Source organism: Takifugu rubripes, chromosome 8 (assembly GCF_901000725.2).
Source record: "Takifugu rubripes chromosome 8, fTakRub1.2, whole genome shotgun sequence".
In the NCBI taxonomy this organism is placed as follows: Eukaryota; Metazoa; Chordata; class Actinopteri; order Tetraodontiformes; family Tetraodontidae; genus Takifugu; species Takifugu rubripes.
In genome coordinates this window covers 1,976,779-2,487,067 of record NC_042292.1, presented here as the reverse complement: position 1 = coordinate 2,487,067, position 510,289 = coordinate 1,976,779, and the positions used below count along the sequence as shown (strand labels likewise).

The 510,289-nt window shown below is 42.2% G+C and overlaps 28 protein-coding genes and 2 long non-coding RNA genes across 90 annotated transcripts in view; 20 read left to right on the top strand and 10 right to left on the bottom strand.

Annotated features, from left to right (window-relative positions):
* Positions 1-22,978: 22,978 nt before the first annotated feature.
* Positions 22,979-78,491, top strand: nrp2a (neuropilin 2a). 2 transcript variants are annotated; one of them, XM_011606099.2, is made up of 18 exons: positions 22,981-23,746; positions 30,224-30,401; positions 40,252-40,433; positions 46,859-47,089; positions 48,842-48,997; positions 49,507-49,676; positions 50,592-50,747; positions 56,826-56,970; positions 58,587-58,762; positions 58,960-59,139; positions 59,227-59,371; positions 64,266-64,340; positions 64,554-64,667; positions 67,859-68,124; positions 68,838-68,934; positions 70,882-70,914; positions 75,929-75,991; positions 76,517-78,491. In XM_011606099.2, exons 1-18 carry the CDS (start codon positions 23,674-23,676, stop codon positions 76,810-76,812), a joined length of 2,736 nt encoding a protein of 911 aa, XP_011604401.1. In that variant the 5' UTR covers positions 22,981-23,673; the 3' UTR covers positions 76,813-78,491. The 2 variants fall into 2 exon arrangements, with proteins under 2 accessions (XP_029695827.1, XP_011604401.1); XM_029839967.1 differs by lacking the exons at positions 75,929-75,991; positions 76,517-78,491 and adding an exon at positions 72,906-74,416 and having other exon boundaries at positions 22,979-23,746.
* Positions 32,358-33,276, top strand: LOC115250650 (uncharacterized). Of its 2 annotated transcripts, XR_003889222.1 has the most exons (3): positions 32,358-32,551; positions 32,623-32,771; positions 32,897-33,276. It is a non-coding gene; the product is annotated as an uncharacterized lncRNA (long non-coding RNA). The 2 variants fall into 2 exon arrangements; XR_003889221.1 differs by having other exon boundaries at positions 32,358-32,771.
* Positions 78,492-90,868: 12,377 nt separating the features above from the next.
* Positions 90,869-97,120, top strand: abcb6a (ATP binding cassette subfamily B member 6 (LAN blood group) a). The gene is made up of 20 exons (XM_011606097.2): positions 90,869-91,106; positions 91,419-91,942; positions 92,553-92,693; positions 92,911-93,100; positions 93,466-93,558; positions 93,643-93,835; positions 94,249-94,370; positions 94,448-94,557; positions 94,628-94,693; positions 94,825-94,950; positions 95,042-95,118; positions 95,210-95,273; positions 95,345-95,430; positions 95,500-95,557; positions 95,643-95,747; positions 95,943-96,117; positions 96,189-96,301; positions 96,443-96,537; positions 96,625-96,693; positions 96,762-97,120. The coding sequence occupies exons 2-20, from the start codon at positions 91,427-91,429 to the stop codon at positions 96,889-96,891; spliced, it is 2,529 nt and encodes an 842-aa protein (XP_011604399.2). The 5' UTR covers positions 90,869-91,106; positions 91,419-91,426; the 3' UTR covers positions 96,892-97,120.
* Positions 97,121-98,150: 1,030 nt separating this feature from the next.
* cnppd1 (cyclin Pas1/PHO80 domain containing 1) lies at positions 98,151-101,536 on the top strand. The gene is made up of 8 exons (XM_011606096.2): positions 98,151-98,344; positions 98,822-98,924; positions 99,053-99,134; positions 99,234-99,354; positions 99,438-99,566; positions 99,639-99,700; positions 99,831-99,948; positions 100,048-101,536. The coding sequence occupies exons 1-8, from the start codon at positions 98,282-98,284 to the stop codon at positions 100,651-100,653; spliced, it is 1,284 nt and encodes a 427-aa protein (XP_011604398.2). The 5' UTR covers positions 98,151-98,281; the 3' UTR covers positions 100,654-101,536.
* A 145-nt stretch (positions 101,537-101,681) lies between these two features.
* On the top strand, positions 101,682-106,051 carry prkag3a (protein kinase, AMP-activated, gamma 3a non-catalytic subunit). 11 transcript variants are annotated; one of them, XM_029839664.1, is made up of 14 exons: positions 101,682-102,471; positions 102,597-102,636; positions 102,732-102,832; positions 102,925-103,006; positions 103,092-103,150; positions 103,612-103,672; positions 103,769-103,823; positions 103,901-104,027; positions 104,118-104,283; positions 104,633-104,670; positions 104,739-104,885; positions 104,965-105,000; positions 105,085-105,156; positions 105,261-106,048. In XM_029839664.1, the coding sequence occupies exons 1-14, from the start codon at positions 102,454-102,456 to the stop codon at positions 105,288-105,290; spliced, it is 1,032 nt and encodes a 343-aa protein (XP_029695524.1). In that variant the 5' UTR covers positions 101,682-102,453; the 3' UTR covers positions 105,291-106,048. The 11 variants fall into 11 exon arrangements, 9 of the variants coding, with proteins under 9 accessions (XP_029695524.1, XP_029695525.1, XP_029695521.1 ...); XM_029839665.1 differs by having other exon boundaries at positions 103,627-103,672; positions 105,261-106,047; XM_029839661.1 differs by having other exon boundaries at positions 103,612-103,687; positions 105,261-106,047.
* A 17-nt stretch (positions 106,052-106,068) lies between these two features.
* retreg2 (reticulophagy regulator family member 2) lies at positions 106,069-112,720 on the top strand. 2 transcript variants are annotated; one of them, XM_011606095.2, is made up of 10 exons: positions 106,069-106,080; positions 106,441-106,703; positions 107,111-107,214; positions 107,607-107,637; positions 108,020-108,149; positions 108,251-108,335; positions 108,550-108,687; positions 108,831-108,919; positions 109,250-109,385; positions 110,102-112,720. In XM_011606095.2, exons 2-10 carry the CDS (start codon positions 106,450-106,452, stop codon positions 110,857-110,859), a joined length of 1,725 nt encoding a protein of 574 aa, XP_011604397.1. In that variant the 5' UTR covers positions 106,069-106,080; positions 106,441-106,449; the 3' UTR covers positions 110,860-112,720. The 2 variants fall into 2 exon arrangements, with proteins under 2 accessions (XP_011604397.1, XP_029695517.1); XM_029839657.1 differs by lacking the exon at positions 106,069-106,080 and having other exon boundaries at positions 106,206-106,703; positions 110,108-112,720.
* An 853-nt stretch (positions 112,721-113,573) lies between these two features.
* Positions 113,574-114,700, top strand: LOC115250805 (uncharacterized). The gene is made up of 2 exons (XM_029840974.1): positions 113,574-114,179; positions 114,443-114,700. The coding sequence occupies exons 1-2, from the start codon at positions 113,574-113,576 to the stop codon at positions 114,698-114,700; spliced, it is 864 nt and encodes a 287-aa protein (XP_029696834.1).
* A 2,812-nt stretch (positions 114,701-117,512) lies between these two features.
* Positions 117,513-119,978, bottom strand: LOC105416765 (protein fantom-like). The gene is made up of 2 exons (XM_011606131.2): positions 119,926-119,978; positions 117,513-119,840 (listed from the first exon to the last, which is right to left on the bottom strand). Exons 1-2 carry the CDS (start codon positions 119,976-119,978, stop codon positions 117,797-117,799), a joined length of 2,097 nt encoding a protein of 698 aa, XP_011604433.2. The 3' UTR covers positions 117,513-117,796.
* A 1,054-nt stretch (positions 119,979-121,032) lies between these two features.
* mdh1b (malate dehydrogenase 1B, NAD (soluble)) lies at positions 121,033-124,018 on the bottom strand. Its single transcript, XM_011606130.2, has 9 exons — positions 123,608-124,018; positions 123,423-123,535; positions 123,198-123,332; positions 122,711-122,847; positions 122,435-122,603; positions 121,999-122,347; positions 121,764-121,905; positions 121,514-121,689; positions 121,033-121,425 (listed from the first exon to the last, which is right to left on the bottom strand). Exons 1-9 carry the CDS (start codon positions 123,627-123,629, stop codon positions 121,247-121,249), a joined length of 1,422 nt encoding a protein of 473 aa, XP_011604432.2. The 5' UTR covers positions 123,630-124,018; the 3' UTR covers positions 121,033-121,246.
* A 454-nt stretch (positions 124,019-124,472) lies between these two features.
* On the top strand, positions 124,473-129,499 carry fastkd2 (FAST kinase domains 2). 2 transcript variants are annotated; one of them, XM_029839753.1, is made up of 12 exons: positions 124,473-125,133; positions 125,238-125,370; positions 125,451-125,554; positions 125,892-126,000; positions 126,110-126,233; positions 126,345-126,484; positions 126,615-126,787; positions 127,149-127,312; positions 127,492-127,731; positions 128,090-128,180; positions 128,499-128,610; positions 128,688-129,499. In XM_029839753.1, the coding sequence occupies exons 1-12, from the start codon at positions 125,090-125,092 to the stop codon at positions 128,793-128,795; spliced, it is 1,542 nt and encodes a 513-aa protein (XP_029695613.1). In that variant the 5' UTR covers positions 124,473-125,089; the 3' UTR covers positions 128,796-129,499. The 2 variants fall into 2 exon arrangements, with proteins under 2 accessions (XP_029695613.1, XP_011604392.2); XM_011606090.2 differs by having other exon boundaries at positions 124,473-125,370.
* Positions 129,500-129,788: 289 nt separating this feature from the next.
* Positions 129,789-135,982, bottom strand: si:dkey-1h24.6 (CD28 molecule). 2 transcript variants are annotated; one of them, XM_011606051.2, is made up of 4 exons: positions 131,548-131,809; positions 130,492-130,818; positions 130,277-130,413; positions 129,789-130,019 (listed from the first exon to the last, which is right to left on the bottom strand). In XM_011606051.2, the coding sequence occupies exons 1-4, from the start codon at positions 131,630-131,632 to the stop codon at positions 129,900-129,902; spliced, it is 669 nt and encodes a 222-aa protein (XP_011604353.1). In that variant the 5' UTR covers positions 131,633-131,809; the 3' UTR covers positions 129,789-129,899.
* On the top strand, positions 132,952-166,286 carry raph1b (Ras association (RalGDS/AF-6) and pleckstrin homology domains 1b). 3 transcript variants are annotated; one of them, XM_011606091.2, is made up of 18 exons: positions 132,952-133,226; positions 143,335-143,417; positions 151,640-151,759; positions 152,074-152,179; positions 152,308-152,502; positions 153,025-153,461; positions 154,355-154,426; positions 154,873-154,947; positions 157,373-157,450; positions 159,033-159,192; positions 159,422-159,543; positions 159,823-159,888; positions 160,070-160,213; positions 160,903-161,013; positions 161,162-161,260; positions 161,353-161,473; positions 161,563-161,699; positions 161,781-166,286. In XM_011606091.2, the coding sequence occupies exons 3-18, from the start codon at positions 151,640-151,642 to the stop codon at positions 164,358-164,360; spliced, it is 4,623 nt and encodes a 1,540-aa protein (XP_011604393.2). In that variant the 5' UTR covers positions 132,952-133,226; positions 143,335-143,417; the 3' UTR covers positions 164,361-166,286. The 3 variants fall into 3 exon arrangements, with proteins under 3 accessions (XP_011604393.2, XP_011604396.2, XP_011604394.2); XM_011606092.2 differs by lacking the exon at positions 154,355-154,426 and having other exon boundaries at positions 132,954-133,226; XM_011606094.2 differs by lacking the exons at positions 154,355-154,426; positions 154,873-154,947 and having other exon boundaries at positions 132,953-133,226.
* Positions 166,287-166,786: 500 nt separating this feature from the next.
* alg11 (ALG11 alpha-1,2-mannosyltransferase) lies at positions 166,787-169,898 on the bottom strand. Its single transcript, XM_003966416.3, has 6 exons — positions 169,880-169,898; positions 169,526-169,642; positions 168,769-168,990; positions 168,274-168,645; positions 167,614-168,179; positions 166,787-167,513 (listed from the first exon to the last, which is right to left on the bottom strand). Exons 1-6 carry the CDS (start codon positions 169,894-169,896, stop codon positions 167,230-167,232), a joined length of 1,578 nt encoding a protein of 525 aa, XP_003966465.2. The 5' UTR covers positions 169,897-169,898; the 3' UTR covers positions 166,787-167,229.
* An 82-nt stretch (positions 169,899-169,980) lies between these two features.
* cpb2 (carboxypeptidase B2 (plasma)) lies at positions 169,981-174,241 on the top strand. Its single transcript, XM_011606089.2, has 11 exons — positions 169,981-170,140; positions 170,392-170,467; positions 170,554-170,678; positions 170,763-170,871; positions 171,239-171,340; positions 171,482-171,586; positions 171,794-171,904; positions 171,982-172,072; positions 172,993-173,195; positions 173,299-173,383; positions 173,447-174,241. The coding sequence occupies exons 1-11, from the start codon at positions 170,064-170,066 to the stop codon at positions 173,659-173,661; spliced, it is 1,299 nt and encodes a 432-aa protein (XP_011604391.2). The 5' UTR covers positions 169,981-170,063; the 3' UTR covers positions 173,662-174,241.
* Positions 174,242-174,369: 128 nt separating this feature from the next.
* On the top strand, positions 174,370-185,189 carry zc3h13 (zinc finger CCCH-type containing 13). Of its 2 annotated transcripts, none has more exons than XM_029839752.1 (20): positions 174,370-174,533; positions 175,147-175,317; positions 175,487-175,590; positions 175,741-175,855; positions 176,038-176,146; positions 176,286-176,452; positions 176,872-177,020; positions 177,285-177,485; positions 177,619-177,783; positions 177,935-178,269; positions 178,627-179,058; positions 179,435-179,683; positions 179,897-180,368; positions 180,475-180,587; positions 180,967-182,166; positions 182,350-182,979; positions 183,096-183,239; positions 183,626-183,826; positions 184,123-184,271; positions 184,366-185,039. In XM_029839752.1, the coding sequence occupies exons 2-20, from the start codon at positions 175,156-175,158 to the stop codon at positions 184,561-184,563; spliced, it is 5,295 nt and encodes a 1,764-aa protein (XP_029695612.1). In that variant the 5' UTR covers positions 174,370-174,533; positions 175,147-175,155; the 3' UTR covers positions 184,564-185,039. The 2 variants fall into 2 exon arrangements, with proteins under 2 accessions (XP_029695612.1, XP_029695610.1); XM_029839750.1 differs by lacking the exon at positions 174,370-174,533 and adding an exon at positions 174,572-174,753 and having other exon boundaries at positions 184,366-185,189.
* Positions 185,190-185,899: 710 nt separating this feature from the next.
* rpl31 (ribosomal protein L31) lies at positions 185,900-187,831 on the top strand. 2 transcript variants are annotated; one of them, XM_003966413.3, is made up of 5 exons: positions 185,900-186,016; positions 186,533-186,636; positions 186,874-186,999; positions 187,560-187,672; positions 187,756-187,831. In XM_003966413.3, exons 2-5 carry the CDS (start codon positions 186,533-186,535, stop codon positions 187,785-187,787), a joined length of 375 nt encoding a protein of 124 aa, XP_003966462.1. In that variant the 5' UTR covers positions 185,900-186,016; the 3' UTR covers positions 187,788-187,831. The 2 variants fall into 2 exon arrangements, with proteins under 2 accessions (XP_003966462.1, XP_003966463.1); XM_003966414.3 differs by having other exon boundaries at positions 185,976-186,032.
* A 1,193-nt stretch (positions 187,832-189,024) lies between these two features.
* chst10 (carbohydrate sulfotransferase 10) lies at positions 189,025-192,602 on the top strand. Of its 3 annotated transcripts, none has more exons than XM_029839749.1 (6): positions 189,025-189,202; positions 189,426-189,638; positions 189,713-189,828; positions 189,910-190,024; positions 190,856-190,961; positions 191,029-192,602. In XM_029839749.1, exons 2-6 carry the CDS (start codon positions 189,533-189,535, stop codon positions 191,579-191,581), a joined length of 996 nt encoding a protein of 331 aa, XP_029695609.1. In that variant the 5' UTR covers positions 189,025-189,202; positions 189,426-189,532; the 3' UTR covers positions 191,582-192,602. The 3 variants fall into 3 exon arrangements, with proteins under 3 accessions (XP_029695609.1, XP_003966477.1, XP_011604388.1); XM_003966428.3 differs by having other exon boundaries at positions 189,027-189,202; positions 189,511-189,638; positions 189,910-190,135; XM_011606086.2 differs by having other exon boundaries at positions 189,027-189,202; positions 189,910-190,135.
* Positions 192,603-196,132: 3,530 nt separating this feature from the next.
* Positions 196,133-227,698, top strand: LOC101063202 (mitogen-activated protein kinase kinase kinase kinase 4-like). Of its 15 annotated transcripts, none has more exons than XM_029839737.1 (33): positions 196,133-196,429; positions 196,756-196,821; positions 206,480-206,536; positions 209,425-209,550; positions 209,649-209,759; positions 209,968-210,058; positions 210,322-210,452; positions 210,561-210,615; positions 210,699-210,777; positions 211,193-211,368; positions 211,603-211,675; positions 211,782-211,992; positions 212,111-212,272; positions 212,420-212,506; positions 213,108-213,536; positions 215,964-216,110; positions 216,873-217,151; positions 217,521-217,621; positions 217,806-217,945; positions 218,313-218,407; positions 218,534-218,542; positions 219,202-219,380; positions 219,527-219,632; positions 219,912-220,157; positions 221,552-221,669; positions 221,799-221,969; positions 222,065-222,208; positions 222,339-222,473; positions 222,557-222,657; positions 223,186-223,335; positions 223,493-223,652; positions 223,757-223,896; positions 225,618-227,698. In XM_029839737.1, exons 1-33 carry the CDS (start codon positions 196,373-196,375, stop codon positions 225,699-225,701), a joined length of 4,416 nt encoding a protein of 1,471 aa, XP_029695597.1. In that variant the 5' UTR covers positions 196,133-196,372; the 3' UTR covers positions 225,702-227,698. The 15 variants fall into 15 exon arrangements, with proteins under 15 accessions (XP_029695597.1, XP_029695605.1, XP_029695598.1 ...); XM_029839738.1 differs by having other exon boundaries at positions 196,136-196,429; positions 221,802-221,969; XM_029839739.1 differs by having other exon boundaries at positions 196,137-196,429; positions 217,806-217,933.
* Positions 227,699-229,079: 1,381 nt separating this feature from the next.
* On the top strand, positions 229,080-242,740 carry LOC101062976 (probable ribonuclease ZC3H12C). 2 transcript variants are annotated; one of them, XM_003966427.3, is made up of 6 exons: positions 229,080-229,360; positions 236,789-237,631; positions 237,833-237,972; positions 238,057-238,291; positions 238,396-238,502; positions 238,751-242,740. In XM_003966427.3, exons 2-6 carry the CDS (start codon positions 236,850-236,852, stop codon positions 240,337-240,339), a joined length of 2,853 nt encoding a protein of 950 aa, XP_003966476.2. In that variant the 5' UTR covers positions 229,080-229,360; positions 236,789-236,849; the 3' UTR covers positions 240,340-242,740. The 2 variants fall into 2 exon arrangements, with proteins under 2 accessions (XP_003966476.2, XP_029696023.1); XM_029840163.1 differs by lacking the exon at positions 229,080-229,360 and adding an exon at positions 232,571-233,152.
* A 779-nt stretch (positions 242,741-243,519) lies between these two features.
* Positions 243,520-254,428, bottom strand: LOC101062757 (radixin-like). The gene is made up of 15 exons (XM_011606076.2): positions 254,265-254,428; positions 253,376-253,452; positions 249,883-249,966; positions 249,562-249,657; positions 249,310-249,432; positions 249,054-249,205; positions 248,839-248,922; positions 248,569-248,715; positions 247,882-247,978; positions 247,626-247,789; positions 247,045-247,175; positions 246,716-246,876; positions 246,546-246,638; positions 245,775-246,002; positions 243,520-245,521 (listed from the first exon to the last, which is right to left on the bottom strand). The coding sequence occupies exons 2-15, from the start codon at positions 253,385-253,387 to the stop codon at positions 245,357-245,359; spliced, it is 1,737 nt and encodes a 578-aa protein (XP_011604378.1). The 5' UTR covers positions 253,388-253,452; positions 254,265-254,428; the 3' UTR covers positions 243,520-245,356.
* Positions 254,429-261,159: 6,731 nt separating this feature from the next.
* Positions 261,160-295,490, top strand: LOC101062538 (guanine nucleotide exchange factor DBS-like). 8 transcript variants are annotated; one of them, XM_029840084.1, is made up of 32 exons: positions 261,162-261,612; positions 273,921-274,004; positions 274,996-275,110; positions 277,580-277,670; positions 282,715-282,828; positions 283,106-283,222; positions 283,375-283,524; positions 284,128-284,252; positions 284,334-284,448; positions 284,519-284,638; positions 285,456-285,647; positions 285,740-285,931; positions 286,046-286,199; positions 286,281-286,333; positions 286,440-286,519; positions 286,629-286,695; positions 286,804-286,919; positions 287,480-287,549; positions 287,658-287,750; positions 287,834-287,926; positions 288,256-288,381; positions 288,547-288,768; positions 288,854-288,946; positions 289,091-289,169; positions 289,304-289,376; positions 289,461-289,567; positions 289,803-289,895; positions 290,486-290,560; positions 292,036-292,145; positions 292,229-292,341; positions 292,552-292,655; positions 292,737-295,490. In XM_029840084.1, exons 1-32 carry the CDS (start codon positions 261,435-261,437, stop codon positions 292,814-292,816), a joined length of 3,594 nt encoding a protein of 1,197 aa, XP_029695944.1. In that variant the 5' UTR covers positions 261,162-261,434; the 3' UTR covers positions 292,817-295,490. The 8 variants fall into 8 exon arrangements, 7 of the variants coding, with proteins under 7 accessions (XP_029695944.1, XP_029695946.1, XP_029695945.1 ...); XM_029840087.1 differs by lacking the exon at positions 261,162-261,612 and adding an exon at positions 265,350-265,607; XM_029840086.1 differs by lacking the exons at positions 289,803-289,895; positions 290,486-290,560 and adding an exon at positions 291,284-291,358.
* Positions 295,491-296,191: 701 nt separating this feature from the next.
* On the top strand, positions 296,192-306,210 carry cab39l (calcium binding protein 39-like). The gene is made up of 9 exons (XM_003966412.3): positions 296,192-296,432; positions 302,486-302,609; positions 303,226-303,390; positions 303,499-303,617; positions 303,695-303,863; positions 304,045-304,104; positions 304,951-305,016; positions 305,270-305,413; positions 305,524-306,210. Exons 2-9 carry the CDS (start codon positions 302,508-302,510, stop codon positions 305,701-305,703), a joined length of 1,005 nt encoding a protein of 334 aa, XP_003966461.1. The 5' UTR covers positions 296,192-296,432; positions 302,486-302,507; the 3' UTR covers positions 305,704-306,210.
* A 1,380-nt stretch (positions 306,211-307,590) lies between these two features.
* Positions 307,591-311,780, bottom strand: cdadc1 (cytidine and dCMP deaminase domain containing 1). 2 transcript variants are annotated; one of them, XM_003966424.3, is made up of 11 exons: positions 311,553-311,780; positions 311,142-311,242; positions 310,874-311,057; positions 310,532-310,790; positions 310,186-310,392; positions 309,923-310,032; positions 309,567-309,616; positions 308,983-309,155; positions 308,713-308,902; positions 308,142-308,190; positions 307,591-308,061 (listed from the first exon to the last, which is right to left on the bottom strand). In XM_003966424.3, exons 1-11 carry the CDS (start codon positions 311,650-311,652, stop codon positions 307,958-307,960), a joined length of 1,527 nt encoding a protein of 508 aa, XP_003966473.2. In that variant the 5' UTR covers positions 311,653-311,780; the 3' UTR covers positions 307,591-307,957. The 2 variants fall into 2 exon arrangements, with proteins under 2 accessions (XP_003966473.2, XP_011604376.2); XM_011606074.2 differs by having other exon boundaries at positions 310,874-311,058; positions 311,152-311,242.
* A 2,929-nt stretch (positions 311,781-314,709) lies between these two features.
* LOC101062090 (dTDP-D-glucose 4,6-dehydratase) lies at positions 314,710-317,874 on the top strand. The gene is made up of 12 exons (XM_003966423.3): positions 314,710-314,911; positions 315,090-315,156; positions 315,457-315,525; positions 315,602-315,692; positions 315,773-315,921; positions 315,996-316,094; positions 316,201-316,260; positions 316,351-316,394; positions 316,516-316,681; positions 316,747-316,802; positions 317,032-317,129; positions 317,213-317,874. Exons 1-12 carry the CDS (start codon positions 314,865-314,867, stop codon positions 317,332-317,334), a joined length of 1,068 nt encoding a protein of 355 aa, XP_003966472.2. The 5' UTR covers positions 314,710-314,864; the 3' UTR covers positions 317,335-317,874.
* A 661-nt stretch (positions 317,875-318,535) lies between these two features.
* LOC101078603 (ATP-dependent RNA helicase DDX3X-like) lies at positions 318,536-336,730 on the bottom strand. 12 transcript variants are annotated; one of them, XM_011606065.2, is made up of 20 exons: positions 336,393-336,730; positions 335,133-335,181; positions 334,486-334,533; positions 334,192-334,278; positions 333,741-333,944; positions 332,711-332,813; positions 332,497-332,607; positions 332,217-332,316; positions 332,005-332,140; positions 331,824-331,921; positions 329,778-329,876; positions 329,544-329,704; positions 329,321-329,465; positions 328,898-329,042; positions 328,285-328,335; positions 326,792-326,973; positions 326,538-326,655; positions 326,294-326,447; positions 326,086-326,207; positions 318,536-324,545 (listed from the first exon to the last, which is right to left on the bottom strand). In XM_011606065.2, the coding sequence occupies exons 1-20, from the start codon at positions 336,435-336,437 to the stop codon at positions 324,466-324,468; spliced, it is 2,238 nt and encodes a 745-aa protein (XP_011604367.1). In that variant the 5' UTR covers positions 336,438-336,730; the 3' UTR covers positions 318,536-324,465. The 12 variants fall into 12 exon arrangements, with proteins under 12 accessions (XP_011604367.1, XP_011604370.1, XP_029696899.1 ...); XM_011606068.2 differs by having other exon boundaries at positions 334,192-334,251; XM_029841039.1 differs by having other exon boundaries at positions 334,192-334,248.
* A 69,932-nt stretch (positions 336,731-406,662) lies between these two features.
* LOC105416754 (prostaglandin F2 receptor negative regulator) lies at positions 406,663-451,721 on the bottom strand. Of its 2 annotated transcripts, XM_011606064.2 has the most exons (15): positions 451,372-451,721; positions 445,157-445,269; positions 444,653-444,911; positions 440,169-440,576; positions 436,361-436,783; positions 427,206-427,352; positions 426,946-427,106; positions 426,106-426,226; positions 425,626-425,845; positions 425,346-425,533; positions 421,705-421,812; positions 409,579-409,765; positions 409,368-409,486; positions 409,234-409,284; positions 406,663-409,142 (listed from the first exon to the last, which is right to left on the bottom strand). In XM_011606064.2, the coding sequence occupies exons 1-15, from the start codon at positions 451,415-451,417 to the stop codon at positions 409,030-409,032; spliced, it is 2,664 nt and encodes an 887-aa protein (XP_011604366.1). In that variant the 5' UTR covers positions 451,418-451,721; the 3' UTR covers positions 406,663-409,029. The 2 variants fall into 2 exon arrangements, with proteins under 2 accessions (XP_011604366.1, XP_029696103.1); XM_029840243.1 differs by lacking the exon at positions 451,372-451,721 and having other exon boundaries at positions 445,138-445,255.
* A 2,228-nt stretch (positions 451,722-453,949) lies between these two features.
* On the bottom strand, positions 453,950-476,247 carry LOC105419610 (T-cell surface antigen CD2-like). 4 transcript variants are annotated; one of them, XM_029840689.1, is made up of 13 exons: positions 476,086-476,247; positions 472,584-472,868; positions 472,130-472,203; positions 471,749-471,926; positions 470,409-470,482; positions 470,012-470,189; positions 457,393-457,466; positions 456,803-456,980; positions 456,595-456,663; positions 456,415-456,492; positions 455,869-456,107; positions 454,537-454,630; positions 453,950-454,440 (listed from the first exon to the last, which is right to left on the bottom strand). In XM_029840689.1, the coding sequence occupies exons 1-12, from the start codon at positions 476,165-476,167 to the stop codon at positions 454,556-454,558; spliced, it is 1,584 nt and encodes a 527-aa protein (XP_029696549.1). In that variant the 5' UTR covers positions 476,168-476,247; the 3' UTR covers positions 453,950-454,440; positions 454,537-454,555. The 4 variants fall into 4 exon arrangements, with proteins under 4 accessions (XP_029696549.1, XP_029696548.1, XP_029696550.1 ...); XM_029840688.1 differs by having other exon boundaries at positions 456,595-456,669; positions 476,086-476,246; XM_029840690.1 differs by lacking the exon at positions 476,086-476,247 and adding an exon at positions 472,954-473,225 and having other exon boundaries at positions 456,595-456,669.
* LOC115250759 (uncharacterized) lies at positions 461,885-464,774 on the top strand. The gene is made up of 3 exons (XR_003889340.1): positions 461,885-461,987; positions 464,291-464,409; positions 464,492-464,774. It is a non-coding gene; the product is annotated as an uncharacterized lncRNA (long non-coding RNA).
* Positions 476,248-486,300: 10,053 nt separating the features above from the next.
* Positions 486,301-490,888, top strand: pln2 (phospholamban 2). The gene is made up of 2 exons (XM_003977907.3): positions 486,301-486,437; positions 489,665-490,888. Exon 2 carries the CDS (start codon positions 489,799-489,801, stop codon positions 489,958-489,960), a length of 162 nt encoding a protein of 53 aa, XP_003977956.1. The 5' UTR covers positions 486,301-486,437; positions 489,665-489,798; the 3' UTR covers positions 489,961-490,888.
* A 103-nt stretch (positions 490,889-490,991) lies between these two features.
* The window catches only part of LOC101068431 (protein FAM184A), a 28,455-nt gene continuing 9,157 nt past the window's right edge, over positions 490,992-510,289 (bottom strand). For both annotated transcript variants that reach the window (XM_011619160.2, XM_029840692.1), the window contains 18 exons: positions 510,012-510,185; positions 509,681-509,842; positions 508,680-508,815; positions 507,557-507,738; positions 507,288-507,473; positions 503,615-503,737; positions 503,388-503,549; positions 500,550-500,671; positions 500,173-500,323; positions 497,486-497,600; positions 497,305-497,402; positions 496,948-497,101; positions 496,642-496,769; positions 496,369-496,553; positions 495,810-495,956; positions 495,570-495,687; positions 495,370-495,474; positions 490,992-494,186 (listed from right to left, as the gene is read on the bottom strand). In XM_011619160.2, the coding sequence (XP_011617462.1) occupies positions 494,178-494,186; positions 495,370-495,474; positions 495,570-495,687; positions 495,810-495,956; positions 496,369-496,553; positions 496,642-496,769; positions 496,948-497,101; positions 497,305-497,402; positions 497,486-497,600; positions 500,173-500,323; positions 500,550-500,671; positions 503,388-503,549; positions 503,615-503,737; positions 507,288-507,473; positions 507,557-507,738; positions 508,680-508,815; positions 509,681-509,842; positions 510,012-510,185 (2,457 nt within the window). In that variant the 3' untranslated portion in view covers positions 490,992-494,177. The remainder of the gene's footprint in view (positions 494,187-495,369; positions 495,475-495,569; positions 495,688-495,809; positions 495,957-496,368; positions 496,554-496,641; positions 496,770-496,947; positions 497,102-497,304; positions 497,403-497,485; positions 497,601-500,172; positions 500,324-500,549; positions 500,672-503,387; positions 503,550-503,614; positions 503,738-507,287; positions 507,474-507,556; positions 507,739-508,679; positions 508,816-509,680; positions 509,843-510,011; positions 510,186-510,289) is intronic.

Below are 510,289 nucleotides of genomic sequence, written 5' to 3'. Positions count from 1 at the left end.
GGAGAAATCAGACAAACATACTTACCGGTACATTTAACCCCCGAAACTCCGGTGTGTTATTGCATATGAAGACAATGAAATGACTTGTTTTGCTCTATTTAGACCGCAACAGGGTGTAGCCTATTTTGAGTTAGCTTTTAGCTCCCACGTGAGAACGGCTAATGCTAGGACTGTTGACCTGGCCACGTTTAAAGGGTACGATGAAATATCAAGAAGTCTGATTGTTACTTTAAAACAAAGAAATCCCATACATGGATTCAAACATGTAAACCAGGATTATTAAAATGATCCATTTAAATGTACAAACCCTTATTTTTGGATGCAGAAGTACATAGCCTGATACAGTTTTGTCCATTTGTATTAATCGCTTTCGAGCCTGTTCATTTACAATCGCTGATCAATTGTCTCGCGTCTGGAAAACAGCAGACTTTGGATTCCCGAGGCTCTTCTTGGGGATCCAGAGTGTCAGCTCATATTAGTGGAACAGAGCGGCGCTAAAGTTCCAGCAGAGGTCTCGGTTACTCTGGAAATTTCACTGCTCATGCTGCAAGCACGCAGGTCTGCCTTTGGCTGGGTTTCAGCTGTCAACTCCTGTACATGTACGTCCACACACACACACACACACACACACACACACACTCATAGGGACCATATGTTCGACCTCCCTTGTGACTGGACCCCGGTACAGAAACATTATCTATTTAAGGCCACTAAGTCTCAGGATTAGATCAAGATTCAGGCCCATAATGGCCATCCTGGCACAGCACCCTGCTTCAATTAAAACCTGCTCTAAAATTGTACTTTTACAGGTTTCACCCTTTCAAACCAACGTTTACATCATTTGGAAAAATCACCACCTATCCGTAACAATCGACTGTTGGCAGGAACATACAGTGGAACTGCTGCTCCTCGTTAGCATTATTAACGCTTTTTCCTTTTAAGGAGGAATGTTTGGGAGAAAAAGAGCTCTGTGGGCTATTAGTCCAGCTCTAAAGACCAAAGTTACTGTACATGTGAAGACTTCTTTTCCTCCCTGTTTTGGGTCACAGCCCAGGTTCTTCTGGCAGACAGAAACAACTCTTTGCAAAACAGTTTGTATAGAAGGAAACGTAGCCTTAGTGTTGTCGTCTCTATGTAATGATGTTCATTTTGTCAAATGGCTTTACCAGATCTACTGTCAGGTTTGTTCTGTCACACAGGGAAACGGTGAATGTATTAATTCCATCTGTGATGTTCCCAGGAGCCTTTGAGAGGGTTATATACCATCAGACACATTAGCTGTGCAGAAAACCAACTTGTTCTTCCAGCTCTACAAACGTGCATGTTCACGCATCAGAGCGCATTTATAGAACTTTATGGGTGCCAACCACGTTCTTAGCGCACTGTCACACTTGTAAAATTCGACCTCGCTTTCCTCACGCAGGCGACCACAAACATTCAAAGCTGCCTTTTGCTATTCTTGGCTGCTGCTTTTATTTGTTTCAGGGAAGCAGCTCTGCGCAATGCTGAGATGGAAACGGCAGAATAATTAGGCAGACCGGTAAATAATGAAATAAAAGCTGTAGCGCATCAATTAAAAAACATTTAGACACACTGCTGCTCGCGTGTGTGTGTGTGTGAGAGACAGAGAGTGTGAGTGAGTTTAGTTTTGTGTTTATTTCAGATACACGCCTGCATGCGGCACGTGTCCCTCCCATCGTGGAACATCGTGGCCCCCCGCGTTATGAAAATGAGCTGTGCAGAACATCGAGGACGCCGTTGCCGTAATTGCTCTTTGACAGCCCCCCCTGAACATGCGCGCAAGCGTGCGCACTTGCACATATAATCTTTAATTGCTTCAAAACTGTGGATGTCAAGATGGCGCTGTTCAGATAATGGCTGGAGAGTGACGGGCCCACGCTAATGGCATCTCTGCATTTAGCTCTGAAATCACCGGAGCCCATCTGATATTTAGCAGCCATTGTTGGGCTAATATTGTGCTGCTGGATGCTGGCCAAATTCGTTAAAATACTTATCACAACGCTGGTAAATCTGGAAGACGGTGAGGCACAGAAGAAGTATTTTAATACATATCACCAATGTGTCATTTTCAAGAGCCTCATTGACTGGAATTTTCTTCTCGTTTTTGTTTCCGCTTCTCTTTATCTGTTTGTTACAATAGAATTTTTCTTATTTTATTCAATAAAAATTTAAAATGCACATCCCTTTTATGCAATTTACCCCATCAAATAAAGTCCCCCATATCAAAATTAGTTGTGTGCAGCAAGATTAAATGTCCTGATAATTCATGTGAATTTGAGTGCCCAGTTATCAGATTATCATCACGTGTAACAGAATTTCCTGCTTTTCTTTTAGCAATCTTTAGTAATCAAAAATGTAGAGATTTACTCTACTGTAGAGCCTCTAAAAATTTGGATAGAGATTCCTGCTTTTAGCTTCACCGCTAAATGTAGCAGGTTTCAACCAACAGGTTATGCTGATTTTAGCCATTAAAGACTGATACATTTTGGAAATTACTGAGAAGAGCTGGTGGAAAATATGTTTTAAATGCTAAATATTAATATGTTAATAGATGGATAAAGGTCGGACATTCACCAAAAATGCAGCTCCAATTTAAGTAATTGTTGCTACTTAATAAGCATTTTATTCTGCATTATCTTTAAAAGCCCCCCATCAGGGGGAGGGTCCCCCTACATGAGCCTGGTCCTGCTCAAGGTTTCTTCCTGTTAAAGGGGAGTTTTTCCTTGCCACTGTTGCTTGTCAGGGGTCAGGCCCTGGGATTCTGGAAAGTGCCTTGAAACAATTTTGATTGTAACAGACGCTATATAAATAAAGATTGATTGTAAAGTCACCTTTAAAACCTTTCCTTTGTTGGAACAAATGCATGAAAAAAATAACAAGACCCACCCCTGAAACATGAATTCCACAAAGATCGCAGACAGATGTTGTGGTTGTGCCTGTTTGTTTGTTTGTTTGTTGCAGCACAAATCATTAAATCCTCCAAAGGGTTTTTTTTTCTCTCCACTCCGCTGACACAAAACTCTGCAGCGAGGCTGAAAACTCCAAGTGTGATGTCAGAACCTCTAATCAGCTCCACATGTGGCGGATAGATTTAGTGGATATAATTACGCTACAGTGAAAGTGTTCTCTGCTTTCAAACACGGCCCTGGAACCTGCAGTGGATTTCCAGAATTTCAGAGGATCCCGGAGGGGCGCGCTCAATCACCGGACTTCCATGGACGCCATCTCTGATGCGGCTCCTTGGTGGGTGCTGTTTTAGTCAGGACGTTTTTCGACTCAGAACACATAATTGCATCCATATTTGGACCCGGGTATCGTTAGCAAGAGCACCTGCGTCCGCGCGAGGCCTTGAAGTCGGTCATCCGCCACGAATGCTGCGGGCCGGCGGCCTCGGTGCGCCTGCATTTCTTGTTGAGCAAACAGGAAATGGCGGATTTATGAGGATTTGTGAAAGGTCACAGTCTTTGCTGCTATCTGTCAGAACTGTCGGCTCACAGGTACAGGCTGTTCATCTGTTCGGGCGCTGGCGTCGTCTCTGTTTCACACCGTGCTCACGTCTTTCTTTCCTTCGTTTAGAGTAGCGATTCTACTTGTCATCTTGGAACATTGAGGAGAAGGAGAAGCTGGAAAAAAAAGGGAAGAAAACAAGTTCATGCCAGCCTGTTTTTTTTGTTGTTTTTTGTTTCTCTCCTGGAAGGTTTTTATTAGCAGAACAATTAAATGAAACAGATTTTTTTACCCACAATATTCTCTAAAGAGACTACAAGCAACATAAATCAGACAGATTAATCCTTGTGCCTTTTTTTAACTTCTTTTCCTCACGCTAGCCGCCTTTAGCCGATGCCATCAGTGCGATCATTTCAATGGGACGTTCCGCTCCTTTGTAGAAGCTTTCCCAAAGTTGTAGAACGTTAAGTTTTCCAGAGTCACTGCAGAAGCAATGACCTTGATCCCAGCTCCAGCAGCCCCATTTTAGTACGGATCAGCTGAGTTAGCCACCGTGAACCAGACACACACGCAGACAAATGGCACCCAGTCTTCTCCTGCCGCTCCGACCTCTGTCTAATTATCACGGTGCTGGAGCTGTCATGAAAGCTCTATTATGCCTGCACAGAGGCAAGGCCCTTCACAAACCGCTGAGAGATTTGACATCCGCTAAGTCGGGAACTTGCGTTGGGATTTTCTCTGGCGGCTGAGGGCAGAGAGGATGGCTATAATGTGGGATAGCGGGGCTTCGAGCTGCACTGCAATGGTTTCCTCTGTATCTGGGTTGCAGAATAAGTGAATGATTTATGAGCAGCAGCGGTGCTCCCACCGAGGATGTGAAATGGAAGCAAAATGACAACAGGCTCGGGCGGATTGCGTTTGCTCGGGCGGGAGCGGCCTGCTGTGATGGCAGGTTTGCGGCGGCCATTAGCATGGATATTAAAAACCTTGTAATCACGATCAGTCGTGAAGCAGATGACTGTGCATGGATTTGTCTCAGGGCGGCGACAGGGAATGGGCTCAGCGGACAACTCGGTAGAACAGCGAGCTCTAACCAATGAAGCCCCATTTATGATCCCGAACAGCCTGAGAACTGAGCTGACATTTGACCTGGACCGAACCTGATAATAACGTTATGAAGAAAACAAACAAAAGACACTTAATTTAGGCTTCAGGTGTCTTTAGTATTGTCTGTTTTACCTCTGTGGCTTTGATAATTGATAATTATTCATTAATTATTAATACTCCGAGGCGTTTATGCAGCAGAGCTGAAGAATCCGTCACCAAGACGTGGAATAGATGCTTCCCACAGCTGTTCTGGCTGCAGCAGCAAGACTCTGTTCACTTGTCAGTGACATGAAAATGCTTGTGAATCACAGTTTTACGTGCACATTCGTGTGTCTTTTGACTTTAAAGCAGAGAGGCTGTCTACCTTCTCAAGTGGATGGTGGGATATGTCTTACTTATGAACCATTGGTTGTGCGCTACTTTTGGTAGCATTATGGGATGAATTGAGTCATTTACATCAGGGTGTAGGGATCCTCATTTGACCTTTGAACTCCTCTAACATTAGTTCACTCTGAGGGAATAAGAAGAGCCATCAGAAACAGCCTAGGATATTATCAGCCCAAACCCTCCTCATAACTACTAAAAATGATCAGTATCTTACAAAAACTGATCACACAGCACCATCATTGTTACCGTTGGTGCAAAGATAAAGAATCCAATGACTTTTTTTCTACATGCGTGTTTGGTGTGAAGCTCTACGATGAGCTCTGATGCTGATGAAACACTGCCAGCAGGTCACCATCAGCCACGAAGCCTTCAAACCATCTCCTGGTCCGGCAGCGTCGTTGATGCTGCGATCATTATTTACAATGAGCGTGGTGCTGAAACAAACAGGCGCGTGACCCCGAAGACAATTAGAAACTATTGTCGTGACCTTTATAGCCTGCGAGCTGGGATTGAAAATAATGATGCCGGCTGCGGTCGTTACCCTCGTGAGCGCGTGGGCTGTGCGTGCGGTGCTGCCACGGAGCAACTGCGCCACAAACGCGCCCACTTTGGTTGTGTGTAGGTGCGTTTCTGACAGGAAGTTGCTGGTGTCATTTCCAGAGCGACGCGGACGCCTGTGCGCCGGCCGATTTCTTCGTCTGAGGAGCGCTCCTTTCCTTCCAACGTGTGTCAACTGGAGATTTCTGGGCAAACATTTATTCAGCCATGGCAGCGCCGCAGCCCCATTTTCGCTGTCTGTTTCCCGTTTTAGATTTAGTCAGAACGCTGTGCTCATTGGCAGTGTGAACATTTACATCACTCATCCCCAACACACACACACACACAGAGTCCTGATTGTGTGTGTTTGTCGTCTCTGGAGCTGCCGGATGCTGTGTTTTGTTGCTCCTCTATGGTCCCCTTCCTCATTTGCCTTTGACAACACTGATAATCCCCCAACAAGATCCCTCATTCAGTCCCCCACCTACACACACACACACATGCACACACACACACACACGTGCAAGCATGCACGCACACACACACACGCACACACACAAAACATTTCCAGATGCTCAGAAGCTCATACACAACACCTAGAACACGCAAACACACATGTACTCACATCGTCTAGGTGCCAACCATTGCCATGGCAACTCCAATCAGTGAGGACTCCTTTTCCCCTATTACAGCAGAGATATGACAGTTTCTCTCTCCTTGCACTGATTTTTTTCTCCTCTTCCTCAGCCTCTTCCTCCTTATTTTTTTCTCATCTTTCTGCTTGCTTTTTCCTCCAGGTGCTCTTTGTTCATATCCAGGTGAAATAAACCATATTGTTTGCAAGATTCAGTGAAATACCTGGGTTAAGAATGTTCCTTAAAAAGGGTGATACACTGATGTTGATCATATCATGTCCTATTTTTGACACATCTACACATGTTGATAAGAGTATTTAAAGTCCACCCACCCACCCATCTATCTACCCATCTATCTATCTATTAATCCACCCACCCACCCACACACCCAAAATGGATTCTCATCTTCCAATGATGTCGCTTTTGATTTCCTGGGAAAACCGTCCTCGACACAACAGTACCAAACCAAACATTTTGTTAGGTGTTTGAAATTCTTTTTCTATTTGAAAAAAGAATAAATATATAATATTTCTTTTTCTATCCAGTGGACAAAAAGGCTCATTTCAGCTCAGTCAGTACCGGGAGTTAGTGACCAGTAACAGCCAGAGACCCCAGTGTTTGAAGCATGACAACATACAATATGTACAACTCAGACGATGTGGCTGCACACTCGTGGAAATCAGTTCCCACAACAACCGTCTGGACATCGCAGGTTTAAAGTCCTCGGTTTTGTGTGGCCCAGTACACCCTCGGAACGGTATACTGATCTGGATTTGTATCGCCATGGATGTATAATTTAGTTTGATTCAACTTTCTTTTTTTGCATTTGTTCCCATCAAAAATGTCAGCAGGCAAAGAAAAGAAAGACTAGAAAGCAACCAAAAAGCATCACTCGGAGAGTGCAGGACTCTGCCAAGCTACTCACTTCCCCACCTATTGTCACCGTTTCGATCCGCTACAGTGAGATAGGGGGAATTAAATAATACATTTCATTTGTAAGCGCCATTCTCGACACTCAAGGACACTTTACAAAGACGGAATACATCAGATAAAACCCCCACAAGATAGCAGATACTAAGAAAATGGAAAGGAAGACAACATAATTAGAGGGTAAGCTGCTTTAAAGAGGTGAATTTTGAGTGGGAATTTGAACGGGGGGAGCCGACGTTACTCATCTTTGGAAGATCAAAAGGTCAAAAAGGAAGGTCAAAGTCCCTCGAAGTCTATTTGCTGTTTTTTCTGCGTGACCCTGGAAATTCTGGGAATCAAATGTCTCCACGAATGAATCACCTGTCCCTTGTCCCATTATCAACAGTTCCTGAAAATTTCATTAAAATCCATTCCTATTTATTTATTTTTATTTTGGGAGAAAACAAAGTGATGACTGCCGCCTATCATATAACCTCAGCCCACCAGCAGTGTGTAGTTTTAACCAGGACAGCCATCATCACCAGGTCCAGCAGCTCAATATCTATCAGCTATTATCTTTCGCTGACGTTTGATGGGACACGCAGCCAAATGATTGACAGCTTATTCACTTCCTATTGAGAGCTGTTTCTCTGTTGCTATGTGACAGAGCTCATTTTGACAGATCTCCCCCCAAAACTGGACTGGTATAACTTGGGTAATGATCTTTAATGAGGAGACAAGAGCAGAGGGAGTGATGTTAGATCAGGCCAAATGATTGTCAGGGCTAATGGAGTCACAAGAAAGCACCAGACATTGTTTGCTTTATTTATCCTAATGAGTAGCCCATTGATACAGAATCTACTGGAAATGGTTTGATGCAATAGCTGATTTTAATTCATGCTAAACCATTATTTAAAAATGTTTCACATTGGACACAGGAAGTAAATAGTTCACAGTTCAAAACTGATTTTTTTTTTTTAGTAACATTCAACGATGCAAAGATGCCACAAACACGGGCAAAAAGAATCAGCCAGAATCAGCCTTATTCCTCCACCACCCCTAGACTGGCTCCTAAAAGGACAATTTAGGGCTGATTCACAACAAAGACCCCCCGCGGACACTAAATGACTCCATTGTTGTTTCATCCTCAAAAGGAACAGAAGTGAGAGGCAGAGGAGGAGAAAGAGGGAGGAAGTTATGTTCTCACAATCACCTCTCATAAAATCTCCCCCTCCCTGTTATACACACACACACACACACACATATATATATGAATGTATATATCAGTGACAGAGAGAAAAAATCATTACTTTACTCTTAAAATACTCGTGACATTTGCTATGTCCTTGAATTTAGTCAACATTTCCTGCCCTCTGATGGCTTTAGCTGCAGCAGAGTTGGCTGCTGTGTGAGTGATCTACAAACGCGCGCATGGTGAAGCGCCAGGAAAAGCCAGCCAAACCGACGGCACGGCCTCCAACTCATCTGAATTAATCTCAAAAGATTCCCGAATGAAGACTGGCACACATCAGACTCGCCTCACAGGATTTCAAGTGTATACTTAGCAGCTTTTCATTAATGAGCGTGCTAATAAGAAACCGTCTGTAGCTAATGGAGGGCATCTAAGTACATTTCCTTGGGATCTGTTTTGACTTCCATTTCCTCTACAGCTTTTCTACCCAAGGCAGGATTTTTGCCTTGTGTCCTCCTTAAACCAGGGCCAGAGTCATTACCAGTGCTCACACTGTAAGAGGATATTTTTCCCTCTTAGATGTTCCATTCTTCTGCTCCCACACTGAACTCTGCAATATTCAGACACTAAACTGCTAAAAGTAGGATCTGACTAGATACGTTTTGTGACAAATTCAGTCCAAACATTGTTCCTTTACCGTCCAACTGTGACATATGGTATGGACCCAAGTGCAGTACACAACAGGCAAAGAACTGATGATCAGTTAACAGGTTTATTAACTGCAATCTGGCAAACAAAGAACAGTTCGAGGGCGGGGCAGTGGACTTGGTCGAGGCAGGCAAAAGGTCAGTAACCGGGAGGCAGGCAGAATCAGGCAAACAATCCAGAGGGAGACAGGCTGAGCTCCTGATCAAAACAGAAGACAGGGTTAATTTACCAGGGGTCAGGCAGAACAGGCAGGGTCGATTCCGGGAAGACAGGCAGGTAAACACTGGAAGGTCATGCATAGCAGAGACAATCTGGCACCGAGTGAGTGTGAGGCTGGAGAATATATACTGGTAGGTGAGCTGATTGATGAGTGAGGGCAGGTGTGTGATCAGTGACTGAGGGCAGGTGTGTGATCAGTGACTGAGAGCAGGTGTGTGATCAGAGGGTGTGGCGTGAGCAGGGCAGTGGAAAAGAACTGAGTCCATGGGCTGGAGCAGGGTTTGACACCAACGTGTGCCATATCTGGTGTCACAGCTTTGGCTTTGCTAGAGACCACACATGGAAACCTCAGAAATGTGGCTTTGTCTTGCGGCAGCACAGCTGTGACGGGCCCACATCTTCTTCTTCGCCTATTTCCTTTTCACAATCATACCATTATAAACGCTCACTAAAACATATGGTGGTGTCAGGACTCCCCTAGGACCTCAGTAATATCACAAAACCAGTTTTAAAGTGGCCTCCGTGACCAGTTTTAGTGGAAACAGAAAATAAAAACCACATAAATTTTGCTTTACACATCATCTTTTGCCGTAAGTTGAATTCCCATATGCCATTTATTTAGTGATCAAGTCACTAAATAAGACTGAGTGAAGGAGATGGCAGTAAATCTATTCTCTTGTTGTTGAAACGTTATCTTCAGCGTTAACAAAGACATTTATCTTGTCATACACCATCTATACATCATGGTTATGTGGCCGTATTGTTTTCACGACATCGTGGCTGCTCAGAAAGAATTGTGTCACTGATGGATTGCAGCTTTATTAAATCCATTTCCTGTAAACAGCTATCCTGTTCAAGCATTTTCCCGAGCTAAGTGAGCTTGTTTCTGATCAAATGGGAATGCTTCATGTCTCTCAAAATGAAAGAATGCTGAGGATGACGGGCAAAACGCACCTTTTAGAGCTTCAGCAGGGATGGGAATTAAGGCAGGTGGTGCAGTCAGCCTTGAATAACAAAAAATCAGTCACTATTTCTCATCCATCGGGACGCTTAAGCTTCATTCAGTCAACCTGTAAAGATCAACAAAAAACTAGCATAGCCAGTGGTTGAAGGCTGCCGGGGGAGACTGGATAATTAGTTTATCATTTATTATGACATAACTGTTATCACCTGACTAGACCTTTCCCACCACAATAGTTTTATTTTATCATCCCCCCCCACCCAGATTGAAGGCAGCTTAGTGTTTAGTGATGAGATATGGTGGGTTACAAAGTAGAGCGCTTAGATTTGTTGGAAAATGGAACATTCCACGCAGGCCATCTGACAAAACAAGATCAAACCGGGCCCTCTTTCTTCTGACTAGCCATCATTGAGCTCTATTTGGAGCAAACCCTAAAGCAGTTTTTCACTCAACACTGTTAAATCCTCATATTTTCACCAAAAATAGTTCATAAAAGAGATAGGTTGGTGTTTAAGAAATACATGATAACCTTTAACACGCTGCTTCTTACACGTTTATTAATAGTGTCATCAGTCTTAATGGTCACTTTCCTCAGCTATCGATTCTTTACATAGTTAGCATAATAAATCCAGCTACATTATTAACTACTCGATCAAAATTAGCTTGACTGTTAAATATTTAATGTACTGATGTCTGTATCACATAAAGTATTTATTGTTTCTACTCTTGCCAACTGTTGCTGTTTCCAGCAGCATTAGCGGGATCAGGGTAGACTTTCACATGGAGTTTACCTTCACTTAATGGCATCCACAGCTAACTGGTTCATATACTGTTCATGCATAAAAATACATTTTAAGTTTCAGCCATTCATCTAAAAAAGAGAGCAACTGGAGAAAACTTTAATCGTAATAAGCACCCAGGTGTGCTGTTGAGGCACCATTTTGACATAATCTTCAGGATTATTCAATTAGTTATAGTTAAGGTTTAGTAAACCTGTATTATAAATCTGTATTAATTACTGGTTGTTTCCAGGTGATATTTTTGCACCCTGGCAGTACCATGATGGTTCTGGTTTCAATTTCCACTCTGGCTACAAAACATGCACATTGTCACTGCAAGTTGTTCCTTAGACTGATGCAACAACAACACATTATTTAAAGTATTAATAAGTAAAAAATAAATTGGAAAAGTGTTTAGTTAGTGATTGGAGCCATAGATTATACTGTGCTATAAGATGGGATGGTAACAATGTTAAGACAAGACTGTTTGTTAGTGTTTGAAAATAACACAATGGGACAATATTGGGACTGTAGTGTCAAATCTATCATTATAATCAGTGGTTCTTGTGCTAAGTTCAGCAGTTCAGTCAGGAAAACAGCCAAAGATAGACTGGCTTCCCAGCACTGGGCTGAAAATTAATATGGCATGTACAGACAGAAATTTTAAATACACAACGTGTAATGTAGGTCAGCGTGAGACACAAGTAAGGCTGGTTTGGCAGTGGCAGCGTCACATGTTTCATTCATGGTGGAAAGCGCTTGACATTTTTGTATCAGTCGGAGTAATAAAACATTACCATGTAGCGGCGGTGAAAGCATTGGACGGGCCTGCTTGGTGTGTCCTTTTTTTATTTAAGTTTGGCCAGATGTTGCACGAATGGTGCTGTAACAATGAAACCTGATATGGAGGTGAAGCTTCCTTTTACCAACGGCAAGTTTAAATTCAAACTCTCCTCATCTATTTTTATTTGTCTTCTTGTTCCATTAAAGCTCCACAAAGTCACTTTAACATCATGATGGTTCCTTAGTATATAAAATAGGAGAGGGAGAGCCCAGACCTGGACTCTGGGGGTGATTCTCCCACAGCCATTAACTTTAAAGACAAAGAACACTTCACAACCTTTGCAGACACAGTTGGATTTAATCGGGCTCTCAAAAAGCATCGTTTTCTTTCAAATCTGGTCTCACTTAAGGCCAGACCATGAAAACTGAATCAGCTCCATATTTTGGTTTGGATCCATATTGACAACATGTTCTTATTTACAGCCTGTAGCCAGTAAAGCCTTCTTCCATGATTGTGATGGTCCTTTAGGAAGACAACTCATTCTCATGGCTTATTAGCAAAAATGCTCAATGGATGCTGTTGTTTGGCACCTGGTTAGCAGTTAGCAGAGCAACATGCTAACGCTACAAATTTCCAGATGTGTGGGACTGCTTTCAAGACTAATACATGATATCAGTAAAACTGAGAGGAAGGCAAAATTCCAATCCCCAGCCTAACACGTTCCAAAGAAAAGTGGTTGGAACATTTTGAGGTTAATAGTTCTGAACAGGAATTGTTGATGTCCAGAACATTAGTCCCTTGTAGTTTTGTGGTTTCTAACAGAGAGAAATATCTGAAGCACTTGGATGTAACACTGCAAATAGTCTCTGCTTGATAGAAAAAAATGGTCTCTCTGAAATTATCCAAAAATGGTCTGAAGCTCGTGTTGATCCTAACCATTACCACAGATGACGATTGTGAAATCTTTACTGAAAAACAGCCGGTGGCACCAGACAAGTTTGTCCAGTCCAAACAGACAAACAAGTCGACAGTCTGTGCGTGTGTCTATATATGAGCGTGTGATGATAGGCTTACTGATGACACATTTGCATCCACTCTTTTGGTACTGGATGCAGAAAAGAGAGGACGAAAACACTGATGCTGAATGTTGTTGGAGTAGGTCGAGCTGTCATGATAAAGTTTGTGTTGCTGTTGTTTGCCTTGTCACCCATAAATCACTGTCTATCTTTGCTTTGGGCCAGCTCGGCTTCCCGTAAGGTCAGGGTTCATTGAGATGAGATATCTCCAAGCGCTCCTAAAAAAGACAAATCCGAGCCACCTGAGAGGGCTGCAAGGGTGCGAACACCAAACACTCCCGCGTCACCCTTGTCCACCCCACTGAGACAGGGGTTGGAGTGCTGTCGAGCTTGATGAACAGTGACACTTGCGGCGAGGTATTTCCATGACTGACGGTTATTGACTCTGCGATACAGTGATTTGTGTCTGCACTGTGGCACAATTGATTAGCCATAAGGAAACTCGGGAGACGTTATTGGATTACTATTCAGAAAGATTGAGTGTCAGTCTCCACTGGATTCCATATCTCGCTCATCTGTCTTTCTACCTGTCTTTATCTCTTTGGAATATATTAGTCATTTTCAATAATATAGGCGGCTGATATGGACGCGTCTCCGGTCCTCATTCAATATTCCATATCCAGTTCTAAATAATGATGGATTTTTGGGCCTTTTCCTTTCCCGACCTGTCCTGTCTTTCTCCATCTCTGTCACAGTGTCGTCCCGTCTGTCTTCCTGTCTGTGTGCCACCGACGGGTCTCTCATCACTGAAATGAACACAATTCACACTCGAGGTTCAGTTTTGTTTAAGGAGCTTGAACTTTGCTTGTAAGTTGTAAAATGTCCTCTTGTGCATTGGAAAAAGACTCTTTGATCAAAGGAAATACGTCAGACATGATGAATGCTGAATTCCCAGTATCACTGCAGCAAATATTTCACAGTGCGTTAACATAATTCTTGGTTGAAAAATTTTGACATTCATGTGACCTTGACACTTTGACCATGATTAAAAAAATAATACTGCGATTTTTAGCAAACTGTTACTGGCCTTAGATGTGTTTACTCTTTTTGATCACTCCTATCTTGCTGTAGAATCTTTAAAAACCTTAAATAGATATGGTGCTGCAGCCCAAAGTGCATGCTGGGTATTATTCCTATCAGTGCAAAGTGTGTTTAGACCATTAAAAGAGTGCTGGTGAAGCAGCCAAGATGTTCATATTGCTGTTCAGAGATTCAAAGAATGACCTTGTTCATTACACAGTGTCGATGTCGTACCATCACGGTGTGCGATGACATCTTCAACTTGTGTTTTTGCATTTTCTATGAGCGGCTAAAGGAGCTGAAAGTTGCATTTTATGCAGTTCTTTGTCTTTTCCCCACATTACCCCACTAAATCTCTTCTCAAGGAGACACGGATACGGTCCATATTGCATCCACTGATGCATGTCAAGGTCAATGAGTGGCAAAGGGATGCACAATGAAGAAAGCAGTTTAAAATGATGCGTGTGTGCACGTGCGCCTTCGTGCATTTAGGGTGACAGGGGGTACTCACTTACAGGAGTGACACAGATGTAACCTTTGTGGTCAGAAGGCTGTAAGTCAATTAAGTATCGCTAATGGGACCTCGTGCTTAGCTGCCTCGAACATGCACACGCTCGCACATGACATTGATAAGATTACCATGGTAATGTGGATGCATCAGGGTTAAACCACGTTAAGGAAGTCACCTTTTTCGAACATCCTTCCTTTTTTTTTATTATAATTGTCAGCCATCTCCTCTTAAGTGCCCTCTTCAGTGCCACTTTGCCTGCTGCCTCTGGTACCTCTGCAAATTCACCTCTTTTTTTTGTGTGTCCACATCATTTTCCTTTTTCCATAAGTAGATGCACGATAAACCATAAAGCCCCTCAACCGACATATTTCCCTTCTATGTTTAATGAAATTACACGGTGGTGCCCCCTCAAATGGAAATTACATTTTTGACATCATGGTGAGGACACGCAGTCAAATCTTCTTTGTGACCCTGGGTCAAACCACGCCTGACTTTTAAGGCAACGGGATTAAACCCAATGAAGAATAAAAGACGTCAAGGTAAGATCCAGCATAGATGCTTACCGCAGTGTTCTTTTCTTGTTTCGTTTTCAAGAATTTCTGGCTTGAAATTGCTCTTTCTCTATTTGGATCTTTTGGATGTTTGTTATTAAAGCGGCGAGAGGAAAGTTGTCCAGGAAAAAATCAAGACTGTTGATCCTAAACAGCAACCAGAATTAAGAAAAATTGTGTTTTCCTACATTCACAGCTCCTGCGATAGGCCACTAAATGTTATTTTGTCTAATTCAAGTCTTGTTTCCTAGAAAACAGAGTAGAGACCCCCTAAAGTAGCTCCACAAAGAGTACCGCATTTTAATAGATTAAAGCGCATGATTCATCTTGAAAGGTTACACGTCTATCGTATGCGCACATCTGTCGTTGAATCTGCATATAAATGAGCCATGGATGATGCAATTCCTCCTCATATTTACACCCAGTTACATTATGCAGCCATTATGTTTAAGTCCATCACTTCAAATAATTCAGTGTCGACTCCAAATATCTCACAGTAAATGGTGGCAGCCAGCAGCAACGGAGCTCCTAGTCTAGCTATGCGGGGCTTTCACCCCCTGCAAAAAAGAAAGCCTCTCTCATTAGCATGCACTTGTCCTCTAGTGTTTCCCTTCCAAAGTCTGTCAACTGCTGATCTTTCCTTCAGAGGCCAAGTGATAAAGGCCCTGCAGAGTAAACAAGGCGTGGAGAATGGTCCTCTTGTCTTTTATTATGGCCTCATAATGCAGCGCTTGTTACTGCTGTGATGGAGCAAATTCAAGGTCTCCAAAATGGGACTGTATTTCAACCAACAGAGATTAGACCAAAAAAATTCACCTTTTTTGTGAATAATGTTTTTCTTATCAGCAGTACATTGAATTTTAGATGGTTTAAAACCTCCTGTAAAGTATTTATTCAGATATACACTGCGATAGCTTTCAAGATGCTTATAGATGCTTTAACATTGCTGGTTTTTTGTTTGTCCATCTTCTTTCGGGGTCACAGGGAAGGTGCACATAGGCGGAAAGGCAGGGTCCAGCCTTGGATGAGTCGTTACTTCTTTACAGGGCACTATGTGAGCATTTGTGGGTTTCATACCTTGCTCAAGGATACCTCGGCAGTGCTCCATACTACCAGGACACCTTCCATGTTTTGTACGCACTGAGGCTCAAACAGTACAATAAGCTCCCACTCTAAGACTAAAGGGAGGATGTGGGTTTGGGGCAAGGGGGTGGCGAAGGTCACTTTGATGTGACTGTAAAGACAGAGCAGGCCAGTGGAAGAGACAAAAGAGGCAAAAGGAAACTAAACCACAGTAGAAGAGGGCAAAAGAAGGCAATATTTTCTCTCTCTGCTTCTCTGAAACCCAGAGGATGATGTTGCTGCTACATAAACAGTAGGTGACTTGGCAATTAGAGGGGGCACTTTGCAATTTCAGCCAGCAAAAACAATTTCAAATCAAGATACGGTACAGATAAGCTGCACTGCTGCTCCGTTTGTAACATGAAAACGCTCGTATCTGGATGAGGTTAATAATTTAATATTCATCAAAACCGGCTATTTGGCACATGTTGATCATCCACTGTGACTTATTTACTGAATGATTAAAAAATATCTGAATTTGAAATGGTTGGAAACTAATTAGATGATGACTGTCATCATTCCTTGCATCCGGACCTTAGTGTAGAAACATTTCTAATTTGAAAAAAAAAAATCAAATATCAAAATTGTTTACATGGAAAACGTGTCTTTTAAGGTCGTCCGGAGGCTGCTTGGCTCACTGATGCAGCAGCCTGCCCCCATTAGGCCCACGCGGGTACTGCATGTGACTCATGCTGCAATGAAACGACGCGACAGTCACTGTTTGTCCTCTTTCCTGATTCGGTGATAAATCAGCACCTTAGAGATAAAAGCACTGCTGGTGGATGGCTGAAATCGCCTGATTGTGGGTGTTTCTGCACAATTCCAAAATTTCCAGGTGGAGGTTTTCTCTGGGTGTCGCACTGTGTTTTTACCTACATCTGAAAGTGTTTTGACGATTGAGCTCCTTTTGGTGGAGAAGGTGGGTACGCACAGAAGCACACACAAAGGCAGGAGGAAGAGGAGGGGGTGGTGAGAGAACAGACAGATACCAGACAGATACCAGATGTTTCCATACCTTCCAAACAGCCAGCACAGCAGCAGTACAGTATTTGGAAGCGTGTTTGTGTAGAAAGGCTGCTGTGGTCCAGGCATCCCCGGCAACCTGGGCACCATGTGAAGAAAATGAAGTGTGACAAGGAGCGGTGAAATTACACAAGATGTAAGATTAAAGAAGAAATGAAATGATTCTCACTAGAAGGCTCGGAATGTGTGTGTGTGTGTGTGTGTGTGTGTGTGTGTGTGTGTGTGTGTGTGTGTGTGTGTGTGTGTCACAAATAGGCAACAGATAAAAATCAGATGAATCTTTAATGGTTCCTATGGGAAATTGGGTCAGTGCAGAAAATGTAAAGAAGGAAATGCAACAAAGAGAGCTCGTTGGAGACTGTAACTCATACCAAACAGAGTTTATAACATTTATTTTGCAGTTCTAAATAAATTTCCTAATCCTAAACGCTGTGATTTGATTCAGAGCTCTCTCTCTCTCTCATTTTAGCAATGGAGGACCATCTCACATTTACACTAAACCCTATTTACAACCACGTCTGGCTGCTCCGAGCACATGTCTGAGGTGGTGTCCTCACACCGACACCTCCCTCATTGATTGCATGTTCATGTGTTCTTTGCATGTTTGTGTACACTTATGTGTGTACGAAACAATAACAGTAATTTACCCTCTCTGGGATCTAATGATTCTTCTTCTCCTGAATAGCTTCAGGGTTGAACACATGCAGCCTAAAGAGGTAAAGCTCCAGTTGCAGCTCAGGACCAGAGTGGGGGTTGGGTTAAAAAACAACAATCAAATGACATTGAAGGGTGCAGAATGACATCTACACACAAGTTGATTATTTTAGCGATTTTATCGCTAACTTTAAAAACAAATTGGTCTGTTATTTCAAAAGCTGTGTCCTTGTCCTAATGAATGAGTGGAGCTCTTCCTGAAGTTCGACTCTCCAAGTCTTAATTATCTCTGTACCTCAATAATTGAAAGCTGCTGCTGCCTGTAATTTTTAAATGTGAATAAAGAAGCTAATGTCCGAATGAGCACGTTGCAGTCCACAGTGAAATACAAAGCTTTATCGGTTTTGTCATTTCAAGTCATAAAATTTGAGTCAAGTCATGTGACCCCACCACTGGCTCTTATCATGACATTATATACATTATATGCACACATTTCTCCATCAATGTCTGGAAACGTCTCAGATATTGCACCAAGGTGTCAATCCCATGAATACCAAAGAAGCTCCCCGGTTGACCTTTCATTCTTGATGGTCTTACAATGGCCGTGGCCCCTTCCCTTCCTCCGTTCCCTCTCACACACACTCATGCACGTTGGAGATGCTGAAAGGGTCGTGTCAAGGCTATCTCCTGCTTATCTCTCTGCCAATAGATCTAACGCCGTGTCTGTGACGAGGAGAAGAAATCTAAAGGTCTCCATAGGGATCACAGACGGACTACCATCCTCTCCTTGAACCTACGGGGGAGAGAGGGAGGGTATGACCGAGGTAAGAGAGAGCGGGAGAGTTATCAGTCATGCTGTCAGTCTCCTGGGCAGGTTGTGATAAGAGAAGCAGTTTGGCAGCGGTTGGTATCTATCTCCCCCACTCTGTCTCTCTCTCTTTCAGTCTCCCTCACAGAACACAAACACACATAAAGAGGGAGAAAGACCCTGTTGTGTTCCTCTCTGCCACCCATGAGTGAACACAGTGCAGGTGTGCTACCCCGCACGGCAGCCATTTGTCGACTGTATTCCGGGGCAGAGGGATGACAGAAGGAATACAGATGGTGAGACCTGAGGAAAAATACGTCAAGAAGGGGGAGTTCACATTCTGCAGCTGCAGGTTAAGTGTTTGAATTCACCGCTGTTGCGCTTAAACGGAGTGAGACGCCTAAGCCGCCCAGTGACTTCTTTAAAGATGTTGAGTAAATAGAGTTTTAACAGACCCGAATGTCCCGTGTCTTTGTGAGGAATGTTTCCTTTGGTCGCGACTACAGCTTTACTGTTTAAAAAATTACCCCCGGTGGAGGATTCCAGGGAAAAAAAACGTCTGATTTGTGGTCAATACAATACTCGTGACACTTTAATATTTTTTTTAAATGCATGAGGTTTGTTGCATCATCCGTCACAGTGTGGCAGGTAGCTCTAAGAGCAAAGGAAGGCAAAGAACTAAAATCAACTCCTTAGGATCAATCAAGACAGATGCCAGATCAAAGGATATGAAAGCAATGAAGGAATTTCAAACCATAGCATCCATGGAAGGAGACCCACATGAATATGAATTATAAATTGTCAGGGGCCTAATACTGTACAGTAAATTAGATCCAATACTATAGAGAAATGTATCTAATTAATGGTTATAAAGAGGTTAATTCCTGGATTAAGACAAATCAACTGGACTTTTGTTTCACCTCTTATCCAAAATAAGATCTTCGAAAAAAGTAAAGGATGTCCAGTTGACCTTCTTTAAGCTTTTCCTAAGCATTCTCTTCTTGATGACGAACAACCTTCATCAACATTATGAAGAGGCAGTTGGCAGAACCCCTAATTTGTTTCCTATGAGGACGAGCCAATGCATCCTTATTTCTACGACCACGTTTAAACGATAACGTTGACACCAGAAACAGAAAAGTTTCTTCTTTTGCTTTTTAAGAAAAAAAGCACACGAAGACGGCGTGAGACCGATGCACGTTCGCACGGATCCATGATAATGAGTGAAAACGCTGTAGCGAGCATTCCAAGCCAGTAGTAGGCGATGTCCAATGGAAGGTGAGCGACTGATTCAGCCCTCAGCAAATATAACAAAGGCGTCTCCACTGGTCAGAGCAGCAAATCCACATTTTGTTGGACATGTCGATGTCAATCATCGAAAACGGCGCTCTCTACACGGAGAAGAAAACATAATGTTTTCAAAAGTTTTAACTCTGTAACCCGCTTTCAAAAGTTTGCAGATTCAGGCATTCCGGGCACCAGTCTCGTGTAAAAGTCCGTTTCTGCTGTCAGGTAAATGGGAATCTGACCCTAGACAGTCCCGAAAAACACACTTCATTAACATTAAACCATGCAGAAAGGGCAATACAGTATTTTATATACTCTGAAAACACACACATGCCAACACACATCGAGCCAAGAAGTAAATACAGGAGGGCTGCAGCCTGTAATCCCCCCATGGGATGAATGCAAACATGTTCCACCCACAACATTCCCCCTCCGGCTCTATCTTTCTCAGGTTCTCCTGTGGACCGTTGCCCTCTATTAGCCATGCACTGACCCAATATTTTGGGGGTTGGAAGCTGACGTGGGGGCAGTGATGTTGACAAATGGGATAGAGGAGTATCAAATGACCCCAGGGGACCGGGAGAAGGGGGGAGTAACAGTGCAGAGACTGACCTGGTGTTTGAAGGTTTTGTACTGGCCATGCTTTCTCCCCCCCTCCTCTCTTTATCTTGCTTTATCTCTGTGAAAAGGTCATTGTGGGGGTTAAGTGAAGACCCCCACCTCACTCACCCAACTTGTCGACAAGAGTTTGCTCCCGCCCACATTATATATGCTGCATGCGAGGAGTGGCAGGGACATGAATGTGTCTTTCAAGCATAAACAACTCCTCAGCACATGGCAAACCAGTCCAGCCGCCCATAGGCCCCGATTAACCAATCATGGTGGCGTCTGTCAGCCACAGTGCCCTCTGGGCAGAGGTGGGCTTCAAAACAATGACTGACAGGCTGTGAGAAAGCTGTGAATTGATGGAAGCTTGTCAACCTGAGGGGTGAAGAGCAGCAGGGGATGACAATTTACTGAGGTGACAGACAGACAGTGAAACTCAGACTTGTCTTGTTTCACCTCTGTCAAGGTTAGTTTGTTGTTTACAATTCATGACAGTGTTAAGGCAGGGAAGACAAAGAAAGGTGAATTAAAAACATTATTTCTGCCAACAGTAGGGACGTCAACTCTGGCATCTGTGTCATAATTGTGTAAAAACCAGATTGGCCTTTTGGAAAAAATCTATTCAGAACAAGTACGAACTGTTTTTGCTCCTTACTATTGTAAAATGGTGCTCTATCTCTCAAATAAATGCAATTCTATCTGTGTTTACAGCACCACCATTAACATTAGGACTAGCTGCTTAGCCATCGAAAATGTTACAAGTGGACTGTGACTAACTCGGCAACAAGACGGGACAAATGAACCAATCAAGCGCTCGTTAAATCAGAAGGGAACTTTCCTGGAGTGCCAGCCCTGGTGTTTAAATTAGGCCGTAAGTAAAGAGCTACTGTAATGACCTCAAGGCCAGGAAGCTATTACCAGGCTAATGTTAGGAGCACGTATGCATGAGACAGTGGAAGATATGTCGCAACTACGCAGCAGCAAGCGCTCAGTTAGCTTTAGCTTTGTGAGACAAATGCAGAGGAAATGACATGGAAATACTCAAAATACTGCACATGGACTTTGGAGCGCACCATTTCATAAGACTCCGATTTATTACAGTAGAACAGAGATTACATCGCAAATCCAGCTGTGTTGAGACTTTTGAGTAAAACATAGGGGAAGGGGGCATTTTTCTCAGAGCATTTAAGGGGCCCCAGATTTAAAAAAACCCCACGTGTCCTGACCTTAAGGAATGCACCTTGCTGTTCCAAATAAAGATTCCAACGAGGCTACATACTGTACCTCGTTACACAGCCAAACCTCAGCCTATCCATTACATTACACGGTAACACAAGCCATAGGCAGGGCACATGGGCTGGAGGTTGCATGGAGAGGCCTTTCTCAGCAGATTATTTTAGGTTCCCTCCACTGTGTCATTACACAGCCTTGCCACTCTGTATTTAGGCCTGTTGATTGTAGGGCTAAGATTGGGCAGGACCGAGGTGGGCTCTCTCTCCAGTGAGTTGAGGGCTTTGACATTGACCCGGCCCGTTTGAAGTGTTTTTGTGGTGAAAGGCAGCTTTGCGTCTGTTAGCCTTGCAGCACCGTCCACTCCCTGGTTTACTGGCCCAAATCCAATTTCCACCTTAGCCCTGATTCTTGGCCCCACCTCCTCATTTTGAGCAAAGCTATGTATGAAACTTCTTCCTTGGATCTAGTGGGGGGGGGGGGGGGGGGGGGGGTCCTTCTATCCATCTGGAGTGGTTTCAAATTGAAACTCCAAACCGAGTGTTCTCAGATTTTAAATGTTTCTCATTTTCTTACACTGAGCTAGCATTCAGCATAGCTCCCAGCATGCTCAGTAAATGTCTTTATTCACAATAACGCTCATTATTTAAAGGACATTTCAGTTTGTTTTATCTGGATTATTGTTTAATGATCTTGATCATGTTCATTTTTTTTGGATTAAAATATAAAACTGGCATTTCTCTCTGGTTTGAAAGCTGACTGAGCCACTATTATTGCTCTGGTGATTGTTATTCCGCATGCACTTGGACCTGAGCAGGACACAGATCATTATTTTACTGAATATCAAGAATCATTTTGCATTAAGATAATTGGCAAATCTTTTACACTTCCAGCCGTTCAGCAGCTGTTTCTCCTGTCAGCATTCCCAGGTTATTAAAAAAGGAGAAAGATAACGCTTGCTCATCATTTCCTAACAATTGTGTTCTATTTCTTGTAAAAAAGCACAGGGATACGCTGACATGTAAGGGTGAGAGTGCTGGTTCCAAGGTGAACTTTTCCGATCGGTCATTGCACTTGTGTTCTGAGGGGTCACGCCTTGTTGGGCTTCTCACAGCAGGGCTCTAGCTGTGTGTGTCGGATTGGGACGGAGCCACTTTTTCTGGCATTTGTTCATCTAAATCTTCATTACTGCTTTGTGTTTCTTTGAAGACGGTCCGGGAGAAGTTCTGCTTACTAGTTTATCATTACAATATGTCTGGCTGAAGAGGAGCTCGCACATCTGTGTCTTCTCTGAGGGAGCGAATGAAAGAGAGAGCGATCTCTCTCTCTCTCTCTCTCTCTCCCCTTTCCTATAATCAGCGAACTACTTGAGGGGGCGGAGTCGAGGCGACGTGACTGTAACGCGATATCTGACCGGCTGTAAAGCGCGATCACTCGCAGACACGCTGCACACACACCTTCTAGACGCGCACAGTAGCACACGCCGATGTCGGAGGAGAGCGCAGCCTATAACGGAGTACAGAAAACGGGAGAAAGTAGCGGTGCCCTGGGAGGTGCCGTGAGACAGGGTTTTCCAGAGCGCATGAACGCAACACATTTGGTCATTTGCTGCTGTGACACTTTTGCCTTTTAAACCCAGTCGGTCTCAGAGTTTGAACTTGCCAAGACAGAAGATCCAGCCCCTGTGCGCGCAGGCAACGCAGAGACGCCGAGAGGGAGCCTGATACGGGGGATGGGAGCCTGACGCGCCCTGGAGCCACTGTCGGGAGCCTCTGGAGCGCAGACGTTTGCCCGAAGCTCACAGCCTCGGAACACCGTAGTTGATGCTGTTCAGAGACTTCTCAAATGGACACAGAGACAAGGCAGAAGAGCCGCGCACGTAAAAATATTGCCCATTTTTATCCATGAATCACAGCTGACGCGCATTTTCCCGGCACATGGTTTTACAAACGCCGTGGGATTCTTAGCAAAGCGGTTGCATTTCCACTGGCGTTTTGGTCCGTTTGGGATCTTTTTTGGAAGAAGTGAGTAATTTGTATTCAGACGAGGTGGAGACTTTCGAAAGTTAAATCTTTCCAAGAGTTTCTGCGCCAACCAAGATGGATTTTGTATCGCTGGCTGGATTTTTAGTGACGATATGTCAACTGGCCCTGCAAATCAGAGGAGAGGAGGGTGAGTTTAATTTTTTTTTTACGCTTCCCCGGTTCGTCTCTGCCCGGACACATGAAATATGCCATGAAGTTTAGTCTGAGAGGCTCGATTTCGGCTTGTTTGACACAGTGTGAAAAAGAGAACTTTGAAGCTCTCAGCACTATTTCAAAGAAAAGCATTGCCATGTTTTCCAGCTTCAGAACAAAATGCAATCCTTTTTCTTCTGTGCGTTGAAACGCGTTGTTTACCGCGAGTTGTCTGCCGTTTTCCGCTCAGTTAATTATTCATCATGGGAAATAACAAACCAGGCGCCGTAATTAAAACTCTCTTGATGAAAGCCAAGCTTTCAACACGTTGCTTTACCCACACACAGGTGTCTCACGCACCGTGCGTAAAAGGCTGTCAGACCAATATGACTGCAATCACCGCCGCGAATAATCATTATCTTCATATCCACTATGAATCCCCGTCTCTCTCCCCTCCCGGCGCGCATGTGAATGCAGAGCTACTGGGCTCTGCGCGCTGATCTTGGGGATCTCCAGGCGGCCGCGCACAGTCACCCCTCAGTGCACAGCTTTTCAGCAGTCTTATAAACGGAGACTAGATTTATGCGTGCGCGTTAGGGTTTTTGTGGCAAATCTGTTGGGAAAAAAATGTAATTTTTCTTTTATTGCGCGCGGTAAGGAGAGCGCGTAATAAAAGCTAAATTAGACAAACACTATAGGATATGAATGGAATAATACTTCTATATTGCGATTACTAATGCTGATGATAATAATGTCATTATGTGTTTTGTTTTGATTTGTTTTACTTCAGAGAGCGTTTTTTGGGGTCGTGAGTAAGGCTTAGCATGTGAGAAATGACGCCACTGGTGGATGACACATGGCCTATTGCTCCCCCATCTTTAAGACCGTTCTCAACATTTCAGTATTATTGTTTCTTTATGGCGATTTAGTCCCGAGGAACAGCGTTTGACTGCGCCTTTGTGTAGAATTTTTACGCAGCAGATAAAGGGTTTAGATCCTTTCTGCGCGATTTCTGTCTGCAATTATTCGAATATTTTGTAGCTATTATAGTGATAGGGGAAGTGGGGGGGGGGGATCCAACGACCAAGCCTTAAGTTTTGATGCTCTGAGCGTGCATGTGGCTACCATAAGTGGGTGGCTGACAATATGTTCTTGACTGTGAAACCCACCCACTAATTTGCCTCTGCAAGACTTCATATGGCTCTTCCTTGTTTAGGCTACTTGTTTGAAACTGATTTTCTGTGCATGTGCTGCTCCAGCTGCCTGTACCCATTGATCAGAGACAGATGTGGGTCTCTTGGCAATCACCAGGAGAGCAAGAAGCTACCCTTGGGACTTTTTCTGCCTTGCTCTCTCGCTCTCTTTTCCCTGCCCAAATGTGGCAACGCGTGGCCCTGTTTCCATGCGTGTTGCCCGTAAGATCCACATTACACAGTTGCCAAAGAACAGAAGGGGAACGGAAGCACAGAAAAGCAAGGGTAGCATCCGACCGCATGGGGAAACAAGAGACGGCAGGGACGAGGGGGTGTATTCCATCAAAGTGAGGGTGAGAGGCAGGGGGGGCATTAAAGCACGCTGGGGGTCACTGAGTTAAAGTTAAGCAGGACTTACCAGGACCAGAACACATCAGAGATTTACAAAGTGACACCGCAGTCTGGAGGTGTTGAGGATGTGGGGGTGAACCCGGCCCTGCAGACAGCAGAAATGCAGAGGAGGAGTGAAGTGTGTTGACCACAGAGAGAAAAGTTGCGCTCAAAGATGCTCCTGTGAGGGTTAAACACATCGGAGTCACATCAAAGGTTTCCAAACGACCGCGCTTTTGATGATAGAAAAGCATCTTCCATTCACAGCAGATTCTGCAGCAGGTTTCCTTCATGATATAAAGCCCTGGTGTGAAACGATGCGTGCAGAGCCAACCTGTGGTGAAGTGTTTAAGTCTTACATGTTTTAGAGATAAATGCCGGGACTATTGCTGCAGCCGTTCATTCTGAGGCTGGTAGGCTTCCACTTCACTTGTACTGTAATCACAATAGTTTGACTTCGTGACATCTACATCAATTACTGCTTACCACAGCATTAATATTCAAACCATTAAGCAGCTCATTTGCATGTTTATTGAGTGGGCGGCTGTGCATGCTCTCCACCTATGGTATCGACTGCCTCCAGAGTTGCATTTCTTCTCGTCTAATTACTACTTTTCCAAATGTTGATTCCTGTGCGCGTGGCCTTTTTTTTATTCCCTCTTGTTTGTTTTTTTTATCTTTCTCTTCTTTTTTCTCGCCCTTTAAATCCTTGCATTTCTCTGAGTTTTAATCGGCAGCCTCAGAGGTATCGCGGTGGGAAAAAAACAAGGTCATCTATTAGCATTCATAGCCAAAGACAATGTGGAGCATTCGATATCAGTCAGGTATGAGAATCGCAGGCTCGTGCTAAGCCCTGGTGCAGCCCACTGCACTCGAGGTGAAATTAAAAACAAGACCCCTATAAATAAAACAGAGCTGGGCGTTTGGCTGTGGCACATTAGCTACGCGGGGGGGGGGGGGTCTTAACTGGTGCTCTGGGACGAGTTTAGATGGGATCTGCGGAGGGATAGGATAGTTAAGACACAAAACATTTTTAATTTTCCTGACGCCCAAGCAGGTTTGAAGCGAGCAAACGGTGATTGTTTTAACAACTGTTTCATTAAAAGAGCTGAAAACGTGTGAAATGAAGGGTAGTTGGTTTTGTGACCAGATTACAGAAGACCCCCCCCACTGCTGTCTTCACTTTCTGACAACCTGGGAAAAGTGCTTTACCCGTGCAGGGTTGATGTAAGAGGGTGGCGGGGGAGAAAAGAGATATGATACTGTAGTCAGGTGTTATTCCTCCCAACACACACAGGCACACACATACATACACACACCTCCGCAGCCACAAGTAACCATCTGTTTACTTGACTGATCCATTGAACCATTGATCACATTGGCCCAGGCTGTGCTTTTAGCTGATTAGCATGGGGGCACTTATCCTTTTAGGGTGGGGAGGAGTGGAGAGAGGAAAAGAAAAGAACCCAGGGAGGAAAAGAGGATTTGGGGGATATTATCTGTCTTTGATGCGGCTTTTGTTAGCTCCTAAAGGGAAAAGTAATCCCCATTAAACACAGTTAACACATTTAAACAAAAAGCTTTTGTTACATTTCAGCATTGATTGTTGCTTGTTGGTATTTTTTAGTCTTTGTCATATAAACTAAGTATTTTGCACTCAACATATCCATTTTAGAAAATCCATTATAGCAAATTCAGTTACTAATGACCTCATGCAAACACGGGTCCGCAGAGGCGCTTTCCCAAAACACCCCGAATCAGCATATATATATATGCATATAGCTAAATCAGTAAACACATTAGTAAACACGCTTTGCAGTAATTCCAAATCAATATACCTATAAAAAAGTTCAGTACTTGCAAATGGAATAATGGAGATTTAAGGAAGTGGGAAGAGGAAAGTGTGCGCGCTGTGATTACACTATTACATGCAAGTGCTTCACCTTTACATCCCCTCTCCCAGTCAAAAGTATTCCACATCTGCCCGACAGCGTTACAGCACCGGGTGATGAAACGGAACCCTTTTCCCCTCCTCCTCCTCCCCCTCTCCCTGCGTCCAGTCTAGTGTGGAATGGGTGAGATTAAAAGCAGTCGGGAAGACAACCCCGGCTCTTGGCTGAATGGATGAGTGCTGCCCACTCTCCCCTCTCATTCCCTCACTCTGGGCGATAGCACTTTTTAATTAAGGTGGGGGGAGAGACACTAGGAATGATGGAGGGATTTATCAGTGCTTCTCCTTAAAGTCGCAGCTTATCCCAGAGCATGACGCTATACTTCCCTGATAAGGTGCATAATAGAAATGATGAGAGTGCGCGCGCACACACACACACACACACACACACACACAAGCACAAAACATGAGCTAAGACTTGCAGACATATGCACAATTTCCCAGATAATGAAGATAAAGGCGCTCGCAGCGGGCACAAAGACGTCCGTAGGCACAATGATGCAGAGACGATTTCATTTAACATTCATTTATTTGACACAGTCTGAGCTCCTGCAAGTTCATTTTTAGTATTTCAGCTGCATTTTATTCACACAGAATACTGATGCTCACATTACTCACAATGTAAACGCACATGTTGTGAAAAGGCTCACAGGGTTTCAGGTGGCGAGAGCGTGTGTGTGTGTGCGTGTGTGTGTGTTAGAGACAGACAGATTGGATTCTCCATTAGAACAGACAGTGTAATTCATGGAGCTCGCTGGGAGCTCCTGAGTGCTTCCCGCTGTGATGCTCATCCAACACCATAGGTTCTGTACTCACCAAAACATTGTGCTTGACAGGAATACACACACACACACGACACACACACTTTTGGGGTTTTGCACAGTCTTCTTCTATGATAGTAGTCACACCGGTTAACCTGCTGATTATTTTCTTGATCATTACATTTGTTCTGTAAAATATTAAAGGAACTTGTGGTGTTGATTTGTCTAGTCCACTGCCCTCAGAGATCCCCTCCCCTCAATATTGTGCAGAAAATAATAAAGATGTTTCTCAAGGCTCGACTCCACCCATCCACCATCAACCGTGGCCTTCACACTCCCCGTCCAATAAATCTTCCTCCTTGCATCCTCGTCTCTTCCTTTTCTCTCCCTTTTCTTCCGCTCTGTTCCTCACCTCATGGCTCTTCTCCACCCCTTCCACTCCATCCTCCTCAGAAACCGATAAATGAGCGGCTCAGGGGAAAAGTGTCGAGACTGCGGGATTCTCCCCTAAACAGCTTAATCTGCAGGAGCTCTGCGTGCAGATAGCCTCCTGCACACCATCCCCAACAATGGATGTCTGTCTGTAGATAAAGATGTGTCTGTGTGTGCATGTGTGTGTTCCCTCCCTGTAATCTGCTCTGAAATTCTTCACTTAGCTGGTTTCCCCGCCTCTCTCCTGGCTACGTGATTGACAGGAACGCCGTATGTATTTAGGTGTGTGTGTGGGAAGGGAGGGCTCTTTGAAGCAGCAGCCACGCGTGCATGTGCATAAACATGTGGGAGAGCGTTAAAGCGCGCACCACTTCTGCTTCTGCCTGTTCATATTGTGCACATCGCTGTGCATGTGGGCGACTCCTGGGTGAAATCACCGGCAGCTGCGTGTGAGCGTGGGCACGCTCCTCTCCAGTAACAGAGTACAGAAGCCAGTGAAGCTCTATCAAATGTCAGAGAATCTTAAGTGTGCCTTTTAAGCACAATAGGTAGCGGAAATGTCATCACTTGAAGGGTCTATTACACTTCAAGCCCTTGCTGGCGTTTTTTTTCTTAGACTCTGCTCTCTTTATTGATGCCTCCACATAAACTTGTTGGTATTTCAACCCGTAATGTCAAGATGAGCGCGAGCGGTGAAGCCCACCGTTTGGCGGCTCATTATTAATATAACCAGCGTTAGTTTGACGCCTCATGCAGCCATTTTCCTCCTGCCTTTTTGGCATCTGTTGTCATTCAGCCAACATGAAAAAGCTGCAATATTGTTATACTTCATTATATTGCACATAGAGATATCCCCCAGACACTCCGGCTGCAGCTAGTCCATCCCTAATTGTCATATGAACAACATATTTTTCTCTTTAAAGTGTTAACTCCTAGAAACCGAGGTCCATAATGCAAAGGTAACAAAAGAGCCGTTATGAATTTTGATGTGTGTGTTCACGTGGAATACCCAGATATATGTTCTGTCTGTGTGTACGTGTTTATGGGAGATAACGCAAAATGTAATAGCTGCTTTAGCTTAGCAAAGAATAGCGCCTTTGTTGCAGCGCAAGCTTCTCATTACAGAGCCGGGGTGACCCCCAAGAACCCCCCGCTAGACAGGCTGTCTGCGTGTCACTTCCTGCCTCCGCCTGCTGAGCAACGCCATTGGCAGGCTATTGTTCCTGGGAGAGTGTGATAGGATCGGGGAATGTGTCCTAATGTTTGCAGATTGGCCTGCCGGAGCAACAATTACACTTGGAGAATGCTCCCAAAGGGGGAACTAGAGAGATAAGAGCCTGGGTGTGGAAGAGGGCAGGAGGCTGACTGTGTGTCTGCGGGTGTGTGCATGTGGCCGACACAGCAGTGATGATCCTTTATTATTTTAATGGCTTGCTGGTGTGGTCGTGCACGCATTGAGACTCCACAATGGTGAAGTTTTTCCAATTTCCCCCTAAATGACGCTCTAAATTGCTTTCTTTGTTTTGCGGTGCGCGTTGCTCATCACATCTTCATTGACAGGAAGGTGAATGAAGATGCAGCCTTCCAACGTACGGGGACTCACGTAGTTTGACGGCACAAATTACAAATGTAGAAACATGAAAAAAAAAACATCTCGAATTTTTTGTCCTGTCTTTTTTATCCTATACTTAATCTGATTAACTGAGTAACCATCACCTTCCCCTGCCCCTCCCTCTCTATTGTAGTGGCAGAGTGTGGCGGTGTCCTGGATGCAAGCAAGGCCGGTTACATCACTTCCCCTGGGTATCCTCTGGAGTACCCGCCTCACCAGAACTGTCACTGGGTCATCACGGCACCAGAGCCCTCGCAGCGCATCGTCCTCAACTTCAACCCCCACTTCGAAATCGAGAGGCTGGACTGCAAGTAAGATGGGGAGAAGGGGAATATGGGGGGGTAGGAGCTTGGTGGTGCATTAGCCGGTGGAATTCTGATTTGGGTTGACGTTTTCATTAGTATGCTGCACAAACATTTATATCTTAAATAAGCAATTTCCTGTTGAGGCGCCCAGGTTCATTTTTACATACTTTTATAACTCACTGCCGGCGATTTGGCCACATTCCAGGAACCATTTTCCACATTTTGACCACAATGGGTCAATGACCATCGGAAGCTTTAATTGTAGATACCAACATGCCGCAGTCCATTAGGCAAGCTGCAGTTTTCTTTTCGTGCAATAATTACTTTCAGAGAGCACGAGGACACATGAGTTCTTTCCATTTTGCCTCACATTTTGTTCTGCAGTCTCGATATTACACACAGCAGCTCGGGTGCTGCACATTCTCGGCTGGGTTTTTTACTCACGGGCACTTCATAAGGTCAGCGGTTCAGAGAGTGCAAAATGTTGCTTTTGGCTGTTTTCACACTGGTGAACGCATATTCATGCTTTTGTTTGCTAGTTCAACTCATGATAGAAAGTGCAGACACCAGGTTAGAAAGTTTAGACGCATTTCCACTGCACTTTGGGCTAATTCTACGGGGCTGGGGCAGCTAATACTTGAGCCAGAAATGCAGCAACCGCCTGTCTTGTTTGTATTTTCTAAGTATCACAGCACAACACACGCTGCTTACCTAATATTTATTAACACACTAATGTGTATACAGTGGCGGCTCGCCCGGGCCGGGGGGGTCCTACCCGGCATGACCATCGACCAACTGAACAGAACGATTTCTGCAAAATCCCACAGAACTTTCCAGGAGCTCCCGAAGTGGAAATGTGCATTTTGTTATCTAATCTTATTTTGTTTAATTCTGGAACCATTTTGTTCAAGTCAAGAAACAGAAACGACACACAGAGCCCCCGACGCTTGTGCAAAACCACATAAAATGAAGCTGACCTATAAACTCAAGTGCAATTAAATCACTTTTATTTTTATTATACATAAAACTGCCTCGACTTGTATAAACTGCGGTGAGGAGCGCACTTTGTCTGCCACCATCAGAAAGTTTGCGCAAACCTTGACAGTCTGTGCACGCACCAGAGTTTAACGTTCTAAACGCCGCCTGGCCGTAATCCCTCCCCATCTGATAATCAAATGTCAAGCAGCATTTGAAAGTCCGCCTGCATCTGTCGGCGTTTAAACGCAGAGGGCTGAGACGATGAGCAAACGGAATCTGGATGTAGCCATAAAGAGGCGGCGAGTGTAAACAGCCAAGGGAAGGAGAAGGAGGAGAAGAAAAAAGAATGAGGCCCAGCTGTTTGCGTATGGCCGCTGTGGTCAGTTTCCTTTCACAGAGACATGAATAATCCAAATCATGCGGCCAGCTATTGTTTCAGACCTGAGAGGAAGAGGGGAGAAGTTTCCACCGTTTAATCTACTTTTAAACAACAGAGTCAATTGTTATGCACTCCGCCAATTTTTAGGCTTTGTTCTTCTCCATTTAGCCCGTTTAAAGTGGACAAAGAAGTGCTTTACTGTAGCCACAATTACACGCGTTTCTTTTTTTCAGTGTCCTGCTGCGAGCCTCTTCTGGTTGCAAATTGAAGAATTTATAACCCACAAATTATTATTTTTTTGAAGAACGAAATTGTCACTTTCCTAAGCACATCATTGGCGGTTTTGGTGGAAATGGGACGTGATTGTCAGCTCCTCTCGTGCCGCTGCGTCGCCGCCGGAGCTCCGAGGCTGCAGGTACCGGCTCCTCACGCCGGCGAACCGCATGATTACTGTAACTTTCACAACATGCGGCCTTTGCACCTGAGTCGTGGCGTCGAAGCTGCAGCCCCCCCCCCCGCTGTGGCGGCGGAGAGAGGAGTGATAAGCAGTGTGTCAGGCAGTTCCTCACAGCCTGAGGCCTGCAGGGAGGTGAAGGGAGAGAAAAGTGAAATGCCTCCTGGTTTCTTCTCTCCCAGCTGAGGGTTTTATTGAGATGGGGGGGTTATTCTATATTTTTTATGATTGCCTGGAGGGACCAATGCCTTGGCCTGCCCTTCCACACTCCCACTCAATGTGCCTTCAGCCTATGAGTGTGTGTGTGAAAGAGTCACTGGGAGTAGGCGGCAGGGAGCCTCACATGTGAGTAACGCTCAGTCCCTCTGGGAGTTTGCATAGATTGTAGTGACTGAAAATGTCGTATTTTGCCGCAGCTTCTGATGTTTTTAAGCACCGTGTCGGAATGAAATTGCGCAAAAGTTGCGTCGCCGGGTCGTGGCTTCAGTAAGAGGAGGGGGGAGAAGGTTGCTCTGTCTGCGTTTATGCATTCTGAGCTCACCTAACAATCAGCTGAGTGGCGGAGGTGAGTAATGTAGTGAAAAGCACAGTAAGCGACTGTGTAATAAAAGCATTTATGATGGTGGACAACCCGTTTAACCATTTTAATCGCACCTGTCACCTATTATATCATCATTATTGTAACTGTAGCGGCCAGGAGCGCTGGACACCGGTGACCGTGATCTTGTCCTAAACAGCAGGCAATGCGGCAGTAATTGATGGATCAGAATCTGGACAACTCCCCCTGGTCGTGACCTCTGGCTGCTCATCTGTCTCTTTTTTTCGTCCTGAGCCATCACACCCCCTCTCATCAGCTGCTCGTTGCCGATCACATATGGATTTGCCATTACTGGAGGGATACTGGCATTGATTCCACACCTCTCTGCTGCCCCACTGGGTATTAGTGAGCGGGTGATATGATGCTGCTCTGTTGTGCTCCGCAGGAGAGATTTACACTTCTATTATCAAATCTTCCAAACACAGGCTGCAGCCTAATGACAAATAACCAAATAAAAGTGAGCAAATAAAAATCGCAAAGATGGAGGAAATGGATCATTTTTATTGCGTATATGAGAGAGAGAGAGAGAGAAACACTTCAGTGTTTGATGTGTGTAGAGAAAATAATCATCCTGGGGGTAAAGGAGTTGAGGAGAATGTGAGAACAAAGGGAGGAGCAACAGATAAAATAAAAGAGAAGGAGCATTGTGGAGACGCAGCCAAACGGGGGGATTTCTCCTTCCCCCCACCTCCTCAGCTGCTGGTAGGTAGCATCCTGGGGCTCGGTGATGGCAGATTGCATTAGAGATATGGGCCTGATATTTCATCTAGCTTTATTACATTTAGTTCACATCAATCGGCTGGCAGCCGTGAGGTAAGAGCTATTTGGCACATGGCCGGACTCCCTCTGAAATGAAATCCTGAATTAAAGTGCCACCTCAGACGTGGAGCGCCTCCATACAGCTGCCGATTTGATTGTGGTGGCAGGGCTGCGGCCGGACTACGCTGCTTCATTCCAGTTGCTGACTGTTTGAACCCATTGAGGGAAAATCAGCAGCTGGCCAAGGAATTTGAACCTGCTCATGCTGACTGAGCACTTTTCTCTGTTTTATAAGAGCCTAAGGGGGGACGTGAAGGCTGATGAGCAGCACTGAACTTTCAGAGATGCAGGATTCAGTGCACCTTTTCATGCTTTTTTGCGGTATCCATTCTTTTTGGGTTCCAGCTGGTCTCTACATAGAAGTGTATGGATACCCCCTGTAAAACTGTTTTTTCAATAAATACTTTTTTTTGTCTCTTTACCATTATGACATGTACGATATGTATTTTAAAAAAGACCAGTAAAGGTTAAGCATGTGCTGTCGGTGTGGTTGATATGAAGGTGTACTGTATTTCAAGCACTTTTATTCCAGAATTGTGTTTTAATCTGTTCTTCAGCAGCTTTCTGAGAAAGCAAATATTATTTGGAGCTCCCATTTTCTCTGCTTTTCTCCCTTTTGGCATCTGATTTCCGTGCATGAGCACTCGGGATGTTCATTTCCGCATTAGATTGTGCTTGATTTAGATAAGTTGCTTGTCAGGTCTTGGCTCAGCGCTCTTCTCAAAACTTTGGTTTTGGATCACAAACTGAAAACTTTATTTTAGCTATTCAGAGAGAGCTAATTAGACCAGAATGCTCATACCTCTAAACCCCTGAAAGCATCCGTATTTCCCCTCTTATGGGCAGCCCTGTCGCACTGTTGTGTTTTCTACAATCAGCATTTTGGGAAGCAAAGCCAGGCAAGGCACAGCTTTGGTTTTCTCTGGTGCCATTTGGGTAATTCCAGCTGTCACGGACATTTTCAGTGTTGAGCGGGATGGTGTGCTGAGCCCTCCACCTCTGCAGCCCTCCAGTCTTCTAGTCCCCCATGAAAACATGCAAAAACCCACTCTCTGCTTGCTCACATTACTGTGACTAATCATACAGACCAGGGAGGAAGAAAAAAAAAAGAGGAAGCTACTTGTAACTGCTACAGGGCTCGGATCAATCGGGCTAAAAAGCATGGCACAGGATGGAGAGTGCAGGAGTATTGAGCTGTATTTTGGCTCGCCCGTCTTATTTCTGAAGCCGTCTGTGGCCAAAAGGGAGAGACATCCTCTTTCTGAAGTGTGTGCGGAAATAAATGTTGCTGTGATCCTTGAATAGATGGAAGTGGCGCAGCACAAGAGTGGAGGTTTGCATTAGGACAAACAGATTTTTAGCTTACATCTGCAAACCTCATCAATGGAGTTATGAATGCCTGTATAAGTACATAAAAGATACATTCAGAACATCACAGTTAAATAAAAATCTGAGCTCTAATTTGCTGCTTTGACTTGCTGATTTATTTTGTTTATTTCCCTAAAAAAGAGAAGCAGCTGCTCCATAGTCAGCAAACCAAACTTGGCTGTGCTTCCGCAGAGTTCTTTTTGTCAGTTATCCAATTTTGGAGCACAGAAAGTCCTAATCAGGAAAACAACGAACAACTGCCTCCCCTCTCCGTCCTGGTACAACGTTGAATTTCGGTAAAGTGCGGGTGTGCAGCAGCCACAGACACACACTCCTCCCGCCCTCGATGGGGACGCTAATAAACTGTAAGTGCCTCTGAAATATTAACTAGCTTCTTCAAGCAAAATCCCTGCAGATCCTCGGGGCCCTGCCATCTTCAATCTAGCCCCCAAAACAAATATCACCCCTCCTTTCTTCATGCTTTCATGCCTCACCTCCCTATAATTCTGTCCATCACATATTCATACTTACAGATGACGGAGGCTAACCCACTGACCACAGTCTGGACTCTGTCCCAGACCTTCCAGTGCGCCATCGATCAGACTGTAACTGCTGTCTGAGCTGAAGCAGTGACCCCTCAGCCCCCGCCAGATCCATTTTAATCCATTTCAACTAATGCTTTTTTAAATGGATATTCATGACCACATTTATTTAGGGGATTATTTCCATATACACTGCTGGATGATGCTAAACTCATCAGTTGTCTGATGCTTTATGGTCACAATAAGTACCACTGTGACTCTCTGTAGCAAGAACATCCTGGTCAAATAGGTGGACAGTTGCATTTTGCACGTGTTGAAGAGGCTTTTGGGTGTTTTGTGGTGGAAATGTCATTGTGGTTTAATGTCTTCCATTTGTGTCACATTACAATGCTACCTGTGGTGTGTTTGCCCTACTCCTAACCATTTATGGCTGTAGATTACATTTCCATGTAAAGTGCATAATTTCTAAAGCTATAGTTCGAATACGTGCTAGTTTTTCTGATCGCAGCATATATTTGAATAACAGCAAGCTAATTCCTTAAAAGGAACCTTGCTTGTGTGTACACGAGAGGCTCAGTGACACACAGTCGTGCAATTATGGCCACAAAGGCAAGTGGAGGCAACTAATACACTCGACACACTGCACATGTGCTGCGGCTCAGTTTGTATGTGGTTAGATGCCATTGAATTTAGGAAGTGTCCCCGCTCCCTGGCAAAGGCGTCGAAGGCAATTAGCTGTTTTGGTCGAGGAGTGGAGTGATATATGGTAGCAGAGGAAGAGAGGACATGTCTGGACTGGTGCAGAGTTACTGCCCCTTAAGGGTTTTCAGTTTCCTTAACCTCTCTCCCTCTGCTGCATCTACTCTCTGTGGACTGAATGGGGAGGGGGCGGGGGTGAAACTGGTGTGCCATAATGGTTCCCTAAACACAGGGCCACTCATGGAGACCCAGACAGACTGTCAGACAGTCAGACACGCCGCTTGTAACGGGGATCCAACCAGACGTAGGTGGGGTTTTGGCCCATGAAAAACAGCATTTTAAGACAAACATTCGAAAAATGGTATATTCCACATGAGGTACCAGTTTTAATTGGATTTCTTAAACCTAGCAGAAATATCTAGCCTTCATTAACATAGAATTAGCCCCAAACCTCAATGATTATCCATTCTCTTTTTGGAAAACAATGCAGGCTCTTCTGAATGACTTACTAATACCTTTAATTTATGCGTGATTATAGGTACAGTTAGTTTTGTTTTTTAAAAAGAGCAAAAACTCGAAAGAATTTCTCCAAAAGAGCACGTGTTGGGCTAACAGTAGTCATTTCATCAAACGTAATGATCACAAAATATTTAAAATGGTAAATAATAAAATAAACGGTGGCTAAAAATAAACTCTGAAGCCATCTTTTTTGTCTTAGAATGTTTTGCAGTGTGTGCAGATATGTCTCGGGGTGTTGCTACGTGACTGTCTGGGTACATTTTCGAGTACCATGTGTTGCTAATGCATGTCTTCGTGGGTTAACGCTTGAGGGTGTGCGTGCAGGCAAATGCGCACGAGCGCGGCGCGTTTTTGCAATGTCGCGGAATGCGCGTGTTTGAGACAGACGTACAGACAGCGGCGCTTTCACACATCAGCCCTTCATGCATGTATTCATCAGAGCCTTGGGAGAGGCTGAGCGAACAGGTCAATAATCACATCTGAGGAACACTCACTCACTGACGCTAATCCACCATAGGAAAAAAGTGAGACAGACAGAGAGGGAGAGAGACCCACTCCAAAATCAATTAAAACCTAATTAGGCTCTCAGCTCCTTCACGGGCCTCTTATGCATTGGCGACACCACAGTGCGCGTGTGTGTATCCACTGGTGTGTGTACATGTCTGTCTATCGGTGTGTTTATTGGCACATGTAAGAGTGTGTGTTTTCCCCGAAGCGTATGTCAGTTGCACCTCTAAGTAGGCACATTCAGGGATAACCGTGACTCACCGTGGGAGCTCGCCTGGCTAAAACCTGTACGATCGCCCCTGTAATGCAGGATTACATCCAAGACACGTTTAAGAGAATTGGACGTTGGCTCGTTTTCCCACCAGCTCAGTTTTGTACGCTTTGTAATACGGCGCATTACAAGCGTGTCGCTGGGCACTGAAACTTGCTTATATGTCGCAGGAAAAAGAATTCTATACAAAATGTCACCAAACATATTGAAACTCATCGTCTCTTAGGTGTTAGAAAAATGTGACACTCGTGAACATCACATGAGAGGCGTTCTCAGTTCTGCTTTTGTCATGAATTAGCGTGGCTCCATTTGAAGGCACCAATCAGGTCAATTTGATTCTTAATTAAACAAAGCCGCTGCCTGGTTATCTGCTTCCAGGATGCCGGGAGTGTTGTGGCGACATTACAGGCTCATTTCACACTTTGATCCTCACCTGTACCTGCGCCATTCTGACCTCGATTAAAGCGCTCCGGATTATCCTTCTATCGGCAGCCTTGGTTCAAACCCCCTCTATAGGAAATAGTGCGCTGCATGGAGGAGATAACCAGAAAGAGGCTTTAGTGACTCTACTTAATCCCATTTTTTTCCTAAGAAGAACTACAAAAGCAGCCTTAATGCTTAGAAAACTGTTTATTTTTTTAGTTTGAGGAAGTCCCAAAAAATAGCCTCCTCATTACGGTGCTGCATATGGAAGCGGTTCAAAAGTCTTGTACCGGTAATGCTTTTTTTTTCTTTAGCAGCAAAGAGCCAATCATAGTAATTGGGGAGACAATCACAGCCCTGCAGGTTTAATTTATTATTTAATTCCATAGCTTTGTCATATGTACTAATTGCATGTATGCATTCGCGTGTGCGTCTGAACATAATCGTGCGGCTCCTGCTGCAATGCATTCAGGGACTTGGAATAATGACAAATAGAAGGCTTGTTAACACTAGAGTGAGACAGCAAGAGAGGGAGGGTGGGGACAGAGACTAAACATTAGACGGTAACTTAAACACACGACACCAAAATAGCAGCGAGACAGAAATTATGGAATTTATCGTGTTTATTGTCACAACCTAAAATGAATACTTTAATGCCAGGTGCTTCACTGGCAGTTGCAGCGACTTTGGGTGGTCTGCAAAGACATATAATTTTTTAGCTGTCTCCAAAGTTTGTTTATGAGTTAACAACGGCTTGGGTCTTTATATTTTGAGTAACAGATGATTTTCCGCACATGCACGTCAGTGGCAATAGTGCTGTTTTTGTCTTTAAAATCAAACATTCTTCAGAGGCGTGATGCTACACCTGCCATTTGTTTCCTTTATACAGTCTTTAATCGTGGTGAGTGTCTATAGAGTGGAAGTATCAGTTGAGTTAATGCAAGTTAATGACAACATTCTTGGATTTGGGCTTTTCACTGCATGCCTGCTAACAAGAGGCCTGGAAAAAAATTGTAAAGTGACTACCGTTGACATGTCAGAGTTGAACTATGAGAAAACACAGAAATATACAAAAGGAAACACAAATGTTCTATTTGCGAGTAAGTAGAGGTTGCGACTCTAAGTGTGTGTCACCTCTGCATGTGACTGTGTGGTTGCATGTGTCTATTAATGTCAGCAGAATGACACACAGAGCAAGGAGCTAATTCTGGATCAGCCAGGTGGGCCATCTCTTCTCTCACACACGCATATAAAAACACACTTGCGCTCATCCGAGCTGACAGTTAGGAATTCGCTTTATTCATTCGGGGTCAGTAGGACTGGGAAAGGGCACAACGAGCAGAGGGGATGTGCAACTGAAAAGGTGTTTTGGCATTTCCTTATCTGACTCGTCTGTTCTGCCGAGGGAGTGATTGTGCTTGTTCCATTCGCTTTGCTGGAATCTAGAATTGAATGATTTGGGTGATCGCTTACCCTCCAGCGTGCATAAAAAAGAATCTGAGCTTGTTGTTCCGCGCAAAACTAGGTCGTAAGAGCTAAATTTATTGAATGCAGCTGAGGGGAAAAGCAAGTAACATGGAGACTCACTCAGTACATTTACATAACATTTAATAAAACCAATGATTGTGTCAATCTGACTGTAACTAGACAACTGACGCACATGTAAATGTGTTAATCCGACTAATATCGGTGTCCTCTCTATATATCCCATCTGACCGAGACACACGATTTTCTCTGGCATGTACACGCCTCAATGGGAGTTAAACTAGACAACACGTGTGCGTGTTCCACCACCTCCTGTGCTTTCTTATGGGACGTAATAGATCAACCGGAAAGGCGGCCATCTTTACCCACTAAAAAGCTGCATACCACCACCTAGTGTTGGGAACCATTACTTAGTTTATTTTCTCCGTTGCGTGTAAAATGGGACAAAGAACCATTTCCAATGAGACGGCAAAGTAATTTTAAGCATGGATCGTTTAAGCTTTGCTGACTGACTGCCAAGTCTGTAGCTGATATATTTCCTCGTGTCTCGTGTTGTATCCTTAAATTGCTGGGAGGCTGTGCATTCTGGCAAACCTGAACCTTCAGTTGACACCTGTCTGGTTTTTATTAGCCAAGCTTCTTACATAAGCCCATAACTATCTTCCATGTTTATCTTCTCTGCACTTTTATCTCCTGCCTTCTCTTATTCCCCTCCTGCTGCTTCGTGCTCAATAAAAACCCCATTGTTTAGATCCTTGCCTGAAAACATTCTCAAGCCTTGGATAATAAAGTCTGTGCTTTTGTTGTGGCACAGGTATGACTTCATTGAGATCCGTGACGGGACCTCGGACACCGCTGATGTGCTGGGTCGACACTGCAGCAATATTGCCCCTGCGCCAATCATTTCATCTGGGTCCTCCCTGCAGATCCGATTTGTGTCAGACTATGCCCACCAGGGGGCGGGCTTCTCTCTACGTTATGAGATCTTCAAAACAGGTGAGGAGGTGGAGTAGAAGCGTATTTCTTACAGCACCAATTCGGAACAGAGTTAAATTATCACAGATAGATTAATCAAGTCAGAACTTCTCAATGCCCCCTAGTGGTGGATTGCAGAAACACCTCTGCTCGTGTGTGTAATGGATTTCATTCAGTGAACAGTGCATTTGGCCAACATGTGCTTTAGTTTTAGATGAAAAATGTTTTCATCCATATTTCCTTAAAGTTAGCTGAATTTTAAGTCAAGCAAAATACATCAGAAGAGACTGGAAATGCTGTAATGTTGCCCAGTTTTAGGGTGTGCCAGTATAAAGTTCTCTTCCAAAAATGGTTTGCCAATGGTCTTGCTGTTAAATTAAAAGATTCTTAAGCTGAAACATATGAGAGAAATGTTGAGCTTGTCCAGTGACCAGGAAGGGGGGGGTAGCTGTAGAGCTATCTTCACTAGACTTCTCAGCCCTTCACAGCCCCAATCCCATCATCAGTCACCTTCTTACTTCTGTTTGGCAAAGGTTACAAAAGGAAAAAACATTTACCTAAAAGTAATCCAAAAACATGCCAGGAATTTGTACTTAATTGGAGCAGGAGCCACTTCTTCTTGGGGGATGAGCAAGGTCCGGTGTGGGAGGCAACGCTGGGAGGATGAAAAAGCTCTGAGGCAACTTGCAGTCGAACCGGAGGTTAAAGGTTTATGGGTTGAGGCGGAGGCAAGGAGATTGATGGGGATGAGTGTGTGCCGAAATGGGATTTATTTGAGGTCATCGAGGTACACAAGGTGAAGTGCACATTGCAGGTGAAGTCGCAGTGGAAAGTATTTGCTTTGGTGGTGAGGTGTGAGGTGTGTCGATGTGCAAAGACTAAGAGGTGCAATGGGCAGGTGGCATCGAGGCAGCGAAAAGATTTATGTCCAAATGAGTTACCAGCTGATCGCAGGAAGTTCTGCAAACTCCACTGTTTTAAGGGTATTTTTTAACACCCTTAAAACAACAGAGGGCAACAACGGCCTCAAACCAACAGAAGAGACTGAATCTTATCTTCAGATATCCGACGATGAGGTGTTTTGCTAGACGAGCAGGATTTGACCATCTCAGGGCACCAACTCAGTTAAACAGAAATATTGTGTCCGGTAAACACACAGAAACACATACAGCTTGTACTGAGGGCTGAATGATAGGGTACACGGTTACCATGGTAAGATACTGGTGTAGATTCAGGGTGGTGCAAGGAATTGTGTCAGCATGAGACGATGTGTAGGTGTCTGCTAACTCCATCGGCTTGATGTAGAGAGATGGAATGATAGATGCTCACAGGCTCAGACAGACAGACAGACAGACAGACAGACAGACACGCTGGGGAAAGGATTGGGGTGATGAAGACATACTGACAAAGAGATGAGTGAGTCAGAGAGGAAATGTATTCATGATTCCTGATTGAGGCCATGAGTTAATTACTGCGTTTCCTCGCATGCACACTCTCCTCATAGACGTTTGTCCTACTGAGCCTGGGCCGCCAGTTTACAACAAGCACAATTCACAACAACTGACAGGAAAAACCGATTTCGTTTGTGGAACAACTGCACTGATTTTAAGATTATTAGTGGAATGTGTTGGCTCTTTCCTGCACTGTAAATTGGGAGCAGCATTGTTTGGCCAATAGCTGTGAGTTCAGCCTCGCAGTGGATATTTTTGGTACATTGCGTGTCCACTGTGCAGGTTTGTGTTTATGGGAGCACATGTGTTTTTAGAGGGTGTTCCCCAGCAGAGATTAAGATCTCTGCACACAGCTCGGAGCTGTGTGTGTGTGTGTGTGTGTGTGTGTGTGTGTGTATGTGTGGTTTCCTTCCCATCCCATCCCACACAGACAGTACAGTTCACAGTGCTGGCTGACCCCAACATGCTGGGTCTCAGAGTCAGAGAGAGTCTGTCTGGTGTATACGTGTGTGTGTGTGTAGTGAGAAGTGGGGGGGGCTTTGTTTATCATTCCAAACGTGATTACCCTACATACACTTAAATAAAATATAGATAAAAAGACAAAAACATTATAATCCCATAAGAAATACTTGTTTCAATCCTTATGAAACCAGACCACAGGATTATCAGCTAATGCTGCTCATTATATTTCCTTGCCAGCAACATCCTCTAAAGTGAAATTTGAATTAAAGACGGGGACACAGAGCCTCTTCTCGACCTGTTTTCCACTGCAAGAACCAATAATACCTTAGATTGTTTTTGTTTTGCTCATTCAACCCAATTACATAAGCAATGACTGTAACAACTCCGGGGGATTTTGGACCAAACAAGCAATCTGTCTGTGTTGGTATGTGTATGTCTGCATGTGTGTATCTGTGCACGCTCGTTTTTGTGCATTCGCGTGCGTCTGGTGTGTTAAATTGCAGTGACTGCTAATTATTTCAAGCAGCAAGGACCAAGAGTCGACCTCTGGCTCTGCATCTATCTAACCCTAACCCCCCTCCATCTTTCTCTAGACCTCCTAAGGGGAGGCAGAATCAGGCTTTGCCCCAAAACAACATCCTTCCTCATCTCCCCCCACCCTTGTAGCTGTATGTATGTCTTAACCCCCTTGTACAGTGAAAGTGCAAGACTCCCCTCCTCCCCATTATTATTGTGGCCTACTTTGCTCCCGATGGTGCGTGCTTAACCCTTTATCCAGCCCCCTTTAACCAGCCCCCACAACACTTTCACGTATGTCACGTGCTGCTGATGCTGTTACCACGGCTACAGGAGGAAGACTTACCAGTACAGCCCCCATTTTTCCCAGTCTCCTGAAAGCCCACCACTGGAGAGATAGCAGTCTAGCCAATCGGCGAGATGCGACGGGTCTGGAGCACCCAGGGGCCATTTGGGTCCCCTCCATGACCGCTGTTGTGGCATCTGTGGGCTGCAGCAGGAGAACAGCCTTAGGCGGAGACCCCCCACCCAAGTGCCAGTCACAACAGCGGCCCTGTTTTCTGATGCTATCGTCTTGATTGGAGACCAACCCCCGAGTCAGTGACGTCTGTTACTGTATGGCTGATTGCCATGTGTTGTTTATTCCGGAAACACAATTAACCGTCAGTGGAAAATTGAATTTTTGAATTAATGAATTGAATTTTTAAATTAATAAATTGGATCCGCTTAGACAAAACGAGCAACAACATTTGCAACTGCACAGCTTCTCAGCTAAAGTCAAACCACTATGAGTCTTTATTCATTGAAACTTCAATTAATAATCATAAATAATGTAGGTTATTGCGCGATGCTTTATAAACACTATAGTCAAATTCCGCAGAATTCAGGAGCGTAACCCAGCCTTCGGTTCTACATAATGTAAAATGTCCCTCCTGGCCTAATAACTGTTAGTGTGTGGCATGCAAAGAATGTTGTTTTCCTCTTCATGGGGCCTAATGTGTTGTTGTTGTTGTTATGGTCATAATTTTTCCACCCTCGCGCCCCTTGTGCAGTACACAGCTTCACGCACGCATACCCAGGCATTAGTTCAGATGCTGCAGGAGAGATTTCCTTCTATGGCATCCTGCACTCCAACTCCAGCACGCCAGAGCGTCTGCACATAAGGAGTAGATGCACGTGAGGTAGACAGAGAGGCGAGGAGGGTTTGATGCCCACCAGACAGTCGCAGAGAGGTGAGCTCTTAGCAAAAGTTTGTGGGCCGACGACTCCAGATGAGACGGAGCGTTTAAAGATACGAGAAGACGGAGAACAAATGAAAGGGAAGGAAAAAGGAGGGGCTGGCGGGGGATTGCCCTGACATGTGGAGCTGCCTCTACATCAGGCGACCATGTGCGAGAACAGAGTGGTTTCTACCCAGCAACTCACTCTCTCATCCCCCAGTTTGTCACACACACTCACACTATGATTTACCCTTCAATGCCAGTGAACAGCTCTTGCCAAATGGCAGCGCAGTGTGCGTCGCATGCACCAACCAGCGGCTCGCAAGGGTGTTTGAGAGACGTGCCAAAGGGAGATGGTAGGTGGTAGCGAAGGGACGTTGTTTTTGGTGTGTTCATATACTGTAAAGTAATGAGCACTGACGAAGAGAGAAAGTACTCATGCATACGCCACAAAACGTAACGTGTGTGCGTGTGTGCGCCGCCATTTAGTATCCGAGGCGACATGAAACGCACAGAGCATGTGTGTGTGTCTCGTGTGTACGATGGAGTCACGCTGTGCTCAGATTGAAGCTTTTCAACAGTAGGACTCCAGACAGCTGCACTGTGACCCAGTAAAAAAAACAAGGCCAGTGTGTTACTGGGACTCACACATGCTGAGAAGCCATCACACACCTACAGACACCTTCAAGGCTCGTGGAGAACGGCCGAAGCATGGCAGCAGCAAGGGATGCACAGGCTCAATGGAGGGGGGGAACAAGAAAAACGGATCAGATCTCTCTATCGTTGCTTCGTTTTACTGAATTGACTAGATTATTATTAATATATATATATTAATATTGTTAAATGGAAAGCAAAAACATACATTGGAAAATATATTCTAAGACTTGTGATTACTCAGATCATACACATGTAGACACACTCACACACGTGCACACAATAGCACAAGGTGGTGAGGTCAAAAGCTTGCTTGAAATAGAGTAGTGTAGGTATCTTGGTGGAAATTACCATCATCTTTCAACATGCGGACCTTTGTGTGCGTGCGCGTGTGTGTTTGAGCGAGCAGGCAGACAGGCTCCTAGCAGGAAGCGCGATGATTCGTGGGTGTTTTCATGTTGCGTATTCATGTTAAGTGGGAGAAGAATAAGAGGTTACTTTAGACATGTAGGGATGAAATTGTGTTTTTAATAGAGCATGCAGGCATGTCATAAACAGACATACACGATGGGCACCTATACAAGTAATCGGTACCAAAATAGCAGGGAAAGACAAATGGACAATTGGTGACTGATGGGATCCTCCCAAAAGAGCTGGAGGAAGTGTCCAGAGAGAGGAAAGTCTGGTTGACCCTGCTCAGAACACTGGCCCAGCGACCTGGGCACATAAGCAGATGGATGGCAAATGAAAATGGAAATAATTTGTGAGAAAATAACAGGGCTGTGAATGCCTCTTCAGTTTTTGTCTCTCTGCATTGATTGGGGTCAGTTCATCACCATTAACCAAGTGTAGACAGGGGAGGGTGGGAGCAGTTTGCTGGCCCCTGTGCTTTTATAGGGTTGCCTGATAATAAGGACTGGTGCCTTGGAGGAATGCCACAGAAGGAATGCGCTGCAAACGTGTCTGTGCTGTTCAACGTCTTGTATGAATATGCATCTCCTTATTAAAAGGACAGGCAGTTGTCTGAAACTGTGCAGTGCCCTAAGATGCGATCCACTGGGATCCTTCCCAACCTGACCTTGCGAGATGCTCTCCATTACACTCGCTGAATGGGAAAGTCCTGCAAGAATGGGACCGTTTCCTTTGTGGTGGTGCTAGCACCAGGCCGCGCTAAAATAGACTCAACTGGAGAAGAGATGTAAAAAAAGACTGTCGCCAACAAGTGTTGTCATAAATAGCCTAAAGAAAAGGATTATCAGATAGTTAAGAAAGCTCAAAGCTGCAGGCATTTCTGACATGCATGGCCAGTCACAGATCTAACGAGAGTCCGGCAGTCTCTTCACAGCATTATTGCATGTACAGTCTATTATGGCAAGTATAAAAATAGAGAAAGACATGCACCTCCACAGACTGGCTGTGGTGTGTAAAGATAGAAAGATTAAAGCCATGTGGTTGATGAGAAAATAGCCAGGGTTTATGAATGAGTGAGCTGGACTGTCAGCAGTATTTTTCTGCCAGCCTCATTGATGTGCCAGTCCATAAACACGGTTCCGTGACTCAGCCATCCCAGTGGTCGCTGAGCAGTGGCTGATGGGTAAATGATCTAACTGCCATCGCTCAAGGTGTGCTGCCCAGGGCGTATTAATCTGCATGGCTAATGAGAAGCAAAGGCAAAGGGTGCACTTACAACCATTATGTAATGTGTGTGCGTGACTGGGGACCAACAAGTACTGGTCAGTAGTTGGAAAAACAAATAGCCATAAAATGCAATATTGCTAGTTTTCTGAAATTACTGTCTACTGTGTTGAGAAGTGTATTGTTTTACAACAGAGTAATGGGAATTAAGCAAAATCACACATGCTTTCTTTCTTAAACACAGTTATTGGCCTGGGGTGTGCTATGGTGTAGCATTAGACACGCCCACTTGAGCATTTAATCATAAACTGAGTGTATGTTTGTGCATTCACCGCCGCAGCTGTTGAATATTCCGGCTTGCTGCCAGTGATGAACGACTCTCTGGAACAACCTCTGCAAGTCAGATGAGATATCCTCCTATGATCGATTGCGAGCGGCTGCATGGTCTCATAACGTGCCCAAACGCTTATTCCGTTCTAAATATCCACTTATCTTTGCATCCTCGCAGGGTCAGAATTCTGCTTCCGCAATTTCACCAGCCCCTCAGGCATGATCGAGTCACCGGGCTTCCCAGATAAATACCCTCACAATCTGGAGTGCTCCTATATGATCATCGCCCCGCCTCACATGGACATCATGCTCACGTTCCTGACCTTTGATCTGGAGAACGACCCCCTGCTGGTGGGAGAGGGTGACTGCAAGTATGACTGGCTGGACGTGTGGGACGGCCTGCCGCAAGGTGAGAACAGACGTTATCCATAAATCCACATGCTCAGTGATCTAATGAAGTACATTCACCCAAGTAGACCTCCTGTGAGTTAGCCGTATGCATTTAATTCAACGTGCAGTTTTCCTATTTAAAACCAAATTACACGTCTGCCACATTAGCATTTCTGAGGCCAATATTGTACTATTACTGGAGAATAATCATTGTATCCAGAAAAAAATCTGCAGGATATTCTTTTATTTTATTACTGTAATTATATTTATTGAAAATTATTGTAAATAAAACATTTATAATTACATATGATAATTTAATCACATTTATAATACATTTACATTGGTGTACACATATGGTAGTTTTTTTCATGTATATCAAAAGAAAACAAAATCGGTGTATCACAGGCTCAAATAAATTGATTTACTTAAAAAAGTGGTTTCAGGTAGCCTACTTTTTTAACAAGGCTGCATAGCCATAGCAAGGTAAGCATGAAAACACACATTCTGTATCAAATTGGCATTTTAGTGCATACATATTGCCACCAAACCCACATTTCCGAACCCACAAATTCACGCATCTCACCTCGTTTTCGCACAGGAATTTTCATACCGCATTTGAATTTCCCAAGTAGCCAACAGTTTCTTTGATGTAAGCAGCCTTTCCTTACATTCCTTAACGTTGCATACAGGAAATGTTATTTCACACAGTAAGTGCTTCAACACCCTGAGGACCAGTCCTTTCCCATGGCCCTCTTCCCTAGCATAATAACACCCTTCATCACCCCCTTTTCTTATGTTCCACATGTCCTCCTTCCTTATCACCTAGCGCTTCCTTCCTTCCCCCAGGGGAGCGAAAGCAACGATGAATATCTGTTTACATCCAATCGGAGGTGCCAAGTGTTACGAAAGTGGTCATTCAACCACAATGAGGAAGTGCAGAGGAAAACATTTGAGGATGTTATCAAAGGCACTGACAGTACCATAGTGTAATAAGAGCAGCGATGAAAGCCCCATTAGCGGTTGTGAGTGGATCTCTTCCCACCCCAGAAGTAAGGATTTGCTCTAATTATTCTGTTTCCAGTTGCTAAAAAAGGGGGGATCCAAAAGGATTTGAAATTCCAATTATAGCCCAGAATTCGGGAGCTTTGATAGCTGAAAACAATTTTTACCCTTTAAAAGTTTAGAATTAGCGGGAAATTAAAGCGTAACCCACTTCTAACTGGTAAGTCCCCGAGCAGAAAGAATGGGTTGGAGACTAGACAGGAGGATGTAGGCTTTGGCGTCTGGAGAGGGAGCTACTCTTGAGACTATGGCAATGCATCCTCTGGTGTGTGCGATGATCCCAGCGAAGCGAGCATTAAAACCCCCCTGCTGGCTGCTGGCTGAGACAAGCATGGCAGATGGAGGGATGGAGAGGAAAGGGAAAGAGAGAAAGAGAGATAAGACAAGGCATGCTGTGACACATTACACAGCGTGGCTACCAGAAACCTATTTTTGCTGTACTGGGTGCCCATTTAAAAACCTTTAACAAAGTTTATCATCGTTGTAGCTATTAGCAAATGTAGCAACATGCAGCAGGAGTTATCATCACCGCACACATTCAAAGCTTTTCATGATTTAAAATAACACAGAATGACTGCTTTAATCAGGCAGCTAGTTCAGCGTGATACAGTAGAACCTATAATTAGGTTCCGGCCACACCTTGAAAGCCAACATGGAATATGGTTATTACATGGGTAATTAGAGGAGTTTGATTTGTATGTATCCACAGTGGCTCCTCTGATCGGTCGTTACTGTGGGACCAAAATCCCTCCGGAGATCCAGTCCTCATCGGGCCTGCTTTCCCTGTCCTTTCACACCGACATGGCGGTGGCCAAAGACGGATTCTCTGCCCGATACAACCTGACCCGCAAAGAAGTCAGCGACTGTAAGTGTCAGACGGCTTCAAATGAAGGTGTATCTGCTCCCTCTGTGGGGTTGCGTGCTTCTTTTATTCTTTCCAAAATCCATTTCTAAACTTTAACCATCGCCATCTCTGCTGACGCTCTTCTTTCTTTCTTCATCTTTTGGCTCCTCTTACGCTCCTGATCTTTACCGCCCTGCCGCTATTAATGTTCTCTGTCTTTCGGTCGTCTTCCCCCCACGAGAGCCGCTTTGTCAGAACAGTGCTATTTTCTTTCGAATATAAATGAAGTTCACCTCAATTTACCTCTGCTCACCTGCTGGCCTGCTTCCTGTCTGCCGTCCCTCCTGCTTTGTCTTGATTTGACTTTCTTCTTTGCCGTCACATACTCGGTGGTAAACCGGATCGCCACTTTTATTGCTTTTCACACATTTGTCATCCATTTTCTTTATCTTTTACTTCTCTCTCCCAGCTGCTTTTTGCCACTTTACAGCTAAACACTGTTCAGTTACACACCTCTCTTTTCGCATCAGCATTCCACTGCAGTACGACGCTCGGCATGGAGTCTGGGAGGATAAGCGATGATCAGATCAGCGCTTCCACGACCTTTTATGACAACCGCTGGTTACCACGACAGGCACGCTTGAACAACAATGACAACGCCTGGACACCTTCTGAGGACAGCAACAAGGAGTACATACAGGTCAGACTATATCATATATTCAATTTTTCTGCACCTGGAGGAGGCAGAAGTCAGAGCTTTTAGATAGGAAGCAGATGTTTCGCTTTTAACAAACTATGAAGACAGAATTTCTGGGTGTGAAAGTGGCTCTTCCTGTTTTGGTATAATCCATCCATCCTTCATAGGCTGGGACCCAGTCCACCTACATCGGGGGCAAGACACACCCTGGACACACTATTCACAAAGACTAAAGTCTTGAACTAATTACTGCAAGTAAACAAAAGTATGATGTTAAAAGGACGTGCCATTTTCATTATTAAAAAGTTTCCAAAGTAAAGAGAAACTTAAACTTCAAGCACTTTAACCACTCAAGGACACTAAGTGAAGATGAGTTGTCTTGGTGAAAATAACGGAAACTATTTCCAGAGCAGCAGGATCTCATATGCGTTGACGACGCCATAAAACGCACCGCAGATGCGCGTTGAAAACAAATGCAGGAACTGTGAATTGATGATAAGGAAGTTCTTCTGTGCTCTCAATCTTTCCTGTGTCAAGCACACACAAGGGCCCTGGCGCGGCCACGCACACACACTTGAGAGGAGCAACACCATGTGATTGATGAAGGTGCTCTTCAGGAATGCATCCGAACACTATGCCATTGATCTTTGCCTCCAGTCGTCCTCCCCCCACACTCACACATGACAGTGCAAAGACACACACACGCTGAACACCTGAGCATCCTCAGCAGAGGACCAGAGTGGGTGTCCATCTCCTGCTGTCTCTGTGACAGATAGACTCGGCAGCTGCTCGCTCTGTTATCTACATCGTTCCTGATGATCATTAATCTCCTGCGGCAATCTGTATCGATGACTTTATTCTCGTCTGCTCTAAACCATTTTATTCGGTTATTTACTGTATTTCTGCTACTTCTTCAAGGTTGACCTCCAGTTCCTGAAGGTTTTGACAGGCATCGCCACACAAGGCGCCATTTCCAAGGAGACACAGAAGTCCTACTACGTCACAACCTTCAAACTGGAAGTCAGCACCAACGGGGAGGACTGGATGGTGTACCGGCACGGCAAGAATCACAAGGTAGCTTAACTTGACACTCCAGAGGCTGTTTTATGACACTACGGCTCCCTCCCTGGACCTGTTTGTTCACCTGAGTCATGAACCAAGTCATGAGATAGAAAAGAGGGGATGGAAGGAAGTGATAGAGAGCAGAGGGGAAGTTAACAAACAGGAACAATGCATTCCTCTGTGTGCCCTTATCTGGCCATGCTGTTCATCATCTTTCTCAACTCATGAGTGCAGCCACCCACGCACAGACACAGGACTGTGAAACCCAGGGAGTCCAATATATTTTTCTGTATTTATTATGAAAGAAATGATATATCCAGAGGTTTCTGAGGATCTATCAAACTATATGAAGTATATTCATATCCTATGTAATTATGCCTGCATATTGAATATTTGTGTAATTTATAAGATGCTTCATTAACTTAATATTATCAGAATATATATATATTTTTTATTACCATAGAGCTTATATCAGATACCACCAGGCTATATGAATCCACAGCAGATGTGCATGCAGCTGTTATGGTAGGCAGTATTTGCTGAGGCAATTCATATTGTGAGGCTGAACTTTACTGCTGGCCTCTGTGTGTTGGAGGGAGGGGTGGGAATTCATACATGGGTGCTTGGTGGTGCTGCTGTTGTGGCTATAAGCCCATCTCTAGGGGAAATGAACTCTGCATGTCAGTCATATCTGGGTTAAGGTCATTGTGCCTTCTAGTAGACAAGAAGTGTCTGTGTGGGGGTGCATGTGTGTGTGATGGTTAATCCACACATGCTCTGTTACCCACATGGATGTGGGCACCCCCTCTGAGTATGCCACTGATTGGTTTGGGTGGGGTCAGTGGGGGGTATTTGATGTGGAGATTATTGAGTGAAACGTGGATTTGGCTTCAAAAGTCAACATCTGTGTAATTCGTCTGAACCCCACTTACCCCCCACTTCAAACAAAGAATAGCCCCCACCCCACCCCCTTCTATATTTTTATGTAACCATTGGCTGGGCTCTGTAGCACGTGTGCACACATATGGACATTATGGCTGCCTGCATTGTGTAATTTACCTCAACTCATCTGTGTGTGCAGCATAAAACTATAAATAACAACTTTAAGAAATCAGCTCAGAAAGATGCATCAATATGCATTTTTTAGGGTGATTTACCTCTTGCAGTAGTGGCTTCTTGGGCAACTTTTGTAACCCATTAGAATGTGCCACATCCAGCTAGTGGTTAATGCCTGATTTTCTAATAGAATACAGGCAGTGCTGTATTTAAAAGTCTATGTTACTATGAGGTGACCCTTTGAGATTGTTTTAGCAGCACAAATATTCACGTTAAAAATTAAAACCTGAGGATTTGTAAAACCTGAAGATACCTCATCAAGTTGCTAAAAGTTACCATGAAAGAGTTCCTTATATATCTAAAAGCAAGCCTTCAACTAATTTAACTACTTCAGGTTAGACTGAAGACATTCAAGACATAAAACCTAGATGGAGCCTTTGCTCTCTGCATTGAAAACTCTGTAGTAACTCATTAAGGCTAAATACTATATAATGCTAAAGCTGCTTTCCTCTCCCTGTCAGCTGGCTGCTCCCCATCCCAGTGGGCCACAGTAGAATCGCCCATGAGTGCTAATCCACCAGTCATGTCTTACAAACTCTCAGCTAACCGTTCTTAAGCCTCCTCCCTGAAAAGTCCTTAAGAGTTTGAATGTGAATCCCCATCAGGGGGTTCTGTAATCATTTGGATTTGCTCCATTTAATTGTCATTTTACGCACAGCTTGGCATCACCCAGGAAGAAATTGTGCTCTGTTTGCAGAAAGTGGAACCCCAAGTTTTGATGCATTTGACACCATTCAGACTTAAATAAATAGTACAATCTGGCTATTCTTCCTCAGTTTGTTTGAGAAAGCACGCAGTTTCTGATTCATAGCTTTCAATTTTTTTCCCGCCATTGATAGAACGAATTAGTGCCAGTAAAGGGGATTTGACAGAAACAGGGCTAGAGAGTAGGGGAAGCTGAGAGCAGAAATGCATTGTGGGTGAGAAAGCTTTTTTGGGCAGTAGGAAGAGAAAACAACCTAGCATTGTAGCTCACAATCCATCGGTCACACCAGCAGTTGAGCTCTGTGTACGTGTATAACTGTGTGCACATGTCTTCAACATAAAGGACATATGCATATATAATAAACTGAATTGTTATTAAAGAGCTACAGTATCATCTGGGTGTGAGGAAAATCGCATTAGTCCCAGTGCTAACTAATCTGAGCTGAAATTATTGAAATTAAGTGTGAATTTTAGGAGATGGAGGGGACTATCCACACTACATTTCAACCCGCTTCATCACACTGTGTCACAGAAGCACAGGATTTGTCTCCCACCCACACATTCTTCAACCAAATGCATAATGCATACATAATTCACAAAGAAAAATACACACGCTCCCCCCACTGGCAAATGCATCTGATGATAATGGTAAACTGGGACATCTGATTTAGCACACCTAGAACTAACAGCAGCCAGCTTCAAACCAGTTCTTACAATTGACATCTTAAAGGGAAGGGAGGGGAAATGTTGCGTAAACTAGTGTGTGTGTGTGTGTGTGTGTGGGTGTGGGTGTGTGTGTGTGGGTGTGTGTGTGTGTGTCGCTAATGGCCAGAAAAAAAGAGACATAGACAGAAAATAACTAGAGCAGGGAGGCTGGAATGATCAGTGCAATGGACAGAGAAAGATCAGGGGACCAACGGGGATGAAAAACCGAACTGGAAACAAATAATGTCTTCCACAGAGCCCCTTCCCTGCGGTGTACTTAGACTTGAAGGAAAAACTCTACAGAGCGGTGGTAAATGAATCTGGCCATGCTGAAATATGGCCTTTAGAATCCCTATTTTTTTACATGTAGGGCCGTATTGGATTTTTTAATATACGTCATAAACATGTATGTAAACACACTTGCATTGGGAATATCTACTTTTTAAATCGGTGTGTTTATATATCTTCATTCTTTATATATCTTTTGTTTTATATGTTTAGGAAATGAATCCAATTACTTTTAGAGGTTTACTCTAATGCACACGTCGCGAAGAGTGACCTCTTTCTCTGGAGAGGTCATCAATAGTTAAATAGCCATGGTGCCTGCATCCCTCCAGTGTCCACACAGGCAAGTCTGACCATAGGATAGTGCCACTGTGTCTTTACATGTGTAAGTAAGGAGAGCTTCGTTATATTTTCATGACTCTGCTCACCAGGAGACACAACACGACAGTGTTAATTATTCACTATGGCTAGCCAGTGCATGTGGGTTGGGGCTCCTAGTCACCGTGTCGTCAGGCAGATTAAAAGAGATTGCTAGCTTTGTCCATGAGCTTTCAAAATACAGGTAACGTCGCCCTCTATAGGTCGGCAACAGTAACTGAATAAGCCTCGCCTCACGCCTTTTATTATTACCCCCCACTCTTAACCTCAACCATACCTTTAACTCAATGTTCTTCAAACTTATATCTTACAGAAGCCAGTGTAAAATTTAATAACTGCTATAATCCGCCATTAGAGAAGCGGCCATGTGAGAGCCTTCACCAGCTTCGTTAGCTTTCCATAGTTGAATTAAGTAATCATCTGATGCCTCACATTATTCTTGTTGTGACCCCGTGTAGATTTTCTAATAAAGCGACCAATTGTTCAGATGTATAATTCCACTGAGTAGATTCTTCTGAAGATTCAAACCTCCAGCGTGGAGTAGTAAAGAAATTCAGGCTGTGAAATCCAAGTCAGCATGTCCAGTTTGTCAAAAAGTAACAAGAAGCTGGTCAATGACCAACCATCTGCTTCCCAGGGCTATTAACCTTTAACCTTGGAATAAAGAATGGAGGGTCAAATGAATGACCCCTCAGGTACCGTGACAACAGAGTGAAGGAAGTGGAGCCCACTAACAACTTCTTTCCTTCTTTTTCCTGCCTCTTCTCTTTTCACACCCTCAGCTATTGAAATCGGAGATGGTTCTTGAATAAACTGAGCTTTTCATTTCTGTAATCTTGGCTGATATATTTGGTCCAAAGGTGTAACTTACCTAATGCACTCAGTCCATCTAAACAAGGTGCGAGTGGATATTGGCTAAATGTTTTTTGGGAGTGCTAGGAAATTCAAGTTAAACTCAGTATTGACATTTACAATAGCTGTAGTGTCCATGTGGCTGATTTGGCTTATTAGGTTTTTCCTGTTTGTGTGTTGAATCCCTCCATTGTTCTTCCTCCTCATGAACATTCCGGTATTCATAAGATTCTTAATCCATTATATTTCGTGTCCTCCTTTAAATCTTCTCTTTTCCGCTCATTCTCGGCCATTATTCCAGGGACTCTTTTTTCTGCCCAGGATTTCTGGCTTCCCTTCTGCTCTTTGTTTAAGACCAGATATCTGGTGGCCATAAAGATGTGCCGAACCTTCTTTTAGCGCGAGCAATCGTGGGTGTTTACACAACCCCCATAAGAGCCCACATCTACCGTTTGGCCTCTTAGGTAAACACAACGCCTGTCTATCCTCGGTTGATCCGCAGATACGGCGTAGATAGACCCGCTTATCTGTTCAAACACTCATGCTGCTTTGTATTACGAGTGTCAGCTCCATTTGATTAAATCAGGCCATACCCGAAATCAGATAAACCCCACAAGTCAGATTTTAAAGACATATCACTCATATTCCCATCGGTTATGGGATTTATGGAACATCATTATTTTTAGAGTTTGGAGCAAGATGGGGAATTTTGTAAATGGGTCACTTTCTGCAAGTATGGAAGAATAATATTCTTCGACTTTAACTGGAACCAGGCTGTTTATCACTTCCAAAGAAAAACAACATTATCAAAACATTAGGGAATCAAATTTTTAGGCATGCCGCTCCTTGATCATTCCATATTCAGATCAGAGTAAAAGAAAAATCATGTCAGAGTCTTTTTAAGAATTGATGCCTTTAATCTTTAATATGTCGTCTTGTAGAGGTTGGCTTCTTTTTTGGTGTGTGTGTGTGTGTGTGTGTGTGTGTGTGTGTGTGTGTGTGTGTCACTATTGGTCAAAGTATCCCAAACCGAAGTCGATATAATTTTGTTTGTTTGTGAGATTATGGTAAATTTTGGACTTGTGTGCCTGTCTCATGTTTGTTTTAATTTTTATCCACCTTAGTTTTTTATTCACTGACTTTGTTACATTCCATCACTGCGTTGTAATGATAAAAGTCAGGAGTCAACACAGATGGAGAGACAAATGACACTTAACAGTCCCTGAAGTTAAAAGACACTTCCTGCAGTTATCTGGGTATCGTGTGTGTAAGTGTGTGTCTGCGCTCTTGTGGTTTCCATTGTGTGGGTTTCAGTTGGTGGCCATAAAAAAGAGGAAGAAGGTGGTGAGGGTTACAGAGATAAAATAATTTAATGTGGGAAGAAAACGGTGGGTAAGGGATGCGGAAAATGTCTGTCAGGTGAAGGTAAAACCGTCATGGCGGGTCCCAATCCTTCTGAACACCCTCAAGCATCACGACTCTGCCCAGTAGGAAACCTGACCACAGAGGTTACATTTGCCCTCTGACCCCCTACTACTCCAAGCGGAGCAAAGGAAAAGAGTAACTGTGGAGAAGTGATTTTTTTTTTCTAGTTTTGACGCATCAGGAAGCTAATTTCACATACATCCTGCCCGCCTCGGCTGACTTCCTCTGTCTGATGGCCCATCATGTTTAGTGATCTCAGGTCAGGTCTCCTGCGGCGTTTCAGGGCCACCACCAGAGAGGTAGAAGGGAGATGTTGGATGATGGAGCTCTGTGCGTGTGTGTGTGAGAGAGAGATCCGTTACCAGGTTTTCCCAGCCTCCTGAAGCTGAACCTTTGACCTTAAAACACATCGACAGCTGGGATGTCGACATCTGATCCATGTTTGGGTTGTCTCTGCTTTGTCTGCCTGATAATGTGTGCGCACACTCGGGCATGTGTGAGTGGCGTACACCCGTATGACAATGTCATATCTGTATGTATGACATTCATGTTCCTGTGTGTTCGTAAATTCAATAAAGGAATATTATTCTATAACACAGTTTATCACATTTCTCTACCCCTCAGATTTTCCACGCTAACACTGACCCAGCCGAGGTGGTTCTGAACCGAGTCCCACAGCCGGTGCTGGCCCGCTTTGTTCGGATCCGCCCTCAAGCCTGGAAGAATGGCATTGCCCTTCGCTTTGAGCTCTATGGATGTCAGATTACAGGTGTGTGTGTGTGTGCGTGCATGTACATGTGTGTGTGTAACATCTGCTGCAAAGTCACAGATATTAATGGTACATTTTGTCTTCCTATCTGAGTCCAGCTAATCATATGTAATCCTACATGTCCTTGTATTTTCCTGAATAGAACAGCCTAATGTTCTTTGGCTCTTCTTCAAATGTAATCTGAGAAGCTCTGAGAGATATTGAGATCTCTTTTTGTCCTCCTTTGTGATTTAGTGACTCAAGCAGCCGATGCTGTGGTCAGATAAACGTCTGTTGAATGTGATTTAAACACGCTGAACTTTCAAACACCGGCCGTCCACATAACTTCCTAAACCTCACGTTCACCCCCATAACTGTGTGCGTCTGCGCTCCCTCCCACACTGGTATCCATTGTACATGGGAAGCCTCCAGCAAATTACAGGAAATTTCGACTCTAGTCTTTTTCCCAGAGATACCACAAAAACCGTATGACTCTCATTTCTTCCGCGTCCGACTCCCCCAACTCAGCCTCGCTCTCCCCTCACGACTGTACTCGGTTTTTGATGTGTAGTCTTCTCTGTATCTGGAAACGAGCAGCGATCCATCATTCATGGCTCCTCGTACGCTCTTACATCAGAAACTGGGATTCGCTCCTGCCTCGACAGCTGCTCTTGAAATACCTATTATCTCCTACAGCGCAGGTACATCTTTGCATTGGCATTTTCTAAAAATAGCAGTGACCTCAAAAGCCTTACACGTTCACTTCCTGTTCTTGTTTTATTCATTATTTACATCTCCTGCTTTTGCAGTGACATAACGCCATGAAACTTTGATCTGCATTCTCTTAAACCGTCATCACGACTAACATCCCCTCATCTCACTTCCTCCCGCTCTTTCTCAGACCCCAGCTGTTTTCCACCATCCAGCCATCCTCCCTTCGCCCACTGTTTCTCTTTATGGGACTCTTCCTCTCTTCCCAGTTTCCCCAAGCCCTCGCCGTCAGCTGTCTTTTGCTCATTTCCCCCCCTTGCCACTCTTCCTCTCTGCATACATACCTTTCTAATCCTCTCATATTCTCCCTCAGCAAGTTTCTCTTCGCTGCTGCTCACTCATCCGTATCAGGATGAGTTGCATTTCCAAGTGCTTTTACATGTGCAGAACTTCTCAGTAACACAGAAAAAAAAAAATCTCGTAGGGATTTAGAGTGTGTACAACACATTTAAGTGGATGGGATAAAAATAGATGTTTCTCCACCTGCACATCATATGCACATCAAAATGGGTACCGGTAATTAACATTACAAATGAAGTCATTAATATTTTACGTCTTCAGTATTTACACTATGGCAAAAGAAATGTTTCCCCATGTGAATTTTCTTAATTTCGGAATACCAGTTCATCTATTTGTCCAGACGTTCAAGCCCGGTTGCGTTTTTAATCATGAATGTCTCTTGTGTCCATCGGCTGTTTACTACAGTCGAACCCCTCATGCTCGGTTGCCGGAAATGCTCCGCTGTGGTGAGGATTAATCACTCCCAGCGTGAGCATATGTTAGGTCATCGTCTGAGGAATTTTTCCATCACTGCTCCCTGAAATGAAGGTTAAAGCCGTGTCTGCCCTCTCTGCCCTGCACTCCAGATGCCCCGTGTTCAGACCTGCAGGGAATGCTGTCCGGCCTGCTTCCTGATACCCAGATCTCGGCCTCCTCCAGCAGGGACATGGTGTGGAATCCTGGGACCGCCCGCCTGGTTGCAAGTCGCTCTGGCTGGTTTCCTGGTCCTGCGCAGCCACTGGCTGGAGAGGAGTGGCTTCAGGTACATTTCAATAGTCTTTTTTGGTCACTTTCTAAATGTGGCATTAGTGTTTAATTCCAAATGTTATTCTTACATTCACATTGTTGAAATGTGCAACACGTTCTATGTTTAAGAAATGGCTTTATTATTTATATAATCTATAAAAAATAGGTCCTCTGTTTTCTGTTCATTGGCCTAAACTTCATGCATTCCCACAGGTGGATCTGGGTGTGCCAAAGATGGTGCGAGGAGTGATCACTCAGGGAGCTCGTGGTGGAGACGCAGGGAGCGGAGCAACCACTGACAACCGGGCATTCGTCAGGAAGTATAAAGTGGCGCACAGCTTGAATGCAAAAGATTGGAATTTCATCATGGACAGCAAGTTTAGCCTGCCCAAGGTGTGAGAGCCAGAGCGTTGTGTTAGTGTGCTTGGAAATAATGCATCAGGTGATGACGTTTTCATTGTGTTTACACATTTTGACCAGATCTTCGAGGGAAACACTCACTATGACACCCCGGAGCTGCGCCATTTTGATGAGGTAGTGGCCCAGTACGTCAGGCTGTACCCAGAGAGGTGGTCTCCAGCAGGAATCGGGATGAGAGTGGAGATACTGGGTTGTGACCTTCCAGGTAGGACGGCTTGCCATTTCTCATAAGACAGGGAATCATATTCGGTATGATAATTTGCAGCTCGCACTATCCTAGACTGCATTTTTTGCCCTGCTGTTATGAACTCAAGTCATGTTGGATGAATGGACCTTGGGGAAGGGAGCTCACCAGACAAATGAGGTTCACATTAGATATGTATGAGAATTATTCGTCTGACAGGGATGAAAAGAGATGCCCAGAGTTGGCTGTAAACTGAAGGTGATCACCTAGCAAAGCTCCAACTAAGCTCGCCACTTCAATGCTTTGTTTAGTTTTCTTTCTTTGTTACAACAGAAATCTGAGCCGAGCAATCTGTGAATCTCTTTTAGAACAAGTGTTAGCATCAGCAGGGGGTGGACAGGGTTCGGCCTAAAGGAATGTGTCCCCAGAGATAGAAAGAAAGAAAAATTGAGAGAACGTGGTCTGGTACCCAGATGTGAGGAAGTGCTTGAATGACACAGGCATACATGCACCAGCACACATGGGATCAGAATTTATGACTCCCTCTGTCCTTGAACAGAAGACAGGGTTACATTATTAAAAATGCACTTGCATAAAAACAGACACAATTTCATGTAAATACAGACAATAAACCACATTTAAATGATGTAGTATATAATATATAGCATTCCCACACCCACACACTTCCACCCTGTCCTCAACGGATGTAAACCTTCATCTCATTGATTTATGCATCTCAGCGTATAACTGCTAATAAGAAAGAGGAGTAAATCCATGAGGCAGCTTTTACAACAGGGTGATACAGATATTAAAAGCTACATCTATATTTAAGACTTTTGGTTTTTTTTATTGAGACAAAAAGAACTAAAATCCCTCAAATCCATCCAACATATACTTGAAAATATTGCCAAAGTACACAAACATTATTTCTGAGTAAAAGAAGCATGGATATATTAACTGTGGTTTTAGCTAAAGCACGCTCTAGTACTGCAGTAAAAACTCATGGTGTCTGCTATTTATAATATATTTGACACTATTTCAGTCTGATAAAAAAAATCCCAAAAGTAATCAGAACATTTTAATCATAAAAGAAGTTTGGATGTCATACGTGAGAGCAGATACTCTGTTACTGTTCATCATCCAATTTTCACCCCACACAAACATCTCATTTTGCTGCTCTGGCAATCATCTTCAGGAATTCCTGAGGAAATTCTCAGGCCACATCGGAAACAATTTACTGTTTGATTGGTAAATGATCTCTGGGAAATGAAATCTGCTGATGTCCTGTAACCCACCCCCTCCCCTTCATAGTGAAAGTATTTCTTTTTGGTTTGTCTCACGTTTGACCTTTCATTCGAATTGTTAAAACCAAAGAAATATGTGTATTTTTACTCAAACTCTTACCTAGCTTAAACAGCTGTGGTTACCGCAGTCAGTCATTTCTACACATGGTTTCGGTTCTTTTGATTTGCACCCTGAGGCCCAGTGTGTGGGTCCATAAATGTTTTTCTATTTCTTTTTTATTACCCTGCCTCCACTCCTGTTCTTTCCTCTGTTGCTCATCACTCACACCTCTTTTCCACCATTGTTGCTGTTGGAGTTCTTCGGTTCCCCACTGCTGAGGCACAGCTGTCGCACACAGAATCTCTGTTTCTTTCCCCCAGAAATTAAAAGAAATGTATGAGCTCAGGAGGGAGGCATGTGTCGGGGGGGGGATGCAAAATATCACCTGTCCTGTATTTTTCCCAAGAGGATTTGTCTTTATTTTATGCGTTTGGAGCTCTTCCAAGCACCTGCACACCTGTGATGTATCCTTCAGGTGGAACTCTCTCAAAATCTCCATAAATTTGCCTGACTTCTCTAAAACTCAGGGCAGTTGGGCTCTTACTGTCAGTGTTCAAGGAGTTTTCCTTCATGCCTTTGAATCCCTAAAATATACTGAATGCACTACAGCTAGAAATAAGCCAAATGGTTAAGAGGGCACAGACGCAGATGTTTTATTAATGTGCACTGTCCTTGAACTCTAAAGTAAAGTACAACAAGTGTTTCTCGGATTGTGGCAGAATGCAAACTCTTATGGTGAAGTGGTGAGTTTAGTTGTGAGGTGTGTGTAGGGGTGGGGTGGATGGGGGGGTGGGGGTGTTCCCGTGCATATGTAAATAACCATTCAACAGGGGACGACCATGTCATTACACAAGTGTGAACAGGGGACAGTTTATAGGTCCTTGAGGTGCATTGCTGAGCAGATTTCCCTGATACTTTAATATTCATGCGTATGTGGGTGCATTTCTGCCTCCGCGAGAGAGCGCCCACACACATTTTGGACTGCCAAAGGGAGATTTACCGAAAAGCTTTCTGCATAATTGAAGTTTTTTTTTTTCCTCTCTGCTGACATATTGCTGAGTCAGATACTTTGTGAGTGAGCAGCATCTTTTATGCACCGGCGGTCAGTGTGTTTTTGTGTGTGTGTGTACACAAAAGGTATTTTGGTGTGTATTTCCAGGAGCCTGTGCAGATGCGGCATGAATTCCTATGCTGGCATCTCTATTATGTATGCCAACAGATCCCTAGTTTTAAGTGCTGGCGTCTCACTGTGCATGGTGATGACTTGCATCATCACCTGCAGCAGTACGCACATTATATAAGACTCTGACCTTTCCTGCATTGCAAGGCCTGGCTGGAGCACACATGGGCCTCAGCACAGAGCTCTATGACACGCTCCTCACATACATCAAGGACAGGGCTCAGGGCAAGGTAGACAGACCACATGCTGACTCGTATAAACACACATGCCCACACAAATGCAAGCTCCTGTCATACCCTAGAAAGGTCAACGCTTTTACACCGTGATAAGGTCTGACCTTTGAAAGCACAGTGCTCATGATCGGGTAGAATCTTAATGGACTTGTGTTTATGTGTGTTTAGTTGTAGCCACACAAGGGCAACATGTGTTTAAGCGTCCTGGTATCTATAAGAGCTCAGTTTGTTTTAACACCTGGTTCTGTGATTTAAGTCAAGAATCCAAATGTCCTCACTGGAAAAGAAAGTAAACAAGGACAAACTTGTGATGTATGTGGAAATTAGCAGAAAGGGGGGATTTAAGCAAAAGCGTTCCATGCAGTGCCTTCCTCATGGACTGCTGGTGATAAGAGTCTCATTAATTAGTTCATGACAGGCATAAAGGACATGACATTAAAGCTGGGTGAATGTCAGAGGATGTCGCCAACTGGGGCCAGCCAGTTTATTGCTGCCATTTCTCCAACTGGGCTGTCGTCTTGCTCATTTCCTCAAGGAAATTCCCAAAAGCAGTTCTGCATCGCACTGTGTTTGTTGCCGTTCTAGACGTTAATCTAGCAACCATGCAATAGTTATTGATCGTCAATAAACTATGAATGCAACAGCGGTGCCTCTTACAGGTATTTAACTGAGTGGAGAATGTAGAATATAGAGAGAAATAAGATTAAGGTTTAGTCCTCATAGCAATTTTCACTTAATACTGCGACAAACAGAGTTCAACAGTTCCCACATGCATTCACACTGAGGCAATATAGAGGAGTCAAGCTGTTTTTGTCTTTCGGACTAAGCTCGAATCAATCCCATAACCTTCTTCCTTCGAGACAACTGTGTTAACCGCTGTACCAGTAGGAAATCTCTTTTTTCTCTAAAAATGATGTTTTTGTGAGTTGTGAGAACAGCTGGCCTAGATTATTCACGTTGTTAATCACGATCTCAAGCTGAGATATGACCCAAAGTTCCCCACAGGATCCCACCATACACCACAGTTGACCTGTACTAAAGTGACGTTCGGGGCAGAGAGGAGAATCGTTTTATTTTACTTCGTGTTTGTTCTCCCTCCTCCTAGGTGCGCATGAGTTATGGGGTGAGCGTAACACACACAGCAGCTCCCACATGCATAAGAAAGCAGAGTCAGTATGTTCTGTGTATCCTCCCTGACAGCCTGTGAGAAGTCCCACACTGCAATCATCCCATCCAAGGTCGAGGGGAGTGTGTAAGACGCATCCATCCATCAGCCCTAGGCCAGGCATGAGTGTGTGTAGTAGCTGACGTGTGTGTGTAAGCCCGTGTAGGTGTCAAACAAACACAGACACCTGAACACCCAGACACAACATTAGCCGGGCCCCTCTGTGGGTGTCTTATCTGAGCCCGACTCTGCCTGTCTGTGTGTGGGATGGCCCAGTGAAATAGGAAGCAGGAGAGGAGTCAGTCTGGGACAAAGACCTGACACTCTGACACCTAGGACGTACATCTTAAGCCAGCCCTAATATTATATAACAGCTGGCTTAGCGCCGGGCAAATGACATAGAGAGGCGCATCCTTAAAGGTACAGATTGAAGAGCACTCAGACTCCTTCACACTCCCATTCATTCCGTGATGAATGACAAGATAGGAATCAGTAATAAGCATCCATACACATTAATATGCCTGAGATGAACCAGGACTCTGGGATTGAACTTACAACGTTTGCCTATAGTGCGACCCCCTCTTCTCGCTCTATATAGGTAGTACGGCTTGTGAATTGATCGTTCCATCAAGTTTCACTTTTAAGGGTCACTATTCTGGTAGGGTCAAATGTGTCAGAAAGTCTGATATTGGATACCACAAAAACATTATTATTATTATTGATACTACACAAACAATAATGTGTTATTATACGTTCAAGGACATTACACCTATATCTATACCTCTGTACATTGTGCTCCTTTATGCCTTTGTTGCTTATCAGTTCTCCCAACGTATGCGTTTCCTGGCCCTCCCTGGTGAAGGCGGAATTCCACGTATACTAATCTGCAAAATAAACAAAAGCTGATGAACATGCCCTTTACTGTAATCAAGTGGCTGGGAATGTTGTTTTTGGTCAGCACCTCTGACCTGGGTAATGTGTGTCTGTGTGCAGAAACCACCACCCCAGCTTTCTCCACCACCCCGACTGTTCCTGCTGAAAGCACCACAGTTCCCATTACGACAACAGGTGAGTCTGTGGAAGCCATTACAGATGAAAGCAAAAGAAATGCAGGATTAATGGCATTATTAGGAAGCTGTAATACCAAAGATGAAAGCCCTTGAATTCCATTAGCGCACATGGATGCCGCAGCTGCGAATGTTTCGTTATCTGAAATGGCTGTGGATTTCACATGCTTTCTGTTTTTTTTCTACCCTTTGGCTTCTTCCTCGCTGCTCCTAGCTGCCACAGTTTCCACCTCTCCTTCATCAGACGGTGTGTGTGACTTTGACCACGGTCTGTGTGGGTGGACACATGACCCCAACGCTCCTCTTTTCTGGTCCCTGTACAGTCACGGTGAGTCTTTTTCCTTAGTCGTGCAGAAAATTCTGCATGAGTCAGCGCTACTGTCTGGTCAGCTGAATCGCTCGGAGCTGCTTCAGGAAGCCGGAGGTCTTTCTTTGATGAACAGCCACTTACTGGCATTGTTTTTGGTCTGGATCCATTTAGAAAACAGTTCCACTCGGCTTTTCAAATTTTATTTTGGCATCAGTTGCTGGGCCATGACTGGCTCATCTGTTTGATCATATTTATTATTGTCAGAGCTGGTCCGATAAGAAGAAATAGAGACGATTCGCCAGACGTTTCAATGCACAGCCTGGCGGAAAACCGTTCCATTAAGCTGTAGAAAAGGAACAACAAAAGCATTAATGTTTATTTTGATAAGACCCTGCTTCCTCTAATTAAATTGGGCTTTCTCCTCTGCATTTTTATTGGGATCCTTTTTCAATTCCATTAAAGTGATTCCCTAAATTGAAACCCATCTAATTAGGCAGCATTGTCGTCCAGCAGGCGCCACACTTTCAGCCGGACTGAGAAGGGAAATAAATTTAAACCATTAGAGTGACAGAGACGTTGCCGAAATGTCACGCGACAGTTACTAACGCGCAGTCTCGCTCTCAAAGTTAGTTTCCAAAGAAGAGCAGCAACACATCTCTATTACTTCAGACTCCTCTCCAGTGACGTTGCATAAGACCCCAGCTACTTACATGCTCCAGGATGAAGTAATTATTAATTTTCCCTTCATACATAGCTGTGGAATTGGAAGTGAAGCTTTTGGCATGTTATTAAAAACTGCCAAGCCTGTATTCTCATGGGTTTAGAGACTTGGTGCTATTTATATTTTTCATAGGAAAACTAAGGCATTTCCAGTCCCTCTTTAGGAATGTGGAATCCACAAATTTGTTACACACTCAGCTGTTCATCTGCTCATTTGCTGTTCATCGATGTTTACCCCTAATTACGGTCCTGTGGTTGTCACAGCCTGTTCCAGGCGTCACTGGAACATCTTGTCAACGATGTTATGCTGTAAAGTTAGAGGTTTTCAGCCTTATCAATCTAAAACCCTGACTTTTCTCTGAACTGCTTTCCAAATCTTTTAAAAATTTGAGTAAGATTCCATGAAAGATTTAGCTTTGCACCAGCTGGGGAGAATTAAACCAAGGCTTTGTCATGCCCGCCCCCCTCTTCATGTCAAATTCTGATGTCACCGGGGTCATGTTGATCTGGGTCATGACAGAAATGTTTCTGTACCCTGACCTATCGCGGTCAAAACTGTCTTTGACAGGGGGGAGGCTTCAAAGCAGCTTCTTTCATCACAACCAGATTGGAAAGGTTCCGTAGATTAATCACGCTGTGACTTTCATGTATATAGGATATCATTTCCATTGGCTTTGACACGCCACATCAGCCTTTGATTTTTCTTGCGAAAGTCAAAGGTCAGCCAACACAAGGATCATTATTTCACTGGTATCAAGTCGCACTTTAATCCTCTCTGGACCAGGATTTCCTCACCTCTCGACCTTAGCCATGAAACTCGTAATTAGGTGCAGAGATGGAATTAGCCACATTTGCTGTATTACTTGGCTTAATACACCCCCACTGGTAAAGGAAGCTAACTAGGCATCATAGATTGAATCCTTGTTTGCTCCTCGCTGCAGGAAACCACTGTGAAAATGGATTAATAATGCTCTGTTGTGCTGTGCATGGCGAGGCAGGCTCGATTATTAGCTGTCTGGCGAACAAGAGGCACAACAATGGGGGGTTCGCCGCACGCCGCCACGCTCCAACTCCAGACAGAGCTGACGGTAGAGACTTTGGTGGGCGTGCATTAAAATGAGCGATAAAATGCCTCACAGAGTTGCAAATATGCTCTCCTCGCACACAGCACATAAACAAATACACACTTATTCCGAGGGCTGCAAAGGGCCAGGGGACACTCTGTCTCACACACACACACACAGTCGTAAGTGTCACGCAGGCGAGTCGGGGCGTATGGCGAGCAGAGGGGAGCTGTCAAGCCGGGGGAAGAGTTGTCCCTGCAGATAGCTATTGTCGAAACTGCTGGAAAAGAGCACACATGCACGCCTGCGTGTGACGAAAGGTTATCGACCCAGTCAGTCAATAACTTAAACAAGCATACACACTATTACACACCACACTCCACCAGGTTGTTTGAATAAAACATAATCGCTGTCTCATAACTGATGTCGTCAAATTATAAGTCCTCTCACATGTGTTTTGCAAAACTGGCTCTTTAAGTAAATCAAAATCCAATTCTTTGACCTCAGCACACACACATCTTAAATCTTAATACAATAGATCTCAGATCTGTTGAGGCAACACCAGGAGACCTCTGGAGCATCTCATGGGATGCATATTTTGTCAAGTCACGATCACAGACTAAGCAGCGTGAATTGAAAAATTAAACCAGACCTGCTCACGCTCACAGGCACGCACTGTTAAATATCCGAACGCTGCTTTATTCACCTGTGTACAAGGCAGACAGGCGCTCGCACACATTCACAATGAAGCATCTGATTTAATCTGCATATTGTTGATGCTGGACATTTTCCCACAGAGCCCACTTAAGAAATTCTTCACAAGACTGCTCTTTGAGTCACTCACTCGCGCACGCACACGCACACGCACACGCACACGCACACACACACACACACACACACACAAAGACACTCATACTCTCAGCTCAACAATCTCATTGTCACACAACGGAATAAATGCCAGCATCCAATTTGCTAGCTAAACATCCTCTGGCGTAAACCAATGAATTGTTGCTTTTTGTTGGTCTTTACCATTGTTTAGGTCATTTACCTGGAAGGGAATGATGAGAAATAGGCCCCCAGGGTCTTGGCTGGGGTTGTGGCTGTACTGCATGCTCAAATAAGGAGCTGTTGTTCAACGTGTTTATATTTGTCATATCCCTATTGTTTGGCGGGGCCATTGTGTATTAATGATTATGTTCCTGTTACCAAAGAGTAGTTTACGTCTCTATGAATCATGTTTGAGTGGTAATTGTACGAAAAGAACCAGTAATCCTAAATGCATGTGGATCTATACGCGTAAACAGTGATGATTTATGATTGTAATACACACAAGGACCGTCTATCAGTCGGAAAGGAGGAAGTTTAACCTTGTGTGACATTTGAGTAGTTGCTTATTAAATATCATGAACTCTCTGACTCTTCCAGAGCTAAACAGCTATCTCTACATGGACGCCAGCCTTAAAACGGAACAACAGCGAGCCCGCCTTGTAAGCCCCTTGGTTGCAGCGGACACTGGACCCCTCTGCCTCACTTTCTCCTATCAGTTATGGGGGGAGGCCCAGGGCCACCTTCGGGTCCTCTTGCGGGACAACCACAATGAGGAGACCGTCCTGTGGACACTGAAAGATGATCAGGGCCCTGTATGGAAAGAGGGTCGAACGATCCTCCCTCGCTCACCTAAAGACTTCCAGGTAGTGGTGGGTGGAATATCTGGAAATATGTACATGTAATCTATGTAAAGATACTAGTTACCTATGATATTATTATGTATTCAGTTTAATATCTGATCATTTAAGGCTTTTATTTAGGTAGTATCCATATAGACGCACCCTTTTTTAAATAAATGATTGAGGTATGAGATTTAACATGGTTTTTGACTGCATCATCAAGACAAAAGGTTGGGGGAAAATGATTCTGAAAGTTATAACAGCAGTCTAAAAGTCTCAGACTTCTGGCAAATATTAGAGAGCTATATTAAAGCATGTCTGGTAGATAAATTGGTATCTGGGTCAGACCTTTTATTATATGTCTCCCCAGAATGGGAAATGTGTCTGTAATATCTTTATCAGAGTTGGTTAGAGAAAGAGAAACATTCATCTCGGAGCATATGAAAGCATCATTTTTTTAACCCCTCTGTCACCTCGGGCGAGGTTTGACTTTGAAATGAGCTAAAGTAAGTCACTGTCTCTATAGGCATCGCTGTACACGTCAGGCACATCACAAGCAGTTAATGTTCTCATAAAAAAGTCATCCAAAGATGCTTGCAAAGGAGGGAAGGCAGCATTAAAATCAAAGGCACCATATAAACTTTTAATTGTCTTTCTTCTCCTCCTCACCGTTGTCGCCGCTTTTCCTCACCCCCCCCTCTTCCTTCTTCCTTCTCCTCCCCTTGTTGTATCGGTAGGTGGTGATGGAAGGTTTCTTTGCACACGGGACCAGAGGACACATTTGGATAGACAACATCCACATGAGCTTGAGCACCCCGCTGACAGAGTGCACACGTAAGTCACGCCGACAGACTAAAAAGAAAACACTGCAGCAGTAATGGAGAATATCTGAGTACATTTACTCACGCATTGTCCAATTTCGAGGTGGAGGAGGATCGTCTCTGCATGGAAACAACGTTTTGTTTTTGATGGGGGGGTTGGCTTGTTTGCTTTTTTTATGACATTTGAACTGATTTTCACGGTGTCATTTTGATATTCAAAACACATGTTGAAAATAGATGTGTTGCGCCTATTTTCATGAACCTTTCACACATTCCTGTTATTCAAACGTGTTTTCACAAGTGGTCCCAATTTTCCAAAAGGGCTTTCCCCTGAAAGTGAACAACGTGCAGCGTGATTTAGGGCTTTTAGAAAAGTCTTGTTGATATTGTTGACTTTGTCACTTGTCAATGTTGTATTTCAGCCTGATATTTTTACTTTTACTCATGCATGACACCGGCTTCCTCTCTTCATCAGTCTCTCCTCCCATCACCTCATCATCAGCTCACTCTTCACCACACTTTGTCACTCTCTTTATTTTCCTGCCACCTCCTCCACTTTTGCCTAGAGCAGTAAGAAGTGATAAATGCCCACCCCACCAGTAAACCTTCCACTTACCCATCCCAGTTTGGGAGACAGGCTCTCCAAAATACCCAAGATAAAAGGAGGATAGAGAGGGAGGGACATCGTTTATTTCTCCGTAACAAAAAGAAGAAAGGAGAATAAGAAGAGTAAAACTAGGCCATAAATGCCCCGTGGGCCCCTGTGATTTAATCTATGTTTCATTAGATTTCTCTCCATCTCTTTCTTTGCTTTCCCTCTATCTCTCCTGCACTCATTCCCTCCATCGTATTTGTAAACACGGCTTTTCCGGAGCCGTCAAAGGGAATTACTAGACAGGCTGATTCCCAAGCAAGTTTTTCTGCATTTGCCTGGTGTGAGCCGAGCCTCGGCGTGGCCTTGTTAATCTGGCCAGGCAGGGGGCTTTAGAGAGGGTCTTAAACAGATCAGAGAGGGAGCACAGAGTTCAAATCCAAAAACCTGTATCCATCCCTGCTAACTGATACCAGGTGCTTTAGAAGACTCACTATTGTAGATTACTGTATGATTCCCATCAAAAGCTGTGGCCATTGTTTTACAGTACTGGTTCGACAAAGGTGCAAACTACACGTTTGCACCATATTCTGCTCATTTTGATTTGAGATGTAAGCTCAAAAACCCCAAATAACTAATATTGTTAAGATTTATGACACAAATTTTCCTCAAAATATTGAATCTGACTATGAACCTGCTTCTTTATTACTACATTATTTTGAAGCTCCTAATATTTAAATGCATGCACTATACGTGCAGCTTCGTGTTGGCAGAGCCCTGTAAGGTTAAGACGACAGCGTCGCCCCCTTTCTTTCTCTAATGCACCTCCCAGAGCACTCTCGGCTGTTGCTTATCACCCGCTGCAGTTGAGGTCTTCACAGCGCGTTGGCGTTCCCGCCAAAAGGCGCCCGCTCCCTAGTCGTCTTCTGTCTTTCTTTCTTTCAGTCACACACTCTCCGGTGCACGCGAACACGCGCGCTAGTTTTCTCTGTTTACATTCCAGGCAATCAAAGTGGAGGTTCTGCTCTGTGCATTTGCAGCAAGCCAAACACCCCCCCGCTCGCTCTGGTTAAACTGGGGTCTGCCGATAAACAACTTGAAATGCATGAACTTTGCGAACACACACATGCATGTCATCTATATACACTCGTAGCCTCTTCAATTCCCACCTCACACAATGTGCTCTGTTTGAACGCGGGCTCCAGCGAACGAGCTGGGTAAATGCCATAAATTCCGAGTTATCTGAGGATTTAAGTTAAATTTTCTAACACGCGGTTTGATAGTCCTGTGACATTTGTGTGACATTTGGCTGACTTTTCTCTCAAATTTAAATCTCTGCCCCCCATCCTCTTCCTTTTCTCGTCACAGAACCCTTTGCTGCCTTCTCCCCTGAAAATCCAGGTGAGTTTTATGATGTCACTTCCTCTCTGCTCTTGCATCCGTGTCTCTTAGAAATAAAGGTGATAAGTAGAACCACATAGGGGTTTTTGACATAGTAGAACTATTTTAGAAGAGTTCCTCTGAAACCAAGCATTCGGGGTTACCCAAAGAACTAAATAATTTTCAACCAGAACGCTTCTACTGTTCTGGGGGGAAAAAATCCTGTTTTCAGTAACATTTCACCCTCATATACAGTAGAATCCCACCAGGAACTCTTTTTGTTTTATTGGTTCCATTTAGAAAAAGCATGTAATGACAAATGCTTCATTGGAATATTTTTTTGCAACCCTCAATTCTAATTACCCTTATTTCTAAGAGCGTACACTGGGCTCGACTTTGCTTGGTAGCACTGCTACTTTCGAACCCGCTCAATAATCAGCACGCAGCAGTCCTCCAGTGACACCACAGACTGCAGATGGCACCGCCGGAGCTGTGTGATGACCGATCCGTTTAAAAAGTGACTCACTCACGGCATGTAGAGATCACTAAACTATGAGATCTGCAAAAATTAATCTTAATGTCAATCTTGCCTGGGAAATACATCATAGAATGTCTGTGAATTGGTTCATGTCGTGAATTGGTTTATGCCCTCAGTGGAAATAAAGGATTAGTCTCCAACACATTAAGTCAAACAAACCGCATACTTGGAAAATTTGAAAAGAGCTGCTTCTACTCGATTCTCAGCTTCCTGATACAAGCAGAAGGGTTTTAAATGAAAGTGAGCCTCTTGAAAAATATTTACACCGTCCTGCGGGACCCAATGAAATTGATGTTAGTGTTTTGCCATCTCATAATGTCTTCCAGTAACACAAGACTGTAGCGGGTTTCATTCTGTGTGTGAGTGTGTATGTGCGTGTCTTCTTTTCACGTTTCACCCCCCTTCCCTCACACACACTCGTCCACAGAAACACACATTAATATCGCGGCGCGCGCACACACATCGGTGTCCCCAGCTTAAAGCAATCAGATAGAGTGACTGAGCAGCACCAAGCGTGGGCATCTCACTCCCCAGCTCGACTCTGTCTAATGAGTGTGCGCAGTGTGTAGTAAAGGACTCTGCACCATTTCCCTCTGTAATTATTTGACACAGTCCAAAAGCCAAGATGTATTCAGCCCCGTCTCAGTTTAGGTTGCGTTCCCTCTCCGAAGAACTCTCCAGATTGATTCTGGGTGTCGTGTGACTTTACTTTTTAGTTTTGTCAGCGTCGTCAGGGGTTTGTTTTTGCATATATTGCCAAGCGGAGGCTTCTTGGAAGGTTAGTTCCTAAGAATTTAAAAAAGGGGGTTCAAAACAGCGACAGGCAGCATAAAGGATCTGTGGAGATAGTCTCCAAGGAGACGGAGTTTGGCTTGTGGAGAAGAGGACCAGCCAGGAGTTTAATGCACAAGAAAAAAGGAAAAGAAAAAAAGAAAAGAGAACAGGATCAATTATGTACTCAAAAGAAATCTGCCAACTGGTGCCAGCTTGACAGCAAATCCCAGTCCAGCATCGGGTCTCATGCGGCATCTGACTGATTTTTGCATGGTTCTGAGACTTCAAACTATCAGAAGGTTGTTTACGACCAGGAAGTTAGCTTAACTCAGCGTGTGGGTGCTTTAAAAAACTAATTATTTTGGCCTCATTTTCACACTCACACAAGTCCCTTCATCAGAGCTACGGAGAAACCGAATCGCGCTGCATTCGACCTCTGACATTGATTTCAAACCAGAATGTCTTGTTGTGATGAGCTTGGTGTGAAAACTCGCAGTCCGAGAGAAATAGATGCATCTGGAATTTTATTTCATTTCTGGTCTTGGAAATTTCTTTACGTTTTTCTCCTTTCTTTTTTTTTTTTTTTGCAACCGGCATGTTTGTGCATGCTCATGCGAGGTGCACGCCTGACGACGAAATAAAACTGAACAAGTACCGCTCTCTTTCCCGCTGGCCAATTACTCTGTATTTCTCCTACCAGGGGGGGGCGTTCCTGTGCCTCCCTTGCCCATCCACTGGTATTACATTATGGCTGCCGGGGGTGCCCTGCTTCTCCTTGCGGTGGCCATCTTGGTCAGAGCCCTCTGTTGCTGCCGACAACACCTGGCCACCAAGAAGAGCCAGCTGTCAGTGGCCTATCACAGCTCCTCGCAGTGCTTCCAGTATTCTAACTGGTCTTCCAGTATGGCCACCCCTGGGGTGGAGCCAGTCCTGACAGTGAGGTTGGACAGCCGGGACCGACACCGCACCCTCTGCTGAAAAGAAGCGCTTTCTGTAGCCGCTCGACTCGATTTAGTTTACAGTCACAAGAGTGATGACGACGCAGGCACCGTCCTGAGAAGTGACAATTTGCAAAACTGTCTCTTTCTGCATCTCCCCTGCAATCGGTTGCTGTTTTTCATCTCGGTGCCATTAAAGGAGTTTGTTGTTGACATTTCACACTATGCTGCTCCTCAACAGAGGACTTGAAGTCTCAGTAAGCTATTTATTTGAACAGCTCGTTTTGGGCCATTGAGCGCCGTCTGGCTCCTCGTAATGCCGACGGTCCTCCCGAAATGACCCCGGCGTGGACAGAACACACAGGCATGTGTGGGCTGGAAGGAGCTGCCAGCCAGAGCTGCCAAACCGCAGACTAAAACAAGACCCTAGAGACGTGTGGAGCTCTGCAGCGCTCAGAGAGGAGAAAACTGTTAGGCTTCGAGGCATTCATGATCTGGCAAGCCCCGGAAAATAAAGCTCTTCTGTAATAACGACGCAAGATAGCTGTGATACGAGCTGCACCAGCAGCGAGGGCGCTGTAAAATCCTTCCATTGTCCTTTGCGACAAAGCATGTGCACATTTTAAAACAATGGAATGCAAATCCATCACACTTTAAGTCCTGCAAACACAAACGGAGATAACCAGCTCGTTTGATTGAGCATCTTGTCTCCTCCTGATAAAGGCATCAGCCAGTGATGGATGCAGCCGTCTGCAGCATTTAGCGTTTCATCTTGATTCTCTGGCGTAATAAAGCGCGTTGCTCCACTCCCATCTCTGCTTCACACCACCCACTCCCGTTGTTCGCCAAGTCTTTGAGCTGCCCTGATGAAAGCCAAGTTTTGTTGTGTTTTCAGTGGGAATGTGTGCTAGCTGTTTAGCTGTTTCCCATCACTCCTTTTTTTTTTTCTTGATTTATACTTGTACAAATCCCGCAATGACGCCCAACCAGCTGGAAGCCATAAGAGCAGGGTTTTCCTGTATGCGTGCAACCTTGACAAAGAGCCAACACATTATGAGAACCAGATCAGAAGATTCTGCCTGCTGTTCCATCCAGTGCCATGAGACAGAATCAGTGCACCTCCTACTAATATCTAACATAGCTTTTAACTTAAAGGCTTTTTTCTGTTATCCGTCCATATTGTGACCTAGCTTTGACCCATTAGTGAATCAGTTTATTAATCAGGAAAAACAGCTTTTTCGAGAGGTTTTCTTTAAAAAAAAAAAAAAAAAAACAACTCACCACAACATATTTGTTTCACCTTCTGATGTATAGATTAACCACTTAATTTATCAATCTAAATAAGTATCACCATATTAGAGCATTGTAAAAGGTAATGAGATTTATGTGTCCTTTAAAAATGCCAGTTTGAATTACTGGGACCATCTGGTTTCAGAGATAAATATAATTGTGGGTGATCTAAGAAGAGTAGCTAGGTGAGGAATTGGAAAACAGGTAAATGATAATAACAGTGTGGTCTGGACCTGCACCGCATGTTAAGATTCTTGGCATGATTTTACTGTGAAGTGACATTAAATAGGTAAAATCGACAACACGAATGAAATATTCATCTCGGTAATGAGTTGCGTCCCTAAAATCAATATTGTCTAATTTGCAGTTTCGATATTAATCATTTTGAGATGCTCAAATTGGCACCAGCGTCTTTGTCTTCACTCAGCACGTTAGCGTTGAATTCTGGTGTGTGCTTCGTTTAGCACCCAGGGCCGGATTAAATTGAGGTCTTCGCTCTGTGGCTTAACAGGCTACGCTTTCAAGATCTGACACACCAACAAATATCCATCACCGAATAGCCCAGTGCTCAGCAGAAAGCACCTCGATTTGTTGCTGCAATTTAGAAGCTGTCCAGAATAAAGGTGGGGGGTGTGGGGTGTGGTGTGTTTTGGCACGCTGTCGCCATGTGCTTTTAAATCAACTCAGAAAGGGGGAAGAGGACACTCTCGCTGCTCCATCTCAACAGTAGCACGCTCCAAATCTCTAATAGTTGTAATTAGTTAATGGACGGATAACATTTATTAAGGCTGCAGTAAGCACTTTCCCTCCCATCTATGGCACTTGCAACGCCGTGTCTGCTGCCAACTTTAGTTGCCCTGGAAACAGCATTAATTACACCATTGGCCGTCCAAGACCTCCACATCTAGATATGTGCCTTGCCAAGCTGTTACTTTCGCTTCTCCCTGCCTGTGCCAGGAGCAGCAGAGAACATATACGCTCCGTGAAAGGAAACTAATGTGAAGTACACTTAAGCTGTCGGCTACAGTGATGCAGCCAGCGCTAGTTTTTGGTGCATTATGGCTGAATTCAAACCACTCTCTCTAGTCCACAGTGGAAAGCAAGACTGACACTAGCACTGCTTCAATGTTATTAATATTATTTTGTTGTTACCATCTTTACACCACTCTTAAACTGGACTATAACAGTGTCAGTGATTTAAACGGTGATAATGATGAGTATCGTTAATGATTTGATGACGCCATGTCTGCATCGTCGTATCACTGGAATGAACAGTCTTATACCATCTTTATGTCATGTGATGACTGTGTTTAACAGGAATGTGTAATATTGATCTTTCTCTATTAATAAAATCGTATTTTTCTACTACTCTGAGACTCGCATTAGTGATTTAAAATGTAATTTTGCCAGATTTAGCAGTAGCGGAATGCTAATTGCTGTTGCAGATTCTAAACATTACAAAACATTTGTGTTTCCTGTGTTTTCCCCCTGACAGAGAAGATACCCACCGAGTTTGGCGACAGGCGTCTTTTCAGCGGCAGAGACCCTCTTGGTGGAGGTGAGCGACACGTTTTTATTATCTCCATGCAGATTCTCAAGTCAAAGGCTACTGGACATTTTCCCCAGCTAAAACTGAAATGAATTTATTCAATAATGGAATGACTAACCTTTTGCTAAAGATGAGTATCAACCAGGCGGTATTAGCTGAGTGCAGCTCATTAGCTGAGTGCAGCATCAGGGAGTGTTGATAAAAGACATTGATGTATGTAGTGATATTAATGTTGGAGAGGGGGGAAAATTTTGATTTCTCTTACTATGGGTGACACCCATTAAGGGAATATTCACTCTGGACCCTTTCAGGGACCCACTCGGAACAAAGTGATGTTTTTATTTGTATAAAGCGCGGGGGGGCTGGCTATGAGCTGCTGTCTTTTGCCCATTTTTTACTTGGGTGTGCGTAAACATTTTAAACTCTGTCACTCATTCATGTGCTTTAATGGAATGGAATGTTTGCAGTGGGGATTAAAAGCCTTTGTCTGGGTGCAGTTGTCTAAATTGATACACTCCCGATTTCCTGGCGCAGGGTTACAATGGAACACGGCATCCCCATCATCAGAACCTCCGGTGACCAGCGTCTCAGAGAAGGACAACTCCTGGCTCTACACCTTGGACCCCATCTTGGTCACGATCATCGTGATGAGCTCTTTGGGGGTCCTGCTCGGAGCCGTGTGCGCCGGCCTCCTCCTGTACTGCACCTGCTCCTACAGCGGCCTGTCGTCACGCTCATCCACGACCCTGGAGAACTACAACTTTGAACTGTACGACGGCCTCAAGCACAAGGTGAAACTGAACCAACAGCGCTGCTGCACGGAGGCGTGAGCTGGATCCACTGCACGTCATTTTGGGGAAAAAAAAACATCTTAGTAGTTCCTCCATTTCCTCCGTCCACTTAAGTGTCGAGTCGCTTCCCCGGTGGTGAAGACCCCTGGACAACCAAACCACTCAATGAGAACTTTCCAGTGTTGGAATCGGTAAAGTCCAGTGTTGATAAAAAAAAAAGAACCAATGAGAGAAAGACTGGGGTTACCCAGACGGCCTCAAAAAGTATCTACACATATCAGTTATGGACTCCACCAAAAGAGACATGTTAATAAATGCATCATATATTTGTAAGAGGTCTAGTTTTGAATCTGGATGCTGTAACCTACACGTACTGTGTCAGAAAGATGGTAGGCTAGGGACGTGTTTAGAACGTCTTTTCAGATCACACGTGAACACAGTGGCCTAGAACTTAGCTCCTTTAGGTTTTCATTCCGTTGTGGAACCCTATCAGCCTCAGTTATCCTCTCAGTTCCAGAAAGTCTGTGGTATTTTTAGTCACTGGCGTCCATCAAGCTTGTCTTTTGGTCACTCCTTTTCTGTTCAGTGTTTTGGTTCTGGCCGGTTGCCAGTCTGTAATGGCAGATAAGCGAAGAAGACGTGCGTATGGTGTATGTGTAATGCTGGGGGCAGGTGGTGGGCTGGGGGTATTAATACGTTCTATTATCAGCAGGAAGGTTTACTGTTAGTCTCTGTTAGATTTAGTTGTCAGAGATTGTTGTTGCTGGTCCCCGTCAAACAGGAGGACACGTTTACGTGGTTAATGTTGAAAGGTCACGGAGCCGTGGTCAGCGCAACCTATGGATTGCTGGGGAGGGCAGGAAATTCCAAAAAGAGAGGCAAAGTTGGAAAGAAAGCGAGAGCGAGACTGACACTGACGGAGGGTTTGGATACCCATGTGCTCCGTCGGCTCTTCTCAAAGCCTTAAAAGTTAAATGATATTTTAAAAGTTAAAATACGTGGATTTAAGAAGGAGCGCCGAAGCAACGCATGAGTAGCGTGGACGTCGAAAAAAAAGCCATGATTTCAAGGACCTACCCCTGCTCACACTTACATACCACTTACTACGATTTTTTTCAACCATTTTTGTTTATTTATGTGTTCTGGATGCTTTACAAATGTGGTCTTGTGCTCTCTTAATGGACATGGTGAAGAGAGGGCGGGAGAATCTGAGTCCGTCCGATGCACATACACCTTCCATCACATGTATATACATAAGTGTATACAGAACATGAAGCCACAAACGAAGGGGAACAATGTCTGCTGCTGAAAAGTCCAGGATCTATACTCAAGCCCTGGGTGGACATAAATGCCATGGATACACGCAACACATACATGCACGTGTGCACCTAGCGTCTTATTTCATTGAACATAGCGACACACAAGCCGTCCCTTTCTTCTGGACCCCACTGACTCTCTTCAAAGTGCCTTGGAGCCTCGGGGATCCAGCTTGCCTTTGGAGCCGGTCTAAGACATAAATGGACACTGACAAGTGGTAGTGACAGCGCCCCCTTCTGCCCAGGAGGATGAAAAACAAACATTAAAAGGACAGGATCGCCTCCTTTCGCACTGCTCAGAATGCCGTCGTTGTTTTAAAGGAGTCTTTGTACAGAAATGCTCTTTTTATGATTGTTATTATAATTATTGTTATGATTATTTAATAAAGGATTTATACCTGAGGAAATACGCTGCAAACTCCATTTCTGAAAAACCAAAATATTTGTGTTCCCTCTTTATAAAGACAACATGATGTTTTGAATAGGTGATTTTCATTTTTTTTAAATGTTTTTAATGTTCTAACAAATGATAGTTTTGTTATATTTAGCAGAATGAAAATTACAGCCTTTTTACACTAAATAATGCATTTTTACTAAGTCCAAAATAATAATCAGATCTAATTTACATCAAATATGACTAAATTGAGATTAATGTACACTGGTGACTCCTAAGTAAGGGTTCAACTATTCAAAAGTTACAAAGATCATTATTTCAAATGAATACCTTTCAATCAACTGCTGCTCTAGAAATCTATTCAGTTATGTGGACAAACTTTTATAATGTTGAGTTAAAAACCAAAACTTAGCTGCCCAATCCTTCACGGTACACATCATTTTGGCGGGTTGCATAACTGCCCTTAGTTGATAAAGATCTCATTTTGGAGCAGCTCTGCCAGCCAAGTGCTGCATAGCACACACATAATCCATTCAGACCTATTACCTTGTTTTTCTTTAAACTTTTAACAAATTTGATTTGCTATGATTTCAAGCACAATAATGTGTTTCCTGTTTCAGCCTGATGTAAAAAATAAATCACTTTTTAACACTCTTAACGCACCACAAAACCCACCTGGAACTTGCAGCCTAACTTTCCCTTTTTATTGCACAAGAAGTCACAAGAATGCACCCTGTCACATGTGCATCCATATGTAATGTGTTGTTGTGTGTTGTCAGTTGGCCTCTAATCTCACCATGATGTCCCATTAGTGTGGACCTCCGGTGGCCCTCATTTAGGAGCTTCAGCAGGAAAGCTTTGAAGTGCTCAGGCACACACACACACACACACACACAGACTCATACAGTACAGATGCAATCACTCTGTTTCTCTTTTATACAGCTTTCTGACTCTCCCACACACGGTTCCATTTATCAACGTAAGCTTTCCCCACCTCAGTGCAAACCTTGTTATTAAACACAGCACCACGTTTCAGAAAGTGATGTATGTAGGGTCTGAAGTTTCCCGGACGCTGGTAGGTGTTTTTCATGTCAACTTTGAAGAGGGATGAAAGTGTTGGAGTTAATGTTGTGTTCCCTTGCTTGGGTTTTATTGTCATCACGGCTTTTTAATTAATGTTGAACAGGACTCTGAGCAATGAAAGGGAGCCTACAGCCACATTATGAGCCATAAAAGCAGTACAACACAGTGGCTGTTAGCATGCTCTGCTCCATGACATAGCAGGCCAATTACCAGCTCTGGAGGAAGAAAGGAACTCAGGCAATTCCCAGTCTGCCAGAGGAATGCAATGCCATCTGCTTGCAGGTTTGATTGATCCCAGCAGAAGAGTCACAACCACATCACACAAATAAACGCCGACAGGAAATTACCGAAGGAGCAGGACCGCCATTGTTCAATCCTGCCTCTTGTTGTCACAACCAGATTATTCTTAATTTATTTTATCTGATGCCATTTGCTTGTGCCACTGAATCATTGTTTGGCTACTCTTTATCAGGGTGTAGCGGCACACCGCGGGGCCCCTTTCCTTTAGCCAGCAGATCAGAAAGTCTCTCTGCCTCTGAAGCCAAGGCAGCCTTCAAAGAAAGATTCTGGCACCCTGTAAGTCGATAGGCCAGACCAGGGAGGGGGCTGATTTGAAGGGTCACACTACAGGAAGTGGCTGAAACACACTGCTAATTAATTTGGAGATTATGTAATCAAGATGGAAAGGAGGCCAAGCACATTAGTCATCACAACTAGGAAGAAAACTTTGTTTCAGTACTTAGTATTTCATATTATCCACAGTAGTAGCTTCAGAAGTGTCAACAAGTTGAAATTATTTATAACTGTAATCAAGTAAATATTCTACCTCTGAAGTTCTGGAGTATAGTTGATTTCTGCTTCACCACAGCACTTACCCTTAAGAAACAAATATGGAATAAATGTATTTGTGGATCAGGGAAGATTTACAGATTAGACATTGGAGATCCATCGAATTTAGTGACAGTCTGAGAAACAGAACTACCTGGAGACTAAACCTTACATCTCTTTTAACAGGATCCAACCTGCTGTTACACATATGCACCCACATCCCCGCGGTCTTCCTGGGAAGGGGGCCCAGATAATCTTAGCATGGCCTGCCAGAGGTTCAAACAGCCTATATGGGTCAGTGTGTGTGTGTGTGTGTGTGTGTGTGTGTGTGTGTGAGAGAGAGAGAGAGAGAGAGAGTGGCAGTGACAATAGCCCCAACAAAGGCCAAGTCTTATATAAGCACCTAGGAGAATATCCCTTTTTTATTGTGATGAGGATGTGACTGCAGAAGAATAAAATGATGATGAAAATTTAGATCTTAAGCCACACCGGCTTTTAATGCGCCTTTAAATTTGATGAAAAGCACTGAAGGTGATTTCATCCTTTCAGACATATCTGAAGCTAAACTGTCAGCTGCAGCATCAGGGTGCACAAGTATCTCAGATTCAAAGCCAATATATGTGAGAATTTTTTTCAAATCAGCTGACTTATGTCGTGGCCACACAGCATGACCAGTGTTCCTTCACTGGAGGCCACCTGCTCACTCCACTAGGGGCTACTGTGTTTACAGGGCCCAGTTTCTCTACATAGTTCTTGAAACTTGTTATCAAGCGTGGTGGGAGGTCTCTCACAAGTGGCTCTGAACCATCTGTCTCAAGTGTTTGCTGTGAAGCCAGTGGAGCTTAAAGCTGTGATTTGTAGCATCAGTACCAAGCTGCAACAGTTCCTGATTAAGCTTAACCACTGGAGAAGCTAATGTCAAAGAATACAAGAAGCCAAAATGTTTTAGCGGATGCTCACAGTTATTAGCTGAAAATGATACATCATTACTATCCGGATGATTTAGTGAAACAAAACTAAATGAATTTCTTAATGTGAAACAGATGGTAAACTACCCACATAACAGGTTAAATAAACTAGCGGGAGTAAAACAGAGGTGATACATACTGATTGATATTCAACACGGATGCTAAATCGCTGGTGTAGAAGAACAAAGTAAGATTCTGTAAGAAACTGGATTTATTTTCCTATATTAAAGGTTTTATTTTCCTGATAAATATTACACAATTTTGACTTATCATCAGTATATTTGTATTGTTTCTGCTGCATTTAGTTTGAAACGCAGCTTGTGTAGCTTATGGGTCTCCTGTTGTTAGCTTTCTTCTCTCGTGCCTCGTCCTCAACACTTGCACCATTTTGATTGCCCGGACCCCCCGATGTGCTGCACCTGTGTTAATCCAACAGCCTTCATGGTCATTGTGTGTTTAAATCCCAATAATCCCTGCTGATTGTCATGGGTTTCCAGTGAGTCTGGCTTTGGATTTAGTTTTAAGAGTAATTGCCCTGTTTGACGTTGTTGTTACTGAATGGGCTGATTATTGGGTTTCAAATCATTTAAAGTGCTTTTCTTTGTAAAATCTGTGACAAGTGTTGGGGGGACAACAAAAGTTGCTTCATATATTTGGTAGACAGTGAATAAATTCTGCGATTAAAGTCTCATATTCAGTTTGGTTTAATTTTCATTGACCCTAAACGGACTGAGCCTTAAAAATCACAGGTCACAGCCAACTCTTCGGGTGTATGCTTTTCACTTTAACATTAGTATTAAAAGTTAAGCCATTTGACCTTGAGCCATGGTCCAAATCATAACCCATTTCCCAAAAAAAAGAAATATGACTTAATGTTTAAGTCAACAGTCGCTGCTACTAATGGACTCCTTATGCATTCAGTGCCAATTTAATACAGTATGAAAATTATACTTTTACTGCCAAATGGAATTTGTGTCCAATAAATTTCACCAACAGATAACTGCAAGAGTAAATTGTAAATGTTTTAATGTTATGCTTATGAAGAGCTTGAAAAAGGGTCCATAGATGAACCCATAGACAAAATAATAAACGCCAGTTCCAGTTTCTCAATACATGTCACCGAATCTGAGACAAAAAGTGAAATTAAGGTCAGAAAATTGATTTATGTGACTTTTGTTCCCATAAAATGCTATGTTTTGAGGTCATTCTCACTTTAAGAGATAATGCTGCTTACAGATTTCCATCAAGTGGTTTCAGAAACTGTACAGATTAGGATTAATGATTGACAAATGTCATCTGATGATCATTTCCCAGCACCCTGATTCTAATAACCGATTTTATGAAACATAAATAAATATAAGAAGGTGATAAACATCCACCTGTTAATTACACACAGAGGAACGAATATGAGTTTGTCAGGATTTGGAATAAACATCTGGAAGGTTCTGTAATATGTTCTATGATCTCAACACAATCAACATTGCTCCTTTTACTGGAGATGAGTGTTTGAGGACAAAAAACAGGTTGTATGCATGACTGGCAATAATCAATAATCACAAGGAAAAACATGGGGAAATGCAGCGGGAGCACTTTAACAAAGAGAGTCATGATTGGCTCTGGCTGTCCTTAAATGAAGAGAAAATATAAGATGGAATATCATGAGTGTGTCGTGCAGTGCAAGCAATTGAAACGGCCTTGTCATAAGTTTCTCAGCAAATTAGCACCCTCTCATTATGTATTCAATCGAGGCGATAATCAATTTCTCTTGCACATTGAGACCCATCTGTTCTAGAATAATTGTCAGTTGTAGACTTACAAAACAGTCTTCCCATGACCTCACAGCTCTAAGCATAAATCTCATGTCAGAATCAAATTAGTCTCACATGTATTCCCTGAAGCGGCTCTTGTAAAAGCTCCGCCACGTTTCCAGTACGTCCGGGTGGGGCAGCGTGGGGTGCCGAGTGTAAAAGTGTCACTTTCACATCCTCACATCCAGCTAAATGAGACAACTAATTTCGCTGGAGGGAAAGCTGAAGTGGAATAGACCAAACACTGCTGCCTTGTTGGATTTTGCTCTCGTATTTCGATAGCACAGAACCCCAAATTAGCACGTTCCAATACTTTTACTTAACTTACAGTGAACACAAGAGGCAGCTAAACCACAGAAGTTTTAAAGGGGAGTAAATGCTTTACCTAATGTGCGATATGGGCTGCATCATAAATAAAACATTATTTTCAGCTATTAGACCCATACTTCTTTTTATTTAATTTCAAATCAAGAACGAAATGGTAGATGTCAGTCAGTAACTGTTGTTTTCATAAACTGATCATAAGACATGAAGAAAATTGATGTTGCTAAAAGAGATTATGTTCCACTGAGGCCCCGTGAAGCCCAGAGAAAGGAGAGTTCTGTGCTCAGCTATTGTGGGATGGATCTCTGTGCTCTGTATATGTCCTCAATCCTCTGAGTGGGTTAATGTTGATGGTATGGGTTATATTTTATGCCATGTAGGAGGCAGAAACAGGATGTCTGTGTGTTTGTCTGTGCGCGTACGTGTGCACGCGGTGATAATGTGGCGACATCCTTCTTTTTTTGATACCACGGCTCTGAGTAAAGAAGGAGGATTTACAGCCTCATTCAACTGTGCTGAGCTTCAGCTAAATGTCATTTAAACGCCAACTTCGCAACACACACGCAATACTTTTTTCATGTACAAAATGTGTCCTCTATGTTTATTTAACAAAATTGGTTGTTAAATAAGCACAGACATTTCATTTCTGCAACCTAGTGGCCCTCAGCATCGACTTTGAATCCTCTTAACATCCATCCATCCATGTTCTACCACTTTATAAAGAGAATGCAAACAGACACCAGGAGAACCCACAAACTCTACACACAAAACCCCATGGCTCCAGGGGATTCGAACCCAGAACCTTGCAGTATTCATTCAAATAATTCCTCCTTTTACTGCTGTGTTGTCATCTGACACAAATTTATATTGTGGTTGTTGAAGGTTTTCTTTAAGTGTTTGCAGATTACTGACAAAGACCTCACTTCATTGGTGCTGTGATGCCAAAAGTTGCTTTAAGTTTTTTAAATAGCTCGAGTGGAATATGTTTTATCAGTGTATTAAGCAGAGCAGAGAGGAAAAGGCCCTGCTCATTTGGCTTATCAGCACCTCTCAAGCTCCAGTTGGAGCCCATGGAGACATAACAGCAGAAGGCCACTGGGGCACGAGTGGGGAGTCGAGTAAACACTTCATGGCGGTTTAAGCCAACCACACAAAAGGCCTTCCTCTCATGACCACACACAAAGATGGAGCACACACTCGCGTACACACAAACACACACAAGAACAAGAAACAGGCAACGCAAGTCTGCGGACATTTGCTGCGGCGAATGGCAAATCAATATCCCGTCCTCATTTTTGAAACTGTTCTGTCTTCGTCATCGTGGGATTATTTGTAGCGGTAATGATTCTCAGAGGACAGAGCTCAGATGAGGTGGCAAAACAACAAGCCAGGGTACACACCTACAAGTGTGTTTGTGTGTCTGTTCTGAGATTTCGATAAGAAGCTCTTATCAAAGCTCTGCTTTAATTTTTACAGTTTAACTGTCATGGCAACAGGAATATAGAGTACTGTATCAAAACATCTGGTTAATACATGACAGACTGTATATGTCATATCTATTAAACACACAATATTGTTGTAACATTGCATAAACAGCACATTTTAATGCGATTTAATGTTTGAATACGTCTCTTGTATTCAAATTAACCATTTTGTAATCTGACAAGGTGTTTCAGGTAACTCCATTATTATAGGGATTTAATGTACAGACATACTGTACTGTATAGACAACATGGCTGCACTGAAGAGTCCATCAGTTTTATTGCACCCCCCCCCCCCCCACACACACACACACACACACACACACACAAAAGCATATTCATTTAGCTGTTGTCGCTCTCGCTCTCTCTCTCTCTCTCTCTCTCTCTCTCTCGCTCTCTCTCTCTCTCTATCTATCTCTTTCTTTCTCTGGTTCACTTCTGACTTTTTTGCAGGAAATAAAAATCCAAATCATTTTTCAAATTATGCACATAAATTCCCTCATGTGCTGATTTTCAGCAGATTTGCATCCACGTGCGGCGCCTTTGTTTTTCTCTCTCCACTTGAATTTTCCCATGCAAACAACTTGAATTTGAGTCTTTGTGCTGGATTTTCATCCCCCGCCGAGCTTTGACTGGTGATGCTGTCAAATCTGCTGCCATCATAAACAGATGAATATGGATTATTCCGTGTGAGCCTGGCCCTCCTTCCACTACGGTGTCAAAACACGCAAACCTGCTTGTCGTTGCTGTGTGCCTGAGAGCAGCGGCTTTTCATCAGCAGGAAGATGCTTTCCAGTATTCCCATGACCCCCAGCTCAATAAATAACCCCCTCCCCCTGTTGACACCAGTGTGGGTCTTTGTCTCCCGATGCTCTGTCTGCATTGAGTATACCCACAAGGCCTTCTGTACCCCCCACCCCCCACCGTGCCCACACGTAAAGCCTTGAAGTGAGGAACACGACCTGCACGCAATAAGCGCGCAGGCTGCCGATGACATGTGATGGATGGCCTTTCCCTTTAGTTAATGCGCAGAAGCGTGATCTGTCACCCACCCAGAGGAAAGAGATGCTCTTTTAAAATCGACGTCCCACTCCATGGCGGCGTCCCCGGCACCATGGTCATTCACTTGAGCCGCTCATGCGAGAAGGTGCCTCCTCCTCTTAATCTGTCTTGGGTGGGAGATCAGTTCATTCAATGCTTTTTACTTCATTATTCAAAGCCATTATGGATAAATCAGGCTGAGAGTGAGTACCGCGTGTGTGTGTGTGTGTGTGTGTGTGTGTGTGTGTGTGTGGGAAGGAGGGGGGGGGGGGTCTAAGTACCACAGTATCTCACAACCACCAAGTTTCAAGATAATTTCCTATGTGTTTCCTAATAGCTATAAAGCAGTAATCCCACTTTAACGACCACGAGTGCGACATCCAGAATCACCTGAAGGGGGGGGGGGGGGGGGGGGGTTTCCAAGGATGGTGCCTATTCACTGGAGTGCTGCTGATTTGGTGCAATTTACAAATCATATTCTGAATTTCAAATGCAAAATAGGGGAAAATAGAGGAGCTTTTTGCTCAACCGTGCCTACATTACTGCTGAAGGTGTTGGCAACCACAACCGAAACCTGTGGTGATGAATGGACTGCATGTGACAAAGAGGTTAAATGGAGAAGAGGCTAAAAACTACAGGCTGTTTACTGTGAGACAGAAATGTAATGGTGAAGGCTTAATGTACGGAGTGTAGATGTAAGAAACTACTGTACATGGGCTGGTTATAGACAGGAAAGAAAGTTTAATGGAGGAAGATAGAGGCGCTAAATAGGCATTTTATAGTGGGGCGTGGAGGTAAAATAGGCTAGCTGCATTGTCACACAGAGGTTAAATGGACTGGGTATGGTAAGGCATGCTAATCTGGCAGCTAGATATTGTGCAATGGGAAGCACCTGTATCATATCTGTTTTCAAGCCAACCAGCCTGAAACAAAACCCAGTAAAAACCATAATTCATGGAAATAATACGTGCCTCTTTCAGAGTTTAGTCGATTGCGCCAGACAGTTTCTTTGGCCGTCTGTAGGGAGGAAAAAAGAATGCTTCACTCACAAAGGTTGCAATGAGTTACATCATTGTGGTTCTGGTTTAAATGGACCACCTACTGGTTCAGTGCTGGGTTAAAAACGCACTTCAGCAACACATTTTCCACATCACGCGTACGTTTTGGTACTTGAAGGAACTCGTAGCCTTGAAACGAGCTACGCGGCACATGCGTAGGATGACCTTGAGCTTGGGAGTGGTTTCAAAGAGCCTTTTCATCGGGAGAGATTTTCCACTTGGCCCAATGAACTTGACTGAATGTCTGAGTTTGAGCTTGACCCTGACTGACAGAGTATTTTAGATTGCCTTTTTCCTCTGGGTAGAATAAGCACAGATGCTGGTGAAGCTGAAAATGATGCTAGCATTTCTTTTCTTTAATCATTACCCACTACAACAACACAGTATTTATTCTCTCATGGTCCTCGTCCCTGTGTATGCTTTTTAAAAACTCACTCATGAACCTGTGACCTTTTAGCAACTTAGTGCAATCACATATTTACAGTGTTGGGTGTGTTGCTAACACATAATTCTCGGGATTTTAGCTCCCAGTCATGTAAGTAATTCTTCTTTCTCTGTCAGACTTTTAACAATAGATTGATGTGTTTGTTACTGGTTTCTTAATCCCAACCCATTCACAGTCATTACCAGCCCACACAATGTGGGACTGCACAGGATGTTTCAAATTGGGAAAATATGGACATTTGTGTTCCTCCTGAGATAAAGAAAAAGAACTGCAATATAATAGAATTTCTTAAAAACTCATCTACATCCTGGGCTAACAATTATGTCTAAAAAAACACACACATACACAAGGCATAGTCCTTGGATCGCCAGTAATGCAAACGTTAGCCCTGTTAACGGAGCGACTCTATCCAAACAGCCAAAGTTTGATTTTAAATCACCATCTGCTCCTCAGTCTGTAAACCAGCCACCACCAAAAAGGGAATGTGGTGGAAGATTGGCTCTCTCTGTCAACTGTTCAGTCTGTTAGCTTCCGATGACTATTTAAGAGTACAGCTGATGCCTCAAGGGAAATTCATTATTTTTAGATTGAAATAATTTAGTTGGCTATGTGAAGGTCTGAGGGTATAATTTCACCTGTGTGTTGCATGATTCAAGAAACGTTCACCTGATGACGTCCAGGATCCGATCTTACCTCTAAACAAACAACAGTCGGTGGTGAAGAAGTCGCCGGAAAAAGAAAGGTTCACATTCGCTTTTGCAGCTCTTCATTCGCAGATGAGGTGAAGGGGTGTGGTGGCGTGGTGGTGTGTGTGTGTGGGGAAAAACACACTTTGCTTTGGTCTACAGACAACCGTGCACCCAGTGGTGAAAATATGCCATATATTGCCCCTTTAACTTAGCATTGCAGGACTTGTGAAGACAAAACTGTGCTAATGCCTGTTTTATACTGCAGAGGCTACAAATGATCTGTTACAGAATATATCTGCTGTGTTTTAATGCATAATTTGACAATGGACACAGTAAACATCTTTTCTTTTCAGTCAAGAATTAAATTAGTAATAATGGTATTTACGTCCAAATCTTAATGGGGAAAAAGTGTTAATCCTGACTGAGAAATCAAACTTTGTCAGAAAATGCCAGAGTTCAGACATTTATGGAATTAGAGACATTTTTCTGAGACAAAATAATGAATTAAAATCACAATCAGTGAAATTTTTGCACGATTGACAAGGGTTTTATTTTACTCAGAATCCAGATTGCAATCTCCAAAACGTTGCCTCCATATTTTGATTTGAAAGAGCTTGAAATTGCTGTTTGCAAATAAAATGCAAAGATGATTTGAGCCCATATATTTTGTGGTTTCTGCCCCTGCTAATGAGACTGGGCATTCCTAACACCACGGCTCTTTGCTCTCTAAATCAAGGGATTACATTGGCAAACACTTCCATCGCTTCCCTCATCTGTTATCATCCATATATGTCAGTCAGCCTCAAGCCCACAAAGAGTCAGAATGAAAGAACAGGTGGGATTCAATAGAAAAAAAGGCCACCTAAAGGATTTAAAAGGCTCCAGCTGAGCCTGTATGTGCTGACGGCCACAAAAGGGGGGAAAGATGAGGGACGTGATGGGCAGGCCATCACATCCACTGGGAGACAAAAAAAAAGTGGGAATGGACAGAAGGTTCATTTCCACTCGCACAAAAGAGCCAAGAAGATGAAAAAGATTAGAAGCTCTTTATCCCCATTGTCAATGTTCTAAATGATAAGTTTTAGCCCTTTTTCTAGCTCTGCCTGTGGCCTATGTGGGTGTATGTGCGCACAAGACATCACGAGCTCTTATTTTCCCGTTTCTTAAACACACTCCACCAGGATATACTTCCCCTTTTTTCTTATTCCACAAGCAGGTATCCCACACCCCCGACTCCTTTATTTATCCTCATAGGAAGGACAGATGTGTCAGCTGCCTTTGAGTCACTTCCTTTCTTTGTGTCTTTGTAATAAACCCCAAAATTACAGTTTGGCGGGGAAATGGGCAAGCTCTCTATTCGAATCTTCTCAACATCAAAAAGCCTGTCCTCCTTCTTCTTTTTGGAAGAAGACACACCGGTTATGTTTCTGTATAGCCATAAATCACTCCTTCAGTGGTTTTATTGCAGAATTATATTATAAAATCGTATTACACCCCCCAATGACGACTTGGGTTGATAAGTATTGTCATTTCTTCAGTCGTCTGAGGGCTTGGTGTCTTTTAACTGTGACTGCCACCTTCTGGTGATCTTTTGTAATCACACACGCTCAGTACATTTCTTCACAGTTGTGATTTTTAAAAGTATTTGTTCAGCTTTGCAGTGTGCGGTTTTGAAGTGGTAGAAACGTTGAAGATTACATATTTTTACAGTTCAAACTTTTTTTTCATTTAAAAAAACGAACAGGATTACTTAGAGAACTAGAAAAGACGCGCACGTATAAGACTTTTGGGTTGTGGCAACGTTAAATTTAGCAGATTTATTTTGCTTGGAGTTGGTTTTATTTTTTAATGTTGCAAGTCTAATAAATAGATGTCCGCAATGCATTGTGATTTAAACTCTGGATCCTAAATAATAACATTAAATATGAGGTGACTACGGTTCTTAAAACTCATTAAGATAAGGCGAGCAGGGGCACCGGACAGTCGGACAGGGGCAGTTCATGATTTCTTTATATTTCCTGGCCGGATTTTTATATAGGTTTTCTATACAGTACAATTCAATCATATATGGTGTTCTACTGCCTCCACGTGCCCGTTTGTGGTATTATGGATTGGACGTCAGAAATGTTTCATACCTCCAAAAAGCAGTTGTAGTTTTTCCTGCATTCAGAATTCTCTCGAAAGAAAAATAACCCATTTTTAAAACAATAGTAGATAGCTTTATAGTACAGAGTAGTAGTTGAATTCTAATTGTGAATATGTCCAATTGTACCTTAGCTATATTTTTGTAAATTTCTATCGTTTTTTTTTCTTGTAAATACATTTACCACTAACTGTGTGCACCGTCTCTTCCGATCCTGCAATTTAAGGGCAAAGCATTTTCATCAGCTCTGTAGAAAATGAACAGGGCCAGGCTTGTTGAAGTCAGTAATCTTCTTATCCTTGAGTCACAATCCAAAACAAAATCTTGCGTGCATGTCACTTTAGGACCATTTGATACTTTATTAGATAGATAGCATATTTGACAAAGAAAGACTTCATTTTCGGTCATCTGTAACAGAACGAGCAGTCGCTTTTTGACTACATGTGTTTCCAGCCTCTAGGGGGCGGTGGCGTTCAGCCTATGTAATCGAGCCCCGGTTTTAGGAGCAGAGCGTCGATCACCGAGTCACCGATCAGTGTTTCTTAACCTGAGCCCGAGGAGGACACCAGTCGCAACATGCGTGAGCGTGTTTAAAGCCGCAATGTATACGTCGGAAAATGTGGCCTGTCATGCATTGATTTATCTATAGTTTAAACTGGGTGTGTCTGGGGTAGTTTACTTTTTCACTTTTAGCTTCTTTTGAGCAACGCCTGGTATTGACAGGTCGGTCGTCTGAAGCCCACCTGGTTGAAACGGTAACAAACTACAATATCTATAAATATATGTGCATCGTTTCTGAAATAGTGTAAGATTAGCTGGACGTATTTTGCGTGCTCAAGGTGTTCGTCACCTTCTGGTTTTGTCTTAACAAACGGTGAGCCGTGACCCAGCGTCTTAATATAGCAAATCCAAGGTTGTAAATTCATTGTTAAGGAGGGACCATTAGTTTTGATTAGAACGCATATTCTGTTTTTTAGTAGTATTTTTGATATTAATTGTGCAGGAGTGATGATGTTAAATCCTGTTAACCCTCCACTTTATCAGGTGTTTTGCTTGTTTTTCCTCAGGCGCAGCCATGTTATGCATAAAAAGCTATTGTGAAGCTAATTTCTCCATCTCTCAAACATGGGTGGATGAAGGCATATCCCCCTGCTTCTACTTCACCTTGGTGCCTACAACCCTGCTCACAGTCGCCTTCTTTCTCGGCACCATCCATTATATATTGTACCAGAAATATGGCACCACGATGGAGCCCAAGTTCATCCCTCGCTCACGCATCTATATCCTCCAGCAGGCCCTCTCCGCCCTTCTCCTGACTCAGTTTGTCGGGGGCATGGTGTGGCGGGCTGCTAGCGGAGGACTGCTTCCTGGTTATGTGGTTCTGTATGGTTGCTTCTCAACATTGGGATGGGCCTGGGCTATAGCCGTGCTCACAATGGAGAGGCGCAGAGCCCTGCTTATGGACCGGACCAGAGGCCACAGCACTGCCCTGCTCATGTTCTATGGTGTGGCTTTCTCAGCTGAGAACCTGGCCTTCATTTCCTGGTACAGTCCTCACTGGTGGTGGCGTCTAGATGACAGTCAACAACAGGTGAGGAAGAAAATGTGAGAATTAGAATTCAACTTTATTGTCATTCCACATGTCACAAGTACAGAGCAATGCAATGCAGTTTGCATCCATCCAGAGGTGCTTTAGCATAACTATATTACAAATGTACATATAGTATATGCAGGCTATAAGTGTAATGAATGTACAGGCGATGAACAAGAACATGTGCCTACATGCAGGTGTACGAGAACGCATATTTCAGTCCTTCCACTTTAAAATTGCAGTGTCACTCTTAACTTCCCCTTAAGAGATAAGCTCTCACGAAGAAAAAAAAACAACACGTCATAAGTGCTGAGTCATTGCTCAGCCTGACTTTCAGAGTCAACATTCAAAACAGAAAATTGTCCCCCCTCCCAGTCAACCGCATTTGTCATTATGACGATGACATTTTTTTCTCATTTTAAATTGCCTTTGTATTCATTATAGCTGTTTTTAATGCATTTTTATTTTGTGTGTCAGGAGATTTTCACCCATGTGACTGTGCTGCTGATGGGGTTGATAACTGGGACTTTAGTGTTTATATTGAGACAGGCCTGGTCAATATAATAATTAGGCATACCATGTTTGTCTGGTATCTGGTATTTTCCCCCAGGTTCAGTTTGCTTTGTGGCTGATTCGCTACATTGCCACTGGGCTGCTCTTCTTCATCGGACTCAAAGCTCCAGGGTTACCGCGGAAACCCTACATGTTACTGATAAATGAAGATGAGCGGGATATAGAGAATGATAGACAGGTAGTAAAATGAATGTGGTTCCACCATCTGCTTGCTGCAACATTGTAATAACTATATGCACACTTCAGATTACAGCATATAAATTTGTCTAGAATATTTAAAGGCTAAAATTCTTGGATTTTTCACAACATATACAATATTAAGCATTTATCATAAACAGAATTTTTCATTTGTTTTATTGATGTGATGTATATATGTTTGAATTTCCCTCCCTCAGAGCCTTTTAGGCAGAACGGAAGAGAACCAATCTACCTGGCAGGGTTTTAGGAAGAAAGTATTGCTCCTTGTTCCTTATATGTGGCCCCAGGGCAACATCTTACTGCAGCTATTGGTCATCTTCTGTTTGGGTCTGCTTGGAGCTGAGAGGGCAATTAATGTCTTTGTACCCATTTATTACAAGAACATTGGTGAGTGAGTGCTAATCATGAATACTGATTTATTTATTAGCCGCAAGCTAACGCTTTGTTAGGTTTGGAAGAAAGAAAGCCTTTATTTGACAAATACATATACATGGAATTTGTCCTATGCATTTAATCCATACTTCCAAGTGACACACAATAGTGCATCTATGATTAAAGCAAATGCAAGTAGCATGGGGCAGCCGTTCCACAGTACCCAGGGAGCAACATTGGGGAGCAGTGCCTTGCTTAAAGGCATCCCACCAGCTACCAATGCAGAGTGTGCATTCCATATCCATATGTTTATAGCTATTTACTTTAAACCACTGATTGTTAGTCTCAAAGTCTTACATTTATGTGTTGAACATTTTCAGTGAATGACCTGACTAATGGCAGCAGCTGGCAAACTCTGGCTAAGACAGTGTGTCTTTACGTCCTGCTCAAGTTCATGCAGGGGGGCGGAGCAGGTAATGACCTTTGATGATTCGGGGGGGGGGGGATTTCATTAGTATTGAAGTAGCATTGAAATGCTGCCTGCACAACATCCCCAGGTTCCTCTGGCTTTGTCAGCAACGTGCGCTCTTTCCTGTGGATACGTGTGCAGCAGTACACCAACCGTGTGGTCCAAGTGCGGCTTTTCTCCCACCTGCACTCCCTCTCCCTTCGCTGGCATCTGGGCCGCAAAACCGGTGAAGTGCTGAGGAGCATTGACCGCGGCACCGCTTCCATCAACAGCCTGCTCAGGTCAGAGGGAACAAATTGATTATGGACATTGCAAAAAATATACACACACACACACACACACATATATATATGCACACACAGAGTCTCTGGAATTTCAGCATATTGTCACACCAGGATTGGCCATGAAGTAGATAGAATAATAGTTTTTAGGCATAATTAAAACTGTCATTTCAGGTTACAGCAAACAAAAGGAAGCTAAATTATTGAAATAAAATTCCCGAATTCCCCCCAGTGTTGATTTGAAAGCACTTAATAGCTGACACATCAGCCCAGGCCACTATCACTTCTTTGTACCACCATTCTTTGATTCCACAGAATTCAAGTTTTGTCACCTGGGCAGTTTTTCTGAACTGATATTCCCATAATTGACGTTGAAAGGGAATTTGACTTGTTATCCCCTCTCTACCTTCCAGTTACATAGTTTTCAGCATCTTCCCGACCATCGCTGATATTGTCATTTCCATCATTTACTTCATCACCAACTTCAACGCCTGGTTTGGCTTAATAGTTTTTGTCTGCATGAGCCTGTATCTCAGTAAGTCCTACCGACCAGACAGATTTTTAAAATCCCACTAAACACCTTCATTTGTAACATCATATCCTTTCTTCCAGCACTAACCATCATCATCACTGAATGGAGAACCAAGTACAGGCGTGATATGAACCAGCAAGACAACAACGCCAAGTCTAAGGCGGTGGACTCCCTGTTGAACTTTGAGACGGTAGATACGTCAGATTCATGTTTTTTAAAGAAACCTAATCACGGAAATATGAATCAAATCTATCCCATAGGTAAAATACTACAATGCAGAGAGCTATGAGGTCAGCCGCTTTGAGGACGCCATCTTAAAATATCAGGTTGGTCTCCACTTTACTGAGCACACAGCCAATTGAAACTCCTGACATTATGATATTATATCAGGAGGTGTCATAACTGAGCCAAATAGATGCAGGCCTCCATCTTGAAGCTTTTTTTCCCCTGTTTTTAGGTGTCTGAGTGGAAGACCCAGGCATCCCTGGCCTTCCTCAACCAAACACAGAACCTGCTCATTGGATCAGGTCTGCTGGCCGGCTCGCTGCTCTGCGCCTACTTTGTGACTGAAAGGAAATTTCAGGTATCTATAACAGCATCTTCACTGCATATTACCGGTTTCTCAATTCAAATGGGCATGTTAACAAAATGAGTTTATAAAAACAATGTTCCAGGTTGGAGATTTTGTTCTTTTTGGCACTTACATCATCCAACTGTACACCCCCCTCAACTGGTTTGGAACCTATTACAGGTAAGAGAGTGATGCCGATTAATGCAAGGTTCAGTTATGCATAGTTTATCTGAAAGGTTTTGCTGTTAACATTATATTGTTAATTTTCCAGGATGATCCAAAATTCCTTCATTGACATGGAAAGCATGTTTAAACTTTTTGAGGAAGAGGAAGAGGTATCTGCTCAACATTTTTAGATTTAGATTTTTTCAGAATGCTATATAGATCTTTTTTTCTCCATGTGTAGGTGAAAGATGACATAAATGCTGGGAGTCTTTACTTCAAACAGGGAAAAGTGGAGTTCAAGAATGTTTTCTTTAGCTACACAAGCGGGTGAGGAGTCGTAGATATTTGCTAAACACTAAATTGAACTTGTATTAATACAATTTTACTGCTTCACAGCAAGGAGATTCTCCGGGACATTTCCTTTACTGTACTTCCTGGACAGACAGTTGCTCTGGTATGTCGAGAAAACCTTGTCGTCGGCTTCCTGAACTATTGGTTCAAACTTAATTTAATTTGTTTGGTTCCACACAACTGCACAGGTGGGACCGTCGGGCTCTGGAAAAAGCACCATCATGCGACTCCTCTTCCGGTTCTATGACGTTCAGGGAGGCTGCATTACCATCGATGGCCAGGATATCTCAAAAGTAAATGTTTGAGCACGTTATTGCACTGTATAGGTTCATACAGTTTATTGGATCAGGGTGTCAGAAATAGTCAAAAAGCTATCATGATGCTACAATGCAAGCTAACCAAATACAGTCGCACATACTGCATCAGTGTTCTGCTATCAAGGTTACATTGGAGTTCAGTCTGTACTTCTTTGTATCGTCTTTCCTCAGGTAAACCAGACGTCCCTGCGAGCCCACATCGGTGTAGTTCCTCAGGACACCGTCCTCTTTAATGATACTATTCAGAACAATATCCGCTATGGGCGCATCACCGCGACTGACCAAGAGGTGGAGGAGGCTGCGCTAGCTGCTGATATACATGATAAAATCATGGCGTTTCCTGAAGGTAGCATTTAAATTGTTCTCTGGTAAGTGTCTTCAAACTTCTTACCATTTCTTGGTGATTTGTCCCGACAGGATATGAAACGCAGGTGGGTGAAAGAGGTCTGAAGCTGAGTGGAGGAGAGAAGCAAAGGGTAGCTATCGCCAGGACCCTTCTCAAAGCCCCACAGATCATCTTACTGGATGAGGTCAGATTACAAACCCACAATGATCTTGCCGTTCTTTCATATTGCTGTAAATAAAGTTGATATCAGCTTTTCTGGCGAGCATTCCAGTCCAAACTCCCAACATTGCTGCTGTTCTCGGTCTAACGTTCAGTTTCTCTACAGGCCACATCTGCACTGGACACACAGACAGAACGCAACATCCAAGCCTCTCTGGCTAAAGTGTGTGCCAATCGCACAACAGTTGTAGTCGCTCACAGGTAAATTGTCTTTACACTGTATGTATGTTGTTGTTGTTGTTGTTGTTGTTTTAAATGACTCTTACATTAATGAGCTGTGTTAAAAAGGTTGTCCACGATCATCGGAGCAGACCAGATCCTGGTCATCAGTGAGGGCCAGATTGCCGAGCGTGGACGGTAAGTGTGCAACGCTCCGAACATCTGTCCCCCGGCAATTCACTGAATCACTTCTTTTTCCATAAAAGGCACGAGGAATTGCTGCTAAAACGAGGCCTTTACGCAGACATGTGGATGCAACAACAGCAAGCACAGGACTCCGATTCGGACAGAGGATCCAGAGTTGTGGTCTTACACAGCTCTCTGCTGCTTCCATAGGACCCTCATCCACCAACAATAAAATATAACTTCTGTTTGTAGTTGTATATCAGCCCCCTGCTGGGCCACATTCAGAGTTGCTGTCTGAGTTCTGATTTCTCATCTGACTTGGTCCTTAGAACGGACAAAGTCATTATCATCGGAGACTTTAATATCCATGTAAACATTATAAATGACAGCTTTAGAAATGGCTTCATTTCATTACTTGAGTCAGTTGGTTTCCTCCAGCAGATAAACCAACCAACTCATAGCTTCAACCACACCCTAGATCTAGTCCTGACTTATGGTGTTGAGGTAGAACATGTGTCAGTGTTCCCTCAGAACCCCCTCCTGTCAGACCATTCTTTGATCACTTTCAAATATATGATATATGATTTTATGATTAAGATACAAAGATACAATTTACTTTTTGCAAAAAGAAAAGACATTGACAAACAGGAAAAGATGATTAATCTACCAAGTAAAATCATTAAGGTGGTGTATACAATTGTAATAGTCAGTTTTAAACACTTTTAAACATGTAATGGCAAACATTTTTATCAATGTAAATACCAGAGCAGGGGAAATCAAGGTTTGCTTCTCATATGATCATAAATATGTGTTGTTGAACATGATTTTAATAGGTTATGGTGGAATTATTTCCTGAGTTTTCTGTATTTAAATGTCATTGGTGGTTTAAATGTTCTTGCTGTATACACCTTCATTTTTTGTTGTACTTTATAACTGTGTCCTGTCTACTATGTTCATTATGACGTTTTGTAAATTCATGTATTTATAAAGAATAAAGTGCATGTGTTTCAACCATCCAACTTCTAACTCCAGCTCACTTTTCCTTTTTGGGGTGTGGGCTGGAACCTATCCCACTTGCAGCTGGGATCGGCTCCAGAACGTCCCTGGATGAGCTACTAGCTCACCGCAGGGCCCAATCTGAGCAATCGGGGTTTGGTACCTTGCTAAAGGGTACCTTGGCAGCACTCTGCAGATGTCTTGGACCTTCTCCTGCTACCAGAACACCTTTCCAACTTTGGTCTGCAACTAGGGCTTGAACCAAGAACCCGCCATCTCCTAATCCTCTACTGACTACCACCCGTGTTTCAGATAATATGAAAACTTAACTATCTTACAACCAGGAAACGTTTTTAAACGGTTAAAGTTTATTTTTAACCCTCCCCGAGGGAAAATGGGCATTGACAATTGTTTAAGTGCTCTTTGGCGCAACCCTCCGATTCACTTCCGTCTGTAGCGGGCGGCTCTGACGTCATCGCCGGTCCCGCGAGAGTTGGTTGACTTGTTAGCTTTGCTGTGCTAGTAGCGAGCTAGTCGGGCGAGGTCCGGGCCAACCAGTCGCATTTTCAGTATTCGGCTAACTAATGTTTGAATTATAGTTGACATGGATTTCGACGCTTTATTTAACGAAAAGACATTCCAATTTTCGGACTTCCAGGAGTTCACGGTATGTTATTGTGTACTGCTGAGAACATATATCGGGTCAACCCACTATTGTGGCGCAATAGCTATTTTAGCTAGGCTAGTTTGTTTTGTGACTTTTCCGACCTCACTAAGGGCAATGTATACATGTGTTTCTCTACGCAACTAAACAATTAAACGACATTTTTAGAAATATTTTAGGTTTTGGGGCTATGGGATTTTACCAGATTTAAAGTTGCTGGTTATGGCTCAATCCTGATGGACCTGACCCGAAATAGCATGGTCTTTTGATCATTGCCTGTAGCGTCTTCATTTCTGCCTGAAATCAATAATCATACAATCATAAGTTTGAATTCTTTTCTACTTTACTACATATTCATATACGAGCAACAGTTGCTCTTAACAGTTAGCATCGTGTAATGTTGGCGCCACTAGTGAAGCAGCAAAAGTCGTGGTTAAATTTTATTTCTGCTAATAAATATATCTTATTTCTTCACGACAGTTTCTTCCTGGACACCGTAAATTAAGAGAACGCATGAGAAAGCGACTGTATTATGGCCTGGACACAGATGTGACTTTAGATTCCTTATCTTGCCCTGTTACAGGTGAGATCTTTCGTTATATTTCATGTCATAACCCAGCTTTGTTGACACTGCGAAGGAGTCATCTGTTAAACGAACATAATTCGATTTACACTGAACACGACCTTATTAGATTATGTGACTGCTTCTAGATATTGCAATTGAAATCTTCCAAAAGTCTGCACCAAGCCCAATCCGAAAGCTTCACAAGACATATGCTGCTCATGTCTCCAGGTTTGTCCATCCATCCATCCATCGTGATCATGTGTTATTAACAGAACGTATTCAAGCATGAAACGAAATGTTCTAAAACCCAGTTTATTTTGCCCTCAGGGAGGCCTGCATCTCTCCCTGTGCCATGATGCTGGCTCTGGTTTACATCGAAAGGCTCCGACACAGAAACCCTGAATACCTTCAAAAGATCTCCTCCTCAGACCTTTTCCTGATCTCCATGGTGAGAGTTCTTCCTGGTGTATTTTAACGGGCTTTAATGGTCTTAATTATTCATTAAAATGTTGTCTGCTGATTTTGGAGTAGATGGTTGCTAGCAAGTACTTGTATGATGAAGGGGAGGAAGAGGAGGTTTTCAATGACGAATGGGGAGCGGCCGGAAAGCTGGATGTCAAAACTGTCAATAACCTGGAGATGAGCTTCTTGAACGCCATTGTAAGTGCCTTTTGGATGTGGTATTTGCCTACCTGTGAGTTCTTTCCCTAACCGGTTTGTCCTGTCATCCAGGAATGGAGCCTCTTCACAGACCCTAATGACCTTCTTGATTTACTAAGTCAACTAGAGGCCAGGTTGGTGAAAATCCAAATCTCTCTTTTAGATATCACGTGTATTCTTTGCCAAACTGATACTTTACAGCGGTAGAACCGGTACAGAGACGGAAAAGAAAGGACCATATTGGTGACGTGTCTGTATCTCCAGCATTGCAGAGCGTCAGGGGATGAAACGGGGCTGGTTCACATACACGGATCTCTGCGTACTGCTGGAGCAGTCGGCATGGAGTCAAGCTCTTGCAGCCATCTACCAGCACTTTACTAAGGTGAGGAGATTGGAGTTACATTTCTTTTCATCGTTGCACATTTTAAACACCTGTGTTGTGCTAATGTCAAGATATCAAATGTCCCCCCTTCATTTTCAGATTTCTTGCATGCTCGGACTCCTCTACCTGACCAGCGTGGCGGGCCTCATCGCCACCTGTGCTGTGCTGCAGCAGCTCAGTATTTCCAGATACAGCCAGACCGAGCTGTCGCCTCCAGCTGACATCAGCCTGGCCAGCCCTCAGACCGCTGACCTCAGCCCAGAAGCTTCGTCAGCAGCCCAGCACCTCCCATGTTGCATAATGAAGAACAAAAGTTTGACCTGTCAGACCGGATCACCTGCAAGGGACAACGTTCAGAACCCAGCATCATCGTCTTCATTTACCTCGTATTTGTGCGTCTGGGGATCAGTCCTCGCTTCTCTGGGTCACATGCGTCCTGAGACAAATTCGGAGATGGAAGCAAAAGGGGCTACTACCTCAAAATGTTGTTCTGGCTCTCTCAAGTCACTTGCGCCGCTCCACTGTGGTCTTGGAAACAACTCAGCACTTCCTGTTCAAGGGTCCACTGGTAACCACCAACGTCATGCTCTGGAAATTAGTCTTAACTCTGCTCTCCATGTTTTCCCACCTGTCCATCTGGGAAGCTGCCATCCCAACTATTTGTTAGCCATTGACAAAAGCCATGCTTTGCTTTTACCCGGTTAGAGATCCCCACTTCACCTGCAGGCAGTCTGGACTCCAGAATATAAACCTGCATTGCTTTTAACACTTTGCACCTTTACGAGTGAGTTCCTGTTCCTTTTTTCAGGTATGAAGCACGGCTGCAGACGACCTTTACCATAACTGAAATGCTGTTGTGGTCACACATGACTGGGTTTTTTTCTGAATAGACAAGCTTTTGAGGGAGCTTAGGTGTTTTTATTCCCCTTTGCAACAACTAAAGGTTTTCTACTGCTTATGTAAAAGATGAAACTTGGAAAAGTGGGACTTGGGTTTCCCTGTGGGGAGTGTGCTTTAGGTTATGTGGTCACTAAGCTGCTGTGTGCGGAAGGTTCGGGACGTTTGGAGAGGTTTAATATCTTAAAGTTCTAGGAATGGGATAAAGAAAGTTACTGTTTTGGTTTGATTTTTCCAGTTTTTCACAGAACACTGGTCACGTATGCAGTACAATTTATTCAGCACTTTTAGGCTTTGCATCTGTTTCTGGATTATTTTCAGTTCTGTCTACCATGCACACGTCATGGTTGGATGTTGTGTAGCGTATTATCATTTATTTTAGGTGATTTGTGTGACAGCAACATTTAGCCACGTCTAATTTAGAAAGTTTAACCAAAAAGGAAGTGTGAGGGATCATCTATTGCTTGATGTTTGTTGAATACACTCACATTATTTGGACCACGGGTCATTTCACTCCATTATACCACGAAGTGTGAATGTATATCCTCATATGATCCCAGTTTATTTTCTAAATAAACAAATGACTGCGGCATCAGAGTTTGATACCCTTTCAAGCACAAATTGCTCACATTTTGTACATGGTGTAAAATGCCAAAATTGTACAATCTGTATAAATAAAAAGGAAATAACAGCATTTTTGTGATATCTGTTTCTAGCTTGAAACCTTGGAGTCGCATTAAAATGTCCGTTTTATGTTTAATATCATTAAATTGGGTTGAGGTTCAGTCCAGACGTCCTGATTATCATGGGTGATTTTAGCATAACATTTAGCTTAAGATTGGCTGAAGCAGGTCTGGCAGTTAACAGGAGAACACAGCGATAAAGAAATAAGTGATCTTGGTTTAAGAGCTTCCCTGCGACGAAAAGTAAAACATTTCTTTATCTTCTGACTCTAAAGACTGTTACTGACTCGACTGTGTCGATATACAGAAGCTAACGCCTGTTTAACAGCATGTGACAGCTGTCCGATATCTCAGTATGTCTAAAGAACTGATGGATTATATTCATTTATCTCTAATTGTAATTAATAACTACACATTTTTTAGAAATGGGCAAACCTGGACCAGTCAACAATGATCATACTTGTAAGTTTAAAGTGTACATTAGGTCATTCCTGTGTAAAATCTACCAACACGTTCACAGCTGGACACATTTTAGATGAAGCCCTCAGCTACAGTAGCCTTGACATTTAACGTGGGAAGGAAAAGTTCATGGCATTTTGTCTCCTGACACGACCCCGCCAGTGCGTCCGCTCTGTACATTAGCGTCACTACATCATTTTGACGTATCCTACTGTCAAAACTACACATTGGAGAGCATAATTGACCCTTTAAACGAACCTTTACACAGCCCGGGAACAGACATCCGGTTTGAAAAAGATCCCTTCCCACAAGCTTTCCTTGGCTCTTTTACAGGACACCCCTCCTTGTTGCATACCACTTTAGAGTTCCTAATATAGACACCAACTGGTTTTTAAGAAGGAACAAAGTGGGCACCAGCAGTCGTGAGTTGGCAGGAAAAAGTCTTTCATGGACACACAGGAAAACCATGGAGCCGCTTTCACAGGTGAAAGGTTATTGAATTATAAATACATCAACCAGTGCAAAGATTCACCAGAGTTTAATAGGTTAACTGAAACCTTTCAAACCCTGAAAACATCGAGCAGACTGTTTCGCTCCGCTGTCTTGCAGGTGTCATACCAGAGAAAGAAGCAGGAAATAGACAAAGAAGGTAAGTTAGTTGTGTTGTGCTCTGCCGTTTGGTCTGTGCATGCCTGCACGTGTGAGTATGGGGGTATTGAGATTATATAACCAATGTGCTCTCAGAGGCTGACGCCACAGTCTACATGAATTTCATGAAAAGCCACTGCTGTTACGATGCCATTCCAGGCAGCTGTAAACTGATCATTTTTGATACCCAACTTCAAGTAAGAGCTCATTCAATCCCGTCTTTTTTTGGGTTGTCTGTCTCTGCCTCCTGTTTATAAATCCTCAATCTGTGTGATTTATGCTTTCAAAGGTGAAAAAAGCCTTTTTCGCCCTGGTGGCAAATGGCCTGAGGGCTGCACTTTTATGGGATAACAAGTTACAGACATTTGTGGGTAAGAAAGGAGAATATTTAAACAACTGTCACATTTCTGTCTGGTCCGTATTTGCCAAAATGCAGTAAATCCCTTTCCCACACAGGGATGCTGACCATTACAGATTTTATCAACATCCTCCATTGCTATTACAAGTCCCCCATGGTGAGCATGCATGTGCAGCAGGTTTAACCAGGCATGCACCCCTGAGAAAAAAGGGATTTTATAAGAAAGTTTTCCATATTACAGCAGCAACGGAGGCAAATCAAATATACACATCACATAAATGTGTTTTCATAGGAGAACAATCACAATGACAATATGGTATCTGCCATTTTCAAATAAATGCTGTTGTTAATAAAAACTCTGTAGTGATTCCCAAATAACTTCTGAAGATTTCCGTGATGGAAATTCGCCGCGCTAATTCTTTCGCATGACCAAACACATCCCCTCCCTTGATCTGTAGCTCAGCACATGTTTCTTCTGCATAATACTGCTCACAACATGCTGCTTATTGACTTTCCAACAATCTTAACAATGACAACTAAAACAAATAAAGATGCTGTTTCAGATGTTGTTTTTAAACCCATCCTTAATCTGTCATAATTGTCACAATTTGACGTTAGAGTTTCCCTCCAAAGGTTCAGATGTTTGAGCTGGAGAGCCACAAGATTGAGACATGGAGAGGTGACTCATTTCAAAGTAAATGCACAAGGAATATCAGTCATCACACCACACAAACCTCCATGAATATCCATTGGAGCTCTTTCTTTTTCTGTCTAGATGTTTATTTACAATGTTCCAGACACTTCCTTATTAGCATTTCTCCACAGGCCAGGCAAGTATGGGCTCATTTCAATACTGCCCTGAGTCTGTTTGAGGCGCTTCAACCGATCTTTTCTGTTTACTCATCAGTCTATTTGATGCTATCTACTCCTTACTGAAATACAAGATTCATCGGCTGCCAGTCATCGATCCAGAGTCTGGGAATGTTTTGCATATACTGACCCACAAAAGAATCCTTAGGTTTCTCCACATATTTGTAAGTTTAACTCAGGTGGTTGATGTTCTATTTGGACTTCTTCTTCTATTGAATCGGCACTGTTATTCCGTGGTGTATGTGTTTATTCAGGGAAAGAAAATTCCCAAGCCTGCATTTGTGGGAAAGCAGATCCAGAAGCTTGGGATTGGAACCTTTACCAACATTGCCACCGTCCAGCAAACAGCAACCCTTTATGACGCCCTCTCCATTTTTGTAGATAGAAGAGTGTCTGCACTTCCTGTTGTGAATGAAAAAGGTGCAAAATGGGGAAGGCTACATTTATAATCTGTCAGATCTCTATCTCAAAAATGTGTACATTGAATATAATTTTTTAATTCTTTCAATAAGTCAGAAGTCTGCTGTATTAGCATATCATTCTGAAAAAAATCTAAATTTAACATAAATTCTGACTTGTTGCAAAAGAAAACACAAAAATTCTCAGAATGAAATCATCTTCCATACTTGTAAGTTATTACTATTATCATTATTATTTGACTGCAAATTCATATATAAAGTAGAATAGCATGAAAATAATTAGATGCACCATAGAAGCAAATACACCTGCATTCTGTCAATGATGTAAACATTTACGAAAAAAATTTCAGGAAAAGTGGTGGCTCTCTACTCAAGATTTGATGTGATTGTAAGTATGACAAACAAATATGGATTTATTCCACTCTTGAGATGTTCAAACAATGTCCTTATTCTCAGAATCTAGCAGCCCAGAGGACATATAACCACCTGGATATGACCATGCAGGAGGCCATTCGCAGACGCGTGGGATTTGTTGAGGGAGTAATCAAGTGCTATCCCGACGAAACCTTGGACACCATCATTGAGCGTATTGTCAATGCCAAGGTACAGGTGTTTGAAGAAGGACACAAGGCATTTGTTATTAACGTAACGTCTCTGCTTGTACTTAACCTGCTTGTTCCAGGTCCATCGCCTGGTCCTGGTGGACAGGGCTGATGTGGTGAGGGGCATCATCTCTCTTTCTGACCTGCTGCAGGCCATGGTTTTATCCCCTGCAGGTATTGACGTCCTTTGACTCTTACAGCCGGAGGAGCGTGGTCACCTCTCCTCCTTTGCTACTGGGGTAGATGGGATTCCTGGCCATGTATCCAATAAGGTATTTTTTTTACTGCAGCAACCCTGTTTTGTGTTTCTTCACAAATCGAAGAAAAATGCAGTGCTTGGATGGTTTGTTTAATTTTTTGATCATTTGTGTTGCAGGTGCCAAACAGATTTGTTTTTTGTCTTTGAGAAATCAACATGTAAGTGAAATGATTACCAGAGCAAGAACAAGAATTCCTTGGGTGGTATTATTTATTTTAAAACTCACAATAACATGTATATTCTTGTAACATAAAATGAACATTGAGCTAACTTTTTAGCCATGTAAGGAATCTACAAAAGCTACAAAATGTCTATCTTGGCTGTATTTGATCAAATTGGTCAATATATTTTTATTTGCTAGTGAATGTTGATGCATTAAACATTTGTATTACATGATTTTTCCCCAATTATTTTGCTTACAGTGATTTACAACTAACCTATATATCAAAATATAACACATTGTTATTATTGTTGTTATTGTTATTATTGTTGTTGTGGTAATGTTATCACCGTAAGATATTAAATGTGTGTTGATTAGTATATTAATATTTACTATTTTAAATCTATTATATGTTTTGTAATGCGCAGAAATTTCTACCAAATATAACACATAAACATTTCACATATACTATCTAGAATGAATTAAATAAATCTAAAAAGTACCAAAGTACCTGTTAACTTTAAAAAATAAAATAAAATAAGTATTTAAAACAGTTCTGTTACCAGTACCGTACCTGGGGAAACACGTGACAGATTTTCTTGTCCTCGTGATCCGCCTGTCCAAGATATTGCGCATCTCACTCTGGCGACGCCAAAACTCCGCCTCCTCTCTTTCCGACCCGCCTCCCTCTGGCCCTGATTGGCTACCACCTCAAAGCTGTCCTGCAGCCAAAGCGCGCGCGTAACCAGTTCTCTGAAGGCCCGCCCATCTGTACCAGTAGGACACAATATTGCAACATTTGGGCTTAAGAAGTTGCATCATATGTAATTTTTGAAACGGGGATTACCTTATATTTCCTATTAAAGTACAGGTAAAACGTGGAGTAAATTTGTGAAATTATGTTAGCTCGATTGTCGGCACCTTTCCAATGTGAAGACAGTCGTGAAAAACGCGTTTTCTTTAATATCAATGAAATATTGACATTTTAATGATGGGAGCATTATTGAATTTTTAAGTTGTTAGGTAGCGCTTGGCGTTGGCATTTTATTTTGAAAGTCTGACACGGAAACGCTATCATTTTTACGTCTTGACGTTTGTTTTTGCATAAACCCCGTGATCCAAAACAACACAACAAAGTGGAGAAACATGGCGAGCGGAGAGGAGGCCAGAAGACGCCCCTCGGTTACCTCGTCTTCAGTAGGCCTGGAGGCTCTGTTTCCCGCTGGGACATCGGAACAGCCTTGCGCGGACGTAAACCCGGAGCTTGTCCGCCTGCGTGAGCGGCTTCAGGTTTGGCTATCGCAGTATGAGCCCCTGCTGCTGTTGGGGCAGAGGCTGCTGGTCTGGGAGAGGCCGTTGTACAGCATCTCTGTCGCCCTGACTCTTCACACTTTGTTCTGGTAATTATCGATTCCACGTGTGATCATTCTTTATCCCCCTTTTTGACATTCCTGCACGGTTACATTCAGTGCTAACATCAGAGGGGCTATTGCGTACGTGTTGCATGATAGTTGGATTATCCTTAGCTTCATGCTAACGTAGCTTGCAAGCAACGCCAGTCCTAAATTTCTACCTTGACATCTTTGTCGACATGAATGGAAGTGTAAAACCAATGCAAAAACTGTTGCAAAAATAAAGGACCGAGTTGTTGCACTTGTTTTTCTTCAGCTTATTACCCTCCTGAGTGACCCAGGCCTTGTTCACCAGCTGTCAGAAACAGCCAGTGCGTGCTTGGAAATGAACATCGTAGTAAACAAGTTAGACATGTGTGTGAGCCTAAACTGGTTAGATGTCTTGTGTCCCCCAGGCTGATGTCTTCCACCTCCCTGCGACCTCTCTTCCTGTTGAGTGTGTCCCTGCTGGGGCTTATGCTGCTGGAGAGATGGAAACCGAATTTGCCCATAATTACAGGTAAGTCAGGGTGTTTAAAACAGGTTTGCATAAACCTAAATAACTCTATTATTCAGAGCCTTAACCTCTGAAACATGGTAATATATGTTTATTCTGTTATGACATTTGCCATATGACTAACCCATACATCATCTTTCAAAGTTTTAGGCTAGTTTCAATTACTTGACTTTTAAAATGGGAATTTTGCGGAAAAAAAAGATCGCAAATCATAAATCAGTAACACCGATTAAAACAGACAGGATTATTAAATGGCCTTTGTACCAAAATATTATGATATATACACTGAAGCTGAGGCACTGTGATGATTAAAGATCTATCATTTGAAAAATGTACATTTTTTACTTTACGATTACTGCTACTTTACTGCTAATTGAGTGTTTCTTTTACTGTAGTTCGACCCACAGAACCTCACCTGCTGCAAAGGTATGTAGTGAATGCACAAGCAGATTACCTGTATGGTCCCCTTTGGTTGGCACTCCTCGTGTTTTGTCATATACAAACATAATTCTAAAAAGAGTTTCAGGTGTAAAGTTTCATGGTAAACCATGCTGCCACAATGTTGTTCTCAAATCAAAATAAATTGGCATTGTTTTCATAGATTTATGGACCATTTTGATACAAAATTGCTTAATTAAATATATCCAAATTTATCCGTTTAGGATTAATATGAACAACTTACAGTATATGTTGGTGGTTACAGTAAATGGGAGGTCAAGAACGAGAGGTTGATTTACATGCAAAAAATCACCAGACGTACCTTTATTGCTATGTCGATGTTTGAGTTTGCATTCTCTTTTGGCTAAAGTGAAACAATGAGCATGGAGCAACGTCTGCTCAGTATTCCGGAGCTCAGCCACCATCTCGCTGAGAGCTACCTGACTTGCTGCCTCTACCTGCAGGAGATGCTGCAGTACAAACGACAGAACCAGGGCAAGGTGCGCAATTCTTACCAGTCTGTCACTTCAGAATGACATCATGAATAATTAAAAGCATGCACAACAAAGCATAATTGTCAGTTGTGTATTTTTTCCCCCAGTTCTGTGCAATGATGTGCAGTGGCTGCTTTGTACTTGCTGCGGTTGGACATTATGTACCAGGAATTATGATTTCCTATATCATAGGTAAGTCTCTCCCTTCTGAATCAATTAAAAAATGTAACTTTTATACTTTATAGCAAGTATAGATGTTAATACCAAAACATATGACTTAAGCCAATTTTTTGGTGTAATTTAGTTTTACAGTTTCTTTTTCCGTTTCTACATATTACATGAAACGTATGTTTTTATGAACCTAAAGACTTCAAGGATGACATCAAATGTTCTTTCATCTTTTCAGTTTTGAGTGTACTGTTGTGGCCACTGGTGGTTTACCATGAACTTATCCAGAGGATGTACACGGGCCTGGAGCCGATCCTGATGAAACTGGACTACAGCATGAAGGGAGATACTGCGCACCGCAAGCACGACAAGTGGAGTAAGTCTCCTGTGATCTAAGTCCCACCTAATGCTGTCAAGTATGGTGGTGAATCAAAATATTACAGCTCTTTTGTGGAAATGTCACCTTAAGGCAATAAAGCATTCATTATACCACGTATGAATCAATGTGTTATTTAATAGAGGTGAAGAGGGAATCGGAAGAGGGGGATGAACCAAGAGCTGAAACAGAGAGTGAGAGTGAAGAGGAGCTGTCCTGCTTTGCTCCAACCGTACGTATAGACTCTTACCACAACGTCCAGCCCTCATATATACAATAAACCGCTGAAGAATAGAATACTTGTTGTCGGCTGTAGTGTTGCACTTGCACTGGTGTGTACGGTGCCTGATATTGTGAGAGCGTGTCGAGTCATTATTTTCACAACATCGTGTTAGTGAATTAAAAGTGCAACTAAATCCAGACAAGCAGAATTGAAAGATAATGTGTTCACCCACTGCCCTCTGATTATTGATGCTATTGGCCTGAAGAGACTGAACAATAAAGTTTGACTGATTACATCCTGTTTGCTGCCACCTGTGTAATGAAGTGTTGTATTACGCAGGTGGATGTGAAGACCACAGCTCTGGCCATGGCCATCACAGACTCAGAGTTGTCGGATGAGGAGGCATCAATCTTGGAGAGCGGAGGATTTTCTGTCTCGAGAGCGACCACTCCTCAGCTCACCGACCTGTCTGAGGGTGAGAAAACACACGTCTTCTTTACACACGCACAAGTACTGGCTGCATAACCAACTGCTAATTACTTTTAAAGCCAGAATATATTATGTTATAGCAGTTCAGATGAATTATATTCAGAATTAAAATGCCAACTCAAAGGAGGTGAGAACACTGTTGTTTTTATGAACAAGTAACGATCCAAGACGTGTTTCCAGTAGTTTTTGGAGGTACTGCTTGGGAATTGGTGCTGCTGAATGAGTTATAATTTTTCTTAGTTGAGACAGAGAAAAGTAATTATTTTATTACTGTATAAAGTCATTCGGTGTTTTACTAGATTTGTACCACATTCTTTTTTCTCCAGTTAGTCTGCATGTAAGCAAATCAAACCGCTCTCAGTTTTTGCACTTGTGTTTGTTTTAATTGGTGTATTGAGTTAGCATTTTTCTCATAACAACAACACACAGCTTATTTGTGGCAGCTTTGTGGCAGCTCCATCTTTATCACAGTAGTAGATATCCATGAGAGCTATGCTCAAGAGTTTTCTCACTATATGGCGTTTTAACATCCTCGCCATTTGCCAAGGAGGCTCTTTTTGTGTATCCCTTTGAGATTTCCAATGATGTACTAATGTCTTTACGTGTTACATCAACCTGTATACTGGTATATTGGTTTTGCAGCATAAATGTTGAAGGGTTTTTTGTTTTGTTTTTTTCATTTCTACTGTCTCTTTGTCTAAGATCTAGACCAGCAGAGCTTACACAGTGAGCCAGAGGAATCCTACTTGCGGGATCTCCCCGAATTTCCTTCAGTTGAGGATTTCCCATCCATTGACCCCAACCTGCTCCACTTCCCGCTTCGAAGCTCCAGCCAGGGCATCGGACCACAAGCTGGTGCTCAGTCTGCCGAGGAGCCATTGAGCCCAGCCAGCCTGCTTATCCAGCACCTAGCATCACCCCTCCACTTTGTAAACACGCACTTCAATGGACACAGACGGCCAGCGAGCAGCGAGGAGGGCGCCGTGCCTGTGGGGGCAGGGCTGCTGGAGGAAAAGGAGAAGCAGTCCGTAATGGTGCAGGGTGCACAGCGATCCCTGGAGGCCCTGAGTGAAGAGATAGTCAGCACAGCAATCTCTACCGTGGTGCAGAATACCTTGTCAGCCTTGCTGCGCTCCAGTGAGGCCAGTGAGGATACACTAGCTGAGTTCCTGCCCACCGGAATCCCACCAAGCCCTCTCGAAACCTCCACCCAACCCACCGAGCCCGTTGCCAGCACTTCAGCTGGAGAGCTGGAGGATAATGAGGACCTGAATGAGACACGGGAGAAAGAATGTGGTGCCGGCGAGGTGATGCCCGATGACACTTTGGTTGCCACTGAGGAAGAGGACTTTGAGCTTCTGGACCAAAGCGAATTAGAGATGGTAGATGAGGCGCTGGACCTCAGTTCAGTCAGAGAGGGGGTGGAAGGAGCTCCGCATACATCTCAGCATCAATCGTAGCTTTCTTTTTTTGGCACCCTACATTTTGTTTTTATTTTTACATTAGAGCGACAATATATCCATATATATACAGCTATATACAAAACCTTTATTAAAAGTTTGGAGCTTAACCTTGCTGGTTGATGACTGGGATACTTGGTGTGTGTTGCTTCCATAGCAGCTCTTTCTGTTGTCGTCATTTCAGTCTTTCTGCCTGCTTGTTATGGTCATTGGCTGCCATTAAGTGGCATTGAGAGTAGCGTACTTGAACCCATAAAGGAACAGAAAATTAGGGCAGACCTTTAGGATCGATATTTTATTTCTAGAATTCTTGTGTCTGCTATCCCACTTTTCAGAATAGAACTGGTCGAGATAAATGATTTTAAGTGAATAAGTGTTGAACTAAGAGGCCGCTTTGTCACCAAGAAATGACAAATCGGCTGTGCGGCACAGTGGCGAAGCTTTTATTTCCCACCATGGTGAGAGACTTCCTCCTTGTGATCAGATGAGAAGCAATGTTTGAATAATATAGCTGTTAATAATATATGATGGAGATTATTTAAGTTGGAACTCAGTTGGTAAGATCCTCGTTTTGGGTGAAGGTTTAAAATAAATTATATTCTCAAATGATTGTATTATAATTGTTTTAATAAAAAATCCCATGAAGGCACAGTTTTGGAATGTTATCCCATATTTATGAATAGCACAATAGTTTTATCCATTAACGCGTCATTGTCTGCAAATTTTCCATTTCCATTTGAGACAAGAGAATCTTTTCACTTACAGATCATTATTGAATTTTGTCATTAGTGTGGCAAGATGATGACAAATGCTCCATCATTTCCAATCTAATAAATTCTTCTTTTGACACATATGAAGGAATAAACCTTAATTTCAAATGTCCACATTTAATTTATGATGTGTAAGTAACCAATGAAAAGATGTTCCTTTTGTGTAATTCCATTAAAATCTATAAATTTGAGTAGTGATCACTGGGATCTTGATGTTTATCCTCTCGTTCACCTTTTTTTCCCCCAGTGTTAATTTAACCATCATTTGGGTTTTTTTTGTTTGTTTTGAAGGCACAATATGATCATTAGTGGAGAAATTGATCAACTCTGCCATAAACTGTTCAATTGGTCATTCAATATGGTTTTGGTCAGTTTTACAAGTAAATATGTGTCTATTGGGTAACCTATTTGCTGCTTTTATTATTACTGGTTGGCATAATAAAAACATTTGCTTTGGCACTTGGCAACCAAATCTCAGGGGTGGGTTGTATAAAAATGATTATAGCATAAAGCTCCAGATCTGTCTTAGTGCTTCGTATTGTACTAATCTTTCTTTTTCAGCCAATGACTACTTGTGTATAGTGTAGAAATTCTAAGAAGTGTGTACTCTGCATGTGAACTCTGCACTCTGTTGAAGTTTTCCTTGTCTGCAAACAAAGTAAAGCACCGTTTGAGGGGAGGAAAAAAAGTTTCAGGTTACAGTAAATGCGGACATACACTTTGTTCAATACTGTAATTACCAGCCAGAGGTTTTGATAAGTTCACGTTTTAAAGAAGCTCTATTGGTACATTTAAAATGGGAGGCAAGTGATATTAACTGACTAGACTGTGTGTAGTGTTAAATTCCTAATATGTTGTTTTTGGAAATGTAGAGACATTTATTGAACTGTAAAATATTGGGGGAAAAAAGGAATATATTTTCTAATTTCTCTTTTTTTCCATAAAGTACTCAGTTTGAACTTTTACATCTGAAACTATAGTGTCAACAAATTTCACGGAGAAAGAAGCTTTTGTCATTAAACTGGTTTTAAAAAAAAAAGAAAGAATCTGTAATACCATATGTGAAAGTAAGAATAAAAGAACAAACTGAACCAACTTTGTTGGATTGACTTTTTAAAACTGAAACTGAAATAATAATGACCCCCTGTGCCATCTGGAGTTGGCTAAGCTGGGTGCTGCAGAGAATCGTGGGGTAGCTGAGCTAGCTGCGTTCGACTACAGTGTCCAGGACACAACAGCATGAATGCCTTTGCCCTCTCAAGGTCAGGGGTCGGCAACCCAAAATGTTGGAAGAGCCATATTGGACCAAAAAAACAAGAAACAAATCTGTCTGGAGCTGCAAAAAATTAAAGCCTTATACAGGGCTTATAATAAAGGCAACACATGCTGTGAGTGTCTATCTTAGCTGTATTAGCCTACTTTCCAAATGATCAGTAGGCTACAAATACATAATGAGCATCCTGGAGAGAATGACGCAGTACATGGCCACTTTAAGTTTAACTTCCATTATAATGAGATGTTGAAATTAAATATTTATTATACACATGTATACAGAATTGGAAAACTTTAAGAATGTTTGTCACATTTTTCCTCCTACAGAAATTATATTAAAACAATTTCCATTTTCATATTTTTTTTAAAAAGCTCCAGGGAGCCACTAGGGCGGCGCCAAAGAGCCACATGCGGCTCTACAGCCATGAGTTGCTGACCCGTTTCCCAAAAACGGAAGCCTGAGGAGTCCATTAAAGATTAAAGAATGTGTAAGATGCCTTTGATTCTTTGATGTTTCCTTGAAGTTAGATGAAAGAAACACTTGATCAAACAAATAACGTGCACCTAAGAGGTGAGAGAACACACCAAACAAGTCAAATCTTGCAGTTTAAATCTATACAGCATATGTTTCTTTTCTCTCATTGCAACATTTTATCTTTTTACACATCAAAAATGCAAACACTGGGAGTTTCACTGAATGAAAAATTCCCTACAAAGTTGTGGCGATTGATCAATGACAGCAAAATTAATACCATCATCTGGAACCACCAAGGAGACGGAATCATCATCAATGGGAATTTAATAGAAAATGACTTCTTGTCTTCAAATGGCTTCAAAACCTCCAAATTCTCAAGTTTTACACGACAGCTAAATTTGTATGGCTTCAGGAAATCCCAGCGTTTAAATAGAGACAACATTCATCATTATTTCCACCCCAACTTCCAAAGAAACCAACCGGAACTTCTTCCCCTTCTGAGGAGATCTGCTCCAAAATCGAGACCCGGTGTGACCCTTGACCTCAGAAAGAAAGATGTGAATGAGAGGTGGAGGGACCGTCGCAATCTGGATGATACGCGCGATAATGCCAAAGATGCAACTCCGCACAATGGTGCATCTGTGTTGTCATTACTACCTTCTGGAGTTGACTTTTTGTACCACACATTAAATGCAAACAGGGAATCTGCAGTGAACACAGTCCAGATTCCAGCTCAACAGTCCGGAGAAAGGGAAGAATTGCAGGTGTCGTTACCAAGGCAACTCCCAAACCTAATTCCAGAGGTAATTTGCAGATTTTCATGTTTTTATCCAGCAAAACATATTTCTTTACGACAAAAATTCAATATTTGTTTAGCTTGTATGTGATATTGTTCTTATTCATGAGCTATTGACTTTTTGTATTACATTTTGCGGTTTTAATTTATTAAAATATCATTGTTGTTGTAGTTGGAGAACTGTTGTACTGTTATGAATGCAAAAACAAAGACTCCTTTCCAGTTTGTGAAGATAAACATGATAAAAATTTGTCTTCTGACCTATCTCAGGCAGAGGTCCGATCGCCTGCATCCGAACCGCTGCATGACATTGTTCCAGGTGACTGGATCATGGTGAAGGTTCTGAGCACCAGGAAAAGGAATGGCTGGAAGGGTCCACACCAGGTGCTACAAGCTTCTCACACAAGTGTGATGATCGCTGAAGGAGCAACGTGGTTGGATACCAGCCAATTTAAGAGCTTGCTGAATAATAGTTCTTCAAGTACAGACAGTGAAGCACATTTTAACGGAGCCCATTGTTGTTATTAGAGTGCAGGATATGTTTGAATAAAAGGTTAAATTGTCATCTTTTTTATTAAAATGGCTGCAACTCCATGCATTTAAGAATGTTGACATGGTCAAGACAACGTGCTCATGTACTTTACTCATGTAAACTGATGTTTTAGACGCACAAGCATCCACGAAATCCGACGGTAGGTATACGTTTAAAAGCAACGTTACTGTTAGCAAAAACGTTGTCCTTTACCGACGACAGTGGTTCTCAAACCTTTCCCTGTCGGACCTTGTTTAGAGAAAATTCCCGCTGTTTTACATCATTTAAATGCTGTTATCAAAAAGCAAAATCCAATCATCAAAAACTAAAAGCCGACTTCGAGCTAGCAAACACTAACGCGAAGGAGCAGCAGGAAAACTGAAGAAATTCTAGATCAGGGGTCGGCAACCCAAAATGTTGGAAGAGCCATATTGGACCAAAAAAACAAGAAACAAATCTGTCTGGAGCCGCAAAAAATTTAAGCCTTATACAGGGCTTATAATAAAGGCAACACATGCTGTGAGTGTCTATCTTAGCTCTATTAGCCTACTTTCCAAATGATCAGTTAACGCGAAGGAGCATATCAGGGAATGGTGTCAACAGTGTGAGTGTTGTATCTTGGCAAAGCACACGCAGCCCCCATGCTCCAATGGGCTAACTAATACATGCAGACCCCAATCAGATCCTTGCCTGAGCTATTGCTGGAATTGACCCAGCATGGGTGAGAACGTCTGTCCCACATCTGTCATTACCATGACAGTGTGTCTTTTATTGGTGGGTTACCGAAAAAACAAAGAGTTGGGAGTGTCTCTAAATGGTGCTCACATTGTGTATCTATTTCATTCTCTTCTGCATCCCCATTTTATGTTATTTACCAGTTGGCATGGAATTCGGTGTGTGGCATCCCCTTTAACGACAGCCATAGTGCAACTGCGTCTGTAGCCGCTAATGAGGACCTGGTTATATACTTCCCCTGTTTGGTTAGTTGCCCTTTCTCCTCTGCCGAGCTGTGTACCAGCGTGGTATGTGCCCTGAGATCACTCTTCAGGTTGGCGTGCTGGGCTGAGTTGGTGATGTGTGTGTGTCTTCTAGTTAGCTGCTCCAGCTTCTAACAGCTGAGGTATTGATCTGCATAGGCTACAGATCAAGGCCTGGCCTGGCATGAGGTTCCTGTTTGCCCTCCTTGGTTTTCTTTCCTTTTCTCCTTGTTGCCTTGCTAATTTAGTAGTGAATTAGCCACTCTGCCTGCCTCATTTTGACATCCTTTGACATAGTGGACAGTGGTTCAGCTGTGTTTAGCCCAGACCGTGACCCCTTGGATTTGGAAGGATAGTACAGCAGTTAGAGTGGAAGCCCTGCCCAACTTATGCGTAGTTGCATGATTTATTTGTTTTTGGTATTTGGTACAGTGACAACAGCATATTTTGCCCCATATATGTTGCTCAGCTAAGCCTCTCCAAGCCGCATATTTGTTTGGATAAGAGGGAGAAATGAGAGTTTTGACCAGAGAAATAGGTTTATTTGTCCACTCAAATCTTTTACAGAGCTCAGGGTTCCAGATCTTTCAATGAGCAGAGTCATATTATGTCCTGTCACCTGCAGATTAGGATGAACCCCCGACAGTATGAGTGCACCTTACTAATAATAATGCTTAATAATAATGCAAGACATTCTTCATCACAAAGGGAAACTAAGTTTTCCAGTTTTCCTCTTCTTTCTGACTTTGTCACAAGGATTCCTTCACAAGCGTCCATGGTCAACTGTCAGTGAGTTTAATTACCTATACCATACTGCTAGTTTCAGCTTGTATAAAACATAACACTAAATGTTCACTGGATTAAAGTAATGGTAATTGCAATGAAAACAATAATATACAAGCTAATATTATATTAGTAGTAGTAAATAAAATTTGTTAAATGACGTCTGGTCATGCCTATATTCATTCTGTGTATTTACCTGGATTGTGTTCAGGAAACCCCCTCAGAGAAAGTCAGATAAAAGTAAAGTTCAAAGTAGAAAAGTAGAGCGCTGAAGTGGCATCGGGGCATCATATAGCTTTCTTTAGATCTGCCACATGCAGTTCTTTTCACCATATTAAACAGAAGATGGTGGAACAACAGAAAGGACGGAGAGATAGTCTCCAAATGTACAACCGTTGGTACATTTATATATTATTTGCAACACTAATATCATTATAAATAAAGAATAAACACAAAAGCATCCGTATAAATAGCCTATATCTTATCATTATAGTTTTCATATAAATATATAATTTACATATGTTCCCTCCTTAGAAATATCAAATATATAACAAAGTTTGAGAACTAGTTTGGGTGCTGCATTTTCTGCTTCCGCTTTGCTTGTGTGTTAAAGGAGGGAACAATGCATTGATTTGTGAGAAACCTGCTCCCAGATCTGTTTCTTCACTCATGCCGTGGTCCCGGGACTGAATTTTCCTTTTAAAACCCCTTTGTTTCCCCCAACTGTTCTCAGCGGGGGCACTGCTCTGCCCCTATCAGCTTTAAAGTTTTCTTTCCTTCTTTTCTTGTCATTCTGCTAAAATCAAACTGCTTTTACAAGGACAGTTATAATTGTTGCTGGCAGCTGAGTCTGCGTCCACATGTAATATCAAATAAATTGAGATGTAAAATCAGCATGGTGAGTAAACAGAACAATAAGTTACAATAATCAATCTAATCATCATGTGAGTGAGGCACATTCAAACATTTTGTAACAATGAATTTAATTTTGCCAAGTTTCATCGTCATGACAGTGTTTTTACAATTACACATTTAAGACTATTTAAAGGTCTTCAAATGATTTCAGTGCCCATGTATAGGAACATTTGTTGTAACAACCAATCAACACTTTAAGAAGACTGTTGTACCTAGCAACGGGGTCACCCTAAGGTTTAAGGTTTTGTCCTCTCCTTGCTCAGAAACTTCTGTTTTATATTGAAGTTTCAGCCTAATTTAGGATCTCCCTGAGAGGATTCTGAGAATATTTGTGAATGTGGACCCTGAGCTTGTTCCTGTGGTAGCAGAATTAGACTGGAGTTGGGAGTGTCCAACCCTGTATAAATGTCCACTCTACTATGCAGACACAGTCGAACTTTGCTCTGATGACTCCTCGGTCACAGGAAGCTTCAGTTTGATGCAGTAATCCAGGGAACCAAATGCAGGAGCTTCATCAGACACACCAACCAGGGGCACGCTTCCCTGAACTTTCCCATCATGCTCAAATAGCGGCTGCAGTGGAAGATGAGTCGTTGCCACTGTCCTCCAATCACAGCCCACAAGCCTCTGATGCAGCTCGACTAAGACAGAGCAACTACTGATGTACTCAAGAAAGTCATCATCCATCTTTACAATGTACTTGGATGTGAAGCTGTATTTAGGGTTTTGCCCCCTCACCACTGGTGTAATGTGATTGTCAAACCTGAAGAAACTGTATGTACAGAAGGTTGTGGGTTCACATTCATCCAGGAGCTTCAGCGCTGATGGAGATAGTCTGACACCAACTATCTGGAGTTCTGTGAGGTTCTCTCCACATTCCAGGTGAACAGATTCCTCACATGAGCTCCTTTCTCTGTTATCCTCTGACTGGACTGTGTGAGTTGTGGTGCCAAACTGTCTACTTTGAGTTTCCAGTTGGTTGATTTTGGCTTCTCTTGCATCCAGCAGTTTTTCCTGTTGTTTCAGTTTTTGTTCATACCTTGCATGGTCCTTGTTCCTCCTCCTAGTCACATCCTCCAGCTTCATCTTGTAGTCTTTGCAGTTGATCCTCTCCACACTGAGGATGTTCTTGGACTTCTGCAGCTCCTGCATTGTCTTATCATGAGCATCTTTCACTTCTTGCATGGCCTTTGCTCTGTCTTCCATCTCAACAATGCCAGCTGTTTGTAACTCCGTCGGATTCTTCCGTTTTTTGACAAGCTGCAGTGCCTCGTTAAGTTCATGTGCACTATATTCACCTTCCTCAGTGTAGCAGCTTAAATGACTGTTCAGCTCTTCCAGTTTCTGCTGCTTCTTCTGACATTCTATCTTTAGTTTTCTTATTTCTGCCGTCAGTTCCTCATTGGTCTCCTCCTCAGATTTAATCTTGTTGAGGATGGCTTTTTTGTCAACAAGTTCAGCCTTCAACGCCGTCTGTAGCTGGGTGACCTGCAACTGCTGCTCCTGTAGTTGTAATTTCTGTGCTTTACAGGCAGCACAGGTACTTTTTTGTAGATTGGATACCCTCTCTCTGAGCAGGTCCCGCTCCTCTTTGAGCTGAGTGAGCTGCTGCTGTAGCCCTTGTACCCTGTCATTGTCCATGATGGGAACCTGAAGTTGTTTCTCCAACTGTGAACTCCTTTTCTTTTCATCATTTAGCTGAGCTAATAGGTCATTCATTTGCCTGACTGCTGTTTGGTAACTTTCCTTTAATGTACTCTGACTCTCCTGCAGTTGCAACAATCTTTGTTGCAACTCAGCCACAGTGTTGGATTTGTCAGTCATCTGTTTTTGTAGTTTGGTCATTGTCACGTTGTTTTCAACATTTGACCAGATTTTAGAGGTTTCTTCTTGTTGAATCTGCATGACTTTCTTCTCATACTCTGCCTCCTTTTCCTTCAGTTTGTCCTGTAGTCGCTCCAAAGCACCTTCCATCTCTTTAATGTGGCTCTGCTGCAGCAGGTTCTTTTCTTTTAAGCTACAGATTTCTGCCCTTGCCTCCTCCAGCAGGCTAGGTGGATATTTTCCTCCCCCTCCCAGTCTCTTGACATTTTTTGGTGCTTTTGGATAGCAAGAGAAATTGTTATTTTGCAACTTCTTGTGTCCAGAATAAACCAAACTTCTCCCATTGTTCAGACAGTGTTGCTGTCTGGCTATATGTTCGCGTTGTTTAAGCTCCTCGTTCTGCCTCTGCAGTCTCTGCACTTTCTGCTGCAGATCCTCCACCGCTATGTTCATTTGCTTATCTACCAACCCAAGCTGGCCCCTGCCTGTTATAATTTGTGCCAAATGACTCTGGTCATTTGCCATCTTCCTTAACTTGGTGCCCAGCGTCTTCATCTCATCATCTTTTTTGTTAGCATTTTCTTTGAGGCGCAGGTTCTCTTCCTGCAGGCGCACAAAACAATCCTCCAACTCCTCCCTGAACACCCAAAAAAACCAAGTACTAAAATCAAAATAAACAGTGCTAACAGCGTTCTTAATTCAAGACAACGCCACATACTTACCTGCTATAAGCATGAAGATATCTGTAATGCTGCATTCCTCTTATTAGTGGCATCTTGGGAAGTATATTCACGTATTCACATTATCCTACAGAAGGCATAAAATGAAGCATGTATACACACACATGCACGTACATAGATACATATGCATGTGCATAAACACCCTCACGCATATCTACTACCACACTACTTTTCCAATAAGTGTCTATGACATCTTGGCAACATAAGACACCCCACAATGGTTTTGAGGACTCACCTGTATGAAATGGCTTTTCTTTTACTGTAGCTATTTGAGAAACTAAATCAAGAGTATCTAGTGGCTTTGATTGCAATATTAGTCTTTGATTAATAAATCTCCTTTGATCTTTGTATGCTCTGTATTTTTCCTGTTTGTATAAATGGCAGTTGATATTTATTTTTTTCTTTTTAAACTTTATTTGCAAAAATCAAGTTGTTTTTTTTAAATGGCCCCATTGTTTTATAATGGAAAGTTATTAAATCTAAAAATCTATCAAATCTACTCCAACTGCCTCATTCTGTCCTCTGATATGTTGTTTGCATTATGCTGACACTCATCCCATAAGAAGGGACAGGCCATTGTTAAAGGGCACTATACAAATCTATAAGTCTCTCTGTCATAAAAGTATTCACTCTGATGATTTTGTGTGTTTATATTGTTTTTTGATTTACTTAGCAGTTCATGTACAGTTGAAAAGTTGTTTAGAATGATAAATACTGGTTTAAAGGCTGTTTAACGACTGGCTTATAAGGATAAACAATTTAATATGCAGTAAAATACAGATGTTAAATGCTAATTCATGATGCTTCAATTTGTTTATACTAAAATACTGTGATTATCCCAAAATACTTCCAATACTAAGGTATACTAAGTCATTTTTCTATGATTTAAGTAATCGCCTTAGGACTCAACGGATGCTTGGTGTGGACAACTGTGGAATCTGACTTTGAAAACATTAGACTCTCAATTTCATAGATTCTGATGAGAACACCAACTATATAATTGCTCAGGTAGCCACGTAAACAGTACGCACACAAACAAAAATAACTAAACTCTGACTTTCCTTACTCCCAAAGAAGGAGCACTTTTGTGTTTGAAGTTGTTTATTGTTTTAAAGAGCTCTTTCTCCATATTGTGTACCCATGTGTTCTTGAATGTTTGATTTGAGTCAATGTGATTAATGCAAATGTGTCATTGGCATTGGTGCCGTAAGGGCACTATAGGTATTTTGTGTCACTTTTTCTATTAAAAGATGAATATGCAGATATGTTAGGTAGTGCTGCATGCCTAGGTGATGAAATTGTGTTATCTGCTGCAGTCTTTGTTGCTTTTTGCCGTTAAAAACTGCCCAATTTCATTTGCAGAATGTTGAAGCCTCTCCTTCAGGTCCACTCCAATGGTCACATCAGACAGTGCGGACCATTTCCCATCTGTGAAGGTAAGTGGAACTGAAAGCACAACGCCATCTGGGAGGTCATGGTAACCTACACAAGATGCCAAGAATAATCCCATGTCAGCTGTAGCAAATAGTCCAGTAATTTCAAATTGAGATACAGATCCAACTTTTATTACCTGAGCAAAGCACACCCAAGGAAAACACCTCATTTCCAGCACCAAGGCCGTTCCAAGCCTTCAGGACAGTGAGGATGCCATGGCTGCATGACATGGCAGTCGTTCGGTTCATCCTCGAAACTACAGCCGCACGCCGACTGCGTACCAACTCTTGAAAGTCTGTTTCTATCCATGTCCTAGTATAGAGAAGAGGAAGCACTTAAGCAGCTTTACCCTGGAGTCTCATAAACTGTTGTGTAATATTACAAACCTGTCATTTATAATATTTTGTGCTGGCAGGGAGAAGAATTCCGGTCCTTTAACTGGCCCATCATAGTTGAACACTTTAGTCTTCTGAAGGTCGACATAAAAACTACCGCTGATGTTTCCCCACACAATGACATCGCGTACATCTAAAACAGAAATGATAATATAATAATTATTCAATTCCAAAATGCAGCAAGAAGTGTATATTGCCAACCATTAAGAATCAACTGTATAGCTACCTGCCGGTCTCACATTAAGTTTCTTTGCAACAATGGCCCTGGCTTCATTCTCAAGCTGAGTCGCCAAAGCAACAATCTGGTGACTGTGAATCGAGTGTGTGTAGTCCAAAAGAAGCGAGCATCTGAGGTTGACAAATGACTCCCCAGAAACAATCACCTTCACCTCCTTCTTGGTTTGTGTGTCAATCAGCCGTCCATATTCTCTGTATCTCTCAGAGATTGCGTCTATTTTTTGCTTCTTCAATTCTCTCTCATCCACTGTAGCTATATCATCACACCACGGCTCATCCAACAAAATAATGACATCTGCTTTCTGGAAGGCCTGTTCCAGATCTGTGTGAATGGTCACCTGTAAATAACCACAAATAGGCTGTTTTACGACTTTTTAGAGTGGTAAAAAAAATAAAATTAAAATGAATTTCCCAAACTATTGTACTTGATGAAGCAGATGCAGTGCCTGGTGCTCCAACTCATTCTTCAGGTGATGCAATACCTCTTCATCACCATCAAGGTCCAATAGATGGACATCAATTGTGGAAATATTGGGGAACACGTCAGCAGAAATCAGACTACTCATAAGGAACTGGGAGGTTGAACTGAGAGCACTGGATATGTAAAGAAAGATATACAACATACATAATAGCCAAAACAGCCGAATCAGAAAATGGAAGGAGCAGGGTTTTTGAGTCAGTCTCTATCAGCACGAGCCTACCTGCTAATCCATATGTGTCTAACAAGATTGGCACGATGCTGCGCCTCTGCTAAGAGCTGTTTGTGGGCTTCTAAATTCTCCTCTGCAATTTGCACCATGATGTCTGCGGGCATGTCTGAAGTAACATTGTAGTATATCTACAAGAGAGAGTTTAAATAGGATTTTTTAACTAAACTGAATTGGCTTCTTTTATTATTTATATTATTTTTTAAGCACATTTTTTTACATCTTGATCTTTTTTCGAGAAATCTGAAAACCAACGTAAAATTTGCAGTCAATTTTAAAAGGATGACAACCTGTGAATTGTTTTCTCTTTTCCTGCGCCCCCTCGTAATTTTGATTCCATAAGTAAAACAAATATGTTCTTAATTCTAAAAATGTACAACCACAAAATAATTTTCCTATGAAAAAATATATGGAGGTAATACATAAATTATAATTTGAAACACACACACACACACACACACACACACACACACACACACACCTGACAATGTTCTAAAAAGTCACTGAAGCCTCCTAAAAGTAATCCTTTGCCTCCTTGGTGTACGATTTCCCTCCAAATTAAAGGGGACTCCTTGTGCTTCCAGCCATTTTTCCTGCAAATGTCCTCCAGCCATTCCTATAATATATCAACGATTTACTAATTAATTCAAATCGGTATATTGCTGGGAGCAATGGAGAAGCGGTGAGAGGATTGATGGGTTTATACCTTCCATTTCTCTGATGGGATTGAGATTTTTCGAATCCTGAAGTTTGGAAGATAATTTTGCAGTTTGTCTGCTAATAATTCCGCTTTGGCATAATATGGACAGTTTATTTTGCCTGAAAGGGTTAATGGTGTAGAAATTAGACATTTGAAAATACTAAAACGTAAAAAATGACGGTAGATCTTACCAGAAAGGACAAACATTGCCATTTCAGTCAGGTCGTTGTTGGTTGCCGGGATACCAACAGTGTTGCGGTTATTTTCTTCCTGTCGGAAAAAAGCAAACCAAATGATCACTTAATAACTCTTAACAGTAACACCGAGGATCATTTTTTTTATAGATAAACCTTTATCGGCATTGTGACTATAATTTCACATTTTTGCTTAAGGGCGAGTGCATTGTTTGTAATTTATAAATGTAATCACTGAAGCATCGAGCACACCAGAATACTCCAAGTTTGCTGCTAAGGTTCTATCGCAAATGGGTCGATTTGAGTATTTTGACAAACGTTTTGGGGAAAAAAAGGGTTACGTGACAAATGTGTTGATTCGCCGAAATCTGCTTTTAGTCCTTGTATGAAACAAATTGTCATACCAACACCGAGTGGCTTTCATTAATCTGATCAAAGAAATTTGTGACATAGCATTAACAATATAAGCAGTCTTTTGGAAAAATAAAATCTGTTGTGACGCCGTTGGATGTAAATACAACTCCTTGTTAATCTTTGATAAATGTTTTTTTTTAATACTGTTGGATCCTTTTGTCGTCGGAGTCTCAACAAAAAAGAAATAAATGATAATTGTTTATTACAGGTTTTACAGCGATGGATTTTCATGAAAGGTTTTGTGGCTTCAGTATGGATCCGCAAAGACAATCAATGATAGCTTGAACACGAACTTCTGACGGAAAATTAAATTAAAATAATATTCTGTTATCACATACAACAAAAACGACCAAACATATCGACTTCATCGTTTTGACACAACCCGCGGAAACTTTCTTCTCCGTTGGAGCAAATCTTAGAACATGTTTCCTACCGAACCAATTTGACAGTGGGACCAAACATGGCGGCGCACACAGCTTGAATGCGTGAGAATGTCAACGCGCATGTAAAGACTACTTTCTTTTAAGGCACCCGGGTTATCTAATGCTAGATATTTGCCGACAGTGTGACTATCAAATCAAGACAGGGCAGGTTTATTTTTACCTTGTAAAACTCAGGAAGAGCGCATATATTAGCTAATGTAAGCGAGCTTTGCACTTCCAAATGTGTTGGCCTTCCTTTTAGAAAAAATATAGGGATCATTATCTTATTACAGAACTATGTTTTACTTGGTGACACAGAGAGTTTTGAGTCGGGATCTGCGGTTGTTTATCCGCAGGTCTATTTCAAAACAGTGGGGTTTCACGGTAATAAATTGGAGTAAATACGCATCTTTCCGAAGTCAATGGCTCACACATAATTTCAACAAAAAGCTTCCTACTGTGGGAAGACTTGCGAGTTCTACGAGGTTTTTCTCAGAGGATAGGATTCCTAGCATTGATTTAGAAGAAGAAGACGAGGGACATCAACTGCCTTCTGTAGTCCAAACATATCAGACAGCATCAGTGCAAAGTCGGAGAATTTCCCCATTCTTGAAACAGCTGAAACACTGCGGCTCCCCATCAGATGTGTTGGACCTCACCTGTAAATATGCCCCTACACCACGACAGGTCAGCAACTGTCTGACCCAAATGTGGTTCACCACAAAGAAGATGTCAGAGGACCAGAGACGCTATGAGCTGCAGTTGATGTTTAATCATCCTGCATTTGACAGACTGTTGCAGAGCTCGATAAAGGCTGTGGGACACTTAAACACCGAGGCTATCGCTTATTCCCTTTTATCTATGGTCAATCTCGGAGTCCCACAAAGAAGTCGCGTGGTGCAAACTTTCCTTCGACATTGTCAGGTAGGCAGTAGAATAAAAGTGGAACTTGATATGATCTTTGATTTTTGCTCTTTTTTATGTAATGTGCATTATTTTAACAGGAGAAACTGAATGACTTTGATGAGAAGGGCCTGTCAATATTAGCCTCTTGCCTGGTACATATGGAGGAGAATGCCAATGTTGCTGCACTGAAAGAAGGCATGAGGTTGACACACGTCTTTGAGCAATATTCAAATCACAATATGATAGTAAATATCAATGTTTGAAACTTGTAGTTTGATGCCACCAAAAGAATTGGGGAAAAAAGAGCAGAATTAGGATTTTGAAAACATGACATTTGAAGACTGTTGATGATCCATTGTTTGAGAACTTTTTACTTGCACCACTGGATCTAAGTAAAACTATTTTTAGCCTAGATAAAAGAAAAAACAAAAAATGAAGCCTTTACTGGATTAAATTTAATAAGCTCTATTGTATTTGTCCCGATATCAAAGCATCATTGTACAGTTTTGTGTACTATTTTTGATTTTCTTGTTCTCTAGGATGATGGTTGAGATGCGTCTTCCTGAGATCAAAAGTGTCTTGGCCCTCCAGACCATGATGCGCGTGTTGGGAAAAGATACACCGTTAGACCTCAAACGCAAACTGGAGGTTTAATCCTGGTTTTAACACAATATTTGTTCATATCCTTCACAGTATTTTCATTGTATTTTCTTTTGGGCCGCGGCCAAAACTTATCTGTCCCCCATGTACTGTCCAGGTAAAGGTTTTATCAATGACTGACCAGTTCACCCTCCCCAATACTCAGTACATGATCTCTACTATGGCCACAATGGGCTTTTACTCCAAACCACTGTTGGATATTTGCAGTAAAAAAATGATAGGTAATTTATTTAATTGTTATACAAAAAAATCCTTTATGTACATATGTACACGATCACAATTTCTTGACTTTACAATCTTCTTTACAATCCTCACATTTGATTTGTTTTTAGAAAATCTTCATGGAATCCCCTTCAACAGATTGTTACCAGTTTTACTGTCCTGCAGGGAGCTGTACTATAGAGACTTGGACCTGCTGAATGGCATCTCAGATTATGTTGCCTCTTTAATAGATGTATGGACCAATAAACAGGTATAATAGCAGTTTTCAAGGTTTGCATAAGCTAGATACATGTCACATACAGGAAACGGCTGTGGGAAAGCAAGAATGGTGCCAGACTATGGGTGCATCATCTGACTGTTGGTATGTTCACTTCCTTTAGTTGCTCCTTCTTCTGTCTGCATTTGAAAGCCTCGCTTTCTGTCCCGACGCTTTAATGAAGGCATTGACTGAGAAGATCATTGGCAACCCAGGTGCACTGACCCTGAAAGACATTCTCTGTGTCCTCAAGGTGTACTCATCCCTCAACTATGATCTGAAACACCAAAGACAACTGTAAGTCCTCACTTGCAAATATTCTCATTAACTAAAGGTGCGGTCACTGCGCTTATTTGAATTTCACTTTCTGATATTTATTAAAGCTTTCTCTTTGAGATGGCTCCTCAAAGATCTTATTTAGTCTGTTGGTGCTGAGCTTTTAAAGCAAAATAATGTGTATTTGAACCTAATGTTGTTGTCTTCAGAGAAGTACTATAGTTATAGGATGGTAGGACAATGATTTTGTCAGATTTATATTTAAAATTCAGCATTTGGCGAGCAACAGATTGAAAAGAGCCAAATTTATCAGAGATATTGTTCAATTTCAATATATTATTTTATTTGAATATATCATTTTTGTTTTCCATCTGCATTGTAGTTTTTTAGATGGTGTTACACAGGCCCTTTGCTCTTATCTGCCCATGATACCCACATTTGAGCTACTGAGGTCAGTTTATTACCTGAGTGTTCTTGGATGCTTCCCTTCTGCTCCACTTCAGCAACTTATGAATGAAGATAGCATAAATCAGTTAAAGGCTACAGGTGAGTCACAGGTATTCACAATTTTCTCAAATGCTGTTCATAAGTGCTGACAACGACATTAATAATGATTTAAATTCACAACCCCATTTTGTTTAGTTGTATGTACAAGTGCTTGGACTTATACTTGTTTCCTTGTCAAGATTTATATGTGACGTATCTGAAATTCTTGTTTTTATTAGCTCCCCGAATTTTCCAAAATCAGGAAAACATGTTGCGGACAGTGGACTTGTGCCTCCGGCTGGACGCTCCTGCACTTCCTGTGCCCTTGATTCTTCCTTCATTTCTGCTGGGTGAAACAACCTCCAGATGTGAACCATCAGTCAAGCCATGGCTGTCCCACAGCCTGAAGAGCTTATTAGAAGAGCAGGAAAATGCAATTCTACAGGAAATGCTACTGGTGGAGAACTTTTACCTCATAGGTAAAGTAAGATTTCCAACAGTAAGCATGTATTAATATGAAGTTTCCAGCTGTTTTCACAATGACTGTGCACAGTGCAGCTGACAGAAGCCATTCATTGTGTATGTGGGTGCTCCTCCGCAGACATTCAAGAGTTGATTTTTGCACGCTCAAAATCACTCCTGCGGAAAATATTGTATAAATTTCTGCCCAAAGTGTTAGCTAAAACCAATTATAGCCTTCGCATGTGTCACATCAGGAGCATCGCAACATGACTATTTGACAATCTGACATCTAATTGGCCCGGCTTCACACACCATCCAGTGTGAAAACATCTCAAAGTTGAAACTGCATGAACTTATGTTTGCATCTATTTACAGATGCTGTGATAATCAAACCTTCACTGAGCCAAAGCTCTGCACATGATTCGAGTGCTGGAGATGAGCTTTCTCCAGCAGCAAGCAGTCAAAGGTAGCTTTCTAGTTGAACTACGGATGTAGCAAGATGGTAAATACGCTTGTGTCATATTTAGCCATGTATAAAAGGGGGAGCGGATGCCTCTGTATCGTCAGTGTATTTTGATGCTAACACAATTTCATATGTTAACGCAAACCATTTTTTTTCTGTTAATGCACAAAGCTCTAAATCCTTGAAAGCAACATATCAATTCTCTAATACCAGATCAGTTTAGCAAAGTCAATCTAAGTAAATATATTTTGGTTCATATTTTGGTTCCTCCAATGTAAAAAAAACAACAAAAATAATAATTATTTTCTTTCCATTTTCCAGAATTGCTCTAATTTCCTCCTCAAACGCCTGCTGTTACGGCACGTCCAGACCTCGAGGGCCCCTCGCTGTCATGATTCGCCATTTGAAAATTCTGGGCTATGATTGTGTCCTGGTGAGACTCACACAAATGTTCATCTTTTTTAAGAATACATAGTTCACTGAATCATCATCATGTCTCCTATATCGCAGATGATGGATCAGGAGTTAGAGTCGATGTCTGAGCAACACAGGCTGGACTTTCTGAGGACCTGCATTTTCCCAGAGTCCCGCAGGCCAGAAGAATCCCTCACAGAGTGACGGTGGGCAGTTGGATGGATACTGAATCTTGTGTCAGCGGTCTAAATTATTAACACACGCTCTTGCTAGCATGTAAATAGACCTGGTGTGTGCTGTAAATTAAACACTGAACATTTTTGGTTAAAAGTGTGCAAGCTTTTACGAGAAGGGTGTGAGGAAGATTTTTTGTTATGTTAAGCATTTTGAGGGTTATTTGTCAGTCTTAAAAAGGTAATGGCAACAATATGTCAGTTTTGCTGATGCATATGTTTGCTGGTGATTAATCCCATCCCGTCTCTGAATACACCAGTAAAACTACCGCATGCTTCACCGCAAGGTGAACTCAGACACTCATTGTGAAACAACCACAACTGCAGAAAGCACCAAAGAGAGAGAACAGGAAATACAGCAGAGCCTTGTTTTTTTTTTCCTTTAACCTCGGGGTTTATATCTTGAGTTCGTAGAAATGTGCACATGCAGTGGAATGACTAGATATTCATAATGTGACAACAACAAAAATTTGATGAGTAAAGGGGGAAAAAGAATGTTAGCATGTTGTTAGAATGTTGGAACATTTTACCCAGGTCTATAATTCACGTTTGTGCAGTCATTTCATGAGTCATTTCCTCACCTCACACCTGTGCGATTATCTGATTTTTCCTTTCAAAGTTCATTTTGTTTGACTACAGCAAAGAATTAAATGTTTAAAGACTTCTGTCACCAGGTTTAATATATTTATTTTACTTTTCTTCAAATGGCATAGTTTAAGGTTAAAGTACCACAAGCTTTCTTTTTTGCCTATATAACTTTATAGCTTTGGTCCGAGGTTGACAAATAATGGTTACCCTTTACAATTGTGGCTTTTGGAATGTTGATGCCTGTGTTTGTCAAATGTTCTAATATTGTGGTTACATTTCCTCAGGTAACCCCCATACTTTCAGCCACAGGGGGCTGTCTATGAGTGTGTGAGAGTGATAATAGTAGTGTGTAAAGCAATATGAACAAAGGCAAAACCACTGGGGTTGGACAAGCTGTATTATACATGCTGCTTTTGCTGCGTATACATTTAGTAGTAGGTAAAAATGCTGCTGTGCTGTGTTAAACTGAGGAATTGTTGGCCCAGAATCAATTTGGGGCATAGAAGTAATGCATTGTCGGTATGTGAAGCTTTCTTTTGTTGTAGCGGGTTGTTTTGGAAATGGTGTTGATGTAGTCAGACTGGGAATCTTCTCTCCTCCACTTGACCTGGAAGACATAAAGCCTGTGAGTAAAAGTTGGACGAGCTGAAGCCTTTATGCATGAAGGATAATTCATACACACGTAGACACAGCCCTTCTCAAATGAACTGTGAACAATTCACCTCCAATAAAATGCAACAAGGTGTCCCCTAGGGTGCGTTTCCAAAAGACCTCATACGGATACATATGTCAAAGGTGCAAAGCCCTCGTATTGTGCCTTAGATGGACTCTTACTGTAATATTTCAATGTTTCCAGTAACATACCCAGATGATGATTGCACCAATGGTGACAGTGACACTATAACTGCCTATCACCAGTGCAAAAATCCACATCCAGCCACAACCACAGGTTTGATTTTCCCTTATCGTTGGGTTCTTGTCCTTGGCACTGCATTGGTGTCCTACAACAGAAACATGGAGGAAGCATTAGATCAGCTTGAATATACAGTATATGCACAAAATTACTGAGGGATATTTACCTTCTATGAGCACCAGGATTCTTAAATCACTGTAAAGTGTCATCAGAGGTGGAGGAAACATTTCAGTGACCTCACATGTGTAGATGCCGTGACTGCTGGCGTTGACCCCTGTGATGGTGAAGTTGGGTGAGTTTGCACTGGGGTATTCCACACCCACTGGGTTGGTACTTGTGTTTTGGTTTGGGGTAGTAGCCCCACTGATCTGCGTGTGGTGATGAACACATTCTCCATCCTTGAAAAGGCTGAATTTGATGTCTTCGGCAGAAGAATTTGGACAGGGGACATTCACGTTGCCACCAACGGGCACACAGACAGTGTTCAACCTGTCTGCAGGGAAAAGAGTGATAATAAGTGGTTGTGAAACGAGGCTCTTAAAAATGGCACCGCTTGACATGATTGCTGGCAAAGGAAAAATGTTTTTGTGCCACCGGCTAACGGCTCAGATTTAGTCATTTCTCAGCAAAACCCACCCACTCCTATATGAAAATTACTCAATATCTGCACATCCAATCAGAATGACGTCTTTAAAAACATGCATTTGCCACCAAAGCAGCCACAGAATGACTCAATTTCACCACTGGAAATCACTCTGCTTACTGTAAAAACTTTAACATTTAGGTCATTTATTGACAAGCATGATTTGCAACAAGCAAGTTTTAAAGCAACTCCAGGTTCAATGACTGTGATAATGAACTGCTAGGGGATCAAATCTAATACTATTAAAGTTATAAAAAGTTCCCAAAACCACATGCATTAGTAAAAATAAAATTCTGTATGTTTTTTTTTACATTTACTGATTTCTGTAAAATCATGCTTTTCCACAGAGGACAGAGGAATAATTATAATTATAGTTATAATTATGATATTTGGGGATCATTCCTGTCAGTCTTAGTGTTTCTTCCAATCTTGCAGTTTTGCTAACAACTCAGAATTAATCTATCTCTTCCTGCTATAACCACATGCACACTTGATAAACTGTAGTTAACTAAATAATACACACTTTCTTTAACTAATAGCCAAATGTTATTAACAGAGCTTTTATTTTTCAGTACTCACCACTGCAGGTGTGCTGAGAGGTTTGAAGTATCTTGCAACCCACAAGGAACACAAACCCCCACCAAGCACTCATCTTGTGCACCATAAGCAGACAGAGGCTTTTTATAATTACTTACAGCTTCAGTCTCAATCTCAATCTTGCAACAACAGAAAGCATTCAATCAGAAATGTGAACTACCAAGCACAACACATCCTGTAATTATTGTCTATCGTCTATCTGAAGAACTCCCATGAACCTCCGCTTCACTTCAAGGAAAACATCCTGTGTCAGAAACCACTCCTCCGTTGTTTCACTCTGTCTTCCACTTGTTCTTGGGGTACCTAGTGTAGTCTGCTGTGCTGAAGATTAAACTGTAAATTTAGAATTGTCAGAATCCAAACACAAAAAAGGAGGCTTAATCCAATGGAGTGAGTCTAAAGTGCATTGAAATAATGTGAAAATGTTTACTGAATCAGAAAGAAAAAAAATAAGCGGATTACACAGAAAAACACTTACTGGAAATGACTTAAAATAAATGTGGCTTTCAGTTTCTTTTGAGTATAAGACAAAGTGCTATCCATCATTGAGAGATAACACTGCTTGTATTGCCTAAGGTTCACGTTAAATTTTGTACACTGCCACCGTTGTAATATTTATTCAGCTTTGAATTCAACGATAATATGTTGGTTAAAAGTTTTTCAGCTGAAGGTAAGGTGAAAAACACTTTATACACTAGGTGGCGACAAAACGTCGAAAATATTCCTAAATGTAATCAAGGCAGTTAAAAGTGAGAGAGAGAGTGTGTGTGTGTGTGTGTGTGTGTGTGTGTGTTATCGTAGCTCTTGAAAATGTATTGATATCCCTTCGTAACCTACTGGAATTTGTTTCTTGTTAGAGTAATGTGACCACATGCATCACAATAATGGGGTGTAATAATAGTTAATGTGGAACAAAGCACTATTTGGCGGTGGCTTTGGAGATACTACCAGCAAAAACCCATTATTATTATTAGTAGTATTATCATCATCATTATTGTTGTTGTTGCGGTTGGGGTTGGGGTTGGGGTTAGTGGTGGTGGTCTTATTTATAACACCACTAATAATAGTGGCAATCATAAAATACGGGTGTTTGTTTATATTTAATTGATCCCCGAATACTGACGATGCATTCACGTTTCACCGGGAGTCTGACGTTTGAGATCTACAACGAAGCAAATTCTCATGCTGCTGCTTCTATGGTTGCGCTCAAATTTTTCTAACCTTAAAAAAAGTTATATTCTATATGTTGTACGTGTGTTCTTGTCACTTTGTCACATTGTCACAAATCAATTAAAGACAGGCGACATATTCTCAATCAAGTACCTATATTCTGCTAATTTCGACGGCCGTGAAGGCATCGCCAGGATCAGGGCTGGACAGGAAACGACGGAGACGAGCGGCGTGTCTCCCCCAGTAGGTCCGGGAGAGGGAGGTAGACACAGCGACAGAGAAGAATGAGAAAGGGAAACATAAGGTATATGTAGACCGAGCAGCGTGTGAAAACATGACGAAAACGGGAGGTGTTTAGCAGTAATTTACTAAAAAAAAAACCTGAAGTTTCATCCCACCGGCAATTCCTCCCTCTTCTCCACGAGGCAGGCATATTTGCCTTTGTAGACCATAGGAGAGAAGAGGAGTCCCTTTGTGGATCCAATTTGTATGTGAGTAGGATTTTATTTACTATTCGTGTGTGTTTTTTCAATACACCATTCATTACATTTTCCTTGAATAATTGTGCATAACTAATTATGAACGTTCTAATGAGATGTCCATTCCCAAACGCCCAGCACTGGCAGATTGTCCTATGACGAGTAGTGTCCATAGGGTGCCTTTTTGGCAATACTTTTAAACCCGCATTGTGCATTCATATACATGTATATATTTTTTTTAAAAAGACTGCTCTCGATGAGTTATGCCTTCAACGTGTTTGTTGTGGCAGGCTGGTGTAATCTGGGTTTGTGTGCCTCCGATGCGGTCAATGATCAATCCCATTCTTTTGGGAGAAAGGGCGTGCTGCGTTTGCGCCTACTTGGAAAAGAGCCGCAGCTTCTCTGGGAGAAGCCACTGAACATGAGCCCATTGTTGTGTTGCATTTATTCGCCTTGCTGCCAAAGCAAAGCCGGCTGAAGGTGCTTAAAACACAATTCTCCTCCCTGGCTCCTAATTGAACGGAGAGCTGTAGTCTCCACCCTGTTTAGCCGGGGAAGGCTATCTGCTCTGAGTAATGGCCGATGGTTTGTTGCGTTGGTGTTCATTAATTTATTCCCTGACGGGTTACATTTTTTGATAGGAAATTCTATTTCACCGAGGCAGTTCAAGTTCAAGTCATAAAGTATACAAGCCTGATTGGGCTAAAGTCATTATAAGCTGCCCCCTGTAATGCGGCTGGTTTAAATACCCTTTGTTGGATGACGCCGCTGGGCAGGGGATTGTTTGACCGGTGGCTAATTAATGCTAGCTTTCTCTTTTACTTTTATAAACTACGTTATGAACGACAGACAGAGCAACGTGTGTCCGTCTATGTAGTTTCTACCTGGCGGAAAAGTTAATGATCGGAACCATTTTTGGCGATGTTTAGCCCGGTTAGGGTTCTAAATTACTGGCCGAAGCTATCACCAATCTATTGCTCGTTGTGTGTTTTACCATCCCAGTGTGGTTTTATTAAGACTAATGAGATAATGACCCCTGGGGTCTAAAATATAATTTTGCCACTGTGTGTGCCGCCACCATATGGTCTCATCCAGAACACGTCCCCTTTCTTTGTGTACCTGTCTTATTTACAGTACATTACCAAGTCCATGCAAGGTAACTGTCTCTGGGCTAAACACACAAAACAAAGTGCATTTGCCGTTAAATAAGCCACAAAGCTACTTGGCTTTATTCCACACAGTGTCAGTATAATAGGCTACGTCTGCCCTTAACACATGCTTGATTTGCATTCACATATTGCTAAACTTAAATCATACATTCTAGGTATACATACAAGTGCAACCTATATACTTGGGTTTCACCCCCTCAGGTCAATGTTTGAAATCCTGGTGATTCAAAAAATGATTAGATTCAGAATTCTTTACTGTTTATTCCTTTTGTAACTCGGAGCGGAGTGTCTTGTTGTAGAAAACACAGTATAATTTAGTCTTAATCTGACCTTTTCTGTTTTGGCTGTCCCTGGACTGTGACATTTCCTATCATGGATGAGTAAGAGTTTAATTATTATTTGGGTAGGAAAAGTGGATGGGTTGAAAATATTTGCTCATGTTTTTCAGGTTTGAGGTGTTCTTGCAGTCATATTCTCCCAAAACAACTTAAGTTCTCAGATTTCGTAATATAGTCATTAACACATGCCTGTACCCGTGTCATTGGATATTCTACTATGCTTTACTTTTCAACATTGAGCTTTATAAGTGTGCAACACATACAGGGGATTAAAATATCCTTACTCAAGGGCCCACAGTGCTATGTTAAACATATTACATTTTTACAAACCAAATTTCTATTGGTTTGTTAACAGTTACAATGTCGATGCGGGCAGACATTCCGGAAAAGGGTCAGACACTAAGAATATTGATGAGGACGTGTTATGTCAATGATTTGGTTTAAAAGTACTTTTAGCTCACTTTTTCTTAAGCATATTCCATGAGAGCATATACAATATGACCTTTAGGTGTACTCTAAAGGAAAAAAGCAGCAATTTGCTCTCCTCCCACCCTCTTTTTGTAAGTCTGATTATACACCGATAAGATAAGAAGACAGTTGTCAGAAATGATTTAGGCTTCTGGAATGATCCTCACAAGATCAGACTACGAATGTCAAATCTATTCTCGGTTTGTTTGAGCGTTAACATGTCCTGCATGCTGGTCTTTCCAACTGTCAGCACTTTACGGGCTCTGCCGTTTGAGTTGTGGGGGTCATGTCTGACCTCTACCCATCCATCTATCCAGCCATGTCCTTGGGCATAAAATGTCCCTGCACAAAGACTGTTGAGAGAAGTCTGGGGGTGTCACTTGGTGTAAGTTTCTCCAGGTTATGTTACAGCTGGCGGTGCAGTTGAGTAAAGGAGAACGGCTGGAGGATGGCGATTCAACAGAGCTTGCATCTGATGATCAAGAGCTGAAGGAGAAACTGCAATTGGCATCATAGTGAGAAATTGTCTGTTAATCCAGCTTGATGTAATACTTCCTTTTGTGAGCAACATGTGGTTTGTACTTAATAAAGAGCCTTGTTCTGTTAACATTTAGCTGACCTTTGGTGGCAGCTGCCCCTGCCATTTGGAGACAAAGACAAATGGGCTTACCAGTCTACCTGGAGCTTCCGTTCTTTATAGGGACTCACTTTTCCTGTTGGCATTTTCATACCCACCTATAGACTTCTTATCACGAAAACTGTATAACCAGATGGCTTCATTAGCTTCCAACATGTGAACCACTTGTTCTGTGAACAAACCTTATGGCATCATCTTTCAAATCATGATCATGCTGATCATGCTACCCTGTTCTCCATAATAGTGGTGATATGCTTTGCAATTACTCATTTTATTAAATTTGAGGACATGAATCTGGTAAAATCTGGAATAAACTCTTTTGTAATCTGTTTTTACCTGAATATTCAGTAAACTGCTGAACGAGATAAACTGTAGCATGCTGTGTGTTGTTTGAATTGTTTTTTGGACTTCATATACAGACTTATTTTGGGACAACTGATTTATTCACTGTGTACTGCCATTGGTGCATGGTAAGATTTGAACATGCATTAAAACTCTAACTCAGCTTTTACCCTCCAGTTCCACTGCTGATTGAACAAGGCAGAAGGAGGGCACCCACTCATGCACTAAGGGTGATACATTTAGGGGCCTTGTTCATGCAGGCAGTACTACACAGAGATTGACCCACAATTGGACATCTATTCCTTGTTAATCTTCATATCTGTGCCACTGGGTTTTCTCTTGCAGCATTGCAGATATGTGCATTTTTAGCTCAGGTTAGTGCTGGTGGGATTCATGATCTACAAGAAAAAGTCCACTTTTATCTATTGTTAACATAGATAATAATAATGCTAGACAATGTGCTCTTACAGAGACTGTACAACATTGCAATAACAATCCTTTTCTGCACCTACTTTATATTGACATAGAATAGTACCAACAGATGCAAATGTGTAAAATTTGCTATAACATTATATTTGTACATGACAGCACTTTGTTAATGGTGAAATAATGTGACAGTGCACAAAATTAGTCATTCTAGTGGGCTTGTTAATAGTATTGGGATGAGCAAACTCTGAAACTCTGTTTCAGTGGTGTAAGAACTGGGTCTTTGGATTACTTGGATATCTGCATAGCTTGGTCACTAAATGTTTTCCAATCTTCATTTAAGTCACACTACTAGACTTAGATGTTCAAGTGCATGGTGTAAAAAGAGCTAATTGGAGCATGGTTGAGATACTTTTACTTTACTTTTACTTTAGGCAGAGTACGGTCTTAATTCGAATAATACATAAGATAACTGCAGCTTTCATCTTCCAAAACAGACACATTGTGTTCTATCTAATAGTGCTTTAGCTGTTGCCGCTGACCAACCTACAGGTGCCTGCGATTTGTGGTGAGAGATGTGTATTCCCTCAGAAAATTGTTGCCAGAAATTATATCACATCAGTTCCAAAAAAAGCCCCATTTTGTATAGGTTTAGTTTTTTGGACATTGATAGACCATCGGTCCACATCTTGAACAACATAATCACATATTTGGTTAGTTTTTAGCCCCATACCACTCTCAGGTGACCTATTTTTTGGCCCATATCCAATCTGTTGTATTGTTCATTCATTCATTCATTCATTCACCGTCCCTTTTGTTTACTGGTTACTTTTGCTGTACATTTTTTCTAAGCAGCTTAGGCAGTTATTAATCGGTATGTCTTTGAAAAGGACAAGCGACCCCCTCCCTGATATATTCCAAATGGTCTTTCCCCTTCAGCCTTTAAAGTCCCCATAACCGATATCTGACATTTTATTTTTAACAGATGGGCATAAATGAATTCTATAAAATATCATTGAACGGATTACAGACTGAGGAGAGGAGGAACTTGGGTTGTACGGTCTTTCTCCACCCTACCTGTCTGGATCATAACCCAGAATATCCAGTTAACTGTCCACCGCAGCAGCCGTAGGACAGGTCGCCAGATGGAGTGACAGAATTTAAAACCAAACCATCGGCAAATGGCTCCACAGACATGCATTGATTTAAAAGTAAGCTTGAGTGCTTGTTTCAAGAGCGCACAAAAGTGCTTACTCGGATGAAAGCTAGTGCATGCTTACTGTCTGGCTTCTGTGGCTGCACAGACTCAGGTAAATGGAACATTATTGACTGGTTAATGTATGGGCTGCCACGTAAACCATGGAGCGAGAGTGCTGTTTCAGTTTTTTAATTTGTTAAAAGTTGCTAATTTAAATCTTCAAATGCATTTTATTATATATGTATTTATTTGCAGCACATGGTGCAATTATCCCAGGGAAACGCCAACACTGCCACTTCCTGCTTCCTCTCTGCAGTGACCAGAGTTCAGCTAGTTCTCATGAAGCCATCACAGCAGCCTGTGTTTCCTTGTTTATGTGTGTTTGTTTGCTTTTCTCGCAGTATCTGGTAGCACTTACACTCATGCAAAATGTGTGTGCACACACACACGCATACACTGACAGAGTAAATGTTTTCCTTGCTTCACTGTAAAATGCCTGAATGTTTAGATGGCCTCTATTGAGATTGATTTATGCTTCCCTACCCTCCATGATGCATTCCAATCCAATCCATTGAGGATTTGTAAAATACCTTCAAGCTGGGTGAAAAAGCCAGGGATGTCACACAAAAAAAATTATATATATATATATATATATATATATATATATATATATATATATATATATATATGACATCTAGTCAGCTTTAACTATACAGAATAGTTTCCACGGAAAACACAATAGTGACGGGTGATGATAAGCAAATAATAAACAAAGCACAGAGGCTGGGTTGGCAACAGATCCATCCACATCAGGCTAGCATCTGACATCAAAACATGAGAATAAAGACAGCCAAACCAACCGTCAAAATCTTCAGTGATAATTCTGTTCAACTGTCAATCTGCAGCATTGTTAATTGTTTGGTAGTTTTTGCTCTACATGTTGTCAAATTGATGTTTCTTTTGATGGAGGGTGGCATGCTTTAGTGTGAGTAGACCTCCTTGACATTGTAAAAGCTCTGGGGAAAAAGCTTGTTGCTTGCATAACATCACCTGGGTGAGAAAATAACTATTTTTGGCACGTGAATCTTCTGTCCATGTGAAGTGCATGCTCTATTTTGTAGTAACACACTGGATCCAGTGACCTACCTACAGGTTTGATTATTATTCCCGCAAGTGAATGTAGGCATTTTTAAAGAAGTACCGTACTTGGATTTTGTAAAATTTGTGTGCACAAAACATGAGTCTAAGCTTGAGATGTTGGGTCAAATACCCTGTCACGCGAGGAAAATTCCAGCTCAAAATATGCATCATGTCATCTTAATTTGTGGAAAAGTTTTGCTACGCTTCATACCCGTACCAAAAACAGGCTTAGTTGCTAATATTATTAAGTTTAATTAGTTTTAAGTCTTCTTTTAGTTGAAGCATCAGACTAGTACCGCAAAAGCTGTGGCAAGAATGGCTTGTTTTGCTATTAAATATGCACCGTGGTTCCTGCTTTCCCCTTGGTCTTTGAATTTTGTTTTTGGCCATGATGATTAAAGTACCCTCGTTCATGTCTGACAGAAAATAACATTCCAGTTCACAACATTTCCCTACCAGGAGCCGCAACATGCAAATTGGTGACTTCAAAATGAAGTTTAGCTACTGGGATGAGTGACGAGGACAAACGTCTGTGCAGAAGACAGCAAACGATAAAACAGAGGAAAGATTTAAGTGGGAATAGGGGAGCGATGTTTAGGGGAACCATTAAACGGTTGCTCTGTGCAGCTGATGTCATGTGAAAAACAACAGTTGGGAACACCAAGGTCATCATTCATTTTCCTCTCTGTCATCTCCCGAGGTCTCCATGTGTGAAGAAGCGAGTGCTCTGCAGTTTTGTGTAAGCACCACAAAATGGCCCTGGACCTTATTTTATGTAAAGAAGATACTTTGGTAAAGTGAATGTCATGCATGTATTATGGGCTTTTTGTAAATGTAAAAATGTACTCTGGAATTGTGGAAAACAAGCACTGTTTTTGTACTTTTAAGTGTACAGTCTCATGATGGTTGGAGGCTCATTTTTCATCTTTTTTTTTTACTGACAGGCCTTATGTAGGGCATGGAAGAATCCCAGAGAATATTCGTAAAACCAGGCACTGTGAGAGTCAGTTGACACTTTTTTTTTATGATGGAGGGAATCTCTTGACAGTCACTCAAACCTGCAGGCTTAATCTCAGAAAATAGCACTGCGTGTGTGCTTGTGGGACTGCCTCTTGCCAAATCTCATTGACTAATACTCTGGTAGCTCGGCGAGTGAGCGTAAGCCCCTATTCATTCAATCTCTGGGTAAAGTCAGTGGGTGAGTAGCTTGCTAATCTCTCTGCTCTGCTGATCTTAGGTTCTGATTGTTTTGGGCCCATATGTTCCACCGACAACTCCACAATACTCTTACTAAATACATTGAGATCCCCTTCTGCATGTGGCAACATGACCATCTAAGTATATTTGATTATCTATGTAAACATTTAGCTCATTAGCACGCTGTGATTCTTGAAATGACAATGTGCCGGTTACAAGAGCAATTCCTTTCCTCCGTGTATTGAGCTGCTCAAGTGCAAGATAAATGTGATCGTGTAACCCAGTATGTGTGTTAAATTACACACAATCCCCTTCAAGCCGCCACTGGGACCTCCATCAGATCCCACTGGGCGACGTGGGAACATTCCTGACACAGCATTATTCCATAATTCCCACCATGTGTGGTTTTTTTCCCCCTTCAGTGTTGAGTGTTCCCTGCCCGGACCGTGGAGAATCCTGCTGAGGACACACAGCTCCATATAATTTCAACCAGACTTCACTGACAGTTGGGTATAGTCCAGCGACCCGTCAAACCAGTAGCATTTTACTTGGTTTATAAATGTCCCATTGGGGGCGAAAAAGCATGATTATGCTTGGTCGTGGTTGCTATGTGATTTAGAAAGTCTGTAGTCTTTGATAAACTTGCATTCTGTATTATATGAAGTCCGCAGATGGGTGTTTTTGCTAATAATACTCTTACATGATTCACTTCAGCTGGACTTGTTGACCAAATGGATATTACATTTGTTTTGGTCATGTATTGATCAATATTCATCCTTTTAAGCTTTGAAACCAAAGTGAGCAATCAGTCTGCAGTGTTGACTTGTGGTTTACCTCAGTATCTATACAGGAACATTCAGGTCACCACTAAGACTTATGGCTCAGGAACCACATTAAAATGCTAACATTTCTGGTTAATCAGTCTGTTATCCATTGTTTTAGAGTCAAGTCATTTTGGAAACGCTTTGAATTGCTTTAATGCATTGTTTATGTCACTTGAGACCTGCCACTAGACAGTAGTTGGGTTTTGTTAGTACGTCTTCTAAACTCAAGTCAGCTAGTTTGATTGATACTTTTAAAATGGACACTTACAGTATTTACAGTATTTACACAAGAGCTGAACTAATTTTGAGGTAATCTCAGTAAAAGTGTGAGAATAGAGGCATTTGATAAGTTATATTGTCATGCAACAAAAGAACTAGTAGTATTATTAATAATCAGCTTTATCTGTTTTGTTGTATACCGTATATGTTCCTTATTTTTGCCAGTAGTGGGTTGCGTTGTATTATACAGGTGTTAATGTGAGTTGAAAATATTTGATAGATTACACAGAGTTGGCCCATTATTCACTAAGTAACATTACTCCGGTGTACTTGAATATACTCATATAATCTACCCCCTAACTGCCTAGTTGATGTGGCCTGCATGTCATTCATGCCCATTGGGATGCTTGTTGAGACCAGTCTATTGTGTAGCTATATGGAGCCCAACGATGATAAGCCTGGCGTGCAAAATTTCCACCACAAAAAGAACTTTTCACAGAGCAATTAATGCCGTCGTAGTCACCGCTTGGACATTCATTCACGCGTATCATTCCAGGCTAATGTCTGCTTACTCAAACACTGTGTTTTCCCCTCTACAACAATCCTGGCTTTCACGTCTTCCCGTGACATCATAGCCTTCCCCAGGATGCCCTCTTACCCACTTCCTGGCCTCACAGGAAATGAGCTCCAGCGATAGACTGCATTTAAGGAGGAAATGTGGGAGGACAAGGACACACCTGTGTCCACTGCACAGGGGCCTGTGCTTCTGTGTTGTAAAAGTGGGGCACCAAAATAGGCCGCATAAAAACGTCCGTTAAAAAACCGTGGCACAAAACGCACCTTTTCACACTTTTTAATCCTGCAAGACTCACTGAGTCTTGAACAAAAGTAGCTACACTGTTGTTTTAGATGGCGGGATTAAAATGATTACTATTTTATGACAGCTCAACATCCAGGTAAAAGGCATCTTTGCAGCCTTTTACCCTTTTGGTTGCCTTTTTAAATATTTATTCTGTTCTTTATTTTTATTTCAAGACTCATTTGAAAGGAGGAAGCTGTGAACATGTGTAATGCCTTCTGCTTTTCAGCCTCTGCCACTCAATCATAAGGAGGTTATTATGTTTTCCTGTGCGTGTGCTGTAGCCCTACCCTTGTTTTCAGCACCAGAGCAGCTGTCTGCTGGCCTCCACACTGTTATGACTGGAGCAACTGTGCTCACTGCAGCTGCACACATCCATGTGTCACTGCCACACCTGTTCAAAGACCTTGTGTTGACTGACTCTTATCACACGCTAGCTGTTTGCAAATTATACCACAGAGATGGGAAGGGGCGTGTCACGGAGCTCTGTAATCGGAGCAGGCAATTGTGTGTTTTTAACACATGCATACGAATGACAGAGTGTCACTCTCTCCTGACATGCTCTCCCTGTTACAAGAAGCCTATTAGTTGTGAAAACACATGCACGGGGAGAGCCTACATGCTTTGACTCAACAGTTGCTGTGCAGAAGTACAGCTGAGGTCAGCGGGAGCAGATTCCTCAGCATTAGCCATTGGGTGTCTGCCTCTCATAAAATAAATGGGACCAAGTCATTGATGTTTTCCTGCCAGCTCAGTTACAACCTGTGACTTGTGTGTATCACCAGACTATGACTCAGTATTCATACCGATACGAATTTGACTTTAATGACTCGGCACTAGTGAGTTAAAGATCCTTGCAATTTTGGGCTCGAACTGTGTTTTGAAGTGAGAAACCTGTGGTGGTTTTGCTCCTTATGAAGCGAGTTATCAGTGTTTAAGTGTGACATGCTTTGTAGTCAACTGGAGAAACCCTCAACTCAGCTGTCACCTCTTTAATCTTGTGGCAATGGTGAGGAGAATTAATAAAGATGGGAATGCAAAGCTTGATTGCTTTCCGAGGTTGGTGTAAGGGTCTTTCTGACTGTCTGTCACTTTTGGCTGTATATAAAAGTCTCTCCACACTCGTGCACAATATGGTTAATCCCCTGCATTCTTGTGATGAGCTGCCTGCAATACGCTGTACAATGCAGCAGGCATCCCGTTAGCTTTGTTGTTCCACTTAATGATGGTCTGCACTGATATAACATTGCATTCTTCAGCAATAATCGCAAGAACTAATTCTCTTTTTTTTAATAACTTCTAGGGGAGAATATTCCAGGCTGAAATTGGAGTTTTGGTTTATCTGATCTCTGACCTAATTGGGAAGAAAAGAAAACCACTTCAAAGGTAAGAAGTTCTATAAAACCAAGTGAGCTAAGCTAATTCCACCAGTGCTGCTCTGCATGGAAGAATATAAACATTGTTTGAATTTAACTACAAAAAGAACCTTTTTTAGCTTTAAAAACTTAAGGTTTTTTGATCTAACCCAATTATGACCTTCTGACATGCTTTATTCTTGAACCTGTTCTTAGCTGTCATTGCTGTACTCATTTTTTAATGACTGGAATCTGCACTTGACCTATGGATCTATGTGTTTGTTGTAAAAGGAGCGCGCGGTCAGAAAGGCCTTGTAAATCAAAGCCAAATGAAAGGAAAGTCAAGCCTCTGAGGATTTTGTCAGGGGAGACTCAACCTTGCCAATGGAGATAATTCCTGACTAAAGTGGAACCATGTGAGGGCGAACTGTGTTGTGGAGCAAAGGGATGCTCCTCACAGGCGGGTTTTATTTTGCACACGGCTGAATTTGCCCAGAGTCTCGGTATTTTATATGAATTTGAAAGTGATTCATGTTTGTTGTAGTTTATAGTCCTAATTTGAGACGGTCACTTATTTTGTAGAACTACTGTCTGCATCATCACAATGATGAAAGTGCTCTTCTGGAGTTGATTTGACACAGAACGTGAAACCAGCATGTAGCATAACAACCGTATTAGTGGATACATGCTAACAAATTGAATAGATCTACTGGGTACTGTTTCTGATTTATTTGAAGATGCATTTTTATCCACTGCAGCTGAATGAAATCAGAAGTCATCTGGTTATTAAAATGGTTTGATTGGGTTCTGATTCAGGTTAAGGTTTTTTAAGACCTGCATATTTAGTGATACTGCAATTAATACACATGGCAATTGGTGAATTACAGCTTGTGTTCTGTCCAAAATTTAGTTTTTATTCAGATGGGGAGGTTTGTTTTTTAGAAAAGCGTTGAAAGGCTGAGAGGAAGAAGTCTGCTGGCTTTAACTGTTCTGTGAATCTGATGTTCTTACATGTCATTTAACACGGATTATAACAGTTTATAGATGCCGTGTGCTTAATGTGTCACAGTGATTCCATAAGGAAGTGGCTGTTACATATTGGTTACTTTCTTGGCAGTCAGTATTAATATCAGATAGATGACAAATGTTGAGTCATGTAATTGGTTGTTATGGAAACCATTTCATACATAATAATCAGAAAAGTGTATGCTGGCATTAAGGAAGGTGACAGGATCGCCTGAAACCGTATAAACAAAACACCTCAAAAACAAGTTTGTGCAACTTTCTTTGTGCAAAACAAAGCAAATGATATTAAACTGAATTTTTTTCTTTCTTGAAGAGATAAGACGGTGACCGTTTGGGCTATTACTTGAACAGGTTTTGTGTATGCTGAAAATATTGGGTAATGTGTAAATATGTTCCAAATATTTAACTGAAACTTGGAATTTCCAGATGAGCGTACCTAGGTGTACATTTGGGATGTATTCCAAGTGCACGCCTTCATATTGGTTCAAACGAAGTTCTTAGTCTTGGAAAAGTACCAAACAGCAGTTTGCATTAGTCAAAACAACACAAATACCCAACGCTCTCCAAATAGCAACTATCAGTTAAGTATTCTTTTAACGCCTCCTTTTACTTTCTGATACCAGATCCTCTCATCTTTTTTAAGCAAAGTGCATGTTGGGCTACTTGTTCTCAGCAGTCAGTCTCCACTGCTGCAGTGCTTCATCATGTTCAAAACTGTCTTTCTGAAGGCACTGCAGTCAGCCACCTGAGCCTGTGTGTGTGTGTGTGTGTGTGTGTGTGTGTGTGTGTGTAGAGGACGTAACCCTATCTCTTGAAGGCAGGGACAAGGCTATTGATTTCACATTTGGACCACTGCCCTGCAGGGAAGTTGACACATCCTCAGAATATGTGTGAGGGTGTAAGATAGATAATGACAAAAATGAAGAGAGGACAGAATAGCAAAAGTATTTATTTTGGATGCAGTGACTTCGTACAATGGATACAAGCTCTGTTTTTTTTTTATTAAGCAGCAATTTTTGGGATTTACTAAAACAGAGTGATCTGTGTTTAAATGAAGAAACTGCTTTAGACCCTGTGGTCTGTAAAGGTGGATGAGAAGGGGCAGCCAATTTAACCATACTGTTATTCGAGGACACGCGTACATATATTTTAAAACTACAGATTGAGATAGCATGTGAAAATACCAAGGACAGTCCACTGATACTTCATCATAGCTGCTGGTTTAACATGACTTTGTGTTTCTATGGCACTACATCTGATGAGTTGTATATACTGTAAGTTTGCTCACTCTAGTACTGCTGAGCTTCTGAGTTTTTACACTTCCCACCCACCAGTTGTGGCTATGCCTTTTTTCCTCTTCCCTCAGCATTTGTCATCTCTCCATTTTCTTCTCACTCCACCCATCTCCCTCTCCATCTGGCGGTGTCTGACTGCCTCTCATGCTTCCCCTCTAGCTCTGTCCCCTGTCTGTTTCTGTGGCCCTCCTTCCTAATTGGCTGTGTAATCCAGAGTGAATCTCTGTGTCACACTGTTTTTGACTGGAGAACGGTGTGTGCGTGTGTCTGTGTGTGCACGCATTTGAGTGTGTGTGTGTCTGCCAGAATGGTTGCAGGCCACATGCAAGCTGTTGGTCATCCTTGACTGACACCGGAGCTGTTGATTTGGGCGTTCAGAAGCTCATAGCTACCCCCTCCCTGCATGATTGTGCATATCCGTCACCCATAACCCACCCTCCTGCCTCACTGCCCTGCTACTTACTTCCTCCTTGGATGGCCCTTCCTTTCTGGGCTTTGCTTTTAGTCATATTCTTTGTTTCTATGCCTCTGTACTGCTGTTCTTGTCAATTATTTTGTGTTGGTGTTGTTTAACACCATATCTTCAGAATACAGAATTATTATCTTCAGGTTCATCAGAAGTGCCCCCTCAATACTTACCTGTAAATCTCTGTTTTAAAACTATTTAAAAAAACTTTCGTAAGATACACATTATTAGTGCAGCAGATGCTTATTGGTTTCACAGTCTCATCTGAGGGACGTCATAAAGATTACACTGTATCGGCCACGACAAGCTCTGGTAATTAGTTTAGATGCAGCATTCTTAAAAACTGTAGTTGGGAGCATGAAACTGCCGCCAGTTTTGATGCAGGAATGAAGCTTGTTTGACTGCAGAACTCAACAGTCTTTTTACCTTGTGTTTTGCTGTAAAGCCTCTATATTTAACACTCCATTCCTGTTCCGAAGAGGCCATATACTCAGGGCATGATGTCATATTTGCATCAGCCATCAGTTATTTTGGCAGGTCAGTTGAACCAACCACACCCAGTTTGAAGCAGCTGACCAGCCACACTTTTGCTACACTAATATTCTCTTTACATTTCTACTCAATGTGTAAATGGGTCAAAGGCAGCAGTGAATGACAGCATACAGAAAGGTTTTCTTCACATCTGACAGACCCTCTTTTGACTGTTTAGCCTGTCTGGAGTGTGTATTGGTTGTGGACAGCTTCAGTGTGTCAAAGGACATTATCACACTATCCTGACAACCAGCCTTTGTGTGCATATGTGTTTTTAATGGTTGATGTTTGTACACCGTGGGCTGTCACATAGGTCTATAAGAATTGATTCGTTGCCTGTCGGGTAAGGAGCATATTTGTCTTTGACATAAAAAAAAAAAAGGTCATGATTTAGAATAAGTAAAGGGGCTTCATCAACATGGGAAACATTAGAAATAGGTTATTGACGCTACAGTGTGTATGCTAAATAAATGCTACACCATATTTACCCAAGTGTGTATTTTAATGTTTGTCCTCTTAACCACAAATACTGTTAAAATGTATGAATTTAGAGTGGATCTGCTTCGGTTTTACTGAATTGTACGGGTTGTTTGACATGCAAAATAGGCATTATTACTGTATTTAACTTCCTTTGCATTTAGAGTATTGGGACAGAGATCTGAAACACTTGTGAGCTCTCTGATTCACCATTAGGAGCATTTAGCCTGAACTCCCAAATTCTCACTCCAAATTAGGGCCACGGCACTGAACGCACACTTTAGAAAAAATCCCTGCCAAGTTGTTTTCTGCTCAATCCCACGCAAACACAAATTTGTGTCATTTTTATGATAATCTCATTATATGATGTATCGAAACCATTTCTAAAAGGGGGTGCCAGAACCTATTTTGTGAATAATGTTTGAGAGAAAAGAGAAATAGTGGGTGAACAGATGAGATTGTGGCTTTGGGTGTTTTTAGGAATTTAGGTTTCCAAGGTCGAATGAGAAAATGGAGAAATAGACAAAAAAAAAACACAGCTTGTTTCATTTGATCAATATTCTATGAAATATTCCAGCACGCGCACACATGCACACTCAAAGGTCATGGTGGAAAAAGCCATTCAGTCTTCCCAGCAAAATTATTTGGACCCACAATACTGTTTACACAGCAAAGGTCATGTATTTGACATTTCCACACACTCATTTCCTGCCAGTGATATAAAGGACTTTATTGTATCCATGTTTAATATGCAATTCATAATGTGCACGTTGACTGCAAATGGCCAGGTAGTGTTATGGTGTCATGATAGGGGTCTGTTGCATGATTCACCCATATAAAGCTTGGCACTGTTGCGTCCCAACAGGGACGAATAAAGTCACACAGGAAGTGATGCACTCTGGTCAAGTCACAGTCTCCCTACTGTGATGTTGACTGGAAAGCAACCGTTTGAAGTGTTTTGGTAATTAATCCAAAGCACAACAGCCATTCCTCAGCGTCCAACTCATGAGTTGGATGTGAACCATCTGAGTAATGGCGTTCTTTTTCCATCTTAGACTAAGTGGAGCAGACCTATAATGTCATGTTTAAGTCTTTTTGAACTTCTTGAATACACCCATATGTGGTGACTCTTTTCTGAAATACTTGTCTTTGTTGGTTTGTCAATGTTGGGTACAATATTTACCTAAGCCTTTTGTCCCTGACAGTAGCGCTGAACCGAGCCTCTTGGAGCAACAGCATTTGTCTTATTTAGTTTAAAATAGCATGAAGGCAGACATTCCAAGATGTGTGACCTATCATGTGACAAAAAGTCTGCAAGTTTAATAGGAGACCAATAAACTGGTGTTGGTGGGAGGAGTGTGCTCTTAATAGAAATAACAACAGCAATATAAACTTTTTGCCCTCATTTGTTATCTATGAACTTTATTCTGTACCACTTTAAAGGATTCTAAATGGAGAGAATTACTTTTATTACCAGATGTGTTGTAGATGAAATGTTTTTGTTGCGGCTTCAGAAGTTTAATTCTATATTCTTCTTGTTCCCTGTGAACTAATGTTGCGTTTAAGACGTTTATTATTTTTGTTTAGGTACACATACTCTAAATACTGTTAAATATCGATATTTTCTTTTTTGTTCAAGTGTATTGATATGTAAAAATTCAGTTTTACGATGTCTGTACTACGACAGCAATTATAGATGTCACAATTTAGCAAAATTAAAGATGAGCCTAAATTTTGATGTTACACAAACTACAGAAACAGGTTATAAACATAATTTTAAACAGGTTAGCAGCAAGTCTTCATTCTGCTCCCTTACCCAACAGTCTAAAGATAGAAATGCTCCCCGCCTCCTCTTTCAGACTCTTCATCTTCCTCAGCACAGACATTTGCTGAGCTTATCCTGAGACTTTGAGGAAAAAAAATCTCTAGTTTTCCAGAGATCACTTTTCATCTTTAGTCCCATCAGCAGGAAATGCAAGTATGGTTCATAGAGACCAGACAAAAGCCATCCAAGAGATGGTCCAATGGGAAGACTGTTATTGACCTGTTAACCTCTGACCCTAGCCCCAGAAGTCACTGCAGTCGGATGAGTGCTTGCCATGGTCAGACAAAAGAGAAAAACCTTGCAGTTCCTCAAGGGGAAAAGGGCAAAAGCTGCTGTTTGGTTTGTGATGATGCCTTTTGGAGTCCATTTGCACAACCATTACTTCCTCCCCCCGTTCCTCTCTGGGGTCAGGCACCGATCCTCGGGTGGTAATTCACTTAAATCTGCAGCAGTCTTTGCCTTTGAGGTTTTAATTCTTTTAGATGGACAGCAGTGACATTTTCATATGGTTTTGCATCTGGAGGCATCATTTGTGCTGTCTTTTCAATGTTAATATTTCATGTGTATTGTGTGCACACTTAACTCCATCTGTCTGTCTTTAACAGTTGTGCAGGACTGCAGGATAATAGCTGTTTAAACACAGCTGTCAAATTGTATCCTGCTGTTTGGTTTAGTCCTTATTGTATTAAATATGAAAGCACCTCAGAGAACAGTGGCTAACACAGAGTAACTTGATTTTATTTGTTGCTATATCCTTTTCCTGTCTACCCTGGTCAGCTACTGGGTGATGTCATTGGCTAAAGCTTTTCATGCTAGGAAACCCCCAAATAGCTATGTCTGTGACTAAAGGGACCTCATATAGAGACAGAAAACAAACGACTCTAATGTTTTGGAGTTTTAATGATGGAACCCATTATAATCACCTTTTACTTAGGATGAGCATTTGGAAGTTAAAGAGATCTCCTGTTTCCCTCTCTGAAGTGGTATGAACAAAAAGAGGGACAGCTGGATTTTCCTGTCAAGAAATATGACTCAAGGGAAATTAGGAAATGTGCACATCCTAGCCATTTCCTGTTCCAATCTCCCACACTTGTTCAAGAGTGCATGGATATAATTACAAGTACACACATGTTGGAAGCTCTATTCTTGTGACGACATTTATTGAATCAATATAATGAAGTATCTATGCCCTTATCCTAACCTACAGAATAAAAAAAACACCTCACAGAAAGACATATCTTGTACCAAAATTAGCCCCACTCAAAAATCCTCAGGCTTTTAACAGGTTTTTTTTTTTTTTTTTTGAACTATCTGAACCTTTCCTAATGGCTATTTTTTTTGCCACACAAGTGGATTTTGTCAGATTTTTATGGGAAGCTTTTAAAACAGAAATATTTCAGGATCGGGGAGTGCGTTTTGTCCCGCAGGGTGACTCTAAGGAGCAAGACATGTGTGCTATTTGGAATGTGGCCTCTTTTGATGTTAAACGGAAATTTGAAGCTCTGCTTGGTTTCTCTATTGCCTGTTTTTCAACCCTGTGATAAAATATGCATCACCATACTGGAAGAGATTAGATAAGGCTTGTGATAGAGACTGATTATGATTTACAGTATTTATTAAGTAAAGTTGCACATTTGCAAATAACAAAACAAACTTTTTGTTCAATTTGCACTGAAATCTCAGCTTCCTGTGAAAGAAGGCTCATAGGCCAGCCTTTAAACCTTTTTTGGAATTAAATATAGCTGTTACACATGAATGTGTATAACAAACTACACATTGCAAACAAGCCTTTTTTTATGGAACATATTTGTGCATTAAGACATAATTTCAGGTGTACTCAAGCATCCTCCATGGTTGTATAATATAGTTGAAAAGGCCTCCTCCTGTGGTATTGAGTAATATGCAATATTATATGTATTATGTCACCATATTGCAGCTGTATTATATCTTGAACTAAATCCTCCAAACCAGGTGTTGAAAAATGTTGAAAGTTTGATACATTAAAGATCTACAATCCTACATCTATAAATCATTTTATAGGGAACTAAACTCCTCAGTTTCTTCATTTTGACAGTAATACAAGGCAACTTTCAAAGTCAGTGTAAAATATCAGATATGATTCCCATTTCCTTTATGAAAATATGAAATCTGAGCAGCTTGGTAGATCAACCAGAATGCACACTTTTATTAACCAGTAGGGGGAGCTCTACTCTAACCTTACCACAGCTGGGCTCTCACAGCCTGCTCATTTTACCCTTACCCTATCTTTCTTTAACCTCATTAAGTTCAGAATGGGTTGATGTAGCTTTCTTCTCCATAGGAATGTCACTATCGTATTTGTTTACTGTACGTGTAATTTGTTTGATGTGATCAGAATGTAATTTTGTGAAATATTCTGCACCTCTGATGTGTCAGTGGCAAGTCAACAAATAGAATGCTGCAGGGTTCTCTACTGATTACATGGAATACAGTGCCCCCTAGGGTTTCTTTTAGTGAGCAGTTGTCATGGTAACAGGTAGTGAGGTTGGCGTGAGCTTAGCTGACGATTCTTTCCTCCTTTTAGATCATTTCTGAATGTGGGTGTGATCTTAAAAATAAGTGTTATCGTCCGCCGATCTCTATTCTGTATGTAGATGGAGCAGGTCTCAGATGAAGAGCTGGACCATGGAGCAGAAGAGGACAGTGACAAGGAGGACCAAGATTTGGACAAGATGTTTGGAGCCTGGCTGGGAGAGTTGGACAAGCTTACACAGGTTGATACACACATGCGTGGAGAGAGGGCAGCTGGTTAAAAAACGCAGATTCACACAGGTAGAAAAGCAGAGCGAATGAACGTCTGTTTCCATGGCAACCTTTACACTGCTAATCTTGTCTCCCTGTAATGTATCCTAGCAACGAACCCTCCCACCGTGTGTCTGTGTGTGTGTGTGTGTGTGTTTGTGTGTCTGTGTGTGTGTGTGTGTGTGTCAGATTAGGCAAGCCGACATGGGTGTTTAGATGCAAATCTTAGCTATAATATCGGCAAGTGTGGTTTTGTGCCCCTCACATGGTCTTTGTCTCCTCTTAGAGTCTGGATGATGGCAGGCCCCAGAAGGCACTGCAGAAGCCTCCTCTCAGACAGGAGACAAACATGGCCAACTTCTCTTACCGCTTCTCTATGTACAACATAAATGGTGAAACCTTAGACAATTCAGTTACGCCGTCAAGATCTGCATAACAGCACAGATTAAAAAAAAAAAGATTGAATTATTTATCTATCTGCCTGCTTGTTCCCCTGTTGCTTTATCTTGTCACTCTGCAGAGGCTTTGAACCAGGGTGACACAGTTGATCTGGATGCCCTCATGGCTGACCTGTGCTCCATTGAACAGGAGCTCAACACCATTTCCAAACCAAACTCTACTTCTCGCAGCCACAACAAAGGACAACAGCGAGCCCCTGGGGGCCACAGTGCCAGTACCAAGCACACAGGCGCCAGTGGAGGGGGGAGCAGTGGAGGTACAGAAAAATATGGAAATATGCTGTACAGCAAAAGTTGTGTGCAAAAGTCATCTAGCAAAGGCCCCATAATTATTTTAAATGAAGGCTACTCATTTGCACGTCTTAATTGACTTTCACTCCAAAATGTGAATTAATTTGTTAAGACTGACTCTGTTGTAGAACATTCTGCTCTACTTTTATTCAGTATTTTTATTCAATTTGGTCATGCCATTCAACAGAGAGAATGGGCGTAATAGAATCCAATGGGAAATGTCTATTTTTTTGTTGTAGTGGTGAAACCAGTACTAATGTAAAAATATCTTCTGTACAGTCTTATAAAGTGGGATAGTTAAGAGAGCAAGAAAGCCTAGTCTTTAACATACACCTGACCTAGTCACCAATGGTTATTGATTGGTGACTATTTGCAGCCAGATCCTTCTGTTTTAGCTGCGTGTTGAATGTAGCATAAAATTAAAGCCTAATCATCAGAAGCTCCAATATTTATTCTGCTGCAATTATTACCTTCATTCATTTGAACAGGAAGCACCAATAGCAGTACTCGCGCATCACCAGCCAACACGGTTCGAGGCACCAATAGTAGTGGTCATACCCGCCCCACGGCGTCTAACATCTCTCTGGCCGACATCACATCTCAGCTCGAGAAGGCCTCACTCAGCATGGACGAAGCGGCTCGACAGACCTCTTCCTCTTCCTCCACCACCTCCTCATCTTCTTCCTCCTCCACCGCTCAGCGGCGACCCTCATCTGGGTCATCCAGCAGCAGACAGCACCGCAGGACAGGCTCAGTGGGAGCGGTCAGTGAGCATGAAGCGCCCTCGCAGAGGTCCAGTGTAAACTCAGCATGCGCTTCGGCGTCCAGCATGGATTCACTGGATATCGATAAAGTCCCAACAGGAAGAGAGGTGCCGGGTCAGAGCAGCCCAAGCACACAAGGACAAAACCAGACAAGCACAGAGGTATGACGAAAAGTCTTTCCAACAACACACACACTCGGGCCACACAAGAGTAAGACAGCATTATGAGACAGCAATTGAGAAAGTGAGGCTTTGTTATGTGTTTCAGTCTGGCTCATGCATGTTTCAATTTACAGCATGTGTGTGTGTGTATTTATATACATATATATATATATATATACTGTATATATGCACACCTTAACTGCATGAATCATCAATACGCAAATGTCTGTCCATTGTGTATTGGTTGGTGTGAATGATCGCTTTGGAATCACCTGTGGTTGTGTTTTCTGTTTCTGGATGGATATGACCAAAATATGTCCAAATGTTTAAAATAAACGTCCGAAAACAAGAGCGTCTAAACGTAGTAAAATCACGCAAAGATTTACAATACATGTAAAGTTAAAATAGTGTTAATGTTATGTCTCCTTTGCATAATTGAGATTACTTTATCTGCTTTTGAGAAAATTCTTTGAAATTGAAGGGTGTTTGTGGTCACATTTACCCAGAAAAACACATCAAATACTTTGATGCACAAGTTTATTGTGGGGATTACAAGGATCATCTATAAAGTCTTTATTTCTATGTGGATTTCATTTACCATATATTTACTCACTAACAAAAGTAAAGTTTACTTTAAATTGCATTTGAGACCAGATTAGTTTGTTTAAGAGGAATAAAGTTTTTTCCACCCTACTGGTTGAAAAATGTTTGTCAGAGAAAACGTGACAACCACATCAGTGGGGTAGTGTTTCACCAGCAAGAGCGTCGCATTAACACGATGTCTTGCATGTACCCTGGCCCTCCGCATGTGATAAACTCTGTCTGCAACCTTTTTCTATAAACGTGGTCTCTGTCCACACACCCTTGTCTTCACCTCCTGAACACCCCGTCAGCATGTCACACTACGGCGAACCAGACGACAGCTTGACTTTACCCCACGGGAGGGTGAAACCGATCAGGCTACTGTAAGTGCAAGTGTGTCAGATTGCATGTCACCATTTGACACGGTCGCATCTAAAGGCTGTGGGTTTAAGTTTTCAATGTTGGCAATATTTCTTTTTATATATTTTTGCCAGTTAAATTCCACTAGATTTCTAAATAATTGTAAATGATGTGAACCAACATTGTAGCTTAAACTAGCAGCCTTTGGGTGTCATTATGGGGAGTGTAATTCAAGGTAGCTCTAGATGATAGTTGAGCCAGAAGGTATAAGAGGTTCAGTTGTGTTTATTCTGTTTCCATCACAATCATTGCTTCTTCACCCACAGCTGCAAATATTGACAACCGCAACTCCTGATCTGCCTCTTTTACATAATACGACACCTGCAAAAATCACCAGCAATCACTTGGCAGCGACTCTTCTACATTTTATTTCCTCCTCTGCTTTCTTTTTATTCTCTCTTCAACCAAGCACTCCTATCTGGACCGAGAAACCTCGCTCATTCTGAAAAGCATAGCTGGAAAGCCTACTCACCTCCTGACCAAGGTGACTTTCTCATACACTTATTTCCTATTTATTTTTCTATTGCATGTACACACTGCTTCTCTCTTCCGCTTTATGTGTGCAAGTGGGAAAATCCATGCTGCCGAAAACAGATGATAGGAGACTTGGAATTGAAAACAGTTCTCGGCTGGAGAATTGAAATAAAATAGTAAACAGTCAAAATAAGTTAAAAGAAAAACAAATGTTCAAATGGTGTCGGAAATTGTTCAACATTTACTATGGAGATATACAGTATATATGTATTGAAAATGCTCATAGGTTCTTTTTGCTTTTAGTGTCACATTGAATTTGAACTGGAACCAGGAAATTCGATTAAAACATTTTTATGATAAAGTGAATCATTTGTTTCAGCTTCAAGACACATACCTAATATGTGACTTTTCTGGAACTGTTTTCTGCTCACAGTCTTTCTTAGTAAATGTCTGGTCCTGTATTTATTTATAAAGACCTCGGGTTGATAATCTAAAATCCATATGTATCTGAAAGGGAAACATAAAATAGCACATCAATTTTGAGCCCACTCTGAGTAAAATGATCAGAATTCCAATTGGATAAATGTAATTTTGTGTCCCTTGATTAAGCTAAATTTTACACTTGTGATGTCTCGTTTTACTTTGAATCCAGCATTGAACGATCAAGAGGATAAAACATTTAAAAATGTGTCATTTTCAAGAATTTATGGTCTTGACTGTGAATAAATGAGTATTTATCTGTTTGGTGATGTATTCCTTTTAGATTTTTCTCACACTGAACTGAAAAGAGATTAACACAAAAAAAATGTTTATTTTAGTGATAGTGATTTTTCCCATCCTGCATACATTGAATTTTTATGTAATACAGCAGATTCTTAAAGGATAGAGAGCCTGATCAGTTAAATATATGTTGTGTGTGTATATGTGTGTACAGTATGTATGTGTACTTAGGAATGGAAATGGGCTATTGTTGATATGGATTTAGAAACTTTGTCTTTGTGAATGCTATTGTAAAGACATCAAAGAGAGAGGGCGCCAGGATTTCTTTTTTTTTTTGGTCCATGTGAGGCCAAAAGGTCTTTTGAAGTTGTAACAGTGGAAAATCTGATTAGAAATTAATGTCTTCTCAAAAATGTAGGTCACATGGAGAGGGCATACTGGGGTGGGAAGGGTGTACACAGGGTGTTTTATGGGGGCTACCCTGACAGTGTGAGTCAAACAGACTGGACTGCAATGTGCACAACTCACGTGACCTTTCCCCCGTCACTGTGTCACACACACTTGACTGACTAAAAGCCTGCCAGTATGTGTTGGCCAAACAGAGTGTTGGCTTTATTGCTTCGTTGTTCATGTGCCCTGAAGCTAGTCATGTGTAAGAGGTAGTCTGGGTCACAGAGAGGCGGGTTCTCAGGATAAGAGGCTTGGGGAACAGTTAAGTCCCCCTCACCCCCTTTTAGACGTAGGCAGATGTACAAACGGCTTCAAGTATTCTGAATTCTCTGTCACTGTCATTGTAGTTTATTTTGGACGTCTTGTCCCGGTTGTCTGGTTTGTCTTGGCAAAAGGTCTTGTAGCCAGTTTGGAAGCCTTTTGTGGAGGGATTATGCTCCATCGATTGGGCACGCTCACAAACCCCTGCATCTGATGTACGCTGAGAAGCTGGAAGAGAGTGATGGAGAGGAGGGGGCAGGAAGAAATGGTGGGAGGGTAAAAAGAAGGAGGGGCGTCCTCCCCACTGTCTCATTTGAGCTCCTTTAGTCAAGTTGTGCACATCTCGGGCACACATGTCACAAAGTCTCAGCTCATGTAGCTTTTTGGATATTAGTTGGGGTTCTTTTTTTTGTGGCATGATACATTATAGCGACAACTGAGGACAAAAACCCTTTTTCAATTAGTTATGGAGGAAGCTGGAAAATATTTCTAATTTTTGCTTTTAGATATGTTCTTTGATCAGAAGACATAGAGGCTGCAGCCCCGCGCCCTTCGGGGATCTTCTACTTTCGGTTCCTTTTTGCTGTGAGAGTAAGATCAAAGGAAGCAGTGCAGCTGCAACTCTATGAATCCAACATAGAACTGTAGATGGCAAAAGGAGCGCCATATTTGAGCAATGTCGCTATAGCTACATTTGATATCGCTGATCATTTGTCTGGGAGAAAACACACTTCCACTGTGTAAGGTGATCAAATAGTGCAGAATGGAGGTGATGGCATCTTGTTGGAGGGGGCAGGTAAGTGACACGGAACACAGGATTGGTTTCATACTTGATGCCAATGCGCCACCATGCCAGAAGCTTCGACATTTAAATGCTTTACGAGGCTGCTTACTTTAATGCCGTGTGTGCGACGCTTTTTCCAGAGACACAAGGCAAGACAATGCTTGTGATTGTCCTATTTTGTGAATGATGACTGGATCAACCATTCTGTGGTTTTGTCTAGGAGGAGCAAGCCGCCAAATTAAAGGCAGAAAGGATCCGGGTAGCCTTGGAGAAAATTAAGGAAGCGCAGGTCAAAAAGGTAGGACCTTTTTCTTTGTTCACTAACCATTCTGACTCCGTGAAATCCTCTTCTTACCCTTTTCAATTCTCCCGGCGTTTTCTTTGTGAACTTCATTCACAGCCAGGCAGCGAAGTGCCGAGAAAATAGGTCAATGCAGTGTTTGATTATATGGGCAACTGTCGGGGAGGGAGCATGCATTCAGATAGAGGCTCCGGTATGCTGGTACACTGCAAGACAATGCAGAAACATTCCATACAAAACATCTTATTTACATAAAAGTGTCCAATTGGCTTTTCTCCATTTTTTTTCGGTATTGCCCTCCACAGATAGTGCTTTGAATGAACAGTCTATTTGAATGAGTAACACACTGGTTGCCTTTTATATGCAATGAAAAGATGAGACCTATTAGTGTTCCCACAGATAGTATAGACTTCAGTCTGCCCAGTGAATACCATATTATAAGGTGGAGAGTGCTGATACAGCTGGCACATGCAGTAAACGGATACAGCAGAATGTTATGGTGTGGTTATCAACAGGCAGCTATGACTCACAAATTACTACACTTCTTGATGATGGGGCCAGTTCCACCTATGATGGCAAAAGTTTCTGGAAAATGACTTTTTGTAGCTGTGGGATTTTGTTCGGTTTGATTTAACTTTGTTATTTCTAACCAGATTAAAGGTCTGAGGGGGGTCTTTCCCATGAGGAATGTAGGTCAGACGTCCCATATTTGTGTTGGTCCATCCCAGCACGCACATTGGCTCACATTTTTGCTCAAACTACTGAACCCACAGTCTGATTGGATGTCCAATGGGAGCACAAACATGAGGTCAAGGAAAAGGGGGCTTTACTTGGTTTCACACCAGGACTAGTCTTACTGGGGCTGGATTTGGCACGTGTGCATTTGTCTCATCCAGCTTAAACTAAGCTTGCTTATTATTGGGAACTTTAAATTGCTTACAAATGCAAAACCCTGGCCAGATCATTGGATTTTAGTTTACTGTCTGTTTATCTGTCCCTATGACAGTCTAAGTATTTCAAAGTTTTGAAAATGGAATGTTGGTTTAGCGTTCATACAGATAGATCTGTTTAAATCTGTGTCCATAAAATCAACAATTTCTAGGTACCAGTTTAAATTATTTTTATGGAGGTTCGCTTGCGTATTTTTCATTGTAGTTAAAGCTAAACATATCTTAATCTTATGGGACAGGATAGTTCTAACCTTACAAATTCTGCTTGTCCATAAAATCATTTGAGAAATATGGATATTGCTAGAAAATCTCTTGGAAAGAATTTATTTTTACATGAAACCATGATTATGAATATCTGGAAAGTGCCACCTTTTTATCCCTGTAGGATTCCTTTAATTTGGATGCAACAGTTACCGTAAATAGTCGGCCAACTCTAACTAGGAGACTTAAGTTTGTAACAGTTATTTGTTTTGACGGAGATGGAGGATTATTGGGAGTGATTAAGCTCAGAGAAAACTATGAAGAAGTTTGCTTCATGTCATAGTGGTTGACTTTTATGGGTTCAAATGAAATATGAAACTCCTGAAATCCTCCCTTTTATAAAAAGTTGTTGTCTCATCCTTTCTCAGCTTGTGATTAGAGTTCACATGTCAGATGAGAGCTCCAAGACCATGATGGTGGACGAGCGGCAGACAGTTAGGCAAGTGCTGGACAGTCTTCTGGATAAGTCCCACTGTGGCTACAGCCCTGACTGGTCTTTGGTAGAAACCATCACCGAGCTACAGATGGGTAAGTTAGCTGTTTATTCCAGCCATACCTAAGTCAAATAAACACAGTTTTATGGTTGTTGTACGCAACACCAGTCACATGTTTGTGTTGGGAGCATTTATCAAAACACTGAAGTTTTACTAAAGTTTCTGCCCCATCCAAATTCCTGGTGAGACAATATTGAAGGACACATTTCCAGAAACATGTATATCTAATATCTACATGTTTTTCCTGGTTTTCATTGTCTCAGAACGTATTTTTGAGGATCATGAGAACCTAGTGGAGAACTTACTCAACTGGACCCGAGACAGCCACAACAAGCTCATGTTCACTGAGCGCATTGAAAAATATGCTCTTTTCAAGAACCCTCAGGTGACCACCTATTAAACTTGGGCTAGTGCACGTGACAATGGAGCGTATAAATGCAGGAAGCATATGCTGTATACAGAAACCCATTGTTTATGCATACTGATGGCTGTACAGCTCGGAGAGCACAGCAGTGTGTTTGTGTAGGAGGGATGGAAGTAGGTCAAAGCTTTAAAGCCAGTAAAGGTGAATAATTTATTTAACATAAGACAAACCGCTGACTGTACACTCCCCCCTTCCCTCCCTCCCTGCCTTCTATTTACTGGTTCTGTCAATCATCTCTAGAACTATTTGTTGGGGCGGAAGGAGACATCTGAAATGGCTGACAGGAATAAAGAGGCTTTATTAGAGGTGAGGTGTAAATTTTCTCATCCTGATTACACTCCTGCATTGTGATTTTAAATTTCAATTTATGATCTTTTATTTGTCAAGAACAGTAAAGGAAATATACTTTTATTTCCCCATGTTTCTGATTGTTTTCCGTAAGAGTTACACAGCATCCTTCAATTTTGCGTGTGTATCTTGTGCCCAGGAGTGTTTCTGTGGTGGATCAGTTTCTGTGCCAGAGATCGAAGGAATTCTTTGGCTGAAGGAGGATGGAAAAAAGTCATGGAAGAAGCGCTACTTCCTTCTCAGGGCCTCAGGAATCTACTATGTCCCCAAAGGCAAAGCCAAGGTAAGTGAGCTGACAGAACAAAATGAAGATGCAGAAAATGCGGCTGAGCGTTTCAATAACTGGATCTACACAGATTACTCTGGGTATTTCCTGTTTGAACATGTTGTGCAAAGCACATGGTTTTATTTAACCAGGGATTTGTTGTGCATATGTGCTCTATTTCAGCCCCATCATCTTCCACATTAATATTCAGTCTTTTATGACATTCATATGGATGACTTTTCACTTTGATTTTAACGCCAAGTGTTTGGTTGTTTTTTGTTTGGGGTTATTTTGTCAGCGCGAATACAATACAATCAATTAAATTCAATGTTAAGTAGCTGGTTTACTTTTGTGCCTTATTTAATCCTGAAGTCTTTTGCAAGGTAAAAGTAGGTTAAGTTCCACATTACAGTGCTAGTTCAAGCATAGCATCGAGCACCTTACAATTAATTTAGAAGCATATAAAACACATGCACTCAATGAGCCACATTATCATCATTTTTTAAAGCACATTTAGAATGACGGCACTCAGGCACAAAAGACATACTCTAAATATTATGTTTAGAACATAAATAGATAACAAAGATTTGAAAATGTGAATCACCAGAAATGTCTTAATTCCTTATTCTGGTATTGTGGACCACACACAATTTTTTAATCTTGCACTGATCTTCAACTTGAATTCATCATCGTGTGTGTGTGTGCAGGCATCCAGAGACCTGGTGTGCTTCCTGCAATTGGACCATGTTAACGTGTACTACGGCCAAGACTACCGCAGCAAATACAAGGCCCCCACAGACTACTGCCTGGCCCTCAAGGTGCAGTTTCTTTCCTGCCATATCCTGTTTTCAGGAGCATTTAAAGACTGAAAGGCTGCAGCTATTTTAGGAATGTGGCACATTTATTGAGCGTCATCGTTGTCTGCGGTTATCATAAATAAAATTAATTAAATTTTCTTTTTCGCAGCATCCTCAAATCCAGAAGAAGTCGCAGTATATCAAGTATTTGTGCTGTGATGATGTCAGAACTTTGCATCAATGGGTGAATGGAATACGTATTGCCAAGGTGTGTTACTTTCTGTTCTGTCTTAAAAAGGCCAAAAATATTTTTATTCATGCATATCAACATATGTGTATCTTTCTTATTTTATTCGGAAGTATGGAAAACAACTGTATGGGAACTATCATGAGGCTATGAAGAGAACAGAGGCAGCATATGATTGGTCCTCTCTCTCTACCTCAAGCATCAGATCAGGCTCCAGTTCTGTCAGCATACCTGGTAAATATAACATAACAAACATTTCCCCATCTTTTTACAGTGCAAACAATTCTTAATATTTGGCTTTCTGTCACGTGTGTGCACACCAGAGTCTCAGTCTAACCATTCGGGGCATTCAGACAGTGGGGTGGACACGACTTCCTCTCAAGGCCGGTCCCAGAGCGTGGTGAGCTCCATTTTTTCTGAAGCTTGGAAGAGGGGTACGCAGATTGAGGAAAACACTAAGGTATGGCTTTCTGGCAGAGCTGAAACCTTTTAAATTAGCAGATCATTTGAAGACTAAGATGTGCTCCTGTTTGTCTACCAGATGAGAATGGACACAGCAAAAGGGGGCACGCTGCCACATCACAGTCACAGGCATCACAGTCAGCATTCAGTCGATTATCCAGCTTCGACACCCCCTCCCCAGCAACAGCCCCCACCACAGCCTCAGTCCCAGCCTGTCCAAAAGCACCCACCCCAGCCTCAGCCTCAGACCCACCAGCAGCACTCACCACAGACTCAGATCATCCAGCAGCACCCATCGCAGCCTCCACCCCAGTTACAGCACCATCACCCACCTCAGCCAGTGCAGCCCCCAACACCCCCCCAGCCAGAACAATATCCGACGCCTCTTCATCTGGAAACCATTCAAGCTGCGCCCTCTAACTACCTACTGCAACAGCAACAAATGACCAACAGTATCTACAACCACGTTCCCCTACAGCAGCCTCAGACGAGTCCGCCACCGCCACCGCCTCCGCCACCACCTCCGCCTCCTCCCCCACCCGCAGTTCAAACGGTGTCGCACCACTCACTTGCTCCCACCATGTACAAATACAGTACCATCACCAGACTGCAGAACCAGAAAGCTAGTCACCACAAGCCCAATCACGTTCTCACAAAGCCTCAGCCAGTGCCAACGCCACCTGCAGCACAGGTCAAACCCAATGTCAACCATATTGCAGCAAGGACTAACGTCCCCCCTCCTCCACCTCCGCCACCTCCCCCATCCATGCCAACCCCTGGATCTGCCATGGCTGTGTTGAGGCTTGGGCCTCCTAGCCCGGCCGCCCCTCCTGCCTTCATCCCTCCACCACCAACATCTGCACATGCTGCGCAGATGAACGGGGGATCATTTCCACCCCCACCTCCTCCCCCTCCTCCTGCACCCGTGCCCTTAAGCCAGTCTGTTTACTGTGGTGGACTTAAGCAGGCCCTAAAGGAAAGGTTTCCCAGCCCTCCACGAGATCTCCTTTCTCTAAATGGAGGATTTGAAGAGTCCCCGCCACCTGCCCCAACCCCTACACCACCACCACCTCCACCACCGCCACCACCACCTCCTCCTCCTCCGCCACAACAGCAGCAATTCCACATTCCGTCTCAATTTCCCCCACCACCAGCACCTGCTAAAATGTTCACATCAGGTTTTGGACCTCATACAACGCCAAAACCTGTGTCCCCTGTCTCACCGTTTCCTCCTGCTCCACCTCCTGCTACACTTGGTGGCCTAACCCCACCGCCTCCACCACCCCCACCTCCACCTGCTCCCCTGAAGAAACAGTTCAGCCTCCAAGCTGGCCATACATCCATTCAGCCGCCACCAACGCTGCCTAAGCAGCACAGCCTTTCAAAGCAGATGACCCCCACAGGAGGTCCTCAGACCATGTCTTTGGTGAAGCAGCTAGCAAGCCAGTTTCCAGGTGCTCCACCCCAGGTCAATCAAACAGAGATCCCCAAAGCGCCACTTTCTCCACCTGCAGTAAAAACCAAACCAAAATGGCAGCCTGGTGGAGTCCAGCAGCTGCAGTCTCCAGAATTCCCACCACCTCCTACTGATAGCAATGCTGCTTTTGTAGCGGCAGCACCACCACCACCACCTCCTCCTCCTCCGCCCCCTCCACCTGCACCTGTCACAGGTCCTGCCCCACCTCCTCCTCCGCCCCCTCCACCTGCACCTGTCACAGGTCCTACCCCACCTCCTCCTCCGCTTCCTCCTGGAAACCTTGGTTCGCCCACAAAAAGGCCACCCTCCAGTTCTTTAAATATAGGCGGTAAAAAGGCCCCGCCCACCCCACAGAGAAATTCCAGTGTCAAGTCCAACTCCTCTGGCTTTTATGAAGAATCAAGGAAAAACCTGCTCAGCAAATTTGCACCACAGAACGCTGCTTCTTCTGCACCGTGTGTCTCTCCATCTTCCAAAGATCCCGCAAACGGACCCCCTGCACCACCAAAACCAGGCAAACTGAATCTGGCCAACCTGCCCATGGCACTGCAGGCCAAAGTAAGCCAGGCAAAGAAATCCAGTGGCGAGTTTCCCTCCCCACCACCTGAATGTGCCTACTTCCCCCCTCCTCCTCCAGCATCTGAGCTCTTTCCCCCTCCTCCTCCACCTCCTGGGGGTGAAGCTCACTGCGGAGGAGCACCTAAGGTAGCTGTCGTGAACCCCCAGCCCCAGGCTCCCCCTCCACCGCCACCTGTCTCCCTTGTCAGCAACTTATCTTGGGGTAAGAGCTCCTTGAAAAAGACCACGCTAGTTCAGCGTAGCAACAACACCCCAGAGCCCCCTCCCCTTTCCTCACCTCCTGCCACCTCTCCCAAAGGCAGCTCGGGCCAACCCAATTTCCTTGAGGATCTTAACCGGACACTAAAACGGAAGTCAGTAGGCCGCCAGGGTTCTCTTAACTCTTCAGCGCTCGCAGGAAAGTTGGATCCTGCAGGGACTATGGACGACATGGCGCTGCCTCCGCCGCCGCCGGAGCTGCTCTTGGATAATGGAAAGCAAAGCAATGGTGGAAATGGGGGTTACATGTCTGGTAACATCTCCGGCTATGCAACACTACGGCGTGGACCGCCACCTGCACCGCCTAAAAGGGGGGATGCCACCAAACTTACTGGAGAGTGTTGAACTGAGATATCAGGACTTAAAAATAGACAATGAAAGAATTTATGACGGCCAACATGGAAGAAAATCCTAATATCCCCTTCCTTAGGATCACAGTGATGATTGTGTATATATTTAATGCAAAGCAGACCATATTCAATTAATGCTTATTATTACATTTTTGATCATGCTAGGCCTTTTCGATTCGTATGGTTTACAATAGCAGGGCAATTGAGACTGGAGCAGGAAAGTTTGGCATTCTAGAAATGAATATTTTGTTTACGATTGCCTAAACTCTCTGGTAAACATTGTATTTCCTGGTATGGTAAACCTCACTCACCTGGTACACCAAGCAGATTTACCTTGATGTTAAAAGAAACTGTGCAAATAATCTTGGATCCGTGTTCAAGCCAAATCATCTGTCTGCTTCTTCGCCATGAGTTTGCACTGAAATATGCACACATCAGGATCTCTCTGCTTTGGTACTGCATGGACTCCATGTAATAATGAGCTGTAAAACATAAAGCTGTTCTCGTGAGTGTGCATGAGCAAGACTGAGAATCTGCATACATCCATGCATGTATGTATGATTGGACTGCAGTGGTGGTAGGTTAGGCTTTCGTGGGGCAGGTTGCTTTTATACAAAAAATATTTAATAACTGAGGAAAAGAAGGATTTGTTTTTGAGTATATGTTTTTCTTTTAAAATGGGATCAAAGTCTTCGGGGAACAACCTTCCGAGTACATCGGTCCGCAGACAAAAAGGTGCGTTTTAAAAGTAGGGATGCACCAATCAAACTGCCGTAGCTTTCAACAAAACATCGGAAATCGCTGTTGGAAACCTTTGGACCAGAACATGGCTTTTGAAAGCCAAGTGTAATAAATATATCATCCTTTTCATATCCCTTATCTAGAAAGATGCTTCAGCATCAATACTGAAGAGGTGCATCCCTAGAAATTCTCTCACAAATGTGTCATTTTAAACATTTCTAGACTGTTTTGCCACTACAAGGAAGCCTTATTCACAAGATATTGCACAGTGGTCAAAGCTGAAAGATTTTATTTCCTCCCCCAAAGGATTGGTAAAATCTGGTCAGTACAACTGGAATAAATGTTACGGTTTTTAAAAAATTATTTAATAATGTAGATGAAAAAGAAGCAGCAGGGCTAGTGATGGTGCGTCATCGTGGACTGTGTGACTTCCCTGTGTGTCGCCATGATTTCTGGACCTTCAGTTTGTGTGTACAGTTACAGTTGCTGCTCCGTTACCACTTCTTAAATATCAATAATAGGGAAGTAGAATGTAGTTTGGATTCATATCATGTGAAGTGTAATCATTCCCACCAGGTGATCCAGTTAAAATGTGTCTAGTGTACTGAGCATTGAGTCATGTAGTCAGTAACAGAAATCATGTGGCTGGCAATTGGACTGAATGTTGCTTTTAAGTTTTCTTTTTGTGGTGCCATTACAGCTTCAGCCCTTGGTGCACAGGGACCGTCTGGATTCTGTATCTACTGAGCAGATCATGAAGGATTAACATTTTTTAGCAGCAATGCCTTAATTTTTAAGGTGGTCGTGCTCCCTCAAGTACTTGGTCTCAATGCATCCTTGTGTGCCATCAGGACATCTCTGGTTTTAATTTGGCTCTTGTGTGGAAACCTCCTCACTGCACGTTTGAGGGGACCTTTATTTCTATCTGCATTTGTTAAGCTTGTCATAAAGAAGTTTGTTTTTTTTAATTTCCACACATGTATCTTGTTCAGTTTGATTTTCATCTGACGGCATTCATCCTACTGAATATCCTAACTATGGATGTTAATTACAGTACAGTATGTAACTTATTGATGTACTGATATGAACATGTGGGGCCAAGTGAAATCAAGAAAATGGAGACTAAATGTGTTTTCTGGCATTTAAGCTGAAAATTACAATATAAATGTCAAAATCGGTCTCCTCCGTGTCAGAGTCCCAATTTGTTGAACTCGTTTGCATCATTTTGTACCAGGTAACTCAGCATTTAAGATTTTTGCTGAGAAGCCCTGAGAGCGAAGATGCTAAATAATTTTGCTTGTGATCGTAGTGAACCCCCTGCTGGCCAAGTCCTATATTGCTCGTCTGGATAAAAGAAATCTGACCAACAACAAAGGAAAATTGTCTCAACATTACTCCATTTAAATAAAAAACACGTTTTGTTGTATTACAATTTACACACAAAGTATATACATATGTGCCAAACTGTCAATAACCTGAACATATCATATTCAATATATCCTGGAAATTTCACTTGTTAGACCCATACTAATCAAATGGTTTCATAAACAGGTGATTAGAGGTAAAATGAGGGGAAAAAGCTCACCATCCTTATAAAATGACATTTGAAGCAAAATTGAGAGACCGGGTTGAAAAGGAAAATCAGAAAATGCAAATCTAATGAATTACAAGCTCCTAAACTTAAAGTGAATTATTTTTTAATGGCTTAATCGACCTCAGAAATGTATATCTGTACAACAACAGATTGGTGTTTAAGTCCACCAAAAGATGATTCTTTTTTCTTTTTTTTTTTTACGTTCAACAATATCAAAAATACTTAACATTTTGACATGAAGAGAATTCTTGCTGTGGTTAAAGATAAATGCGCTTTGGTCATCCTCTTCAGTAATGTGGAGACCAAGTGAACCGTGTATTTTAAATAACCTGGAAAAGGAATGTGTCCAGTTAAGCTGAGCTTTTTACGGTAGAAAAAAAAAATCACAGCTCAGACTTGGAATGAGACTATCCTAAATGCAACTAATTTCTAACAGCATCATTGAAATTCTCTTACAAGTGTATTTGTTTTTATCCCATTTTACCAGTAAAGAGTTGAATACCCACAACCAACCACAGAATCAGTCCACTCATCGTTCAAGTGTTCCCATCAGAGGCTCCATAGCAGCAAGAAAGCAGATTTCAAACTCCTGATCTGAGAAGCGAGCGACAGACTGGCGGGCATTGCGTCGGATCTGCAACCGACTGGCAGGGGGCAGAGCCAGGATCTGGTCTATTGCTTCAGCATAACTGTCTTCGTCATCGGCCAGAAAGCCCGTCTGCCCTCCCTCAAAGGGCACCACAATGTCCAGCTTGGGACCGCCGGATTTGTGCGCCAGGATGACCTTTCCTGCTGCCATACATTCCACGATGCCTAAGTGAAAGGGAAGAGCAAAGCAGGGGAAAAAATCCAGAGTGAATATTGTGAGGAAAACACATTACAAGAAAATTCATCAATAATTCTTTTTTAATACCTATTCCAAAGTGTTCATTCCACATGGTGTGCAATCCAATGGTACTTTCTGCAAGCTCGCGCTTCAATTCCTCAAATGGTATGTTCAGTTTAAACTCCACTCTGTCGCCCACTCCCAGTTCCTGGCACAGGCCCCTCAACATCAGCACTCGGTCCTCATCTTGCTGGTTCCTGCATCCACCTATCAGTATGAGCTTGAGTGACTCTCTGCCCCCAGGACCCTCCCTCCTCCGGTCCAACACCTTCTTGAAAGCTCTGATCTGCAGCCGGTGATCCTTCTCTGGGCGGAACTGCCCGACAGAAACAATGGAGTGGCACTTCTTATCGACTTCCTCCTCCAGCGGCAAGTCCAAGAAGGCACTCACGTCGCACGGAGGGTAGACCACGCTGGTGCGATTCGGTGCACGCCACAGTGACAGGATGTGATCCAGGGTCCATGAGGAGTTGACCATGATAAGATCGCTGCAAGAACCGGCCATGCCATAGAGCAGAGCAAACAGGCAGTAGTACACCACCTTGAAGGCACTCAGGAAAAGACTGTTGGAGACGTAGTCTGGGTTGTTAAACCTAGAAGGTTAGCAGTACAGCTTTAGTACCTAGGAAAAGGTGGAAATGTTCATATAGATCTCAATACTGTATGTGTTGTGTATGTGAGAATTACCTGGGATTCCTCTCTCTCACTACAGACAACATATCTGTGCTGATGGTGGGATAGTGAACATAACTGCCCACGCTGCAGCCTCCAAAGTAGCGGAACAGCGGCAGAGTGAAGGCATAGCCCATCGAGTCGATATACAGGTCAGGAACGAACTCTGTCAGTGCCTCCCACCCGAGGAAGATGGACCCGATGCTCTGTCCCAGCAGAGTGAAGTGAGGGAACAAGTTGGGCTCCACAAGCATACGATGCCTCAGAAAGACAAACTGAGGAGGGCGAGGGAGCACAATGTTGAAACGACGCCGTGCACCTTCCAAGATCTGCTGGCCAGTCACACCCAGGTCTCCTGTGTACACCACAATGTTGATGTCTGTGTACCTGTACAGATAAGAGGATATGATTGGGTCATAGTTAGGAGCAGGTGGCACTTTGATGACGGACTTATTTCAAACACTAATCGTGTCTTATTTGTTTTTTCCCCCCAAGTTAAATTAAAATTACCTGTTCTGCAAAGCCCTGATGGCACACCATAGAACTCTCTCCCCGCCACCACCAGCATTACAATACGGGTGTAAGAAAGCCACCGTGGGGCGGCCATCCCTGGCCCGTCGAGCATTCCTGCTGCTCTGCAGCCAATAACGAACTGCAAGCACCAGCAGGACCAGGACTGTGAGCAACAGTGCACACAAAATCACCAGGGGTAGAAACAATTTCCATAGCAACCTATGGACAGATGTGACAAATGTCAAGGCAAAATCCACGTTTCTTTTACATTAAAGTTATTGAAAGTCCAGATTTTAAAAAGGAGGAAATGTACAACATGAAAGAAAGTCGTAAGAAATAGACTTGACGACCATTATGTGGATTTACTGTTGAAGGAAATTTTTTGTGAAACAATAATTTGTCCCCAGTCGAAACTTTTCCGGGTATTAATTTTAAAGGCATTAATGAATAGCACAACATATATGTTGTCAGATTCACAACAGCATACTAAGTCATGTAAAATTACTGTAAAATAAAATAAAAACACAAGATACTTTTCAAAATTTATTACCATAAACTAAGAATACGTAACGTAAAAATAGCGATATATAGTATCACGATACATGGTTATTTTAGATATCAACGTTACTATGAGGAGCAAGCTAATTTCATTAAATCAGCTAATACGAGCCGACTAGATACTACATTTAAGCGACACACACTTAAAATTAAGCTATTTTAACGTTTCTGTAATTGAAATAGTTGACAATTTTACCTTGTTAATTCACACAAACACAGGACCAGCTGATCGTGGCCCGACATCTTGCCAAATGATAGAAACACATCAACTTCCGCCGCGTTACAGGTGTTGCTCCTGATAATATGGCGCCACCTGTTGGTGAGGATGTATTACAGCATACACCGACTTCAACAATAAACGATGTTTTAAGTGTTTCAGCTGTATTTTTTGCAGCAAAAACAAGTGTGAAATAAGAATATACCACAAATTGAAATTACCTACATTAAATCAAATAAAGCTGAACATTGCTTTCCACTAAAGAACTGACATCAGTCATATACCTAAGAAAAGGTTAAAAGTAACTTTAAATAAAATAAAATACGAACTTACTGGTCCATTCTAATCATGCCAAGAATAAACTTATGAGCTTCTTCTCCACTGTGATAGCTGACCTATGCTCGCATCTTTCAGGAAAGTAATGTTTAACTTCTAAATAAACACTCTCCAAATCAATAATGTCTCCCTATTGACATGCTTTTGACAAAGTTCTTTTAAATGCTTTGATTCCAAAACCATGAAGACGCTTTTCGTTCTTTGTTTTGTTGTTTATTTCAACAAACTTCTCAGGACAGGGGAGTGTTCAGAAAACAGGTACGTTACATTGGGGACTTTATTAAAGGATTCTCTTCAAATGGAATAAAATATAGACACACATTTCTACTTCAAAGTATTATGAAGTTGAAAGTATTGATTTTTAAACACAGATAAAATAAGGATGGGGTGGAAATACTATGGTAAACCTCAGTCAGCCATAGATAGATAAATTTAGAGATTGTTATGTGAATTATAATCACATCCTAGAGATGTTAAATGAGTTATATTTTTTTGTTCTGTCTGATTAGTGACCAAGTTCTATCAATAACACCCAAAACACAGGAACACGTAGACATCCTAAAGAATGTGTCCACACAGTACGAGGTAGAAACTTTTTTTTTCTTTTTCTGTAACCGCCTCCGCCCCTCCAATTCTTTCTTCTAATTAGATTTTATGTCTTTTGTGATCAGACTTCCTTATGGCAGCCCGACTCCCCTCAGTACATCCAGGAGGAGATGGAGGTCCATCTATATGTCCCTGCACGCACCCTAAACACCGTCAAGGATCTGCTGAACAAACATACCATAACTCATGAGTACATTGTCTAAAAAGTCTAGCATCATGTTTTTATATAGTTTTTATAAAGATTATGTCAGTTCAGTGTACATGTGTGTTTTAGGGTTCTACTGGCCAATGCCAAGGAGCTGATTGAAATGCAGACCAAGAATGAGACAACAGATCCAAGGAGCAGTGCATCTTACTATGAAAAATATCACAGTTTGAATGACGTACGATTTTTGTAATATCATTTTCCATCATGATGTCAACTTTCGGAAATCTGGAAAAGATGTTAAATCATTTTTAACGCCCCCACATTTTTCATGTATTTTGCGAACTATGCATTTGCACATTGCCAGATGCCAGGTGCAAACAGCGATCTTTTACAAATATAAATCATGCACTCTCTTGGTGACCATGTAATATTCACAATTTCCATTAATTATGGTGAAACTGGAACAATAGTGGTGGATCCTCAGAGGTGATGAATCTCAAGAATCATAAAAAGGAAGCATAATCTAATATCAAAGAATTAGGCTGGAATTTAATTTAATTACATTTTTGTTCATTTTTTTCCCCACCTCCCTCTATACTTAGATCTATTTCTGGATAAACCAAACCCAGCAGGACAATCCAAATATAGTTAAAGTCATTCTCATTGGCTCCTCAAGTGAAAAGCGACCACTCTACGTTTTAAAGGTATTCAGCCTCAATAATGAAATGATACAAATGTTCCTAGTTTTGGGTGTTTTAGGTGATTGAGGGATTGTGTCTACATATAGTATGAAGTCTATTGTTGTGCCAACTGTTTTGTTTTGTTGTTTAATCTCTCTTTGTCAGCTCTCTCGAAATAAAGGGCCAGAGAAAAAAGCAATGTGGATTGACTGTGGAATCCATGCAAGGGAATGGATCTCACCTGCCTTTTGCCTGTGGTTTGTACGTCATGTGAGTACGTTAACATTGCTCACAAACTGACCCTGCTTTAGTAATAGATGGAATTAATTAAAGACCAGACAGACAGATATCAGCAGTGAATGACTGCAATGATATTGAAGTAAGAGTTTTAGTAACACTTCAGCACCTCCAGCTGCTTTTGTAATATAGATTTGTTTTAATAGTGTTCTTTCATTGAAATTTTTGTTCCACCCACAGTCTTTGTCCTTTTATGGCCAAAACCAAGACATCACTCACATCCTGGATAACTTGGACGTCTACATCCTGCCTGTTATGAACCCTGATGGATATGAATACACATGGACTACAGTAATAAATGCACAAAACACAACTAGTATTTAGACTGTGTTCACAGATATTTGTGTTTAACATTTCTTTTGCCTCAGAATAGAATGTGGAGGAAGAATCGTTCAGTTAGCAAAAGCGACAACTGTATCGGAGCCGACCTCAACAGAAACTTTGATGCTAACTGGTGCAGTGAGTCTTGCAATCACAACACTCCTTATCAAATAAAGCTTTATGTACTGCTGACATGTTAAATGTAGTTGTATCAAATGTACCTTTTCCTCGTAAAGAACCTTTTATTCTATGCTATCTCCACATGTATAGGAGCTGAGCTTTAAACAAAATGCTAGATCTCTTTTGATGTATTACATTCGTATCTAGAAAAGCAAGCCAAGCAGCTTGTTCTCCTACGTATTGTGGCTTACACTCAAAACTAATGCTACAATTATTTGGAATCGTTTAATAAGTTTGTCTGACAACCATATTTTGCTCATCTTGTATTTGACGGTTAGACTCACTGAAAGGATCTCTGACTGAGGCAGCAGATGATTAGCAAATCAGGGCACTATGAGTGAGATCTGAATTGCATTCCTTTAATGGAGGTTGTTCAACTTAAAATAACTGTTCAATTTAACCAGTATCAGTATTATTGTGTGTATACTGTATAGTAGTAGTAGTAAAAGGGTACACGTTGTAGCTCAATTTATGGCCTCAAGGCGGGGCATTGATCATCAGCATATGCTGAACATGGCCCCATTTCCCAATGATTCGCAAAGAATAACTCAAAATATTCCTGGATCCAGATGATAACCTGCAACATCACCTAAAGGTAATCATCTGTTTCCTAAAATCTGTAAAATTCAAATTTGCATTATGCTAGCAATCAGATAAATCCCTCCGATCACATAACCTCCTTGGCGAAGGTAATAATGTGAAAGGAAAGCTTGATCACCAGGGTTGTTTAACATTCAACGATAGGACCTGAGCTACAACTTAACCTCTCTAGAATATCTTTCTATCCACCTTTCATATATTTAGTCATGCATATTGCAGGTAAAACTCATACATTTAAAGATGTGCAGTATATATAAAATAGATCCATTTTTTCCAAGCGGAGGGAGCCTCTGATGACCCTTGCAGTGAGATCTACTGTGGTGCCTTCCCTGAATCGGAGCCAGAGTCTCAGAGTGTTGCTCACTTCTTGCGTTCCCACAAGGACTCAGTGAAGCTTTACTTCTCAATCCACTCCTACTCTCAGATGTTACTCTTCCCTTATTCCTGCACTTTAGATGAAGCAGAAAACCACAATGAATTGGTGAGTGTTTCACTCAGCACCAGAGCCATTACAGACATTAGTCTTTCTGTTTTCCAAAGTGCTTTTGTTGTAAGCATTTATGGATGGATGCACATTTTCAAAGCTCGACATGGCACAAGAAGCTGCCCAGAAAATAAGAAGATACTACAGAAACATATACAAATATGGTGCTGGAGGAAAGACAATATGTAAGTATGAAAATACTTCATTTGAGTATATTCATGATAAATAAGTATTGTTTTGTTCTTCAGACTTGGCTCCTGGTGGATCTGATGACTGGGTCTATAACCTTGGCATCAAATACTCCTTCACATTTGAGCTCCAGGACCGTGGGCGTTATGGCTTTCTCCTCCCACCATCTCACATTACGCAGGCTTGTAATGAAGCTCTGACAGCTCTGAAGACCATTGCTCGCAAGGTCATAGAGAAAATGGAAGCTTCAACTAGCAGCCCTCCAACTGTCTAGGTTACACATGTCACTGTGCCAATGAGGTCACTACCTTGCAATTAAAGTGACGTGTTTGAAAAATAATTTGCTGTGCAAATACGGAATGCCAGAATAGACTACAGGACATTGCGTGGATAAATTAACGCAATCCTTCTTATGGAGAGAAGCAAACTCATATCCATTTGTTCACATTATGTCATGTTTATAGTGCGGTCTTAATATTTGTTACTTAAGCAATACAAATCACTTTATAATGTCAAAGGAATGAACTGTAAATTAAAAAATAGTAGTGATGCATTGTCAGGGATTTTGAAAACAGTGAAATGCTCATAACTGGGACATCTTGTGAGATGGCAACACAAAATTTACTCAGTGAAATTAGACGCTTTTATAGTTTATTGATGTGAGACATCACACATGCAATTAGTTAAAATGAGTTCAACTAATATGATACGCTGGATGAAAATAACACATTTAATTGTCACTGTTGTTGTGGCTGTCAAAATTGTAATTGTCAAAAGATATGGGGGTTTTGTTATCTTATTTGTACATGAACATTGAACTTCATTAAGAAATGCAATTTCCTACTGAAAAAAAACGAGATTTTTTTAAATTTATTTATATAAACGCATCAAGACGTCGAATAATGTTACTTTTCGCCTCTATTGCGTGTGGTTCTGTTTTCGATCTGACCACGTGGCGGAGTAATGCGTCGAAATAATCGGAAATGTTTTAGATGACGAAGAAGAGAATGTTGTGCACCTCCGCCAGCATGAAGACACTCCGGGCAGTTTCTGCCTTTGATTTTAAAGAATAAACCTTGTTATTTCCACAAGGCCTTAGACAGGTAGCAGGATTTAAGTAAATGCGTCTCCAAGCTAATATCTTGGGTAAGAATTTTTGTTAAAAATATATATTAAGGAGGCATGATAATATAGTGCTAGGCCCAGTGCTGCTATAAAACATTAAGTCATTAGCTATTTAGTTCTGACATTAGCTTTAGCTTACGATCCTTTTCTTTTGCGTTTTTAGGATGTGTGCAAAAAACAGCTACGCCAGCCATGTTTCTTCCGAGTTCTGACTTTAATGAATGGAGTTGCAGAGGTTAAAGTACGCGTGGCAAGGGACATTAGCGTACTAAGCTAAGCTATACACTAGCATTTCAGCGGGCTGTTCCTGTTTCTTGTGATGATGTAGATTCACTAAACCATCTGTTTATTTCTTTAAAAAGCTGTCCCATTTCGCAGCAATCTTGCCGAATGAACGCAATCACCTGTATGGAGTGGCCGAAACTTTTAAGTCTTGGATTCAGGAATGAATGAACGCGGTGCTAGCAATGTCGTTGCACACCGCGGTTTTTGAACAAAATAGTGTAATTTTAACACTAACTTTAGTAAGAATCAATATATAGCCCCATTGTTTGTTATTCAAGCCACGGTGTGCAGTTTGCGTTTTTTTTGCGTTGGATATTTCTCGTTGGTGTTTTCTAATACTTATATGTAGTCCTACAGAATGTCCAAGATCAGGCGGAAAGTAACAGTGGAGAATTCTAAGACCATATCTGACAGTAGCAGCAACACCACAACCAGCAGCACCTGTAACCCCGCCGCCCCATCCCGCCGACCTAGTGTCTTTGAACGACTTGGTCCCAGTACTGGGAGTAATGCTGCTGATGTAAGTAGAACCTTTATTGCAAATTGTCATACCAATTCTTAGCACAGCCTAAAATATAGTGCTTTTACTTGCAACTTTGTGTGTCTGTTATAGCAATCCACTTCTATAGGTCAGCTCCCTATGTTGCTTATTGCTTACATCTTCTGTGTTTATTGATCCTTTCTTTCAGAGTCATTGTAGAAATTGGTTGAAGACCGGTAATTGCAGTTACGGTAACACGTGCCGATACACACATGGAACTCAGCCACGAGGCAAAGGTTTTAATTTCAGTCGGTAAGATGATTTGCTTTTTCAGTGTGTGTATGTGCTGGTCTTGTGTGTAGATATAAAGGCCACTTTTGCTTAAAATGCTGCTATTAATTTATAGTATAGGTATATATTTTTTTATTGTGGTTTATTGAATTTTCTTGTGTAATGGAGCAGATCAGCTGAGAGACCCACAGGAGATTTACGGGAGAGGATGAAGAATAAGAGACAGGATGTTGACCCAGAGAATTTAAAACGAGACGTAGACGAACCCACATCACCTACAGCTAGAGTAGGTTTTTCCTTATTGTGTTTTAAATATGTTTTAAATCAAGGCATTTTTTCCTTGATAAAGCAAAGCCAATGGCAGTGTTTTACCTCAGATTATAAAATAAAAACATGAACTGCATGGCATTACGAATTATTTAGACATACAGCGTATTTTTAACATTAGTTTGAATCCAATCACCTCAGAGAGATTCCTCCAGAGGCCGACGCAGGGAAAAGGAGGATATTAAAATCACGAAGGAGCGCACCCCTGCCAGTGAAGAAGAACCCACCGAGTGGGAAACTAATCGAGAAGGTTCTTACATTTTCTTATTTAAAATATAAATACCATACTAATATTTTTTTTCTTATTAACGCCCTCGAAATTATTTAGTCATTTGAAGTTAGGAATATTAATATGGAGCTGAAAAAGGTCCATTTTGTTTGGCTTTCAGACTCTGATATCGGAGATTACGACTACGAGCTATCCTTGGAAATGAAGCGACAAAAGATTCAGCGTGAGCTAATGAAGCTTGAGCAGGAAAACCTGGAAAAAAGGGAGGAAATTGTGGTAAAGAAAGATGAGACTCCGTCCAAAGCACGAGTCACTGCCGTGCCAAAGGTAAGTGACCAGTTTCTGTGTTGGCTCCTAAAGTAAATTAGCAAGTAAACTTGATATAACTGGTCCATACAATCACACTTTGAATCTTTTCATGTCACATTTGAACAGTTTTACATTTGGTCTGAATTTCCCCTCCGAGCACTGATTTCCTCTGCATAACACACTTTAATGCCCCATCGGGAGATTGTACAGAAGTACATCCTGTTAATTTTGCAGCTCATAGAATTTAGTCCTGTTTACTAGTTTTTCTATCTTATTTATATGTTAATGCTGTTTTTGCTTGAGCCCCAAGTCTGTAGTCAACTAGCACAAGCGATTTATAGTTTTATGCCTCAAGTCGGACCCAGAGCTATGTGGAAAACCCACTCATTTAAATGAGAACTTTAAAAGATGAGCTATGTTTCCTATGTTTTTTTTAGGCATCTCCAGATCAGTTAACAGTTAAAAACACACCGTCGCCCAGGAAGTCCAGCAGATCCCCAAAACACAAAAGTGGAACTAAAGGTCTGGGCTCTGGAAAGAAAGAGAAGAAGGGAACTGTGTCATCACCTGTTTCAGAACCCACCAAGTAGGCAATGTTGAAAGGATGATAAATTTACACGTTGTTTGATAACAAGCCGAAAATAAACCCGAGTTTGCCTCATGGCACCAACCTAGCAGTTTTTCTCCAGTACTGAACTGACTTACAATTAAGTCTAGTGTTTCCAGTACGTTATCCTCGTTCAGTTATGTGACTATTTCGTGTGGTTACTTTGTAGCCTCTGGAAATCCACAAGTTTAAGTATTCCAATCTTATTTGAAATGTAAAATCTTTGTACCTGCTTCCAATCAGATCTTCGAAAGGAAGCCACAGCAAGAAGAAGGGACCACGCACCCCTAGTCCCCCTCCACCAGTCCCTTTGGATATTCCTGTGGTTGGGAAGAAGCACAAAAACAAACACAAAAATAAGGAAAAGTCAGAGGAGAAGCAGAAAGAAGGAAAGGATCGGGGACGGGATACAGAAAAGCACAAAGAGAAGAAGGAAAAGCGAAGGTATCTACATTGTGTTTCTTTGGTATTTTCTGTAAGACAAATGTGGCGACTGGCAATCTGTTATCGTTTCATCTTACACATATTCTCTTAAGATATTTTCAATGTATGATTTTAAACATGTTTTTGATTGTAGAGACCGTTCAGATAGTTCCCACAAAGCCAAGTGGGCTGTGACTTCCGAAGAGCATTCCGGTAGTGTGTCCTCACCTTCTAGGGGGGCTTCACCTCCACCCAGGAAGAAATCTTCTTCTCCTAAGGCATCTCATAAGATATCTGTCCTATCCTCCCCTCCTAACAGGTGTGCACAGTACGCTAAATTCCTGTTTTTGCTGTTGACTACAAAGTTTTCTTTTAGTGTTTTGTAAGAAAAGACAAAGCAAATTTTCCTGTAACCCAAACCGTATGTTTAAATAAAGGTACTTAGTCACAGTCGTTCTCTAACTCCGCAGTTCTCCTTCACCGCCGCGGCACCGGCGCTCACCCACTCCTCGTCATCGCTCGCCATCCTCCCACTCGGGTTCCTCTGCCCAGCGGCATTCTTCGTCTCCGCGTCGGCGACGCTCTTCCTCCCCGACCTACCACCGGAGCATAGCGGGCTCAGCCGGTTCACCTCTAAGTTCCCGGCGTTCCCGATCGCCTTTCACCTCTCACGACGCTTCATCGCCCCACCGCCGGTCTGAGAGATCAAGCCCCAGCCAACGGCACTCACGTGGTCGGGAGAGGTTCCGAGGTGAAAGGGAACGAAGTTTGCCTGCACAGGAACGCAGGAATGAACGCAGAGATGGTAACTGCTATCCTTTTATTGTTCATTTGTCTTCAAGATTCAAGATGTCCTTTATTCATCCCCGTAGAGAAATTGGATGTCTTATAGTTAACAGTAAATTTAAACTTAACACAAAAACACATTTGCTGGTTTGAAATTTTCACTAACAATTAATATTAATTATTCACAGTATAAATAAGTTATTTGCCCCTTTGGTAAAAATGACCTCAAAACAACAATTAAAATTCTGCTGTTTTGTGTTTTAAATGTATGTAATTTGAACGACGACTAACTGCTAATTTACTATACAGAATGTATCTTCAGCAAAATAATTAATTCTTGCTTTCTGTCTCATTTTTTTCTCAATGGCCACATCAGAAAACCGCAACAAGAGAGAAAAAGATAGTGTCCGTGATGAAAGAGACTATGACTCGGAGTTGTCTTCGCGGGACACTCGCAGTGAACGGGATACCAGGGAGTCACGTGACCGCCGAGATGCCCGTGAAAGAGGACGAGAGACCACAAGAGACTCTCGTGACAATAGGGACACAAAAGACTCTAGAGAGAGTAGGACAGAGACCCGCTCCAGTCGAGAATCTCTCGGAAGTCGGGAACGGGACCGTGACAGGGAGAAAGATAAAGAGCGAGAGAAAGAAAGAGAGCGGGACAGGAGTGACACACAGAGGAAGGAAGACACAACACAGGAGGACAGGAGTTATGTCAGAGGGCACGGACGCGAAGATTCAAAGACTGACAGAGCTGAGAAGAATGGCAGAGTGCGAAGCCGTGCTAATGAATCATCTGACAAAGGCAAGAACTAATATGGCTGAGCTGAAGGATGGATTATAAGAAACAGTTGTCCAGAATGTGACTGAAAAAATGTAATTGAAAAAAGTAAATGGCTTAAAAGTATCTTACACACTATACTGATTTTGCCAACAAGCTAAATTGTTCATCTTTATTAATTCATCTTTACACAAAGCATTTACTCCATTTAACACGGAGGCTTTTATCTTAGAGGTTTAGTTGGTTGATATTGGATGGATGTAGACATAGAATAGATCCTTTTTGAACAATGGCAACATGACAAACACATTGGGATCGAGTGCACTGGCGTTATCATGACTTGATTTGTTGATGAGTTTATCCACACGTCACAACAATTTATTTTCTGTTCTTGATCCAGGCTCAAACCGGAACACCCGGGGCTCTCAGCTAGAAAGCAGCAATGATGTTTGGGAGTCACGGAGCAGTGCAGCGCGAGAACGAAGTGTAGAGAGGAGCAATGATCGCAGTGCTGCAGATAGAAGCTCAGAGAGGGGTTCAGACCGGGACCGTTACGAGAGCGACCGGAGAGGAGAACCCTCCCGGGACTCCTCCTATGACAGGAGAGGAGGTCATGGAGAACGAGACCGGAGAGACAACAGAGACAGAGGTGAGGAAAGAAGCTCTTGGGTGGAGGCTGCAAGAATTTACACCACTGTAGTGACACGAATTAACAATTAATTAAAGTTCACAAAGCAACCTTTTGAAATTTTTAGGATTCCAAAATAACATTTAAGTGAACTAAAAAGTATTTTTGATCACAATAAAGATTTTTACTGTGTTAATATTAATATTAATTGTTTTTTTTTTTGTTTTTTTTTAGCATCGCCTAGCAGATACCAGGGGAGATCAGAAGATTCTGAGAGGGAAGAGAGGAGAGAGGACCGCAGAACTGACCGAACAGAAGAGAGACGAGAAGACAGAACGAGAGACAGAGAGAGAGAACGAGACAGAGAGAGGGAAAAAGAGAAGGAGAGGGACAAAGAGCGAGAGAAGGAGAGGGAGGCTGAGAGGGAGCGGGCAAGGGAGAGGGAACGGGAGAGGGAGCGAGACAGAGAAAGAGAGAGGGAAGAGCGGGAGAGAGAGAGGGAGGAGCGGGAAAGAGAAAGAGAAGAACGGGACCGTGAGAGGAAAGAGCGGGAAAGAGAGAGGGAGAAAGAGAGGGAGCAGAGAGAGCGAGAGAGGCAGCGTGAGTGGGAAGAGCGGGAAAGGGGGAGAGAAGAAAGGAGAGACAGGAGAGAGGACTCCCGGGATGAGCGGTCCATCCGGGACAGTCGTGATGACCGTAAGATGAGGTCAGTATTGTGATTTAATATACCGCCTAATGGTTGCTAAAGAATTGGTGAAATTAGTTAAGATAAAAAGGTGTAATAATAACAGATTACTGTTGTCTACATTTAGTCGTAAGAGGCCCAGGGTGGAGAGCAGTCCTAGTCCCAGAACCACTCCTAAGAGAGGAGCCCGGGATCTCAGTCCAGCTGACAGTGATGGTTACAACAGTGGAGAAGAAAAAAGTGAGCGCCCGATTGGCCGAGGAAAGGCCAAGCTCCACCCACAGCCCCTTCTCCCCAGCCCAGTGTGTCCTCCTCCATCTGACAGTAGGGAAAACATTTTTAAATGGACACACTCCTGTTCACTGGGGAATAACCATTGGACTGCATAAGATAAACTTGGTCCGATGATGTTTCAATGTGCCGTAGAAAATTTTCACTTTCAGACACTAAAACCATAAATGAATCATTATAAAAGGATTATTTTAAAGGAATAATTTGTTTGCTGTGAAATTTTGGTTAATCATTTGTATCAAAGGAATTAATTTACAGAAACTTTACAGAAATCCATCTCTCTGATTGTTATACAGATGCATATGACTCTATTTTGTGCTGTGTGCAGGTAGTGACAAGCATCGTCTACTAAGCCAGGTTGTGCGACCCCAGGAGTCCTTGGTCAGAACCCCACCAAGGTCCACTTCATCTGATGACAAATCCGGGCACTGGAAAGATGAAGAGCGCAGAGGAACGTTGGACAAAAGGGACACACGCCACCTTGATGATTTGGAATCACGTGGTGAACGAAGCAGGGGAGACAGGCGGGGTGAGCTGCTTGTGGAAAGCCATAGTGACTCCCGTAGCAGGGGCAGAGACTCCACGCCACTTCCAGCTTCTTTTAGCCTTGCCACCGGTAGTGAGGAAAGAGACACTGCCAGCTCGCAGTCACATGAAGAGGGTAAAAAGAAAACAAAATCACAAAAGAAAGGCTTGAAGAAGCTTCGCAAAGAAGATGAGTCTGTAGGTAACACTAATTCAGGGGATCGTTTTAACCCTGAACCCCCAGCTGCAGCTACCTCGGATGGACCGCAACCCTTGTATTCACCCAGGAAAGGAGCCAAGAAGAAGGCCCTCGAGCGAAAGCGGAAACGGTCACGGGGAGCAGATTCTGACCTGTCAGATGAGGATTCATCAGCACAGCAGCCACAGAGCAAAAGAAAGAGGGGGCCACGGACACCACCACCCTCAATGAGGCCCGATCGACGTGGTAATGCAGAGCCATCTCCACTTTCCAAAATGGACAATTTCAGTGACTGGTCAGATGAGGAGGTCATTGAACGCGGGGGGGCACCGTTGGAAGCTCCTGCAGCTCCAGCTGAAAGGACACCTACTGAACCTTTTAGAAGGGGAGGCCCCAGGGTGGGCAGGGACCGGGAGCGGTGCAACCCTCCTGCCATCGCTCCTCTCATTCCCCAGGATCCGCCGATGCTGTTACAGACTCTGACCCCACAACCCCTCATGTCCCAAACCCTTTTACGAAAGCCCCCTCTAGAGCAGACGCGCAGCAGCAGCATGGGAAGCAACCAGAGCCGGGCATCATCCAAACGACTTCGCTCGCCATCCAACGAGTCTGCCCACAGAGACGACCCTCAGGGTCAACGCTCCCGCAGGGGCCGCCTGCAGGGGGCCAACTGTCGGGACCGGGATCGTGAGAGAGAGCGAGAAAGAGAGCGAGAGAGGCAGGTGAATGACCCACCAGGAGCAGAGAGGAAGTCTCGGATTGATCAGCTGAGGAGAGGAGAACCCAGTCGCAGCACTTCATCAGGTACCTGAACATCCTCATTTCACATAAACGTATACATATATTTACCACTACAGATACATTAAGTTAACTTGGGTTATGCTTTTTTTTTTTTTTTTAAGTAATATTGTTTATTGTCCAATATTGCATTAAACCAACAAACTTAAATATGACACTTTTATTTATGTGGTCCTGTTGACTGTACAGATCGACAAGACTCTCGCAGCCACAGTTCTAGGCGCAGCTCTCCAGACTCTGAGAGACAGGCCAGGTCCCGTGCTGGTTCCTACGACAGCCGAGAAAGGGAGCGAGACCGGGAGCCATTTGAACGAGAAAGAGAGCGTAAAGACCACAGGCCCCAACAACAGCCGCAGCAGCCACTGCTGCTTCAACAGCCTTTACAGCAGCAAAGAGACTGGGAGCCCGAGCCCAGGGACTGGCCGAGCCGGGGTCGAGAACCTCTTTTGATGCGGCCTGGTCGTGAACCGCTTTTGCGGGAGCGGGATATAAGGGACAGAGAACGGTTACTTCCTGAAGGACTCATACAACAGCATGAGCGGGATAGAGATGGCAGAGGGGACAGAGGCAGTGATCGAGAGAGGGAGAGAATGACAATGGACCAACCACCGCACACTGACCCCAGGGCTCCAGGACGAGGGGACCCGAGGGTTGAAATGAGAGGAGATCTGCGAGGGGACATGATGAGGCAGGACAGAAGCGATTATGAGCCGCTATTGCCAAGAGAAGCTTTCAGCCCTTCAGAGCAGGAGAAACCAAGCAATAGTCTCCATCTCACAGAGGACCAACGTGAGCTAGAGAAGGCCGACAGTATTGACGGTGAGGCAGGAAACATCTGCTGCTGTCCCCTTTTTGGCACCTCCTGTCTGTCTCTGACCTGGTGATTTATTGTTTGCTTTGAGGTAGATTGAAAGACTTCTGTTTGCTGTTCGCAGGAGATGACGAAAGGAAAGATAACGATGGAGAGTCTGTGGCATCTGTTGGTGAGGAGTACGAACCGATCAGCGACGATGAGTTGGATGAAATATTGGCTGACAGTCAGAAGAAAGAGGATCAGCAAGATGAAGAGAAAATTACGGGTACACCGCTAATCTATTTTTAAAGAGGAATTCTGGAAATGTTTTTATTGTTATTTATGGGTCCTATTGTAATTTTTTATGAGCATCAGCTCTGACTAGTAATTTTCATCTGGACCGACTAAAAAAAAATACAGTTTTGATTTTTGAGAATTGTTTATTCTCCTTTACTTCCACTGTATTCATTATTAAGAGGTACAGATGTACATCTTGGCTATAGAAACAAGGAAGCATGCTTTATCAGTGCTATCTGTTCTTAATCATTTATATTTTGATGTACATCTTTCAGTAAACTTGTTTTTTACCTATTCCTAAAAATGCTCAAATAATACATTTCAGGGGGGAAAAAAGTACAACTCTAATGTATTTGGTAAATGGATGTGCTATAGGTCCTCTGGATGTGATTGATGTGGACTGGTCCAGCCTCATGCCCAAACATAAGCAGGAACCCCGTGCAGCAGGGGCAGCATTGCTGCGGTTCACACCAGGGGCTGTCCTTCTTAGGGCAGGTATCTCCAAGCGGCTTGCTGGGCCAGACCTGCTTGAACAAGTGAGAGAGGTTTGCAAGCGTGAGCTGGAAGATCCCAAAGGTAAGCTGGTTTTCAGTTTATCACTGTTGTGAGCATAGTCAAAGAAGGCGATGAATTGCTTCCCATCATACAGTTACAGACTGATTCTTTTTTCTCTGTGATCCTTTAAAACTTGGTACCATTGTTTTTGTTTTTTGTTTTTTAAACTTGTTGCCGTGAAATAGAAAATAAGGATTTTGTGGGGGAAAGTTTGATAGTATTAGATAGTATCTTTGTATTGTGGGGGCCTAATTGTTGTGGTCTGTTTTGCTTTTATGACCCATGCTCACAAAAACCTGTCAATTCTGTCTTTGCAGATGCACAGAAGTTATTTGAGCAAGACCTTGGGGCCCTGAATAGGCGGACGGAGAAGACCAGCTTATTAAGCAACCTCGGTCCCTACTGCAAAGCCCTATGTGCTCGCAGAGACTTCGCAATTCGTCGACAGCTGCTAAAAAATGACAAGGTAGATGTCAGGATTATCATCAGTACTGCGGCTTAATTGGTTCATATTTTTGATATGATGTTTAATTGTGCAAACTGTACTGCTTCTTTTTAAGGGCCTCACTAAGCAGTACCCCACTACACCAGTTGTAGACAATGAGCTGCTGCAGATGAGCATGCGTCTCTTCAGGAGGACCATGGCTGCCCAGACATCTGGCTTAGAAAAGCCTGATAGTGGCGCAGCAGCTGCTGATGTGGCTGCACCTGCTGCTAGTAAAGTCAGCACAGCACAGCCAGAGGGCTGTGCGTCATGAAAGAGTCAGAAGAGATGAAAGTGAAAATGTCTGTGTTTTTCCTTTGTTTTATTATCTAACTTCACTTCATCTCTTTTTAGTAACATGTGGGCAAAGGAATTGTGATCCTAGTTCTGCTTTACATATTTTTGATTATTTGTGCCATAGACTAATGTGATAGTTTCTACTGTGTTCGACAAGAAAGGCTTAATGTTTTGGTGCTTTCCAATGTTTTAAAGTTTTTTATTATTCCATTTCACCCGCTTAATCCAGTTCAAATGTTTGTTTAATTTGCTTTTGATAAAAATATCAGAATGGTGAGATGTTGATTTTGTAATGTCTCTATTGTTCAAATGAACTTACTGTTCAACCATCACAAGTGACATTAAATATGGCTTTCTTGACATCTCATAACAAATAGTAGTTTTACAGTACTGGCTGCAGCATGTGACTTGAATAAAAATCAGTATAAATCTCTCCTCTATAAGCACTACGAAGCTATTTCTGTGATTGTGAGTACTCTTCTGAGCCACCACTGTTTTCTGCTTGATGGTTTTTGTTCTTATGGTTTGGAAATGTCCTAAGGTGAAATCAATGACTGCACTTTTGACAGTCCTATTGGGTGGAATAAACTCATTGCCCCCCCCCCCCCCCCAATTCATTGAAGGAGCCAAAATCTTCCCAAAAGGGGAACAAAAACAATGGTGTAATTTCAAAATAGGAACCTTAAGCATCACAGTAAAAAAATTCTTCAGTTTATCTTATGATCTCAAATCAACAGACAAAATCGAGTTCTGCAAGTAATGGCAATTTTAATGGACAACTGGGAGCAATCATATTGCAACTGTTATGAAATGAGAAGAAAGTGATTTTTAATTGACATCTAAATGTTTTTCCCCCCAGGTTCATTTTGAGATGATAAATGTGGTGTAAAGCTCTATTTTTTTTTAAATAAATGAAGATCTCAAAAATAATATTAAGTGATGATATCTGATACATGTAGACATTTAAATGCAATGCTATCTTTATTAAATTGCAAAACCTTTTCATTTAAATGTATAGCAGACAAGTTGTTTTTTCCCAAGAAGATAACTATAACAAAAGATCACCCTTATCCATCAGAATGTAAGTGATACCCTTATATAGAGTGTATATTTATTTATTAAAACGTCTCCGAAAGAAGGGGATAGTGCAAAATAGGATATTTTGTCTATACTATATAATCTTTTGTATTTGGGATTTTTTTCAAATAGACACTGTAAAAAATTGAATAAATTTATACTGATCCTTCATGAATAATTTCGTAAATCTATTCTATTTATTTTACTGTCCGACGTAAGCGTTTAGGACAAAAGGAACTATGTTCACCCACTTGTTTTCGACGAACGTCCTAAAAGCCGGACCGGCTTCCCTTTACCCACAATTCAGTGCATGAAGTCCGTCCTTCCGACTTCCGCCTCACCTACGAGCCGATGTGAGTAATTCTTTTGGTAATGAAATCTACTCAATCTAATACCATCTTGCGTTATTTAAGACCCATTTGACAATGCAGATCTTATGATTCGTCACTTTAGTGTTACATAGTCTGGAATTTGTTGTTTTTGATATGTCGTTATATGTTTAAAAGATTGTTTTAGCGATGAACGTTAGCAAAGCGACTGGATGGAAATGGCTTCATTCGCTTAGCATGTCCAGCGCTTACACCTTCTTATTAACCACAGGCTGGTAGATGCCCGAATAACTCGGAAGACAAAATTGGAGATTCAGACGGAAGACAATTTACTTTTATGCTTTTTCTCAAGTTTACCACATACCCCGTGTGGGACAAATAAAGAATCTGAATACTGTTAGCTTGCGCTCATATTGTGACGGAGAACTGCCTTTATGCAAAGTTTGGGTTGAATTGTGAGGAAATAAACATTGCGTTTTGTCTCTATTGTGGATACTGCTTAACTATAAAATGGTATAATTGTCACATTCATTTTTTTAGATGGCCCCAACTAAGAAAGGAGAGAAAAAGAAGGGGCGGTCAGCCATCAACGAAGTGGTGACCAGAGAGTACACCATCAATGTCCACAAACGTATCCATGGAGTGTGAGTGTTGCAGACACATAGAAGCTGACGTGTTTCTTAATTTTCTGACAAAATCATTTACTCTTTGTCTGACATCATGCACAGCTTCTTTTGACCATATCTGTCTTATAATTAAAAAAAAAAAAGCATTCCCTTTTCCATTCGACCCAAGCCGTGTTATTAAATGCTAGAACCTTTCAGAATTGCTATGGATATTGTTTGTAGATTGCTTGATTAAACCTTAATGTCTAATTGCAGGGGTTTTAAGAAAAGGGCCCCACGTGCCATCAAAGAAATCCGCAAGTTTGCTGTGAAGGAGATGGGAACTCCTGATGTCCGTATTGACACTCGCCTTAACAAGGCAGTGTGGAGCAAGGGTGTCAGGTGAGATGATGGGCCCTCTAAATGGACATATAGATGTTATCACTAGTATTAGTCCAGTTGTTCTACTGGAATTTAGTGGGAAATGGTTATGTAGACGTTATGAAGTACTAGCAGTCTAATGAAGTTAGTAGTGTCCATTATAGGTGGGCTGTGTTGAAGATTAGCCCAAAGACTATTTTGATTGAAAAATGCACATGGAACCACCATCAATAATGGTGTTTAGGTGTACTCAAACATTTTTCAGGCAGATATGTCTAAATTTTGCCACCTTAAATAGGCTTTTTATATTCCCCAGTAAAACAAAAATTTACATTTGGAACTAAATCAGAATTTAACATATTTCAAAGCAATTCCTTGTGTAGGCTTGTGTCAAGCCTTTCACCATGTCTTAAGTATAAAAGTGTTGATCTTCACACCCCTGTTGAGTTTCAGACTTTGTGATGTCAGTTTGAAGGCCTGTGTCACATCCACATGGATACTTATTATTAAAATGTGTGTTTTAACAACCCAAAGATTTTTTTTTTTGGAAAAGAGACCAATGGATCTTAATGTTTTGGCAGGAATGTGCCGTACAGGATACGCGTCCGTCTGTCCAGGAAGCGTAACGAGGATGAGGACTCCCCTAACAAACTGTACACTCTGGTCACATACGTTCCTGTCACCACATGCAAAGGTAAATGTATTGCTGGTGGCATTCTGCATTCAAATCTTCATTTGTTTCTTTAAACCAATTCTTTTTTTCCCTCCTCCAAACAGGTCTCCAGACGGTCAATGTTGATGAAAACTAAAGATTTATCCCTCTGCCTGTGGAATAAATCAGATGGACAGACTATGGCTTGTGTCTCTTTATTTCTGTTTTTGCATGTATCACTTTCAGGGATGTCTTCCATTTTGTCTTATACGTAAGCCTGTCTCGTGTCCTCAAATTTTCTTGTAATTGTACACCAATAACTGGTTTTGGCACTGAGACAATTTTTATTTCCACCCTTTTGAATGTGAATATCTGAATCTAGATCATTACACTGTTCAAGGATGATCACTTGAAAGTAAACTGAATATAAAACATACTGAAAAATCCTTATAAATTACTAATGAACTTAATGCAGGTGTGCAATCCCTCCCTTGCGGGGGACTCAGATCTACTTTTACTGCAAACCAAACTTCACTCTCCTCTGCAACTGTTTATCTGATAAGTTCACTTCAGCCTTACTAAAACTTGATGGTATGAAAGCTGATTTTTTTTCTTGTTTCCAAATCTACATTATCCAAAGTTAACAGTTTTTCACTCAATGTTGTTAGCTCCTACGTCTTCCATTCCTCCCAGGTTAAGTCTGTTTCATCCTCGATGAATCGCTACCATTCAAATCTCACGTCAATAACATAATCTGGTCTGCATATTTCTACCTATTCAACATTAATCATTCCCTCTCTGAAAGCACATCGATACTCATCCACAGCCTTGTCACCTGCCATACTGACTAACTCCCTCCTCTTTGGTCTCCCTCAAAAATCCCCCATAAGCTTCAACTTGTAAAAATTCTGCTTGTCTAATTACAGAACCAATATAAAATCCTGTGCATCCTATCAATAAGGCCATCCTGGCCACTCACATCCTCTTCCTCTAGCCACCTCCCCATGCCCCTCTCCTCAGCACCATGGGGAACATCTTAAAACCCACCTCTTTATAAGGTGGGTTTTAAAACTCTCTTTAATTACATTTTTTAATATTATGCTATGCTGTTGTTTTTATTTTTCTGCTGTCCAGTTCATTTTGACCCTCTGTATTCTCTATAAAGTGTCCAGGAGTGTTTAGAAGGGTGTTTATAAATGGAACGGTTTAATTATATTACTTAAAAAAATGAACAATGTCGGTTTTAGATATCATAAACCGATAGCCAGAGGATGCATTTGTGCTCCTCGCAGCTAGAATAGGCACCAGCACGGCGCGATCAGGGTCAAAATGAACAGAAATTGGGTCGGAATATGGACCGCCGTCATGGACCTGTGCTGATGCCATGCGGTCGCTAGGGGGAGCTACTGGTCTGGCGTCACTCGGATGTTGTGAGGAAAAGCGACGGGATGGCATCGTCAAACATTCCAAGAGTTTGTCCAGCACTGAACTGACTGCACATCGAGAATGTGATACCTCAAGCGACGTCGGCCCCCTGTCTACTTAGACCTTTGGAGTCACCTTGAAACACTGGTGGGTTTCCTGGGTTATCCGATTCGTGTTCTCTCCTGAGGGCAGGTCTGGCTAGCAGAGTGGCTAATTGCTAACCAGTCGAGCAGCTAGTTTCACCATAGTTATTGTAGCTTTGACTTAAGGTGATGCGCGCTAACATGACGCAGATATCGAGTAGAAAGTGTTCAGCCTCCAGCGTATTTTGGTTTTCATACAACCTACGTGTCTTGTCATTGTGGTGCAGACGACGCGACCGGTGTGTGAAAGCGAACGTATGTACTTCTGTTCCAAACCCGAGCTAATGGAGTGGGGTCATGTGTCTCGGGCAGGAGTTTCTATGGCCTCCGGCTGATGCGCACAGCGATGCGGCACCACTGGCTGCTCCTCGGGGCTTGTGGCTGGGTGTTGCTCATCCTGATGTTCGCCAGCAAGTTCATCAGCTTCAGAGCTATAGATGGTAGGTTGTCGGTTCAGAAATCTTGACTAGATTATACTGCTACGTGTGTGACTCCCTCAAACGTGTGTTTTAAGATTATGGAGATAAGCTTGGTGCCCATAGTTGGACCGTGCCAGGCCCAAACGGGGCTAAATCCGCACCTGTTTCAAGCCCCAAACATTTGAAATTAGGTCCAGGCCCATCTGATCAGGTAAGAGGCTCAATTTTTCTTCAACGTCATGTTCTAGCGTGTCTAGATACACTGTCATGATAAGAGATGTTTTTCTTACAGCTTCCAACGATACCCCCGGATTTAGACTGGCATTCGGTTGCAGAGGAGAGGATTAACTTGCTCTCTACGGCATGTAAAAACAGTACCCTTGGGAATCTGACGCACATCTCCATCAGTAAGTTTGTCCTGGACCGCATCTTTGTCTGTGACAAACACAAGATCTTGTTCTGCCAGACCCCTAAAGTGGGCAACACGCAGTGGAAGAAGGTCCTGATTGTGCTCAACGGTAAGTCAGTGGGGGATAATTATGTCCACAGTCAATATCAACTATAACACGCTTTTAAAACATCCACAGTTATGTACGTCACATATAAATGAATAAATATAAAAGTAGGATAAAAGACTCGTACCACGTTACAATCCGTGGTGAAATTTTTTTTTTTTTTTAAATGGAATTTAAAAATGTGTCTAACATGTAATGGCAGATTGTTCCATAGTTATTAGAATTTGAGAAGGTTCTGCCCCCTCTGAGCTATGGCTTAGATTTGGTACCTTCAGGACCAACTGTCCTGAGGGACCGGGCAGGAGAGTACAGGTGCAGCAGATCAGGGCGGATCAAAACCATTGAAGCATTTCAAAAGAAATAGTCTTAAAACAAACTCTACAATGCTCCGGCAGCCAGTGGAGAGAGGCCTTCAGAGATGGAGTTCACCTTCGCCAATTGTCATACTACTACCCCAATTTGGGGATTTATTTTAAAATCACCGTCCATCTTAAAGCCCAGGATTTGCTGTTGGCTTGACCTATAGTGCTGTGACGGGCCTATGTCATCTAAACATAAAAGAAATCCTCCTCCTATGATATATCTCATCAGCAAATATGTTCCAAACACATTGATTTATAGAGCTTCAATGCAACATACACATAGTTTTTAACTACAGTTTAATATCTCTAAAACTATTGAGTATGCTGTCTTAATTTAAATGAATAATGTTCATGCTGACAGGTGCGTTCTCCAGTGTAGAAGAGATCCCAGAAAACCTGGTGCACGACCATGAGAAGAACGGCCTGCCTCGCCTCTCATCGCTGCCACCCCGGGAAATCACCCACAGGTTGGTCGACAAACGATCCTGCCCTTTAGGCATGACTTTTCACCTTATTTTGTTTTTGTCTCAACAGATTGAGCACTTATTTTAAGTTCCTCATCGTCAGAGACCCTTTTGAGCGCCTGATTTCCGCATTCAAGGACAAGTTTGTGAAAAACCCTCGCTTCGAGCCGTGGTACAAGCACGACATCGCTCCCGCCATCATCCGCAAGTACCGCAAGAGCCACCGCTACAGTGACACAACCGCTTCCGGCCTTCACTTTGAGGACTTTGTCCGTTACCTGGGCGACGTGGACGGCCGTCGCAGAGTTGACCGGCAGTTCGGGGAGCACATCATCCATTGGGTGACGTACGCAGAACTGTGCGCGCCGTGTGAGATACACTACAGCGTGATAGGTCACCACGAGACTCTGGAACAGGACGCTCCGTACATCCTGAAAGCAGCAGGTATCGAGCAGGTGGTGTCCTATCCGGCCATTCCTCCTGGCATCACCCGCTACAACAGGACAAAGGTGGAAAGCTACTTCTCAGGCATCAGCAAGCGCGACATCAGGCGGCTCTACACTCGTTACCAGGGCGACTTTTACCTATTTGGTTACCCAAGCCCAGACTTCTTAATGAATTAAAGTCTTTACACTAATATCATGATATTTTTTTCTTTGTTTGTTTACAAAGACAGAGGTGTGCCACAGCCAACTACAAGGTCTGTATGCGGTATGTACACACGTTTACGGTGACTTAAACGTGCTGCCTTTTCTTGGGATGCATAGTCGTAGTTGGACATGTGCCAGCTTTTAAGTTTTTTGACTGCAGACAAGGTAAAAGCAGTTTCAGAAGAGACACGAAACTGCAGGAATTCTCTTTTTGTATGAAGATCATGCGGCATGAATTCCTGATGGAGTGCAGCTGGGGAGAAATCATTTATTCTTACATGCATCTATGGTCTGTGGCTTTATGAGCCCGATTTGTCAGGGATACAGGTCTGTTGACCCTGTAATGGAGCTATTTTACTGCACTGTTTAGTCCTGTCAAGGATGACACTTCACCTTTGACCTGTTGTGTCTTCTGTGTATCTTGCCGTCATTCTAGGTGAGATGGGCTTCATCAGGGATATTCTTGCACAAATGGAGCAAACAAAATAAAATCCTCACATATTGGACCACAACACCTTGTAATGATGCTTGAGCTACAGTTGGCTTGGCCGTTTGTTACTGTGAGACAGGAAATAACGATTTATTTTTTTTGTCATGTGGTTGCTTTACACCCACACTGTAGCTATGGTCTGTCTTTGAAACTGACAACACTTTTGATGTCTTTTATTAGGAGGCTGAAAGGGGGGTTTGAAAGAAACGGTCACTGGATTTTTACATTAATGTATGTCAATGTTCATAACCTGACTTGCTACTCAATTGAAGGACATGCTAATATTTATAAATGTATGAGGGATGATATTCCCTTGATTTGTTTTGGACATTGTATATTCGTGTATATAACACGAGAATTACCAGTGTAGTATGTTGTCTGATTGTTGGTGCCAAGTGTCTGTAACTACCTGGTAAACTGGTCACAAATCTGGTTATTAATACGTTTTGTTAGGATATAAAATATCTCATTAAATAATCGGTTGCTGTATATATTACAGAGAAAGCAGGATTTACATTAATCTTCAATTTCTTATTTTTGGTTTATTTGCATATTGTCACTTTGTCCTACAGTTACAGGAACTGACCACCAGGGGGCGGCACGTACTGTCTAAATTGCTTAGCTTTGATACAATGAACCCTGATCTACTTGACTCAGATCCACTTTTGACTCAACGTAGACGTTGTTGACGTTTGAGTTCTGGTAATAAGGGCAAAACACGGATATCATTTCCCAATAGCGAATATCTGAAACCAGTGAAGTGGAACAGGAAATCGGTATCACTCGCATAAGATCATCTTAAGGTAGAGGGATCTAATTTGATTTAGAGCGATTAAGATTTAGGATACTCAAGTACTGCATTGACAGACCAAAGATGAACTTTAAGCATGTGTAAGTGAGATTGTGTCCCCCATCCTGCCTGACTGGTTTGTCTTGTTCACTTTGTTTAACCAAAACATTAACTGTAGATAGTCAAAAGGCAGCGTAGCATTGTGGGTAAGGAAAGGAAAATTGAGCGGATTTAAATGCAGACTATATATTTGAACTTAAAGCAACTTAACTTAAACAATAGGAAAAGCAGCGGGGCCCTTGAGCTACACACTAAAACTATGAAGAATGGAACATCTCATTAAATATTTGAATCTTATAGAATTTATGAGGAAGAGGCAGAAGGGATACGTTTGACTTGGTTATAGGCTAACTTGAGGTTGGTATAGGATCTGGTGTGAGAGTTTTTCATTTTATACAATTAACTTATACTCATAAGGGTTTATACTCATTTTTAAAATAATTGTCGCACCCTATTTTACACAGATCTGCATAAAAATACAATGGGTTTCAAAGTGGGGGTTTTTTCCTTTCTATTTTTAGCGCATGTGCACATGTCCAAGAAAAGATTATGTAGGCCTGCTGTTGCCTGCAGTGTGCACATACAGGACCAGCACTTCTCTTTTTCATTAAGGTGAACAGCCACACACCAATCTGCCCCCTAGAATCAGTATATTTGAATCTATACAGAGGATTTGGACGAGTAAATTACCCAGAAAAGCACAACTGGATGTATTTTCCAGACTCCAATCACATGTATCCTGGTCTCTTTGGGCCCACTATGTAAAATGGGACAAAGATTCAGTAGGAAGGGCACTGTGTAATTTGAAAATTGTACTGTGAACTTACGGAGCATCACTCATGAGATGGCTCACTTGCCACACCCATGGTTACCAACACCGAGCCGCCATTGGATTGTGCGCATGCCCGTGAGAATCTGCGCGGAGAGGATGTATTCCTTCCACCTGCACCCTCGGCCAGTGTCACTGGTATATATACAAACATGCAGGCCAAGATATGGTGGTAGTGTTGCAGAAGATCTCGGTGAGCAGGGCTGATGTGTGGAGGCCCACCCTTTTTGCTCGGTATGATGCCGACCGGCTTCCTGTGTTTGTGCTGTTCTCGAGCAGCCTTCCGTCAAGTTAGAAAGAAACAAATGGAAGCAAAGCGGAAGTGGGATTGAACGACTTTCAGTATAAACGGTAGTTCAATGGATAATGGTTTACAGTAATCGACATTCCAACAATAAAAACTAAAAAAGAGACAGTTAATTCACGATCCTAGCAACATTGTCCACAAACCTCTGCACAGCAAAATTAGAAAATGTTATATGACATTTATATTTATATGATTTTATGTTTCATTCTCGTGCAGCATTATGATTAAAAATATAAACTTAATGTACTTTGCTCCTCTTCAGAGGAAACACATTTTGAGTTAATTGTGTTTAACATCTTTTTTTATTTTTTCAAATGTTCTCTTTTCTGCCTTATGGGTAGCCCTTCTTATGATTGAAACCATTTCAAACTGGCCAGGACCTTCAAGGACAGAATAGAAAACTTGAACCCCCTCACATTCCACATCAAGGATGTTGTGAGGGTCCCTCAAGAGGAGCAAGAAGAACAGGGAACCTGCAGCAGACACCATCAGTGCCTGGGTCCTTGAACACTGCGCTGACCAACTGATGCTTTTTCCAAATCCTAGGACGGGCCTTGGAGGACGGTCCTTGTCCCCAATCTGTGAAAGCAATCCACCTTCATCCCCATCCCCAAGAGGAGCCTCCTAAGACCCTGAACCCTCCAGTGGTCCTCACCTTCCGCATGATGAACGACACGGGGAGGGTCATTAAACATCAATACCTTGCAGGACCACATCCTGGCAGAGAGGCTCCCCCAGAACACCACTCTGGATGTCCAGTTTATCCTCAAGGTTCTCAGAACTTCACAACCAAGGTCAGTGTGTGACACCTCCAGGCTGGAGCTAAACCTCAGCAAGACCAAGGAGATGGTGGTGACCAGGGGTGACATAGGGTGCTGCAGCTGTCTCCACCTACTAGCCATGGGTTACTGATGGAGTCCAAATACCTGGGGATCACCTTTGATGACCAACTGAATGTTCTCCTCCAACATCGAGGTGCTGTTGAAGAAATGCCACCAGAGGATGCACCTGCTGAGGAAACTGAACTCTTTCTCCATCAGCAAGCTCCTTCTGACCTTCTTCCACTCATGCACTCATTAAAATCAGCCTTCTAATTTTCAGTGGTTTGCTGGTTCCACTCCCTCAACCTGCAACATCCAAGATTATTGGACTTCCCACTGGGTTCCTTACTGCTGTGTGCAAGCAACAGGTCTGTGGCTTGGCTGCCCAGATCTTTAATGAGCCCTCTCATGCTCTCCGAGAGGCTGCCATCTGGTCACAGGCTGCAGGACCCAGAGAAGGAGATTCAACTTTGTCCTCCAGGCTGTTATCCACCTAAACTCTCAGAACTCTGACTCCTAGGACCCCACAAGAACTGTTACTTGCCAGTAACACTTTTATTTTATTCTGTAATCATGTGTATTTATTCTGTATTGCTACAATACATGTAAGCATACATTTAAGTGCACTGTATATTTATTTATAATGTAGATATATTTGAAGCACCCCACAATACATATGAAACTATCTCACAGTGCAATAATTTAAAAAATCTGTGTATCCTACACACGAATTGTGCTTATATTGGGCCCCTTATAGAAACTGTATACATTGTTTCTACTGTACTTTCCTAATGTAAGGTACGGTGTGTGTAACTTATGTTGGCAAATTTGTGCTGCTCTCTGCTCCCTTAATTGCCTCCGGGGATAAATAAAGTTTCTCAATCTAAATTTGATGTTACAGCACACAAACCAGTTTTTTCTAGTTTTGTTCGGCCACCCTCTTCTGCTCAGTCAACAATGCATGAATGGGGTCACCGTTGATTTTAACAGATATAAGAATGGCGTTTGATGTATGTGTTCATCTCATTTTCCCAGGTCTATATTTAAACTGAATCTGCATAAAAACGCTTTATCCTGTGTGGACAGTACACGAGAAGGCCCTTACTCGACCACTTTTGATAGAGAGAAGAAAATAATAAAAGGAAAAAAGAATAAAAATGAAAAAAGGACATCGAAGCGCATTCGTCTGGTTACGGCTGATGCTTTTATGTTGAAAGGTTTGGCGGAAGTTGGCGTTTGCAGTCTCTCGAGGTCGGTGTGGTACAAGCTGGAAGAGAGCGGACAGGAGCCCGTTGCTGCCACCTCAACATGGAGTAGCGAGAGTCCGGCGTTTTCTGCTCAGCAGCAGGCACCCCCGAGAACCATAGGCGACAGCTTCTATCAGAATATCTGCCGAGGTGTCCGCAAATGATACAGCGGCGGTCATCTTTAGTAAACGCAGAGAAAAGCTCGGCTTTTATTTGAAAAATGGCGAACGACTCTCCGGCTAAAAGTCTAGTAGACATTGACTTGGCTTCATTGCGGGTGAGTGCTTCCGAACCGAGTCCTTTTATCTAATCATTTTTCCCCCGAACACTTTTGATGGCTTTTCTTTACACCACTCGACACGTCCATCAGTCTTGACCTTAATGGGAGAGTTTGAGCCAGTTATCCGGCGCTGAAGTGGAGAAAATGACCGCTGAGCCCCAGCGAGGTGTTGCCAGTGTCTGGTTTTCCTTTGTTCGAGATGCATTTGGCATGGGGCGCAACAGCTGGCTCACCCTGCACAATGTTGTCTATTATCAAATAATGGTATTAGCAGAGGCTTTTTCCTCCATACCAAACCGTCTTTCTGTGTTTTTCCTCCACAGGACCCAGCTGGGATATTCGAATTGGTGGAGGTGGTTGGAAATGGCACCTATGGACAAGTATACAAGGTTGGTTGGAGGCTAAGCCCTGGCCTGTCCTGTTTTTATAGTGAATACTCGGGATTATCACTGGGTTTGGTTTTTTTTTTTGTGTCCCCCCCCCCCCCCCCACTCTGCACCGTTCTTGGGAACAAAAGAAGGACATTATAATGACATATCTTCCAGATGTTGTCATCAGCAGGGATTGCTCAGCTAGCCACTGGTAATGTCAGCTTGTTATCTTTAAGGAGTGAATCAGACAGGATCCAGTCTGGTGCATCATGGTTCTTACATCACCTGCATCGCTGTTAAAAGAAGGCGTGGAGGCAGGCATCGATAAATGATCGTGACTATTCGGGCGTCTGCACTCGATTCTGCCAACAAAACCTCATTTCGGGTCCTGTTTAAATCAGGACTTTTCCAGTTCACTGGATGGGAATCCTACATCTCCGGGCCATCTGCTCTTTGGTGTCGCGTTTCTTTGTTGAAATTTTTACATCGTGGGCTGTTGAAAGATGGCAAGAGTTTGCGAGGAAGGTGTATATGTTGCCAGTTTGTGGAAAGATGGGATTATCTTGGATTGGAGGAGCAACCCCACCTTCCTCGTGTTGTTGCTGATTTTTCCTAGCACAAACCCATCCCACGCATTTAAGGCTACTTAAACAGTAGCTCTTAATGCATCCGTTGAACTCACTTCGGATGAATATTCACAGAGCTGCTCCAGTGACCTGCATTCAATCCCCCTCGTGCAGTGAACTCCCAGGATCCTTCCCGGATGGCGAACACCTACACATGCAGGGGTGTGAAACGAGCTCTGAGCTGTCTTCAGACGAGCAAATTGTCATCAGGAAATGTGGCATGCTATCTTTCCACCAGATGGTTTTGAGCCAGCCACATGGAATAGAGAATTACAGCTTCTCGCCATTTTTTTTTTACCCCCCCCCCTTTAATCCCTCTCCGAATTCACTGTCCAAGGTTAATTCTATTTGCAAGTGCTGCGAATGGAGTGTGTAGATGAGAGCAGGCCTGTCAGATTAGTTTGCTGTTGACACAAAGACACAGTCGCAAACTAGCACGAGTTAAGATCAACTGACTACACGGAGCAGATGAAGCTCAGCGCTGTGTTGTGATCACTGAATTAACTGTCATATTAGCTAGCTGAATGAGCATGTGGTCTGTGTGCATGTGCAGTTGGAGGGAGGGGGCGGCTGCAAATGGTAGAAGAGCAGCTGTCCAGACAGAACCTGACAAAGCCGAGTTTGTCCTCTCACTCTCTGGGTCTCTCAATTGGACCGAGACTTGGGTCCACAGCAAAGGAGGAGTTTGTCTGCAGGGATTCAAACGCCAACTGACAGAATAATCACAAGAACCCCCAACTGAAAGCTGGGTGGGGTTTCTTCTCCCTCGGAGGCCTTTTTTACTTGGTCAAAGGCTTAAAGAGCCTTTTAGAAAACACAATATGACCAAGCCCCTTTTTGCTCTCTATTTGTGGTGACTTTTGATTCCTAGAACTTTCCTTTAAGCTTGTTTTGTTCTTGAATTGTGACCGAGGATTAGATGTTCCATCACGTGTCGAAATCATTTTTCTCTCAGGATTGATCTCTTGACTTTATGTAAATGATATTGGGGTTGTGGAGTAAATCCTAGATCCAGAGGTTTTTCATTATTTCCAGCCCATTTTCAGATTCCCAGATGATTCTTGTTACAATTGTTAGAGATTTAATGGCCCTCTTGACATTTTGGGTTTTCTCGCAATGTGGTTTGATTCTAAAGGATTCAGGGTAAATATGCTGGATCAAATTCAACAGCAATATCTTTGTGACTGAAAAGACTCTTGTTTTATGGATGATACTTTGCACTATATTGCATACATAATGTCTTTAATATCAGTGCAAAAACATAATTTTTTCCCTCTGGGATTAGTAAAGTATGCATAGTCTTCACTAGTAAAGAATATTTATGACAAAACAAGGTTGCCTTGAGGTACTTTTACATTTTTAGTATTGGCATTACACCAGAATAACATTTAAAACCCATCAAATCCAACTGTCCTAATATTTGATAAGGGCTGCCTTCCATCGAGGATGCATGGTGCATTACTGTGTTGCAGAAGTATTGGCATGTGTTCTATTGTGCACCTTAAAGTCTTTCCGCATTTGCCGGCTGCAGTGTCAGCTGACAGTGAATTTCCCTAAAGTGGGTTGAGGGGAACTTACCTATCGACTGCTCTGACCTAGCGTAAATGTGTTTCCATAAACAACACTTCCTACTTAGCGAGGAGGCTGGCCAAGGAACGGGTTGAGCAAGCTCTGGACTCCATCCTGAATTCTGTGACATTTTATCTGTATCTAACTTGAGGAAAAGAAAAGAAACACTGGATTTGTGGGCTTCCCCAGCTGGAGTTTCCCTGCAGTTGGTGGTTGTCCTGGTGTTCACGCTCATGCTACCAAATATTGGTCACTTAATTGGCAATGGGGATCATTGTTCAAAACAGGACTGTTCTCTCTGGAGTGTGTGGCCACTAGGCTGCCCAGAAATGCACAAGGCTCTCTAACTAAATCTAATCCAGAATGAAGGACTATAAAAATATGTTTTAAATGTCAAATAAACCTGGCAAAAGGATGAACTGCAGTTCCACATGGGAAAACATAGTCTTGATATATAAAGTTGTTTATGGAATATCAAAATATCTTTCCTAAAACGTCTAAATATGTCAACCAATATGTAGATTTAGATGTGATGAAGAGCGTTTGCGGCTTGTCTATTTGCATATCTGGGCTGTGTTGCTGGTGCTTCCAAGATGTTCCAACAAAGGTCTGATAATATGGCGGCCTGCTGAGGTTCCTGTGTTCCTGCGGTGCTGCTGGATGTCTCAGTGGACCGCATGCCAAGAGGGCAGCCACGACCCTGGTCAGGTGCCAAATCCAGTCGGCACAGAAGATTCAGCTGTAACTCCCAATATGAGTTCTGCTTTGACCGGTTGGCTGATTCAAGTCCGACAAAGCAAATTTAAGTGTAATGTTCCCAAATTAAGATACATTAACCCCTTCATCACACTACTTGTACAGCATATTAAATAAAATGTACTAAGATTTGTAAACCATTTGAGAATTAGATGGAGCTTTGAGCCCCAAAAGCGCCATTTGATGGCAGAATTCTTCTAACTATACAAGTACATATATAAAATACTTGCGCAACACTGCTGAAATACCCGTGACACTACTGGCAAAAGATGTAACATGTGTATGTGTGCGTTTGTAAATGCAGAATTACCTCGCCATTAATTTTACAGTTGTTTATCTTGCCTCTTTATCAGCTGGCCCTGGACCAACATGCTCCGCTGCACCCTCGGGTGCTTTAGGAATTCACCCCCCCTCAAAAAAGGCTCATCTTAACACAGAAAAGATGCAATTCATCATACTATTGGAGGCAGCTTAGACTTCCAAAATGACCATATAAAGGCAACTTAAACCATCGGAGCCCCCGATAACCTGCTTCGCTGCTTGCTGTACATCTATGGGATGTGCCAGGGCTGCAGATTCATCATGTCATGTGTCTTTGTTTCATCATACATATGTGACTGTTAACATAGTAGTTAGGATCTACTGGGGAACGAACTGGAGGGCTGAAGTTATTGCCATTTAAGATCTATTTTTCTTAAATGTGGGGCCAGAATTTGTATTATTCTTTTTTAAATAGAGGTTAGAGTGTGTGTCACTTGCTCTGAGTGTATACTGATTGAAATAATTTGAAAGTTGGTGTATCTTATTGGATCTCAGCTTTGAATATAGTGACATCCGTGAGTTGGTTATGTTTCAATAGATAAATCATTAGTGTCTAGAAGGAATCAGAAGGAGGGATTGTACATTTTTCTTATGCTGTGCAAGTAGATATTAGACAAAAGTGTCTAAAACTGCACACAGTTTTCATATAGCAGCAGCTTTAAAATTGAAATGGTTTAATGGTTTCAAACAGCAATGGTGAGCTGTTAAGTAGAAGCCTTAATCAGTTACATAATTCAGTTGACACAAATTAAAAAAAATCACTTGTGATAATCAGTGTTTAATATGTTAAAAATGGCCCAATAGCTTAAGTGAGTGATCCTTGCAGAGGAGGATTTGCCTACTTAATGACTCCTGCCAAGGTCCTGGTGATAAAGGTCCTGGGAGCCAGGCTTCTGATTGGCTGTTGGGCTCAGGTCACATTCAGGGATTGTTGACTCTCATCCACATTTTAGTCGGGGCCAGGGTCATATGTCGCCCCGCTCGCTCTCTCTCTCTTTGCATCTATCCACAAAAGGCGGCAGACACTCATTCTCTGCTCTGTGGCCGACACACTCGGCTTGTCTTTTGTCCCTCGTCCCACACTCTGACCCTGTGCCTAATGGGTGTCACAAGACCTGCTAAAGGTCCTGACTGTCCACACTGCTCCAACAAAACTCTCTGTGTGTCTGCGTGTGTGTGTGTGTGAGCACACTTGGTGTGTGTGTGCGCGTTCATGACACTCTGTAGCTCATCGAGCCACCTCATTACCAAACTGGTGTTGAGACGAGACAAGAAGATGCTACTGATTTCCTTTAAAGCAAGTAAAATAACCACTCATGTGTAAAGTCCATGATTTGATTCCCCTAAAAACCTGCCAACAATTGTAGTAGACATGTTATAGCTATTGTGTTATTACCATCCATTAAAACTATAGGTCCCACAGTTAAAAACACCTCTAAACTCTTTTAAACAGTTCTTAAATATAATTTAGGTCAATGATTGTTTAAAAAAAAGAAAAAAACATCTCACAATCAACAATATCCATAGCTGGTCATATGTAGTAGGGGTGTCCTGAATTTTAAAAACTGATGAAATATTCAGTGCCTGGTTGTGCTAGTTTCCTTTTTTCTTTCATACTTGACTTTGAAGTTCACATTTTCCTCAACGTGACTGGTTTTCTGGTCACCAAAATTGGTTTTATTGGATTCCTTTAGTCTCAGATTATTTAGGTGATCCGATAGCTGTGAAAAAGTGTTGTAACTGAACAAGGCATCGGAGACACATTTGTGTACTGTTTCTTCTAGCAGCAGCAAACGAGGCTGTGAGAGCGAAGAAGGGAGGATCTGACGCAGGGTAGAATGAAAAACAGTTGAGTTCTGAACTAAGATTTTGATCTGACATTTCTACAATATCCTCTGGTCACAATTAGTGATTTATAGCATTCTATTGTCCAAAGCCATGTTTAACCCATTGGAACATTGAATACACATGCTTGTGTGCAGCCGCTAGCAATGATCCCATTCGGGCTTTGATTCTGTGATCAATACACAGCCCTTTGAGACCTCCAGGGGTTTCCCTCGTGTGCCTGCTCATCTTAGCGCCACTTGGTCTTGTTGCAGTGTTTTTAGGATTTTATTGACATTCCAGATTTTACACTTGTAGACATTCAACAATGATAATTACTTTTCTTGGGGCTGCTGGTAAAAGTGAGCACACCAAAGAGTTGCTTCAGGACACTCCAGCAGAAGACATTGTCTGGATATTTAACTAGAAAAGTAGCTATAAAAGGGATTATTCCCTTTAAAACTTTAACCATTCATTGTTTTCATAGATGTAAATATGGTCAATATAGTTGTACTTGAATTAGCTCTGTCCTCATTTCCTCAGTGTGGCTCTCTACTCCCTCTGTCCATTCTCATTGCTATGTCTTCTCTGCAACTTGTGTCCTCACTTTTATGTGAATTGCAGGAGCCGAGGCAACAGAGAAATAGGTCAGTGTGCTGGTATGCAGCAATTTATAAAGAGCTGACAGAGGAATGGGGCAAGGCGTAGGGCTGAATGTCATGTGTTGGTGCATACTGCCGCTCCACCATAAATCTGGTGTGTATGTTGCACTGTGCATGTTTAAATGTGTTAGAACTATTTGCACCTGAGATAATGCCACCTGACACAGTAACAAATTAGGAAGGAGAGTCAATTGTTCCAGTAAATACTGCAAAGCTAACATCCATTACAATGTTGCTTTTCTCCCTAAGATACTCCATCGTGTTCACTTCAGCTTTACTTACCTCTGCTCAGTTTTTGGCCATAAAAGGAGAATTTAGTGACACTGCAGGGACACATTTCTCACATACAGGTTTAAAAAAAGTCACAATTCAAAAGTAAACAAGAGTGTTGTGTTTTATACTCACATTTTCTCTGTCATAGCAGTGAGACAGATTTATTTAGAAAAGGCTAAAGACATTTAGGCTACATGAATCCATGAAAAGTTGTTTGTGTGGCCAGACGACGAGATTTAATTACATCAGAAGTACATACTTAAATTAGTAACTGTAGAAAGAAAAAAACAACTTGTTTCTGGTTGTGGTTTAGTGGTTGGCGGGAGAGAGAGAGAGAGCAATGGATTAGAAAGTGAAGCTTTCTACATTGTTGCCACACACAAAAAACATTTAATTACATTTTACATTGATTTTATAGAGTATATTCATTGATACGTTGTTGATAGCACTTTAGAATTACTTTCATTGGCCCCATCCCTAGTCAAAATGACTAATTTGTTACACTCGAGACCTTCCTGCTTGTAACAAACAGATACTGAGGTCACCAAAGATTTTAGTAGGACCCTGAGCCTATCTCTCATTAGCATTACTCTACCCGCTGAGGCCTAATTATTGAGCTAACCTTTGGAGCTAAATGCACTTTTAGCATGCAGTAATTACCAGGCCTGGGCAGGTCACTGAAAATAACTGTTGAAATGCTACTCTTCTGGCACCAATATAACGCTGCCTGATTATAATAAAAGTGTAATTGATGTTTTCTTACTCTTTTTCTTCTATTACACTTCAGCTTTGTGTTATGGCAGACTTCCTTGGTGCTGTACCTATTTTATGTTGATAGGAGTATGAATAAATAAAGTAAGTGGTTTATAGGTGTAAAAATATTGACTACAAATAATGCGACAGTGTGTTTACATACACGGCTAATTCGAGCTATGCTCAGAAATGTACTTTGGCGCCTAGTGAGAATTTGATGCTTGTCCCAGTTTACATGCAACAGAGAAAGTAATAAACGACTGGAGTCAGGCAGCAGAGCAGCATTTTGAGCAACAGGAAGATGGACACTGCTCATGCACGTTACCTCGTGGTCATGTTGATTTCGAGAGGCAGACAAGAACACCGCCTTTCTTGAATGTTTTTGTTGAAGGGTCATGCACCTGCGTGGAGGCCGTGATGCACACACATGCGTTGTCCTGTTCAACTCCGATTGAGGCGTACACAGGCTGGGCCATATTGATTTCCCATTAAATTATCTGTGTGCTTCATTTCGATACGTAGAGCGCCGATATCAGGTGGACTAATGTGTTTACGTGCACTTCAGTCGTCCAGTTACAGTTGGATTGAGGTAATAATTTATGTATTGGAGTGTTGTATTAATGTAATGAGTGTCTGACATAGTCTCTCATTCCCGTAGGGTTTATGTGGGTTTTGGTTTTTTTGGTGTGTGTTTTAATGCAGTTCAAATTCCACAAAAACTTGAAGGCAGCATACACTTTTGAGAGCAGTCTGAGGAAATGTCATTCACCCACTTTCTAGCATTGTTATTTGTTTCCCTTGTTTTGTTCTTAATGAGGTCATAACAGACTTGTGCTGTTATATTTTGTGGTTGATTTTGCATTTCACGTCTCCTCTCAAGGGTGGAGCAATAAGTCAATCGGTGGTTTAGTAAACATCTGGAGGGAAGCCGGCGTCACATCTGGTTAAGACTAAGAAGAGCTGCAGTGGGATGAGTGGCCATCAAACGCTGATGGATCATTCAGTGCCTCAGATAACCCCTCCGCCACGGAGACAACTTCTTCCTCCAACATTTGAATGACCTCGTCCCAAACTGAATGACCTCAAAAGGGTCTAAAGAAAGATTTGCTTTTTGGGCTACATTGGTACATTTCTAAAGCAAATGGAAAATTCATTGACTTGTGTAAAATAATGTTGCACAAATATTTGTTCTTGCAGCAATATAAAAAAATGTGGGAACATCACCAGCGAGGACTAAAAACCTGGGTGATATTTCTGTTATGAGGAGTGGGAGGACGGTCTGAAGAAGCATCCTCTAATAACATATACTAACATTCAGCTACAGATGGTGAAGCAGTAAACATCTGAAACGTTCTGGGACCTGTCTATTTCCACAACAAGATGTCAATTCCTCTAAAGCAGCAGCTCCTGCTGTTGATGAGGTTAAATGTACTTGTTTAAAACATGTCGGCTGTTCTCAGCAATACATTGATCAATGCTTGAAAACAATGTACACTACTAGCTTTTTTTCTTAGATTTCACTCCCTAAGTTGTCACGGTTTGTAGAAGCACGGCTGTTAGCCAGATGGCAAGGCAATCAAAAATTTTCACTCCAGTAGTTATTGCTTAAAGCCATGAAAGGGTCACTTTTTAAATCCTATCTAACCAAATTTGGATTCCAATCAAATGCAAAGTGTGAGTGAGTGTGTCCAACCGTCAGTTGGTTTCTCTTAGTGATCAGACTGTTTCATATCAGCCCAACAGTGGTTTTCTATGCACGGCAAACAGTTTGCCTGTGTTGGTCAATGTTGGCAGATAACCTCCTGTCAGTAGGATTTTTATTGGCTTTAATCTGAATTTGTACAACTCTAGAACTAATCAATTTAAAACAACTCCACTATACCAGATATGTGTAACTAGTAGGTTAGTGCTTCACGTGTCTTACGTACATAATTAAAGCATTATTAAGGGTCTTTGCTGTCATCATCCAGACAGTTTCATTTCACCAAAGTAGTAGCAAGACAGGGACCTTATTAATCCAGATGCAGCAAAGACATTCATGTGTTATCATCTCGGTCTGGTCCTGTGGGGTCGGAAGGGGAAGGCCCATTTACACAGTTGCGCCAGCTCTCAAATATGGCCCGTTTTTATCTCCTAGTAGGACAAGGGGTGGGTGGGAGTTCTGGTTGAGAGGCCTCTATTTCTGTTCTTTGTTTATGTAAGGAGTGGCAGTGGGGCATTAGGAGAGCAGAGGAGTCTGGGAATGTGCGGCTAGCTTGGGAAAAGCTTTGCTCATCCGTGGTATGGTTTGTATTTTGTGGATTTACACTAGATGAGAGTAAACTGTGATACTGATAAGAACCATTGAACAAGTGGTTTCAATTCATAGGATGAATAGAATGCTGTCAAAATGCTCAATAGTATTGCAGTTTTGTTGCAAAGTGCTGAAATTTGAAACTAATATAAAGCTTTATACCCAAACTGTTGCCGTACATGCCTTTGATTAAGGAGATCCTGCAAGGATTCAGGGTGAATTACATAAAAATAAAGGTTATTGGCAACAGATTTAATAGAAGTTTATGCTGATATATGGCAGTGCACCAAGTGCACACCACAGTCACACTATAGATAGTTTGTATGAAATCCTATCATAATCCTTGGTCACTAAAAATATGATCTTGTTAAACACAAAAGGAATAAATCCCTCAGTGCGAATTGTTAAAACAACAAATTTATATACAATAGATGTGATTTTTTTAATATAATGGTGATATTGATTTTAAGTGCTTTTTTTGGTAGGTGATCTTTATTTAAGTATTTTCTTGTGTGCTGTGCTTTAACCTGGCCTTCATTTCAAATTTGGAATAATGCTGCTGTAAAATACTCACTTTAGATTTGTTTGTGTCTTCACAGGGACGTCATGTCAAAACTGGACAGCTGGCTGCCATCAAGGTCATGGACGTCACGGAGGTGAGGTTACACGTCTCGTTGTTTCAGCTGGACATCAAATGTGACACATATTGTAAAGATGGTCAAATGATTCCCCACTGCTGCTAGACAAGACAACAACAGGGAAATAACTGTCCTTAGTCATTTAAATTTTATTCAACTTACTTCCTCAAGTGTGCACAGTTCATCTAAACAGCCTCACATTTTTGTGGTTTAAGAATCCCAACCTTATATTGTGAGGTACTTTCATGGACTTTTCTGTTCTGTCATGACAACATTTTATTCCTAAAAATAAATTAATAACAGCATTTGCACTGACATTAAATTTTAAAAAGCACCTTAGGTTACAAGTGCATTTTGGAATTTTCAAGCTATGTAAAACATCTATAATACATTTTAGTCAGTCGGTCAGTTAGTATGCTAGGACGGATGGACAGACGGACGTGTCCATCCGTCCTAGCATACTAGCGCGAGCATTATATTAATAACATACATATTTATTCTTCAGCTGCCTGCTTAATTCGAAGAGGGTCAAACATTTTCTTTGTATTTGATGTCCAAATGCTCTTGACCTTGCATAGAATATGTCATTGTCTGTATTGAGACCTCATACCTAATAACAATCATCAGTCGAAACAACGGGATAATTATTGAGCGAAGTACGTCATCTAGCAAAGATCAGGCCGGGCTCAGCCGTGGGAGTTGCTGGATGCAGATGAGAAGAGGCTCACACAAGCTGTGGCAGTAAAGGCCAGCAGTGCCACGCATTCACACAGCCATAATCACGATAGAGGAATATGGGTGTAGCTGCACTCCCCAATAACAGGCCTCAATGGGTGATTCTGGAGACTAACTGCCTGAATTATCTGCCAAGAGGGCAGTTTGATATTTGCATCAATATGTTAAACATTTCTGGATGCATTGTCAGGCAAAAGACCCTGCGCTAAAATTAGGAGCAATGATAATCGTTCTGTCCTGACGTTCCCGCTGCCACTCCTGAAATGCACATCTCTCACAGTGATTCAGACTGATGGAACAGACTATTGCCCAATGATAAAACACTGTCGTAGGTGCGCCTGTCCCTGCAAGTCTTTGCTCACAATGGGGTCACACACGGAGCAGGTGATAAACCAGTTTAACCATATGTTAGATAAATAAGTTCAGTTGTTTCTTATTGTTAACACCAAAGAGCAATATATGATTAAAAGGGTGAAGTTTTGGCCTGTACACACACATTGCTCTCCTTTAAGCACTGGTAGTAATATTAAACTGGGTTTCTCAAATGCAACTCTTGCTTTTATGGAAATAATACAAACTCAGGCTTTACTACTGCATGTACAGTTTTTATTTCCCCTCAAGTCAACAAATCATTTAGGTGGTGAAATTCTTTAAAACCATTTAATTGATCTATTGAGCCTTGGGCTTTTTTAATATTCCATATTCCAAATATTACTGATTGATCAAATCAAGAAAATAATATTTGTCCTCATTTTATACTTCTAGTAGCAAATGATTCATTCACATTTTGCAATTAATTGATTGATTCAACATCAGTGGAGATTTAGACTGCGTAATTTGAAAAAAATAAAACGGGAAATAATGATAGATTGCAATAGTAATAAATTATTATGTATTAGTTTTTCTACACATGCATTTCTCTCAATCTCTCGCTCTTTCTATGTGTCTCTGTCTCTCTAGAGGCAGTATACAGTCATCCCGTCTGACCCACATTTCCAAATCTAAACATACTCTGCTTCTCCACTCTGCTGTTGTATAGGCCTGAACCTCCGAATGGACGGTTTTCTGATACAGCTCTATTTTTGTGCATATTGTAGATAAAATAAATGCACTTGGTGTTGCTGTGGCTGTCCAATAACAGTTTATCTTTGAATTTTGCACAACAGAATTTGTTTTCTTTTCTATCTTCACACCTCTTTTCGTGTCTGTCGAACATATATCAGCATGTGAATGTTTCTCCGCTCCGCTCCCCTCATCTCACCATCGCCGTGTGATAATCCAACAGCTGCACAGCAAAAGGAGGGGGTGAGAAGGACGGGGTTCTGCCCACAACAGAAAGGCTTACGTCAACTCAAAGAAATAATGCAGCAGTATGGCTGCCTGCAAAGATGGCTAACAGCCATTTAGTCATTTGTGGTGACGCCTACAATGTTCGAGGACATGGATTAAAAAAAACACCTCTTTCTTTCAGGCTGTGCATCCTGGCCATGACTTTACTCATATTTATACATATTGTAGAAACACACACAAACACACACACCTCTATTTTCTCTCTCCGTGTTGTAATTTTTATGCAAAAGGTCATGTAACCATAAAGCAAACCACTCCGGACTCGTCCCTGCATGTGTGCAATTAGCGTGTCACTGTTTGTCATCATCAAGCTGCTGTTAGAGGCAAGCAGGGAGCTACGATGGTGGAAATAAACATGGGCACAAGGCCCACTGATTTCCCTGTAGCCTTCTTTATCTGTCTCTGTGGTCTTTACATGACTGTGATGTGTTTGATTTTTTTTTGATCAATCTATTTCTCAGTTAACAATCTATGTGTCGATGTAATTTAATGTGAGATGTTTTTCCTATTTAGTCAGTATTACGTATCTTCAGAAGATTAGCCAAATTCCCGTTTGATTGTCAGTGTTTAAAAATATATTGCTTGATTTGATTTTAGAAGGGCTCCCTTTTCTGAACAGCGTAATCGTTGGTTAAGAGACAAATAATGAATAAAGCTTGGCTACACTGAAATGAAACCACACCAGGCCGTGTTCACATAGCCTCATTCTTAAAATCAATATATTGATCCAGATCTGAAATGACATAAAGATTCATTCTTACTTTCAAATGGAAAAACAAATGTTGTTACCTTTGTGACAAATGTGTGCTTTTTTTGTGCAGGATGAAGAGGAGGAAATCAAACTGGAGATCAATATGCTGAAGAAGTACTCTCACCACAGAAATATCGCTACTTATTATGGTGCTTTCATTAAGAAAAGCCCCCCGGGGCATGATGACCAACTGTGGGTAAGATTACAGAAAAACTGAATGAAGATTAATATTTTTTAACTCTTCACCTCTTCATGTTCTAAAAATAAGACGATTCTTTGTGCTTACTTTTTTAGCTGGTAATGGAGTTTTGTGGAGCTGGTTCAATCACCGACCTGGTCAAGAACACCAAGGGGAACCAGCTGAAGGAAGACTGGATCGCCTACATTTCCAGAGAGATCCTGCGGGTACATTGACTGTCCTGTGCTGGGTTCTATACTCTACTTCCATTTATGTTGGTCATGGCTGCATTTGCGCAAATAATTTAAAAAAATGTTGAATTTAAATCCCGATTGGGTTTTGTCGCTCTTCCTTGATTGGTGCAGCTACTCTCCTACAGCCATAACTGGAAGAAAGTCAGCTTGTCTTTACTTCTGTCTGCGCTTGTGTTCACAGGGCCTGGCTCACCTACATGCCCATCATGTTATTCACCGAGACATTAAGGGTCAGAATGTTCTGTTGACTGAGAACGCTGAAGTCAAACTCGGTGAGCATTCAAAGCTTTGTGAAATGAATTCAAGGTTAAGAGTTTTTCACATGTTATGAGACTCTCCCCAGTACGACAAAATTGCTTCTGGGAATATAAAAAAAGGCAAACATTTAATTACATTTTGAAGCCTCAAGCAATGTTGTATTAAAATATTATTTATTAATTGAGTTTTGGTGTATTGGTTGTCATTTTGCTCAGAGTTAAAGAACATTGATGTACAACATAAAGATAACTAAATGTGATGACTCTAATCACTCTAGTTGACTTTGGTGTGAGTGCTCAGCTGGATCGGACTGTGGGGAGGAGAAACACCTTCATTGGTACCCCTTATTGGATGGCTCCAGAGGTCATTGCTTGTGATGAGAACCCAGATGCTACATATGATTACAGGGTAAAGGCCAAAAATGAAGAGTGGCAATTTATTTGGTCTCATTAAGTAAAACAGGTGAATTTCTGCTTGCATATGGTTTTTATTAATGAATGTTACTGTTTCTCTCAGAGTGATCTGTGGTCCTGCGGCATCACAGCTATTGAGATGGCCGAAGGAGCACCGCGTAAGTATTGGGTGTTATTATTTACATGCCTTTAAGGGCTAAATATTTTTTGTTGCGGTTTTGAAATGTGTGTTTTCTTCCAGCACTTTGTGACATGCATCCGATGCGTGCCCTCTTCCTCATCCCAAGAAATCCACCTCCCAGGCTCAAGTCTAAAAAATGGTGAGTGCTCTTAAAAACAAATAGTGCATTAACATTTATGATCATTTATATCTTCTAAAATAATTATTTCAATTAAAAAACCACACATCAGATGTCATAACTGTTTCATAACATTGGCAACTGGTTAGTATCTCATAGCAGGAAGGTTTCTAAGTTTACTTCTTTCCTTTCCATGTGTAGTTTGCAAGTTGTTCAGTGTTTTGAAACTGCTTGTCCACATTTTTGTCCAAATTACCAAATTCCAGATGCTAAGTGGCACTGAATGATTTTGAGATGCAGCATTTCTGAAACATGGTTTTGGAATGAGCTTTCGCTTATTTGTAATCCTTAAATGTTTCATCCAGGTTGAAATACTTCCAGGAAGACCCAAAAATGTTGACTTTAATTATCTGCTCTTCCTTTACCACCTGCATAGGTCCAAAAAGTTTTTCAGTTTTATTGAGGGCTGTCTGGTGAAGAATTACACACAACGTCCTCCAACAGAGCAGCTCCTGAAGCACCCATTTATCCGAGATCAGCCCAACGAGAGGCAAGTGCGCATTCAGCTCAAAGACCACATCGACCGCACCAAGAAGAAGAGGGGAGAGAAGGGTACGTACATTTTGTTGTCTTATCGTAAAGTTGTAAAAATCAATTGCCCTCTGTTAGATTAGATATTAAGGAAGCTGTTGGGGCCTGAGAGTTCATTTACCATGTGGACATTTTTATTTATTTTATTTATACACTATTCAGGTACTCAGAATTACTTTTCCATGTAGGGCAGCTGTCATTGACTCTGTTACTGATACAAAAGGTTCAGATTTAAGCATATTATTATTTGTGCAGATGAAACGGAGTATGAATACAGTGGCAGTGAAGAAGAGGAAGAAGATCCCCCAGAGCAGGAGGGAGAGCCCAGGTATTGTGTAGCCTACTGGCCCTACTTCAAAAGTGCCAGATAATTGGATGTCATGTTTTTTTTTTCTTAACACAACCACTTTTGCCTGCACCTTTCCACCATTCAGCTCCATCGTCAACGTGCCCGGTGAGTCGACGCTACGTCGCGACTTCATCCGTCTGCAGCAGGAAAACAAGGAGCGGTCGGAGGCGCTCCGACGCCAGCAGCTTCTCCAAGAGCAGCAGCTCCGGGAGCAGGAGGAGTACAAGCGTCAGCTGCTTGCAGAAAGGCAGAAGCGAATAGAGCAACAGAAGGAGCAGAGGAGGCGGCTGGAGGAGGTAGTGTACATATTTATCTCCATCTCAGAACTACGAAGGGCTAAAACTGATCCAATTGCTTAATATTATAATGTTACAAAATATTTTTGTTCTCTGACATTTTTCCTCTCCTCTGCAGCAACAAAGACGCGAACGGGAGATGAGAAGGCAGCAAGAGCGCGAACAGCGTCGCCGTGAACAGGAAGAGAAGCGACGCATCGAAGAGATGGATCGACGACGTAAAGAGGAAGAAGAACGCCGGCGTGCTGAAGATGAGAAAAGAAGGAATGATCGAGAACAGGTCAGCATTAAACTTTAGTAAGAATTACTCTGAAGGCCTTTAACATTTTAAATGAGGTCATGTTAAAGTTAAAAACAGTGAAAACTTGATGTGGAAATAAAATCTTTTGTGTTGTTTTGTTAAATTTTGCTTTGCTCAAATTGAAAGGAGTACATCAGACGCCAGCTAGAGGAGGAGCAGAGGCACCTGGAGATGTTACAAGAGCAGCTGCTCCGGGAACAGGCCATGCTGCTGGTCAGTCACTCGCTTTAAAACTACACACATTATATATCTCCGATAGACATTAGTGATTCTGGAGAGTAGACCCGGCTTGTTTTGAATCCACGGGAAGAATTTGCATTTTTAATGTCAAATTTCTATTAAATAATAAATAATAAAGTAAAGTTGACCCTAAAATAGTTCAATTAAACAGTTTGATGAACAAAAATGACATTAAACAAACTCTTAAATTGTACTTTTAGTAAACGTGTAAACTACAAATCATATCAGTTGAAATTTAAAACTGTTTCTCTTTTGCAGCATATTTTCTGTTTTTGCCACTACGACTATCATTTTGGCAAAGTTCATTTGGATTTAAAATTACATTTATATTACATATATTACATTTAGGTTGTAATGTGTCTTTAATAAGTATTTAAACAGCTTTACAGAAAACAGCAATACTTGTGTTTAACAAAATTCTATAAAAAGAGATTGACTGAAGTATAATAGACAAATGTAGTCACAAATACTGAGTCTACGTGTATTACATGGAAACGGTTTTAAAGTAGCTGCTAAATTTGTGAGGCCAAATCCTTTTTTCATCATCTCGAATCGATCCCGCACTCTGCAATAGGAGTTCAAGTGGCGGGAGCTGGAGGAGCAGCGCAAGGCTGAGCGACTGCACAAGCGCCTGCAGCAGGAGCAGGCCTACCTGCTGTCGCTCCAGCACAAATCCAAACAGCAAACTGGAGACAAAGTCCCCGACTATAGCAAACATCCTCAGACATCCACCCTCCCCCCTGACAGAATCCTGTGCACAACCCCTCAAGCTCAGGTCCTTGACAGTGTTTCTTATGAGTCCTCCAGTGCACCTCACACAGTCCCACCAAACACCAAATCCCAGACGGTAGCGCTAGAAAGGACTGACAGTGAGGAGACATGCCCGAGCCCCACCCGCGCTCAGACTGAACCCCCCATTGACACTGACCCTCCTCAGACTGAAAGTGTGGAGTCCGATAGGCCTGCAGAGGCTGTCGATCATCCTCCCCTGCCTGTCAGAGAGGTGAACCTCCTCCTCAGTTCTGCCTGCTCTTTCCAGCTTATGCTTGCTTGTCTTTGCACAGCCTCAGTCACTGTGAGGATCGTGCTCAAGCACATAGTTCTCTTCTCCATTCGGCGTTTTCTCTGCTCTCTTCTTCAGCTGTAACACATTTGTTAAACAGTAAACTTGTCTGCCAGACATTTTGAATGCCACTGGAGGGGGTGTCTGAGGGTATGAAAGGCTCCCAGGCTCGCTGCAACCAGCCTTGTCACGTCCTTTGTAAAAACCTAGCTGTTTTTCTCTCTTTTTTGGCACTTGTTCTTACTGGCTATGTTACTTGTATCCTTGAAAACTAAAACTACTCGCTGTTGTTGAGATCTTTTAGTCCTAAGTGTTGTCTAAATTAGGGTGAGCAAGAGGGAAAAAATGATCTGTTTTTATGTAATAATACCTTCTTGAGTAAATGGTTAGGCTAACAATAGTTAGTAAACATTAGGCTAACTTCATTTCACACATGGTTATGGAGTGGATGATAACTCACAAACATTGACTTATCAGCGCTGAGTGCATAAAGCATTGGAGTGTGACACAATTAGTATGTTCACCTTACACTTGGGAAAACAACTTATTCTCTCAATCCGACTATAACAACTTAAGTGCCTTAGTCTGATTAATATTGGAGTTCTCCTTATCTGACTAAGACATTCGGCTAATGCGAATAGAAATTGATTTTCTTGGGCACATTGTACGCTTCAATCGCAGTTAAACGAGACGACGCATGCTCCGCAAACGTCACACTGGCGTTTGACTCCAGAAAAAATATCCAAGAAAGCCGTTCACAGGAGGAGAAAATAAGGAGAGCTAGTGTGCATCTGATCTTCTTATCAGTGTATGTAAACTGGGACCAGGATCAAATTGTCATGTGATGCCAAATTTTGAGCATATCTCGACAAACCTGCGCATGTAAACGTACTGAATCATGCCAGTGCACAACTAACATCTTTGCTCCGTATATAAGATTTGTTGTAATTTCAAGATGTACACAAAAAAGAGATTTTCTTTGTGTAGAGTTGCAATGAATTCTAGATTTTTAGACTGATACAGCATACTTTAGGCTAGACAAAATAAAAAAGATTCCTTTTTAAACTAACAGTCCTCACAAACAAGGTAAATATTCATCAAATCATTTAAAATGGAACGCCTATTACTAGATTTAACTGTTTAACCGTTACATAACAGTTCTGCACATAATACAATACACCTAATAAACAAAATGCCACCTTTGTAATAGCGTTTAGTACCTCATATGAGATGCTAATGACGATGAGAAATCACTTTGAATAATTTTTGGATTATTAGCTAGCAGAGGTTTTTGTTGGATTTACCAACAACTTCAGATATTGCATATGCAGATGACGGCTGTTTTCAGTGCACCAATTAATGTATGATGCCTCCACATTTTAAGAAGTAGTTAATTTCTTAAAAAATTGGTTGCATATCTTGTTTTGTTGGAAATGACAGGGGCCTGATATAAAAGGGCCATTTTCCTCACTTCACCTCTAAAATCAAAATTGAAAAAAAAACCTAAAAATTTAGATGGAGAAATAGTTTATTTTCTCTCAAAAAAAATTTCTCTCAAAAAATAATAGAAAATTGTGCTTATTTATGAGCATTTTTGTTGGAGTAAATTGTAAAATCCCATAATTTTCAAATGTTTGTAATTTTTTTGGTTCTATAAGAAAAAGCAAAAAACACATTCTCTTCTGGACAACAGAGGGGATTTGGAATTTCTCTTGGGATTTGGAATTTGTCTCTTGAATGGTCGACGTGACTTTTCTTCAGTATGACGGTTCTGACAGTCTGTGGATGGAGCCATTGCATGTGTTACACAACTGACCCCCACACTAACCTCTAGGTTGGGAAGCCATTTCCCCATTCCCTAATAGGGCTGTCCTATATCGTTAATGCTGTCTCTGCATTTTTTTGGAATGATGCAACTGTTTGAAAGACGCCTGTATTCACCTTTGTCTCTGTAAATGTTTTATCTATATGGCTGCCTCAAACAGGCTTGGAGCATGTTTAATCTCATTGTTCCTTCATGTCTTTGATGTCAGTGTCTCTGAAATGTGAAATTGTAATTTTGAGCTTCCAAAGGCACAGTTATACTGTTTGTGTGGGTGTGTGTGTATAAAAACTATGCAAAAAAAATTATTGCAATTTTAATTTGAAAATCATCAATACAATATGCAGTTTCCCCTCCTGAATGATCAACTCACTTTCAGATGGCTTTAATTTAGTATCTAAGCAGCAAGAATGAAATTTTATATTGCATTTTAAGCATAGTTCCTCCTTTTCTTAGCTCCTTTTTATACATGAATTGTAATAATTAAAGCTTATGTCAGTTGACCTTCATTAAATGTTCATCTCGTTACAATTACATTACTTCAGGCTGACGAGCGGTACCGTAAGAACATTCAGGGTTCCCCCCAGACTGGTCCTGCTCCTAAGCAACCTCCTCTGCCTCCTCGCTCCTCTGAACCTTTCTCCAATGGTTCCTCCGAGGCCTCCGCCATGCACCGCCCTATGGAGCCTCAGGTAACCCCTCCATTCTTCCTGTCCCCCCCAAGTCTCTCTTCATGTTCTGCCTATTTGTCACTGTGTTTTTCCACAAAGTTATTTGCCCTTTTTGCCCTTTTTTATATATATATATACTATATATATGTCACAGCACATTTCTGGCTGTAAATTTGCATTATTTTTTTTTTTTCCCTTTTTAAATTAACCTAGAACTTGATCCATGAGGCTTTTTACAGTCAGTACTAACAAAAAGCTTTAGTGATATCCGCCACAGTTCTCCGTGAGGTTAACTTAGACCACAAATTCGTGACGCATATGACCACATTCTTTTAGTGATATGTAACTCAGCTTGTCATCGGCCGCAAAAATGCATCGACTAACTTTGGGTAAAGAGGACACCAGACGAAGCAGATTCCCTTACACGCAAAACTCCCGAAATTTCTTTTAGGCTCAAGAAAAAAAACATTTTTTTCCAATAAGCATTATGCTAGCATATTACTGCACATTCATCTTTTATTTTGGTTGCTTTTGGTTTTAAAAAAATGCAGATTTGTCTTGACTATTGAGAGGTGTTGCAGCAGAGTTGACCATTTCCTGAAAAGTTTTGATGTATTTTCCTCTGTCTAAATGCCAACTCTAAATCTTGCATGTCATTGTCTCGTGCATTTTCTGCTGTATGCATGCTGATAGACACATGTATGTGTAGAGTCACACATCAGTCCCTTGTGTCTCATGTGTTGTCTGCTTGTTTCACGATTCCTCCTCCTGCCTTCCTAAAAGGTCCAGTGGTCCCACCTGGCTGCTCTAAAAAGCAGTAACAGCGCTGCCCCCTCTCCTCCTCCTCCTCCTCCTCCGGTCGTTTCTCGCTCCCAGTCGTTCAGCGAGCCCGGTGGCGTCACCTCTAGTTTTGCACAGCTGCACCTGCGCTCCCAGGACCCCCACCATCACCACCATCCATCTCCTGCACGCACTGACCCCCAACCCCAACCTCCCCTTCACCACCCTCAGGCCCTCACCCGGGCTGATCACCAGGCCACGGATGAGGAGGTACCTCCTAAGGTAAGGTGCCTGTGAGGGTCCCCTCCCCCATACCTTTCCTAACTTGTCCCATGCTTGTTTATTCACTTTTTCTGCTCAGCACCAATCTGCATTTTCTTTTCTCTATTCTGTCTCATTTCTTTTCATCTAGATTTATAAAATATGAAACCCCTATATACCCATAATGTTTTTAAGAAAAATGGGAATTCCTGATATCCTGTCATACGGGCATTTCTTTTTTGTTTGTTCCTTTGCTCATTTACAGTATTTCATTTAATAAGTCATCATAAGAAACTTAATAGCAGTTAGTGACAAATGATCGATAATAGACAATTTGTACAGATAAAACTTCTTGCTGCGTTTTAACACGTTCGAATGTGTTCCATTTAGGTCCCTGTAAGGACAACATCTAGGTCTCCTGTGCTGTCACGCAGAGACTCCCCTCTGCCATCACAACCAGGCAACCAAGGTGGACAGAGGAATGTTGGCAGGTTAGAATGGAGACTTGTGATATTTCAGCGATCTTGATTTATGAATGTATAATAGGAGGTTTACATATATAAATTAATGAATGACCATTTGAATAATATTTTTTCTTCAATGCATGGTAACATGAAATTTGAAGAAGAAAAACAACCTTTGATGTACCACAAATCACAAAATGTTTTATGACAGCAATGTGGAGCAGCGCCCCCTGTGGGATCGAGTGGAGAAACTGCAGCCTCGGCCAGGCAGCGGCAGCTCCTCTGGCTCCTCCAACTCCAGCTCTCAGGCCAGTCCTGGGGACCGTTTCAGGCCACGCTGTGAGTCCCCTGGTACTGTACTTGAACACATTTCTCAAACTCTATAAAATAACTGCAGTAATAATGGTAAAAGACTACATGTTTCCATTAAGGTGTTTCACCTCATTTTGTCCCACATAAAGCACATCTATGATGTGTTTGCCTTTGAGAATAATTTTGACCTATACTGCATCCCATTGGTATATTTTGGAAATATTTTACCCCTTTTGTGTGGTACTTATTAGCTAGGCTATATAAAATTGTAATTTTTATTGATTTAATAATCCTGATTGGATTTAACTTGTTTTTTTCCCCCATTGTTTATGCTGTCCAAACAGAATTGTTCAGGTGCTCGACTTCTCTTCTTTAATAACATTTTGGTCTTTTCGTTTCCCTGAAGCCTCCTCTAAATCTGAAGGGTCTCCACTCCAGCGGCCAGAAAACATTCCTAAAAAACAAGATGAAAAGAACCTTGCCCGGCCTACCCGACCATCTGTAAGTACACTGTCACTCAACAGCCACTTCTTTGACGAGGACTGGGTGAAAATTGTTTTCTTTTTCTTTTCTTTATTTAACCATCTGCGCTATTCGACTTTTCATGAATCATTGGGAACCTCTTAGGGTGATTCGGTAAGACTAAATAAGATGGCATGATTATGCCTGCACTGTGCTTGCCCCATCGCCACGTTCATTGCATAAAGTGTGGTTCAAATCTGCTCCCATGTCAGGATTGATGCAGTAATGGCTTTAAGTTTTGTTTTTGTGATGTGATTGACTTCTACAGACATCTTACCTCACGCCTGTACTTTTTTTGCTGTCTCACTTGCTTTTCTAACCAAATTTGAATGCAAGCACTTCTGAATACACATTTCTACATTTCCTTTTACTTTGGATTGTTCCTTGTTGCACTTGGCTGTCTTCTGTGATAAATCTCACGTGATTCAGTGAACATGTCAGGGAATTAATCCTGATGCCTTTCTGCACAGACCTAGCAAGCCTGTTCATGGGGGTAGATTTATTTAGAAGCTATTGACATGAGAAAGTACAAGGTATTAATACCTAATTTTCCAATAAATAATTCCCTGGTTTTAAAATGTATTCAGAATGTACAAAACCAACACAGTCTGGGCTAGTATTTCCTTGCCTTAAAAACATTTTAATATACACTTTTTAACCCTATTTGGTGAGTGAATAGCTGAGTGAACTGAAGACAGATGCCTCCGAGGCTTCTCCCTGTTTTCTTCCTGGCTGTAAATGGAATAATCTTATTTCCCTATTGTTTCTGTTAGGACCTGACGGCTCTTGCCAAGGAGCTTCGTGCAGTAGATGATGTAAGGCCTCCCCACAAGGTCACTGACTACTCATCCTCGAGTGAGGAGTCAGGAACCACAGATGAGGAAGATGATGAGGAGGTGGATCAGGAGGCAGGAGAGGAGTCCACTTCTGGTGCTGAGGATTCCAGAGCTGGGTATGTACAGGTGGCTCAAGGTTTATGTGGTGCCTACTTCAGCTCTTAAATTAAGCTTTATCCTGCAAATTAACTGAGTGACATTCATTGGCGGTTATGCAAGACTGATAGTGCAGTTCTGATATTAACTATTGATGTTTTTGCAGGAGGCTGAGTAATGGTGAGACAGAGTCTGCCCGGACCAGAGTGGAGGACTCTGAGAGTGACCAAGCCACAACACCTTCCAAAGATGGAACTCTGGTGATTAGACAGGTAAGAGATTTTAATCTGACTGTCGGATTTATAATTAAATATACAGCCAAGTTGTTTTGTTCCAGACATATTTTGCAGAAATGTGTCTACTGTCCATTCACTCCTCCATCTGTTACACTTTATTTTTGTCTTTATAGACTTACAATTCTATTTAATACAAGATGCACAGTGGTGGTGGTCTCCCAAATGACACCCCCAGATGGGGGTAAATCATGATAGCAACAAAGCAAAACTGTCTCAAGCTTGCTCGAGCCCAAGTTTGCCTGTTCTTGATTCCAGAGCACCGTTGACATAAAGCGGTTGGTCAATCTCTCCCAGCCCCCTGGCCAGGGGCTTCTAGAGAAAAATGGCTTTCCTGGTCGCATACACCACCTGCCAGACCTTATCCAGCAGAGCCATCATTCCCCTTCCTCCTCCACAGCCATCCCTCCCTCCACCTCCTCCTCCTCCTTCCCCTCATCATCTAGCTATGCCAGTCCTGTCATGTCCCCACAGAACCCCCTGGAGACGTTCATTGCCATTGAGGTATGTTGTCCTCATGCCACCTGGACAGGTGAGGAATGGATGGTTGTGGAGTGTACAGGCGTAGACACATAGCAACTGCAGCTGTGAGTTTTAGCTAGTCTGTATCAAAGATGGCAAAATATTGACCTCCCAGTGGAGGATGAATTTGTATCCCTGTACTTTTGTAATAGGCTGAATATTTCTTGTGACTTCATTTTAATGAGTTTTCAGTCTGTGGTTAATAGAAAAAAAGGCATTATTATTATTGACAAATGAGAACACAGAGGTCTACTTTAGGCACACCATAGCAGTATACTCCTGCACATCAGGAAAAATGAGCAGCAACACCTATACAAAATACAAAATATCTTGGCTTCATCCTATATATATATATCCTAAAAATTTGCTCAACAACTGGCAGAGATATATAATATTCTCCGAAGTAGAAAACCATAGCATTATGGTCATTATGTCATCTTAAGCTAAAGTCTTTTAAAGTATTTACAGAATAATTCAATATTTATCTAGTGGATTTGTTGCTTATGAACATTTTTATGTCACCATCTTTTATGCAGTAATTTTTCAATGTTACTTCAGGTTTAGAGAAATCTATTTGTTAATTAGCAAACAGCTCTATCTATCAGCCTGTACAAACCCACTGTCCAGTCCTTGCTTGTTGGCTGCAGGCTCTCTGCACATGATCCTGCCCCGCTGTGCTCTCCTGGCTTCATTCTGGCTTTCTTCTGCCCCCTTTTGGCTTGGCTGAATGCTTGTCTGGGGCTGCAATCTGCTTTCCCGAGTGTAACGTGCATTATGCTTTGATGCTAACACTCACACCTCTTGGTAGAAAAGTTTGGGCCACCACACAACAAGAGTGATCATGTAGGTAAAATATTCTAATTAAACTACTTGGAGATAAGAATAAACTAATGTTTAACAGAAATGAATCCTCCTTTCTATCCTCTGCAGCCATTTCATCTAATATTTTACAGCAGCTGTTGTTTGGTTCTTGCATTTTTTCCTTCACATTTCCTCATGTTACACGTGTTTTTCCTCCCTGACACTTCTGTCCATAACAACTTAATACACACCATTGTTTTGTATTGATTTATTACAACAACGAATTCCACTGGCAGCCATGTATTTCCCAGTCCTGCGTTATAAAACTTAATGCAACTGAATAGAGTTGAGCTTTATGCTGTTTTATAAGGCCCTGGAGGTACAGCTGTAACTCAATACTGACAGGTCTATTGCTTTTGTACTTTAACAGCCACCCTGAGATTACAAATTAATGAAAACTTCTTTGTTGTACATTGGAACAAACAATGATTTCCTCCTGTAACATTAACCACTACTTTGTATGTAGATCAAGAAACAGTGGAATGTCTGACTTGTATATGTTTCCAATCTGTTAGTCTCAGTCAGAAGGAAACTCCATGTCCAAACACAAGTCTTCCTCCTCCTTCACCCCCTTCATTGACCCTCGTCTGCTCCAGATCTCTCCATCGAGTGGCACTTCCCTCAACAATATCGGTAGGTCACGAGATATTAACAGAATTTGGCTTATTAGTGCAGCTCAGTGATTTAAAACAACAATATCAAGCCAGCATCAATGCATGACAGTTTAAAGTAGATGTGTGGTTGCCTCTCTGCTATTTCCAGCAGGATTTGGGCAGGACGGCAGGCTGATGGACCCTCTGAGGTCTGACCCATCGCGTAAAGGCTCAGTGGTGAATGTGAACCCAGTCAACACGCGTCCGCCAAGCGACACACCAGAGATTCGCAAGTACAAGAAGAGGTTCAACTCGGAGATCCTGTGCGCTGCCCTCTGGGGTGTGTGTGAGACGCGTCTGCAGGAGTCAAGTATTTCAGTGTCTAATTGGCATTCTGGTGACTATGTGTTGACACGTGTGTCTGTTCCCCCCCAGGAGTAAACCTGCTGGTGGGAACAGAGAGCGGTCTGATGCTGCTAGATCGTAGTGGTCAAGGAAAGGTTTATCCTCTGATCAACAGACGGCGGATCCAGCAGATGGATGTTCTGGAGGGACTCAATGTCCTAGTCACCATATCGGGTATAGTATACCCACTATGTTTGGCTGCTGAAAGAAGAAATTTCCATTGTGCTATTTTAAATTGCCAATCTATTAAAAATATGCCCCATAAATAAAGCTCCTGTGTTCTCTCTTTCTCTCCCTCCTGCAGGGAAAAAGAACAAGCTGCGGGTTTATTACTTATCATGGCTGAGAAACAAGATTTTGCACAATGACCCTGAGGTGGAAAAGAAGCAGGGCTGGGTTAACGTGGGCGACCTGGAGGGTTGTGTCCACTATAAAGTTGGTATGTTTCATGTTGGTTCTGCACGCCATGAAAGGGTTGTAGGTGGCCCAGATTTGTTGTGATGGGTCAACTTCTCATTCCAGTGAAGTACGAGAGGATTAAGTTCTTGGTGCTAGCATTGAAGAATTCTGTGGAGGTGTACGCCTGGGCCCCCAAACCTTACCACAAATTCATGGCCTTTAAGGTACGCATAGGCCTTAAGCATTGAGTGGATCTTTGCTAGGCTAATGTGGCTAACTTGGTTGAGCTAGCTCCAATTGTTCAGTGAGCAAATTGATATTTGTGTCGGTACAGGCACCCACCCTTCCTCACCATCTTGTTGGTGATTGGCTGGAACGTGGTTTGTTATGTTTAGGTGCACGGCCTGTCCTCCTAGTGTTTTGACGTTTACGACCCCCCTGTTGTCTCTTTTTTTTACTGTCTATTCAGGGGACAGACAGTTAGTGGATCAAGGGGAAATCATAATTAAAACCATGCAAGATCTCAAAGTGCACCTTTTAAAATTAGTTATGTAACCAGTCATTTAACCATCTAAGTTATATTTAAACAGAAAGAAGATTAAAATACAAAGTAAATCCTCATTCAAAAGCTGTACCAATATCTAAAATTTTAATATTTACTTTTACAACAGTTGTAAAATGAGTCAGCCTTTAACTGGGTGATTTTAATCATGCTTTTTTTAATATTTAATTTGCATAACCTGTCTCATTAGTCTTTTGGTGACCTGGTGCACAAACCTTTGCTTGTTGACCTGACGGTGGAGGAAGGGCAGAGGTTAAAGGTCATCTATGGCTCCTGCTCGGGCTTCCACGCAGTGGATGTGGACTCTGGTGCCGTCTACGACATCTACCTGCCCACACATGTAAGCACAGGCATGAATATGGACCCAGCATCTTCCTTTCATAATAGTCTCCTTTGTTTCTATGGGTGATTTGTTGTAGAAAACCATTTGTGATCCACTAATGACAGTTAATATTCTACTGTAATCCAAACATCTGTTTCGGGTTTTTGTTCCTCAGATCCAGACCAGCATTCAGTGCCATGCCATCATCATCCTGCCCAACACCGATGGAATCGAGCTGTTGGTGTGTTACGAGGACGAGGGCGTTTACGTCAACACGTATGGACGCATCACCAAGGACGTGGTGCTTCAGTGGGGAGAAATGCCAACGTCAGTGGGTAAGTGGAGGAGTTTGCTCTCAGCTCTCAACCCATGAATGCCTGGCCTGTCTAACTCTGTTGCACTCTCTTCTGTGTTTGTGTGGGCACATGTGTGTGAGCAGCCTACATTAGGTCAAACCAGATCATGGGCTGGGGGGAGAAGGCCATAGAGATCCGTTCAGTAGAGACGGGGCACCTGGATGGTGTCTTTATGCACAAGAGAGCCCAGAGACTCAAGTTCCTGTGTGAAAGGAACGACAAGGTGACTTTTTGTTTTATTTATTTTTAAATAAGTTGAACATTTAATAAAATTTAGTTTTTTTATTACAGCATTTACAAACATACATTTCTCTAACTGGTACGATTTAAGTATGTTTCTTCAAAGATTTACACCCTCTTAAATTTTTCACTATTTTATACTGTATGTTGAAGCTTCATGTCAAAATAAAAAAAAAAATCATTTATTTTCTTATCAGTACCTCATGAGAAAAGTCCAAACCCAAAACGTTAGAAAAATTTGAAAATTTATCTTAAAATTAAAATTTGACATGAACCTAAATATTCAGACCCTTTATAGTCACACTTATGTAGGTCAGGTGTAGTCTATTTCTTTTTTTTAACTTTTACAATGGTTCTACATCCACACCAGAGTCGATCTGTGTTAAATTAAATGAATAGGACATATCAGAGCAAAAATGGGATCCTCACAGTCAAGAGAACTGCCTGAAGAGCTCAGATACCCCTTTCCCACCTAAAACACTGCGTCATCGGCTCTGGCCCCTGTTTAGCCCAGCTCAAAGTTGGTGCTTGCCTGGAACCAGTTTGAAACTGGTTTAACTGGTGCTCAGTCGGTGGGAAAAATAAAGAACCGGTGCTTTGTCGGGTACTGGCTTTGAACCAGCCCTGAATCCTGTTTGAATGAAAAGGGGCAAGACACAGATCTGGACAAGGCTAAAAATCTGCTTCATTTATTGTTTCTAAGAGCTCAGTGGTCTTTATCATTCTCATATGAAAGAAGATCGGGTCAACTAGGACTTCCTACAGCTGTATGTCCAGCCACGTTCAATCAACCAATCAATCAATCTTATTTATATAGCATCTGTTACAATCCAAATAGTCTCTAGGCACTTTCCAGAATCCCAGGGCCTAACCCCAGACAAGCAACAGTGGCAAGGAAAAACTCCCCTTTAACAGGAAGAAACCTTGAGCAGGACCAGGCTCATGTAGGGGGACCCTCCTGCTGATGGCCGGCTGGGTAAAGAGAGAGAGGAGAGGTAGAGGTAGAGAGGTAGGTAGGTAGGTAGGTAGGTAGAGAGGGAGGTAGGTAGGTAGGTAGGTAGAGAGGTAGGTAGGTAGAGAGGTAGAGAGAGAGAGAGAGAGGTAGGTAGGTAGGTAGAGAGGTAGGTAGGTAGAGAGGTAGGTAGAGAGGTAGGTAGAGAGGTAGGTAGGTAGAGAGGTAGAGAGAGAGAGAGGTAGGTAGGTAGGTAGAGAGGTAGGTAGAGAGGTACGTAGGTAGAGAGGTAGGTAGAGAGGTACGTAGGTAGAGAGGTAGGTAGAGAGGTACGTAGGTAGAGAGGTAGGTAGAGAGGTACGTAGGTAGAGAGGTAGGTAGGTAGAGAGAGACCCACCCAGTGGGGTGACAGAGGCCTGTCAGGTGATCATGTTTCTGGACCCCTGCAGCCTCGGCCTATAGTAGCACAACTAAGATGTGACATAATGATTAGACGACCCCCTAAAAATGATAATTATGTCTAGAATAATAACTGGAACTACAGATCTTGTGTGATTGAGAAAATGTCAGACAACCATTTGCTGCATTTTTGCCCCAAAACCTGCTCTCAGTGTGGACCAGTGGAAGATTCCTATCCTGTCTTTTAAGTGTCTTTCTCTCACAAGAATCTTCCAGTGGTCCGCTCTGCCATATCTGTACCTTCAGTCAGATTTTTACTGAAGTCTGGTGGGTGGGGGGTGTGTCTTCAACAGGTCTTCTTCGCCTCTGTGCGCCAAGGTGGTGCCAGCCAGGTCTACTTCATGACGCTGGGCCGCACGTCCCTCATGAGCTGGTAGTCGATATCTTGCCTCGCTGGCCAGTGAGACCGCACCGAAACTGCGACTATGACTCGATGACGATGAAGACAAAGAACTTGAGCTGGAGCATTGTCCCACGTTCTGGTTATATAAATAAATAAAACAACGGATTTGACTGTAAGCATAAAACGAGGTGAGGGGTGACTCCCGTGTTTGTCTCACCACTGCCTTTCCTGTCGCCTAACCTTCGAGCCGATCTCTGCGCAGGGATCTGTCGCCTGTCAATGGCTAAATCTTTCTGTGTCATAGTTAAACTTTGCATCTTGTATGTGCATCGAGTGGAGCTGTAAACACTGAGCATGTGACCAACGAGAGGCTTTGTACACACAGCCAGACTTGCTGTAGCGCCTCCATTGTAGCCATGTTTAGTCCCGTTCAGGTAAAATTAACTCCAACATGGTAGATTTCCATGTCAAGCATGTCATTTAACACTAATTCACAGCCACTTTTCTTCCGCAACTAATGCTTGACATGTTAATTTGCCTCTGTGGCTTCAGTTTCTGAAGACTTTAAGGGACCTTGTTGATATTTACATTAAATACAGGGTACTGGATATCAACGTGTACATAATTACATCAATCGTGTGATCTTTAGACTCTCCCAGACACTTTTACCACATTGCCTCACATTGTACTGTAGGCTATGTCGGACAGATGTAGCCCTGTTTATGACAGCAACACAGTTAGCCCCAGTTTTTCATACACTGTATATTTTGTATGTGACTTGCCGCACACAGATCAACGCTAAATCACCAACAAATTAGTTTTTAAGGCAGAGTCCATTCATCACGAATCTGTAATTTCCCGTCGGTTAGATCTATTTCCGTTGCTGATTTTCACAGAAATGGTGGAGTAATTTTCCTTTAACACTAGTCATAAGTAGGGCTAGGATAAACTGTGAATTAGACAATTAGGTGGCCATTAACGTAGCATGGAGGGGAGGGTGGAAGTGGCATTAAGGGAACAAAGTTTGAATAGAGAGCCGCAGGCCTGAGACAAAACCGATAAACACGCTACAAAAGGTGGAGGAATGGAGGATGTCTCAACATCTATCGCTCCATTTAACATTCAGCTCGATGTATAACGTTGCCCTGGTAAGGTCTCAGGTTTATTAAAGCTTCTCTAAATCATTTAAAAATGAAGAAGTTTGGGTTTTTGCATACTGGAAGAATCTAAACCACCTATGTGAATCGATATTGGACCTCTCAATGTTTCACTCGGAGCATTCACTCTGTTTACGCACTCTGGTCAAATATCTGACAAAACTGGATCATTAATCTGCTCCACTGAACTGTATGTCCACATTTCACTTCCTTACTCATCCTCTAGAACCTCTCAGTACAGGTCATGCCTTCACTTCCCTGTGTGGGACCTCCTAAGATCTGCTGAAAATGAGCTTGGGTTTTTCTGTGAGAAAGCAAAGAAGTCACACGCTCAAACGAACAGTGTTACAGAACCACTTCAGGAGGGCGTGAACTAATCAGCATATTTTTAACTTAGTTTTTAGTCTAATTTCTGCAATTTCTATTATGTAACCCAGATAATTATGCGACTGCAGTGGTTTTTAAATGCACACCTTATGTTGAAAATGTTTACAGAAGCAATTTTTTTAAACCAATGTGCATCAATATTGAATATTTATGGTTTATTTTAGGGCAGTTTTCTCCTCCCATTTTTGTATTTTGTATTATTCCCTTTTGTACTATCATTTAGACTTTTGTGTACAGGTTAACTGGCTCACACATTACGAATTACACAAGACTAGAGTGTGATTTCACTGATTCCTCTGGATCATCCTACAACATGCGCAGTATGGCAGTGTGGACTAAATCTTTTCTGGCACCAGGTGACATGTTTCCCTCTAAAAGGCCTCTCTGCAATGCCTCTTAATTTATGTTCTCTCTGTGTGTACTTTGGGAATTATTGTATTTTCCTGAAAGTCTTTCTTTTTCATTGAATAAAATCTGAAGTAATTTACAGTGGAGCAGCGTCTTTCTTTTAACGATTTGAACCACAAGTGTTATTTGATTTCCCATTTTGTTTTGATGCAGCTCCAAATAGACATTTAAGGTGTGTTTTATGAAAAACATGGTTTTAAATGGTCTTGGGATGTCCCATAAACTAAATTTAGGGTCTTGTTGAAAAAAGGAGCGCATGGGAGGTAAATTCATGGATAAATCATAATCACCTATGATAAAAGAGGCAGTACGTCACATTTGTAAACAAGTTTGGAAAAATTTGGTTTCTATCTTGGCAGTAAGACGACCGGTAAATGCAATTTGCCTGAGGGAACTTAAACTGATCTTCCTTTCAGTTTTTTTAAAGACGCTTCACCTGTTATTCGGGGAGCTTATTTCAGTTATAAATTTACTGTTGGGAACCCCAGAGTTATTTACATTGTGCTGTTTTACTGAATGGTATTGTTGGAGGTCGTTGGGGGTCATTTGCATTTTAAAGGGTGTGGATCATCCCGGTCATCACGTGATGTTGGCTGATTGTGGAGCGGGATCCCAGGACAGGTGCTGCAACTGGTGTCATAACCTGCCTCCTCTGGTCAGTAATGGTTTTTCTTTTACTCCTCTTTCTAATCATCTTTCTTCTCTGATCAAAACATGCAAATTGCTGTCTTCAAATGAGCGTCCCTTATCCTTGAGGTGTAATTAGACAGTTAATCCTGTCATGGGTTAAATAAACACAGAAGTTGACTCTAGTTTTGACATCCCTGCACCCCGGTGCCAACAATTTAGCAATTTTAACACATTTAAACCACCGATTGCGTTACTTAATCGACGAAATATCATAACTATGGCACGCATCGTCTTATTTACAAACACATCCAAGAACCACAATTGAAACACAAAACACCCACAAGTTAAAGCCAACATCTACTGAACATAACTGGACAGGTGGAAGCATCTCGCAGCAGGTGGTTGGTGGCTGCACCGAGCAAGCACGATTCGCCTTAAGAAGTCCAGTTTCCTGAACTCCATTTCAATAACTCAAGAATTCTCTTCGACTTGTAACACTGAGAACATTCGTCGACATAGATTAAACAGTAACAAACGAAAACTTACAATTCAACGTAGAGTTATCCACCATGAAACGTGTTACAATATTGTGGTCTATTAATTGCATGTGGAAATAAACCCCTGCATTTATATCAGGTCACTACTACCCTATGGACACAAGGTGGCGCCGTTTCACCTTTCTTCGCCCACCCCTCTTTATACTGGCGCTTCCACACGCACGAGGTGTTTCGTTGCTAACGTTGATGTGTCACAAAACTACTTCCGGTTTCAGAGCGCCATTTTAAGATTACCGTGTCGTCTCAACGATCCACAAATTTTAAAACGTTGCAACAACATGGAAGCTCTAAACATGTCACATTTATGTCAATGTTAGCCAGATTCATTAAACAGTTCAACCCTTGTGGATGCAATTCGTCTAAACTTTCCACGGGTTTTTATTTTTATTGCAATTCAGCGGAAGTCTTGCGCTAACCTCCTCCAGCCTTACAGAATTTGGCTGGGTCACGCTGCAAATGCAGCCGGATGTTTTGCGTCGCCACAATGTAACGGAAACATTTCCCCCAATCTGCTTTTATCACCCATCGCCAGGCTTCCCCCCCATCCTCACCCGGTAAGTATTCGCGAAATGCTGTAGTCGAGCGCCCTTCTTAAAACATGCAAAGCCGCAGGTTGCTGCGGGTGAAAGCTGCAGAGAGGTCGTGACGGTGTTGGTTTGCAGTGACCACGCACGCCCCTCCGTGCCAGGCAACATCTATAAAAGAGTTCATGCAGAATGTGGGATCCTAAATGGATGGCGCATAGCACTGTCGTGCTTTGGGGGCGTTAAGCGTGTCAAAATGTTGGAGTTTGGAGTTTGTGCGCTGTGGAGTGAAGCAGGCCTGAGCATACGTAGATGTCTGCTCATCAGTGGGTTTAGTCCCCTCCAGCTGTCGCTTCTCACCTGTTTGCTCTTCATCTGGATGTTGCCTCCCAGACAGCCGGGTCCCTGACCCACAATGGTGGACAGATGCTCCAACAGCATCCAGAGCTTCTGATGCGCAGGAGCAGCTGTCTTTAGTTAATGTTGTCCATCATCACCGATTCTCAACTGTGTGGGGGACCAGAAGCAACAATCTGCCATAAAGATTGTCAGATTTCGCTTCCTTTCCTGGTTTTACATGTAAAAAAATCCCATAAAATAAGACAGATGCATCTTGTTGCTTTACAGGTAAATGCAAACATCAAAGAAAGGAATGTGATGTGAGGATTTTCAATCTTTTTCGTTAGATTGTCCTGTTGCGTCCATATTTTTAATGGCTTTTTATTATTTCTGCAGTCTTCCCAGCGACCTCTAACGGTCTGGTTCTCCCCATGGTGTTCTGACAGTTTTAGGGACTTTACCATTCATCTCTCTTTTGACTCATATATTCCTGTGGAACATTTTACTTTGTGCAGCAACATTTTGACATTTGTCATGTATAGTTTGCCTGTTTCATCAATTCTGTGTAGGTTTTCAGATATCATCAGGTGCACAACTTAAAAGATCACATTAATAGATTGTTGATGTGGAACGGTTCTAAAGGCACACACCGGTTTTGTACCTGGCTCATTTTTTGATATCATTTCATTATGATGGTATTAATTTGAAATTTTACAATAAAAAGAAAAATCTGATTTGATTTTTATCGTTTACAGCACAAATCAGCAGAACTATGTAAAATGACTGCACTGTATATTAAGTGTGCATTCACACACCAGTTTTAACTCGCAGCTAATTTTTTTTGGGTTGTTATTTGACAAAACTAGTCAAAGGTGATCGTGGGGGGAAGGCTCTATATTTCTGAAGATATTTAAAAATAATAATCTGCAGATGATTATTGATAAAGACAAACGCAGCCTTTCTTATGGTGAAAGCGCGTCTGCGTGTACACGAGAGGAAGAAGACAGACCAGAAGGCTCACAAGGGCAGCTTTTCTTTATTTTTATTCAAGCTAATTATTTTTTGTTTGTTTTTAACAGATGAATCTTGCTTGAGTTTGCTCATTGTTGTTTAAGTGAAATCAAAAATAATTTAAAAAAAAAAGTTACTGGTCTCAAAATTCACACTTTTAAACAAAAGCAGTTGTACACTGTTGTTGCCTGTTGTACCGTGATGTCAGTGATGAATTTAATTTCATCTAATCTCATCTACATAACAATGTTAATTTGAGTTTCCCCTCTTTTTAAAATACACAGGAGATCTAAGATGTGCTCTATGTTGATTTATGAGATACATAGATCAAACTAAGCAACTGCTTTTTAATGTTTTATTAAAAACCCATTCATAGCTATGTCCCTTTTGTTTTAATCCACACTGACAAACCCCTAGTTTGCATCATGGGTTTAACAAATTTATGCAATAGCTTCTTGCTTTTCATCCGTAATAATGGTGTGTTAACAATTGCAAGAGGATGTGACTCAAACATTACGTTTTAGAGCCACCCTTCTTTGTTAAGTTTGTCACCGTCTTTGTTTGGTCTTCGGCTGCTGTAGTTATTAGTCATGTTTGTTCTGAGAGTCACATTGTAGGAAACTGGCGTCTGTAGCACACGCTTGTGTCTAGCTCATGCTGGCGTTTTTGGCCGCTTGTCTTTTCTGTATTTATTCCACACGCAACTGTGACGTTTAACAGTTTTTCGTTGACTGTCTGTCGTCTGAAAATCCTTCATGCCTGTTCGTCGAGTGTCATCTGCGTCCAAAGAGTTTATCTGGTTGTCATCGCAGTCGTGAGGAGCAACACACACCCGGGCACGCACCTGTCTTGTAGAACAGATGGTGTACAGAGCGCTCTTGTCTCCCTGTGTTTGGTTACTGTGCAGTTGGTCAGCTGTCGGTTCTCCTCTCATCACCCTTATCTGACTGGGAACACATTCTTATTTAATCAGGCAGTTGTTTTTCATGTCGGGTCACAAAGCTGAACGAACATTTAATCTGGCCGGTTCTACGGAGAATACGTGCTGGTATACACGGACGTCAGGCACCGCTTTTGATTATGTACCAACCCATGCCTGTTAAATTCAAACGTTGGCCTTATTCTGTTTGCTAAGACGTGACAATGTGTGTTTCTGGAAAAGCAAGCAGTGTTGACCTGCCGTCAATTATTTTATACACTGTTGAACTAGTTTTTAACTAATAATAATTTTTTTCGCATCACTGTTGATAAAAGCAATAGCAATAATTTATTTTGATCTCAGGCTTTAAAAAAATAGGAAGTGAGGATTGCACTTCTGCAATAAATTCTATCTACTTATGGTATAAAGCCAGGAAAATGGCTTTTATTGTGGATGGCCACGTTTATTAACTAAAGATTAAGGATGTGATGAGTGCTCTTGACAGTGAAATATAGTAACACTGCAGCTTTATTTTGCTTTTAATGCCGGACGTTGTTGAAAAACCTCAAATAAAGCGTGTTTGTCCAGATAAAACTGTAGTAAGTTTAGTGTATAGTGATACGATCAGGTGGCCCAAGTCAGCGTGGATGTAGATGTGTCGTTCTGTTTGCTCATTTTTTATTTTACAATCCCATAAAAGGCAGAGGGGGAAAGATTTGTGCTTCCAAGTCCTCTGCCCTAAGTGTGCTGCAACAATGTGGAACATGTCCCCCCTCTCAGTCTTTGGGGTGTAAAACTTTTTGATGTCCCTCACCCCCTGCACGCATACACACTTGTCCTCTCTGCCTTTGAGCCTGGCCACACTCTCTTCTTTCCTTCTGCGCTGCTTCAAAGGCCACACCAGTCTTTTAGCCAGCCCCGGCCCCTTTCTCTCTGGTTTGACCCCCAGACAAAGAGAAGAGAGTGACTGTGATGCTCTGCAGCCAGGTGTTCTCCATTGCTGCCCCAGGCCCTAATGGCAGCAGCCCTCAGAGTGCAGCTGCCCTCCCCAGCCTCCCATTGTGTAACTCAATTGTTCGGCCTTCCACCCCCTCGTTGATTCATCGGCCACACAGGGGAAACCCTTTTGGAGCACAGCGGAGGAGTGTGTGCATATGCGTGTGTGCGCGTTGAGTACGCGTGCCTTGGGGAAACTGGGTGTTGCAGGCATTCCCCTTGTCCCCTGGAGGCTCCTCCCCATGTCTGCACACCACATTGAAAGGCATCTGCGCTGATTGGTGCAGGAGCAGCCACTCCAAACGGGGGAATGGCACACATCGCCCATCCATCTGTTCTGCCACTCATTGTCCAAATTGACTGCTAGTGTGGAGGAAAAAAAAAAAAAAAGAGACAACGCTGGACGGCTCAGCAAGTACCGATCACCTGTATCCTCGGCTACAGATGTTCTGGCAACTTTGTGACCTTTGCTTTGCTGCTTTTTAAGGATTTACACCTGCAGAAAATGAGCCAAACTGTGTCCATTTCTTCATTGCTTATTCATCCTTAACAGTCTGGTAAGCTGACTCATTCTGCAATCAACTGTCTCTAAATGCACATTTTGACTGCATTTTTTTTGCATTGCTAGATTCAACACAGGTTAGCAGGAAACGGGCAACACGCATCACCTTAAATCAGATTTTCAGGAATAAAACAAATGAATTCTGGTGCTTAAACAGCCCTTCGTCACGTGAACCTCAGGCTGATAACTTTAGATTTGTGTGGTGTGTTAAATGCCCTCCACCATGGTAAACATCCTCCGGAAAGTCCTGGAAAAAACGTCCCTATGTTCTTGTACCACCTATTTCCATCTCATTTTTGTTCTTGTTTTTTAACCAACTGCACAACTGATTTAAAATAATAATAATTTGGGGATTGGAATGATGCTCAATAGTTCATATTAAAATATGTTAAAATTTACCCTGGCTTGTGTAAAGGGGGGTGGTGGGGGGTTATTATATGGGTCACATGACGCTTGAGGAAGCATATTTTGTGTGTGTGTCTGTCTGTGTCGTGGTGTGTGTCTGTAGCATCATTTATGAGCACCAGTCAGTTGACATCTGTTGCCCGCTGCTGGCAGGGGAAGCCCAACATGCCCCACTACCCGGTGTTTTTCCCCGGGCTGGGAAGCACAATGAGTTTTGCTCCGTGTTAGGTCCGCTGTGATACCCCATGACTCCCATCCCGCTTTTTAAACCGAACCCCCCTCCCCCCAAGCACCCTCGGACACACAAAGAGTTGTAAAAACGGTGTTACATATTCATTAGTGGCTCCTCCAAAGGCGGCAGAACAGTTTCACTGTTTGAAAAATGCATCCTGTAGTTATGATGATCTCAAGACAGGGGTGGATCCCCCCCCCCGGGATGGGCCGCCCGTACTCCCATTTGAACCTGCTCCTGGTTTCTGAACAGAGTTTCCTTTTGCCGCTGTTGCTTGATCGCAGGTTGGAATTGGAGTTTCCGTAACAGATGCTCTATAAATACAGTTGATTGTCATTAAATGGAATTAAGAGATGAGATGTTGGGATACGTTTGGTCAGATTTGTGCTGTTGTCAGTGCATCCCATCATAAATCGTTTCTGTGTGTTGTCATTGTTTAATAGGGACAGTGACCATGTCGATGTGACATTTGGTGATATCTTACCTGATACTGATCTATATAACCTTGAACATTATTTAATATATACAATATATATGTATATATATAATAATTTGATGACTAACTGGTTCATTTTGACTGACTAGTTAAAATGATGAAAAAAGGAGAAGGAAAAAGTTACTAAATTGACATTCTCCTCCATTTATACCTGTTTGTCCATATGCAAATTCCATTTTACTTATACAGATGAGTTGAAAAGAAGCATGATAATATATATCATGCTATTTATGCCTTCTCTGTGCCAATCGGGTGTTTCAAATGGAATTTTTGTTACTATCCTTCTCTTTATTAGAAAATTGTAATACACTTATCTGTATTAAACTTAACTGTTTGCTTTTGAAACTCTATTTATAGCAAATTTAGTCACACTTTAATTAGTTTCAGTCACCACTTCCTCGTGCCAAATGAAGCTAAAATATCAATGATTTTAAGGCCATCCTGTGCTGTGATGATGATATTTGCAACCAGTGTTTGAACATAAGCGCAACTGGAGCCATCTTTGTGCTTTTTTTATATTGTACTGATTGCAGTGACTTGTGTGTATCATGTTGTGTGTATGGGGAGCATGCGTTGGGATGATGTCACTCTGAAGGCCAGTGTGCAGCAGAGTTCCTCCGAGATGTTCTCTCTCCTCATCAGCAGCAGGATGAGTCATATTGTGAGGCAGATGCAGTGTGTGTGTATGTGTGTGTGTGTGTGTGTGTTTGTACATGGTTGGATCATCGCCCACACAGGTTGGTGCCAAAGTCCCCATCCTAACCCCGTGTGAATGTCTGTTGCTATCTCAGGTGGCAGGGTGGGTTTTCAGACGCCCTCGATCCCGTCCCTCCCTTCCCCGCACCAGGACATTTTGTGTGTGTGTGTGAGTGTGTGTGTGTGTGTGTGTGCATGTATTGAAGGTGGGACCCTGTTTGAATGTCGCAGCCCCCTTCTTGGCATTTGGGAGGGCTTAATGGCTTTCAACAGCTGTAGCCTGGCAACAGTAGCTTAGCCATGTTGCTAGGCAGCCCCTTTTTCATAAAATGCACACAGCCCACCCTGCCTCCAACTGCCCCCACCCCTATGGTTAAGTCACTTCCCCCGGCATCATCTGTCTGGTTCAGATAATAACCTTTATTCAAGTTTGAAGCCAGTCTGTTTTTGTTTTTTAATCAACGGCAGCGATTAAATGATCACCAGTCCTGTACAGAGTGTTGCAATACACATTGTTTTATGCGACTTAAACAAATAATCATTATTATTAATTAATTGACTCAGAATCACACACTATCTTTGCAAAGTTGTTTCTGGGATTTGTGATTTCTCAAACTAAACACCAAGCTGCTTGAAAAGAAGGTATTGATTGGTCTGGTCGCCTCAGAGACCTCAACTGTTTTAATGGCTTCACCAGCCCAGTGAAACCAGCATATGGACATTAATTGCCAGGTAGCATGTGAGGGGGGAGGGGGCACTAACAGTCTGCAGTTCAGCCGGGGCTCCCCCTTGGATTAATGTGGTGTGGCGCACAGTGCGGCCAGACATTTAAAAAAAGCGGGAGCCCATTAATTAGGATGAGAGGCCCCATCGGCTCTTTGTGTCAGCGGCTCTGCTGTCTCGGCCGTGCACCCAACGGCCTGCAGCAGCCAACCACCGCCAACGTAAACACTGGCAAAGAAGCTCGCGGTGTCAGGAAATAAAGAGACAACTTTTTCCTAGTAAAATAATGATGAGAATTTTCCCCTTAGCTTAACAGTTGTAATTCCAACGTTTGAGCGAAATGCAAATGTTATTTTTTTATAGACTGCTTGCTTTAGCGACTGACATCCTACCCGTGTTTGTCGTCAAATGTTAGTTTTTGTGCTCTGGGAATTTGTTTAGTGGCTCTTTCAGCAACAGAAATGTTGCTGTAATGAGGTGAGATCAGGTCACAGGTCTTTGTACTCCAAAACTCTCAGGTTGCGTTCGGTTCCTTTTACGGCTGCAGTGAGAAGTGCTGTGCTATCATCGCTACGTTGTTTTAATGGAAGCGTCGTACGATGGGTAGAGTCTTGAGGTTTTCCTGCTGCTTCTGTCAGCAGTCACATCATCAGTAGAACTGTGACCTAGTTTCCATGTCAGGTTTGATAGATTAAACCATTTGTTTTAGATTATGTCCTTTTTTTCTTATTTTCTTCCCCCTTTTTTAGGTAGAAGTTTGTCTTTAAAAATGAAAGACGGCAATAAAATTACCAGTTTATTATTTTCCAACACAAATTCTTCACTATAATTGTCTAAGGGCAGTTAATTTTTAAAATATGTATTTTTAAATATATTTTGCTGTTGACTAAAAATGCAAGACTTAAAAAACATTGTTAATTATCTGACTCAAATTAAATAATAACAAACCTACAGTGATCCAGATTTCCTCTGATGTGTTTTCTTGTGTTTTTGGAGAAGTATCAGTTGTCACAGCGTTGACGACCTGGCGGGACCAGTGGAGTCCAACTATTGACTCTATCCTGATTCTCATTTTCCAGACACCAATGAGCGGCGCTTTTGAGAGCAGGGCCCAGTGAGCTGGATGTCTGTGTACCCTCCATGGGCCAGAAGGACCATGTGGAGTCAGCAGCAGGCCACATCCTCCACCTGGGGCTTGACCTGGAGTATCTCCACGTAGCTAGGGCTGACCGGCACACTGGCGGCTCTGACGAGCCCCCTGCTATGGAGGAGCAGGGGGAGACCTCCGGCAGCAGCGATAAGGCTGCTTCCCCCCTGCCAGATGCCGTGGAAGAGAATATCAGGCCTGATGCAGATTCTGAACTAGCCCCGTCTTCCACCATCATCCTCCATGAGGACGGACACGAGGGGTCCACTCCTGGTAAAAACACACACCAGCCACTGTGTCGAACCCAGTGTGTGGACCTAGGTACCGAGGGTCCCCCTGAACTCTCTGCAGAGCTCAAACATGACAACCCCTTACCACCCGTCACCCCGCGCGAGGAGCCACCCGAGCCACCCGAGCCTCCTCCCCCAGAACCAGTGGGTAATGATGGTAGGAAGGGGTACCAGGCCAAACTGGATTTTGCTCTGAAGCTAGGCTACTCTGAAGAGACTGTGCGACAGGTGCTGTCCAAGCTCGGCCCTGAAACCCTAATCAATGACATACTGGGAGAGCTCGTCAAACTGGGGAACAAGTCGGACAACGAGCAGCCGGCACGGACATTGGCCTCCACTTCGTCTTCTTCGTCCTCCTCTTCCTCCTGTGGCTCTTCAGATGTGTTGGACGGACAGAGGTCAAACTCACCGTGCCCTTCAGACTCTCTGGGTGACCAGGACAACCTGCGGCCAATCGTGGTGGACGGCAGCAACGTAGCCATGAGGTGAAATGTTTATGGAAATGGGTTCACAAAAATAGTAGAATTCATTTAATAGTTTTAAATGGTACATTTTATATGATAATAAATGCACATGTTAATTTTACGCTCACTTTGGGATTCTTAGAATTCAAAGAAGAAATTAAAAAAGGTTTGTGTGTTCCTAACAAATGATATAATAATTGCTTCATTGTTTATGTCTGGTAGCCATGGCAATAAGGAAGTGTTTTCCTGCCAAGGGATCCAGCTGGCTGTAGACTGGTTCTTAGAGCGTGGCCACCATGACATCACGGTGTTCGTGCCTGCATGGAGGAAAGAGCAGTCGCGCCCTGACGCCCCAATAACAGGTCAATGTAACAAACCAGATGGGGGAGATGAATTGTTATACGACTGTAAAGTTCTTTGTAATCAACTCCCCTCCCGACACACAGATCAGGAGATCTTGCGTCGCCTGGAGAAGGAGAAGATTCTGGTGTTCACCCCATCTCGGCGTGTCCAAGGCCGTCGTGTGGTTTGCTATGACGACCGCTTCATTGTGAAGCTGGCGTACGAGTCCGACGGCATCATCGTCTCCAACGATAACTACCGAGATCTGGCAAATGAGAAACCAGAGTGGAAGAAGTTCATCGACGAGCGGCTGCTCATGTATTCCTTTGTCAATGACAAGTAAGGACAAATAGCTCTCGGTGTCGCCTCATTTTCAGATTGGACCTTTTAGTGTAAGTATGTGTGCAGGTTACAACATGTTATTCCTTCTTTCTTTATTCCAGATTCATGCCTCCGGATGATCCACTTGGTCGCCATGGCCCCAGCTTAGACAACTTTCTAAGGAAAAGACCTGTCATGCCCGAGCAGAAGAAACAGCCATGTCCATATGGTGAGACTGTAAAAACATATGCATGTATTATTATTATATATGATCAAGTATCTTAAACTCATGAACAACATTTGGGGCTGGACCCAAATGTAAAGGAGATGATTAGATTTAGCTGTCCTGCGCAGTTTCACATTCAATATTTCCAAAGTGTTTTGTTTGCAATGTTTACGTGCTGACTGATAAACATTGAATATAAATATTGCTTCTTTGAATCCGTGATAAACAAAAAGCGGCGTGTTTGTTTGCAGGGAAGAAGTGCACTTACGGCCACAAGTGTAAGTACTACCATCCTGAGAGAGGGGCACAGCCTCAGCGTGCCGTGGCAGATGAGCTGCGTGCCAGTGCCAAGACTTGTGTTATGGTTAAGAGCCAGGGAGACGCCGGGTTAGTGAAGAGTCATAGCGTACCAGCTGGCAGCATGGAGGCGAGAAAGGGCGCTCCCAAAAGGCAGTCGGACCCGAGCATTCGCGCCCTGTCCTACAGCGACGCAGAGGAGAAGCTGCTGACCAAAGGAAGGGCGGACATCCAGAAAAGCATGTGTGGCAGCGCTAGCGCTAGCTGCAGCGGGAGCGTGACCATGACCATGTCTCCTGCCATAGAAGGTGTCCCCCCAGCCAGTCTCAGCTTCCCACAGGACCAGCAGTCCAGAGCAGGGACGCCTCATGGGCTACCAACCTCCAACCATGACCTTTACCCTCACTGTGAATCTCCAGACTTGAACTACTATTCAGTGACCCGTGCCTACTCTGGCCTGAGCCTCTCGACCAGACGGAGCCCCGACTGCCGCTTCCCCAACGATACTGACCTGCGGTTGGGCTCAATGGGCTCAACGGGTTCGGAATGTGGCAGCGAAAGCAGCGTAAGTTGCAGTAGCAGCTGCGACTCCTATAGCGAGAGGCCTTGTCCCGGATGCCCCTCCGATTCCTTGTTGGAGGATGGCGTCCATTTTGTTAATCCCCATAGCCGGGTGTATCCGTCTGCAACCAATCAGGAGCTTTGCGGCCTTCACCTTGCAGACTACACCAATCTCCAGCACGGCCACTCATCTCATCCTGGGATACATGGGTACCACCTCAGCATAGCACACGGACAGAGCTGCGCTCACGAGCAACCTCCACCCGAAGCGCCCCCAAAGCGTCCTCTTTATCCGCTACCTCCTCACCTCCAACACCAGCCGCTGTCTGCACGGTCCAGCTGCCCGGGCGACTATCACTCGCTCCCTCAGCCCAATCCTCACCCGCCCGGGTCCCCTCTGGGACGCTGTCTTGCACCCACGCGAGCCGGGAGCGTGTCGGACTCGCATTTGTACGAACACCTCTCCGCACCACATCACCACCACCGGACGAAAGCTCCGCCCAGCTGGGATTCGTACTACAGACACAATCCGTTGCCACCGTCCCGGTACGAGCTGTCAGCCTATCTGCCGGACTCCCAACAGACATCCTGGCACGGGAGCGCTTGGGCTCAGGACGGCTACGGCCAGCACCATTCATCCCACGCAGGTCTCCACCCATCCCCAACGCATTACGTCAACCATCCGCCGCCTCCGTCCCACTCTCCTCACCCACCCAGTGCTTCCCACCAGCCGTATTCCCGCCACCTCCTGGTGCCCTCCCACACCCCGCCCCTGTCTTACATGCAGCAGCCCCCGGAATCACCGACACGCAGCCGCTACAGCGACGCCAGGGAGAAGGTTTACGTCAACCTGTGCAACATCTTCCCCACCGAGCTGGTGAGCCGAGTGATGGCCAGGAGCCCCCACGTCACAGACCCCCAGCAGCTGGCAGCTGCAATCCTTGCAGAGAAAGCCCTGGGAACTGGTTTATTAATTAACTAATTGATCCACTAATTGACCTTTTTTTTTTTCCTTCAAAGATTCTAAATTCCAAATTGTAATTAACCAAGAAATAATGATCGATTTTCTTAATTTAGTGGCTTTTTCCGTGTTTCTCTGAATTTGCGGCACACTTTTTTGTTGACTTACTGCCAGATATGATCAGCGTCTAAAAATAAGGACCAGCTCTCCCACATTCCCTTGACTCCAGTTCTGAGGAACTCGGCCCGTGGATCGTCTCCAGGGTATCCTCTCAGACCTGAGGGAAACCACGTACCAGATGGATTCGCCGTTTCAGTTCATCTGACTTGATGTGTGATGTAGCAAGCTCCCCCCTCAGTACTCCCTGCTCACAACCGTCCCAGGTTGAGGCCCGTGAATACTGGTTCCTTCGTGCGTTGTGTAGCCTACTGTGGTTTTCGGTGTTAAAAATGGGTGTCTGACAGATGATCATCCTTTTTGAGATGACGCTGGTAATTGTGGTGGTAGGAGGTCGGAGTTATAGCTGTAGAGAGGGGTGACCGTGTCGCGTGTACCTTAGTTTTAGTAAGGGACATCTCTCTCTCTCTCTCTCTTTATCTCTCTCTATCTCTCTGGCCCTTTATTGTGGGTCAGTTCTGGTATCTGCTACAGACAGAGAACATCTGGACACAGTACATCATGTAAACATGTATGTATTGTAAATGTATGTAACAGAGTTCCCCTGCAGTGTTGTTGACTTGCATTGTTGGCTGTATGGTCTGTAGCAGATCCCGGCTGAATCCTGCTAGATGGAGAAAAAACCTTGTTTGATACAAATTGTATCATGAACTAAATCACTGATGTTAAATACTGTATATGGACTTGTTAACCTGTATTTCTCAAACTTTCTTGATGTATTGCTACACGATGAAGTGCGTTAACAGTCACGTTCCAATCGAGGTGTTCTGATTTTGAATCTTATGGAAATTGCTTTGAGACAATTCTTTCATGTTAATCAGGAGTTGGAAACCTATTGTGTTTAGGTTGTCACTTCCTTAACTGTGCTTTTGCATTTGAAGCTGGCTTTTTCAACAGGAACTCCAGTTTAACTTATGAAAATGCTTTGTTTAACTTCCTCTTACAAGTATATATGTTTGTGTAAAATGATCTTTACTTAGGTACTATAAGTCCAAACGAATAATGAATATCTTAGGAATAATATTAGCCTTTATTTTTTTCCATTAACCCATTAATTAGCGCTAACATGATTGAAGCGATGGGGTTACTGACTGATGTTAGTGTAATAGGGTTATTATAGTATTTAACTAGTAGAATGAGGTGAAATGATCCCAACCAGCGCGATACAGTTACAAAGATTTGTAAGTGCCATGGTGGCCACTTTAAACGTCCCCAAAAGTGCTACGTAAACTAACTCGCTAATATAAAAGCTTTTGTTTTGTCTTTATTTGTTCACATTTCAAGAAACTTAAAATCATCTTTGTTTTGTTTCATTTTATTTATTGGACCTGCTTGTTAGCTGAGAATGAAATATGGCTTCAATTGAACTTTTCCATATAAGAAACAGCAGAACACCTAGGCACTTACTCCTGACTACTGTATTATGGGATGTACAATGTTAATGTTAAAAAATTAGTAACATTTGTCATCCTGTTTTTTTTATTTTTTTGCACTGCCTTGTACTTAAATCTATGCTTGTACTTGAAGCTGTAGCCATTTGAAATATTTGCATAGTTATTTAAATGCAGGACTGACTCACTGCTAAGGTAGAACCCGACACCAATTCTAAATGTCCTCCACAGAACTAAGTCCACAGTGAGCTCGGTACTAGCCAGCTATACAAAGCCCACTGGTCATCTCTCCTGACCAGCACGTCATATTGTACCAACAACAGCTTCCAGTGTACAATATCACGTGCTGCCGATTTGAGAACTTTTGTGTGTATCGAAGAAGTGCCTTCGCTCTGGCCTCCTGGCACCGTGTGTCAGTGGAGCACCTGAGCGTGGGCCCAAAGTAATGCCTCTTCATGGCATTGTGCTTATGACACATCTGATTTTCTGAACTATGTTCAGCTAACTGTTATGCATGTGTTGATTGTTTTGGATTCTGCATGTTTAATTTGTGTTTGGCTTGCAGTTTATTGTAACGGGTGTTTAGATACCACTAGGATGACTGAGAACAACCTGCTTTCTCCTAACCTGTAAAGTTAGTATTGATTTCAAGTGTTGGGTTTGTAATTTCTTTTGATATCAGGATGAGGAGGTTTTGAATGCATCGCAGGTTTCTCTTTTCTAACTTCAGTAAAGCACTTGGTCTTCAAGATATTGAAAACCATTGTGATTCCAGTATAATCAGACCCCCTCCTTTGTGTTTTACTGGTATTGTAATATGACCTGTAATTGTTCAATAAAGAGTATTGTTGTCACCTGTGTGAGTCTACCTCTCATACCTGATCTTTTTCTTAAAGATTATTAAATGGTGGAGTTTAAGCATGTCTAGGTCTGAGTGATGTTCTGGCTGATTCATTTTGTTTTGGGGGTGATGTTGGCATGGCTACCACCACCAACCCCCTCCATACATAGTATTTATCTTACAAGTTACACACTATTGGCATGCAAAATTGCCCCAGGGACCTTTGAAGCCACGTTGGAGCCATTTTGTGCCTGGTATGACCACACAAGGCACCGTTTCAAGGATCTGCCAGGGGAAGGGGTCACAGTGCTGCCCCTTCCTGCCTCAGATAAAAAAATAATACAGTCCTCCAAACCTTATTTTGAACAGAAATCTAAATTTTGTAAAACTACACACAAATGATGTAGAAGGCCTTTTTTAAATTGATACTCGGATCCTTGAAAGTGCTGATATAAAACGTTTGCTTTAATTACAACTGCTCTAAAATGTCAGTGGACAGGCATGGCCCAAGCACGTGTTTAAAATATGAACCTTTTATTTGAACAAAATGGAAGGGACTGTGCCTTCTTATCTTAAAGAATACAAACATCAAGATAAGAAAAAAAAACAAAGCATATGAAACAGCTGGTGCTAGGGCAGCACAAGCTTCAGTGGTGGAGGACAAAACAGTCATAACGGAAGCCCAACAGCTTGAATATAGAGAATTTAGGCATGGGGAGGGGGGCTGTCAAAAACCCTTTTCCCCACCACTGAATCAATCACGACACACGTGGGGCTTTTTCACACAATACGAAAACATGAGCTGAAAGCCCAAGATGATTTTTCCACCTGCTGTGGCAAACGAGCGACAGACAGAACTTAAAGAGCTCAAATGTCCGTTTCATGCAGGTGCCTTCAATTTAAAACTGTAAAAAATAAATCTCACCCTATACCCTCTGTCACATAAAGCTTTAATATCTTTTTAATCATACTATTAATAAAAAAAAAAGAATCACACATCTTCAGTCTTTAAAAAAAAAAAAAAGAAATTCACCCTGGAACATAATTTCCTAGCTCCCAAAAATGGGAGTCAACTTGTTTACGAAGCTACATTGCAATTATGTTGGAATATAAAATAATTAAATGAAATAAACTGATAGAGTGTAAATTCAACAACTACAGGCTCCAGAGGCTAAATGCCTCAAAGGTCGTGTTCTGTATTCAGTATACCTCCATTCTGATACTTTGCAGCACTACTTCCTCTTTATTCGGAATTTTCTATATGCCCAAAACAAGCGAGAAAGCACTAGTGTAAAATGCCAAAAGTAAAAGAAACAAACCGCAGAAACCAACGACTGGGAGGAGAAACACCCACCAAAGATTGAACAGCAAGCTAAATGTTAACCGTATTTATTAGTTTATTTTGGACGGGGGAAAGCACCCTGAGTGTTTGACCCTCAATCACCATGGCTAACATCACTGAGGTAGAAATTTGTCCTTTTAACTTCCTCTGATGTTTTCATAAGCCTTCCAGCCAGACAGGTGTCAGGCCTCCGTTTACACACGCACGTGTATTTATTGCATGCCCATATGGACCTGGTCACAAACAGACTGATAAACATAGTATAATCTGTTTGTCCATTCAGTCATGATGGATTCATTGAGACAGTCTAGCGTAATACTTTATGCCCACGAGTGATAACCCAGGCAATTGTAACGTGTTTAAAAAAGAAAAAAAAAATCCCTTCCCCTGGTTACCTTTGTTACATTCAGCCATTAAAACCCGTCACGTGTGGCTCTTGTCCTTATAGGTGACATTTCCCAGGGAGAGCTTCTGCCATGTCTCATATTCAGTCTCAAATCAAGTTTTGTAATACTGCAGTGACATATTCAACGAACGCAACCTTTTGGAATGATCCCAAGTTTACAATAACTCGCAGAGGGTAAAAGAATAAACACAATTTTGTTGTTATATTGTAATGATTGAATATATCCAAATAGGCCATAAAGATTAACAGAAAAGTTCCTCAAAATGAAAAAAGCATTTCTATCGCCCCCTAGTGCCATGCTGCTGTAAAGCAGTAGCTGACTTGTTATTTTAAGTTGGTCAAGCAGAAAGACTATTGACCTTTAGATCAAGTACTTAATTTACCTGCAAAAAGGATTGACAGCTTACATCAGTTGTGTCAGTGGTCTTTCTTTTTTTTTGGGGGGGGGCACATATATCCATACAAGCAAGATGTTCATATAAAGTCATGCATTAGGAGGAATGCTGCCCATCTTTATTTATGCCAAAAAGAACGGTAAGGAAAGGTAACTGATAAAAAAAGAAAATGGGGATAGCTTAAAAACAAGGAACTGAAAGCTGACATTATGTTCAAGACATACCAAAATCATACATCAAACCAAATCATCAAGCTATGCAACGTCAAAAAGTAGCTCCATATGGCCATGTTTGTTCAAAATGAACAAAAAGTATCACATTTTTGGTAGTTTAGTGTTACGAATCAGTGACGTTTCTCTATTAGGTTGTTTGTAATATGCAGAGGTGTGTTCTAGGCCTTTAGAGGAGGTGGAATTACTAAGGCAGCAGCTTGTGTTGTCCATGAAAACAACTGTCAGGAGCAAAGTTCTCTGGAGGAAAAAGGTTTCACATACTCTCAAACTCATCAATGCGCTGCTTTGTGTTGCCCTGTCGGATCTGCCGCAGTGTTTTGTATTTGTCTCGGCCCGCTTTCACATTCTCGGCATGGAGCACGTCGTTCTGCGTCTTCTTGGTTTCATCTCTGGCCTGGGCCAACTCTGAACTTAAAGCCTGAGACGTTAAAGGAAATATGAAGGTGTGAAGGAAGACAAAGTGCAATGTTCTTAAAGGAATCATTTAAACGTTTCTCATTCACAGCAGCTGTTGACATTCTTGGCGAGTATTTGATAACAGGTGTAAATTTTAAATACATTCTAACTGGATGCATTAGATGGTGTCTTTTATCCTTTTTTTATCCTCAGTTTAAGCAAAGGCAGAATCAAAGGTTTTGATGTAATCATCCCACCATTTAATGGACCCTTACCTGCAGTTGTTGCTTGACCCTCTGATTTTTCTGGGCTTCGGTGACCCGTTCCTCTTCGCTACGGAGGTCTAGATCGCATACGCCCTCGTTGGAGAGCTCAGCGCTGGCCTCCGCGTGGTTCTCGTCGTGCTCATCGTGCTCGTTCTCTGCAGGCCTGCCCAGCACTACAGTCACGGCGTTTTGGTGCTCCAGCTTGGCTTTTTCCAGGTCCTCCTGGGCTAAAAGGGCCTGTGGGTGAGGGCATATAGTTGGAGTAAAAAATACAGTTCCTTCAACACTGCTGATATAAAAAAAACCTTTTTCATGCCACATCTGCAACCTAACATTAGCGTAGCCAAAACCTGCCAGCACAAGCCCAGAAATGTCTGTCTGCTCAAAATATAGGAAAATAAAACGAAACTCCAGATCATAAATAGTTGCAGCACGGCCTGGCAGTGTGACAACAGTAGTTGTTAATAAAGTGCAACCTCTGCTTGGTTATGAATATTTCTTTATGACACTGATCAAACTCAACAGGTTGATTTCAAACTTAAAGTGCTTGAAGTTGTTCATAAACAGGATTTGAGTCCTAAAAGGTCAAAGTGGTAAAGTCACCCATGTGATTAACTATAAAAGCTTGGACCACATGATGTCTCAGCAGATACTTTATTATATTGAATAAACTCCTGCACTGCAACATTTACCATGCCGTCAAATGAAGCAAGTCTTTGTTTTGATTATAAAATTGTACAGTGATGCCAAAATATGTCTAAGCCTTAAAGAGTTCTGTACCTTTTGCTGCCATTCTGTTGCCTCATTATCTTTCTTCCGCTTGTCTTCTTCCAGAAGTGTGATCCTGGATGTAAACTCGGCAAGCTCAGTAGCCTGGGACAAAAAAATGCTTATGTCAATGTTACATTAAAAATGCAAATAAAAACTGATCAACTGAAGCAAAAACAAACCAGCTGTTCTTGTGTCTTTTGTTGATCTTCAGCCATTTGGGCCAATTTCATCCTGGCCTCCTCAGCAGCCTGCTTCTCTTTATCCAGCCTCTTGGTTTCCTCTCTTGCCTTCTTCCTCTCCTGCTCCAGCTCCATGGCAAGGCGAGTTTGTGCCTCCAGTTCTATAGAAACACACGCATTGCAGAAATTTATACAGCTAAATATTGACCATTCCTCTTAAATTTAGACTTTATTTCAAATTCAAAAGCGAGTAATATACTGTACTATAGAATCTGATAAAATCACAACTGAGTCTAGAAAAGCAGATGGATATAAAAAGAAACACCTACCTTTCTCTGCTCTTGTCCTCTGCGCCTCGATCTGTCTCATTTTCTCCATCAACTCATTGTTCTCACGCTGTATCCTCTCCTTCTCTTTCTCTGCACACTCACGTTTTTTCTTTTCATTCTCAAATTGAGCCCTGAGTAGGAAGCACATGTTGACTAATGCACAAATACTGGCATAAATAAACACTCCTAACTTGGCCGAGCAACACTGCTCAAGCATGTTTACGTGAAAGCAAGAAGCAACATTGCCCTCTAGCGGAGAGGTCCGCAACTGAACCATGATGTCCAAAAGCAGAATCCTACCTCTAATTTTTAATCTAGGGGCCATCTGGCAGTATTTGCTTAATGTTGAGTAAGTATTTGTTTATTTGTTTAATGACAACTCAAGACCACAGATGAGGAAACATGAACTATGAGTATATCAGTGACAGCTGGTGAAGTCCATGTCCAGTTGCTGCCCGAGCACAAACTGGTGACTACAAATGCCTGAGGGTGAAGAACCAGTTGCAACACTACAGAGAGATGGCCCAGGGTTTCTGATAAGATGGGCAAAGAAAAACAAGGATAAAATAAGATTGCCGTACCTCTCCATTTGTTTATGGTGTTTCTCCTCCCGAGCCTGGGCCTTCATCTGCTGCACCTCGATGGTGTCGGGCTTCCTCCTCCTCATGTACAGCTCATGATTGCCCATGCACAAAGCCAGTACGCGCTTGTTGATGCGCAAACGTGGGGCATAAAAGACAAAATCCTGAAAACAGAGGATGCTTTCAATTCCCCAAAAGAAATTCCAGTTTGTCGACTTTGAAATACATATTTAAAAAAAAAAAAAAAAAAACTTACAGGAGCTTTTTTGTCAATAGGTTTTATGACAAACTTCTTATCATTGAAAGAGATGTTTCGAATTTCGCTCCAAGGGAAGCCAATCTTTGGTGTCAGCCTTAAAATCAATATAGTAGAAAACACATTAAATTAAACTTTGAAAGCTTCCAATAGCCCATTTCCTGCTTGACTTTTACCAAGTAACAATTACAATAAAACTGCTCATTTGATGGTACAATCACATTGTTACTCAACAGCTGCACAAATGATTCAGCAGTAAAATGCTGTTCAAGTTAAATAGAGCATAAATAGTCTTCTCTGCAGTAATACAGTAGACCATAATTAAATACAGTGCATAATTGGAACTCCCTTTCCTTCCTGTCACCTGGACAAGGAGGATAGTTGTGATGACCCACGATAACACCCTGGAAAGGAAAAGCTGTGAGGAAACACGATTACATCAAGCCTTTCTTCCACAGAAAACAAACAAATCTGACCGCAGGACAGGAAAGGCTGCATCACCACCCATTTGTAAGTCTATAAATATTGCTACTTGGTTCAGATGTTGTAGATTAAATGTTGGCATGAATTATCTTACATTTACAGAGGGATTCAAAAAAAACGCCAGGTCGTCTTCAATGTGACACAGCAAAGTTTCAAAAACTGTGTCCTTAAATTCTGATTAAAATGCAAAGTGTTTTATTTTACTTGTCTTCGTGCTCGTAGATGTTGAGGCCCAGGGCGTCCACACCCAGCCACAGCTGTGTGCCTTTCTTGTTTTTGATCTCAAAATAGTTGACTCCATACATCTCCAGGTCCTGGGCAATTTTAAGATATTCCATCATAGAGTCCTCTCTGGCAGAGAGAAAAGGCGAGAGAGGTAGAAAGATCTTATACCGTAGATCACCTCTAAAGGCATTTAACCTCTACACAACAAAACAAAAAGAGCACAACTGTTGTTGCACAACTGAGACGTACCGGAGCATTCCTCTGTGTTCCTCATGCCAGGTCTGTATCCTGTCCTCCCACTGCTCCTTAGTGAGTTTGTGCTGCTCCAAAACTCTGAACACAAGCAAAGACACCATTCACTTTAATGGACGCACAAAATACATTACAAAAATCATTGGAAAGTCCAACAGGAAATAAACCCCATTGATTAGAGTTGAGTTGGAATCATGTTTTTGTCAGTTTACCTCTGAGGCAGCAGTCTCTCGTGGGTAAGGTACCCCGGCTTGTGTGTGTCTTTGCTGTAGTCACCATATTTGGCCTGAACAGAGTATGATGCCAGTAACACAGCCGTCTCTGGAGGACAATAGTTCTCATCATTCAAGATGGCCTCCTTCACCTGGCAAAAGGCAAGAGAGTAAAAGGGTGGACTCAAGAAAATGGACCAACATTTTTCACTGGAAATATATTTGGATAAGAGTCAAACATCATTAGCTTTGTTACCTGCAAAAAGAAAAGTCTCTGGGTAATTTCCTGAATTAGCTCCTCTGAAATATCCTCAGGAAAGAACTTGGCTCTGAATTTAAACTGCAGAGGGTTCTCTTTCTTCACATCCTGTTGGGTCACCTGCTCCAATCACCACATCAAAAAGACCAATACTGTAATACAGCATCTTTTCCACCCATTTAAAGCACATTACAAAGTGTGTGTGTGTGAATTTCACGTGGAAGATCACAAAACATGGAGAAGACTGACCTTCTTGTTAAGTTTGAGCCAGGTAATGTAGCCTTTACTGTCGGTATACTGCAGGCCAAAGAACCACACCTCTCGCAAGCCCACCGTCTTTATAACCTAAGAATAAATTTAAATGAAATCTGAAGTCTTAAAAAAAATAAACTTTTGTTAATTTACCCCTAATTTTACGCCTTCAAAACACAACTTACAAAGACACAAAGGCCACTATGCGGGCAGAAAGGGCCATTGTTGGCAACTACACCATTGCATATTTTCAACTTTATGCATAAATATTTAAATCAATCACTAGTCGTCATTTGTGCATATACAGTAGTTCCTCACCTGGTCGAAGAGCTGTTTTCCTATGGTATTAGGTTGGATGGCAAACTCCAGCTCTGCATCCATCGTGGTAACACGGACATTGATCTGCAGAAAAAAGTAGAAATGTGAATATTAAATTCAGATAATAGAACTTTTCAAAGGTCTCTAGATTATTTTTTCTGTACAACAGTTTCTCTCTCCCTCTAGACGTAAATGCCCATGCTTAATCCCCATTGCGCGAAATGTAAAATCCAATGTATTGTGCAGCATTTATACAAAAACACTGATAAAAGGCCACAGTGCAGTACAACTATTTGTCCATTTGTCAGTTTAAAATGGAGGCCTTTGCCATCTTAAAGTGAGTGCAAAGCACTTTACAAGGCAGACAGGCATTTGCTTGGAAATGGCAGTAGGCTCAGCACTAACTACGGCACGTGCAGTGCTGTTGGCCTCTCAGGTATCTGGCATCTTGCCTCTATACCGACACATGCTCTCAGATGTTTGCTGCAATGAAAAACATAGCAGGAATATAAAGCATATTGTGTACAGGAAGGTGGGAAGCAATATGTGCAGCAAAGAACAAATGTATTGAGTTTGGATCACAATGATAATGGCTCTGTCCCCTTTTCCTTCATTAGTCATGAAAGCTTTCGTTCCTCACATGGTCTCTCCTACAAATAGTGCTGCACAAACTGCACAATACTGCTCAACAGCCCATATAGCTTCAAAACAAACTCTGCTCCTTGGGTTCAGAAAGTAACCTCTCCTTAAGAGCATCATAATGTGAGTGTAAAATATGGACGAGTCGTGCGACGTGTCCATGAAATGAGCTGCACGTTATTAGAGCCACTCCTGGACAGGATACACTGAATTGTTTTACTTATGCCAAGTACAAATAATGTATAGTGATGAATAAAAAAAAAAAAGCTAATTAGCTGCTAATAGATGCTAAGACATGTTTTAATGGCAAATACTCATTCATCTGCTGTTTAATGTTATGTTCAGCACTGACTTCCTGCATAGATCTCATGAATGTAATGCTGACTGAGCTGGGGTTTCCTAGTGACCAGTCCTGAATGTCGCCCCTCCGCCCCCGCATTTGTGTGCATCTCCACAAAAATACAGGAAACCCGGAGAAGAGATGGAATCTGTATGGACCAGACAGTCAGTTAATCCTTTGTCTCCCACAGAGAGAGGGGGAGGAGGCGCAACAACAGGCCAGACTGTTAAATGTGGAAAACTGAAGATTCGCCAGCCTGTTCTTTTATGACAGACTGAAAACAGTTATGAGAAGAAGCGTAGACCGACAGAACAAAATTATTAGTAGATTAAAGCATATGATTAATGAGCCCAATTTGCCTTTTACAACCACACCAAATAAATCTACGGTAACTTAAGAGAATTAAATGTCAGGATGTCGGTGAATTTGAACTTTTATTGGGTTTTTCAACCCCCTTCTCCATCCCAAATGTGAAGAAAACACCTCACTCTGACAGACCCCTTGTTAAATAAATGTACAGTTGTTTAGTGAGTGTAAACTGATAAGAGGATCTTTGCTGAAAGATGGGCTTTAAGAGACACACACTCATCAGAGGAACTGTTAATCTGTCCTGCTGGGGTCTGAGCGGCTGTCTGTCCCTCTAATTAACTCCCTCCTGGAGGGTGACACAGGCTAGGAAGTGGGGTAAAGGCGTAAGGGGAGGGCCAATCCCTGCGACCTAAAATCCATTTTTAAATTCATTACAGAGGCTGAAAAATCTACTTACAGACTTTTAAGATTGTTGTGGGGATTTAGATGTAGAGCGGGAGTAATAAAGTGACTTTGCGGGGGCTTAAGCTTGACAAAGTCTGCTCAGGTCAGTGTAACTAAGTCCCCTTTGTGTATTTTACAGAAAATGGGGTGAGAGGAGAGGCGACAGGACAGAATAAAGATATATTTGTCTCAGCGTGAGAGAAACAGAGGATGTGGACACTGGAAGGGACCGACCCTCTCTAACAAATAGGAAAATAACAGCAAGCCAGGGGACCAGTTAGGGGCCCTCTTCTGTGCAGTTAAAAGGAATCACTAGTGAAAAACAAATGTGATGTCCTTTGAACTGGCTCAGCCAACACTTATTTTGCCTTGGTCATAGCTGAGCTCCCTCACCGAGACAAACTATTTATTCCAAACATTTTGGAAGGAGATGTATGTTTTGGCATTCTAAAAAGGACATGCGCAGCGCTCCCGTTGCTCATCGCCACTGTGGCATTACGTGCTTTCTGTCTATCGCAGAGACGTTGCGCTGAGGAGAGCAGCCAAATCTGTCCCTGGAGCTGATGTGGCCTAGCTTCAGGAACAGATGCTGCAGGGTTTCCTCTGTTGATTTGCAGGGCTTATATTGACTTTTTGGTTTGTTGTTTTAAGAAGCCTGTGCTTTGCCACCACACTCGGGATGGGAATTGCTCTGGATTAGCTCTAGTTGCCACGGCGCAGCCGTAATGTGCCACGAGCATGCCCGGTGGAAATCTGTGTGAAGCGGCGGCTAAAGCCAAAGGCTAAAAAGGGGTGAAATTACAGTTACAAGTGACAAATCTGTGTTCTTCAGTGAAGCTTTCATGAACTCAGCCATCCATCCACACTGAACATCAGTGCTGCTCAGTGGAAGCACAGCTCAAGGTTAGAAATTCTGAATCATCATCTATGGCGAAGTAGGGTTTAGTTTTCCACAAGGACAAATATTTGATTAGGTGATGACCTTTATTTAATCATGCACGGCCTTAGCGAACCTTCCGAGAAAGGTATCTGATTCATCTTGAGGAACGTGAACTTGAATTAACCTCTATAGAGATTTTACTGTAAAAAAAAAAGAAAGAAAAAGCACCATTCCTTTTTATCACAGTTAAAAGTTAGTTAAAAGTCAAATTAACTTAATAATCCCTTGATATGAAGTGAAAAATGGCTGAACTCTAACTGATCTTTACACAATAAAACAAAAAAGCTACACAACCATGGTTTTAGGGCCAGGAAGGCGCAGTATCAAATTGGTTTTGTCAGTTGCTCAGAGCGCAGGACTCGACGGCTCCTGCAACCTTTAAGCAACAAAGACAGCAGTGTTGGAGTTGCACAGTCTGTGGGCCAGGCACTTCATTTCACACTCTGCTTGTTGTTTACTTGGAAAAAGAAGTCAGAGGAGTGGTAGCAGCCCTGGGGATGAAACCACTACTTCTATGGCACTGCAAGCCCATTATTATGGCAAATAGGGAAGGGTTCTAAAGAGTCTGAATATAAATCAGACTGCATAGGAACAAACAACTTAATACATCTGGCACGGTCAGGTGTCCTGAGCTACGACGGCCAGTCTTTGAAGCATGTGTGCCGAAATTCAAACAATCTCAATCAGTTTGGGAAAGCGATCACCCCCAAGTGTTTTTCCCTCCTTCATCCACTTTGACGTTAGTTATTTATGGTATGAAAAGAGCTTCGGGCAGTCATAAGTTAAAACTCAACACTTTTTGTTAAAACTTTTGCTCTTACGGGTTTCGGCATCTTGAATTCCTCCCGACACCCAACAGCTGAGAGGATAAATCAGGATCGCACCTGTATCACACCACCTGGGTAAAAGAAACCATTTTCATAGCAGACACATTGTATACAGAGAATTTGATACATACCTAACATTAAATAGAATCTTTACAATACTATGAATTAGGTACTTAAAAGGTCATTTTAGGTCCGTCATTTAACAACCCAACCAAAAATTTTACTGCAAAGAAATATATATTTTTTAAAAAAAAAGAAAAAAAAGAAGTAAAATGCCCCAAACTAATATAGTTTAAAGAGAAGGCCATTTTATTTAATAGAAAGTGCTTACAGTCGAACTGTGGAGTGTAACATTAATTAAAGCAAACTTAATTGTAGCTTTAGTGAAATTAGCCAGTCGTGTTGCCTTAAATACAGTGAAATTTAAGCAAAATTCACTCCGTCGAACTCTCAAATCTTTGCCACTGCAGTTAACAAGCTGCCTCCATGAGAAACGCCCAACAAATACCCCCGCAATGACACTCTTAATGAAAAATGTGTTGTTATGAAGCAGCTTATATAGGGATAAAGGTGTATTTGGAAGCTAGTGGATGTCGTCACGCTAACGCTACTCCAAGTCGAGGTATCTTTCGCTTGTAAATGTGAAGTTTTAAAGCCTCAAATGACCAATTAACCACGTTATTTCACTCCCCCAAATAGGAACATCCCAAGAAAACGCTCTGTGACCACACAGGACAGACCAAAGTGCACTCGCAGCCCCCTGAAACTAGTTTTAATTCATTAGTGGTTCTACCATTAAAATAAGCAGTCGAACACGAGGATGTCCGCTATCGCATCAAACTTAAGCGAACGAAGCTCGTCTTTTTAGGGAGAGGCTACTCACCGGGGAGTCTGTCTTTAAACTCAATAGGAGCGTCTCTGCAAACGGAAGGAAACTGTCCAGGAGTAGATTTGCTCACTTCTATATCAACAACACAGCCGAAAGGAATTCCCACACACATACAAAACAGTGATCTTAACTACAAAACGATTTGGGGTGCTACCATCAAGTTAAGTGGAATAAAATACTGACACTTCCGGTTTTCTCTCAATAAAAGCATATAAGGGGCGTAGCAACTCTTTAAAGATGTCATAATTGTCATAATTTCTAGAATGCACAGCAAAGATAGTGTTTTTAAATAAATCAAAAGGAGGATTATTTTATCCTTTTTATTCGCGAAGCCTCCATTTTATTTATTCTAACGTATATGAAGTAAACATTTATTTCGGTTAAGGTTATCTTACTTTGAATGAATCATCGTTTTCTAAGTGTTTCCGGTTTAAATTACGGCCCCAAACCTGACACAGCAAATTACAGATTACGGAGACGTTCAATGCAAATGCAAAGGAAGTCTTTTCTCGGACCTGCGGGTTAATTTGTATTGTGTCATTGCAGCGTGAGTGTTTTAATCTGAATCGAAAGACCAAATATGTTGCCATTAACCGCGTGTCTCAGTTTAAATCAGACATCAGTAAAATTGGAATCAAACCAACAGCATTAAACACCAAATTGCTTGTACAGTGTACAAACAAATTTTAAATAAAATATATACGGGTATATATGGGTAAAATACATGTCGGGTAGTAATTATATTTACTTTGTCTAGTCACTTTCACTGTCCTTTGGTATGTTTCACATAAGCCTAAAGAAAATGATTAATAGAAGGGTAATTACTTTAAGGAAAAATCTAATGCTCAAGACTACAACCTGTTAGGCGGAATTCATGAACAGACATTTATAAGGACACTCTCAAATTTAAGTTTATGTGATTGAAAATGTAATTGACAAATATCGCTTGTATCGTGCTACCATTTTCTACCACTAGATGTCAGAATATGCCTCTGAAGGGAACTAAATTATTAGAGCTCCAAAATGCTGCAGTTAAATACAGTAAGAAAAAAATAAAAATAAAATAATGGTAGCTAGCTCCTTCATAGATTGATTTCAACATACTGCTAACCCCGTGTCTCCCGTGACAATAATATTAAACATAAATTAAACTGGAAATACAATTTATACCCTTTAAAAATGAGTTTCTGTAGAACACATTTATATGTGTGTAGATTCTAGACTACATCTATCTATCTATCTATCTATCTATCTATCTATCTATCTATCTATCTATCTATCTATCTATGTGCGCACGCGCGTGTTCCAAATAAAGAAGAATCAACCAGAATTTGACCCTGTGACGTAGTTAATTTAGAACCCTTTCAAGTACCCAGTTATTCAGATAACTCGATTAAAAGAGATCTTGTCAAATTCCCTAACCGAATTAGGCCTCTCCTTCGGTGGAATGAGGAGGAGAAAAGTGTTGTCTAACTAATTAGACAGGCGGGATTGTTTACTTGGAGATAACCTGCAGGTAAGAGGACGCTGTTGTCACAAAAGCTGCCAAAGCGACAGGCTGTACTCGTAAACGACATAAGATACACTTAGTGTTCCTTGTGACTCCACATTCTAATAGATAAATCATTGTAAAAGTGACGTCAGGTGAGCAGTCAACACTGGAGTGAGTGTATTTATACCGAATTCATCCGAGGATACGCTACAGAAAGGGGTGTAATTTTTGTTGGACACTTTCCCCAGAGAATTGCTTTGGTGACAAGTCATTATTAATTGAAATTTTGTGCGTTTGCCCTTGTTTTTGCCCATAATGTGGGAATATATTCTGTTTATGTCCACGTGCTCGTGGACACTTGGCTGTGAGAAGTCACATTGTCTCACATGTTCGATTTAAGTAGTTCCTATTTAACTTGGCAAGAAAAAAAAGCACATCACAAGATTTAGCGATGTTGTTTTGTTGTCAAGGTAATGAAATGAAAGCAAGCTTAAGGGTCTGGTCATGAAATGGGGACATACTGCTCATTGTTTCACTAGTTGTGTAACAATGATAGATATAATACTCAACAGTAGCTTACACTTATATTCGTAGTTGTAAAGTTCAGTAAAAACAACAACAGAGATTTTGAGGTTTGAAAGCTAAAATATTTTAGAACACTGTCACCACAAAACCTCAGTGTCACCTTAATTTGACCAGAATTTGAGCTGCATAGCTGGTTTTAATAAAAAGAAGAAATTAGTGTCACACTTAAACGGGTTTTAACCTTCACACATTTAAGGACATTAAGTGTTACACAATTAGAAAAGTCCCCTTGAATGCTGGCCTGTCTTCCTTCCTATCCTGTCTGCTGACCAACAATACGTGACCATGAGAATAAGACTGATTTGCTGTTCATTACAGCTGATGCCTGATTTTACCTGAGTCAGCTGATATTGGTTCAGTGGTTTCACTTTGGATCTGTGAGTTCTGTGTAAAGGCTGAGGTTTGTGCTCTTGTATGTGCAGCACAGAGGAAATCCAGCTGAGTTTTGGAGTTCAGAAGTGAAGATGGGACAGCAGTCTTCTGTCCCAGGAGATCTGGACCAAACACCCGAGGTGCTGTCTACTACCAGTGGTAGGGCTCTCTGTCTGTCTGGTTTTGTTGGAGCAATTTCAAAGTACTTATTCAAATATTTCAGTGTTGTAAGTTATTTTGGTGAACTGACCAAACTTTGCACTTTAACTTTATAATCTTTACTTGCTAGCTTTACTTAGCTTGAATTGAACCTTTGGCAACTAAGGGGCATTAATACATTTCAGGATCAAACAATTTTTATGGCAAACGCAGGGTATAGAAAAACCACTGGTATATTGCCAGGTATGATTTTTTTATTCAAAGTTTAATATCAAAACTTCTTTTTTCTTATTTGAAAGCTAAATATCAGAATTTCAGACTGTCCTTAAATGACCAGTAGGTCTCAATATAAGGCAAGGTATCGTTCCACAACAATAAGGAGAAAACCAACATCTAAAAATCCCATGTTCTCATCCTCGCTATGCACTTTTTAAAAAAAAACTTTTTTCCCCATTTGATTAGGCAGATGTATTTACATAGTTTAAAGAGAGCTGGGGAACCTCTCATGTCATATGGGTACATATTTTAGTGAATGCTCTTACATCATGTGTATGTTTGTAATATGTATATACTTAATGTTTCCACTAATAAGTCAGTGCCCCACCTCAGTTCGGAAGAAAATGAGTCAACATGCCACAGCCTGTTTGACCAACTACTATTAGTACTACTAATAGTAATGATAAACTTCATGGATCAACCCATTTCTTCAGATCTTCATGCTTCAATACTGAAGGGATGTGTTAAATTGAACATTTTAGTGTCACTGTTGTTCATACACAATTTCAGAATAATCTCAATTTTGGTGGTGGTTTTGGGGGGGGGGTGGATCTGAAACCCAGCACTAGTTTCAGATCTGCCCTCCTGTTCCGGTCTTTGTAGCGCTTTATATCCTCAAATAACAAATACAGCAATATTGTGCAGAAATGTAATATTTAATTTTGGAAAAACCCATGCCATGCAGACATCATCTTAGTGGGGAACAAATTCTTGATGGGGCAAAATGCCGGAGGCGTGTTTTTAACCTCATTATTTCTTTTCCAATATCATGGACCTCAGGCTCATTAAACATTTACCGGTATGTACATTTTGCATTCATATAGAAACATTTCTGCTTGTAACTCTTTATCTAGCATGGTCTGGAAGCAAATTCAGAAGCAAATAATTAAATAGTTGCACATACATTAAAGGAAAAAACATGCCACTGAATAAGGAGTAGGAACTCTTTATCTTGTTATCAACTCAAATTTGCCAAATTAACATAATGAGATGTAAGGTTTATGTCATAGCCCACCCCCGCCCCTCTTTTCCTGTGATAAACACAAAGCAAACATGAGGAAAGATAAACAAGGGTGACTTTCATCAAAAAGGAAGAGAAGCAGACAGATTGAAACAACTGAACACCATATTTTGGACACTATTCTCTTATGACTATGGCTGTTTCAGACGTAATTCAAGTGAGCCAAAAGGTTTTGAGCAAAAGGCTTCAGAAACTCTTTGTGTCCATCAGTGTGTTGACCCGAGACTCACACAGGAGACGACGGGTAACGACCTGGAGGGCAGGTTAGTGTTCTGTGCACTGATTCTTGAGGTTCAGGAGTGCATTTTTTTCATGGTATAAGCTGTTTTGTCTTTTGATTAAATCAGTCTAAATAGATGACAGCCAAGGATTTCCTCTCACCACAGGGAGATTCCCCCTTGACGTATTTTCCATTCATTATTGTAAACCACATTATTTACCATCACGTTGATGTATAGCATATAGTGTGTCGGTGGTCTATTTGGTAAAATTTCTTAATCACTTTTGGAAACAGCTACGACATAACACGCTGTAGTGTTTTTAATGAGGTTATGTTCAAGACCATCGTGTCTTTTCATGTTCCTGAACTACAAATCAAGTGTTGCTGTACCGGTATTTTGAGTAACAACTATGAGAGGACAGAATCCATTATTTTTTAAAAACCCTGCTATGTGTTAGCAAAGACCTTCCACAACGACTTCTGTACCACCAACCATTGTAATAGCAAATTCCATCACTTAGAGCACAACATGCCCATGTTGTGATTGGCACACAGCACGTGGATCTGTTGCAAAAGTTTGATGCAACAAGGGCTGTATAAATGATGACACTAACAGTGTTTTAAATGTGGGGTGGCAGTACCTTTTTGTAACAAGCAACAGTAATGTAACATCATCGTTAGCAGAAAGTTAGGTGTAACTGTAACCATAAACACTGTAACAGAACTGTAAATGGCATACAACTGATACATACATTTAGTGGCATAATGAAGAATCGTTGTCCCCTGAACTTCTCATGGCACCATGTTTTGTAACTACGGATTTAGTTTAAGAACATATACTCTGACATAATGTCCCTTTATTTTTACTTAATTCTTGCAATCACACCATTACCGATTGCACATAGTTACATTCCATGAAACACTGTCATGCCACGACCTTAACCCTATAAAGCCTGACACATCAAAAAATAGCCAGAAAATTCTAATTTTTTGGAAATGAGATGTTTATTGAACCTTTTAACAAAATCCCAATTTTTTTAAAATTTTGTTTATGACATTTTTTTTGTATCAAATATGATACATTAGGCGATTTCGGCAACTTTTAGCTCACGACTATGTTAACTTTAGACACAAAAACAAAGTTTGCCCATAACATTTTGACAATATAGAACATGAACAACAACATTTTTCTCTTTGGTTTTTTTGCATAGCACTTTTTAGCACAAGAGGCACACTGCAGCCTCTTTTACGGGGTGGTGTTGGAGTTGGTTCTGGAGAGGACAGTGGTCTGCCACACTTGATTTTGGTTTAGAAAAAAGAGACGTCTCAGAATCTCGCCTATCAAATATGATACAAACTGCTTTAAAGGGTTAAATGCTGCTTAAATGTGTAAATGCTGTTCAGTGATACATAAATAAATGGAAAACACAGCTAACTGACAATAGGGATCAGAGAGGAAGTCATAGCTTTTATGTACATAAACTGCTCTGCTCTTTTCAGTCCAGCAGGGGTGCCTCCTGTCTCCCTTTGTAGTGTAAATCCTTGAACATAGGCCTCTTTGGTATTTAACCTTGGTAACTGATTACATGATATAGCCTTTGCGGCCGGCTAATTGATAACTAAGCCTTATGTCTCAATACACCTGCAGTAAATCATGTCTGCGCCATAGCTGAGGGACAGACGACCAGTCAGTCTAAAAGTCACAGGTAGAGACACAGACACAGGAGCAAGACGGGTGGTTAGATCGATCATGTCGGCCAACCTTTTCTGTATTTATCAGCGAGCAGAAAAGAAGCTGAATCATAAATGCACACAAACGTACAGACGCGGTGAGTTGAGATGATTTTATTCCACGTTTAGCAGCGCTTCAACTTTGTGACGGGGTCATATTTGGGGAGCAGCTCAGGTCTGGTAAAGAAGCTGCATTGATTGCTGAAACGTCACATGTTAGTCACAGCATAATCAATATTTGTCCTGATGAATAAGTCTCTCACAGTGCTGGGAACCAGACGGGAAGGATGATTAGTTTCATAGCTGGAAGACATTAGATGGGAGGTTGGTTTTTGTTTTTCTTTGAGCTTTGCGATCCCCTCAGGTTCCTCATGATGCCAACACTACTGTAGTTAACTGCAACTTTTTAGCAAAGCAACACATAATCTTAAAGAAATAACAAAAGCAGCTTTAGTTTGAAAACCTTCCTTCATTGTTGGAAATAGCTCTTGAAAACTAGCACACAGCTTCAAGGGCTTCTGACGTGTCTGGAGGAATTTAAAGGAAACGCTTGCTAAAAAGAACATAACCCTCAAACTATAACAAGTCTCAAGTCTCTCATTCTTTAAATCAATACAATTAAATTTCTCTTTATAAATGAATGTATTTTGATAATTATTTTATATGTATATGTATATGAACTTGTAGAGTTTAGAGAAAGCATTCTAAATAACTTGAGGTAAATATAATGTCAACTTTTTTGTAAGAAAATACCTTTTTAAGCACAGAGAGACAGGTAACCAGTATAACTAATGTACCATATTTGTTATATAATAAAAGAAATATACAGACATCTGATATGATCTGGTGCTCAATAAGACCAGATGTACGGTATCTAATTAAAAATGCTTTTTAAAGTATTGGCATGGAAGTATATTTGTTGGCAACATGTAAAGTAGATATTCAATGTATATTGTTTAATTGCATTGTACTCGTGAACATGTGCTGGAGTGTGTTCAGGTGTCAATCTTATCATAAATTATATAATAGCTATATGCAGCCAACTTGATTTTTATCCAAATGGTGTCTTCCAAATAAGGTTGACGAAATTCCTGTGCCTGTTCAGCACCTGCCATAAAGATGAGAACAAACAACTTCTGCACATTTCAATCTTGAGACAAATGAAGAGTAGCAAGAGGGTGGCAGATAAAAGTATGCAGATTTCCACAGCAGGAGGGAGGGGCAGAGGGAGAAAAGAGGAGTGGCGTGATCACTCAAGGAACATGGGGAGGTGTGTGAACCTGAGAGAGGTAGACAGGCAGAGATGAGATGCTACTCTTGTCTCTACCTGTGGAGATGAAGAGGGTGCAGGGGGAAGAGAACGCATGCAGAGACAAGATGGAGAGATGTAGTGTGAAGCGGCAATATGAGGGGTTTGTCTGCATTCCACTGGAAGAGATGGAGAGCTACTACAGATACAACCAGTGCTGTCAACAGCTGCAGCAGAGTGAGTTATTGTGTGTGTTTGGTGTGCGAGGTGTGGCGGAGTGTCTGACAGGTCATGTTGAGTCCGTTTTGGGATGGAAATCATGGCTGTTATGACCCCAAAACACTGAGCTGCTACCAGCTCTAAGGATCATTTATCATCTCCCACTTTATGTAGATATAATTTATAACTGTCAAATGAAATGTGTGCTGCGCTGGATAATCATAGTACTCAAAGCAAAAATATACTATGAAAACATTTATATGCTGTTCTTGCCTTTAACATTCAAGCTCAGGAGCCATTTGTAAGCTTCGGGTTTATGCATGAGGTTATCCGTAACGCTATATGTGACAGCAAAGTCTTTCTGTTAAATCTTGTCAGATGTGATCGTTAATATCCTGATTATGTAGATTAATGATCACATCTGGCAAGATTTAACAGCTGGAAAACCTGTTTTTTCATAGGTCACCCAAGTAAACGTGGGAAAAGAGTATGTGGCATACTGCTACATCCTTATTTACTAAAGGTGGTTTAGAAAAAAATGGCATAAGTAACTGTCTCTGTGTGTACAGTAGTGAAAGAAGGTGTGTGTGAGTGTGCGTGCGCGTGTGTGAGTTTTTCTATATGCGGTATAAACGTGTGCATGACAAAAGATTTGTAGTGTGCAGCCTCTGCTTGATGATTTTCAGGTTTCTCTGCCTGTCATTGATGCTTTAGGTGTATTGTGGACTGTTTCCAGCAGGGTTTGGTCTGTATTTGGAGATGAAAAGTGTATTTTTAGTGAGGGTTATTTTAGAGTCGCTCTCATGAAGACAGCTGTAGCTGCTTTTGAGCTGCTTTTCATTTCCTTGATTGCTGTTTCATCTTTGTTGTAATATCGACTCTTGAATTGGTTGTTGGCTCACTCACTCACCCAAACACAGACAACTGGTCTTTTCAAATCCGGTACTTAAAAAATATATAGTTTTGCATTACAGACTTTGATGATCATTATAAAACCAAATAATGATATATTTTTTTTACTTCCTGTGGCATTTCCCTGACTGATGGATGTATTGGTGAAAACTTCCTCTTTTGTGAGTTTTCACATGTTTTCCTGCAACTCTGTGACTTAACTCCTTTTGCTTTTAAATTCAAGCATCATTGCTAGTTTAGCAATTTAGTGCCAATTTGTACAAGAGGGAGGCTACAGTGGTTCATCTGTTGTTGTTTGTGCTTAGACATTGTGTAACACAGTCGCAATTCTTAAACGCAACACTGCTGTGAAGCTGTTATATCATGTCATTCAGTAATTAGCAAAGGAATGGTGAGGATAGCAATTATAGGAGCTTTTATTGAGTAGTTAGAGTAGCTAATCCTCAGAACATATTTATCTAGGGGCATGTCTCTGATTGCACTTAGATAAAGAGGAACTGTAAAGTGACATAGACCAGCTGACACTGGTGTTATTTAAATGTGGTATAAAGAAACAGAGGTTTTGGTTCCTTTATCATCTTCTGTGTTGCAGTCATGCTAGCAAGGGAGTTTTTAGGGAACTGGTTTGAAGAACTGCAATATATTGTAATTTGTAAGTGACATGTATCATTAGTCTTAACTTTCTCCCCTTCTTTAAACTACTGTAACTTCTTATTGCTGCCAGTTTAAAAGTAACTTATTACATGTTGCTTCTCCACATATTCAGGATAAAAAAACCTGAAATCTTACTGGATCTGATGGATCGTCATACAACATCTGGTTTGATAAAGTGTTAGCGGATATGTGAAAGCCAGCTGCTGTTTATATACCATCAACTCATAAAACAATATTGGAATTGCCACAAAGGTTGTATAAATAGTTTTTTTAAAGCCCCTTGGTGACGTTCTGAGTATTTTATCTCCTAAGCAATAAGCTGTCTTATAGATATTGATGACAAGCTTGTATAAATGTATTAAATTTAATGTGAGTTTTTTTTTGGACCCATGGGTCAATTATGTAAGCTCCCTAGTCACTTTGATCCTTGAGTGGAAGGAGGAAATATTGTTTGCTGACACCAGCAGGGGGGCATACCAAATATGTGATTTAGATGGAAGTTATTATAGCTGCAGTCTGCACTGCACAGGCAAGTCTCCTCTGCATCCCGCAGTCTGCTCCGCATCCTACAGATGCTCATTTGATCATTCTTATTGAATCACAGATGAGCCATAACAGAGCACCTGTCATAAAACAGTCTCATTCATTTCGGCATCGATCCATAGCACAACTGTAAAACACTTTCTGTCTGAAGACAACTTTATGTTGAAATAAAGTAGAAACGAGTGCCTTAAAGTTGATATTAAAGTCTTGATGTAATAAAATGCCCTAATACCTGGAAACTGTGCAGGTGTCAGGCTAGTTTTCAGGATTCATTTTTTCAAATTTAATATAAATTTGAATTAATTCATACAAGTCATATAATAGCATTGAAACCAATTCCTGACATCCAGAATTTGCTCATACAAAAAATATTTTTTTCATCATTACTCTTTATTGCTATCATTACTGCTTTTTGCGAATGGCCACTAGGTGGGATTTTTAAATGGAATTAAAAAAAAACAGGTTATTAAATTAATTGCTATTTGCCAAGAACTAGTTAAATTAAAATTATTAGGACCAATACTAAGGTGCTGTCTTATGTATCATCATTTAAATGCTATATTAAATAGTGAAGTTGAGTGGGGAAAACCAGCTGCTTAATAGAAACAATAAAAAAAAATCTAGTTATGCTTTCAGTCTAACTCTATAATGGCTGATCTGTAAAATGAGCCATAAGTGAGTGAAACCGGGTGCTTCGACATCTTAAAACAGATTAAACCCTCTACCTTTTTACCTGTTTAATGGCCAGAACACTTTATCTAAAACTGTCTTTGTCTCTCTCGTCCTGACACACACACACACAGACAGACACACACACAATTTTACACAAATCTCAGAGAGGTTTGTCTTTCATTTAGATTGAATTCTTCATCTTAACAGCCCATCTCTGTAATTTTCAAGATGTGTGTCTGATCTTTTTTTCTCTTTAAATAAACAGACCAGTCTTCATTTTGACACATAACAGGAAGTATTTAATTGATTTACTTGTATCAGCAAACTTTCATCTTTTCAAACTGAGGATTTTAGAAGTGTCTTCACAGATGTGCTGACGTGTACTAACACATTCAGGTGCTGCAGCCTCAGCTTGAGACGTGTCCCAAATGGAAATGTGACTAAAAAGTCATAAAAATCTATATTTTTATCACATAGATGCTACAATAACATTTTGGCTGCATTAATTGTCATCTAACAAAAATCCTCTTCACTTTATGATTTATTTAATTACTTTAAGTACTGAATATTAAGGAAATAGTTACACACCTTTATTTTTAAACCTTTATTGATAAACTCGTGCATACTTTTTTAAAGACTTTTTGAGTCCGTGCAATGTAAACTGATTACCATTGATGAAAAGATTATTTTCCTTTCAGAAAATTCAGCACAGTTATTCATCTTTATTATTTCCCAGTAATAATTACATTCAGACAAACATAACTGAATAACAGTGCAGGTAAATGATACATATGAATAATGATCAGCAATAATCATGTCAACCTTGTTCCACATCGTTTTAGTCCTGGTTTCCTTTCATCAGTGAAAACTGAAATGTGAAACTGGGGGTGGGGCATGTGAAGCCCCGCCTACTGGCTGGTACAGATGAGGAGGGGGAGGTGTGCGTGTGTGTGTGTGTGTGTGTGTGTGTGTGTGTCCTGGCTGCACAGTGACAGCTCAGTAAGCTGCTAAAATGCTCAGCTGTGGCAGAATGGACTGCCTCAACTTCCACCGCGATGTGCTTTGACAGAATATGTGGCTGTGCGTGAAAGTGTTTTAACAAAGTGTGCGTTTCCTTGTGTGCATATGTATCAGGAGGCATACATGCACCGCCAGCACAATGGCTCTAAATCGAGTGTCTCAACTCTGCCACGATATCACCAGACTGTGGCTGCAACTAAAGATGATGACAGGTAGAGTGTTTATGTGACTATACTGTGTGTGCTCAGTAGCTTAACTTTGTTTGCTGTGTGTAAATATGTTTTCTAGATTGTGAGCCATGAGAATTTTGCAGGTGTGTGTGTGTGTGTGTGTGTCTGTGTGTGTGTGGTGTGGTTCAGCTATCATAAAATGTCAAAATGTATATTTTATATGCATGGTAAAGTAGAACATTTGATGGATCTGTTACCTGAGATAAACAATGAGTAACTGGACGAGTAAATAAGGGATTCATATTTTACTTTACTTTACTACCATGATCCATAAGATTTGTAAATCTTAACATAGTTTTATTGTAGTCTTGGTTTAAATTTGTTCATGTGATCATTTGGGCAGTAACAGAGATATGATTTTTGTAGCCGACCAATAATAATACATTGAAAAAATGAATAATGAATGGAAGAACGCAGAAGGTTGAGTATCTTTGGATGTTGAATTTAGCCAATGAAGCATCATCTTTGGTTATAGGGTTTGTTTTTTATGGTCACACTGTGCTCTGAACAAATGTTCATCAAGCTATTTTGGAATTGCTGAGAAGCAATTGTCACTTTAAGAACTTTTTAGAAGTATTTAATCTCGAAATAAGGTGAAGGGTTTCAGTCAAATGAACTAAGCTAACATTAGCAGTGCAGCTTCGCCCACTGTCTGGTTACCCTCCTGTCGAAGCGTAATAGTATCCATATCTCAGGCCTAGAAACCCAACCTTGAACAGAAGCTTTTTAACATCGCGAATCCGACAGAATACAGACTCAAATTATTTCTTTCTTGTTTGCGTTGTTGGCTCTTCACGTAAAATCACACTGAAATGGTAATGATGGAGTTTTATAAAGGGGTGAAATCAACGCCTTCAGAAAAGCATCTGTTAAAATTTGTTAGAGAGGTTCTACACAGGTTTAAAAGCCCCATGAATTAGTTAAACAGTGTTTTTATGTGTTTGCTCCAAGCTTTATTCTTTAACGCTGAAGGCAGTATTTTCCATCAGATAGTTACATAATCTATCTTTAATGGAAAGTGTATTTTGTCCTGAGGTCAGGTCAGCTGTGCATTAAGATCTTGGCTTGTCCATTGTTGGTACAGTACAGGCTGCACACTGGCAGCATATTAATCAAGTTTTCCCCCATTAACACGGTGCATTTCCTCTTGTCAGTTGGAAGCAATGGTGGGAAAAACTCCTTTTGAGGCTTTGAATGTAACATCTCCTCCCCCCTTAATTTCCATGCATGTGTGTGTGCATGCGTGTGTGTGGTCAGCTCCATCACATATATTGAATTCAGAAGGCTCTGAGCCACAGTCTGTACTATTCATAGAAATCTTTGTCTTTGTGGTTTCCTTTTGTGTTTGATGTCCCGCCTGCTGTACCAGCAGGTGGATTTAGGTCAAATCATTTGCCCGTCCAGCCTGCTTACACACATGCAGAACTCACAGAGATCCTGCTTTTAATAAAAGTCATTCAGAATAGAAGTTTAAACTCGGCTCTAATGATGCAAGTGGAGTCAGACGGGTGTATTTGCCTTAGATTTAGTAGATGAACTGTTTGCATTGGGATTTTTCTGTCAGTTTGCTTTTGTCCTGAAGACTTCAAAATAAAGTTTTTGTGTACTTGACAACTTGGCTGTTTTGTTTGTTTGTCAAATTTAGTCAAATTTACCACACACAAAAAAATCCTGTATGCTGATCAGAATCCCTTTAGTATCTCTAATAACATGGAGTAAAAGTAAGCTAACAGATATGTAATACAATTATAAGATCATTTAAAACTAGTTAGTTTCGTAAAGAATTTATCAAGCAAATCCAGTACAATTTACATTGACCATTAAAGCATCTATAGAGAGAGAATTCAGGGTTGTCAGGTCGTCAGGATTCTTTCAGGGCAAGTAAAAACACACTTCTGGATTCTTTGCTCATTGTATGTGTGTCTCTCCCCTTTACTTCCCCCTGCTGTCTTTCTCAGGTTCCAAGTTTCAGGTTTTTCTTTGTTCTCTGCAGTGTAATGACTGGTAACTATGGCCAGGGGCAACTAAACAAGACTGCTGTTTTATTTCCAAGAGCGCTTTTACAGTCAGGTTTTTAACCCTCTAATTGTGGACAGAAAGAGGAAGGGAGTAGGACCTGCTTTTGAAAGGCTAAAGATCGGCATGACTTCAGGGGGGACGTATTTGTGGGTTCATGAGTTGCACCACAGGTGCCACAACAGAGCAGATTTCCATAAATTTCCCTGAGACTCCCAGTCATTTGTGTGCACTTGAGTTGAGAGCTGCTTTGGCAGGAATGGCTATTTTTACTGCAGTGGAAAACTTTGGAGCAGGACTGTCACACTAATCTCAAGGTTATCAGCATTGCAGCTGAAGGGATCTCATTTTTTTAGTGTTGAAATTAAAATATTGACATTTTAACAATGTTTTGTAATGGTTTTTCCCCCCTTCCATATTTTATAATATATATTTTACCCACGTGATGAATTTTGTAAAGTAGAAACTTATTGAATGACTTAAAGTGAAGTGAACAATATATTTTATGGCCCATACTCTCTATTGTGTACATCTTGTCTCTTGTTAAAAAAGTTTTCCAGCAAACTTCATAAAATTGAATTTGTGGTTCTGATAAAAGATAAATGTGATTGCATGTTGTGTTCTGGCGGCAGTGCAGACAAGGAGACAGTGTCTTGTGAGGATGATGATGCCCCTGTTTCTTCAGCAGAATGGGGCTCAGTGCCAACAACTGAACCATTGTTCTGCGTTTCTACGTAACTCTTGTCAAATGGAGGCAGAGTACATCATCAGTCCAGCTCTATTGATGATAATGGTGCTTCAGTTTTTCATTTTGCTAGGTTAACGCACTAACCCTCACACTGACATGGGTTAATAGTGCATTTTCCTTTCTGATCACCACACTTACATGCACACATGCAGACATACACACGACACACATTCCAGCCAGGTCCCGTGACCCATTTCATTTTTGGCATAGTCATGCCAATGCCTGTGTGAGACAGATGGGACCCTGGTAAACCCTGACTGTAATGTCTCAAGACTATAATGCTCGATAATTGAGCTCGGAGTCTCAGGGACAAATGTATACAAATTCATACATTCATGAGCAAATCCCTGCTTCCCCGTGCACGAGCCCACTGAGCGATGTAACTGAGCGTCGCTCTGCTGGTGTTTGATCTTAAAGCCACCACACCCTCCCAACACTTTCACACAGACTGCATTGCCGATCACTTTTTTCCTGTTTGTACGTACCAGAGCAGCATTTGCAGAGCTGAAGGTCTCAATGACCCCCTAGTGCCCAGAGTCTCTCTGTGACATCACTGCTTTAAACTTGCCTGTATTCTTTGATTTTATGTTTTTATGCATCCTGTTCTTAAGATCATGAGATGTAGCCAGAATCATCACTTTGTTCCACATTATAGTGACGTAGACAAATGTACATAACCAACCTTTATTTTAACACAAAGGGCACAAGCATCTGGCATATTTTGACTTTAGGCAGTTTTAGGATTAACTGTTTCACTCATGCTGCAAAGTCACATGAATTGAGATTACATTCTTGCAGATATTCCATTTTTGTTGCTGCAACTTCTTTGTAGGTTATTGTAGTTCAGATACATGAGAAAGGTCAATTTAGAATCCAGTAAAAAAAAAAACACATATGTACACACTAATCAGTTGCTCTAGCATTGTCTGTGTTTGCTTCTTACAGAGATAATATTTGTTTTGGTGTGTGTGTGTGTGTGTCTGTGTATTTTGTAAACAGACATCTCTGCAGCTTCCTGCAGCTTTGAACTTTGACCAGCCAGCAGAAATGGAAGCCTTCAACCAAAACGGAACAGCTGGTTAGCATCTCTGAACTAAATGGTGTGTGTTTAGCAATGAAAACGTGTAGGGACATGACCACAGAACAAAGGACCAGGTGTGTGTGTGTGTGTGTGTGTGTGTGTGTGTGTGTGTGTGTGTGTGTGTGTGTGTGTGTGTGCGCACGTGCGTGCTTGTATTGCTGCCCGTGTTTCATTCGAGAGTGAGTAATATTTAGAGATTGCAGTAAAGTTTTTTATATTTAGGATTTTCTGCATGCTGTATGCTAATGCGTTGGTTTATTCCACTGATGTATGCTATCTTTTCAGCCCCCAAAACATCTTGTATTAGTCCCCTTTCCCTTTAAGCCATCTCATTGGGTCTTTCATTGACTGTATGAAGATGGATTTTGCCTTATATTATCTAAGGTGTAGGGTTAATTTAACATCGATAGAGAATTGCTTGCTTATTTTTTCTAGTTTTCAACCAATTGACGTAAAAAATTAAAGTTATTTATTTTAACCTCACGAATGACAGCCTTCTGATTGGTCATCATTGCACTTCCTGGTTATCACAACAGAAATGACAAAACCGTCCGAGCCAACGACGACTGCCAGTTTCTAGTTTCATTATAATGAGAATGAGAAAAAGAGTTACCCATCTTTAATAGTGGACACTCCTGTGTTTTGAAGGGCTTGGGGGAAGTTGCTGGTGAAGTTTCAGAGCGTTCTTGCTGTTGACCCCTGCTCGAGAACACAAATCCACAGTATCACCTAACACCAGGCCAACACATTAAATATGTAGGCGTGTGTAAAGAAACCTTGTCCCACACTTCATTCTATAGCGACAACAAGAGCACCTAACTCTTTTTATCCCAACTGCCTCATTCCCCCTCTTCTTCCCCCATTAACTATCTTAGCAGCTCTTTAAAACCCTGGCTTATTTTCTCTCTCTCTCTCTCTCTCTCTGTCGCTGTCACACAAACGCATGCAAAACACACGTGAATTCCACTGGCTGGTATTTGTCATTCAGTTTGTCTCAATTTTAGAGCCATAAAAATGCATGTACTTGATGGCATAATAATTTTTAAAAGGTGGGGTAAATAAAATATCATAAAACAGAAGAGAAACTGATTCTGATTCCATTAACACTAAATATTTAGTGTTAATGGGATGATTATTTTATGTATCAGTTTGCCCCATAGCTAAGCCTCTGAACAACAAAAAGGATGAATGAAATGGTGAAGGGGTGTGAGGACTTGGGGGAAGGGCACAAGAAGGCGGGGGTACATTCTTTCAAGGCCCCCATAATCACTATTTGTGTTTGGCTTGCATTGCCCCAGTTTCAGCGAGTCTGTGGGGGTGTTCTGGGGGTAAAGGGGGTTCACTGGCAGCCTGGCCACTATACTTAAATGTTATTCTTTGAACTGAGGACAAAGCAGTGTTGAAAGGAAAAAAGACCCTGACGCCTGAATGTCTGATACTGTATGTCTGCAACATTGAGCTTTACAGGCCTGCATTTCAGCTCAGTGGATATTTGTCAGCTTTTCTCAGATATGCTATACATTTAACCACTATTCATTTATTGGGCACGCCCTGCCACCAGTATTGATAACGGCTCAATATTAGTGGACCACTTTAGCATCCATGGTGCTGCCTTAGTCAATAATTACAGTCGCGTTTGTTCTTTAAACGGTAGGTAAGTAGTCGTGTTGTAAATGTCTTGATGGTGGGGCAAATTTGAGGCTGGATCATCTGGATGTCACAAGTGGAGGGAACTTTACTTTGTGTTTGTTACGTAAGCGAAGACCTGTAAAGGAAACCTCTCGATGTGCTCTTTGCTGAGTTCCTGCAGCCCTGTGCACAAACAGACGGAGGCAGACAGCATGAAGTGCACATGTCTGGCTGCTTTCCACAGTTTGGACGTAAGCCGAAGCTTAATGTCCGACGCATTTATGTGACAGCTGGCCAGCACACACATGCACACACACACGCACACACACTGACAGTTGATGACAATTGGTGTCATTCGGGCATGTCTTAAGTAGAAAATGTTTTCTTAATTCTGTTTCTAATGCATCATTTGTTGTCTGCACTTGACTTAAAAGCACCAAAAAGAATTGCTCCTGCCAAAACACATCCTTTTTTATGCAGTATAAGCTAACTGTAGCACATTTGCTGTTTTTGTTTAAGGCATTGTGCTGTTGCTCCAAGCTCTGGTTGGGCAACTGGTGGATCTGCATCTGTGCCATGTCTAGTCGCTCCAGGCTGTTCACTCATTCCTTCTTCTATTGCATGGTTTCGTTTCACAGGCTAATGAATTCCATCCCTAAACAATTACCCCTTCACCTCCATTAACAAGAGTAAACCAGAGTTCTTGTGCCTTGGAGCCTTGATATGAACCTCACCAACATCAATAATCTGAGTGTAAATGTATTTTTGCTGCACATCCTCGGTTTAATGGAATTCTCAGTGTTGTGAAGATCAGCCACATAGCTTGAGTCACATATGCTGATGATGCACTGGCGACTGAGCATGTGGTATGAAACAGTATGTAGTGTGACTCACTGTCTCGCCACTGGAATGCTTACACCGTGCCCTACAGAGGATCGACAGTAAGCTGTTAAGCTCCATCATGTTTGGGTTACAGTTATGTACTTCACGTGAATAAAAGATTAGCAGCATTCTTAAAAAAAATCTATCAGTGGTTTATGGTTTATGCTTTTATGTTACTGTTGTCCAACAGCAAGGAAGTTTGAATTTTTCCTAATGTTGTGTATGTTGTGTATTATGTATTAATCAGTTCTCTGTTGGTGATTGGCGGGTACTCCGTGGGTACTGAAGCCCACCAACCCCAAATCTGCTTGTTATGAGGGGAATGTTGTAACCTCTGCCACACACACGCATTATGACCATTATCATTATTATTATTGTCATTATGACAAAACACTTGATGTCAGATAGTATCTCTCTGGATTAGCATAAGATCAACATGCCAATTATGGTATCCAGCACTATTGTCATAACTATACAATTATTACCAATTGAAATACCACAGTATTACTGTATCTTTTCAATAAGATTTAGCACTATAATAACAAATTGAAGAGTAAACATTTGCTTTCTCATTCTTTTTATCACAGTATTTTCTTATTTAACTACCGGTACTTTTAAAAATGAAGCTCAGTCAGATGCCACCTTAGGTCTTACACAATACCTTTCCAAAGGTTCACTGTTTGACATCTAGAGGCTACTGAGGAAATATCAGTGCTATTCTGGACAGACAGTGATGTCTCCATATGTAGGCAGGTCTATATAAATGAATGAACTGGCAATGGGTTCAATTCCTCATTCATCAAATTCAGTTGACTAATGTTGCAGTGTCTTCAGGACACACCGTTATTTTGTTGTACTTTTATTTATAATTTGTGTGAAAGCTGCATCTTAAATGCATTCTTGTCTCATGTGATTTCACCAGGATTTGTTTATTGACCTAAAAGTGATGTACATTCAACTTTTAACTGGTGAAATTATGAACAAGAAGTAATGTAGTTGTTAGCTATTTTGTTTTTGATAAATTGTGTTAATTTGTTAATCATACAATAAAATATCCACAAACCAGTGAATAAACAAGGGAGCACTGCTTTAGCTGGTGCATTTGGATGTATGCTAAAGTGTAAACAGTTTGTTTGCACTGATGGTAATGCTTTGGCTCTTGAGGTGAACGCCACCATGCTGCTCTGGAACCTCCTTTTATTCCTCCTCACACCAGCCTCACTGCCAGCCTTTGTCTGTGTGCAAAAACGCAGTGATGCTCCTCAGAACAGACTCTAAAATTCACAGTTTTCCTTCACAGATGCATGCGTGACTGTACACAAGGAACAGTTTTTGCCCTTGCCTTTGGCACTCCTGGGTCACACTTGGCAGCAGCGTGTGGTGGGGCGTGCCTGTCATCTGTCGCTGCATTTCTCTGTCTGTCTGCGAGCTAAATGGGCTTACTGTAATCCATCTTGACCAGAGAGAAAGCTAAATCCAAATGCTGTTAGTTTATCTGCTCTTAGTCTGCAGCACTTTCTCCTGTAAATGAGTCTTGCCTTCCCATTTTATCCTTTTTTTGTACAAAGTAGACTTCGTTATATGAGGTTATGGTTATGAGTGAGATCTATGCTGTTAATATGGTTTTAATAAAAATTATTTTTGTTTAAAGATAATAAAACAAAAGTCACAATTTTGCTACATTGGATTCCATAAGAATACTGGAATGACATAAATGGACAGCACATAAGCCTATACTGACAAAAATGTTTTTAACTTGTGATCAGGTCCACAGGTAAAAAAAAAAAATCAGCTCAACCAATTATGATATTTAATGCACAAACTTTGCTCTGCTGCAGTATAGTGTTTGCAAAGTTATTAACAGTTTTATGGACATGTTAAAAATGTTTGCTGCCCTTGTGTTGACATTGGAACTAATTATTCTCTCTTTTTCCCTCAGATGACATTATGCAGCGGGACAACGGTCCCCTATGTGCAGCAGAGATTGGCTCAGAACTCCAAAAACAGTTTGCCATTCTGCCAGGTTGGTTATTGTAGCAGTATTGAACAACTGCATCAGCCAATGTCTTTGAATCCTACCAGCTGCCTCAAAGGGCCTGGTTTGCGTGTGAAAACACCTGCAGGGTTTACCAACTGGGTGTACCGAAGATTGCTATTGTCAAATGAACAAAATAGCATGCATTTAGTGTGTTTTCCCCTATAAATATGCGGAATATATTCCAATTATCAGAACACGTAATATATTTGGAGGCAGAGGTGCATGTGTAATGAGTTACCGCCCGCAATGTAATTGGTCAAACCTGAAACTGATTGTGGTCCATGTTTTTATGTCTATATTTAGCATGTTTGATAGGCAGTTCCAAACTGGCACAGTGTGACGCACAAGTGGCTGCGTTTGCTGTGGCGAGGAGGAGGGATAGCTGCAAGGACACTTTTGCACCTGTTAAAAACTGTACATGCAAACATAGTAGATCACTTGCACGTACATTTTTTGTAGTTTGCTCATGTAATTTAGCGCTCATCATTTGAGGTGTTAAAATAATGAGGGTGCTAATTGTGGCACGAATGTTAAGCATGCACACTGTAGCTGCAGTGTAGTATGTTGCTATGATTTGTTGTCCCGGGTAATCTGTCAGCCCACTCATTCGGTGGATATTTTTAGTGTGATCTCAGCTACAGTACAAACTTCATGTTTGACCCAGTTTCTCTTTTGACTGAGTAGATATATTTAAAGCTTCAACTCCTTTGAACAGAACAGAGTAACGTACTAGGGTATCATGGCAACTACTGTGGTCTGTGAATAAATCAATAACTGTCCATTATTGAAAGAGATGGGCCACGTGTGTTCATTTATTAGGTCTTAACAATTTTACACTCTTTCCATCATTGTATCAGTTTCAGGTGTTTCTATGGGAAATGAAATAACGGGATAAAAGTCTGACTCTTTAATACCACTCAGGTGATTTGATATCACTTGTGACCGATTTCTGTTTTCCTCTCCACTGTGTCTCCAGGGGGCCGCGGGATGAACGGCAATCCTGTCATCATCTTTCCAGAATTCCCAGCGTTTGGTGAGCTGGAAGAAGATGAGCTTCAGAATGTCCTTGGCTACCTCACCAGTGTCCCCAGGTGTCTATATCCATTCACCTAAAGAAATAAACAAAAACAAGTCTTAGTGATGTGATCAAAAAGGGAGTCTTCAAAAGATGAAAGTTAGAGCCGGCTGTTAGACAGTAGTGTCTGTTATCTGGCATGTTGTAGAGGAATCCATTAAGTCTTCTCTAAAACTGGTCATAATTGTTCCATATAATCAGGTACTGTTTAAGCCATATTATCCCCTGTTAAAAAAGGGTAAGCCACTGTTTTCAAATTATATAAGCAACTAGAAATAGATAATAACTAAGCCAGCTTCACAAAAGCAACACACATTTTACTAACTATAGAGACACGAGGTTATTTTACACAGTGAGCCAAGGATGATGATATTCACCGCATGACAAGAGTAGCAAATACTGCTCATGATACACAGGGCGTCCACACTGGACTCCAGACCTCTGCTGTCATTTTGGCCTCTACCTAAAAATGATATTAACACCTCTTTGGCACTAATAAGTTGGGGGAAAAGCTGTGGGGGTGTCTTTTTACAGCAATATTGTGTCTTGATGTTTGATATAGACAGTAAATGATGGCTTGTTTTATCAAGTGATTTTAAGTGTGAAGTCCTTGTATGGGGCATTGTGAGTTATTAAGATAACTGTGCCCTCCCCAGCCTCTAAAACGCTGACTCTATTTTTACTCAGTTCTTGTTTTGTTTCCCGTGAAGCAGCAAGAACAATTATCCTTAGTGTTGGTTGCTGCTGTAATGCCACAAGCTGTCAGTAGGTGGCGCGCCCGAACAACAGGATTGCCAGAAAGCGGAAAAGACGTTAAGAAATATTCTTGTATAAATAAAAGATGTCGAGAACAGAACGCTAAGAATAAATTATCAAAAAGAACCTCAAACCAGTGAAGTTAAATGAGTTATTTCACTGTACATCACATGTTTTCAATTCAATCACAATATAAATTGCCCATAAAATGGGTTGAATATACTACATTTTGTTTTGCTAATGAAATTCAAGTTGAACTATAACGTACAGCTCCTCCTCTTTATCATCTCCTCCTTTATTTTCTCCCCCTTCCTCCGCCTCACCTCCCCTCCCTTTCATTGTTTTCCCTTAAATGCTACAGATTCATCACACAAGTGACCTTGAATACAGACTTCAAATATGGCAAGAAATGGTTTTAATATACGGTGTGTTAATATAAATGCACTTGTTTGTGCGTCATGGCTGCCTCAGTATTATGTGGCTCATCACCTTTTAATATCAGCTCCCCACCCATCTCCTCCTCCTCCCCCCTTGCTCCCCACCAGATATATACACTCGGCTGCACTGTGAGCTCTGATTGGCTGTGGCTGAACAGCAAGACACAGGGCTTGGATTTGATTGGATGAAGGCTGGAAGCAGGTGGTGGCAGAGAAGAGGGAATTGAAGGGAAAAGGAGGAGGGAGATGCTTTTTTTTTTAAAGATGTGAACGGTCACCTCTCTCCATCTGCAATCACAAGATTGTGGGTGCCGGAATCAAGCTCTGAATCAGCGAGACGTGGATTATGACAGCAGGAGAACGTTTGGATATTAATGACTTGCATCTTTGATTTTTGATCTTTTTTGAATCGCTTGTGGATCATTTATGCGGTCGTCTCCCCCTAAAAGAAATGGATTGATGATTTTCTGTTGCAGCTTTCACTGGGTAGAGTCCATTTTCTAAATGGTTACGTGTGTGGGTATGAAAACTGGCTAGTTATGACATTCAGATGGTTCAGCTTAGCAGGTATCATATGTTGTCTCCACTGTGTGTGCGTGTATGTGTGTATTTTGCTTTTCTGTTTTGATCTCAGGAGGTAGAGACCCTTTCTGAAAGGCTGCATTCTTACACATGCATTTGCCTAATGAGGGTGTAAGACATGGCTCTGCCTGTTTAAGGAAGGCAAGTTTTTCCATATACAGCCACACATCGCTCTGACACAGAGCCAAGGTTGCCATGGTTATGCACTGGGGTATTTCTCTCCCATCATCTCACATTATTGCCGATGACAAACAATGCCTATAGCCTTTAATAGAATTACCATATGATACCTCTTAGTGTTATTAACTCTGCTAAAGATCAGTGAAGCCCTCTCCTATTTTGTTTGTTTATAGTGTGATGCATTAGTTCATTATTATATGTGATTGTCTCAAATAGTCAAAATTGTGTAATGTATTGATAATCCACATAAAGACAATTTGAAATTTAGTATTAAATGAATTCTTATTAAGGATAAGGATATTTTATAATTGGGTCAAACTAGATTTTTTTCTAGTACAGGTATGCCTCTAGTTATACAAAAATGTCCATATTTTATATATTTTGCTACATCCAGAAAATTGCTGACTGAATAATTGAGACAATGTCAAATAAATAATTAAGCAGTTCTACCCACATAGTCACAAATACACACACTGCATATACAGAAGTGGTTTCGCCACTAAAAACAGTGTTTTTTTTCTTCCTCGCAGCATTGCAGCTTCAGGAGTAGGTTTCATTCTGGTCATCGACAGACGACAGGACCGATGGGCTGCCGTCAGGGCCACACTGCACCGCATCGCTGTGAGTGGTGTTCTTGGCATGTTTGCGAGGGCGCTGAAGTCATTTTACTGATGGCAGTGTTGGTGTGTATGACTGCGCTCTATTTGCTGTCGTCAGCTCTGTGCGGCTATAATTTGGGAGTTTACAGCTTATACCAATGAATGTTTTGGTGTTTTTTGAGATTTTTCCAGCAGGGTCAAACTGCACATCATGTGCATTTGTTAATCATACTGCTATAATCATTTAGTGAGAATGTTTTTTTAGTAGTTGTAGCCAGGTGTGCTAAGCCTTAAAAGTAGAATATTACATTAGAGTGGGTACAGTGATCCAAAAATGGAAAGTCCAATGCAGTTACTAAACTAGGCTAATTCTGTAATCTCTTCCCTTTTTGTGTGCCTCTAAAACTCTTCTTTCTTCCATCATAACATTGTCAGATAGCGAAAGAGAGGGGAATAATTTGAGATGCATAAAAAGGAGAGTATCACCAAAAAATGCAGTCAGTTGCAGAACGGTTGAGAAGACATGAGAATCACTGATAGTTTATTTAAACCCTTTGTATAAAATGTGAAATCAAAAGTAGCAGAAAAGTCCTTGCATGGAGAGAAGTATGTTGTGTGAATGAGAGAATAGACCGATGTGGAGAGGAGAAAAATGTTTTTTTGTTTTTAAAGTAAAATTGCATGTATTACGGAAATTAGCTTTTTGTTCTGGAATGTATTTGAGATTGGAAACATTCATCAGTTTTACTTTGACCTTTTGTTATTCATTAAAGGTCTGATGATTAACCAGCTCTGCCATATGAGGAGGGGGCCTCGGTACACGATAACATATGCTATGAAGACGCCCACAGTGTTGTTCAATATGCAGATACATGCTAATTTATGCTAATCGGCCACTTATCATCAGCTCTGATGGTTTTTTCCATGTGGTTTTTAAGAAACTGTCCCTCCTGTAAAAGCAAAATAAAGATGAAGTTCTTTTGCAGTGATTGCACCAAAGCATCCCCCCCATCATAACAATGGATTAATCTAAATCTGATATCTCTCTCATCCATCGGCATGCTCCAAGTCTTGAACGAATCCTTGACCAACGGTCTCATACGTACGGTATGGTTGTACAATAACGATGAAATCATAATGAAAAAACATTAGTCATTCATAAAATATTTCCAAACTAAAAATTTAATTTTTTCTCCCCCTAAAAGTATTTTGTACTATATTTAACGCGGCATGTCAAAGTTTTTTATTTTTATCCCATGATCAACACACAAAAGACAAGCATTGGCAGTAATAACTTATAATGGACTTTATAGTAAGAACATTATCTTACAACTACCGGTATATGAATTTGTAGTCTTGGGTGTTTTCATTTTTCATTTAATGTTTTTATTCAGTATTTATTGGCTCATTGAAAAATATTCTAATACAGCTACCTGTTTGTGATCTGATATTCAACATGTGAAACCGTGTTTTAAAGCCCTACATTTTTTTTCCATGCATGTGCTTTAACACTCTTTTTCAGCCATTGTTCTCATAACAAATAATACTCCCCTCTATCCAAAGACTGTATGATGTAGAGAATGTGGGAACTTGACCAGCATTGTAGCAGAAGGTCCTCAGCAGGACCCTTTTGCCTCTTCTCTACCTTTTCTTCACTTGTTTGTTCTGTGTTTGTCTTGTCTGTTTTGATTCTCAGGTATTTATTTGTTACACATGCATGCTAATTCCACTATAATATAGGGGGACATTTGAAGTATACTATTTAGTTTCTTAAAATGGTCATTTAATTTCATTCCATTCTTGACTAATTTATCCATGGAGTCTATAGTGCATATGCTTACATCCCTGGATGAGTGGGCACCTCATCGCGGGGCCCTATGGGAGTACTTTGGCAGTTGGATCTGAAGGTGTCTTGCTGCCTTCCATGTTTTGTCCGCATCAGGACTTGAACCAAGCGCCCTCCGCTTCTCAGCCCCGTCCCCTACAGACTGAGCTCCTGCCACCCTAATATGTGTTTTCTTTAATGTAGTATTCTAGGAATTCTTTATATAAATAAAAGGCAAGTGATGATAATGATTTTAAAAAGAAATGTTGTCAAATCCCACTAAAGTCATGTGTGTGTGTGTGTGTGTGAGGACCGAGTGTACTTTCTAACTGACAGCATATTGAGGCAGAAATAGTTCTTGAAATGTTGACCTCTTAACAAAGTTTTTATTCTTAAAGATAGAGCAGACATGAGTCTTCAGTGTTGATGCAATAGAAGCGAATCAAATTATTGTCTGTATTGGAAATGGGCAGCATTTGTGCAGGAGCATCTCAAATGTCCTTCCAGGGCTCCCGTGCTTTGTCCGCAGCCAACGACACTAATGGCAGGAGTCTAATCAAAGAATGAAGGTCGTTCATCTCCCCATGAGACATCATGCTCATCAAGGCCATTTCAAGGTCAATCTCAGCCATTTGCTGATGTGTGGTGGAAGCACAAAGAGTGCGCAGATGTGAAATCAGAGATTAGTGTACAGCACTTGCACAGATGTTGTGTTAGCACTAGATTACATTTACACTTTATTAATTTAGTTTGTGACTTACAGTAATAAAAATGTCAGTTTGGGCATCTTTACTATTCTCATTTTGTCTTGTTGTGTAACGGCTCCAAAAGGATTATGTATTATTTATGTTATATCATAGTTATTAAGCTTTTTGTTTCTGGGGTGCTTTAACAGCAGGTTTCCTTTTAAAGTACCAGCTTACACAAAAGATAGAACTGAGTCATAAATTTCACACCCCCACGCCAGTTGAATACAGTGCTGGTCGATGAATTTGACTGGAACTTTGCAGTGACGTGCAGTGTTCTGCTTTTCTCATACCTCTCACAATCTACCTTGTCGCAAGAATATCTGTGAACAGATTTACTAGAGTTGGAGTTACTATATGTCATACTATTCATTTCAGATGCATTTATTGGGTGAATTATTCCAATAGAATGTAAGAGCTCAGTTAGGATGGGATACCTTTGTTCCTGTTGCAGCCTCCATCTGTGGCTTCAGTCATCTCTGGGGCTTCAGGCATTAGTCATTCAAGTCATTAACTCATGGACCTTTGTCAGGTGGTGTGTGGATGTGTCCGAACCAGGTTAAAAGCAGCATCTCTCACGGTTCTCTTTTAAAGGTCTTAGTCCTCGTTAGGACTCCTTTTGTGTCCCAAAGGCAGAGAGGCAGTACAAATGGAGAGGGGGTGTGAGACAGGTTTTTGGTGGTTGCCCAGCTCCCAGGAGGACAGTGTGGATGTCATTAAAGCACTTGACTGATCTGGCTCTCCGCATTGGAGGAATATAAATCATCCTGGTCTACAGAAAATAATTCTAATCCCTATCATTTATTTTGCTCTTTTGAGAGCAGTGCATGTGTGTGCATATGTGCCCGCGTGTCACTTCAATGTATAATTGTGTCCGAGGGTGTGTGTGCTTATTAGCATGTCTCTATTCATGTGTCTGGGGATGCACTGAGCAGATTGCACATTATTATGTTAATATGGGCGTACAAATTGAAACAGGACCTCTCAGGGTTTATTATATTTTAATATTTAATTGATTCCTGTTACAGTTCTAGCGGCAACTGCCTTTTGTATTATCTGCTATAGGAAAATGTTACTTTTGTTGACTGATTTACAGTATTTCCTCAATTGACCCCTTCATTTTTGTTCTAAAAAAATTGTGCATTTAGATGGTGAGTAGAAAGGAAGCATGTGGAACAATTGTGGATCCTTCACCAACATCACAGCAGGATCTGAGAGAGAGAGAGAGAGAGCAAAACGGATGAGTTAAAGAGGGGGTTCCTCTGAATGGACACCAGCTCTGAGAATCTTGTGATTTATTGCATTTCAAACCCAAACAGATTTTAAGAGGACACTCACTGAAGTGCGATGTACCTTTTCATGCATCCCGTTCAAGATTTAACAGTCCAAATCTGTACACTCCATTATTGTTACTGCTTTTTCCCTTTGCTTGTCTGTTATTTTATGATTGAGGCTGTACAAATATCATCATTTTAAACCCCTTTTGAACAACAATGTTAACGTAACATCCACCGCAACCTCTCACAACATTTACAGTTTTCTGCTGTAAAACAACCTACTATCCAAACAATTAGTGAAGAATGTTGATGTCATTGTGTCAATCATCCTGTTCTTGGTGATTATTAAATTATGACTGTGATCAGTGACATAAAAATGGCCACATCAGCATCTCTACTTAAATATAATGGATCCTTCCTTAGCCATGTATGATGATCTCACTAATTCCAGCTACAGGGTGAATGGTTGCCATAGCAATAGCACGCAGTCATTGCATGATTGTGATGTATCTGTGTGAATTCATCTAAAGGCAGTTCGATATATACAGCTAGACAACAGTCAAACAGAGAATTTTGATGCCTCTAATGTTGGGATGGAGGACATAAGAAGCATGTAAAAGTCAATAGAGAGCGAGAGAATCATCTTACATTGATTTATGATGCCCGAAAGGGTAATAATTTACCGAGAGGTTTTAGAGGAAGCATAACCAATACAGTTGAGTGCCCCCAGGTTGATTCACTGTAAATGCAGTTTGAGGCTTTTACCTTGTTACTGTGGAATGAATTGGAAGCATGAAAAACTGCTTACTCCAGAATAACATTGCAAATTCACCCTAAAATCACAGATTTGCTGAGTAAAGGTACAACAAGTGATAAAGCACAACAATATTATTATAAATTTGGTAGATGTGATGTTACTAAAATGGAATTATTATTTTAAAACAACATTGGGGGTTTGTGGTTGTTGTTTTTTTTTGTTTGTTTTTTTAAAAACATGGTGGTTAAATTAGAAATGTATGAAAATGGCCTTGATAGCCATTTTTGGTCTCCCGCAGGCTTTGCTAAGCTGCACTGAAAAAGATTTTTTTAAAGTGTTCTAAAAGACAAAGTGTGTGAGATGTGTAAGTGGGGTTGTCGATGATTTCTTTTTCATTTTGTCAGATACATGGGCGGACAGACTAAACAAGTACTAGAACCTTTTTCTCCTCCCTCTTTCAGGGTTCTTTTCCAGGGAACTTACATCTGGTTCTGGTGCTGCGTCCCAGTACTTTTCTTCCGCGGCCACTGTCAGACTTCTTCTTCAAGGTCAACAAGGATGAGTTCAAAATGAAGGTGTGCATCTGAGGATTTTTTTCTTTTCTTTTGGGGATTTTCAAAACCATCTTTCTGCTGTTGCCACTCTCCCCTCCCCTCAGCACAGGATTTCATATCTTTTCATGTCAATTCATGATGACTGGGCTATTTTGTTCATACACTCCAGGCTATTTTCTGGACTATAAGCCCAACCACATCCTGTCAGTTATTGAGAAGCTGTTAACAGATGAGGATTGAGCAAATCATTACATTAAACACCTTTTGTAATATTTTCATCGAATTGCATTTGTTTTAGGTGGTAATGCTGAGTTCAGTGACTGAGCTCCATGCCTACATTGATCCTGGACAACTGACAACAGAGCTGGGAGGAACGCAGGAGTACCACCATGACAGCTGGATCTCACACCGCACTGTAAGAACACACACCCACATGTGCAGTACACACTGTGCACCTTTAAACTGTGTTTTAATAAAATATATATCTTTAGATTTTCCTCATACTTGCTTTTTCTCAGGTTTCTGTTGTAAGATTCAGGTTTTAATGCAGCGCTACCTTCTCTGCAGGCAATCGAGGCATTCGCCCTGATGGTGAAGACGACAGCGCAGACCCTGCAGGCATTTGGCACCGAGCTTGCAGAGACAGAATTACCCAATGATGCTGAGGCCACCACCAACCTATTACAAGCACACACACTGAAGAAAGAGAAAATGAAGGTCGGCTGCTCCTCCATCACTTCCATACATATCAAGTGGCACATAAACATTCTATATTATGACTACATCATTTTTTTTCTTTTTTAATTAAACACTCCATTTGAGCGCATTTTGAGATAGATTTTAGTATTTCAATGTCTGCATTTGTGTATGTACATATCAGTAATGTGATAAAAATATAATCCAATAAGGGAAGTTGAATTCAGTAATTTCCCAGGCTAAAAATGATATAAATACCAAATGTAATATGTTGATACTGAAGCACAATACAGGGGTGTTTGACATTTTCTGGCAGTTTTTAAGATTCATTCAGTCATTTTGTTGACCTGGTCAGAATTTCGCATTAGTTGTAATGTTTTTCTGAAGTTGCCCTAATCTTATTCTGTAGTTGAGCATTGGACCTATGTAAGTACATTTTTTTTACTAGAAAACTCATTTGGACTTCGAAACTTAATTTGAGTTTCAAAAACGTGAACATTTGCTCAGTCTGTACTTGCATGGGTCATTTTACTGTTGCCAAAGTACATTTTGACATGATATCTGTACGTGATACCAAGCAACATTTTTGATTCAGCTTTTTTACAACGCTGATTTATTTTGCAGGAGGATCTGCAGGTGGCGCTGTCTCAAGGTGGCCGTCTGTTGGACTGCATCAAAGAGCCCCTTCGCACCGACCCTGAATACAACATGACTCATGATGACGTGGAAAACTTGGCTACTGTGCAGAGGTAGGGGACAGAATAAATGGATGTCATCAAGTGGAGGATGCCCATCAATGCATGCATAAATCATCCCTCGCTCCACATCAGACTACTGGGTCAGCTGGATGAGACGGAGACGGCATTTGACGATTTCTGGGAGCGCCATTGTACTAAGCTGGAGCAATGCTTGCAGCTTCGCCATTTTGAACTTCAGTTTCGAGAGGTGAGTTGAAATTTTGAAAGGATTTTGAAAGAATCCCATTCGCTGACATGTTGGATTCTCGTCCTTGTAGGTACGGGCCCAACTGGACGTGATATCGGAACGCTTGTCTGGTTTCTCTGAGGTTAGCGTGAGCCCGGCCCATGCTGACCATGTCCTGCGAGAACTCTCTAGCCATGAGGGCAAGGCCTGTGTAAGCCACACTCTCTAATTTTGTTTAAATACAACGCTGTCTATATTTTAATTTGTAAACTTTTGTTTAACTGTGAATTCAGTTCTTACTTCGGGCTCAGTAATATACAACAATCTATGCATTTTAGCAAGAACAAACAGATATAAGTTCAGAAGATAAATCATCATCATCAAAAGTGAAAATTTCAAAGAAAGTGCATTCTTATTTAAGCAATAGCCTGCTAGGAGGCATAGGGACCTCCTAAGGGGTGGGGAAGTGGAGGCATAAGTACATAGAGACAATAAAATACTAAAACAGTTTGTGATGTAGTGAGGACAGTAACAGAAATAAAAGTACAGAAACGGTAGTAGTACAGAAGGGAAAGTGGATAAGAACACTAGCATTTTTGTAAGTAGGGACAAATAATATGAACAGCCACAAAACACTTAAAGCATTACAGTTAAAACACTGTTAGATGGAGCTCTAGTCAGCAGAAATAAGTAATATGCAGAGCACCTGCAGGATGAAACTTGAGTTGCTGAAGATGAACATTGGGTGGAGCAGCTGCAAGTGTGTTTTAGTGAGTCTGAAGGAGCTGATGGAGGGAAAACGTCCTCGGGGAGATTTTTTTGCAGACGGTTCCAGCTATCATGGCTACTGGCATGGGCTACTGAAGCAGCAGCAGCCCATGCAGGACTATGCTTAATGGGTTAAAGGAATAAATGAACTGTACAATCTTTTTAAAAACACACTGATGGAGAGTAGTTGTGATATTGTAATCCACTGAAGAATCATCTTATACTGAAGATGACAACCAGCGATATCTCTGGTGCGACAGGACGTGCTGGACCGTGCACTCTCACTGGCAGGGAAAGGCGACAGGCTCATAGAAGATTCCCACTATGCCGAGGATTCTATCAGGCCCAAATGCAGTGAGCTGAGAGCGGTGTGTGAGGAGATCAGCTCCACTTTGAGGAGTAAGAAGAGCCTCCTGCTTCGGGCTATGGAGCTCCATCATGCACTGGAGAAGGTGGGAAAGACTGACCCCCCCCCCCATCTGCACAATTTCCAAAGTGGGTCAAAAAGGTTTTGGCTTTATTTCCAATATACTTTACCTGGCAGGCTTTGCATTGGTGCGAGGAAGGAATTTACCTGCTGGCCAGCCAGCCAGTGGACCGCTGTCAGTCTCAGGATGGAGCTGAAGCAGCCCTGCAAGAACTGGAGAGATATCTAGAGACGGCACCACTGCACACGCTTGCGGACCGCAGCACTTTTTGCTGCCAGTATGAGGCCACGCTCACTGCTCAGCTCCTGGTCCGTAAAATGTGGATTCATAAGCTATAAGCCTTCAATTCATTTATGTAAAATGGATATAGCGTGCAAGCTTTATTTTCTTATTGCTGCTGTTATCATTTTTTTTTAATAAAGGACCAGATAGAGCGAGTTTTCCAGAAGCAAGGCTCAGTGCAGGAAATGTTCGAGAAGAGACGCATCAGTCTGAAGAAACTGGCAGCCAAACAGACCAGACCAGTCCAGCCAGTGGCCCCAAGACCAGAAGTGAAATCTCCACTGTCCTCTCCCAGTGAGCATATTATCATGATCATCATATGGAAAGATCAATGTCTTTTAAAGATTATTTCACCCTTTCCTCCCTGACATTTAGATCTACAGAGAAACGAGAGAAGATACTCTGCAGATAGTGCAATCTGCAAAAAGGTGTGGCTACGCATCTGTTTTCACCACAATAGTCATCCCTTTTTAATATCACTCACCTGTTAGTGTTTGATAAATATACTCAACAAGAATATGTTTTTGAGTCCAGCTGGATTCCCCTATCCACAATGGCGGCACCCGACATGCTTCTCTCTCCGAAGAAGAGGAAAACCTGGCAGTACTTCGGCGGTGAGTCAGTCAGACGCGAAACCAGTGTCATCGCTGTGTGCAAGGACACTTCTCAGCCTGCAAAACCTAAAAACCCGATTGATGATCAACATTTATATATACCTTCCAGCCACGTTATGAATGAGCTGCTGGAGACGGAGCGGGCGTATGTAGAGGAGCTGCTGTGTGTTCTGGAGGTAAGTGGTCATTGTGTCAGTCGTAGCACATTTCTACACAGGGATTAGATTCATCCCTCCTTGAGTAGGATTCGAAGAATAAATGTTAAGTGGTTCTTCAAACTATAGGGCTATGCGGCAGAGATGGACAACCCTGCCATGGCTCACCTCATTCCCAGCAGCCTACAAAACAAGAAGGACATTCTGTTTGGCAATATGTCTGAAATCTACCAGTTTCATAAAAGGTAATGTGCACCAAAGTCCATCTCAACTTATTGCACGCCTGGTGTGCCTCAGATCACATTCTATCATTAGTGCATATTGCTTTTGTACCTTGATCCCATCAAGGTATTTTCTCAAGGTGCATGTTGGCACCTTTGTGCAGCATCTAATTTATGTTATGTTTAATCCCCATAATAATCCATTGATAAATCCTATTCTGTATCCTATTTTGGTAAATAGTTAAGTTAGCTTTTGCCTGGAGCCGTGTTAGTATTTTGTTTTTCTGACATTAAAAATCAGAAGTGTAAATCTCCTTTAATTAAGCCACAAAAATAATTGAAAGTTTTTATATTTTTGTTTATACCTTTTTTATATAATACTTAATAGATTTCATCTAGATATCAGAGATAAATTTGTTCCTTTTTTTTTTATTCAGTTAGGTCATTTTGGTGAAAGAACTCAGTGTAAAAATATAATTCTCAGTGCAAATACTGTGCATCTGCTGTGTACATGACAGTTAATATAAACTTCAAAGCTTAAGGTTGAGATTTTTACTATCAGTTATCTAATGTTTGGTTTTTAGGACGTTTCTAAAGGAACTGGAAGCTTACACTGACTGCCCAGAACTGGTGGGCCGCTGCTTTTTAGAGAGGGTGAGAACTTTTTTCCTGGGATGTGGATCTGTAATGAACTAAGACTTTTTTTTTTTGTTATTGAAAGTGTTTGGGGTTTATTTTGCCTTCTGTTTTTGCTCTATGAAGATGAAGGACCTGCAGATCTATGAGGGTTACTGCCAGAACAAACCTCGCTCCGAGAGCCTGTGGAGACAGTGCTCTGACTGTGCCTTCTTCCAGGTCACCTCTCTGTTCCAAATGTCTTTTACACATGACAGGAAACAGCAGGAAATGTTAATTATCTCGGTTGCTTCTTTTTTCAGGAATGCCAGAAGAAACTGGAACATAAACTTGGTTTGGACTCCTACCTCCTTAAACCTGTCCAGAGAATCACCAAATACCAGCTTCTGCTTAAGGTCACCTTTCTCCTCAGATACCCACCTGTATTGTCAAATTAAATAAAATCCCATAATAAAAGACGTAGGAACTAAGTGTGTATGCAATGATACAAAAATCCACTAATCTTTTCGTGAGCCTGTCTTGAAAAGTCAGTAATGACTCATCAAATTCTAGCAATCTGCAGACATTATAATGTATATAATACACCAGATTTTAACTGGTTTATAAGGAAAAAGCATTATTTTTGACATTTAATAATGATCATGTGCTTTTCCTCTTAACCATTCTCATGTGCATATTAGGAACGTTAGTGTGTTTTATTTCTCACTTGGTGTTTGTGTTGCAGGAGTTGTTGAAGTACAGTAAGGGCTGTGATGGCTGTGATGACCTACAGGAAGCTCTCACCTCCATCTTGGGGATCTTGAAAGCCGTTAATGACTCAATGCACCTCATCGCCATCACAGGATATGAGGTCAGAACATTATCTTGCCCTCCCATGTAGTATGCAAATATGACTTGCATATTTCTGCACTTCTTTTGAAGGCATTGTGGGGTTCCGTGTGGTATTTCTTGGCTGTGGATTGTTAGACCTCAAGAAAGCACTTAAAATGACTGTAAAATGTCCTCACTTTTTCAGGGTAACCTGTCAGAGCTGGGCCGCCTGTTGATGCAGGGCTCTTTCAGCGTGTGGACAGAGCATAAAAAAGGCCATGCAAAGGTGAAGGACCTCGCCCGATTCAAGCCCATGCAGAGGCACTTATTCCTGCACGAGAAGGCCCTGCTCTTCTGCAAGCGGAGGGAGGAGAACGGCGAAGGTTACGAGAAAGCTCCGTCCTACAGCTTCAAGCACTCCCTCAGTGTACGTCTGCTTTGGTTGCAGTTAAAAAAAGGTTCATGTTCAGACAAGGTTAAGACGATTCGCTCCTGTGTTCCTCCTGCTACAGATGAGTGCGGTGGGCATCACAGAGAACGCTAAAGGAGACAATAAGAAATTTGAAATTTGGTGCAATTCAAGAGATGAAGTTTTTATAGTGCAGGTAAGGTGCAGATTTTAACATGGTTCTTGTACCTGCTGTGAAAGAATTATATCTAAAGTCAAATTGATTTAATTTTTATGCTGTGCCAGTACTTCATGTGATTTTTAATAATCTTCCATTGTTCTTTTCAACTATATCTGCTAGGCTCCGACAACAGAGATTAAATCAGCCTGGGTGAACGAAATCCGCAAAGTTCTGACCCAGCAGCTTCAAGCCTGCAGAGGTAACATGTCACACACGTTAAACAAGTCTGTTTTGTTCACATTGTGTCATTATATATATAATTCTTCAGTAAAGGTACCTATTATTTAAAATAACTGCAGGTTAACTATATAAAACTGTCGATTTGTTAACCAGATGCTAGTCAGCAGAAGAACTCTGACCCGGTTTCTCCGAGTCCCACCAGCAACAACACCTCAGGCACCCTCAGGTTTGGCATCTTTAGAATTGTGGCTGTTGCTCACTGTCAGCCTGTTTGTGTCTGTAATGTTGGCCGCTGCTTCTCCGTCTTTAGCCCTTTTCGTAGCAACGCTCAGAAAAACCAGAAGAAGCAGGAGGAGAAAAAGTTTGAGTCCAGCACCATCTCTGAGGTCAGCTGCTTGTCTTCACCCAAACACAAAGGTAAAAAGCAGCCCAAACTTTTTCAATAAATCTGCCACTTATATTGAAATAACAAAATCTGCTGTTAACTGAATGAAGGCTTAAGACGATTAGAGGTCTGAAAAAAAACAATTTTCTTTTTCACCCTTCACCCCCATGGTTCATCCTTCTGTCTCTCTCCTCCGCTGGCTTTCATTCATTTTCATCACAACACCCCTTTCCCACTGGCATTTCCATTTCACACTATGGTTTCCAGATGAACCAGTGACCAGTCCGCCCATTGACAGGTCTTCAGTGGCTAAAAAGCGTTTTACTTTGCAGGGCTTCAGCAATCTCAAGAGTCCTAAAGGTAACATCAGCAGATCTGATGTTCGCCGATGATGATCTATCATCTGTTGGCAACAATAGTTGCAAAAAAACGTATTCTTCACGTTATATAAGCTTCACATTTAACATTCACATGTTGCTAAACAGCTGTTATAAACACTAGCATAGCCATATCAATACATTCATATTAATTTTACCCCACATTTTATAGTTAAAATAAGAATTGTAAGGATTTAGACTTATTGGTGATTAATTTTTCACTGCCATCGTTGGTATTAATACACTAACAATTAATTAAGAACTATATTATTATAAATAAACCTTGTTAAAGTATTAACATAGTACTAATTGAATTTAACATATGGAATGGAACACATTTAATTTTTTTTGGAAACCACGATCATTGTGGAGCCGATCAAAGCTAGTTTTCCTATTGTGAGCAGAGCCACTTGCTGGCCTAATGTTACGTTCTTGTCTATTCAGCATTTGGGACAATACCGTTTGTGACCATCAAAGCTGTAACAGTTATTTTAGTCCTCTGAACCTCTTTTCTCACTTTCTTACCTTTCTCTTTTTCTTCTTTCTCTTAATCCGCCCTCTATGGTTGCTTAGGCTCAGCCCTGAGCCCTGAGCATAGTTCCAAACGTCACTTGGTCAAGAGTGACCCCACACCATTTGGGTTTAAAGGTATATCATTGTTGTGTGACAGCAGCCCATCGTTCATCTCTCCATGACTCGCTCCCACAGTGAAATCATCTGCTATCGAGACACTTATTCTATACTAGCAACAATTGTTGCATACACGGATTATCTGCAGGTTCTAATTTGAAATTGTTATCCATATTTAGATGAGAGGTCAAATTAAAAAGGCTCATATTTTATTCTGCTGTCAGAAACATGCAGATTCTCTGTAATCATGGATGCTGCTACATGCACGAGAAGGTCATAATCACTATTGTCACTGGACTTTTAGCTTTGTTGACATTGTGTGAAATATCCTAAAGTCAGTGGTTGGCTTGTTGGCAGCCTAATTTATGTTAAAACGGCTGGTTTTGTTCTGACCAAATACACAGTAGTTTTCTTTTGCCAGATGCAGGCCAGCTCTCCGCCTTCTATTTTAACGCTATGCTATGCTAATTGCCTTCTGGCTCTTCCTTCCATTGAACAAAACTGAAGCAATGTTTTGGAGCCAGGATGACGACGGAAACTGCCTGTGCCCTCGTTGTCCCCTGTGGTTATCAAACCTTTACACACGTGCGGTTAAATTAATCAAGAATGATCCTGGATGAGAACACAACGCGACTAACCTGCTTATTGCTTTCCTAAACTTTCTGTATGTACGGTAGCAGTGACTTGGTCTGGGCTCCTCACCAAGCTGCTTAATGTGTTGGCTCTTCCTTCTCCGTCTAGAGCCGACTCCCCACATCACTCTGAGCAGGGTCAAATGGATGAGTACCTCTAGTCTGTTACAGAGCAAGCGGCAAGGTAGAGAGCCGCTCCAGTGAGGACTGGCTACAGTTTGCTGTGGTTTTTGGTGGTCATGATTGATTTTGGGAGGTAATGTGGAACACGATACCCACTCTGTTGTCATTTAGCTCTTTGCTGGAGTGAGGTGGAAAAGTTGGAGTGATTAGAAGATGTTAACTTTCGTATTTGTGATCAATTTCGTTTACCTCAAAAATCAATCATTCTTTCTCCCGCTGGTGGCTGGTTTTGGGTTTGTGGTTGTTTTTAACAGTAAAGCTTAATGCAGATTTAGAATATCTGCTGAAAAATGCTTTTCCCAGCACATTTAGGTGATTGTCATCCACAATTGTTGTTTTTTTCTTTGGCTTGGACACTTGATGGGTTCCACTGGGTTCAGCCTCCTTTGGGCTTCTCTGTGAAATGGGAGGAATTCCCTTTGTTTCTTCTCCTTGTGTAAGATTTGATTCTTTTTTTAAGTGGCCTTTTTCCTTTTCTGCTGAATGAATGAGGTTGTTTTGTTCTCGTAAACATTTAATCGGGGGTTTTTTTTCAGTCATTACTTTTTGATTTCCATTTTGAATTCATCCCATTTTTTCATCTCAAATAAACAGTTTGATGCCCTATGCTGCGAAAAAGATGCTGTTCTAATTTTTACCTTCTTTTCCTCTAAACCTCCCCACCTGTGTGCACTTAAGGCTGGAACAAGCCATCTTTGTCTGTGGATGCTTTAGAAGAGAATAACGGGTACTCCAGCAGCGAGGACCCCATGAACTCTGATACAGAGGATGAAGCAGGGAAGAAGCTGGTGAGCCTGAGCCCAGGTTCCATCATCACCCTCCTTCTAGAGTTCTTTAGGGCCTCACTGTTCTGTGTTTTTAACCATTTTAGGCTCCAGGGAAGTACACGGTGATGGCAGACTACGAGAAGGCAGGACCTCAGGAGCTGTCGGTCAAGAGCGGAGACGTGGTCCAGCTGATTAGAGAAGGAGAGGACGGACAGTGGTGAGCCTCTTTGGTCCGAACGAATGCAAAAGAATTGACTTGAGGGAAATAACCACATTCTTAAAATATGGTTTACAAAAATGTAAATATGTATATAATTTGCATATTTATTCCAGGCTGGATTTCTGAAAACAGATCAGATGAAAAGACATATAATATTACACAAACCTGAAAAGGTGGCGTGATAAACTCCCGTTTCACCCTCTGCAGGTTTGTGAAGAACCTTCGCTGCAGCAAGGAGGGCTGGGTACCTGCAGCAAACCTCCTCAGCCTCATCTCGGAGTCCAAATCTTCCCAATCACTCAGCAGCTCAGGTATTTTCCCCGTTTCTCCCCCCTTTATATATCAAGAGCTATTGAGCCTCCAGCCTTAAACCTCATGTGTTTGTCCTGCAGATGGCAGCGTCTCTGGGAATGTCAGTACATCCTCCAGCTGTAGTGAGACATACACCAGCTACTCTGATATCAAACCCTGACCTACTGTCACTGCAGCTCTCCTCCTGGTACTATTTCAACAGACCTTGAAACTCCTCATCAGATTCCACCACAAACCAAAGCTCTTGTTAGCGTTCTTTTTCTGGTTGTTACAGTATTTCTACAATCAGCAGTATTATATTTAAAAGCGTCCCCAACGACCTTCACGCAGAAAGCTCCGATAATGGAGAAACCCAGGAACAGCCATGATAAAGGCACTTCATAACTTTACATAGGGGTGACTACTCTGTGTCACCATGCTTACTATGTAGCATTAACACATTTAAAGAATAGCTGCACTAAGTGTGAGCTGTCCGCTCCTTCCAGCATGGCGTCAGATTGCCGTGGGAAGCACCTGCGAGCAGCGATGCTGAAAGAACCGGTATTTCACATAATGGGCAAGCTTTAGCGTCGGATATTAATCGTACACTGTGAAAAGTGGCAGCTAGTTGCAATGAGAAAATGCCCTCTGTGTCACCAGCGAGCAGGTCAACGGTTGAGGGCGTGTTTTCTGGAAGTCTTGTAACATTTGCGTGTGTGTTCTAGAGCTCTGTAGCGTCATGGCTGGTCGCCTGTGACAAACATGCAGATTTCTTCCCAGATTATTTTTAAAAACATGAACCAATATCACGGTCAGAATGTCATACATCCTGCACCTTGATGCATGTAGAAATTATTTACTCTAATTTATTTTATCCTCAAGATTAAATGTCTAGCCTACATCTCTGTTTTGCTCTGAATTTGCCGCTCAGGACCTGGCAGAGGCGACCGCATACCTGCTTGTGTCAGATTGCATTCCTTTATGTGCACACTTTAGAACAAATGTGACAAACCCACAGGAAGAAAGACTGTGAGGACAATAGTGATATTGTCGTGCATATATGTGCTGGTGCGACTTTCTGAAGCTGCACAATGCTCTTAAACCTCAACAAAAACATTGGGATGTCTTTAATATACCAATTAAGTTGCTTTCATTCATTGTCATCAGGTCAGATCAAATTTAAACTGATTCTTTTTTATATTTAGGCCAATAGATACGTCCAGAATTGTCCACCAGGTGGCGTTTTTGTTCTAAATTAAAGTTTGATACATTCTTACTTCTATAACATTGAAAGGCCCAATTGTAATAAATAAATAAAAAATAAATTGATAGCTTGACAAATAGAACATCTTATTGGTGAAAAGTGAATGGATTACAGGTCCCACTCACAGAAACAGCACACATAGATTACACCAGGACCCAAAAGTCCCTCTGAATAAAAAAAATCTTTTTTTTAACCAGTCCATCAACATAATTTAATGAGTTCTTTCTTTACAAAAGTTTTTGCTGAAATATCATGCTTATTACTTTTGGTGCAAATTTTACAGCAAATCATGAGACACATCAGGCGACACTGTTACTGATATTAGCAGTGGGTTTTTTTCATGTTTAATCTTAAAATATGAAGTGTCACCAACAGCCATTCCTGAAGTCAGAAATTGGAAATCCTGCCTCAGAATACTATAATGTGCTAATAATGCTACGTCCCTATCCTGATGACGGGCAAGGCTACACGAAGCCTCAATTTTTTTTCCAACGTCTTAAAAGAACCTCGGTTCTATCAGAGGATGTCGTATGTAGAATGCTGCATTTCTCCAAGACCCATGGATATGATTTCAATAAGCATGTGTGTCACAGCATCTTGTGGTCCTCCCAGCCCTGTTCAGGCATGTGGACAGTCCGTACAAGCCTGAAAAAACCAGGGAGAGGTTCCTTCACTTGACGCCACAATAGACCTGGTCACAGCTGAGAATAGAAATACGACAGAAGCTGAGCTGCACAGTAGGCGGTGATAAATAAATGAAGCCCTGGATGTTGGTATTGCACACTCCTGACAGGTGCGATACACTTTTTAAAACTTGTTTTTCTATTCTACAGGTTTTCTATTCTACAGGTTCTACTGTATCTACACATTGTTAAACAATCACTTCCTCTTTCAATCTGTAATGTTGAATGTGTGATGTGACAGATTAATAAATGCAGCATGCTATTGTGCTAAGAACCACTTTTTTTAAAACTGCGCACAAGATCTGTCTTGGTTGCTAAAATCACGTAAACATGTCCTCTTAGGAAAATTAAGTTGATGGAGTTTTTAAGGAAAAAAAAAAGTTACAACACAGAGTAAAACCTTGACATAATTTTGATCCGTGTTTGTTCTGTGCATACAGTATGTGTCCTCTATACCTCACAATGTTGTCCTCAAGGCGTGTATAATATGAAGAGGGTAGTGGTTTCTGAACCTGTTCTTGTCACTCTACACTGGTCGGCATGTCATGACCCTGATTTTCTTTTTTTTCTTTTAGAAAAACTGTTTAATAATGTCTTGTGTGAGAGTAAATTTTCTGCCCTCTACTGTAAGCTTACACGGGCTCTAAACTTGTCAGAATTTTATCCCAATCACACAACGCAGCTCATTTCAAAGGAGTTCTTTCATATCAGAGGTTGAAGATATAAGGGTTATATTTTTTAAGTTTGTCTTTATGCAGCACATTGCAGCATCCACTGTCTTTATTTTCCTATTGTATCTACCGAGTATGGTGTTGATATGAAGATATTGTAATAATGTGTTTATATTTGTAAATATGTAATTCTGTATTGTAAGTAAAATAAAAATCTTCTTTAATAAAGTCTGAAATGTATTCATCTATGTGATTTTGCTCTGGAAATTTGAACAATTTCATTCCTTAATTTCCTATATTTAGTATATTTAGTAGTACCTTTTTTAAAAAACAAACAAATAAATAATAATTGTAAAAATTAAATAAATAAATTGTGACGTTATTTCTATATATTAAACATAAATGGGCATTTTAAAAAAATCCGGAAGTGTACTAATACGTAATATCATTCCTCCAATGATATTTATCAAGTAGAAACGCTTGGGGCCGCGTTCCAATATGTCGACGTAAAGCTTCGTGTTTCTTCCTTTCACCTCTCTTTTGGGAAATAAAATAGGTGCTTTGTAATTTCTTGTAATTACTGACCGTTTCGATATTTTTGGAATCATTCGAATCACGTATAATGTCGCGATTTACAAAACAAAACGTTTAAAAGGAATTAATTTAAGCGAATTGGGACGAGACCCTGGAAAGATACAGATGTGTCAAGTGACACATTTCAGCGAGGCTCGTACAGGAAGTCGCAAATTCTGCGCTCTAAAAGAATCATCCACTGTGACAACACAAGATGTTGGTTGAAATAATGACTTTAAGCAATTATTGAACTACTCCAAACCATTTCAGTTCAAATTTTGAATTCCTCTTTCAGAATTTAGTTTTAACAGTAAGCGAATGTAGGCGACCGAGGTTCTTAATGTGAAGATTCTCACCGGAAGTCCTCAAGTTCTGACACGCTATCGTGACAGACGACTGGAAAGCGACCAGATGGAATTCTGCTCTGCCTTCTTAACAGATTCCACACATTTTGAATTCTATCACAAACACTTTTAGCTGACGTTCCAGCTAACAAACAACCCTGGCGTGACCTATCCAGTCTACCCTGGAGGCTCGGCTGCGCTGTGAACCGGGACAGAGGCAGTGAAGACGCTTGAAGATACCCGAACATCTTCCTTACTGAAGGTATCATTTCCACTTCACACTGCGAACAGCAGTCGCTTGCACTTATCAAAATGGTGAAATATTGTTATAATCAACAGCCATCGTAACTCCATTTATGCTTTGCACATACTGGCATTTGCTTAGGGATTAGGTCCTGCCTGTGGCCACAATTTCTGAAATGATGCGGACAGCAGTGACTAGCTTAATAAATCTGTCAAACAATAAGGGAGTTGAGCGCACAGCGAGAGGGGTGTAGCCTCTTTAAATCACGTTGTCTGCGACTGTTTTTGCGGCCTGGTGCATTATTTACTTACTGCTTCGTAACAAGCTCTTAGTCATCCAAATGTCGTCATTTATTACATTCTTAAATCCTCCTAAACGGGAACAATGACTGCGTGACGATTGTTTTTATTTCCCCTTCTTTGCTACGCTACTTTAAACCTGAATGGTAAAGCTAGCCAGAATCAAAACAACCCAGCTTCCGGTTTATCTCTAACCTAAATTTGAGAACTAAAAGATTTTTCATTTCTAGATTTAGAAGATATAAAAAGCTTCACCTTCAAGTTTGTTATTTTAACCTTTTGGTTGACATATCTTTTAAAAAAAAATCCATTTCTTTTTTTTCCCCAAGCACATTTAGTTACAACACTTGAAGTTTTGATAATAAAAATGCTATTAACACTATGTTATATGGAAATTATTATATGATTGGCAATTAAATTCACTGACCAATACTGTTACATTAATATGCTGGGATTACACAAATATTCTCTGATTTATGCAATTTTCTTTTGCTGTAAATATTACCATATGAGGAGATGAATACAGTCAGCATATATTTTACATTTTATAAATTATATAAAATAAAGATAAGATTGTCACACATACATTATACAGATAGGATGAGGTTTCAAAATTGAGACTGATATAATTGATGGTGTTCTAGGTTATGCTAATTGTAATTAAAGCCTGGACTGTCCATTTTAGAAGCATGACACCATAAATGTCCATTAAACGTATTATTTCTGATTATTATTGTCACTGTAGCAGCAGATAGATGTCTTGTTACGTTTTTGTCTCCCTAGCTTCCATCAGCTAGACTTTTTGTCCTTGTGGATCTTTAAAAAGTCCTCAAAGCTTAAAATACGAAGTATGATAAACAAGCTTAACATTTTCCCTAAATCTGTTTCAATGCCAACAACATATTAAAGGTTTAATATAATTTAAATCTAAACAGTCAGTGTGATATGTATGGAGGAGAAATAGTGACATTTAAAAATATATTTTTCAGTTCTGACCATTTTTTTGCTTGTTCCACCATATTTTATGTAAAATGCTTTAAATATAGCACAACTGCTTCTCAGTTATTTTTAACAATCACAAGATTATAACGTGCATCTGCTGATGTGGCCTTTTTATACCAGTAGAGGTTTCTACATGTGTTTGCTGTGTATTGTAAATTATTGCTGATGGTTGTGATTGAAGGTGGCACGTGCCAGTCGTCATGGTGATGAGACGTGAAAGGAATCCTTGCCTTGCAGGCTAACTGACTTCAGAGTTCAGCTATTGTGTTGCTTGAAGCTCTTGTACGTACAGCAGTCTATGCTTACGTCATGAGTTTATGGTCATAAAGCAGCAAATAGGGATTTTTTTCATATAATGGGGATGTCTATCAATGCAGGCATCCAAAATGAAGCATATTAGTCAGAAGCCTTTCAACACAGTCATAATTTAAGACTATTATTGTCTGTTCTGTAGTTTTAAAACAACAGCACACATTAAGAATTTAGAGCAAAGCAAACCCTTTTTTTTATAATCACATAATTTATTATTTTTGATAATAAATGTGGCAGATCCACATGAATTATGAAGACTTAATGAACATATTTTTTAGCATGAATACACTTTTAATCCCAAGCATGAAATATTTCATCCTTTTTAACCTTCAAGTACATCAATGAATTAGTTTTTTTACTATATTATATTAAACGACAACCTTAATGTACACTGGCATGTTTTTAATCTGTGAGCATGATGCTGTTTTTATACCAAGGATGTCCTTAAAGCACCATAAACACAATGTAAACTATCACCTACCTCTCCATCCAAAACGATGGCATTTAGCATCAAACTCACATTAGCAATAAGGATTTGACCACCGAAACTCATTTTTGCACGAGTACTACAAACTCGCACTATCAACACCCCTAAAGGACTTGAAAGGACAACGTAGAAACTCAAGCTCCATAATTATAACCTGGTCTTGCTAGTGTGGCTCCTGTTGTGTGTTACCTAGTCCTGTCTGATTGAAGAGTCTTTTGTCTGTTTGTCTGTGTCTTTCTCTGTTGTCTTGTCTGTAAATTGTCAGATCAGAGACATACTGACTCATGTCGGACCTGTTGTTTTGACGCGACCCTTGAACATGCACTCACTACTGCTGTCAGTGCGGCAGGTGTGATGAAGCACTAGCTTTGCCACACCGTCACCATTAGTGATCAAAACCACCCTTTGTGAAGGTAACTGCTGTTTCCACTGCCGTCTCTGTAAACTGAGCTTGAAAACGGGGGCGGGACAAAGGCACAGAGGTTCCTTTATTTACAAACACAGATGCAACAATGGAAAAATCGGATATGGTCAGAAAGCAATAAATTCATTTCCAAAGCTGCCTTGAACAACATGAATTACATAAAGGTGCAGTACTTGTCTGGTCTTCGTTTAGCTGGGGCTAGGTTCAAAGCAGGGATGTGACTTCCCTCACCCCAGACATTTCCTCATCTGGGAGGATTTCGAGGTGCTCCCAGGCCCACTGAGACATATAGACTCTCCAACGTATCTTGGGTCTTCCTCGGGCCTCGTCCTGGTATCCGAAAGAGTTGCCAAAGCCGCCTCAGCTGCCTCCTCCTGACCTAAGGACAGTGGTTCTACTTTGAGTTCTCCCCAAGTGACTGAGCGTCTCACCCTTGTCCTTTTCAGTAACCACCCAAAGTTCATGACCATGAGTGAAAATAGGAGTGGAGACTGGTAAAGAGCTTTGGGTTTTGACTCAACTCTTCCTGCACCTCAAAGGTCCGGTACACCGACTGCCTAGCTGCGGAGGTTGCACCAATCTGCCTGTCAATATCTCACTCCATTTCACCATTTCACTTCACACTTGGCTGCAACCCACCCCAGTACTTGGGTGATGGTCGAGTCCACCTCCGAGTCCCCAGCCTCCTCAATGTAAGGCGTGTCGGGGGATTGAGGAGCTTCTCGAATTATTCCTTTCACCATCAGACAATGTCCCCAGTTGAGGTCAACGCCTCCTGGCCCACACTGTAAACAGTGTTGGCAGAGCACTGCTTCCCCTTCCTGAGGCGGTGGACAGCTTGACAAATAATTTTTCGAGGCCGACCGGTAGTCCTCCATGGCCTCATTGAATTCCTCCCAGACCCAAGTTTTTGCCTCTGGGACAGCCTGGGCTCTGACTAGCTTGTCCTGCCAATATGTCAACTGCTTCAGGAGTTCCACAGACCAACATGGACTGATAGGACTTCTTCAGCTTGACGACATCCCTCACTTCCTGTATTCAGCACCAGGTATCTGAATTGCCACCACGACTGGCACCTTGCACAGCTCCAAACTGCCTCAAATTCCCCAGCCTCCTTGGCAATCTGGGACAGGTTTTCCTGGAGGTGGGAGTTGAAGACTTCCCTGACTGTGGGCTCAGCCAGACAGACCCTCATAATGCGTGTGGACCTGCAAAGTCTATCCAACTTTCTCCCCTACAAACGGATCCAACTCACCACCAGGTGGTGATTGGTTGACAACTCAGCTCCTCTCTTTAATCGAGTGTCTAAGACATATGGATCAGATCAAATGATCAAATGTGCATGCGTGGCAAGGACGTCAAGCTATGACTAGCATAGAAGTCCAGTAACAGAACACCACTTGAGTTCAGATCAGGCAGGCTGTTCCTTCCAGTCACTCCCCTCCAGGTTTCACTGTCATTGCCCACATGAGTGTTGAAGTCCTCCAGTAGAACGATGGAGTCGGGGACTCCATGAATGCTGAGTGCACTGTTCAGCCCATAGACACAAACATCAAGAGGCCTATACCTGACCCCAAGAGGATAGGACCCAACACATGGCAGCTGAGCTGGGGAGGGTAAGCCCACACCAATTGGGCACTCCAGTCTAGTGTAGGGTCCAGCCCCTCTCAAGGAGCTGGGTGCCATAACCCATGCTGTTCATGGAGGTGAGCCCCACTATTTCTAGCTGGTACCTCTCGACCTACCGCACAAGCTCAATATCTAGCTTATGCTTAAACAGCCAGTTGTGTGTTAAAGGTCGGTGGGCACCAGTTGAATGCATTAGATAACATTTATCAAGTGAAATTTGGCAGTTTGTTTTCCACGAAACACCAGTAACTATAAATTCTTCAATAACGAAATGCTTGTTTTGGCTGCATGAGCTTGGTTTTTGAAAATAGGCTTAGGTTATGACATAGTTCTCTGCTTTCTGGTCGGTTTACAGGGCAGGAAATCTATCATGAGTTCTGCATTGATAAGTACTTCCTCTATGCCTGCTTATCTTTGTGTAAATATTGCAAGTGGGGCTTTATTAGACATGATAAAATGAGAAAAATGGGGCCTCTCACATTCTCTGTTATGTGTTTCTCATCCAATAAGAATGTTTTCAAGTTAAATCATGAATCTTTGCTGTTTAAACTGACCTTTTTAAAATCTGAAATATTCCCAGAATTGCAAAGCTGGCTCTGGACAGGAAGTTAGAGAGGTCATAAATATCTTCTTGCCACACAGTTTCACTTGTTCAATGTAAATCAGCACTATACCCTCTGACCAGGGCCACTGTGTGTGAATAAACCCATCAGTAAACATCATTATAACAACAAAACAGTAGCATCGTGGTTAAGAGCATTCAGACTACAATCAGATATGCTAAATGCTCACAAGCTAAACGTTTGACAAGCAGCCAGTGGTGGTGGTGGAGGAACATCTCAGTCAGGCTAAAACCTTGTGATTCTGCTCTCAGCTGTTCTATTTATGCAGTGGTGAAGGGCTCTTAGAAATGTGTGTTTTCTGAGTTAAAAGTTGCCAAATTGCCTTTTATATTTTCCATTTTTTGCCTTCTTTTTCCTTCCCTGCTCAGATTATTTCTTATGACAACTTTATCAACTCTTTCAACTCTGTCACATTTAACAGATTTATTGGTTTCTGTCTTTATATATGATCAATTATTAGGAATTGGTGGTAAGCACATTCTAATGGAGACGAGACTGTATTTAGATAAAAGGTTAAATCCCACTGTTCTGCTTTTCTTTCAAAATAAAAGTCTCTGGATGCAGTTGAGCCCAGCAGAGATGGATGGAGGGCCCAGCAGTGGGAGTTGTGGTGGAGTGGAATGAAATGAGGGAGTTAGTGTGTGGAGGAAGGGGGTGGGGGGGGGCATTAAATTCCTAGATGAGGATTAGCAGTCACAAGTTCTCAGTGTTGCTATCCTGCTCTGGAGTGTGAAAGCCACAGCTGCCTGCTGGACCTGGGAACGCTCACGTACCCACCCTCCACAGACATGGCAGCTAGTTGTGGTTTCTATCATTTACCATGTAACCTTAAATATTTGCCTCCTCACTCCTACCATGATCTTAAATCCTACGCTACCCTTTCTAAAGTATCTGCTTATTCCATAACGTTAATAATTTAGCTTGGTCATGTACAGGAGTCTACAGTCACAAGTGCGGCTGGTTGGTTGGCGCAGTAGCGTTTTGGTCATTTTTCGCCCAAGTTTCCACTTTTACCCTGGTGCAATGTTTAATCATGCTTCATCGCGACTGCTGTCATTCATCCCTTTATTTGTTTCTTCCTCCGTTCTGGGAGGCAGTCAACAGTCCTCACAGGACAGATGCAGATGTTTTGGTGGAGAAAAGTTCAGCTTCAGTAGCAACACCTTATGTGAAGGCCTCACACAGAAAAGCCTTACACACAAGAAACACTGTCCTTTCCAACTTATTCTACACAAACTGAAGTGATGAGAAGGTTCTTTTTGATGTTGCTTACGAGTGTGTCCTTGTGTTCCCAGGGTCCTGAAACCTGTACCCACCATGCCACTATTTGGTAAATCCCACAAGAGTCCGGCCGACATTGTTAGGACCTTGAAAGAAAATCTGGCCATCCTGGTCAAACATGACAAGAAGACAGACAAGGTAGAAAAGGCGCCTGCGTGTGTGTGTGTGTGTGTGTGTGTGTTCTGTAAATGGCCTTGACAGCAAAGTGTCAGGAGATGAGTGGGCCAGGCTGTTCCCTGTTCTAATTTCACAGAGGGATGTTAACCCTGGGTCCCTGGACACCAAAAGAGCACACACACACACACATGCACACACACACACACGCACACACAATTTTCCATTTTTCTCTTTTCAGCACGATGACACAATGACTGTAATGTGTGTCCAAGTCCATATTTTCATGTGTTCCTCCCCTTATGAAAATAAAATAACATCATTGCTCCACTTCTGATGAAAACAACATATTCAGAGGATCGGGGCCACCACAAAAAAATAGAAACCTTTGCTTTGAAATACATTTTAAAAACACAATTTAATGTGCTGAAAACGTCCCACTGAAATAAATTTGTCACGGTTTTAAAAAGCCAACATTTAATTGCTTCATGAATAATGAGCTAAAAGTTTAAAAGCGGCCATGTTTTAAGGTAAAGACATTTTGGCCACATAACCTGTCAGAGTAAAGGATGTCTGTGTTCCCTCTCTTTTCCTCCTCTCCTCTAGTCGTCTTTAAAGGCGTTCTCCCCTCTTTTTCCAGGCATCTGAGGAGGTGTCAAAGTGTTTGGTGTCCATGAAGGAGATTCTGTATGGCAGCAACGATAAGGAGCCTCACACGGAGACGGTGGCCCAGCTGGCCCAGGAGCTGTACAACAGTGGGCTCCTGATCACTCTGGTGGAAAACCTGCAGCTTATAGATTTTGAGGTAATAACAGAAGGCAGCCATGGCGACTTTGACCTTTTCACCTTGGCATTCAGCACAGCATTCATGTGTGTTTGTGTGTGTGTTCTTGATGGCCTGGTGTGTTTTTAGGGGAAGAAGGACGTGTGTCAGATCTTTAACAACATCCTGAGAAGGCAGATCGGGACAAGGAGCCCCACTGTTGAATATTTCTGTTCTCACCAAGAAGTCCTCTTTATACTACTGAAAGGGTGAGACCCACTCCGACACCGAGCGCTTAAAACTGGATGTGATCCGCGGCGAGGCTAAAACACACGTTTGTTTACAGGTACGAGACTCCCCAGGTAGCGCTGAACTGCGGCATCATGCTGAGGGAGTGCATCCGCCACGAGCCGCTCGCCAAGATAGTCCTCCAGTCCGATGATTTCCCAAATTTCTTCAACTACGTGGAGATGTCCACTTTTGACATTGCCTCTGACGCCTTCGCCACCTTCAAGGTCCCTCATGCGCGCCCGCTACCTTTAAATGCCTTTTTGTAAAGACTAAGCATCAGTAATTATTGTTTACCACTCACTAGCAGGGACTGTTGTTGTTTTGTTTTCATTTAATTATAGTTTGGATTTTAAAATCTTTGAATATAGTTTGGCGTTACTCATTAGACATTATTTTTATGCACAGGATCTTCTGACAAGACACAAAGTGCTGGTAGCTGAACATCTGGAGCAGAACTATGATGCGGTGAGTGATTTTTTCTTTTTAACCCTTCAAAATTTTATTGTGGACAAGTTTATATTATAAGTGAGATAACTTGTACATTTAGTAGAGTAATGTTTAAATTCTATTTTTCTTTTTTACCTCGTCCTGGGGAATTTTCCCAGGGTCTCTTTAAAATGGCGGTTGGGTCTCAGAGCTTCTAATGGCTGTTTGACGTGCAATTTTGAACCTGCGTCACATCCCCTCCCTTCGCACAGTCAACAATATTTAGGCCGCACAACATCTTCCACTGAACACTTGTTTGAAGCAAAAAATATGAAGCTCTCAGCGCTCGGTGACCGCGTCACTCAGAGGGCCCCCAAGAGAGAGCGAGCAGGCGGAGGCAGCACACAACCACATCAGGGGTCATTCACCTCCCTGCTCAATGGCGGACTCACATTCCTTTTTAAAAAAAAGTGTGTCCTTTTGAATGCACCGTGCTCAGGAAGCAACTCACTAAAGCAGGATTTAGTTCTAGGAAAAGTGAATAAGTGGAACCGGTCTGTCTGCCAAAGCTGTCAACCTGCGCAGGCAGAGGGGTCCTTTCGAGACCCTTGGGGCCTCAGGTGGTAGGAACCCCACACAAAGATGCCTTTTTAAATCTCAATCTTGAATGGATCCAAATTTGACTGTGAAACTGGCATGACTGATATTAAGGCATTGTTTTCCATCGCTGCGCTGTTGATCCGTGTAATTTTAAATCACTTTAAGTCAATTCTTTGACACTTTACACATAAGGATTAATTTAAGGCGTAAAAACAATAGTGCAGTTGTCATTACAATAAAAATCTGAAAGTCCATTGTGGTTTTTCCTTCTCTATACGCCTGCAGGTGTTTGCAGACTACGAGAAGCTTCTGAATTCTGAAAACTACGTAACCAAGAGGCAGTCTCTAAAGGTTTGGTCCGAGTCGTACAATAATTTTATTATAAAGTGCAATATGTCAGAAATTTTCTAAGCACCTGTGGTGATAAACACTAAGATAATTCTGTTAAAAAAGCAAAAAGTAGAATGCTTTTCATTAGCTAATTAGATCTGCGTCTACATGTTGGGGCAAAACTGATGGGAAACGCTTTTGTCGTCGCGTGCTGCCCCCTAGCGGACGCGCCGCTGTACGGCACAAGTCCAACACTAAGTTTCGTTTCTCACAGCTTCTTGGGGAGCTGCTGTTGGATAGACACAACTTCACAGTGATGACACGCTACATCAGCAAGCCCGAGAATCTGAAGCTCATGATGAATCTCCTACGAGACAAGAGTCCCAACATCCAGTTTGAGGCCTTCCATGTCTTCAAGGTAAAACTGAAACCTGTCAAATATGCTTAACCAGTGTGCTTTTTGGATTTCTTTTTCAAGAAACTATGCTGATAAAGTTTTAATTATAAAAATATATTATCTCATCACAGGTGTTTGTAGCAAACCCCAACAAAACACAGCCCATCGTCGACATCCTGCTAAAGAACCAGACTAAACTAATCGACTTCTTAAACAACTTCCAGAAGGATCGCACAGATGATGAGCAGTTTAACGATGAGAAGACCTATTTAATCAAACAGATCAGGGATCTGAAGAAACCAGCCTCATAGAGGAGCACTTATCCCTTTACCCCAACTTTTTATTGATAGGAAAACATTCAGTCGAAAAAAAAATGTTTATTCTATTTGAAGACATCTGTCTTTACTCTGTTGGTTCATTTAACTGGTGTAGCTGTCGTTCCTAATCACTGGTTTTCTTTTCTTTAGCTCACACAGGCCTCTTTCCCCCTCATCTGTAACACGTAGCGCCATAACATACGATGATGGAAGTAGCTGATTTGCTGTGTTGACTAATAGAAAAAAAAAAAGTTGGCCAAAATGATCAGTAATTGTTTTGTTCCTACGAATGAAAGTTTTCTGTAAATAAACCACTGAAGAGTGATTATAATTTTTGCTTCATCGCTGAAGGCAGGTGTTGTTGCTAACGTTAAGTCACTGCGTGACCATCACATGATGCTTTTTTCCAGTTTCAAACTCAAAAGCTGAGCCAAATACAGTGCAAAATCACCAACATTACGTTTCTTCTCATTTAAATTAAATGACTCTTTAAAAAAAAAACAGACTGGCTGGTGTGCTGGATTTGTTAAACCAGGAATAATATAAATTTATCTAAAACAAATTAGTGAGTCAGACAGAAAAATATCAACCCATCATCTTGTGCCATGCATAATGCAATAAGAAGGTCAAAGGTTATTAGTTTTGAGCGAAACATTGCTATGGCAGTCTCTAAAGAAAAAGAATCCAATTTATTATTAATGGGAATGAAATGAAGGGGCTTTTTGGGGAGATTGGGCTGCTACCAGTGCAGTAAGCTCCAATCATTTAATCACCAGTCCATTTTGCTGGTGACTGATTGCACTTTCTGGATAATAACAGAATGATTTCAATGTTTCTGTTCATCTTTCATTAACTATTGTTTGCAGTCTGATTTTTTGAATCTTGATTTTTATGACCTGATTTAGTTTCGCTATTCTATTAATGGTTTGCACACATGAAGTGAGTGGAAACACACACACACACACCGGAGGCACGCTGCCGTGTAGAGGCTCTTCTTTGTACTTTCCTTTGGTGTCGTCTTCCATGTCCCATTCGCAGCCGAGCAGAAAAGCTTCAAAGGTGCCTTTTCCAGTTTGGCGTGTTGGCTTTCTTTTGTATCATCGCTGCTTTTAAGGGGAGCTTAATTGATGTGATCAAGAAAATATGCTCGACAACATATTTGTGCCAATTAAGCTGTGAACCTGTTAACCCACTATATTTGAGCTATGTTGTTAGTTAACCCATCTGATCAGTTACCATCAAAATTGACTGATAAGCAGGTAAATGTACTGACTCAGTAAGGTTAATGTGATATGTTCAAAGCTGATTTACTTTTTCTACTCAATTTTCAAATTAGCTAAATATTCTTACTGGATATTTTGGATTAATTAAGTACCTGTTGAGGTGTAAACATGTGATTTGCTATTCAGCTGAAGAGAATCAAGAAAACACAAAGGAGTTCTAAAAAAAAAGAGCTTTTAAGATGTGACAAACACACACCAGTTTTACGCCTGACTTGAGCCAAAAACAACTTATTTGTTTGTACTTCTCCTGGTTTAAAGTCCAACATATGAGAGCGCTGTACATGATCTCTCCTGTGTCTTCTCATAAAACAGTCATCCAACCCCACACTGATGTTGTCAGACCACATTTAACACAAATAAAAAGACAGGAAAGTAAACATTGTGTATTTATGTGTGTTGATATCCTGTATTAAAGCACATAATACTATGAACCTACTTAAATATTCTACTTTTCTTGTATTGCTTTTGATTTAAACTTCCCTCTTTCAATCCGTTTTGTAGAGTGTTTGCCAGAGGATAGTTTCCTTTTTGTTTTGACCTTTTCTCCATCCCCAGAACTCCCAAAGAAAAGTAAATGACACTTGAAACATTAAAAGCATTTCAACATAACCGCTCAAGTCTTTAGCAGCCATGACTCCACACAGATTAAGGAAAAAACAGTACTTCAGCTTTTGTTTGTGCACTCCAGCCAAGCCAACAGTAAGAATACAGAACATTTCCAGGGAACTCGTATGACGCATGAGGTTCTGCAAGAACCAAACTATGTACTTGGGCTTTCAGCCTCGATTAATACAGCTTTTTTAGGTTTTTTGCAGTTTAAATACGGGAATAAAATGTAGCTTTAAAAAAAATCTCACAAATATATGAGGTAAATGATGCAGTGGCACATGATTTTTGTCATTCCTAAATGTTTTGAATGCAGCTATAAACCACAAAACCTGAGGGAAAAGCAGTTTTTCGAGGTTTCAGCTGACTGTGTGCAGGTTGTGAGATCTGGTGCCACACATCTTCTTGCTCCTGGGGCTCTCGTCCTCCTCAGCCTGTCTGCTGTGTTTGCCACCGACACCATCTGCAAACCGAAAACAGTGCTGATTACGATAGGAGATGCAGACGTTCAGAAGGAATCGACCTGAAGGTGGTGGAACTTACTGGATTGGTGAGAGGAAGCTGCTGTGCAAATAGAGGGACTCGTCTGCCACTGTGAGGACACACACAGAATCAGAGAGTCAGCACGTCCTCGTCTACTCACACTGCTTTAAATGAAACCATCCCTCTAAATCTCTGCCATTTCTTTAGAACTGACTGGACACTAACAGTGTCTGACAATCATAATGGTTCGACACATTTTTGCATGTTTGTGGTATATAAGGTGTATTTGAGCCTTTTACCATAGAAACACGTACAAAATATAAGAGCAGACAAAGCAAATCCCTTGCATAATTAATCTTATTATAATATTCAGTGCACAAGAGGAGCAGAGTAGGACCAAAGATGGAGCTCTGAGGTATCCCACATCACTGGAATTTAATACATGATGGGGTTTGCAAATACAATGGGCTGATTTATTTCCAGACAAATACAGACATCATGACGAGACCTTCAACACTGTTAATAATAATATGATGCCAAAGCAGGTGGGTGGAAGACTAAAGTCACTGAAACTTAAACATGAAGTAATGGCACCAAACTGAAATTATAAAGGAGGTTTTTCTGCACTCACTGTAAACTTGTTGATGTTGTTTAAGTTGCTGAACTTCAGGTAGGAAATGTCGCCCTTGTCCTTGTCCCGGTCCTGGTCTGTGGTGTAGATGTGTGTGATGCCGGCTCCTCTGATGAGGGGGACACACTCGTCACAGGGGCATTTGGTTACAAACAGCATGGACGCCTCTTCTGGGTTGGCGGCCTGATTCCTTAAAACGCGAGGCAGAAAACATCTCGTTAATGACTGTCCAGAATGAACTTTGCCCACACTTTCGCACTTTTTCCGCACATGGAAGTGAGGGCGTTCTGCTCCGCGTGGACGATGTATCTGTATTTGCGTCTTTGTCGGGCTCCTTCCTGTTTGCTGTCCAGCTGGGGATACTCGGCGTACTGGGAACCTGCTGGATACGCGTTGTAGCCACAGCCCAGCAAGTACAGATGACCAGTTCCATCACAGAAAGCCTGGAACAGAGTACAGACCTGAATATCTCATTTAGTTTGTGTGCATCACCAAGAACATGCAAACTACATGTGAGCTACCATTTACTGTTATTTTAGCAACTTGTGGCACTGCTTTGGGGAGGGTTTCATGTCATTTCATGGACATTTTGGACTTTATAATATGGAGAGAAATCCATTGTACCACTGTCCGGCCTATTAACATTATTTATTATCTTATGTTTTATTGTACGTAAATAAAGTGCCTCGTTTTTCCAGTAGGGGGCGCTGTTTGACAACTTGTCTTTTGGGCCAAGTGCCATTTTTGGACCTCGGTACTTGTTAGTGTCCGAAGATCATAGCAAATTCTAAAAAGCGCGTATCTTACTTAGATCTAAAGTATCAGCTGGTTTTGTAAACTATAGAAGAGCTCACCGACTGACACGTGGACCAGATAACAGCACCCACACCCACTTTAGGGTCCTCTGAAATTAGAACGGAAATATCATGGCAGTCACACATGTGGAAACCTGCTGTAACGCTGAAACATGTCTTTATTTCAATCCCCATATAGCCTCATATAGCTAATATGGTGCTGGAGCAGAATCTAACCTAAACAAAACTCAGTTTACCCCGATTGCGCAACCCAGTTTCCATAACCCCCTCTCCCAAAAAAAAAAAAAAATATATATATATATATTAGGCTACCCTTGGGGGGAAAACCATGCACTTGACTGACATTCCAACTCCGCCTCTGCAGGTACAGTAACATTTGGGGAATTCCACCTAACCTGTTCTATGAGACAGCAGCCTCGCTTGGATGATGCAATGACGAGCTACTTCTTGAGGAAGTCCTTCAGGATGAGGCAGAGATGAAGGCTGCGGAGTGCCACGCTGCTCGCTGAACCACAGAAAATAAAAAAAACAGTGAACGATTTGAAAAACAAACCAAAGAAACACTGGTAAATGGTCCGCAAAAATTGGAGACAAAAAGAAGACAATTTGTATGAATGTGTACTTATGGATAAAAATGTGTGAAAGAAGTGCTTCTAACCGGTAGAAGCCATAGTGTTGCTGGGGTAACCCGGCAGCTACTGCAGCTAACACTTCCACCAGTTCCCTCATGTTGTTTCTTAGGTTGGAGAAGCACGGGTCCAAGCCGAAGTTCTCCAGACCCATATGGGTTAAAATCTTCTGGTGCTGCTGAGGTGACTTCACCAGGAACTGTCCACTGAAGAGTTTCAGGTGTGTTCTCCACTCTCTTGAAATCAAAGAAAACAGAGAGGAAATTCTCCTGATTACAGATGTGTACAGACACAGACACACACATGCATGTGAACACACACGTACATGCAAGCACGCGCAGATTCTTTTAAACAAGACAATGAAAGCTGCAGTACTTGTTGTAGAGTTCATCCGTGTCCAATCCCTGCTGATCAGGAATCACCTCCATGAAGTCAGACTTTCTAGATGTCTCCGATATAAACTGAGCAAGGCCTGGAACAAGGGGCTCCAGCAACACGCAGATCTGAGGGCGACTGTTGGACTTCAGTATCTCTGTCGCCATGGCGTCAAGTGGGGCCTCCCCCAAGACATCATCGGACCTCAGGATGCTAACCTCAGGGTCTCCGGGCCAGAAAGAAATCAAGCTGACGCCAACTGGAGAGCGCGCAGCAGCAGACATATGAGCATGGTGATTGGCAGGTTTGATCACAAACGGCAGTGGCTTCCTCTGTTCTCACCATTGATGAGCATCTTGAAACAGGTAGCGCAGGGTCTCCTGGAGAAATAGAGCTGGCAGCCTGCCAGAGCGTTGCCGTGCTGGATTATGGCTGCTTGCCCTGCGTGGAGCTCAGGTGCTGAACAATGAAGACCCACCACCTTACCGTCTCGTACCACCACCAGACCCACCCTACGGACCTGTGACTGCACAGGCAATGAGGACAATTTGGATTTTTATCAAAGTACTGAAGGGATTGCTGGCACCCAAGACTGTCATATATCTATTACCTGATTGTGGACGATGTCTTCAGGTTGCGTCTGTGGGAAAATCTCCATCCATAAACTCAGCAAGGTGTGTAGGTTCACCTCTGATAACCTGGGGCCATGTCCTGGAGTACAAATGTGACTCATTATCCATGAAATGTCTTTTTATTTAAAGGCATGATCACACATAGTCATGCCATAAAGTAGGATATCCAGTATTTAAATACATTACTTCTATTTAAAGCCTAATGTTGTCTAAAGCGCTGGTTCAAAATGTTCGTTTGATATGTGACAATGGCTGACAGCTTATTTAAAGTCACAAATCTACGCAAATCTTTATTATTTCTGGCGTATCCTTAACAAATCCTTCCTACAAAGATGCGCGGTGTTTACTTCCTCAGCGATCAGCTGTTTTAAGTCCGCACTCCGACTCACCTTCTATCCTACAGTCAGTCTGGGTGCTGCTGTCTTTCGTGACCCTTTCTGGCTTCATTTGGCCTGGGCCGACTCGGTTCCATGTTTCAGTTGTTTCCATTCAATTTTATTCCCTCAATCAGCGAAGAATCGTATCGGTCCGTCTTCAGATACCACTGGAATCAAATGGAAAGTGTTAGTATTAGTATTAACCTGTGTGAAGCGACCGGCTTTACAGCAATACTGTTTCCGCTGGGCAGTTTCAAAATAAACACATTATCTGGCAATTATCGAAGTGTGTCGTTACTGATGATATGAGTTATTTACAAGTGAACGCCGACTAGTCAACTTCAGGCTACACCAATATGAATCCATTTTTTGTGTCACAATTTTGTTGTTAAGACAAAACGATTTTGTTATTCAAAATTACATAGTGTATATAATCTACACTTTAACTACAGTATGTCCATGGCGGCGTAAATTCTATCCGGTCGACGCATCATTAGTCTTATTTCGAAGGGAAAATATCCATTTCCGGGTTAGTTCAAGGCGGGGTGGTGAGTGACGTAGACAAGTAGAAGGTGGAACCTGTTCTTTTATTCCACAAAGTCCTGTTTCTCATGAAACGGATCATGATTCAGGAATGTTTCCTAATCATAATCTTCAGTATCACAATGATCATCATTTCCTTTATCTAGTAAATTCTCATTTTAAGAAAATGGGAAAATAAATGGAATGTTTTAAGAATATTTTAAAATAGAATATTACTTTAAAATCAAGGTTTTGTTGTTTGTCCCCATTTTTCACATTTTAGAGCTGGAATATTTGTGGTATTATAAGTAAGACAACCATTAGTAAAGCATCCTTATCAAGTTATAAGTGAAGAATAGACGTTCTGCAGCTTACAGTAGTTTCAAAATGTAAATGCATTTGGATCTAGAAATTGTTGATGATGGGAAAAGTCCTTACCTGATCTTAATTTTCTTAAAATGGACTTGTTAAAAATATCACCTTGTGTTGGATGGTGAATCTCTTACACAGGCCCTCTTAAATTTTCTTGTTTATGTTTATGAAAATGTTATGCTTCATGCAAAGCTCTTCATACAGGTGCTTGGAACAAATCAAATCAATCTTTATTTATATAGCGTCTTATACAATCAAAATTGTTTCAAAGCGCTTTCCAGAATCCCAGGGCCTGACCCCAGACAAGCAACAGTGGCAAGGAAAAACTCCCCTTTAACAGGAAGAAACCTTGAGGAGAAACAGAAACAGAAACAGAAACAGAAACAGAAACACACACAAAAATACACTATACAACGGGTCAGCGGGGCCTGAGGTCGTCATGCAGCTCCGGAGGCGGCGATAACTGTAAATAAATAGAGAGGAGGGGGGGGGGGGGGGAGCAGAAAAACTACACAAGAATCAGCATAACTAGTCTGCTTGATGAGGAGGAGGAGAGGAGAGGAGAGGAGAGGAGAGGAGAGGAGAGGAGAGGAGAGGAGAGGAGAGGAGAGGAGAGGAGAGGAGAGGAGAGGAGAGGAGAGGAGAGGAGAGGAGAGGAAACCATGACCCAGTGGGGTGACAGAGGCCTGTCAGGTGATCATGTTTCTGGACCCCGGCAGCCTTGGCCTATAACAGCATAGCTAAGATGTGACCTAATGATTAGACGACCCCCTAAGTGTGATAATCTGTCTGTCTATGATAGTAACTGGGACTACAGAATTAACAACAATAAGCTTTTTCAAAGAGGTAGGTTTTGAGTCTGATCTTCAAAGTAGCGATGGAGTCAGCCTCCCGTACCTGGACAGGGAGCTGGTTCCATAGCAGGGGGGCCTGGTAGCTAAATGCTCGGCCCCCCATTCTACTCCTAGAAACTCTGGGAACCACAAGTAGACCAGCATTCTAAGAGTGGAGCGGTCTATTGGGCTGGTAAGGTGTCACTAGCTCCTCCAGGTAGGATGGAGCTAGGCCTCTGAGGACCTTGTAGGTCAAAAGAAGAATTTTAAAAATTATTCTAAATTTAACGGGCAGCCAATGAAGAGACACCAGTACAGGAGTTATGTGATCTCTTTTGTCAATACCTGTCAGAACTCTGGCTGCAGCATTTTGGATCAACTGGAGGCTTCTTAAAGAGTTGTTTGGACACCCTGATAATAAAGAATTACAATAGTCCAGCCTGGAAGTAACAAATGCATGGACTAACTTTTCAGCATCATGCCGCGTCAGCAGCTTCCTGATCTTTGTTATGGTCCTCAGGTGAAAAAAGGCACTTCTAGAGACTAATTTAATGTGTGATTTGAAGGAGAGATTTTGATCAAAAGTTACTCCTAGATTCCTCACAGAGAGACTAGATGTTAATGAGATACCATCTAGAGTGATCATGTGATCTAATCTATCCCTGAGAGGTTCAGGACCAAACACCATGACCTCAGTTTTTCCTGGGTTAAGGAGGAGGAAATTTGAAGACATCCAGGACTTTATGTCTTTAAGACAGGTCTGAAGCTTCACTAACTTCTCTGTCTCCTCTGGTTTCATGGATAAATAAAGCTGAGTGTCATCATCATAACAGTGAAAATTTATCCCATGCTGCCGAATAATGTTCCCTAAGGGAAGCATGTACAAGGTGAAGAGGATTGGTCCAAGTACAGAACCTTGTGGAACTCCATGGCTAACCCTACTGTATGAGGAGGGAACACCATGGACATGAGCAAACTGGTATCTATCTGATAAGTATGATCTAAACCAGTCTAGTGCTGTCCCTTTAATCCCAATCACATGTTCCAGTCTCTGTAACAGGATGCTGTCAACAGGTGATTTTCATCACAATATTAATAGTTTCATGCGTTTAATTGAACATAAAATTCACAATTATATCAGACATGGTGTCCCACTGTTATATTAATGGATGAGATGCATTTTTAAAAAGCATCCCTTCAAGTAAAAATGACTTCAATATAGTTCTGCAGAAGTAAAAATAATTATTGTGATATTGATATAGTTGTTTTGAGGTATCAACCCTGAAACTAACATTTCTTTTGCTCTTGTAAATAAATACACAAACTCTGGAAAGACATTGCCTCATCACTAGTTTTCAGACTTTATATTACTAAGGTGTCACATTTGGCTTTTATTACAGTATCAGTGAGGTGGAGCAGAACGACTTCCGGGTTCCGATTGGGTACTGACAGCGCATGCGCAGAAGCGACGTGGAACTAAATTTGTTCCGGGTACCGATAGGTTCTAAACAGAGAAGTTCTGTTAGCTAAACAGACACAACAATGGCGGTTTTTGGACCCGTTTGTAATGTAAACTAAGCTACTGCAAGAAAAAAGGATGAAGTTCAGCAGGACCATTCTGGTGACCGGAGGCTCAGGATTCATGTGAGATTATCACTGTTTGCAATTGACTTTTGAGTCACGCCTGATTGTTTAACAATGGCTTGTTTAAATATCCTTTTTATTTTTCTTTTGGATGATGTTTTCCACTTTCTTGCCTGTAATAAAAAAAGTCGCTTTGGCTCTTACGAGGTTCTTCTTCTCCCCTCTTGTCTTTTCCCAGCGGCTCCCATCTTGTGTGCTCTTTAGTCGACAAACACCCAGACTGGAGAATTCTTAATCTGGATAATGTAAGTTTAATAAACGAAATATTCTTAGTTTGTAGATGTCACTTCCACCGACCTTTCCGTCATTAACTTCTGGTCCTATTGTCATGCTGCGGTTAAGCAGAAACATCCAGGTTTTTCAAGAAAACATCCGGATATAGTTACATTATTATTCCTTTTACCTTGACTGGGTCAGGTAGTCAGGATTTACCATCCTCTTTTTAACAGAAATGGTGATATGGAGGAGAGGACGGAAACTTTCCTGGGCATCCGTATGTTGTACTTATAGTTAAATAGCGTCTGCCATTGTGTGATTCCTTCCAGTTGGACTACTGCTGCAGCTCCAGGAGTCTGGAGAGTGTCGAAGACAGAGAGAACTACACATTCATCAGAGTGAGAACGGAAAAGCTTTACAGAACGTTAATATGGGTGGGGTGACAGCATCTTAAATCTGCCTCCCCCTCCACAGGGAGACGTGTGTAACTCACGACTGGTAAATCATATTTTCAACACAGAACCAGTCGATGCCATCTTTCATCTCGCAGCCAAAACTCATGTCGGTGAGCGGCAGCGAAACCCAGACGACATTTGGCCGTTGTTGGTGCCGCAACATGACCGCCATTTCCTGTCTTTATCTCAGAGTCGTCCTTCCAGTCCCCTTCTAGCTTCCATCACGTTAATGTGGACGGAACCAAAGTGTTACTGGGAGCTGCCTACCGGGCCCGACATCAGCCGCGGCGCTTCATCTACGTTAGCACAGACGAGGTGTACGGGGCCAGCACAGATCAGGTCAGCAGGCGGGGGTTTATTTGACAGGCTGGGTGGCCTCAGTCACACTGCGACAGGCTGGTTTTACTGTGCAGGTCTTTGATGAGAGCAGTCCAATGAGGCCGTCCAATCCTTATTCTGCTACCAAAGCAGCTGCAGAGTTCCTGGTCACATCCTACTGGGACAAATTTAAGGTACACTTGACAAGACATGAAAAAACATCTTAAATCTGATCTGGGCATCTCCGGTTGGTCTGGACTCAACCTTGCATGTTGTGTCCTTTTGCTTACGTGTTGGCAGTTTCCTGTCATCATTACCAGAAGTAACAACATTTATGGCCCGCGGCAGTACACCGAGAAGGTACACGCCACATTCGTTCATTTATTTTAATGGATTATCTGTTGCTGTGGATTTGGGTCTAAAGTCAAAACTCTTCTTGAATTTTGTCAGGTTATTCCACGGTTTCTCTCACTGTTGCAGATGGACAAAAAATGGTTTGTGTGTATATACCGGTATATCTATATTGTTATTGTGATATTAGAATACAGAATCCCCCGTCTCTTTGTGCAGTTTTGAGGATAGAAACAAAAAAAAAAGGGTTTTATTTTTCCACAGCACCATCCAGGGAACCCTCCCAATATCTCGGCACTTCTTGTTTGTCGATGATGCCATCAAAGCCTTCCTGCTGCTCTTGGAAAAGGGAACTGTGGGAGAAATCTACAATGTGGGGACCACGTGTGAGATTCCCATCGTACAGCTCGCCAGGGAGCTTGTTAAGATGGTGAGATGATTCAAACACGATGCAAACATGGGGTTGTGAGTGTTGACAGCGACCTTTTGGCTCAGGTGAAGAACGTGCCAGACTCGGAAGTGACTGATTGGCTGGAGTTTGTGCCTGACAGGTGAGAAAACTAGCGCAGGAATAGAATGAGAGGGGTCCACATTAAGATTATACAAGAGAACTTAACAACCTTGATTAAGTTTGCTGGGTCCAGCTTCATCTGAGACCTGCGGTTCACCCGCTACTCACTGGCAAGAATTTAGGCCATCTGGTGTCGGATGTGCCACCCCCGAGCTCATCATTGAGTCATTATTGAACGCCATAGAACCTGACCCAACTCTGCTGTACAGGCCGCTGGTCGACCTGCGATACCCCATCAGATGTGAGAAGCTGCTGCAGCTTGGCTGGAAAGCTCAGGTCTCCTGGGCTGAAGGTATCAGACAGACAGGTATGCTGATGCTAACAAAACTACTGTCCATAATATCATCTGAATGATGTGCGCTATCGATTTATTTTCTTCTTACATAAAAGTGAAATGGTACCAAGACAACCCCGACTTTTGGTCTGACACCAGCAAAGATCAAGGACCAGGAGGCGAGTGTGAGGAAACGGCCGACCCAGTACGCTCGGTTCACCACCTGATGGAACAGTAGAATCCACAGCAAATCCATTCCTGTCCCGTTGACCCGGATCAACCTTGGCAATGGGCAGTTTGACTGAAAACCTCCAGGACCAACATGCTGAACAAACAAAGCAATGTTTATATGAAACTAGTGCACTTTACCTCACCGGAAGAATGGCTGACGTTATTGATCATTTATGCCTTATTCAGTTTATGTATATTGTTGGGTTCCAGCCCATTTTAGCACAGACAGGCCATCTGTCCATTCTAGCTTTTAAACCATTTCTTAAACATGGTGATACCAAGTGACTCAACTAACATTTTCAAAAACCACATCTAACTTTCCTGATAAAGCGGGAAAAGACAAGACATCTAATTTATCAATTAGAGTAACTTAGTAAAGAGTCTGGCTTTGTTTTAAAGGGCTACTATATCAGGAAAAGACACTTGAAATGCTATTAAGCTCGAATTCACATTTTTGGGAATGAATACTTAATTATACGCATGTGGAAGAATTTTTAAGACCTGATTTCCTGAACTGTGACAAAAATAAAGATGAACAGACCGGCAACATTGCAAATCCAAACCTTTATTTGTTGTAAAATCAGAACAGATGCACAGTTTTCATTCTTCGTGCAGTGCTCCTCTTCGTGCACAACTGCTAAACTAATACATAAAGCAAATACTAACTAGCAGGCAGGAAATGCTGTGTGTCCATGCTGTGTCGCCCCCCCCCCCCCCCCCCCCCCCCCTCTCTGGCCAATCAGGATGAGGCTTTAGTTAATTCTCAACATGCTAATCACTCCTAAACACAACTGCACAATAAAGAATAAATTGGATTATTTGAAAGTGCAACAAAGCCGCAAATGTTGTTTAGCGATGTTATTTTGGCGTTTTGAACAAAAGCTTTTTCCCTAACTTGCTGGAAATGAAAACACCCCTCTGACGCCATTTCTCCCCATTTCTGATTGGCCAGAAATTTACCCAAAAACGAGCATCAACACACCAACACTTGAAAATATGCAAATCACAACAACTAGAACCACAGTTAATTCTGTGTTACAAAGACTGTAAAGGTCACCACTTTCCGACATTCACAACAAGGGTATTAACAGGGAGGAAAAGTGTATCAAATGAAAACAAAACAAAACCAAAAAAGAGAAAAAAAAAAAATCAGAGTTGGAGAGAATCTGGACACTTTTTTTGTACTGCATGTTTTTTTATTTTTTTTATTTTACAAAATGGTCTTTGATCACGATTTTTAAATTTTTCTATTAATCCAAACCTTGGCATAGATGATGGAATTGTCTCAAATTTGGTTTGCCAATTTCAGAATTGGTGTTTGTGGTTAATTATTATTGGCAATGGAACCCGTTGCGCCAACAGGTCTGTGGATCTGATACCGAGTCCAATGTGACTTTAAAGGTAACCTGTGTAGGACATTTCTCCGTGTGTCATCGTCACGACAACGCAAATAAAAACGACACCTCCGGCACATCTTGACTAGCTCGTTTTTACTCTTTACTCAAGGGGAGGCTACATTTTTCAAAGGAATGGCACCCAGATTGGCCTGAACTATCCATCATAACACGATATTAAACACTTGGAGCCGAATCCCAGTGGTGGAACAGGGAGGTCGTATTCCTAAAAGCCCGGATCGCTGACTGGGGCCTGACAGAAGTGTCAGCATCTATGATGTGCCATTCAGGATGGTCCGACATGGAAACGATGTCATCTGTATTCGCGATCCGGTCGTTACGGTGACACAGCGAAAGAAACAGCTACACGATGCAATTTTTAACATTAAAAAGCTCACACTACCCCAGAAAAATAGAAATTTTCACTCATACCAATGACATTCAACATTCAAGTGCCAGTGTTTCTGTTTACTGTCTTTTGGTCAAGTCACTTTGTAAAATATCAACTTTCGTATGAAGCTTATAAAAATAAATATTTCCTACAAAGGCTTGATAAATTACACAAATCAGCAGTCAAAAGTATATTCAAGAACTGTGTGCAAATGGCTTTGTTTTTACAGTTGCTGTGAACTACAACTCCACCTGGTCCCAAAAAAAGGTTTCCTGTCAGAACAACGTCCACACTCAAACACACACTCACCCGTAGAAAGAAACCTCTTTTTTTGACACCTGGCTGTGCTACACTCTCGTACCTCTCAGAGGTTTTGATCTGAATGTCTTTTTTTTTTCTCTGTTAAACTGAGGGCTTTAAAGTTTTCCTACATCACAGGCCTGCGGGCCGCAGCAAAGGAAGCATAGCACCATGAATTGTTCCTTTAACTGACACGCTCCCGGCGACCTCTGGGCCGCCGCGGCTATGCTTGTTCCTATTTGGAGTAAAGCTCGTCTTCCTGCTCCACCGGGGCTGGGCATCAGCTGTGAATTTAAGGCATCAAAAGGTTTTGAAAATGTTCAAAAGGTAAAGTGCTAGACTTCTAAATGAGGCCTTCTTCCAGAGGAAAAAAAAGGGCACGGGTGACTTTCCCTCCTGTCAAACTTGGCGCTACATTGGTGGTTTCCAGGTGAGCACGGAGCTCACGTGGCCTATATTGGCGCATTGCGGGTTCAGGCACCACCGAGCTGATGGTGGCCACTGTAATGAGTACAAATCAAATGTTTCGCGTTTACTGGCCTACATTCCCATACATGCAGCCCCGCCGCTGTGCCGCCGAACGTGGAGAAGTTATTCACAAACACAAATGGCACAAAATGTTTCAGGAGCAGGAATTTAACAACAGCCAACCACACAGCCGCTCCTAAACCCACGCGATTCCTCTTTAATCTGCAGTTTTGGGAGAATCCTTTTTTTGCCAAACACACCCCAGCCCTGACTGACTCGATTTAAAGGTGGCGAGCACGCCATTGACAGTGCTCGTGCACATTATTCACACATCATGTCAAGCTCAGGAGTGGAAGCTCAACTGGTACCCAAATGTTCTACTGTGGATTTTTCCAAGGGCTTTCGAGTAGCCACCATCACTCCGTCTTGTTTCATAGCATGATGATAATAAAAGGAGCTATGATGACACATCTGGAGCACAGAATTAAAGCCAAAGGCCAAACAAAGTTAATTTTGCTTCCCAGGTGACGAATGTAACCGCTCTCCTTAGAACTGACAGATTAAATGTGCACGTTGCTTTACGCAACTACACTTGTCACTGTTGAACAAAGAATGTAGCTGTTAGCTGTGCTGCTACATGCAATGACTATTGAGTAACGTAGCTGCAATCACCAAAGTAAGTGAACGCCAAGCATGTCAGCAAGACATGCAAGTTTGTGTTTCAATGACCTACAATGTGGAATTTGGGCATAGTTATAAAACACCAAAATATTGCATATGTTCTACAATCGTCATCCCACTTGAAATGCTGTGACCTCTGCAACAGTTTTAGTGAATGGCAGGAGGCCGGGCTCACTGAAGAGGAAATTCATGGTGGCATCAAGCAGGAAATCTGAGAGCTAAATGCTCAGAACCCCCTCAATGTTGCAAGAAAGTGTCAGTGAAATAAATCATAATGCTGAGCGTGGCTAAAAAACAAAAAAAAAACACAACCTCATTTGTATTTCTCAAATGAGCGCACCCACGACAGCTGGTCCACACAGTTTAGGCCTGTAAAGGTCGTCTGAATGGTGATCTGCTGATTGTCATATTCTCCGTTGTCAATCAGCTCTTGATGAGCAGTAGCTTCCTGTGGGCCGTCCAAACTGTAAAATCTAACTAGTTTTAAAAGTGAAGGTGCACTTGAATTCTTTTAAACCAATGATCACGTTCATGTTTCTCGACTGGATGAGTTAACATGATCATATAGTAGCAGGGGGAGTTGAAATGACGGGACTGGATTGGGCTGTGGTTCTGCTCCTCCTCAGTATCGGTTACAAAAACCCAAATCATGTGGCTTCAAGTAAACTGATTAATAACTGCCAAATACCCAAACAACAACAACAACAACAACATCCTGCTATTAGATAAAAATCCTGCATCCTTGATGCTGTAACAACTGTCCATAATACGATGCCCTACAAGCCTTTGCACAACCCATAGAAAAACAAACAAACAAACAATAAAATAATTCAACTTTTAGGTGATCTTACTCACCACTTTTTTTTTTTTAATTTTCTCTTCTAGCTCTGATATAATTCCTTGACCAAAAAACAACAACATTCACATTTATTTTCAAAGGAATTTCCCACTAAATGCTTCATTTTTGTGTAAACACGTTGATTACAACAATAAGTCTGATAACTGCCACCAACTTACTGTTACACTTAGAATGAACACAATCATTCAAAGGTATGGTGGAGACACCTTTTCGAAGATGTTGAAATAAACCCAAGATTTTCTCCTTCCTTCATTTATCTGAATAGAAATTAAGACTACGGTGAATGATCTTTCCCAACAGGTGGCAGCAGAGGATTTTTTCCTGTGGAGAGATTCTGCTGTTGGCACCCTCCACATGCTCAGTGGAGGTATTTTCCATTCTGGGATGAGAGGTGCAGGTCAAACTGCCAATTTTGGTCTGGTTTCACAGCAGGGCCGAGTGAATCTGACCAGGGATCCATGAGATCAACAACTATGTGTGTGTGTGCATGTGTGTGACACCGTTAGCTCGTTTCACTCATATGCATCTTCCTCAGCTGGGTTAGGACTTAGGACTAAATGCTCTCTTGGAGGCTAAACTTGAAAATAGGAGTAGACTGTATCTGGGTATAGAAGAAAAACAGCCCAATTAATGTGAAATAGCTGAGAACAAATGCATAAGTGCTGCCAGTACAGACTTCTAACAGGATAGAAATCAAGCCAAACTGACTAGAGCCCATCAGCACATGGAGCTGGCAACCTGGACTGAACTTAAACAACCAAGTCCGTTACACCACGTGTTCTGTTGGAAGCCGTTTTAGAAATACTCCAAAAGAATGATGCGCATGTCAAAATTCAATGAACTTCAAATACACCGTGTTACAAGTGGGCTTGAAAAAGAAAAGTCTGCTGCCTTAAGAAGGAATACATTTGAGAACTTATGGAAATGTGGACTTGGTCACAACAGTGTAGAGGTAGAGAAAACAACACCGATACTCGTTGAGTCAACAAGCATCAGAAAAGCTGGGGGAGGGATGAGAAGGGGGAGTTGTTTGTAAAATGCTGAGTATAAAAGATGGTCACAAAATCCCATGGACCTTCCTCAACATGTCTGCTCTACAAGCAGCGGTTTAAGTGACTCTACATCCCCGACAACCTCCGCTATGAAACAAATGCTCTACGTTTATCCCTGACCTCAAAGGATCAAATAGACCCGACAAAGAAACCGGAGTGACTTGTTTTAGAGAAGAAACTTTATGTGACTCTCCAGGATAGAGTGAGCGAAAAAAATTTGGATCTCTTTGTAGTTTTTTTTTCTTTTATTTTGTCATTTGTCCCCTTGAAAGAAGTGGTGGAAGAGTTTCCCAATAACATAGTGGCACTAAGAGTCAGCTGGACAGCCACAGACCTTAGTAAAACAAATTCTCTTCTAATGTGGTCACTAGTGCAACAAGCAACATCGAACTACATTCTTTGGTCAGAACAGTCTGCGGGTTTGTGTTGTCCTGACCAACCGACGGTGACCTTTAACTACACCTCTAACAAACCATACAGGTAGAAATGTACCGACGCAATGCTGCTGTCACAAGCAAGTTCAATAAGGAGGCGAATCATAGAAAGGTTAAAGTTCAGTTCTCCCCAAGAAAACTACTATTAAAATCCGCTGTACAAAATACAGAAAGCAAATCTGCAATCTAACATAGTCTGATGGGATTTGTCCGCACATCATTGACTCTGTGGCTGACGACACGTGACCCAACACTTAGTGACAAGATGGCTTTGAGAAACCCAAAGTCTAGCTCAAAGATGAGCTGTGGATGTGACGTGTAGGTCAACAAGAGGCAGAACTTGATTTCCAAAAGGCATAAAACCACAGCTCTCAACCCTTTTTCAGTCCCATTTCAAATGACGGGAAAGAAAACTCCGTGGTTCAGCGGCATATGCTTTTTAGGATCAGCTCATAAGAGGCCTCCTGGTGAATTTAAACTCCAATAGACAGATAAGGAAAAGCTTTGAATTTCCTCATCAGTTTTTGTTAGTTTTGATTTTGCCAAGGTTTGATTTAGGTCAATTCTTGTTTGTCTCCTTTAAACAGAAAAACAAACACATTTAAACCTGAACATGACAGTAAATATACATCTTTTTTCTTGAAGTGACAGCTGGACAATTTTGAAGCCAGTTGTGATTCGCGTGAAGAAAAAATTAGAGGAAAATACAGAGAATTCCAATTTTTTTGTTTTAAAGGCACAGTACAGAAACAAATGATCCTCCATAATGTTGTGATTCAAACAAGAAAATGTTGTTTGTAGTTGCTATAGAAACAGGATCACTGCAAATGGGGATGTGCTGGTGTCCCAGTGACAATTCTCAACACTGTTTCTGTGGCCTCTGCCATGTCATCGAGTGAAGAAGCTTCAGCTAGTTCCTGTCTTTTGATTTATATGCAGACACATTGTTTTGCTCAGGTTTGACATCTCTGCGCAGTATTTTATAAAAGTGTTTGGCCGGTGGTTTACAACATGGCCATGCTTTACAAAGATGACATGTGGTGAAGGTATATAGGAAAGCCTGCAGACAACAACGACATGAAGCTAAAACACAAATCTAAAGTGACAAAGTATGAATTTCTCCACTGGTATTCGCTGTGAATTTGAAGTGCCCATCGAATCCTCGTGGATTAAAGGGACTTTTAGTTTCATTGGTTATTTTTCTCCAAGCAAATTTAGTTCAAAACATAATTACTCAAAAATCAAATTCTGCTAGCTAAATGCTAACAATCCAAGTCCAGAGCTTATTTAGAGAAATAACCAACTGAAAAATCCCTTTAGAACCAACCCTCTTTCAGAAGTTTGTAATTTAGAAAGATAGGGATGTACAGATGAGAGTGAAAATGGAAAGGACCAAACATCTTAGAAGGAAATACAAGTTGTGAGTGAAAAGGAATGAAGGAGCGCTATATAACTGAGTATAAATACTTGAATAACATGCACAAGGACCTTGGGGAAAGGGAGGGAAGGAGAATGAATGACATTAAGGAAAAGGGATGAGTGAGATGTGTGGAGGAACCCTAATTGCCCCACCAGTCAACTTGAGAGTGTGAGTAGTTGCCTCCATAGCCATCACTGGTGTAGAAGTTACCAAAACCACCTGAAAGAAACAGAAAACAAAGAAAGGAAAATGTCCCCATTAAAGATTATATTGTCCAAAAATCTAGCCTTGCATTCTTACTGAACCCAGTGTTAACTTATATTAGCAATACTAAAATAGCATTACATCATGTGAGTCAATTAGCATTATTAAATATACGGTAAACTGCTAGCCAGCTTATTTTCTTGCAGCGTGGTTGGTGAATAAATCAGCAGGTCACTTTTGTAGAGGAGTTTAAACAGCTGACTTATAGTAATAGTAAATGGAAGAAGGTCACATGGTCTGATGAGTCCAGATTTACCCTGTTCCAGAGTGATGGGGGCATCAGGGCAAGAACAAAGGCATGCCCCCACCTGCCTGTGGGGGCAGTGCTCTGATCTGGGGTGGCTGCAGTTGCTCTGGTCCAGGTCCAGTATATATTAAAGGTCCATGATCAGGTTATTCCATCATCGGCTCTTTCTTTCCCTGGTGTCACGGATATTTTCCAAGATGACAATACCAGGATGCATCGGGTTCCGATTGTAAAACGGTGGTTTAGGGAGCCTAAAACATCCTTTTCACATGTGGATTGGCCACCACAAAGTGTAACCCCTTATGGAAATCTCTGAGATGTGATTGAGAAGGCTTTGTGTCCGACCCTTTCATCATCAATACAAGATCTTAGTGAAAAATTATAGCAACACTAGATGGAAATAAATCTTGTGACATTGCAGGAGCTTATTGGTGGTGGCTTTCTTTTGGCCAGGCAGAAAGTGTGTATATAGATATATACTATATACTGTAATTTCCGGACTATAAACCGCTGCTTTTTTCCTACACTTTAAACACTGCGGCTTATTCTACGGTGCGGCTTATTTATGTATTTTTTCTATCGGCCGCTAGGGGCGCTCGAGCAGAAAAGGTAAGAGAGACGGGTGGAATATATGTGTCGAGGAAGATGCAAGTTTAGTGCAACTTCGCGCTTTGTGTATGAATAAAATTAGCATAAACAGACCCTCATCATGGAAAATGCAAGAAGAAATTTTACCGGTATGTTTTTTTAACCAGCCCTGTTAGTGTTACTGCCGTATTGCTGCTGTGTTACTGCCGTATTGCTGCTGTGTTACTGCCACGTCACAGGCACTGTTTAAAAAGAAAAGCAAAGGTTGTGTAGCGTGTTGGGGAGGGTCAGTGTGGGAATTTCCCAGCATGCTTTGTGGCAGTGTGTCTGTGGGTTCAGGTTGGTGTTAACCCTGTTTTTGTTCGTTGTAAATGTTATTTTTTGCAACTTTCAGTGTAAAGTGGAGCTTTAAGCTGGCAGAAGTCTGCGTCTGAGTTCTTCCGTGACCTATGTTTCAATGCGGCTTATAGACAGGTGCGGCTTGTATAAGTACAAAATTGATTTTCTTTCTAAAATTAGATTATGCAGCTTTTAATCAGGTGCGCTCTATAGTCCAGAAATTACAGTATATAAAATGAAAAAAAAAACCCACACAGTGCTGAGTTTTGAACACAAGTAGTTATGCTAAAAACTCTTGAAATATAATTCTGAGGTTCTCACCTCCTCCAAAGCCACGCGCCCCTCCATGTCCTCCCTGGTTGCGACCACGTCCTGCAAAGCCTCCCGCGTTGCCTCCTGCAGCAGTCTGGCGATAATCACGAGCTCCAAAGCCACCAGCAAACCTAGTAGTAAAAACCCCAAAGTTTAAAGAAAACAAAATCTAACAAGTTCATTCTGACTACTCGGGTGGAGAAAGTGTGTGTTTAACCTCTTAGAGCGCCCCCTGGTGCTGCTCTTATGCTGGTGTTCATAGGCCAGGCTCTCGAGCCAAGACGGAATTTCTTGTTTGGCCTCACCAAGGATGTCCAGTAGGTCCTTAGTGATGTTCCCATTTTTATCATTAAAGAAAGATGTTGCCAGTCCTATAATGTAAATAAATCCCAGTAGCACTGATTCTCATTCTTCTGGAATTCTCATTCTTTTGCGACTAATGATATTATTTCAAGTCTTACCCAGATTCCCGACACGTCCTGTACGTCCAATACGGTGGACATACTCCTCTATGTCACTGGGCAGGTCAAAGTTGATAACATGCTTCACGTTGGAGATGTCCAGACCTCGAGCAGCTACCTGAGCATATAAATAAAACAAAAAGGATAACAAAAACTTAAAAGTTGCACTTGCATACAAGGAGGTGTCATAATCATTTAAAAAGGCAGTGATTTTGTGCTCAGATTTTACATGTTACCAGAGCGTATATACTGACCGCTGTGGCCACCAGAATGGGACATTTTCCTGATCTAAATTGACTGAGGGCCTCCTCACGATCTCTCTGGGAGCGGTCACCATGGATACTGGTGCAAGCATACCCCTCTCGATACAGGAAGTCCTCCAAGGCATCAGCACCTTTCTTTGTCTCCACAAAAACCAGAGTCAACGAGTCCTTTCCTGCAGGACAGAAAACGTGCATCTGATGTTCAATAGTACTTTATGTTGACTTTTATATATTTAACAGGATTATGCAAAAACAAATAGAAGTTTTCTTTTTCCCCACCAGTGGCTCTTGAATCAATTTAGTGGCAATTGATTTAGAGGTGATCCAGACCAAGATCTGACTCCAATGTGAAGAACTTTTTTGGCTTATATTATTTATATAAAATATCCAACAGAAATCATCCCACTGTGACTGCCAGGTTTTACTAAATATATTTGTATTTCATGTAGTTTTGCTTTACATATTTTTGAAAATACTGCTCACTATTGCCACTGCAAATAAAGTATTTTATTTAGAATATAAAGAGATGGATCAGTCTAGAGCGCAGTTAAGAAGTTAGGTGCAAAGCGAATATTGTTATCTCAGAAGAATTAAAACAAGATTTGGCAGTAAATGTAATATTGTAATATTATAAACCATGGAGCACAGCAGAGTTGAATTTATATTGGTTCAATCATTCAAGATCCACATCACCATCAAAATCTGACTGATTGCTCCATTTTTGTTCCTTTTGGACCTTCATCCAATTGCAACTGTTTAACTCTGCGTCAGGTAATGAGATATCAAGAGGTTACATGTCTTCTGCAGTATAACTGTCAGTCATTCGTATTTGGTCATAAAAAAAACCCCAAAAACTCTAACATAAGACTTGGTTGTACACAAAATACACATGGTAGAGAATTCACTACTGTGTTCTAACTGGTTCCAATTTAAACAAAACATTTTGCATTATCCTGACAGGAATAGTGAGTATTTATATAAATAAATCATAAACAAGTTTATTAAGAGGTTGTTTGTGTCCCTGTTCTGATGCCTATTAACATGCACCTGACTTGGTTTGAATTGCTCCAATCACATTACCAGATATTAGACATTACTCTATGAGCAGAATAATGCAGCAGGCAGTGTAGAGTGGATTGAAAATATTCACAAGAAAAATAACTAGCAGCTCTGAGTTGTTTAGCAGGCACTGACACCACTGATGGAAAGAGTTTGGTCACACTTGTTCCTCAATGATTACCCACTTTACCACATAACCAGACTCTCTCTATCAAGGCTTTGGGTCTGACATGAGGACAGCAGCAACATACCAAACAGAATGATGCCATAAAAAAATAAAATAAAATACTGTAAGCAGCCATGTATGATGTTCAGAAAGCTTAGCAAACAAATGATCCACCAAACTAAAAGGAACAGAAAATTATCCTGAATGAAAACACAATGTATGTGAAGACATAGACTATTTTAAGCATTCGGGGTCTTACCAGGTTTCTCTATGTTGTCTCCAGTATTGTCCTGAACCTCACTGGGGATGACTTGGGATAAAACCACACCAAACCACCAATATGTAAACTCAGTCACCAGCAGAAATGTATACCACAGAATGTGTTGGCAGGGATGGGAAAATGACAACATGATGAATGCATAATGATTGAGTTTGTACAAGGATGTATTAGGGGGAGCTAAACTATCTAAAAGAGTGGGGGGAAAAAGACTGTGGTAATCCTGCTATTTGACATAACTGCCTTTTGTAACTATAAATAGAATTCTGAATTCAATGCCAGCAGTAACCACCTTTATTTTTCCCTTTCTACCCCATCCTGATGAATGACAGTGAAGCTCTGTGCAGGTATATGATAGTCTGTGTATTTAGTTGCATAATTTTGTATGAATGACTCTTTGTCAAACAACCATTTTCCGTGATCAGGCCCTGCAGGTGTAAAACATCTGAGTGGTGGATATAATTTCGAGTGTTGATAAAGGCGAAGAACATGCAAAACGGGTATAAACAATCTCAAATTTTTCATAAAATGGCAGTATAGATTAATATAGGTTGTGGCTTGCGTCATGTAGATGCAATGTTAGTACACATCTCACCTGTAGCACTGAGCAGGTCCAGCAGAAAAGACCTCTTGTCACTCTCCTCCACCCACACCACCTTCTGAGTAATATTCTCAGAAGTGGAGCCAACTCGGCCCACTGCCAGGAAGATATAGTCCTCCAGGAAGTCCCTGGCCAGGATCTACAAATATTTATACATTTTATGATGTGTGTAGTATAATCTAGTTTAAAGCCTTAAAAACATAGTGCCTTCATTTCTATAGAAATAGCATAAATAATCCAGTATCCAAGATATTTGGACATTGCATAAAGATGATAAAAATTACTTAATGAAAACCACATATAAATGGATGCCACTGTATTGCTCATATGGAGGACAACTAGTTAATGCAGCAAGGAACTATGATCAAATGGCAGAGGTTTTAGTTTTAGGGAGATCTAATTTTATGAAATAAGCACCTGAATCTCTTTAGGAAAGGTAGCACTGAACATCATGGTGTGTCGAATGCCTTTATGTGGCATGGTGTCCTGTTCCACAATACGTCTTATCTGGGGTTCAAAGCCCATATCCAGCATGCGATCAGCTTCATCTAAGACCAGGTAGCTGTGGTGACAGACGCCATTAAATAACATTTAAATCTTACTGTTATCAAATCAAACGCCTGTTCTTGCCATGTCTTACTTGCAGTAGTCCAGCCCGATCTTTCCCCTCTCCATCATGTCTACCAGTCTTCCTGGAGTTGCCACCAGCAGGTGGCAGCCTCTCTCCAGATCTCTGATCTGCTGACCAATGTCTGCTCCACCATAGACAACACAAGGTCGCACTTTGGATCTGTAGGAAAACTAGACAACAGACACGAAGGTTAAACAAGACTGCACTTAGGGACAATATTTTAGCTCTACTGTGTAAACCTACCTTCCTGGCTTCATCGTATATTTGCAGAGCCAGTTCTCTGGTTGGAGCCAGGATCAGAGAAATCGGGAACTGCTTGCGACGGCCGTACTTTCCATTTTCCTAAAATAAAGATACAATGATTGAATTTTGAGTTTCTAGAATGTTGCTAAGACGCTAAATGCACAATTGCCCTTGCAAATGTAGACATCAATGAAGAATGAATCTATTATTTAAATGTTTTCTCTTATTGTGGTCTAGTAAAAAAAAAAAAAATGTCTTTGGTTCTTTTACTTTTTTATAGAGTTATGAATGACATATAATCACACTTTTGGGAAGTATTTTAAAATCTGTAGCTGCCCCTCCCTGGGCTACCACCTTATCGTGGTGGAGGGGTTTGCGTGTCCCAGTGATCCCAGGAGCTCCGTTGTCTGGGGCGTTATATGCCCCTGGTAGAGCCACCCATGGCAAACAGGTCCTAGGTGAGGGATCAGACGAAGCGTAGCCCAGACCTCCTGATGATGAATAACAACATTGGTACCAAGTTTCCCTTGCCCGGATGCGGGTCACCGGGGCCCCCTCCTGGAGCCAGGCCTGGGGGTGGGGCATGTTGGCGAGCGCCTGGTGGCCGGACCTCTGCCCATGGAGTCCGGCCGGGCACAGCTCGAAGAGGCAACATGGGACCCCCTTCCCGTGGGCTCACCACCTGCAGGAGGGGCCAAGGGGGTCGGGTGCATTGTGTTTTGGGTAGCAGCCGGAGGCAGGGACCTTGGCGGTCTGATCCCCGGCTGCATAAACTGGCTCTAGGGACATGGAATGTCACCTCTCTGGTGGGAAAGGAGCCTGAGTTGGTGCGCGAGGTTGAGAAGTTCCGACTAGATATAGTTGGCCTCACCTCGACGCACGGCAAGGGCTCTGGAACCAGTCGAGAGGGGTTGGACTCTCTACCACTCTGGAGTTGCCGATGGTGAGAGGCAACAGGCAGGGGTGGCAATTCTGGTTGCTCCCCATCTCAGTGCCTGTGTATTGGAGTTTACCCCGGTGGATGAGAGGGTAGCCTCCCTTCGCCTTCGGGTGGGGGGACGGATCCTGACTGTTGTTTGTGCCTATGGTCCAAACAGCAGTTCAGCGTATCCACCCTTTTTGGAGTCCTTAGAGGGAGTGCTGGAGAGTGCCCCTTCTGGGGGCTCCCTCGTCCTCCTGGGTGACTTCAATGCTCACGTTGGCAATGACAGTGTGACCTGGAGAGGTGTGATTGGGAAGAACAGCCCCCCTGATCTGAAGATCACGGGTACAAGCGGCTGAAATGAGCTTCCTCTGTAGGGTGGCTGGGCTCTCCCTTAGAGATAGGGTGAGAAGCTCTGCCATCCGGGAGGAGCTCGGAGTAGAGTCGCTGCTCCTCCGCGTTGAGAGGAGCCAGATGGGGTGGCTTGGGCATCTAGTTAGGATGCCCCCTGGACGCCTCCCTGGTGAGGTGTTCAGGGCATGTCCCTCCAGTAGGAGACCCCCGGGGAGACCCAGGACACGTTGGAGAGACTATGTCTCTCGACTGGCCTGGGAACGCCTGGGGATCCCTCCGGATGAGCTGGAGGAGGTAGCTGGGGAGAGGGAAGTCTGGGCTTCTCTCCTTAGGCTGCTGCCCCCGCGACCCGACCCCGGATAAGCGGTAGTGGATGGATGGATGGATAGCTGCCCTAGTAAAATTGTACACAATTTATGTACATTTTAGGAATAAGAAAATAAAAATGATATTATTCTATTTTTGGATTTTTATCCCATTTAAGCTCTATAGTTTAAAAAAAAATAATCCCGAGATAGAATAATATTAGCCTTAATCTTTATTTGTTAACTAGATCTTAAATGATTTTTTCTAAAAATATATAGATTGCTTTGTTTACCTCAATGAGACACAAGTGGTACATTTATTAGTTCAGTAAACATAAAGAGCATGAATTCATTCATCATTTCCATAGATTATTGTTATTTGTCATTTTTCCCCATTCTTGTAAAATGACACAACTTTAAACACAGTTCAATAATCTGGCCCTGTTTAAAACAGCCATTTCTAACCTGTCCAGAGGCCTTGGCTGCATTAAGAGCTTCTCCTGGTCCTTCGGTGTAGATTTGGCTGAGAATTGGCAACAGGAATGCTGCAGTCTTCCCAGAGCCTGAAGATACATAGTCAGCCTGACCCACATGCGAAATTTAACATATTTCCTTACAGTATATAACATTGCTGTGTGACCAATACCTGTCTGTGCACAGGCCATGAGGTCTCGCTTTGACTTGATAATGGGGATGGCATACTTCTGGACAGGAGTCGGTCTTGTGTACCGACTTAAAGCAATGTTTCCCATGATAATCTCACCCAGATCAAGATCTTGGAACTATAGCACACAAAGAAGCACATTAATAGAAGCAGAAGAATGTAATAATGCGGTTTACTTAACAAGAGCAACTTACACTTTCAATGTGGTGAGGGCAGTTGTGTCCTGTGGCCTCAACGGGAATGTCATCATATCTCTCAAAATTAATCCCAGTATTACTGCCAGAAAACAACTCACTACACAGGAGCAGACAATCAGATATATTAAATAGGAATAATGTTCACCATTACTAAAATCATGACTTGAATCTGAAAAATTAAATAAATCTGAGACTGAATAAATCAAAATATTCAAAAAAAGCAGTTTATCAGGTGTTTCCGTGTTCCTCGTTTGGTGTGACCCATCTAATAACTCACTGTTCAAGGCGTTCATTACGAGGTGTTGGTTTGGACCAGTCACCATCATCTCTGGACTCCTCAACCCAGCGGCTGTTTCCTCCGCCGCCGCCAAATCCTCCGTGCTCAAACCTGCGGACACGCCCCCATGTTAAATGATGGGTTCAATGTTCAATGATCAGTGTGCCAATATTAGGAGAAACTTGGTTGTTATCAATAATGGCTGCCATCTCACCTCCCTCTGTTTGCGTTGCCTCTATCATTAAAGAATGCTGATTTTCCCCTGTTGCTCCCAAAGTTATTATAGGCATCCTTAGCAGTGTTCCAGCCTACGGCATCTGACAGGATGACAAAAAGGATAAATTGGCAGACAGCCTAGACCCCTGTCGCTGCTGGACCTGCCAGTTAGGACTTCTCTTGAAAACCAGAGCCTGGCCCATAGAAATGTGAATACTAACATATTTTTTTCAAACATGCCTTTGTATACAACAATTTTGAGATTTAATTAAGCAATGTAAATGTAAATCAAATGCTTACATGAACACAAGTGCAGACTAAACTATCCTGGTCTAAAGAGTCTGGTCTAGCTCCGAAACAGTGGTCTCCGTGAATGCAAATGTAAAAATGATGGCAGTTCCTAAATATTTAATGCAGCATCCTTGTAGAGAGGACAACAGCAGAACAACTAGAGCAGACCATGGAAAGGTGAATGATCTTACTGATGGCTGGTGTAAAACTGGAAGATATAAGAATTTAAGGCTGATGAAAAATGGAATAGTTTTGATTATAGAATCTTTGCTGTCTGTGTAGCTGGGTGTGAGAGCTTTAGACTTAAGCTTTAACCTAAGTCAACATTTTCAGAAATCCCTGAGCCATTTCATTGTCTATGAGCAACCAAGAGTTAAGGATTCACATTTGTGAACACACTTTTGATGTGTAAACCTCTTGATACATCTGCCAATGTACAGTATGTTGTCCTGGGATGGATTCTAACTGGTGGGTTCTTTAAATGTTTATTAGTTCTTAACTTATAAATTAGGTTCTCAGCATGTAACTTAAAGATATACTAACTAATTGAAGCTGTACTTTATGCTCAGTTTGGCATTTTAATGAGTTTAACAATGAGTTTATTTTAATTTCATTATCATACTGTTATGGTATGTATTTGTCTGGACCACTGATATAATCATTAAATATTAAAGGATCTGAATCTGAATCTAAGCTGTAAAACAGTGTGGAAAATATGCCAGGAACCCAACACCAACCTTTCGCTTCATAGCCAGCAAAGGCCATTGGCTGTGCTGGGTTGATGGGGTTAAAGGCTCCACCCCTGTTACCGCGGTAACCTCCTCCAACTCCTCCTCGTCCCCGCTCCATACGAGGTGGCCCACGGTTAAAGGAGTTACCACCGGGCATGCGGTTATCATGGTAGCCATTTACAAAATTGTTGCGTCCTCCATCCCAACCATCTGCACACAAAAAGGTCTCAGTTTAACCGTCCCAAATTTTTTATTTGAATTTGAAAAAATAAAATAAAAAATTGGGCAAAAGAAGGGTTAATCGAATGACTGAGAGCAAAGATTTTTCTCTTTTAGTAGCTAGTGTCAAGTACAGCTAAAATTAATAACAATGAATTGGTTTGTTATTGCAAAGTTGTTAAAATAAATTAACAAAAAAAAAAAATACATTAAATCATTAAGTCAGACAGGGACTTACAGTTTGCTGCAGGTGCAATGGCGTAACCCGCCTGTCGGCCAGCAACAAAGGCATTTCCTGCTGAACACGAAGATAGTGTTTGAAATTCTAGAATTGAAAACACAGAAATTAAAACAAGTCATACATGCATCAATCAAATGACCCATATCTGTTTGACAGTCAGAACATTTTTTTCTAATTGGTACACCAAATTTGAAAACTTTGAGTTACATGATTCTAAGATAACTGGTTTGAGTTGGTGAGAGTGACTACTTGTTGGTGAACAAGGCCTTTATTTAATTTGCTACAACACACCATTTTTGGAAGCATCCTTGTTTCTTAAATGTGGAGGAATGTATCTTCCTGCAAAACAACAGAGTCAGTAAACAATGTACAAAACATTTTACGATCTGATCTGACCTGACATATGATCAAATAAACAGACGACACAAAAACACTACAAAACTCGAAAAAAAAAAAAGCACTCAGTGAGAGCAGATCTTTGCCATGCAGGTCATTTCCCCTTTACTGTGACTTCTATCTGTAGTCTTGATATAGGCAATGGTAAAACAAGGGTTGCTATATGATCAAAGCCGACTGGCGTGGACTTCTCGAAGTTCAAAGTCAGGCTGAGGGAAAATGTTGGTAAGGGACTCTGGATCATTACCAGAACTATCTGCACCGCGGCCCATTATCGTTTCCTGAAAATGGGATTAAATCCCATTCATAATTTATTTTGCTAGCAGGCAAAGAAATGCCAGCTGCTACATAACCTCCATAGCAAAGATAAGCATACAAAGAGAAAGAAAATAGGTAAATTAGGGGATAACTAGTTCTTATTTGTCATGGGTATGTCCAGTGACACTCGCTACCAAGGTTTACTATTTGTGGGGGTGCGGATAATTGTTTAGGGATGTTTGTATGTTGCCAAATGCGAGAACAAGAAGCATTTGGCTGCTTACTGTTGCCTCCACCTTGTCCATCTGCTGCAGTCAAGTCCAGTACAGCCAACTGGAAATGGAGACAGAAAAAGTTACAGATCTTTGCAAAAATAAACCTGCACCATTTCAGTCTGATACTAATTTACTGTAATAGTGATTATATGCTCTTAGACATAGTACATTTGGCTGATTGGTGTGCAATAAATACCACTGGGGATATTTTTTTTTTTTTAATTTTGCATTACTTTCAGACCATTACCACTACTTTAATAATTTATTACTGCAAATTAAAGAATCTATCATTTAAAATAGACACTACGATGGCACTGTTTTGCTGAGGTCCTAGCATGTGTTCATTCTTCATGAATGTGACCCTCATCACCCTGCCATCACCATTCTGATGATGTCATCAAGTTTACGCAGCTGGTTCCAGACGCCTCACACCAGAGGACGACCAACTACTCACACAAATGATTTCATGCCCTCGCATCAAGATTACATGGGAATAAAAAGCTAATCGTAACCTTCGTGTGCACGACAGTTTCATCCATTGTGTTTGGCTAATGAGTGGAAATAATTCGTCTCGTATTTTCCGATCAGAAAAACAATGTATTAATCCCTAGCATCAAATCTGCGTTGTGCATCCGACCTGATTCACTGCACAAATCACAATAATTAATAACATTTAATAATCTTCTGCTGCTGTCCAACTGGCTCACAAGTCAGACACAGCTAGTCTACGTCGCTGGTGACGCAGGAGAATATTTTTCCCGAGCTAGACACAGCCGGGACAAACGTAAAAACTGTGCAATACTGCACCCAATAGGAGAGCAATCTGCTAAAGTATCCAGTTTTACCCTTCTTAGCGCAATTATTTCTATTAATGCATACCTCCATTTTACTACTGTACCAAGCTACCAGACAAGCGTAGGAAGATAATAGTTAAAGGGTGCGTTTAATATTCTCACAGGGGTAGGTCAATTACGTCACTCATGCGCTACAAGGTAAAATCTGTTGTCAAATTTCCTCAATGTTTTTGACGAATTCTTTAATATAGCTCACATAAACAAACAACATTTACCAAAATATAGAAAAAGTGCAGTTATGGCTAGAAGTCAGAGACTACGCCACCTTTCTGGGTCCTAAGAGTGAAACAATGAAGCGCACCCTACACTAGCTCGAGCGCTAGCTCGCTAGCAGTGCCATCGGGTTAGCCGGCAAGCTAACTGCTTATCCCTGCCGCTATAATGCGCTCCAATGCAGGACTCGTTGCATGTTTACCTGCTGTTCCAGACCGTGGACACCTTCGACGGCCACATGACTCATAACTATAGAATATGGAGGGAAAATGTTGTCGCTGGAAAAGGAGCTCTTTGTCTGTCGGTTTTTGTTATTTCTCCTTGCCTCCGTTTTGCCTGCGTTGTCGACAAATGGCAGCTAGCTCCTTAGCTCAATATCTAAACGCCGTTTACAACTATGACACACTTAAACTCCCAAGGGCGATAAACCAACAGGATTTCAGCTAAAATTGTAGTACTTAGGGGTAAACTCAGCTGATGTCGGCTTTCTCTCTAGCTATAGCTGAGGTAAAGGCGTCTTGTATCAGCAGCATAAGAAAATATCCGGCTTCGCCAAAATAAGATAAAAATACTTTTAACATTGTTAATTTGTTAATCTGCCAAATAAATATACGCATACATTAAAGTCAGATTATGTAAACGTATAGGACTTTATTAATTACATACATAAAGCTAAAATGATATTAATTTGTCTATACTGTATTACATTTGTCGTTGATAAAGTTTGTAAAGAACACATTTCCGGTTGGCTGCTATTAACGCAATCTGCCTTTACGGACGAGTCTAACCGTGATATCGCGAGACTTCAGAAAGAACTTGTCCCTATTTTGCCATCTCTAAATAAAAGCGACCTAAAACGTACTAAATTCACGACATTGCATCTTTATAGCGTCTAGTGTCTGTGTATTTCAAAATACAGATGTCGTGATTTGGTAACATTATTATTATATTAGATGGGTAACATTAAGATTCTTGGACATTAATTGTAAACAACAGGCCTTGATGTGAGTTGATGTTGTGCAAAGGTTCTGACAGTGGTGGAAGTAACATTTTCTACTTCGTGTTGTTTGCCCTTGATGACGGGTTCTTTCATTTGTCTTTTGAATGGGAAATAAAAGGAACGAAGCACAACACATTATGTCTCCTTCCCTGGAACCTTCATAACCCAGTCACTTCTGTGAAACAAAAGTGCACTGTACTGGATCAGAGTTCTTATGGTTCAATTGCAATATTTCTGTACAAATCTCATAAATTCAAGTCTTGTCTCTAAATTGCTAGTGGACAGTAATCCTAAAAGCACTTCATAGTATGAACTCACTAATTATTTTCTACTAGAAAGGCCTCAAATTGCCACTTATCATTACTCCACCAGAAAACTACCTGAAAAACACCCTTATAGAATTCTGAGACTTTATGGAGGCTCCTAAGAAAAAAAAGGACATCTTTCAGACCAAAGGTTTATTCGGGGAGGGCATTAGGCAATATTTGAAAACACTTTAAAATTAATATTGGGTTTAGAATAACCTACAAAGCACATGTTTGTGTATGTCTATGTATATTACCCTATACTGGATTTCTGACAACTGCAATATCCAGTTTTTCTGATAACTGATTAAAAATTTCATGCACTGAGCATTTTTTAAGCGTTTGCTTAATTTTATTTGCATGGTTGCAGGTTTCAAAATACACATTTGCACTTTTCCCATCTTGAATGTTGCATATGTTGCACACTGTCAAAGGAAAGGTAGATATATAACTTAAACAGGTCACCAGTCCATCACTGGGGCACCATTCACACACCCACATATTTAGAATAAAATTTATATGTGGGAGAAAACCAGCATACACGGCGAAAACCCACACTGGAAGATGCTATGTAGACAGAAGGTAAATGTTGCTATATACTGTACTATCCTAATTCTACATAGAAACACACAACAATGGTGATGTATCTCCAGTATGACTGTAGTACCGGTAACGTAGTTTTGCCCCTACTTTGCTACATTGAACTATCGGCTGTCTCCTGGTGTATACTGTGATGTACTCACAAGTAAAGCACCAATAGAATAGTCTCACGAACCACAGGTGACCATCCTGCAACCTACCCCAGTAGTCACTGGGTGAGAGGCAGGAATACATCTCGGACAGGTCACCAGTCCATTGCAGGGTACTCACACCTTACAAGTGTGCTTTTTTTGGACGGTGGTAGGAAACCGGAGTACCTAGAGAAACCCACATGGGCATGTGGTGAACATGCAAACTCTGCAGAGGAAGAAACTAATCTAGGGTCATCTTCTTGACTCGGACTCTGCTAAACACTGTACTACAGTGCCATTCTGTATTATTCATATTCTTCATTTATTGAAGACTACTGAAGTTGAAAAATACGTTTTGATTTTGTGAACTCAAATGAAAACCAAATGAAAAAAAAAATATATTCTTGATTTTTTTAAAATCTAAACAAAAGCAAAACAATAGTTGCGGATTTAAGATTTCATGTTTATCAATCAAATACTGAAAAGATTTTTAAAAATGTATATTTCTAGTACAATTCAATTTTTTTTCTCTCAGTACAATGACAGTACTCAGAAAATAGGCTATCTTTGAATCGTTCTAATCTTTTTTTTTTTTTTAAACTCATGTTATCATTGCAAAATGTCTGCAATCACAGTCAAAGATGGTAGTCTACTACAACTACATGCACTTCAAAAATGAAATCCGACAAGATGCATAATTTATGTCACTACGCGCCTTTAGTCATTTCAGAACATATTCAAAACACACTAAATAGCCTGCTACATGTCAGAACTTTTATTTTTATGCTTTAGTATTTAACTACTCAGTGGGTTCCTGGCTACAAAAGGCCACGCGACAAACATGTTGCCTTTGTCTACATATATAGTAAGTTTATATTGAAAAATAAATTAGGAGAAAGACACCAGTAGAGACTATTGCCACCATTGCTATGTTCAGCATGAGCCTCACTCTTGGAGCCTCATAGAGGAGCTCATCCACTGTCTTCTCCTGTTCCTGGGCTGACATGATGGCATCTTTGGAAGGCATTTCTAACCCACAGAAACGCTGTAAAACCTTTATGACCATTTCCATCCCCAGCTTCTGTGAGGCAACCCATGGTCTCCTCCTCCTCCTCCTCCCTGTCACCCATCCCTCTCACTTCTATTGCTTCCGATGTTTCTGGTTGACGTCCATTCTGGAATAGATTAGCTTCGTTGTGTCTGGTGGTACCAGCATGACTTATGCTTGATTGAGTAACTGTATGACCAGTCTCAAAGTTATTACACTTGTTTGGGCAGTCTTGGGGAGTTTCTTCAACCGGTGAACCATCTTGCAATCCATTGTCAAGAAGTCTCAATGCATTGCCGCCCAGTTCATTTCTCTCCTCTTCTTGCTGCCTTAGTTTCTTTCTCCTGTTAAACCCCCACAGAGTTGTGTTCCTGATTTGTTCTTTTTTAGGTGGGGGAGTGCAGAGCCTGACAATAACAGCAACAATCCCCGAGACATGTCTCCTTGCTGCAAGAGAATAAACTTTGTCTGCCTTTGCAATCACATGCTTCCTGCGAATAATTGTTAGCAGAGAATTCACCTGACACTCACACGCAGAGAATGAATTAAAGGGGTTGGCATGACAGCTTTCATAGCATAACAGCGGAACGTAGCTGGCGAGCGTTGACGAATTGTTATTGAGGATGTGCAATTTTGACTACATCCGAAGCCCTTCAAAGATTACATTCAAAGGAAGATGGTCCTATGAATTCACAAAGAGTTTAGCTCTGTAAAATATAGTGGAACAAATGCTGGAACAAGGAAAAAGGAACCAAGGTAGCATAGAGAAACATAAGCTCTGCTTGAGGAGGCAATGCGTGACTGTGTCAGGTAACGTGGCAAAAAATTAAATAAAACACACATGTTGTTGAATTATACACAGTTATATTAACAACTGCGTAACATTTGTACCGAAGTGTTTAATATCAGCAGGTATACAACAGCACGATTTCAAACAGAGTGATGGGCATTAAAGTAATGTAATCCCAGGACCCTGAATGTCTTCAAGTCAGTGTCCTTCAACAAGATACTTTGCTTTCATTGCTGTAAGACTACTAATTGCACACACACACACACACACACACACACACACACACACACACACACACACAACACACACACCACACACACACACACACACACACACACACACACTCACACACTCACACACATTAACTGGAGTATTTTTCCCCCTTTCTCTTTACATACAGTATATTCCACCATTAAATAGTGTATAAATACCCCTTCTTATGAAGTGGGGTGTCTGCCAAAAGTGTAACAGGAGTTTACTGTTCCACGGTCAGAGATAAACAATTCCTGCAACACATTTAGTATCTGTGCCTCAGATTTTACTCACGCCAAAACGCAGTGTTTTTGAAATTAACTGGGCCATTCACTTCACTGAGACATTATTTTCACAAAAGTTCCTTATTCATTTAGTTTCCATTAACATAAAGTAGTAGGGTTATGCTCTCTTAGTTTCAGAGAGTTTAATTGTTTTTTTTGTTTTTTTGACTCAGTCTGAGACAGAAATGAAAGTGTGGCTCAAAACACTGAAAATGCAGTGTGGCCACAGCCACAGTCACCAGGTAGCAACCGCCATGAAAGAAGAACTACAACAACATGTCTGTTGCACGGGTTAATGGGATTTCTGAAAGAGAAAAAACTAGTTCATTTCCAAAAATAACAAGAAAATATACATACAATAGATCTGGCAACTACAGTGATAACTTGAAAAGATCTGACATGAGAGCATAGTGATTGTGAACATTGCATACAAAAACACCGTTTGACTACCAACAAAACGACACAGTAAGACAACAAGTAGCACCAATGACAGCGATATTTTGTGAAGACGACAGAGAAATGAAAAGCTTAGAATAGACACTTCATCCGTCAATTCATTTCTGCTGTCAGAACCCTGCAAGATTTTCTGCTCTCTCTTTTTTTATGAGTGTGTGAATCTCAATAATTTCACACCTGATGATCAAAACCAGACTTAGCAGTGTTGTATTACAAGTGGATCTAATGGGAGACAAAATATTCAAGTCAAATAAAGCACCTCAGATATTTGTCAACAATTAATAAGCGGTTTCAATGCTTTTTAACACTGGTCTGTATTAAAACTCTATTACACAGTAATACAGATGAATGTATACGCAAATCAAGTTGTTTAATTCAATTCTCACCTGTTGGAGCAGACCTACAGGCTGCTGGTGTTTCTGAGCGATGGAGCAGGAACCTCCGCCTAATAAGGACTGCTCGGAGGCCCCGCCCACTCTGTCATCCTCCGCCTCCTCCTCCTCCTCTTCATTATCATCATCATTTTAGGATGGATTTATAAAGTGACACATACATTTCCTACACATTCTACACTTCTTTGCAGTTATTCAGAAAGAAAAGAATCCCTACTTGCAATTTTAAGCTGTCACCAAGCAATATTAATAGTATATATTATATTCGCTGAGATAATCTTGTGGTATCTGCTCAAACAAGTTGTCAGCAGTGTTAATCAGGACACTTGTCAATTATACCATGCAGCTTGATGAACCAGCACACTGACAAACACACGCTGTTACTTATAAACCCACCTGTCCACACAGCAAGTGAGTCAGGGGAACGTGGACACTGCCTGACAAGATGTTTTTTTTATTAATGATCTTGTAAATGTATGTTTATGTTTTCCTGCATCATGGCAACAAAGTTCATGCTTTTGATTTTTTTTTCTTCTTTGATTTTTATATCACACCTGCCATCTAAAATCACTTGATACACAACTTAATGCTCACTTGCATGGACCAAACACGCGTTGACCTTATTTACCAAGGCAGCTGTTTCCTTCCTGTAAAAGCAGCATGCTTCTTTTCTGCACCCGCACCATGATTTGCACTTTTCCTGAACCTCAACAAAGGTATAAAGCAAATGCAGGTGTCCCTGGAAAGCAGAAGATATTATTATTTCTGTTACAGAGGCAGGAGTTGGGATATCTTAGGGATAGTACAGGATCAAAAGTCAAGACTTTTAACACATTGTTGTAATGTTCTTTTCATTCAAGTATTTACATGTTTGAAGAGAGAAATTAAAATAGGCCCAGATTTACAGATGACACTATTGCCATTACAGTGAGGTCCAAAATCCGCATTTGTTTTAACTATCGCTAATGTGAGAAAAGAAAATTTTGGAAACAACATACTGTGATGACTTGGTGGATATGCATTAGCTGCACTTTAATACTGTATTTTTTCATCTTTATAGTAATAGCCATATTTGAGACATTGCACATTGATAAATAATGCTGATTTAATTAGAAGTATGTTTTTACAGCATGGTTTTCCCCCTCAATGGGACACATATCATAGCTGGAGACATTATCAGTGGATCTCAAAATAACAGGCCAGCATGTTAAATTTTCATTGGATGACCAGCTGGAACCGCTTCCTGCACATCAGCTGACAGGACGTGCTACACCACAGTTGGGGTTAATCTGTTTCAACTGGGGCCGGCCTCTACCTTCTGATCACTGTGTGGCTAATTTAATCCTTGTCCAGCTAAGTACAAGTAAAAGGTAAATATCAGGACCAGGATGACAGATTTGAACACTTTATCATTTGTGGCTGGTTGCTTTGTGTGCAGGAAGGTGAGCAGGTGGTTGGTGGGATTATAGAAGATGTCCCTCACCTGCAAAAAATAATAAAGTTTTAGCTCACTTCTCTTCCTCTTTGTGTTTGGGCAAGAGTCTTTTTAAAGGTCGTGAGCACCTTTTTTTAGGTTCCACCCGGGAGAAAACAAGGGGGAAGTTTGTGAAGGAGTGTTTTATTGGTATTTAAATATTTGCATAGATATTTGTGTCTGTCTGAAGACGGGCAGACCTGAAATGTGCCTGGCTCGACAGCAGATGGCGCCACTGTTCCAAAAATAAAAACAATTTGGATATACAGTACCTTCTTTTATTTACCACTTTAAAATTAGATCTTCTTAATTTCTCCTTTTATCTGTTTACATTCACGACTTTGATGAATCTGAAAACTCAAAAATAATTGAAGTGCTGACTTTATTTCTTGTTTCATGTTTTTTTTTTAGTACCATCTAGTTTTAAATAAACCCAGAGGTTTATATTTTTGTAAACTATATTTACTTTTATTTACTCACATGCTCTATCCTTAGTGGAGAGTTCGACATTACACTAACAAGACAGTGGGAATTATATCACATCTAATTTTAAACTATTCAAGCAGTAAAAATGAAGCATCAGCATCAAATCTTCTTGAAGAGACAGCTGAAAGTACCTTAGCAACCACTGCAATGCTTTGGTTTCTGCTGTTTTAAATATATTTCGAGTTCCTCTATCTTCACATTATAGTTAAACACTGAGATTCTATTTCTGGGTTTGTATTCTTTCACAATTTGCAACCTAAAACCTGAGTAAGCTTGTGTCCTCACTCCTCTAAGGAGGTAGACTAAGTAGGTTCATCTTCATCATTTCCCCTTTTTGCTGTTTGTCAATGCTTGATAAACAGAGCCCGATAAACAGATCTGTCTTCTCCTCCTGTTCATTTCCTGTTTGGAAACCACTGTCCACGCTTCCTGATGTGCTGGGATATACTGAATGAATCATGTGTTTTCATTTTCTGCCTTTTATTTTGGGTCTCCATTTTGTCAGGTGTGAGCTCAAGGCCACGTTCAAACATTTGCTTCAACCCTACTGATCCGACAAGCCGCTGGGCCTTCGAGCATGTTCCCAAATGTATTCCCGAGGGAGTGTCGATGGAGGAGTTAAGAGGAAACTGTGAGGCAGATTGGTACCGCCGCCCGTGGTTGCTACAAGCACCAGTGCTAATGGATTTGAACATAGTGGATAGAGAAAAAAAAAATACAGGTCGCTTCTCCTAAATGGAGCAAACGTGTAGAGTAAATGTAGCAATATTTTTCTCCCAAATTGTGACGAGATACTTGCAGTGATCAGATGTTCCACCAGTGGGCAGAATAAACGCACCACAGGACCTTAATGTGAGACCCCACACAGGCTTCACTCAATAAGGGGCCGCATCCCCTGCATTATGCATTCTCAGTAGCAACAAACATGGTTTTAAATAATCTATTTAATGTAACAACAGGTTTAAATGTGATAATTACTTACATTTTGAGAAGCCAGTGATTTGATTTTATGTTAGGTGATGCCTTGATTCACTAGCTGATGCCTGGCTTTGTCTCACAGTTTGTCAGTAAAACTAAATTATTCAGAGAGGAAAATACTTAAATACTTAAATACTTTTTTCTGTATTTGAGTATTCAACATCCCCCTAATTGGATTATTCATCCTTTGATTGAAAACACAATGACATAAATGTCCTTTTGTACAGCACTGAGTATAAATGTTCAGCATTTTGAAGATTGGTTGCGCTCTAACTAAAGGAAGTATAATAAGACGACAGATGTGCTGAGGAAATAGAAACAGCCAGAGGCCCTGAACACCCTGCAGGGTCTCATGGTTCCCATGGAGCACCCAGCAACCGAGCGTTTCTCTATCGAACAGTAGAAGGTGCCAACATTACCACAGAAATCTGCACTTCATCTTAGGGAAATTACAGGATGATTTCATTCAGACTGATTGTCTCCGTGTCCCTAAAATATTTCGATCTCTTCTCTTTAAACTTATAGATTTTTATTCAGAAAGGACAAGTGCCGCCTTTTCTTTTTTCGATCTATCAAATATGAATAAGCTCAGGCTCCGACACTGTCTGTCAGACGAGCAGAAGAGAGAAAAAAACAACCCAACGCTTTAGATGAAAGTCAACGTTTAGACGTTCAGTATCCCGTGAGTCAGCTGACCTCCAGACGCAGTGCAGTAAACATGACTCACTGCATATTTAGTCATCTTCATTTATCATAAAAGAGCTAAAAAGGGAGTTTAAAGCCTTATTTTATGGTTTCATCTCATGTTTCAGTATAAGGGATGTGGGGGGTGACAGAGCCTCTGTCAAGAGTATGAAGTGAAAATATGTATGAATTTAGCACAATAAGTATTATTTAAGTTTATTTATTGTTTCATATATCTAAGTGCAGCTTGCACAGAGTTAGCTTGAATGAAGGAAAAATAAACTGATCAACAAGTCGACAATGTCAAACACAAATCAGTCAAGCTTCAACAATGTTCATTAAAATCTGTGCATTGATGTTAAATACTGTGTTTTAATAGCTGCAGTGACCTGTAATATTACATTATATTCCATTATATTCTACAGATAAAAATGAAGGAGGATTAGAGGAGGATAGGGAGGGTCTTCTGTTCTAACGAACAGGGTTGACACCTTCAGAGACGCCACCGAAGGCAGATGGGGGAACGAATGAAAGGCAGATGGAAAAATCACTTCCAACATGTTTATCATCATCACTACGTGTGTGCATGTGCGTGCATGTGTGTTTCCCTTAGGATTAAGATAAAGACTGAATTCTGAGACACACGGACACCAACAGTCATTAGGGTGTTAAAGTGGCTTGTTCTAAGTTAAAGTTGGGTTCTTTTTTTAAGGAGGTGATGACGGCAGAGTTGCACATGAAGATCTGGGGTGAAAAAGCAATATTCACACATGCGGAGCTAGAAATCCGATTGGTTTATTGGTTGCAAATGTAATCAGATACATTTGCAGAGGTACTATACAGATGCACAATTTTCAGCTAACATAAACATGTGTTTATTTCCTGTCATTTAAAATCCTCAGTTGACTTACTTTTTGAATTGAGGATCACAAATGTGAGGATAGAATCCAACCAAAGATAATCAACACATAAAATTAAAAGCAAGGCTCTAAGAAAAAGACATTTGAAATCTTCTTTTTCAACCAAAAATTTCATAGTTAAATTTATCAGAATTGTTTTTCTCACCAGATGTATATAGACTTTATATTAGTAATGACAAGATCTTAGATTTATGTTCTGTTAATTGTTTAGCATGCAGGAAGCATAGGATATATATGATTTAAAAAAACTTGCTTACGTACTATAAATGACCTTTTATTATGTACATAAGTAGTGCAGGTAAAATAATAAGTATTGGTCACCATTTTCCCTCATAAAACACACTTTAGAGCAGGGGTGGGCAAACATTTTGATTCAAATCAGATTTGATTTCTCCCTCATTGGAGAAAAAATACACATCTTGGGATATGGAGAAAACATGTGCTTTAATTTCAAATGAAAATGAAGAGAAGCATTACAACAAAATATCTGACTTTGGAATGAGTCTTAAAACACTTAAGATCAAATGAATAAAATGTGCCTTTTTAAAAAAAATTAATAACCATTTCTATTTTAAAGCACTGAAAGTTCTGTTATCCTTCAGGATATCACCATCACTCTCCTCCTGACTGTCTTTTTTCTAGTGGGAAAACACCAGAATTGCAGTGAAAATTTAACATTAACAAGGTTTATTCATTTCATTTTTCAAGTTTGGCGGGCCGGATTAAAACGTTTAACGGGCCGCGTGTGGCCCCCGGGCCTTAGTTTGCCCATGCCTGCTTTAGAGCGTTGTTTACAGGAGATCCAGATAATGGCAACAACTCAGGGAATCTAATGAGGCAAAGAAGCTAAAAAAAAAGGATTTATGAAGAATGTAGAATGGAAGCACTGTTGGAAATGTGGCAACTAAAATGTCACCTTCATCAACAATATATTCTCCCAGTATTTCACAATCCAGTTCAAATGTCATGCAATAAACCAGCTCTGAGGTGTTTTATTGACTCCAGTGGAGCCTCCTTTATATCTGCACACAGGTAATGCTGGTTGTACACATTACTTGTTTTTTTAACCAGTCGTACTAATCCCAGGTCGCTCGCCACAGGTGGTCCTTGGCTCTCAGACAAGCCCCCCGATCAGGAAACATTCCTTGTGTGACACCATGGTAATGAGACACCTTCTCATAGGTCGTCAGTTGGGACTGAAGCAGCTTTTATTAATTGGCACTTACAGGGGGCAGGATTGCTTTCTAAATACTGACAGACTACAACCGTTGTCTTGCCTTTTTGCACCTCTCTTTCCTCATGTGTTCTCTACTTTTCCCCGTATCATTTCACATTATTACCCAGAACAAAAAATGGATGTTTATAGTTTGATTTCTTTGCATATGGGGAATACTTGTGTGGGAAGTATATTTACTGGTGATGAGTTTAATATGTATATTTCTGGTAAAGGAAGTGTCTTTAGAATTTTCAAAGGGTCGCTAGTGAACAGCTGTTCAAACTGGGCGTCTTCATCATGCTTTTGTTGTCACAGTTGCATATGAGCCAGCTTTGGCTGCTTGTTGCATCATTTGTTACATTTTACATACAGTTGTAAAAACAAGGTGGTCACCGGGTCAGGAATGAAACAACACAGGGGGAAAAACATTGTGGCATCAACTGAGAACAATAATTTACTCAATGTTGTCAAGAAATATGTTTCATTCATGTGATGCCAACATCTTACATCAGTGGCTGTTTAGCACATCCTCATTTTTATTAGAGACAATCTTCTACTATAAATACACATTTTTTAATGCATACCCTAACCCTAACCCTAACCCTGACCCTAACCCTAACTCCAACCCTAACCCTAACCCTAATGCTAACGCTAACCCTAATGCTAACCCTAACCCTAAACCCAAACCTAACCCTAACCCTAATGCTAACCCTAACCCTAACTCCAACCCTAACCCTAATGCTAACCCTAACCCTAACTCCAACCCTAACCCTAACTCCAACCCTAACCCTAACCCTAATGCTAACCCTAACCCTAACTCCAACCCTAACCCTAACTCCACCCCTAACCCTAACCCTAACTCCAACCCTAACCCTAGCCAAAATGCTAACCCTTACCCTAGCCATAATGCTAACCCTAACTCTAACCCTAACTCCAACCTTAACCCTAACCCTAACTCTAACCCAACCCTAACCCTAACCCTAACCCTAACTCCACCCCTAACCCTAACTCCAACCCTAACACTATCCCTAGCCATAATGCTAACCCTAACCCTAACTCCAACCCTAACCCTAATGCTAACCCTAACCCAACCCTAACTCTAACCCTAACCCTAATGCTTACGCTAGCCATAATGCTAACCCTAACTCTTACCCTAACCCTAATGCTAACTCTAACCCTAACGCTAACCCTAAACCCTAACCCTAACCCTAAGTCTAACCCTAACCGTAACTCCAACCCTAACCCTAACCCTAAATCCAACCCTAACCCTAACCCTAATGCTAGCCATAATGCTAACCCTAACTCTAACCCTAACCCTAACTCCAACCCTAACCCTAACTGCAACCCTAACCCTAACCCTAATGCTAACCCTAACCCTAACCTTAACCCCAACCCCAAGGTCAATCCTAACCACATACCTACTCGCCATTCCACCAAAGTCTTCTCTGACTGGGCGATCCAACTCTCTCCCCTATCCTGTCCGGAACTCCTCGAGCCCTGGCTAATAGCCCCCCCCCCCCGGGGGGGCCCTCACCCTCCGCACTCCCCTGCTACCCCGATCAGTAGGCCAGTGCAAAAAAAAAAAAAAGTTTTATCCCAAACCCTGAACCCTAACCCTAACCCAACCCTAACCCTAACCTTAACCCTAACTCCAACCCTAACCGTAACCTTAACCCAAACCCTAACCCAACCCTAACCCTAATGCTAACCCTAACTCCAACCCTAACCCAACCCTAACCCTAATGCTAACCCTAACTCCAACCCTAACCCGAACACTAATGCTAACCTTAACCTTAGCCATAATGCTAACCCTAACCCTAATGGTAACCCTAACCATAACTCCAACCCTAACCCTAATGCTAACCCTAACTCTAACCCTAATGCTAACCCTAACCCTAACCCTAACTCCAACCCTAACCCTAACCCTAGCCAAAATGCTAACCCTTACCCTAGCCATAATGCTAACCCTAACTCTAACCCTAACTCCAACCCTAACCCTAACTCCAACCCTAACCCTAACCCTAACCCTACCCTAACCCCCTAACCCTAACCTTCACCTTCCTCCAAACCCTAACCCCAACCCTAACTCTAACCCTAACTCCAACCCTAACCCTAACCCTAAACCCTAACCCTAACCCTAACCCCTAACCCTAACCTTCACCTTCCTCCAAACCCTAACCCCAACCCTAACCCTAACCCCAACCACCCCTCTTTACCCTAACCCCAACCTTCTCCCTAACCCTAACCCCAACCCCCACCTTCTTCCCAACCCTAACCCCAATACCCCTCCTAACCCTAACCCCAACCTTTTCCCTAACCCTACCCCCAAGCCCTACCCTAACCCCAAACCCAGCACTTTTCCAAACCCTAACCCTAACCCTAACCCTACCCCCAGCCCTAACCCTAACCCCAACCCCCCTAACCTTAACCCTAACCCTAACCCTAACCCTAACCCCAACCCCCCTCCTACCCCTAACTCTAACCCTAACACACCCACAAACATTGGGTCCACCTCCCACCCTATGGACGGGTGGGAGGTGGACAGGGGACTAACATGCGTCGGCCTGTGCCTTGCCGTGGATCCTCATAAAAAACTATGCTGACGGTGGTCGGTGTAGTGAGGATCCTTGAGTACATACCCCCTTCGCCTAACCTTGGCCCGAGCCTCGGACCAGCTCCGTCCATTCAACCCAAAAAACCCACCATGGGACCATTTAACCATTTACCTGTTTAATTTCCCCTCTCCCATTTCTCAATTTCGGGTTCTAACCCCTGATGACCTCTTAGATGAGTTTTTCTGCATCTTGACTCCTGATTCTGACCCTTACCTTCATTTCAAAAAGATAGACAGCAACACAACGACTAACTTTTTTTTCCTCCCCTTTGTCTTCCTTCTCTTTGGTTACCTTCACTACACTTAAAGACAAGATGGACCCCACTGAGGACTTCATCCTACTGGTGGAGGCTCTAACGCGCCTAATTTTGGCACACCACAAAATGTTGTTTCTGCCCCAGAAACCAGAAGACCCAATACCTACTTTTCTGAGAGAAGTTGAGGTCTACTTGATTCGGTTTGTCCAACCCTTCTGTCCATCGGAGGAGACGCACCTTTGGGCACACCAGAATGCAAAAGACTGGACATCAGCCACAATCCAAACCCTTAGGGAGCACTACCTCCGGTTACAGGAGGAGGCGGTAAACATGATTAGACCACTACTTGTTGTGGATTGGAACAGGGCGCTTCTGGTGGCCGCACGGAGAGCACGCCGACACACACCCCACATTAGGGAGGAAGCGTTGGAAGCCGCACGAATTGCTCTGACCAGCATCATGGCTCCTTCTTTCCCTCCCAAAATGGAGAAACACATAGACCTAGGGAGTGAAACCATAATGCAACGGGAGGAACCCCATCCCGGAGTAGGCAATACCTCCTGGGGTGGAACGCCTCCTACCACTAAGGTTCCAACATCAGAAGATCACACGCCAGGAACCTCGCCACACACAGGAACCTCGCCACACACAGATGAACCACGGGAAGCTGAGGAGGAACCCAAGGCAACGGCTTTAACAACAACCCCCCAGAAACACCACAGACACCCCGAGGGAACGGACTACAGGCGGCTAGTTCCAAAAGGAATGAACAGCGTGGTCATTCCGGGAACACCACGACTAAGACCGTTTAGCCAAAGAGAACCACACACAGGAGAACAGATAGATTTAGGGGACAAACGAGACAGGGAGGAAGATGAGGAGGATGGGCAAAACACAGAGGACCCAAACCCTCGACCCGCCAAAACTAGTTTTAAAAAGGGACCACCTTACCTCCCTTTACATACAGAACATCCACGTAGAGGTGAGACGAACCTGAGTTGGTCCCTCCTACCACAACGGCAGGTCCTACTTCTAGGGGACTCAAACCTAGCCAGGTTCCCGGAAATTTGGGATCCCCGGATACAGGTGGACAGCTATCCGGGGGCCAGAATCTCACATGCTGTGAGTTTACTTAGACGGGGAACACCACCATCCCCAGAAGTTACCAAGGTCATCTTATCCTTTGGCCTAAATGACCACAATTCAACGAACCCATCACTAATACGACAGACATTGGGTTCCCTTTACAATGTGGCACATGCCACATTCCCTAACGCCACGATCTACGTGCCACTAATCAATTTCAGCGGCAACCTACCCGCCCAGACACAACGAAACCTGAAACAAATTAATGACCTAATCAAAAATTTCAATTCTTTTATTCCACGATTGAAGAAATCCAAATTTAACACCACAGGGGACAACATACATTGGACGACGGAAACAGCCGACAACATGTGGCAACATTGGAGGTCTTTTTTAGAATAGACGTAAACCAGGACAAGGAAACATTCAAAGATAAGGGAATTGTTAACCTCTCCACCCATTTTCAACCGAGTCCACAACAATTAGCCCTCTTGAACAGGGGACTCTCCTTTGTCCCAACAGCAACCGCCTCTAGGGCAACACGACAGACATTAGCAGTGGACTTACACAAATATCACAGACGTCTCAAACTGACCTCTTTCTTTGGACCACAACCCCCACGAGAGATCAAGCCTTTTATGGGACCATCCACATGGGAACCGGACATCTCCAAACTACCAACCCAATTACTTGAATTGATTAGTGAAGATGGTAAGGCACTCAGTAACCTTAGCTATGTACCAGAAAATCCCAATTTACCACCGGGAGAAGAGCAGGCACTGAAGGAACTTAGAAAAAACAAAGAATTAGTTATAAAACCTGCAGACAAAGGTAGTGCCATAGTTTGTGTGACTATGTCACAGAAGCACGACGCCAACTCCAGGACACACAATATTACATTCGATTGGAGAAACCAATGTACAGGGAAACAGCAGAAATGATAGCAATAGAACTAGAAAGTTTGTATAAATCTAAAATCATAACAAAAGATCAACATAAATACCTATTGGGACAAAAACCACCCCGCCCCAGGTATTTCTACCTCCTCCCTAAAATTCACAAACCACAGACAAAATGGACAATCCCGGATCGCATTCCACCTGGCCGTCCCATAGTTTCTGATTGTGGGAGCGAAAGCTATGGGATAGCGGAATACCTGGAGCACTTCCTAACCCCCCTGTCAACACAACACACAAGCTACATAAAGAACACACAACATTTCCTGACCAAAATTAGAAGTCTAAAACTACACGAACCGTGCTTTCTTTTCACAATGGATGTTTGTAACCTATACACAAACATTGAAATCCCGCTGGGACTGAGTGCCATTCGAAGAATACTAGACCGCCATCCGGACCCCAACCGACCAGATGATTGCCTTATGAGACTGCTTGAAATAAGCCTCACCAGAAATGACTTTGTGTTTCAGGAACAATTTTATTTACAGATTAAGAGTACAGCCATGGGAAAAAGGTTTGCACCAGCCTATGCAAACATTTACATGGCGGAATGGGAAGAGGGGATCTTCGAGAAATGCCAACAACAACCCCTTATATACCTTAGGTACCTTGATGACATCTGGGGCATCTGGTCACACTCAAAAACGGACTTTGACGACTTTGTAGAGACGATGAACCAACACCACACCTCAATCAAAGTGGAAGCGACCCTAAAGGACAAGGAGGTAGATTTTCTGGATTTAACAATTTTCAAAGGTCCGAACTTCCTGCAGACAGGAACACTGGACACAAAAATGTTTTTCAAACAGACAGATACACATGCACTTCTCCATAAACAAAGTTTTCACCCGAAACATGTGTTCAAGGGTATTGTTAAATCCCAGTTATTAAGGTTCTCCCGCATCTGTACACACAAACGGGACTGTGACGATGCGAGGAAAGTACTTTTCTCAGCCCTCAGGAGGAGGGGATACTCTAGAGGCTTTCTCCGAAAAATCTATAAGTCCGTGGAGATGACTACAACGAGGGATAACCCTGAAACAAAACAGGAACTCCCTCTTGTGGTCACATACTCCACCTTTGGAACACGGCAACCCGCACACTACGGGAGAATTTCAAAAGAATACTGAAAAACACAACGTTGGACAACTTTTCTAGGGTGATCCCGGCCTACAGAGGAAACCCAAACCTCAAAAAACTGCTGGTAAGGGCAAAATTATCAGTTAGAACCGGCAGAGGCCTCCAAGGTTCAAGAAGATTTTCAATTAGGGACCCTATTACGAACCACGGCTTTCAACTACCAAAACATATCCCATTAACAGAAAAAAATTGCATTTACATTATCAAGTGCACCAAATGTGGAAAGGCTTATGTAGGGGAGACAGGTAATGCGGTCAACACCAGACTCACCCAACATAGGTACACAATTAGGAAGGGGGAGGGCCATTCATCACATTTAATTGCCCATTTCCAGGACCATGGCATTGAACATTTTTCAGGGTACCCACTGGAACATGATCCCCCTCCAGACGAAGGAGGGAGAGGTGTTGGATCCACAAGCTTCATAGCTACTTTCCAGTGGGTCTCAACAAACGACGTTCGGAGGAATTATCCCGAAAAACAACAAAAATTAGGGAAGGACCCAACGGAGAGGGTGGCGTCGATCCCCCAGATCTCTGAAATGGAGACATTGGGTTTAAACTTTGACCCACAAGGGCTGAAAAGGAGAGGTATAGAGGTTCAGAAGGGTTTATTTTGATTGGTCCTGGTTTACGTTGTATATAATACAGTTGATAATTGTTCTAACATGTTTAGAGATGGTTTTTGTTCCCCATACGGTTGTGGACTTAGTTTGTGGGAGAGAAAAAGTTCTTTAGTTTAATTCGATAGAGATGATCTGTTCATTTGAAGACATCTATAGTTTCCATTGTGTTATTTTACAAACCCGTTTTGTTTATACTGTTGGGAGACATAAGTTGAAACATGATTCTGTTGATGTACAATGAAGTAGGCCAGTGCAAAAAAAAAAAAAAAAAGTTTTATCCCAAACCCTGAACCCTAACCCTAACCCAACCCTAACCCTAACCCCTAACCCTCACTCCCACCCCTAACCCTAACCCTTTAACCATTTAACCCTAACTCCCCGGCCCCAACCCCCCTAACCCCAACTCCAACCCCTAACTAAACCCTAACCCTACCCCAACCACTAACCTCTAACCCCAACGTACTGAGACACACGCGCGCGTGGGCCCTCTCTCACACGCGCACACACACACACACACACACATAAATTTCAAGCCTTTCTCTTCCGTATCCTTCAGAGCTTGCTTCCCATTCTCCTATTCTCTTCTAAAATGGCTCCTATGGACGGGTGGGAGGTGGACAGGGGACTAACATGCGTCGGCCTGTGCCTTGCCGTGGATCCTCATAAAAAACTATGCTGACGGTGGTCGGTGTAGTGAGGATCCTTGAGTACATACCCCCTTCGCCTAACCTTGGCCCGAGCCTCGGACCAGCTCCGTCCATTCAACCCAAAAAACCCACCATGGGACCATTTAACCATTTACCTGTTTAATTTCCCCTCTCCCATTTCTCAATTTCGGGTTCTAACCCCTGATGACCTCTTAGATGAGTTTTTCTGCAACTTGACTCCTGATTCTGACCCTTACCTTCATTTCAAAAAGATAGACAGCAACACAACGACTAACTTTTTTTTCCTCCCCTTTGTCTTCCTTCTCTTTGGTTACCTTCACTACACTTAAAGACAAGATGGACCCCACTGAGGACTTCATCCTACTGGTGGAGGCTCTAACGCGCCTAATTTTGGCACACCACAAAATGTTGTTTCTGCCCCAGAAACCAGAAGACCCAATACCTACTTTTCTGAGAGAAGTTGAGGTCTACTTGATTCGGTTTGTCCAACCCTTCTGTCCATCGGAGGAGACGCAGCTTTGGGCACACCAGAATGCAAAAGACTGGACATCAGCCACAATCCAAACCCTTAGGGAGCACTACCTCCGGTTACAGGAGGAGGCGGTAAACATGATTAGACCACTACTTGTTGTGGATTGGAACAGGGCGCTTCTGGTGGCCGCACGGAGAGCACGCCGACACACACCCCACATTAGGGAGGAAGCGTTGGAAGCCGCACGAATTGCTCTGACCAGCATCATGGCTCCTTCTTTCCCTCCCAAAATGGAGAAACACATAGACCTAGGGAGTGAAACCATAATGCAACGGGAGGAACCCCATCCCGGAGTAGGCAATACCTCCTGGGGTGGAACGCCTCCTACCACTAAGGTTCCAACATCAGAAGATCACACGCCAGGTACCTCGCCACACACAGATGAACCACGGGAAGCTGAGGAGGAACCCAAGACAACGGCTTTAACAACAACCCCCCAGAAACACCACAGACACCCCGAGGGAACGGACTACAGGCGGCTAGTTCCAAAAGGAATGAACAGCGTGGTCATTCCGGGAACACCACGACTAAGACCGTTTAGCCAAAGAGAACCACACACAGGAGAACAGATAGATTTAGGGGACAAACGAGACAGGGAGGAAGATGAGGAGGATGGGCAAAACACAGAGGACCCAAACCCTCGACCCGCCAAAACTAGTTTTAAAAAGGGACCACCTTACCTCCCTTTACATACAGAACATCCACGTAGAGGTGAGACGAACCTGAGTTGGTCCCTCCTACCACAACGGCAGGTCCTACTTCTAGGGGACTCAAACCTAGCCAGGTTCCCGGAAATTTGGGATCCCCGGATACAGGTGGACAGCTATCCGGGGGCCAGAATCTCACATGCTGTGAGTTTACTTAGACGGGGAACACCACCATCCCCAGAAGTTACCAAGGTCATCTTATCCTTTGGCCTAAATGACCACAATTCAACGAACCCATCACTAATACGACAGACATTGGGTTCCCTTTACAATGTGGCACATGCCACATTCCCTAACGCCACGATCTACGTGCCACTAATCAATTTCAGCGGCAACCTACCCGCCCAGACACAACGAAACCTGAAACAAATTAATGACCTAATCAAAAATTTCAATTCTTTTATTCCACGATTGAAGAAATCCAAATTTAACACCACAGGGGACAACATACATTGGACGACGGAAACAGCCGACAACATGTGGCAACATTGGAGGTCTTTTTTAGAATAGACGTAAACCAGGACAAGGAAACATTCAAAGATAAGGGAATTGTTAACCTCTCCACCCATTTTCAACCGAGTCCACAACAATTAGCCCTCTTGAACAGGGGACTCTCCTTTGTCCCAACAGCAACCGCCTCTAGGGCAACACGACAGACATTAGCAGTGGACTTACACAAATATCACAGACGTCTCAAACTGACCTCTTTCTTTGGACCACAACCCCCACGAGAGATCAAGCCTTTTATGGGACCATCCACATGGGAACCGGACATCTCCAAACTACCAACCCAATTACTTGAATTGATTAGTGAAGATGGTAAGGCACTCAGTAACCTTAGCTATGTACCAGAAAATCCCAATTTACCACCGGGAGAAGAGCAGGCACTGAAGGAACTTAGAAAAAACAAAGAATTAGTTATAAAACCTGCAGACAAAGGTAGTGCCATAGTTTGTGTGACTATGTCACAGAAGCACGACGCCAACTCCAGGACACACAATATTACATTCGATTGGAGAAACCAATGTACAGGGAAACAGCAGAAATGATAGCAATAGAACTAGAAAGTTTGTATAAATCTAAAATCATAACAAAAGATCAACATAAATACCTATTGGGACAAAAACCACCCCGCCCCAGGTATTTCTACCTCCTCCCTAAAATTCACAAACCACAGACAAAATGGACAATCCCGGATCGCATTCCACCTGGCCGTCCCATAGTTTCTGATTGTGGGAGCGAAAGCTATGGGATAGCGGAATACCTGGAGCACTTCCTAACCCCCCTGTCAACACAACACACAAGCTACATAAAGAACACACAACATTTCCTGACCAAAATTAGAAGTCTAAAACTACACGAACCGTGCTTTCTTTTCACAATGGATGTTTGTAACCTATACACAAACATTGAAATCCCGCTGGGACTGAGTGCCATTCGAAGAATACTAGACCGCCATCCGGACCCCAACCGACCAGATGATTGCCTTATGAGACTGCTTGAAATAAGCCTCACCAGAAATGACTTTGTGTTTCAGGAACAATTTTATTTACAGATTAAGAGTACAGCCATGGGAAAAAGGTTTGCACCAGCCTATGCAAACATTTACATGGCGGAATGGGAAGAGGGGATCTTCGAGAAATGCCAACAACAACCCCTTATATACCTTAGGTACCTTGATGACATCTGGGGCATCTGGTCACACTCAAAAACGGACTTTGACGACTTTGTAGAGACGATGAACCAACACCACACCTCAATCAAAGTGGAAGCGACCCTAAAGGACAAGGAGGTAGATTTTCTGGATTTAACAATTTTCAAAGGTCCGAACTTCCTGCAGACAGGAACACTGGACACAAAAATGTTTTTCAAACAGACAGATACACATGCACTTCTCCATAAACAAAGTTTTCACCCGAAACATGTGTTCAAGGGTATTGTTAAATCCCAGTTATTAAGGTTCTCCCGCATCTGTACACACAAACGGGACTGTGACGATGCGAGGAAAGTACTTTTCTCAGCCCTCAGGAGGAGGGGATACTCTAGAGGCTTTCTCCGAAAAATCTATAAGTCCGTGGAGATGACTACAACGAGGGATAACCCTGAAACAAAACAGGAACTCCCTCTTGTGGTCACATACTCCACCTTTGGAACACGGGCAACCCGCACACTACGGGAGAATTTCAAAAGAATACTGAAAAACACAACGTTGGACAACTTTTCTAGGGTGATCCCGGCCTACAGAGGAAACCCAAACCTCAAAAAACTGCTGGTAAGGGCAAAATTATCAGTTAGAACCGGCAGAGGCCTCCAAGGTTCAAGAAGATTTTCAATTAGGGACCCTATTACGAACCACGGCTTTCAACTACCAAAACATATCCCATTAACAGAAAAAAATTGCATTTACATTATCAAGTGCACCAAATGTGGAAAGGCTTATGTAGGGGAGACAGGTAATGCGGTCAACACCAGACTCACCCAACATAGGTACACAATTAGGAAGGGGGAGGGCCATTCATCACATTTAATTGCCCATTTCCAGGACCATGGCATTGAACATTTTTCAGGGTACCCACTGGAACATGATCCCCCTCCAGACGAAGGAGGGAGAGGTGTTGGATCCACAAGCTTCATAGCTACTTTCCAGTGGGTCTCAACAAACGACGTTCGGAGGAATTATCCCGAAAAACAACAAAAATTAGGGAAGGACCCAACGGAGAGGGTGGCGTCGATCCCCCAGATCTCTGAAATGGAGACATTGGGTTTAAACTTTGACCCACAAGGGCTGAAAAGGAGAGGTATAGAGGTTCAGAAGGGTTTATTTTGATTGGTCCTGGTTTACGTTGTATATAATACAGTTGATAATTGTTCTAACATGTTTAGAGATGGTTTTTGTTCCCCATACGGTTGTGGACTTAGTTTGTGGGAGAGAAAAAGTTCTTTAGTTTAATTCGATAGAGATGATCTGTTCATTTGAAGACATCTATAGTTTCCATTGTGTTATTTTACAAACCCGTTTTGTTTATACTGTTGGGAGACATAAGTTGAAACATGATTCTGTTGATGTACAATGAAGTAGGCCAGTGCAAAAAAAAAAAAAAAAGTTTTATCCCAAACCCTGAACCCTAACCCTAACCCAACCCTAACCCTAACCCCTAACCCTCACTCCCACCCCTAACCCTAACCCTTTAACCATTTAACCCTAACTCCCCGGCCCCAACCCCCCTAACCCCAACTCCAACCCCTAACTAAACCCTAACCCTACCCCAACCACTAACCTCTAACCCCAACGTACTGAGACACACGCGCGCGTGGGCCCTCTCTCACACGCGCACACACACACACACACACACATAAATTTCAAGCCTTTCTCTTCCGTATCCTTCAGAGCTTGCTTCCCATTCTCCTATTCTCTTCTAAAATGGCTCCTATGGACGGGTGGGAGGTGGACAGGGGACTAACATGCGTCGGCCTGTGCCTTGCCGTGGATCCTCATAAAAAACTATGCTGACGGTGGTCGGTGTAGTGAGGATCCTTGAGTACATACCCCCTTCGCCTAACCTTGGCCCGAGCCTCGGACCAGCTCCGTCCATTCAACCCAAAAAACCCACCATGGGACCATTTAACCATTTACCTGTTTAATTTCCCCTCTCCCATTTCTCAATTTCGGGTTCTAACCCCTGATGACCTCTTAGATGAGTTTTTCTGCAACTTGACTCCTGATTCTGACCCTTACCTTCATTTCAAAAAGATAGACAGCAACACAACGACTAACTTTTTTTTCCTCCCCTTTGTCTTCCTTCTCTTTGGTTACCTTCACTACACTTAAAGACAAGATGGACCCCACTGAGGACTTCATCCTACTGGTGGAGGCTCTAACGCGCCTAATTTTGGCACACCACAAAATGTTGTTTCTGCCCCAGAAACCAGAAGACCCAATACCTACTTTTCTGAGAGAAGTTGAGGTCTACTTGATTCGGTTTGTCCAACCCTTCTGTCCATCGGAGGAGACGCAGCTTTGGGCACACCAGAATGCAAAAGACTGGACATCAGCCACAATCCAAACCCTTAGGGAGCACTACCTCCGGTTACAGGAGGAGGCGGTAAACATGATTAGACCACTACTTGTTGTGGATTGGAACAGGGCGCTTCTGGTGGCCGCACGGAGAGCACGCCGACACACACCCCACATTAGGGAGGAAGCGTTGGAAGCCGCACGAATTGCTCTGACCAGCATCATGGCTCCTTCTTTCCCTCCCAAAATGGAGAAACACATAGACCTAGGGAGTGAAACCATAATGCAACGGGAGGAACCCCATCCCGGAGTAGGCAATACCTCCTGGGGTGGAACGCCTCCTACCACTAAGGTTCCAACATCAGAAGATCACACGCCAGGTACCTCGCCACACACAGATGAACCACGGGAAGCTGAGGAGGAACCCAAGACAACGGCTTTAACAACAACCCCCCAGAAACACCACAGACACCCCGAGGGAACGGACTACAGGCGGCTAGTTCCAAAAGGAATGAACAGCGTGGTCATTCCGGGAACACCACGACTAAGACCGTTTAGCCAAAGAGAACCACACACAGGAGAACAGATAGATTTAGGGGACAAACGAGACAGGGAGGAAGATGAGGAGGATGGGCAAAACACAGAGGACCCAAACCCTCGACCCGCCAAAACTAGTTTTAAAAAGGGACCACCTTACCTCCCTTTACATACAGAACATCCACGTAGAGGTGAGACGAACCTGAGTTGGTCCCTCCTACCACAACGGCAGGTCCTACTTCTAGGGGACTCAAACCTAGCCAGGTTCCCGGAAATTTGGGATCCCCGGATACAGGTGGACAGCTATCCGGGGGCCAGAATCTCACATGCTGTGAGTTTACTTAGACGGGGAACACCACCATCCCCAGAAGTTACCAAGGTCATCTTATCCTTTGGCCTAAATGACCACAATTCAACGAACCCATCACTAATACGACAGACATTGGGTTCCCTTTACAATGTGGCACATGCCACATTCCCTAACGCCACGATCTACGTGCCACTAATCAATTTCAGCGGCAACCTACCCGCCCAGACACAACGAAACCTGAAACAAATTAATGACCTAATCAAAAATTTCAATTCTTTTATTCCACGATTGAAGAAATCCAAATTTAACACCACAGGGGACAACATACATTGGACGACGGAAACAGCCGACAACATGTGGCAACATTGGAGGTCTTTTTTAGAATAGACGTAAACCAGGACAAGGAAACATTCAAAGATAAGGGAATTGTTAACCTCTCCACCCATTTTCAACCGAGTCCACAACAATTAGCCCTCTTGAACAGGGGACTCTCCTTTGTCCCAACAGCAACCGCCTCTAGGGCAACACGACAGACATTAGCAGTGGACTTACACAAATATCACAGACGTCTCAAACTGACCTCTTTCTTTGGACCACAACCCCCACGAGAGATCAAGCCTTTTATGGGACCATCCACATGGGAACCGGACATCTCCAAACTACCAACCCAATTACTTGAATTGATTAGTGAAGATGGTAAGGCACTCAGTAACCTTAGCTATGTACCAGAAAATCCCAATTTACCACCGGGAGAAGAGCAGGCACTGAAGGAACTTAGAAAAAACAAAGAATTAGTTATAAAACCTGCAGACAAAGGTAGTGCCATAGTTTGTGTGACTATGTCACAGAAGCACGACGCCAACTCCAGGACACACAATATTACATTCGATTGGAGAAACCAATGTACAGGGAAACAGCAGAAATGATAGCAATAGAACTAGAAAGTTTGTATAAATCTAAAATCATAACAAAAGATCAACATAAATACCTATTGGGACAAAAACCACCCCGCCCCAGGTATTTCTACCTCCTCCCTAAAATTCACAAACCACAGACAAAATGGACAATCCCGGATCGCATTCCACCTGGCCGTCCCATAGTTTCTGATTGTGGGAGCGAAAGCTATGGGATAGCGGAATACCTGGAGCACTTCCTAACCCCCCTGTCAACACAACACACAAGCTACATAAAGAACACACAACATTTCCTGACCAAAATTAGAAGTCTAAAACTACACGAACCGTGCTTTCTTTTCACAATGGATGTTTGTAACCTATACACAAACATTGAAATCCCGCTGGGACTGAGTGCCATTCGAAGAATACTAGACCGCCATCCGGACCCCAACCGACCAGATGATTGCCTTATGAGACTGCTTGAAATAAGCCTCACCAGAAATGACTTTGTGTTTCAGGAACAATTTTATTTACAGATTAAGAGTACAGCCATGGGAAAAAGGTTTGCACCAGCCTATGCAAACATTTACATGGCGGAATGGGAAGAGGGGATCTTCGAGAAATGCCAACAACAACCCCTTATATACCTTAGGTACCTTGATGACATCTGGGGCATCTGGTCACACTCAAAAACGGACTTTGACGACTTTGTAGAGACGATGAACCAACACCACACCTCAATCAAAGTGGAAGCGACCCTAAAGGACAAGGAGGTAGATTTTCTGGATTTAACAATTTTCAAAGGTCCGAACTTCCTGCAGACAGGAACACTGGACACAAAAATGTTTTTCAAACAGACAGATACACATGCACTTCTCCATAAACAAAGTTTTCACCCGAAACATGTGTTCAAGGGTATTGTTAAATCCCAGTTATTAAGGTTCTCCCGCATCTGTACACACAAACGGGACTGTGACGATGCGAGGAAAGTACTTTTCTCAGCCCTCAGGAGGAGGGGATACTCTAGAGGCTTTCTCCGAAAAATCTATAAGTCCGTGGAGATGACTACAACGAGGGATAACCCTGAAACAAAACAGGAACTCCCTCTTGTGGTCACATACTCCACCTTTGGAACACGGGCAACCCGCACACTACGGGAGAATTTCAAAAGAATACTGAAAAACACAACGTTGGACAACTTTTCTAGGGTGATCCCGGCCTACAGAGGAAACCCAAACCTCAAAAAACTGCTGGTAAGGGCAAAATTATCAGTTAGAACCGGCAGAGGCCTCCAAGGTTCAAGAAGATTTTCAATTAGGGACCCTATTACGAACCACGGCTTTCAACTACCAAAACATATCCCATTAACAGAAAAAAATTGCATTTACATTATCAAGTGCACCAAATGTGGAAAGGCTTATGTAGGGGAGACAGGTAATGCGGTCAACACCAGACTCACCCAACATAGGTACACAATTAGGAAGGGGGAGGGCCATTCATCACATTTAATTGCCCATTTCCAGGACCATGGCATTGAACATTTTTCAGGGTACCCACTGGAACATGATCCCCCTCCAGACGAAGGAGGGAGAGGTGTTGGATCCACAAGCTTCATAGCTACTTTCCAGTGGGTCTCAACAAACGACGTTCGGAGGAATTATCCCGAAAAACAACAAAAATTAGGGAAGGACCCAACGGAGAGGGTGGCGTCGATCCCCCAGATCTCTGAAATGGAGACATTGGGTTTAAACTTTGACCCACAAGGGCTGAAAAGGAGAGGTATAGAGGTTCAGAAGGGTTTATTTTGATTGGTCCTGGTTTACGTTGTATATAATACAGTTGATAATTGTTCTAACATGTTTAGAGATGGTTTTTGTTCCCCATACGGTTGTGGACTTAGTTTGTGGGAGAGAAAAAGTTCTTTAGTTTAATTCGATAGAGATGATCTGTTCATTTGAAGACATCTATAGTTTCCATTGTGTTATTTTACAAACCCGTTTTGTTTATACTGTTGGGAGACATAAGTTGAAACATGATTCTGTTGATGTACAATGAAGTAGGCCAGTGCAAAAAAAAAAAAAAAAAGTTTTATCCCAAACCCTGAACCCTAACCCCTAACCCTAACCCTAACCCTAACCCCTAACCCTCACTCCAACCCTAACCCTAACCCTTAACCCTAACCCCCTAACCCTTAACCCTACCCCTTACCTTTACCCTCTAACCCTAACCCTAACCTAACCCTAATTCCAACCCTAACCCTCACTCCCACCCCTAACCCTAACCCTTTAACCATTTAACCCTAACTCCCCGGCCCCAACCCCCCTAACCCCAACTCCAACCCCTAACTAAACCCTAACCCTACCCCAACCACTAACCTCTAACCCCGACGTACTGAGACACACGCGCGCGTGGGCCCTCTCTCACACGCGCACACACACACACACACACACACATAAATTTCAAGCCTTTCTCTTCCGTATCCTTCAGAGCTTGCTTCCCATTCTCCTATTCTCTTCTAAAATGGCTCCTATGGACGGGTGGGAGGTGGACAGGGGACTAACATGCGTCGGCCTGTGCCTTGCCGTGGATCCTCATAAAAAACTATGCTGACGGTGGTCGGTGTAGTGAGGATCCTTGAGTACATACCCCCTTCGTCTAACCTTGGCCCGAGCCTCGGACCAGCTCCGTCCATTCAACCCAAAAAACCCACCATGGGACCATTTAACCATTTACCTGTTTAATTTCCCCTCTCCCATTTCTCAATTTCGGGTTCTAACCCCTGATGACCTCTTAGATGAGTTTTTCTGCAACTTGACTCCTGATTCTGACCCTTACCTTCATTTCAAAAAGATAGACAGCAACACAACGACTAACTTTTTTTTCCTCCCCTTTGTCTTCCTTCTCTTTGGTTACCTTCACTACACTTAAAGACAAGATGGACCCCACTGAGGACTTCATCCTACTGGTGGAGGCTCTAACGCGCCTAATTTTGGCACACCACAAAATGTTGTTTCTGCCCCAGAAACCAGAAGACCCAATACCTACTTTTCTGAGAGAAGTTGAGGTCTACTTGATTCGGTTTGTCCAACCCTTCTGTCCATCGGAGGAGACGCAGCTTTGGGCACACCAGAATGCAAAAGACTGGACATCAGCCACAATCCAAACCCTTAGGGAGCACTACCTCCGGTTACAGGAGGAGGCGGTAAACATGATTAGACCACTACTTGTTGTGGATTGGAACAGGGCGCTTCTGGTGGCCGCACGGAGAGCACGCCGACACACACCCCACATTAGGGAGGAAGCGTTGGAAGCCGCACGAATTGCTCTGACCAGCATCATGGCTCCTTCTTTCCCTCCCAAAATGGAGAAACACATAGACCTAGGGAGTGAAACCATAATGCAACGGGAGGAACCCCATCCCGGAGTAGGCAATACCTCCTGGGGTGGAACGCCTCCTACCACTAAGGTTCCAACATCAGAAGATCACACGCCAGGTAACCTCGCCACACACAGATGAACCACGGGAAGCTGAGGAGGAACCCAAGACAACGGCTTTAACAACAACCCCCCAGAAACACCACAGACACCCCGAGGGAACGGACTACAGGCGGCTAGTTCCAAAAGGAATGAACAGCGTGGTCATTCCGGGAACACCACGACTAAGACCGTTTAGCCAAAGAGAACCACACACAGGAGAACAGATAGATTTAGGGGACAAACGAGACAGGGAGGAAGATGAGGAGGATGGGCAAAACACAGAGGACCCAAACCCTCGACCCGCCAAAACTAGTTTTAAAAAGGGACCACCTTACCTCCCTTTACATACAGAACATCCACGTAGAGGTGAGACGAACCTGAGTTGGTCCCTCCTACCACAACGGCAGGTCCTACTTCTAGGGGACTCAAACCTAGCCAGGTTCCCGGAAATTTGGGATCCCCGGATACAGGTGGACAGCTATCCGGGGGCCAGAATCTCACATGCTGTGAGTTTACTTAGACGGGGAACACCACCATCCCCAGAAGTTACCAAGGTCATCTTATCCTTTGGCCTAAATGACCACAATTCAACGAACCCATCACTAATACGACAGACATTGGGTTCCCTTTACAATGTGGCACATGCCACATTCCCTAACGCCACGATCTACGTGCCACTAATCAATTTCAGCGGCAACCTACCCGCCCAGACACAACGAAACCTGAAACAAATTAATGACCTAATCAAAAATTTCAATTCTTTTATTCCACGATTGAAGAAATCCAAATTTAACACCACAGGGGACAACATACATTGGACGACGGAAACAGCCGACAACATGTGGCAACATTGGAGGTCTTTTTTAGAATAGACGTAAACCAGGACAAGGAAACATTCAAAGATAAGGGAATTGTTAACCTCTCCACCCATTTTCAACCGAGTCCACAACAATTAGCCCTCTTGAACAGGGGACTCTCCTTTGTCCCAACAGCAACCGCCTCTAGGGCAACACGACAGACATTAGCAGTGGACTTACACAAATATCACAGACGTCTCAAACTGACCTCTTTCTTTGGACCACAACCCCCACGAGAGATCAAGCCTTTTATGGGACCATCCACATGGGAACCGGACATCTCCAAACTACCAACCCAATTACTTGAATTGATTAGTGAAGATGGTAAGGCACTCAGTAACCTTAGCTATGTACCAGAAAATCCCAATTTACCACCGGGAGAAGAGCAGGCACTGAAGGAACTTAGAAAAAACAAAGAATTAGTTATAAAACCTGCAGACAAAGGTAGTGCCATAGTTTGTGTGACTATGTCACAGAAGCACGACGCCAACTCCAGGACACACAATATTACATTCGATTGGAGAAACCAATGTACAGGGAAACAGCAGAAATGATAGCAATAGAACTAGAAAGTTTGTATAAATCTAAAATCATAACAAAAGATCAACATAAATACCTATTGGGACAAAAACCACCCCGCCCCAGGTATTTCTACCTCCTCCCTAAAATTCACAAACCACAGACAAAATGGACAATCCCGGATCGCATTCCACCTGGCCGTCCCATAGTTTCTGATTGTGGGAGCGAAAGCTATGGGATAGCGGAATACCTGGAGCACTTCCTAACCCCCCTGTCAACACAACACACAAGCTACATAAAGAACACACAACATTTCCTGACCAAAATTAGAAGTCTAAAACTACACGAACCGTGCTTTCTTTTCACAATGGATGTTTGTAACCTATACACAAACATTGAAATCCCGCTGGGACTGAGTGCCATTCGAAGAATACTAGACCGCCATCCGGACCCCAACCGACCAGATGATTGCCTTATGAGACTGCTTGAAATAAGCCTCACCAGAAATGACTTTGTGTTTCAGGAACAATTTTATTTACAGATTAAGAGTACAGCCATGGGAAAAAGGTTTGCACCAGCCTATGCAAACATTTACATGGCGGAATGGGAAGAGGGGATCTTCGAGAAATGCCAACAACAACCCCTTATATACCTTAGGTACCTTGATGACATCTGGGGCATCTGGTCACACTCAAAAACGGACTTTGACGACTTTGTAGAGACGATGAACCAACACCACACCTCAATCAAAGTGGAAGCGACCCTAAAGGACAAGGAGGTAGATTTTCTGGATTTAACAATTTTCAAAGGTCCGAACTTCCTGCAGACAGGAACACTGGACACAAAAATGTTTTTCAAACAGACAGATACACATGCACTTCTCCATAAACAAAGTTTTCACCCGAAACATGTGTTCAAGGGTATTGTTAAATCCCAGTTATTAAGGTTCTCCCGCATCTGTACACACAAACGGGACTGTGACGATGCGAGGAAAGTACTTTTCTCAGCCCTCAGGAGGAGGGGATACTCTAGAGGCTTTCTCCGAAAAATCTATAAGTCCGTGGAGATGACTACAACGAGGGATAACCCTGAAACAAAACAGGAACTCCCTCTTGTGGTCACATACTCCACCTTTGGAACACGGGCAACCCGCACACTACGGGAGAATTTCAAAAGAATACTGAAAAACACAACGTTGGACAACTTTTCTAGGGTGATCCCGGCCTACAGAGGAAACCCAAACCTCAAAAAACTGCTGGTAAGGGCAAAATTATCAGTTAGAACCGGCAGAGGCCTCCAAGGTTCAAGAAGATTTTCAATTAGGGACCCTATTACGAACCACGGCTTTCAACTACCAAAACATATCCCATTAACAGAAAAAAATTGCATTTACATTATCAAGTGCACCAAATGTGGAAAGGCTTATGTAGGGGAGACAGGTAATGCGGTCAACACCAGACTCACCCAACATAGGTACACAATTAGGAAGGGGGAGGGCCATTCATCACATTTAATTGCCCATTTCCAGGACCATGGCATTGAACATTTTTCAGGGTACCCACTGGAACATGATCCCCCTCCAGACGAAGGAGGGAGAGGTGTTGGATCCACAAGCTTCATAGCTACTTTCCAGTGGGTCTCAACAAACGACGTTCGGAGGAATTATCCCGAAAAACAACAAAAATTAGGGAAGGACCCAACGGAGAGGGTGGCGTCGATCCCCCAGATCTCTGAAATGGAGACATTGGGTTTAAACTTTGACCCACAAGGGCTGAAAAGGAGAGGTATAGAGGTTCAGAAGGGTTTATTTTGATTGGTCCTGGTTTACGTTGTATATAATACAGTTGATAATTGTTCTAACATGTTTAGAGATGGTTTTTGTTCCCCATACGGTTGTGGACTTAGTTTGTGGGAGAGAAAAAGTTCTTTAGTTTAATTCGATAGAGATGATCTGTTCATTTGAAGACATCTATAGTTTCCATTGTGTTATTTTACAAACCCGTTTTGTTTATACTGTTGGGAGACATAAGTTGAAACATGATTCTGTTGATGTACAATGAAGTAGGCCAGTGCAAAAAAAAAAAAAAAAGTTTTATCCCAAACCCTGAACCCTAACCCTAACCCAACCCTAACCCTAACCCCTAACCCTCACTCCCACCCCTAACCCTAACCCTTTAACCATTTAACCCTAACTCCCCGGCCCCAACCCCCCTAACCCCAACTCCAACCCCTAACTAAACCCTAACCCTACCCCAACCACTAACCTCTAACCCCGACGTACTGAGACACACGCGCGCGTGGGCCCTCTCTCACACGCGCACACACACACACACACACACATAAATTTCAAGCCTTTCTCTTCCGTATCCTTCAGAGCTTGCTTCCCATTCTCCTATTCTCTTCTAAAATGGCTCCTATGGACGGGTGGGAGGTGGACAGGGGACTAACATGCGTCGGCCTGTGCCTTGCCGTGGATCCTCATAAAAAACTATGCTGACGGTGGTCGGTGTAGTGAGGATCCTTGAGTACATACCCCCTTCGCCTAACCTTGGCCCGAGCCTCGGACCAGCTCCGTCCATTCAACCCAAAAAACCCACCATGGGACCATTTAACCATTTACCTGTTTAATTTCCCCTCTCCCATTTCTCAATTTCGGGTTCTAACCCCTGATGACCTCTTAGATGAGTTTTTCTGCATCTTGACTCCTGATTCTGACCCTTACCTTCATTTCAAAAAGATAGACAGCAACACAACGACTAACTTTTTTTTCCTCCCCTTTGTCTTCCTTCTCTTTGGTTACCTTCACTACACTTAAAGACAAGATGGACCCCACTGAGGACTTCATCCTACTGGTGGAGGCTCTAACGCGCCTAATTTTGGCACACCACAAAATGTTGTTTCTGCCCCAGAAACCAGAAGACCCAATACCTACTTTTCTGAGAGAAGTTGAGGTCTACTTGATTCGGTTTGTCCAACCCTTCTGTCCATCGGAGGAGACGCAGCTTTGGGCACACCAGAATGCAAAAGACTGGACATCAGCCACAATCCAAACCCTTAGGGAGCACTACCTCCGGTTACAGGAGGAGGCGGTAAACATGATTAGACCACTACTTGTTGTGGATTGGAACAGGGCGCTTCTGGTGGCCGCACGGAGAGCACGCCGACACACACCCCACATTAGGGAGGAAGCGTTGGAAGCCGCACGAATTGCTCTGACCAGCATCATGGCTCCTTCTTTCCCTCCCAAAATGGAGAAACACATAGACCTAGGGAGTGAAACCATAATGCAACGGGAGGAACCCCATCCCGGAGTAGGCAATACCTCCTGGGGTGGAACGCCTCCTACCACTAAGGTTCCAACATCAGAAGATCACACGCCAGGTACCTCGCCACACACAGATGAACCACGGGAAGCTGAGGAGGAACCCAAGACAACGGCTTTAACAACAACCCCCCAGAAACACCACAGACACCCCGAGGGAACGGACTACAGGCGGCTAGTTCCAAAAGGAATGAACAGCGTGGTCATTCCGGGAACACCACGACTAAGACCGTTTAGCCAAAGAGAACCACACACAGGAGAACAGATAGATTTAGGGGACAAACGAGACAGGGAGGAAGATGAGGAGGATGGGCAAAACACAGAGGACCCAAACCCTCGACCCGCCAAAACTAGTTTTAAAAAGGGACCACCTTACCTCCCTTTACATACAGAACATCCACGTAGAGGTGAGACGAACCTGAGTTGGTCCCTCCTACCACAACGGCAGGTCCTACTTCTAGGGGACTCAAACCTAGCCAGGTTCCCGGAAATTTGGGATCCCCGGATACAGGTGGACAGCTATCCGGGGGCCAGAATCTCACATGCTGTGAGTTTACTTAGACGGGGAACACCACCATCCCCAGAAGTTACCAAGGTCATCTTATCCTTTGGCCTAAATGACCACAATTCAACGAACCCATCACTAATACGACAGACATTGGGTTCCCTTTACAATGTGGCACATGCCACATTCCCTAACGCCACGATCTACGTGCCACTAATCAATTTCAGCGGCAACCTACCCGCCCAGACACAACGAAACCTGAAACAAATTAATGACCTAATCAAAAATTTCAATTCTTTTATTCCACGATTGAAGAAATCCAAATTTAACACCACAGGGGACAACATACATTGGACGACGGAAACAGCCGACAACATGTGGCAACATTGGAGGTCTTTTTTAGAATAGACGTAAACCAGGACAAGGAAACATTCAAAGATAAGGGAATTGTTAACCTCTCCACCCATTTTCAACCGAGTCCACAACAATTAGCCCTCTTGAACAGGGGACTCTCCTTTGTCCCAACAGCAACCGCCTCTAGGGCAACACGACAGACATTAGCAGTGGACTTACACAAATATCACAGACGTCTCAAACTGACCTCTTTCTTTGGACCACAACCCCCACGAGAGATCAAGCCTTTTATGGGACCATCCACATGGGAACCGGACATCTCCAAACTACCAACCCAATTACTTGAATTGATTAGTGAAGATGGTAAGGCACTCAGTAACCTTAGCTATGTACCAGAAAATCCCAATTTACCACCGGGAGAAGAGCAGGCACTGAAGGAACTTAGAAAAAACAAAGAATTAGTTATAAAACCTGCAGACAAAGGTAGTGCCATAGTTTGTGTGACTATGTCACAGAAGCACGACGCCAACTCCAGGACACACAATATTACATTCGATTGGAGAAACCAATGTACAGGGAAACAGCAGAAATGATAGCAATAGAACTAGAAAGTTTGTATAAATCTAAAATCATAACAAAAGATCAACATAAATACCTATTGGGACAAAAACCACCCCGCCCCAGGTATTTCTACCTCCTCCCTAAAATTCACAAACCACAGACAAAATGGACAATCCCGGATCGCATTCCACCTGGCCGTCCCATAGTTTCTGATTGTGGGAGCGAAAGCTATGGGATAGCGGAATACCTGGAGCACTTCCTAACCCCCCTGTCAACACAACACACAAGCTACATAAAGAACACACAACATTTCCTGACCAAAATTAGAAGTCTAAAACTACACGAACCGTGCTTTCTTTTCACAATGGATGTTTGTAACCTATACACAAACATTGAAATCCCGCTGGGACTGAGTGCCATTCGAAGAATACTAGACCGCCATCCGGACCCCAACCGACCAGATGATTGCCTTATGAGACTGCTTGAAATAAGCCTCACCAGAAATGACTTTGTGTTTCAGGAACAATTTTATTTACAGATTAAGGGTACAGCCATGGGAAAAAGGTTTGCACCAGCCTATGCAAACATTTACATGGCGGAATGGGAAGAGGGGATCTTCGAGAAATGCCAACAACAACCCCTTATATACCTTAGGTACCTTGATGACATCTGGGGCATCTGGTCACACTCAAAAACGGACTTTGACGACTTTGTAGAGACGATGAACCAACACCACACCTCAATCAAAGTGGAAGCGACCCTAAAGGACAAGGAGGTAGATTTTCTGGATTTAACAATTTTCAAAGGTCCGAACTTCCTGCAGACAGGAACACTGGACACAAAAATGTTTTTCAAACAGACAGATACACATGCACTTCTCCATAAACAAAGTTTTCACCCGAAACATGTGTTCAAGGGTATTGTTAAATCCCAGTTATTAAGGTTCTCCCGCATCTGTACACACAAACGGGACTGTGACGATGCGAGGAAAGTACTTTTCTCAGCCCTCAGGAGGAGGGGATACTCTAGAGGCTTTCTCCGAAAAATCTATAAGTCCGTGGAGATGACTACAACGAGGGATAACCCTGAAACAAAACAGGAACTCCCTCTTGTGGTCACATACTCCACCTTTGGAACACGGGCAACCCGCACACTACGGGAGAATTTCAAAAGAATACTGAAAAACACAACGTTGGACAACTTTTCTAGGGTGATCCCGGCCTACAGAGGAAACCCAAACCTCAAAAAACTGCTGGTAAGGGCAAAATTATCAGTTAGAACCGGCAGAGGCCTCCAAGGTTCAAGAAGATTTTCAATTAGGGACCCTATTACGAACCACGGCTTTCAACTACCAAAACATATCCCATTAACAGAAAAAAATTGCATTTACATTATCAAGTGCACCAAATGTGGAAAGGCTTATGTAGGGGAGACAGGTAATGCGGTCAACACCAGACTCACCCAACATAGGTACACAATTAGGAAGGGGGAGGGCCATTCATCACATTTAATTGCCCATTTCCAGGACCATGGCATTGAACATTTTTCAGGGTACCCACTGGAACATGATCCCCCTCCAGACGAAGGAGGGAGAGGTGTTGGATCCACAAGCTTCATAGCTACTTTCCAGTGGGTCTCAACAAACGACGTTCGGAGGAATTATCCCGAAAAACAACAAAAATTAGGGAAGGACCCAACGGAGAGGGTGGCGTCGATCCCCCAGATCTCTGAAATGGAGACATTGGGTTTAAACTTTGACCCACAAGGGCTGAAAAGGAGAGGTATAGAGGTTCAGAAGGGTTTATTTTGATTGGTCCTGGTTTACGTTGTATATAATACAGTTGATAATTGTTCTAACATGTTTAGAGATGGTTTTTGTTCCCCATACGGTTGTGGACTTAGTTTGTGGGAGAGAAAAAGTTCTTTAGTTTAATTCGATAGAGATGATCTGTTCATTTGAAGACATCTATAGTTTCCATTGTGTTATTTTACAAACCCGTTTTGTTTATACTGTTGGGAGACATAAGTTGAAACATGATTCTGTTGATGTACAATGAAGTAGGCCAGTGCAAAAAAAAAAAAAAAAGTTTTATCCCAAACCCTGAACCCTAACCCTAACCCAACCCTAACCCTAACCCCTAACCCTCACTCCCACCCCTAACCCTAACCCTTTAACCATTTAACCCTAACTCCCCGGCCCCAACCCCCCTAACCCCAACTCCAACCCCTAACTAAACCCTAACCCTACCCCAACCACTAACCTCTAACCCCGACGTACTGAGACACACGCGCGCGTGGGCCCTCTCTCACACGCGCACACACACACACACACACACATAAATTTCAAGCCTTTCTCTTCCGTATCCTTCAGAGCTTGCTTCCCATTCTCCTATTCTCTTCTAAAATGGCTCCTATGGACGGGTGGGAGGTGGACAGGGGACTAACATGCGTCGGCCTGTGCCTTGCCGTGGATCCTCATAAAAAACTATGCTGACGGTGGTCGGTGTAGTGAGGATCCTTGAGTACATACCCCCTTCGCCTAACCTTGGCCCGAGCCTCGGACCAGCTCCGTCCATTCAACCCAAAAAACCCACCATGGGACCATTTAACCATTTACCTGTTTAATTTCCCCTCTCCCATTTCTCAATTTCGGGTTCTAACCCCTGATGACCTCTTAGATGAGTTTTTCTGCATCTTGACTCCTGATTCTGACCCTTACCTTCATTTCAAAAAGATAGACAGCAACACAACGACTAACTTTTTTTTCCTCCCCTTTGTCTTCCTTCTCTTTGGTTACCTTCACTACACTTAAAGACAAGATGGACCCCACTGAGGACTTCATCCTACTGGTGGAGGCTCTAACGCGCCTAATTTTGGCACACCACAAAATGTTGTTTCTGCCCCAGAAACCAGAAGACCCAATACCTACTTTTCTGAGAGAAGTTGAGGTCTACTTGATTCGGTTTGTCCAACCCTTCTGTCCATCGGAGGAGACGCAGCTTTGGGCACACCAGAATGCAAAAGACTGGACATCAGCCACAATCCAAACCCTTAGGGAGCACTACCTCCGGTTACAGGAGGAGGCGGTAAACATGATTAGACCACTACTTGTTGTGGATTGGAACAGGGCGCTTCTGGTGGCCGCACGGAGAGCACGCCGACACACACCCCACATTAGGGAGGAAGCGTTGGAAGCCGCACGAATTGCTCTGACCAGCATCATGGCTCCTTCTTTCCCTCCCAAAATGGAGAAACACATAGACCTAGGGAGTGAAACCATAATGCAACGGGAGGAACCCCATCCCGGAGTAGGCAATACCTCCTGGGGTGGAACGCCTCCTACCACTAAGGTTCCAACATCAGAAGATCACACGCCAGGTACCTCGCCACACACAGATGAACCACGGGAAGCTGAGGAGGAACCCAAGACAACGGCTTTAACAACAACCCCCCAGAAACACCACAGACACCCCGAGGGAACGGACTACAGGCGGCTAGTTCCAAAAGGAATGAACAGCGTGGTCATTCCGGGAACACCACGACTAAGACCGTTTAGCCAAAGAGAACCACACACAGGAGAACAGATAGATTTAGGGGACAAACGAGACAGGGAGGAAGATGAGGAGGATGGGCAAAACACAGAGGACCCAAACCCTCGACCCGCCAAAACTAGTTTTAAAAAGGGACCACCTTACCTCCCTTTACATACAGAACATCCACGTAGAGGTGAGACGAACCTGAGTTGGTCCCTCCTACCACAACGGCAGGTCCTACTTCTAGGGGACTCAAACCTAGCCAGGTTCCCGGAAATTTGGGATCCCCGGATACAGGTGGACAGCTATCCGGGGGCCAGAATCTCACATGCTGTGAGTTTACTTAGACGGGGAACACCACCATCCCCAGAAGTTACCAAGGTCATCTTATCCTTTGGCCTAAATGACCACAATTCAACGAACCCATCACTAATACGACAGACATTGGGTTCCCTTTACAATGTGGCACATGCCACATTCCCTAACGCCACGATCTACGTGCCACTAATCAATTTCAGCGGCAACCTACCCGCCCAGACACAACGAAACCTGAAACAAATTAATGACCTAATCAAAAATTTCAATTCTTTTATTCCACGATTGAAGAAATCCAAATTTAACACCACAGGGGACAACATACATTGGACGACGGAAACAGCCGACAACATGTGGCAACATTGGAGGTCTTTTTTAGAATAGACGTAAACCAGGACAAGGAAACATTCAAAGATAAGGGAATTGTTAACCTCTCCACCCATTTTCAACCGAGTCCACAACAATTAGCCCTCTTGAACAGGGGACTCTCCTTTGTCCCAACAGCAACCGCCTCTAGGGCAACACGACAGACATTAGCAGTGGACTTACACAAATATCACAGACGTCTCAAACTGACCTCTTTCTTTGGACCACAACCCCCACGAGAGATCAAGCCTTTTATGGGACCATCCACATGGGAACCGGACATCTCCAAACTACCAACCCAATTACTTGAATTGATTAGTGAAGATGGTAAGGCACTCAGTAACCTTAGCTATGTACCAGAAAATCCCAATTTACCACCGGGAGAAGAGCAGGCACTGAAGGAACTTAGAAAAAACAAAGAATTAGTTATAAAACCTGCAGACAAAGGTAGTGCCATAGTTTGTGTGACTATGTCACAGAAGCACGACGCCAACTCCAGGACACACAATATTACATTCGATTGGAGAAACCAATGTACAGGGAAACAGCAGAAATGATAGCAATAGAACTAGAAAGTTTGTATAAATCTAAAATCATAACAAAAGATCAACATAAATACCTATTGGGACAAAAACCACCCCGCCCCAGGTATTTCTACCTCCTCCCTAAAATTCACAAACCACAGACAAAATGGACAATCCCGGATCGCATTCCACCTGGCCGTCCCATAGTTTCTGATTGTGGGAGCGAAAGCTATGGGATAGCGGAATACCTGGAGCACTTCCTAACCCCCCTGTCAACACAACACACAAGCTACATAAAGAACACACAACATTTCCTGACCAAAATTAGAAGTCTAAAACTACACGAACCGTGCTTTCTTTTCACAATGGATGTTTGTAACCTATACACAAACATTGAAATCCCGCTGGGACTGAGTGCCATTCGAAGAATACTAGACCGCCATCCGGACCCCAACCGACCAGATGATTGCCTTATGAGACTGCTTGAAATAAGCCTCACCAGAAATGACTTTGTGTTTCAGGAACAATTTTATTTGCAGATTAAGGGTACAGCCATGGGAAAAAGGTTTGCACCAGCCTATGCAAACATTTACATGGCGGAATGGGAAGAGGGGATCTTCGAGAAATGCCAACAACAACCCCTTATATACCTTAGGTACCTTGATGACATCTGGGGCATCTGGTCACACTCAAAAACGGACTTTGACGACTTTGTAGAGACGATGAACCAACACCACACCTCAATCAAAGTGGAAGCGACCCTAAAGGACAAGGAGGTAGATTTTCTGGATTTAACAATTTTCAAAGGTCCGAACTTCCTGCAGACAGGAACACTGGACACAAAAATGTTTTTCAAACAGACAGATACACATGCACTTCTCCATAAACAAAGTTTTCACCCGAAACATGTGTTCAAGGGTATTGTTAAATCCCAGTTATTAAGGTTCTCCCGCATCTGTACACACAAACGGGACTGTGACGATGCGAGGAAAGTACTTTTCTCAGCCCTCAGGAGGAGGGGATACTCTAGAGGCTTTCTCCGAAAAATCTATAAGTCCGTGGAGATGACTACAACGAGGGATAACCCTGAAACAAAACAGGAACTCCCTCTTGTGGTCACATACTCCACCTTTGGAACACGGGCAACCCGCACACTACGGGAGAATTTCAAAAGAATACTGAAAAACACAACGTTGGACAACTTTTCTAGGGTGATCCCGGCCTACAGAGGAAACCCAAACCTCAAAAAACTGCTGGTAAGGGCAAAATTATCAGTTAGAACCGGCAGAGGCCTCCAAGGTTCAAGAAGATTTTCAATTAGGGACCCTATTACGAACCACGGCTTTCAACTACCAAAACATATCCCATTAACAGAAAAAAATTGCATTTACATTATCAAGTGCACCAAATGTGGAAAGGCTTATGTAGGGGAGACAGGTAATGCGGTCAACACCAGACTCACCCAACATAGGTACACAATTAGGAAGGGGGAGGGCCATTCATCACATTTAATTGCCCATTTCCAGGACCATGGCATTGAACATTTTTCAGGGTACCCACTGGAACATGATCCCCCTCCAGACGAAGGAGGGAGAGGTGTTGGATCCACAAGCTTCATAGCTACTTTCCAGTGGGTCTCAACAAACGACGTTCGGAGGAATTATCCCGAAAAACAACAAAAATTAGGGAAGGACCCAACGGAGAGGGTGGCGTCGATCCCCCAGATCTCTGAAATGGAGACATTGGGTTTAAACTTTGACCCACAAGGGCTGAAAAGGAGAGTTATAGAGGTTCAGAAGGGTTTATTTTGATTGGTCCTGGTTTATGTTGTATATAATACAGTTGATAATTGTTCTAACATGTTTAGAGATGGTTTTTGTTCCCCATACGGTTGTGGACTTAGTTTGTGGGAGAGAAAAAGTTCTTTAGTTTAATTCGATAGAGGTGATCTGTTCATTTGAAGACATCTATAGTTTCCATTGTGTTATTTTACAAACCCGTTTTGTTTATACTGTTGGGAGACATAAGTTGAAACATGATTCTGTTGATGTACAATGAAGTAGGCCAGTGCAAAAAAAAAAAAAAGTTTTATCCCAAACCCTGAACCCTAACCCTAACCCAACCCTAACCCTAACCCCTAACCCTAACCCTCACCCCAACCCTAACCCCAACCCTAACCCCTACCATAACTTTAACCCTAACCCTAACCTAACCCTAACCCTTAACCCTAACCCCCTAACCCTTAACCCTACCCCTTACCTTTACCCTCTAACCCTAACCCTAACCTAACCCTAATTCCAACCCTAACCCTCACTCCCACCCCTAACCCTAACCCTTTAACCATTTAACCCTAACTCCCCGGCCCCAACCCCCCTAACCCCAACTCCAACCCCTAACTAAACCCTAACCCTACCCCAACCACTAACCTCTAACCCCGACGTACTGAGACACACGCGCGCGTGGGCCCTCTCTCACACGCGCACACACACACACACACACACACATAAATTTCAAGCCTTTCTCTTCCGTATCCTTCAGAGCTTGCTTCCCATTCTCCTATTCTCTTCTAAAATGGCTGCTATGGACGGGTGGGAGGTGGACAGGGGACTAACATGCGTCGGCCTGTGCCTTGCCGTGGATCCTCATAAAAAACTATGCTGACGGTGGTCGGTGTAGTGAGGATCCTTGAGTACATACCCCCTTCGCCTAACCTTGGCCCGAGCCTCGGACCAGCTCCGTCCATTCAACCCAAAAAACCCACCATGGGACCATTTAACCATTTACCTGTTTAATTTCCCCTCTCCCATTTCTCAATTTCGGGTTCTAACCCCTGATGACCTCTTAGATGAGTTTTTCTGCATCTTGACTCCTGATTCTGACCCTTACCTTCATTTCAAAAAGATAGACAGCAACACAACGACTAACTTTTTTTTCCTCCCCTTTGTCTTCCTTCTCTTTGGTTACCTTCACTACACTTAAAGACAAGATGGACCCCACTGAGGACTTCATCCTACTGGTGGAGGCTCTAACGCGCCTAATTTTGGCACACCACAAAATGTTGTTTCTGCCCCAGAAACCAGAAGACCCAATACCTACTTTTCTGAGAGAAGTTGAGGTCTACTTGATTCGGTTTGTCCAACCCTTCTGTCCATCGGAGGAGACGCAGCCTTTGGGCACACCAGAATGCAAAAGACTGGACATCAGCCACAATCCAAACCCTTAGGGAGCACTACCTCCGGTTACAGGAGGAGGCGGTAAACATGATTAGACCACTACTTGTTGTGGATTGGAACAGGGCGCTTCTGGTGGCCGCACGGAGAGCACGCCGACACACACCCCACATTAGGGAGGAAGCGTTGGAAGCCGCACGAATTGCTCTGACCAGCATCATGGCTCCTTCTTTCCCTCCCAAAATGGAGAAACACATAGACCTAGGGAGTGAAACCATAATGCAACGGGAGGAACCCCATCCCGGAGTAGGCAATACCTCCTGGGGTGGAACGCCTCCTACCACTAAGGTTCCAACATCAGAAGATCACACGCCAGGAACCTCGCCACACACAGATGAACCACGGGAAGCTGAGGAGGAACCCAAGACAACGGCTTTAACAACAACCCCCCAGAAACACCACAGACACCCCGAGGGAACGGACTACAGGCGGCTAGTTCCAAAAGGAATGAACAGCGTGGTCATTCCGGGAACACCACGACTAAGACCGTTTAGCCAAAGAGAACCACACACAGGAGAACAGATAGATTTAGGGGACAAACGAGACAGGGAGGAAGATGAGGAGGATGGGCAAAACACAGAGGACCCAAACCCTCGACCCGCCAAAACTAGTTTTAAAAAGGGACCACCTTACCTCCCTTTACATACAGAACATCCACGTAGAGGTGAGACGAACCTGAGTTGGTCCCTCCTACCACAACGGCAGGTCCTACTTCTAGGGGACTCAAACCTAGCCAGGTTCCCGGAAATTTGGGATCCCCGGATACAGGTGGACAGCTATCCGGGGGCCAGAATCTCACATGCTGTGAGTTTACTTAGACGGGGAACACCACCATCCCCAGAAGTTACCAAGGTCATCTTATCCTTTGGCCTAAATGACCACAATTCAACGAACCCATCACTAATACGACAGACATTGGGTTCCCTTTACAATGTGGCACATGCCACATTCCCTAACGCCACGATCTACGTGCCACTAATCAATTTCAGCGGCAACCTACCCGCCCAGACACAACGAAACCTGAAACAAATTAATGACCTAATCAAAAATTTCAATTCTTTTATTCCACGATTGAAGAAATCCAAATTTAACACCACAGGGGACAACATACATTGGACGACGGAAACAGCCGACAACATGTGGCAACATTGGAGGTCTTTTTTAGAATAGACGTAAACCAGGACAAGGAAACATTCAAAGATAAGGGAATTGTTAACCTCTCCACCCATTTTCAACCGAGTCCACAACAATTAGCCCTCTTGAACAGGGGACTCTCCTTTGTCCCAACAGCAACCGCCTCTAGGGCAACACGACAGACATTAGCAGTGGACTTACACAAATATCACAGACGTCTCAAACTGACCTCTTTCTTTGGACCACAACCCCCACGAGAGATCAAGCCTTTTATGGGACCATCCACATGGGAACCGGACATCTCCAAACTACCAACCCAATTACTTGAATTGATTAGTGAAGATGGTAAGGCACTCAGTAACCTTAGCTATGTACCAGAAAATCCCAATTTACCACCGGGAGAAGAGCAGGCACTGAAGGAACTTAGAAAAAACAAAGAATTAGTTATAAAACCTGCAGACAAAGGTAGTGCCATAGTTTGTGTGACTATGTCACAGAAGCACGACGCCAACTCCAGGACACACAATATTACATTCGATTGGAGAAACCAATGTACAGGGAAACAGCAGAAATGATAGCAATAGAACTAGAAAGTTTGTATAAATCTAAAATCATAACAAAAGATCAACATAAATACCTATTGGGACAAAAACCACCCCGCCCCAGGTATTTCTACCTCCTCCCTAAAATTCACAAACCACAGACAAAATGGACAATCCCGGATCGCATTCCACCTGGCCGTCCCATAGTTTCTGATTGTGGGAGCGAAAGCTATGGGATAGCGGAATACCTGGAGCACTTCCTAACCCCCCTGTCAACACAACACACAAGCTACATAAAGAACACACAACATTTCCTGACCAAAATTAGAAGTCTAAAACTACACGAACCGTGCTTTCTTTTCACAATGGATGTTTGTAACCTATACACAAACATTGAAATCCCGCTGGGACTGAGTGCCATTCGAAGAATACTAGACCGCCATCCGGACCCCAACCGACCAGATGATTGCCTTATGAGACTGCTTGAAATAAGCCTCACCAGAAATGACTTTGTGTTTCAGGAACAATTTTATTTGCAGATTAAGGGTACAGCCATGGGAAAAAGGTTTGCACCAGCCTATGCAAACATTTACATGGCGGAATGGGAAGAGGGGATCTTCGAGAAATGCCAACAACAACCCCTTATATACCTTAGGTACCTTGATGACATCTGGGGCATCTGGTCACACTCAAAAACGGACTTTGACGACTTTGTAGAGACGATGAACCAACACCACACCTCAATCAAAGTGGAAGCGACCCTAAAGGACAAGGAGGTAGATTTTCTGGATTTAACAATTTTCAAAGGTCCGAACTTCCTGCAGACAGGAACACTGGACACAAAAATGTTTTTCAAACAGACAGATACACATGCACTTCTCCATAAACAAAGTTTTCACCCAAAACATGTGTTCAAGGGTATTGTTAAATCCCAGTTATTAAGGTTCTCCCGCATCTGTACACACAAACGGGACTGTGACGATGCGAGGAAAGTACTTTTCTCAGCCCTCAGGAGGAGGGGATACTCTAGAGGCTTTCTCCGAAAAATCTATAAGTCCGTGGAGATGACTACAACGAGGGATAACCCTGAAACAAAACAGGAACTCCCTCTTGTGGTCACATACTCCACCTTTGGAACACGGGCAACCCGCACACTACGGGAGAATTTCAAAAGAATACTGAAAAACACAACGTTGGACAACTTTTCTAGGGTGATCCCGGCCTACAGAGGAAACCCAAACCTCAAAAAACTGCTGGTAAGGGCAAAATTATCAGTTAGAACCGGCAGAGGCCTCCAAGGTTCAAGAAGATTTTCAATTAGGGACCCTATTACGAACCACGGCTTTCAACTACCAAAACATATCCCATTAACAGAAAAAAATTGCATTTACATTATCAAGTGCACCAAATGTGGAAAGGCTTATGTAGGGGAGACAGGTAATGCGGTCAACACCAGACTCACCCAACATAGGTACACAATTAGGAAGGGGGAGGGCCATTCATCACATTTAATTGCCCATTTCCAGGACCATGGCATTGAACATTTTTCAGGGTACCCACTGGAACATGATCCCCCTCCAGACGAAGGAGGGAGAGGTGTTGGATCCACAAGCTTCATAGCTACTTTCCAGTGGGTCTCAACAAACGACGTTCGGAGGAATTATCCCGAAAAACAACAAAAATTAGGGAAGGACCCAACGGAGAGGGTGGCGTCGATCCCCCAGATCTCTGAAATGGAGACATTGGGTTTAAACTTTGACCCACAAGGGCTGAAAAGGAGAGGTATAGAGGTTCAGAAGGGTTTATTTTGATTGGTCCTGGTTTATGTTGTATATAATACAGTTGATAATTGTTCTAACATGTTTAGAGATGGTTTTTGTTCCCCATACGGTTGTGGACTTAGTTTGTGGGAGAGAAAAAGTTCTTTAGTTTAATTCGATAGAGGTGATCTGTTCATTTGAAGACATCTATAGTTTCCATTGTGTTATTTTACAAACCCGTTTTGTTTATACTGTTGGGAGACATAAGTTGAAACATGATTCTGTTGATGTACAATGAAGTAGGCCAGTGCAAAAAAAAAAAAAAAGTTTTATCCCAAACCCTGAACCCTAACCCAACCCTAACCCTAACCCCTAACCCTCACCCCAACCCTAACCCCAACCCTAACCCCTACCATAACTTTAACCCTAACCCTAACCTAACCCTAACCCTTAACCCTAACCCCCTAACCCTTAACCCTACCCCTTACCTTTACCCTCTAACCCTAACCCTAACCTAACCCTAATTCCAACCCTAACCCTCACTCCCACCCCTAACCCTAACCCTTTAACCATTTAACCCTAACTCCCCGGCCCCAACCCCCCTAACCCCAACTCCAACCCCTAACTAAACCCTAACCCTACCCCAACCACTAACCTCTAACCCCGACGTACTGAGACACACGCGCGCGTGGGCCCTCTCTCACACGCGCACACACACACACACACACATAAATTTCAAGCCTTTCTCTTCCGTATCCTTCAGAGCTTGCTTCCCATTCTCCTATTCTCTTCTAAAATGGCTCCTATGGACGGGTGGGAGGTGGACAGGGGACTAACATGCGTCGGCCCTGTGCCTTGCCGTGGATCCTCATAAAAAACTATGCTGACGGTGGTCGGTGTAGTGAGGATCCTTGAGTACATACCCCCTTCGCCTAACCTTGGCCCGAGCCTCGGACCAGCTCCGTCCATTCAACCCAAAAAACCCACCATGGGACCATTTAACCATTTACCTGTTTAATTTCCCCTCTCCCATTTCTCAATTTCGGGTTCTAACCCCTGATGACCTCTTAGATGAGTTTTTCTGCATCTTGACTCCTGATTCTGACCCTTACCTTCATTTCAAAAAGATAGACAGCAACACAACGACTAACTTTTTTTTCCTCCCCTTTGTCTTCCTTCTCTTTGGTTACCTTCACTACACTTAAAGACAAGATGGACCCCACTGAGGACTTCATCCTACTGGTGGAGGCTCTAACGCGCCTAATTTTGGCACACCACAAAATGTTGTTTCTGCCCCAGAAACCAGAAGACCCAATACCTACTTTTCTGAGAGAAGTTGAGGTCTACTTGATTCGGTTTGTCCAACCCTTCTGTCCATCGGAGGAGACGCAGCTTTGGGCACACCAGAATGCAAAAGACTGGACATCAGCCACAATCCAAACCCTTAGGGAGCACTACCTCCGGTTACAGGAGGAGGCGGTAAACATGATTAGACCACTACTTGTTGTGGATTGGAACAGGGCGCTTCTGGTGGCCGCACGGAGAGCACGCCGACACACACCCCACATTAGGGAGGAAGCGTTGGAAGCCGCACGAATTGCTCTGACCAGCATCATGGCTCCTTCTTTCCCTCCCAAAATGGAGAAACACATAGACCTAGGGAGTGAAACCATAATGCAACGGGAGGAACCCCATCCCGGAGTAGGCAATACCTCCTGGGGTGGAACGCCTCCTACCACTAAGGTTCCAACATCAGAAGATCACACGCCAGGAACCTCGCCACACACAGATGAACCACGGGAAGCTGAGGAGGAACCCAAGACAACGGCTTTAACAACAACCCCCCAGAAACACCACAGACACCCCGAGGGAACGGACTACAGGCGGCTAGTTCCAAAAGGAATGAACAGCGTGGTCATTCCGGGAACACCACGACTAAGACCGTTTAGCCAAAGAGAACCACACACAGGAGAACAGATAGATTTAGGGGACAAACGAGACAGGGAGGAAGATGAGGAGGATGGGCAAAACACAGAGGACCCAAACCCTCGACCCGCCAAAACTAGTTTTAAAAAGGGACCACCTTACCTCCCTTTACATACAGAACATCCACGTAGAGGTGAGACGAACCTGAGTTGGTCCCTCCTACCACAACGGCAGGTCCTACTTCTAGGGGACTCAAACCTAGCCAGGTTCCCGGAAATTTGGGATCCCCGGATACAGGTGGACAGCTATCCGGGGGCCAGAATCTCACATGCTGTGAGTTTACTTAGACGGGGAACACCACCATCCCCAGAAGTTACCAAGGTCATCTTATCCTTTGGCCTAAATGACCACAATTCAACGAACCCATCACTAATACGACAGACATTGGGTTCCCTTTACAATGTGGCACATGCCACATTCCCTAACGCCACGATCTACGTGCCACTAATCAATTTCAGCGGCAACCTACCCGCCCAGACACAACGAAACCTGAAACAAATTAATGACCTAATCAAAAATTTCAATTCTTTTATTCCACGATTGAAGAAATCCAAATTTAACACCACAGGGGACAACATACATTGGACGACGGAAACAGCCGACAACATGTGGCAACATTGGAGGTCTTTTTTAGAATAGACGTAAACCAGGACAAGGAAACATTCAAAGATAAGGGAACTGTTAACCTCTCCACCCATTTTCAACCGAGTCCACAACAATTAGCCCTCTTGAACAGGGGACTCTCCTTTGTCCCAACAGCAACCGCCTCTAGGGCAACACGACAGACATTAGCAGTGGACTTACACAAATATCACAGACGTCTCAAACTGACCTCTTTCTTTGGACCACAACCCCCACGAGAGATCAAGCCTTTAATGGGACCATCCACATGGGAACCGGACATCTCCAAACTACCAACCCAATTACTTGAATTGATTAGTGAAGATGGTAAGGCACTCAGTAACCTTAGCTATGTACCAGAAAATCCCAATTTACCACCGGGAGAAGAGCAGGCACTGAAGGAACTTAGAAAAAACAAAGAATTAGTTATAAAACCTGCAGACAAAGGTAGTGCCATAGTTTGTGTGACTATGTCACAGAAGCACGACGCCAACTCCAGGACACACAATATTACATTCGATTGGAGAAACCAATGTACAGGGAAACAGCAGAAATGATAGCAATAGAACTAGAAAGTTTGTATAAATCTAAAATCATAACAAAAGATCAACATAAATACCTATTGGGACAAAAACCACCCCGCCCTAGGTATTTCTACCTCCTCCCTAAAATTCACAAACCACAGACAAAATGGACAATCCCGGATCGCATTCCACCTGGCCGTCCCATAGTTTCTGATTGTGGGAGCGAAAGCTATGGGATAGCGGAATACCTGGAGCACTTCCTAACCCCCCTGTCAACACAACACACAAGCTACATAAAGAACACACAACATTTCCTGACCAAAATTAGAAGTCTAAAACTACACGAACCGTGCTTTCTTTTCACAATGGATGTTTGTAACCTATACACAAACATTGAAATCCCGCTGGGACTGAGTGCCATTCGAAGAATACTAGACCGCCATCCGGACCCCAACCGACCAGATGATTGCCTTATGAGACTGCTTGAAATAAGCCTCACCAGAAATGACTTTGTGTTTCAGGAACAATTTCATTTACAGATTAAGGGTACAGCCATGGGAAAAAGGTTTGCACCAGCCTATGCAAACATTTACATGGCGGAATGGGAAGAGAGGATCTTCGAGAAATGCCAACAACAACCCCTTATATACCTTAGGTACCTTGATGACATCTGGGGCATCTGGTCACACTCAAAAACGGACTTTGACGACTTTGTAGAGACGATGAACCAACACCACACCTCAATCAAAGTGGAAGCGACCCTAAAGGACAAGGAGGTAGATTTTCTGGATTTAACAATTTTCAAAGGTCCGAACTTCCTGCAGACAGGAACACTGGACACAAAAATGTTTTTCAAACAGACAGATACACATGCACTTCTCCATAAACAAAGTTTTCACCCGAAACATGTGTTCAAGGGTATTGTTAAATCCCAGTTATTAAGGTTCTCCCGCATCTGTACACACAAACGGGACTGTGACGATGCGAGGAAAGTACTTTTCTCAGCCCTCAGGAGGAGGGGATACTCTAGAGGCTTTCTCCGAAAAATCTATAAGTCCGTGGAGATGACTACAACGAGGGATAACCCTGAAACAAAACAGGAACTCCCTCTTGTGGTCACATGCTCCACCTTTGGAACACGGGCAACCTGCACACTACGGGAGAATTTCAAAAGAATACTGAAAAACACAACGTTGGACAACTTTTCTAGGGTGATCCCGGCCTACAGAGGAAACCCAAACCTCAAAAAACTGCTGGTAAGGGCAAAATTATCAGTTAGAACCGGCAGAGGCCTCCAAGGTTCAAGAAGATTTTCAATTAGGGACCCTATTACGAACCACGGCTTTCAACTACCAAAACATATCCCATTAACAGAAAAAAATTGCATTTACATTATCAAGTGCACCAAATGTGGAAAGGCTTATGTAGGGGAGACAGGTAATGCGGTCAACACCAGACTCACCCAACATAGGTACACAATTAGGAAGGGGGAGGGCCATTCATCACATTTAATTGCCCATTTCCAGGACCATGGCATTGAACATTTTTCAGGGTACCCACTGGAACATGATCCCCCTCCAGACGAAGGAGGGAGAGGTGTTGGATCCACAAGCTTCATAGCTACTTTCCAGTGGGTCTCAACAAACGACGTTCGGAGGAATTATCCCGAAAAACAACAAAAATTAGGGAAGGACCCAACGGAGAGGGTGGCGTCGATCCCCCAGATCTCTGAAATGGAGACATTGGGTTTAAACTTTGACCCACAAGGGCTGAAAAGGAGAGGTATAGAGGTTCAGAAGGGTTTATTTTGATTGGTCCTGGTTTACGTTGTATATAATACAGTTGATAATTGTTCTAACATGTTTAGAGATGGTTTTTGTTCCCCATACGGTTGTGGACTTAGTTTGTGGGAGAGAAAAAGTTCTTTAGTTTAATTCGATAGAGATGATCTGTTCATTTGAAGACATCTATAGTTTCCATTGTGTTATTTTACAAACCCGTTTTGTTTATACTGTTGGGAGACATAAGTTGAAACATGATTCTGTTGATGTACAATGAAGTAGGCCAGTGCAAAAAAAAAAAAAAAGTTTTATCCCAAACCCTGAACCCTAACCCTAACCCAACCCTAACCCTAACCCCTAACCCTCACTCCCACCCCTAACCCTAACCCTTTAACCATTTAACCCTAACTCCCCGGCCCCAACCCCCCTAACCCCAACTCCAACCCCTAACTAAACCCTAACCCTACCCCAACCACTAACCTCTAACCCCGACGTACTGAGACACACGCGCGCGTGGGCCCTCTCTCACACGCGCACACACACACACACACACACATAAATTTCAAGCCTTTCTCTTCCGTATCCTTCAGAGCTTGCTTCCCATTCTCCTATTCTCTTCTAAAATGGCTCCTATGGACGGGTGGGAGGTGGACAGGGGACTAACATGCGTCGGCCTGTGCCTTGCCGTGGATCCTCATAAAAAACTATGCTGACGGTGGTCGGTGTAGTGAGGATCCTTGAGTACATACCCCCTTCGCCTAACCTTGGCCCGAGCCTCGGACCAGCTCCGTCCATTCAACCCAAAAAACCCACCATGGGACCATTTAACCATTTACCTGTTTAATTTCCCCTCTCCCATTTCTCAATTTCGGGTTCTAACCCCTGATGACCTCTTAGATGAGTTTTTCTGCATCTTGACTCCTGATTCTGACCCTTACCTTCATTTCAAAAAGATAGACAGCAACACAACGACTAACTTTTTTTTCCTCCCCTTTGTCTTCCTTCTCTTTGGTTACCTTCACTACACTTAAAGACAAGATGGACCCCACTGAGGACTTCATCCTACTGGTGGAGGCTCTAACGAGCCTAATTTTGGCACACCACAAAATGTTGTTTCTGCCCCAGAAACCAGAAGACCCAATACCTACTTTTCTGAGAGAAGTTGAGGTCTACTTGATTCGGTTTGTCCAACCCTTCTGTCCATCGGAGGAGACGCAGCTTTGGGCACACCAGAATGCAAAAGACTGGACATCAGCCACAATCCAAACCCTTAGGGAGCACTACCTCCGGTTACAGGAGGAGGCGGTAAACATGATTAGACCACTACTTGTTGTGGATTGGAACAGGGCGCTTCTGGTGGCCGCACGGAGAGCACGCCGACACACACCCCACATTAGGGAGGAAGCGTTGGAAGCCGCACGAATTGCTCTGACCAGCATCATGGCTCCTTCTTTCCCTCCCAAAATGGAGAAACACATAGACCTAGGGAGTGAAACCATAATGCAACGGGAGGAACCCCATCCCGGAGTAGGCAATACCTCCTGGGGTGGAACGCCTCCTACCACTAAGGTTCCAACATCAGAAGATCACACGCCAGGAACCTCGCCACACACAGATGAACCACGGGAAGCTGAGGAGGAACCCAAGACAACGGCTTTAACAACAACCCCCCAGAAACACCACAGACACCCCGAGGGAACGGACTACAGGCGGCTAGTTCCAAAAGGAATGAACAGCGTGGTCATTCCGGGAACACCACGACTAAGACCGTTTAGCCAAAGAGAACCACACACAGGAGAACAGATAGATTTAGGGGACAAACGAGACAGGGAGGAAGATGAGGAGGATGGGCAAAACACAGAGGACCCAAACCCTCGACCCGCCAAAACTAGTTTTAAAAAGGGACCACCTTACCTCCCTTTACATACAGAACATCCACGTAGAGGTGAGACGAACCTGAGTTGGTCCCTCCTACCACAACGGCAGGTCCTACTTCTAGGGGACTCAAACCTAGCCAGGTTCCCGGAAATTTGGGATCCCCGGATACAGGTGGACAGCTATCCGGGGGCCAGAATCTCACATGCTGTGAGTTTACTTAGACGGGGAACACCACCATCCCCAGAAGTTACCAAGGTCATCTTATCCTTTGGCCTAAATGACCACAATTCAACGAACCCATCACTAATACGACAGACATTGGGTTCCCTTTACAATGTGGCACATGCCACATTCCCTAACGCCACGATCTACGTGCCACTAATCAATTTCAGCGGCAACCTACCCGCCCAGACACAACGAAACCTGAAACAAATTAATGACCTAATCAAAAATTTCAATTCTTTTATTCCACGATTGAAGAAATCCAATTTAACACCACAGGGGACAACATACATTGGACGACGGAAACAGCCGACAACATGTGGCAACATTGGAGGTCTTTTTTAGAATAGACGTAAACCAGGACAAGGAAACATTCAAAGATAAGGGAACTGTTAACCTCTCCACCCATTTTCAACCGAGTCCACAACAATTAGCCCTCTTGAACAGGGGACTCTCCTTTGTCCCAACAGCAACCGCCTCTAGGGCAACACGACAGACATTAGCAGTGGACTTACACAAATATCACAGACGTCTCAAACTGACCTCTTTCTTTGGACCACAACCCCCACGAGAGATCAAGCCTTTTATGGGACCATCCACATGGGAACCGGACATCTCCAAACTACCAACCCAATTACTTGAATTGATTAGTGAAGATGGTAAGGCACTCAGTAACCTTAGCTATGTACCAGAAAATCCCAATTTACCACCGGGAGAAGAGCAGGCACTGAAGGAACTTAGAAAAAACAAAGAATTAGTTATAAAACCTGCAGACAAAGGTAGTGCCATAGTTTGTGTGACTATGTCACAGAAGCACGACGCCAACTCCAGGACACACAATATTACATTCGATTGGAGAAACCAATGTACAGGGAAACAGCAGAAATGATAGCAATAGAACTAGAAAGTTTGTATAAATCTAAAATCATAACAAAAGATCAACATAAATACCTATTGGGACAAAAACCACCCCGCCCCAGGTATTTCTACCTCCTCCCTAAATTCACAAACCACAGACAAAATGGACAATCCCGGATCGCATTCCACCTGGCCGTCCCATAGTTTCTGATTGTGGGAGCGAAAGCTATGGGATAGCGGAATACCTGGAGCACTTCCTAACCCCCCTGTCAACACAACACACAAGCTACATAAAGAACACACAACATTTCCTGACCAAAATTAGAAGTCTAAAACTACACGAACCGTGCTTTCTTTTCACAATGGATGTTTGTAACCTATACACAAACATTGAAATCCCGCTGGGACTGAGTGCCATTCGAAGAATACTAGACCGCCATCCGGACCCCAACCGACCAGATGATTGCCTTATGAGACTGCTTGAAATAAGCCTCACCAGAAATGACTTTGTGTTTCAGGAACAATTTCATTTACAGATTAAGGGTACAGCCATGGGAAAAAGGTTTGCACCAGCCTATGCAAACATTTACATGGCGGAATGGGAAGAGGGGATCTTCGAGAAATGCCAACAACAACCCCTTATATACCTTAGGTACCTTGATGACATCTGGGGCATCTGGTCACACTCAAAAACGGACTTTGACGACTTTGTAGAGACGATGAACCAACACCACACCTCAATCAAAGTGGAAGCGACCCTAAAGGACAAGGAGGTAGATTTTCTGGATTTAACAATTTTCAAAGGTCCGAACTTCCTGCAGACAGGAACACTGGACACAAAAATGTTTTTCAAACAGACAGATACACATGCACTTCTCCATAAACAAAGTTTTCACCCGAAACATGTGTTCAAGGGTATTGTTAAATCCCAGTTATTAAGGTTCTCCCGCATCTGTACACACAAACGGGACTGTGACGATGCGAGGAAAGTACTTTTCTCAGCCCTCAGGAGGAGGGGATACTCTAGAGGCTTTCTCCGAAAAATCTATAAGTCCGTGGAGATGACTACAACGAGGGATAACCCTGAAACAAAACAGGAACTCCCTCTTGTGGTCACATACTCCACCTTTGGAACACGGGCAACCCGCACACTACGGGAGAATTTCAAAAGAATACTGAAAAACACAACGTTGGACAACTTTTCTAGGGTGATCCCGGCCTACAGAGGAAACCCAAACCTCAAAAAACTGCTGGTAAGGGCAAAATTATCAGTTAGAACCGGCAGAGGCCTCCAAGGTTCAAGAAGATTTTCAATTAGGGACCCTATTACGAACCACGGCTTTCAACTACCAAAACATATCCCATTAACAGAAAAAAATTGCATTTACATTATCAAGTGCACCAAATGTGGAAAGGCTTATGTAGGGGAGACAGGTAATGCGGTCAACACCAGACTCACCCAACATAGGTACACAATTAGGAAGGGGGAGGGCCATTCATCACATTTAATTGCCCATTTCCAGGACCATGGCATTGAACATTTTTCAGGGTACCCACTGGAACATGATCCCCCTCCAGACGAAGGAGGGAGAGGTGTTGGATCCACAAGCTTCATAGCTACTTTCCAGTGGGTCTCAACAAACGACGTTCGGAGGAATTATCCTAACAGGTCAGGGTTAGGGTTAGGGTTAGGGTTCCAAACCTAACCCTAACCCTAACCCTAAACCCTAACCCTAACCCCTACACCCCCCTAACCCCAACCCCTACCTTCCCCCCAACCCTAACCCTAACCCCAACCCTAACTCTTGCCCCAACCCCAAGGTCAATCCTAACCACATACCTACTTGCCATTCCACCAAAGTCTTCTCTGACTAGGCGATCCAACTCTCTCCCCTATCCTGTCCGGAACTTCTCGAGCCCCGGCTAATCGCTCCCCCCCGGGGGTGCCCTCACCCTCCGCACTCCCCTGCTTTCCCGATCAGTAGGCCAGTGCAAAAAAGTTTTATCCCAAACCCTGAACCCTAACCCTAACCCTAACCCAACCCTAACCCTAACTCCAACCCTAACCCTAACCCTAACACTAATGCTAACCTTAACCTTAGCCATAATGCTAACCCTAACCCTAACTCTAACCCTAACTCCAACCCTAACCCTAATCCTAATGCTAACCTTAACCCTAGCCATAATGCTAACCCTAACCCTAACTCTAACCCTAATGCTAACCCTAACTCTAACCCTAACCCTAATTCTAACCCTAACCCTAACCCTAACCCTAACTCCAACCCTAACCCTAACCCTAATGCTAACCCTAACCCTAATGCTAACTCTAACCCTAACCCTAACAAGGGTCTAGAGAGAAGCTGAAATAATAGAGATCCACGTGTGATGAAGGGCTGATATTGTGTTCTACGTACTTTGACCGTTAAGTTCAAAGGTCACAGGGGTCCAGGAGCCTTCAGAATAGTTTCTGTTCAAGAGAATTTCTAACTTTCTTCATTCCTTATGGGAGCTTCTTATTGTGTTGTTTATCAAGACATTGGGTCTGAAAAAAGATGACGTCCCAACACACAGAAATTGAAACTGTATAGATTAAATGGGAATCAAAAGAATAGACCCCATCCCCCGACCCCCCCCCCCACTCTCTCTTGCTCTTCTCTGAATAAAAAATCTTGTATTTGCTTGAATCATAAAAGAGAATGTGATGGCTTGATGGCAGTCAAAACTGAACCACAAAAAAGTCTGTGTGATTCAACACTCACTATGTTACAAATAATACATTTAGAGTCATTAATAATAATAATAGTAATAATAACAACAACAATACTACCATTACTACTACTACTACTACTAATAGTAGTAATAATAATAAAATGCTCCAAAGCTGACCTCATTCCTTAAATATGTAGAGTTTAATCCACCCAATGAGGAAAATGAATAAAAAAATGTTAGTTTGTTTTTCCCTTAGTTATTTTCCAATGATAATTGGTGCAGGGTGAGAATTTTAGATAGCTCTGGATAAAAAAACAACTAGAAATTGTATTTCTTTAAACAATAAACTACCCTAACTAACCATAACGTTGCACGTTTGTGTCGCGGGTTCTCCCGTTACCCTCCTACGGCAGGTGATGAGGGAGCTGATGACGGTTTGCTAACGGCAGGTGGAGTCAGACCATGAAAGAAGAGAAAATGAACTGGAACTCACACCGCCCCAGACTCTGTGTGTTATTGTGGGTGCATGTGCGCGTGTGCGTGAGCGAAAGGTTAATCCAGCCAGTCCTGTGGTCGGACAGCCGTGCAGACCAGCTGAATGATGAAGGCCGGGCAGCTGTTGCACACAGAACCTGACCTCAGTCTCCCTGTAACCTAAATAACCCCGCGACTTCAGTTTAGAGCTTCTATTCCTATTCACAGATTAATAAAAGGTCATGCATCAAACCTGCTGAACTCTCCAACAACAGAGTTCATCCGATACTGATGTTCATGCTGCTTTTCCACAGATTCCTCTCCTCACCGAGTTCGCCATGAACTAGATCACAGGGAAACGTCAGGAGGACGTCTGCTGATGAGCGTTCAGGGACCCAGCGAGCTCAGCCGGGCACTGCGCCAGAGCGTACAGAGACAGGTCTCCCCGGGCCACCAGGCCTCTTGTGGCGGCCCCCGCTAATAGGCCGGGGGTGAGTCACTGTCTGAACCCGCTCAGATTAGGCCCGTGTTCCAATGCGGTGTGATTGTTTTGTTCCCCTGCTCTGCTTTCCCTTTAAGACCTTTGTTCTAAAGTGAAAATCAATGACACTTCTATATTTGTCTCCGGCTCAGAAGACTAAAAGCTACCGTGGTACGTGTACGTGCTTAGTTCAACACGCCACATCAGCGTGACATCACAGCAGAGACCTGTTTATCAGTTTATCAGCCAGGACCAGGCTGATAAATATGGTAGTTATGGTAGTTTATTGTTTCCCAAATACAATTTGTAGCCAGGACCTGGCTGATAAACTCAATCCCAGGACCAGTTTTCTCTTAGTTGACTTTTCTGACTTTACTGGTCAAATCTTGTGATTGCGGCTCTCATCTGAAGCATCACATTGATCCTCATAAGCCTTTGATGCAGGGCTGCTGCTAACATCCCAGAATTGCAGCAGTTCAGAACCCAGGGACCTTTGACCCCAGGGTTAAAGGAAGTAGTGCCCACAGCAGGAGCGCACATCTGTCCCAGCAAACGTGGGCACGCCAGTTTTCGACCTGGTTCTTGTCTCACTTTGTGACCTTGTGATCCTTTCTTCTTCTTTGAACACACTGTGGCAGATGCTGGGACCACAATGAGCAGCTGGACTCAAGGTTGATGATTTTGGTTTTGATTCTGCAATCCACTAATGACAGTGCTGAGAACAAACAAACAGTATGAAGCAAACGTGTGTGTTGAAGCCACTTGCTGGATCAGTGTCTGCATCAATCACTGCAGTGTTGGAGCCCCCCCCCCCCCCCCCCCCCCCTCCCCCAACCAGAATAAAACAATAAAATCATGATGACCAACCTTACTTTTTTATATTATTATATTTGGGCTGGTTTAAGATCCCCTCAAATGGCTTCATACGTCCTGGGACAAAATAATTTCTACACAACTGCAGATTTTAAGCATGACTTTTTATCTAAAAAAATCTCAACTCTATATTTTGTTATATTGTTTTATATATGTAACTCTAGACTCAGTGTTCCTATGAGTGCCAGTTCCTAGTTTTACCTGACCTGCTTCCTCCCAAGTCTGTGTGAAGCCAGCCAGGCACCATCTTTGACCCAGAAAAGATTATATCATTAAAATAGCAAATAAACAGAAGCTACAGGTTTCTCCGTTTGTGCCTTTTGGGTTCCTTTGTCTCACCCACAGTCTGGATGCCGCCCTGCTCAACCTCAGTGAAGGTCAGAGGAGGGACACCAGCCTCAAATTGTCAATTCAACACAAACAAATTCTTTTTTGTTGTTGTTTAATTAAAACTCAGGCTTTTTTGGGAGTCATCATCAAGAATTCCTAATTTCACACTAATTAATATTTATTTATTTTTATCTTAAGTTGGTTATTTTCTGCTATGAGAAGTTCTGGAACTCATTGTATGTCCAGAAAATTTCAGTTCCAATAGAAGAGAGGGAAATTCCAGAGTTGAATCCAGTGACGTTTAATGATGCTTCTGAGGTTTAATGAGTCATAGCGCATGAGGCGACGTGTAAAATAATAGCAACGGCTGTGTGAGTGATTCACATCCAAAGAAATGTCTCAATTCAAATTAGCTGCAGGTGGAGCAGCACCAGTTTTCTGGTCTAAGCAGGTGCCTGAGCTCCGTACGCAGCCCCCCCACAACTTTAAATGCAATTCTCCACTCAACACAGTCACTGGGGAGCAATCAGACTCACCACACAAGAGCTCATGAACAGCCTGGAGGGAGCATTTTAGCTGATTTTAAAGTGGGGTGTGATCTTCAGTCATAAACGTGCAGAGAATATCTGCCTGAGAGACAACTGGCCCGAGTTTAGCCATGTTTTTACCCGGAATAAACCCTCAGTGAATCAGGAGCTTCATGTGTCTGAAAAAAGATGTGGATATAAATAAAGTTTTAGGTCACTTAGGTAAAAAAATGGAGCTTTTAATTTGCACGCTGTGGACCACAGAGTATGAAACTGTAAAAACCCAGTTTGACTGCAGATGGGACTGGACTCATTTAGAAAGATACTAAAGATATGAAGCTGCTCTTTGATTTGAAATGTGGCTCCAGGCAGTAGGGGAGCGACGAGGAAGGGTGACCTCAGAGAGCGGGAGGAGTTCAAGCAGCACAAACGCAGCAGTATGGTACAGAGAGAAACCAGGTCGCCATATCTCGTCCCCCGGGCTCGGTTTGACTTTTATTCTCTCACGAGTCTGTCTGTGTCAGCTCTCCTGCTTCATCACAGATCACCCGAAAAACAAACTACGGGGCACTGTGGCGTAACAGCAGGAGCCAGCTCTTTTTAAGAATGCAACACTCCTGTAGTTGAACAAGTGTTCCCACCACCCCAGTGAGAATTTGGACCACACCACTATACAGGTGCTACAAAAACAGGCCCAGTGGCTGCAGCAGGTGCAGCTCCACGGTCCTGCCTGTAGCCGTGGATAACTGCGGGGTCAGCCTTCCCCACTTCACAGCGCAGATACGAACGGAAAGTTAGCGGAGAAGCTGGTCAGAGGATTGAAGGCGTGGTTCAGGTTCCAAACAGAACAAAGCCAGTAAGTCACTTCTGTCCCGAACTCACCTCTCAGCACTCACAACAAGCATCAAATACAGATTTCTGCATCCAAGAAGATAAATCTCCCCAAAATTGATACAAACTGACCACCAACGCAACCTTTTTTTTCCCCTTTGCAGGTTCTTGCATGTAGCTTGTTTTATAAGTAAGAGAAATATAGTTGTATGATTCTAACTATACTGGGTAGCTCTATTCAGTATATGTCCAGCTTAAGAACGGTTATAAGTGCCTTGAAAGTGACTCAAATCAAATTGAAAAATTGAATCTGGCCAGTGGGAGCTCTGTTCCTGTGAGCGTTATGGCCCCGTGGCACATGTTCCTCCTGCTCTGCCAGCAGCATCGCGGCCATAACTGCAGCTCCTGGATGCTTATTGACACAAGAGATGCGTTTCAGCCGCATCTTTCCGCCTTTTGCGTCACATCGCGCGCTCGCGCAGATTTCTGATTGGAGCCATCTGTCACTGCACAGGCTGTGTAAACCCGCCGCACATATTTATTCTTTACTCCAGGGTCATGTCATGACTGAAATGCTAATCGCTTCAAAGTGCTGCCACACTTGGGTAATGTGCAATCATTCTCAGAACCGTGAAGGGTCACATCGACGGAGACGCAACTTTCCACAAATGATCCCTCAAAAACGACTGGTCTCCTTTGCTGTAGATTTTCTGCGTTTAAAATACAGCCAAGTTTGAGAACTGTAATGCAGGTAACAGCCCAATAGATAGTAGAATAGAGTTTATTAATTAACATTTCATTCGTTTTTTAGGCAGTGGGCAGTGGGGCTGAGTCAGTCACCAATTCCTGTGACCTCAGGAGAAACAATGTGAACTGAGTTTTCTTTTCAACGTACATTTGTTTGCGACGCACAGAACTGTCCTTATTAATGAAGTGAAGAACGGAGCTGTCTGCCTCGCCTCGAAGCGGAAAAGAGGTTAATGTAAGTTGTCCCCAGGCTGTGTGTGAGCATCAACAGAGCATCACAATGGCCCGAATAATGAATGGTCAGCACGATAATGATGGACTCTGACGTTCCATGAGCGCGCTAGTAACAATGCTCTGTGAGGTGAAAAACTGGAGCGGAAGGCGCTGAAGATAAGGCCGTCGTAGGGGATCCACCGGGTTTTTTTTTCTTTGCCATTGTGAATAATATCGAGATAAGTTAAAGGTTTTATGTGGATGTGGGTGGAATTCAAAACGCCGTGACGACAGTCCAAAAGTTGTTTTGTCCTCTGATGACTCCTGGGATTCCACACCCACTGATTCGGGGATACATGGGAGGTTAGCAAACGTGTGTGTATGGACGAGGACATGTGGGACGGTAAAACAAGCTGTGTGTCTGTCCGTGGACAGTGTGAGGAGAGAGCCGTGTCTTCCAGGCACCGTGAGTTGATGCAATCTGTGGGATCGGCCTGCAGATCTGGGCCAGCTCTAATTATTTGTGCTTCGGCTATTTATTCATTTATTTATTTATTTACTTCTTTATTTAGATCGAAACAGAGGTTGCAACTAGGTTGTTTATAGGATTCCGGGATTTCCGGGCTCATTAAGGGGAGGGAACCTTTTTGCTATGAGCTGACTCACCTTTGCACTGACCAGCGCTTTGACAGAAGATTGTTGCTTATATGACAATTGAGGCGTCTAATGAGATGTCGGAAAAGTCGAAAATCCAAATTTGTTATTCAAATATTGCCCAGACTTTCTGAAACGGCACCGAATGTTTTTGCACCACACCACACACACACACACACACACCACACACGCACGCGTGCGTCTGAAACTCATAGAAATGAGATAAATCATTCCCAGTGCAGAAGTGGTTCTACCATTCTTTCCATTTCTCCTTTGATTTCCATCACAGTGGGAGCTTTGTTCCTTCCATCATGGTTCATGGGGTGTGCTGCATGTGTACTGGGTGTAATAATATGAAGTATTTAATGGCTGCTGATAGCTTTTTGAAGTGTGACATATTTCCCCTGCTCCCCCGCCTCTACTCTCAGGGTTTATAGGACTGGGAAGTGCGCTGATTGATGGCGCGCCGGCGACGCCCGTGCACAAACGCTGCATCACACTTTGAAGATGACTCTCAACCCTGGCGCGCGCTGCTCTGTCCAAACATGGCAGAGACAGAGGATCTGGGTCACCGACACGTTTCCTTTCGCTGTGCTCCAACACCGGGTGACGTGACTGCCAGCACGTTCCACTGTTACGGTGGGATGGACCGTTTGTAGTCACCGTAGCGGCGATGTGAAACGGGCAGTTCGAAGATCGGCGTCGCCTTACAAACTACCTGCAGTAGTTTGCTCGATTTGCTCGGTTTGCTCTGCTTGTGTGATTTGGTGGATCGGGGATGTTGGAACCCAGTCCACAATCCATCCAGGTTTTAAAACAGCTCTCACCAAGGCCAGATGGGACCCAGGTGAAAGAGCTGGTTTACTTCCTCGGAGGCCCGGGACACCCGAGCCGAAGGTTGTCTGGATAGCTGATAACCACACAAGATAATGGTGTTTACATTAGCTGTGCTCTGCAGAGCAGCGCAGCCACGTTCACTGCAGCTTTGTGTCACAGGCTCGCGTCACCTTTTTGGGATAATGAGAGGTGCGTTCGCCGACTAGCCCGTAAAACTTAATGGCAGGGTGGCGCAGAAAAGGGGCGTAGCTGAGGTGAAGCATGTAGGTGATGGTTCAGGGATTGTTCCATATCCTGGCCTAATTAGGGCCAAGTAAGTAACACGAGCATGCATTTACAGGTGTGTAATTATACAAAGATATGCACTTTGGGCCTATTTCAGCGTGATGGTGCAATGAGGGTATAAAAATAGAAAAACTCAAGTACCTAGAGATGAGGTTATTCACCTGACAATCCCAACAGCATCTCCTGGACAGATGTAGGAATTTCAATGTTCGGCACCGCAGCTTAAATAGGAGCCACGGAGCTCACAGACATCTCCATATAATTTTTGCGGCTAAAGAGAAACCAAAAGCGCCATCTTTCGCGCATGCTAGCTGAGCTGTTGTGCTCCGGTCAGCCAGCATGCGGGAAAGGTCTGAGTAAAGCCAGGACATCCCAGTGAAAAGAGAAGCTGACACGTGGTGTAAATCCAGGTCAGGACGTGTTCTCCGATGAGTCTTATTTAAAAAGGGTTCCAAGGGATGTCTGGCAGAGGATTACAAGGTCAACTCACATTTTACACCTTGGCAACTCAGTAAGATGATATAGTTGCTTCCAAGCCGACGGCACGAGTCGCGTTCCTTGATCTCAGAGAGAGAGGCGATAGAGGAACCAATGGTGCGGTTGCCAATAGCAGCCAAGGCTGCTGCGTTTTAACGTAATGAACGAGCTCCCTTCTAAATCCATGCACATATTAACTTACACATTATAATCTGCAAGACTGCGTCATGTCAAGTGTCCAAAAAGTACAAAGCTGATCAACTGAGGTCTCGGCTGCTTTCAACTACTTCAAACAAGCATCCAAAGTTCTTCACTTCAGTGATCCTCTTTAATGCTCCCTCAAGAAGCATTAGCTTAGATCCTCGCAGCCTTGGAATTATAGCCAGGATATCAGTACACATCGTTAATGATTTCAACATGCGTGTATCTGGGGGGCTCATCGCCACAGATTTTCACCTATTTTAAGAGCTGCGATCATTACGGCTTCGACGGGCCTGCAGAGGTATTGAGCCCACGATGCCGGAGTTCCTTTTTTTTTTTTTTTTATTTCTTTCTTTTACCAGTTCTAATCAACTGAACATGTCTCCCATAAACGTTATCCTTCAGTTAAAGCTGATTCCAGGTCCAAACATATCACTGACAGCTTTGCATTAAAAAGAAATAAATCCACAAAGACGCCAAAAATAGCACCAGGAGGAAGGCTCACATCTGCGGAGGAACACACTTCACACATGGTTTATACAAGACAGCAGCTTTTTACTCTCATTCACCAAAAGCGGTGGAACAAACATCACCCACAAGCCCATCGCTGCGACTTTTAGTCAGAATCAGCTTTTGGTTCGTTCGACTGGCTGATATTCATGATTTAGGAGTCAACGCCGAAGACTTCGGTATCCCAGTCCTAAACCAGTTCCAGTACCAGTTGTTGGTGTTCAGCGAAGTGTGCGTGCACAGCGGCGTGCCCGCTGCCGCGTTGGAGGCGAAGGAGCGCCATACAAGGAGAAGTCATGCAGCAGGAACAGGCAATTATTTCTTTAGTGAGCTGATATTTACAACACTGTCAGCATAATTTAGAGGTCCATGTTTGAGCACACTGGATCCACTGGGTTTTTTTTTAGAAATGCCCATCTCAGACCTAAGAAATGACTCCTATTTTCTATCTTTCATTATCAAATTTGCTTCTACTTGCGTCAGATGATGGACGAAAACGGTTTCTTTTATCGTGCAGCTTCTCTCTCCCGTGCAGGCTGGAAGATAAAGTCACTTTCCCTTCCAATGCAATATTTTTAACTGCCATATGCAGCCAGCACTGAAGTTTGATTTGTGACCAGCATTTGGTCCCCATCTGCTTTGGAAAACCAGAGATTAGCGTCGGTATTGAAGCGAGGGGACTGTAAGGCTGGGGCATTACACAAAGAAATGAAGGGTCGCGCCAAAGCAGAGGCTCAGAAGTCTCGCGGTACCATCCATCCATCAATCCAATGGCTGACCTCTTTGGATTAGCAATCCATCGATCCTGTCGGAACGGATCGAGGATTTAAATGCAGACTGGGAAAAAGTGACGCCGCTTTTCTATTTCGGAGTTTCCTGACAGTGGGAATTCTCCGTCACTAACACAGAGGCTAAATTATTCCCCTTAAACATTCGGTGTCACATTTAGTTTTGTTTTTTGCTTCACTTTTTTGTATAAAATGACGCTGTGCTCTTTACGTTACACTGGAGGCCTCTGAAGTGTCCCTGTTCGTGCAGGCAGAAACACTCAAGGAACTGGGATGCCGAACGCTTCCTTGCCTAAATAATACAGCATGTTTAAGTCGGAGAGAGGTGACAGTGCTGGTGTCAGATTTGATAGTGTGGGGAGCGGTGACAAGGCAGCGGTTTCAGATAAAGAATCAACCTCTCAGAGAAAGAAAGAGCTCCGCAAATATATCCCAAAATGTAAACCTGGATTTGTAGAAACGTTGACCTCATCGTGATCCGCTTTAATCCTTTTCTCAGAAAGTTATGCTATTGTTACTTGTCTATATAATTTGATATCATTAAAAACTGAAGTGCAGCTGCCCGATTTGAATCAGTCCCATAATAGTCCACAGATAAAGCCCATTCTTAAAACTCACCTTCTTTTGAACTTGATGCTTATGTGGGTATTATTTTCCAGCACTTGTGCTCTGACTGTTTTCTGTTGCAGCTGTAAAGCACTTTGGTCAAGTTTTGTTTATTTATATGAGATTTAAATCAAGCCGTAAATCTTGGCTTGATTCTTGCAGTTTTACAAACAGCTGCTCTGTATCTAGTTAAGCCCCCAAAATATTGGCAAATTGACAAATATAGGCAAATATATAAAAAATTTCAGAAAAGCAATGATGGTATGAATACATTTTGAAGAATATGGATATTTCATGCCTTTATGGCTGCCCTTGTACCGTTAATTCTTGAAGATGCTAATGCTTTTTTCTGTTAGGTGATGAAACTAGCTGTTAGCCACAGGAGCCCGCTCGCTTCTGACTAAGATGTGAGACTTTGTGGCTGTGAGCAGCAGTTGTCTCATTTTATCCCAAGCAGTTACGCAGGCAAACACGCGAAGAGCCCCGACGTTGCTGTGAGCGGGACTCTAATTTTAGACAAACAGGATGGACTGGTGCCTAGCCTAGCAGCAGCAGGAAGATAAAGGAGCCCAGCCTTCGTGGGAACAAGTGCTTTCACAGAGGTAGGTGGAGTGCTGCCTGAGGTCTATAGATCCAAACGCGCAGTCGAAAAACATTAACGCTGGTTGAAACGTTGATACGTCACAGCCAGCTGTCCACCCATCGGTCCTGGGCCCCACATCAGCTCAATGCAATCTTCCAACCTGCCTTTGTTGAATATTTCATAAATCAAGCTGGTGAAAGTCTACAGAAGGTTAACAAATAAATCAAAAGAAGAGCCTTTTAAAAAAGAATGCATGAGTCTGAAACAATGGTGCAGAGGTCTGAGTGGAAGCAAGTTCACAAATACCTTCTGCTTCATTATAAATTACACAAACGCAGCTTCCCCCAGCTCACACGCACTCCCTCTGCCCATCCCCCACCCGCCCATATGCTGACAAAGTTTCTATGGTGAGGTTCAAGTGTTAAAGAGTTATCGTGGCATTCCTGGACACACACACACACACACACACTCACACACTGGGGAGGTCAGTTAATGCTCCCTTGCTCAATGAGACAAAGCAGCCCAGAGGGGCTGTCCTGCAGCTACAATGCAGCCAGTCTTCCCTTCTTGGAGCTCATCATTGCCTCAACCATCCATTTGAAGCTGCACGAGGATACTTGCTACATTACATAATTTATCCTTGTGTCAGATGTAGGGCAGCCTGATGTAAATACAGCTGTGCATAAAAGGATTGTTATTTTGGGGTTCTACGAGGCAAAACACAAGAAAGTGAAGGCAAGATGACCTGGAACAGTGAAGACAAACTGGAGAAATTCTTAATTTGTGAATCAAATTTGATCTGAAAAACACGAGTGAATTGTGAGACAGTCAAGACAGGTTTGAGAGAAAGGAGGCAGTAAAAGAGAGGAGCTGCCTGAATAAATTGTTTATGGTACACAGGCTCCTGGAGGATGAAGCTTTGGGCCTGAATAAAGCTTCTCTAATAAACTGACATCATCATTTCAGTTCAAAAATGAGTAGCGGATAATTATTATTAATAACTGGTGAAACTGGTTATAACTTTGTGGTCCCACACGAGGAGATAGACGTGACATTTATTTATCAGTTAAAGAAAACAACGTTCCACCTGGAACTTATTCATTATGCGACGCTAAATAAGGAGTCCACTCAAGCCTGCTATGTAGGGATTAGGGAGCAGGGAGTAGGGAGCAGGGAGTAGGGAGCAGGGAGTAGGGAGTAGGGAGCAGGGAGCAGGGAAGGAGTGGGCGGCTTCAGACGCAGCACTGACATCTTTGGGGTGCCTTTTCCCTCCGATGCTGCTTTCCACTGACACCGGCTGGGTAAAATGAATTTTTGATAAAGTGGAACTCGTTAATTTCTAAAAATAATTCAAGGGGGGGAAAAATCCGTCATAAAACAAACAACAAAAGTCAGATTTTAGAGGAAAAGGCAACTTGGCACATCGCTATAATTGATATCTACCCCACTAGTGTAAAGTACAAGAAAATAGCAATTACTGATAGAAAGTACTTCCAAAATTTCTAAAGCCTTGTTCCTGATTAAAAGCTTTTCAGTTTTCAGATGAATATTTTCCACTTATGCCTCCCTGTGATCCCAAATGGGAAAAAGCGGTCAGGAAAGAAAGAAGAAGAAAGAATGCTCCTCCTAAATGAGATGAAATGAAGCAGTAAAGCAGCCATCCCATATGTTATATGTACAGTATACGTAACAGGAACAGATGCAGTGTTCCAGTTTAACTACCCCACATCTGGGCTGCACGCTGATCTCCACCCTGTGTTGGGGCCCCGTGGCCCCTGAACTGATAACTGCAGTGTTGATGCTACAGTCTGTGGAATGAATAACAGTCACATGATCCATGTGACACCTTGTGTTTAGTTACCGGTACTCTAGAAACAGATACACACCTCTGATGGGGAATATTACGCTTTACACACACTGGCTTAAACCCTTTAACTGGGCACCACAATCAAACACAAATGGGTGGAGTGGATTCACATGTATCAATACTGCAGTATATTATGATAAGCGCCTGAAGCAAAGCATCATGGGTAAGGGGCAGAACTGCTTTGCAGCAGTTCTCAGTTATGTCACAGGGAGACAAAATGCTGATTTTAGCATTTTTTTATATGTTTTTTGACATGACTTTTCAGCAGACTGACCTCCAGCTGTCATTGACATAACTGTGTGTGTGTGTGTGTGTGTGTTGGATGGGCCAGGGTGTATTCCTGTCTATCATTCGTTGCCTCCTCTCCACACCATTTATGGATAAGAAGGGACATCACAGTTCCAATGACACATTATAGAAACAGCGGCAATGCTGATCGAGCCAAAAAGACAAAATGAAAAACATTAAGCATTTATGACCTTGATCAAAACTAATCCCTGAGCTCTAGTGAGATGGAGGTTATTGGTTCACTCCTTGGCCTCTGTGTTGTTGTCCTTGAGGGAGAGTCCATCCCCAGATTCGCTCCCAAATGTGAATTTTTTGGTTCAACTTTTAAAAAAGAAAAACACTAAATCACTTGTTATTGATCTGATTGACGACATGGGTAGCGTAGAAGATGCTTTTCATGAAAAATGTCATTTTGGGAGTTTAATCCAATTTAAATAGCCATGATTTGAGCGTTTTGACTCGTGTTTCCTTTTCCTTTCATGACTGCAGCAGCGTCACCACCGTGGAGTTGAGGCAAACATCAGTGACGATTACAAAGCAGATGAGAAAATGTGTCCCCTCTGGTTCGCTCCAGGGAGGGTGGTTTGTCTCGTTGCGCTGCTGAATTTTTCTGTTTGAATTCCCTGTTATGTGGAGCGAGCCCTCGAGCTAAAACACACTATAGTCGGGGTCGGGACAGGCACCACCAAATGTGCCGTACACCCAGAAGGGGAAGCGGAGAAAACAAATATCCTGAGCTGGAGTTTTGGACGTAAACAGCAGCGATGCGACAGAGTAAGACGCCAAGTTAGGGTGTATCACAGAAGGCTTCATGGGAGTGTTGACGCACACCTGGAGGGCCGAGAAAACTGGGCCAAATGGACCCTGAGAGAGAACGAGCCAATCAACGCCGCCGCTTTCTTTTCCATCACAGCATGAGATGAGAGAACAAGTGGTTGGATGGAGGGAGAATTGAGAGATTAGGGTGTTAAAGAGGTGTAAAAATGAAACCCAAGAGATTGAATGAGGTTTCAGCTCATCTGCATTTCTAATGAAGAGAGTGAAAGCGACAGAGGAGAGGAAGCAGAGCCACGGGCGGAGGAAACAAAATAAAAACCCTGGAGTGGGAGCAAACAGAGCTGCCGCCCAGTGTGCTGGTCCCCGTTTGGAAGCGAAGCCTGATTGACGCTTTGACCTGGGATGGAGGGGAAAAATAAATGGGACCCGCATTAGTTGCAACTCTGAGGAGGAACGTGAGAAAACCTCCTCGGCCCGAGCGCTCCTTATTTTCAGTGACATGAATATGATTGGATTTTTGTAGGCGGCTGCAGGCCGACACCCTAATCATTATGTTAGACATCATTCTAAGACAAATTCAGCTCATTAAGCTGCCTATAAAATTGAAATATGGAGGGGAAATTAGCAAAATCTGAAAGAAATTACAGAAAAATGTTTGAATATTTAATTTTGAGACCCCATAAAATCAAATGAAATGATTGAAATGGTGCCATTTTACACAGCGACCGGTCGACACCCCCCCAACACGACGACAGCAGCAGGCGCTGAAAATTCAGGTAAATAAAGGTGAATCAAAAGAGAATAACACCAAGATCCCAGCAGGGCCAAACTTCTCATTTGGCGAGGTGGCAGCCACAAACTTTAGGATCAGCGTGTTATTTTTTCCAGTGATTATCATCATCAGGTGGTGCTGGGGCCCATCCCAGAAATCACAGGCTGAGAGGCAGGAATACACCTGGAGCAGATCTGCTGCGTCCAACTCCTTATGCAAACAGGAATCCAACCATCAGTTATCCTCTTCCTCTCCCGTGGTTTAGTTAATTTCAGAAGGAGTGGTGCGAAGGTCATCGGTTCAATCCCAAACCTCCAAACTACATGCAAGTGCAAGATTCAGAACCCCAAATGGGGGGAGAAAAAACAAAAACAGTCATTTTCAACAACAAAATAAGAAAGCAGCAAGGCATTTACAGAAAAAGATAACTTACAAATCTATTTATTTAAAAAAAAAAAAGCCATCACAAGTCATCACCGTCATAAAATGACAAAATAATGAAAAGACACTGAGAAGGTCTCGCTCAGGCATGTCCAACAACATGTTCAACTTTAGCAGAGCCCTGTAAGTCACCTGTGATAGTTAATGATTTTATTAAATTATTAATGATAGTGGCAAAACATTTTGGATGCTGCAACTGCCTCTTTCATGCACGTCCCCAGGGAGGTTTACACGAGGACGACTGGTCGCCAGCAAAAGACCAAAGACACATTGCGACTCAGCCAAAACATGACTTTTTCCCCACTGCGGTGTCCTGGCGAGTCTTGCAGCAGATGGTGTCATATTTTACAGCCGTCATCAAAGATATTTATAGATTTGGGCTTTTAAGAATTGATTATATAATAGTTTGAATTCTAAACTGGTAACACGTGTCCTGGAACCAGAACCTTTGCATTATGTTCATAACTATGTAACTTATCGACCAAAACCCAGTGAGATGGGGAGGAAATGCAGCCTGGCACCTCTCTGCATCCTACTGGGATTGGACAGAACCCCCCCCCGCCCCGTCACTGTTGTGGTAGAAACTGAGAGCCTGGCTCTGCACAGTCATCGCTTCACAACTCATTCAGCAGCACAGGAAACCCACAGATGTCAGTGGCCCCACGTGCTGCGGAGACCCGACGGTTTTCAGGCAACGGCACTTTTCCCATCTGTGGATCCCGGTTCCGTCTGTGGCCGGCCCAATCTGACAGACGTGCAATCACCCAACACATATTGCTATACGGGTATACGTATATCACGACTGTATATCGGTATTGACTGATATACATGGATTTTTAGCAATTGAACTCCCAAAGATTAGTTTTAAATTGTCAAATTTATTAAAAAAATACTGTTGTGTTTGTGCCTTGAGGCCATTTCACAGATATAGTCATGATTCTATATTAAATTTGATCTTTAATTGTAATCTGTAAATGCTTTTTAATATCATCTGTAGAATTTTCAGGCTTCCTGCCTCACAACCACTTGTCTCTGCGGGCAGGTTTATAAACATCATGTAGATTTCACTCATTTATCATTTGTCTGTTAGTTCAAACACGGTTAGTTTAACTCGACACATTAATGAAACGTGTACGAGAGCTACTCGCAGTCTACAGTGCTTTTATATGCTACAAAGAGCCATTTATGCTAAGCTAAGACAGCCCTTCCTGAATTTAGCATATTGTCCAATTCCTGCAATGACAAATGACCCAACTGATTATTCCTATAAAAAAATAAAATAAAGCTCTGGAACATGCATGACTTGATGGTCCAAAACTCTGACTGCATTGTTACAGGACGAGTTGTCGTCACATTATGGGCATCGGTGAAAGGATGTTTCCAATGAAAAACCAAAATTCATGAGAGAGTAACCCTGCAAACAGCCCGTGATGCTCATGTGCGACATCACTCGCATTATAAAACGGCACATGCAAACTCACGGCACTCGCACAGAAACACTCACGACACATGTGACAATATTTAGAAAAGAGTGCTTCCTGTCGCCGCTGTGAGCGGCCTTCAAGTGTAATTCTGGCTTTGTGAGCTGTTGGATCAAAGATTGGCACCGTTTACCGTGTATATTTATACATCTATATCTCACACACAAACACAACGACTGCATATTTCTTGTAAAGCTTAAAAACGTCTTTTTAAAATCTCTCAATTTTCATAAAACTAGAAAATAAAGGTAAATATCGTCCGTCAGGAATACTCTGGGGTGGCAGTTCTAGTGCAAGAGCTATCGTACGGAGGGTACGCATGGACCTGACAGAGGTTAGCCGCCATGCTCTGCAGATACAGCAGAACCTGAAGGAACAGGAGCTGCAGAACTGTCCCCCACCTTTTATCAATGACCCCGAGGAACGGGGAGGAGTTGTGCTCTACAGCGAGCCTTGGCACAGTAAGAAAACAAAAAATAAAATGAAATCATCAGCCCCAGAAGGTGCTGGTCAGTGCTTCTAGATTCCCAGTGGCAGTGATGTCTCCGGAGATCCTCTAAAGAGCTCCTCACTGAGCTATAATCTAATATACGTGTTTAAAAAAAAAAAAAAGCCCACTGGAAGCATCAAAGATTTGAACGGATCTTCATAAAAAAAAAAGGAAGTCTTGAAGGCGAACCCCCCCCGGCTCTGCCTTCACAGCGCTGACACACCCCCGTCCAGGCCAACAGGCGTTTCAGTCCCAGCGTCTGTCGCCCTGAAACAAGTGGGTGTCCCAGTAGTCGTTGGCGTGCCCGCTCTGCGGATGGTGTTTCCTGTGAGTGCTGCAGTGCGTCTGGGGGGGTGAAATTGTTTGTCAGTCCATCTCTAGGTCCATCAGTTTGTTGCGGGAGCGGGGAGTGTGCGCGGTGTTGCGGCAGCAGCAGTGAGCGCACACCAGTCCGAAAACCAGTGAAAACAGACCGACGCCTGAAGTTGGGGGTCGGAAACAGAACACAGCGTTAGGGTCATATGGCCATGTGCAACGTATAGAGGTGAGAGTGGAGGGCGGTTACAGTACCTATAGAAGCTGAGATGCCGTATAAGAGCGGTAACTGGAGGGATTCCCACACTGTAACAGAGGAAGATATGACGTTCAAAATGCTTGACCCAAACACACAATCGGGACCACAGTGGGGGCGATTCGCTGCTCACCGGCAAACCTCACTGTGAGGAAGATCCGAGACGAGGTCAGCTCCGCGCCTTCGGTCCAGGCTCCTGTCGATGCCGACAGGTACCAGGGCGTGGTGACGCAGTGGTACTCTCCGCTGTCGCTGGGGGAAGACACACAGTTTGGGTTGATGACTGTGCGCTGTTGTCATTTCCTTCTACAGTCACTTGTGATACATTTGCCCCAAACACTCACGTGTCTCGAGTTCCGTGTATGTTCAACAAGTATGTGTTCGTGTCCTTGCGTTCGATGGAGACGTCACTGGATGAGTTCCGGGTTTCTTTCCTCACAACGCCAAAGCGGTCGATGCTCGCCACCTGGGTGGTCGTCTCTCCGCCGCGTAGCCGCGTGAAAAACCAACGCACCTCATAGGCAAGATCGTCTACGAATCCACAGACGGGCGTAAACATGACAGCGAATCAGTGATTTTCTAACGTTGCAGAGTGACGCGACTAAATATCTGGAAAAAATAATGTCATTATTCATAATTTACAGCAAATATTGAAGAATTCCTCAGGTATGATGCAACACACAGTAGATTCAGTACTAATAGTGATATATTTAATAATACATTTGCTTAATAATGAACATATGTGCTGTTTTTGACTGCTAGTAATACAAAGAAAGATTTAGTTTAAAATTCTAAAAAGTACTCCATCTGCATATTTCATGAAAATCAGGAAGTTAAATCATGATTTAGAGGAAAAGATGTGCACATTTTGAGACGTCAAGTGGTGCAATAGTTTTGGCAACCGCTGTCCTGTCTACTGTCCACAGCAACCCAGTTTTACCCTGAAGACCGCAGAAGACAAAATAACATTTAGTTGAATAATAAGATTTAAGAATTAAAGACAAAAGACAGATGTGAGACACAAAGCTGGGGACAGTGAGGACAAAAGCAAGAAAAACAAACTTTGTGAAAGAAGGTGTCATCTTTGGCGGGGGATTTACGTGAGGGAGGGCGAGAGAGAGAGAGGGATGGAGAGAGAGATAGAGAGGGAGAGAGAGGGGGGGGGAGAGAGAGATAGAGAGGGAGATCGAGAGAGAGAGGGAGGGAGAGAGAGATAGAAAGGAAGATAGAGAGAGAGGGAGAGAGAGAAAGAGAGGGAGGGAGAGAGAGGGAGAGAAAGAGAGGGAGGGAGAGAGAGAAAGAGAGGGAGGGAGAGAGAGAGAGAGCGATAGAGAGGGAGAGAGAGAAACAGAGGGAGATAGAGAGGGAGAAAAAACTAGTCATTAGTCTGTCAGAGAGAGAGGGACTATTAGCAGTATTCCTCCTACACACACACACACACACACACACACACACACGCACACACACACACACGCACGCACGCACGCACACACCCCGTGAAGTTTTAGGCACCCTCTGTCATTTTGGATTCAAACACACGATACAGATGGAAGAACATAAAGAACATTTGTGGGCGACACAGGAAGAAAAAAAAGAGACAATAATGAGGAGAAATTAGGGTTAAAAAAGGCAGGAATGAGGAGGAAGAGTGAATGTAATGAAGAGGAGGAGAGGAGCAGGAGTAATGAATCACATCTCAATTTCTCCCTCCCTTAATGGTTTTAATATTCAAGTGCTACATCATTAAAAACCTGTAGCAGCAGCAGTAATAATAACACCGGCCTCGGCGTGAGTCCGGCATCCACTTCATATTAGCCCTCATCTGGACTCTGTGCCCCATTATCACACCTCTTAAGGAGGTCTGCGGGGGGGGGGGGGGGGGGGGGGGGGGGGATTTGCTTCTCTATACAGCAGTATTCTTTTCTTTTTTAAAAAGTGAATTATTGATCCTTCAGCTCCAGACTAATTCTGGATTTTCATCCAGGTGCACCTGGTTGAAGATGGAGAGAAGAGTAAGTTGGTTCTCACAACTCTGATCAATAGTGCTGAACTTCTAATGCAGTTTGCTAATCTCTGAGTTTAAAGCCAGTTTTCAGATTCTTTTGGTTTGAATTCAATCCTACAAATCACGTTTATGAGAGGCTTCTGTTTTTGTTCCGAAGAGTCTCTGAGGACTCTGAAGCACGATCTGATGATGATTCCCAACAGTTTTTAGCACTCAGAAAGAAAACATTCCCAAAGAGAAAGAGGAAAGCAAGGAGTGATATTTGTCCGGTCCAGCAGAACCTGCACGTTGCAAAATGGCCTGGCAGAAATCTGTGGTTGGGTGATGTGCACGGCCAGCGGAACACCCGCGGCTGGATGGGGGTATCCAGCAAAGCTCGTTTCCCTCAGAGTCAGTTTTTTAAAGTGTTCATGCAGACTGAAGTCATGGAGCTGGAGACAGATGTTTAAGCTGAAGATGGAGGAGAAGAGTGTTGACAAGTAGCCAAGTGCTCCATCCACCCAAACACGGACACTGCACAGGCACATTGGGCAATTTAGACATAGATCCACTACATTTTCACAGCAAAGAGTGAACTTTTACAATTCTAATCAGTTGTTATCAGTGATGCTTTCCTATTTCACTGTTAATGTACCATTCAAACATGGCCGATGGGGCATGGTTGGAGTCATAGATCCTTAAAAGTCTAAATGCAGGACAGAAAACAGTTGCTGCAACCGCTTCCCTCAATCTTCTGAACCTTCATCTGGACTACAGGATCAGTAAATGCATGATGACACATACAATATGGCAGAATTCCTGCAGGTATCTAACACACAGGTAGCTTTAGGTAGATTCATGCTGTAAAGGGACATGATGCGCAGCACCATATGTATTTCAATAAAAATGCCAGTCCACACAAAATTTCCATGGACGCAACACTCCCTACATCCTGCTCCACACAAAATCAAAGAGTACATTCATTGGTGGGAAATAAGGATTTTCATCCATTTGATGCTGCGCGAGAGATGCTTGTGAAGAGCAGATGATACGTATTCTCTTTATAATGATAACTATTCTATATTCTGATATAAATCACTTGATCTGAAAAGCCGACAGTCTAAAAGGACGTGTTGGCGTCACGTGATGGCAGCAAGTTAATGATCAAAAGCACACTTTGCATAATTCTGCTGCAGTGACGTGAACCCTGCTTGCTTGTTTCAAACTGAAGGAGCAGTGCTATAATTAGCAAGCGGTTGCTTTTTCTCAGTTAGCCTCCATCCTTCACCATCTTTGTTCTTGACGGCGGAGAGGACGGAGAGGGAGGGGATTTAAAAGGACTTTGTCACAGAGGAGATTATTTGGTTTATCAACAGCTAGAGGCGCTCATTAATGCGAGCTTGTCGAAGGACGGGCCTGAGGAGAAATGCAAGACACCCCCCCACCTCCGCCTTATAGGAGGGGATGTAGGTGCGGACCCATAGCAGGACCACTCGGCATCAATATGGACTTCTAGGAACTGTATTTCTGGAGAAAGACATCAAGCGGCTTCAGTTATCCCTTGTCTTTATAAGAGGCTGCCGTTGATCACCTCTATCAGTCAACATTCATGTGCTGCTGACAGTGACTCAGCAGAAAGCTCCATGCTGTGGTGTGTTGGCGTATAAATGCTGATAAATGTTGATTTTTTTTTAATGTTTTTGTGGCATATATGTTTTGAGTCTTGTAATTATGTCATGTACAACCATGTTTTTGGAAAACATTTGTGAAAACATTGGTGTCCCCAATTTCTGGATCGAGAGACCCTCCAAACCTAACTGAATGATAAATGGATGAAGTTCAAGCATTAGATTTTATGAAAGTTGCAGAGAGGGGAGGAATCAAAGTCATTCTACCATTAACAATATTATTTTTAGAATTTTGACTTAATCTTTAAAATGAGCAACATCCTACATGCCTGAAACTTTTTTTTTTTTCTAAAATATGAGGTCCAAGTGAATGGGCCAGGACCAACAAACAGAGCCCTTGTTAGCTCTTTTCATGGGATAATAGCAGCGGGAACGGGCTCGCTGTGGACCAGATGTCCACTGAATGGAAGGTCAGGTGGTTGAATCCCAGCTCCAGCTGCATGTCCAAGTGTCTTCAAGTGCAAGAAACAGAAGCTGCGTCTGTGTCCCATCAAAAATACCTCTGGTGGAAGCCTAAATGCAAAACTGCAAGAGTAGCATCCTCTGTGGCCTGGAAAATTATGAGAATAGCCAAGCTAACACCATGTGCAAATGGAACAGCATTGTTAGCTCACATCAATAATAACACTATTTCAAGGTGTGAGGCAGCTTTAATAAGGGCAGGGCCTGTAGATGGGACGGCAGAGGAGAAACTACGGTGCAACGTAAATACAATATCTAGTCCCCGTCTGAGCTAATAAACCTAAAATGGCTGTCGGTGGAAATGAAGACAGTCTGATTGGATTTCTTGGGATTAATCCCTCGAGGAGAGTCCAGAGCATAAAATTGCCTAAAACGCACACACAAAAGACTGACAATTACCAACAGTGCCTCTAATGAAAGTATGCGTGTGGTTTTTTTCTACTCCATAAAGCAGAGCAGCTCCAGTAGAGTGGAAGTCTGAACATGATAAATCATTATTTTGGCACAGAAACAATGCGAAGTTTCCCTTGTTACATGCTACATGCATTAGTCATAAAACGACCGTTAAACAAATGATAATGTCACTTTGTATTCTTCAGTTTTCCTCTCATATTTATTGATATTTTCTGCATTTCCACCGTTTCTTTTTTGGCAAGAATGTCACCATCGGTGGGGACCACGAGCTTGTCTGTTTTTGATAATGGACTTGAGATGCATTAAAAATGATGGCAGTACTTTCTACAGCAGCCATGTGTGGATCATGGCTCATTGTCTAAATGCTATAAATGGAGCTGCATCACATTTTACTATTAAATATTTGCAGATATGGAAAGAACTGGTCCAGAAATGAGCGCGCAGACTTCCTGATTGACACCTTTGTCAGCCATCTGGGGGTGCCTCCTGCTGAGCATTCCCGATGTAAAAGCCAAACTGACACAAGCCTCCCAGAGTGAAGTTATCAGGTTTTATCGCTGCACATGAGAAGCTGCTTCCCAGTGTGATCACACTGAAATCTGCCATTTTCTTTGAAGCTGTTTTTGCTCCCATCCCTGTTTAGAGTGGAGGGCCTAATGGAGTGAAAAAGATTGCACTGCGCTGTCGTCCGGGACCATCTAAACTACAAATTCAATTTGTGCTTGACTGTCACATCTCACCACAGCTCTCCCTGCTTTTAATTTTTACAGCTTTCTTCTGCTTCTGTATGGTTGTCAGCTATCAGCACCTGATTGTTACAGCAGTTTAAATATCTACAGATATTTAAGATTCTACAGGCAGAATTGGATGTTTGGAGTTCTAATAAACCTGATAATATATGCAATTTTGATGACAACTCCTAGTGAATGGCAGGCAACACACCTGATTTTAAGCCTGGATGGATACAGAGAGTCACCTAAAATAAACCCAATAGTTCCTGAGGCCTGACTCACATTACCACTGACCAATCTTACCATTTGGAATGCAAATGCTTGAATGAAGCTTCCCTAGCACCAGTCAGAACATCACAGATTCCATCAACTTCCTGGCCTCACACTTAATACACCTTCCCAACCCCCCCCCCCCATCTGTCCAGTCAGTTCAACAACGATAATCTACTCTTTTTTATCGCGCTACTTTGTTAGAATTCACAGACTTCCTCCTCCTCACTATCTCTTTGGGAAACTTTGCATGGGGTTCCCAAGCCACTCTTCCTCTCCTATTCAGTCTCCTCACTCAAACGCTCTTTTCCCCTGCCTCTCCCCATTCACTGCTACCTCTCGTCGCTCTCTCCAGATCGCCGACTATTCTTCCTCTACCTCGTTCTGTCTCCCCGGCTGGCTAACGGAGCGTGAGATTGGGTAATTAACGGCTGCCTGTTGGCCCTGCAAAGACAGCTGGGTAATTTGGTGAGAGTGGAGGAGAGGCTGAGGAGGAAGTAAGGAATGGAGCAATAGAAAAGAAGGATGGATCATACTGTGATGGTACTTCTAAATCACTTGTTTTTGGACAGTTATTAGTTTTGCTTTAAAGGTCAAAATAATGAAATGTCTTTTAGAATTCCATTCCAATCTAACAAAAGTTGTTTACAAAGCTTAAAATTAAATAGCCTGCAGCCATGGTTACATGATGGAAGTAAATCGAACCAAAAATGGGAAATACATCCAAATAAAACTCATGTAAACATGTTGACTGTTAAAACTTATTCTGATTGATAGCTTGATGCATGTACAGATATGTTTTAATAGGATCACTTACTTTACTGCTCAGAATTAGAAAAATCACATTGTGGAAGAAAATTCACATGTTAATGTCGCGAATGTCTGTTAAAGGAAAGTTGGCTTTTACACTCCTATGCACAACTGGATTGAACTGGTTGTTAATCTTGTTCCAGTGAATCTGTGTTCATTTAAACATGCCTGGCTGACCTTTACTATGATGCAACTTTGCAAGTGCAAGTCACATCAATGGTAAGATCCTAGAAGGATTCTGTAGAGGGAGAAACTAATTGCCTGAATAGACGTTACCTCACAAAAATGAAGAAGCTGGAGCCAGTTTGTAAGAGATGAGCCAAGTGTAACAAACTAAACCTGCATTGGATTTCACATTGATTAAACTATTTTAATGTATCTCTGTGTGGCCAGATGGGCTATGACTTTTCTTCATGCGGATCTTTCAGGAGGCTGCAACTGCAAAGAGGAGTATATATCATCTGTCCATGGCAATATCTGGACCTTTGTGGACAATGCGACCACCTCCATGACCATCACCATCAGGCCAAACCAGAACTGTTGGCTGAATGCAAAGGTGTGCTCCATGCTGAGACCCCAAGACGCTGCTTTCAGGGGCAGAGATGCAGCAATACTCAAAGCAGGAAGAAGGAATCGCAAAGACAGAATAAAGTCGACATATGCCTGACAGATCTAAGAGCCTTTAAAATCTCAACCCACGAGGTGAGTCAAGGGCATCAGACACATCACAGAGTACTACACAGTGCCCTGAAGACCTATAAGTCTCAATGACCTTGAATGTCTCAGGCCTAGATGGGATGGATCCTAGGCAGGCTTCTGAAGGACCATGATCACCAAAGGTTTGGACATTTGTAACATCTCTACGTCCCGGACCAGAGTCCCACCATGCCTCAAGACATCCACAGTCATCCCTGTGCCAGAGGTAATATTCCATCTCAATGATTACTGCCCATGTGCACTCAACATCTGCCTCTATCAACCATATTAACGTAGTTGAGGACACACAGGAATATGCATGCAGGCAGTCCAAAACTGACGGCATCTCTACCGTAATCCACCAGGATCTCACCCGCACAGAGAACAAAGACACCTATGTGAGGTTGTAGCTCCTGGACTTTTGTTCTACATTTCATACCATTATCGCACAGAAACTGGCATCCAAGCAGAGTGAACGGGGAACCCCCTCAATGTGTTGGGTCCTGGACTTCCAAGAACACCAACGACACAGTGGTGAATGGATTGACAATCCACAGAGATGAGACAGTGTACAGGCAGGAAGTGCAAGATCTGAAGCAGTGTTTTGGAGACAGAAAGCTCATTCTCAACACCAAAAAGATGAAGGAGTTGGCTGCGGATTTCCTCAAGTATGCCCCCACCAACCCTTTCCTCCCTCTACATCAACGGCGTGGCCGTGGAGACCATCTGTTAAACACCTAGCGGTACATCTCTGACACTGTCACCTGGAACATCACCACGGCTCTTATTAAGAAAGCCTCTATTTCCTGAGGGAGCTGTGGAGGGCAGGACTGAACACGGACGGGAGAGAAGAAGACTCCGCATCAGGTGGGACAGTCTGTACAGGGGCCTGCATCTACACCACCAGATGCAGGGACAGAGCTGCCTTTATCCTCCATGGAACCACCCACCAGGAACTGTTCACACCGCTGCCTTCTGGAAGGTGGCTGCGCCGCATCCAAGCAAAAAGGTCAAGGTACACACTCTTGAACGGCTCCGCCTCCACCACTGCATACGGAACAACATTGAGTCTGATGCTGCATTCCTCACTTTAACATCGTGCATACTGTATACTTTGAAACGCTGCTGCTACATCTTCCACATGTCCATACTAAATGTTTTTGCACCAATTAATTTTCTGGCTCTGTGCAATCTGTTTTTTTTTCCTCACTGATTTGCATTATTGTATAGTTTTCTATATTGAGTCATTTCCTGTTGATTGGTAAAGGTTTTGTATTTTATTGAAGGTTTTATATTTTTATTGATTAATCTTATTTTAGCTTTTTCTTATATGCTAAACTGAGACTTACTAAGTAGTATTGTGTTCATTCTGTAGTGACAATAGTCTGAATCTGATTAATCAAAAGCAGGTGTAACACTAACACGGCTCAAAGCCATGTGAAAAAGAGAAATTCTGCTTCTAGACTACCGGTATGTAAAAGTGGACAGTTAGCCATTCCTCCCAGGGTTGTTAAAGAGCTCTTGACTGTCACACTCACAGATGGGATAATAATACTGTATGGAAATGAATGATTTGCATATTCTTTGGTCTGTTTTAGCTCGAAATGACATCATATGAATTGACAATGGCAGGTGTTTGACATGAGTCTATTTTTTTCCCGCCCTACAAAGCTTCATTTTCTTAGAACAGAGTGGCATGCTGTTATTTTAACAAAAGGACTACAGAGACAAATAAAAAAAAACTTGCAGTGTGAAAAGACACAGCACTGCCAGTCAAAGTGTTTGTTTTTTTTATCTCATAAGGTGATGTCATTTCATGGCTACTGACTGGTTTAAAGTAAGATGCTGTGTTAATTCCAAGGTTCAGGAGTGTACTGTCAGCATGATGCAGCATACAGATGCAGATAAAAGGGAAATTAAATATCACATGTACCATTCCAACAAAACTGTCCCCTTCAACTAAGTGCTTCCTATATTGTTTTATGTGCTGCACACCAATCATGGTTAAAATCTTGAAGAGGCACACTTTTAGCCATTTTTAATGTAACTATCCTAAAGCATGCATTAGACTGCACACCTGCCATCATAGTGGTGATTCAGCAGACATGATATCTCACAGAAACTAATGTAACGAAACACTAATGTGGAGGACAACCCATTCAGGCTTCTACCATTTTTACAGTAAAGACAGGAAGGTAGAGAGAACATGGTTATAATCTTGGCTGAGAGGACAGCCAAAGTAACAGCTGACCGCTGAGGCTTCCCGATCTAAGCAAACTCACTGCGTGTTGTGCCTGTTCCTCTCCTCTCCTCTCCTCTCCTCTCCTCTCCTCTCCTCTCCTCTCCTCTCCTCTCCTCTCCTCTCCTCTCCTCTCCTCTCCTCTCCTCTCCTCTCCTCTCCTCTCCTCTCCTCTCCTCTCCTCTCCTCTCCTCTCCTCTACCCCCCCTACCCCCTACATGAGCCTGGTCCTGCTCAAGGTTTCTTCCTGTTAAAGGGGAGTTTTTCCTTGCCACTGTTGCTTGTCTGGGGTCAGGCCCTGGGATTCTGGAAAGCGCCTTGAAACAATTTTGATTGTAAAAGATGCTATATACATAAAGATTGATTGATTGATTCCTGCTCGCAAGTCAGAGCAGTAAAACAAGCTTAACAACGTCATACATTGCAATTAATCAGCTGAGGCAAGACTCGAATTTGGCCACATTAGACAAAGGTTTTCTTGGACACATATTGCAAAAAGTGTACAAATGTGTTTAAAATTCATAACGGAACAGCAATAGAAGCCTGGCCAAACCATGAGGAGATGCTAAAAAGCAATATATTGGTACCTGAAACTGAGGGGTGTGTCAAAGACCTGTCATTACGCCAAGCATTCAAGGAGTGAGTGGCCAAAACGTGCAACTACTTGCAAAAGAATGCCGTCTCTGATAAATCTTCATATTTCTAACCTGGTTTACACAATCTGTGAGCAACAGTTTCTGCATTTGTGTGAAGAGGAATTTAGGGGATTAACATCAGTAAATTATTTGAGACATAGTAGCATCATCAACCAGATTACCTCCGAATTATAGTCTCATCATATTTTATGGTGTATTACTGTGAACATTGAACTTAACCATTCTTAATGACTCTGGGAAACATGAATTCTGAGGAATGGGATGCCTACTTGTTCCTAGATCAGTACAAGATAAACTGTATCATAAATGCATTCTGCATTCCATATCTAAATATACATAACAATAAACTGCCTTCTGCTAATGACCCTGATATCATATAGATGGATGCTTTGTGATTCTTAAAGCTAAAATATGAAAAATCAGGTAAAACGTGAGTAGAGTACTTACATTTGTTTAATTAACTATGTACATTCCAACCCTTGCTGACTAAGGAGTGAGACACCAGGGGGGAGGGGGGTTTCATGTCTGTATCGCCATCGTAAAAGCAAACTCAAACATGAAACTCATTTTTAGGAATGTCTGTCACACACACTCATCACCTTGCAAGTCATTTGCAAGTAAGGGTTTGTGTCTCATTGTCTCAGAACAATGAGCAGCAGAGGTTTTGGCAATAACAGGTCATCAAGGGTACGTGACTGAGTACCTGATGAAATCACTCTGACATACTAACTGAGGACAATACTGTACAGAGGAAGAGGGTGCAGCGTTAAACACACCCAGATTATAAAATGTAGTTAAGGTGTTGTCCACCTGAAGTTTGGCTGTTGTCCTGACAGTCAAGAAAAAATTAACTGATGACTAAGTTCATAGTACAGTGACACGAATGATGAATTCCTACTATAAATGGAACAGGAACATCATAATAGAGCTTCCAAACTGTGCTGGGACTGGAAACTTGCAAGCAAAATGTCAGTACAGGTATTCCAAGGAAGGGAAGTATGAACTCACACACTGTGAAAACCTGAACATCAGGGATCCAGGATGAGGAGGAGCATGTAACCACGACTGAAGCTCCTTACCAAACACTCAAACTTTCAGTCATTTCAATGCTTCACACGCTAAAGAAGAGTGTAGCAAATCCTAGCTGACATGTTGATTCTTTTGCACTTTTACTGTTTCCAGCACACATCAAGATTGTCTTCAACATCTTTGTCTCTATGTAAATGTATGGGGTCTGCTGGGCCTCTTGTAACTGACAGGCTTTTCTCAGTTAATTTTACCTATTTAAATGAATGTTAAAAAAAATAGGCGAAAAAATAATACCAAAAATATATTAAACACATTAACATTTGTATCACTTTTAGATAAGACCAGGAAACATCTGTTGCACGGTTCCTGAACCTTCTTGGAAATGTTCTGGCTGCATTAATGGAATCCCTACGCAGGTGGGATTTGTAATCCTTCAGGCAAGTTCCAGGTCTCCCATGGGGTCCTCACAGGGCTGATATAACGAGAAACTATGCACACATGCTCACACCTATTTTGAGTAACTGAGGAACCAAGCTTGTATACACCTGGACCAAAATTAATAAAAAATAATCTTCTGGCTGCATATCTCTATGTGGTTTGACAATAATGGAAAGTGGAGGTTCATGGTTTTACTTCCAATGATTTGGGAAGTTTAAAAAAAAAGAAAGAAAAAAGACCAAATAGAAAGTTGTTGACAAATAACACCTGCAAATAATCCAAGTTCTAAATCCACTGATAGACATCGCCTGCCAAGGTCAGCAACACATTTTTTGCTTCCCTCATACCATTTACGTCAATGCATGACGATTCTGTCAGCTGCAAAGCTGATGGTGGATTAGTTTCCATTCTGACAGCCTGCTCCACAACTACCGAGATGTGCCAGTCCTTGCAGCCAACAGTCTTTTTTTATGCATGAGCATCATACGTGTACGACTTTATGTCCTGAGAGGATACAGGTGCAAATACATGCATTCACAAACAAACACCCACACACACACCTATTCGCCAACACAGACAGAAACTTGGTCTGAGAACACAGTTGCCACTATGTAAAGAAAGATGCACAGTGGGGGAAAGGCCGATCGAAAAATGATGGTGACAGATGGGAAGAGGGAGGCAGTAAGTGATGCATGAGGTCTTGTGATCTGTTCAATTTAGAGTATGGAATAATGAGGGGGAAAAGGAAGGAGGCCTGTATATGAAACGCATATTTCAAGAGTCAAGGGAAAGAGGGATAGAAAGAGGGATCTGCAGACTAACCTACAGTGCATACAGTCAATGTATAAAGGAATATAGTGGTTAAGCTTTAAGACAAAAAAGTAAACCATATTAAAAGGTTTTTAAGAATCAGATGTAGTTTCTTGCTGGAAAAACTTGAGAACATTTAGATGCATCAATTATTACTTTAGCATTACATTTCAAATTTATGTGACGTGACAAAAATGAACTAAAATGGGAAAAAAAAGTGTGTGTGTGGATTTGCTGTAGTACCAGTCTTTGGTGAAGATCCAGAGACACCGAGTGAACACTCCAACTTGGCCGTCTCCCATGGATAAACAGTGCTGACATCTGATTGGATGGCAATGGAGAACGAAGGGCCTGAAAATGGCGACACATCAGCTCACATCAGCATTATTCAGAAATATGACAACAGCAGCAGACATCAGAAAAGCTCCACGGACTTCAGAGAAACCGTTTCAATCTCAGTCGCTTTTAAACGTACTGTACATACACTGTGTCATTGATGGGTGTTAATGGATGGGCGTTAAGCATTTAGTCGGTAACATCCACTCTTATATGTAGAGAGTGAGAAAAATAATTAGTTATACAGCAAAGAGCTCAGCTAACATTTGGAACTGAGATTTACTGTCCTGATTTGCTTTTAAATACTTCCATGTCTAGTCCAACTAGTCCATATTTGCTCATTTAATAATTCTGCTCATCTCCTTAGAAATGCCTGATTGGTCAGATTTAAATCTAAAAATAGAAAGACACCAGAAAACTGAGACTTCATAATTACAGTATGGTATCATAAAAAAAACAAAGAAAGTCAGAAAGTTGTTGAATAATTTAACAGTAAATGTTCTGACGAGACTTGGCGTTTCCATATAAGGAAAAGATAAAAACACATCTAAAGCGTTCAACATACAGCTGGAACTGTAGGAGATGAGCCAGAAACACAGGGTGCAGATAATTTCCACCCCCTAAGGCAAGTATGAGGGGTGAGTGAAAACAGCTCAGCTTGAAGTTGGAAGAATTTGTGAGTGCAAGTATGTGTAGCCAGCTCTGTGTGGGGTCAACTCTAAATGCTCAACTTGGATACACACACTTGAAAGATTATATAAACACACAAGAAAAGAAAAGGAAAGCAGTGGTGCACGTCCATGTGGCTGTCTTATTGGCCAAAGGGCTTCACTTTGAACATGTCCCAGAGAACCAGCGAGTGTGGAGAGAGGCACAGGGAGACGGGTAGAGAGTGAGCGAGATGCTGGGGAGAAGAAATACAGATAGAGTGATGCTCACGGGCTCCTGCCCTCCCCAGAGAGGAATCAGATGTTCAGTGTCTCCCCCCCACCTCTTTGCTTTTACAGTCTTGGAGGACTTCTTCCTCCTACAAACATCACTTAAAGGCTGGAGCTCATTTTCAAGATAACCTCATTTGTGCTGTAGCTCAATCGATAGAGATAAGCCATAGCTGTTACACATTTTTGACCCTAAAGCATGGTATGTTCAACATGCATTATATCATATCAAAGGAAATAATAGGTTTAGAAGAATTATTGCACAGGCCTGCTATGATATACACAATCTAATTTCAAGCCTATATCTCCAACCAGCAGAGCATTGTGTACAGTCAGCAGCATTTTAATGAAAGCTTCATTGTCTACAGGGATCCACCATGTGTATTACTCTTTGTATGAAGTTTTCTGGGGCATTTCTAATTTGGGGTATAAAACAGAAATTGAGTGAATAATTGATTCTATTTATTCTGCTAAGCACTCTGTGCATACATTGTGGCAACAATGATGCTATTAAGCAGTCTTCTGTGGCAGAGAATTGAAAAACCTATCAAAGTGTGCTTTTATAACAGATGCTTCTTATCTTAGATTTCAGGACTTTGAGGATCAATTATGAACTTTTCTGTTATTGATCCATGCAAATCCCAGGAATTTTTTAATGAAAATTTCTGTGATTAGTGATGGCACAGGATGCTGTAAGTAAAATATACACTGCCTTAGCTACACAGCACGAGTTTAATATTGTGCAATAATCATAAAATAATCACAATAACATGACCCACAGTTTTTTGTCATTTTTTTTGACCCATGGGTGTCAAGTGACATGGATGTCGAGTTCTTTCATCACATCCAAACAGACTCACAAAGGCCCATAATATCGACCGAATAGATGTCCGTGCCGCCTCGTGTTTCATTTCCTCTCCCTCTCCAACCTTTCACTTTTCGTCTCCCTTGCACTCCTCTTCCTCCTCTGCTTTTTGCAGCTCTATTTCCATCTCCTCCTCCCATTGTCCCACTGTCCCCCCCACTTTCCAGCCAGATCAAAGAAAGTTAACTAGGACAGAGGCTGTAGTGGGCGTCAGAGGGCTTAAGGTGTGTGCATCCTTATCTCTGCAGAATATTAGGGTGTGGGTGGAAGATGTGTACGTCTCAAAATGTTCAAAACTAACCTGGTATATAGTTTTGGAGGAAGCAGAAACATAGAAAACACAAGTTGTAAGTCTTGTATTGAAGTGAAAAGGGGACTATAAGAGTTGAAATCTGCTTTCAATTAATGTTGATTTGTACTGTTGTATGATTATGAGCAAGAGACACAAGCATTTTACCTGCAATGCTGATGTACCCTGCATTAAACACCACATTTCTGAGGCCTGAAATAATTTCCATTGATGTTATTCCATTACTAATGATTCCTTAAGGAATTTACGGCTTTTAGGAAAAAAAGTACTTATTTAGAGCAGTGAACATCCAGAACACTACCATCGTTACTGGTTTGTTTCCAGGTTACATGCTGATTAGGGCTCCAACAAGCTTTTTTTTTTTTTAAGCGATTGATCCAAAGACTATTTTTTCCTATTACGGTAGTCGACTAACTGTAGGGTAACCCGAAAAGTCGGTGCCTTTGGGGGGGCTACTTTGCGAAGAAAACAGAGAAATGCAAAGGAAATTCAATGTAAACATGTTTGAGGCTCGACTAGGATAAAATCTGTGACGAGGATCTGTGTCCTCTCAAAAAGAGGACATGTTTGGGCAAAGGAGGATTTTTTGTCACCAGAGACATTGCCACGATCGAGATTGCTTCAAAGATGAATTCATTCTTTGGCCAGCAAATGGCTGTCAAGAAATGAATAAATCAGGTCGGATTAATAGCTGTTAGATATCAGGGCACAATAACGCGCCACATTTCACTGTCGGGAATGGTGCTGTAACAAAACCACATTTCATGTGTTGATAATCCCGAGGCTAATGTTTGGACAAAAAGTTGACGTAATGAGACACGTCAAAGCGCATCTTTTGTGTAACTGATGTAGACAATGTGAACGTATCGCCCCAGTGCCGATACCGATTGCTGATTCAATGATGAAGTCTTATGAGTTTCCCCACAATAATCCACGTTAGAGCATTCTAAACACCTAGACTCTGTGTCTTCACTGTGTAAACGATAACGAATGTACGCCTCTCCTGATGGGCAGGTGCACCCCCCCCCCCCCAACAGATAAAGTAGTTGCTGTCACCACTGCATGAATGTGAGAATGAATGGATGAAAGCACACTTGCAGTGTAAAGTGCTGTGGCTGATCGAGAGAGCGGCACGATAAAAATAGCCCTTTTTGAGAAGAGGGACGCAATCTTCTCTACCATAATGAATAAATGCATATTCCCAACACTGTTAGTGCATTTAGCTTAGACTGACGGCACAACTTGGGAGAGTTCCAGCCATGAAAACCAAACCAAAAAGAGCGTACTGGTACCTACCAATTGTGCTCAAAACACCCCACTAGGCTGCAGTTGAAGCTACAGACATCATCAACAAAACTAATGTACAAATCAGGAGAACGCTCTTAGACCCATGAGAGGAAACGTAAACAAAATTTAAATAACTAGTTAGACCCACCATTTTCTTGAAAGTCAATCCTGATTTTGTTGGACTCCGCACTGGTGGCTTTGGTCCATGCTTGTCCTGGCTGCTGTTTAGTCCACGCTGTGATGTCACACCAGTAATAACCTCTGTCAGACAGCTGGACGCCAGAGAGTCGGAACCTAAATTCAGCCGGACCGGACTTGGCCAGGACGAGATTGTCTCTGAGGACACAACGGGAAGAACGTTTCAAAACAACAGGCACGTGTGGTTTGTGTAAGCGTACTTTAAGGTTCACGTGGAAAAACGTGCGGACCTCCTGTTAGGGTCTGTTGCCCCGCCGTGCTGCAGAACACTGTCGGGGCTCAGCGTCATTATTGTTCTCACGCTGCTCTCCAGGCTCTCTTGTGATTGGATGAGCACAGAGTAGCCCACGTCTCCGAGGTTCTCAGTGGACACGATGCAGCTCATCTCAAATGTAGCCCCGCCCACCGATACCACACGGATGTTCTTGGCCATGACATTTAGAGAGGGACCTTAAAATGCCAGGATCCAAAGCAAAAAAGTTCCAAAACAGATAAGAGATTATGCGTCCTCATTCAGTTAGAACTACATTTTTAAAAAGGGGGGAAATTGCTTCATTCATTAAAATTAAAAAAGGCACATTTTTGTGATGAAAATCTAAATCAATAATGGAGTTGTATTGACTGTTCAAAAGCAAAAGCCAACTCCTTGTTGTGCATCTCTCATGACTTTAAAGGCTCAACAAGGTGCAGAGATATGTAGACGCCCTTACGTTTGATGGCCCATTGCACAGTCAGAGGTGAGCTCTGCTGCTCTGAGATCTTCACGAAATTGCCCCGGTTGTTCACAGTCCAAGCAGACACGGAGCAAGCATAAAGACCCATGTCAACTTCCTAAAGAGACAAGATGAGCGATCGTTCAAATTCAGCTAAAACGAGAAGCAATCAAAACGTTTCACCCTCAAAATAAACACAGAACCACAGCTGTGGTTGCACTTTTACAACTTAAAATCCATATCTAACATTTTTATACTATTAATTTCTCTTGTTACATCAGCTTTACAGCATTAGGTCTAAGGGTTCAGTATATGTTTAGCAACATTTTTAGATTGAAACCTTGAGACTGCTGTTCATAAAACATCTTAAATTCTTCAAGGATTACTGTAGTGTGTCTTTTTTCTGGCTAGAACTTTTTGAACAAAAATCTGTAAATAATGATGTTTTAAAGATATATTGTGATCTAGAAAGAAATTTGTACAGTCCTTTATCATTATTAATAGCTTGAATAGAAACTATGCTTTTTATCAGCACAGCACTAACATATCTTTATATGTGGTTTCCATGGTAGCACAATGATCACTGCATTTAATCAAAATCAGACAATGGCATGAAGAAATGCACCTACTCCCTAGAAAGGGAGCGTATCTGCTACACAGTGTGTGGCACTGCGTGGCGCTGGAGCATTTTGTGGAAATTGGGGGTTACACAAACAGCAGGTAAATCAACAAATGCATTAGTTAAGGATCTGGGAGGGTTTTTGCTCCATCTTTATCCAGTGATCAAAGATCAAAGGTAGAAGCATATAGTATATGTCCCGTTCAAAGCTCTGTTACCTGTGTGTGGATAAACTGAAGTTTGAAGGTGTCGGGTTGGGTTCTGGTTAGAGACACTACACCGCTCTTCAGCCTGTCTGAATAAATGGACCCTGGTAACAGGTTGCCCTGGTCATCCAGGGAGCCAATGGCATGTGCGTTCTGAGGGTCACCACCTGTTCCTGCATGTTGTTAGAAAGATTAGAACACATGAGCTCAAGTGTAACGCACAAGCTTTACAGGGTCATTCCCATCTCTAAGAGAGGGTGTGATTAAATTACCAGGGAGAGCAGTGTGCTCCCAGTTGACACCTATTCGACCTCCCGGAGGCAAATGGGTAATATTGGTCACGCGACATGCCAGTTCCATGCGTTCAGAAGTCCCTTGGGGGCTTATGATGGATTCCAGATTCAACGTGAAGTTTGGTTCTAAGGAAGAAAAATGAGAGGATTAACTGTGCATTCAAAAATCAGGTAACTGTACTCTTGTCACAACAACATGCTGAATAAAGATAGAGCGGGGCACTTCACAGTAGTTCAAAATGTCTACATTTAACTTTAACGTACGTAACACCTGAAATGCTGAAGCATAAATTGGCTTAGACGGGTGAGTACTAAAGTAGTCATGGGACAGGTTCTGATTTCCAAGAGTTGAATAAAATTGCAATTTTGAAACCCTGTTTTTAGACATTTATTCCTGGATTTAGAATGCCAGACTTGTATTTTTAGTGTTATTTTAAATAGAATACACATTAATAGACACGCTGGTCTGTTATTTGTCATCAACTACACCTCTTATGTGGCTTACGGTATTAGTTACTTTTAGTAGCATTTTCACCTCCCCCCCGCCCACACACACACACACACACATCAGAGCAAAGCTCTATTTAGCAGCAGTTTTCGCTGATGAATTTGGACAACACACATACATGGAGGCTTCCATGCCGCACCCATCTGTTGGAGACACACAGAATGACAAGTACACACTGCTTATTTCAGTAACATATTAGTGCTAGTATTTTGGTAAAACTGATGGTGGCACTCCTGACCATATGCTGGACAAAAGCTTGCCTACTGTTGTGTGATGTATTCACTGCCTGCCCATGGCCAGTACAATTTGTCAAAAAAATGGTATTGTATTGTGGTAAAATCTCCGTAGCCATCAGCTCTGTCGCCACAGTATGTCTTTCTTCTGCAGCATTCCCTCTTTTACACCCCGCATTCCTACCTAATATTATTCATATTAAGCATCAGTGTGCCTTTTGCACTGCAAACTGGAACACCTGAGACAGATTAAGTCATATACCCGTCAGTGATGCCACCGACCTCGGGTCGTTTCCCCATGACTGAGTAGGCTTTTAGCATGAACTGCTCCTCCTGCCATTCTGCATGATTTACAGTATTTCAAAGCAAAACTGTGAACACAAGCTTTGAAAGAGGCTCGATTAGTTTGTGGCTTGGAGAACGGGGGGAAAAAAATAGGTCAATGTCAACCAAATAAGCTGCTTTCATCTGCACCCCAGTTCCTGTGTTCGTTTTAGGAAGCCGAATGTAGGATTTCAGTGTGCGCTAAACATATCATTCATCATTTCTCTGTTTCACAGTGGAAATCATTAGCAAGGAGACCGAGTGCCTACTGCAAGAGCACTCCGCACAAGCGCTTCAACTAAAAAGGAATCCGAGCCAAAACTATAGGAAAAATATCATAAACTAGCACATTTCTATCAGCATGTCTGGAGCGAATGAATGTCACAGTCAGCAAATATATTTTGCCATCATTAAAATTCTGTTGAGCGGTGATGGAAAATTTATGGGCCATGGGAGACTTTAAGCAAAGCTGCTACTTTAACTCGTAATTCTAATTCTACACCTGTCTAGTGGGCAGGAGTGCAAATAGGCAAACAACAGATCACATCCATCATGAATCACATGAATCATTAAAAAGAAAATTTTGGGCTCCTGAATGTCTAAATAGCTTCTGGATACGGTGCACGCAGACTATCTGAACATCTTAAAGAGCACATTTAATCACTTGGAATGCGAATAGCATTTAAAATACATCTTTTCACAATCCGTTGCAGCCAGCTTTGGGTCAAAAATGAGGGCAGTTAAGGGAATGTGTTTGTGCCTCCCAAGCTGTATTACAGCAGTAGTTGGAAATGGTTCATGCATTATTAATGCTAAGGTACGTCTGGTAAATAGTTCCAAGAAGTGTGGAGTGTTACAGTGCCCAAACACATGCACAGCACATGATAACGTGCGACCCCAGGATGTTTTATTAGGACTGTGTAAGTGTGAAACCAGCATTGCGCTGGAATGTGTTTGGTCAGTGAGGCTCACTTACATGTGGGCTGGAGTCATGACAACATCAAGCTCCTGACATGGTGGGGAAGGGGATCTAAGCATAACTGTGGAACCGGCCCAGCTGCTGACCATGGTAGAGATTCCAGGAAGGAAAACAACTAAAGACATGCAAATTGCTCAGGTTTCACTGCAGGTTTGTGTGTGTATATTCAGATGTGATAAAAACTTTCCCCTGCTTTTGTCAAACCCAAGTAAGTCTCTGTGAGTGAGAAGAACAGTATATACAGTACAAAAAGCAAAGATAAAAATAATATCATGCACTAACATTACATGGTGGATAAATAGATTAGTTACCCTATCATGCTTAACAACTAATAAATACGACTGAAATAATACATGAGGTGTGATGAAGATGCGGCGCCTTCATCACGCACAAGCTCTCCAGTTTAACAGCACAAATGCTACAGATCAGGGAGACCAGAAGCTGCATAGCCTCTAGCTACGCGCAACAAAATGTAACTGAAGAACATATTGTCGGAGTGCAGGGAGGCTGCTGGAAGCATCTCGAGCCGAATGGCCCGGGAAGACAAACTGAGCTCCATAGTCAGAAAATGAACATTTCTAATGAACAATATGAATGCACTGCTAACAGATCGGCTAAGCAATGTTTAGTATTTCCTCCCTGCGTGCCTGTAGGTTTTAACTTGAGACCATAAGAGCAGTAAAATACACTAGTCAATAATGTAACCAGTACCTGTAGAGATTAACAGAAATACACAGAAATGCACGGTACATGAAAATGATCATTTTAACGTCAAAACTTAGCCTTTTGATGGGATTAGAAACCCAGAAAAAGGACAAACAGGATTCTATTGATGTATTATTACATCATTTCCTTCCTGGTGGGTTTCCCCATCAAAGATTTGCTGAACAGAAGGGCTACAGCATTGGATACTGTACTCAAGCTGTCACATACAGGCACCACGCAGACATACACAACATTTTTCCACTTATTTCTATGTTGTCTGTGGAGTTAAAGTGTAGGTGAAGTGTAATCTATGTTTATCATAAAAACCAAATATCAAATATTTGATCTGGAACATTGCAGCTTCCTTTCTTTAGAACTTGCATCCCTTTGTAATTGTAGACAGGCACAGCATCATTTTACAGTTCTGGCCAAGTTCCTCATCCTGTCAGTTGCTCATTAGCAGATGGCAGGCTAGTTTGTATAAATGTCTAAACAAGGCTGGGAATCTCTCTTTGGGAGTTCAGTGTTGCTTCCTGATAATTTCTACAGTTATGTGCCAATGTTTTTTTTCCCTAATGGGAAATGGGGACTTGTTTAATGCAATTTTGGTTTGAAAACCCTTACCAAGCAAAACAGTAAACATGTATGTAAGGGAGACTAAAGTTTCCTCATTTATCATCACAATAATGTCCAAAAACTATTTTAAAAAAAGTTGTAGTCCATCAAGCTTGTTGACTGTTACAGTAACCTTTGAATGTTTTATCTGTTTGTGTAGTAGCAGCTAAAAATGCAGCATTGCTAGAAACAAAACACCACCAGATAACAGGACAAGACAAGCTGTTCATGTGATACTACAGAGAACAAATGCATAAATTAAACAGGAGTTGTTAATTGCTAATCATCGAACTGGCTTCAAGCCAAGTTCTGGTACATTTGTCCATGCTGACACCTCCAGAGACGGACATCTAAACCCCCCTGAAGGAGTTGTAACTGGATGCAGCTTGGAGCGACACTGCCTTAACTTGAGCTAAACGATGCGTTCTTTTCATATCCTCCACCTGGTCCTCGTTGGACAGAAGGCAGAAAAAAAAGACATTCCAGGATGTTGGAACGGGAGGTTTTGGCACTCGCTCTCAGTCATGCTGGGACGAGTCCTGGGAGAGGTGCCTGCTCAGGTCTGAACCTCCTCCTCCCTGTCAGCATTAAGGAGGAGCTGTGACACATTTGTATTACTAGATACCTCACTGAGGAAAAGCCTAATTTACAGCTTTAATTTTCTAGTCTGCAAAACACAGGTCCAGGTATGTTTGCAAAAATATACACACGAACGCAACAGTCCTGAAGATAATGTTAAAAATAGTTCAGACAGTAACCAACCTCTAGTAGAGCTGATGAATCCTGTTGCTGTTGATTCAATTTGTACTACTTGGTTTCTTTGTAATCCATGATGTTGTCAACCTCTTATCAACACTGGAGAAATGTGCAACATTCAATATGAATGTTGCACATTTCTCCAGTGGTTGCTGGGCCCGATTAAACCTTTTTACTTCATAAAGCATCTAATAGCTAATTGAAAGCAAGCTGTGCAACCGCAGGAGAAACAGCAGCCACCTCTTCTGAGGTCTGTAGCACCATGGACCCTCGGGAAAAAATATAGAGCAACAGCTTGAGCAGTTTGAAAAACAGCCTTTTAAATGCTACACGTCTTTAACATGACGCAAGTCGTCTCCATTGTGACATACACCCATAGTATATATAAATAAATAAATAAATAAATACATACATACAGGAACACAGATGAGCATACACACTAGTAATACAAGGTTAGGTAACATAATAGATTCCTTTATGATCAAACCCCATTGGCATTGATCTTGAGATGATTTTTGGACAATCAAAGGTCCTTCTGGCATTTTGGAAAATCCCCCAAACCTTTATTATTTGTTCATTTGAGTTACTTTGTTCACAGACAAACGCCGGCAGTAACATAACTTTCTTGGCGTAGGCAATGAAAATATATTAGCATCAAAGTACGCTTATCTTGGCAAGACAATTCATTTTACTCAGATTTGGCCATCTGTTTATAGTGACGATTACATGGAGGTGGTTCAACCACACAAAGGCATCTCATAGAAACTGACGTGAATTAAACGTGGTGGAGGACAAATGACGTCTTCAGCTAAATACACCATGGAAAAAGCAGAACAAATAAAAATGAACGGGTGAAATCCTGAATAACAAGCACACCCTAGATTATCAGTGTGTGCGTGCGTGCATCTAAACTGGTTTTCCAACTCTTTTTGTGCTTGCTGGTAGGCAGCAAAACACTGCGGGACGCTTAGGGGAAGCTCAAGGGTACCCGTCAATAGAATAGGAACTGACTGGGTGACAAAACACACCACAAGCAGGCAACACATGCATGCACACCAATGTTAGCCTATCTACAAAGTGTGAGAATGAAACAAACTGCAGTTAATTAGAAGTGTAGTTCTGGGAGTACTGGTGTGTCAGCAGATGCAGGATGCAGGAATGCTTACCCCCAGGCTAAATTGTAGGAGTACCACCAGTATGTGGGACACACATACAAAGAGACCGTTTCAAGCATTTACTCTCTGGAGAAAGCCCCACTTCACTATCACACACTTAGTGCAGCGCGTGCACATGCACGTGCGCACACACACACACACACCACAGTTTCTCAGTCACGTGAGCGTGTGCCTGTCCTTAATGGACGGTTGATATTTCTAAATGCAACAAGGATCCTCAAGGCTTTAGGAGCCTACAACTGTAGAAGGCTGCTACTGTTGGACTCTCACATGCAGGAGGAAACACTCGACACCAGAGAAAGGAGCCATATCTGATTCAATATTTCCTATAAAATTTAGATGAGCATTTAAAAGGCTAAGAAACCCATCTTGACTGAAATGGATACAGTCTTGTTCCGGCAGTGATAAATCCCACAAGTTCAGTCAAGTCCAAGTCACAACTTAAAATGTTTAATCACTATAACCGTCATGTTACAAATAAAGGCAGTGGGATTGTGAATTCTTCATAGTAATTGCAATACCAAAGCCCATATTTGACATTCTTCACTAGAAAACACAAAGAGGTAAAAGTAGAGTAGAGATAGTAGTGGTTCTGCAACGGCTCAGCACAAGAATGCTGAACTAATGCATATGGAGGAAACAATCACCAAAATTTTAACAACACAATCCTTGTCTGAAATTAGTCGTTGTGTGTGTAGTTTGTTTGTTGATCTTTGTTAAAACCACATAGCCTGTGGTTAGCTTTACTGTATAGCACTGCATGCAGTACGCAGTGTTGGCTGGATAAAAAATATTTTGGTGGGGCCAAAGTGACATTGTGTTTCCCTGTCTAGTCCAGTATAATAATTTAGATCAACAGTCAGACAATGACTGTAATCCAACAATGATTAATCTCCTCAAAATCAGCAGCTTCACAGCAAATTAACCATTTACAATTGTATAAGGCTCCAGCCGTGTTTTAGAATGAAAGGAAATCAAATACAATATTCTCATTGGTGATCAGCTAAATCTATAAAATCGACAGTGGGTGACCGTGTGTAGCTTAAGAAAATTCAACTGGACTTTCATTTAGACATTTCACCTCTCACCCCACGGCTGCTTCATTTCAGAAATGAAGAGGTGAAAAGGGAAAAAGTCTTTGAAAAACTAAAGGAGGTCCAGTTGAACTTTCTTAAGCCAAGAGTTCTCATTGACCTGGATGACTGAGAACATTCATGCACACGAGGGTAATATGATGAGTGAGTCGAGGGGGTGGGCAGTTGTTGAGAAGGCTACGTCTATTCCGCAGCTCGTCAGCCACGACTAACACTCGAACCAACTATTGCGAAAACTCCAGTTGAAGGCTTCATTTTGTCCCTTTGGTCTGCCGGGTGATTGTGAGGCCAGGGCTGTCGGGTCCTAACTCCTTAACACAGAGTTCCTCATTACATGTAGGCACACATTAGCGGGTAAAAACATTTATAACTGAATTTGTATAAATATATTTTTCATTTTCCTCCCCCGGGCAGACCACCACTGGTGATGCCTTCAAATGTGACTGGAAACTAAAGTCAGGAATCAGAGCCAGTCCTGGATTCTCAGACAAAAATGCCCACTATAAATTGCCTCATCCACCTGTAACCCCTAAGAGAAACGGTACACAGGTGTTTTTGAAGTGAGGCCGCACTGTTATGGCCAAAAAGCACTAAAATAAACCCACTGGCATTAAAGTCTTTTCTGTACACACAATGGTGCACCCCAAAGGAAAGGAAGGTAATAAAAGCAAATGCCACTTGACTAAATTAAAATAAAACTCACAATAAACTTTTATAAAGGCAATCTTAAAGGAAAAAAACTAAACAATCATGGGTATTCCCATAGCAATGAAACCTGCAGCTGAAGTGCGTATTTATTTATTTAATAGACAGGTTCATCCACGTTGTTGGGGAGTCATCGCGGGATGACAAAGCAGAAAGTGATATTTGGATCTTCTCATTCACTATGGTCATGTTCTGGAAGGTGAGCAAACGGTTGAAATAAACATAGTAGAGATCCACTAAGGTCACCAGAAAACCACGACATAAAATAAGCTCAACCTGAATGGTAGACCAGATTTCTTGTCCAACTCTATGTCTCCAAAGCTTGGAAATGCATTTTTAGCGGTGTCACGACAGACTGTAAATTGGTGTGCTGTTCTAATAATTGTAGGTGATAATTCAAACTGGTTTTCATTAAATTTTCATTGATTGCATCATTGCATGGATGATAAGGACAAATGGATCGTTACATCAGCAATATTGAAATGACTCGGCATTTTTCTGTTGTGTCCTCCTGTTCTGCGAGTTGATGAATGGTCGCTTCCTGGAATGATGCAATCTGATAATCAACATTATAAATAGAGAACAGGCTTTACTTAGGCTACTAGTAGATTATGGTACAGTTGTGGTTCTATGTCTTTTTACTAGGACTACTAATAGGACTCCCTCGTATAGAAAATGACAGGAAATGGAGCAGATTTAATGAATGTCCATCAACTCATTAGTGATGAGTTATAAGTCAGGGCAGGCTCAGTCATACAAAGGTCATTGATCTGAACACCTGCAGTCAACATGTCTTAGAGGCCTCGCGCAATATCCTGAACTGCAAAGGGTCTAGAGCTACGTCTTTGGTGTAGCAAGGAGTGCAAAGAGAATTTCAAATGAGCATGTGACCCCCTGTGACACCATCTGTGCCATGGGCATGTGAATGAGTGTAAATGCAAACTTGGGTGGTCAAAGGTAATGACAACAGCTCTGTATAAACACAGTTTAGCAACAATTAAAATGTACAATTGTCCTGATAGGATTATATTAACCAACACATTTCTCAGTATATAAATAAGGAAAAAACATAAAATACAAATTAGTGGACGATTGTAGCCCATTCTGTAGGGGACTGTGCTGAGAACGGGGGTTCTCAGTTCAAGACCCATTGCAGGTCAAGCTTGGAATGTGAAGGACACCTTCAGAGCACTGCCGTGGTACCCTTGAGCAAGTTACAGAAACCCCAAACGGTTGGCCTGCTTTTGCAGCTGATATAGGCTCCAGAACACCCTCATGACCCAAAAGAGATGTAGTGGTTGAGAGAAAGACAAAGCAAACGACAAAAATGCTGTATATGTTTGGTCTGATTCTATATCAAACATCAATAGAAGATAACCCGATCTGGCGATGACACACCAACGGTCTTCAATTAACTGTTCAGCCTCGTGTGAATTGGAGCAATAAAATGTATTATCACCAAGTATGTGATATAACACCTTGCAAAATGACTCTGTTCTCAGAGGAAATACGACATGTCCTGTTAATCCAGTCGCAGCGAATGAGGGATAAAACGACAGAAAAAGACTCAACGACCACCCACCGTGTCAGTAATTGATTACCGTGTCTGCTATGTTTGGCAGCATGCATGCACACAGATGCACAGGCTACACACTCAGAGGTCGCAGAGAGCAGGACAGGCATGACTAATCAATCGTCCTCCCAGCAGGAGTCGACAGGCTGACGAGAGGATTAAATAGTTTCGCCCCCAGACTCAAGATCCGTCTGACTGCGGCACTGTCACGAAGTACATTTTCCAAACACACAAACACTCTCGTGACCAAAGTTCTTCTTTCCAGCCTACTAAAACTCTTATTTTTGCATTTTCTTCAGGAAACTCTTTTAGTCTCACCCTCACCCCACAGTGAATTTCAGCTATTGATGACAGAAAACCAGACTGATTGAAAAAGGTGTGAATTCTGGACACGGTTCTGGTCAGGAAAAGCTGAAGTGTCAAGAATCCTAATGGTCTGATCAGTTTAAAAGTGAAAAAGTACTCACTGGTCTGCTCCACCTTCACCAGCAGGGGAGATGACGTCTTCTCGGCAGCCATGTGCCACCTCCCCCCTCCTCCCGCACTCTTCCCTTTTTCGATGAAAGCTCGGACCCTGCAGGCATACCCTCCACCATCCTCACCGCTCACCCCCGTTATGAGCAGCCGGTACTTCCCAGATCCCGTCCTCTCCAGGTTAGCGTCCCCACGTTTTCCCTGTGTTCCACCAATGGTCGTGTTGGAGATCACCACACCGCTGCGTTCCATGGTGATGATGTCGCGGCCGTCTGCCAGCCAGCTCACCTCCAGGGCGAGGCTTGGCAGGTTATCAGCAGAGACCGAGCAGATGAGGGCCAGCGTGTTACCCAGGGAGAGCACCAGAGAGGAAGAGGAGGAGGAGGAGGATGAAGCCTTCACACTGAGGGACTGACCTTGAGAGGACAGAGACATCATCTTGACGTTAGAGGCGGCAGACTGCAGAAACCAGATAGCTTTTGAAGAAAATACTCTTGATGAATGCCTAATGATTCCCCAAAGTAATGCTCAGACAAATACTCTTCAAATGATTAGCTTAAAAATTGCATCCATGTCTAATTTAGCTTTTGACTCGGCAAGAATAAGCTATTATTTCAAGCATAAACAGTCAAACATCTCAATGTCATATGGATCATAACCTTAAAGAACTTCATAAAATCTTTAGGTTATATTGAAAAGCTACTTTCTTACATATTGTCATTGCATTTTGTATTTTGGGCAACAGGCCGAGATAGAAATTGCCCAATTCATTAGCTAATGTGCTAAGTTATTGGTTTAGCTGCCCAAATAAGACAGTGTGTTTAGCCTGCACTCAATGACAATTTAATATTAATGTCAGGAGCGTGTTTAGTTTAATTCAATATAGTGGCAATCAACTTTAACAAAACTGCAGAGAACAGACTTCTTTAACCATGACTGGGATGTCTGAGTCTACATAAGAAACAACAGGCCAATTCAACCAGCATGAACACAAGAATGTTTTGTGAAATAAAAACTTAATTGCTTACTCTAAAGTTTAAAGATGTAGCCAATGTAAATTGAAGAAAGAGTCTACAGAATTCAAGATGTGGCCAAACATTAGATTACAGACAGAATTCACTGGTCGATTAGGATTTGCCAGTTTTAAGATTTTAAAGTGACTGAAACTGAACTAAATAAATACCAATCAAGTAGCTGCAGTTTCAGACATGCGTAACCACTGAAACTTCAAACTTAATCCTTTTCAAAAGCCAAAAGAGCATGGAAATTTGCCTCATATCTAATGCTAATATATCTATTAGCATGCAAATGTAGCCAATTATTTTACCCCAAAATAAATAGACAACAGTGCCAATTCATAAAACATTACTGCATCAGAAGACACAGAGTTTATCATACATTACAACAGCTGCAAGTCCCATGTAATAAAAGACATGATCATTGGCACACTTAGCTATAAACCTAGCTAAAAGTTAGTCAGGGATCATTTGGTACCCACTCTAATTAAAATGTCCCGTTATATTGTTGCAATCAAAGGTTTTTATTTTAAAAACCAACAAAAAATGCTTAAACTTAATTTCAGATTAAAGATAAAAGTTGGGTCAGCCTTTTTAAGAAACAACTTACTACTCTAAAGCGGCGTAAAGAGCTCTGGGGGGGGCTGTCAGTGAGGTAGAGGGAAACTCCAAACACATACTGTATGTGGTGATGATTTAGAACCCCTTCCATGAGAAATCTTTGCCATTTTCAAACTGTCGTTTTGAAAATGGCAAAGAGAGTTTGAACAAGGTCTCCAGTAACGACCAAGGCAGCAGCGTGTGGGCAACAGTGTCTGCAAGATGTCTGGAAAAGGACAAAAGAGACAAAGCCCACTCTGTTTGAGTTTTCTCATCCTCTTTACTCAGCTTAGTAAGTCAATATAGGCTGATTGTGTCCTGCTCATCTCTGGTTTCATTACAAACCACTTGGTGTTTCTGACTTACTTAAGAGGATACAGCAACCCCTGAACAAAATGAGATACGGTGACCACAGCAACCGCAATGAACGAGAGTGAGAGTGTTGGGGAGGGCCTCTCTCAGGACTGCAAGGGTCAGGAGCATCCCTCTTCCCAGGGGAGAGGATGCCAGTCATAAAGACAGGGAGAGAAGACTCTCCCATGCCCTCCAGAAACTAGCCAGTCATTTAAAACTGAGCCCTAATAAAACCAAGTTTAAGATCTTTTAAAATAGAAAGCTACTTTACAACTTGATGGGGAAGTGAACAGAAACTAACCTTTATTACTAAGTGCTCCCACTACTTTGTCATTAGCCAAAACCAAAAAAACAGCATCATCAGTTTCTGTGACATCAAAAATCAAACTTAGCTGCAAATAGCGTTCAATACACAATCTGATTAGGTCACAAACTACCTGTTATGAGGGTGTGTCTATTCGGTCGCTGTTAATTAGGAGGTCCACAAAAATCCAAAGTAATGCGCAATAAAACTATTTAAACTGCTTGTTGACAAAGTCATAAACACCCTCCACTGAAGACCTGCCTACTCACTTTATTCACCGTGAGTCCGTGGAGACGCTGCGGGCTTTAAACATATTGTTTGAAGACCGAGCTGCGCGTTCTTTAATTTAGATTCAGCCGCAGCCATACAGGACAACTTCAAGCAGGCGACTGCAGTGGGCCGCCTGCAGAAGCAGCTATTGTTCTCAAACGTTGAACAGAAACGCAACGCCATGTCTTCAGCTTCACCAGGCTGTGTGTTTGGTTTTAAAGTGTAAACACTGCTTCCAGCAGTTTTAATGGACCAAGGTCCACACCTCTACTAGGTAAACAAAGCCATAAAAAGGAATGGCTGTGTGGATTTAGTACATGACACAGGAGAGCAGGACTACAGTCCAGGAACACTCCAGGCACAGCTGCCACCTCTGTGTATTATTGGTTAGACATGTGTCTTTATTTCCTAAACAGGAAGGCTGAGACCAACTTCAGAGTTTCCATGCCAGGAAGATGTCTGTCTCTACCATTCCTGATCATGATGTGCCCGACTAAAATAAAAATGCCTCCTCAAGTTCCGTTTCATGACTAATATTATTACTGGTGGCGGGGAGCTAATCCTTTCTTCCTGGAGGCTCTTCCACTGGTTCACACAGTCAGACATCCAGACAAAAAGTCTGGTTTGTTTTGTTTAACTAAAAACTAAAAGAAGACCAGTCTTGCGAACAAATATAAAGATTTTTTTTTTTACGTGTTTATATAATGTTTTTGGTTGGAAAGTAAATGGAACTAGATACATTAAACCTCATTTGGTATTTATCACTCAAACTACAGGGTTAATGGCAAAACAGGGCACATAAAATTACAATAGTTTTAGGTTAATGACATATTCATCACCATAAAACAACAAATATGTTAGGTCACTTGTCATTTCTTTGGTCTTATATAGCTACACACTAACGTCTGGGCCCGGTGACCTGTCAGTTTTAGATCGATAGCTTCAGGACAACAACTTAGGAAACATGTCTAATGTATCTGGATGGGATTATGCGTCTATCCTTCTCCCCATACGTGCCTGGTCACACTCAAGGTTTCTTCCTGTTACAAATGCATTTATAGTTTCCACTATAGCTGTACAGTGGTCGGGCTCAGGGTTTCTGTAAAGCACTTAGAGACAATCTTGAGTGGAACCGCTGAATTGATATTACAGAGAAACAGAGCAGTACAGAAAAGCAAACCAACTTAAAATCTCACTGTGTGTTGGTGGCATTTCAAATATAAATACCAAAATGGGTTTAAGTCTGCGCCATCTTACCTGTTGGAGTGATAGAAACGGTCCCCATCTCCTTTAAGCTCTCTACAATCTTTATCCATTTCCCTCCATTTTCATGCGTCCATTCTGTTCCGTTGCACTCGTAAATCCCTTCATCGGATGACGTCACTTTGGTAATTACCAACTCAAACAATCCGTTCCTTCCGGGAACCAATCGGATGCCCCCGTCGGCGAATCGCCTCGCAAACTTGGCCCCGACGATCACCTCGCCCTGGGGACCAAATGCCAAAATTTCCTCGGATGTGGTCCCCCTCTTCACCGACCAGGTGACGGACAGGTAGGTCGACTGCGTGAGCTCCCGGGTGACGTTGCAAGACAAAGTGAGGTCGCTTCCCTCTGGGATGACTGGGGGTGGGGTCTGAGGGGAGACTTTGAGGGTATTGGGAATAACTGAAAGGAAAGAGAAAAAGAAGAAAAAAACATCTTTCATTTCATTGCATATGTAGCTTTTAAAGTTGACTCATTAGAAGAAAATCTAAGGATCACCATCCTCACGCATGTTAAACTACCGTAGTTTCCATTTCCTTCAACTCGCGTGAACAGCAGATGTTGCTCATCTTTTACAGTTGTTCTCATCAACCTAATATACTGTCACGGCTTTAATTCCTTTGATCAGTTATTGTTCTAATTCACCATCAGCCAGGCGGGTCGGGTTCTGCGGGTTCAGTGCTCCTTAAACCCTTTGAAACACGAACAGAGAACAAAGCTTATTTTCTGGCTTTGAATTCTATATTTCTCTGCACTCAAAATGAGCACTAGGAACCACATTTTCTTCAGTAAGATGTATATCATGAGCTTTGTGAGAGTTGGCCTTGTTTACAGCTATAGTCTGTTTACCCAATTATTTAATGATTTAAATTTAAAAACAAACCACCTACAAACGCTATGACAAAATAACTCAATCAAGGTAAGCTTGGCTTTAGCTTCTTGATAAAAAGGAGAAAAGGTGTGGATAAGAATGCTGGAAGACACAAAATGCAGAACTAAAGGTAACATTAAAGGGAGGTTAAAAATACCAAAGAAACAAAGCTAAAATTTTGGATATATTGTGTTATTCTTAACGCGTATGAGCAAGTTGCCCCCGTTCTTTTCATTTTGAACAAAGTTTTTGTACTAAACTTAATGAGGAGTTTCTTCAGAACTAGTGATGACTTGACAGGTAACCAGCGAGAGGAAGGGGAACCATCTTCCATACACAGTGATGAATGTGAAACACGCCCTGGGGAGTGTCTGTAAATGTTAACCATCAGCCTTCTTAATCTGCTATCTGGCTTTATTTTGTCAGGAAATAAAAGACTTCCTCTTTTACGTGGACTATAAACCTTCTGTTGGAGGTAACATTTTACCGTTTCGGGGGGGTCCAATCTAGTTTAATAGTCGACTCCAACGGTGCTCCGTTTCTGCATGTCAGCGCGTGTGATGTAAATTCTGAGTCAGTTAGTGAGGGGGAATTTATAAAAAAAAAAAAAAAAAAAAAGGACGGGGGGGTCTTACTTCTGGAATTCTGTTGGGTGGACAGCTTTAGTTTTAAATGCTTCTGTGACAATATAAGCTCATATCTTTGCACCACAGGGTGGAAAATGCCATGAACTCTAAAGACTGATTATGACAACTTACACTCAACAAGTGGACACATGCACTTTACACATCTGTATCACACTCTGAATGAATGCAGACTTATAAAATGCTCATTTTGTATGCATAAGCTTCAATAAAATTCTGATAATCATATATTTTTTGTGTGCATGGCCAAACTGCAACCTTTAGTACATATAACACAGGTGTGTATTTTGTTAATAAATAACCTGCCCTATTAAAAACGGCTGGTTACTAGTCTGGAAGTGTTTCACAAGAAACCTCTTTAGCAGCCAATGCTAAAGGGCAACCCATACTTTCATTTTGTTCATAGCTACAGAACTAACAGAAACATAAGTGACTCGATTACTGTTTTTAATATAAAGAATCAGAATATGAACAATGATGGGAATTCTCATCTGCCCATATCGTGTCTGTGCATTCAAGGTGAAGCACTGACAATAAAACAACGATGGAAAAGGGAAATGAAACCAATAAAGAAGGAAGTGAATGTGTGACCGCTGATTCATGCACTTGCTTTCATCATTATGTCAGATGAGTTTATAATGGAAGCATTCTGTGAGCATGCATTAATGAATTCTGGTAAACAGTTGCCCTTAATGCGTTTACGTTTTTCCTCCACAGACGACCTGGACGTTTCATCAAAGTGTATGAACAAGAGGAGCTGAGTATTTATTATTTATGCCTTATTGTGAAGAAGACATGATGCAAAATGATCAAATTTATCTCTATAAGTCTGAAAAAAATAAATAAATCTATTTTGGCCTTTTTTTGCAACTCTACTACTGGCAATATTACAAATATTGATTTGAGGGAAAAATCAAAATATTTTTTCCAAATCTTTTCTGGAGTTTTTTTTTAAACTTGTCAAAGTTTAACACTTAATATTAATATGAATGCTGGTGCGTGTGCGTAGAATATCAATAACACACTTATAATTTGATGCAGTAGTGTGGAAGTGACAGAACAGTACTGGACACCACCGAGACAGGAAATTGTGCTGTGCTGAGACGCGAGTATAGCAGACAACAAAGACATCCTGATTTAGGTTTTGCTCCATCAATTAAAATGAGCCTGAAACAAGTTTTTGAAAAAGCCTCGATGACTTGTACTCTACTTGCTTCTTACATAACCAAACAGCCTCTGCGGGTCTCTGTGTGTGTGTGTGTGTGTGTGTGTGTGTGTGTGTGTGCCGATGAACGTGGCTCACAAGTCTCAACTGGTACAACCCCCTCAGGCAGCAAATCGAACTCATCATCGTTGTTAACTGCTGACAGGCTTGTTCTCCCCCTCTCTCTATCTCACACACACACACACCCACCATCATACGCTACTAAACACACAACCCTACACTATCTCTCTGGTATATAAACAGCACCGTCGAGCTAATTCGGGTCTAAATTTAACAAGGTGTCTGGGGAGCGGTACTGGGAAGCAGCTCAACACGATGGTGCGTTATGGTGTCGACTAACCTTCTGCCAGAAAGCCTCTCAATTTGACTTCTGCTGAAAATCTCTAAGCTTTGCAGCACAAACCAAAATTTCAAGAAATTGCCTTTTAAACTGCTACTTGATTACTGCAGAAAATGTGTTTGTTACCTAATAAAGGGGGAAAAAAATCCAAAATTCATAGAAAATTGGAAAATAAATCTATTTACAGTAATGTCTGGAGCCTTTATAGAGGTTTAAAAGTAATATTGATTAAACCTTCCTTCTTTGATACATGTATAAATATAGTAGGCATTTGCAACCTGAGGTGCCACCACGGCTACATCTCAATGTAGCGTAGCCACACATCAGATAACCAATACCAGAGCATCATCTTCAATGGCTCGCCCTCCCCACTGCACTACTCCTACCTGTCAACAGCTTTCCACGTTCCGCATTTGCAGCGAGAAAATGACAGCTAACTTCTGTGGTGCTGTTTTTTAAGCTGTGAATTTGGGGGTGTTGGCTTGTTTTCCAACACCATGTTTAGAAGAACTCTACTTGATCTGGTTGATCGTTGATGGTTTTTCATTCAAGTGTATTGTCAATACAGTTAAAAATGCTTACTATAAAATCAAAAGTGTAAAATTCTAACAAATGTTCTGCAATTTATTTAAAGAGGACAGTCAAAGCCTGAACATTTCATATGAAGCAATGGTATAAGCAGCCACAGTAAAACATCACTGCAAGAAACTGTTGTTGGGCAGCGACGGACACCGAGCCGGCAGAACCCAGCTGACCAATGATGCTCTGAGCAGATTCAGCAAGATTACGGAAGAAAATTACTGTAATTCCAACCAAACACTACCCTGCAATGTGGTATTTTTAAATCCCCTTTCAGTCCCCACTCTTCCTCTACTGAAACCTCTCGCTTCCTCCCACCTGACATCTGCTCCCACCATGACTCGGGTGTGTTTGGAGACGTGCGCGGCATGCGCTCCAACCAGAGCCAGTAATTGTCTAACGTCAGCAAGGCCGTGAATGTAGGAGGATATGTAGATGGTCAGCAAAGCATTAAGTCCTGGTGATAGCTGCTAAATGAACCGTAGCCTTTAGAGAAACACAACCAAGTACACAGTAGAAAGCAGCTATGACAGCTATCATTATAATCTACATCTCAGTAAAAATGCCTGATCAGGGAGGAATAACAGTTAAACTATATTCATATTTAGAAATACCTTGTATTATTAATGGAAAAATATGTTTTGAGTAAGCAATTATTCTTTTTAGGCTAGCAGTTATGTGATTTTGAAACTTGTGCCATGGCTTTGCTAATATTAAACAAGTGCGTTCACCTGGGGGTTTCGAACATCTGCTTTAATTCACGAATTTGTGAGGACTTTTACAATAAACTCTGTCCACTCAAACACACCCTTCCCTTACCAATGAGCTGGACCTGAGCCTCATAGTTGCCGCTGATGACCAAGTCGGTACTCGGCGTCTGACACCAGTAGAGGCCGGCATCCTGCAGCTTGACCTCGGTGATCTTCAGCTCCACCTCACTGTCCTCGAGACGAGCCACCGTGATGTCACCTGATGCCACACGCTTGCTAAGCGACGGGTGGGAGTAGCTGGCATCGAAGGTGGAGATTATCTTAATCCTCGTCCCGCTGGCATCTCTGGACATCACCCATTCAAAATCCTGCCGAACAGAGTGGGGTATGAATGAGAGACGAATCATAAAAAGGACGTTTTTATTGCAGTTCCTTCACGATTAACTGGTGAATTCAGTGTTTCTATTCAAGACTACCGGTACTTTTAACACTGCCAGAACTTCCCAAAACAGTCAGTCACCCCATGGAAAGTCCCAAACAAGAGTAAAAACGTTTCTGATAATATCCTGTTATTGAAACAGAGATTCACAAAACCTCAGAGGGATTAAGTGACCTGCTCACGAGGGCCCCCATAGTCACGGACATCACATCTGATGGAGATTGACTGACCCTCCACTCTGATTAATGGACCAGGAGAGACCGTCACCACCCGGGCCAAGCAACCACCTGCAGGAGGCACAGAGAGAAATGAGAAAGAACATTAACAAAATAATCTCCCATCAACTTACATCTTAATCACATTTTAATGAATTCATTTTAATAAGATTCTTCAGGTTTTGAACTCTTGCATTGGACCCTGCATTTAAAAAAAAAGTCAATAAACTTTATTATAACCGCTAAGAAAACTTTGACAATAACATACAGAACCTGTAACGTGTCATAACATATTTAAAGCCACTGTTAAATGAACAAAAAGTATAAATGTTGTAACTCTAAAAACAGTAAAGGAAGAGAATATGCAACAAGAGCACAATTATGTATATTAGAAAAAAAAGGACAGAGGAAGTGGTAGGTTTTCGTGACAGACAAGTTCTTGCAGAGCTTTGTTCGATCTAGATCTCTGGAAAACCCACAAACCTAAATAAGTATAAAAACTAAAAATAGTCACCACAGCTGCCACGTCTGACTGCCACACATACAAACAGATGGTAAAGATACAGACAATTCAATGCATCATTTGGGACAATTTTAATCAAATGGCTGCCGGTGCTGTAACCAACAGCTTCGTTTTTCTTTCGCTCTCCTTTGACTCCAGTAATGAAGCTCAAGAGCCTCTAAATGCTATTATTCTGCAGTGAAATTAAGCAGTGCACCGAGGGCGTCATATCCTTATCCTTTAGATACTTCAGCCTGACAAGATCAGCACTGCATCCACACCCACATTTAGAAAAGCTTCTGCAAAAAGCCCCAAAAGCTGTTGTCTAACGTATGCATGTGGTTAAAAATAAAGTAATCAAAAATAAAAATGATTTGTGCATGCTGTGTTACACTTAAATCTTTGCACCAGCCCTCAGATTGTTGCACCTTGTTTATGACAGGACAAAGGTGCTAAAAACTGTTTTAAGTCTCTGCGTGCACAGATGCAGGTTATATCACAACCCAGACACTGAAAAGAAAAGAGAGGGAAAGAGGTAAGGTTAGACTGGATTAACTTTATACCAACTGCATTCATGGTTGGATTTTTAATCCGAGTAATCAGCAGATTCTACTTTCCATTTCAGGCAAATTGTTTGCTGAAATCTTCTGACATTCCAGTGAGTGGAACATGTAGGAGCACGTGGCAATTCCAAATTCCAAATGTATGCCTTATTCCACAGCATGCACTATTGATGTGAACCTGACCAAGGTGAAGGTAACCAGGACATGCTTCTGCTTCACAAAAACAGATAAATCACTAGCATGATAGGTATCCTGCCACACAGCAGCCATATCAGATCATTTAAGGAACGTGGACGGACTACATTGGAGCGGCCCAAAAGCAAAGGCAGGAGACATTTCCTGCAGGCAGCGCGGTGGTAGCTCAGTCTGTTGGGGGATTAGGCTGAGAGGTGGAGGATTCAAGCCCCACTTCAGACACAACTTCTGTCAGTAAGAGAAGGTGCCCGAACACCATCAGAGCACTGCTGAGGTGCCCTGTAGCAAGGCACTGAACCCAGGAGTGCTCACATAGGGCCCGATGAACTGATGACCCATCCAGGGGTGGACCCTGCCTTCGCCCATATGTGTAGCCTCCCTGTGACCCCGAAAGGGGAAGGAAGAGGTTAAGAAGGGGAGACGAGACCTTTGTTCTGCCTTCAGGTAATGCTGTAACAACCTGGGGCGTATCAGCATCCCAGCTTGTATTTAGATGTCTTGTTTTTCTAAAACGTCTGCTCTCTTTCAGGGCGACGCAGGATCATGATACACTGCTGCAGAGACTACTGTTTCAGTAACCTGTAAAGACTGCAGGAATGGTGGTGAGAAATGGATAAATTAGCTAAAAATGTCCAGCAATCGCGTGTATTTCAACACAGGTGGGAGGCTCCAATGCTAGGCTAATGAGAGGCAGCTACACCTCATCTGAAATGCATATATATACACACACACACATACACATATATATATATATATATATATATATATATATATATATGTGTATGTGTGTGTGTGTGTGTATATATATATGTGTGTGTATATATATATATATATATGTGTGTGTGTGTGTGTGTGTGTGTATATATATGTGTGTGTATATATATATGTGTGTGTGTGTGTGTATATATATATACATACAGTGTGTGTGTATATATACATACATACATACATACATACATACATACATACATATATATATATATATATATATATATATATATATATATATATATATGAAATGGCTTCATCTCAGAAATTTAAGATTTATTCCTGAATAAAGCTAAGAAAGGAATGGCTAATATAAGAACTTGGTGAGGCGCCTTGTGCTAAGCCTTTAGAACAGACAGTTATTATCAACAATGGCTAACAGTGGATCCATATAAACATGTGACTCTGTTACTCTTCACCGTTCTGTGTTGTGACAGCCTGTTGGTCACCAGACCAGTTCCTGTGTTGGTGGTGGTTACAGTGTCTCACGTCTGTTAAACTGGTCACTGTTTAAAAGACATTTCCTTTGAAACCCGGCTTTTCTATGTCTAAATAGTGATCTGTGGTTGGTATCTTTGCCACGACAACATGCTACTTTGAATTTTCTGCTGGTTCAATAACTGCAAAACATATTGTGAACTAGTGTAAATCTGTCTGTCTGTCAGTCTGTGAAGGTTCTCAGTCACCCAGCTCATGGTAATTCTGGTAGGTGAATCATAGCAACTGGACTGTTTGAGCTTCATGAAGACATTTCGCCTCTCATCCAAGACTCTTCATCATCTAGCTGACTGTTAATGGCTCCTGAAGAGTACAAGGATCTGGACCTTCCCAACAGTCAGCTAGAACGGATGGATGAGAGGTCCAGTTGCTATGATTCCACAATCAAAAATAGTGAGAATCGAACTATTGATGACTGTGGCACTAAAAGAAAAACTAAACAGACACACGAACCCTTCACTTCCCTGTTTGTGGCTATTAAAAATAGCCAATGTGGGCGTCATCAACCAACCAAATTCCTCATCTGAAAGAGTGCCTAAACCAAAATGTGCTTGTGAACCCCTGTGATGGACCAAAAAAAAACACTGTCACCAAAAAAAAACACTGTCAGTACAGTTGAAGTCGTCAAATCGATCTGTGCCTGTACCAATCAGCAGATTTAAAGGTTTTATACAAATGAACAACTAAAAAGTAACGATTTGCAGGCTTACTGCAATTTCATTGTGGCGAAATACCTAATGACACTATAAGAATACTGCAAGCTTCCATTGAAAAGCTTCAGAACGTGAGGCAGCACCAGGGTAAAACAATAAAGATCAGATATTTCCTCGACCTGTATCACAGCACAGAGAGCAGAATGTCTAACTCTGGAGTTGGAAGGTAAAACCACCAAATATCATGTTATTAAAGCGCTTATGATGATGATAACAATAAAAACCACCTTCGGAAGACCTTGAAGGAAACAGCTCTACTGATACTATTAATGGCTCATTTGTTCATTTTGTTTTTTGCATATTATCCTCCAGCATCAGTCAAATTCTCCCTCTTTTATGACTCATAAAGGGTCTCTAACAGTTTCTTATATAAATGCAAATTATGACCCAAGACAAGACTGATTTCTTTCATTTGTCTCTGCTTTCCGAGTTGCGGCACATTCAATTAACGTGCACACAAAGATTTCTGCAGCGTCATGAAAGGACTCTTATATACAGCACACTTGGTAGCTGGCAGGACCATTTGGAGCTGAAATGAGACATGTATAGCTGGCAGGTGCTGAGATCTACAGTTTTCCACACTTAATTTCCAGCCTGTCTGTCCACTGAAAATAAAACACTTGATCGATTTAAAATCAGTAGAATATTTGCATCTATATGGGGAGTTAAACATCCAGGTGAGTTTAGGGGATAGTTAGCTTAGCAGATATCAGCAGAATCCTTGCCAACAACATACTGTGAGGGTTAGGGGTAACCCAGAACCTTTGAAGCTCATGCCATAGCTTGCATGTGAAAGTGCATTAACAACCATACAAATACTGGATTTATCTCTTCATCAATCAACCACCTTAGAAGTCTCCATTTACACACTTGCTGGCAGCCGCAGACTGAACACTGGTTTCAGAATTTGCTTTTTAAAAACAACCCCCCCCCCCCCCCCCCCCCAAAAAAAAACAAAACAACTAACAACAGGTCTTTGCTGAAGGTTCCAGAAGGCTGAGATTTCCAGCCTAGCTGTCTGCATCCTACTTTGATACAAACCTCAATGAGGAGGTCAAGCTAGGGACAAGTTTAAAATCTGCTAGCAAACATGGAAATCTTCCTCAAATATCAGGATATGGCTCAGCAAGCAACTAAATATTTGGTTCTTTCCAAGTTAAAGTATTATACCATCAAAATAAGGACGACGTGCCTATAAAAATGTTACTGAAGATCTTCTGACTTACTGCTAGAAAGGATTTATTTACAGTATATTCAATGGAATCCAATAAAGGGTCACTAAAAGGGACAAATCTGTCTTCCTGATATATTTGCAGGGGTATGTGCCCATCATCTGTTTGGAAATCATCCTCTACTGTATATTTCTCAATGATCCAGAATATTAGAAGGCCATCCCATAGATTACTGGAGGAAGGAGTACAACTTTTAAATGAGTCCTGTCTCACAATACTGATTGGTCCATAAGATAATTCCATGATCCAGAGGTTTATCAGGTTCAAGATAAAAATGAATTCTTCCGCTGACAAATTCGAAATAGGCAAACTAATGCAAGTGAACCCATGACTGCCAAAGCCGATGCAACAAGTTTTCAAATGTCCTGGCAGAGGGTACGGGGTCGAATCACAAGGTTGTCCACCACAGTAGGAAATACTTTGACCTTATGATGCAAACCTAAAGACTGACAATCAAACTAAAATGGTCAATAAAGCACGACAAACATCACTGTATAGAGGTATTCATGGACTCGACAACCCCGAAATATAACACTTAACTAATCTTCAGTGACATTTAAGGAAACTTCCCTCTTCTTCGAGGAAAATTTTTGAGCCATTATGTCTCCAATAAGCGAGTGTAAAGTTAACCTTGAAGCTCATTCTGCCTCTCTAAGCAGTGTGCATACAGTCACAACCATAAGCCACAGCGACATTTGATCATCTGGCACTGCACTAATTTAAGCCAAGACCCTGTGACACACACACTCTCTCAAACACACGGCATCCTGCGTTATGCTTTCGAACATATGGCAATTGCAGTGTTGGTCTCTTTGGCCCCGAGGTGGCCCAACAAACAAGTCCTGGTTGGGCCCTAAGGTCAAAAGCACCCAAATGACCCCTCTCCTGACACTGCTCTGCTAATTTGACAGTCTGGTTTGACTCTGGTAAAGAATCCAGACTTTTTCAAGATGTGAAAGTGGTTGGTTTAAGTTTAGAACTAGCTTGTGTTCCTTTTGGATGTATACTCAGTTTATGTTGCCCAACTGGGAATTACAATGACATCATCTTTCTCCTGAAATATGTCACTGTAGTTGGAATATATCCCTCCTTAAAAATGCGGATAAATTCAGATATTGGATTTTTTTCCACGTAATTTTGTCGTCAAATTTAACTTAAGACAAGTGGGTACCAGCTCAAGTGAAGCCAAATTTATAATTAAAGGGAATCACGCCTTTATATCCAAAACCGGTGGCGGATTCCCTAAGAAACCATAGTATTCTCACAATTTCGCTCTCTTTGAGGGGCAGTCAAAGAAAGAAGGGCAGAAAGATTATTTTAACGTTCATTTCCAACTAGCCTTCAATTCGGCATGATTCGGTAAGTCAAAACGCGCCTTGTTACGTTTTATTTTTCAACTTTTTAAGTGCGTCAGGTCGGTGCATCCGTGGGATTCTCCAACAGACGTGACAGAAACGGGTGAAATTGTTGAAAAGAATGAAAATGCACTACCGCCAAGCAAATACACATATCCCGAACTGATAAATAGAAGATAAAGATGCGATATGTGATGAGGGCTGGCTTCCATCGGACAGGTGCCGTAGTTGACAAGCAAGCTACACCGTAGTTGACAGATTTCTGAACGGGCTTCAACAATGGCTTCTCTGCAACGTCTACATGGATCCGAGTTAATTAGCTCGAAGGAGATAATAAACGCGTCTTACCGAGCATTGAGAGACAAAACACGAAGGAGAGGAGACACTTGTCCATTTTCTGCCCTCTTAAACTCGACACTTTGGGTAGTGTTCCCGGCGTTCCTTTTGTCCCGAGCGGGGTTAGCAGCGGTTCTCTCCCGCCGCCGTCCGTCAATCCAATCAAAAGTATCCGATCCCAGGCTCCGCTCTCCGGACGGTGGCGTATCGGGCGGAGCCGCAGCGAAAATCAATGCACACCCTTTAGAAGTAGTCCAGGTCCATATGATCGGGCTGTTCACACCGAAACCGAACCGGTTTAATACGCGTGCGTGCGCGATTGAGTGCGAAATGAAACTAGTGGAGAGAGAGGGAAAGGGAGAGAGAGAGACACCGGAAGTTAGGTGACGGGTGTGGGGAGCAGGAGGTCCAGGTGGAGACTCAGATATCCCAGTTTTGTTTTAATATCTTCTTTTGCTTCTGTTTCAGATTTCCTGCATTCGAATTAAAACCAGAACCAAAAGGCATTCCTGAAAATGGTTGGTTTGATTGGTAGTTCATTTAAAATACAAATTCTGGCAAGTCTACAGGAGGGGATGAGGGCCAAATGGGAAAGCAATGCACCTTTTTTTTTGTAAATTTTCTTTTTCCTCATTTATATTTCTACTTCTCTCGCTTCTCTGTCAGTTTAATCTGAATTTTGAAACAAATTTTGGTTTCATGATCATTTTCAACTAAATTTTAATAATTTCTTTAAATTGTGCAACAGAAAACAGGCTATTTGAAGACTACGTATTCTGAAACAATATTCTTTTTTTGTGGGAAATGGTAGTTTATTTTTGTTTCAAGATAGCTTTATATTTGTCTGTTAATACTAACATTGATTTCATCCACATTGTGCACAGTACATACTTAAGGATCATATATAGATTCTTGCTAGTAGTTTTTTTTATGTGTAAGCTATAAATATTCTTCAACATCAACTATTATCCGTCAGGCTGATGCATTTACATTTTTTAAACTTTAAAAACACCCGTTTCTGCCCGCTAACACGGCATGATTCATACATATTTTTTTTTAAAACTGTCTTGTATATAAAGACTATGCCCAAACCCAGAGAGGAGGTCAGAGGTCATGGTGCATCACAGGAGGTGTTTGGGTTTGCTACATATTTGTAAAATATGTGCGTGTGTGTTCTTGTACTTGCTACCTTCTAAGGCATAGGTGTCAAACTCTGGCCCGTGGGCCAAATTTGGCCCACAATGTAATTATATTTGGCCCATGAAGCCATACCAATTGACTATTAGAGCTGGCCCGCCGGTATTATCGCTTATTTGAATTTCGTGTGCAATAATAAATTATTGTATAGTGTTAAGCTTTGCTTGTTCCATGTTCAGTTCTTGAGCAAAACTAGTTTGGGTCCATATCAAAAGGTTCCGTGTTATAGCTGGAGGAAGATTTTTTTCATTAAATATCAATGTTGGCCCGTGACTTTGTCCCAGTTTTGAATTTTGGCCAACTGGGTATTTGAGTTTGACACCTCCGTTCTAAGGTCTAAAATCCAGATTCTACTAGCAAAGTGGGCACACACCGACACTATCTCTCACTTTCACACGCACATTTTTCACTCAATTCACTTGAGACAATAGTAATGAGCTACACTGCCATCTAGTGGACACCGTCGACACTCACTGAAATAAAGAGGATGGATGCTGTAAGTAATGTTTGCAACAATGTTCATCATCATGTTTGTCACCAAAATACAAGAAAATGTTATCCTATAGTATAAGAAAGGCACACTTCATATGCAAACCATGTTAACACCGACTTAACATTTCTCTGTAGGTGACAAATTTACAGCAATCAAAACCTGTGCTTTGGATAATTATCATTCCATATTTAAAGATATGTAAAAGTTGACAAACTAACAGTAAACCGATTTGGTTTAAAGAGTGTAATTTTTGTATTTATTAGGATTAAATAGTTTCTTCTTTCCAATTATATATTTTTTTATTCCACTAATATTTGCATTTTAAATTTGTTTGGATTTCATGGTTTGTTCATGATTTAAAAAAAACTGTTTACTTCCCATGAAACAGACATCTTTTTAATCACACGTGTGACACCCCCCCCCCCCCCCCCCCCCCCACCCAAAAAAAAAAAAAAGAGGCGCTTAACCAACACATTGATTTTGTCAAAGAGCGGCGTGTTCAAAACCCTGAACCGGGGCTATGTATGTATGTATGCAGATAACACTTTTGTAACCACAAACAGTTGAAGCCAACAAAGAGCTGCAGGTGACGTATTGCGAATCATTTCCTCTGTTCATGTTCACTGGAAAATATGCCCTCATTTTCTGTCAACCACCGCTGATCCGAGTCACACACAGACATACACGAAGAGGACGTTTAGATTTTGCTGTCAACATGGATGTTTTTGGGTCAGTGGGTGGAAACTAGAGCACCGTAAAACCAACAAAGGAAGAACATGCAAATCCCACTACAAAAGGAACCTGGAACCTTTTTAGACAAAAAAGAGAAGTTGGAAAAAAAAAAGAGCAAAGGATGACACCTTGTAAAAATGCAAACAAACTTTTAAAAAACAAACCAGACACGAGCAAATATACTTGATTTATTCTAGATTTACATGTTTGCAACCATGGCTTTTTGAACAAACCTCAGGGCTCTGTCGTGTGAGATTCACCTCAAGGAAGCTCACAAGTGCTTTTATGCAGAGAAACCACAAGACAAAACTCTGGACACATTCACTTGTTTAATGGAAACACTACAAGCACAGCATTACTGCCTTTTATGTCTATGTCTATCCATTTTCCATCCATCGCTGTATCGAGACAGAGCAGTCAGTGGGGATGGAAAATAAATAACGAGAGTTTGATCATCAATAAGTGGCCCATGGTTGGTTAAGTCACCTTTTTTAGTGGGTTTTTATCAGCACATGCATAAAATATAAGAAATCAGCCCAACGAAAGACAAAACAAAAATAAATCAGTCAACTGCAGAGAATTTGAGCTCAGCTTCAAGAGAAAAACACTTCAGTTCATTATTTTTTCAGCTTCTTCTTTAGACAACCTATGAAGTCATTCTGCAAACATAAAATAAGGAGACTTTTAGTTGATCAGAGGGGGAGAATCTGACTCTCTGTCTGTGGGTCTGACTGTCTGTCTATTGCCAAACTTACCGCACGCCAGGTTTGTGTTTTATTTCTGAATTTTCCTCCTGGGCTGAGGAAGAGGAGGACGCTCACTATCGTTGCCAGCAGGCTGTCTCCGGCCCTGAAAGAGTTTACACGTATCACGTGGATGTGTATGATCAGACATCACCATCGTGCTCGTCATCACATTTGAACTCAAGGTTCACTTTTTTATACGCTCATCAAGAAAAGTGTAAAAATGTAAAACACAACAGTTTGTACCTGAATGGGTTAAATTTCAAGTTCAAAGAAATAAAAGTCAGTAGTTTTGAAAAACCTTGCTTCACTTGTAAATTGGTTTCCACTCATATCTTGATTTTAATTGATTTTCTTTATTATGTTTTAAATAATAAGTTATAAATGTGACCTAACAAAGGTAAAGGGCAAATATTAACTATATATATTGTTTATACTGCTTGTAATTGGGATAAGGTAAACATCTGTTCAGTATTTTAACATAAAAGTGTTTGATTGTGAGGCATTAAAAGCCACAAAATGCAATGGGTCCATCAGACCCACAAACGCTGGCTGAGTAACAACAATAGGAACATTACACAAGGGTTAATAAAAGAAATTCTATAATAAGAACAGATTTAATGTCATATATGACATGTTCAAGCCCTGGAATGGCTACGGTAATTGTTTTTAAAATGGCCTTTAGTATCAAATAAGCTTCTTATAAAATTAGCTCCTCCCTTTACTTTTGAGCAGAAGTCACTTCCTGTCCCAGTCACCTGGATGTTTAGAATATATCACTCAGGGAGTATTGAGTTAAGGTGAGAGTGAGAAAGGTTGAGTGTATGGGCCCTTCAAAGTGTCTCTGACAATGATGGCACATTTTCCTATAGATTAAAAAAAAACCTAAATCATAAAACCATTAACAGAACTAGTGGCCATCATATAGATACCATACCATACCAAAACCTCAATCCTGGATGCAAATACTGTCTTTTTCTCACCCTAACCCTAACCTAGCTGTAAACATACACAAAGATGCTCAAACATAGTGAAAAAGTCAATACATCACCTGTTGTGAATTTAAGATTAAATCAATGGATCTACTTATTTAACTGGTTACTTAACATCATTCTCCTGGCCTTGTCCGGATCATGGTTCTAAGCCAGAGTTGATTCCAGCAGGTTGTGAAGCAACCAGATAAACATATATAGATCTAAAACTTTGCTTATAACACTTTATTCTTGATTTTGAGACACAAAATTGATTTCACCCACCATCGTTTATAGCATTTTGGGTGCGTTTGGGACACTTTGAACTCAGCCAAATCAGACAAACTTAAATTAGGGCACGATCTAAACTTACCTGTTCGGCTCTTCGGGTGCCGGGCTCAGGCTGATGGCTCGGGACCTGGGGGAGCTGGTTGCGCTGCTGGCCGGGCGGCTGTTTGCAACGGTGCTGACGAGGACCGGTGCTGTGGCCGGCCGGCTTCTGCTGGCGGTGGGTGTGCTGGTGAGGCTGCTGCTTTTGATGATCTGGTGGGTGATTCTGGTGCTGACATTGCGGATTCGAATTAGACCAGCCCAGACGAAGCTCTTCCTCATCTGTAAGAGGCGAACAGTTATGATGGTACACATACACACCATAATGGGATTCCTGAAACAACTAAAATAAATTCTCTTCTGCCAAGCCTTTAACTCCAGAGCCTAAAACTATGCTAAATTTTGCTTCTGACCTCTGACATGTGAGTTAGCAGTTTATTTTAACATCAGTGGATATTATATATAACTTCTACATCTATTTTAGAGCCTGGAGTCCACTTCAACCCAGTTTGTTACAAGACACAGCAGAGGGGTTGTTTTTGGGGAATATTAGTATAATAATGATTATTAATAAAAAGGTAACTCTTACCCTTAATCTTCATACGTTTTTTCCGTTTGTTTGTAACGCAGCAGATTATGACGATAATTATCAGCAACAAAACAACACCTGATGAGAATGGATAAAAGATATATCATGTATATTATACATACGTGTGTGTGTGTGTGTGTGTGTGTGTGTGTGTGTGTGTGTGTGTGTTGACAAACATACCTCCTCCACCTCCAATTATAATCCAGATATTAATGCCATAAATGTCAGCAGGGAAAATGAAACCATTATCTAAAACTGCACAGAAAGAAGATACATAAATGAAATCTTAATTAGGGGAAGTCTAAAAGCCGAATATACACGAAATGGAGACGGTCTTCGATCAAAGGACGATGAATACAAATGCAACGGAAGAAATTTCAGCACTCACCGGACTGTGTGCAGTTTTGACGGAAAGGAGCGCTGGTCAGAGAGCTGACTTTGTTGGAAACTCTGCAGCGGTACACACGCTGTTCCACATCTTTCAAAACTCCTTTGAAAGATCGTTCTTTTAATTTTGGGTTCACCTTTCCATCCTCTAACCATTCAAATTGGACTTCTGGGGAGGTCTGGACACACACACACACACAGACACACACACACACATTAAGAATTAAGACAGACAGACAGACAGACAGATAGATAGATAGATAGATAGATAGATAGATAGATAGATAGATAGATAGATAGATAGATAGATAGATAGATAGATAGATAGATAGATAGATAGATAGATAGATAGATGGTGGATGGACGGACGGACGGACGATGGATGGATGGATGGATGGATGGATGGATGATGGATGGATGGATGGATGATGGATGGATGGATGGATGGATGGATGGATGAATGGATGATGGATGGATGGATGGATGATGGATGGATGGACGGACACACCTATATAGTGTGTATGTATATTTGCTAGATAGATAGATAGATAGATAGATAGATAGATAGATAGATAGGCAGGTTTATCTTACTTGGCTCTGCATACAGGTGAATGTAACAAGGGTTTTAGCACACTCACTGGTCACCTGAGGCTGTGAGACGGGGTCTGTGTGAATGAAATGTGGCAGATATGTGATATTGTGGTCACTCACAACAATACTCTTGGTTTACAGCCGTTTAAAATAAAGAAGAGCTCATAATACACTGGCTACTACTAATACACGTGTCAACTATGCTTTCAATTGTTACTGTGTCATCGTTTGTGACACCGTCGCTCTGCACAACCTGCTAAGTCCCTTAGAAAAAGCAAAAACCTTAACTTTCTTTCTTTAAATGAACTTAAAATTGTTTGTGTGTTGTGGCCCTCCTCCAGTCGGTATAAATAAATAAGCACCAGTCTTCCGCCATCCTTGTCATGGGCCACTTGGTGACAGAATGTAGCAACATTATTGTACATAACTGTAGTCAAGAGCATTTGAAACCTACCCATCACACATAAAACCATGGGTTCCAAATTCCCTATGCGTTGTCCGTCATCATAAACAGTTGGAGTGTATGTCCCAGCTTTGCTTTGATCCACGTTCCTCAACCTCAGGGAGCCGTTCTGGGAAACGTCGTCTTGATTCCCGGTCACCATCGCCTTTGCTCTTCGGTCAAAAATAACTTTACTTCCATGAAGCCATCGCAGTTGGTCTGATTCTTTTAGCACATGAGTCAACGGTAAGGTAACATCCTGCTTTTTTGCCGCATGGTAGTTACAGTCCTGCGAGTCTGTGAAACACAGGGAAGAAAATGAGGGGCCAGAATAAACACAAAGTACTTTTATCTTGCATTTAGAGAGATTCTTCCTCCTTACAATGTATTATCATGTATTATCAGAGAGTGAATTTCCAGTTCATTTCAACATTATACAGCATCTATTCCAATCAAGAGTGTCTCTACCCAGAGTGCAAACTTTATGTTGACAAGAGGCGAAAAAAGGACATTTGAAACTAGTTCCTCTGCAATCAACAATTCTTTTTTACTTAGGATCTGAAACATGTCCGATGTGTGATATGAAACTGTGGTGACACATGCATACAGCCCAGAAGTCACATGATCATTACAGCAAGTCATTTTCTTCAACACACACACACACACACACACACACACACACACACACACACACACACACACACACACACACACACACACACACGTAGGCTGACTACATATTTTTATATATATATATATATAGGCAGCCCACGAGAATGAGTCATTTTCCTAATAAGTTTCTTAATTTAACAACAGTTCATACTTGTATCACAACTTAATATTTGAAGGAAGGGAAGATTCACAACATCTCTGCAGTCCTGCACCCAAACTGTTTGGTCAATTTGGCCAAATCAGCACCAAGGTGGTTATCCTGATGTCAGATTTGTTTTTATCTCAACCTGATTTCAAAAGGAGCAAATGCTACGTGAGCTAATTTAGGGTTCCAGTGGGGTCGCATTGTCATGAAAGAACACATAGCCGCATTTTCCACATTAAAAAAAAAAAAGGTCGAACCTGAGATGACGGTTCTACATGCCAGACATGGAAAGTGTTGCGTAAAAAGCAGCCCATGCTGTAAAATGCAGAGATCTCTAGATTTTAGTTCTCTTTCACAATTGTTGAACTTGTAGTCACACAGTCTGATGGTGTCAAATTCTAATGAATTTCAGTTCTGACCTTGCAGTGACACATAAACTGCAATGTTAATTGGGTGAATAAATTTCTCAGAAATCTGCTTCTGCTTCCCCTTCTTCTCTCACCATTGTGTGCACATGCATGCCCTGCACTAGTGGTGTAGTTTGAAACATAATGTATCTTTGAAAGCAGATAAACACCACTAAACTCTACATACCATTTACCCAAAATTACAATTTGAATAATTGGAAAGGAAAAAATTATTTGTTTATTGACAGCAGCTGTAAAAACCATTAGCTCAATTCTTCTCTGGCTCGTTTAGGATGATGTGCATGGGATGTGCAAGCGCGTACTTTCTCTTTTGCAGACAACTTTTTTTTTTGTGTGTGGAACAAAGCGCAGCCATTATTTTTGAAACGAAATGCTCAGATCCATGAAAACTCAATATTTTTGTTGCGTAAAATAACCCACAATTGTCTGTATTATAATTTTACTTACCGACTGAATTAGTAAACATCATTTTTTGTTGGTTTAACAGTAAATATGAAGTTTTGATCATTATTTGGTTTTCATTCTTGGACTTTATTTCATACATTGTGACTAACGTTTACAGTCAGATGTATCTCATTTCCAGCATCCCCAGCATAAAATTTCTGTTTAAGATTTTTGGAAAAAAATCTGTGGATCTTTTAAATATGAATAATGGGGCTTATTTGGTCTTTGGTGGACATTAAATAATATGTTTCTTACCGGTATTTCTTTTTGAATAGGAAAAGGATCTAAAGCTTTTTCTTAAAAAACGTCTCTTTTTCCATGACTCTATCTTCATCTTGCATGCTTCCTGTTTGTTCTAATCTTAAAACCAATTTTACGCTTCAGCAGGATTTCTGTCTATGTACGGTCATTCACTCAAAGCCACAAGAGAACATATTTAGTCTAACCAAAGTTTCTGCACCTTAAGGTTTCAGACTGGCGATTCTTCAAATTCTAATATTTACTTTTGAAGAACTTGACTTTCACTGGTTGATCATTACCTGCAAACATGCAACATCAAGAACCACATTTAACTCATCATGCCATTATGGATTATTATTATTTGAGTTTTCTAAACCAGTAGTTAGATTTGATTAAAAATCAGATTTTAACAAAAAGTAAAAAAGACTTACATGGGGAAAATTGCTACTCACCTGATGAGGTATTGTAAACGTCAAAATTGGTAATTAAATCTGACAACGGCGTGTGAGAGAGGAGAGACAGCGTTTGTGTGGAAGTGCATACCTGTCGTGGTGACAATGGACGTGAGCAGAAGTAACAGAGAGACACTGGAGACAGCTGCCATCTTCATTCCCATCATCACCATCACTGACAGATATTCAGCTAAAAAGGAAATACGTATTTTACAGTTATTTCCTGTGTGTGTGTGCGTGTGTGTGTGTGTGAGAGAGGAAAGGAAGTGATCCAGCATCGTCGCTGCTTTTTTTTCAGAGTCAAAAAACCAAAATAATTTCAGTTGTCCTTCAACCCTGAAACCAAACCTATTATCAGACTGACTCTTACACTTTCGCAGGTACATTTACGGTGTTTCAGAGTTGGAAATCATCACTTAAAATCTGCCATGAGAGTTTGAACCGACAACAAACAACTGACTCAGTTATATCTTTATTGCACATGTTGAATATTGGATTATTAGTATGATTATATTTGCTGTCACACTGGGCAGTTGACATGTAAATAAGATTCCTGGACACAGAGGCAGGTGCCCAGATTAGTTGGGACGTTAATTTAATTCCTTGTCCATTAAATTAGACTTTTTAATAGTTCAATAGGAACACTTATCTAACACAGAGCTGTCCAGTGCTGAGACACCTTAAGGGCTTCTATATAACATGTTATTTATATAATGTTCATTACTAATGCTAGAGCTTGGTATCATATAATTTATACCTTTTTAATAATGAATTTGATTTATTGATTTGTATGTATTCTTTCTTTTTCTTTTTTATATTTTAACACCGTTTATAAATGTAAATAATGATACATTCATCACTGATATTGGCTCAGAGAGAGGAAGTGTACCTACAGGTATGTGCCAAGAGGTTTTTTCTCTAAACTTGCTAGTCTTAATTATGTGTCACATTCTCCAGCAGCTCAATTTAATTGGTTACAGGTTTAAGTCCAATAACTTCTTTGTTATTATTTTGAATATATTTGAATGAATATTTTTTTTTAGTTTACCTCTCTATTTTTGTGATGAAAACTCCATTAAAAACAATAATTCTGCAGAAAATAGGTTATACCTTATATAGACATAGAGGCTCCACCTTTGTCCACAAGGTGGAGCCAGTGCACCTTAACTATATGGGACTTACTGTTTCGGTAAGCTGCAACTAATTAATTCCTTATTTTTATTGTGTTGCTGGAAAACGGTAGATAGAATCTTCATTATCAGATACTAATCTGTATTGTCTATATAGTTCACATGAGGTGAATAAAAGAACATTAAACGTTAATGTTCTGTTTCGTTTTCATTAATGCTTAGAGAAAGTGAAAGTGAAGATTTGGTCATGTTGGCACCAATGGCACATAGATTCGTTCCAGAAAGCTGAGAATGTCAGTACAAGTAAGAAAAAGCAAGCATGGTGAAGGAATCAGATGTGATTTGGGGTTTGAGCTCCTATCAGAGACTCTGATGACCTTCTTCTGTGAAATGGGCCTTTTAAAAATAGAGCAGATATTTTTCCATTGCCCTCATCCAACTGCACCAGGCTAAGAACGCCACTTCAACAACCAATCGAGCAGCCTGCACTGGCTACGACATCATATCAGAACACCCAAAAAAATTCCCGACTGGTCACCCTCAGAGCAGCAGGGTGCTGCGACCAGCTGGGTTGGTCATTGAGATGGAGCAGATTTAATCCAAGGATCTGTGATGTTTTGATCAACATGGACACACAGAAAGGTCCACAAATATTTACCTTGAGAAAATTCTGGATTGTGTTCTAAGAATATTCTGATTCCAGTCTTTCAGTTATACAGAATTTGCCTGAATGTGACATAACCTAGCTTGTGACATAAATTAGTTTGTAAAAAAAGAAATCATGATGATGAAAATAAAAGAAAAATACTATTACTAATAGCAATGCATATCATAATAATAATAATGTGAACGTTTTAGAGCAGACTGGAATATACAGTAAAGAAGAAAGATGCAGACATAAGGAGAACTCAATACAAATATTTTATTTTTCCCCCTAAATTGTAGCAGAAGCAAAAAATAAAATGAAAAGGAAGGTTTCTGAGAGAGTCTCAGAGTTTGAACCAAGCCAAAGACACAGTGGCTGCACAATTTAGATGTGCTGATGCTAGCTTGAGTGAAGCATCCAGCCCAGTTTGGGACTGACATCTCGCACAAGTACAGAACCCTGTACAGTTCAATTCCTGGTTGGTTTTGAATCGGCCCAATGCTCTGAAAAGAAATATTCTATAATTTTTCGCTTATAAATTTCCTTTTGTGAATTTGGAACCCATCCATTCAGTTCCCTGGTAGCAGATGATGCGTCATATATCAAAAGCCACTGCAGACTCGGTGTGATTCTCCCAGTGGCCAACTTTAAATCCCACATGGCACCTGAAGCTTTACCAGTCTAAACGCAGCCATCTAACTGATGTCACGCTATGGTTTTAGTCAGTGCATCAGCCACGTTGTCTGAGGTACAACGAGGTGCAGCATGAAACACAGTTGTGCCTGTTGTTGAACTCTTCCTTGGGCAGGAGGGCTGACTTCAGTGCAAACAGATCCTGTCTTTTTATAGCTGATACACCAACAACACAATATTGAATCAGTGGAAAGAATGCCCGCTGTGCTGTAATGAAGTCCGGCGATAAGACATTTATTAGCCGTCCCGGTGCACGGCTCTAATCCTCTGTACGCGATGCGGCAAGAGCTGCTTTCATTTGCTGCCATTGACCCGCTGCTTCCTGCAGGAGGATGGAAAATGCTTGCAAATCACTGACAAAGAGAAGTGACCTAAAAAAATCTGAGTTTCAGGCCAGTGCATTAGCTTAGCTATCTAGAAATCATCTAGATCAAGGAGTTCATTTTTCTGCTTCTCTAATATGACTGATTTTGCAGCTCTTCTTTGCCAAAGTTGTTTTTTTCACACCTTTGGGGTTCGTATATTCGGTTTCACTTTCTGACTTGTTTCGAGACATCCTGCTTCAAAAAAAAGAAAGGCAATCATTACATACACTGTAGTGAACCCTTATCTGCTAAGAGGTCTGATAAAACAATGTACAGGCTTAAGGATATCAGAGTACTGAGGACAAATCTAGACATGTAATCCGATTTTTAAAAAATCCAATAAATTAACTGATAACTTGTCCAACCTTATGCTGTTTACACCACTTGAATAACGTCATAACTCTAGAAATCAGATGAGGGTCAGATTGTTATGGTCAACGAGAGGGGTCCAATTGATTGTTGGAGACAATAAGAACAATTAGAAAAGTGGACCTTAAGAGCAGTCAATAAGGAAATGAAACCATACCATAACTGAGGTCAGTTTAAAAAAAACTATGACTATATAAAAATGAAAATAGAATGAGAAACTATAGTCTAAACAGACATAAAGAACCCGAAGTTCTGGATCTGTATTCATTGAGTTGCTCCTCCTCCAGCCGAGACAGCAGCAACCTGTGACGGACGCTGTCGAGGCTTTACGACAAGTCAATGTCAACAGATTTCTATTTTTGGAGGACTGACAAGCACGTCCAAAAATCCATTGTTATTTTTGGAGCGTCCCAATGCTGAAGGCATTCCCACACTGAGTGATTGTTGCCGGGTATCTCTGTCAGGAATGGCGTCGGATTTATGGGAGATGTGATGGGAGTCGGCTACGGATCAGGGGCTGCCATTTTTGCCAGCTTTGATTTCAGGAGGCCCCCAGCTGAAATTGTTTAATGTGGTTTTAATAGAGAGCAGAGTTCTGCATGCCAGAAGAGGCTGCTCTGGATTACTAAAGGTGCAGCCACTTTGTGAAAAGTCATTTAAGTAATTTTAGCCCCAACATCAGCTCAGCTGGTGGATTCCGACTATTGTGCGTGGGATTTACCATGTTACATATTTAGGAGGCTGGGAGTGGGACAGATGAGGCTTTGGGGTGACGCGACAGGTGGATAAAAGGAGATTTGTTTTATGAACGGTCTGCAGGGATCAGAGGCCATAATAATATCATAGATATCATCATATATTTTTTGTTCCAGATATGCGACGCATACGTAGAAGCTAAAAGAAGCTTCTTCATTGTTCCTGCTTCTGTTTCTGGATGCTGGAGCTGGATCCTGAAGCAACAGCGGTGGTCGACAAAAGGGCTGGCGTGAGGGTCAGATTACTATCATTCAAGACAGCAATGCAGTGATGAGTTGAAAATCAGTCATTCAAAAAGTCATTTAATTATTTTTCAGAATCTGAGTGGAGAGCCAAGAACGGAGCCTTGGGGGACTCCACATGTCTTTTTATCTGCTGAGACCTGTGATGGCCAGTCGATGACATTTATCTTTGAGGAAATCAGGACCTGGTCTGAAGTCATGTGTTCTTGGAGATAATATATAACTCAATGGTCAGGCATGTGGCGGTGCACGATGGCCGGACCTTCTGTCACCCCGGTGCCCCCCGTGTTGCGGAGGTTACATCCTCGGCCCTGCAGCTGAGTGCACAGCACCCCTCGGCCTCAACGCTGGTTCTGGAAGCCGGCATCAACGACCTCAAATTTCAGCAGTTGGAGGTTCTGAAGCAGGACTTCATCTCCCTGGTGGACCGTCTGCTGGACACGGGGGAAGCGGCTAATTATCTCCGACCCGCTTCCCCCACCTCGCTACGGTGACGTCATCACCAGCCGCCTTCGCCAGCTGCACCTGTGGCTGAAGGGGTGCTGCTTGGGCAACAGTAGCCCCTTCGTTGACAATTTTGCTGCCTTTTTAAATAGACCCCATCTTTTTAAACGGGACGACCTCCACCCAAACCATGAGGGGTCCCGGCTTCTTTCTGTGAACACTGACCTGACTGTCCGTTCCTGCACAACATCCACCTCCTGACTATTGGTTAAAACACATGCACACCAACACTCTGCCCCCCACTCACACTCACATATACGTTCACCCCCCCCCCACGCTGCACCATACATGCCCCTCCACCACTACTCCCATGTCTGCCATCAACATCACAGATCACTCACTCCATTGACACCATCATTTCATACAGACAGAATCCCAGGACTGTTCCCAGACGTGACAGTGCTTTTATTGTTCCCATAAAAAGACAGGATGAGCGCACGTACGGCGTGGACATAAAGATGGCCGTGCTGAACGTGCGCTCTCTTTTAAACAAATCTTTTATAGTAAATGACTTAATTTTAGATAGAAACCTCGATGGTATTCTCCTTACTGAGACATGGCTGATGCACCTGCTGTTCTCACAGAGGCTTGCCCCCCAGATTTTATCTTTTTATTTTCTACAAGGGGGGGCAGGAAAGGAGGTGGAACCGCTTCAATAACAAGGACCGAAATGTCTTCACGCGAGGTCTCTTTTAATACGTTTCCATCATTTGAGTATCATGCCTTTGTTTTTAGCAGCCCTCCTATTTTAAGCATAACAGTTTATAGACCACCCCAATACTCCACCTCTTTTATCAGTCAATTCTCGGAATTTTTACCAATCATCTATGCTAAATACAACAGGATTTTAATAACAACGCCTCGGACCCAGTGTCCAGAGAATTTTTTAACCCTGCTTCACTGTTTGGATTTTAAACAACATGTCACGCAGCCGACCCACAGCAGAGGGCGCACCCTGGACCTGGTCATAACCTATGGCCTGTCCGTGGGTGGGTCCTCTGTTGTGAATCTGGCCGTGTCTGACCACTTTTGTGTGTTTTTTAACATCACCAGTTTTAACCAGCGGAGGGCCCCTGTGAGAAGGGTGAGGAGACGCTACCTGACTCCTGAAGTGGCTGCAAATTTTACCAGCACCGTGTGATTTTATTGTTGACACTTTTAACAATAAATTAAAGTCAACGCTGGACTCTGTGGCTCCACTTGTCACAAAAACTGTAACAAAACGTGCACCACCGTGGAGAAATGAAGAAATTAGAAAACTGAAAAGAACCTGCAGGAGTGCTGAGAAGAGGTGGCGGAAATCCAAGCTGACCATTCATAAAGAAATATTTTATCAACACCTCAAAACCTACAATACCACAATCAAGCAAGCAAGAACTTCTCATTTCAAAAATCTAATCTCTGACAATAAAAACAACCCCAAATTTCTATTCCACACAATTGAGCTTTTAACCAATGGTAATTTTAACAGGTGTCCTACAACAACAACTGACACCCTCTGCGAGACCTTTGCAGACCACTTAAGGAGTAAAATCGATGATATTAGATCCAGTCTTTTATCACAACAAATTTTAATCACCAACACTCCTGAATCATTGCTTTCACCTGAGGAGACACTGGAGAGTTTTGTCCTGGTTGATGCGAGGACACTTGGTTGAGTTTTCTCCCCAGTAAGGCCCACAACCTGCCTTTTAGACCCAATTCCCACACCGTTTTTTAAAACATTTTATGGATTCTTTGAGGAACATCTTCTATATATGGTGAATGCTCTCTTCAGACGGGTGTCTTCCCCACCTCCTTTAAAACGGCGGTGGTGAAGCCCCTTCTGAAGAAGAGCAATCTAGACCACAGCGTTTTAAATAACTATCGGCCAGTATCCAACTTACCACTTTTAAGTAAAATTTTAGAAAAACTTGTTTTTAACCAAATGAATGATTTTTTAAACTCAAAGGACATTTTAGAGAGGCATCAGTCTGGTTTTAGGATGAACCACAGTACAGAGACAGCCCTTTTAAAGATTTTAAACGACATCAGGTGTAACCTAGATAACAAAAAGCTCACAGTGTTGGTTCTACTGGATCTGACCGCCGCCTTTGATACAGTAGACCACCATATTTTATTGAATAGACTGAAGAACCTGGTCGGCCTCTCTGGTACTGTTCTTAACTGGTTCACCTCCTACCTTACTGATCGAAGCTTCTTTGTAAGTATGGATACATGCTCCTCGAGAATCCACGAGACAAAGTGTGGGGTTCCCCAAGGGTCAATCTTAGGTCCAACCCTTTTTAATCTTTACATGCTTCCTCTTGGGGACGTCATCAGGAGCCACGGCATCAGCTTCCACAGCTATGCTGACGATACGCATCTGTACATCGACGTGGCTCCTGATGACACAGGGCCAGTTGATGCCCTTTTTAACTGTATTCTAGATATCCAGTCATGGATGGCAGAAAACTTCCTACAGCTCAACCAGGACAAAACAGAAGTCTTAGTCATTGGTCCTGAAGGTCAGAGAGAGAAACTTGTACCAAAGTTAAAGGATTTTAAGCCATCTCAATCTGTAAAAAATCTGGGTGTGATCTTTGACTCTGAGCTTAGTTTTATTCCACACATCAAAAACATAACAAAGGTAGGTTTTTACCACCTGAAGAATATAGCCAGAGTCCGCCCGTTTCTCTCTCAGGCCAGCACGGAGGTGCTGATGCACGCTTTTATCTCTTGTGGTCTAGATTATTGTAATGCCCTGCTCTCTGGTCTCCCAAAAAAGAGCATCACTAACCTACAATTATTACAAAACTCAGCTGCACGGGTGCTGACGAGGACCAGAGGGCGGGAGCACATCACACCGGTTTTACAATCGCTGCATTGGCTACCCGTGCGTTTCAGGATCGATTTTAAGGTTCTTTTATTAGTTTTTAAATGTCTTAATGGTCTTGGGCCAACTTATTTATCAGACATGCTTTTATTCTATCAACCCTCGCGGACTCTGAGGTCCTCGGGCACCGGCCTTTTAACCATCCCACATGTAAGCTCTAAAACGCACGGGAAAGCGGCCTTCAGTTATTATGGTCCCCGACTGTGGAACAGCCTGCCGGAGAACCTCAGGGCCACAGAGACTGTTGAGATTTTTAAAAAGAGGCTCAAGACACACCTTTTTAATCAGGCCTTTAACTGATTTTCTGATTATTTTTAATTTCTTTTATGTCCTCATGCTTTTTTATGTCTTATCCTTATTTTACTTGATACTTTTACTGTTTTACTCCCTCAGTTCTTAGTTTCTCAGTTTTTAGTCTTTACACCTTTTATCCCGTTTACTGTTTTAGTCTGTTTTAGTCTTAGTACTGTTTTACTCCCTCAGTTCTTATTCTCAGTTTTTAGTCTTTACACCTTTTATCCCATTTACTGTTTTAGTCTGTTTTAGTCTTAGTACTGTTTTACTCCTTCAGTTCTTAGTTTCTCAGTTTTTAGCTTTTATACCTTTTATCCCATTTACTGTTTTAGTCCTTCAGTTTTTAGCTCCAGTGTTTCCTCATGGTGTTTCCTCATGGGGGCCTGCCAGGCTGGGAGATGTTTCCGGCCTACCGCTGGGGGTGCTGTCCCGTTGTCGACTCTGGCCTGGGTGGTTAGGGGTAGTGATGGGACGATGATACCTCAAGGAGTGTATTGACACACTACACAAACTGTGTGGGCACTGTATTGATACTGTGTTGGTCACCTGATAGTGACCCTTGCAGTAGTTATAAAATGATTGCAGGTAAAGGAATTCCTTGTTTGCTAAACTGAGTTGGTATGTAAAATATAGCAAACTTGAGTTACAATTCAGAGTTACAATTTTTTACTTATGTACACACATTTTTTGTTAACTTAACTGTTAAATCATATGAAATAATACAAAAAAGTGATTAGTTTATGAATTTTTATTGAGGAACAAAAGTTTTTGGAGTGCTCCAAGGCGATTTCTCCTCTTGAACACCAGCTCCCCAGCCTTAGAAAATACTCTTTCACACGGTACAGATGACGGTGGTGAGCAGAGAGTTTTAAGTGCAAGTTGATGCAGATGTGGATATGTTTTCTGGTTCTCTCACGAGTATCTGCCAATTCTCCATTGCCATGCCGAGCTCTATAATGCCTCAGCATTGATGAAGTGCTCTTATTGATGAGAGAGAGCTCTGAGGAGCAGAGCCGACACTTCACCTACAATAACATAAAAAGTTACAAACAATTTAAACCTCTTACTAGAACAGAGTAAAAACTAAGGTGGCGCATTGCATTCACTTGTTAAAAAAATAGACACCCTATAAAATGAATGAAGCAACTGTAAGGCTCTTTAACTGACTATCATACGTATCACAGGTCATTCACTTGATAAAGTGAGTGCAATGCGCCACCGTAAAAAACGAAGCTCTTCCTCATCTGTAAGAGGCGAACAGTTATGATGGTACACATACACACCATAATGGGATTCCTGAAACAACTAAAATAAATTCTCTTCTGCCAAGCCTTTAACTCCAGAGCCTAAAACTATGCTAAATTTTGCTTCTGACCTCTGACATGTGAGTTAGCAGTTCATTTTAACATCAGTGGATATTATATATAACTTCTACATCTATTTTAGAGCCTGGAGTCCACTTCAACCCAGTTTGTGACAAGACACAGCAGAGGGGTTGTTTTTGGGGAATATTAGTATAATAATGATTATTAATAAAAAGGTAACTCTTACCCTTAATCTTCATACGTTTTTTTCCTTTTGTTTGTAACGCAGCAGATTATGACGGTAATTATCAGCAACAAAACAACACCTGATGAGAATGGATAAAAGATATATCATGTATATTATACATACGTGTGTGTGTGTGTGTGTGTGTGTGTGTTGACAAACATACCTCCTCCACCTCCAATTATAATCCAGATATTAATGCCATAAATGTCAGCAGGGAAAATGAAACCATTATCTAAAACCGCACAGAAAGAAGATACATAAATGAAATCTTAATTAGGGGAAGTCTAAAAGCCGAATACACATGAAATGGAGACGGTCTTCGATCAAAGGACGATGAATACAAATGCAACGGAAGAAATTTCAGCACTCACCGGACTGTGTGCAGTTTTGACGGAAAGGAGCGCTGGTCAGAGAGCTGACTTCGTTGTAAACTCTGCAGCGGTACACACGCTGTTCCATGTCTTTCAAAACTCCTTTGAAAGATCGTTCTTTTAATTTTGGGTTCACCTTTCCATCCTCTGACCATTCAAATTGGACTTCTGGGGAGGTCTGGACACACACACACACACACACACACACACACACACACACACACACACACACAAGAATTAAGACAGATAGATAGATAGATAGACGGACGGACGGACGAACAGATGGACGGACAGACAGACAGACAGACAGACAGACAGACAGACAGACAGACAGACAGACAGACAGACAGATAGATAGATAGATAGATAGATAGATAGATAGGCAGGTTTATCTTACTTGGCTCTGCATACAGGTGAATGTAACAAGGGTTTTATCACACTCACTGGTCACCTGAGGCTGTGAGACGGGGTCTGTGTGAATGAAATGTGGCAGATATGTGATATTGTGGTCACTCACAACAATACTCTTGGTTTACAGCCGTTTAAAATAAAGAAGAGCTCATAATACACTGGCTACTACTAATACACGTGTCAACTATGCTTTCAATTGTTACTGTGTCATCGTTTGTGACTTTTAACACCGTCGCTCTGCACAACCTGCTAAGTCCCTTAGAAAAAGCAAAAACCTTAACTTTCTTTCTTTAAATGAACTTAAAATTGTTTGTGTGTTGTGGCCCTCCTCCAGTCGGTATAAATAAATAAGCACCAGGCTTCCGCCATCCTTGTCATGGGCCACTTGGTGACAGAATGTAGCAACATTATTGTACATAACTGTAGTCAAGAGCATTTGAAACCTACCCATCACACATAAAACCATGGGTTCCAAATTCCCTATTCCCAATGTATTATCATGTATTATCAGAGAGTGAATTTCCAGTTCATTTCAACATTATACAGCATCTATTCCAATCAAGAGTGTCTCTACCCAGAGTGCAAACTTTATGTTGACAAGAGGCGAAAAAAGGACATTTGAAGCTAGTTCCTCTGCAATCAACAATTCTTTTTTACTTAGGATCTGAAACATGTCCGATGTGTGATATGAAACTGTGGTGACACATGCATACACCCCAGAAGTCACATGATCATTACAGCAAGTCATTTTCTTCAACACACACACACACACACACACACACACACACACACACACACACACACACACACACACACACACACACAGACACACACGTAGGCTGACTACATATTTATATATATATATATATATATATATATATATATATAGGCAGCCCACGAGAATGAGTCATTTTCCTAATAAGTTTCTTAATTTAACAACAGTTCATACTTGTATCACAACTTAATATTTGAAGGAAGGGAAGATTCACAACATCTCTGCAGTCCTGCACCCAAACTGTTTGGTCAATTTGGCCAAATCAGCACCAAGGTGGTTATCCAGATGTCAGATTTGTTTTTATCTCAACCTGATTTCAAAAGGAGCAAATGCTACGTGAGCTAATTTAGGGCTCCAGTGGGGTCGCATTGTCATGAAAGAACACATGTCAGCAGGGAAAATGAAACCATTATCTAAAACCGCACAGAAAGAAGACACATAAATGAAATCTTAATTAGGGGAAGTCTAAAGGCGAATACACACGAAATGGAGACGGTCTTCGATCAAAGGACGATGAATACAAATGCAACGGAAGAAATTTCAGCACTCACCGGACTGTGTGCAGTTTTGACGGAAAGGAGCGCTGGTCAGAGAGCTGACTTTGTTGGAAACTCTGCAGCGGTACACACGCTGTTCCATGTCTTTCAAAACTCCTTTGAAAGATCGTTCTTTTAATTTTGGGTTCACCTTTCCATCCTCTAACCATTCAAATTGGACTTCTGGGGAGGTCTGGACACACACACACACACACACACACACACACACACACACAAGAATTAAGACAGATAGATAGATAGATAGATAGATAGATAGATAGATAGATAGATAGATAGATAGATAGATAGATAGATAGATAGATAGATAGATAGATAGATAGATAGATAGATAGATAGATAGATAGATAGATAGATAGATAGGCAGGTTTATCTTACTTGGCTCTGCATACAGGTGAATGTAACAAGGGTTTTATCACACTCACTGGTCACCTGAGGCTGTGAGACGGGGTCTGTGTGAATGAAATGTGGCAGATATGTGATATTGTGGTCACTCACAACAATACTCTTGGTTTACAGCCGTTTAAAATAAAGAAGAGCTCATAATACACTGGCTACTACTAATACACGTGTCAACTATGCTTTCAATTGTTACTGTGTCATCGTTTGTGACACCGTCGCTCTGCACAACCTGCTAAGTCCCTTAGAAAAAGCAAAAACCTTAACTTTCTTTCTTTAAATGAACTTAAAATTGTTTGTGTGTTGTGGCCCTCCTCCAGTCGGTATAAATAAATAAGCACCAGTCTTCCGCCATCCTTGTCATGGGCCACTTGGTGACAGAATGTAGCAACATTATTGTACATAACTGTAGTCAAGAGCATTTGAAACCTACCCATCACACATAAAACCATGGGTTCCAAATTCCCTATGCGTTGTCCGTCATCATAAACAGTTGGAGTGTATGTCCCAGCTTTGCTTTGATCCATGTTCCTCAACCTCAGGGAGCCGTTCTGGGAAACGTCGTCTGGATTCCCGGTCACCATCACCTTTGCTCTTCGGTCAAAAATAACTTTACTTCCATGAAGCCATCGCAGTTGGTCTGAGTCTTTTAGCACATAAGTCAACGGTAAGGTAACATCCTGCTTTTTTGCCGCATGGTAGTTACAGTCCTGCGAGTCTGTGAAACACAGGGAAGAAAATGAGGGGCCAGAGTAAACACAAAGTACTTTTATCTTGCATTTAGAGAGATTCTTCCTCCTTACAATGTATTATCATGTATTATCAGAGAGTGAATTTCCAGTTCATTTCAACATTATACAGCATCTATTCCAATCAAGAGTGTCTCTACCCAGAGTGCAAACTTTATGTTGACAAGAGGCGAAAAAAGGACATTTGAAGCTAGTTCCTCTGCAATCAGCAATTCTTTTTTACTTAGGATCTGAAACATGTCCGATGTGTGATATGAAACTGTGGTGACACATGCATACACCCCAGAAGTCACATGATCATTACAGCAAGTCATTTTCTTCAACACACACACACACACACACACACGTAGGCTGACTACATATATATATATATATATATATATATATATATATATAAATTGTTGGATCGCGATACCTCCTGTATGTAGCTGCCGATCCGCGTGTTCGTTGAATGAAGACTTCGAGAAGTAAAGTACCAATTTCAAAATGTATTTAACAATAGAATCAATTCCAGACACAAATATTACAGAGCTCCGGGCCAGTTCATAACCCTAGCAACAACAAAGTTAATTGTCAGGGCACGAAGTCTGACAAGCTAACTATCCCTTGGCCCAGTCCTTTATAGTCACACACATGCAAATTCACAATGTCCATGCAATCCCCCGCTGAGATGTCCCCGTCCTCTTCTTCCAGTCCCTTTGGTGTTGGTAGAGTTCTTCTCTTCCATTGTTTTCCCAGGCCAGATCCCATTCTTCATGCAAATGTGATCATCATCAACCCCCCTGATGTCCTGTTTACAATGAGTGTTTGACACCCCCTGCCTGACTGGCTCCTGAGATAACAGTAGATCAAACAACAATCCTGCAAATGTCTCTGTTCTTAATTACATTTAGTCTACCTTGCCTAACTTCTAAGGGAAGACAGGAACATATGGTGAAACACATAACAACAAGATAAAGACAATTCTCAACAATATGTAGTCAGCATATATATATATATATATACCGTATTGGCCCGAATATAAGACGACCCTGATTATAAGACGACCCCCTCTTTTTCAAGACTCAAGTTTGAAAAAAGACTTTTTGAACACCAAATTTAATTTTTATACAGAAAATAATTACAGTACATTTGAAACAAATGATTATATCGTCGACCCACTTTTCTCCAGATTGTCGCTACATTTCTCTATTTTCTGTTATCTCTTCTCTTATTTTCTTCTCTTTTCTTTCTTACCGCTATTTTTTACTTTTCTTCTTCGTGCTACCGCTATTTTTATTTTTCTTCTTCGTGACAGGGGTTCGCTTTGGCCTGGGACGTTTAGTTCAGCATTCGCTTCAAATATATCTGGCGCCATCTAGCGTTGTGAATGGGTATAATGTCTAGACCGCGAATGTAAGACGACCCCCACTTTTTCAGTCTTCTTTCAACGCAAAAAACACCGTCTTATATTCGGGCCAATACGGTATATATATAGGCAGCCCACGAGAATGAGTCATTTTCCTAATAAGTTTCTTAATTTAACAACAGTTCATACTTGTATCACAACTTAATATTTGAAGGAAGGGAAGATTCACAACATCTCTGCAGTCCTGCACCCAAACTGTTTGGTCAATTTGGCCAAATCAGCACCAAGGTGGTTATCCAGATTTGTTTTTATCTCAACCTGATTTCAAAAGGAGCAAATGCTACATGAGCTAATTTAGGGTTCCAGTGGGGTCGCATTGTCATGAAAGAACACATAGCCGCATTTTCCACATTTAAAAAAACAAAAGGTCGAACCTGAGATGACGGTTCTACATGCCAGACATGGAAAGTGTTGCGTAAAAAGCAGCCCATGCTGTAAAATGCAGCGATCTCTAGATTTTAGTTCTCTTTCACAATTGTTGAACTTGTAGTCACACAGTCTGATGGTGTCAAATTCTAATGAATTTCAGTTCTGACCTTGCAGTGACACATAAACTGCAACGTTAATTGGGTGAATAAATTTCTCAGAAATCTGCTTCTGCTTCCCCTTCTTCTCTCACCATTGTGTGCACATGCATGCCCTGCACTAGTGGTGTAGTTTGAAACATAATGTACCTTTGAAAGCAGATAAACACCACTAAACTCTACATACCATTGACCTAAAATTACAATTTGAATAATTGGAAAGGAAAAAATTATTTGTTTATTGACAGCAGCTGTAAAAACCATTAGCTCAATTCTTCTCTGGCTCGTTTAGGATGATGTGCATGGGATGTGCAAGCGCGTACTTTCTCTTTTGCAGACAACTTTTTTTTTTGTGCGTGGAACAAAGCGCAAAGTGCAGCCATTGTTTTTGAAACGAAATGCTCAGATCCATGAAAACTCAATATTTTTGTTGCGTAAAATAACCCACAATTGTCTGTATTATAATTTTACTTACCGACTGAATTAGTAAACATCATTTTTTGTTGGTTTAACAGTAAATATGAAGTTTTGATCATTATTTGGTTTTCATTCTTGGACTTTATTTCATACATTGTGACTAACGTTTACAGTCAGATGTATCTCATTTCCAGCATCCCCAGCATAAAATTTCTGTTTAAGATTTTTGGAAAAAAATCTGTGGATCTTTTAAATATGAATAATGGGGCTTATTTGGTCTTTGGTTGACATTAAATAATATGTTTCTTACCGGTATTTCTTTTTGAATAGGAAAAGGATCTAAAGCTTTTCTTAAAAAACGTCTCTTTTTCCATGACTCTATCTTCATCTTGCATGCTTCCTGTTTGTTCTAATCTTAAAACCAATTTTACGCTTCAGCAGGATTTCTGTCTATGTACGGTCATTCACTCAAAGCCACAAGAGAACATATTTAGTCTAACCAAAGTTTCTGCACCTTAAGGTTTCAGACTGGCGATTCTTCAAATTCTAATATTTACTTTTGAAGAACTTGACTTTCACTGGTTGATCATTACCTGCAAACATGCAACATCAAGAACCACATTTAACTCATCATGCCATTATGGATTATTATTATTTGAGTTTTCTAAACCAGTAGTTAGATTGGATTAAAAATCAGATTTTAACAAAAAGTAAAAAAGACTTACATGGGGAAAATTGCTACTCACCTGATGAGGTATTGTAAACGTCAAAATTGGTAATTAAATCTGACAACGGCGTGTGAGAGAGGAGAGACAGCGTTTGTGTGGAAGTGCATACCTGTCGTGGTGACAATGGACGTGAGCAGAAGTAACAGAGAGACACTGGAGACAGCTGCCATCTTCATTCCCATCATCACCATCACTGACAGATATTCAGCTAAAAAGGAAATACGTATTTTACAGTTATTTCCTGTGTGTGTGTGTGCGTGTGTGTGTGCGCGTGTGTGTGTGTGAGAGAGGAAAGGAAGTGATCCAGGAAATCATCACTTAAAATCTGCCATGAGAGTTTGAACCGACAACAAACAACTGACTCAGTTATATCTTTATTGCACATGTTGAATATTGGATTATTAGTATGATTATATTTGCTGTCACACTGGGCAGTTGACATGTAAATAAGATTCCTGGACACAGAGGCAGGTGCCCAGATTAGTTGGGACGTTAATTTAATTCCTTGTCCATTAAATTAGACTTTTTAATAGTTCAATAGGAACACTTATCTAACACAGAGCTGTCCAGTGCTGAGACACCTTAAGGGCTTCCATATAACATGTTATTTATATAATGTTCATTACTAATGCCGGAGCTTGGTATCATATAATTTATACCTTTTTAATAATGAATTTGATTTATTGATTTGTATGTATTCTTTCTTTTTCTTTTTTATATTTTAACACCATTTATAAATGTTAATAATGATACATTCATCACTGATATTGGCTCAGAGAGAGGAAGTGTACCTACAGGTATGTGCCAAGAGGTTTTTTCTCTAAACTTGCTAGTCTTAATTATGTGTCACATTCTCCAGCAGCTCAATTTAATTGGTTACAGGTTTAAGTCCAATAACTTCTTTGTTATTTTTTTGAATATATTTGAATGATTTTTTTTTTTAGTTTACCTCTCTATTTTTGTGATGAAAACTCCTTTAAAAACAATAATTCTGCAGAAAATAAGTTATACCTTATATAGACATAGAGGCTCCACCTTTGTCCACAAGGTGGCGCCAGTGCACCTTAACTATATGGGACTTACTGTTTCGGTAAGATGCAACTAATTAATTACTTATTTTTATTGTGTTGCTGGAAAACGGTAGATAGAATCTTCATTATCAGATACTAATCTGTATTATCTATATAGTTCACATGAGGTGAATAAAAGAACATTAAACGTTAATGTTCTGTTTCGTTTTCATTAATGCTGAGAGAAAGTGAAAGTGAAGATTTGGTCATGTTGGCACCAATGGCACATAGATTCGTTCCAGAAAGCTGAGAATGTCAGTACAAGTAAGAAAAAGCAAGCATGGTGAAGGAATCAGATGTGATTTGGGGTTTGAGCTCCTATCAGAGACTCTGATGACCTTCTTCTGTGAAATGGGCCTTTTAAAAATAGAGCAGATATTTTTCCATTGCCCTCATCCAACTGCACCAGGCTAAGAACGCCACTTCAACAACCAATCGAGGAGCCTGCACTGGCTACGACATCATATCAGAACACCCAAATAAATTCCCGACTGGTCACCCTCAGAGCAGCAGGGTGCTGCGACCAGCTGGGTTGGTCATTGAGATGGAGCAGATTTAATCCAAGGATCTGTGATGTTTTGATCAACATGGACACACAGAAAGGTCCACAAATATTTACCTTGAGAAAATTCTGGATTGTGTTCTAAGAATATTCTGATTCCAGTCTTTCAGTTATACAGAATTTGCCTAGCTTGTGACATAAATTAGTTTGTAAAAAAAGAAATCATGATGATGAAAATAAAAGAAAAATACTATTACTAATAGCAATGCATATCATAATAATAATAATGTGAACGTTTTAGAGCAGACTGGAATATACAGTAAAGAAGAAAGATGCAGACATAAGGAGAACTCAATACAAATATTTTATTTTTCCCCCTAAATTGTAGCAGAAGCAAAAAATAAAATGAAAAGGAAGGTTTCTGAGAGAGTCTCAGAGTTTGAACCAAGCCAAAGACACAGTGGCTGCACAATTTAGATGTGCTGATGCTAGCTTGAGTGAAGCATCCAGCCCAGTTTGGGACTGACATCTCGCACAAGTACAGAACCCTGTACAGTTCAATTCCCGGTTGGTTTTGATGCTCTGAAAAGAAATATTCTATAATTTTTCGCTTATAAATTTCCTTTTGTGAATTTGGAACCCATCCATTCAGTTCCCTGGTAGCAGATGATGCGTCATATATCAAAAGCCACTGCAGACTCGGTGTGATTCTCCCAGTGGCCAACTTTAAATCCCACATGGCACCTGAAGCTTTACCAGTCTAAACGCAGCCATCTAACTGATGTCACGCTATGGTTTTAGTCAGTGCATGAGCCACGTTGTCTGAGGTACAACGAGGTGCAGCATGAAACACAGTTGTGCCTGTTGTTGAACTCTTCCTTGGGCAGGAGGGCTGACTTCAGTGCAAACAGATCCTGTCTTTTTATAGCTGATACACCAACAACACAATATTGAATCAGTGGAAAGAATGCCCGCTGTGCTGTAATGAAGTCCGGCGATAAGACATTTATTAGCCGTCCCGGTGCACGGCTCTAATCCTCTGTACGCGACGCGGCAAGAGCTGCTTTCATTTGCTGCCATTGACCCGCTGCTTCCTGCAGGAGGATGGAAAATGCTTGCAAATCACTGACAAAGAGAAGTGACCTAAAAAAATCTGAGTTTCAGGCCAGTGCATTAGCTTAGCTATCTAGAAATCATCTTTCTGCAGAAGGAGTTCATTTTTCTGCTTCTCTAATATGACTGATTTTGCAGCTCTTCTTTGCCAAAGTTGTTTTTTTCACACCTTTGGGGTTCGTATATTCGGTTTCATTTTCTGACTTGTTTCGAGACATCCTGCTTCAAAAAAAAGTAAGGCAATCATTACATACACTGTAGTGAACCCTTATCTGCTAAGAGGTCTGATAAAACAATGTAGAGGCTTAAGGATATCAGAGTACTGAGGACAAATCTAGACATGTAATCCGATTTTTAAAAAATCCAATAAATTAACTGATAACTTGTCCAACCTTATGCTTTTACATCACTTGAATAACGTCACAACTCTAGAAATCAGATGATGGTCAGATTGTTATGGTCAACGAGAGGGGTCCAATCGATTGTTGGAGACAATAAGAACAATTAGAAAAGTGGACCTTAAGAGCAGTCAATAAGGAAATGAAACCATACCATAACTGAGGTCAGTTTAAAAAAAACTATGACTATATAAAAATGAAAATAGAATGAGAAACTATAGTCTAAACAGACATAAAGAACCCGAAGTTCTGGATCTGTATTCATTGAGTTGCTCCTCCTCCAGCCGAGACAGCAGCAACCTGTGACGGACGCTGTCGAGGCTTTACGACAAGTCAATGTCAACAGATTTCTATTTTTGGAGGACTGACAAGTACGTCCAAAAATCCATTGTTATTTTTGGAGCGTCCCAATGCTGAAGGCATTCCCACACTGAGTGATTGTTGCCGGGTATCTCTGTCAGGAATGGCGTCGGATTTATGGGAGATGTGATGGGAGTCGGCTACGGATCAGGGGCTGCCATTTTTGCCAGCTTTGATTTCAGGAGGCCCCCAGCTGAAATTGTTTAATGTGGTTTTAATAGAGAGCAGAGTTCTGCATGCCAGAAGAGGCTGCTCTGGATTACTAAAGGTGCAGCCACTTTGTGAAAAGTCATTTAAGTAATTTTAGCCCCAACATCAGCTCAGCTGGTGGATTCCGACTATTGTGCGTGGGATTTACCATGTTACATATTTAGGAGGCTGGGAGTGGGACAGATGAGGCTTTGGGGTGACGCGACAGGTGGATAAAAGGAGATTTGTTTTATGAACGGTCCGCAGGGATCAGAGGCCATAATAATATCATAGATATCATCATATATATATATATATTTTTTGGGGGGGGGGGGGTCTGGGTGTTTTGTACATAATAACTTGAAAAGTCATACAAATTGTGATGTAACAAAACATTGGACAAAACCAAAGAATGACTTATTAAAGCCTTTTTGAGAAGTTCCAGACATGCGACGCATACGTAGAAGCTAAAAGAAGCTTCTTCATTGTTCCTGCTTCTGTTTCTGGATGCTGGAGCTGGATCCTGAAGCAACAGCAGTAGTCGACAAAAGGGCTGGCGTGAGGGTCAGATTACTATCATTCAAGACAGCAATGCAGTGATGAGTTGAAAATCAGTCATTTAAAAAGTCATTTAATTATTTTTCAGAATCTGAGCGGAGAGCCAAGAACGGAGCCTTGGGGGACTCCACATGTCTTTTTATCTGCTGAGACCTGTGATGGCCAGTCGATGACATTTCTCTTTGAGGAAATCAGGACCTGGTCTGAAGTCATGTGTTCTTGGAGATAATATTCAAGAGATTATCCAACCATCATTTTCTGATTTTGGATGATTTGTTGTTGTTTTTTTTTCATTTTTTTAACAGATTAATATTGCTCTAAAGGTTGGTTCAAGGCTTGATTGTCCTGTTTCAGATTGTTTCTTCATGGTCCAGTTTAATAAATTGTTGGGTCTTGGCATGGTCCTGGAGAGGCTGAATCAGTTAAGCGGGGTGCTGAGAGCAAGGCCTCATGGGGAAAAAGCTCCCTGAAGGCTTCTCCACATAGCTGGCTATATGTGGAGAACAGAGGGAGAATGTGAGTGTGAAGCTGCCAACAGCAGCAGTCAGAGTAAACACAGCTGATCAGAAAACCAACCCTCCCCCCCTCCCTCCCTCCATCCATCCATCCATCCATCCATCATCCCTCCCTCCCTCCCTCCCTCCATCCATCCATCATCCCACCCTCCATCCATCCATCCATCCATCCATCCATCCATCCATCCATCCATCCATCCATCCATCAATCCCTGCATCCATCCATCCATCCATCCATCCATCCATCCATCCATCCATCCATCCATCCATCCATCCATCCATCCGTCCATCCATCAATCCCTGCATCCATACATCCATCCATCCATCCATCGCCTACTCCCTTTCTATCCATTTCTGAATTATCCTGAATCATCTGCAGTCCAAAATACCATAAAAATATAAATAAATCCTCATCATTTGGTGTGACATTCAACAGTCAGGTAGAAGTATTACTACTACTGTATTAGTGCTACTGTATTAGTGCTACTCTATTAGTAATACTGTATTACTACTGCTGTATTAATGCTACTGTATTAGTGCTACTGTATTACTACAACTGTATTAGTACTAGTGTATTAGTACTACTCTATTTGTACAACTGTATTAGTACTAGTGTATTAGTGCTACTGTATTAGTACTACTGTATTACTACAACTGTATTAGTACTAGTGTATTAGTGCTACTGTATTACTACAACTGTATTAGTACTAGTGTATTAGTGCTACTGTATTAGTACTAGTGTATTAGTGCTACTGTATTAGCACTAATGTATTACTACAACTGTATTCGTACAACTGTATTAGTACTAGTGTATTAGTGCTACTGTATTACCACAACTGTATTAGTACTAGTGTATTAGTACTACTGTATTACTACAACTGTATTAGTACTAGTGTATTAGTGCTACTGTATTAGTACTACTATATTACTACAACTGTATTAGTACAACTGTATTAGCACTACTGTGTTAGTGCTACTCTATTACCGTAGTAATAATGTTGTAGTAGTAATACTGTATTAGTACCACTGTATTAGTAATACTGTATTAGTGCTACTGTATTAGTACTAATGTATTATGTTGTTTTTTATTTAAAAATATATGTAAATTTAGTCACATACGGTATATAGAAGTGTGTGTGTGTGTGTGTGTGTGTGTGTGTGTGTGTGTGTGTGTAAATGCTGTGGAACATCCCAGGTCTAAGCACAGCTCAAAGGCCCTGGGTTATACTGCATCAGAAATGTCAGTATCTGACAGCAGACCTGTGTTCCAACTCTTTTGAATCAGCACTAAGAAGCAGGCAGTGCTGAGGATCCCGGTGGTCGTACAAGGAAACAAGTCAGCCTCAAAAAGGTTCTGGACCACCATCCGTCGTCTGAGGAAGGGGAAGCAGTGCACTGTCAACGCTGTGTATAGTAGTGATGGTGTGCTGCTGACCTCAACTCGGGATGTTGTGGATCGGTGGAAGGAATACCTCAATCCCACCAACACGCCTTCCAGTGAGGAAGTAGGGCCTGGGGACCTGGGGATGGGCTCTCAAATCTCCGGGGCTGAAGCTGCCGAGGTAGTCAAAAAACTCCTCGGTGGCAAGGCCCCGGGGGTGGATGAGATCCGCCCAGAGTCCCTTAAGGCTCTGGATGTTGTAGGGCTGTCGTGGTTGACTCGACTCTGCAAGATCGCGTGGACATCAGGGGTGGTGCCCCTGGATTGGCAGACCGGGGTGGTAGTCCCTCTTTTTAAGAAGGGGGACCGGAGGGTGTGTTCCAACTATAGGGGGATCCCACTCCTCAGCCTCCCTGGTAAGGTCTATTCAGGGGTACTGGAGGGGAGGGTCCGCCGGACAGTCGAACCTCGGATTCAGGAGGAGCAATGTGGTTTTCGTCCTGGGCGTGGAACAGTGGACCAGCTCTACACCCTCCGCAGGGTCTTTGAGGGTGCATGGGAGTTTGCCCAACCAGTCCACATGTGTTTTGTGGACTTGGAGAAGGCATTCGACCGTGTCCCTCGGGGGGTCCTGTGGGGGGTCCTCCGAGAGTATGGGGTGTCGGGCCCGCTGATACGGGCCGTCCGCTCCCTGTATGATCAGTGCCAGAGTTTGGTCCGAATTGCTGGCAGTGAGTCGAACTCGTTTCCGGTGAGGGTTGGTCTCCGCCCTTTGTCACCGATTCTGTTCATAACTTTTATGGACAGAATTTCTAGGTGCAGTCGTGGTGTTGAGGGGGTCCGGTTTGGTGACCTCAGGATCAGGTCTCTGCTTTTTGCAGATGATGTGGTCCTGTTGGCGTCATCGGCCCGTGACCTCCAACGATCACTGGATCGGTTCGCCGCCGCATGTGAAGCGGCTGGGATGAAAACCAGCACCTCCAAATCCGAGGCCATGGTTCTCAACCGGAAAAAGGTGGAGTGCCTTCTCCGGGTCAAGGAGGAGATCCTGCCCCAAGTGGAGGAGTTCAAGTACCTCGGGGTCTTGTTCACGAGTGAGGGAAGAATGGAGCGGGAGATCGACAGGCAGATCGGTGCGGCGTCCACAGTAATGCGGACTCTGCACCGGTCCATAGTGGTGAAGAGATTTACCGGTCGATCTTCGTTCCTACCCTCACCTATGGTCATGAGCTGTGGGTAATGACCGAAAGAACAAGATCACGGGTACAAGCTGCTGAAATGAGCTTCCTCCGTAGGGTGGCTGGGCTCTCCCTTAGAGATAGGGTGAGAAGCTCTGCCATCCGGGAGGAGCTCGGAATAGAGTCGCTGCTCCTCCGCGTTGAGAGGAGCCAGATGAGGTGGCTTGGGCATCTAGTCAGGATGCCCCCTGGACACCTCCCTGGTGAGGTGTTCAGGGCATGTCCCTCCGGTAGGAGACCCCCGGGAAGACCCAGGACACGTTGGAGAGACTATGTCTCTAGACTGGCCTGGGAATGCCTGGGGATCCCCCCAGATGAGCTGGAAGAAGTAGGCTGCTTCTTAGGCTGCTGCCCCCGCGACCTGACCCCGGATAAGCGGTAGAGGATGGATGGATGGATGGATGGATGGATGGATGGATGGATGGATAAAGCAGGACGGCGTCCAGCAGATCAGTAGTGGCAGAGCCGGTTACACCCATCTACTGTTTGGCCAGAAGCAGCCTGGGAAATATTTGGCTGTAGCAGAAGACAGTTTGTTTGTCGTAGGGCTGGAGAGCGCTGCAATCATGTTTTCATACCTAAAACTTTTGCACAGTTTTATATATGAAATGAATTATCATTGTGTTTGTGGGCGGAGCCTGAGGAGACCCACAGTAACTCCCCAGGCAGAGGCAACAATCCCTAAAGATCCTAAAGATAGCAGGAGGGGGGGGGGGGGGGCGGTACCAAGGATCGATCCTCTTAAGAGTGTGCCTTCAGTTGCGTTGGCTGAGGTTTTCACCTCACCAAGTCCTCCTCTTCCTCCGCTCCAGTCTCAGCCGAGCGGTCGGTGTTTTACCATGTAAGGCTGTGGAGCCGTGGTGGAGGAAAAAACCACAGAACTATTTACTGCTCCAACAGCGTTTCGTGTTCAGCTAAGGAGAAAACACTGCAAAACCAGAGAGGAGGAGGTGTTGGATGACAATGAACAAGAGGAGAGGAGGGGTGTGTGTGTGTGTGTGTGTGTGTGTATGGGGGGTAAAAGAGGACAGGAAGAAAAAATAAACCATTATTATGAAAAACAGATGATGTAAGCCTCGCTCTGTGAGAATTGCCATGGAAACTCCATCACTAATAATATACACACACACACACACACACACACACACACACACATAAACACACACACAAAACTGAGTCTTATACCCTTAAACAGACTATCTACCTATGTCACATATACAAGAACACACACGAAAACACGCACACACAAACACACACACACACACACACACACAAACACACACAGAAACACACACACTTGTACTCACGCCCACACACACTGGAAAGATATTCCCAAGTCACAAACTGCTTATTGCCTAATTTCTTTGATCAGCCAATAATCAACTCAACATTCCTGTCAACTCTGATATTTCCGGCTCATTTATGGAGTCCATTTACAATCCAGCTCATTTTCAGATGAAGATTCACTTTCTTCATCCCCGTAGGAAAATGACTCTTCACAGCTAAATAGAATTAGATGTGAGAACAACAAAGCCTCTTCAAATGAGGGTTTCTGTCCTGGAAGCCCTCATTAGCTGCAGGATCCAGTGATCAGAAATATGCATCCAGAGCAGAGCAGCAGCAGCCGAGGGTCCGGTTCCTGACGGACGGTCTGTTTACGTGCACACTGTCCTTATAAGGCAGATGGGAATCGTTCTGGGCTAGAGTTAGGAGCTGGGGTGTCCCACTGATCCCAGAGGCTTTTTATAACATCTCACTTTCAATTTATAGGAGGAAACCGCCCAGAACTTTTCTCACGTGTTTTTCCAACAAATCACAAAGTCGCCGCTCGCTAATAAACACAAATCGTCTCCCCTAACCGAAAAAAGTAGCAAAAATGACTTTTAATCCAACAAGTCCAATCTCAGATAACAAGTGTAAATAGTTTTGTCATTGCTGGATGGTGATCTCAAAGGGTCACTTTGGACAGCCATCTCCTGGCTGGTGAGCCCAGGGCCAAACTGGTTATTTCGAGGTGGCACCAGCTGCTTGGGGGCCTCCGATGCTGCCGTTGTGCCAGGACCCCATCGCGTCGCGCTGTCGTCCTGCCAGCTCTGACAAAACGGGCAGTGTGGGACTCATGGAGGTAGAACATTAAAGGTGAGGAGCATGGAAATAACATGCCAAGGCTGCCTGGATCTCCTTTAGCCTCCTCCGGGAGGAGCCTACTTATAAAGTGCCCCCTTGTATGAGGGACATTATTCAGAAGTACCTCTCTTTCTCTCACAAACACACACACACACACACACACACACACACACACACACACACACACTTGAAATACTCTTCCATTCTGAATACTCTCATACAAGCAACATGAAATGAAATTTCACTGTAATTTCCCTGTAATGTGCGAGGCTCAGAGTTGCCACGGGCAACTAAGGCTCTGATGGTCTTTGCTGACACTTGTATAGATTATATATTTAAGCAGGAAGAAGTGGGCACTAAACCACTAGAAATCCTTGTGAAGCCTAGAACCACTGTTGAAATAAAGAGTTAAATCAATTTAAACAAAGGTTTGTGACTTGTGAACTGGAACTCTTATATCCTACCTGTGTGTGCAGGTGTGAGTGCAAGTGTGTCATGTGACTGTAGCTCTACAGTCCAGCCCATTCTGATAATCTGCCCTGTGCAGGGATCCATTGAACGCATCGTGTGTTTGTACCTTTGCCCACCGTTGATAGCTTCCATATGTGCCTTTGGCAGCCCTGATGACTGTTGAGCTCCTCTAAACATGCTAGTAATAACAATGTTTACAACAAGCTTCTGGCAGCCGGTGGTCTGCGATGCACTGTGCACTGTGCAGCAGGGTTTTCTGGGTAATCGAAGACCGTTTGCGACCAAAACATGATTAGATTAACCGTGTTTAACGGGTAGAATCATTCCAAGCCAGGTGAAGCCCGGAACTCCTGAATGAGTGTGTGGCGACGAGCAGGCAGATGTTGGATTCATAATTCATCGGGCCCCCCTCCCTCCCTTCTGTCCGGCTCTCTCCCTCTCCTCCTCTTCCTCTCTCTCTGGTCGCGACCACGTAGAAGAGGGCTGCATATCTGACATTACTCTCTCCAACTGCATCCAGCCCTGCACACATCCGAGAGGTGAGTACCAACATGGCCCGCAGACCGCTCACGGGTTAAGGTCAGACAACTTTATCAACCACCAAACTTCTTTTTCTTTTTTAAAGTTTCCTCCAATTTAACTGTTTGATCAACTCTCCTGAGGTGCAGCCAAATCACTGTGCCACTGAATGTGTTGTGTAGTTTTATCATTTAAAAAAAGGATCTTGTTGCCCTACGTTCTGAACGGAGAGGAGGGTAATGGAAACTCCGTTCCCGGGGGATAAACAAGACTTCTAACATTCCCATGGAAAACATGTGATTTCTTTTTGGAAGCTTGATTTAACGCTAACCTTTGCTTCCGTCCCGTCTAAACTTTGTTTTTCTATTTATGTCTATTTAAAGCTCTGCTAAAGCGCTAAAGCGCTCTTAATCGCGGTCGATCAGGCAGCCGCCCGCCTGCTGTATGACAAGCTTTCCCAAAATTGATTTTTCCCATCGTTTCCAAATTGTGACGCTTGTTGTTTTCAGTCAGCCGTCTTAAAACTCCTGCGGTTCGTATTTTTAAAGACCAACTAATTGTATGTCATTTTCTGGCTCAGCTGCCCTGTTAAATAGCCAAACATAATTAAATCATGCTAATGGATTGCGCAACAAATGTTCCTGTATTTCTTTTAGCTTCACACCTTCCTTTAATTCTGGGAACATGCAGTTTATGTCACTTTATGATCCTTAATTTGGAAAACAGCCTATTCTCACAGCTCCACTCGCTCAATTATATGAATGAAGTTGGCTAAATCCTGTACTCTAAAAATAGCGACCAAAGTGGCAGAAAGTACCGTCCATCTCCCCCCGGTACCAGTCAGGTGACCCGAACATCAGCGCAGGTTCAGGGCTGCCGGTTCGAAACCTCATAACTGGGTCAGCTAATGGCTGTCGTTGCTCCCTGGAATCCCGGCACAGTCGCGACAGAATGATGATGATGACACAACAACGGCTGCTTGGAAAATAAGATCGTTTGTGTCTCTGCACATTTGCTCGACAGTCTGATGGACCGAGAAGCGGGTGGAACGTGATGTGGAGCAGCAGTCGCTCAGAAGCCCACATATGAATGATCTGGTCCAGCTTTACCCTTGCCGTGTCAAAGGTCAAATCCATGGCAGCGCAGAAAGAACTGTGTCTCTCTGGGTGGGGGGGGGACCCAATGACCTGCTGAATGATACGTTGGGTGCCACTGGTTGGTCAGGGAATTGGGCTATTTGCTGTTGTACATCCAGGAATGTTGCTATGGTGCTCCCCCCTCACATATTCACACATAACAACCTCAAAATTAGCTTAGGAGACTGCACGATGGAGCCAGCCCTTAATGCTAGCTTCTCTGAGGTTCATGTTAATGTTAGTGGGGGAAGAGAGGTGCAATTCATCTGTCCAAAAGACAGAAATAAGTTCATTTATTCCTCCTGAAAGGTTACCAGTTGCATCTCTAAACTGAACAAATGCTCCATTGGAAGCAGATATTCAGTACAAAAGAAAAAAAAAAGCAGATCAGCCCACGTGATCAGGATGTCAGCAAGGTTAGCTCATTAAGATTAGGCAGAAAATTGCAATTAGCAGCTCAGAAGAGGCCACTTTTTGCTTTTCTCAGAGGACACTGAGAATGATATACTGACAACAGCAGCCGGGAAAAAAGAATTCCAAACCTATTTGAATTAATGACAGCATCTATGTAAAAGGATTTTTCTTTCTTTGTTTTCCCTTTGTTTCCTGTTACATTAGTAACTTATGGATAAAATAAACTACATTAAATTTATACATCATCCTAGCTGGGTGGGATTCTGATGACATGTATAAGAGCTGTGGAAATTTTCTGGGATTAGAGGAACAACCTTCCAATATCCCACACACTTCAGAAGGGTCGCATACAGTATGAGAAGGTGTGTGTGTGTGTGTGTGTGTGTGTGCAGAAGAAAGAGAGACAGAGGGAAAGAGAGAAGGTGCTAAAATGTTAAGTGCCAATAATGAGTGACACAGGAGAAGATAGAGGGTGGACAAAACAAAAGAGAAAAGATTAAAAATAGATGTGTTGAAATGCGTCGCAGGCTAAAATAACAGGATAGGGTGTAGTTCCCAACATGTCCAGCAGGAGCAGCAGGATTCCCTGTCTTCTTAAAAATAGCAAAGAACTTGGCAGAACGGATATGCCAGAGTTAAGAAGTGGACATCGGTCACCTTGATACTGTTGACAAAAAGGAGCTAACAAAGCTCCAGTAGCTGCACTTGGACGCTCCGCCATACTTGCCCTTTCCCCCGTTGAGTTGCACTCTTATGGAAACCAGGCCAAAATGAAGGGTTTCACTTCCACTTTATTACAATACGCAGTACCCATGGGGGCTGTTTTTATAATAGTGCACGTTTGAGGAGCTCCTGTGTGGCTGACCTTGACGTGCAGTTAGCATGTATCTGACTAGCTAACTCTTGACCCACACCAAGGCTAGCCAACACAGACTGGAACAGGAGGCGAGGAGTGGGCTAACCACCTGAGAAACAAAGCTGCAGAGTGCATGTTGAAGCGAATGTGACGTGGCTGACATAGGTTTGAGGATTGCATACGGCTAAAATTAGTCTAACGGTTGATCAAAATGCTTATTTAGTGGCCAAGAGCTCCTTTAACAGCAACACTGATGGAGGCATCGAGTGTGGACTCACTGAGGCTCCTGTGCTGAAGAGATGCTGGAACCTTTAAATACACATCAGAATTTCTGTCATTGTGCTTGTCAATCCTGGAATGTTCATCTTCCCTTTGTCCTTGTCATTGTGCTGCTGCCAATCTCCTCTCTGGATTAGCACGTCATCAGGCCGAAGCTGAGCAGCTTTCTTATCATCACACCTCGCCCTGCCATTGGTTAAGGTCAGACAACCATGTTAACCATGGAGGGGGGGGGTTGGGGGTGACCCTGAGTTCAGAGAATGTGGTTGTAAAATTCCTCGGCTTGCTGAGCACTTCATGCGACACACACATTCACCCAAGAGGTCGGTTCGGCATGGGCAGGAGGCTTTGTGACCTCGATGTGACCTTAGATCTGGAACCTCTGGAACATCAGATGAGGTTCCATCATCTTGGCGTTGATCTTCCATCATTCAAACGTGACACCTTTGAAGGGTCATGAGTTTAATACTAATATGGATGAATGATGAGTGTCCCATTGTTGTTATGTTGCTAAAACAAGCAACAGGTTGGAGTCATATCTCCCTCTGTGTTCAACCCTCAGCATTTGTTCCGTCGCTCCAAGGAGAGAACCAGGTTGATCTGAGGTCACCTCATCTTCCTCCAAAAGGCCCGCGGCCAAGCTGAACCCTTCTCCGTGCCGTGATTTGCCCACCAGCCAAAATCTAAGCCATCTCCATGGAGCGCGTCCAGCACATGACCAAGTCGGCCATCCGCCGAGCGTCCCAGATCGAGGTGAACCCGCAGGCCAAGAGGAACCTGCAGGAGCTCTTCGTCAACTTCACGCTCATCCTGATCTGCCTGCTCCTCATCTACATTATCGTCCTGCTGAGCAGCTGAGGAGCAGCCGACAGTCAGAGAATCACCAGGCCACACGTGGAATGGGCTGAGATCTGCACTTCCTCTCTCAGCCAGATCCTTTCTGACAATAGGAACATGGAGCTCAAATCAATCCTCTCTCTCTCTCTCTCTCTCTCTTCCTGCTGGAGCTTGTTTTCCATTAATATTTTTACTTCCTCCTTCATCTGCCACCGCCAGAAAGGACAAATGGTGGAAAAACCACAAAATATTCTGACATCCACCCTCCAATACATGTTATACTTTAAATAACATGTTTATGACCATCAAAAATGTTCAAAATTCAGATTATGACCGAACAAAACTATATGAATTTATTGTTGGCATATTTATTTTTTTCCTCACAAACCTACTTATGGCCAACCTGCGTTGAGTGGTCAGACAGCAGCTTAACGAGTCGTTGACAATATAGAAATGCTATTTTGTCGCCACCTAGCGGCCATTAAACGTGTTGCTATTTAGTTGAACTGAGTGAATTAGCGCTAACGAAACTGATCGTGTCAGTGGGAGGAAGCTCGCACAACAGATGTTAGCCCTCATTTTTGCAGACAAAAAGGTCACATTACCAGCATCTCTCTATCATGATTTGAAAAGTTCAGTTTAGGAGACGTGTAGCAGTTTCATGACACTTCAAGGTCGCCAGAACAATAAAACTGAAATGTCAGTGAATTTAGGACATTTACTTTTGGATATTATATTTTATGCATCTGCCTGTTTAAATCCTGAGTTTATTGTTATTATTATATTATATTATTTTCGCAGTTTATTGAATGAATTTCTTTGCATGGTGTGATTTTTCATTCATACTTCCTTCATACAAGAAGGTTTTTGGGCTGTAAAGTAAAATGCATTAGAAAGAATCTAATATATATAGTAACAAACCTGTGTAATAAACCTTTGTTTAACGTTTCTTTACCTGTGCGACCATCTCTCATTCAGACACAAACAGGTTTGTCACAATCATTATTTTACTGTTCCATAACATACAACAGAAATTATATAAATATAAATATCATTGACATAATTACTATAGTTCCCATTAAAAATGGCAGGACAAGACATCATTGAATGATATGACATCACTTTCAACTCAGTTCATAAACGGTTTGCCCAGACTGACGGGTTCATTATTTTAATTTAAAAAAAACAACAACACACACACACAAAAAAAATCCCAAGAGTTTAAAGTGAAGTCAGCTGATCCCTGATTAGTAAAGACAGATATTAAGATGTTTCTATGCTTCATCGCTGGCCAACTGAGGCCAGTTAGGCAGGCGATGATCAACCAATGGGTGCGTGGCGACAGTGCAGTTCGTTGCGCTGCCACAAGAGGGAGACAACGTCCCTTTGACGTATAAAGGGATATGGAAACCAAATAGGTGAAGGTTCTTTGTTGGTTTAAAAGAAACTACAAGAGGAGATTAATATGGTTAACGAGTTCCAAACTCACAAGGCTGCAATATTTGTTGTACGAATTAGCATTTCACTTTTGCTGATTTGCCAACTGGACTTAGTGCCAACTGGACTTTGCCACAGGCTTTGTGTCTTGAAGAGGTTGAAAACAGACGTCCCTGCAGCCTTTTCTCTTCAACTTACTCCACTGTTAAATAAATGACAGTGTGCGGACAGAACACGTGAAAAGAATTATTCAAAATCTTAACAAATACATAAAGCAACTAAAGGGGCTGCACAGTGTTTTTACACATTCATAATAAATTGACCAACTTTTCAGCTGTCAAGAAATCCTTAAAGTGCTCATAAATAATAGAAGAACCTGGTCCAAACAGTGAGGTTGTTTCAGTAACCACATCCGCTTGTATTGCCCTCTTGGTTAATTTAAACAACAAAGGCAGACATTTTATTCACAATGATGCAACAGGCCAGCAATTGCAGCCCCCAAAATGTGCTTCCCCATCTCTAATGGAAATAGCTGGGCAGGAAAAATGAGGAAAAGTACAACAAAAATACCCCGCAAAAATAGGTTTCAGTTACTGTGTCAAAAACAAAAGACGACGAAATGATTCAAATGGAATCACAGTTTAGAATTTGATTCTAGAAACATGATTAGCAAACATGGAAATGAAGTCACTTTGCTCAACTGGAAAGCAGAAACCAGCATCTCTCTCATGACCACTTCTCTCATGATGCCATTGTTTTTGGATGTTGTCTTTCACTAAAACAGGGAGTGAAGATGTTTCACAGATCGTCACATTCTGTAATGATGGACATTTTATACAGTGTCCCGACTTTTTGCGTTTCTGCACAACCATCTGATGCAGATCAAACTTGAATATTACGTTTGAATAATAGTCACAGTGTGCGTGTCACAAGGGGGCGCAACCACCTGGTCCATTTTCTTTGTTTGTTGATCATGTGGCAGGTCAGTATTTACATTTGCACCAGTTTAAACACTGAATTGTCTCAGTGGGAATGACGCTGAGTCCTATTAAAGCTTCAGTGCCACTAGGGGGCAGTACAGAGGTGGAGCCTAAGGCAAACTTAACCTAAAGCTTCACGATTTATCCAACTCATTGTCACCGTTTAAAATTGATGTTTAATGTTGTATTTCGATCGTTTCGGGTCATTAAAAAAGTTGGGTTGTCATCGCCTCTGCAGCCAGAAGATCCATATAAAGAGAAAATGCAGGAAACTCCATTGGGAATTTTGTCTTACCCCTCAAAGAAGAGAGATTGTTTAGCAACGAATTGGTTGCATTTTTCTTCCTTTTGTGCTTTTAAGTTAATTGTGCGTGTAATGCTAACAGCACTTTAGCCTTTTATCATATTGTCACCACCTGACTCTACAGCTTTTGCCTGCATTTAGAATTTATTCATTCATAAATCTGGAATTTTAATTTTGGTGAAAAAAACATCCCAAATGCCACTTTTGACTAAAAACTGGTTGTTTGCACTGTTGCTGTTAATGCATAGCAGAGAGGACCTTCCTGACTTTGTGTTCAGGTCACTGAAGCTATGATAGGACTGGATTCAAACGCTTCGCTGTCCCACCGTTTGATGATCATGCAGCGTGGAAACTGTACAAAATGGACTTTGTTGACCTTCAGAATCACAAGAATGATGTAAACTTTAAATATAAAAACAGACACGACACCAAGAGAGGGGAGATATGAGGGGCTGTAGTGAGTGAAAGCAGCATTATGATAGTGTGTCTGTTTTCACATGCTCTATGGCCTGACCCACAACCACAGACACGTGGGTGAACCGGCTGCTCAGCGACACAGCGCCCCCTAGTTGGTATTAATACCCAGTGCTGTGGCAAAAACATTCCTTGGCATTGAAAAGGACAGCTGAGCAAACGCGTCACCCTCATGTCTCTGGCCCACTGGCATCACAAACAGACCGTAGAAAAACAGTAGCTAGTTATGTTATAAATACTACAATAATAAAAATACGAGGGGTGCTTGATTCAGTTACTCTTTATAGTCCCCTTCCTGGGATGGTAAATCAAATACCCCTTTGAAATTTCAAAATCAAACATATATTGTATGTACAGCCTGCACAGGGACAGAAAGCTAAAGCTAGTCTCGGGTTTGCTGGTGTTGTTTCTGTGATAGAGTCACTGAATTTTACTGTAAGGAAAATAAAAAGAATCCAGACGTGACCCTTTTCCTCCAATGCTGAGGTAAGTAAGAGAAATGGCGATCGATGCATTGGGAATATTTTAGGACCGTTTTAGAAATGAGATTCTATCATCTTATTAAAAAAAAAGATGACAACACTGGATCTGGGTGGTACCCTTGGCTAAGTAAATGATGCGATTAGCCTATTAGCTTCTAATGTTAGATATGATCTAACAGATACAGTCATTATTTAAATCATATTTCTTAGACTCTGGTTTCAAGTCGTACTTCTGAGTGGTAAAGATGCGTCCAAATGTCCTTTTAATCAAAAGTAAAACTGCTTTAATAAGACAGAGATGTGTTTAATTCTGCTAGCATGCACACTAACCATGTCCATGTTTATGGAAGCTCAAAATGTGAAATCACATCTAGACAAGTTTTATTCGGGACTTTCGGACCTGCAGTTTGGCCTAACTTTAGCTCTCTGTCCCTTCTTTGACAGAAGTGTTTTTTTGCCAGTCAGAAAGAGAAGTACTGAGAGCATATATCTTCTTCTTTTGCAACGTGTTCGTTGCTTTTTGCTGTCTCTGCTTTCCCCTGGTCGGAGGGCCCGACGGCCTCAGGAAGGCTGGGGAAACAAACACGGAAGGTGTTAATCGGGCCTCGCAGCGCTGATCGAACCCATGTGCGGTCACTGGTAGCAGTGCCAGATCCAGTGCTTCCAGTGGAGCGTGAGTGATCAGGTGGGATTTCACCGGGTGACTCGTGGAAGCTCATGCAGCTGGGGACCGTCATGCCACCTCACCCGCCTGAGCTTCTGTAAGCGCTAATAAGCCTTCTTCTCATACCAGCATTCACATGTAAATCAGGTGAAAGCTTATTCTCCGAGTCCGTCCTCGGCCCTTTTAGCTCTGAACCCTCGGAGGTCTGACACAAGATGTTTGAAATGGCACTTGTGCACCTATGATTGTGACTTCCTTCCGTCCTTTTCTGCTGGGGGTGCTTGTTTTTGAAACGTCTCTGTGATCAAGCAAGATGAGGATGAAGGAAAAGTCCTTCCAAAGATGTGATGGGAAAGGAAATGAAAGGGCTGCAGTGTTTCTCCCTCTTCTGCTCACCCTCAGGAAAATGCAAAAAGAACCGAACCATCTCTGCTGGATTTTAAGTTACAGTGACACCCCCCCCCCCCCCCCCAAAAAAAGAGGAAGGGCTACAAGTGCAGTGGTGGCGTAAAGAATGACTCATCAGATTTGGTGTGGCTGGGTGAGAATGGGAGTGGGGGGAGTGGGGGGAGGGCAGAAACCACCATCAGGTTGCTCCCTGAATGAGGTGAATCCGAGTTGGTTCTCACCTCCTAAAGCTTTGCGGGCCCTGATTCTGCCCTAGGACTTCCTGAGGAGGAGGAGGAGCAAAGCTGGGCATGGGAAGATGTGAAGGATGAGGAGAGGGAGGATGCTGAGGAAGAGGAGAACAGTGGCTGAACAGCGACAGGGCTTTCCTATTTTCAGAGGGGGGGTTTGGGGGTGGGAGTTGGGCAATGGGGAGGTTCCCAGTAGCCTACTGGTGCCACTTTTTGGTCCTCACACAGAACGCAATTGGACGGGACGCGTGTTCTTCCGAGAACCCTTTTTTTTGTCCTGTCAGGGTCCAGTTTTGAGGTTCGAGGACACAGGTGGAGTTACTATACGCTCGTGAGCTGGAAACCCAAGATTCCTGTTGCAATCTTCAAAGACGACTCTTGCATTTAAAGATTTGAGAGGATCATAGAAACAGGCGGCAGCGCCCCGGCTTCAGGCCTGGAGCCCACTCACCTTGATCAGAGGGTTGATGACACCAACATTGGCACTGGAATTGAAGACTTTGCTGAATCCCGTCTCTCTGTTGACCAACTCCAGCTGGTAGAACTTCTTGTCATCCTGGAACAGAAAGGCGTCGATACGTCTGACTGAGGATGCTGTGGGCGTTCCTGTGGGGGGGGGGGGGGGGGGGGGGGGCAGGACGCTCTACTCACCACCAGCTTTTTGACGAGAGCCTCCCTTTCACTGACCATCTCTCTGAGCTCCGCGATCACGTGGAGGTCCTCCGGTCGGCTTTCTCTGTTTCTTAACTTCTCCTCCGTGCCCTCCAACCTATGAGAAATGTTAGTTTGCCGGTCACCCATCGGCCCGAATGTAAATAAATGAAGATGAAAGTCATTATTTCCAGACTAGAAAATCCAGTCACGGAGAGGACAAAGATGGGAGTGACTCACAGGATTTGCAGGGCGGAGATTTTGTCCCTCAGCACCTCCTGGGCCTTGTTGAAGTCCGCCAGCATGATGTGAGTCTCTCTGTGATGGACCACACTCAGCTCCCCCAGGTCACGCTCATGTCTCTTGGAAAGGTCTTGTTCATGGGCCCTACGTCAGAAGCACGTAGATGTACCCTCAGACACTAATACGGCCTTTTCTGACATGTTTTAGGAGCCGTTTTCATGCTGCACATGTACCTGCTCAAGGAACCACGAGACTATTGTGGAGGGAAGATCAGATAAGACGATACGCTAATTAAAACAACCTTGGCCTGCACAGTTAATTGCAAAATAATCAAAATTGAAATCTTCCATTGTAAGGAACGTAAAATATGTGAGAAAGATGTTCAATATTTAAGCGAAAAGAAGGTTTTGTCAGTTCTGATATAATTTTCTATAATTGTGATTAAATTAACCAGAGTTAAAGGCAGTAACGGTCGGAAATAAAGAGAGCACAAAAGTGTCTTTAGCCATTTTTGATGGTCACTATTTGCCCGCCGTGGGACGGTCCTGTTCCGTACCGTATCTGCTGGTTAGCTTCACTGCGGACCCGCAGCACTTCTTTACCCTTGAGCTCCAGCTCTCTGGTCAGAGTGTCAATGGTCTCATTCAGAGAGTGGATCTCGTGGTCCAGGTCAGTGATGCGGTTGTTACGGGAGCACACCTCCGCTTGCAGATCCGAGATCCGAGCCAGCAGTTCCTGTTCCTGCCCACAGGAAAAGCAAGGAGGCTCGGTGGTCAACAAGAGGAGAACAAGAAGAAGAAGGAAACAGGAAGTTCCGCTCATCTGCCACCTGCTTGTGTCTATGCTCCATGGCGCTCTCCAGCTCACGCTTGGCAGCAGAGTTTTCTTTAAGGTGGATCTGCTTGAGATGTTCGATAGAGGAAGCGTGAAGGTGGTTGAGTTCTGCGCGGAGTGATGCTGTAAACCAGAAATAGAACAGAGTTCATCACGATGATAACAAGCTGCATCACGCAATGAATCTTGAGCTGTATTTATTTTTGGGACGCCGTTGCTGTCAACCCTAAGCTCAGAGGACGTTGGAACCAATGACACTGATTCTCCTGCTTGGGCTTGAAATGCCAGATTAAAGCTTTACCCAGCTTGGCCTTGCCCTCGTCCTCTAGTTCAAAGCGTAACGTCTGCAGCTCTTGTTCGGACTGCTGCCTCAGGATGTCCAGGGTCCTCCTGTGGGCCTCCTTCAGAGCGTGGACCTCCTCCCTCTGCTCCTGTTTTAAACGCTCCTCTAAGGCCTGGGCAGTGAAGCACAGCAGAAAGAAATGAGGGTGTCTCTATTCAGTCAAACAAGAAGAGGAATTAACAATAGGAATTATTGGCAAAGTGAAAAAAACAAACTTGTTTGGGTAATTGACTTTTATGACATGTATGATAACTGGGAATTTAAATAGATGAGCTGCTGTAATGAACTGCAGTGGGGTGGAAACATGATTTCTACCCTCATCTGGTGCTGTCTAGCCTCCTCCATGGTGCTGAGGGCACAGCAGTGAGCCTCCTGCAGGCGGTGTTCTCTCCTCTGATGTTCTCTCTGCATCTCTGCAAGCACGCAAATGCACCAAATATGTCGTTTTGGGATATTCGAATGTTCCATGTGCAACATTTAAATGACCATCTCTTACCTTTCATCTGTTGGCTCAGTAGCTCCCTCTCCTGGTTGAACTGAGACTGCAGCTGCTGTAGGGCCGACTGAGACTGAGACAGCTGAAGCTCCAGAGACTGTTTCAACAGAGAGATCTGGGAAGACAGGCAGACAGACAGGCAGACACTTTAGCCAGTTCATCACTCATTTCATCAGGTCTAATATCAAAACAACCTCCCACATGACTACTGGCTGACCTGCAGACCTGATGCATCACTAAACAAAATCACAATATGAACCGCAAAATTTTAGGATAGAGGAAATGGAATCCTCCAACAACAACAAAAGTGCTAAACTTTCATAGTGATAGCTTTGGGCACTATTCAAGAGGTGTTAAAAGAACCGAAGATGCAACAAAGCGGTATACAAGAGCCATTTTACATGCTTCTGAAAGATGCTGCTGTGGGTATTGGCTCAACATTCTCGGCTCCTGTTTCCTCCTACTTCACGACTGAATTGGGATGTGAATCATCCTTTTCTTCCACAGACTGTTTGAAACTAAATATCCTGACAGCAAATCATTAAAAATGCAATGGACACATAAACAGCAAGCGCTGTTGATTTCCTTGGAGAGCCAAGAGCCTGTCGGGAGCTGAGCGTCAGCAAACAGACAACAGGAACATCATCACTTCACACAGTTTTGGCTGGAATTAGAACAATGTGGATGCCAGGTGGACTCACTCTAGTCCTTGAGACGTAACCCTAGCTCTTTACATCTATACGTCATTCATTTTCCTGTAGGAGAATGCACGTCCGAGGGACAAGGTAAGGCAGGTTTAACCACGGCCAGCATCAGGTAGTACACAAGGTGATACCCTAGAGCCCAATATCCACCTGATAAAATGAGCCACATTCAACAGCAGCCTGGGGCGTCATTGCCGCTTTATGTCCGAAGTGTGAAACTTCATTTAATCAGGGACTTTTAGATTTCATTACTGGTTACAGGGGAATGACTGAGCTCATATCTGTGTCTACTGAAGGCAATAAAGTGATGATGCATAAGTATGTGATGCCTGATATGTGAAGTATATATCATATACTTTGGCTTTAAAAGCAATTTGACAGCGCTCAAATTGAGTAGGCACAAGTTATTCTCATTTAAGGCCTCTTATACTTACTCAGCCTTTAGGTTCGGAGGATCATATGCACAACACGTGAGTCTGCAGTCGAAATGATCTAAACATGATTTTATAGCTGCGTCTCCTTTCTGGCTCCATGTAGCGTTTCCCTCCCAGGATTTATGCCGTAGCAGACAGGAATATTTGTGATTGGATTAATATTTATCCCATTCCACAAGACAATGAGTTCAAAACAACATGAGCTGTGTGACAGAGAGAATGTAAAGTGGCTCTTCTCTGTGAGTGGACTGTAAGGGCTTTGTTTCACTGTTGATGAAGTCTGCAATGGCGCTGGTGTCTTATTAACTAGGTCACCCAATGCACATCACTGGGCTCCACCTGTGCCTCCTTTGTCTCAATGTCTCCGTCTTCTTTTCGGCGGTTCCCTTCTATTTGATTCACGTGTTTCTCCATTTCACATGTTTTGCACGCACACAAATCAGTCTATCTTCTGGAAAAATACTCAGCTCGTGGAGGTCACTCCCACCAAGTAGGCCGGACATATTTACTGTATTTGCTTTCAAAGCTTCACTGTCACATGCACTTTTGGTCAGATGTTGTGAAATTAAGTGTGCGGGACAGGGTTGGCTCTTGCTTGTCAGATAGTGTTTTTCTGAAGCCACTGGAATGTTGGCAAAATTAGGCCCAGTCCCTGTGCCGATTCGGTTGTGACTCAGCTGAGCTCAGTGCCCAGAGGCTGCCTGCTCAGCACGGGGCGGGGGTAGGGGGGAGCTCCGCATCACAGCATCATCCAGTGGTTTTCATTTTAGTTCTGACATGAGCAGCTCTGTCAAACCTGCTGACCACCACACAATGTTTCCAGTGGCTATAGGGATTATTCTGTGTGCATGTGCATCTACTGTGGATGGGTATATCTGTTTGGCTTGCAATAATAGGAAAACAAGAGCAGAGGTTGACATAGCGTATCAAACACAGGTGGTTGCGCCCCCTGAAAATCACATCGGGATGAGACAACGAAGCCTAGCGCTCCTCAAACACAGGTTACTTTCTCTGCAGGTCTTACAACTCACTGGAGACGTCAATCAAAGAGATTCTCTAAGTGGGTGGGGAGAGAATTTGGCACGAGGCAAAAATAGCTTTCAGCCACGTTCATGACGGAGGAACGCTTTGTAGTTTAATCTGATCAGTCCTCCAATTGAAGAGCAACAATGTGCTTTATTCTACCCTAATTTTGGAGCAGTGGCGAGGCCTTTTTAGGTTACTGTAAGCACTTTTGTAGATCTGACGACTACCTATGGTCGTGATCGGGGACCAACAGTAAGTGAATAGAAAACTGCATATCCATGTTTTGAAATGACTTTTTTCAAGAAAATTCAGACGGAGAAGCAGTGAGGTGAGGAGATGGCTTGAGGAAGCTTCGAACAGAGAGAGAAAAGAGCAATCTTAAGTGACTCAGAGCTTCGCTTGGAGTTCACTCATACTGGCCAAACTAGCGAGAGTTAAATTAGCACCACGAAATTGTTTCCAGAGGGAGAACCCTTTGAAACACCCTGTATAATAGCAACAGCTTGATAGCAATGTGTTGTACCTGTTCCAGCAGATCTTCCACCTTCCTCTGCCATCCTTCTCTGGCTGCCATCATCTCCAGCTCTTTTTGTTGGGACAGCTGAGTAAGCGCCGCCTGCTTGTCAGCATCGTACTCCTCTGTCAACTCCTCCCTCAATAAACGTACCTCTTCCCTACAAAACGACAACATTGGAGCAAAACATCATACATCCTATTTCCTGCCATTGCATGGCTCCATAAATTGTATTGTGTTTTCATTGCATCTTTGCACAAATTACTATCCATAACAGCTGCTACAACACTTGTTATATAAGTAACATGCATGAGTGTGAGGCAGAGGGATGCCAGAAAAATAGCACACACGAGATCAACTGAGATATAAAATATATATTTTTGTACCGCAGAGCATCCCTCCACTTCTGGTCCAAATCATTTGCCATCTTATCCATCTTTTGTTTTTCTTCCGTTCTGATTGACATCACTCTGGCTTCATGCTGCTGTCGCTGGGAATCGATCTCCTCCTTTGAAGGCAGACACCAAGAGCCAAGAAATTGGGTGCAAAATAACAGAGTAACATATTCAATTATATTGTTAAATCAAAAAACTGTTACATTTACTGTTCCAAGCTTTAGATTTATGTTTTCTCACTACACACCTTTTATTTGTGTAATCTGTACTTAGATGTGTCACTATGAGCGTCATAAGAGAGACAGAGCTGAAGGAAACTAAACCTAGCTTGAGCCAAATCTGGATAAAGCAGGATAAATGGCTCATGGACTGAAATGGGTAACGGGCATAGCTCAAATGTCTGCTATAATTAACTAACGGTTGTGCAAAGTGTTTGACAAGTGGTGAGACAGGGCAGAATCCTTCGTCAACACATGCAGGGAAATTGCCTCAAATCGTCAGCTCTGACCAGATGCAGCTCCACCACCCACACATCAATTTGTTATGTTGTGGCTGCAGGTCACATATCATTTCTTTGTTCCTGAAACAAAACTTGGCAGGTTATTGCCAATTGCTTCAACTTTAAAAGACTTCTGTGCTCTTCAGACTATGTCTGGGAATGCTCTCCGTCCTCCCGGCCGAAGAACTCTTCTGGTTGAAACTGGTCAACTGGACATCTCTGTGCTTGGCCAAAGATGTCTCAGTTCTCATCCGAGCACCTTTTTCAGTTCAGTTCTCTTCAGACTAATGCTGATATGTTTAAGATCCCAGAAATAACCCCATGCAACAAGATCTATCTAGGCCTCAGCCAATTGGCGATTGAGTGGAGGTGGAAGCAGTTTTCTGACATTTGATCAAAAGTGTCATGTCCTGCAGGGTAAAAAGGAGAGGGGGCATCCAGTCAAGTTGAATAAAGTGCATAAAAAGAGACCCCAAAAAGCTGTATAAAGTGTGACATGTAAACTGCACCTACATGTAGACATTAACCTGAAAATGGAGCTTATGCACAACGCTAACGTCAGATAATTTTTGCCCTGTGATTGTGATCGTTAAACTGTTGATAACTGTGAGGTTAATCACAATATGCTGGAATCGTTAACATTGTCAATGTCAATGGGAAATTTCTGGAAACGTTGTGGGTCGACATAAGTAGATGGCAAGAAACTATACAGTCCCAACCTTTTATATTGCTCAACTGTGTCTTTTGTCCAAAATACATTTTCCGATGACTGAACTGGATTCCTTGTCCTACATATGAGTAATACCTTACTGGAGGGATCATGCCCTGCTTAACAATAGCTGCTCTGGATTCAATGAGTGTGAGCTTAGTGTGAGCACAAGACACAGTCCTCCTCTATTTTAACACTGCAAATCCAGCCTTGTCACAGAAGCTGCAATTTCCTGTAATTATCTCCCTTTTCAGCCAGTATCCTTGTCATGTGCTTTCTCATTTTGTGTTTGCTCAGTTTGTGTAAGACTCTGTGTTTCTCTGTGTACGAATAATTTACCATTTCATCAGTTTTTACTGGTTCGTTGTTGTTTTAATTTACCTTTTTGCCTATTTTGCCTTGATGCTGCAGTGTGTCACATACAGTATTTTATCAAAATGAAAGGCTGGGCTGGATGCACAGGAGCATCCAGTTTCCCTGTCCTTCCCCCTCCCTGCTTAATGTCCTCATTTCTACCTGCTGCTACTGCATAAATGGACAGTGAAATTCTTCAGATCACCAGATCATATAGTTACGGTGGCGTAACTGAGGAAGCATGGATGAACTCTGGGTATTGAGAGAGGGCCTTTCACCGTTGCCACGGGGACTGGACTGTGGAGATGCATTTGCATGCAAATTACTGAGTCTTCTGAAATGTAAGTAACCTTCTATCACCTTGCATGCTATGAGTGAAGAAGGCAAATGGTCGTTTTAACTACAAAGTTTCTGAGATCCTGTAAGGCTTACAACAGGGAGGAGGGAGATTTTTCATGTGCTTAATGTCTGCTTTTTTTTCCTGATCATTTTATGGTTTGGTCAAAATTGGTAAACTAGTGCATGCTAAAACAGGCCACTGATAATCATATTATACAGGAATTATTCCAGGTCATGATTGTGCAGGCACTGCCTCATAATGGAAATGAGGTTTCATTTTATTATTCACTATAATATAGAACCATGCATAACCTTACTAATGAAACACTTGAAGGTGAAATTAATATTGAACTAATGTCTACCATTGCATGGAAGCTCACACTTGCCATTTGCTCTGGAGCTATTGGCACACTCCTCCCCAATTAAAATCATCATTAATTGCATGTGATATAAATTAATCTGTAAAAAGCTCAAGGGATTTTAAAGAGATCTGCACTGAGACCACAGATCACATTTATGCTGTCGAGAAGCTAATCAGCAGTTACCACAGCTTTAAACAGCTGTCTGACCAGAACTTTGGAAAGACAGAACAAGATATGTAGCAGTTTGAGCTTTGGATCTCTGGTCAGGTACCGGTATATCCATTTTTGCAAAGAGACAATCAACCAATCAGAATGGCAAAAGATCCATCTTCAAATACTAAACCATCTGAAATTAGAAATGTAATTGTGACTGATAATTGGCAATTTAACTGACAAGGAGTTTGGAACATGAAACCTGAGTAGGTTTGTTTTTCCTCCTTGTGAATTCAGAAAAATAAACCAAAGGAATCCGACATAAATTATGATTTTGTACAGAATAAAATGTCTGCTTTATTAAGAATTCAAATGCATACCACATCAGATGAACAGGTGGATCTTAGTCTTACCTGCAGATCCGTTAACAAGTTGCTGGTCTCTCTGACCCGTGATCTAGTTGCATCCAGTTCTATCTTTAGCTTCTCCTGCGTCTCCCTCAGACAGTTGATCTGAGTCTGAGCTGAACCCAGGTTCTGCTCCTTCTCCCTCACCAGCTCTTGGAGGTGGGACACCTGCAGTGGCCAGGAGTGGCGTCATCCTCAGCATCACAGTTAGACAGATGCAACTTGCATCCTACCTCCTGATTGGCCATGTTGAGCTTGGCGGAGAGCTCCTCTTTCAGGTTGTCAAGTTGCTGCTGAAGTCGATTTCGCTGCTCCTCCAAGGACAGGAGCTTGATCTCAAACTCCTGACTCAGTTTCTTCAGAGAAGGAAGACGACAACGATGGTATTATTGTATGTGCCTTGCCTAATGTGTATGCATCGGTGTGAAACAGTAGTAGTGATGCAAGAAAACATCAAAAATCGAATCAAATATTATATCCTTCAGCTGACGTGAGAAATGATCAGTGCTTATAATCCCTGGCAGCTGTTCTTTTCTGTGTTTCCAGCAAGATACCATAAAAGCTCTATCTGAAGGAGAGGGAAGGACTTAAGAAGCAACCGTAAATCCCTTTTATGCTGGAGCGATGCCGTTTCTTGAGTTTGAGCCACGGCTCCTCAATGAAGGGGTGGATGTGCGACTTGTCATTTCAACTGAAAAGGCCAATCCCATCAAACCAGCCACTTTTTATAATCCTTCAAACCACGGCGCCAAATCCCTTCTGGGCCATTTTCTTATGTAATTCTAGTTTTCAGTTTTCATTTTGCTATTTAGTCCTCGTAACAACATTGGAAGTGGAGTGGATTTATGGAACGCAATCATTAAAATACTTAGACCTTGTAGAACTTAATCAATGTCACTGTGATCGAATGTTTCCATGTGCATCTACATGGTAAACAGAGTTTATAGTTTTTCCATGAATTAAGCAGTCTTTCAGCAGCTGCCTGGTCTGTACATTCTAACACTGAGAAACTCTGTATACTCGAGTGTACCTTCTCTTATAACAGACGTGACCAAACTACTAAGCAAGGACTTGAAGGTTCATATCCACATGGGGGAGCCAACCAATAATCTATACCCTCTGATTTTAACCCAGATACTGTAGATGGTCTGAAAAAGTGCCACTTGTAGCAACATTTGACATTAATAGAAAGTGATTGATCAAACATAACTGTCGGTCAAACACTACATTAGGCTAGAACCATTCAAAATAACCCAATTTCCATAAAGCAAAAAAAAAAAAAAATCAGAGCCCTCATAGGCTAGAATCCCATTCTCCAAGTATGGGATTCTTTTTATATTAAGTGGAATGTTTTCAATTTTTCTTATTACACTAAAGGATCAACTAATAAAAATGTAATGAGATTAATGAGTTAAGCTGCCTCCATTGACATTGAACTAATTAGGCATCAAATCAATCTGCTAGATGGAGTTGGAGCCATTCAAAATATTCTCCCCCGTTAAGCAATAGAGTCACTCTTGACTGAACCGAAGCAGCTGTTCTCCCGCAGCAGCAAATAAACAAGATATTCTAATGCGTTGGAGTGGATCCATATGGATGAAAACAGGAATGAAGGATGTGTGAATTACTACAGCACAAGCAAACTGAAGGTTCAGAATATGGCCTTAATGTTGTTTTTTACAAGACAAATATTTGATTAAAATCTAAAAAAAGGCCAAATTCTCCAATAAAATAACCAACTATGTCTTTCAATGTCCATCTTCCAGTCTAATTTGGCTGAGGATGTAAATCTGAAGCCGCTCTGGCAGCATAGTATTCTCTTTTTCATCAATCCCCTCGCCCCATCGCTCTCTCTTTCTGGAAAATCTATAAACACATATCCACATAGGCGCGCTTGTCTCAAAGGCTGAGCTTAATGTCAGTGAAAATCAACCAATTAGCACTCAGCTTCAAATGGTACTGGAGCTGCGAGCTTATGCAGCAAAACAGAGACATTAAGATGGACCATATGTGAAGGGACAGAGACTTCAAAATGACTTCATCTAAAAAAAATCTTTTTTTGGGAACTGCTGAGGCATAGAAATGATAAGCTAGACTTTTTAAAAGTAAATGTTACTCAAAGTTCATTATCAGTTATACAATGGACAAATACAGCCTCTGCAGTCACTCTAGAAATAACAATGTCAGCCTCTGTCCTGCTATAGCCAAACCATGTAGCCTTTATGTCTTATTTTAGTGATCACATTAAGCTTCTGTCCCAAAATAAACAGTCCATTTATCTTTTTATTCCCCATTTAGTTCCGGGTCCCACCATAATCAGCCCATTGTCACACTATAACCAATGCGGAACAATCTAATCTAAAAGTCACACTTAAATGCGGTGGAACATTTACAGTGCTGACCCATTATATTAGTAGAGGAAGGACAGCACACAGTAACAACTGCAATTAAAATGATATTCAATTATATTTAATAGCATGGATCAGAATCGGCTCGACTCCACTGAAATGACTGAGTGAACAGTTGTCGAAAGCCTCCTGCAGCTCTGGTGAAGACTTGTCAAAAGTGATTCTGTCAGTGGTATTTAATCCTCCAGAAGACTCTTTGAGGAAATATAATAGCTTGTATAAAGGGTTGGGGATGGATGGTCTCACATAAATAAACCATGCATTATGAACAGGTGATTGCTACCACTGTTTAAAAATAATCAGCACTTCTGGACGCCCTCACAGACTAGTACTACTACTACCATTACAAATACTACGACTACTACTACTACTAATAATAATAATAACAATATTATTAGCAAGGAAAGTAAGGCTAGTACAAGACTGATCTGTTCAAATCTGAATGAGCAGCTCAGAATATGAGCAGCTGCTTTGTGAAGCATCTGCATGATTTCTTAGGCAACCTTGATAAAAGGACATTGCAGTAATCCAGCCTGGATGTTACAAAGGCTTGTAAATGAAGCAATTTTTCTGACAAGAAAAAATGCGACCCCTACTACTTCCTTTACATGTAGGTCAAAGGAAAGAGTGCAATGAATAACACAAGCAGAGTAAGATGATCAGATTGTTGGCTAGATTTAGCTTGTCCAGTCGAAGCCATTTCAGTTTTTGCTGAATTTGACAAAAGAAAATTAGCTGATAACCAATTCCTCACAGCAGCCAAACATGTACTTGGTTAACTCAACTCTAGTTGAAGCTTAAACTGGCAAAACAATTCTGGAGAACAGCAGCACAGAAATGAAATGATAAATTCAAATAATCCGACCCATTGGTACCAGTGAAAATAACAGTGGGCCAAAAGAGAACCCTGTGGGACTCCATTTCTACCAGAAAACGACTCAGAAAACATGTTGCTATTAAGAAGAGATTGAGATCATCCTGACAGATAAGAGTCCAACCACATAAGTGCCAATCTGGTTCCTGAGACTAACCTTATGCTGAAATCCTAATTTTTTACGAGAGATTTGGTGTGCATTCCTACAGTGTGGCTGTTTAAAGACTAAGTGAATAAAATTGAGAAAATAAGAGAGGAAAATGAACACACCGAAAGAACACACAACAGATGCTGTTTTTGCCACTATACTCTATAATGTTGACCTAATTAAATGTCTGCACTTGCTTCCAGAAAACACATTTTTTTCCCATCTTATTATCTTATTTCAGCATTTTGCCCTGAACAAGCTGAATCGCTGATGTTGTTGAGAAGGACGACAACGCTTGGAGGGGCATGTACACTTACTTTTTTAAACAAAACTGTCTTTATTTGTATCATCGTCATTTAATGTGCAATTGACTTATATTAGGCAGGCTGCCTCGGGATTAGAACCAAAACATATGGTTGTTAGAAGATGGATGATAGAATTTTTGTATTCCGCTCAGTATAAACCTGTGCACCTACTGTCACAAGGAGTTTCTTTTCCTCCTCCTTCTCCTGCTGGGCCTCCTCAGTCATGGCCTGGTGTTTCTCCTCCATCTCCTCCAACGTTCTGACCTGCGCCTCCTTAAAGCGAAGCATCTCCTCCTCATAGGTCGCCCTCAGCCTGGACAGCTCCCTCTCATAGCCCTGGTGCTCCTCCCGGAGAGACTGAGGAGGAGGATGGTAGCACAATGAGAGGTGGTGAGCTGGTCTGCTTCATGGCTAGTGGACAGATTATGAGTTGGCAGCACCTGTTCCAGTTTGAGCACTTGCTGCTTGTGCTGCTCATTGGAAGCCTGGCTCTGGTTGAGAAGAGCCTCCCTCTCCTCCTCCAGCCTGCTTATCTTCTCCTTCAGCCGATTCTGCTCCTGGTCTAAGTTCCTGATGGTTGCTTCGTGGGACATCTGTGTTGCTTGCAAGGAGCCAATCTGGCCTAGGGACAGTTAAAACAGAACTCAGCTTAGCAGGAATCAATCACAACAGTTCTGACCTGTAGCTTATAAGTGGTGTTTTGAGGTAAAATCCTGTCCTGAGTTTTACCTCTTTTCCCATTACAAATAGCAGTATACTCCGAAGAAGATAAGTTATTCAAACAGGTGAATTATTGGGGGAGTTAAATATCATTGCTCCTGCACTGTGCAATGTTTTTAATGCCATCATAATACAGAGCACTGCAAATTTCACTTCTGTATTTATTATTATGATAATGGTCCTCCACTTACAGCTCTAATTTTAAATGTCAGAATCAGTGACTTGTATTATAAAGGTAACTGTATAGTACATATTGTTCACATATTGCAGTTTAGGAAAAAAATGCCATATATTTCTAATTGCTGAATCATTTATCATTTCATCATTTCATTTAGACACTTTCTTGGACAGTCTTTCCTGGAGGATGCTTAAATACACTGGAAATGCTGAAACACATTTCTGATGAGAACCGGTTCAATAGGGGTAAATTTCCTGGGAAGTGAAAGTCTATGAAATTGAGCAGATGTTCTGAAAAAAAGGGAAAAAGTCAGAGTGTTTGCACTCATGGGGATTCATTTTTGGAATGCAAGCAAGAAGGCTTCAAAACATTCCTTTTCTGAATAGCCTACTTGAGGATCTGGCACTCAGATTACTCATGCCAAAGAGGTTTCTCAGGGTGTAAAGAGTGACGCGTCTATAAAGAGTCTTTGGTACATCGAAGTCATAATGGTTTACCATCACCAGTCCATTACACGTTGATATTATATTACACAAGTTAACTTTAATGTAAATTGACTATATGTCTGTCTGGGAGAATGCACAAACAAATGTGGGTCGTGCAAAGAGCCACATTCGATGACGGAGACAGAACACCGCTCTGTAGTATGTGCAAGCAGATCTTACTGGCTTTATGGAGAATTTCCGTGGCTTGCTGTTGAACTCGTTCCCTGCTGCCCTCAAGTTCATACTCGGTGTCTTTGAGCTGCATCACCCAGATTTCCCCATCCTGGATGGCTTCCTCCAGCTGCTTGTGCAGATTCTGCAGGACACACGATCATACTTAGCAACGTAATGCTTCTGCTTCAACCATCTGCCTGTTGTAGGAACAATAGGAAGCCTCTGGATCTAATGCTGTAGCATGTTTGCTTACAAAAAAAACATGCCTCAGTGCAGAGTGAAACAACTCAAACCGCTCAGCATGTTTTCTCCTCAATATTTCAGTTTGTGCTGCTACAATACTTACTGTTCCTCATACAATACCTAAAGGTTTAGAGGCACAAACGCACCAGTATTAAATATGAATGCTACGCTTTAGAGTTTAACCCTTTAAAGCCGTTTGTATCATATTTGATACGCGAGATTCTGAGACGTCTCTTTTTTCTAAACCAAAATCAAGTGTGGCAGACCACTGTCCTCTCCAGAACCAACTCCAACACCACCCCGTAAAAGAGGCTGCAGTGTGCCTCTTGTGCTAAAAAGTGCTATGCAAAAAAACCAAAGAGAAAAATGTTGTTGTTCATGTTCTATATTGTCAAAATGTTATGGGCAAACTTTGTTTTTGTGTCTAAAGTTAACATAGTCGTGAGCTAAAAGTTGCCGAAATCGCCTAATGTATCATATTTGATACAAAAAAAATGTCATAAACAAAATTTAAAAAAAATTGGGATTTTGTTAAAAGGTTCAATAAACATCTCATTTCCAAAAAATTAGAATTTTCTGGCTATTTTTTGATGTGTCAGGCTTTATAGGGTTAAGGCTCTGAGTAAAGTGACAACAAATCAAGTTGCATCATCATGACACCTTTAAATATGTGGAAGTGCATTTTAAGACAGAATCAGATCTGGTTCCAGATCAAGGTAGAGGAATGTTCTGTGGGGCCCTGAACTGTCCAACCAGCTACAGACCTTGATGGTTCGCTCAGCATTGGCCAAAGACGTCTGCAGTCTGTTGGTCTTGTCTCGGTTCTCTCTGGCCTCCTCTTGAGCCTTCTGAAGTTCACTCCTCAGTTTTGACAGTGAGCGCTGCAAGGCCGCTTCCTGAGCTTGGAACTCTTTACGAAGCTCGACCTGCAGGTAAACGCATGTTCACAAAAATGTGTAGTCAGTTAGATCAGGCTCAGAACAACAAAGAGGGCTTGAAAAAAAAAAGAACAGGAAAAAAAAATGATTAGTGCAATCACAGTCACTGTGGTGAAACCTATTTTAGGAAAGTTACGTAACATGTATTTGGTGTTACCTCAGTCCTTTTCCAGGCCAGTAAGTTCTCCGTGGTGAGCTGGTGGGTTCTGCGCATGGCCTCTAGCTCCCTCTCATAACACTCCTGTGCTTTGGCCAGCTTGGCTTCATATTCCTCCACTAGCCGTACCTTATCCTTGGTCAGCTCCTCCACCCGCTCCATCAGTGCATCCACCTACACAGAGAAATGGATGAAAACTATTTTAATCTTCAAACAATAAGTATATAGTGGAAAAAAAGCTCCACTTTTTTTTCTGATTTACTACCTTTTGATGCTCT

What these genes read in the sequence shown, in the direction of transcription:
- cpb2 (XM_011606089.2), top strand. Translation starts at nt 170,064, where the DNA reads ATGAAGACGCTTTTCGTTCTTTGTTTTGTTGTTTATTTCAACAAACTT. An exon ending in GACCACTCTACGTTTTAAAG is followed by an intron (nt 171,341 to 171,481) that starts GTATTCAGCCTC and finishes TCTCTTTGTCAG; the next exon opens with CTCTCTCGAAATAAAGGGCC. An exon ending in ATGAATACACATGGACTACA is followed by an intron (nt 171,905 to 171,981) that starts GTAATAAATGCA and finishes CTTTTGCCTCAG; the next exon opens with AATAGAATGTGGAGGAAGAA.
- LOC115250805 (XM_029840974.1), top strand. Translation starts at nt 113,574, where the DNA reads ATGCAAACACTGGGAGTTTCACTGAATGAAAAATTCCCTACAAAGTTG. An exon ending in TCCCAAACCTAATTCCAGAG is followed by an intron (nt 114,180 to 114,442) that starts GTAATTTGCAGA and finishes GACCTATCTCAG; the next exon opens with GCAGAGGTCCGATCGCCTGC.
- mdh1b (XM_011606130.2), bottom strand. Translation starts at nt 123,629, where the DNA reads ATGGCAATGTTTGTCCTTTCTG. An exon ending in TCCCATCAGAGAAATGGAAG is followed by an intron (nt 123,333 to 123,422) that starts GTATAAACCCAT and finishes GATATATTATAG; the next exon opens with GAATGGCTGGAGGACATTTG. An exon ending in CACTGCATCTGCTTCATCAA is followed by an intron (nt 122,348 to 122,434) that starts GTACAATAGTTT and finishes GGTTATTTACAG; the next exon opens with GTGACCATTCACACAGATCT.
- raph1b (XM_011606091.2), top strand. Translation starts at nt 151,640, where the DNA reads ATGGAGCAGGTCTCAGATGAAGAGCTGGACCATGGAGCAGAAGAGGAC. An exon ending in TGGAGGGGGGAGCAGTGGAG is followed by an intron (nt 152,503 to 153,024) that starts GTACAGAAAAAT and finishes TCATTTGAACAG; the next exon opens with GAAGCACCAATAGCAGTACT. An exon ending in TCCCCAAAGGCAAAGCCAAG is followed by an intron (nt 160,214 to 160,902) that starts GTAAGTGAGCTG and finishes GTGTGTGTGCAG; the next exon opens with GCATCCAGAGACCTGGTGTG.
- chst10 (XM_003966428.3), top strand. Translation starts at nt 189,533, where the DNA reads ATGCGCACAGCGATGCGGCACCACTGGCTGCTCCTCGGGGCTTGTGGC. An exon ending in CAGCTTCAGAGCTATAGATG is followed by an intron (nt 189,639 to 189,712) that starts GTAGGTTGTCGG and finishes GTGTGTTTTAAG; the next exon opens with ATTATGGAGATAAGCTTGGT. An exon ending in GTCCAGGCCCATCTGATCAG is followed by an intron (nt 189,829 to 189,909) that starts GTAAGAGGCTCA and finishes TTTTTCTTACAG; the next exon opens with CTTCCAACGATACCCCCGGA.
- LOC101063202 (XM_029839737.1), top strand. Translation starts at nt 196,373, where the DNA reads ATGGCGAACGACTCTCCGGCTAAAAGTCTAGTAGACATTGACTTGGCT. An exon ending in GAAGAAGAGGGGAGAGAAGG is followed by an intron (nt 211,369 to 211,602) that starts GTACGTACATTT and finishes TTATTTGTGCAG; the next exon opens with ATGAAACGGAGTATGAATAC. An exon ending in ACAAATTCATGGCCTTTAAG is followed by an intron (nt 222,658 to 223,185) that starts GTACGCATAGGC and finishes CTGTCTCATTAG; the next exon opens with TCTTTTGGTGACCTGGTGCA.
- cnppd1 (XM_011606096.2), top strand. Translation starts at nt 98,282, where the DNA reads ATGGATTTCGACGCTTTATTTAACGAAAAGACATTCCAATTTTCGGAC. An exon ending in CTTATCTTGCCCTGTTACAG is followed by an intron (nt 98,925 to 99,052) that starts GTGAGATCTTTC and finishes GACTGCTTCTAG; the next exon opens with ATATTGCAATTGAAATCTTC. An exon ending in CTAAGTCAACTAGAGGCCAG is followed by an intron (nt 99,701 to 99,830) that starts GTTGGTGAAAAT and finishes CTGTATCTCCAG; the next exon opens with CATTGCAGAGCGTCAGGGGA.
- retreg2 (XM_011606095.2), top strand. Translation starts at nt 106,450, where the DNA reads ATGGCGAGCGGAGAGGAGGCCAGAAGACGCCCCTCGGTTACCTCGTCT. An exon ending in AACGACAGAACCAGGGCAAG is followed by an intron (nt 108,150 to 108,250) that starts GTGCGCAATTCT and finishes TTTTTCCCCCAG; the next exon opens with TTCTGTGCAATGATGTGCAG. An exon ending in TGTCCTGCTTTGCTCCAACC is followed by an intron (nt 108,920 to 109,249) that starts GTACGTATAGAC and finishes TGTATTACGCAG; the next exon opens with GTGGATGTGAAGACCACAGC.
- pln2 (XM_003977907.3), top strand. Translation starts at nt 489,799, where the DNA reads ATGGAGCGCGTCCAGCACATGACCAAGTCGGCCATCCGCCGAGCGTCC.
- rpl31 (XM_003966413.3), top strand. Translation starts at nt 186,533, where the DNA reads ATGGCCCCAACTAAGAAAGGAGAGAAAAAGAAGGGGCGGTCAGCCATC. An exon ending in CACAAACGTATCCATGGAGT is followed by an intron (nt 186,637 to 186,873) that starts GTGAGTGTTGCA and finishes GTCTAATTGCAG; the next exon opens with GGGTTTTAAGAAAAGGGCCC. An exon ending in TCCTGTCACCACATGCAAAG is followed by an intron (nt 187,673 to 187,755) that starts GTAAATGTATTG and finishes TCCTCCAAACAG; the next exon opens with GTCTCCAGACGGTCAATGTT.
- LOC105419610 (XM_029840688.1), bottom strand. Translation starts at nt 476,167, where the DNA reads ATGGTGATGATGGGAATGAAGATGGCAGCTGTCTCCAGTGTCTCTCTG. An exon ending in TCACCTGTATGCAGAGCCAA is followed by an intron (nt 471,927 to 472,129) that starts GTAAGATAAACC and finishes GTGTGTGTCCAG; the next exon opens with ACCTCCCCAGAAGTCCAATT. An exon ending in TCAAAACTGCACACAGTCCG is followed by an intron (nt 457,467 to 470,011) that starts GTGAGTGCTGAA and finishes TCATTCACACAG; the next exon opens with ACCCCGTCTCACAGCCTCAG.
- cdadc1 (XM_003966424.3), bottom strand. Translation starts at nt 311,652, where the DNA reads ATGGAAACAACTGAAACATGGAACCGAGTCGGCCCAGGCCAAATGAAG. An exon ending in ACGGATGAACTCTACAACAA is followed by an intron (nt 310,393 to 310,531) that starts GTACTGCAGCTT and finishes TTTGATTTCAAG; the next exon opens with AGAGTGGAGAACACACCTGA. An exon ending in ACAACATCAACAAGTTTACA is followed by an intron (nt 308,191 to 308,712) that starts GTGAGTGCAGAA and finishes GTGTCCTCACAG; the next exon opens with TGGCAGACGAGTCCCTCTAT.
- cab39l (XM_003966412.3), top strand. Translation starts at nt 302,508, where the DNA reads ATGCCACTATTTGGTAAATCCCACAAGAGTCCGGCCGACATTGTTAGG. An exon ending in ATGACAAGAAGACAGACAAG is followed by an intron (nt 302,610 to 303,225) that starts GTAGAAAAGGCG and finishes CTCTTTTTCCAG; the next exon opens with GCATCTGAGGAGGTGTCAAA. An exon ending in CTCTTTATACTACTGAAAGG is followed by an intron (nt 303,618 to 303,694) that starts GTGAGACCCACT and finishes GTTTGTTTACAG; the next exon opens with GTACGAGACTCCCCAGGTAG.
- zc3h13 (XM_029839750.1), top strand. Translation starts at nt 174,730, where the DNA reads ATGAATGGAGTTGCAGAGGTTAAA. An exon ending in GAGTCACTGCCGTGCCAAAG is followed by an intron (nt 176,453 to 176,871) that starts GTAAGTGACCAG and finishes TGTTTTTTTTAG; the next exon opens with GCATCTCCAGATCAGTTAAC. An exon ending in CGTGATGACCGTAAGATGAG is followed by an intron (nt 180,369 to 180,474) that starts GTCAGTATTGTG and finishes GTCTACATTTAG; the next exon opens with TCGTAAGAGGCCCAGGGTGG.
- fastkd2 (XM_011606090.2), top strand. Translation starts at nt 124,744, where the DNA reads ATGTTTTACTTGGTGACACAGAGAGTTTTGAGTCGGGATCTGCGGTTG. An exon ending in CTTTCCTTCGACATTGTCAG is followed by an intron (nt 125,371 to 125,450) that starts GTAGGCAGTAGA and finishes TTATTTTAACAG; the next exon opens with GAGAAACTGAATGACTTTGA. An exon ending in CTGAAACACCAAAGACAACT is followed by an intron (nt 126,788 to 127,148) that starts GTAAGTCCTCAC and finishes TCTGCATTGTAG; the next exon opens with TTTTTTAGATGGTGTTACAC.
- LOC105416765 (XM_011606131.2), bottom strand. Translation starts at nt 119,978, where the DNA reads ATGCCACTAATAAGAGGAATGCAGCATTACAGATATCTTCATGCTTAT. An exon ending in TATCTTCATGCTTATAGCAG is followed by an intron (nt 119,841 to 119,925) that starts GTAAGTATGTGG and finishes TTGGGTGTTCAG; the next exon opens with GGAGGAGTTGGAGGATTGTT.
- alg11 (XM_003966416.3), bottom strand. An exon ending in TGTTTGTGTGAATTAACAAG is followed by an intron (nt 168,991 to 169,525) that starts GTAAAATTGTCA and finishes ATCTGTCCATAG; the next exon opens with GTTGCTATGGAAATTGTTTC. An exon ending in ATCAGGGCTTTGCAGAACAG is followed by an intron (nt 168,646 to 168,768) that starts GTAATTTTAATT and finishes TTATCTGTACAG; the next exon opens with GTACACAGACATCAACATTG.
- LOC101062538 (XM_029840084.1), top strand. Translation starts at nt 261,435, where the DNA reads ATGCTACTCTTGTCTCTACCTGTGGAGATGAAGAGGGTGCAGGGGGAA. An exon ending in TGAAGAAAGAGAAAATGAAG is followed by an intron (nt 283,525 to 284,127) that starts GTCGGCTGCTCC and finishes TTTATTTTGCAG; the next exon opens with GAGGATCTGCAGGTGGCGCT. An exon ending in AACTTGGCTACTGTGCAGAG is followed by an intron (nt 284,253 to 284,333) that starts GTAGGGGACAGA and finishes GCTCCACATCAG; the next exon opens with ACTACTGGGTCAGCTGGATG.
- nrp2a (XM_011606099.2), top strand. Translation starts at nt 23,674, where the DNA reads ATGGATTTTGTATCGCTGGCTGGATTTTTAGTGACGATATGTCAACTG. An exon ending in GCAACAAGGAGTACATACAG is followed by an intron (nt 49,677 to 50,591) that starts GTCAGACTATAT and finishes TACTTCTTCAAG; the next exon opens with GTTGACCTCCAGTTCCTGAA. An exon ending in GGCACGGCAAGAATCACAAG is followed by an intron (nt 50,748 to 56,825) that starts GTAGCTTAACTT and finishes TCTACCCCTCAG; the next exon opens with ATTTTCCACGCTAACACTGA.
- LOC105416754 (XM_011606064.2), bottom strand. Translation starts at nt 451,417, where the DNA reads ATGGACAAGTGTCTCCTCTCCTTCGTGTTTTGTCTCTCAATGCTCG. An exon ending in ATGGGGGCCCTCGTGAGCAG is followed by an intron (nt 444,912 to 445,156) that starts GTCACTTAATCC and finishes TCTGTTCGGCAG; the next exon opens with GATTTTGAATGGGTGATGTC. An exon ending in GGTGAAGGTGGAGCAGACCA is followed by an intron (nt 427,353 to 436,360) that starts GTGAGTACTTTT and finishes TTTCTTCCTTAG; the next exon opens with AACCAAACTTCACGTTGAAT.
- si:dkey-1h24.6 (XM_011606051.2), bottom strand. Translation starts at nt 131,632, where the DNA reads ATGGTGCACAAGATGAGTGCTTGGTGGGGGTTTGTGTTCCTTGTGGGT. An exon ending in CTCTCAGCACACCTGCAGTG is followed by an intron (nt 130,819 to 131,547) that starts GTGAGTACTGAA and finishes TTTTCCCTGCAG; the next exon opens with ACAGGTTGAACACTGTCTGT. An exon ending in TTGGTGCAATCATCATCTGG is followed by an intron (nt 130,020 to 130,276) that starts GTATGTTACTGG and finishes TATGTCTTCCAG; the next exon opens with GTCAAGTGGAGGAGAGAAGA.
- LOC101062757 (XM_011606076.2), bottom strand. An exon ending in AGAGACTTTTCTTTTTGCAG is followed by an intron (nt 249,206 to 249,309) that starts GTAACAAAGCTA and finishes GCCTTTTGCCAG; the next exon opens with GTGAAGGAGGCCATCTTGAA. An exon ending in GAGGACAAGAGCAGAGAAAG is followed by an intron (nt 246,877 to 247,044) that starts GTAGGTGTTTCT and finishes GTGTTTCTATAG; the next exon opens with AACTGGAGGCACAAACTCGC.
- abcb6a (XM_011606097.2), top strand. Translation starts at nt 91,427, where the DNA reads ATGTTATGCATAAAAAGCTATTGTGAAGCTAATTTCTCCATCTCTCAA. An exon ending in CATGCAGGGGGGCGGAGCAG is followed by an intron (nt 93,559 to 93,642) that starts GTAATGACCTTT and finishes CAACATCCCCAG; the next exon opens with GTTCCTCTGGCTTTGTCAGC. An exon ending in TCCATCAACAGCCTGCTCAG is followed by an intron (nt 93,836 to 94,248) that starts GTCAGAGGGAAC and finishes TCTACCTTCCAG; the next exon opens with TTACATAGTTTTCAGCATCT.
- LOC101062976 (XM_003966427.3), top strand. Translation starts at nt 236,850, where the DNA reads ATGGGCCAGAAGGACCATGTGGAGTCAGCAGCAGGCCACATCCTCCAC. An exon ending in TATTCCTTTGTCAATGACAA is followed by an intron (nt 238,292 to 238,395) that starts GTAAGGACAAAT and finishes TCTTTATTCCAG; the next exon opens with ATTCATGCCTCCGGATGATC. An exon ending in GAAACAGCCATGTCCATATG is followed by an intron (nt 238,503 to 238,750) that starts GTGAGACTGTAA and finishes GTTTGTTTGCAG; the next exon opens with GGAAGAAGTGCACTTACGGC.
- LOC101078603 (XM_011606065.2), bottom strand. Translation starts at nt 336,437, where the DNA reads ATGAGTCATGTGGCCGTCGAAGGTGTCCACGGTCTGGAACAGCAG. An exon ending in TGGACAAGGTGGAGGCAACA is followed by an intron (nt 334,534 to 335,132) that starts GTAAGCAGCCAA and finishes GTTGTTTTGCAG; the next exon opens with GAAGATACATTCCTCCACAT. An exon ending in CATGGCCTGTGCACAGACAG is followed by an intron (nt 331,922 to 332,004) that starts GTATTGGTCACA and finishes ATGTATCTTCAG; the next exon opens with GCTCTGGGAAGACTGCAGCA.
- LOC101062090 (XM_003966423.3), top strand. Translation starts at nt 314,865, where the DNA reads ATGAAGTTCAGCAGGACCATTCTGGTGACCGGAGGCTCAGGATTCAT. An exon ending in GAATTCTTAATCTGGATAAT is followed by an intron (nt 315,157 to 315,456) that starts GTAAGTTTAATA and finishes GATTCCTTCCAG; the next exon opens with TTGGACTACTGCTGCAGCTC. An exon ending in TGAAGGTATCAGACAGACAG is followed by an intron (nt 317,130 to 317,212) that starts GTATGCTGATGC and finishes CTTACATAAAAG; the next exon opens with TGAAATGGTACCAAGACAAC.
- prkag3a (XM_029839658.1), top strand. An exon ending in GCAGGAAATAGACAAAGAAG is followed by an intron (nt 102,637 to 102,731) that starts GTAAGTTAGTTG and finishes ATGTGCTCTCAG; the next exon opens with AGGCTGACGCCACAGTCTAC. An exon ending in CTGGCCATGTATCCAATAAG is followed by an intron (nt 105,157 to 105,260) that starts GTATTTTTTTTA and finishes TTTGTGTTGCAG; the next exon opens with GTGCCAAACAGATTTGTTTT.